At 39.8% G+C, this 529078-nt stretch overlaps 1 protein-coding gene and 2 pseudogenes across 1 annotated transcript; 1 reads left to right on the top strand and 2 right to left on the bottom strand.

Annotated features, from left to right (window-relative positions):
• Positions 1 to 50214: 50214 nt before the first annotated feature.
• On the bottom strand, positions 50215 to 277764 carry LOC148509561 (vomeronasal type-2 receptor 26-like). Its single transcript, XM_088442962.1, has 7 exons — positions 277543 to 277764; positions 276759 to 276862; positions 276385 to 276532; positions 275775 to 275854; positions 199030 to 199321; positions 77270 to 77393; positions 50215 to 51116 (listed from the first exon to the last, which is right to left on the bottom strand). Exons 1-7 carry the CDS (start codon positions 277762 to 277764, stop codon positions 50215 to 50217), a joined length of 1872 nt encoding a protein of 623 aa, XP_088299088.1.
• LOC148509560 (uncharacterized) lies at positions 277763 to 306519 on the top strand (annotated as a pseudogene).
• Positions 306520 to 306653: 134 nt separating this feature from the next.
• Positions 306654 to 514440, bottom strand: LOC148509559 (vomeronasal type-2 receptor 26-like; annotated as a pseudogene).
• Between the last annotated feature and the right edge of the window lie 14638 nt (positions 514441 to 529078).

The raw sequence follows: 529078 nt of genomic DNA, 5'->3' as shown, positions 1-529078 counted from the left end.
ATAATTTGGACTTTTTTTGTTCCTACAGTATTATTAACCTCAATAACGTTAATTTCCAGACAATTTTGACCACCTCACAGGTAACAATATTGTTTTCATCCAGCCCAAAAGTTGCACCACGCTAGCGGCAGCAGTGGACGGCACAAATACATGGCAGTTCAACGCCCAACATGGCACATAAGAAAACATATGTTTTCATTAATCAAGAGGCTTGAGGGAGATGGAGTGTTTATGTATTTAAATGAAGGGAAATTAAGTGTTGATTCTTAGTAAATTTAATGTCATTTTTTATTCCAATGCAAATTTATGAGGCAGGAGGGGAGAGCATGAGTGAACAATATGTCCTATGTTTTGCCCACAAAATCAAGTTGGTGGTTAAGAATATTTTTAAACTTAAAGAGGCATGCAGGAAATGCTGTATGTGGCCATAAATATTTTGGCATTCAGTAACCGCATGTCAAAATATTGCAGCAGCTGTGGCAGTTCATATTCCAACAAGGCACATCAAGAAACAAATGTTTTCATTATTCAAGAGGCCTGAGGGAGTTGAAATATGTATGTAGTTGAAGGCAGGGAAAGGAAGGGTTGATTAGTAGTAAATTTAATTTCATTTTTTGATTCCGAAGCAAATTTATAAGGGAGGAGGGGCAGCATTTACAAAAAATATTTTACTCATTCACATCAGTCCTTGCCCCAGTGAAACTTCTTGGTGGTTCCAAATTTTTTTAAAAGAAATAAAATAGCAAGCAGCAGATTGTGTCTGTGGCAGCACACAAAACAGAAGCTCTGAACAAGAAGGGGGCAGAGGGATTTTACCATCTGGTACTAAACATCTCTTATCATTGTGCTTCTGGGATTATGTATGGGAAGGCTGGCAGGGGAGGAGGGAGAAAATATCCAGATACCATCACAAAATAGCCTCTCCATTTGGTGTTTGAGTTGCCCAAGCATGGCTTTTATGACCAAGGAAAGCCAAGCCCACCAGGTTGGTATCTAAAATCAAGGTTGAAAAATGGCATTAGAGTATTTTGTGATAATTGTTGAAACAAATACAGTAAGAAACTAATTAAAAAAAGAAAGCATCAGAGCAGTGGCTCAAAAGCACTGAAGTTTAAAAAAATATAGGACGTTTATGAAACATCTGCCACACAGCAGTGGCAGACAGGATGACAGTTTAATAAATTATAAAATTAAAAATGTCAGGCAGCAATGCCCCAAACAGCACATAATGCAAAGAGAAGAGCTGCAAGATGGAATTGTCCTCGGGCCCTTCCACCCACCCTTATGTTGTATATAGTAAACAGTACATGCACAGTTTAACAAACCAATCACTTCATTGACAGGTACTGCCAATATTGACTAAAGTGATTGGTTTGTTTGGGCCCCCCACAAAACAAGCTATGAAAATGGGCAGCTGGCAATGATCTCTCCATGCACAAACTGGCTTTACAGAGGCAAGATGTTGTCACCATCCTCATCTGATTCCTCACACTCATCAGTGTGTACAACATCTTCACAAAATATTAATTAATTCAAATTTAGATTCTTGGCAGCCGCACTTGCTGGAGAAACTAAAGGAGGAGCCATCGCTTCATCACGTGTCACTTGAGCTGACAATTTCCTTACAAAAAGTTATTTTCATCTCTTCAAAACCTAGGATCAAGCATGGTCACCAAAATGTATTGATCCAATTGTAAGATCCTGACAACCTTTGGATCCTGACGAGGGGAATATAGGTCTTGATCTACAATTCTGACATGCTTAGAGGAATCGCTTTGTTTCAGCTATTCCTTCAGTTTCTGAAGCTGCTTTTCCAACAATCTAAATAGGGGATTTACCTGACTCAAGCTGGCAGTGTCTGAACTCACTTCACAGGTGACTACTTTGAAGGGCTTCAGCACTTTATGCAACATGGAAAGTATTTTCTACTGAGCTTGAGTAAGGTACATCCCCCCTCCTCTTTCTTTGTCATAGTTCATTGGCTGGCTTTTTGCTTTTCCTCCATCCGCTGAAGCATATAAAGGGTCGAGTTCCACCTTGTACCTGATGTCTTACTTAAGCTTGTGACACAACTAATTTAACATTTCTTTTAGGTGCTGAAATCTTCTACATGCACCTGCAGAATGGTGAAAATGTCGAGAAATTTTGCAGGCCACAGAGAGCATTTACTGCACAGCATTCTCATTTTTTGAAAAAAAATTGCACCACCAAGTTGATTGTGTGAACAAAACATGGGCTGTGTTGGAATTCAGCCTGCTGTAATGCTCTCACATTATTGGTGGCATTGTCAGAAATCACAAATCCTGAAGAGAGTCCAAGTGGGGTAAGCCATTTTTCAATGACTTCCCTGGGTTTTTCTAAGAGGTTATCATTGGAATGCCTCTTAGTGAAACTGGTGATGCAAAGAGTAGCCTGCCTTTGAATGAGCTGCTGTTTCTTAGATGTTGCTGCTGGTATTGGTGGCACTGAAGGCAATACACCCATCCTGTGACCAGTTATAGTCATATAATCTAGCAATTGTCCTGTTCCACTTGTCAACATATCTGTGGTTAAGTGGACAGTGGATACAACAGCATTTTTTAGGACACAAATTAAGTTCTTTTAAACAACCCTGTACAGGCTAGGAGTTGTTTTTCTAGTGAAGAGGAACCTAGATGGGACTTTATAGCTTGGACACAGGATCTCAATTAACTGTCTAAAACCCACTGTACTATTGGTGGATATCAGATGCACATCTAATACCAGCATAGATGTTATGGTGTCAGAGATACATTATGCAGCTGTGTGACGGCTGTCATCAATTGTTTTTTAGAACTACTACTAGTAGTCTTCATGGTTCCCTTCTGGGATGAAGATCTACTCCCAGCAGCAGGCATAGTGCTTAAGGATTTTTCTGAGGAATCCAGGATAGGGGAGGACTGAGATAGCCTCATCAAATTGGATGCAGGACTACTTCCAATCAAGATTGAGGATATTATTGATGAAGGTGTTGGTAGTGAAGATGCCAAGTACTGGGATCTAGCAGAGAGAAGGAAGGTAGCGGATGCTGGACTGCTTGTTGTTACTTTTTTAGCCAGTTTCTGAATTTTGGGCACACTTTTTATGATTACGCTGTAGATGATGTAACAAGGAGGAGGTTCCTAGATGGTTAGTGTCCCTAACTCTACTTCATCTGTCATGAAAATGGGTACAGATGGCTTGACAATTGTTTTCCTGATTTGGGTAGAAATGATTCCACACATAAGAAGTGGATTTTTTTTGTTTCCTGCCCAGGCATGACAATGAGCTTTTCCGTATCATGGGCAACAACTGTTTCCATTGGGGTCTGATTTACACAAACAACATTCTCATAAAAAACATACTCATCATCAGAATTCTCATCATCAACATCCTTATTAGTGTGGGCTACACAAATATCCTCCTCATCTTGGTGCAGTTCCATAGAAGCATCCTCAATTTCTAAGTCAGCATGTTGACTTGTGCTGCTCATCCCGACATTTGCAGAGGATGCACAAGTTGTGGAAGGAAGCTCCTCTTCGATTACAGTTTTGGAAAGGTCAGGCTCACAAATGGCACACGCCGACACACTTAGAGTCTCTTCAGGGATTTGTGACATTTCTGGATGAACAGTTGGTTCCTGTGCCTTAATAATTAAATTTTTTTCAAATGTCTTCAGGGAGAAGGGTTTACATCATCACAAGAGGCAGAACCAGCATTCATAAATAAAGGCCAAGGCCTTAGCCTTTCCTTGCCACTTCATGTGGTGAAAGGCATATTGCCAATTTTATGTCTTTTGCATCTATATTTCTCTTTGATGTTTTTTCTTTACCAATATAAAAGATTGGTTCTTTGATTTTAGATGTCCAGTCTTGAGCCCTGTATGCCCTTGGGCATTGGCTTTAGTAGATGACGTAGATGGACTAGTATCGTCATGACTGGTGGCACTAGCAGCAGCTCCAGCCCTTGTATGTGGTTCCTGCTTTCCTCTCAACTTGTTGTTATCCATATCAACAAACACGAATGAAATGGGTTACACACATGTCAATTTGTACCAATTTTTAAATATTACACTATGGTATCAATTACCTACAGTGTCACAATATTTTTATGAATAAGAAAAGAAGAACACACTGGGCTGCCACTTACAGGGTCACAAGATGTTTTTAAGAATAAGAAAATAACACACTGTGCTGCCAATTACAGTGATGTCATTATGTTTTATGTATTACACATGTTATTTAGCACTTTGTTGTGGTCTTGTAGTTGGTGTGCAGACTAATCATTTATTTACGATTGAAGAAAGAAGTGAAAAGTTGAACATTACACTGCGCTACCACTTACAGTGTCACAAGATTTATTATGAATAAGAATAACACACTGCACTATGACTTTTAGTGTCACAATACTTGGATGATAAACTGCAGCCTGGCCGGCAGTGTCACTAACAATAACAGCGCAGCTAAGTTGCTAAAACACACACACGCAAAAAATAAAAATATATTTTTTTTTATCTTTTGAGGAATGATAATTTTATATGTCTTTTATATTTTTTACACTGGGGAAGAGCACCCCTGGATGAGGCAGCAGCCCCTTGATGAACAATTCAGCTCCCCTTTATGGACAACAAAGCACACTTATGGAGTGCGGATGGACCACATGCAGAGTCTCAAATTTGTGGATGATAAACTGCGGTCTGGCAGTGTCACTGAACAATATTAGTGTAACTAGTTATTAACTAGTAACTACCTAGCACACACACACACACAAATGAAAAAAATAAGATTATAATTTTAGCATTTATTTTTTGTACACTGGGGAAGAGCACTCCTGGATTGACAGAGCCCCCATAAATGACACAGCAGCTCATTATGTACTGCAGCGCTAGCCCTATGATGGACAGGACAAAACAGCAACACCTTTTTATGTACTACAGTCCCCCTTAATATACCGCAGCCCCTTTAGAGACAACAGAGCAGCTCCCCTTTATGTACTGTACCCCCCCTTTATGTACTGCATTCCCAGCCCGACAATACTGCACCCTTGAACAACAGCAGCACAGACCCCCAGCCCCATAATAGTGATGGCATTTCTTAGAAACTAGTAGTGGGGACTGAGCAGCGGTGCATAAAACCATCACTGAACTACAAGTCTCAGCACAGAAATAGGGATCTCTGGATCACAAACTGACAGTACATTTTATGCTGTACACATTTAGCAATGTTGGCACTGCTGTGTCACTGGGAGCTTGTACAACATGTCACTCTTTGGTACACAGCAGTAAGTGTGGATGCTGCGATCACATTACAAACTTGGTGTGCCCTGTAGGTCCCTTCCCCTAAAGCAAACAAGCATGGCTGTTGATTGATGGCCATGTGGCTTACATCAGTGGCTGATTAAATCAGAGTGGCTTCTGATTGATTGACAGCCCACCAAATGACACCTGGTCTAGGTCATTCACCATGGCAAAGATTTATGTTCTAAACACATACTGTACATCTTTACAGTGTTCAGGCTAATTGTTTTTTTTTTATTTTGTCAAGTCCCAGAACTCTACTGGACAAGGGAACCAAGCTATGCGAGGAGATAGATGAATATAGATTTTATTTTTGTTGGAAAACCATGAGAATTCTACTGGATAATGGGATCGATCACCTGGCAGAAGGTAAGTATGTGTGAGTATGTTTTTAATGTAATTAAACTTTAATTTCTACAGTGTGTGTACTGATTTTTTATAGTAGCATTATGGGTACTGGCCGCCTGCTGGCACTTATAGTTCCACAAGTGCCAAAGAGCAGGCACATGGGCACCTGTAGTCCCACTGTAAAAAACAATAGTTTACATAAATAAATCCCATTAATACCCCTGCACCCTTCAGCCTAAGCCTAGGGTACAGGGGTGGTGGGACCCCCTTTATTGAAGAGTACCCACCTTCCTTGAGATCCCAACTTGGGCTGACAAGCTTGGGGTGTTAATGCTTTGGCCGTGGTGACCTGGTGAAAGGTTCCCTTGGCTGTGGCAATACAACCCAGCTAGTTAGAGTCCAGTGCTGGTTTTAAAAATAGGGGGAACCCCATACCATTTCTCCCCCAGTTCTTTAAGAACCAGGACTGGCTCAGGAGCACGGGGCTTGTTATGCTTTGGGGGGACCCCTAGGTCTATTTTTTTGCAGCAATGTGGATACTGCTGTATATGAAATCATCACAAGTCTCAGTCCAGCTTGCTCTATAGTGTATTATATGGTGAATATATTGCAAGGGGACACATGCAGTACATAATATTAGAGGTTCATTTATATGCAGTGTACAAGTCTCCCAGGATAGTGGGGGTGGGGTTGGGAGGAAGACTGCCTTACAAGGATTGTAAATAAAGTGTCCTACATTTTAGTTTACAAAATGGGGTTTATTCATAGTGCAGAGAAAAGCCCTGTTTTGGATATATATATATATATATATATATATATATATATTTATATATATATTTATATATATATATATATATATATATATATTATATATATATAGTGAAAAAAATTGGGTGCACTCACCAGTCTTCTTAAATGACAATCTTTATTCAAAAATGGATAAAATACAGCAATTGCAGGATCAACATTTCGCTCCTATATTTGGACCTTTGTCAAGATACCAGAACAAGTGATACATATCCCCCTTATATACCCACCAAATCAATTAAGTGGCTTATGACCCCTCCCATGCAGCCTTAATGACCCACTCCAAGCAGCAGTGTATTATAACAACAAGATCATCTCATATAAAAAGATCAATCCACAAAGTGATCTGCAAATCAAATCTCATATACAAATATAAAACACATACCTGCTGACAAGACAGCGCCATGGCTATCTCACCATGAAGCACTGTGGGAGTCCCGATGGCCACTGCTCGCATGCGCTCCACTGTCTCACACTTCCTACAGTTGGAACTCATGCCCGCCAGCCACCTAGGAGACCAATATCACTTCCAGGCAGTCAGCGCTGACACGGGTAGGTTGCTAAGCAACCAGCACTCGAGAATATTAACTAGGCATTTGAGCCAAAGCAGCGCATACATGTGGTTAATCATAACAAAAGAAACAATCTCAATGAATAAGAAATGAAATAAAGGAGGGGGAAAGAGGAGGAAAAAAGGAGAAAACATATAATCACTCATAAATGCTGTTAATATAAAAGAACAATTTTTATCATATTTACATGACAAAATCTTGTTAATTACATATAAAATATAAACCACATCCATGACAAATGGTGCATATTTAATACCAAAATGTGTTCTAGGGCTAAAGGACTGTATAGTAATGCCAAATCGACCACATATTGAAAAACAAAAATGAAAAAAATAAATAAAAAAGGAAAAAATAATAATAAATGATTAGATATATGAAAAACGTATGTAGAAAAAAAAAATATATAGATCTGATGGTGCACCCCCAATGTATATTAATCTAGAAATATTCCTAACTGGATAGCTTCATTGAGGCCACGAGGGTAGGTAGTATCCAACTTGTGCATCCAAAATGCCTCCTTCCTCAATAACAACTTAGCACGGTCACCCCCTCTTCTCGGGATGGGCAACCAATCAATGATCATGCATTTTAGCGAGGAAAAAGCATGGTGGGTCTCATGAAAATGACGGGCAACCGTCTTATCTGACTGTCCAGTTGACAAAGCTGATCTAATTGAAGATCTGTGGTTCGCCATTCTATCACGGAATGGACGGATGGTCTTACCCACATAATAAAACGAGCAAGGGCATATCAAAATATAAATCTCATGGTCAGATGTGCATGTAACCCGATGTTGAATGGGGATCTTGCGTCCTGTATGGGGGTGGTGAAAGAACTGTACAGTCATCATGCTTCTGCATGTAGTGCAGTTCACACATTGATAACACCCGGTCTTAGATGAATTTAGCCATGTTGGAGCTTCCTGAGACCTGATCATATCTGGCCTCATGAGTATGTCCTTGAGGTTACGACCCCATTTAAAGCTCATCAGCGGTTTCCCAGGTAATCACCCCTTGAAAATAGGATCGCTCGAGACAACATGCCAGTTATTATGTATAGACTTGCAAATGAGTGGCCCTGCTGTATCAAAAGTTGTTGTTATGACAAAGGGATTCACTGTATCAGTTTACTGTCTCCTACAGTTTCCTTCATCAAAGATCTTCCTTGCCTTAGTCAGACATCTCTCAGTAATGTCACGATTGTATCCTCTAGACAAAAATCTTGCATCTCCCCAAGTTGGATTTCTGCTGTTATCGTATCAGAATTGTTACGAAGAACGCGTAAAAACTGGGACACAGGTAGATTACGTTTTAAAGAGTCAGGATGGTGGCTCGTATAGCCCAAAAAAGTATTTAGGTCGGTTGGCTTCGTATACAGTCTGTAACCATAGCCTGTATCAGTGGTGTATAAAGTCACATATAAAAAATGTATCTGTCTATAATCATAAGACATGGTTAACTTGATAGGATTATCAAGTTGATTTAAATATTCCAACATCTCATGCAGAGTCTCCTCAGAGCCACTACAAATGAGGAGAATATCATCTATGAATCTCCGATAGTAACCAATACTTCCTCCAAACAGCGGGGGGACACAATTTCTCTCAATCGTGTCTATGTAAAGATTGGCGTAAGCCGGCGCCATGTTACTACCCATTGCGGTTCCGGCCATCTGGAGGTAGTACTGGTCTCCAAATCTAAAATAATTGCAGGTAATTGTCAATTCAAGTAATTCCCTCAGGAATTCTATGGGTGGTGGTCCCACATGTGATTCCAGTAGAGCTCTCCTCACCACCACCATACTTCCTTCGTGTGGAATCACCGTGTACAGAGATGACACGTCTAAAGTTACCAAAATGCCATTGTCAATTACAGATAAAGATCTAATCTTCTCTAATAAATCATTTATATCCTTAAGATAATTTCCAATTTTGACCACACAACCTTGTAAGTAATGATCCAAATATTGGGCCACAGGGGCAAACAAGGAGTTTCGGGCAGAGATTATAGGTCGCCCCGGTGGTCTATCAAGGGTCTTGTGTATTTTTCGCAATAAATACAGTATGGGACATAAGGGGAACTGTGTTTTCATAAACCCATGGATGTCCTGACTAATCCAATGGTTTTTCAAAGCTCCATCTAGAATGTTATCTAGCTTATTTTTAAATCCTTGAACAGGATCTCCATTCAGTGGCCGATAGGGTTGTACATCTGAAAGTTGTCTTTTAGCTTCTATTATATAATCGGTGGTATCCATCACGACCACCGCTCCCCCTTTGTCAGCTGACCTAATGGTGATTGTATCATTGATTCTTAAATCACGTACTGCTCGTCTTTATAACGGTGATAGATTATGCCTCACCCTTTGTTGCAATTTTAGAGAATCATGTAGATCTTGATCTACTAATCGACTAACGTGTGTTAACACTAGAATTTAGTGATGGCGGATCAAATTAACTCCTCTTTTTGAATTTTACAAGGTTCAAATCACACTCGTCAACTTCATTTCTGAATTTTTCTTTTAACCTGAGTTTACGACTTAATTTATAATCATCTATGGACCATCTAAATTCATCATAGTTAGTAGTAGGTATAAAAGAGAGCCCCTTCAATAAAACACACATTTCTGTATCACTCAATTTATAGGTAGGTAAATTGATTACCGATTCCTCTGTGATTTTACTGTTTTTTTACTCTTGAATTTGGCCCACCTTGGGTGGGGCCTTCTGCGTTTAAAGGAGTATCAACCTGGGAATGAGTGTATATGTGGTAATGGAGGTTTAGTATTTAATTGTGTATCTGCCGAATCCCTGTCAGAGGATGTATAACTATCAAGTTGAGACTGTGTGTTCCTATACCTGGTATTTTTAAACCTATATGTCAGATTATCACTACCTGTGAGCCAGCGATACACACGGTGTTCCTGATAGTCACGGTTCACCTTTTCAAGCTTAGCTCTCTTGAATGTTATTAAATCTTCTGATAATGATCAACCTTTGTCTTGAGTTTATCTAACCACTGTTCCATGGTATCGGATTGTAAACAAACAATTGCTTTATATATATTATTAAAATGATTAATAAAAAATACAGTTTGTGGTTTTATTAAATAACACCTGCAGCATTTAGTTGTACTTTCTTTATGGACTTTATTGGATTGGTTTGGGCTTGTTTTACACTCATCGGTTGCTTGTTTTTCATTTCAGAGTTGGCAGCAATGGTCCAAATATGCTTCTGCTCTTTACTTCTTTGCTTCTTTAGACAATGAAACTACACAGCTCAGATGAAACTGCTTAAATCCACTTTCATCCAATTTGATACACAAAGTGAGTGGCAGGTAGTCAGCATTTGGAGGAGGTAACGGGGTGGTTTGGCAAATGCTTCCATGTCTAATATCTAAACATCCGCAATGTACTGTAAGTAATAAACTACTGTATAATGTAATAGTAAGTAATGCTGTACTGTACTTTACCTTGAGTATGGCCTTGTGGCCCTTGGTGGTGGTGGTGGTGTTGGCGGCTGAGCAGAATTAACTCTGTTTAAATATAAATAATAAATAGTCAGATTTCAATATTTTTGCATATTTATGCCCACAAGGATGATGTGGTAATCAGGAAAAAGCATAGGATATATGAGCATATTATCGAGAATGCACACATACTGTTTGATATTGGGAGACCTAGGTCGAGATGTATTATTGTGGCATGCATGTTATTGTATGTATTATCATCTCATCTGCTGGAGTGAGGGAGTGAAAACTCCCCCCTTTGGCAATCCCTGGCTGAGTACACAGAACATCAGCCTAGTGCTGATGGGCTGTATCTCACCTCCTGACTGGCATACTGGCAATGCGCAGGATCTCACAAGCATCGCAAAACCTTGTGGGCAGCCCACAGGCTGGCAGCTGCCTCAGCAGGGACAGTGCTGTCAAGGTGAGGACTGGAGTAATATGAGAATGGTCTTTGGAGTACAGGGGGGGAGAGAGACATTCTTAAAAGAAGGAGAAGTATAGTAGTAAAATACAATGTACTATACTGTACACTACTTAGCACAGGAGGGCTTTTGGACTCAGCTGCCCCATCCTCTGCCTCCATGTCCACTTCCCCCTCATGGTGGTGATGGGGTTCTGGGCCTGTTACATAAGACAATTATAATTTTGTCTATATATTGTAACATGTACATATATATAGTAAATAATTTAAGAAAGTACTATTATTATTATTACACTTTATTTACAGTAAAAGGCACCACAAGTTTACAGTACATTACAGCATACATGCCTACTTTCCTGGGAGTTGCGGGAGGCTCCTGATTTTTTGGGTAACCCCCTGCAACTCCAAAAGAGTAGACATATCTCCTGCATCCTGCCCACTTCCTAGTGAAGTGGGCAGGATGGGGGAGATTTTAGGACAAATTTGCGGGTCCGTGTGCAGGGGGTGGAGCTAAACATCATGAATCATATCATTTAGCCCCGCCCCCTTCTCGCGGACCCACTTTCCAGCAAAGGGGGTGGGCCTAATGACAGCTGATGTCTGGCCCCACCTTACCGAAACTGAGATGACCGGGGTGCTCCCAGAAAAGAAGTAAGAAAAGTCGGTAAGCACAATTTACAATTAGTACCATAATTCTCGGGACACAATACTGCTGTGAAGCAAAGTATTGTACAGTAAGCTAGGAAGTAATCAGAGAAATGTGGATCTGACTCCAATAGTGATGGCATAAAAATCAGAAGTAGAGAGACGAATGGCCATGAGTGAGGGGAATTGTGAGCTACTGTAAATGACCACTGATTAGATGAAGGCTGTCAATAAAATGCTAGATAAGTGGGCTGTAAGAACAGGAGGGAGGAGGACACTGCTCTTGGAATTACAATCTAGGGAAGATGGCAGACAGAGAGATGTCCTGATGGCAGGAAGTAAGTTAGATAGAGATGGCTAAGGTACAGTAGCAGGAAGGGGTGATCAACTTGGTGTCAAGGTCACAGTATGTGGTGGAAGGGTACGCTTTGATGCACCAGGGGGTTTCACTGCATGTTTTAGGAGAAACAAAGTGCCAGTCATTGGCCAACTGGAGAGGATGGGAGGCAGTATGTTAGGAGATGAAGTTGGAGATGTAAGGAGCAGTGTAGTCTTTGGAGTACAAAAGATACAGTATAGGAGGAAGAGAGACATTCTTATAAGAAAGAAAAGTATAGTATAGTAGTAAAACACAATGTACTATACTGTACAATACTTGCTTGGCTGGGAAGGGCTGTCAGGCTCAGCTTTCCCATCCTCTGCCTTGGCCTCTTGGCGGTGGTGTGGTTCTGGGCCTGTATAAACAAAAAAAATAATTGATCATGTATGTATATAAATAAACCCTGACTGTACTATTATTGTTATTATTATATTTATTATTATTATTATTATTATTATTATTATTATTATTATTATTATACTTTATTTACAGTATAAGGCACCACAAATGTACATTACAGTATCCAAAACATAAAAGGAGCACAATTAACTAAGCTCCGGAAAGTGATAAATTACCAGCCACTTAGCTTCAAGCTGTCATGTTATAGGCTGTGTTTGAAAAATGACAATTATGAGCTAACTGGTAGGTTATTGCTCTCCAATGTATCACTTTCCAGAGCTTATTACATCTGCCCCTTAGTACCATAAGGGCCTGATTCAGCACAGATCACTGATGCCATTGCAGATGTAATCGCGCTTGCAGGTCTGCTGTGAAATTCTGCAAATGACTGAGATCGCACTAGCACCTCAACACAATATAAAGACGCCCACTTCCCCTGTCTCACATCCATAATACCTTGCAAGTCTGTAAAAACATCATTACCAATGAGTTACATCAGAGCCTCACACACAGATAAGGCAGATCAGACCTCTCTCAGAAATTGTAAAACTTCCTGTACACAGCTAAAGCTCGGCTGTGTATGCCATCCCAGTGGCTGAATTCTGCACCCTCCTGTAACAGCATCTAAACACATTGGCACACCTGCATTTCCCTGACCAGGCCCCTATCACATGCTGCTATGGGTCTGCGGAGTCGCTGCAATCGCATTTCCGATCACAGTGAAGTCTTTGCGCACACAAACTGCTATACATACACATGCACAGATCCCAACAATCGGCCGGCTGCAAACGCTTTTGCACTTGCAATCCAGGCTAAAGCAGACCCACAATACAGCTGGGAAGTAAGGAAGTAATCAGAGAAGAGTGGACCTGACTCCAGTAGTGATGGCACAAGAAGCAGAAGTGGAGGAAAGAGGCACAGTAGAAAACTGGCAGTATTACTTGGCTTGGGACGGTTGTCGGGCCCTGTAGACATCTGGTGGATGCGCCGTTGATGTACAACTGTTAAATAAAATACTATACTATAATGTAATTTTGCCTTTTAAAAAAAAAAGTATTGGAAACAAATACATTGGCACAAATAGAAAATAAAATCTTAATTTGCAGTACAGTACACGTAAAAAATCCAAATCATTGTCCCAGCTTGTAAACACAACTAACTGTACTGTACAGGCTTCTGCCTTCTGCTGTCTCTTATGGTGCTGACGTGCTGTAAAAAAAACATGCAATGTATACTAATGGGCTAAAAAACAATTGGAATAAACCATTAATGTGCTACAAATTTTTATGCCATTACTAGTGTCCATCCATTATACACACTCAGTGCAGGGCAGGGGTACAACACAGACCCAGCACATTGAGAGGAAATAGAAAAATACATTCATTGGTTCTGTGCCCTTGATGGCAGTGAAACAATGGTTCCGACAGCTGCAGCTATCAATATTAACAACTGCAACTGTCTATGCCCTATCACCACAGAACTGTCCCTGCTGCTGCCGGCTGGACGCGGGATCTTGCAATTCTTTCAACATCCCGCACATGCTCAGTGGAGCCGGCCGGGAGGTGAGACACGGTACATCAGCACTAGGCTATGTTCTCAGGCAGGGATCCATCGGTAGTGTTACCTGCCTCACCTCAGTAAGCAGGAAGAGTATAGCTTCCTCTCTGTTACATACTGTAGTAGTGCCTTTTATACACATTGTCACATACTAGTGACGATGGGTGAAATTACCATACAATACGTGCAAGGTTTGCAGCTGCTAAGGGGCCCAGTGCTTAGAGGGGGGGGGTGCATTATACAAGTCAAAGTAACATGTGATATACTGTACTTGGTATACATTTTAGTGTAATAGCAGCATGCAGGGTGCATGACACAGGATATTAACTCATAGGAGCATACACATGAGCAGGCCATGTTTTATCAGTCTGTGTGTGTATGAATTTCAGTGTGTTAATGCTGCAATTTGTACTGATTAGTGACATGTTGTACAAGCTCCTGGTGGCATTGCAGTGCCGACATTGCTGCATGTGGGTGGCATAAAACGAACAGTCAGTTTGTAATGCAGAGACTCCTCTTTCTGGGCTGAGCCTTGTAGTTCAGTGATGGGTTTATGCACCGCTACTCAGACCCCACTACTAGTTTCTAAGACATGCCATCACCAGGGCTGCCAACAGAAAATGTGGGGCCCGGGACTGCCTATTTTGTCAGTACCAGGGCCCCCCCCCACCTTATCAATAAAAATAAAACAAAAAATTGTCAAATGTTTTGGGAAAAAATTATTAAGCTTTTTCTGCACTTCACTCCCCCCGGCCCTGTTTATTAAATCCAATATGTGCCATGATCTGCCTCGCTCATTCCCCACTTCCCCCACTCCCCCATTTATTAAATCCAGTCTCCCCGTTTGTTAAATCCAGCCTGTGCCCTGCCCAGCTCTTTTTTCCAAACCACTCTCCCCCCCGTCCTGTTTATTATTATAAAATCCATCTGCCATCTCCCCGCTGTGCACTTACCTTATTTCCTTTAAGAAGGCTCCGAGTTCCCTGCTCCGGCTCCGGCTTCTTCTCTGCTTCCTCCCTGGCAGAGATGCTGCTCCTCTTGATCCGCGCAGCTTCTCCGACCTCTCCCTCCAGTAGTGCGTGACGTCACGCGTGCCATGGCTAAAAAAATTTATTAAACATACAGTAGCAGGGCAGGGGCCAGCAAGTGTCCTTTGGGTGGAGCGTGCGGAGCAACTCGAGGGGGTCCGGGCTGCCTCCTTCTCCTCTATTTACTTAAGGGTACCGGGACCAAGTCGGCAGCGGCGGGTGGTAGCTAGCAGTGACTGGTGGCAGGCAGTAGCTGCGGCCGGGCCCCCCCTCCGTTCAGCCAGGGTCCGGGCCCAGGACTCCAGTCCCGGCAGACCCCCCCTGATGGCGGCCCTGGCCATCACTATGTCAGCACCAGACACCACTTTCTGCAGTGACACATTAAAGGCACTAACTGCTGTGTACCAATTAGCAATATGTTGTATAAGCTCCTAGTGGTACTGCAGTGCCGACATTGACACAAGTGTGTGGCATATAACGCACAGTCAGTTTGTAATCTAGAGATACCTCTTTCTGGGCTGATACTTATAGTTCAGTGATGGTTTTATGCTGTGCCCTTCAAACCCAATTGTTCATTTCTAAGGCATGTTATCACTGTGAGTCCATGTCCATAAATGCAGAAATACCAATTAGTGCATCTTTAAATGCACCATCAAAACTTGCACTAGTTTATCTGTCCGAGTGTGGCCTCCTATGTAAGGGGTTGAGCATCTGTGCAAGCAGCCATGTTTACCAACACACCCATGACACTATCCTAAGATGAACCTTCTTCATGCATGTGCTGAGCCATCTCTCTTTCTCCACCCAGTAATGCCCACTACATTATATATTCACTTAAGACTGTGCATATCCTGTTCACCTCAATTGTAGCTCCGACTCAGGGCCATATTCAATTAGTTTCACACCCGCAATACTTTTTGCCTGCCGGAGTTTTCGCCTACATTGCGTATTCTAGCCTCAGAAACTTATCGCAAGCGTACCTGCAATTAACAACATTCAATTCCAAAAGAATCGAAAAACCAACCAGGCAAATGCAAACCAGGTGAAAAGTGCTGACAGAATTGTGGAAATCAGCCTGACCCCCCCTAAAAGATGCACTAACATTGGGGATCAATGTACTGTACCTGCTCCAAAATAGCCCTAATAAAGATATTTGGGGTACTTAAGGTATGTCAATTTATTCTAATTAGCGTATTTGCACAAGTGGTGAAGAATAGCATTAAGCTGTTTTTTTTTTAAATAATTAGTCCTGTCAAATTTGGGCTACTTAAAAATGGGTGCAAGCATGTTTTAAAGTCCCTAATGTATAAAAAAACATAAATGCACCTGCAGCAAGCACCTGCAATAAAAAAAAAACACCTCACCCATACTTGCAGACCCCCCAAAAGTCTATTTTTGCTAGTTTTTAAGTTTGAACCCCCACTTTGCATTTTTTTGCCCCAATTTTCAAAGTGCTTTTTTGGGGTGTTCCTCTCTCTTTTTTAGGAGTTTTTTGATGCAGTTATACTTTGGGGGGTTGTTCCAAGGGTGCTGAGTGGTTTCACCATCTTTGCATCCAAAAATAGCAATCTTGCGCTTTTTTCTCTACCTATTCAGAGAAGAATCTTTTTCACCTATAACCGGTCCCATAGAGAGCCCTGACGGGCCCTGGTACAGTGGGGGGTATGCCCTAATCACGGGAGGCATGGCCACACCCCCTGGAGAAAAAAAAAACACTTTTGCAGCTCCGGGGAGGGGGCGCTGTAAGCCCTTCAGCCCGGCGCAAAGCCAGGGGGGGGCGCAATTAGTGTGATCGCTCCCCCCCACAGGCAAATGCGACTGCAGTGGCTACTGCTCCGCAGCCACGAGCAGACTCCCACTGCAGCTCAGCATACGCTGTGTGCTGGGCTGCTGTGTGAGAGAGAAGGGAGGTGGGCACGGTGCCAGACCCGGGCACATGCCGGGCCCCTCAGGAAGCCCGGCCACGGGTAAACAGTACCTGCTCCCCCCCTCTCGGCACCCCTGCCTATAACATTGCATTGCATTTTTTGCGTATGCGAAAAGTGTGTGCAATTGAATATGGAGATAAGTTTCCGCCTGGATGAAAAGTCACAATTGCCGAAATTTTTTCGGGGATTCTGACTCTTTGTGGCTAATTGAATATGGGCCTCAGTGTTTCTGCTATTTGGGTGCATGCACAATGTGACATAGATGCAAATGCAGAAGAAAAACATTATTTGCCCCTTGTCTGCTGCACCTTACAGGTTATGTAAATGCTGTTGTTCATAATGGGAAGGTTGATGACAGTATACAGTAAGTGAGGGAAGGAAGATCACATGAGGATAGAGGGCCCTGCACATGAAAGCTTACAATCTAAAGGGGAGAGGGAGACAGGCAGGGTTGACACACAGGGGGAAAGACAGTGAGCAAGTAGAAAGGAGAAGTGGGTTAGGATGAGAGCTGGAAAGCTTGGATACAAATTATGTCTTAAGAGCCTGTTTATAAATTTGAAGTGGTCGGGATTCTGATAGGGAGAGGGAGAGAGAACTAGTGGTAAGGAGCAGCTTGGGCAACATCTTATAGGCAGGAGAAGGAGAGAGAACTAGTGGTAAGGAGCAGCTCAGGCAACATCCTATAGGCAGGAGAGGGAGAGAGAACTAGTGGTAAGGAGCAGCTTGGGCAACATCCTATAGGCAGCAGAGGAACAAGTGGTGAAGAGCAGCTCGGGCAACATCTTATAGGCAGGAGAGGGAGAGTAACTAGTGGTAAGGAGCAGCTCAGGCAACATCCTATAGGCAGGAGAGGGAGAGGGAACTAGTGGTGAGGAGCAGCTCGGGCAACATCTTATAGGCAGGAGAGGGAGAGAGAACTAGTGGTAAGGAGCAGCTCGGGCAACATCCTATAGGCAGGAGAGGGAGAAATAACTAGTGGTGAGGAGCAGCTCCGGCAACATCTTATAGGCAGGAGAGGGAGAGAGAACTAGTGGTAAGGAGCAGCTCGGGCAACATCTTATAGGCAGGAGAGGGAGAGAGAACTAGTGGTGAGGAGCAGCTCGGGCAACATCCTATAGGCAGGAGAGGGAGAGAGAACTAGTGGTGAGGAGCAGCTCGGGCAAAATCTTATAGGCAGGAGAGGGAGAGAGAACTAGTGGTGAGGAGCAGCTCGGGCAACATCCTATAGGCAGGAGAGGGAGAGAGAACTAGTGGTGAGGAGCAGCTTGGGCAACATCTTTTAGGCATGAGAGAGAGAGAGAGAACTACTGGTAATGAGAAGCTCGGGGAACATCTTATAGGCAGGAGAGGGAGAGAGAACTAGTGGTGAGGAGCAGCTCCGGCAAAATCTTATAGGCAGGAGAGGGAGAGAGAACTAGTGATGAGGAGCAGCTCGGGGAACATCTTATAGGCAGGAGAGGGAGAGAGAACTAGTGGTAAGGAGCAGCTCGGGCAACATCTTATAGGCAGGAGAGGGAGAGAGAACTAGTGGTAAGGAGCAGCTCGGGCAACATCTTATAGGCAGGAGAGGGAGAGAGAACTAGTGGTAAGGAGCAGCCCGGGCAACATCTTATAGGCAGGAGAGGGAGAGAGAACTAGTGGTATGGAGCAGCTCAGGCAACATCTTATAGTCAGGAGAGGGAAGAAATAATCAGTCTGGCAGAGAAGCTGCATTGATTTGTGGAGTGAAGTGGGTGGGGGAGTGTGAAGGGAAATGTGGAAAATTAGGAGAAATTGTCTAATCAGCCTATGATCTAATTATTTGTTATTAATGTAAATTCATAAATTATGTTGTTTTTAGAAGCCTGAATAATATAAAACATTTTCTTGGGTTATAACAATTAATAGCAATAAATGAATAATTCTTATCAATACTATTAAATTAGCAAATTGGCTCTTAAAAGTCATTTAATTCACTTGCAGTGATTTTGAAATTTCCTCTGTATATCTAAAAAGTCAATGTGTCTTATTTAAATACAATAAATCCGAACAACCCAAACTCAGGAAGTTATTTACCACATGACAGCCCTGCAATGATGGGGGTAAGGTAATTTAATGTAAATAAAAAAATGGATTTTCTACTTTTTTGTTCTTAATGAAAGATAAAGTAAGTAACGAGGGAAAAGGGACAATGACTTTGTTGATGTTATGCACTATTTTCCTGCCTTCATTAAATGTAACATGTCATCACTAAAAACATAAGCACGTTTGTGTGATTAAATGTTTAAATATCTTACACTGAGCCTGTTCTCTCCTTCAGACACTGAACAATATTAATTTCCTACATTGTTTTTACAAAAGAAAAATTTAAACCACATAAGTTCTTACACTGTACATGAATTTGTAGTCCAAATAGCATTCTTATAGATTAATTGTGTTAGTCGAGAATGTACGGTGAATATTCCTCCTATAATTATATCTCCATCCTGAAAATATTTGTAATCAAACATATAATTCTTTATTTTAAGATGACAGCCAGGTGCTGAGGCCGGTGCTGCAGATTTGCAGGTGGGAACACACAGGACCAACAACCAGAATAGTCTGAGTAATGAAATAGATAGAAAGTAGCTGAGAGTCTGACTCATTGTACAGAATATGTCCTCTCCCTGCAGACTCCAGCAACTGGCAGCAGCATGGAATGTAATGATGGCTACAGCATTATAGTAAGATATGAGTCAGAGAGAGGCTTTTATACACTACATGTGGTCTATTCATGTACTTAGAACAATAAGAGTCATACTGACATGTAAAAATAAGCAGCAAAATAGAAATAACACACAGGAGTCATCTCTGTTATATCTGTTATACTCAGGGGGATTTTAAGAGCAGTAGAGTCTGGCTTCATGCCATAATCTACTGCAAATGTGCAGGTCTTTGGGAAAATGGCATCTACGCCTTTTTTCCCGGGGACATCTTTTCTTAGCATGCTCAATTCACAGGAAAAATGGCCGCCACCATTTTACCACTGATTTTTGCTGGTCTGCATTGCCAGTCTGGTGTGCATGGCAGCACACCGAAATCAGCAGGAAGGTAAGTACAACTATGGGTGCAGGGTGTGCGGAGAGGGCCCCCCGAAACCATGTGCACTGCACATTTGCACCCATTATAAATATGCTCTTGGTTATACTAATTTATACACAAATACAATTATAATTATACCATTATTTATACAAAGTTTTATTTCATGGTCTAGTCACTTAGGGGTGGGAAATAAGCGCCCCCCCAGCTGTTGTAGAACTACGTATTCCAGCATGCCCTGCCACAGTTTTGCTATTTCACAATGCTAAGACTGTTGCAAGGAACGCTTATTGCCAACCCCTCTTACTTATTCTTTACATATTTTTATAAAACTTTCTGATAATTTTTAATACATAGCAATTTTGTGGACTAAATTTAGGTGTGCTGACCTGCACCCCCATATATCCTGTGATCATTGTACTGCACCCCCATATATCCCTTGATCATTGTACTGCACCCCCATATAGCCTGTGATCACTGTACTACACCCCCATATATCCTGTGATCACTGTGCTGCACCCCCATATATCCTGTGATCACTGTGCTGCACCCCCATATATCCTGTGATCACTGCACTGCACCCCCATATATCCTGTAGTCACTGTACTACACCCCCATATATCCTGTAATCACTGTACTACACCCCCATATATCCTGTGATCACTGTACTGCACCCCCTTATATCCTGTAGTCACTGTACTGCACCCCTATATATCCTGTGATCACTGTGCTGCACCCCCATATATCCTGTGATCACTGTGCTGCACCCCCATATATCCTGTGATCACTGTACTGCACCCCCATATAATCTGTGATCACTGTACTGCACCCCCATATATCCTGTGATCACTGTGCAGCACCCCCATATATCCTGTGATCAGTGTACTACACCCCCATATATCCTGTGACCATTATGCTGTACCCCCATATATCCTGTGATCAGTGTACTACACCCCCATATATCCTGTGATCACTGTACTACACCCACATATATCCTGTGATCACTGTACTACACCCCCATATATCCTGTGATCACTGTACTGCACCCCCATATATCCTGTGACCATTATGCTGTACCCCCATATATCCTGTGATCAGTGTACTACACCCCCATATATCCTGTGATCACTGTACTACACCCCCATATATCCTGTGATCACTGTACTACACCCCCATATATCCTGTAATCACTGTACTACACCCCCATATATCCTGTGGTCACTGTACTGCACCCCCATATATCCTGTAGTCACTGTACTGCACCCCTATATATCCTGTGATCACTGTGCTGCACCACCATTTCCTCTCATCATTGCTGTGCACCCTGGCACCATCTGGTCATCACTCTCCTTCACCTTTATATATTATGTGATTACTGCCCTGCATGTCCATGTCCTCTTTCAAAGCACGTCTTGCAATTTCAAATCAATTCATCATTGGTCTGTACCCTTCTGTCCTGTCTTCCTGTTCCTGCTCCCCTATATCCTGTTTTCTTTGCACTGCTTAATTCTTGCCATCACTGCCTTCCACACCTATATCCTACTGCATGTTTACTGCCTTTATTATGTCTAAGCTCAATATAATACAGACTAGCATTTCATGTGTACCATGGCTTCTGGTACTGTCTCACATTCTTTCATTCTGCTGGCTTCACATCAGTGAGGAGGATGGTGGCTTTAAGGCTTTGTCAGAAGGTTTTGTGCTGTTTATGTGATGTGTGGAAATCAAGTACTAGAATGTTGACTATGAGTGTTGGTGGAATACTGCACATTCTGCATGCTTTCTGAATAATTTTCTACTAATTCAACTTGGCCCTGGAATCCTTGATAATGCTACTTGGACTGAGAGAGAACTTATTTTTCCATTGATTTGTTGTCACTCCCCTAAACATCTTACCATCCTATAAAATAAATGGCTCTATTTAGGTTGTACAAAACCTGCAGCCTACCCACCACACAAGCAAAAAAGAGCATTACCACACTCTTACTCAAGGATATACAAAAAAGGGCTTGATGTGAGATGGTGCTGGATATACAGATCACACAAAACAATATATACAAAAATATGAAAACATATAATTAGTCCTTCATAATGTAGTCTGAAGGTGTAAGCCATGATGTGTGGAAACAACAGTGTAAGTTTCATGATGCAGGGTTCAAACCTTCCAGATATTCTTCATGGTGTATATGGAAACAAAACACATAATAAAAAGATGTTCTAGATAATTGTCAAAAAGATATATTCAATATCTCTAATTTTTCAGTTCTTGATGAAAATTATTTCAAAATTATAAGGGTGATGTACCCCAAATTACAACATAGCAAGTAGGTAACAATCACATGAAGGTATCTTTCTCTTTTATGATAGGTACAGATGGGCCCAGATAGTTTGTAGCTCATAGAGCGCCATTCTGGCCTCTGTGTCACACCATGGAACGTTACGTGATGGCTGTACTGTGGCATACCATGGTATTCTACAATGAAAGATATGCCACGGCATGTAATACACCGCTTAAACACTGGGTGGCGAGTGCTCCACTGATTAAATTTGTACTACTGAATACCATACTGTTAAATTGGATGGATATAGCTGACGAGCGGGCCAATCACATTCAAGCAGTGTATTTGCATATTGCATGTTCACACAACCAATCTTTTTAGTAACATCACATAAGCTCTTAGAACGGGATACAAATCAGTACACATACATAACTGTATAGTAGTGTAATTGCCATGTTCTTATGACAGTATAAGCGATACAGAGATGTACGCACAGCTTTCAATGAGACAAGATGAATTATTCTCTAAAGGTGGGGTACTGTGTTTATGTGTACTAATATAATATATTGAAATGAAGACAAATTTTATATTATTAAAAACAGCAGCAGGTGGGTGTAGTGCACACGGATGAGCCTGCTATTGACATTGTATACATTGCCTGCTGTAATTCGCAGACATCATGTCACATACATGACAGGTGCAGCTATTGATATGGCTGGTGCCTGTGGGCTAGAGGTTTGGGTGAGTGCTTTGCACAGTGCTTGTCCCAGGTTTCAAACCTGGTAAAGTATAATTTTTAATTTTTTTAATGTTCACTAAAGGATTAAAAATAAATCACTTGGTTGTGTGTGAGTTTGTTGAAAGATGCACTCCCAGTATTGCATAAAGAACAAGCAATTGAAGTTCAGTAATTTTATCCAAGCCTACTAAACTCAATACATTGTCCACAGCTTCCCACCACCTGGCATTTCAATGATACTTTATGCACTTTTATGCAGCGTGTGCTCCAGAAAGTGGTGTGTGGTGCTCCATACAGTTTGCTACATAGCGCCCTGCTACTGTAGTAGCACAATGCCGTGTCATATGGCATCTCATAGTACTGTGCATGAACAGTGGAACCAGTCAGGAGTGACACAGTGCATCAGCACTAGGCTGATGCACTGTGTGCTATACACAACAGGTGTGGCTTACAACACAGATGGCATGTGTGGACTAGAGGTTTGGGTGAGCATCTTGTAAGAGTATGCTTCCCAGATTTGAAACAGGGTAAGGGACATTTTTTTTTAAATCTTCACTACAGGACTTGGTGGTATGTTAGCTCTGTAATTTATACAGGTATCTGTGTTGACTAAAAAGACACACTCCCATCATTGCATAAAGACCGAGCAATTGAAGTTAAGTATTCTCATCAAAGTCTACTGAACTCATTACATTGTCCACAACTTCATACCACCTGGAATTTCTATGCTACTTTATGCCACCGTACTGCTGATGCACTATGTGCTCAAGAAAGTGGTGTGTGGTGCTCCATAAAGGATGACACATAGCACCCTGCTAGTCACACTATGCTGTGGTGTATGGAGTCTCATAGTACTGCGCATGCCCAGTGGCGCAGGTCGGGAGTGATAGTGCATTAGCACTAGTCTGATGAACTGTGTGCTGTACACAATAGGTGCAGCTTTAGAAATGGCTGGCATGTGTGGGCTAGAGGTTTGAGTGAGTGCATTGCAAGAGTGGGCATCCCAGGTTTGAAACCTAGTAAGGGACATTTTTTTTTAAATCTACACTTTAGGACTTGGTGTTGTGTTGTCACAAGCTGCTTCACTGTGAATGCAGGGTGAGCTGAATGCCAGGCAAGCGTTCACTGAACTCCTCCTACCTCTTGTCCATCGTCGCGGGATCAATCTGGATTGGCTATTTGGACTATTTCATGCTGGTGTGAAGGTTGCTCTGATGCCTTTGATAACATTTCATGTGTTTCTGGATTTGACATTGTCTCCTGTTATCCAGTTGAGTACCCAGCCCTCCTGTCAGCTTTAGTTACATGCCATTTGTGTCATCTAGCCGGCACAGTACATATATCCATGCTCTGCAGTTTGTACCATCCAGGGGCACAGACAGCACTCAGGACTTCATTCAGAGTCGGTCGTTGCGGCCGCACGGTCGCCTAGGAAAAGGGGCCAGATATGCAAATGATGCACACGCATGTTGCGTCCCTAAGGTCGGATCGTTAGCTGGCCGACCAAGGGGTGGATGCGGTCGGATCGCTAAAAATACGCCCACATCTCGTACGCATAACACGTCATCTCCGGCTATATAAGGATTAATCGCGAGCATCGTAAACCATCGGAACTGGTCGTAGAGCTTAAGGTTGACCATACCCTCCCTTAAGCTCTACGATCATGTCAGTGTAAAACCACCGCTGTCACGTGTGCCATGACACTACTTTGTTAATTATGCACTCCCTTAAAACGCCGTTCGCATAATTAGGCACGCCTGCGTTCGGATCTCCACACCCCCATTTTCAAGCACCTTCCCCTGTTACCACCCACAAATGCCGCAATCTGTCACTCAAACTACCGACCTGGCTGTGTTCAAGGAGAGATAAATTTCTGATCATAGCCGCTACTTTGCGCACGCGCATTGCGAACTGTACGCATGCGCAGTTTAGCGAACATCGGCTGTGTACGACCGTGCGGCCACTTCGACTGACTCTGAATGAGGTCCTCAGTGTCCACAGTGCACAGTCCAGCATCCAGTGGCTTGTGTCTGCCTGGCGGCACAGGCCAACATCAAGTGTACCAACGCTTGTGTCAACTTGGCGGCACAGGCCACAATACAGCGTTTAGTGTATGCAATCCAGTGTACCACCGCTTGTGTCAACCTGGTGGCACAGGCCACAATCCAGGGTCCTAAGTATGCAATCCAGCGTACCACCGCATCTGTCAACTCGGTGTCACAGGTCGCAAACCAGTTTCCTATGTACACAATCCATTGTACCACCACCTGTGTCAACCCAGTGGCACAGTCCTCTCACCTGACCACTGATGCCAAGGCTGCTACATGGCCCAAAGACCACATCTTGCTCTATGGCCCACAGGCCACAGATTTCCAAGGTGTACTAGCCCTCAAGGCTACTGCATGGCCCAAACCCACATCTTATTCTATGGCCCACTGGCCACAGCTTGTCAAGGTGTACCAGCCCTCAAGGCTTTTACATGGCCCAAATGCCGCTTCTTGTTCTACAGACCATGTTCCACAGCTTGCCAAGATTTACCAGCCCACAAGGCTGCTGCATGGCCCAAAGGCCACATCTTCTCTCACTGCACTTGGGCCCCAACTAGTGTAAGACTTACTAGCCCCCAAGGCTGTTGCATAGCCCAAAGGCTACATCCACTTCTTTAGCCCTCAGGCCAAAACTAGTCAAAGTCTACCTGCCCTCAAGGCTGCTCCACAGCCACAGCTATCCTAGCATACCAGCCCCCAAGGTTGTTGCAGGCCTAATCTATCTCAGATAATACTGCAGTTCCTAACATTATCACAGGCCAAAAATGTTTTTGGGAGAACTTTGTGTTACATAGAAGTATTGGGTGAGTGCATTGCAGGAACATTCCCTCTGAGTGTAGGAGGCTCGAGTGGCTCCTGCCCGTCCAAATGTAATCAAGCCTAAATTGAATATGCTGAATAGTTTTCAGGGAACTGCAAGGACTAATTAGACTTTAAAGAGAGCTGTAAACTCTATTTTAAGCTCAGATCCATATCCACGGGTTCTGAAATCCAACAAGTCGGGACTGTACTTTCCCTCTTGCAGGGAGACCCCCAAACTTGGGCCTTCAGCCTTCCCTCCACCTCAACTGCACTACAGACTTTGGACTCCTTTCTCACAGCCCTGAGATTGCTCTATGACACAGATTCTCAAACTCTGTATTCAGGACCCCACACAGTGCATGTTTCCAGATCTCCTCACATAATCACAAGTGAAATAATTAGCTCTCTCTATAGATCTTTGCAATGTGTCAGTGAGTAATGATTACACCTGTGCACCTGCTGGGTGACCTGCAAAATGTGAAATGTGTGGGGTCCTGAGGACCGAGTTTGACTACCACTGCACTATGATGATCCTGACAAATCAGTCATGGCTGAAGCTAGCCTCTGGTCTTTAAAACAGGAGAACAGGGAGGCTGAGGATTACTGTACGGAGTTCCGTAACTAGGCCATCGACTCTCGGTGGAATGATTCAGCTTCCGGAGTCAGTTCCGATGGAGTCTTTTGGATCAGATAAAGGACATCTTGGTCCAACATCCTTCTGCAGAAACCCTGGATGATCTGATGAGTCTAGCCATCCACATCGACAGGCGTCTACGGGAACACAGGGTGGAAAAGAATCTGCCATCTCTAGCTCCCCGATCTCCTCTTTGGATGTCTCCAGCTGAATAGGAAGAGCCAATCCAATTGGAGGCTTTCCATCTTCCTGCAGAGGAGAAGTGGAGGAGACACACACTAGTCCTTTGCTTGTACTGTGGAGGTAAAGGACATATGGCTCAACTTTGTCACACTAAGTCAGGAAAAGGCATGGTCTAGATGGTAGTGGAGAGTTGCATCTAGGCCTTGTATCCATCTCACCAGAAAATTCAGTCCTTTTCCCCACAGTACTCAAGTCGCCATATGCTCAATTTTCTGTTTCTGCCTTTGTTGATAGTGGAGCTGCAGATAACTTCATGGACTTGGCATTCTTTGAAACACTGGTACTCACTTCTGAACTATTATGTAGTCTAGTCACAGTCATCAGTCTGGATGGTAGAAATCTTTCCAAGGTCCTGATTGCTTTCTGGACTGCTCCGTTACAATTGGCCATTGACAAACTGCATCTGGAAGAGTTATCATTTCTCCTTCTTAAATGTCCGCTGGCTCCCATAGTATTGGGATTACCTTGGCTAAAGAAGCATAACCCGGTGATCCAGTGGCAAACTGGTGAAATACTGCAGTGGGGATCTTCTTGTTTTGACTACTGTCTTTCTCATCCTGTTCATCTAGCTGCGGCCATTCAATCAGTCTCTGCCAATCCCTACTTCCTATCATGAGCTTCCTGAAGTATTTTCTAAGAAGAAGGCTGATGTTCTACCACCTCATTGGTCCTTCAATTGTGCCATCAATCTTTTACCTGGTGCCAGGCTTTCCAAAGGCAGATTATACATCTTGTCTGTCCCTGAAAATAAAGCTATGCAGGAGTATATCCAGGAGGACCTGGAAAAGAGATTTATTCAGCCATCCAAGTCCCCAGTAGGAGCATGTTTCTTTTTCATTCAGAAAAAATATGGATCACTCCAACCTTGCATTGATTTTAGAGGCTTGAACAAGATCATAGTAAAAAATGTGTATCCCCTGCCGCTCATCTCAGTCCTCTTCAAACAACTGCAAGAAGCTTCTATTTTTTTTCAAAGATTGATCTGCCTGGAGCATATAATGTTATCCACATCCGGGAAGGAGATGAGTGGAAGACGGCATTCAATACCCACTTGGGGCATTTCGAATACCATGTCATACCGTTTGATCTCACCAACAACCCAGCCATCTTCCAGCATGTAAGACTGGTGTTGCAGAGACTTCTTGACAACAATTTATATGCCAAGTTGGAGAAATGTGAATTCGTGGTGGAAGAGGTCTCCTTCTTAGGTTACATCATCTCCTCTCATGGGTTCTCCATGGATCCTAATAAGGTGAAGGCTATCCTGGATTGGGAGCAACCCACATCGCTGAAGGCCATTCAGCATTTCTTTGGGTTTGCAAATTATTACCACAGGTTTATAAAATCATTCTCCTCAATCATTTCACCATCGTAGAGTTGACAAAGAAGGGGGCTGATGTAGCTAATTGGTCCTCCAGCGCCAGTCATGCTTTCAACTCTCTCAATACAGCTTTTTTGTCTGCTTCTATACTTCGACATTGTGGTTGAAGTGGATGCTTCCGAGATCAGAGATGAAGCCATATTTTCCCAAATCAATATGGAAGATGAAAGCTACACCCATGTGCCTTCTTCTCTTGGAAATTTGATGCGGCTAAGAGAAACTATGATGTGGGCAACCAGGAGCTTCTTGCATTAAGTGGGCATTTGAAGACTGGAGACATTGATTAGAGGGGGCTAACAATGTCATCTCTGTTCTGACTGTCCATTTAAATCTGGCCTATATTGAAACTGCCAAGAGACTGAATGCTAGACAAGCACGACTGTTCTTCACCCACTTCAATTTTATCATCTCCTTTCGACCAGGTTCCAAGAACGTGAATGCAGATGCCCTTTCTTGAAGTTTTCCCATCCCTCATTGTCCTAGTATTAAAGAAGAAACCATCATTCTGGCTTCCCAGATTCATCTAGCCTTGACTAGAACCTTGTATTCCCTTAGGTAATGCCAGTCTGAAGCTCCTCCTGAAATGCCTCCAGGATTGATGTTTGTCCTTGAGAAAACTTGTAAGGCTGTCCTAAACAACTTTCACTTGTCCAAAACAGCTGGTCATCCATGCATCGCTAGGACTCTTGAATTGTTTTCTCATTCAGTTTGGTGGCAGTCCATGTCTCGTGATGTTTGTGAGTTTGTGGCAGCTTGTGATGTCTGTTCCAGAAACAAGACTCTCTGGACTATACCTTCTGGCCTGTTGTGTCTACTGCCTACTTCTTCTAATCATTGGACCCATATTGCTATGGATTTCGTAGTTGATCTTCCATCTTCTTCCTGCTGTTTGATCATCTGGACCATTGTGGATCAATTCTCTAAGATGGCTCATTGTGCCCCCCTCATCAAATTGCCTTCAGCCAAAGAGTTGGCAGTACTCTTTATTCAAAATGTTTTTAGACTGCATAGATATTGTCTCTGATCGAGAGACTCAATTTTTTGCCCACTTTTGGAGGTGTTTTTGTGCAGACCTGGGTATCAATGTCAGCCTGTCATTGTGTTACCATCCATAGTCCAATGGACAAACGGAGCAGGCAAATCAGTCTCTGGAGCAGTACCTCCACTGTTTTATCTCTAAGGTGTAAATTTACTAAGATGGGAGTTCTATTAAGAAGAGATGTTGTCCATAGCAACCAATCAGATTTTGCTTCTCATTTATCTAGCACCCTCCAGAAGATGATACCTGGAATCTGATATATATATATATAGAGAGAGAGAGAGAGAGAGAGAGAGAGAGAGATAGAGAGAGAGAGAAAGATTGGATATGTGTCAAAGACTAAATGAATACATATGCTTAGTAAAACTAAATAAGCCTCCTTTTCAATTGATAGAGAGAAAAACATTCTCACTAAAGCAGATTTATATATACCATTTATTAGTACCGGCACAGTATTTCTTGTTATAATTGTTTCTAGAGGTATTGTGCTAACTAGACCACACTTACTTGCAGCAGGTATTAATTAAAAGAGTACATACTAAAAGTGTATTTTATTATTAGTTGTTAGTGATCACTAGCACCAGGAACTGTAGTTTTATACTACAATTGAATCTCAGTTGAACCCCTTAATGCTTGGGACGCCAGAATAGAGGAGCCTTGAATGATTGGCCTGGCGCTTATTCATATATTTGCAAATGTATGTAACTAATACCTCTGAATCGCTATTATCATGTAGGATTTATGTTTGTTTTTGCTGCAGTGTGCTGGGGGGCAAATCTCTTTTTTTTCTGTCTTCAGTGTAAACCCCGCCCTTTACAAGTACCTGTGTTATGCAATTAAGCTGATCTGAACAACTACCATTTATTTTTTGCAAGTTTGGAGAGGCATGAAGGCAGTCAGCATTAGGAGGATGTGCTGATGCTTATAGAGCCATGTGGAGGTTTTTGGGGTACCTCCAAGGTAAGTTAGCTCTCAGCTTTTATATGTACTGTTATCATGCAGTACATCAATTGTAATTATATGACCCAGAGTGGGTGCTACCATTATGTAGCAATAATTATTTTGGGGTTCTGACTGGACCTTTCTCATGGCATCACCACTTAATTCACATAGAATAACTTTATCACTTCTCTATTTGTTTGTATATTATTTCTGTCATTTTAATTCTTTCTCATTTCATTAACCCTTATTGATTTATACTTACACATCTTTTCTTTATACTTCACTATCACCTTTTTCCCTTTTTCGTGTGATGCCCTGGGGATGGCCCTTGGTTGGAAATTTTTTGGGGTGCCTTGCTTCTTGGACGTGAACTCCTTAATGCTAGGGACGCCATGACGATTGGCCTGGCGCTTATTCATATATTTGCAAATGTATGTAACTAATACCTCTGAATCGCTATTATCATGTAGGATTTAAGTATTGTTTTTGCTGCAGTGTGCTGGGGGGCAAATCTCTTTTTTTTCTGCAAAAAGACACACTCCCAGCATTGCATACAGACCGAGCAATTGAAGTTTAGCATTCTTATCAAAGCCTACTAAACTCAATATATTATCATTAATTTCCCAAAACCTGACATTCCTATGCTATTTTATGCCACCCAGCAACTTTCTATGCTACACTGCGATGCATTAGACATTGTATTATACAGATTACAGAGTCGTCTCTCTGTGTATATGGCCACCCAAGTTCCTTCACCACCTCCCCCCATCATGATGCATTATTTTCAACCTCACTGAGCTAATTGTATTGCTCACCATCATCCCCCACAATCATATGCTTCTATTCAATGTCACTGCATGCTGAGCCTGATATTGACATTGTACACATTGTCTGCTATAAATCGTAAATGTCATTCACATACATGACAGGTGTGGCTCTCGATATAGCTGGTGTGTGTGGGCTAGAGGTTTGGGTGAATGCTTTGCAGAGTGGGCTTCCTAGGTTCGAGACCTGGAAAGAGATTTTTTTTTACAGTTAAAAATATTGTCTTGCTCTGGAAATACAGGTCCCAGCCAGCTTCCCCCACATGCTGGTATTTGGAAAACCACAAGTACCAGCATGCAGGGCTTTACGAGCCCTGTAGTTCCACAGCAAAAGGAATTTAAAAATAAACACAAGACACACACACCATAGAAATTTAAAGTTTATTAAAACATACATGCACATATGGAAAGTGTATGAAGTATCCTGACGCCGGCAGCCAGAAAGGAAAAGGTAAGTACCCTATCTCTACCCCTCTCCCCCCAGCCATCCCTTAGTGTTGCCTAACCATAACATCCCCCTCTATTGTCTAACCCTAACCTCTCCCCAGAGATGCCTAAACCTACTGTAATTTACACAGCAGATTACTGATGCCATAACAGCTATGCTGGTATTAGATATGCATCCAGTATCCACCACTACTGCAGTGAGTTTTCAACAGTTAATTAAGGTCTTGTGTCCTCGCTACCAGATCCCTTCTAGATTCCACTTTGCTAGGACAGCAATTCCAAGTCTGTACAAGGACATTAAAAAAAAACTCAGAAATGCTGTGTTACCCACTGTCCACTTGAACACTGATATGTGGACAAGTGGGGCAGGGAAAACTAAGGATTACATGACTGTGACTGTGACAGCCCACTGGGTAGGTGTATTGCCTACAACAGCAACAGCAGCAGCAACATCTACCAAAAGACAGCTGATACAGAGGCAGGCTAGTCTTTGTATAACTGGTTTCACTAACAGGCATACCGCTGAGAACCGCTTAGAAAAACTCAGGGAAATCATTGCTAAATGGCTTACCATACTTGGACTCTCCACGGGATTTGTGATTTCGGACTGTTATAACATAATTAGACTTTAGTACAATCCTTCCTATACCTTCTAAACCTTTATACGCTCCTGTCTATACCTTCTAAGTCCTGCCTATACCTTCTAAAATTGACGCTATTTGCGTACGCAGTCATACAGTAAAAAGCCTTCAGACCTTGAAATGTGTTTCCAACGCACAAAGGATATTATTCAACATAAAAACAGTAGGTTACACACTGTGATCTAAATACAATTTAGCACAAAGAAATTATACAGACACAAGGTACAGTTATACAACCGCACGTGCACTGGAACCAGTTACCGGCATCAACAAGAGACCTCCGTCTACAGCATCAGCAAGAAGACTCCAGATTGGAGTCTGTACGCACATTTATACCCTTACAGGGATAAGCAACATAATAGGCAAGTTTGGTATGATTCCATTGTTTCTCCATCACGGTGCTTCTGTTACAGGACATTTAACAGGTTGATTCAAATAGACACAGGTCAGCCTCCGACAGCCTATTGTCTCCTTTTTCCCGCCGCATGCAAATCTAAGCTGTTAACATTACAAAGTACATTTTATTGCTTTAAATCTCTGCAGTCCATAAGTTGAGAATGCATGTTGCGATCTTCTCACCGATGACACCAGAAAGCTGTTGAGACAGAGTAGATCAGTACGCTACCAAACATGGTTGGCTTATCATGTACTAAACCTTAGATATCAAATAATCTTTATTTCACAGCATTAGTAATAACTGAATAAACCTTTAATATTACACTTCGAAGCTATGGGACCTTTTATGTGGGTGTGCAGTGTGTAAGTATGAGGGGTTTGGGAAAAGACGCTAGTTAGATTTATATAGTGAGGACTTTTAACTTGGGGCAGATGTGTACGCATGCAGCTAATAAACAGCGTTCGCATGCAGGATATTATCCATTTGCTAATGTGCAGATTTAATGTGCATATGGGATATTTTGAGATATGCGTTCGCATGATGCTAATAATAGCATCGCCATATGTACTTAAGTGTGAGTTTCTCTAAAATGGCGCTGGATGGCCATTTGCAAAATGGCGTCGTGCAGTTACTTATTTTTAAGATGGAGTCTGGTTGCCATTCTCAAGATGGCGTCGCTCCAAGCTAATTTTACACTGATTCTGTCTCAGCCACTAAACCAGCTTCGACAGGACAATGCCACCAATATTGTTAGAGCATTACATGTGGGCAAATTCCTACATGTCCCATGTTTTGCTCACACAATTAATTTGGTGGTGCAATGTTTTTTAAAAAGTGACGGTCATGCAGGAGATGCTCTCGGTGGCCTGCAAAATATCAACATTTTAGACATTCAGCAACCACTTGTCGAAGATTGCATGACCCTGCTGGTACTGTTAAATATGCCCTTCCATCAGCTGAAGCAAGAGGTAGTAACTCGGTGGAATTCTACCTTCTATTTGCTGCAGCAGATGGTGGAACAGGAAAATGCCATCCAGGCCTATACAACGGACTATGACATAGGCCGTGGAGGGGAATGCACCTTTATCAAGCGCAGTAGAGAATAATTTCCTTGTTGTGCAACGGTCTCAAACCCTTTGAACTTGTCACACATGAAGTTAGTTCAGGCACTGCCAGCTTGAGTCAGGTCATTCCCCTCATCACACTTTTGCAAAAACAGCTGGAGAAACTGAAGGAGGAGCTGAAACGGAGTGATTGTGAAAAGTATGTTGGACTGGTGGATCAAGCCCTTGATTCACTTCACCAGGATCAAAGAGTCATCAATCTATTGAAATCTTTTCCAAAAGACCAAAATCTAAAACTATGCAAAGAGCTGTTGGTCAAAAAATTGTCAGCTGCAGCCGCATGTGAAACACCATCATCACCTCCTTCAGTTTCAACAGCTGCCAGGAAAAAACTAAATTTTCCATATAGTATGCCTGCTGGTCATGCAGATCGTTCACCAAAAAATTACATCTGGTCAGGCCTGAGAGAACTGCCTACTAGTGACATGTCTTCTACCGTGACTATGTGTGATATGGTTTCCTTTTACAGAATGGTGGAGGACTATTTCAAAGATAACATCCTAATAGACATGTCAGACAGTCCCTTTCAGTACTGGCAGGAAAAAGAGGCAATTTGGAGTCCCATACACAAACTGGCTTTGCATTACTTAAGTTGCCCACCCTCCAGTGTGTACTCCGAAATATTTTTCAGTGCAGCTGGCAACCTTGTCAGTGATCTGTGTAGGAGGTTACTTCCTCAAAATGTGGAAAAGATGAAGTTCATTAAAATTAATTACAAATTCCACGAGGAAGACCTATACCAACAATTACATAAAAAAATTACAGAGGTGCCTATGGTGGATTCCAGCGGGGATTACTTAATATTGTGTGATGGAGAGAATGTACTCACTGATGGGATGACAAGGATGAGGACAATTTGTTATGTAAAGCCAGTTTCTGTATTAGATCATTTTAATTTCCAAGACCAATGCACATTGGCAACTTGTTTTATGGGGGTCCAAACAAACCAATCATTTCAGCCACAATTGGCAGTCCTTGTCGCTGAAATGATTGGTTTGTTAAACAGTCCTGTTTTGTATACAACATAAGGGTGGGTGGGAGGGCCCAAGGACTATTCCATCTTGCACCTTTTTCCTTTCCATTATGTGCTGGTTGGGGCATTGCTGCCTGACATTTTAAATTAATGTTATGGTTGGTTTAGGAACCAATTATTTATTTTTAAATTAAATTTATTATCAATTTTACAGCCCGTGGCTGCACCCAATTGTTTTTTAATTAATTTATGATCAATTTTACACCTGGCTGTCACTGTCATTGGCGTAGCTGCGCAGAGGTGCTGTGCTCCTGTCTGTTGAGTGGCTGCTGCCTAAAATAATAAATACATTTTTTTTGTGTGCTTGTCAGCCACACCTGTCATCGGCATAGCTGCACAGGGGTGCTCTGCTGCTGTCTGTCAAGGGGCTGCCTGAATATTGCAATGAAAACTTTTTTTTTAAGTTATTGGGTTAAAGTTTTTTTTTTAATCTTAAACATAGCAGAAATGTTATCCTAAAAGCTTATAAAGTTATATGCTCTAAATACTAAAGCCTATATTTGTAAAAAATTAAAGCCTTATTCTGCCAAAAGAGTGACTGACACCACGGCTAAACATAAGAGTCACCTTCTGGATGTGAATGGTCACATTTGCATGGGGAAAACCCAACCCTCAGATGAGATGGATCTTAGCCAGTGGACAACATTGAAATCACCATTAAAAAGTCACAAAGGAAGACTACAGTGTGGAGAATCTTTCTTCACAGTCAGAAGAGGCATCAGAGAACATGAAAAAAGATGCTCTAGGTTCTGAACTTCAAGGTATTTCTCTATCATGTTCTGCAGTGTGGAAAGGTTTCATTCACATGTTTTCTATAAAGCAGTTCAAAGTTACAGCCTTCAAAGTGTCTGGCTATAACACCCACCTTTGCCAGGAATTACCAAAGATTATTACAAGCAAAGGATTCATCTGTCTGGGAATTCATGGATCATATTTGGTCTGAATGCACTAAGACATCCAGTGATTCTGTCACTGTATTCTGTAGCCAACTTTATTTCTACCTAAATTGCAAAGTAAATACGGAACATTAAGCACAGACAACATGGAGGCCTTTGTTATTCCGCTGCCTGCATGCCAACCAATACCTCCCAGACTACACCCACTGGGGAACCAAGTCTTGATAATGACCATCCCCATCAGTTGCTAGGCCTTCTTCTTCCAAACCATCCATCCTGGACTTCCTGTCCAAAAAGGGTAAGCGTGGTAAAGAAAGAGGATCTAGATGTCCCCAATGACATTTTTTTAGTTCTATCATAAATAATGTGGAGAGATAAGAGCTTCAGATGTTGGAACAAAGCATCCCACCTATTTGGCTTCCCTCCAGAGAACAGAGCTCTGTTCCTTAGGAAGTGTATATGCCTGAGCTGATAGGTAGGTAGTCTCTGTCTGTTGGTAAACACCCTTCAGGAGATGGCAACCCAAAATAACAACAACTATAATAAATAAATGTGTCCACTGATGATTACCAGTCTGATCCCTTAACAGCAGCATACCCCATATGGCCAAATCATAACATGACACCCAGTTTGCAGCCTCCTCTTCCTTATGACACTAATCCAGTCGCCATGGTTGATCAATCAGCCATGTGTGGTCCACCCAATTTTTGGCCTTCTACATTCTATTCTATGTTTCTAACATTCACATATCTAAGAGAAGTGGACAGTGGGAACAATGGTAATTTGAAGGCCACTAATTACCTCTGGTTTTTTTATGTCATGTTATACACGTGGCAAAAACATCTATGACTGGGTTGTAAAAACCGATATTGGTAGCGGTAGAAATAAAAATGAGAGTGAACATTTTTTAAGGCAAAAAAATTGTTGTTACAAATGCCTTAATTGTTTAACTTGTAGGTGTTTGTTAACAGGTGACTCCATTGTGAATCCACACAGTGGTAAACATTATTCTATAAGGTACAGATTGAGCTGTACCACAAAATATGTGGTGTACCTTATTACCTGTCCCTGCGGCATAGGTTATGTGGGGAAAACAGATAGGACCTTGAGGGACCATATGGCGTTGCACCGCTCTGCTATACAGGCGGCCATTAGCTCGGGGTCTAGTGTCAACCTGTGGCCAGACACTTTTTACAGGCTGGCCACAACATATCTACTCTCCGCTACATTTTAATAGATCATGTTCTGCCCTTACGTAGAGCTTTTACAGTGTGAGTCACACTGGATATTTCATCTTGGTACCTTACATCCTCGGGGCTTAAATGACAACTTGGGCTTGCATTGCTTTTTATAATTTTATCAAGCTATTTTTTGCGATGTTATGACCATTCTGTCATTGAATAGACCCTAAATTAGTAGCTGCTGACACTCAGTATTTGTTATACAGCTATCAATAATTTGTGGCTCACACATGGCAAATAGCCTTACATGATAAGTTAATAAGTTATTTAGTTATGTTTTTGCCTAAGTAATCATTATGGTTTATCCTGGTGTGTTTGCCCGATAATGTACTGCCTCTGCTTTATTAACATATCCGAATGTAGCTATATGTAAAAAATTCATTCACAAAAAATGTTTTCACTTAAGTATGTAATTTATATGATGCTATTGAGCCTCTATGTAATATTGGCCGAGTTTGTTTCTCTGCCTTTATTTTCATGTGATTATTGTCTGCCAATTGTATCAGTGATATTGTACCATGTGTGGTATGTTCATTGCCTTCTACATGCTGTTTTTTTCACATTGTTTATTTTGGTAACTGTGGCAACGGGTCGCGCGGGTGACGTCATTGGTGGGCGCCGCCATGACGGACCCAGAAGCCGCAGCTGTGCACGCGGGAGTGGTTAAGGTAAAAGTAAGTGTCTTTTGTTTGTTCTTTATTATCCTGATGATGATGTATTAACATCGAAACGTTGATTTGCATATGCCTGCTGTCTTAGTCGTTTTTTGAAAGAGAGTGCCGCCGGTCCGTATATATATGGGTCTGGCTTACCATATTCTTCATGATAAGTGGTCTGTTCCATTGTGTGCTGGGATGGATCAGGTGATGTGTGTATTTCAACAATAAGAACATTAGCGCAAAGAATGTACCCATCTAATCAAAGGAGTTGAATGGATTTTGATGCTGTATTCCACCAAGCACGTTGCTATGTGAGGTAAATATGTTTGTGTGTATTATTAGAAGATGTGGAGGAGTGCCAGCATAGGAGAATACAGGGTTCTACCATTAGATCGAGACAATAGACAACCTTGTATATGACTTATTTTCTATCTGGTGGATCTGCCTAAATATTGGCTGTCATAGTCTCTAAAGAGAAATAGTCTATAAAGTTACTGAGTAGACTGCTAGATTAGCTACTGTGTGGAGAGACACCTCACGGTTGACTCCATGTTTAAATACTATAACTATGAGTGTCTAATTAAGAGTGAATGTTTAGAAATAAATAAGGACCATATAATAAGGTCATTAGAATAGAGGTTTAAGGAGTTTTACGCCATCATGACTCAGTGACAATTAGTCTATATAACAATAACTAATCCTCCTCCATGTCTGTTATATTTCCCTTTCTATGAGTACAATTATAATGAGATATGTACAGTATTAATTATACCCGAACAATAGGAATAGGGAAATATTAGTGTATTTCAATGTCTGCCTGATACTGTCATTATATGAGAACTGTGTGATCACACACTAAGGAACTGATATCAATATTCCACCCTAGGAGTACTATAATGATACTGTGTAAGCGGTAATTTGATACAATGTCAACTGAAGTCACCAATGTGAGCAAATGAAGCAGTAAGGATATAGGTCCTCATTCAGACCCGGTCACAAGCGCTGAGCGCTCGAGAGAAACTCTCTCGCTCCGGAGCTCACTACAAAAGGGCCAACTGCGATGTTGATCGACAGCTCAGCCCGTTTTGTAGGCGGGGGGGTGGTTTCTCAAACGGAGGCATTCTTTAAGGAACACTTTTTGGGGGATGGCCGCACTGACATCAGCAGTGATGTCAGAGGGGAGCTTCCTGCTCGATCAGAGCAGGAAGCTCCCTGGGGCTTGCAGCTGCCAAGTCCCAACATTAGAGTCTCAACGCAAGCCCCGATGGTCGCGATGGTCTTGACCATCGCAACCATCAACCTGGTCGGTCGCTAAAGCTGTGGGTGGTAACCCACAGCTTAGCTAGTGACCAGGAGGCCGCACTTAAAAATAGAATCGGCCGCCCTCATTCAGAACAAGCGCTCGCTACTTGCGAGCGCCTCTGAATGAGGGCCCTAATCTGTAACCAGGAGTGATTAATAAGTGCTCAAGGCACTGTGTGATATATACAGTATGAGAGGACAGGACTATTCCCGCTGGTTAATTAGTCAACATTACATTAGACCGCGGTATTTATATGGGTACACAATCCTGTATGTGGATACTCCTTGTGTGTTCATGAGAATTTATTTGTGCATAAAAACAGTGTAATAAAATTGTGAGAGTAAAGAGAGCATTATTAACTGACTAGGGACAAGAGGTATAATATAACAGACACTTTGGTAAATACACATTTTATTCAAATAATACCATAAAATGTAACCAAGAGATTGGATAATTATCTACTTGAGAGTTATGTGTGTGTAATATAGAGATTTTTATAATCACTTGCACATGTTATTTAAATTTATTGTTTTCTGGATATTTTGTTGCTATAATTTTAGAGGCTTTAATAAAAGTTATATATTATCTAGTGATGGGACACTGTTATGATAATAACACAAACCAATCTGTGAGTGCCCCATTATAGGAATACTTTGTGCTTATGCTCTTTTTGTTGTGATTGTTATTTATTCCTGGGTGCAACTCCTGTTATTAATTATATATAATGATTGTTTAGTATTGAAGTGGGAAGGATAAATTAAGAAGAACGGTCTGTGTGGATATAATCTTTTGCCTGTAAGGATGTGTGTATTTATCCTTCCTATGTAGAGGTTTACATAGGCATCCATTTTCTATGTGGGAGTAGAAATAAACTTTACAGTCAGTACAAATTACGTGGTCCATGTGGATAGGCCAACAGTAGAAAGTCCTCTCTGGTGCACTCTTTGTGTATTATTAATGTATGAAAACGGAACTTTTAATAATTTACATATATAAAATATATGTGGTACACCAATGTACAGTAAGCAAACAACTCCAATAATTTGAAGGGGTGTAGTTCCCAAATGTATAAAGGATAAAGCTCTATTGAAGCTGTATTCATATGAAGTGTATTCGTTAATGGTGACAAATAGGGTTATTCTCTCCTTGCATAGTTAGATTCCCTTTGCACTTACAATCATGTGGAACAAACTCTTTTAAGTAAATTAACCCATAATTGGTAAAAAAAACAAAAGTTGTGTACATCCATGTTCCCATTGAGCTAAAAAATGAAATGATAGAATAACAAATAGACAACACCATATAAATTATTATAAATGATTATGAATAACACAGAAAATACAAGTAATTGAGGCCTACAGATGTGTCCTTCTACATCTTTGCTCAAAGCGCGTTATTCTGGCCTCCCTGACGTGGCATGTCAGTACGCGTTATGGCATATACTGCACGTTATGTCATGGCATGGGGTAATGTATGCTGAAAAATAACACATGCCAGCCATGCAGTACACAAAATAACTGCTGTGTAGCGATTACTCCACAGATGAAAGCTACAGTACTGAATCAGGGACGAGCCCCTGGGTCCAGGATGGCCCTGCACCACACACCCTGGTATTGCTTATCTCTCAGGAGTACCACATTGGTGCAGGGGAATGGTGCTGTAAAAATGACTGGAGAATGGCCACCACGGCCATTTTCCTGTTGTTTGCGCATACACAATACAGGGAAAAATGCCCACCACGGCCATTTTCCCAGTGACCTGCGCATACTCTATAGGCTCTGGGTGCACTCTAGTGCCCAGAGTCTTTTAACTTTGGCTCTGGCCGCACACAGCTCAGTGTGCTGCCGGCCGCCAGACAGAGAGGAGGGAGCCCCTGTCGGAGGCTGCACACAGGCCCCCTCCTCTCTAGAAACGCCCCTGTACTGAATACAATACTATAGCAGTGCACAGTAATCTATGAGAGGCTGGCCAATCATGTTAAGGCAGTGTAAACAGTCACTTGTGCTTGAAATGATCACTTTGTGTCAAGACTACAGTAAACCACTATAGACATTATATTGTATTTACTACATGGTGTAAAGATGCCTGGTCATAAAGACAGAGCATTTCAGCTTCAATACTTTTAAAGTACTATAAATCCTTTTAAAGACTATGAACCGATATTAACATTGTACACATTCCCTGGTGTAAAGGCGCACTCGTTACATCAAATACACAACAGGTGCGGGTCTTGATATGGCTGGCATGTGTGGTGGAGTGGCTTACAAGGTCGGCCTGCCGGGTTTGAGACCCCCAAAGGAGCAATGGCATTTTTCTTTATAAATCTTCACTACAGGATTGAAAAAAATCACTTGGTGTGTGAGTTCTGTCATTTATAAAAATACATTCAGGTATATACCTGTGTTGGCCAGAAGACACACACCCAGCATTACATACAAAGATTGAACAATTGTTCAATTTTTGTAAGAAACTCTACTGAACTCAATACATTGCTCTCAACTTGACACCACCTGGCATTTCCGCTATACAGTAGATATTGTATTGTACACATTACAGGGCTGTACGTATGAAGCTCGGGAAGTTTTTCATAAAGAGAGATCATGTCAGATTCAAAAGTTTTAAAAAACAGTATCTACACTGCAATCTTCCCTTCCTCTCTGTGTTTGGCCACCTGTCCCTTTACCACCTCCCCCCACCATCAATCATTACTATTCAACACCACTGAACTCATTGTATCGCTCACCACCTCCCCCCACCATCACTTATTACTAATCAACCCCACTGAGCTCATTGTATCGCTCACCACCACCCCCCACCATCACTCATTACAATTCAATCCCACTGAGCTCATCATATCGCTCACCATAACTCATTACTATTCAACCCCACTGAGCTCATCATATTGCTCACCACCTCCCCCACCATCACTCATTACTATTCAACCCCACTGAGCTCATCATATCGCTCACCACCACCCCCCACCATCACTCATTACTATTCAACCCCACTGAGCTCATCATATCGCTCACCACCACCCCCCCACCATAACTCATTACTATTCAACCCCACTGAGCTCATCATATCGCTCACCACCTCCCCCCACCATCACTTATCACTATTCAACCCCACTGAGCTCATCATATCGCTCACCACCTCCCCCCACCATCACTCATTACTATTCAACCCCACTGAGCTCATCATATCGCTCACCACCACCCCCCCACCATCACTCATTACTATTCAACCCTACAGAGCTCATCATATCGCTCACCACCAAATACATGACAGGTGCAGGTCTTGTTTACGGCTGGTGTGTGGGGCTGAGTGGTTTAGGTTAGCGCCTTGCAGAGTGGGAGACCCAGGTTCGAGACTTGGAAGGAGACAGTGGCATTTTGTTCATAAATATTTTCTTTCTTTCTTTCTTTCTTTCTTTCTTTCTTTTCTTCACTACAGGATTAAAAATAAATCACTTGGTGTGTGAGTTCTTTCATTTATAAAGATACTTACAGGAATGTATCTGTGTTGGCCAGAAGACACACACCCAGAATTACATACAAAGACAGAGCAATTGTTCAGTATTCTTAAGAAACTCTACTGAACTCAAAACATTGCTCTCAATTTCTCACCACCTGGCATTTCTCCTATACAGTAAACATTGTACTGTGCACATTACAGGGCCATACGTAGAATGCTTGGGAAGTTTTTCATAAAGAGAGATCATGTCAGGTTTTGAACACCTGGTGTGAAGACGCTGTTAAACTGTCAGCTCCACAGAGGTGTCCTGATGTTGGTGACATCCTGACTATGTCTCATGTGTTCCTTTAGTATCAACAGGATGAGGAGATACAGTAAGGTTGAGCTCCTCCTTCTGGTGAGGCATAGAGACAGGCCTCTCACCAATAATGATGAGAAGTGGAGGGACTATGCTATGGCCCACTGTGACATTCTCATACATTTGGGTAGGGAGGCCCTGCTGCTTGTGTTATGCAGCTTATGTTTATAAACCATGTCCTTGTCCTTCAATGCTGTGTATTACTATTAACTCTTTTTCTTGTGTGCTTTTTTATGTACTGTGTAAGGTGCTGGGGAACCTTTGTGGTGCCATATAAATAAAGTACAATAATAATAATAATAATAATAATAATAATAATAATAATAATAATAATAATAATAATAATAATAATAATAAGGTCCTTACAAAGAAGGATGAGTGTCCTTATGAGAAGAGGTCAGGAGAGGCTGCAGAAGTGCTGGGCCAAGCTGTGAAGAGGTACAGTACAGTATTGTACATTATACTACTGTTTAATTATATACAGTATTCATGTACTGTATTTGTATTTGAGTTGTACTGTATTTTCCATGTGTGGTGATATCACATGCAATCAAGTCAGGGCAGGGTCACATATGATAGCAGCTTCCCCATTGTTGCATGTGATGCAACTTAATCAAAAGATCCTGCTTTGTATAATAGTATACTAATACTGTATATTGGTCAATTACTGTTGTTTATGTGTATTTTAAATATTTTTTGTTGGTTTACTGTGAGGTTACAGTAGTCTCTTTATTATTATTTTTTATTATCCTGTTGGAGGCAAAAAAAAATTGTATGGGCTGATTCACTTTCTTTTTTACCTGACAGTGTTACTTTTTCATGGGGAGGACTATTGTATGGCGTTTTATTTACATACTGTACAGTATAAACTATGTACTGTGCTGTAGCAGAAACACTACTTAACTGCTCTGTGGTTATTACACATATTAATTAAGGATATACAGTACTGTGCAATACAATAGTTTAATTAGTTTTTACAGAACATAGTTAGCACTGGCAGATAAGGCACTTGCTGCACCCTTCTCGGGAGGATCTGCAGGAAGACCTCAGCGGCAGTTACTGTACTTAGAGAACATTGTTTTTTGTGACTGTACTTCTCTTCATTTTGTACTGAAAAGTGAAGTACGTCTCTCCTATCCACCATCTAATGGCATACTTACTGTACAGTCTGATCTGTAATACGACAATTGGGGGTTAAGGTGAGGGGGGCTTTGTTTATTTTATTTTCCCTGGTGGTGGAAATGTGCTGCTCCTGATTGGCTGCTGTTCTGCAAACTGTGATTGGCTCACGACCGGCTCCATAGTTAAAATGCCGCAATGCAGATGCTCTTTTTCTCCGCCTGCCGCCCAGTGCGCTACTCGCCACTGCCACCTGGTTCCTTTCTCAGGTACTTCTGTTGACCCTGTCTTCTGCCCCCACTAGAGTCAAGATAGCATTCGCTGCACTGCCCCCAGTCCAGCCAGCCTGATCTCCCCCCCAGTTTAGCCAGCCATGCTGCCTTCCCTGCCCCTACTCAAGTCCAGCCAGCTTTCCATAAGCCATCTCCATCCCAGCTATCCTTCCTTCCCTGACCATCCCCCAGTGCAGCCAGCCTTCCTTCCCTGCCCACCCCCCCACCAGTGCAGCCAGCTTTCCTTCCCCACCCACCCTCCCCCAGTGCAGACAGAATTCCTTCCCTGCCCTCCCCCCAGTCTAGCAAGCCATCCTTCCCTGCCTACCCCACCAGTTCATCCAGCCTTCACTGCACTCCCTCCTCCTTCTAGTCCAGCCAGCCTGTCTTCCCTGTCCTAGTCTAGCCGGTCTTCCCTGTGGCACCCCTATGTCTAGCCAGCCTGCCTGCCTTCTCTGCCCTGCCTCTCCCCTAGTCCAGCCGGCCTTCCCTGCCTCCAACTGGTGGGGTTTCCCTAATTTTTATATGAATCTTTGGTGTGACTATGAGAGTGACCATATATAATTTATTACTGTCTAACATGTTCAACATTTCATCCTCCCTCATTTCCTGATTCTAATGTCTCATATAGAGTCTCATCTGTCACATTTTCATGTTTTCTATAAGTCGATATTCACAACTTGTGGTTCCTGCTCTATTTGCCTGTAAACCCCTAAGTCTCTTAAAACATTGTACACAAATTGGGCAACACTTTAACCCTATGAATATTTTGCCTAAAATAAGTATGCCAAACATTTCTGTAATTCTTCAACCTTATTCAAATGTCCAATAATTTCTGACTTATTGTCTATATATGTAAAACATTCTTGACCTACTACAACACATGTACCACCTAAAGATGCCAACAATTGGTCCAGTACCATTATATTCTATATTATTCAATCAAATTAGATGCAGATTAGATCTTATCCTGATGCAAAACAGGATGAATCCAGAGCCAATGAATTATATGAATACACAAGTTAGGCAATAAAGCACATATGTAATGAGCTACATTGATCTGTCCTTCTCTTTGTTTATACACGAAGTGAATGAGCAGATTCACATTAATTAACTTGATGTAAACATTAGACAACAAAAAACACAATCCTATTGGGAAACACAATGTACTGTAGATGTTTCATAGTGATAACTGATCCTGTAATATGCAAAGCAACAATAAACATAAAGTAGTTTGATAATAGAAGCTTGATGCCTTCTCTCCTGTTCTGTGATCTGTAGGTGGACAACAGATAGTAAGATTGTTTTTATTAGATCTTTATTAATCCATGATATCCTATATACTCCTTTTATAGTACTACATACTTTTTTTTACATGTCTCTATTAGAAAAGCTTTATTTGGAAACTCATTGAGAATGTCTTCTGGAAATGCTCAGTCATAGTGCTGGCCTCAGCCTGATTGAGATGCTATAACATGACCTGAAGCCGTTCACATCAGACATCCCAAGAATATTGCTCAGCTGAATTGTAAGGAGGAAAGGTGCAAAATTCCTACTGACCAGTGTGCAAGATTAATTCACAGCCATACAGGCTTGCCTACCCTCCCGATTTGGCCGGGAGCCTCCCTATTATCAGGTGCCGCTCCTGGCCCCCCGGGAAGGCAGGCAAGGCTCCCACAAGCTGCCATCCCTCCCTTATCCCCCGCAGTTGCTAGCAAAACTCCCGCAGCGGGGAGGCCCGGTGACACGATTCGCACTGAATAGCGTCATCATGGCCCCACCGCCCGCTTTACAATGCCGTTTACTCCGGCATTGTGAAGAGGGGGCCGAGCCGCGATGACGCGATCTCGCGGCCACGCCCCCGACCCACACTGGTCATGCCCCCACAACTGCATTAGCTTGCGGCCACGCCCCCCGCTATAAGCTGACATTCAGCCCCCTCCCGGAAGGAGGGAGCTGAATGTCGGCAAGTATGCAGCCATAGGGAACATTGGGTGAGATAATTGCTGCCAAATGAGGGGCTACCAGTTATTAAATTCAAGGGGTCACATACTTTAATTTGACCTCCCTGCACTGTAAATGATTACATGGTGCAAACAAAAAAAACCATCACATTATACTATATAATTGTTTGCCTGCTATTAGTTGAGACAGAAGTGTCTGTATATTCTTGTGGCCTATATAACAATCACATCACAGAACTTGTGGGAGGGCAGGCCTGCCAAGAGCCGTGGCGGGCCCCGGTAATCGGGGGGCGTGGCATAATCGCAGGAGGCGTGGCCACGCCCCCTTGCCCGAAAAAAAAAAAAAAGATTTGCAGCGCTGCTTCATGGCGCTGCATGCTGGGGAGAGGGGGCCCTCTGAGCCTCCTCAGCCTGGCGCAAAGCCAGGGGGGGCGCGATCAGTGTGATCGCTCCCCTGCCCAGGCATAGGAGACTGCTGCGGCTGCTGCTCAGCAGCCACGAGCAGTCTCCAACTGTGAGGGGGAGGGGAGTGGCGCCGGACCCGGGCCCCCACCGGGCCCCTCAGGAAGCCCGGGTAATCTGTACCCGCTCCCCCCCTCTCAGCGCCCCTGCAGGAGGGGCTGCATTATTCAGAACAAAGTGGCCCAGAGATAATCTTCAGGTCCTATATGTTATGTGGCGCATCCTATCGCCATGGTGACCCTGAGCTAATGCCATGGGCTACGCCTTTTATATCATGAAGTGTATGCAGCTGATCATGTGACACAGGGGAGTGAGACAAGGGAGTCAGTCAGGTCCATTTATAACCTGGTCTCACTAAAGGTGCCTACAGTCAGTACAATATTTGAAATGATTTAGCATTTTTCACCCTATTGGAATGACAAATCGTTTAAAATCTGCTGTGTGTAGGCATGATGAGTGATTTAATGAAAGACAAATGATTTGTTGTCACTTTTCCTGGACCTGCATTGTGAGGATGTTTGCTGCCAAATGACTTCAGTTGTTAACAACCCATCTATATAGTCGGATCCTTTGTACAATCGTTCCATGTGTATGCACAATATCATTTGTCCGGGAGTTCAAGGGAAATCATTAATGAGATCGTATCCTTGCCTATATTCTTCCATGTGTAGGAGGGCCTTTACTCCTCTGTGCTGCTGACCTTCCTTGTCATGTGACTGTAGCTCCTGTACTTGTAGCCTGCCTTAGTACTTTGTTTGCTGTAAGGATTAAATTGTCTTTAGTTATCCACAGACCTCTGCATTTTTTACAGGATTTCCTTGTCTACTACCACACATCTCTGCTAGTGACATACCACATCTTCAGTCACAGACTTCTGCATGTTCACCAGATTCCTTGTCTACTACCACACATCATGGCAAGGGAAACAGTTTGCCTCCTTTTCAATTACAAAGATCTGCATGTTAACTGGATTCCCTTGTCTGTGTCCACTCACCTCTACAAATGTAATAGATTGCCTCATCTCCCTGCCACTAACTTCTGCTGATTGATTGAACCTGTTATAACATTGCTAAACTTATTACTGCACTGAAAACTGGTGAGATAATGTTTATATACATTCATTGTATACTGGTTGTGTTCTGTCTAAATAATAAAATTAGAACTGTTTCTAATAGGACTGAAGTTCTGCTACTGTATGTCACCCATTATGGATGCACATATTTATGCAAGTACTCCACACATCAATACTTATCCTTGAGCAAGATATCTTACAGTGTACATCAACTCTATATTTCATATATACATTTTTACTTTTATATTTAATTGTAATATTTATATTGTCATTGTTTTTTCCCTTATAGGTTAAGATAGATGTAAATAGACCATGGAAATGTTAATTTTCACTGAGTTTATTGTACAGGAGACAAACAATTTGATCAACAAAGTGATATTAGTTTTAATTGCAGTTAATATGATGAAACCATATATACATTATTTAGTGTTATGAGGATACACATTTATTTCAATGAGGTTTTTTATAAGAATATGAAGATAGAGTTAATGTTCCACAGTTTTGTCTGTATTTATTTATTACAAGTTATTTATATAGTGCACACATATTCCGCAGCGCTTTACAGATAATTTTTGCCCAATCACATAAGCCCCTGCCCTAGTGGAGCTTACATCTATGTTCCTTACCACATGTACACTCATATACACACTAGGGTAAAAAAAATTTGTTGGAGCCAATTTTCCTACCTGCATATTTTTGGACTTTGGGAGAAAACCGAAGTAACCAGGGAAAACCCACGCAATCACCTGAAGAATATACAAACTCCACACAGTTAGGGCCATGGTGTGAATCTAACCCAAGACCTCAGTGCTGTGAGCCAGTAATGCTAACCATTACACTATCCATGCTGCTCTGTATTCAGTTTGTAATTCAAAAAATTAGCCATACAAATTAATTTTGTGGGATAAATTGGGCACCATGTCTGAAGACACCTATCATATCCGAGTATGCTCAAATGTCAATAGTTTAAAAGTACAATTATAAAGGTGGAAATTAGAGGTGTTAGTATGCAACTTTGCCGAGTACTATTAGATATGGAGAACATGGAGGGTAGGGCCATTCAATATGACTGTCATTGATGAATTGTGACAAAATGCAGTTACCTATTCTATCTAAACATTTCCTATAAAATGCCATAATATAAGGTTTGAATCATTATTGATAATGACATTTGATTGAGCACTGAGAGATCACTTTAGCAGGGCAGACCCGGGGTTCAGTGTGAATAGGGCTTTATTTAGATTTAGTTTCAACAACAAACACAAAATGCTTATACAGGTTGAGTCTCCAATATCCAAAATGCTTGGGACCAGGGGTATTTTGGATAATGGAATAGTCCGTATGTTGGAATATTTGCATATCATAATGAAATATCTTGGGAATGGGACCCAAATATACACACAGAATGCATTAATGTGTTATATACACCTTATACACACAGCATTCAGGTAATTTTATACAATATTTTCAATAATTTTGGGGCTCAAACAAAGTTTGTGTACATACATAAAATTCAGTTATATTTCATATACACCCTATACACACAGCCTGTAGGTAATTTTATACAATATTTGTAATAATTTCTGCCTTAGACAAAGTTTGTGTACATTGAACCATCAAAAATTAAAGGTTTCATTATCTCAGTCAAGCCAAAAAAATTCCATATTTCGGAATACTTGGATATGGGAGACTCAACCTGTATAATAAAAAAAACCTCCAACACTGAATTTACTCAATTAATTTATAATTTGAAGTAATTTAATTGAAATAACATTCAATATACACTATCAACATTGCATTTCTCCAAATTAAAATGAGTACAAAATATATAATCCACTAAAAAAAATAATCACATTACTAAGTATATATCAGTGCTCACATTAACATTATCATTTTTCGTGAACAGTTATATTTATTTAATTTGGCCAATGCTGTAAGGACAATGGAACATAAAATGTCCATAATTGTGAACAGGTCATACAACAAGTTTCTTCATTTAGTCCAAATTAATTCCTTTTAAATTGGTGTTTATAGATCCATTTGGTTAACTGACTCATTAATAAATTATTCACCTTGAATATTACCATGAATCAATTCAATAATTTCAAAGTGCAGTCAATTAAAATTCCACTGTGTTTAAAGCCAAACTTAAATTTTCTATAAAGAAGGGGAAGGTGGTGGGGGCTATAATTATTTAACATGTTAGATCTATTACTACAAATAATTAAGCAAGTCTAGGAAATGTTGTGATGTGTCCTAATTTGCAGGTATGACCATGTTTGTTAATAGTACAGTGTTAGTACATTATAATGTTTCATTGTTGAATTATTTACATTTCCGTCTTTGCCATAAAAAATTTTATATCTGTAATGTAGTATAAAATATGTAATATTACTGTCCTTTTTGTGATAGTTTCCAATAATTCTGGGAAATTGAGCTGTTTTGCCAGTGCAGTTTAAATTACATTGTGATAATTCAATATATCTCTGGTTCAGTCATAACTGTTTATTTTGTGTGTAATATATCCTACATCCTACTCAAAGAAGCTATTGAATGAACTCTAATGAATATTATCTATTATAACTCCTAACTAAAATAAATTACATCATAGATCACTGTCAAATTTTATATCTGAGGATTAGGTTCTTTGAGCCCAAAGAAAATTCCAGCAGAAAAACTCCTACTCAATGCTGCAGGACACATGATTTCATTTACAAATAATTTAAAACCTAATTTTATTTTATTAACATGAAGATAGAAACATTATGTAAGGATATATTTTATTTTATACTGTATATTTCAAGACATTTTTAATTTTCTTCACAAGACTATATAATAGTAGTTGATTAATTTAAACTAAAAAACATTGTTTACATTTATGAAAAACTTTTCACTAATAATTGTCTTTTACTGTTCATTTCAGGTATGATTAGAATATTGTAGCATTTAGGAAAAAATATACAGCTCAATATTCCAATACCTGAAGCCAATATAGCAAAAATCTCTACAGTGACCATGTGTTTCCCCTTACTGCTCAGATAGGCTGGGATAGCACAGACCCAAACACTGCAGAACATCAGCATGCTGAATGTGATATATTTGGCTTCATTAAAGATGTCAGGTAATGTCCTTACCATGAATGCTAGACCAAAGCTCAAAGCTGCCAGGAACCCCATGTAACCCAATATGAAATAAAATGCAAGGATAGAACCCTCATTGCATTGAATTATTATAATCCCAGGAAATGTATTCTTGTCATACTCTTGAAAGGGAGGAGAAATTGATAACCAAATAGCACTGGTGAGAACTTGAACAGATGAGCAGATCAACACTACAGAATATGGCAATTTAACACCCAGCCATTTTCTCCAGTAGCTTCCAGGTTTAGTGGCTTTGAAAGCAATGCAAACCATGATAGTCTTGGCGAGGATAGAAGACACAGCCACGGTGAATAGTATTCCAAAGGAGGTTTGACGTATCATGCAGGTGATGTCCACAGGACGACCGATGAACAGAAATACACAGAGGTGGCTCAGATTGAGGGAGATGAGAAGAATGAAACTAAGGTTTCTATTATTGGCTTTTACTATGGGAGTGTCCCGGAATGAAACAAACAGTCCAATTATAAAGAGAGTTAAGAGAAAAAATAGGACAGATATTGAAGAAAAAACTGTAGCTATTGGGTCCTTCTTGTATGCTAGAAATTCTAATATCCTTGGAATACACTTATCTTTGTACTCATTAGGCCAATCATCTTCAGGGCATTTCTGACAATTTTCTCGCTGACTAAAAATTTAATTGAGAAAATATTTGTTATAATAATATATACAGTATTACCACATTGTCCAATCTATCGCTATAGTTATGTCAATAAGCAGTCTCGAGATAGATTTGACTTTGTATCAACAAATTTCTGATTGTACTAAAATGATTAGCATAATTTTTTAAGTAAAACTTCTTAAAACTTGGAATACTTATTTGCCATAATTAATAGGATCTTACAGCTGAAAGCTTCAGCTTTAAAAAAAATATGTAAATGGTTAAAGTAATTGTGACCAATGTCATAGAAACTTTGGTTGGACAATAAAAAAAAAAGATCATATATGCCTAACTAGCCTGGCTTTCTGTGTGCTTGGTTTTTGATAATTAAACAGTCAAAATGATGCACTTTTATTATATTAGATCAGGGGTCAGTTTGCTCCACTGTTTATCTACTATATTCTTCTAATAAAGAACAAGTTCCAATTCAGATACTGGTCCCTAACTGTGACACACACAATATGTCCAAAACAGATTGTCACACATACCTCTTACAAAGGAAATGACAGAGACTTAAACATGATTTTATTACTGATGTTTCTCTATTCTATTTTGTATACACCGAAGATATGTATTAACCTCCCAAATTTTGATTCACAGCAATTAAATACATTTTGACTCTTAATACTCACATGTTTCCATGTATTACCATGAAATAAGATATTTCCAGGCAGAAAGCATGCCCATATCAGACTGCTTAGTAAAATATATATTAAAAAAAAAAACATTTTTCCTGGTACAACAACCTACATGCTGGAAGTGTACAAAAAGTTATGAAAATAAATTTTGTATTTGCAGATTTATGTTACAGATGTGTTCTTATTCTGTCCTCACGATATGCTTCCCTTTGGTCTATATAATTAGACAGACAGCATAAGACCCTCCTACTATTCAATAATTCAGTCTGGATTTGAAGATCTGAAGAATTGTTTTTATTGTAGTAATAGGAGGAAATAATGAATGGTAAAACTGAAATTAAAACTGTAGTTAAAAACATACATAAGTACAGTGGAAAAATTTGCTAACTATATAACACATGACCATAACATGATAGTGAGCTGACAGCAGATCTTACCTTCAATCTGTGCAGGGGAGAGGAATTAATGTACCTGTTTGCAGTAGATCATTTGAAAAACTAAGATGAAAGCCTACACTATCTTCTACCCAGGGTGTACTCATGCCAAGTAGCCCCTCTCGATGTGTTAGGCCCCATGTGACTCAACACAAAGAAGCAACAAAATGCTAGTGTACTGTTATGAGCTGCCACAATGGCTCATCTCATTACCAGGTCCTGTCCATTACCAGGTGGCTGGGAAGCTGCATCACACAGGCTGTACAGGCTGATGGTCCCAACTTTCTATAAGCAATGGGGACTCAGAAGGATGCAGGGAATCTTGGTCCCCACTGTTACCTAGCAGCAGTGATACTGTATGAGACATGCAGCTGATTAGCTGCATTCAGTTTTTCATTAGGCTGGCTCTCATTGGTCCCTCTCTCTGTTAAAAGGCAGCCAGCCATGCACCTCTTTTTCAGTTAGCGCTTCTTGCTAGAGCTACCTTGCTTGCCCTGGTGTCTATTCAGTGTTATTGAATTCCTCTGTCACTATGTACTTAGATGGCATGACCTATGGTCTCATTCTTCCTGCAAATATCTATTGCTAAGTAGCACTATACTCACCTTTGGAAATATGATATTGTTGTTTGCTATCACCTGTTTTAGTCTATAGTTATTTAGTTCCTGCTGTGACTATTTATGGATTATTTTGAACCATTCAGTCCTTTGGTAATGCAAGTGGTTTTCTACTGTTCCAGCCTCTATTATTATGTGATCTCCTCTCATTTTCTATAAACCTCTACTACTCTGAGTTTAAGACCTAGCGGCATCTTAGTACCCATGAGAGTATTTTTCTCTAAGTAAATAAAGGCAGTTGTTATAAGACCTTAGCACATTGTTCTATTGGTCTTGTGCAAAATAGGTAGGTCTTTAATAACATGTACACGCATCAATGAGGTATGTGACATTTGAACATCTGTGTGCATCTGCACAATGCAGTAACGAGTGAGTTTCTGGAAAGTGTGCCCAATATTTTAATGAAGCAATAATTAAACCGTCATATCAGTCTGGTTTGGCCTTAATAAAATGCTTGCCCATTTAAAATATGGGCCAGACTCATTGGGATCTCACCAATGCCTGCAATTTTCAGGCTAGTACATTTACCATTGAATACATGTATAAGTCTTCCAATACCAGCAGTTTCAACTTTTAATCACTCCATGTTTTGTTTCATCTGTGATTTTGAACATTTGTAAAATTAAGTCCTGTGCAATTAAAGTAACAGCCTTGTATCTCTAGTACACTGTGAGCAGCTTTTCACTTAATCTGTGATGTGACTAAGATGCAAAATTTTAAGGAAAATACAGTATGCTATTTCTTGCAGAACATCTCAGTCTTGCCTGGGGCATCTCACACCGTATGATGTATGCCCAGTAAGTGAGGATACATCAATATAGAATCTTAATACTACTGACATCGATTATGTCCTATAACATATAATGGTGCACACAATAAAATAAATTAGAGATGTGTGTGCTTGGATTGCTGAAATCTTAAAACTCATGAATTTGGGGTTCCAAGTGGGTCCAAGACCAGGCTCGGTTCTTACTGCTAAGTTTAGATCTCAAAACAAGGTAAAACTTAATGTTCCTGGAAATGTCAGATTTCACATGTTTTGGATTGTATATAAGAAGTCCTCCCTCTTGATCAGGCACAATTTCACACAGTAGATTGTAGAGAGAGGGTGTGGACTTTAGGTGCTCATTGAAAAATACCATTAGGATGCTATAGTGGGTAGGAAGGGTGACTTTAGGAATCTTTCTATGTGTGTTTGTCAGATATGGTAGCTACACTTTGCAATCCAGTGGTCTCTGAACAGGCTACTGTATGATGATGTGAATAAGCTCTTGTGTATAATTGTTTGTTAAAAAGTGTACTTGCCCTTTTATTTTCAGTATCGTACTTTTTGCCATGTCAGTTTACATCTATCTACTTTGAAACACTGTCCTTTATCTCAGCTCTCTTGCATAGCCTCACATCCTCTATCTGCTTACATTCTGCATTAATTTTCATATTCTGCACACATCTGAACCCCACTTTTAATCCTCCCTATAACAATCTTGTTAATCTGCATACATATTGATACACTGTTTTTTGATACATCACTGTTTTTTTTTTCACTTGCATTCCTACAAATCTCTTGCACTCATACCTCATTTACATTTCCAAATTTCATTCCTCTTGTTTACCTATAAACACCATGACAAGGTTTTCGTCAACTCCCTCCTTCACTCAGTCTCTACCTAATCCTCTATTCTGCCCCCTGCTTCCACCTTTATCCTTTCCTCCTTATCTCTTCCACCTCCTCCTTCCCTTCTCCCCCCTCCTCTGTCTGCTTACTCTTCACTCCTCTCCCTTTACTCCACTTTCTTCCTGTTCTACCCCCCCTCTGTCCTACTACCCTACCACCAAACCCTCCTCCTACACTCCTCTCCCTGTCACTTCACCCCACTGCCATCCACATCTCTCTCCCTACCCACCTCCTACATATTCCCTTTCTAGCTCAGGTGCCTGCACCATCACTAAACTCGCTTCATATCGGTCCTCCAAATTAAGCTTACCTCCACGTTACAGCAACCCGGATAATCTTATTCACATCTCCCCCACAAATGCTTTCTCTCTATCCTGTGCCCTCTGGAATGCCAGGTCAATCTGTTATAAACTGGTCCCCACCTATGACCTTTTTATCTCCAACTCTCTGAATCTCCTAGCCATCACTGAAACTTGTATCTCACCCTCTGACACCACCTCTCCTGCTGCTCTATCCTCTGGGGGCCTCGCCTTCTCCCACACCCCCCGGCCTGGGGGTCGCCATGGTGGTGGTGTTGGGATCCTTCTAGCCACCAGTTACTCCTACCAGCTAATACCCTCTGAACCATCCCTTACATTCCCCACATTTGAGGTTCATGCTATACGCCTCTTCCAACCAGTAAACCTCAGAGTAGCTGTCATTTACCATCCCCCTGGCTCTCCCTCCAAATTCCTTGACAACTTCGCTTCCTGGCTCCCTCACTTTCTCTCCTCAGACCTTCCCTCCATTATCCTAGGTGACTTTAATATTCCTATTGGCATTCCCACAGAATCCTCTGCAGCTAAACTCCTTACCCTCACCTCTTCATTTGGTCTCGCCCAATGGACCTCCTCACCCTCCCATTTGAGTGGGCACTCACTTGACCTGGTCTTTACGCACCGTTGTGATATTTCTGATTACTCCAATTGCCCATTCCCCCTCTCTGACCATCACCTTCTCTCTTTTAACCTATCCCTCTCTCCTTCCCCTCCTCTAACTCCTAAAGCTACAATTACTAAGCGTAATATTGAGGCTATTGACACTGTTGCCTTTTCCTCCCTGCTGGACTCTCTTCTCTCCCCTATCATTTCTTTCTCCTGTCCAGAAAAAGCTACTTCCCTGTACAATTCCTCCCTTACTTCTGCTCTTGATTCTGTTGCTCCAGCAATAACCACTCACCCTCGCAGATCCACACCACAACCCTGGCATTCCAAATGCACCAGATACCTACAAAAGTGTTCAAGAATTGCAGAGCGTCAGTGGAGAAAGTCATGCTCTAAGGCTGACTTCCTCCATTTCAAATTTATTCTCTCTTCCTACAGTGCTGCCTTGTCTCTCTCCAAACAAACATATTTCAAGAACCTCATCTCCTCCCAGTCCTCAAACCGCCGGCGTCTCTTTGCCACTTTCAACTCCCTACTCTGCCCTTCCCCTCCTTGCCTTCCCTCCTCGCTCTCTGCCCTCGACTTTGCCACCTACTTTACATCTAAAATTGACTCCATACGTGAGGACATCATATCCCATCTGACCCTCAGCACTCCTCCCCCTCCATGCCCTTACCACCCCTCCCCTACTGTCTCACCAACTATGACATCCTTCTCCCCTGTTTCTGGAGAGGAAGTCATGGCCCTCATCCGGTCCTCCCCCCCTTCCACCTCCACTCTTGACCCTATCCCTTCCCGTCTCCTCTCCCACCTGTCTCCTTCTGCCTGTTCCCATCTGGCTCACCTCCTTAATCTCTCCCTATCATCTGGCACTGTCCCTTCTGCATTCAAACATGCTCTTGTCTCCCCCATTCTTAAAAAACCTACCCTTGATCCTAACATATTTTCCAACCACCGACCCATCTCTCTTCTCCCTTTTGCTTCCAAACTCCTTGAGCATATTGTCTACAACCCCCTTACCACCTTTCTTTCTTCCCACTCCCTCCATGACTCATTTCAATCTGGCTTCCGATCTCTCCACTCCACTGAAACTGCCCTCACGAAAGTCAGCAACGACCTCCTTGCTGCCAAATCCATGGGCCACTACTCTCTGCTCATTCTCCTTGACCTCTCTGCTGCATTTGACACTGTAGACCACCCTCTCCTCCTGCAAATCCTTTACTCTCTCGGTCTTCATGACACTGCCCTCTCCTGGCTTTCCTCCTACCTCTCTGATCGTTCCTTCACTGTGTCCTCTCATGACTCCTCTTCCCCTCCACTTCCACTAAAGGTAGGAGTTCCCCAAGGTTCTGTTCTTGGACCTCTCCTTTTCTCCCTATATACATCCTCTTTGGGTGAACTCATTAACTCCTTTGACCTCCAATATCATCTCTATGCAGATGATACTCAAATTTACCTTTCCACCCCTGAGCTCACCCCGGAGCTCCTTAACCGTATCTCCAACTGTCTCTCTGCTGTCTCTTTGTGGATGTCCCAGCGCTTTCTTAAACTTAACATGTGTAAGACTGAGCTGATCATCTTCCCACCCTCTTCCACTACATCACTTTCCACAATTTCATTATCTATTGATGGCACAACTATCTCCTCTAGCCCCAAAGTGCGCTGTCTTGGAGTTATCCTAGACTCCTCCCTCTCGTTTAAACCGCACATTCAGCACCTCTCGCAGTCCTGCCGTTTTCACCTAAAAAATATCTCCAGGATAAGACCCTTCCTCACCCAGGATGCCACTAAAACCCTCATCCACTCACTGGTCATATCCAGATTGGACTACTGTAACCTTCTCCTAGCTGGCCTCCCAGTCTCTCACCTCTCTCCACTACAATCAGTTCTTAATGCTGCTGCTCGGCTCATCTTCCTCTCCAGACGTTCTACATCTGCTTCCCCTCTCCTCCAAGCCCTACACTGGCTCCCCTTCCCCTTCAGATGCCAATTCAAAGTTCTTACATTCGCCTACAAAGCCCTCACCAAATCCTCTCCTGCATACATTTCTGACCTTCTCTCCCTTCACACTCCCGCCCGCCCACTTCGCTCAACTAATGCATGCCGCCTCTCTTGCCAACTGATTACTTCCTCCCACTCCCGCATCCGAGATTTTGCCCGTGCTGCTCCCTACCTTTGGAATGCTCTCCCTCTCCACATCAGACTCTCCACCTCTCTACAAATCTTCAAACGGGCTCTCAAGACCCACTACTTCATCAAGGCCTTCCAGCACTCATCCTAACCCACCTCATGCTCTTTCCTTCCCATCTTCCCCTTCTGTGTCACGCCTGTCTGTCTGCCCCTCCCCTTAGAATGTAAGCTCTCACGAGCAGGGACCTCTTCCTTCATGTGCTTCTCTTTACATTTTCTTCTACTCTCTACTCCCCATTAGGGCACCTAACACGGGACCGCCAATTCCCGGCAGCTTATTGTGAGTGCTTTAATCACTATTTCAGCAATGTATATAAGTTGTGTCCTTGTCCTGTACTGTAATGTACTGTATGTTTCTTGTTTCTTGTTCACCCATTAGTTGTATGTACTATGTAAGGCGCTGCGGAACACTTGTGGCGCCATATAAATAAAGGATAATAATAATAATAATAAATAACAAGTAAATATATCTAGTCTCTAACTAAATTGAAGTACATTATATATTGTCACTGTATAAGGGCAAAGACTGTGATTTGAAGATTTTCCAAAAAAATACTGTGTTGTCTTTGTATACCCCAAACAAGAAAAAAAAATTGTCTGAAAAAAAAACTCCCTGCAGTCTTTTTCTAATTCAATTTAAATTTGTTTTTAGGAAGTGTTTTTGAGGTGCAACATATATTGTTCTTACTGTGTGTGGTGGTATCCTCGTATCTTTACTCCAAAATAATTATTGCAAAAAAGTGATTTTCTTATCCTGGTGTGCAAAAAAAAATTGAAAGTGTTTTATAAACAAATTTAAAAATGTGTGTAGTGTCTTTAAGATGCAGCATACTTTACTGTACTTAGTGAGTGTTGTCATCAGCTGCACGCCAAAAATCCTAAGTGGAAAAAAATTATATTTTATGAGCACCGCACTGAAACTTATTATGTTCCATCACCACACTGCAAATTATTATGTTCCTTTATTATGTGGCCATATATTGGGCAATTATATGCCCCAGATTATTATTTTTAAGGATGAGTTTGTAGCACGGTGCTCCCTGGGTGGTATGGCTGGACTGCATTGGTGTGGCACACTAGAACACTCCATTTAGCACTTTCTTAACACTTATTTTTCTACTAATACTACTTTTTTGGCATTTTAATTACACCCTTCACCTGTGTGTCACCCTTTAAAACATAGCTTTTGAATTATTAATATTATTATTCACACTTACTAACACCTTAGTCTTTCACTGGTGTGCTGCCCTGGCGTGGCTCACCTTTGCTGGCTTTTTGGGGTTCTGCACCCCAGACTTTAACTTAGATGTAGGATCCTCCATTAATCAGAGAAGCCATGATGTGGCCTGGAGGCTTAGCCATATTTTTGCATATGTATTCAACTGATATCTCTGAATTATCTACCACCATGTAGTTTTTCACATCTTATTGCTGATATCATTCAGTATGCTGGGGGATACCCTTTGCTGTTTCTTCTATAAACTAACCCCTCCCTTTCATGCACCTACGTGTTACTAAAGTGATTCAGCAGCTACCAATATACATTGCAGCTCTATCTTAGATTCCAAAGAAGAAGAATCCTATAGTGCTATGGCTGCTGCTGCTTCTGGGAGTGAAATTTTATCACTGTGAAACAAGCTTTTTGAAGAGAAACCAAGTATGGTAGCTACCATTTTGTTGTACAGTGGTCACGGTAGCCATGGCAGCTACTTCAACATTAGACCTGTATCCAATATCCACCATCAATGCATCTACTTCAAGTAGTTGATGTCATGTATACTGGCTACCAAGCTTCATCTCCATTACATTTTACCAGAACAACAATTCCTCACCTGTACAGGGATGTTAAAAATATTCTTGGCCGAAGAAATGGCACTGTACCGACCTTTCCACTTAACTACAGTTATGTGGACAAGCAGTACTGGTCAACCTAAAGATTACATGACTGTGACAGCCCACTGGGTTGGTGTATCACTTTTTAGAAGCAGCAGTATCTAACACAATGCCAGCTCATTCATAGATAGACTATCAGGTATACTTTTATAAATCTATTAGAAAAACTCAGGGATTTGATAGCAGATTTGGTTGCCAGGTTTAGTAATTTCCAATAATACAAGTAATATAGTTGGGGCATTACAACTGGATATTTTGAATATGTGCCATTTTCTGCACACACAATAAACTTGGCAGTTCAGAATTTTTTAAAAACTGACAGGTGCATGCTGGTCATGCTGACTGTAGCCTGAAAAATTTCTGGTCATTTTTGGCATTCAGTGACCACATTTAAAAGATTGCCACCAGTTGAAAAAAGAGGTAGTGACTAGTTGGAATTTTATATGCTCCAGTGACTGGAGGAACAGCAATAAGCCATTCAAGCATACATAACAAACCATAAAATGAGGAGAGGAAAAACATTTACCTTAGTCCATTAAATTGAAGAATACTCTCCATTTTATGCAAACTATTGAAACCAAGTGAAATTGTCACCATTTAAGTCAGTTCAGACACTCTCAGCCTGAGTCAGGTCATTCTCATAATTAAACTTCTGAAAAAGCAGCTAAATCATCTTGAAGGAGAAGAGAAAAAAAATAATTTTGGACTTTTTTGGTGTGACCAGACCAAAATGTTTGTAACATTGTGCAATTGGATTAGCACTTTTTGGCAACCATGCTTGATCTTAGATTCTAGTCATACTGTATGTAATCTATTTCTTTCCAACTGACATGGATCTTAAGATATGCATAGAACTCCTGGTGAGAAAGTTGTCAGCTCAAGTGGCACATGCCATGATGATGTCTCCTGCTTCAGTTTCTCCTGCAAATGCTGCTGCCAAAAAAAACTGACTTTGTCCAAGAGATCCACTGGTAATGAAGATAAAATATCTCAGAGCACCAGAGTGAAACATTGTGAAATATGGTTAGGTTTAAAATAATTGCTCAGAAATATTGACACCTCTACCATGACTCAATCAGTATACAGTAACCATCAAAAGAATGGTGGAGGATTATTTTAATGAAAATGTTCAAATTACAAATCACACAGTCCCTTTGAATACTGGGAGGAATAAAAGGTAATTTGGAGCCCCCTGTACAAACTAGTTTTGGTTTACTACATATAAAGAGTAGTTTATTCAATTCATATAAGCAACAGGGTATAAGCAACCAAGTGATAGGTGCCCTTGTGGGGAGTAAGGAATACATAAGTAAGGAGATGCACATAAGGGAAGAGTGTCCTGCTCATGAGAGCTAACATTCTAAAAGGGAATGGCAGAAAAATAGGTGTGACAGAGGAGAGAGGTCAGAGGAGGGAGAATGGTAGATCTGAGTTTCATTAGCATAGAGATGATATTGTAAGTCAAAATAGCTGATGAGTATAGGACATTTAGAGGGGGAACAGGGGATGTCCAAGAACAGAACCTTGGGAAACACCTACTTTTATTGCACATGGGGGGATGAGGAGTCATGAGAGGAGACAGAAGAAAGAACAGTCAGAGACCAATGATAGTTATTACTGTTATTAATGAATTCTACTCCTGACTTCCACGAAATATTTCACCTCCATTTGCCTGTGCTGACCTTTGGCTTCTGATCTACTCCAAGCTTAAAGAAAACTTTCTATAGGTTAATATATTTTAATAAACTTCCATCCTATCTGCCACTGCAGTGCCACTATTTTTAATAGATGTGCTACATTATTTTAAACTGCCAGTTATTTGAGCCACTGCTCTGTTGCTTACTTTAGACAGTGAGCTCAATGCAGCCTTTGGACAATATTGGTGAAAACAGTATTGTGAGCTGAGAGGTGGTTAAAATTAACTGTATAGAAATGTTATTCATGTTAATAATACTGTTGTAACAAATATAATTCCAAATGTCATGATTGTAGCTGTTTTGATCAATTTTAAAGAAATCTAAAAACAAAACTAAAACATAACAAAGACTTAAAATGAAAATCAAAACACGGTGGTCTGTGAACATCTCTAACATAAAATAGCATGGGAACACTGGCAAGAATCAGTGATTTCATATTTTTTTTAGATACCATACAATCAGATAGTGTGAATTGAGTGTCATTCATTGGTCTGTTATAATTATGCAGTCACATATAAGTTGTGGCATAAACATAAGCATGAAGTTCTTAAGAGAGTGGTAACACTATGTTGATAACACTTTTTGTGTGTTAAGTGGGGAAACAACTACTACTTAATAGATAATTTATCAGCTTTGTTCTGCTGTACTTTTTGCTTTTTTGTCTAATATTTTTAGTCTAATACTTCCAACAGCTATGAATTTCTGTGAGAGCTGTGGCTGGTTTGAATTATCCCTGTAAATTGTTACATTCATTTACTGATGATAATAGAAAGCCTAGAGCTTGTACTTTATAACATTCTACAGTATCTGAAAAAAAGCTGCATCTGTAGAAGGCACTCCATTTCCTGTTATAGTAATATAATAAATACTTGAATTAGGCCTATTATAATAATAACAATAAATTTCCAAGAAATATACCAGTCATAAGATTAAAAAAATAGAAGTGTAAATTGAAAAGGAAATTAAATTGAATGTAGAACAGTTAAGAGATTTACCATAATTATATATTAAGGTCTATAGATTGACTAATCCATTTTCTTGATCTGTGCTGTTAGGTTTCTTCCCTAGGATCAACCATTACTCACCCCAGCGCTGGCTTCCCCTAATCCCTAGAGCAGTCATAAGTCAGGTGTGGCAGCGAGTAACACACTGAGGATTATACCTAGGGACCACGTAGAAATCCATGAGCTGCTCCATGTCTAGGTTGCTGCGGTTGCCATCATGGATGCAGCCATGACAGTCTTCACCCCTTGATTACCATTTACCCAAATTTACTATGGTGGTTGTCAGCTGACGCTGTCCACCAATGGTCTGCTAATTCAGGGTATATAACTAGGCTCTGGACAGCAGGATGTTGCCTGTACAACGTTGTTACTTTTAGTGTTTGCTTGCCATCACTTTGTGCCAGATTCCCTTGCTGTTTTCTCTCTCGTCATCTCCCGTCACTCTCCAGTTCCAGCGATGCATCTGAATCACCTTACCCGCATACTCTGTACATCCTCTGAGTACAAACCACAGTGTCACTCTCCAGTGCCAGTGGTGCATCTGAAAACCTTGCCCGCATACTCAGTACATACTAGCAAGTGCTAGTACACTCCCCTGGGCCTCATTGGTGTTATTTCCTTCCATTTCCCACCTATATCAGATACCTGACCAAAGGGCTATGACTTGCTTGCTGGATGCAGCTTAAACCCATATCCCACTTGGACTGGTCACTGGTGAACACCTCCCAGCAGGTTAGATTCTGCACCTTTGGTCAGGTCTCGCAAACATCCGATATCTGTGGATGAGGAGGAATTACATCCTGGCCCCTTGCCTCTGATTCCTCCCACAAACTGGGACCTCAGCTTTTTCTTTCTGCAGCAGGAGATCCTCCTGAGACAGGCATGGCATGTGCATTGTTTATTGTTAGTGCACATGTAGTATACAGTATATATATATATATATATATATATATATATATATATATAGTTCCAAGATTCAGCACTCACATCAATACATTTATCACATCAATGGGGTGCACATCAGCTATGAGTCCAGAGGTTCCCCAGCATGCATATGAATTGAAGAGATGGCACCCACCAGTAATTGCAGCTTAATTTAAATAGGCTCACATATAAAGCGATGTTTCTGTCCCCAAATGGACCTTTCTCAAGCAGTCCAGCCATATAGTCAAAGAAATAATAGGTACAGGCCCCAAGTATAGAAAACACACTTACCACTTACCTGAAACCTGCTGGTCTCTTAAATGCTGTCCTCGTGGCTGGAGCGCATATCCCAGAAGTGACATCACTTCCTCTACAGCGATAGCACTTCATCTAAAGGGGGAATAGGTACAGTATAGCACAGTCAGCGGAAGTGTATTACCGCTGACACAAGCAATCCACAACTCCTCCTAACTACTGGCAAACAGGGCAAAATGCCCATACCAGTGCCCGTCTATGTACTCATAATGACATAATACAATAAATATACCAACAATCAATAAAGGGCCTATCAAAAATGAATAAGGGTATAAAGACACAATCATGTAATCCCCTTAGCTATAAAGTTTAAAGAGGACCAGCAATATAAGTAACCAGCAGATCTCGCAATCCATACAATACAAATATTGTTAACACCTAGACATTTACCATCACACAACAAGTGAAATTTTTCTTTAAGAATATACATATTATGCAACTATTATATAAAAAACAATGTATCCAATGTGACGGACACAATACAAAATAAAGGAAAGAGAATTAATCCCATATACAATAATATAAACATAAAAAAGTAGAAAACTCACTTAAGATATTGTTAAAAAATAACACATATGGAGACAAAATCCTCCTAAGTATATATCAGTGGAGCACTGTAATAAAGGTATCTAGACCCAAAGTCAAAAACTGAGAAGCAATATAAGCCACAAATCCTCTATTTAGTGTGGCAAAAAGACACATAGTGCGTTATGTTCATTCAGTCCTCTAGGTGAGATGATATCCAGTCTGAATATCCATTGGGCTTCCAATTTGTGTAACATTGCTTCACGGTCAACACCTCTTGTCTGGGGTGGGACCCAGTCGATCAATCTGCACCTTAATGATGACAATTGATGGCCATTATGTTGCCAATGTCTGGCTACTGGTTTATCCGAACTCCCAGTATTGATGGCTGCATGTATCGAGCTTCTGTGGTTTGCCATGCGCTCTCTAAAATTTTGAGTCGTAAGGCCCACAGAGGCTAATACAAATGTACACGTAATCAAGTATATCACATGATCCCATGTACAATAAAGATTGAAATTAATTTTTTATCGCTTTCCCACTATGGGCATGAGGAAATGTTGGACCATCCAACATAGAGCGACATGTCACACAGCTTGGGCATTTAAAACACCCCCTCTTTGTAGATTTGGGTCATGTATCACTTGGTTCCCTGCATGGTTGGCATAAGGGATGCATTAGAAAATGTCTTAAATTGGGACTATGCCTATAGGCCATAATAGGGGGCTGCTGCATATCTCTTTTCAAACTTGGGTCCATTGCCAATATCGGCCAGTGTCGTCTAAAAGTTTTATTTATTATTTTGGCTTTATTATCATATCGGCTTGAAAGAATCATCCTCTTGGAGCTAATCTCCTCAACTACTGGTGATGTTGTGATCAATTTTATTCTTGCCTTTTTCAAACATCTTTCAATGGTAGTTTGTGAATACCCACATTCAGCAAATCATGCCTTCATATCTAGGATCTGCCTCTCTGCTATCTCCTCTTCAAAATTTAACCGCAAAACTCACAAGAACTGAGAAATTGGCAAGCTCTCTTTAAGTTTGGAGAATGCTGGCTAGTTGCATATAGCAACATATTGTGGTCTGTTTCCTTCCTAAACAGGGTTGTGTATAATCTCTGGCCCCTTTTGTAGACTGTTACATCCGAAAAATCAATAGAGTCTTTATTTATCTTAGCAGTACATTTCACTGGGCATGGCAGGACATTAAGGGCCTCCACCATCTCCCAGAACCTCTCCTCTGTATCATTCCACACTACAAAAATGTAATCAATGAAACGGTTATATTGCATAATCATGGAACCAAATTTGGGCAAAATATTGGTTAATTCATATTTGTGCATATTTAAATTAGCGTAGGCTGGCGCTAAATTACTACCCATTGTGTTCTCTGAGCTTTGTTTATAGTACTTGCCACCATAATGAAAAGGGTTTTCAACTCGCACCACTTCCAATAATTCAAGCAAAAACTCAATAGGTGGTCTAGTGTGACCGGCCATAAGTAAAGCTTCCCGTACTGCAACCATACCTTCATCATGTGATATGATGGTGTACATGGAGTTAACATCTAAGGTGGCCAACAAAGTCCCATCACCAACAGAATCAATCATTTTAATTTTATAAAAAACGTAACCCGTGTCCCTCAGCTTGTTTGGACTTTGATGTACTAATGGTTGTAATAAGCTATCGATGAATTGGGCCAAGAATATTGGGTACACCGGTGGATCTTTTAGGGTCTTTTGGACTTCAGGGAGAGCATACAATATGGGGCATCTTGGGTGATCTAGCATCATAAAGTTGCTTACTGTATCCTCAAGCCAAACACATTGCACTGCTCTATGTACAATTAAATCAACATTTTTTTATCGTATACATTGGATTACCAATACAAGGAGTGTAAATATTAGTGTCAGCCAATTGTTGCTGAATCTTATTGTCATAATTCAACCAATTAATTACCACCACCGCACCCCCTTTATCCGTGGGGCAGATCACCAGGTTGCGATTATTCACCAATATTTAAAAAGCTGACCTTTGATCCTTACTTAAATTATGATATGTAATCTGTTTATCACTTTTCATGATTTCATCCTCCGTAATCCTCAAAAAGGTCTTAATACTTACATTAGAAGATTGGGGATCAAAGTTCCCAGGATTTTTAAAGGATAATTTCTTAGTAATCTCACTTGATTCAGATTCAGAGAAATATTCCCTCAGGCGGAGCTTCCTACCAATACTAAAATGGTCCACCTGAAATTCAAATGGATCATGTCACAGAGTTGGGACGAAGCTCAGGCCCAGGGATAAAAGTGAGATCTCAGCAGATGATAAATTGTGATCGGATACATTAAAAATAAGGTTCATACATGCTTTCTGCGACCTCTCATCCTTGTGACCACAGCTCTGCAGGTGCGGTCTGCGCCTTTTGGGGTAGTGGTCCCTCCTTCTACCTCTATTCTGTGGCCTAAAAAACCATTAGGGGGTAGGCAATCTGAGTGATCAGTATCAGAGGCAGTGGCAGAAGAAGTGATATCAACAGTTTACAATGTGCCCGTGCGTCTCGTTATCTGCGCTCTGGGGAGAATCAGTATGAAATACCACCAGCCCTGTGGCTGACAGTTCGAATCCCGGCAGCGGCAGGTGACAGAAGCAGAGTTCCCAGCAGCGGAAGCCTGAGGTAATATCTATTAACCTAACCCCCTAACCCTAACCCTCCATAGGGGTGCCTAAACCTAACCTCCCCCCAAGTGCCTAACCCTAACCCCCCTTCCCTGCTGCCTAACCCTAAGTCCCCCAGGGGGGAGCCTAACCCTAAGTCCCCTCTGGGGGTGCCTAACCCTAAGCCTCCCTCCCCCTAGCCTAACCCTAACCCTCCCAGGGGTTGCCTAGCCCTAAGTCCCCCCCTGGTGCCCTAAACCTAACCCTCCGCCCCACGGCTGTCCGCTGGTGGCGACCGGCATCCCTTTGATCGGGATGCCAGGCGCCGGTCTCCCGGCGTCGGCTAAATGACAGGCATCTAGATAATGATACCGATAATTTATCCATCGCTGGGATAAAGCAATCAGAAAGCCGGCTGTCAGAATTAAGACAGTTGGTTTCCCGATTGCATCCCCTTCTTGTGGCTGACATTACCCGTTAACCATCTATATACCTGATGATTCTTATAGTCATTATTAACTGTATTTAAGTTTTTTTCTTTTAAAGGAAATCAAGTCACACTTATATGTATCAATTTGAGTTTGTAATTTAGTACTCCAATTTTCTGTTTTATCACCATATAAGCATTGCAGAGTATTGGTATCAAACTGGGCGATATTCACCTTCACCTGGGCCAATTCTGTGCCCACTTCTTCGATCACCAATAGTATTAGATCCAATGCACATTTGTTAAGGACCCCGCACCATTTTACACAGAGTTTAGGATTATCCCAGCCAATTGTTGGATTATTATTGACCCTAAACCCATGAAAAATTTTCTTGGATCTGCATTACTCCAACAAAAATTGGCCATGCAAGGTCAAATCAATTTCCCATCTCCTCAGATGTAATAATTTATAATAAAGATCACTTGTTTTTTCAGCTGGCAGACTACTAAATTCATTCCTATCAAACAAAACTTTTTCTGCATCCTCATCTGTCAATGAGTATAAACAATACTCTGCCTCAGATAATAAGCCCTCATCAAGGGCAATAGCTTTGTCCTGAGACATTAGAATTGAGATTTAAATGTAATGATAATACACAATAACATAGAGATGGTGTAAAAAGCCAGTATAGGGTAAAGATAATCACATATATACAATAAACACACAGTTATCCCTATAGAGTGTATGATACAGGGTTAGAGGGTTCAATCAAATTGCAGTACTCCACTGAAAAAAATTTGTGTAATAGTAGTAAATTATCCTTTCAGAAAAAAGTATTGTAAGGAAAAATAAGTGGATCCAATATCCATAGAAGACACTGTATTAGTTTTAAATGTATTAATCCGGCTTGGGTGCTAGAAAAGATTGCACTCAGGCATCAATAATATAGTTACAAGATTCAGCACTCACATCAATACATTTGTCACATCAATGGGGTGCACATCAGCTTTGTGTCCAGAGTACAAAGGTTCAACAGCATGCATAGGAATTGAAGAGATGGCACTCACCAGTAATTGCAGCTTAATTTTAATATTCAAAATAGGCTCATGTATAAAGCGACGTTTCAGTCCCCAAATGGACCTTTCTCAAGCAGTCCAGCCTCATAGTCAAATAAATAATAGGTACAGGCCCCAAGAATAGAAAACACACTTACCTGAAACCTGCCGGTCTCTTAAATGGTGTCCTCATGGCACAGGTGCCGCTAGCCGCACAGCGTGTGCTCCAGCGGTGGATCACATATCCTGGAAGTGACATCACTTCCTCTCCAGCGATAGAACTTCAACAATGAATAAGGGTATTTTTCACATGTTGTGTGATGGTAAATGTCTAGGTGTTAACAATATTTGTATTGTATGGATCGCGAGACCTGCTGGTTACTTATATTGTTGGTCCTCTTTAAACTTTATAGCTATGGGGATTACATGATTATGTCTTTATACCCGTATTCATTTTTGATATGCCCTTTATTGATTGTTGGTTTACTTATTGTATTATCTCATTATGAGTACATAGACGGGCCCTGGTATGGGCGTTTTGCCCTGTTTACCAGTAGTTAGGTGGAGTTGTGGATTGCTTGTGTCAGCGGTAATACACTTCCAATGACAGCACTATACTGTACCCATTCCCCCTTTAGATGAAGTGCTATCACTGGAGAGGAAGTGATGTCACTTCCGGGATATGCACTACACTGCTGGAGTGCAAGCTGTGCAGCTAGCAGCACCTGTGCCATGAGGACAGTGGCGGTGGGGGCCTCAGTGGTTGCAACGGCGGGCGGCAGGTCATGGTTGTTGGTGGGGGATGTGGGTGTCCTCGGGGGCGTGGGTGTTGACGATGGAGGGTCCGGTGGCAGCAGAGGGTCAAGCGGAGGTGAAGGGTCCAGCAGCAGCAGAGGGTACAGCAGCGGTGAGAGAGCGTTGGCAGAGGGCTTGGACCCAAGAGGATTCAGACTCCACTAGCTATTATGCCAAATACGGCAGCTAGCCAGTCACCGCTCATGGTGGCCATCTTTGAATTTTACTCAGCATAATGGTTGGTGGGGACAAGATCTTCTCAGATCCAGGCCCGCCGCCAAAACCTGAACAGGCGCCGGTCCAACAGCTGCCACTGACAATGACATTGTGAGCCATGATTGGCTCGCTGTGGCCATATTTGATTTTCAAAGATGGCCACCACAAGCCAATAATGACTCATGATGTCATTGGAGGTGGCGGCACTTGCAGAGGACCATAGAAGCCCTGGGGAGGTGGCAGCCACCCCCCAGGTGAAGATGCCAGAAGCTCTGTTTGGTGGGTGCCCACCAGGTGAAGATGCTGAAGCCCTGGCGGTTTGGCGCCCACCAGGCAAAGACTCCGAAGCCCTGGTGGGTTGGCGCCTTCCGGGTGAAGACACTGGAAGTCCTAGTGGGTGGTGGCCATGCAAAAGAGCTGACACAGGCTGCTGCCCACTAGGTGAAGAGGTGGAAGCCCTGGCAGGTTGGTGCCCTAAGCGAAAACACCGAAGCCCTGGCAGGTTGGCGCCCGCCGGGTGAAGACACCATAAGTCCTAGTGGGCGGTGGCCGTGCAAAATAGCTGACACAGGCTGCCACCCACTAGGTGAAGAGGCCGAAGCCCTGTTGGGTTGGTGCCCACCAGGTGAAGAAGCCAAAGCCCTGGCGGGTTGCCACCCACCGGGCAAAGACACCGGAATTCCTAGTGGGTGGTGGCCATGCAAAAGAGCTAACACAGGCTGCCGCCCACTAGTTGAAAAGGACGAAGCCCTGGTGGGCTGGTGCCCACCAGGCAAAGACTCTGAAGCCCTGGTGGGTTGGTGCCTGCCGGGCGAAGACACTGAAAGTCCTAGTGGGTGGCGGCCATGCAAAAGAGCTGACACAGGCAGCCGCCCACTAGGTGAAGTGGTGGAAGCCCTGGCAGATAGATGCCTGCCAGGCAAAAAAGCCAAAGCCCTGGCGGGTTGCTGCCCTCCAGGCAAAGACACTGGAAATCCTAGTGGGCGGCGGCCATGCTAAAGAGCTGACACAGGCTGTCGGCCACTAGGTGAAGATGTGGAAGCCCTCGCGGGTTGGTGCCCGGCAGGTGAAGATGCCGAAGCCAGACAGTGTATTAAGGGCCTGCTGGCACCTATAGTACCCCTGCAAAATAAATATTAAAATAAAACAAACAAACACCGTTTTTAAAAGTATTTTATTATGCTGCAACTTCACCTGGAGGGCGATGGCCTTTGAGCTCTTTTACATGGCCGTCACCCATCCAGGACTTCTATGGCATCTTCACCTGGAGCGCCGTGGCCGGTAAGCTCTTTTGCGTGGCTGCCACTCAACCAAGGCTTCCTGTCATCTTCATTCTTCAGCTGGTCTCTCCAGCTCCCCGGCTGGTGACTGAATGGATGGGGCTCATACTGCTGGCTGTATTTAAGCCAGCCAAGGGAGTGGGCGATGAAGTCATGAGCCAAAATTGGCTCGTGGCAGCCTTCTTTGAATTTTACACTCTGCACCTCCCAAACCCATATATCCCAACTTTTAATGATGTTGAGGAGGTACAGGTCGCGCGCCTGAAAAGTGGGTGTGGCTTGCTGTAAAAGGGGCAGATCCTTGTGGCTTCCCCCATTTTCATTACTTTGGGGGCGTGCACAGCACTCTCCAAGATGCTGGCCAGCCACCAGCCTCTCCCTACACAAGAGAATAGATGCGCATGGCATGTTCTCCTCCTGCACACCCGCTGCTCTGCCATGCAGAGCAGCGGTTTGTTCTCCCCTCAACTTCCCCCCGACCGCGGGACACTGTGGCATGCAGACAGGACAGTCCCAGAAAATCAAGACTGTCCCACTGGAAGTGGGACAGTTGGAAGGTATGCAAACCAACCTCCTGTGTGCGGTCCCCTCTTCCACCCTCTGTCCCCCACTGATGCTCCCTTTGCACTGCACCACTGCCAATGCTCTGCACCACTGCTGCTGCCGCTACCCCACATGCCTACAGCCGTCTCACACTCTGCACTTCCCAAACCAACCTCCTGTGTGCTGTCCCCTCTGCCTCCTGCGTTAGTGTACCATTTTGTTGCCCTTCTCCTCTGCATGTAGCTCGGTTTGCTCATCCAAACCCTGATAGTTAAAATTTTTAAAAAAGCTATGAAATTCCATAGACAAAAAATCTTATGGTTTCATATGTCCCAATAAGCTGCTTAGACATGATCTGAAAATTCACAAAACCTATTGATTTTCTGCCACTCAAACTCCAAAATGCAATGAAATTACGATCATTAAGGCTGATGCCTTAATGGACGTGTTCCTTGCGCAATACAGATATGGTATGCCATCACACCCTGTGGTTAATGGCAGATTCAGCACTCTAACAGAATGAGATTGCTGTCACTCACAAAATGGTGGAGCTGCTAATTCACAGAATTGTGTGCTCATTGGAATACACACATGAAGTCTATGCAACTGAGGTCAAAGCAGAGAATAGAGCAGTATAGATGGGATAAAAGTGGTGTGGATTGGGGGGAGGAGACACAGCAGCGTGGATAGGTGAGACACAAAGGTAGTGGAGAGAAGGTTAAGCAGTACAGAGGGGGGTTGCCAAAGTAATGCAGAAGGGTGGAAAACAGTGGTGCGGATGGGGATGAAACATAGTGGCAAGGTTTGTGGGGACATCGACGTGGATGGCAGTAAGTGTCATGTACATGGGAAGACAGGCAAAGACAGATTGGTGCGGATAAGGGAATACAGACTAGCACAAATAGGAGAATACACAACAGTAGGGATTGGGGAAGACAGAGTAGTGCAGGTTGGGGGAGGAGACAGAGTTGCACAGTTGGGGGGGACAGAGTGGTGCAGATGGAGGAAAAAAGAGTGCCATAGAGGAAAGGAAGACAGTGGCATGGCTTAGGGAAAGGCAGTGGTGCAGAAGGAGACAGAGTGGCACGGGTGCAAGGTGGTGCTTTTGGAGAAAGACAGATTGGTACGGATGAGAGAACACAGACTACCACAGTTCGGAGATCACACAGCAGTAAGGATTGGGGAAGACAGATTGGTGTGGATGGGGAGGAAGACAGAGTGGTGCGGGTGCTTAGGGTAGACAGAGTTGCACAGTTGAGGAACCATAGTAGTGCAGATTGAGGAAGAAAGAGTGGCACAGATAAGAGAAAGAGAGCAGCGTGGCTGTGGAGAAGGCACTGATGCAGGGTGGTCTGGCTGGTGAAAAACATTGGTGCGGATGAGGGAACACATACTATCACAGTTGGGAGACCACACAGCAGTAGGGATTGGGGAATTTATAGCAGCATGGAGGCATATAGGGGAAGATAGTGTACATGCATAGACAGAGTATGATATTTTTAAAAATAAGGGACCTGAAGGTGTATTCTAAATAAGATAAATGTATGCAGTGAGAAGGATGTTGGAAGCCAGTGAGATTGTTTTGGTGATCAAATGGGAAGATTGATGCTCGCAAGTGGGTCGATGGTACCCAAATGCGCACAGAGGGAGCTCCATCGTGCACATGCGCGAGACCCGGTGAGCAATGAGGAAGCCGTTGCTCAGGGTCTCGTACCAAAGGGGGCATGCTGTCGATGGTGAGTGACAGCATGCCCCCTTTGGTGGGTGTGCCGGGGGTGTGGATGCCAGATGGAGGCGTTCCCATGGAATGCCTACCGTCTGGGCCCCACCCCACTGACATCACTAGTGATGTCAGTGGGAGTGATATTGGCTCTGATAGAGCCAAAATCTCTCCAGGGCTTGTGGTCATAGAGACCCTACCACAGGGTCTCGTCTTGACCATCACGACCACCATCATGGATGCTCACAAAAGCTGTGTGTGGTAACCCACAGCTATGCGAGCGTCCAAGAGGCCGCTCCAAGAATAGGTAGGAGGGCCCTGATTCAGAGCGAGCACTCTGGTCAGAGCGTCCGGCTCTGAATCTGGCCCAGATTGTGATGTGGGAGCCACACAACTGCTCAGACCTCAGTTGGATAGACTGCTTGTGTGTATTCCAATGAGCACACAATTCTGTGAATAAGCAGCTCCACCATTTTGTGAGTGACAGCAATCTAATTCTGTGAGAGTACTGAATCTGCTATTAACCACAGGGTGTGATGGCATACCATATCTGTATTGCGCAAGGAACACGTCCATTAAGGCATCAGCCTTAATGATCGCAATTTCATTGCTTTTTGGAGTTTGAGTAGCAGAAAATCAATAGGTTTTGTGAATTTCAGATCATGTCTAAGCAGCCTTAATGGGACAAATGAAACCATAAGATTTTTTGTCTATGGAATTTCATAGCTTTTTAAAAATTTCTTAACTATCAGGGTTTGGATGAGCAAACCGGGCTACATGCAGGGGAGAAGGGCAACAAAATAGTACTCTAACACAGGTGGAAGAGGGGACAGCACACAGGAGGTTGGTTTGGGAGGTGCAGAGTGTGAGACGGCTGTAGGCGTGTGGGGTAGCGGCAGGTCTTGTGAATTTTCAGATCATGTCTAAGCAGCCTTAATGGAACATATGAAACCGTAAGGTTTTTTGTCTATGGAATATATATATATATATATATATATATATATTTATATATATATATACATATACACAGACACACACACACAGATACTCAAACAATATTTAAATCAATGTTTTTGGAGTGAGGTGACAACTCTCTTATTGCATTTTGTATGACTTTGTCTTACATATGTAACTTTTGTGTGCTTGTTTGTAAATTGTACTGTAGATTATCATGAACTACCAACTCTGCTGCTATCTGGAAGTGTTGTATGATTGTCAGGGATATATCACATGGAAATTCCACAAGTAGATATATATTTATTTATGTGATCATTTGGTTTTCAAAGTTGTTGTTTATCTCCCATGACCTGATTAGAGACAAGGTGGCAGTCAGATATATGTTAGAGCTGCTTATATCAGCCATTATGATTAGCTCTGTAAATGTTTAAGCCTACTAACTCTTCTTCCTTACATATCAGTTATCATATAACATGTAAATTCCTTGAAGATCTGTGAAATGTCCCAGCTCCTAATACTCGTTAAAAGATCCCTCCATTGGGTCAGAATAATGAATATGGTAATATCATTACCTGTAAAGTTGTCTCCTACTTTATTTGGTAAGAAAGAGATGCTGTATTATTTAAACCCAACACTGACTGATGTCTACGTGTAGAGAAATAATATTTTCAAAATATTAGTCAAGAATGGTCTCTGAAACCTAATTTGCATTTACACTGAGCACCAGAAAAATTGGAAATTTGGCAGCCAACTGTAGGGATCAATTGGTACGACAAATGTACAGAAGTGTTACATTTTTGGAAGTAAATCTGAAATTGGGAATTGCTCTGGTGTTCTTTCAGCTCCCTTCAATTGTGGTTATAAAAGTTAATTTTTCCTTTCATTTTATAACAAATGATGTGCCTAAAACTGTTTAATGTTACTTATAATTTTATAATATTAAACTTCATTTACACAACTTGGTCTCTGTAATTTTTATTAGATTCATTTGTCTGTGAATTATGAATGAATCAAGGCTACATATCTGTACTACCAGATCTTTTTTGGATAACTATAACTGGGATCAACTTACTAAAAGGTCTCATTGTAGTTGTGTATAGAGAACTAAGGGCCTGATTCAGAGCAGCTCGTTTAGTCCGAGCGATGTTCACACATCTGCGCATGTGTATGGGTTGTAATTCACATGCTCCAACCAGTCAGTGCGGTTGGATATCGTGTGCTCACAAAGTAGCGAATGCCTGCTAATTTGAGTGACAGGATGAGGTGCTTGTGGGTGGTAACAGGGGAAGGTGCTTGAAAACGGGGAGTGGAGTTCCGAAAGCAGGCGTGCCAAACGGTCAAAAAGGGCGTTTTAATGGTGTGCATAATTAACAAAGCACCGTCATTAACCACGTCACTTGGTTGTCTTTTAGCCTGAACTGCTCGCATGATTGCGGTAGTAAAATGCTACCACAAGCACTGCGAGCAGTTCATACGCCTTTCGATGTACTAGATTAATCTAATAAATAGCGGAGATGACGTATTATGCGAGCGGCCAAGGGGCGTCTTTACAAAATAGCAAGCGCATGTTTCGTTCGCTCGTTCAGACATAGAGGCGTCAACAGACCGCAAAGAGCGAGCGATCAATTTAAATAGCCAGCCCCTTTTTCTGAACGAGCATCCGCAAATAGCGTCCGGCTCTGAATCAGGCCCTGAATGTTTCCATTGTTTAGAGGGAGCCACACCTGAAAAAACCTCAGTGGTGGCCGAACTTGAGAATAATTAGTACATGTGAGATACTCTTGATTGTATTCATTTTTAGTCACACCAGTTTTTTTTTTAAGTAACCCTGCTTCAATCTCAGTTCACGCATACTAAAGTAAGTGCTGATCATGGCAAACAGGCCTGTAAAAACCCTGTCTAGGTCAGTTATTTTTAGTAGACATTGTCTAATTATGGGTGGTGTGACCATGCCTCCTCGCTGGAGTAGGTGTCTTGTGAGCCCTTAGTCAGGGACATATTCAGAGTTTTAGTCTCCATTGACCAACTGCAGCCCAGCACACAGGCCCTGATTCAGAGACGGATGCTCTGAAAGAGCGCTCACTCTGAATCTGGGCATTTTTTTTTTGTGCGGCCTCCTGGCCGCTCGCATAGCTGTGGGTGACCACCCACAGCTATAGCGAGCGGCCAGGATGATGGTCGCAATGGTCAAGACCATCACTACCATCGGGCTTGCGACTAGACCCTTGTGGTAGGGTCTCGTGGCCGCAAGCCCCAGAGAGCTTCTGGCTCTAATAGAGCTGGAAGCTCTCCCACTGACATCACTGGTGATGTCAGTGGGGCCGCCCACAAATGGTAGGCATTTGCTTGGGAACGCCTCCATTTGTGAAGCCACCCCCCAGCCATGCCTCCCAAACGGGGTGAGCTGTCAATTACCATCGACAGCTCACCCCCTTTGGTGCGAGACCTGGAGCAACAGAGCGCCAGTTGATAGCCAGGTCTCACGCATGCGCACAATGGAGCCGGCTCCGTTTTGCACATGCCCAGTGGGCAAACATCAACCCAGTTGCGAGCGCTCAGCGCTTGCGACCACTCAGCGCTTGCGACCAGGTCTGAATCAGGCTCACAGTGTGCTGGGCTTGGGAAAGGATCTGCTGACAGATAAGAGGGAGGAGGAAGCAACAGCAGACTAAGGGCTTGATTCAGAGCCTGATGCTCTGACAAAGAGCTCGCTCTGACTCAAGGCCAGGCATTATTTTTTTTCAGAACGGCCTCCTGGCCGCTCGCATAGCTGTGGGTAACCACCTGCAGCTATAGCGAGCAGCCAAGATGATGGTCGCGATGGTCAAGTCCATCACTACCATCGGGCTTGCGATGGGACCCTTGTGGTAGGGTCTCATGGCCGCAAGCCCCAGAGAGCTTTCGGCTCTAACTTGTGATGTCAGTGGGGTCGGCCCCAGACAGTAGGCAATCCCATGGGAATGCCTTCGTCTGGGCAGCCACGCCTCCGGCCTGCCCACCAAAGGGGGCATGCTGTCACTCAACATCGACAACACGCCCCCTTTGGTATGAGACCCGGTGCAACGAGGTGCCCATAGCTATCCGGATCTTGCACATGCGCACGATGGAGCCGGCTCCGTCGTGCGCATGCGCACTGGCCCACCATCGACCCAGTTGCGAGTGCACCGTGCTTGCGACCGGGTCAGAATCTGGCCCTAAGACCCCTCCAACAAGTCTGGGCTTGAATAATAAGTAAATGCTTCACCCCGATCTCGGTGCTTCTGATGGCAAGTTTTTAACAGAAGTGAGAGATTAGATTCTCTGCATCAGGCCAAAAATGTTTTTGGCACAGGCAACAGCTAAATTGTCTATCATAGTAATGAATCCATGTAGCAGATCTTATTGCCATGTTTACATATGGCAATAGATGATTAAGGGCAATTTTAATCATTAACTATAACGGTAGGCCAAACAATTCTTCCAAAGGAAACCATTCATTCTAAGCAAATGTAGATTTTTTGCCAAATTTGAAGGCTACACAATTACAAACTACCAGATAAGTCAAATATATCATCTCTACTTTCCTCCACAGGATGAACACATAACTGCAGGAAGGTACATTTATCAAATATAATATGATTACCAGACATATTGGATATCTCTCCCTCTGAGCATGGGATACAGTAATAGCAGCAGGTGGGATAACCAATCATCTTTGCCCGTCTGGTTCCTGGAAGACAGACTTCAGAACAAAAACCTTGTGGAACCTGGTAAATAAAATGATTATTAATAGGGCACTATAAAATTGTTCTGGAAGGAAAGTGCTGATTTCATTTGTAATATTAACCATGTGGACATCTTCAGGGAATTTACTGATCTTAACTAATACATTGATTTGGAAATGATAAAGTCTTCTTATTGCAGTGACAAATACAAGGTGTCATCTCTGTAATGACTGATAAAAGTTCAGGACAAATCAGCTGTGTCAGTGAGGGTGGTGTATATAGAAGGTGACAGATATTGAAGAAAAACATTAAGATTATATGTGTAAAGAATATATCTGTTGGCGTTATACATTGAGTACTAAAGTATAATTAGCTTTTTGATGTACAGATACTATGGATGGTGATAAACCCTATGGCTACACTGGACTGCATCACATGTACTGAATTCCGAGGCTCACTGGGACCTGTGACATTACAGTATATAGACAATATTGCAAATGAAAACACAAACACCATTGTACAACAGCTTCTTTCCATTATTTCCCCAATTTACTGTACTTTTAACCACTTAACTGGCTAATAATTAAAAAAAAAATGTTCAGAAATAAATAGAAATTGTGATTGAATTAGACCAAGAACATAAATTTATAACTAACTGAACATAATTTTATTATAAAAAATATATTTAACACATAACATACTGAATTTTAAAACATCGCCAAAATGAAAAATCAGATCGTTGATGATTGGAACTTCACACCATTGTGCAATTCCCTGGTGGCTGCTCTTCTCTGCGGCCACCAGGAGGGAGGGACCTGACATGCTGCACAGTCAGTGATCGACTGCACAGCAGACACTGGGGAAGAGTGCAAGGGTGCTAAAGGGCCTGAATTACAAACCATGGGAAGACCAGAACCATGACTTGCATCTTTCCAGATCTTCTTAGGAGATCAGAACTGCGACTCTGATCTATCCGGATACATGACATTTGTGTGGATTCAGATTTCTGGAGAACCGAACCGCACTTCAACCAATTGAATTATTAGTCTACCACTTTAATGCATATTAATATTGAACCATATAAATAATGTTGATTCTTGCAATTATTGATGAGATGCTTAATACAAAGACAATGCAGAGGACAGAGACCCAGAGTTTCTAGGTAGAAATTCCACTAGCTGAGGTAGACATGTATTGACCTATAAAAATTGTATAGAATGCATTGATTTCAATGCAATCCTATATTTTAATAATTAAAATAAAATTATTTCATTTCATCAAGTCTGGATTACAAGATATTATGCTGAAATACACCTTTTATTTGAAAATCACCTTAATACTTCCTTTTCAAAACACTAACACAAGGTATATGTACAGTACATACTTTCACCCCACTGATAACTTCTGATGAATTGCAACTGTATATCTTTAATTAGGAAATCTGAAAAAAATTTCTAAGCTGGTTTAGTTCAATATCATTACAGTCTTGGTATAGTTGCGACATTGGAGGTGCACTTTACAGTTTATTTTGTTTAGTTAAGCCTGGGCTTGGGTTACTATCCAAATTTGAAAATGTGCCATAGATTTCAAATGAAGTATAATTTCTAGTTGTATGCTTTTACAGATTCTGGGTATGTAGTAAACTAAATAGAATATAGTTCTATAGATATTTATCTTGCATCATCAGTCAGCTTGGCCGATAAATAAATCACACTTCAAATGAGTTTAGTGCAGTAGCTTGCTTGTATACTCATATCTCAGGTACAGTAAAGTAACACATCGAAATAGCAATGATTATTTTTTTTTTGCGAGGCAGACCCCTCCCTTCATGACTGCTGCTCACTTTACAAATGTGGACTAAGGAAGATCTCTTCTAAGATATTCTGAGTACACTTTTTGTTATAGAGGTTAGGGACTCAGCTACAGTACATGAGACATTTGCAGATAAGCTTACCCGCTGTAGTTATATTGTGCACAACATCTCCTATTATAGTATGTTTATAATGACACATATTTATGTTTTCTTTATCGCAGGGCACCAGACATTATTTTGTGTTCACCTTAATTTATTAACTCAACTTTCTAAATATTACAAGACATTTTTAAATCCATTTCCTTAGACAATTTTCATATTTTAGAGACAGTAATATAAAGATGAGTTAACTCCCAAAATAATTTTTCAGAATCTAATCAGCATATTGAAGCAAAGTTTGAGGTGAATTTATCGTAAAACAACAAATGTAATACTCATGTTTATGGGTTTCTGTAATCATGCACAATTAAGATGATAAAGTAAGAAATTATCACACCTGTTTATGCAGATGAAAATTTTAAAAACATGACCTGTTGGTACTTAAGGACTGGAGTTGAAAACACTGTTCTGTGTCACATCCCAATCTACACTAAAATGTGGTTTGTGCACATTATACATGGCAGAGTTGAGTTGTACTGGGATATATCTGTTTACACATTCAGACACCCCTGCACCAATTGGGTCAAAACCAATATGAGGTAGTCTAGTTGGATCCTGGCCCGTTTTTAGGGAGGTTAGGGTCCAGTTAGACCTCACATTGGTGTACACTGGGCTGAATTTTGACCCAGGGAGCCTGTTCTGAGCCTTCCACTTGATGGACTTGGACAAAATCTTCACATAGTGGTAACATTGGATCCCACAAGACATATTAGGAAGTTGAGATCCCAGTTGAACCTCCTGTTGGTGTACAATGGGCAGAACTTTGACCCGTGGAGTATATTCTGGACTGTCAACCGGGATGGATTTCGATGAAAACTTTAGAGGGGTGGCAAATAGTCTGGGATGCCTAACGGAGTGTTTGTGGTCCAAGTCAGACCTCACAGTGGAGTGCATCGGGCAGAACTTTGACCCAGGGAGCCTTTGCTGGACCTTCCACTGGATGGATTTAGATGACATCACATAATAAAACTTAATAACTTGAACATTTAAATCCGGGCAACAACAGGTACTTAATTTAGTAATAATATATTTCATACTTTGTACTTGTGATAATACCTTTACAGTTATTATATAGTACAGGTTGAGTTTCCCATATCCAAATATTCCGAAATACGGAATATTCCGAATTACGGAATAATTTTGGCATGACTGAAATAATAAAACCTTTGATTTTTGATGGTTCAATGTACACAAACTTTGTCTAAGGCACAAATTATTAAAAATATGGTATAAAATTACCTTCAGGCTGTGTGTATAGGGTGTAAATGAAACATAAATTTATTTCATGTATGTACACAAACTTTGGTTGAGCCACAAAATTATTTAAAATATTGTATAAAATGAGCTGCAGGCTATGTGTATAAGGTGCATATAACACATATATGCATTTTGTGTGTATATTGGGGTCCCATTCCCAAGATATTTCATTATGATATGCAATTATTCCAAAATACGGAATATTCCGTTATCCAAAATACCCCTGGTCCCAAGCATTTTGGATATGGGAGACTCAACCTGTATATAGAAATTATTGAACTATAATGCTTACTGGCAATTTGAACACCCATCCACTGCATTTATCAATGTCATTTGAAAAAAAAAATAGTCTGATAAAGAGTTTAATAAGAAAAATAATATAGACAAATATTATATAAGCATGAAGTTGTTAAATACTGTTTTGTCAAATTATATATAATCATTTTAAAAGTTTAATAGTGTTCTCTGCGTGCTGGTATATTAAGGCATGTTGGGTGTTTATTTGTTGTAGGGATGTTATGATGAGGCTTGTGCTAGTTGCAGTCTGAATTTGGCTTGAGGCTAAACACGTTGTTCTGGATCATGTCCAAGCTGAAGATCCTCAATTACTTGAAACTGTTCTGCTGTAATTTAAAATAAACATAGGGTGAGATTGCTATTTGTAACATTAAGGGGCCGATGTTTCACTCTGTATTTTACATAAAATTAGTAAAAAAAATGCATTTTCTGCATAATTTTGTGTATTGTAGTTATGTACTAAAAGCACAATGCAGGATAATTCCCACAAAAACTCTCATAATTGCTAAATAGTGCAGCAGATCACAAGCATCATTTATATCAATGGCGACTACGGTCAGACCCCTATGTACTAAACTTCAAAAAAAACAAAGTTTATCGGAAATTAGCCCCAGTAGTTTACACATATTCAGTTGGTGTAAACTACTATAAACAAATGGAGGTTCCAGGGGCATGAGAGAGATCTTTTGATCTCTCTCATCGCAGCCCCCGGCCAGCTCTGAAAGCTGACACTGTGCTCATGTGCACTGCCAAGTTTCCCTGGAGAAATCTTTCACCTCTGTGAAAGGCTTCTACAACTTGCCGTGTATATAACCCACAAGGACAGCACAATCGCTGTCTGTGCAAGTTTCCCCTTTGTACATTGCCAGGATATTTTCATGGAAAATAAAAATATCACTTTGCGATATGGACAGATAATAATAGAGGCTGGTCAGAGATTTTAAATTCATTTTAAACCTGTAATATTTAATCAAGATGTTACCATTTAAAAAAAAATAATTCATACCAACTGATGTTGATGTTCTCTGTGGTTCATCTGCCACATCCATGTTCTCCTCACTCTCTGTAACTAGAATATATGGATAGAAGTAGGGGCTGATTCCAGATGCTGCCAGACCGCTTTTTGTAGGACCTGCTTTTCTGTCCTCTGTAATTTAAAAAAAAAAGTTAAAATACATTTTTTTTAAATTTTTCTGCACATCCTGTATATTGCACCTACAGTATACTGCCACATGACTATCTAAACTTATAGACTGGCCATTTGCAAGAGTGTCGGTCACTAGATTCACTGATCAAGCTGCAATGCAAGAAGATTAAAAATGATGACCAAAGCACACTGTCACACAATAAAAGTTAGATTATTATGGATCATTTGCATGTTAAAAAAGCTTTTAACACATCGAAGTTTCCATAATTTCAACAAAATAAGAATACACATATTTAATTAGAAAATAATTCATACCCAGCTGTTCCTGAGTTTCAGGCAGCCCAAAGCGCAAATATTCCATCCTGCTTGGTCTGGATTTCTTCATAAATGCTATTCCTTCATCTCCTCCCCTTGACTGTGGATCCAGACTCATGCTGTCTGTTTTTCAAAATGTTTAAAATACAAATGAATATCTTGAGAACACTAAAAAAATTGACAGTTTAATACTCATTTTGGGGGGAATTACCTTCGCATCCAAGAAAAGTTTAGTCCGTGGGACTAGATGACACAAGCAGGGGCCATTCTGAAATCTCTGGTGACGTGCTGACCTCCTGCTCCCATTACTGCCCAAAAGACTCCTTACACTGGACAGTTTGTTGGACCTGGGCCATCCTGTCCTCCCTTCTTCTTTGGTTCTCCTCCTCAGTCCTTGGCCTTCTTATTGCAGATTAATCTGCAATATGGGCAGCATAGACGGTGTAATGGTTAGCATTACTGCCTCACAGCACTGAGGTCATGGGTTCAATTCCCACCATGGCCCTACCTGTTCAGAGTTTTTATATTCTCCCTGTGCTTGCGTGGGTTTCCTTTTGGTACTCTGGTTTCCTCCCACACTCCAAAAATATACTGATAGATTAATTGGCTCCCAACACAAATTAACCCTAGTGTGTATGTGTGTGTATGTGATAGGGAATATAGAGTGTAAGCTCCACTGGGGCAGGGACTGATGTGAATGGCCAAATATTCTCTGTAAAGCACTGCAGAATATGTTTGCGCTATATAAATAACTGGTATTAATAATAATAATAATAATAATAATAATAATAATAATAATCTTTGAAAGAAAAAAAAATATTTTAAATTACAATAAAACTATAAAGGATTTTTGGGAGGTCATTAACTAACTGTTGCAAAAATAACAAAAATTTGAATGTGCAAAATTTCATCACACTCCAGGAATGACATAAATTTACAGTGTCACTGTACACCAAACATTTCTCCAATCTACATATCATTAAGGTTCAACTTTTAGGAAATCTAATTCAATTTGGGTAACAAAGATGTTGCAAACATTTATAGCTCTGGTGACTGGTGACTATCATTCCTTCATTCTGAGTCCTTTGTGGTATAACCATCTCATGTGGTCTTTCTTAGGGTCTTGCCTGTTCTCCAGTTGTGCGTTGGGTGGAAGTTGTTGGTCTTCTTGCAGTTGCAGGTCTTGGCTGATCCTCTATTAAATGTATTTAACATTTATCAGTAAACTTTCAAAGTTTGAAAATATCTTTGAATAAAAAAAAATACCTCTCAGATGATAGATTGATGTATTGTGGCTGTCCAATGTCCCTTGGACGCCTGCGACCACAAGGGGATTCATATGATCACACATCTTCTCCAACATTTGAGGCAACAAACATCCAGTTCTGGGCCTTGTCCGGTGCTTCGCTCGTGTTGATGGTGCTAGGTCATCTTCTTCTTGGTACATCTTCGGCAGTTGTTGTACCTCTTCTTGCAAATGATAACTTCTCTTTGCCTCCCAGAGCTTGCTTTAACCTATGATGCAGTCTCCTTCCATAAGGCTCTCTTCTCCTTCTCTGAGGTATTCTGTGCACGGTGGCCAAATATCTTCTCGTGATATCGGTCCAACCCATAGATTTGTACACAATTTTAGGAGTCTTTGAATTTTGTTGAACAGGTCCCCTTCTTCTCTCCTGGTGTTCCATATGTTGATTCTTGATCTTTAGATGATCGTTCATCCTCTGTCCTGGTCTAAAATTACAGACAAAAAAGAAACATTTTATTAACATGAACTAGCACATAATCTTGTGTGTTTATAAACTATCTGGTTGTATAACTTGCATGAGTATTAGTTTGCCAGGTGAGATCAAAGTGGTTTTGTTGTAATGGCTGAGTAGCAGTGTGTGTACTTGTGTAAGTGTGAAAGTATATTAGAGTTGATTAACTTAGGTTGTAGAAGTGCCTGGGTGAGTGTGAGTGTAATTGTTAGAGTGAATGTAGGTATTCATGTACTAATTTAGTGTGTGGGCAGGCCTGGGTGAGTGGGAGTGTTATTGTGAGAATATTAAAGTGAAATGTTGCTATGTTTAAAGTGTGGTGGTGACATGTTATGTGTGGTTGGGTGAGTAGGAGTCTAATTGAGAGCATAATGAGTGTGGTGGTGAGTTGTTTAGTGTGCCTTGGTGAGTGTGAGTGTAAGTGGGAGCATAGCAAGTGATGTTTGACTATATTTAGAGTGTAGCAGTGACAAGTTATGTGTCCCTGAGTGAGTGTGAGTGCTACTGTTAGCATATTAAGTGAAGTAAGGCTAGGTTTAAACTTTCAAGTGTCACATACTAATGTGTGTGTGTCTGGGTGAGTGCAAAGTGGGTTGTCAGAGTTGATGAAGGATAGTGTCAGTGTTATGTGTGTGTAAAAGAAATGGGTCCAGAGATATTCCTTTAAAGGCTGTCTCCTCTTCTCCCAGAAGCTATCTTCTCTATCCTGGCTGCAGTGAAGCTGCTCTCTATTTGCTGTTCTTGCATTCACCAAAGGTGTCCTTGCCAACAGCAAAATAGACAAATTGATCTGTGTGTGGCACTGACTCTCTCTGCACACTGCAGGCAGATCAAAATTGTGGCTGGCTAAAGCCCAAACAGACCTTAAATAGTACAGAGAAAAAAGCACCAAAATTGCATCCCCTCTGAAGTTTCCATCCACCCTAGGTTGCATAATTGGCTACTTTACACTATCAGGGCCATAAGGTTGGTGTTTAATTGGATTGCATGAAAATATTGAAAACAAAAGTACTGGAAACCTCACAATGCCGATGAAAACAGGATTTTGTGCATCAAAGCGCTAATATCATGGCTGATTGAATCTACACCATAATGTCACCAATAAATAGGGAAATAAGTTTAGGGTATTGGACACAATGTATCAGGACCTATTTTATTCTGAGAAGTCCTTCTAATCTTCAAGGAACAATTGGAATGTATAAGTAGGCTATTTATAAAAGAGACAGGGTCTAATTGTGTGGTCACAGCTCTGAGAGAAATCAAGGTAACCAGTGTATCTCTACAATACAGAACCTTCAGTCACAAAGCATTGACCACACATGATTTAAAACAACCTTTAGTAAATATATCCCCAAATCTCATTGACCTTTCAAATAAAAATTAAAAATGTACAGATTAACTGCAGCCAATTATTTTCTGGGGCACAGTGATAAAATTATGAAACAGTCTCTCCATTAAATTGATTCTCAAAGTCATTCATCAATGAGTTTTATCACTCACAATGAATGATAAAACTCGCTACATATATGGTAAATGGTGCTGAAGCCATTCAGCTACCAACTGTAATTTTTCAAATAGATGACAGTTGGGAGCTGATTGGCTGGAGCACCATTTATCATATGCAGCAAGTTTTATCACTCATTGTGCATCATAAACTCATTGATGAATGAGGCCCATGTCTGAATGATGTCACCAAGTCTCTGCTGACTGGCTGACCAGGTAATCATATCTGGGACCATCTCAGAACTGAACACATCACTTTGAACTCAAATCCAAATAATTGTACATACAGTAACTTTCCCAGAGTAATAATACCACATAGATTTATTCAAGCACAAATTAAATATATATACATATATCTCAATAAAAAATCACATAGATAACAACAATAATCTCATGAGATAATATGCATTCAATTGCATGGAAGCATATAATATAAAAAGCTTAGGACATGGTTTTTATGACCAGTAATTAAGCTCTCTAAAAGTCTCATATCACATAAGGTCTTTGTAATGAAGAGCAAGTCTGCAATATAATTTGTTAATGTGTCAGGTTTAAAACAAGTAGCACAATGTTGCTTTTCATCAAGTAATCTGGCAGCCCGGTCAGTTAGTATACAGGTAAATAGTCTGTATAATACTGCTGTCCCAGTATAGATATAATTTCTACCACCACGTAGATCACTTTTAAACATTAAGTTACCTCTGTCTCTATAAATCTAGTCAGTTGCATATATCCTTGTTTGTATGATCTGTTAGTACCAGCGTGGCAGTGCTGAAAGAGACGGTGCTGGTTATTTTGCTCCTGTATGGAGCAGTGGCTAAAGATACTGCCGAGGCTGATGTGGATGAATGGCTGCTGCCACAAGCCATTAGTACTGCCGGGTAGAGGAGCGTGATCTCTCTGAGTGGGAGACAAAAGGTAACCGGATCCAGGGTAATAGGTAACAGATAATAGGTAACCTATTACCAAATTAGCATATTATTATACATGCCAAGTATTAACCCTAATTGTTTAATGGTCTGAGAAAATGACTAATATAATTTGAAGAGTATAGAAACATTATTATTTTACATGAAATAAAATTATATGTGGTGTGAATGATTATATTACAATTGTTATAACTTTGAATATCATGTTAATAATAGAGTATGCTATACATATTCTCTGTTCTCTCTTCTTTCTCCTTTTAGATGAGATATGGCAAAGTTTGTTATTTGTTTATTATATTACTATTGTAGCAGAAAAGTTCATTTCACAGCAGCATGGGGATAATGGCGCATGATATTGGGTTTGGTAAAATCATGTAATTTTCCCTTGTAAATTTGTATGTAGCATCATTTGTGTGTAGAAAGATGACAAGCCTTTTGAAGTTGAGCAAGAGAGGTTACAGGAAGGTCTGTCTTCCTGGGTCAACCATAAACCTGTTGCAATGTATAGGGCATTATGAAATATGTCCATGGAAATTATATGACAGTCCCTTGATAAACTGGTCATTAAGATCCCTGTGTCCTTTTTGGTGACAGAAATCAAAAGATAGTTGTTTAAACAGAAATACACTGGTCTCAACAGGTGTGAATTTCGGCACCTTCCCAAACTTAACAGAGGGCTGAATGTATAATTAAGAACCCCTGCTCATGTGGCCAGGAAACCCCTGAAGTTTCTATCAGCTGGACAATCCACTCTGAGCTGAAAAGGGTTAAAATCACCCCACAGAGGGGAGTGAGGGGGTGCCTGGAAAATGTCAATAAAAGTGTGACTCAACCCTGGCCCTGTGTTCATCTGCATGAGGATATCGAAGGATACAGATGATCCAGAGTTTGTCATTGGAAAGATCCTCATCCCAGAACCATTCAATCCAACTGAGTGGTTTGTGTCCCCCCAATTTGTTATTTTATATTATTTCCTGGATATTGTAAGTAACTGTGTGATTCCTTTCAACAGTATTATATTATTTGTAACTTTTTGTAAATTAGCTTTGAAGATATTCTTGAAATATATATATATATATATATATATATATATTCTACAGAAACATTGTTTGTTTATTGCTGGATGTTGCAATTGTCTTTATCATCCTTTTTACTATGCCATACTGTTCTATTGTCATTGTTATTTTATCTGTTTTCCAATTTATTTTATTTATTTATTCATTTACTTTGCAATTGTGGGTAAAATGTTTCTTACTTGATATATGAATTTTCTACAGAATAAAGAAACAATTTTTTATATATTTTATAATTATTGCTTGAGCCATGACTGATTTTTTCATATGAGATGATTCTGCTATTTCACACTAGGAGCACAATTAGCACAGTCTGAGTATTCATTTAGTATTGTTTGTTTATGGGTATTCACAAATCCCAATTTTATAGACTTGCTGCTGTATACTAATTAGCTGAAGCTAATTGCACATTCTATTTCAATACATGGTAAATTAGCACCATGATCATTATTTAATCTGTTGTGAAAACTAAAACTTGCAATATCCTCAAAGCTATCTTTCTCTAGACACAGCAGAAAAACCACTCCAGATGAACAATCTTTCACCCTACAAGGTATATTTGGGAAGCAGCCCACTGTCATTCCAAGCCCACAAAAGATGTTAAAACTGTCAAAAGAATAGACTTTTCAATAGTATTTTAAAATGTGGACTAAGATGAATGAACAACAAAATAAGTTCAAACTAATACAGCCTGATATGTCAATTAAGAAATGTCATTATATTGAGCTAAAAGACAATGTTATGGTAAGACATTTCTTAAATTCTAGTTGTTTGATAGCTCAATGAGAAAGACCATACCAAGAGTTGGAATATCACAACTATATCATTGAATGTTATAGAAAGGGTCACATAGATACATGCTACCATTGTAAAACCTGCCAGCCTGGCCAAAGACATAATTAGGAGGGGTGTGGTATGCTAGGTCAACATTCATATTGTCATCATGAGAATGTCAGCATGATCAAATATCAACATCATGTGGACACTTCTGAAATGTCGAAATTATAGAATTTTGACAAACCATCCCTAGAGGTCTAGCAGTGTCCTACCTAGTCCCATCAGCAGTGGCTTATTAATTAGCAATTTCTGGTTCTCAGTGGCCAAGTGAGGAGACATTTGATGAGCAGTGTTCCAATGAGGATTCTCCCCATATCCCTTACTCTAATCCCTAACACTAATCCTCCCCTAGTGCCTAATTATAATCTACCTCCCATGTAGCCTAACCCTAACCTCTTCCTAGTGCCTACCCCTAACCCTCCTGTCCCACAACCAAACCATAATGTTGTCATTCTGAAAATATCTGGATTTCATATGTCGACATGTTATTATTTGGAGGATGTTGAGATGTTGTCTTTCAACATTTCAACAATGTCATCATCATAACTGTCGACACTGTGATGATGAGATTATTGTAAACATTGTTAATGTTAACCTTATGACTTCATCCCATCAGGAGAGGTAAAAGACATTGGGGTAGATGTTATAAGCTCTAAAAAGTGATAAATTGTAGAGTGATAAACCACCAGCCGCATAGCTCACAACTGTCATGTTACCGGCTGTGTTTGAAAAATGACAGTTGGGAGCTAATTGGATGGTGGTTTATCACTCTCCAGTTTATCTCTTTTCAGAGCTTAGTGCATCTGGCCCATTGACTTTGATATTTAACTTTTGTTCAGTCTCAAGAGGAAGAAAAACTGTTCCAATGAAACGATGACTTGGTATGAAAAGAAGAGGAGAAAAGACTTGAAGTTGTAAAGGAAATAAACAAAAGAAGAAGACCATAGCCCTTAGACAGCTAGTGATATTGATTACCATCTTTGGCACAATAGGGTTAATCTCTACCTGGAGCCAAGTAACTTACAGTATATTTTTGGACTGTAAAAGGAAACCTGGGGAAACCTACACAAGCATGCACACAGTTGAGGCTGTGGTGGGAATCAAACCCAAGACCTCAGTGCTGTGAGGCACTGATGATAATCACTATACCAACCATGCAGCTCATTAAATGTTGTACTAATAAATTAATCCAAAAACCTTGGGGTAGATTTACTAAAGATTCTAAATATGAAAATGTGTGGTTTTGCCCATAGCAACCAATCAGATGATTTCTCTAATTTTCTAGGATGCAATAGAGAAATGATAACTAGATTCTGATTGGTTGATATGGCCAACACCTCCATTTTTCATTGTTAGAAGCTGTAGTAAATCTCCTCCTTGAGTCTGTTGGTGAGAGCCCTTGAGGGGCTGTCAGAAGGTAGAGGGACGTTAGCCTTCAAAGTGTGTTATTTAATTGATAATCACTAAATAATATTCAGAAAGCATAACAATAGAAAAATGTGAAAAAAATACCATTATTACTTTAAATATCTCAGCATGTTACACAAATATCAGCTAAAAGTTAGATGGTATTAGGAGGTTTGTGTATTCTCATGATGAAAACAAATCATAGTTCAGACCCTACTGGAGACCACTGCAGCACATACTCAGGCTTATCCTTCTATGTCTATTTATATTAAGCCATATTAAATATGAGAATATGGATATTGCTTCACATACAGTATATTTAGCTCAGAGGGCTCTTTATCAACCAATGGGGCAAAGAATTAGGCTGGGTGATATAAGTTAACAATAACAGCAGAGAACAATGAATATTTTGATTTTCACTCAACTTCAGCAGGTTAATATAAAATCCACATAGAGGCCACTAGAACTGTCACACGCATTTGTATACCAGTCACAATTTAAACATAAACCTATTTCTTCTGCAAAATCCCCAACATTAAAAAATTACCTCTCACCCTGGGCTAGTAATGCAAAATCAGTGAGAAATCAAGTGTAATTTCTCCAGTTGTCCAAAAACCAGCACCTGGCTGAAGCATTCGGGGAGGAAGGGAGGAGTAATGCTATAGCAGTGAGACACAGACCATATGGCCAACCAGTCATAACATTTACTAGCCCCAAATTGGTCAATCTACAGTAGGGCTGGAATTTCTCAGAAAGTTGGAAAATTCTTACCTTACTCTTACTCGCACCCATGGGCAGTATGTGCAGGGTCAATGGTTACTAAATAGTTAAATAATATTGTTCTTTACAGGTGGCCTACAAGTCCCAGCAAGCCTGCTCCAACATAATGGTACTTGTTAAAACAACAAATGCTAGCATGCCTGGACATTAAGGGCCTACTGTCACTTGTAGTCCACCTGTAAAGAAAATATTTTAAAAAGACAAGATACACCAATTTGGGTATCCCTTTACTAAATCACCCCCACACATCCTTCTTTACCACTTAAGCAATCTCAAAATGCAGGGATTATATCCTCTTGGTTCCAAATAGCATCCCAACACTTGGGCTGTGTTGTCAAGTGTTTTATTCAATAAAATACAGAACGAAAACATTAGGTGTGTGTCCTGTTTTCTTTCATATTTATTTTAGAGGTGGACTCCAGATTCCACAGACCTTTAATGTCAGGGCATGCTGACACTTGTCATTCCACAAATGCCATCTTTAAAAGCAGACTTGCTGGGACTTGTAGGCCACCTGCAAATAAATATATTACGTAACTATTCATTAACCATTACCTCTGCTCCCACCACCTAGGGATGGTTGTACATCAGGAAGGGGGACCCATTTTTGGGTGGGGGGTCCTGACTTTCTGAGGAAATCCAGCCTGTCACTGACCAGTTTAGGGCTGTTTAAAGTTATGAGAGGGGGATTTCATTCTTTGCATCTCCCTGCTATAGCATTTTCCATAAGGTTGGTTCAGTCCGGTGCTGGTTATTGGAAAATAGGGTGAACCACACACTGTTTTTTACACATATTTTCCACAGACAGAACAGGCTGGGGGGTCTTGGATGGTTATGGATTTGAGGGCTCTTAGTTGCTGGTCTTTAGCAGTGGCTGTGTTGTTTCTTTTTGACTGTCACCATTTTGACTGTTTCTACATTTTAGTTTTCAACCTTTTCATTTGTCTACATTTTGACTGTCATCATTTATTTAAAGTCAGCATTTTGACTGTATCTACATTTTGACTGTTGACCTTGTGTCCATGTTGACCTTTTGGCTGTCAACATTTTTAATATGTTGACATTTTCACTAGAGATAAGCGGGTCCAGTTCTCTGAAAACCGGACCCACCCAAATCTCCAGATCCGAGGATAGAACTGAGTCTGGCTTGGGTTTTTCTGACTGATTTGGATCTAAAAATGAGGCAAAACGTCATCCTCCCACTGTCAGATTCTCGTAGGTTTTGGATTATATAAAGGTGCGCACAGTCGGTGCCATTTTCACTTTGGCTGTAGAGAGAGAAGCTAGCAGACATAGTCAGTCACTCAGTATGTGTGTCCAGTTGGGATCTTGGCCTGAAAGCTTCTGCTGTGTTATCCATAAAGGGGCTTAGACTGCAGTATATAAAGGGGGGCTTCCTTCATTGGTTGCTGCAGCTGTTGTGTCACTTGTCCTGTCAATTAACTGTGGCTGCTGCTGTGTTTTTATCCTGTCCATCAGGCTAGGGCTGCAGTCCATAAAGGGGTGCTGTGTTGTCCAAGGGGGGGTGCTCTGTCAATTATTGGTGCTCTTCCTCAGTTTAAAAATAAAATAAAAGTGCGGTGCGTTAGCAATTTAGCTGCACTTTTATTGTACGGTGATAATGCCGCAGTTTATCATCCATGTATTTGTGACTCTGCAGGCGGTCTGTCTGCACTCAACAGGGGAGCTTTGTTGTCGATCAAAATGGGGTGCTGTCTGTGATTTTCATCAAGGGGCTGCTGCCTCATTCAGGGGTGCTCTTCCCCAGTGTGAAAAAAATAAAAGTGAAGTGAAATAAATTATATCAATATCAATCCACTTAAGCAACCTAGCTGTGCTATTATTGTTTGGTGACACTGCAGGCCAGACTGCAGTTTATCATCCACTTATTGTGACACTATAAGTCATAGTGCAATGTATTATTCTTATTCACAAATAACTAATCTTGTGACACTGTAATTGATAGCGCAGTATTATTCTTTTCTTATTCAGAAAAAATCTTGTGACACTGTAAGTGGAACCGCAGTGTAATATTCAACTTGCATAAAATTAGTTTGTGATCCTGTAAGTAGAAACTTCACAATTTTACAATTTAATAACAAAATGTAAGCAATAAAAAATGAAACTTTTCACTTCTTTCCTCAATTATGAATAAATAATTAGTCTACACATTGACTACAAAACCAAGACAAAGTGCTAACTAACGTGCATAATATATTAAACATAATGACATCACAAACACCTGAGCTGAGGCTCACATAAACATATTTTCAAAAGTTGAAATTAGAGGATATGGTTTAAAAAATGGAATAAAGCAGCTAAAACTACATTATCTGATATAGTGTCCCTACTTCCTAGCCTTGGCCCCTCTATCTGAATTTTAGTGATTCAGAACCATATTCCAAAATGCAGCTGCTCCTCCTATAGCCCAGGTCAGAAGATGTGTAGGGGGTGTGGTGATATGGACTAAAATGGAGCTCACATCCACTAAAGTGGAAAATGAATCCCCAAACTAACAGGGAGCACAGTTATAATTTATACACAACACAGGATGGGATGATGATATAGGCTTGGGTGCTACTCTAATCTGGGGTGATGGTATAGGCTGGGGTAATGATATAAACTGGGGTTGTATCCTGGAGTGATGCCTGGGCATAAGACCAGAAACGCCACATCTTGGGTGTGGAATAATTTTAACCCAATCCAAACAACAATTGTGAAGGCATCTATACCATTTGTAAAGCCAAAATTAGTATAGATAGGGACCTTAACCATGTAGGAACCACCACCCTGTTACATTATCTGCAGCAAATTCATCAAAAATGTTTTTGCAAAATTCGGATACTTTGGCTAAAAAAGTAACAACAAGCAGTCCAGCATCAGCTAGCTCCCTTCTCTCTGCTAGATCCAAGCACCTGCCATCTTCATCAGCAACACATTCATCAACAATATCCTCAATAATGAAGCAATTGGTTTTTTTGTGCCTCCACAAAACAAGCTTAAAGTGGTCAGCTAACATTCCTGGTAATGATCTCTATGTGCACAAACTGGCTTTACAGAGGAAATAAGTTGTTGCCATCAAGATCATCCAATTCCTCACCCTTATCAGTGTATACATCATCTTCACACAATATTAAATTGTCCTCACTTGTATCCATCTTTTAGGTGTCTCTGTAATTTTTGGACATAATTGGCAGTAAAGGTATTTCTCATATAATTTGTAGTTCATTTTGATGGACATCATCTTTCCCACATTTTGGGGAAGTAACCTCATAGGCCGATCACTGACAATGTTCCATGCTTTGCTGAAAACTCTTTCTGAATAGGCTGCTCAAGTAAAGCAAATCCAGTTTGTGAAAGGGCCTCCACATTAATTTTTTTCTTGCCAGTAGTCAAACGGGTTGTCTGTCATGCTATTTGGATGCTATCCTTAACATTTTTTAAATAGTCCTCAACCATTCTTTAAATGGTGACCATATCAGATGGAGTCATGGTAGAGGTATCATTAATTGTAGGCATTTCTTTTAGACCCAACCATATGTCAAAACTTGGTTGTGTTGACCCATCTGCATCACCAGTAGGTGATTTGGTAAAGTTTTTAGTTTTTTTATTGGCAGTTGTCCTTGCTGAAGAAACTGAAGGAGAAGTTATAACTGCATCATGTGCCACTTGAGCAGACAATTTGATTACCAATAGCTCTTTGCATCTCTTCAGATCTGTGTCCATTGGGAAGAAAGACACATTGTATTCATCCCTTCTGGGATAAAAATTAACTACCAGCAGCTGCAGCAGACAGCACTCAAGGATTCTCAAGAAAGACACAACATAAGACTTAAACCTTAAATCTTAAATCTTGCATTTGCTCTTTTTGGCTTGTCCATATATCTGTGGTGGACAGTAGGTACAATGGCATTTTGGAGGCCACTAATTTAGTTTTTTTAATGTCACTGTATAGGTTGGGAAATGCTTTTCTACTGAAGTGGAATATTTGCAAAGGATTATTTAACAGCCAACTGTTTTGGAAAGCACTACTATTATTCTTCATGGTCCCCTTCTGGGATAAAAAAACAATCCAAGCAGCAGCAGGCATACCTCTCAAAGATTCTAGAGAAGGATGCAAAGTAAGACTTACAGTAAATCTTAAATATTGCATTTGCTCTGTTCAGCTTATCTGTGTTTAAGTGGACAGTGGGTACAACAGAATTTTGGAGGCCATTAATTAAGTTTTTTTTAATGTCCCTATATAGGTTTAGAAATCCTTTTCTAGTGAAGTGGAATCCTTGCAAAGGTTTGTTTAACAGTTAATAGTTTTTAAAGCACTACTAGAAGTCTTCCTGCTCCCTTTCTTTGATGAAAATCCACTCCCAGCAGCAGCTGGCATAGAGCTAAAGGATTCTTTAGGGGCAGGGGCTGATGTGAGTGAGTAAAATATTTTATGTAAATGCCTCCCCTCCTCCCTCATAAATTTGCTTCAGAATAAAAATGAAAATAAATTTACTACCAATCAACCCTTGGAAATTGGAATGCAAAACCACGCTGGTACATATAAAAATATATAATCAATTTATTCTAATTAGCAATGGAATATATAAACAATAAAATATGACAATGACAAGTAACAGAATATTAGTCTATGATAATGACACAATAAGGCAATATAATAAATGAAAATAAATACAAATACATAACTGATATGCACAGATAATTAATATATTAAATTAGATAACATAGCTAAACTGTATGTTCTTAATAAATATGAGAAGATGCTATATCCCAAATTCAGGTAGGATAGTATTGTTCTTGAAGAAATAAAGTGCAATTTTCTTTAGATATGTCAATAATACCTATACAGCAAGAAACATTGTGTCCACCACCTGCTAGAAAAATTGGATAAATCTGTTTTGTTATCTGGAACAGCGGGCAGCAGGGAAAGTATATTATTCTGCATAAACACACTACTGATAGAAGATAGGGCATTGTGATATCCCACCGGGCTCTATGGATCACTTAGCTGTATTACCTCACTCAGTGGAGTACTCAATGTGGCTGTATGAGCTGACAATCTGCCTGATGAAAACGTGGCAATGTGACTTCCCGCCAGGCTCCAAGGATAGCTTGTTTGGCTGGGATAGCTATCTATGTGAGATAATCAGTACAATTAATACAGATTGCCAGAGTGTATTGCGGCTAAATGGCTCCCTGCCAGGCTACACGAGTGGGTGATAAATATCATGTGTCCTGTATTTCTCAAATGGTGATGGGGGTGTTCTTACTAAAGTATGTATGGCAGCATGGCCACGGATTTTAAAGATTCCTCACACTAGAGAATTGACGTCTTGTTCCTGGACACAATAGAACAATGTAGCAGTGGAAATGTAGCTTTAGGACATTTGCAATCTCCAAGCATTGGGCAGCATAGTGTGACCTAGGGGTGCTGTGAGGGATTTGTGAATTTTGGGTAAATAATAAACAATTTATGTAATGGGATAATGTGTGAATACAAAATTAAATTACTCCCGAGTTATTACTCCCTCTGCTGAGGCTTACTCAATAAACTCATGCAGCTCCAATTTAAATTTCATAGTTGGATCTCAAGGTAATATCTCATAGAAACGTACAGTCAGGAAGCTGTGTATTTTACTCCCTCATGTATTCTAATATGTCCAAGATGACTGCTCCACCATCCTTATCTGCAGGCTTGATGACAATGGAGTCGTCATCCTGGAGTGACCACAAGGCACTTTTCTCCACAAAAATGAGATTTCTCATTCCCAAATCTTGATGGGGCTTTTTGTTACAAAGTGTTTGAAATTATTTCAAAGTTTTATTATAGTATATTTGGATCATAGGAATTTTCTGATTCAATGGGAAAAACTGTGATTTCTTTTTAATTAGTTTCATAGTAGGATTCAACATTTGGTATGATTATTAATGTTAAATATGTCTAACCCTCCTGAAGATGAGGATCCCCATTTTCCTCTTACAATGCCTCTAACATGGAAAGACACTCCATGTCATCTATATCTAGTGCAATGAAACTATTAGGATCCCCATTTTCCTCTTTCAGTGCTTCTAACATGGAAATATGCTACATGTCATCTATATCTAGTGCAATGAAACTATTAGGATCACTATTTATTGACTAGTTTTTGGAACAAAAATACCTCTGTCTAAATAGAGAGCATACATATCTGTTAAACTCAGCATTGTTGGATTGGATTGGAACTGGGGGCAATATTTATACCTTTCGACAATAGAGCGTTTTCTGACTGGTTAAGTTTCTTCTACATAGATTGAATATACCTTTCTGATTTAATGGTACCTTGGTCTTCACACTTCTTGTTCTTCCCATTCCTCTCTTTACCCTGTGTCTTTTAGTCTTTTCAGTATTAGATTTTTTAAGGGGTTGTATTGATTGCTGTGGATAGGTATTTTCCACTCCACACCTCTCCCATTTCCCGTTTAGATGTACTTTTGTGTAGACCATCCTTTCGATACTTTGGTTCCTCTATTTGAGTAATTGGGGATCTAAAATTAATTCCTTGTTTTCCTTTTTTTCTATCACTAGTACTGTATCTCTCTATTTGTCTTCACCTCTATCTCTCATAAAAACCCTTTTCTTTTGGATGGAAATATTTCTTCTATAAAAAATTAATGTTTCCTAGTTTTACCTGATCTCTCATATCTATATAATTTGTTTTTTTTTTCAATTATAGTAAATCATGTTCATATGTCTGATTTTGTATATCCAACTCCATCAGGTCTCTTGAATAATAAAAACATTTGTTTCCTGATGTTCTATGTTGGAAGTTGAACTGCCCTGTGTTTGAATCGCCCTCTGCTGCCGCTTAGCTTAGTCAGCCATCTAGCTTGGTGCAAATATTGGGACTAAATGAGAAGAAAACAATTTTTTAAGCTGTAAGGTGATTCAATTTCAAAATGTGTGGGTTCGGTTTTACGCAGAATTACTCGGATTTACTCGGATATATTCGGATAAAAAAACTGCATTTTATTGGCAAACGGCTATCACATGTTTTAGATAGCCAATAAAATAAATCCCAACTAAATCGAACTTGTGATAATTAGTGGAAACAAGTGGAAATTAATGTTATTGAGGTTAATAATTTTGTAGTAATAATAAAAAAAATTATGTGATTTTAGCAGATTTATAAATTTTTGTAAAAAAAGAACAGATCCAAAACCAAATCCAAACAAACAAGGGGTGGTAATGGCAAAACCAAATCCAGATCCAAAACACAAGGAGATACAGATCCAAAACAAAAATACGGGGTTGACACACATCTCTAATTTTTGGAAATCTGTGTTAAGTGCACCCTCATGCCTTACCATAGGCATTAATTATCTCTGGGCTTTTAATCCAGGAGTTTAAAGTCTGCTATAATTCCTGCAGATAATTGACTTCCCCCTTTGACTCCTTGGATCTTCTTTCAATCTCAGTATGTGTTTATGTACATTGCTTCACATTTGCATCTTGCAATTGCTTTCAAGTGTGCATGCAATGTTTTCAGATATTCAAACAAGGCCTAAGCAGTTGGACTAAATCAGGCACATCATATAAAATGTTTACATGAAGTTAAATTTATACAGTGCCTCCAGAGATGATGTATGACTCCTGGGTGTGGTTTAGCACTTGAAAGAAAGCTATTAAACATAGAAGGCAATTACAAAAAGTTTTTCCTTGAAAAAACTGCAGCAGGAGAAATGTGTGTTGGTGTATTTTCTAGTACTGCTTGCTATACTGGCTCAAAGTCAGATGATGGGATGAGATCAATATTACAATTAATATCTATTGATGCTATCGTCCTTTGATAGCATGTGACTGGCATGCTACTGTGTGCCAGTGCAAATTTAACACACACATATGCAGATGCACATATGCAAATGCACACATGTATACACATACATACATGCACATATAAAATGGTTTCCACACATTATAGATAATATAACCAGAGTTATTAAAGGTATTGTTAATTATTAACTATGATGTAAGATGTATGTAAAAGAGATCTAAGGTTCAGAATATAATGGACATGTCATGTTTAGTATCATACTAAATTCCTCTTTATTTGCAGACATCCCTTTCTATCAGCAAAGAAGTCGCATCATGCATCCACTAGTTATGGATGATAGGGAGTTATTAAGTAGAATGCTATTTCTTGTATGCAGTGTTGTAGCCAGTTTTAACCAGTTCTTCGGTGGGAAGATACACAATGTGACCATTGGAAGACTGATACATACCCCTGATGACACTGTATGAACTGACCAAAGACCTGTATCGTACCAGATTGACCAGAAGCAAGAGCCAATGAAAATCTATCAACTTGTCTTTTTTGTTATCACTGTAACCTGTACCATATATAGGCTTGTGTCCTGGCTGCAGTATACAGACATCTTCTTGCAACCTCAAACTTCAGGACTGAATGATTGTATACTGGGACCAGTGTTCTAGCGTATGTATCAGCTGTACATATTGTATGATACTTGCTTTTTTCTATAATTGTTAAACTTAAACCACGTTACTTTTTTACATAAAATAACTTTTTGTGCTTTGGAACCACATGATTAGACTGGAAAGCAATCTTTTTTCATAATCGACTAAACGGCATTCATAGATGGGGGTTCATGACTGATATCACGCTACTGTAGATTATGCAAAGTGTTCGGATTTGGGTTCCTCAACACATGGTGGACGCGTCACTATACGGGTAAGAATGCAATGTGTTTAAAGCCTGTTTAATCATTCTGTGTTGTGAAACTGAATATCCATTTTTTGTGTGATTTAAGGAGCGCTGATTAGGACCTAGGGACAAAGAGAGAAAGGTCAGTTTCTTTTATTGTCATTTTGCGCTTTCAGGTGTGATTTGCACATTTTCATATGCATGTTCCCTGTATTGCTGCCACATGTTTAAACAATCGTTTTGATAGATAGTCTTGTTGTATTTATAGCGTTATCACTTGTTAAGATCTCTGAATAGTTATTGTCACTTGGGAAAGCAATTTTTCTTTGAAGAAAACAAAGGTGTATATGAATGTGAACATGTGCTTGTGAAATGATACAGGGAAACTCAGTAGGTGTCTGATGAAGCATACTGCTACTGGGCCAGCATACATAGCAGGTATATTGTGGTTTTGAAAAACTGGGAGGAGTTTTTCATCCAACCCCCAATAGTAATCACAAAGTTCATTAATCAGTTAGTTTCTCTGGGCAATGCGATCAGACTGCATGATTGTGTCAACCTTGATTGTGACTTGGGGTGTCATGGGAGGAAATCGCTGGCAATGTTAAGTGTTAATGGAATACATAATTTTTACCAGGCAGACACGGTACTCAAAGTAGGAAGCTAGTGGATGAAACTTGTGAATTCGTCCAGAAGGCAGAATAATTGCATAGGCGCTATTCTGCTCCTCATTGCATATGCTGGCAATAATGCTTAGCGGTCAATTGTGCACAATGGTAGGAAGTGAGTGGATGCAGCTTGTGAATTCATCCACCGTCGAAGTCTCTAGTGAAAAGTTAAGCGTTGGCCCAGATGGGTGCTAAAAAAATGGTACAGATGATCAATGATGTGCTGCTTAAGGAAGGGCCAACTGGTTCGGCAAGAAATATAATGTTTGTGAAGTATGGTGCGTACGCTACAGTGTACTGCAACATATGGGTCAAGATGACCAAAGTATTTATGAAACCATTTCCCAAGGTTGGCAGTTTCGATTTGGAGTTATTAAGCAATGTTAGAGATAACATATGTTTAGTCAAATCATTGAAGAAAAGGATAAAATACAATAACTGTTTAAAGCTGTGGCAGCACGAGGGGAACACGTGGCAAAGTAGCATACTTAGGCCGCTAAGTAGCATGCCGCAAAGTAGCGTGCTCATGTTGCAAAGTAGCACGCCGCAAAGTAGCACTCTGCAAGGTAGCACACCACAAAGTAGAGTACCCACGCCACAAGGTAGCATTACCATGCATAAAGAAGAGTGCTCATGCACACCTCCGCCACCCTATGCGGTCACAGGTGAAAGTACAGCCGATACCTAAAACAAAAAACAGTAACAAGTAAATTAAATCATGTATTAAGTCACCTTAAGGAAAATGTTGTTGTAGAAGATGATGAACCCATTGTTACAGATGTGTCCACATACACCTTTCCTAAAATCGAGCCATGCCTTTGAATCTGTGTATTATCCACACCTTATGAGTTTTCTTAAAATTTTCTACTTTAATCTGATACTTTACAAGAATACTTTTGCAGGAAAAAAAATTTGGGATCTATCTAATTGCTACTCATCGTATTGTATCTTAGCCGTGACAGAAAAAAAGGAAAGGTGTATGAGGACACATCTGTATTTCAGCCATTGTCCAAGCTGTTCATATGTTCCACAGAGACAAGTAAAGGGAGCGACCAAACCAGCAGGGGTAGCAGCTGAAATTGGTGTGAGTAGTGGAGAACGTAGGAGAAAAGGGAACATCCCTGGTACCGAAACAATAAGTCCCGAAATTAATCCTGAACATAGTGATGTGGTAGGTATATATCCCATCTGTAAAATAGCAGTTCCCAATGGGAAACCAGACAAAGATGGTATAGTTCCCATAAGGAATGTAGCAATGCATTGTCCATGGACAAGAGCAGAATTGCATTCATTATGTCAGATTTCCCAGATCCTAGGAAAGAGTTGGTCAAATGTCAGAAATTCATTAAAATTTTAGGTAATGCTCATGAGCCAACTAATAAAGATTTGCGAGTGGTGTTAAGGGCCTGTCTTCCTTCCAATACTGATGTACAAATGTTTGTTGCAGATTGTATATTGGAAGAGGATGGATCGTTAATGGATGAGGATAATCAGGTAAATATAAAGTGAATAATAACACATCTGGCCATATATTTTCCAATGGTAGTGAACTGGAGTAAAATCGTTACCAACAAACAAAAAGATAGTGAACCTGCAGCAGAGTATTTTGCCAGAGTAATGCTAACAATAACCTAGTACAAAGGGATACCAGACATAAAGGATGATGTACACCACAGGGAAGTAGCTGTTATGGTACTAATGGATGGTCTTAAAGATAACCTAAAGACCAGGGTACAAACCTGTCTACCTAAATGGAGAGGAATAACTGTAGATGCACTTAGGGAATCTGCTATAGAACATGATAAGAATATGGCCCTCATTCAGAGGCGGTTGCAAGAAGTGATTGCTCTCTCACTCGGACAGCACCCACAGCTCCAGCGACTGACCAGGGTGATGGTCGCAATGGTCAAGACCATTGCGACCATTGGGGGCTTGCGACAAGACCCTAAGGTTGGGTCTCGGGAATAGCAAGCCCCTGATCGAGCAGGAAGCTCCACACTGACATCACTGCTGATGTCATTGCAGCGACCCACAAAATGGCAGGCATTCCATCAGGAATGCCTCTAATTGTGTAGCCACCCCCCCAACTCGCCTACAAAATGGTGCAAGCTGTCAATCAACATCGACAGCAGACCCTTTTGTAGTAAGCTCTGGAGCGAGAGACTTTCTCTCTAGCTCTGGGGCTTGCACATGCACAGTGCAGCCACTGCACGTGCGCAGTGCCTTAACATCAACCTGGTTGCGAGCGCTCAGCACTTGTGACCGGGTCTGAATGAGACCCAATATCTAGGAAGAAAGAGGCACAGAGTGAGAAGTTAATGACAGTGAGCATTCAGGCTCTAGAGGGATTACCTACACAGTCACAAACTTACCACACATACCAACAATGAAGTTATACAGTAAGGTGTTTTAATTGCAACAAAGAGGGACACATAAGAGGGACACATAAGAGGGACACTTTAAGGAGGAAAACGGGGCCACCTAAGAAGGGAACACATAGATACACACAGAGAGGGCACTCACAAGATTCAGGAAATTTCCAACAGTTACCCGCTCACATAGTGACAGCAAACACTGCTGGAGAGTGATAGTCAGTGCTAGGGGTCAGGTCATACCTGTAGTCTAGAACCAGTCAGGTTAACTGAGTATACTAGGGAAGAACCTACAATGACAGTTGATATATCCAGTATTAAACACATTTTTCTTGTAGATAAAGGGGTGACCAGATCCATAATAAATTATCTGTTTAATGTACAGGTTACCAACAAGACCGTATCAGCTATGGGAGTAACAGGGAGAGTGCTGTATTACCCTTTAACCAAATCTGCAGAGATGACTATCGGGCCGATGCACACCAAGCATTCCTTTCTCCTGGCAGTGGCAGCTCCTACTAACCTGCTGGGAAGGGATTTGCTGTGTAAAATGGAATGTGTCATACACTGTACCACTGATGGTATATTACTAGATATACCAGATATGGTTGCACATGAGGTACAGGATATATTGGACACACCACAAAGGTTAATGCTGCACTCTGCTGTTCTAGAATAAAGAAAATCTCAGGTAAAAGAGATGTTATTGCAAATACCGGGTTCCCTCTGGACCAAAGATGGAAAAGACACTGGATTGATGGCAAACATAGCTCCTGCAATGGTTAACTTGAAGAGTGGTAGACAGGCTAAAAAATTCCCTCAGTATCCATTAAAGCAGGAATTGAAGTTAGGGGTGTATACCATAATTGAGAGGTTATAGCAACAAGGGATTTTAATTTGTACAGTAAGTTCAGCCAATAGTCCAAGTCTTCCAGTAAAGAAGAGTGGTGGGAGGGGCTATAGATTAGTAGAGGACCTTAGAGGAATTCACAAATTAGTTGTAAACCAATTCCCCACAGTGCCCAATCCAGCTGTCATCCTCATGCAGATTCAACCATCTGCTACTCATTTCAGATTCATTCATTTATGCTCTGCTTTCTTCTCTGTCCCTATTCACCCTGACTGTCAATATCTATTTGCATTCTCCTACAGAGCGGTACAATACAAATGTACACGATTGCCGCAGGGCTTCATAGATAGCCCCAGTATTTAGACCCAGGCCTTACATGACTGTTTGCAATCTTTTTAACCAAGCAATGGATCTGTCCTAATTCAATATGTAGACCATTTGTTGTTGTGCTTTGATTCATTTATGTCATGTTTAAATGATACTAAATTGTTGTTGCTTCATCTTTCACAAACAGGGCAAAAGGTTGCAAAGGAAAAATTACAACCATGCCAGACTAAGGTCAAATACTTGGGACACTGTCTAATCCAGGACCTAAGACACTTGACAACAGACAGAATTCAGGCCATACAGTCCATGACACTGTCACAAAACCAGCAGCAGATCCATACCTTCTTGGAGATGTGTGGATATTGCAGGATGTGTATCCCAGGTTTTTCTCTTTTGGCATTACCATTGCAGGACTTAGTTTCATCCTCAAAACCTCAAAACCCGACTGTTTCACACACACTGGGGAAATAGAGACAACAGCGCTTGCCTTGGGAATACCTGATTATGAAAAACCTTTTGAATTATATTGTAGAGAAACGTATGTCTGCACAGCAGGTGTCCTTACACAGAAACATGGTGATGCTAGCAGACCTGTAGCATACTACAGTGCACAATTGGACACTGTGGAAAGATCACTCCCAACGTGTTTAAGAAGTGCAGCTGCAACTGCTCTTCTGGCAAAGAAGAGCGAGGACGTAGTATTAGGGCATGATGCAACTGTCTATATACAAAATGCAGCTTTTTGTTAAATTCAGCCCAAACCAGACGTGTCTCTTCAACAAGGTTCACAAAATGGGAACTAGCTCTGATCGCACCTGCAAACATTACCATTAAACGGTGCAATACATTAAACCCAGCAACATACTTACCATATGTGCCTCAAGATGCAGAAAGGGTGGAAGTAGGTGAGTTTCTGGTTGAAGGTGTGTTTTGAAGGTATGCTGATAAACATGATTGTATGGAATATTTGAACCAGACCTTTACTGCAAGACCAGACATACATGACACACCATAAGAAAATGTAGATTTGACATTTTACATGGATGGGAGTTGTCATAGACAGACAGACACAGAAGAACTATGCACTAGCTATGCTGTTGTAGATGATGAGGATATTATAGAAGCTCATTCAGCCCAAGTGGCTGAACTAGTGGCATTAAGGAAAGCATGTGAGTTGGTAGAAGGTAAATAAGTTAATATATACACTGACTCTAGGTATGTCTTCAGGGTAGTACATGATTTTGGGGCTCTTTGGCATCTTAATAACTTTATGACAGCAGCAGGCCCACCAGTAGCACATTCACAACACATAAAATGATTTCTGACAGCAATTCAGTTACCAAAGGCAGTAGCCGTCATCAAATGCAAAGCCCACGCATGCAAAGAAGACCTGGTGTCAATAGGCAATAACAGAGCAGATGAAGCAGCCAAATGGGCAGCAGGGTTGTTATGTGTATATATACCAACTAACAAAGTGATGGTCTTCCAGACAAGAGACACTCATAAATTAATTGAAATGCAAGATTTGTGTTCCCGACAGGAAAATGTGGTCTGGAGATCAAAGGGATGAGGTCAGGAATCCTCTGGACTCTGGAGAGATGGACAAGGTAGGCCTGTGGCTCCAAGGGCATACTACCCAAACCAGGCTAAGGCAGCACATGTCTGACTCACCTAGGTAAAGAAGGTATGTGCAAGTTGGTGAGAGCATATTGGTGTGCACCAGGTTTTTCCTCTCAAGCTGGAAAAATTTCATTTTTCTCAGTCTCAGTGGGAGATTCCCCTGTAGAGAGTCCCGGGTTGTGGAAGGAAACGTAGGCATGGGGCCTGTATATAAAAGACTTCCACATCCAGATGTTGACGAGACCAGTGCAAAGGTGCAGAGTCTAAACAGCCAGGAGATGTTCACCAGTGACCCCCTACCAATTGGGATATTGGTTTTGCTGCATCCTGCTGGCAGGTCACGGTCCTTTGCACTGTTGTCTGACTCCATGGGAAATAGAGTCAAATATACAATGGCCTTGGAGAATGCACTTCTAAATAGAAGTGTCAGCCAAGAGGGAGAGGAGGACCCTTTGAGGCCAATTGCTGGAGACAGATCCAAATAGCAATCCGGAGAGTTCTTGGATGCTCCCTTGCATTGAGGAGGTGAAAACCTTGCACACAGGTAAGATGTTCCATACACTGCTGAAGAGAGGGAGTAAGTAAATTGCACACAGGCTAGATAACAATCACACTGCTTCGGTGAGAGATGGCAATCATCTGGCATACAGGTAAGATGGTCAGTACACTGTTGCACAGAGAGCTGGTAACTTGCACACAGGCTATTTAACAAATTCACATCTGCGGGGAGAGATGGTAATCATCCAGCACACAGATAAGGTGGTCAGTACACTGCTGCAAAGGATGTCAACAATAATCCACAAAAGACACAGGAGAACCTGGAAAGATGTAGCAGCAAAGAAGCACTCGTAGTGACAACATTGCACAGGCAACTTCCTGTGATCCAGAGTCTGGCTTTATCTCCTGCAGTAGCCGATCATTGGTGTACAGCATCACCTGACCAGCAGCAGCTACCATTGTGTATGGAGTCGTCAGGTGATGCAGACTGTTATAGCCGCATCCATGCTGGTAACCGCAAAAACCAGGCATGGAGCAAACTAAGGCAGTTCACATTGCACTAAGCAGAATACTCAGGGCATTACTCTCTGCCACACCTGACATCTGACCACATGGAAGATCAGGGGAATCCGGTGCACAGGTGAGAAATGGCCGATCCTAGGCCGCAACCTGACAGTACGCCCCCTTTTTTCAGGGCAGACTATGGAAGCCCACAAGGCTTCTTAGGAAACTTCTTATGGAAGGCTCATACCAGATAAGGAACATATACGTCAGTTGCTTTAATCCAAGCTTGCTCTTTAGGTCCATACCCTCTCCAGTCAATGAGGTACTGAATATTATTGCTCCGATGCCGAGAATCCAGGATCCTTTCCACCTTGAACTCAACTCCCCGATGAGATTGAACCAGAGGAGTTTTAGGGGGAGACTGCTGGAACTGGTTAAGTACCAAAGGGTGTAACAAGGATACGTGAAAGTTATTGGAAATCCTGAGTTGAGGAGGAAGTTCTAGCTTGTAAGCCACAGGGTTGATTACCTTAAGGATGCGATAAGGTCCAAGGAAACGGGGACCCAACTTCATACTTGGAACTCTTCAGTGTATATTTTTTGAGGAAATCCATACCCTGCCCCCCACTTTCAAAAGGGGAACAGCTAGACGTTTCCTATCGGCAAACTTCTTATTATTCCGAGAGGTTTGTTTTAAGCAACAATGGACCTCTTTCCACTGTTCTGAAAATGACTTAATTCATTAACAGCTAGAACCTCAATAATTGGAAGGTCTGGGAAGCCCGGCACTTGAGGGTGCTTGCTATATACTGTGAAGAATGGTGTAGAGTTTGAAGAGGAGTGATACTGAAAGTTATGAGCAAACTCTGCCCAGGGCAAGAGGTCAACCCAATCATCCTGGGAGGAACTCACAAAGAGGCTGATAAAAGTTTCCAGTTCTTGATTTACGATCTCCATCTGGCCGTTAGTCTGCGGATGGTAGGCTGAAGAAAATTTTTGTTTGATCCCACAGGAAGTACAAAGGGCTCTCCAGAATCTGGCTATTAACTGTACTCCATAATCGGACACTATCTCCTTCGGTAACCCATGGAGTCTAAAGATCTATTGGATAAAGACCTTCGCTAGTTGTGGAGCTGAAGGAAGTCCTGTCAGCAGAATAAAATGGGCCATCTTCGAGAAACGATCAACCATAACCCAAATCTTGTTACAACCTTTAGATGATGGCAGCTCAGAAATAAAATCCATGGAAATGTGAGTCCAAGGAACATCTGGCACAGGTAATGGACGAAGAGGGCCAATGATTTTCCTAAGACTAGATTTATGTTGCGCACACTTAGCACATGCCATGACAAAGTTGACGACATCCTCATGCGTAGAAGGCCACCATAGGAATGTTGTAAAAACTTATATGTCTTGTGAATGCCAGCAAGTGCAGCAAAGAGGGAAGCATGAGCCCAAGTCATTAATTTCTTCCTTAAAAGAGGATCCATAATAATTTTCCCTGGTGGGGAAGTCAATAGTTGAGTGGGGGCCAAGACCAGAGGATTTAACACCGTTTGAACTTGTGGCAGATCTTCTTCAAAAGGAGCTAAAAAGGACCGGGACAGAGCATCAGCCTTTTTGTTTAGGTCAAAAATGCAACTTGAAATTAAGCATGCGAAAAAGAGAGAGCAGCGTGCCTGTCTGGCATTCAAGCGATGTGCTGTCTGCAGGTAGAGTAAATTTTTAAGATCCGTAAAGATGATAAATGGGAATTTTGCACCCTCCAATAGATGTCTCCATTCCTCTAGAGCCAAACACATGGCTAGTAATTCTCAGTTTCCAATAGTGTAATTTTTCTCAGCCAGAGAGAATTTCCTAGAAAAGTATCCACAAAGATGGGACTTCCCATCATCCCCCAACTGAGAGAGGTACCGCTTCCACTCCCACCGAAGATGCATCTACCTCCAGAGTAAAAGTTTCCCTAGATGAGGTTGATGGAGGAACATTACAAAATGCAGACTTTAATCTTTCAAAGGCTGCAATGGCTGTGGGTGACCAATGTGACGGATTGGAACCCTTCTTCGTGAGAGCTGAAATGGGAGCTACAACAGAGGAGAAATTCAGAATGAACCTTCTGTAATAGTTTGTAAACCCTAAGACACATTGTGTGGCCTTTAAAGTAGTTGGTAGGTGCCAACCTCGAATTGCTTCCAATTAATCTGGGTCCATTTTCACAGAGTTGCCTGAAATGATATGTCCAAGGAATGGTACCGATGCCTGCTCAAAGAGGCATTTAGAAAGCTTCCCATAAAGGCAATTTTCTTGAAGACGAGTCAAAACTTCCTTGACATGACGTCGATGAGACTGCAGGTTCTCGGAAAATATTAGTATATCATCGAGATATACTACCACGAATTTGTAGAGCACATCCTTGAAAATGTCATTGATATATCCTTGGAAAACTGCAGTAGCTTTACATAGTCTGAATGGCATTACGAGATACTCAAAATGTCCATCACCTGTATTAAACACGGTTTTCCATTTGTCACCAGATTTGTACGCTCCACATAGGTCTAGTTGGGAAAAGACACAGGCTCCATGTACCCTGTAAAAATGTTCAGAAATAAAGGGTAACGGGTACCGGTTCTTCACCGTGATTGCATTGAGGCCCCTATAGTCAATGCAAGGCTGAAGCCCCCCGTCTTTTTTCATCACAAAAAAGAACCCCACCCTAGCAGGTGAAGAGGAAGGTCTAATGAACCCCTTTGACATGTTCTCTTTGATATATTCGGTCATGGCAGTAGACTCAGGCCCAGACAGTGGAAAAACTCAACCCCTGGGAGGCATCTTCCCCGGTAGTAAATCAATATCGCAATCCCATGGGCGATGGGGAGGTAACTTGTCTGCTGATTGTTCGTCTAAGACATCCGCAAACTCGTGATAGACTACTGGTAGGCGGAATTCCAAAGGTTGTTTAGAACATTGAGATGCAAGAGAAGGCGGAGTATGTATTGAAAGGGTATGTACCGGTATCACATGGGTGAGACATTGATGGCTACATTTTGGCCCCCAAGCCAGTCCTTGCATTGTGGACAAATCCAGAGTGGGATTGTGCTTCCTGAGCCAGGGTAAGCCTAAGGCCATTTCATAGGAACTTCTGGAGAGGACGAAAAACTCCAATGTTTCTTTATGTAGGCAGCCCACTTGCAGCAATACAGCATGGGTAGAGGAGGAAACTGGGTTACCAAAGATTATGCTGCCGTCTACTCCCAAGAGATCACATTTGGATGCGAGGGGTGTTATTGGAATTCCTAAGGATACCGCCAAGGCTTTGGAAATGAAATTTCCTGCTTCTCTGGAATCCACCAGGGCTTTTAGGTCTTTAGTCTTCTCTTTATTGGAAAGTGTAATGGGCAAAAAACTGTCTAAAGTATGGGTTGGTTCAATCAAAACCCCTAACTGGATGCACCCAGAACCAGTTCGGGTCTTGCATTTCCCATAAGGAGAGGACAGATCTTCAGGATATGGTCCGAAGCAGCGCAGTACAAGCAAAGCTTTTTCTGAAATCGTCTAATCCACTCTGCTGCAGAGAGACGTGACCGATTGACCTGCTTAGGCTCTTCGCTACTGGTCCCAGGAGAAGGGGTAGAGTACAATGTTTGAGATGGAGAACTTTGGGCACGGTCACACATGCCTTTGCTAGTGGTACGCTCCCAGTGACATAGATCAATTTTGATACAGAGAGATATTAATTCCGTGAAGGAAGCCGGTAGATCACGGGAGGCAAGTTTGTCTTTCATCCTTTCAGAAAGGCCATGGAGATCCTTTTAAAAGAGGTAATGAGCGAGTCATAATTGGAAACAATAGGGTTGGCCAATTCCCAGAGAGGGGATACCCAGTCCAAGGCTGTCCCTGACAGCAATGAAATGGTATAGGCTACCTTAGTCCTAGGAGGAAAAATTTGTGGCAAGCATTCAAAGTGTATTTCACACTGACTGATGAACCCTCAACACCATTGAGGGTTTCCATCAAAGCGTTCTGGTGTGGCTGTAGGGTTATTTGGAGTAACCACCGCTGAAGAAGGAAAAAAGGTTGCAAGGGATGCCTGAATACTCATCAGCTACCCCGAGAGCTCTTGCAGGTACCAGCCTACTTGGTGGTGGGCTGCCTCCTGATTGTCCATGAGAGTGGTGAAGTCCTGCAGTGCACCCGCCACCTGAGACCCAGCTGCTTCCATTGGGCCTGTGCAAACTGTCACTGTCTCGGTGGGAGATTCCCCTGTAGAGGGGGTGAAAGCGGGAGTCCCGGGTTGTGGAAGGAAATGTAGGCATGGGGCCTGTATATAAGACTTCCTCATCAACGGGTGTCAGACTTTGACGAGACCAGTGCAAAGGTGCGGAGTCTAACCAGCCGGGAAGTGTTCACCAGTGACCCCTACCAATCGGGATATGGGTTTTGCTGCACCCAGCTGGCAGGTCGCGGTCCTTTGCACTGTTGTCTGACTCCAAGGGAAATAGAGTCGAATATACAATGGCCCTGGAGAACACACTTCTAAATAGAAGTGTCAGCCAAGAGGGAGAGGGTGACTCTTAGAGGCCAATTGCTGGAGACAGAACCAAATAGCAATCCGGAGTGTTCTTGGATGCTCCCTTGCATTGAGGAGGTGAAAACCTTGCACACAGGTAAGATGTCCCATACACTGCTGCAGAGAGGGAGTAAGTAAATTGCACACAGGCTAGATAACAATCGCGTTGCTGTGGGGAGAGATGGTAATCGTCCGGCACACAGTAAAATGGTCAGTACACTGTTGCACAGGGAGGTGGTAACTTGCACACAGGATAGATAACACTTGCACTGCTGCAGGGAGAGATGGTAATCTTCTGGCACACAGGTAAGATGGTCACTACACTGTTGCAAAGGATGTCAGCAATAATCTACAAAAGACACAGGAGAACCTGGAAAGAGGTAGCAGCAAAGAAGCACTCGTAGCAACAATGTTGCACAGGCAACATCCTGTGATCCGAAGTCTGGCTTTATCCCCAGCAGTAGCAGATCATTGGTGTACAGTGTCACCTGACCAGCAGCAGCTACCATTGTGTATGGAGTCATCAGGTGATGCAGACTGTTATAGCCGCATCCATACTGGCAACCGCAAAAACCCGGCATGGAGCAAACTTAGGCAGTTCACATGGCTCTAAGCAGAATACTCAGCGCGTTACTCTCCGCCGCACCTGATGTCTGACCACATGGAAGATCAGGGGAATCCGGTGCAGAGGTGAGCAATGGCCAATCCTAGGCCGCAACCTGACAATGTCAAAGAAAAAAAGATTTAAAGAAAGGAATACAATTAATGGACATCATACTAGGGAGACTGAAAATGAGGAACCTATTATTTGTGAAAATTTAACAGAGAAAGACTCAAGGAAGATTTATAAATTGAGTAAATATACAGTATATTAAAAAAGGAAGAACAAGATGTTCTAGAAAAAGGCCTTAAATTTGCCACCTCAAATAAGATGGATAAGTTTGAAGTTTGAAGTGGACCTCCAGAAATTTGTGAGGAAGTTGTGCTTAAAAAAATTATTTAAAGAGAATGAGAACGATAGTACTAATATCCCCACGGGAGCAATCAACATCTACAAAAAAAAAAAAGCTTTTTTTCCAAAGCATAAGAAAGGATGTTGTATCAAGCATTCAAACGTTATGTCAAGGAAGACCGGGAGACAATAGATCTTAAAGTACACAGAAATAACTAAAGGTGCATACACACGTAATGATTTTTTGAACGATTTAAGTATAACAACATCATTATTGTTAAATCGTTGAAAAAATGGCTCATTTTCTGAGTTATAACGATGAACGATTATCGTTCATGCGCGTTCAAGTTTGTAGGTTATAGTTCATTCTGATTGACAAACTGAATGATTTTCATTAAGGGATGCAATATTTGTTATTCATTGTTCAAAAAAATCGTTCAAAAAAATAATTCATTACACTTCAAAAATCATTCACTTTTCAAGGGAAAATCTGACGGAAAATCTGACAGATAATTGCAGGTTACTAAATTGTTATGTGTACCTTTAACCACCATACAAAGGAAAGCCATTAAATCATTGAAAAACAATACCCAGATAGTGATAAAGCTAGCTGATAAGGGCGAGGGGGGGGGGGAGACATCCTTGATCGGGATGACTACCATAGGGAAATAATGAACCAATTAAACAATAAAAATACTTATAAAAAACTAAAAGGGGACCCATACATTAGTATCCAAAAATTTTTTTTTTTTTAACTTTTATACCTCTAACTCTGCTACTTTGTTAGAAACAGAAGGATATATTAGGACAGTGGACCCCTCTATCCCTGTTATATACACACTGCCCAAAATCCATAAATTTTGGATAATCCTCCTGGGCGCCCTATAGTGGCAAGTGTGAACTGCATCACTTCAAACCTTTCCAGTTTTATAGATCATCTTATTCAACCTTTGGTTTGTAAAACCAAGTCATATATTAAGGATACCATAACAGTTATCAAGAAAATTAAAGAGCTTAGTTGGCATCCCAGTTTCACCTTAGGGACTGCGGACGTCAAGTCATTGTACAGCATTATCCAACAATCCCAAGGCCTTGCAGCTTTGGAAAGTCACATCATTAGGGAAGGGGTTATTGAGCATTTAAATAATTTTATTTTGGAAGGTACCGCGCTAATCCTGAATAATAATTTCTATTGGTATAATAAAGAGTGTTACCTCCCGATAGCTGGATCGGCGATGGACACTAGGCAGGCACCAAGTTATGCTAACTTGTTTATGGTGCACTGGAAGGATGAGAGGGTGTGGTCTCAACACAAGGGGAGTGCCAGCTTACTGCTATTGATCAGATCTATAGATGACGTGCTTTTTATATGGAATGGTGGTGATGAAAGCCTCAAAGATTTCTGCACGTATCTTAATCAAAATGATCATCATATTGAATTGACCTTCCATAAAAGTAAAGTGGAAGTCAATTTTTTAGATCTTACCATCTATCCCAATGAAACTACATTATCAAAAAGATAAAAAGATAGATCAAAAGAGTAACCACCACATAAACTGGATAAGAAGTATTCCTAAAAGCCAGTTTCTATGCCTTAGGAGAAATTGCAGCACTTTAGAGACATATGATGAACAAGCCAACCTGATGGAACATCAATTTAAAAAAAAGGTACAATAAGATCAATGTGAGAGAGGTGAAAGGAAAAACGAGAGATATACCGAGACACACATTATTAGAAGACAGGAAAGTCTCCAATGATGAGAATACTGAAAATATGGGGGTCAGTTTTATCACCAAATATACCTCACAACACAGACATTTGGAGTATATAATTAAAAAGCATTAAAAAATTTTGGAGAGAGATCCTGTACTTAAAGAATTAATTAATTACCCAAGATTCATATATAGAAAGGCAGATAATATAAAAAATATGTTGGTAACTTGTGCCCTGCCGGTAGAGAAGATGAGAACTAGGATAACATCTAAAGGTTTTTCTAGGTTTGGTTTTTGTTTTATGTGTAAAAACTGTCATACATCACAAAAAATACAGAATATATGTCAAATAACACTAAGAAAATGTATCCCATTCGGGATTTTATCACTTGTGGTAACAAAATTGTTGTCTATCTATTAGAGTGTGAGTGTGGAGAACAGTATATTGGCAGGACCAGCAGGACACTAAAGAATGGCTGTCTGAATATGTCCATAACATAAAAAAAGATAACATCTCCATAGTGTTTCATTACATTTTAAGAACAAACATAACTGTGATATTAAACATCTGAGGAGTTTTTATGACATTAAAATTAGTAAACACAATTGGCGCATCAAAAATAAGGAGTCACAGTAAGCTAGGACCATTTACAAATTACAAACCCTGACCCCAAGGGGATTAAATATGTATTTTGAAACTAAATGTTTTTTATGAATGTTTTAACCATGTGAAGTCCCTAATTTCTCCATTTACTAATATATTTATATTTTTTCTCTCCCTCTCCTTTTCTGCCTCCTGGTTTTATATGACGTACTCCAAGCATTTTATTTATAAAGATTTTATGAGATTATATATATTTTTTATAGAGAGTTTCAACATTGCATTTTATTTATATATTTTTATTCTTTTGTATTCACTCTTATGGATGTTATATTATTTATTCTCATGTATTGTTATGGCAGGATTGTTGCCTATTTTATAGTTACATTATGTAACATATTTTAATATATCTGATTTGTATCCTGTAGGAGCAGTTCCCATGTTACTTTGAAGTCTCCATATGTTTTTTATACATGCTCATTAGTCTTCTGAATGGTCAGCAATGAACATGTGACCAGAGGAAGCCTGACATATAAGTTCACCTCTGCAGAGATGATGACACTTCCTGACAAAGAGGGGTGGACCCTCAAAACGCGATGAAGCTGTCAGTGTGATCACCTTTTAAACCTACACCTTGGACTTATGCACACAGTGGCATGATCAGTGTCTGAGCGAGACTCACCCCCACTCCCGATGACTGCAGACTAGGGAACGACTGGGACTTGTGCATCCTGTGTTGGAGATTTTCTGTTTTATACATTGCCTATTAAAATAAGTTCTTTTTTTCCTCTCTGCTTGGGATAAGATTTGTCTTGTTCATCATGGCGAGAAATCCTTCATTGATAGATAATGTTATGTGAATGCGGGAGAGATCATATATGTAAGTTATATCTCTATACTTACCATCCACAAGTTATCATCCTCTTTCTGCTAGAAAAGATACCTAGATGAACACATGGGAAAGAACTACCACGCAAGCTTGTTTGTTCCTATGTCTGAGCAGAAAGTTTAAGAAGATCCCACCCTGCATTGTTTTGTGTGAGGAAACAACAGGGCTTAACCCCTTCAGCGCTGGTCTGCTTAAGCTGTGGTCATTTGGGTGTGTCCACTGTTGTGTGAACTAGCTGCTTGTGTGTGGAGCGCAGGTGTTCCATTTATCTTTTAGCATATATTTTGATTCTGTAGTAGTTATACAAGACCTTTACCTTTCCATGTTTCCATTCAATTATCCATGGAAAAATAAGTAGCTGCTGATCTTCTGGAAGGTTTGGATCAAGCCTGCCGACAGCCATCCGATATTGAACTCTTTCATGGCCTATTTGTTTCAATTTCCAATTATCAATGTCCAGAACCTCAGGATATTCTCCTTTTTCATCAAAAAATATTGTTTCATTATATGGACCTGTGTAATTCATTTTATTTACAAAGTGTCTCAGCTTAAAAGAAAAAACACAGACAATGTTATTAGTGAGGATATACAAAGATAGGAATTATGCAACTGATTCAGCAGCGGATGTAAATGCAATTGCAACTGCAATATCCTATGGATCGCAGTTGCTAACATTATGCTAATGCCTGCCAAAGCACAGCCGATATAAAGACGCCCACTGCTGCCTTCTCGTACGAAGTCACTTACCTGCATATATATCAGTAATATTGATGCACATCCATCAGCTGTCTTGTCCTTGTGGAAGGTCTGACTAGCCGCAGACTTAGCAGCTCTCATGCTGGGTATGCCATCGCAGTGGATCATTTACACACGCACATGAAATGGCAATCAAATGGCCAGACACACCTGTGTTTGTAGAACCACCCCCCGTCACCACCCCCAAATGCAGACAGCCTGTCACTTACTTTGCGATGGACTCCTCTGTGCATCTGTAATCTCAATGTGATCACTGCAGGTGCACAATGTGGCTTATATGCATGTGTGTTGGCAAACAATCGCTCACCCATAATCGCCACTGCATGTACTGCTGGATCAGGCCATATGTTCTAAAAAGTAAGACCTTTATATAATTGCTCTAATCTGCAATACAACATAAATTGTTATGCTTAAAACACACCTGGAATTATAGTAATACAGCACTAATACCACCACAGCCTTATTTATATCCAGGGAACCATATAGGGTAAGAAGCGTGGTTCTCTTTGGTTTGTTTAATGTTCTTTCATGGGTCATTATAATATAGATGGATGTTGCACAATTTTTGAATTGATTAATTTTGGCTCTAATAGATGAAAGCTCATTGGCTGACTCCTCAAATCAGAATCAGAGTCAGAATTATCTTTATTGCCAAGTATAATTACACATACAAGGAAACTGACTTGGTAAAGTTGGTGCATAAACCAGACCTAAACAAAAAGTTTTAAAAAACAACAATTACAATAAATATACATTTAATAATAACACTTGTATAGCAAGTGTGAAAATGCAGTAGAGGGTTTAATCCAATAGTCAGCAAGAGGCAGGGGACTTGTTGATGAGTCTAACTGCCATGGGGAAGAAACTGTTCATGTGGCATGAGGATTTGATCATGATAGACCAAAACCTTTTTCTAGAGGGCAATCTCTGGATAGATGGTGACTGGGGTGGGAATGCTTGGCGATGATCTACCCTGCCCTCTTAATGATACTGGAGTGGTATAGTCCCAGCAGTAATGTCAGGTCACAGCCGTGAATCTTCTCGGTTGACCGTATGAAGTGCTGCAATATGCCTTTGTCCTTGGCAGTGAAGACAGTGAAACAGAGGGTGTTCAATGAGCTGATGGTGGACTTAATGATGGATGTGTTGAACTAGACCATCATTTTCTGCAGCAGTTTGAATTGCTTCAGCTGCCTCACAAAGAACATCCTCTGATGGGCCTTCTTGATGATGGAAGTGATGTTCATCTCCCATCTGAGATCCTTGGAGAGTATAGTCCACAGGAATCTGAATGACTACACAGAGTTAACTGGGAAGCTACACATGATTCATGGCAGTTGGCACTGGGATCCTCTTCCTAAAATCTACTACCACCCCACAGTTTTATGAGCATTCAACTCCAGGTGGTTCTAGCTGCGCCAAGAAGCCAAGTAGTCAACTTCCAATGTCCTTATATCATTAGCAATGACATTAAATCATATGAGCACTTGTTGGGAACGGCTACCCATCCACAGCAAACTATGGCATTATATTGGCCAATAGTAGGCATGTTCCTCACCCTGATTCACCTCTTCTGAAATGCTGACACAGTACCATGTAAGAGGTAATCAACGTTTTGTTTCTTATATTTAATCAAAAGACTGAAGAGTTCATCTGGCGCAGCTGAACCTGTTGTATCATCTAGCCTTTCTTTGAAAAGAAAGCCTCTGGTTCACTCTCAGAAAAGCCCAACACTTCTCCTAGAAGGAGTGTAATTCTTTCATAATCAGCTGGTTCCTCAGTAGCTGCAGATGCTTGTACCAGGATATGAAGGATACAAAACAATAGGAATGCACAGTCAATGCTTGCAGAATGGCGTTTAAATGCCGTCAACAATATTGAGTGTCAAAAGCAAATGTTGAAGTTCTGCAAAAGGTGGTATAATACAATAAGTATGTACATTCTTTTGTTATAATCCACAATGACACATATGATTCCAAAGACACACAGCAGCACTGGCTAAATAAACCATGATTATCAAACAGCCTGATTCAGACCCGTATGCTAGCAAGTGATCGCTCAGACCTAGCAATGTTTTGCAATGTGCGCATGTGTATGCATCACAGTGCACATGCGCAAACTAGATCAGGAAGCAAAAACTCGCCCAGCATAGACAGCCCAGCTGAATGAGTGACAGAAGAGGCCATTTGTGGGTGGTAACAGGGGCAGGCAAATGGAAACGGGGGAGTGGAGGTGCAAACGCAGGTGTGCCTGAGCATCTCAACACTGTTTCAGAGGCATGCATAATTAACAGGCGTCATAGGACATGTCACCTGGTTCATTTATACACTGAAGTGCTCGCAGTGCTTGTGGTAGGGTATAGTCAACCGCAAATGCTGCATTCGCTTCCGATGGTACCCGATATACAGATGGTTGCATACACTTCCTGGAGATGACATGTGCTAGTGGGCATCTTAAGACAGGCTGGTGGACATCTGCATACACAGGATGATCGCACACCAAGACATAGCGGGCGTGCTAATGCCTTACTGTGCGATCGCCTGCCTTGATGTCATTTAGATGAATTTGCATACCCTGGTAGCGAGCGTATGAATCTAGTGAATGGATCTGAATCAGGACCACAGATCGAACAGTTGGTCTACAGGAAACCTCCTGTCTTTATTGATCTGTGCTTTAGTCTGCAGAGCGCCATCCTGCTACCCCTCATGCTTGTTTTTGTGATAGGCATCGCAGCCATTACATTTAACTAGCTGAGTGCGGCCACCCTGCATATATATATATATATATATGTATTTTAACACGACCAGATTAGGGGTCCCTCTCCTGGGGGTAGATGGACTCCCTCTTCACACACTCAGCGGCCAGAAAAATAGTACACCGGTCTGAGGTCTTGTACTAGCTGGTCAGTAGCAGTCTTTATTTGTGCAATGTTAAAAGAAAAACAAAACATAAAAATAAATGCTAGCCCATCTCGGCGCTAACTAGAAAAGAGGTTCCCTCTCTAAAGAAATAGTGGGGCCTACTGCCTCCACCATCAACACAAGCGTATGCACAAGACTTACAGATAGTTTTCACCAAGTGTATCTGAGCCAGCCAGTCTGCTTACTCTCCCAGGTATGAGACACTAGCTTACAATCACACACAGCCTATAACTGCCAGTTCCAGGTGCAGACCCTCATGAGCCTGATAACAGGCCAAAAAGGCCGAAACCTGGAGTGGCCTGTGGATGGAGCCCTCTCTCTCCTCACATCCACACCCCCAAGACCCAAACCGGCTTTTCAAAAAGCCAACACTCAGATCTGCTTCACTGCAGACTTTTCTTCTTGGGTTTTTAGAACACATTAAGCCCCCAAGTAATGAATGCTCGACAACACTTCTGCATTGGCCAGCTCACTTCCTGGCCTATGTTCTACTGAAAACTTAAAGGTTTGTAGCACCAAAATCCATTTTGTTATTCTTGCATTACTGTCCTTGTTTTCTGACATCCATTTCAGGGGAGCATGGTCAGTAATCAGTTTGAACTTTCTTCCTACCAATTAGTATCTGAGAGTTTCTAATGCCATTTTTATGGCCCAAACTTCCTTCTCCACTGTGGCATAGTTTCTCTCATATATATTCAACTTCCTGCTTAGGTAAAAAATAGGGTGTTCCTCACCCTCTTTGCTTTGGGACAGGACCACTCCGATGCCTACACCAGATACATCGGTTTGTACCACAAACTCTTTGTCAAAATCAGGGGTCACCAGAACAGGTAAGGTACATAAGGCTATTTTTACTTCTTGGAAAGCTTTATCCACTTCAGGACCCCATTCCAACATGATTTTTGTTTGCCCTTGGTAAGGTCAGTAAGTGGGACCGCAATGGTGGCAAAACTGGGTATGAACCTCCTATAGTATCCATTGATCCCTAAGAAGGTTCTCACCTACTTCTTATTGAGGGGTCGTGGCCAGTTCTTTCTTGCCTCAATCTTATTGACCTGTGGTTTTAACAAACCTCTGCCAGTGGTGTATCCCAGATATTTTACTTCCTCCTTCCCGAGACAACACTTTATTGGGTTGGCTGTCAAACCTGTCTTAAATATGGAGTCTAACACTGCTTGTACTCTGGGTAAGTGAGACCGCCAATCAGGACTATGAATGACCACATAATCCAGATAAGCAGCAGCATACTGTCTATGGGGCCTTAGAATCCTAGCCATCATTCTTTGAAATGTAGCAGGTGCCCCATGTAGCCCAAAGGGCAACATCTTGTAATGAAACAACCCTTCTGGTGCAGAAAAAGCTGTTTTTTCTTTGGCGTTTTTGGTTAATGGCACTGACTGTGGTTTTTGCCTTGCAGGTCAGAAAACAGTACCCTATTTCTGATCAAAGATTCCTTGACCTAATGCTTTTGACTGGCGGACAGAGTTTTTGCCACAGTCACTTCGGGTACCATGTGACCTGGGTTTACTAGAGGGGCTTGGATGGCTGATAGTGCTGCTCTATCATTCCAGGGTTTTATCAGGTTCACATGATATATCTGTTCTGGTTTTCTTTTCCCCGGCTGGTAAACTTTATAGTTGACCTGTCCCACTTTTTCTAAGATCTCAAAGGGCCCTTGCCACTTAGCTAACAGTTTACTTTCTACAGTGGGAACAACACCACCACTCTGTCCCCAGGAGCAAAGTTTCTTAACCGTGCATTGCTTTTATATACCCTCTGCTGTGCTAGTTGGCCTGTTCCAAGTGCTCCTTAACTATTGGCACTACAGCCGCAATTCTCTCTTGCATCTGGGAAACATGTTCAATCACTGTTTTATAAGGACTGGACTGCCCTTCCCACATCTCCTTGGCAACATCTAGTAACCCTCTTGGATGTCTCCCATATAACAAGTCGAAAGGTGAAAACCCGGTGGAGGATTGGGGAACCTCTCTAATGGCCAACACCAGATAAGGCAACAAATAATCCCAATCTTTACCATCTTTGTTGACTACTTTCCTTAACATATGTTTTAAGGTCTTGTTAAACCTCTCGACCAAACCATCAGTTTGGGGGTGATAAACTGAGGTCCTTAACTGGTTAATCTTAAACAGGCAGCTCAACTCCTTCATAACTTTTGACATGAATTGGGTACTCTGGTTAGTAAGTTTCTCCTTAGGTATTCTCAACCTGCTAAAAACATGGACCAGCTCTCTAGCAATGGACTTGTTTGATTTATTGCATAGTGGTATCGCTTCCAGATATCTGGTAGCGTAGTCCAGAATTACCAGAATATATTCATGTCCCCGGGCAGACTTCAACAAGGGTCCCACCAAGTCCATAGCTATTCTTTCAAATGATACCTCTATAATTGGTAGTGGGACTAGAGGACTTCTGAAATGTGGTCTGGGAGCATGATACTGGCATTCAGGGCAGGAGGCGCAAAAGTCAGATACGTCTTTATGGACACATGGCCAAAAAAACCACTGCACGATTTGCTCAGTTGTTTTCTCTACCCCTAGGTAGCCTGCCATTATATGACCATGGGCCAGATCTAACACCGTTCTCCTGTAAGCTTTGGGGACTATTATCACCTCCCCTTTCTTAGTCATCTGATACAACAGATTCTGACATATTACCATGTGAGGATATGTCAAGGGACTATCGGGATCTATGGGTTTACTATTGACCACCTTGACATTCTCCCTGGCTTTCACCAGAGTAGGTTTATTTAGCTGCTCTATGGCAAAGACCTCTCTTCTGACCTCTAAATCAGGCAGATGATTAATGGGCTCTACAACACTTGGCGAGCCACCATCACACTCCGCATTCTCTAGTTCACCAATCATGCTAGAAAATGGGAACATCTCTGATTCTGCCACTACATCAGTCACCCTTTCAGACGAGGCAGGGTGATTTACCACTGTGCAAAACCAGCTTTCCCACAACTTCCAGAAGTGTGCAAAGTCTCTTCCCAATATCACATCATACATTAAGCCTGGTACCAAACCCACAGAGACTACTGCGGAACTACATGGCATCTTGATGTTCACTTCGGCAGTAATATAATACCGAGTATCCCCATGTATGCATGTCACACCAATAGTTTTTCCCTTATGCTTCAAAGGGTTCACCAGCTCAGTTCTCAAAAGTATAACCAGGCTACCAGAGTCTAACAGAGCCTCAACTTGGTTGCCTTCCACAGTGAGTTTACACAGGTGTTAATCTGTCTCAGCCTGCCAGTCAGCAGTACAGGCTGGCTGTGCAAAGAAAGACCCCCTGTGGTTGCCAGAAGCAGTATCACATTGCATGGGCTCAGAGGTAGTGAACAATTAGCTGCTATATGGCCGAAGCCACCACATCGGAAACATTGAGTCACATTAATGTCTAGTCTTTTGTGGGTAGGAACCTTCCTGGACTGGCAGGCCTGTCTTCAGGTTCCCCACCCTCAGTGTTTGGCACATTCCACTACCCAGCAACCTTCTCCCCAGGAACAGTCTTACCATTGTTGATGGGAGTTCACCGGTGTGCCATTGGGGCTCGGTGGGGCAGACTCATCAGCTCCTCAGCCGCCACCAGTTCACCTAACTGGTCTGTGGATGTAGGGTCGGCATGGCACACCCACTTGCGCAAGGATGCAGGTAGGGATTGCAGATACCGGTCCATCATAACTCATTCGACAATTTGTGGTCCTGTCAGCATCTCATGCTGTAGCCACTTGGTGGATAGATGGATGAGGTCATGCATCTGTGAGCATGGAGGTGTGTCCATTTGGAACTCCCAGCAGTGGACTCATTGGGCAAAAACAAAGGTGGTGACTCCCAAGTGAGTTAGGATCTACCATTTTAATTTCACATAGTCCTTAGCATCGGCCAGGCAAAAATCGTAATAGGCCTTTTGTGGCTCCCCAGACAGGAAAGGTGCCACCAGACTTGCCTATTGCTCCTTGGGCCAACTCTCCCTTTTGGCTATTCTCTCAAATGCGGTGAGATATGCCTCCACATCATCGCCCAAAGTCATCTTTTGTAGGAAGTGACTGGCTTGTATGAAGTGAGTGGTGGTGGGAGGATCAGTATTAGCATCTCCAGGCTGGATGACCAGGTGCTGTACCACCTCCTTAATAGCCTGGTGGTTTCCTCAAGGGTGACATGTTGCAGCCTCTGGGCTGCCTCCAAGGCCATCAGTTGTACATTGGTAGCTTCCTGCTGAACTTTTTTAGTCTCCTGCTGAGCTGCCGTAGCCTGAATCAGGACTTTTACAATGTCCTCTATCTTACCTCCAGGTGCTGGTTGGAAGGTGAACCTTGCCTCTCTGAGCATTGGCTGATGCCACCTTCATGGATTCAATAATCACATGTCTGCCCCTTTAAATTTTAAAGGAAAACATTTCCTTGCTGCACTTTTCAGTGTGTGCTTGCCTGCATTCTCCACCAATTGTAACACAACCGAATTAGGGGTCCCTCTCCTTGGGTAAATGGACTCTCTCTTCACACACACAGCAGCCGGAAAAATATTACACCAGTCTGGGGTATTATACTAGCTGGTCGGTACCAGTCTTTATTTGTGCAACGTAAAAGGAAAAACAAAACAAAAATAAACGCTAGCCCATCTGGGCGCTAACTAGACAAGAGGTTCCCTCTCAAAAGAAATAGTGGGGCCTACTGCTTCCACCATCAACACAAGCATATGCACAAGACTTACAGGCAGTTTTCACCAAGTGTCTCTGAGCCAGCCAGTCTGTTAGCTCTCCCAGGTATGAAACACCCAGCTGCGTTGGGCCCAGGTGACAGGGGGCATGGCCTAATCATGGGAAGTGTGGCCATGCCCCCTTAAAAAAAATACGCTGTGCTGCTGCGTGCTGGGGAGAGGGGCACTGTATGCCACCCAGCCCGGCACACAGCCAATAGGGGGTGCGATCAGTGTGATCACTCCCCAGATAGGCATAGGAGAGGAGACTGATCTGGCTGCTGCTTTAGCAACCACGAGCAGTCTCCCAATGCAGCCCAGCATGTGCTGGGCTGCTCTAACATAAGAGGCCGGGGGAGCGGTGCTGGGCCCTGGACTCTGGACCCTGCCGGGCCCCTCCAGCAAGCCCAGGCCCAGGTAATTAGTACCCGCTCCTCCCATCTTGGCACTCCTGCACCTAGTGCCTAAGCCAAACCTCTCCCTCCCTGCATCCTAAACCTCAATTCCTCCCCATTGCCTCACCCTAACCCTCCACCCTAAGCCTAACCTCCCCCTAACAACCCTATACTTACCTTCAGGATGCTGGTGCCGGGATCCCAACCTGTCAGGATTTTGGCTCTGGTATTTAGACCATCGGCATCCCACACACCGGGATGCCAACTACATCTCATATATATATATATATATATATATATATCTATATATATATATACTTTGTACTTTATATGTAGGATTCCCAATCTGCCCACAATCAATACAAAAGCTAACATCTGGCCTCGGTGTCCTATGTCAGAAGGTACATGCACAAATCCAATGGAGGAGACAGGCACAATAAATGATGCAAAAAGAAGTGTATTATAACATCAATGTCTCAGGGCATCAGCCCCTTCATCAGGACACACTTGAAACACATACAACAAAGAATTAACACTTACACACATTAAATACCTGAAGAGCACAAATCCGCAGCCAGCCCCATTGAGCTGTGAACGCTGATCCATGAGATGCGCATTTCCAGGTCCCATCTGCATGAGTTATCTAGCAACCACAGAAAGCTTGCAGTCCAACAGCAAAAGTGCTCCAGCGTCCAACTACAGAGGTAGCTGGTTGGCAGGGTAGCCAGAAAACATGCACCGGCAAACAGCCTTTTCAGCTGTATGAAACAGACCGCTTAGAGAGTCATGGTTCTGGGTTCCACCTGCATATGTCTCTCATGGACTGAGTCAACAGCATTATAACATTTTGGCTTGTATCAGGATATCAGTATCAGGCCCGCCAACAAAGGTGGAGCAACAGTTTTCCAAGATATCCAGAACTATCGTTTGGAAATTGAGAGGCAATTAGCAGATATCATTGTGTATAAAGCACTGCGGGTGGACCCTACCAGGCAACATCAAACTGAATTGACCATTATTCTTGATTAAGCATTGGAAGAGAAGTAAATATCACCTCAATTAGCCTCTAGGCTCTTTAGTGAATACCCCAAGATACCTGTGATATACACCCTGCCGAAATTATAGAAGGATAACGTTAAACCACCTGGGATACGAATCATCTCTGCCTGTGAATCACTGTAACAGCCTTTTGCTCAATTCCTTGACTTTTTACTACAACTGTTATTATAACTACAATCAGACACTACTAGTTTCCTCAAATTTTTGATGGATCTAAATGTAGTACCTGCTGGGACACTGCTGTGTTGCCTTGACGTTTGCAGCCTTTACACCTCAATTCCCCACTCAGGAGGCTTCGCGACAATGAGGTAATTTTTGATAAAACATCTGGATCTTTATATTTTTGACCTTGAACTATTTATGTCTCTTATTGAACTCACTCTGTCTAGAAACTATTTTTTGTATGATGGACGCTACTTCCTCCAGCTTCGCAGCTGTCAGGACTGTGACTATTTCATTACGTAAAGATAAACTACATTTGCCAAAGTTCCATTGTGGTCATTGGAGGAGCTACCCTGGTTGCTGGCGTTCTCCACATACAGGGGACAGAGAGTTAAAATGATCATCTGTCTCAAAGGTGTTGTCAGGTTGTGGGTTTTCTGATTGCTTATTATTTCAAATCTGATTTCATTTTGGTCACATGTTCTGAACTTCCTATGGATCACAGATCCCTGCTGTGCCTGTGGTTTGCTGTGGACTTAGCTTTATCTCTGCCCGTGTTCCGGTTAAACTTCTGATACTGGTTACCAGCCGCACTACAGAGCTCAGCATTGCCATTGCCTAAGTATTGTTATTCTGCTCCATTGCTGTGGTTCCATCCCCTGCTGGATTATTTACTCTGCCTGTTGTCTTCAACTTCCATGGCCATTGAACTCACCTTTACTACAGTTGTCAACGGCACCATTACAGTTATCGTTGCCGGACCCTTAGTGCATCGTGGGGCTCAACCCTGCTCCGGATCCCAGTCATGCCGCAGGGCTCAACCCTGCACTGGACCCTCACTACATCGCAGGGCTCAACCCCACTCTGGATCCCCATCATGCTGCAGGGCTCAACCCTGCTCCGGACCTTCACCGCATCACAGGGCTCAACCCTGCTCCAGATCTTCACTGCAGTGCAGGGTTCAACCCTGTGATGGATCTTCACTGCATCACAGGGCTCAACCCTGCTCTGACTTTTAGTACATCACAGGGCTCAACACTGTTACGGATCTTCACTACATTGCAGGGTTCAACCCTGTTCCAGATTTTCATCACGCTACAGGACTCAACCCTAGTAAGGTCCATTATACCATCCTGAGGTCTTAGCCTCATATTGGACTTGGAGTTCCCTATCACATTTGTATCAGAGACTTTATTTACATATAGGTGTTTACTCCTATATTGATTACTGCCTATCTGAACTTCTGAGTTATTGAGACTTTATGTGAAATGTTGCTATAATACCCCATGTTACTAAGATTTCATGAAAAGGTAATTCCTAAAACCACCTCAGTTTATAACGCCCAGTAGGCCTGACTCCTTCCAGGAGTTTCAAGTGTCGGCAGCCGTGACAGTTTGCACAGACCTAAAAATGAATCCGGATCTGGAACAGGCTACTGGGGTACAGGTGCTTCAGGGTTTGACCGCCCATCTGGAAGTACAGGAAAATACTCAAGTTCAAGTTTTGCAATGTCTACAGGATCTTTCCACATGTCTTGATAAACTTAAGATTCCTTTTGTAAGTACATCAGGGGTTTCTGCTTCTCATCTATTTTTACCGACTCCTACCTCTTATGATGGTAATCCAAAAACATGTAGAGGATTTCTCAACCAATGTGAGATTCATTTTGAATTATTACCCCAAAGTTTTACCACCTCTCGTGTTAAAGTGGCTTATATTATGTCATTTTTGTCTGGTGCTGCTCTCGAGTGGGCCTCTCCTTTATGGGAGAGAAATTATGCTTTAATGTCTAATTACCAAGATTTTGTTTCTACTTTTAAAAGGATATTTGATGAACCTGGAAGATCAGTGGCCGTGTCTGTGGACATTTTACGAGTAAAACAGGGTACAGCTCCAGTTGGTCAGTATGTGGTTCATTTTCAAACTATAACGGCAGAACTTAAGTGGAACAATGAGGCATTAAGAGCAGCATATTGGAATGGTCTCTCTGAGAGATGTAAAGATGAGTTGGTGACTTGGGATCTTCCTGAGAATTTGGATGACTTAATTTCATTGACTATTAAAATTGATTTGCGTATGCGAGAATGAGGGGTTCATCGGAGTTGCATTGAGTGTTCTAAAAGTTCTCTTCCCCAGTCTCGCTCCTTTCATGGTACTTCTGTTGAGCCTATGCAATTTAATAAAGCTGTTGTCTGATGTGGAGAAGCAACGTAGGAGGTGTTTTAATTTGTGCTTGTATTGTGCATCCTCAGAACATTTTTTTGGCTAAATGTCCAATAAGGCCGGGAAACAGTCATCCCTAGTTGATGGAGGGGAAGTCAAACTAGGGGTACTTTCAAAAGTTTCCCCAAAAAGGATTGTTTAATCTCTGTGGGTATTCCTGATTTTGGGTCTCTGTGTCAAGTGTTTTCTGCATTGCTAGATTCTGGAGCAGCAGGCAACTTTATTTTGCTGTCATTGGTTCAAAAATTGCAATTTCCAGTTGTCAAATTAACCCGTTCTATTTCCCTTTCTGCAGTAAATGGGACTAGAATTTCTGGTGGATATGTTACGCATCAAAGTCTATGAAGTTGAGGGTAGGAGCTTTGCATGAATAAAGTTTAGAGTTTTTGTTATTACCTATTTCTATGTATGATATAGTTCTTGGTTTACCATGGTTAACTCTTCATAACCCTCATATTGATTGGACTTGTTCTCAAATTCTTTCTTGGAGTCCTAAATGCAAATTAAATAGTTTGATTTATGTGGTACAAAGATGTTTCACCTTCTCTCCACAGCCTTATCATGAATTTGCTGATGTCTTTTCTGAGCAGGCGGCAGACAATCTTCCACCGCATTGTCCTTGGGATTGTCCTATTGAACTTATTCCTGGTAAAATGCCACCCAAAGGTCGTGTATACCCACTCTCTGTTCCTGAGACTCAAGCCATGTTGGAATATGTGCAAGATAATCTATGAAAGGGGTTCATCAGACCTTCTTCACCTCCCGCTGGAGCGGGCTTCTTTTTTGTAAAGAAAAAAGATGGTGGTCTACATCCATGTATCGACTTTAGAGGTCTAAATGAGATCACAGTAAAAAAAAAATACCGTTTTCCTCTCATTACAGAACTGTTTGACAGAGTTAAGGGGTCTCGACTGTTTACTAAACTTGATCTAAAGGTAGCTTACAACTTGATCAGAGTTAAAGAAGGATATGAGTGGAAAACTGCGTTTAACACACGAGATGGCCATTATGAGAACCTTGTCATGCCTTTTGGTTTATGTAATGCTCCTGCGGTGTTCCAGGAGTTTGTGAATGAAATTTTCCAAGATATACTTTATCAGTTTGTTATTGTTTATCTTGATGATATTTTGATTTTTCCAAGAATCTTTCTGATCATCGTACTCATGTCAAAGAGCTATTAAGTCACCTTCGAGCTAATAAGCTTTATGGTAAGATCTCCAAGTTCGTTTTTGAAGTTCTGATTATACCCTTTTTGGGGTATGTTATCTCTGGTTCCGAACTTCAGATGGACCCCGAGTAGTTGAAGGCTATTCAAGATTGGGTTTTGTCCACTTCATTATGGTCTATTCAGAGATTTTTAGGCTTTGCCAATTATTACATAAAGTTTATCAAAGCATTTTCAACGATTGTGGCTCCAATCACTGCTAAGACATAAAAAGGGGCTAATCCCAAAGTGTGGTCCCCAGAGGCATTGGATGCCTTTCAGACTCTCAAAGATGCATTTTCCTTGGCCCCCATGCTAGTTCAACCTGATGTTGAGAAGCCATTTATGCTAGAAGTGGATACCTCCACTTATGGAGTTGGGGCTATTTTGTCTCAAGTGGCTGCAGATGGGAGAACAGTATCTTGTAGATTAATTCATGAAAGTTTTCCTGTGCTGAGAGTAATTACTCCATTGGGGACCAATAATTGTTAGTTATTAAGTTAGCATTGGAGAAATTGAGATATTTATTAGAAGGCGCAAAGTATCCCGTTACTATTTTTACAGATCATAAGAATTTGTTGTATTTGAAAACTGCCCATTGTTTGAACCCATGACAGGCTTGTTGGGCACTCTTCTTTTCTCGTTTTGATTTTGTCCTCAGGTATCGTCCAGGTTCACTGAATAAAAAGGCGGATGCACTTTCTCACTTGATGTTGGAAGAGAAAGAACAAAATGAGGAATAAAGGTACCGTATAATAAACCCTCTGGCCTATTCTTCAACCTCCATCTCTCCAGATCCTCCTCATGGGAAGATATTTGTGGCACCGGAGTTATGAGGTAAACTTCTTACTTGGGCTCATAATTCTCATTTCTCTGGACATCCAGGGGTTCATAAAATGTACTAATTTTTGCAACAGTCTTATTGGTGGTCTTCCATGAAAAAAGATGTCCAAGAGATTATACGTTCTTGTTCTAAGTGTGTACAACATGAATCCTCCCGGCAGTCTCCTGTAGGTCCTCTCCATCCACTACCCATTCCTACCCAACCATGGACCCATCTTTCCATGGATTTTATCACAGATCTTCCTGAGTCTAGGGGGTGTATGGTTATTTGGGTAGTGGAGGATTGTTTTACCAAGATGGCCCATTTTTGTCATTTGTCTCAAATTCCATCAGCCACCAAATTAGCACAAATATTCATTAAAGAGAAATTCCATCTTCATGGACTTCATTCTGAGATAGTGTCTGATCAAGGTGTCCAGTTTGGTGCTCGTTTTTGAAGGGCCTACGTTCATCATTGCAAATTAAATTACAGTTTTCTTCTGCATATCATCCTCAGTCAATTGGACAAAATGAAAGAGTGAACCAGGAGTTGGAGACCATCTTGAGAATGTATATTAACTCTTCTCAAGATGATTGGATGGATTTTTTGCCTTGGGCTGAGTTTGCCCATAACTTTCATTATTCATCTGCTACAGGTGTAAGTCCTTTTTTTGCCAACTCTGGTCGGCATCCCCGAGTTTCTGAGCTTCAATCAATTCCTACAGTGGATGTTCAAGCAGCTAAAGCTACTCTCCAACATTTTTCTGGAATTTGGAGGCAGGTACATAAGTGTCTTAGGAAAGCCTCTCATAATTATAAAATTTTTGCTGACATAAACCATTCAGCTGTTCCTAAATATTCTGTTAGGGATTGTGTCTGGTTGTCTACTAGAAATCTTCGACTTAAAGTACCTGTGGTGTTTATCTCAAGAATAATCACCTGGAATGATGTCATGTAAATGTATATATATATATATATATATATATATATATATTAATGTGTGTTTCAACATGGTTTCTAGGCAGTGTCCTGTATTTGACCTGTATTCCTACAAGGCTTGGAGGAGATTTGTCTTCCTGGAACCAGGCATCTAGATAACCATCTCTTACCTCTACAGGCCATAAATTTTGGGGAGGGATACATCCTTAATGCAGATGGTCAGACCTGGTCAAGCCAGGTCATGGGATATAAAACCCTTTAGGAGGGAGATGACAGGAATGTAGGGTATGTTACCTGCTTATTAGTTTCAAAAAGACCCCTCCACACTGTTTCAAGACCCCCTACTTCCTATAGACAATATGGAAGGGTGTGGTCGATTTCTTAATGCCCAGTGTACAGCAATGAAAGAGTGAAAACCCCAAGGGTGGGGGCTAATGCAGCTGTGAGGGTAAAGCTATGCATATCCCTCAGTTATAAGTGTTCTTGTGCCCAAGGAGAGTCTGAGATGACTGGCCAGAATCCAATGCTCCTGTGTCTCCTTCACGACTGAGTCTAGATATAAAGACTCTGGGTTTTTTTTCATTTGAATTCCTTTTATTTTCTGAAACTTATTTGTGATATTTGTATTGTCCATATTTGTACTACCTTTTTCTGTAATCAATAACCTTGAAAATATTTTTCGGATTAAACATTCTTAATCCAGTGTATTCTCTGTGTTCTTGTCGAATTCACGAGCCTGAGAGGTCAAAGCTGCATACCTATATGTAAATGAGTGTGCATATTGAGATTTAAGGGGAGAACCTAACAACTCCCATTAACTTCGTTGATGGTGGCAGTACCGTGTTAGACTAACCGCATGTGCTAAGGTAACCATAAGTCACTGTTGGTGATTCTCAGATTGAGGTTTCTGGAGAATCTGCTGGCTGGTCATGACAGTACCTACTATGAAGTTTGCTCCCCAGTATATTTGGCCTTTTCGTATTGTAAAAATTATCAACCCAGTGGCATGTAAGTGAAAATTACCTCCAGCCATGCCTGTACCTAACTCCTTTCATGTCTTCTTGCTTAGACCATTGATTCTTAAATGATTTCACGACAGCTTGCCTGAAGTACCTCCCATAACAACTTCTCGAGGTGTGGAGATTGAGATCGATAAGATTCTGGATTCACGTAAGCATCAAAATCAATTGCAATATCTCATAGACTGGAAAGGTTATGGGCTGGAGAAAAGATCTTGGATTAAAGACTCTGATGTCCATGCTCTTAAGTTGATACGTAATTCCCTTTAAAACCTTGTGGGTGTTCGGAGACCACCCAAAAAGGGGGGGGGGGTTCTGTCAGGACCGTGACTATTTCGGTACATAAAGATAAACTACATTTGCCAAAGTTCCATTGTGGTCGTTAGAGGAGCTATCCTGGTTGCTGGCATTCTCCACATACAGGGTATAGAGAGTTAAAATAATCATCTGTTTCAAAGGTGTTGTCAGGTTGTGGGTTTTCTGATTGCTTATTATTTCAAATCTGATTCCATGTGGGTCACATGCTCTGAATTTCCTATTGATCAAAGACTTCTAGTATAAAGCCTGTTACTAACTGTGTCTCAGTGTCTGTGCAACGTTACTTTCAGGTCTTGCTTGGACTCCTACCAGATCCCTGCTGTGCCTGTGGTTTGCTGTGGTCTTAGTTTTATCTCTGCCCATGTTCCGGTTAAACTTCTTATACTGGTTACCAGCCGCACTACAGAGCTCAGCATTGCCATTGCCTAAGTACTGTTATTCTGCTCCATTGCTGTGGTTGCATCGCCTGCTTGATTATTTACTCAACCTGTTGTTTTCTACTTCCATGGACATTGAACTCATCTTTACTACAGTTGTCAAGTACACCATTACAGTTATCGTCGCCGGACCCTTAGTGCATCATGGGGCTCAACCCCGCTTCGGATCCTCATCATGCTGCAGGGCTCAACCCTGCTCTGGACCTTCACCACATTGCCGGGCTCAACCCTGCTCCGGATCTTCACTACATCACAGGGCTCAACCCTGCTCTGAATCTTCACTGCATTGCAGGGTTCAACCCTGCTCCGGATCTTCACTACATCACAGGGCTCAACCCTGCTCTGAATCTTCACTGCATTGCAGGGCTCATCCCTGTCACGGATCTTCACTGCAACACAGGGCTCAACCCTGCTCCAACTTTTAGTACATCACAGGACTCAACCCTATTCTGGATTTTCACCACGTCTCAGGGCTCAACCCTGTTCCGGATCTTCACTACATTGCAGGCATGGCTTAACCCTGTTCCGGATTTTCATCACGCTACAGGGCTCAACCCTAGTAAGGTCCATTATATCATCCTGAGGTCTTTGCCTCATATTGGACTCAGGGTTCCCTACCACAATTGTATCAGAGACTTTATTTACATATAGAGGTTTACTCCTATATTGATTACTGCCTATCTGAACTTCTGTGTTGTTGAGACTCTATGTGAAACATTGCTATAATATTCTGCCTGTGAATAAATTCCATTCACTTTTATTCCATGTAACTGAGATTTCAAGAAAAGGTCATTCCTAAAACCACCTAAGTTTATAGTGCCCAGTAGGCCTGACTCCTTCCAGGAGTCTCAAGTGTCGGCAGCGATGACAGCGGCTGGACTAAGGGGTCACCATCATTTATGAATATTTACATGTTCGAGAATGACTATATGATGTTGTAGAGTCAACCAGACGTCAAACAATACATCCACGCCTATACCAGATATATAGACAATGTGTTTCTATTGTAGACTGGTGGTTTTGAATGTTTTGAGTTATTAATTACAGAGATCAATGATTTTGACTCAACAATTAAGTTCACGCATTATTGTAGTACTGAATCCATATCTGTTTTGGATGTACAGATTAATGTGGTTGATGGTGTTATTATGACAGATGTGTACTGTAAAGATGTGGATAGGAATACTTTTCTGATGCATAATAGTCATCACCCACCAGCCCGCAAGAAGGGCTTACCACTCTCCCAAATTATGAGGGTAGCTCATATTATGAGTGACAGTGAAAAGGTCTCTGCCCGTCTAGATGAGCTAATTCAGAAATTTTTAGAGGTTATGAACTTCATAGTTTACTTGAACAAAAAAGAAAAGTGTTATCAATGTCTAGGTCCCAACTACTACAATCTAAAGTTAAGGATCAAGATAAGGTTATTCCTTGTTCCAGAAATTTTACAGGTGCTAGCCTCTTTACTATACATGCGTCTAAAGCATCGTGGCCTACTGTAAAATCTGACCAAGGTCTTCCAGTCCTTAAAGACATGAGACCTGTGGCGGCAAGGTGTTTTAAAAAAACAATACATACAGTATGTGGAGCCACCATGGTGCTATAGCTGTCACAACTGCACCACCTGTCGTTATCTGGTAACATCAAAGTTCTTTAAACATTCTCATATAAGAGAAGTTACTCTATCCATCATGTATTGACTATTACCTCTGCCTTTGTGGTGTATATTGTCTGGTGCCCGTGTGGTCTGCATTATGTGGGTCAGATAACACAAAAGTTTTGTGAGAGGATGGCATTGCACAGGTCAACAATTCACTTGGCTATTACAGGTAGAGATATTGATCAGCCAGTGGCTAAACATTTTAAGACCTATTGATATCCCCTTTCATCACTTAAATATATGATCATTGACCATATCGCTGCCTCCCCGAGAGGGGGTAATCATGCTAAAGCTCTTCTTTTACTTGAAGTATGGTGGATTTTTAGGTTAGACTGTGTTTCTCCTAAAGTTTGAACGAGAAAATAACTTTAATATTTCCTTCTTTTCAGCTACTAGATTTTTTGGTTATGTGACCATTATAATCTATTTATGTGCACTGTATCTGTTATCATTGGGATCTTGTATATATATATCTATTTTTATTTGTTATATTCATTATTGTATGTATTAGTATGTTGATATCTTTATGATTTCTAATGCCAGTGCAAGATTTCCGGCTACCCTGCCAGCCAGCTGCCTCTATAGTTGGACGCAGGAGCAGTTTTGCTGTTGGACCGCCACCTTTCTGTCATTGCTAGGTAATGCATGCAGGCAGCACCTGGAAGTGCGCGTCTCGTGGATCAGGGTTGCACACGGCTGGACGGTACTGGCTGCGGGTTTGTGCTCTTCGGGTATCTAATGTGTGTAAGTGTTCATTCTTTGTTGTATGTGTTTCAAGTGTGTACTGATGAAGAAGATTTTTGCATTATTTATCGTGCCTCCGAGTGCCTGTCTTCTCCATTGGATTTGTATAATATATATATATGTATATATATATATATATATAAAATGTATCCATAGCCCTAATTTTTTCCTTATCTATGACATCCTTGCGTGGTTACCTCCTCCTTCTTGTAAAAAACAATAAAGAGACAATGGGCCCCTTTCAGAGGTGGAGACATTGCCGATGTTTGCAGATCTGAGCAATTGAGTCGTGATGGAATTAGGATGGTCGTTGCTGTGAGAACAATGACACAGACTGATCATGAGCAGTACCAGGGAGGTGGCAATTCAAACACAGACATGGTACAAAAATGTTGTCTAAGCCTACAACTGCATCTCTATATGCAGTCAAAATTGCTCGAGTATTTTAGTCCCGTAGGATGTTTGGAGTGACTACAGGGGTGCTCAGATGTTTGATGGTATGACCAATGTTGACCCCATGCCCAGTTTGCTCTTTTGCACCCTCATACCCAGCTTTCTCTTCTGCATACCCCATGGTGCTGTTATCACTCCTCTGCAGCCCCCATGGCCGGTTGTTACTCTTCTGCAAACACCAGGTCCTGTTTTCCCTTCTGCAACCTCCATGGCCTATTATCACTCTTCTAAAACCCCCATGGGCTTTTCTTGCTCTTCTTTAACCCCCATTTCCAGTTCACCCTTTGGCAAACCCCTTATATTATTGTCACCCTTCTGTACCTCTACCTACTGTCATCACTCTTCTGCATCCCCAATATCCTGTTGTCACTCTTCTGCAACCTCTCATGTCTGGTCATCACTCTTCTGCACCTCCCCATTAATAGGTCACCTTTCTCCAACTCCCTAGCCCAATTTGATCTTCTGCACTCCCCATGCCCAGTTCACTCAACTGCACCTCCTAAGCAAGTTCCCTCTTCTACAAACCCATGGCCTGTTGTCAATCTTTTGCAACCCCCATGGATAGTTGTGACAATTCTGCAACCCACACGACCTGTTTTCACTCTGCTGCACCCCTCAGATCATCTTCTCACTCTCCTGCTCCCCCCAGATCCTCTTATCACTCTTCTGCACCCCCCACTTCAAGGTTGCATTTTTGCAAATACCATGACCAGTTTGCTCTTACACATTCCCCATTGTCAAGTTTGCTGTTCTGCACCCTGCATGATCATGATCACCAAAAAATGCCCATTTCACTCTTCTGCCATTCCCATGTCCTGTTATCACTCTTCTAAAACCCCCATGGACTGTTGTCACTCTTCTGCAACACCCATGGCCTATCACCACTCTACTGGAACCACATTGATCTGTCATCACTCTTCTACACCCCTCATGTCCTGTTGTTGCTTTTCTGCAACCCTCATGTCCTGTCATTATTGTGCTGCACACTCCATGTACTGTCATCATAAATACTGTATGATCTCCCATGTCTTGCTATCACTGTCCTGCATCCCCAAACTTTGTTATCACTGTCCTACATCCCTATACTCTGCTATTACTGTCCTGCATTCCTATATACTATTTTCACTGTCCTGCACCTCCATATCCTGTTGTTGATGATCTGCACCTCCATATCCTACTATTGATGATCTGCACCCCCATATCCTGTTATTGATGACCTGCACCCCCATATTGTGTTATTGATGACCTTCACCTCCATATCCTGTTATTGATGACCTGCACCTCCAAATCCTGTTATTGATGATCTGCACCCCCATATTGTGTTATTGATGACCTGCACCTCCATATCCTGTTATTGATGACCTGCACCCCCATATCCTGTTATTGATGATCTGCACCCCCATATCCTGTTATTGATGATCTGCACCCCCATATCCTGCTATTGATGACCTGCACCCCCATATCCTGTTATGGATGATCTGCACCTCCATATCCTACGATTGATGATCTGCACCCCATATCCTGTTATTGATGACCTGCACCCCCATATTGTGTTATTGATGACCTGCACCTCCATATCCTGTTATTGATGACCTGCACCTCCATATCCTGTTATTGATGACCTGCACCCCCATATTGTGTTATTGATGACCTGTACCTCCATATCCTGTTATTGATGACCTGCACCTACATATCCTGTTATTGATGACCTGCACCCACATATCCTGTTATTGATGACCTGCACCCCCATATCCTATTATTGATCACCTGCACCCCTATATCCTGTTATCACTTTCCTGCAGCCCTTATATCACAATATTACTGAAGTGATCTCTCATATACTATCCACTGCCTTACATCCTGTTTTGATATTACCCCCAAATCCAGTCTTCACTGCCTAGTACCCCATAGCATTAAATAATTGCTGATGGACTGAAGGTGGGGTGTGAGGAAAATGCTGATTTGATGGTCACAATACCCAACTGTTAATGGTGATATCACTAATGTCTACCTCTCATAAGTGGCAGGAAATGTCGATGTAGCTCATCTGTAAATGGAAGGAGTTCTCCAAGTTTGGGTCAGTACCCAAGTGGACAAGAACTTTAAGTCAGTTACCATGGAGCTTATGTTCATAGTCAGGTGCTATGGAGTAAATGTGAGGTGGTACAGTTGAAGGAATTTGGAAAATGGTACTATTATTACAGTGAGCACATCAGGGGCATACCTATAATGGGTGCAGGGTGTGTGGTGCACATGTGTCCTGGGTCCAAGGGGGTCCACACTGCACACCCTGCACCCATTGATGCAAATCTTACTTCTCCAGAGTCCCACATCGTTAGTAGCAGCATTGTGCAAATAAATGGCAAAATGGTGCTGTGGCCATTTTACCGGTGTTTAGCACATGATCAATAGGGAAATTGCTGGGAAATTGGTTGCTGCGCCATTTCCCTGGTGACCAGTACATGTGCAGTAGGCTTTGGCATAGCACTAGAGTCTATTCTAGCTCCCAGAATCTAATGCGCTCAGGGCCTGATTCAGTCCCGGACACTAAGCTGCGCTCGCTTGCATTGAGCGATTTTTTGCAAACTGTGCATGTGTATAATGCGCAATGTGCATGTGCGAACCGCATAGTCGGGCCGCTATTTTGAGTGATAGAATGTGCCATTTGTGGGTGGTAACAGGGGAAGGTGCTTGTGAATGGGGTTGTGGATGTGCGAACACAGGCGTGCCTGACCGTCAGAATGGCATTTAGTGGGTGTGCATAATTAGCAAAGTAGCGTCAGAGAGGATTGTATTTTAGCCTGAACTGCTCACAATGTTGTAGTGGGAAAAGGCTACCACAAGCACTGTGAGCAGCTTCGATGGCTCTCAATGTTCCCGATTAATCCTGCAACTGCAGGAGATGACGTGTTTTGTGTGTGGCAAATGGGCGTCTTTATGCAGGTACGAGCGCATAGTGCTGCTGCTCACTAATACTTAGTGGGCGGCTTTCAATGACACATTGCGAGCACATGATTTAAATATCCGGCCACTTTTAGCCAGCGAGCGGCCGCAAATAGCGACCAGGTCTGAATCAGGCTCTTAGTGCAATGCCAGCTGCTGGGTAGAGAGGAGGGCCCAGATGGAGGATGCACACAAGCCCCCTCCTCTCTTAATACTCCCCTGGAACACATGTAATAGTGATAATATTTATGGAGCTAGTCAGCAATTCATTGTAGAAAAAACACAATAGAAGGACACAGCTATTATAGCTCTCTACGTTCTAGTAATTCATTCATATAACTTTCCCAGAAGCTGATCTAGGTGATGCCGGGTGTTATAAAATATTTTTTCAATAATTTTTACTTGTTCAAGCAGGGAGCAGAGTAATTGCTGCCAATCATCTCCAGCACCAGGCCATGTCCTGTTTTTGTGAGTAGAGGTCAGCACAAGATCTCATATTCATTGCAAACAGTCCTAACTCTATATCTATTACAGGCCTGCATGCAGCCATATTCTGAATATGAATGGGCTGCAACTGAAAGGCTAATGCAGATATATGGTTACCTTGATGCATCCACATAACCCCACTATTCCTATCTGTGAGAGCAGTTGCCATGATTATTAGATTTCTGAAATCCAAATACACCCGAATATAAAGGTTCCGAGAAGAACTGGGTCAATGTTTGGATTCACTTTTTTGACCCGGTTACCACAGTTTCCTGGTTCAGATCTGTTGCTGGTTCGGAACACGGATTTAAAAACCAAAAACGTTTTTTGAGTTCAGATATTTTAGCTGTTTTTATTGATTTTTATTAAATTAAAAAAAATATTTATATGAATAAAAAAAAAAATGCAGATGAATCCAGATCCAAAACTGAACCCAAAACACAGGGGTCCATGCACATCTCTAATCATAATCATTGGCACTTACACCTATTCCATTCTAGATATATAACTCAAATTGATGTCCCCTTGGCATACACACAAAAGAAATTCTCCTCTATGCGTACACCCAGTTCCTGCCTAGTAGCCGCCCAGAAACACCAATTTCACATACTGAGAGACACACGATAATCCCCAGAAGATACCAAAGACCATACTTACTAGCAGTTGGGAGATGATGGGGACTAGACCAGATGTTTTGCATAATTAAGCCCCACCCCCTCACAGGTTCTAATAGAATCATGTCATTAAGCTCCACCCCCTAACCATGGATTGCTGTTCCCCGAGAAAATTCTTCACATCCTACTCACTTTACTTTGAAGGTGGCAAGATGTGGGAGAAGTGTCTACACTTCCAGGGGTACAGGGGTTACCATAAAAATCGTAAGCCTCCCATAGATCTTGGAAGAGTAGGCATGTATGCCAAATATGGGAATGGTCACTATGGCACATGCACAGATTAGTTTCCTAACACTCACTGGGGGCAGCAGCACTTGGGCCCATCTGTGACTCAGGATCAGGTCCAGAGCCCCATTATAGTTCTGAGTAATGCCAGATAGGAGGGGAAACACATATTATTGTGCATTTTCAAAGTTAGAGTTTGCTGCTTAAATCTACAGTAAATCATAGTGTAAATATAAACATACCTATTAAATGTGCGCAGCACAGTGTACAAAATCAGACAGTACTTTCCCAAGCAAAGAATAAAACATCATATCCACCCAGGGTGTAGAGAGGCTGGCTGGGCTCAGGTGAAGTAAGTGTGGTATAATCACAGGAGGCAAGGACACGCCCCTTTAGGTTTAATTATTTTTTTTTGCAGAGGTTCTGTGCACTGGGGTGGGGGGCGCTGTGCACTGGGGTGGGGGGTGCTGTGCACTGAGGTGGGGGGCACTGTGCACTGGGATGGGGGGCGCTGTGCACTGGGGTGGGGGGTGCTGTGCACTGGGATGGGGGGCGCTGTGCACTGGGGTGGGGGGTGCTGTGAGCTCCAGAGCACAGCATAAAGTGAAAAAGTGTTATTGTTCCCCACCACAGGCATAGATGACTGCTGCGGGTGCTGCATAGCAGCAAAAGAAGTTCCCACTGCAGCCCAGCACACAGCAGTGTGTGCTGTGCTGATATGATTAAGGAAGGAGGAGGGGGGGAGCCAGGCCCCCTGGGCCCTTCCAGCAGCCCAGGCCCAGGTAATAAGTTCCTGCACCCCCCATCTTGGTGCCGTTGTATCCAACCCATTATTGCAGCATGTTTTCAGCAATTTCTAATTTGGACCCAATTTCATGAATTTGCTACTAATAGTAAATGAGGCTCTTTGAGAAGAGAGAGCAACACAGTCTCATAGGATTGTCTAACACCGCACCTCTCCTCTCTGACAGGTTACACTGCACCTATCCTCTCTGACAGCTTATACTGCACCTCTCCTCTCTGACAGGTTACACTGCACCTCTCCTCTCTGACAGGTTATACTGCACCTCTCCTCTCTGACAGGTTATACTGCACCTCTCCACTATGTCAGGTTATACTGTAACCTCTCCACTCTGACAGGTTACACTGCACCTCTCCACTCTGACAGGTTATACTGCACCTCTCCTCTCTGACAGGTTATACTGCACCTCTCCTCTCTGACAGGTTACACTGCACCTCTCCTCTCTGATGGGTTACACTGCACCTCTCCTCTCTGACAGGTCACACTGCACCTCTCCTCTCTGACAGGTTATACTGGACCTCTCCTCTCTGACAGGTTACACTGCACCTCTCCTCTCTGACGGGTTACACTGCACCTCTCCTCTCTGACAGGTTATACTGAACTTCTCCTCTCTGAAATGTTACACTGCACCTCTCCTCTCTGACAGCTTATACTGCACCTCTCCTTTCTGACAGGTTACACTGCACCTCTCCTCTCTGACAGGTTACACTGCACCTCTCCTCTCTGACGGGTTATACTGAACTTCTCCTCTCTGACATGTTACACTGCACCTCTCCTCTCTGACAGCTTATACTGCACCTCTCCTTTCTGACAGGTTACACTGCACCTCTCCTCTCTGACAGGTTACACTGCACCTCTCCTCTCTGACAGGTTATACTGCACCTCTCCTCTCTGACAGGTTACACTGCACCTCTCCTCTCTGACGGGTTACACTGCACCTCTCCTCTCTGACAGGTTACACTGCACCTCTCCTCTCTGACAGGTTATACTGAACTTCTCCTCTCTGACATGTTACACTGCACCTCTCCTCTCTGACAGCTTATACTGCACCTCTCCTTTCTGACAGGTTACACTGCACCTCTCCTCTCTGACAGGTTATACTGAACTTCTCCTCTCTGACATGTTACACTGCACCTCTCCTCTCTGACAGCTTATACTGCACCTCTCCTCTCTGACAGGTTATACTGCACCTCTCCTCTCTGACAGGTTATACTGCACCTCTCCTCTAAGACGGGTTACACTGCACCTCTCCTCTCTGACAGGTTACACTGCACCTCTCCTCTCTGACAGGTTATACTGAACTTCTCCTCTCTGACATGTTACACTGCACCTCTCCTCTCTGACAGCGTACACTGCACCTCTCCTCTCTGACAGGTTACACAGCACCTTTCCTTTCTGACAGGTTACTCTGCATCTCTTCTCTCTGACTGGCTACACTGCACCTCTCCTCTCTGACAGGTTACATTGCACCTCTCCTCTCTGACAGGTAACACTGCACCTCTCCTCTCTGACAGGTTATACTGCACCTCTCCTTTCTGACAGGTTACACTACACCTCTCCTCTCTGACAGGTTACACCGCACCTCTGCTATCTGACATTTTATACTGCACCTTTCCTCTCTGACAGGTTATACTGCTCTTATCTTCTTTGACAGGTTACACTGCACCTCTCCTCTCTGAACGGTTACACTGCACCTCTCCACTCTGACAGGTTAAACTGCACCTCTCCTCTTTGACAGGTTACAATGCACCTATCCTCTCAGACAGGTTATACTGCACCTCTCCTCTCTGACCGGTTACACTGCACCTCTCCTCTCTGACAGGTTATACTGCACCTTACCTCTCTGACAGGTTATACTGCACCTTACCTCTCTGACAGGTTATACTTAATCTCTTCTCTCTGACAGGTTACACTGCACCTATCCTCTCTGACCGGTTACACTGCACCTCTCCTCTCTGATAGGTTACACTGCACCTCTCCTCTATGACAGGCTATACTGCATCTCTTCTCCCTGACTGGCTACACAGCTTCTCTACTCTTTGACAGGTTACACTGCACCTCTCCTCTCTAACAGGTTATACAGCACCTCTCCTCTCTGTCTGGTTACACTGCACCTCTCCTCTCTAACAGGTTATACTGCACCTCTCCTTTCTTACAGGTTATACTGCACCTCTCCTCTCTGAGAGTTTACACTGCACCTCTCCTCTGTGACAGGTTACACTGCAGCTCTCCTCTCTGATGGGTTACACTGCACCTCTACTCTCTGACAGGTTATAATGAACTTCTCCTCTCTGACATGTTACACTGCACCTCTCCTCTCTGACAGGTTACACTGCACCTCTCCTCTCTGACAGGTTATACTGCACCTCTCCTTTCTGACAGGTTACACGACACCTCTCCTCTCTGACAGGTTACACCGCACCTCTGCTATTTGACAAGTTATACTGCACCTTTCCTCTCTGACAGGTTATACTGCACCTCTCCTCTCTGACAGGTTATACTGCTCTTATCTTCTTTGACAGGTTACACTGCACCTCTCCTCTCTGACCGGTTACACTGCACCTCTCCACTCTGACAGGTTAAACTGCACCTCTCCTCTTTGACAGGTTACACTGCACCTCTCCTCTCTAACAGGTTATACTGCACCTCTCCTCTCTGTCTGGTTACACTGCACCTCTCCTCTCTGACAGGTTATACTGCACCTCTCCTTTCTGACAGGTTACACTGCACCTCTCCTCTCTGACAGGTTACACTGCACCTCTACTCTCTGACGGGTTACACTGCACCTCTCCTCTCTGACGGGTTACACTGCACCTCTCCTCTCTGACAGGTTATACTGAACTTCTCCTCTCTGACATGTTACACTGCAACTCTCCTCTCTGACAGCTTATACTGCACCTCTCCTTTCTGACAGGTTACACTGCACCTCTCCTCTCTGACAGGTTATACTGCACCTCTCCTCTCTGACAGGTTATACTGCACCTCTCCTCTCTGACGGGTTACACTGCACCTCTTCTCTCTGACAGGTTACACTGCACCTCTCCTCTCTGACAGGTTATACTGAACTTCTCCTCTCTGACATGTTACACTGCACCTCTCCTCTCTGACAGGATACACTGCACCTCTCCTCTCTGACAGGTTACACAGCACCTTTCCTCTCTGACAGGTAACACTGCACCTCTGCTCTCTGACAGGTTATACTGAACCTCTCCTCTCTGACATGTTACACTGCACCTCTCCTCTCTGACAGGTTACACTGCACCTCTCCTCTCTGACAGGTTATACTGCACCTCTCCTTTCCGACAGGTTAAACTGCAACTCTACTCACTGCCGAGTTACACCATACCTCTCCTCTCTGAAACGTTAAACTGCACCTCTGCTCTCTGACAGGTTACACTGCACCTCTCCTCTCTGACAGATTTTACTGAACCTCTCCTCTCTGTCTGGTTATACAGCACCTCTTCTCTCTGACAGGTTACACTGCACGCCTCCTCTCTGACAGGTTACACTGCACCACTCCTCTCTGACAGTTTATACTGCACCTCTCCTCTCTTACAGGTAACACTGCAGCTCTCCTCTCTGACTGGTTACACTGCACCTCTCCTCTCTGACAGGTTATACTGCACATCTCCTCTCTGACAGCTTACACTGCACCTCTTCTCTCTGACAGGCTACACAGCACCTCTTCTCTATGACAGGTTATACTTCACCTCTCCTCTCTGAAAGGTTAAACTGCACCTCTTCTCTCTGACAGGTTACTCTGCACCTCTTCTCGCTGACAGGTTGCACTGCACCTCTCTTCTCTGACAGGTTACACTGCACCTCTCCTCTCTGACAATTTATACTGCACCTGTACTCTATAACAGATTATACTGCACCTCTCCTCTCTGACAGGTTACACTGAACCTCTGCTCTCTGACAGGTTACACTGCACTTCTCCTCTCTGACAGGTTATACTGCACCTCTCCTCTCAGACAGATTACACTGCACCTCTCCTCTCTGACAGGTTGCACTGAACCTCTACTCTCTGACAGGTTACACTGCACTTCTCCTCTCTGACAGGTTATACTGCACCTCTCCTCTCTGACAGATTATACTGCACCTCTCCTCTCTGACAGGTTACACTGCACCTCTACTCTCTGACAGGTTACACTGCACCTCTACTCTCTGACAGGTTATACTGCACCTCTCTGCTCTGACAGTTTATACTGCACCTCTCCTCTCTGACAGGTTATTCTGCACCTCTCCGCTCTGACAGGTTACACTGCACCTCTCCTCTCTGACAGATTTTACTGAACCTCTCCTCTCTGTCTGGTTATACAGCACCTCTTCTCTCTGACAGGTTACACTGCACCTCTCCTCTCTGACAGGTTACACTGCACCTCTCCTCTCTAACATGTTACACTGCACCACTCCTCTCTGACAGTTTATACTGCACCTCTCCTCTCGGACAGGTTATACTGCACCTCTGCTCTCTTACAGGTTTCACTGCACGTCTCCTCTCTAACATGTTACACTGCACCTCTCCTCTCTGAGAGTTTGTACTGCATCTCTTCTTTCTGACAGGGTAAACTGATCCTTTCCTCTCTGACCGGTTACACTGTACATCTCCTCTCTGACAGGATATACTGCACCTCTGCTCTCTAACATGTTTCACTGAACCTCTGCTCTCTTACAGGTTTCACTGCACCTGTCTCTCTGACAGGTTTCAATGCATCTCTCCTCTCTGACTGGTTACACTTCACCTCTCCTCTCTGACAGGTTACACCGAACCTCTGCTCTCTGACATGTTATACTGCACCTCTCCTATCTGACAGTTTTTACTGCACCTCTACTCTCTGACAGGTTACACTGCACCTCTACTCTCTGACAGGTTATACTACACCTCTGCTCTATGACAGGTTACACTGCACCTCTCCTCTCTGACAGATTTTACTGAACCTCTCCTCTCTGTCAGGTTATACAGCACCTCTTCTCTCTGACAGGTTACTCTGCACCTCTTCTCTCTGACAGGTTGCACTGCACCTCTCCTCTCTGACAGGTTACACTGCACCTCTTCTCTCTGACAGGTTACACTGCACCTCTTCTCTCTGACATGTTACACTGCACCTCTCCTCTCTGACAGTTTATACTGCATCTCTTCTTTCTGACAGGGTACACTGATCCTTTCCTCTCTGACCGGTTATACTGCACCTCTCCTCTCTGACTGGTTACACTACACCTCTCCTCTCTGATAGGGTACACCGAACGTCTGCTCTCTGACATGTTACACTACACCTCTCCTCTCTGACAGGTTACACTGCACCTCTCTTCTCTGACAAGTTTTACTTCACCTTTCCTCTTTGACAGGATATACTGCACCTCTCCTCTCTGACAGGATACACTGCACCTCTCCTCTATGACAGGATATACTGCACCTCTCCTCTCTGACAGGTTATACTGCACCTTTCCTGACTGACATGTTATACTGCACCTCTCCTCTTTGACAGGATACACTGCACCTCTCCTCTCTGACAGGTTACACTATATTACATTTTTACAGAAACATTTCTAAAAATAATTACAAATATAAAACTTTATAAAGTAAAACCACCCAGTCCAGCATAAAAACTTCCTGCACTTCTGCTTTCATGGACACATTTTTCTATCCAACTGTAATTTTACCATCACTTTATTCTAAACATTAGAATTTAATAAAGAAAAATAATGTTCTATTCTGAACTTGTCACTATCTCTAGTTATGCAAATTTTAAGATGATCTGTGTCAATATTAATAGGTAATTGGCCGCTGGAAATATGGATAATTGCGAAAAGCTCAGTTAAACTGATGTTAAAATCAGATAGAAAAATGACATAATTAGTTACTAATAACATTGTATAACACTTTGCTAATTAGAATACTTCTCTATTTAATGACATCACATTTTTCATTCGACAGCATAGATTAGAGCAGAGATAAATAATTATAACAATGCTTTCATTATCAGAAATAATAAAAAAGCCTCAGATTGTAAGTGATTTACTGCTCTGTAATATATGACAAATAGATAAAAGTCTACATAGGAATTGTCAGCATTTTATAACTGTTCTGATTGGTTTCCATTTGTTACAGTAAATTAATTCCATGAGAACTGCAGTAATATAACATTTATTCCATATAACTTCCACTCACCTTGTGCTTATATTCAAATGTTTTTGTATCATGGTTTCCTAAATACATATTTAAAGCTACATTCACATCATGTAAAGCTTGCGCCATGCTGAGGACAGCGATATACACTTTGTAGGTGGCCGGATCTCCAGTAAAATTATAAAGGTCTCTAAACCTCTCCGTCCCAGTGCAGTTCTCAAATATTGTGTTAGCAAAGTCTGAAAACAGATCATTCTTATATGTATTTACTGACAAGCACAGAAAGTACTGGATCCAGATATCTTCCAGTATTGGGTCATTTGGATGACTGGATGGATGTAAAGTGTATAGACGTTCCTGTAATGCAGGGATATAACATGGCGGAGGGGAAAACACCAAACTGTTCTCAAATGCTTCTTGTGTTTCCATAACCATAAGTTCTATTGCAGATGACCACGATGCTGGGAGGATAAGGGTCTTGTCAATGAGAATATATGTTACACTTTTCAAAAACAAAGCAGACATTTCATTATATGTTCCACAAATAACAATAATCTCAGTAGATGAGCTTTCTAACTCCAGAAGAATGTCAGGTATATATTCAGCTAGTAAAACTTTAATTGTGAATTCAATACAAATTCCATACTTGTATAATTGCTCGATCAGATATTGTTGCTCCCGTTCTTCAGTATCATCATCTGATGTGATAATTCCGACCCAGTTCCACCCAAAGCTGCTCAATAACTTTGCAATGGCCACAAGTTGTGTCTGGTAGTTTTGAGCTGTGCGGAAGAAGTTTGGATACAGAATCCGGTCACTGAGCAGCGGCTCCCTCGCTCCATAGCTGATCTGCAAATGTTAATAGTGTCAGTTTCCAAAAGTAACAGTTACTAAATTCCTTTCATGGATAAGCAGACGGCAAAAATAATGGTATATAAAGTACATAAATGTTTGTTTAACACAGGGGTGGGGAAGATTTTTTCTGCTGAGGGACATTTTGATATATATAACATTATTTTTGGGCCAGCTGCAGGCCACACCCCCTCCCTGTGACATCACACTGGGCGGAGCCACAATCGCTGGTGATTACAGCAATGCCCGGAGCATCCTGAGGATGCTCTGGGGAGCTGTAAGGGCAGTGGTCTGACCATCTGAAGAGTCCTAAGGATGCTCCAGGCAGCACTGCTGCATAGATTCTGGCAGATGTGACCAGCAGAAAAAAGCTCAGAGGGCCAAACCAAATGATTTTGTGGGTCGCCCTGAGGTTCCCCATCTCTGGTTTAACAATATGAAAGTAGCAACAACAATAACAAAGACTTAATAATGTGAAATTAGTTATCACACTATGGCCCATATTCCATTAGATGCAGAAAGCCGTAATCAGCTAAAAAGTTTTGCATATTGCCGCTTTTCGTCTGTTCAGAACTTATCTCCAAATTAAATTCCATGTGGATTTTTCCCTAAGCGGAAAATCAATGCAATGTAATATGCAAAAAAGTACCTCCAATGAATGGCAGGTGAAAAGAATTGCAAAATCTTTATTTTGGGGTGTAAATATGGGGAAATGACTCAGAACCCTTGGGACAGCCCCCAAAGGACAAATCTGCAAAAAAAAAGGTAAAAACAAATTCCTAATAACACCCAAATGAAGTACTTTCATTTTTGGGGAGAAAAAGTAAAAAGTGGGCGGACAAGCATAAAAACTAGCGAAGTAGACTTCTTGGGGGTCTGCAAGGATGGGGCAGGTGTTTTTGGGATTGCAGGTGCATGCCGCAGGTGGGTTTTTCACATTTTTTAAAAGTTGACTTTAGAGACATAAATATATTCTAGCACCCTTTATCAAGTAACTCAAATTTGACTGGACTCTTTATTTTGACCAAAAAATACTGCTTTATGGAACTCTTCACCACTTTTACAAAGACGTTATTAGCAAGCAATTTACACAATTTAAGTACCCTAAATAGTTTTATTAGGGCTATTAGTACACATCTATATTGATTCCCTATGTTAGTGCATAATATTCTGGGGTACAGACTGAATTCCCCAATTCTTTCAGTACTTTCTACTTGTTCCACATTTGCCGCTTTCTGTCTGCCTTGGAAGTGAATAGGGTGATAAGCGGGGACACGCATGGAATGAATTTGCCTCTGAAACAGGCTAAGGAGGCGGAAAGTTGGACAGGCAAAACTTTTTCCGACTTTTCGTCTCTAATTGAATCCGGTATGTTACAGTTTACAGGTCATTGATGATCATATCATTACATTTGATATAGTTATTAATTAGACAGTCAGGAAAATATCATAAGAATGAAATTAGACAGAAAATATTTATTTTAGGTCAATTAAATTTTCTGATGAAAGCTACACAGTAATGAAACGCATCAAGCAGACATTTCCGCTTATGGTACATGCTGGTAATGTGACATCATATATATCACCCATAATATTCTTATCCACGGGGATTAAATATTTTCTATCTGCTTTATGAACTTCTTATTCATAGACAATAAATCCATCCAGGGACTGTAATGTTATTATTGAATTTTGGAGATCTGGAAATTCCGCTACAACTAATCTGCTTATTAGACAAGTCTTCACCTGTAAATGAGCTTTTCCATTATAGGGGGTTAGACAGATGTACTGTAGCTTTACATTAATAATCACGGTGTCGCTATTTAATTACATTGCTCTGTTCATGTGTTGTCATTTTATATAATGTTACTTTAACATATTGTGATTGGAGTGAAGATAGAATTATTATGTGCATGTCTCACAGACCTTTCTTTCCCCTTCCATCCACTGACCTCTGGGTGTCAAAATATATTGGACAAGATATGTAATGAGACCTAGATAAATATTAGTCTGGGCAGTTACAGTAGGTTTCCCTATAGCACAATTTATTATTTATAGTATAGTATATAGTCAGCATTATGGAACAAAATAGGCACAATATATGATATTGCATGTTTGCTGTAAGCATTCTTGTTTGGTACCTGGTTTTTACTTGTTTGGAGATGGGCTGGAAGTAGTAGGATTGATGATATATAGATGTGATGCTGGGTATACATTGGATTATAAATTGGATGATTTCATGACTTTAAATGAATTAGAATGATAATTTATCCACATCATCTAATGAGTACGCACTACTGCGTTCTCCCATACGTCGTTCATCAAATCTTCTGATCTGCTGTAACATGACTGGTAGATCACAAGTTATCTTTAGCTATTTTGTTAAAGTCAGGTAGTGTGTACACCCAACCAGATGACCAGATGATGTTTGAAGGTTATATAGTTAACGATGAATTGAGCAAATGATGCAAGAAATATTGTTCAGTCATTTGAAGGATTGAGCAGTGTGTACACATTATGTCACTTGTTCTGGGGATGTAGGGAAATTGGGATGATCATTTCATCATCTGCACTTCGTCTAATGTGCACCTACCCTTAGTCACCTTAACTTTGTGGGTTTTACCTAGATTGAGATATGAAGTAAGTATATAAACTTCTAGACAAAAGACAACTATAAAATATGGGTTTCAGCAGAAGCCCCCTCCCAGATGTGGACAATGGACACTAAAAATGGACGACATTTATAAGAGCTAAAACACTGAGCTGAGTACATCACTTGTTATTTATTGCATATTGTTTTATTATAGCTTTTCTATACTCAATAAATTATATTTTCATATTTTTACATACACTATATGGACAAAGTATTTGGCCACACCTGTTAATTATTGAATTAAGGTGTTTCAATCAGACCCGTTGCCATATATCTATAAAATCAAGCACCTAGCAATGCAGTCTCCATTTGTAAAAATTTGTTGATACAAAATAGGTTGATTTGAAGGGCTCAGTGACTTTATGTGTGTTACTGTGACAGGAAGCATGGTACTGTGATAGGAAGAGTGGTACTGTGATAGAAAGCATGGTACTGTGATAGGAAGCCTGGTACTGTACTGTGATATGAAGCCTGGCACTGTGACAGGAAGCATGGTACTGTGACAGGAAGCATGGTACTGTGATAGGAAGCATGGTACTGTGATAGGAAGTGTTGTACTGTGACAGGAAGTGTGGTACTGTGATAGGAAGCATGGTACTGTGACAGGAAGCATGGTAATGTGATAGGAAGCATGGTACTGTGATAGGAAGCATGGTACTGTGATAGGAAATGTGGGACTGTGATAGGAAGCCTGGTACTGTGACAGAAAGCATGGTACTGTGATAGGAAGTGTGGTACTGTGACAGGAAGCATGGTACTGTGATAGGAAGTGTGGTACTGTGACAGGAAGTGTGGTACTGTGATAGGAAGCATGGTACTGTGACAGGAAGCATGGTAATGTGATAGGAAGCATGGTACTGTGATAGGAAGCATGGTACTGTGATAGGAAATGTGGTACTATGATAGTAAACATGGTAATGTGATAGGAAGCTTGGTACTGTGATAGAAAGCATGGTACTGTGACAGGAAGCATGGTACTGTAATAGGAAGCATGCTACTGTGATAGGAAGCCTGGTACTGTCACAGGAAGTGTGGTACTGTGATAGAAAATGTGGTACTGTGCTAGGAAACATGGTAATGTGATTGGAAGTGTGGTACTGTGACAGGAAGCATGGTACTGTGACAGGAAGCATGGTACTATTATAGGAAACATGGTACTGTGACAGGAAGCCTGGAACTGTGACAGGAAGTGTGGTACTGTGATAGGAAATGTGGTACTGTGATAGGAAACATGGTACTGTGATAGGAAGCATGGTACTGTGACAGGAAGCGTGGCACTGTGATAGGAAACATGGTAATGTGATAGGAAGCATGCTACTGTGACAGGAAGCATGGTACTGTGATAAGAAGTTTGGTACTGTGATAGAAAGCATGGTACTGTGACAGGAAGAACGGTATTGTGACAGGAAGCATGGTACTGTGACAGGAAGAACGGTATTGTGACAGGAAGCATGGTACTGTGACAGGAAGCATGGCACTGTGATAGGAAGCATGGTACTGTGACAGGAAGCATCGTACTGTGATAGGAAACATGGTAATGTGATAGGAAGCGTGGTACTGTGATAGGAAACATGGTACTGTGATAGGAAGTGTGGTACTATGACAGGAAGCATGGTACTGTGATAGGAAGTTTGGTACTGTGATAGAAAGCATGGTACTGTGACAGGAAGCATGGTACTGTGATAGGAAGCATGCTACTGTGATAGGAAGCCTGGTACTGTGACAGGAAGTGTGGTACTGTGATAGAAAATGTTTTACTGTGATAGGAAACATGGTAATGTGATAAGAAGCGTGGTACTGTGACAGGAAGCATGGTACTGTGACAGGAAGCATGGTACTGTGATAGGAAGCCTGGTACTGTGAAAGGAAGCATGGTACTGTGACAGGAAGCTTGGTACTGTGACAGGAAGTGTGGTACTGTGATAGGAAATGTGGTACTGTGATAGGAAATATGGTACTGTGATAGGAAGCATGGTACTGTGATAGGAAGCATGGTACTGTGATAGGAAGCATGGTACTGTGACAGGGAGTATGGTACTGTGATAGAAAACATGGTAATGTGATAGGAAGCATGGTTCTGTGACATGAAGCATGGTACTGTGATAGGAAGCATAGTACTGTAACAGGAAGCATGGTACTGTGACAGGAAGCGTGGTACTTGTATAGGAAGCTTGGTACTGTGATAGGAAGCGTGGTACTGTGACAGGAAGCATGGTACTGTGATGGGAAGTGTGGTACTGTGACAGGAAGCGTGGTACTGTGACAGGAAGCGTGGTTCTGTGATAGGAAGCGTGGTACTGTGACAGGAAGCGTGGTACTGTGACAGGAAGCGTGGTACTGTGACAGGAAGTGTGGTACTGTGATAGGAAGCATGGTACTGTGACAGGAAGCGTGGTACTGTGACAGGAAGCGTGGTACTGTGACAGGACGCGTGGTACTTTGACAGGAAGCGTGGTACTGTGATAGGAAGTGTTGTACTGTGATAGGAAGCATGGTACTGTATTAGGATGCATGGTACTGTGAAAGGAAGCATGCTACTGTGATAGGAAGTGTGGTACTGTGACAGGAAGCATGGTACTGTGATATTAAGCATGGTACTGTGACAGGAAGCGTGGTAGAGTGTGTTATTTATTGCATATTGTTTTATTATAGCTTTTCTATACTCAATAAATTATATTTTCATATTTTTACATACACTATATGGACAAAGTATTTGGCCACACCTGTTAATTATTGAATTAAGGTGTTTCAATCAGACCCGTTGCCATATATCTATAAAATCAAGCACCTAGCAATGCAGTCTCCATTTGTAAAAATTTGTTGATACAAAATAGGTTGATTTGAAGGGCTCAGTGACTTTATGTGTGGTACTGTGACAGGAAGCATGGTACTGTGATAGGAAGAGTGGTACTGTGATAGAAAGCATGGTACTGTGATAGGAAGCCTGGTACTGTACTGTGATATGAAGCCTGGCACTGTGACAGGAAGCATGGTACTGTGACAGGAAGCATGGTACTGTGATAGGAAGCATGGTACTGTGATAGGAAGTGTTGTACTGTGATAGGAAGTGTGGTACTGTGATAGGAAGTGTGGTACTGTGATAGGAAGTGTGGTATTGTGATAGAAAGCATGGTACTGTGACAGGAAGTGTGGGACTGTGATAGGAAGCCTGGTACTGTGACAGAAAGCATGGTACTGTGATAGGAAGTGTGGTACTGTGACAGGAAGCATGGTACTGTGATAGGAAGTGTGGTACTGTGACTGGAAGTGTGGTACTGTGATAGGAAGCATGGTACTGTGACAGGAAGCATGGTAATGTGATAGGAAGCATGGTACTGTGATAGGAAGCATGGTACTGTGATAGGAAATGTGGTACTATGATAGTAAACATGGTAATGTGATAGGAAGCTTGGTACTGTGATAGAAAGCATGGTACTGTGACAGGAAGCATGGTACTGTAATAGGAAGTATGCTACTGTGATAGGAAGCCTGGTACTGTCACAGGAAGTGTGGTACTGTGATAGAAAATGTGGTACTGTGCTAGGAAACATGGTAATGTGATTGGAAGTGTGGTACTGTGACAGGAAGCATGGTACTGTGACAGGAAGCATGGTACTATTATAGGAAACATGGTACTGTGACAGGAAGCCTGGTACTGTGACAGGAAGTGTGGTACTGTGATAGGAAATGTGGTACTGTGATAGGAAACATGGTACTGTGATAGGAAGCATGGTACTGTGACAGGAAGCGTGGCACTGTGATAGGAAACATGGTAATGTGATAGGAAGCATGCTACTGTGACAGGAAGCATGGTACTGTGATAAGAAGTTTGGTACTGTGATAGAAAGCATGGTACTGTGACAGGAAGAACGGTATTGTGACAGGAAGCATGGTACTGTGACAGGAAGAACGGTATTGTGACAGGAAGCATGGTACTGTGACAGGAAGCATGGCACTGTGATAGGAAGCATGGTACTGTGACAGGAAGCGTCGTACTGTGATAGGAAACATGGTAATGTGATAGGAAGCATGGTACTGTGATAGGAAACATGGTACTGTGATAGGAAGTGTGGTACTATGACAGGAAGCATGGTACTGTGATAGGAAGTTTGGTACTGTGATAGAAAGCATGGTACTGTGACAGGAAGCATGGTACTGTGATAGGAAGCATGCTACTGTGATAGGAAGCCTGGTACTGTGACAAGATGTGTGGTACTGTGATAGAAAATGTTTTACTGTGATAGGAAACATGGTAATGTGATAAGAAGTGTGGTACTGTGACAGGAAGCATGGTACTGTGACAGGAAGCATGGTACTGTGATAGGAAGCCGGGTACTGTGAAAGGAAGCATGGTACTGTGACAGGAAGCTTGGTACTGTGACAGGAAGTGTGGTACTGTGATAGGAAATGTGGTACTGTGATAGGAAATATGGTACTGTGATAGGAAGCATGGTACTGTGATAGGAAGCATGGTACTGTGATAGGAAGCATGGTACTGTGACAGGGAGTATGGTACTGTGATAGAAAACATGGTAATGTGATAGGAAGCATGGTTCTGTGACATGAAGCATGGTACTGTGATAGGAAGCATAGTACTGTAACAGGAAGCATGGTACTGTGACAGGAAGCGTGGTACTTGTATAGGAAGCTTGGTACTGTGATAGGAAGCGTGGTACTGTGACAGGAAGCATGGTACTGTGATGGGAAGTGTGGTACTGTGACAGGAAGCGTGGTACTGTGACAGGAAGCGTGGTTCTGTGATAGGAAGCATGGTACTGTGACAGGAAGCGTGGTACTGTGACAGGAAGCGTGGTACTGTGACAGGAAGTGTGGTACTGTGATAGGAATTATGGTACTGTGACAGGAAGCGTGGTACTGTGACAGGAAGCGTGGTACTGTGACAGGACGCGTGGTACTTTGACAGGAAGCGTGGTACTGTGATAGGAAGTGTTGTACTGTGATAGGAAGCATGGTACTGTATTAGGATGCATGGTACTGTGAAAGGAAGCATGCTACTGTGATAGGAAGTGTGGTACTGTGACAGGAAGCATGGTACTGTGATATTAAACATGGTACTGTGACAGGAAGCGTGGTAGAGTGTGTTAGGTTCTGATTTTGTTGTGGACCCAGGGTGGTAATAGGAGCAGACACTGAAGCTGTTTTAAAAGTAAACATAGAGTTTTTATGAGTGGCTTAACATACATGAATGTGGCAAAACAGAAAGTCTGGGTTTAGCACTAAAGTGCACTTGGGGAACTGTAGTGATGCAATGGGAAAAAGTCCAGGCAGTGACAACAGAAGGCAGTCCAGTATTCCAGGTTTTGTGAGGCTGAAATGAATTGCGTGCTGAATTGAATTGCAGGCTGAAGTGAAATATCCAGAGGAAATGTAAGTGGAGGCAGGGTGCAAGTTAACAGCTGACATAGGTACTCAGGCAAGGTAGAGGCAATAGTTGGAGGAAGTGGGAGAAGGCAGTGGAAGACCAGCAGGGTAAGGAGCAGGTTAGGTGAAGCAGGCTAAGGCAGAGATCCAACAGGCAGGCGGACAAGCTCAGGAACTCTCTCTCAGCTTGCGCGGAGAAACACTTTGCACTTGCAATGAAAGGAAGCTCTGCACTCTCTTAAATACCCAGTGCCGCACAGTGACTGGCTAGAGAGAGCATGTGACACACCAGGATAGGGCAACTAGGTCACATGTCTGGAGGCAAGATGGTGGCGCCCATGCCAGAACGGAACAGAAGCGTCATCAGGCCTAACCAGACCAGAGAGACAGTATACCCGCACAGGACTATGCACAGCCAATGCACCCTGCCAGACACCAGCACCACCACCAGACACCCCTCACCATAGCATCCTCACAGGTATTACCTGTCCTCCCCTATGCCGGGAAACCCTGGTCATGACACAGTGATAGGAAGCCTGGTACTGTCACAGGAAGCATGGTACATTGATAGGAAGTGTGGTACTGTGATAGAAAACATGGTACTGTGATAGGAAGTGTGGTACTGTGATAGGAAGCATGGTACTATGATAGGAAGCATGGTACTGTGATGGGAAGCGAGGTACTGTGTTTGGAAGCATGGTACTGTGATAGGAAGTGTGGTACTGTGATAGGAAGTGTGGTACTGTGATAGGAAGCATGGTACTGTGATAGGAAGCATGGTACTGTGATAGGAAGCATGGTACTATGATAGGAAGCATGGTACTATGATAGGATGCGTGGTACTGTGATAGGAAGCGTGGTACTGTGATAGGAAGTGTGGTACTGTGACAGGAAGCGTGGTACTGTGATAGGAAGCATGGTACTGTGATAGGAAGCATGGTACTGTGATTGGAAGCATCGTACTGTGATAGGAAGAATTGTACTGTGATAGGAAGTGTGGTGCTGTGACAGGAAGCCACCTTTGAAATAAAATGGTTCATAAAATTTCATATCCTTGCTGGATATTCCACGGTCAGATGTAAGTGATATAATTAGAACTTGGAAGCATTTAGGAATAACAGCAACTCAGCCTCAAAGCAGAAAACCACATAAAATAGCAGAGCAGGGTCAACGACTGCTAATGCGGATGGTGTGTAAAAGTTAACAACACTCTACTGTTTCCATAGCTGTAGAGTTCCAAACTTCCACTGGCATTAATGTAAGCACAAAAACTGTGTGGTCAGAGCTTAAGTGAATGGGTTTCCATGGCCAAGCAGCTGCATGCAAGCCTCCTTTCACCAAGTTCAATGGCAAGCATCAGATGGAGTGGTGTAAAGCACACCAACACAGGTCTGTGGATCAGTGGAAATGTGTTCTGTGGAGTGATGAATCATGCTTCTTTGTTTAGCAGTCAGATGGGTGAGTCTGGTTTTGGTGGATGTTACCTGCCTGACTGCATTGTGCCAACTGTGAAGTTTGGTGAAGGAAGTATAATGGTATGGGGCTGTTCTGGTTTGAGCTAGGCCCCTTATCTCCAGTGAAGAGCAATCTTAATGCTTCAGCATACCAAGACATTTTTTTAAAAATGCTGTGCTTCGAACTTTGTGGCAACAGTTTGGGGAAGGCCCTTTTATATTCCAGCATGACTGTGCCCCAGTGCACAAAGCAAGGACTATAAAGACATGGAGCCTGATTCAGAGGCACTCACTATTTGCGAGTGCTCGCTCTGCATCAGGGCAGAATTCTTTTAAAAAAAATCTGCCTCCAGGCCACTTGCATAGCTGTGGGTGACCACCCACAGCTTTTGCGAGCAGCCTGCTGATGGTCTAGATTTTGTTAGGTTCTCATCTACTGCAAGCCCGAGTGGACTTCCTGCTCTAGTAGAGCAGGAAGTCCACTACTGACATCACTTGTCAGGAATGCCTCTGTTTTTCCAGCCACCCCCGTACCCGCCTACAAAATGGGCGAGCAGTCGATCAACATTGACAGCCGCAATGTTTTGAAGCGAGCCCCGGAGCGAGTGAAGTTCTCACTCCCTCTGGGGCTCGCGCTTGAGTAATGGCCAACCATCGATCCGCTTGCGACCGCTATGCGTTTGTGAGCGGGTCTGAATCAGGCCCATGGTTTGATGAGTACTCTGTTGAAGAATTTGACTGGTCCCCATAGAGCCTTGACCTCATCCCCATTGTGCACCTTTGGGATAAACTGGAACAGAGATTGTGAGCCAGGACTTCTCATCCAACCTCAGTGTCTGGCATCATAAATAGTCCTCAAAATGAATGGGCAGAAATTCCTACAGAAACCCTTCAAAATCTTGAGGAAAGCCTTCCAAGAAAAGTGGAAGCTGTTTTAGCTGCAAAAGGGGACCAACTCCATATTAAAGTGTATGTATTTGAATACAATGTCGTTACTGTCCCTGTTGGTGTAATGGTCAGGCATCTGAATTGTTGGTTATCATGTATTGATGTGGTAATAGAAAATATTTTTGTGGCCGAATTTACCAAAATAATGTCACCAGGGCATCTGAGTGATGCTCCCCCTCTTGACAACACTGCCTTGTAGTGACAAGTGAAGTCTTACTTCTTGCCAGTAAAGTTACTGTAGTTGTCAAAGAGTGTATGTTATAGCTGATTTATCAGTTTCCTACTGGTGCACTGGACGGGAAACCAGGATTTGGAAATTCCTGAGAAAGCAAAATTCCAAAATAAAGTTAGTTATGATTTAAAAAACATTTAAAAGTAAAAAAAGTAACTCTTGATGAGAGCTAGCAATAGCCAGTGATTACCTTCACCATGTGGGGGCTTTGAAAAATAGAAATAAGCCCTAATGTATTTAAAAGCATCACATTCTTACAGAATTTATGATTTTTTACCATTGATACACAGACCCCAAATCATTAACACTATTTGCTTGCAGTACTAATGCTGTTAATGGATGGGACCTTTTTTCTAAATTCTTGATTTTAAGATTCACATAATATGTTAATATACTGGATTTTGAAGAAATGGAGTTACAATTTTCAAATACATAATGGCGGCAGCCATTTTCCCAGTGATCTGAGCATGAGCAGAAAAGATGTCCCCGGGAATGTAGGCATGGTTACCATTTTCCTGGAGACCCGCACATGCATAGTAGACACTGTGCACTGATAGAGAGGAGGGGGCCCAAACGGATACTGCACACAGGCCCCATCCTCTCTTAAAACGCCCCTGGTGTTATCTTTTTAAATATTTACTAACATTTATTTACAGAGAACATACATATTCTACAGCACTTCACAGATAATGTTTGACCATTTATATCAGTTCCTGCCTTAGTGGAGCTTACACTGTATATTCCTGTATAAATGTACAGACACACTAGGGATAATTTTTTGTCTTGAGCCAATTAGCCTACTAAAAACTTTTTGGATTGTGTATGGAAACCAGAATAAACCCACACAAACAAAGAGACTATGGGCATTGGCCCTCATTCAGAGCCGCACGTTAACAACAGTACGCTCGTTGCGTTCCGATGTTGACTAACCGCGCATGCGTCGGGGTTACACCGCGCATGCGCGTACGGCAAATTGCGAGCTTTTTTTCTCTCGTTCCTAAAATAGCGTACAGGAAGTGACATGTCAAATGTGATTGACAGAACAGGGCGTTTTTGGGTGTTGACGGGGGTGGAGATGACAAAACGCAGGCGTGGCGAAGCGTTTTTGGGGCGTACATACATTAGCAGATGCGAACGTCAAATGTGTTCGGACCGTCTCATACGTCACTGAAACATCCGCTTTCCCTTCAAAATGCTCGCACAGCTTAGGGTCAGGATTACTCGACCACATTGGCGATGGCCTTCTCCTCCGTCCCGGGACTCCACGATGGTGCTGCGATTAATCGTGGCTGGTCAGTAAAGTAATTAGTGTTGGATTGAAATCCGGCTTGGTATGTGTTTGGAAAGCAGTTTATTGGGATAGCACAAAAGCGTACGCAGGTGGAAATCAGAGCTGCTAATGTCATGATTACATAATCAATTAGCATACATTTTTGGGTTTTTTTTTTGGCTACAATTTGGTGGTTATGGCCTATTGTAAAAATAATGTCATCATCTTTTAATTAGCTCCCCTTTTTTTTGGTTTACTGTGGAATTTGCATCGCTATGTGTTTTTTTAAACGTTCCTTAAAGAGGCCTTTTTTTTAACATAAGAGGGTCAGTTTTTGCGTTTAAGGCCAGGATTAAATGTAACCCATTTGTACAATAATGTCACAATACAATGTCTGTTTTTTTTGTAAAATTTATTGTTTACACACAAACAAATTGGCATAATATTGTATTGCCTTTTTTTGTGGCCAAGATATTTGATCTAAAAAATAAAAAAACATAACTACTAACATAATCGTAAATACAAAATTTAAAAACATTTCACAAGAAAGGAGAGGGAAGTTTTGACCAGAAAGGAATATGAGCCAAGCACAGAAGGAAAGTGGGAAAAGTCGCCATTGCTGTCACCGTTTTCTCGCCCGTTTGGATGGGTGAGGGTGGGCGCCAGACCGGGTCCGGGATGCCATCGGGCTGGCCTGTCCAGAGGCAGATGTTGTGGCCTCTGGACTAGGCACAGGGCTAGGCACATTTGGAGGATTGCCTGATGTTGTGCCAGAGGTGGAGGATCTGGATGTTCCGGCAGGAAGGGAGGTCGGCTCCACCATGTGCTGGCGAACGAGCTGCTCCAGGGCATCGGCGATGCGGATGTTGGCCCTGGTATTTTCCGCCAGGGCCTGAGCAATGGTCACGTTGGCCGCAGCATTTTGCTCCAGGGCCTCAGCCACCCGTATCAGACTGGCGTCCATCCTCTGCAGAATCTCCGTATGGCAATCCTGATTTAAAATTGAGTTCTGTGAGGAGGCCCACTGCCTGCGAGGGGGCACGCCCTGGACTGGCTTCTGCAGGGTCCTCAGCCGGATGTACTGGTTCCTCCTCTGCAGAGTCAGCAGAAATTCTGCGGCCAAGGCTCCCCTCTGGAGCAGACTCATCCGCCTCTGTCTCTGTTAGGAAATTGGAGAAAAGACTCACATTAGAATCTACATATTGGCACAATAGCATTTCTGAGATGGTGACATCACAAGACTTACCTTGGCCAACATGAGGAGCCGCAAAGTCTGGCATGTCCGTATCCATGTTGGACACGCCAAACACCTCCACAGCCTGCACACACCCCTGTGCCATCTCTTCTAAGTCTGTCAACTCCAATGACACAGGGGTGGGACCCCCACCTGTCCCCCTTGCATGCCTAGCCCTGTCGGCAAGTTTTTGCTTTAGACGATATTTGAAGTCTGCCCATCTGTGGAATGAATTTGGAACCATTATCCTTTTTTTAACAATGGGGTTTGTTTATAGGATGGGAAAGTGTTTACTTACCGCCGTTTGACATCCCGGGCTAGACGGACATAATCACCCACCCTATTGACAGCAACGGCGACCTCCTCCCACATTCTCCACTTCTGGCTTTGGCTCATATTCCTGGCTGCCTGGGGCAGGATGTCAACGCACTTCTGGATCAAAACCTCCATCTCCTTGCTTGTGAAATGTGGCTGCCTTTTTTTTTTTGCAGCTTTGGCGGGTTGACTGGGGCCAGCAGTCTCTTCCATGTCATCCTCCTCACCTATTTGGGTAAATATGCAGATTTAGCCACTTCACAACTTGCACAATATTATGTTTTAAAATACTCATTGACACAAAATGCATGAAGGCCTTACCGCCGCAATTTTGACCATTGTTTCCCTGGTTTGAAGCCATGTCTCTGCTTCCAGCATGAAATCATCCAGAAATTCTATGTGATTTCGTGACGTATTTATACATGCGTCGTTAGATTGCGGCCGCATCATTGATTGTGCGTCCCTATGATTCATCCTTAATTTGTGCGGGAAAATAAACACTATTTATGGCTTGGTGTGTGTGGATTCGAGGTGGGGTTGTTGGAGTGTTGTCGGTGAAGTGGTTTGGATTTGGTTGGTTGGTTGCGTTTGGAGGATTTTGGAGAGTTGTTTTTTTGTTTGTTTTTGCTACATTTTTTTGGTTTTTCCGTTCGCATTTTTTTCATTTTTTCTACATCCTTTCCTGATTTGGTAAGTTTTGTGCATTCAAATTTGTGGCCAATTGTTGTATTCTTCTGTTTTGTGGTTAGTTAATTTGTTTAACACTCATTTCATATTTTTTTTGGTTTTCGGACCCAAAGAAGTTTTTTGAGGACATCTTATATATTCGAGTTGGGTAAGTCCATTTTTTGTCTTGCATTTGCGAATGAATTACCGCATTTTGGACTGTTGGTGTAGTGACTTGCATTTGCGAATAATTTACCGCATTTTGGACTGTTGGTGTAGTGACTTGCATTTGCGAATAATTTACCGCATTTTGGACTGTTGGTGTAGTGACTTGCATTTGCGAATAATTTACCGCATTTTGGACTGTTGGTGTAGTGACTTGCATTTGCGAATAATTTACCGCATTTTGGACTGTTGGTGTAGTGACTTGCATTTGCGAATAATTTACCGCATTTTGGACGGCTTATTCATCATATAATCCAGTTTTGCTTTTCCCTTTTCCATTTTTTGGGTCCATTTGAACCCTATTTGACGTACGGTGTGCAATGTAGTTTTCAGCGATGGCCAAATGTGTTTTTCCGTTATTTTCTGTGTTGGCTTGCAACAATTTTTTACCTAAAAAAAAACCCTTTAAATTTTTGACGTCTCATTGTTGCCTTTTTTACAGTTTATACATATCATGACAATACCCCGGCATGTAAGCAGCTATGGATGGTATCAGAAAGCTAAGTTTTTTTTTCTTACTTTTGGGGTGGGTCAAAAGCCTTACATTGTAAACTTTGAATTTCAGATAGATCTGGGGCGAATTGTTCTGGCCCTGCTCCCGGAAGACGACCAACCTCAAACTCGTCCCAGGCGTAGGCATCGTAGGCATGCAAGGCCCCAGATATTTCGAACACGTGTCACCCTTTTTGGAATGCCCGATGATGAGGTTTTAAGACGCTACCGTCTACCTCCCAAAATCATCATAGACACTCTCTCATTAATAGAAAGTGATCTTGAGCGGCAAATTGACAGTCCAACAGCAATACCACCACTGACGCAATTTATGGCGGTGTTACATTTCTGTGCCTCAGGATCGTTTCAAACAACGGTCGGAATAGTGGCAGGCATCTCCCAATCCTCCTTTTCCCGGATCCTGAGGGCAGTGATGGAGGCACTTTTCAAGCACCTCCATCATTTTATTCAAATGCCTTTGGATATGGGTGCCCTTAGTGTGGCCAAGGCCAATTTTTACCAAATAGCTGGCTTCCCACACATCATAGGGGTTGTGGATGGTACTCACATACCACTTCAGCCTCCAGCACGGCTGGAGGCCATATTTAGAAACAGGAAACACTATCACTCCCTGAATGTAATGGTGGTATGTGATGCCTCCCTCCAGATCCTGTCCCTGAATGCTAAATTACCCGGAAGTGCTCATGACTCCTTCGTCATCCGGCAATCAGGGATATGGCAGAAATTAACCAACCTACAAGCTGGTGATGCGTGGCTTCTGGGTAAGTGGAGACCTTTAGTACATAACAATGTTAAGCTTGATACACAGTGTTCCTGATGTGGTCTATTTTTGTTCACAGGAGACAGTGGATACCCTTGCATGTCCTGGCTGCTCACTCCTTATTTGGCTCCCACACCAGGGCCACAAAGTGCGTATAATTCCGCACTTACAGCCACCAGGCAAGTGGTGGAGCGCTGTATCGGCCTTTTAAAAGGCCGATTCAGATGCCTCCACCGCTCTGGTGGTGAGCTCATGTATGTGCCGGATATGGTGTCTAAAATTGTGGTCCTGTGTGGGATATTTCACAACATTGCCATAAGGAGTGGTGTCCCAATGCAGCCAGAGGATGCCTTACCTGAGGATGGCCCCCCCGAGGTTGGTCGAAGGTCAGTATGTGGGGGGGCCATACGCGATGATGTGGTGGCCAGATTTTTTAGGTAAGTTTGTTCAAAACTCCAGTGTTTATACCTAATGTGTTTTTTTTTTTGGGCAAACATCTAATTTATTTTTATTTTTCTCACCATCTTCTGTTTGTTCACATAATCTTTGGCACTCCAACGCTCACTACTTCCTGCTACCCTTACCAAACCTGGATCTGGTCCTTTTGGGCATATATTCTGGAACCCATATCGCAACGCCATGTTTGTGGAATCATGTTGGCATGGTCCTTCGTCAACCAGTTCTTGATTTTGTGTTTTTATTTATTTTTTTCTTGGTATGTGTTGTATTTGAATTTATCACTGTGTATTTTTTTTGGGAGTGACCACTTTGTTTTCTCTGTTATGTGGTGAATAAATGTTTGAAGAGTGAAATGGTCTTCCTTTTTTGGGACGTTAACAGCAAGTGTAACCAGGTTAACACAAGTTACATTTGACTAAGGGGTAAACCAGTACTGACGCCAGATGAGCAAAACTGAAATATGTTTTCAGCTTTCCAATCCACACCAAAAGGAAGCCTGGCCCAACCTTGGGATTTGTAAGATTGGCCTAAGCAGCTTGCGCACCAAGTAGGAACCTGGAAAATGTAGAAATCTGAAATTGACACTACACCCAAAAAGGGAAATTACATTGTTACTGTTATGTGTTTCTGGTGTCTGTTTGACATACAAAGACAAAACACAATCTAACTTTTACAAAAGGGAAATCCTTGCAGGAACTTATGTCAGGCTAAACTATCTTGGTTTTGGTTTTTAAAAATGATCCACAACGTATATTTGTCTTTAAAATTTTATTGGGAAAATACAACAAAAAAAAAAAATCTAATGCCGAAGGAGGCCAGACAGTCGGTCGAGGGCCACCAGAAGGCCGATTACATGGTGGCGCATCTGCCCCACAACATCCGCCACCTCTTGCCGACGCCTCTGTTCCTCTGTGGGTGAGAAAAGTGTGTGGGTTAATACAACAATAGGGACTCCACAGAAAAACATTAATTAAAAAACAAATCACTCCTAAACCCAAAAACATAAATAAAAAGTGTGGGCTGGCAAAAATACAAGGCCTAGGTACAAATTCCCACAGGTACGATATGTGTATGCTTAAATCACCAGGAAGAGGTAAAGGCAAACCTTCACAATCAACAAAAGTCAAGCCACAAAAACACGAAGAAAGGCACGACACATGATTACATACAAACAGTTTGTGCTTTAAAAAAAAATAATAAAAAACATACCGGGAAAAAAATCGGGAGCTCCGGCAAAACCTCCATGATCCTCCTCGGAGGATCCGTCATTCCCCAAAGAATGGGGCGGAGTTATGCTGGACTCCGGGGAGGGGGTAATTGGAAGAGGGGTGGGTGGAGGAGAGGGGGAAGTGGGACGGAGGGGAAGGAGTCCCGACATTTCCGGGAGAGGGTCTGGGAAGGATGGGGAGGAGTGGGGAATAGGGGAAAGATTTGGGGTGGAGTGTTGGCTGGGGGTTGGGGAGAGTGGGCGGGAACGCCGACGTTGACGGCGGAGTCTTGGCTGTCCCCCTAAAATATGTCAAATAAATTGCGTTTAGTTTATGGACAAATCCGGCCAAACAAACAAAAAAAAAAAAAAAAAAATAGCAGTAGAATTAAAAATTCATAAAAAGAGGGAAAACATGCAGACGCAGATATGAGTACAAATAATAAATAGAACAGACAGGAAAACATGCAGACGCAGATATGAGTACAAATAATAAATAGAACAGACAGGAAAACATGCAGACGCAGATATGAGTACAAATAATAAATAGAACAAACATGAAAACATGCACACGCAGTTTGCCCCACAAACACAAACATTAAAACCACAATACATAACACTTACTTGCCAGGATCTGCATGCGAAAGCATGCCAGCAAGCGGGGCGTTCGCCGTTGCAGGTCGGACCACCTGCGCTCCAGCTGCCCGATGTTGCGGCGTGATCCAAAGGACCGCAGGCGGGACCGTACCTCCGCATACGCGGAGCGCTTCTGCCGGTTGGTCATGGGTTCTGGCTGGCTGGTGATCCGGCGATCCATGACCTCCGTAAGCACCAGCAGCTCACGCCTGGTGAATGCGGAGGCTCTCATGATGGCAATGGTGTTTTTCTTAAAAATCATTTTTGATAAAGTGTGTAAAAATTTTCTGATTGGCTAATGTATTTTGGAAATTAACAGGAGCAATTTTATTGGTTAGTGTATGAGTCATGTGTTCGACAGGGCCAGAAATCTCTGGAGAGTTAGGATAGGCTTGATGCAGTGACATGCGTAAGCAAATTTAAATAAAGAAATGAACCCAGGGAAATATGCGGGGATACACAGCAATAGTACAATTGTTTAATTGTGGTTCACATGTTTTTTAAACAATACAAGCGAATGTTTCATCCGTACGTATTCTGCGGGTAAACACAAACACAGACAAGAGTAAAGTTTCTTTCATTGTGTTGAAAAAAAACAAACAATTAAGCTAATTGATACATTGATTGGCATGATACGATTGATGGAGGTAGGCAGAATAAAGGAGCAGGTAATCGACATCTGACAAGGCCACTTCCTGTTTATACTTGTGCGTGCGTTCCTTTCAAGCCATTTCGGGGATGTACGCTCGCTATTTCGTACGCTCGTTAGTTAGAGGAGGGGTCGTCACAGTTTTGGGAGGAATTTTAGATGCGAACGAAAATACGAGCGAGCCATTGAATTTAAATATTTTTGTACGTACGCCTAACGTACGTGCGCCCGCTTGCGAGTGGGTCTGAATGAGGGCCATTATTCAGATTGGGTTGCAAGTCTACAGACGCATGCTCCCGGCCACTGTGAAAATATGCAAATGAATGAGATTGCAGCACTACACCAGACGCCCACCACTGTATAAAGCCGCCCACTTCCCATTACTTACATCTGCAAAACCTTTGCAAGTCTGCAAAAAGATCAAAAACATCTAATAACATCGGACCCATATGCACAGTTGTGGTTGAACTGACCTCACTCATGAACTGCTAAATGTCCTGTCGGTATCTGGAGCTCAGGCTGCATATGTCATCGTGGGGGCTTAATTATGCACACCCCTGTAATAGCATGCAAACAAACAGGCACGTCTGCGTTTCACCAACCACCCCTCCTCTCCACCTCCAAATGGCACTTCCTGTCAATCATTTGTCGACATGTCTGCATATCCGCTGCATTCACATACCCAATCGCAATGGCTGGTTCGCACAAATGCAATGTAATGCAAATGCATGCGCAGACTGTAAGCATCGACCGAATGTGTGCATCCGCAGTCTTGCGATCCAAGCTCAATGAGGCTCTATATACAATCTCCACACAGTTAGGAATTTAGTAGGAATTGAATCCAAGACCTCAGCTCTGTGAGGCAGCAATAATAACCATTACACTTTGCTGGAGTAAATATCATCTTGCACATACTGTATGTTCATTTGACAAAATTATCATTATGAAATAAGAAAATCTATATTCTTGTCAGTTTGGGAGTAATATGAGATATCTTCACACTTGCCTGAGTGGACTGAGGACTGGAGGCTGCAAGTGCTGAGGCAGGTGGTGAGGACACTGGTACCTCAGGCTCCCAAGGTACAGATCTGGTGATAAGACTTGTGTCCACAGGAACCATCCAACCTTCTAGAGCAGGGATGGAGAACCTCAGGCCCGAGGGCTGTATAAGGCCCCCAGAATCATTTGGTGTGGCCCTCAGAGCTTTTTTCTGCTAGCCTCATCTGGCTAGATGGGTTCCTAGAATGGCACCGCGCAGCCAGAATCTATACAGCAGTGCACCTGGAGCATCCTTAGGATGCTTCAGATGGTCACACTGCTGCCCTTACAGCTCCTGAGAGCATCCTTAGGATGCTCCGGGTATTGCTGTAATCACCGGTGATTGTGGCCCCACCCCTGTGTGGCATCACATGGAGGAGGTGTGGCCTGCAATAGGCCCGCATATAATATTATATATATCAAAATGGCCTTTGGAAGAAAAAAGTTTCCCCACCCCTGCTCTAGAGAGTGGATTTAAAGTCTCCCATGGGCTCTATTACGTTTTCTATGTTGTTGCTGACATTTATCTACTGAACACATAATCATGTGCTGTCTCTGACCAACTCCACAAGTGATACTATTGGTGACTGTGTCAGAGTAGCCAACGGGTAGGAATTTGTTGTGTGGCCAATCATCCTTCTGCTGCTCAGTCTCTAGTGATGAAGTCATCATGCTGGTCTTCCATGATGGTGCTTCATTCACATCTGAGAGGAAACAACATCTCTCCAAATAATTATTTATTATTTTGTACATATAAGTAAAGATTTATGTAACCCACCTTTGCTTTCATTTTATTAAATAAATAAAATGAATATGTGCCATAAGTGATGAGCACACCAGGTAGGAACATAGAGCCTGATTAATCACGGATCGCAACTGCAACAGCGTTTGCAGATCAGCCGATGGTGCATATTGTGCATGCATATCATTTGCAGTGGGCATGCATGAGTTAGTATTGTGATCACCGACGCAGATACAAAGCCATCACAGGTGGGGGGATGGGATGAAAGCATTTGGGGGTTTTGACAGGGGCGTGGTTGTAAAAACTTATGTGTGCCTGTTGTTTTGAATGCTGTTGCATGGGCGTGCATAAATTAGCCACTGCAATGGCATATATAGCTTGTGTACTCACTGTGTGCGATGAGCTTCACAATATCTGAATAAGGTCAGACCTGTTGCAATTGTGTGTGAGGGGTCAAAGTTACTCTATGTATTATGGATGTGAGATAGCGGTAGTGGGCATCTCTATGCTGGCTCTGGGAAGGCTTTGCGATTGCATTCATTAGAATATTTTCACAGCAGACCTGCGTGCCTAATCACAGCCATGATTGCAATAGCAATCCGTAATGAATCAGACCCATAGTGCAAAGGTTCGGGTCTGGTTCATCTTGTTGGGGTAGTCCATCAGTGCTACTGTATCATGTTCTTCAATCTTTTTGTGAGAAATAACAAAATACAAAATTTCACGTAAGTAGTCTCTTATTATCTCCTGTCATTATGTGTAGTCAACTAAGGAGGTTGGTACCAGTTATCACTGAGTAGTCTCTTCCAATACAGTATGGTTATAGTTTATTTAGAGCCTGTTTAGTCATCAGGCATTGCATATCAGTGAGAGCATACTGTGTGTCATCTCCAGGGGCGGATTGGGTTGGAAAACCTGCCCGGGAATTTTTTGGAATCAGTCCTAAAAGGACAGGCTCAGTTGAGAGGACGGGGTATGGTGAGGGGACAGGGCACTCCCTCATTATAGTACCTGATTCTAAATTGGATGCAGTCACGGCTACTACTAACCCCTTGCATAATGCAAAGCGGTAAATAGAGCGAAACACCAATACAGATACAGTCAAGAGTGCCGAACCATTTTTAGGTTTAGGGGGAGGGTTAGGGGCTAGGCACTAGGGGGAGGTTTAGGGTCTAGGCACTAGGGGGAGGGTAAGGGGCTAGGCACTAGGGGGAGGGTTAGGGGCAAGGCACTAGGGGGAGGGTTAGGGGCTAGGCACTAGGGGGAGGGTTAGGGGCTTGGCACCAGGGGGAGGGTTAGGGTTAGGTACTGAGGGAAAAGGGTTAGGTTTAGGGCACAGAGAGGTGGAGGTTAGCTTTAGGAACCAGTCGGGATTTTGACTGCCAGGATCCGAGTGGTGGCATTCCATATATATACAAGTAAACAAAAATGTGTATATATATATATATATATAGCAAGTGGATGAGTGGCACTCTAAACATAGTAATGTCCCCATAGTAATGCCCCTGTAGTAGTCCCCATATGGAAATGACCCTATAGTAATGACCCTGCAGCACCCATATGGTAATACCCCATTAGTAATGCCCTTGTAATGCCCATATGGTAATACCCTATTAATAATGCCCCTATAGTGCCCTTATAGTAATGCCCCCTGGAGTGCCCTTATTGTAATGCCCCCTGTAGTGCCCTTATAGTGATGCCCCCTGGAGTGCTCATATAGTAATTCCCATTGGAGTGCCCTTATAGTAATTCCCCCTGTAGTCCCCTTATAGTAATGCCCCCTGGAGTGCCCTTATAGTAATGCCCCCTGGTGTGTTCTTATAGTAATTCCCTCTGTAGTCCCCTTATGGTAATGCCCCCATGAGTACCCTTATAGTAATGCCCCCTGGAGTGCCCTTATATTAATGCCCCTGGAGTGTCCTTATATTAATTCCCACTGTAGTCCCCCTATAGTAATGCCCCCTGGAGTGCCCTTATAGCCGCTGACACACACACACAAAAAAAAAACTTACCTTAAACCCACTCCTGCATCCTCCGCCCTCGGGTCCACCAGGCTTCTCCTCGGAACCATGGGAGAGACGGTCATGACGTCTCTCCCATAGTGCCTGTGGGGAGAGCCTGAAGCTGGAGTTCAGAGGAGAACTCCAGCCTCCAGCTACCGCACAGTCTGCATCGTGTACTGAGCTCAGCAGTCTGTGTTTAGCCTGTGCTGTGATCAGACATGGAGCCTGTGTAATGCGCTCTCCGCGCATTACACAGGCTCCGAACACAGCACAGGCTAAACTCAGACTGCTCAGCTCAGTGCATGATGAGGACTGTCTGTGCTAGGGGGGCCAATCCACCACTGCCCCCGGCGGCCATTTTACTTTAGATACAGCAAGCAGCCTGTAACGCTACATGATTGGAGCTGAGCCCCGTTCATGGCAGCCAGGCTTCCGGGGTGAGGGAGGTGCGGCCGCCAGCCCCTAAAGGCAGCTAAGGGCCCGGCCCAGCAGGAGCCAGCCCGGCTTCCCGGCGGCCCAATCTGCCCCTGGTCATCTCACTATTCAGCTGTTTTTGGGATAAGTATGTCACTGATGCTCCTGTCTTTGTTTTATACTTAGTACAACAAATCTTCTAAGATGTAGATAATAGACCAGGAGATCTATCTTAATCCCGATGCTGGAATATGGATTGACACCAGACCAATTGAGGTAAGTCTGGGTGTCTTTGCACTTAGCTGCAGGGGGGGTAGGTTGAGGGACTCCCGGGGGGACTTAGGGTTAGGGACCCCTGTGGAGTATTAGGGTTAGGCTAGGGGGAGGGGGGGTTAGGGTTAAGTGTTACTGGGGGGGTTAGGGTTAGGCACCCCCCAGGAGGGTAAGACTTAATGTGTGGTAAGGGTGGGTTAAGGTTAGGCACCCCCCTGGGAAGGTTAGGTTTAGGGTGTAGAATAGGGGGGTTAGGGTTAGGCACAAGGGGGAGGTTAGGGTTAAGCACTAGGGGGATGTTTGTGTTAGGGGGGGAGAGTGGAAGGGATAGGGTACTTACCTGCCCTGTCGGATATTCTCCCTTCAGGCAGCCGATGCCGCTATTCATCCACCGGGACTTCATACCTAATCCATACTTCCATTGTACTCCCAATTTCAATACATATGTGTCAATTTGGAGAAAAATATTTTCGTGGAAAGTGGAGTAAACAAGACCAGAGCTAATGCATCCTTTAGATGAGTGAACGTATTTTTTGCACATATTAGATGTTTGAAATGTTTTTGGAATTTAAATAATTGAGAGGTTTTGTACTAGTACTGTATTGGTGAATTAATTTCCTATATTATCCAATACTGCCTAGTAAGATTTACATTTTTCTTTAGTTGAAGGGTCAAGACCAAATGTCATCCAGTGTATCAACTACAGCATTTCCACAATATCCATCTGACAGTTGTTTGGATTAATGGCCACATACAAGCACTCATCTCAGAACCATGTGTTAGGTAGTCGAACATGAAATTACTAAAAATTGTGGTGTCAACAATTTAAGCCTAAGCAACAGCCTGACATATTTTTAAAACATGGTCTAGTGTCCATTGGAATGTGGCCAGGCTTTTTATCTTGTGTTAAAATGGAATTACTGTAAACTGATAAAGATAGACTAATTCCCGGGTACTTTGGTCAAGGGGATCTGGAAATGACCCTTAAATCCAGGATGAACATGCACTGTGTCCTCAATAATTGAAAATCTGGGGCAGTTTTAGTATTGGTTACAACAGTTATCAGTATGTAATCAACACATACAGTACAGTAACTGTAGTCTGGTTCTTTTTGGGAATAATACAGCACTGACAACCCAGGGACTCCTAGAGGTTACAAACATTCCCTACTCTGGCATATCCCTGACTTCTTTCTTTTTTGATCTTGACCCCCATAAGGAAATCCTATTGTCAAATTGGCTCCTATGTTGACATAAAGGAAACAAAAAATAAGTTTCTCATGGGTGGGCTAATGAAGAGATCTTGTATGTCCAAGGGTCTTCCTAAATGCTTTGTCTTTTGATAAAATCTGTCTTAATCTGCACCTCACTCGTAATAATTTATTTTACTTTGCCAATTATTCTTACAGGGAGTCATTCCCATCATCTACTAAATATGTTATAGCCCTGTTTTTGTATTCCTTCACTGGTTGAACATGGGTTTGCATTAAGTTCAATAATCTTCAGAGCGATTCTCTCTTCTTTACACAAAGGGGAACGTCAGGTATGTGAGATTTCATTTTCAAGTTTTCTGTAACTATTGGAAGTGTAATTTTCCCATCACACATAACCCTACATGAAGGGGAGAAGCATAAAAGAAATTAGCAGATGCTGCTGTGACTTTTCCCAGTTATCACTTTCCATATGACTTTATTTATGATATGTGCCTCTAAACTGTTAGCATAAATTGCTAGTTGTATCTGATAGAGTGTAGTGATAATGGGTGGTGAAAATATAGCTAGTGTGTTGAATGTGGACAAAATATATGGGCCCTGATTCAGACCCACTCGCAGCCGCTGGCCACTCGCTGGGTCTGTGGGCATGTTTTGTTTTTTGTTTTTTTCTCCAGGCCACATCCATATAATGTAGCTTCTGTAGGAACTATATGGTGTCTAAAAATGCTTTTTCCACAGCAGCATAGGATTTTTAACTGGGTGGAATCTTTCTGCTCAATTATCAACCTAATATTTCTGGCTGAGGATGGAACCTTAGACATATGCACTGGCATCCATCTGCACCACAAAGTGATGATTAAAAACTGGTTCCTGCATGGGAGTTGTAGTCAGAGCAGCTTTGAGACCTTGTTAGGGATGCTGGAAAAGAGGAGCCTTGATGCTGGCCTGGCACTTTATCATATATGGGTGATGGGTTTCTAACTGTCAGGATGTTGCTGTCGGTATTCTGACCAGCGGCATCCAGACATCCAGGATTTCATACCCAACCCCATTTTATATGCTGGAAGATAGAAAACAGTTATCCAAACTCATAATCCTCAATGCCTTACCCTGCTCTGCACTTGTTGAATTTTCTAGGGGGTGGTCACTCTGCTCTTCCATAGGCAGGCTAAGAAATGGTTAGACCCAGGTATCCCAGTAATAATATACTTTCAACATGTTCATGTGGAAACCCTTTCAGTTTTCTGTTACTGTACCGTACAGACGTGTCCACATACACCTTTCTGAAATTTGTGCCATGGCTCTCAATTTGGCATGACATCAATTATCATATGTTGTTGTGCTATGCTGTCTGCAGTGCAGCAAAGGTGCAATTCATACTTTCAACACTGGGTGGCCACAGTATTATGTAATGTCGCACTTACTAGTGTCCCACCTATGTAGCAAAGATACAGTAGTGGTATCTTTTGGATGTTAATAGAGGGCAAACGAGGAGTGTTAAGGAGTGTTTATGTTAAGGTGCAATATGTATTTGTGGATGAATCATTGTACTAGCCACCGAATACTGTACTAGTACCAAAAATACTGTCACTAGGAAACTGTCATCAGTTCCTGAAAAGACGGATTCTGTACTTACCATCCATCAGTATTGTGGCGTTGTGTCAAGTCACTGCACAGCATACTTGGCAGTTACGGTTTGAATCCCAGTGTAAAAATTTTTTTTTCTCCAAAAATAAATTTATATAATTCAGTAATATAATAATATCAATAATAACAATAAAACTTTTTAGAATAATATCATATTTCAGTTAGAGGGTGTGAACACCATGTACATTATTTGAGGATCTGAGTCAGTGAGGATGGCATGTGTGTGTAGTGATTTCATAGTGTAGAAATTTCCCCTTTGAAAATATGGCTCCATATTTCATATACTGAGCCATAAAATCCCATTTTAGATAAAAATAGAATATAATTATTTTTTGAATATGGCTCCATATTTCATATACAGTACTGTTCTATATATACATTATAAATCAAAAACTGGCCATCGGTAATTTACAGTATGTTCATGTCCTTTTTCAGATTAACCCATTGCTTGTCTCAACACAGAGGAGGGAGGAGGAATTCATTTGTAAAGGCTGCACATTTTCCACAGACAACAAATCAAGTTTCATTTTCCCTCCTCCTGTGTTTTGTTACTACTCATTAATGTTGCCCTCTGTGTATTGAGAAACTTTAGTACTTTCGGTCGCTATCTTCCTCCCAAAACTGTACTCATCTTCCATGGTTATATTGCACATTCATTAACCGGTAATGTAGCTGGAAGCACAATGTTTTGTTTTCCACTTTGTATTATTAGAGTATATTAGAGATATGCGTCGACACTCATGTTTTGGTTTTGGATCTGGATCTCCCCTGGTTTTGGATCTGAATCTGGTTTTTTAATGTAAACAAAAGCAAAGATTATAAGTCTAGTGTGTTATAGTGTGTTATTATGATGATGTTAGAATGTAGAAGGCCAAAAAATGGGTGGACCACACATGGCTGATTGATCAACCATGGCGACTGGATTAGCGTCATAAGGAAGAGGAGGCTGCAAGCTTAGTGTTATGTTATGAGTTGGCCATATGTGGTATGTTGCTGTTAAAGGATCAGGCAGGTTATCAGTGGACACATTATTGATTTATAGTAGTTGTTATTTTGGGTTGCCATATCCTGAAGGGTGTTTACCAACAGACAGAGACAACCTATCATCTCAAGCATAGACACTTCCTGAGTAACAGAGCTCTGCTCTCTGGAGGGAATCCAAATAGGTGGGAGCACCTGTTCCAACATCTGAAGCTTTACTCTCTCCACATCATCTAGATGAAAAAAAATGTAATTGGGGACATCTAGCTCCTCATTCTGTACCCTGCTCACACTTTTTGGACAGGAAGTCCAGGATGGATTGTTTGGAAGAAGAAGGTCTACCAATAGATGGGGATGGCCATTATCAAGACCTGATATCCCCAGAGGGTGTAGTCTGGGAGGCATTGGTTGGCATGCAGGCAGCAGAATAACAAAGGCCTCTATCTTGTCGGTGCTCACTATTCTGTATTTACAATTCAGGTAGTAATAAAGTTGGCTACAGAACACAGAATCACTGGCTGTCTTAGTGCATTCAGGCCAGATACGATACATGAATTCCCAGACAGATTCTGAATTGATGAATCCTTTGAATGCTTGTGATAATATTTGGTAATTCCTTGCAAAGGTGGGTATTATAGCCAGACACTTTGAAGACTGTAATTTTGAACTGCTTTATATAAAACAATTGTGACTGAAACCTTTCCACACTGCAGAACATGATGGAGAAATCCCTTGAAGTTCAGCACCTAGAGCATCTTTTTTCATGTTCTCTGAGGCCTCTCCTGACTGTGAAGAAATATTCTCCACACTGTAGTCTTCCATTGTGACTTTTAATGGTGATTTCAATGTTATCCACTGGCTGAGATCCATCTCATCTGAGGGTTCAGTTGTCCCCATGCAAATGAGACAATTCACATCCAGAAGGTGACTCTTATATTTAGCCATGGTGTCAGTCTCTCTTTTGGCAGAATTTGCACAATCTTGGTCTTTGGAGGCACCATGATGAATCAGACAGATCCTTCAGGGTAAACATCTGATCTGGTGTTGTATATATTTCTATTAAACCTTTGTGTGTGAGTTTAGTCATCTGCTGCTTGTGGTGGAGCTCATTTTCTGCTTTCTAAATGATCTCCAGACACAATGTAAAACTTTAACCTTAAACTGAAATGTTGCATTTAATACTCTGTTCTGCTTGTTCACATATCTAAGTAATATGGTTAAGTGGACAGTGAGAACAACGGCAATTTGAAGGCCACTAACTTATTCTGTTTTTTTACTGTCCCTGTACAGGTTGGGACATGTCTTTACAGAACAGAAGGTTTGCAAAGGATTATTTAAGGCAATTGTTTATTTCTTTTTGGAAAGCATGCTTCCTGTTCCTGGTCCCCTTCTGGGATAAAAAAAAATCCACTCCCAGCAAGCAGGCATGGCACTCAAGAAAGATTTCCAAGAAAGACACAACGCAAGACTTAAACCTTAAATCTGAAATGTTGCAATTAATGCTCTGTTCCGTTTGTTCACATATCAGATATGGTTAAGTGGAGAGTGGGAACAATGGCAGTTTGAAGGCCACTAACTATCTCTGTTTTTTTAATGTCCCTGTTCAGGTTGGGAAATGTCTTTACAGAAGGTTTGCAAAGGATTATTAAAGTCAACTGTTTGTGGAAGCACTCTTCCTGGTCTCCTTCTGGGATGAAAATCCACTCCTAGCCACAGAAACAGGCCTCGAGAAAGACACAACATAAGTCCTTAAATCAGGGGTATCCAGCATTGATCCTCGAGAGCTCACATTTTCCAGATGACCTAGCTGGTGCACAGGTGTATTCATTACTCAGCACCACATTTGAAAAGATCCACAGGTGAAGCTAATTATTTATTACAGTATTGATTCTGTGAGGAGACCTGGAAAACATGCACTGTTGGTAGCTCTTGAGGACTGGGATTGGCTACCCCTGCCTTAAATCACTTGTCCACATATCTGTGCTGGTTAAGTGGCACTTTGAGGCCACTAACTAACTATGTTTTTTTATGTCCATGTACAGATTGGGAAATGCCTTTAGAAGGTTTGCAAAGGATTATTTAAGTCAGTTGTTTATTTGTTTTAGGAAAGCATGTGTGCATGTTAGCCACACCTGTCACTGTCATCAGCACACCTGTTATGACATCTTGCCTCTGTAGAGCCAGTTTGTGCAGGGACAGATTATTTGCCAGTTTTTTTTGTGGGTGCCCAAACGAAACAATCATTTCAGACACAATCATGTGGCAGACCCTGGTGCTGAAATGTTTGGTTTGTTAATGTGTGCATGTCCTGTTTATTCAACATAAGGGTAGGTGAGAGACAATTCCATCTTGCACCTCATTTTTTCTTTGCAGTATGTACTCTTTGGGGCCTAGTTTTTCAAACTGCCATCCTGTCTGCCACTGCAGTGTCACTCCTAGATGGGCCATGTGTTTGTGCCGCCCACTTGTGTTGCTTAGCATAGTCATCCAGCTACCTCGGTGCAACCTTTTGCTTAAAAACAATATTGTGAGGTGTGAGGTGTTCAATCTGTTGACTAAAATAAAAATCTGCATGACACCATTTTGCGAATGGCAACAAGATGCCATTTTGCTAATGGCCGCACAACGCCATTTTAGCGAGTCCAACAATATCAGTACATAAGGCGATGCTATTATTTAGCGTCATGCAATTCCCATGCAATAGAACAATGTTAAAAATCCTCATTATATAACTACATACATTTACTAAAACATATAATATGAACAGTCCTGCAAAACACGTACCACGGTGTACTCCACAAACACGTAGATGCACAACGCTAACTAGCTTCTTTTCTTAATATCCTTACACTTATACATTGCACACTTACATAGGAAGGTTACTTAGCATTAAGTTTAATATCCAAGGTTTTATTCATTATTAGTTATGTAATAAAGTGACTGTATTTAAGATCTCAGGTTTAGTACATGATAAGTAGACCGTGCTTGGTGCCATTCTGAACCACTGTTTATTTGCAGATTTCTGGTTCCATCGGTGAGGAAATCGCAACATGCATCTGCAAATTATGGATCATAGAGAGATAGGCATTGAAATGTTCTCTATAAATGTAATGTAATTAGCCAGTTTATGCTTGTTCTTCGGTGGGAAAATGGACACAAAGAAGCTGTTGGAGGCTGAACTATTACAATACAAACTAACCTATGAACTGCATCGTAACAGAAGTACCAGGAAGAAGAACCAAAGGGATTATGCCAACTTGATCTATTGTATTGCCTATCTCTGTAAGAGCACATAAGCAGGCTCTCTGAATCTGTTAGCTAGTTATCATTTTCTTGCTATTGACGGAGGCTTCACCTTTGATGCCAAAAATCTGGATTCAAAGCGCATGCATATGTATTCGACTGTACCTAGTGATTGTATAATTTGTTTGTGCTAATTGTATTTAGATCACAGCGTGTAATTATCTGCTTTTTGTTGAATAATATCTTTTTGTGCTTTGGAACCACAATCAAAGTCTTGAAAGCAATTATTTCTTGTGCAACTTGTAATGCTTAATAGCAACATTTAGGGTGTATAGAAAGGCAGGAATTCATAGTTGGGGGCTCGTAGAGTGAAATCACACTACCACCCACACGGTAACACATGGTTATCGATCTCTCAGCAAAGGGTGGAGGCGCCATACTCAGGAAAGAATGCATTGTGCCTTTGAATACCTGCTACCACTTTGTTGCTGAGAGACCGCTATCCATTATTGTGTGAGTTCAAGGAGCGCTGATTAGACTACAGGGACAAGGAAGGAAAATGTTTGTTTTCCTTCGTTGATAAAATTTCATGTTTATAGGGGAAGTCACACAATAGCGTATACATATTTACTGTATTGCTGCCACGTGTGTAAACAAAACCGTTGAGATTGCATTGTGATATTGATAGCGTGAAAGCATTGTTTTAAATATCTTAGTCGGTGCTGCCATATCTGGGAACATGTTTATTTTTCTGCATAAAAAATGGTGCGTAACAGTGAACACGTGTTGGTAGATGTAACATGTTCCCTAGCTAGGGGTATCATAGGACCCTTAGGGGCTAGGCACCTGGTGTCTGCCTAGTGGTTCGGTAGTAGATACCGGAGTCTATAAACACAGCAGGTGTAGTTGTTGTTGTTTGTGTTAGGTATTGGCTCTCAGTATGATCGCAGCATCCAGTGATCAGTTAGGGTTATTAGGCGTTGTGATTGAACCACGCGGTTGTGGCATATCGTGATTGTGAACTGAGTTGTGGTGGACAAAATCACTGAAAAGGGTAAGTGTTATTGGAATGCTTAAATTCTAGCAGTGGAAAATACTCAAAAAGGGCTTAGGTGTGTGGAAGCAACCTGGTTATTCATCCATAGGTGTGTGGGCGTGGCCTCTTAAATCATCCACAGGTAAGTGAAAGTAGCCTTGTCATTCTTTCACCGATTTAAATCTCTATTGAAAAGTTTACTGTTTTTTTTCTCCCCAAGATGGGAGTCAAACAAATGGTAGAGATGTTAGATAATGTGCTGCTCTTGGAAATGATGATTGGTTCGGCACGGCATATAATGCATACAAAGTACGTGTGCATATGCAACTATGTACTATGATGTATGGGTTAAGGAAGTGTTGGCTAACCATGACACTCCAGCTGTTATGGAACTACATAACCCAGCATGCACTGCTACAGTTTTGCTATTAGGGCATGCTAAAACTGTGGCAGGGCATGCTGGGATATATAGTTCCACAACAGCTGGAGTGTCAAGGTTAGCCAACACTGGGTTAAGATGACGAGAATGAGTGTAAAATTTTTTCCCAAGGTTGGCAGCTTTGATAAAGAGGTATTGAACAATGTCCAAGATAGCATCTGTATGGTGAAATCTCAAAAGAAAAGGATAAAGTATATAGATTATTTAAAATTGTGGCAGCACAAGGGGCATACGTGGTTTAGGGGTGTGCAAGCGACGCAAGCCAGCATCGCGCACATGATGCAGGGTAGTGCGCACACAGTGCTAAACAGCAATGCATGCGCATTGTGAAGTAGCACGCATGCACAGCAAGGTAGCATTGCAGAAGGTAATGTCAGTAATTCATGCTCACCACCATCGGCCTTTGCGGATGGTTGTGAATGTACAGTCAATGTAAAAAATCATAAAAATGTAACATGTAACCTGTACCCACTCTTGAGTAAAAATGGACAGGACACTGGATTGATAGCAAACATAGCTCCCATAATGGTAAATTTAAAAAGTGGTAGGCAAGCTCCAAAAATTCCCCAGTACCCATTAAAACAGGAGGTAGAGATAGGGATTTATCCCATAATTGAGCGCTTATTACAACAGGGAATTTTAGTCCGTACAGCGAGTGTAGCCAACAGTCCCATCTTTCCTGTGAAAAAGAGTGGTGTGAGGGGTTATAAGTTGGTACTTGACCTTAGAGGGGTTAATAAAGTAGTTGAAAGCCAATTCCCTGTAGTGCCGAATCCAGCTGTCATTCTCATGCAGATCCCACCAGATGTAACCCATTTTACTGTCATTGACCTCTATTCTTCTCTGTCCCTCTTCATCATGACTGTCAGTACCTATTTGCATTTACATAGAGGGGGGTATACATGGATATGATTGCCCCAGGACTTCTTAAACATCCCCAGGCCTTACACGATTGTTTACATCTTTTCAACCTGCCAATTGATCTGTTCTAATACATATGGACGATTTATTGTTGTGTTCTGATTCGTTTATGTCATGTCTAAATGATACTAAACTTTCATTGCTTCTTCTCTCACAAACAGGACACAAGGTTGCTAATGACAAACTACAGCCATGCCAGTCCAGGGTTAATTACTTGGGACATTGCCTAACCCAGGGGATATGACATCTGACCACTGACAGGATCCAGGCCATACTGACCACGACACTGCCACATAACCAACAGCAAATCTGTACCTTCTTGGGAATGTGTGGATACTGTAGAATGTGGATCCCAGGTTTTTCTATTTTGGCCTTGCCATTACAGGACTTAGGGGGTCATTCAGACCCACTCGTGAGTGGCAGTACGCTCGCAAGTGGGTCAATGTTCCCCACTGCGCAAGCTCACGACGGAGGGAGCTCCATCGTGCACATGCGTGAGACCCGGCGTGCTGTCGATGTTGATTGACAGCATGCCACCTTTGGTGGGCATGCCGGGGGCGTGCCTGCCAGACGGAGGTGTTCCCATGGGAACGCCTACCATCTGAAGCCGGCCCCACTGACATCACTAGTGATGTCAGTGGGAGTGATTTTGGCTCTGATAGAGCCAAAATCCCTCCTGGCCTTGCAGCTGGGAAACCCGACCACAGGGTTTCCCTTGCAAGTCCGATGGTCGCGATGGTCAAGACTGTTACGACCATCTTTTTGCACACTCGTATATGCTGTGGGTGGTGACCCACAGCTATACGAGTGTCCAGGAGGATGCTCCATTTTAATGGAGGAGGGCCCTGAATCAGAGCAAGCGCTCTGGTCAGAGCGTCCGGCTCTGAATCAGGGCCTTAGTCTCTTCCCAAAACCTGATCATGTCATACACAGAGAAGAAACAGAGGAGGCTTTCCATAACCTTAAGGATAGTCTGACAAGAGCACCTGCATAGGGAATAAATGATTATGAAAAACCTTTTGATTTATTCTGTATGGAATCTGGTTGTTGCACAGCAAGTGTCCTCACACAAAAACATGGTGATGCCAGTAGGCCTGTAGCATACTACAGTGCACAATTGGACACTGTGGAAAAATCACTCCCAATGTGTTAAAGAAGTGTAGAAGCAAATGCTCTATTGGTCAGTAAGAGTGAGGATGTAGTATTAGGCCATAATATGACTGTCTATACTCCCCATGCTGTATCTGCTTTGCTAAATTCTGCCCAAACCAGACATTTCTCCTCAGCTAGGTTCACAAAACGGAACAAGCCCTAATAGCACCTGCAAACATCACCATTAAGCGGTGCAGTATGTTAAACCCAGCAACATATTTACCATATGTGCCACAGGATGCACAAAGGGTGGAGAGAGGTGAGTCACTGGCAGAAGGTGAGTTCTGCAGGTGTATTGATGCACATGATTGTATGGAATATCTGAATTAAACCTTTTACTGCAAGACCTGAGATACTGGCTACACCTTTAGAAAATGTAGATGTGACATTTTACATGGATGGGAGTTGTCATAGACAGACTGACACTGAAGTTATGTACAGGTTATGATGTGGTAATGATGAAGACATCATAGAAGCCGAACCTCTTGGTCCACCTCACTCGGCCCAAGTGGCGGAGCTGGTAGCTCTAAGAAGAATGTGTGAATTAGCAGAAGGCAAATCTGCTAATATCTACACTGACTCTAGGTACGCCTTCGGGGTAGTACATGATTTTGATGCTCTGTGGCATCTGAGAAATTTTATGACAGCAGCAGACACACCAGTCACACATTCCAGACATATAAAATGACTACTGACAGCGATCCAATTGCCTAAGGCAGAGGATGTAATTAAGTGTAAAGGCCATACATGTGAGGATGATCCGGTGTCACTGTGCAATAACAGGGTAGATTGCCAAATGGGCAGCAGTTTTAAAAGTGAACATGCCAATTAACCAAATGATGTTTCAAATGATTGATATGCAGAAATTAATTGATATGCAAAATGTGGGTTCCATTCAGGAAAAGGCAGGCTGGAGGTCTAAGGGATGTGGGGAAGAGTCCTCTGGACTCTGGAGAAATGGACAAGGTAAGCCAGTGGCTCCCAATGCATTCTACCCAAGCTTGGATGAGGCAGCGCACGGTCTGACTCACTTGGAAAGCAAGGTATGTGCAAATTGCTGAGAGCATACTTGTGTGCAACGGGTTTTTCCTTCCCAAGCGGAAAAGAGAGCAATGTTGTGTTTTACCTGCTTGAGGAAAAACATTGGGAAAACAATCACTACCGAGCCATCCCACATTCCTCTGACCGATGGACATTTTCAGGTAATACAAATTGACTTCATCCAATTATCACCCTGCAGGAATCTCAAGTATGTATCAGTTTGTACAGATGTATTTTCTAACTGGGTAGAGGCATACCCAGCTGCCACTAATACTGCTGAGTTCACTGCTAAAAAGATTGTACAGGAGTTTGTATGCAGATACGGTATCCCTAGAAATATTGAAAGTGATAGGGGTACTAATTTCACAGGTGATGTCTTCCAGAACATGTGTAAGTTGATGGGTATTAATAGTAGACTTCACACCCCTTATCGACCGCAAGCCAGCGTCAAGGTGGAAAGGATAAACGGTACTATTAAAAATAAACTAAGTAAGATTATGGCACAAACTGGACTGGGGTAGCCAGAAGCATTACCACTTGTCCTGCACAGTATCAGGACAACTCCTAGACCCCCTCTCAATCTGTTCCCCTTTGAAATACTGTATGGTACACAACCCCATTTGATTATAAGTCCGCAGGAAGATTTGAAAAGTAACAACGAGGTTACTGTAAGGTATCTTATAACAATGAGTAAACAGTTAAAGCAGCAACAGCAGAAACTGAAATTGTTGTCACATGATATGCCTAAAACAAACTGTCATGATGTTGAACCTGGAGAATTTGTTATGATCAGAAATTTTTTGCATTCAGGTTGTTTGACAGATCGGTGGGAAGGTCCATATCAGGTGTTGCTGACAAGTACAACTTCCTTAAAAGTGGCAGAGAGAGATACATGGGTCCATTTCACTCACTGTAAGAAGGTCAACCATCGGTGGAGAGACAAGGCGGTTTCGAGGTAGATAACATAGACCTGTCAATTGCGAGCCTGTTCCAGGAGGGTTAAAGGTTACAGTGAGATATCTGAGCAAAAAAAAATTGTAGATCATTATTTTCAGCAATGGAGTGGTCTGCTGTGGTTGTCTTTGTGTTTTCTCCCAGAGTTCTCATTATCCTGGGTTCTTTCAAGATCTCTGGTTTCTGTGATGGAGGACAATAGACGGGGAGGGCAGCTGATGGTGATATCAATGGATTGGAATTGGGAGAAGGTGCAATACAGTCAAAAGGGTGGTACCTGACCAAACCCAGTACTGTAATTGTTAAGAGATCTGTTATTCTGGAAACTCAGAGACAGTGTTAAGGTCTATCATCTGAGGATTATTGTATGTGTGAGTTTTGTGGGTCCATATTCGATGAGAGATGCATCCAACGGTGCCAGCTTAAGTATAACAAGTATTGGGGTTGGTATCCTTTTGTTATGGGTTGGACGGTTAATCAGGTAAGAGAATATGAGATGCCGCCTGAGGGCAGTAGGAGCAGCCTTGAGGGCTGGTTGTGGCCTTTACAGTCGTGGCCAAGGGACTGGTGATTGAGAAGCAGCCTTGAGGGCTGGTTGTGGCCTTTATAGTCGTGGCCAAGGGACTGGTGATGTGCAGCTGCCTTGAGGGCTGGTTGTTGCCTTTATAGTCATGGCCAAGGGACTAGTGATGTGGAGCAGCCTTGAGGGCTGGTTGTGGCCTTTATAGTCGTGGCAAAGGGACTGGTGATGTGAAGCAGCCTTGAGGCTGTTGGAGCAGGCTTAGTGGCTGCTACCAGTGTCACCAGGATGACACTGGCGTCGGTGTGCTTAATAGTACACCTGGAAAGCAGAGCTGCTACCAGTGCCGCCGGGATGACGCTGGCAATGGTGAGCTTAATAGTGCACTTGGAATGCAGAACTGTTACCAGTGCCGCCGGGATGACACTGGCGATGGTGTGCTAGGTTGCGCACCTGGAATGCAGAGTTGCTACCAGCATCGCCGGGATGACACTAGCGACGGTGTGCTGGATTGTGCACCTGGAACGCAGAGTAGCTACCAGTGCCGCTGGGATGACACTGGCAACAGTGTGCTGGATTGCGCACCTGGAAGGCTAAACTGTGACTGGTGCTGCTGAGCTGAAACAATTCACCAGATGATGACAGTTGCTTCTGGGGTAGAAGCACTCCGTGCTGCCCAGATGGTACAAGCAGCATGTATGGACGAGATGCAGGTGGAGCCACCTGGATGGATAAAATGGCTCACATGAAACACAGAAAGACTGACACAGGTACTCGACTGACATGTAGGATACTGGAACAGGAAACACGAACAAACTTCTATCACCGGCATAGATTGCTGGGCTGGGTGGATTTTAACAGGCAAATCTGCTAATATCTACACTGACTCTAGGTACGCCTTCGGGGTAGTACATGATTTTGATGCTCTGTGGCATCTGAGAAATTTTATGACAGCAGCAGACACACCAGTCACACATTCCAGACATATAAAATGACTACTGACAGCGATCCAATTGCCTAAGGCAGAGGATGTAATTAAGTGTAAAGGCCATACATGTGAGGATGATCCGGTGTCACTGTGCAATAACAGGGTAGATTGCCAAATGGGCAGCAGTTTTAAAAGTGAACATGCCAATTAACCAAATGATGTTTCAAATGATTGATATGCAGAAATTAATTGATATGCAAAATGTGGGTTCCATTCAGGAAAAGGCAGGCTGGAGGTCTAAGGGATGTGGGGAAGAGTCCTCTGGACTCTGGAGAAATGGACAAGGTAAGCCAGTGGCTCCCAATGCATTCTACCCAAGCTTGGATGAGGCAGCGCACGGTCTGACTCACTTGGAAAGCAAGGTATGTGCAAATTGCTGAGAGCATACTTGTGTGCAACGGGTTTTTCCTTCCCAAGCGGAAAAGAGAGCAATGTTGTGTTTTACCTGCTTGAGGAAAAACATTGGGAAAACAATCACTACCGAGCCATCCCACATTCCTCTGACCGATGGACATTTTCAGGTAATACAAATTGACTTCATCCAATTATCACCCTGCAGGAATCTCAAGTATGTATCAGTTTGTACAGATGTATTTTCTAACTGGGTAGAGGCATACCCAGCTGCCACTAATACTGCTGAGTTCACTGCTAAAAAGATTGTACAGGAGTTTGTATGCAGATACGGTATCCCTAGAAATATTGAAAGTGATAGGGGTACTAATTTCACAGGTGATGTCTTCCAGAACATGTGTAAGTTGATGGGTATTAATAGTAGACTTCACACCCCTTATCGACCGCAAGCCAGCGTCAAGGTGGAAAGGATAAACGGTACTATTAAAAATAAACTAAGTAAGATTATGGCACAAACTGGACTGGGGTAGCCAGAAGCATTACCACTTGTCCTGCACAGTATCAGGACAACTCCTAGACCCCCTCTCAATCTGTTCCCCTTTGAAATACTGTATGGTACACAACCCCATTTGATTATAAGTCCGCAGGAAGATTTGAAAAGTAACAACGAGGTTACTGTAAGGTATCTTATAACAATGAGTAAACAGTTAAAGCAGCAACAGCAGAAACTGAAATTGTTGTCACATGATATGCCTAAAACAAACTGTCATGATGTTGAACCTGGAGAATTTGTTATGATCAGAAATTTTTTGCATTCAGGTTGTTTGACAGATCGGTGGGAAGGTCCATATCAGGTGTTGCTGACAAGTACAACTTCCTTAAAAGTGGCAGAGAGAGATACATGGGTCCATTTCACTCACTGTAAGAAGGTCAACCATCGGTGGAGAGACAAGGCGGTTTCGAGGTAGATAACATAGACCTGTCAATTGCGAGCCTGTTCCAGGAGGGTTAAAGGTTACAGTGAGATATCTGAGCAAAAAAAAATTGTAGATCATTATTTTCAGCAATGGAGTGGTCTGCTGTGGTTGTCTTTGTGTTTTCTCCCAGAGTTCTCATTATCCTGGGTTCTTTCAAGATCTCTGGTTTCTGTGATGGAGGACAATAGACGGGGAGGGCAGCTGATGGTGATATCAATGGATTGGAATTGGGAGAAGGTGCAATACAGTCAAAAGGGTGGTACCTGACCAAACCCAGTACTGTAATTGTTAAGAGATCTGTTATTCTGGAAACTCAGAGACAGTGTTAAGGTCTATCATCTGAGGATTATTGTATGTGTGAGTTTTGTGGGTCCATATTCGATGAGAGATGCATCCAACGGTGCCAGCTTAAGTATAACAAGTATTGGGGTTGGTATCCTTTTGTTATGGGTTGGACGGTTAATCAGGTAAGAGAATATGAGATGCCGCCTGAGGGCAGTAGGAGCAGCCTTGAGGGCTGGTTGTGGCCTTTACAGTCGTGGCCAAGGGACTGGTGATTGAGAAGCAGCCTTGAGGGCTGGTTGTGGCCTTTATAGTCGTGGCCAAGGGACTGGTGATGTGCAGCTGCCTTGAGGGCTGGTTGTTGCCTTTATAGTCATGGCCAAGGGACTAGTGATGTGGAGCAGCCTTGAGGGCTGGTTGTGGCCTTTATAGTCGTGGCAAAGGGACTGGTGATGTGAAGCAGCCTTGAGGCTGTTGGAGCAGGCTTAGTGGCTGCTACCAGTGTCACCAGGATGACACTGGCGTCGGTGTGCTTAATAGTACACCTGGAAAGCAGAGCTGCTACCAGTGCCGCCGGGATGACGCTGGCAATGGTGAGCTTAATAGTGCACTTGGAATGCAGAACTGTTACCAGTGCCGCCGGGATGACACTGGCGATGGTGTGCTAGGTTGCGCACCTGGAATGCAGAGTTGCTACCAGCATCGCCGGGATGACACTAGCGACGGTGTGCTGGATTGTGCACCTGGAACGCAGAGTAGCTACCAGTGCCGCTGGGATGACACTGGCAACAGTGTGCTGGATTGCGCACCTGGAAGGCTAAACTGTGACTGGTGCTGCTGAGCTGAAACAATTCACCAGATGATGACAGTTGCTTCTGGGGTAGAAGCACTCCGTGCTGCCCAGATGGTACAAGCAGCATGTATGGACGAGATGCAGGTGGAGCCACCTGGATGGATAAAATGGCTCACATGAAACACAGAAAGACTGACACAGGTACTCGACTGACATGTAGGATACTGGAACAGGAAACACGAACAAACTTCTATCACCGGCATAGATTGCTGGGCTGGGTGGATTTTAACAGAGACAGAATCCAATCCAAGCAACTTTCCCTTAATGACAGATTACTGTACACCTTGGCAGTCCAGAGAGGAGAATCAATTAGTGCACCTGACACTGCACAGGGGCAGTAATTAGTGCAGTGCCTCAGTAGTAACAAAGACCCTGATTCAGAGCCGGACGCTCTGACTAGAGTGCTCGCTCTGAATCAGGGCCCACCTCCATTAATATGGAGCGTCCTCCTGGACGCTCGTATAGCTGTGGGTCACCACCCACAGCATATACGAGCGTGCAGGATGATGGTCGCGATGGTCTTGACCATCGCGACCATCGAAACTGTGAGCAATAGCCTGCGGTTGAGTTTCTCAACCTCAAGGCCAGGACTGATTTTGACTCCATCAGAGCCAAAATCACTCCCACTGACATCACTAGTGATGTCAGTGGGGCCGGCTTCAGATGGTAGGTGTTCCCTTGGGAATGCCTCCGTCTGGCAGGCACGCCCCCGGCACGCCCACCAAAGGGAGAGTGCTGTCAGTCAACATCGACAGCACGCCCCCTTTGATGAGACACTCTGAGCGAAGGAAAGTCCTTCGCTCGGTGCGTCTCACGCATGCGCACGACGGAGCTCCCTCCATTGTGCACATGCGCAGTGCGGACTGTCGACCCACTTGCGAGCGGACAGCCGCTCGTGAGTGGGTTTGAATGAGGGCCAAAGGCTGGAAGTCCATGCAATAGGATCTACTAACTGCAGATCCTAACAGTACCCCCCTTGACGAGGGGTTATGGAACCCCTTGACCCAGGTTTGTCTGGAAAGTCAACAAAAAATGTCCTCCTCAGGATAGGAGCGTGCAAAGAGTCTTCCGGAAAGCAAGAGCGCTCCTCGGGACCATACCCCTTCCAGTGTACCAGAAATTGAAGACAGCCTCTGTAAATTCTCGAGTCCAAGATTTTTTCTACCACAAACTCTCGTTGTCCCTGAACAAGAACTGGTGGTGGTCTGATTGAGCGTCTGAGAGAGTATCTGGTGGAGAAGTACACTGGCTTGAGGAGAGAACAGTGGAAGGTACTATTGATCTTGAGAGACCGGGGTAGCTTAAAATGGAATGCCACAGGATTAATTTGTGCAATAATTCTGAAAGGCCCAATAAACTTGGGAACCAATTTTTGTGACCTTTTGGCACAGATTGATATTCCTGGTGGACAGCCAGACCAAATCCCCCACCTTCAGCTTGCAAGGCCTTCGATGTTTATCTGCCCAGACTTTGGAGCTACCAGCTGCCTGCCGAAGGGACTGATGCACTTTCTTCCAGACGGATCGAAATCTGGAAACAGATGAAGATGAAGGCCTTGAATTTGATGAAGACTCAAAAGAATTGCTTCTGGGATGAATTACAAAATTACAAAAGAACGGGGACACAGAAGATGTGGAATGGCAAGAATTGTTGTAGGCGAATTCCGCAAATGGCAAGAGGGACACCCAATTGTTCTGACATTTAGCAATAAAACACCGGAGATACTGCTCCAAAGACTGATTGGCCCGCTCTGTCTGCCCATTGGACTGTGGATGATATCCTGATGAGAGACTGACCTTGATACCCAGATCAGCGCAGAAGCACCTCCAGAACCTAGCAACAAACTGGGTACCACAGTCAAAAAAGATATCCAAAGGCAGTCCATGTGTTCTGAAGACATGTTGCACAAATAGACTTGACAATTCTTTGGCTGAGGGTAATTTGCCAAGAGGGACGAATTGCACCATTTTAGAAAATCTGTTGACAATAGTCCAGATAACTGTACAGTGAGTAGAAGATGGAAGATCCACCACAAAGTCAATCGCGATGTGTGTCCATGGTTTAAGGGGCATGTCCAATGGACACAACAGACCTGTAGGCACAGTACGGAGAGTCTTATTCCTGGCACAGACATCACAAACAGCCACAAACTCACGGATATCTCGAGACATGGACTGCCACCAAACAGAACGAGACATAAGATCTAGAGTCTTGGCAACACCTGGATGACCCCCAGCTTTGCACGAATGGAAATCCTTAAGGACTGCCTTGCGGGACCTTACAGGAATGAACATTAACCCTCTAGGCATTTCCAGAGGAGCTTCAGCCTGATGCTGTATCAGAGAGTCTGCCAAGGTCCTTGTTATGGCCAAATGGATCTGAGTAGAAGGGATGATGGTCTCCTCTTTATCTGAAGAACACAGGTCAGTGGGGAAGCTTTGGGACAGAGCATCCACCTTAACGTTCTTAGACCCAGGCCGAAAAAAGATGTTGAAATTAAACTGCATGAATAACAAGGCCCATCGTGCCTACCTGGCATTCAATCTCTTGGCAGACTCAATGTATACCAGAGTCACCAGTCTTCAAATGCCCACTTAATAGCCAAGAGCTCACGATTGCCAACGTCGTAATTTCTCTCAGCTGCTAGAAATTTCCTAGAGAAGAAGGCACAATGATGTTTTTTGTTGTCGCTCAGATCTGTCTGAGAAAGAACGGCCCCAACTCTGACTTCCGAGGCATATACCTCCACCACAAAAGGGAGGTCGGGATCAGGATGATGAAGGATGGGTGCACACACATAGGCTGACTTGAGTTGTTTGAAAGCCAATATGGCTTTGGGAGGCTAATTACAGACATCTGCCCCCTTCTTGGTAAGTTCCACAATTGGAGATACAATAGTCAAGAATGATTTGATGAAGTGGCGGTAATAATTTGAGAATCCTAGGAACCGCTGAATGGCCTTGAGAGATGCATTTTTGTTTCCAGTCTAAAATGCCTTCACCTTACTTGGGTCCATAGATAACCCTGATGAGGAAATAATATATCCCAAGGAGATCTATTCCAACTCAAATTCACACTTCTCCAATTTGACATAAAGACTATTCTCCAGGAGTCTTTGTAACACCTGCCTGACATGTTGTCAGTGTTTCTCCAGGGACTTAGAAAAAATGAGAATGTCATCTAAGTATACCACAGCGAAAACTCCCAGAAAATCTCTCAGGACCTCATTAATAAAATCTTGGAAGACAGCAGGGGCATTGGACAGACCGAATATCATCACCAAGTACTCGAAATGCCCTGAGTGGGTGTTGAAAGCTGTCTTCCACTCATCACCTTTGTGGATGTGAATGAGGTTGTAAGCTCCACGTAAATCAATTTTGAAGAAGATTGAGGCCCCCCGTAATTGATTGAAAAGGACTGAGATCAGAGGCAGAGGGTATGCATTCTTCATTGTTATTTTGTTCAGGCCATGAAAGTCAATGCAGGGCCGGAGGGATCCATCCTTCTTCTGAATGAAGAAGAACCCTGCACCCACTGGGGATTTAGATGGTCGAATGAACCCCCTTTCAAGAGCATCTTGAATGTACTCCTACATTGCCTTATCCTCAGGGATTGATAGTGCATACAGCCTACCCTTAGGAAGTCTGACATCCGGTAGCAGATTGATTGCACAGTCGAAGGGGCGATGAGGTGGCAAGATGTCTGCTTTTTTTTTTAGAAAAAACTTCCACGAGATCGCGGTATGGAGCAGGAATCTTAGGGGAGTCCATGGAGATGATACTGGCAAGATAAACCGGATGGGACAGGCAATGGACAAAACCCCACTGAAGAATCTCCCCCGTCTGCCACTCAATAACCGGGTTGTGCTTCTTCAGCCATGGTAAGCCTAACACAATGGGACCCATGAGACACTGGAGGAGAAGAAATTAAAGCTCTTTTTGATGCAAGGCACCTACTGTCAACTGAATAGGTGGCATCCAGGAAGTAACTGGGACTGATGACAGACTCTTCCCATCCAGACCAACGACAGCAACTGTATATAGAGTTTCGGGAAGTAGACCCAATTTCTCAAAAAATGACTGGTCTATAAAGTTTTCTGCAGCTCCACTGTCAATAAATGCAGAGACAGGAATCTGGCCGTGAGAGGTTTTTAGCAACGCAGGAAAAAGGACTGAATTTTTTGGAGAGATGGATGCAAGGCCCAGATGTATCTCTCCACAAACATCTAGACCTTGTCATTTCCTGACTTTACAGGACAGTGTTGGGCCAAATGTCCCTTGCCTCCACAATACATACACAGACCCAGCGAATGCCTTCTCTGTTTTTCTTCTGCTGGAAGACGGTAGGCTCCCTGTTGCATTGGCTCATCCTGTTCAGTGGCCGGAATCCAAAGAGAGGAATGAGGAGCTTGCACTCCCGGAGACAGCGGTCTATCCGGATAGACAAACTCATGAGGTCATCCAGGGTTTTTTTATTTGGGATGTTGTACAAGGACGTCCTTGATCTGGTCAGACAGCCCCCACCGAAACTGACTACACAGAGCAGAATCATTCCATCCAGAGTCCACGGCACACTTCCAGAACTCTGTACAGTAATCCTCTGCAGCCTGGCTTCCCTGTTTCAGAGAGTGGAGGCAGGCTTCTGCCATAGCTGTTTTGTAGGGATCGTCATAAAGTAGTCCCAAGGCAGCGAAGAAGGCATCCACTGTCTGGAATGCAGAAGAAGCAGGAGGTAGCCCAAATGTCCAGGTCTGTGGGTCCCCCTGCATAAGGCAAATAATAATCACGACTCGCTGGACTTTGGAACCGGAGGAGTGAGGCCTGAGTCTAAAATACAGCTTACAAGCATCCTTGAAATTGCAAAAGTCTTTACGGCTTCCAGAAAAACGATCAGTCAAGTGAAGTTTGGGTTCACCAACTGTGGCAAGAAGTGGAGCTGACCGTGACTCCTCAACTTTAAGGGAGAGTTCCTGGACTTCTTGGGTTAACACCTGAATCTGGGCGGCCAGGATTTGCACCGGATTATGACTGGGCTCCATGATTAATGTACTTTAGTGTGGCCGGTGATAATGTTATGTGTTGGACGGTTAATTAGGTAAGACAATATGAGATGCCACCTCTGGGCAGTAGGAGAAGCCTTGAGGGCTGATTGTGACCTTTATAGTTGTGGCCAAGGGACTGGTGATGTGAAGCAGCCTTGAGGGCTGGTTGTGGCCTTTATAGTCGTGGCCTAGGGACTGGTGATGTGGAGCAGCCTTGGGGCTGTTGGAGCAGGCTTAGTGGTTGCTACCAGTGTCGCCGGGATGACACTGGCAATGGTGTGCTTAATAGCGCACCTGGAACGCAGAGCTGCTACCAGTGCCTCCGGGATGACGCTGGCGATGGTGAGCTTAATAGCGCACCTGGAACGCAGAGCTGCTACCAGTGCCGCCGGGATGACGCTGGCGGTGGTGTGCTAGGTTGCGCACCTGGAATGCAGAGTTGCTACCAGCATCGCCAGGATGACACTGGCGATGGTGTGCTGGATTGCGCACCTGGAACGCAGAGCTGCTACCAGCACCGCTGGGATGACACTGGCGATGGTGTGCTAGGTTGTGCAACTGGAATGCAGAGTTGCTACCTGCATCGCCGGGATGACACTGGTGACGTTGTGTGCTGGATTGCGCACCTGGAAAACAGAGTAGCTACCAGTGCCGCCAGGATGACACTGCTGACGGTGTGCTGGATTGCGCACCTGGAAGGCTAAACTGTGACTGTTGCTGCTGAGCTGACACAATTCACCAGATGATGACAGATGCGTCTGGGGTAGGAAGCACTCCATGCTGCCCAGATGGTACAAGCAGCATGTTTGGACGAGATGCAGGTGGAGCCGCCTGGATGGAATAAACGGCTCACATGAAACACAGCAAGACTGACACAGGTACTCGACTGACATGCAGGATACTGGAACCAGAAGTACGAATTAACTTCTATCACCGGCATAGATTGCTGGGCTGGGTGGATTTTAACAGAGATAGAATCCAATCCAAGCAACTTTCCCTTAATGACAGATTACTGTACACCTTGGCAGTCCAGAGAGGAGAATCAATTAGTGCACCTGACACTGCACAGGGGCAGCAATTAGTGCAGTGCCTCAGTAGTAACAAAGGCTGGAAGTCCAAGCAATAGCATCTGCTAACTGCAGATCTTAACACCTTTAGAGGATTATCATACTATGGTGGGAAAAATTTTAAACCAGACTGACTGTTGGGTGTGTTCTCATGTACCTCAGGGACAGCATAATGTAGGGTTAGTGCTGTTCCCAATAAATGTCTCTGAGGTCTTAGAACTGCAAATAGGGGATGCACAGGATGGAAAATTTCTAAAGTCCAAACCACCTAATTTTAAACTCCACCAGTATCAAGTAGATGAATCACTTTTATGTTTGAACATCACCAACTTCAATAAACCAGGAAGTTGGGAGGTGATGGGGAATAACCAGACGATGACCTTCTCACTAAGAGCTGATAAAGAACCTATAAACCTTGAACTCCTTCGCACAATTAGACTAGGTGGAAGACACTTCCGGTATAAATATACACTAAATTCCACCAAAAAAATGGTTGGTAGGGTACCAGAAGGGTATTGTGCCAAGGTATTACAACCAGAAACTTATATGAGTCAAATGGGAGAACCTGAAATAGGATCACTTGCTAGGTAAATGTGTGTGATGATAATGATGTTTACTATTACTTATGTTCTCCCCGTTGATGTATATTTATATGTGGTAGAAAAGCGTATAAGTGGCTCTCTTCAATTTCTGAAGGTTTGTGTTACCTGGAAGAGTAGTTCCAGAGGTTATGACTCTTACACATCGTGAAATGCTTGGTATTCATAAAAACACACCATCACCATATCTTCACACACAGTATGAACATAGAGACAAAAAAAATATGATACCTGGTGATGTACATAAAGCCACACAATTGATTAGTGAAACAACTGGCTTTCAAGTTTTAGTCGCATTGGATCCCACCAGGATCGCTCGGGGTACACTAAATTTTAGATATATCCAAGATCTTGTTAAATTAATAGATTATATCATCGAGATGTATGATGACACATTTAGGTATACAGGTAGGGAGTTACAAGCTTATAAGAAAGAACTTGTGCAATATAGGCTAGTGATAAATTATTTAACAGCTATCACTGGAGGGTATTGTGTAACTTTGGCCACCCAATTTGGTGTAAAGTGTTGCACATATATTACAAATGATACTAGTGACCCCAAGGAGGTGTTAGACCAGAGGATGGACAAAGTTCTGCAGCTGAAATGGGAATTTCAGAAGAAAAATAATGCTTCAGTGGCTGAAGTAGAGGAGAAGGTAGAGGAATGGGTTTGTTGGTTGAACCCAGTGAAATGGGTCTCCGGCCTAGGAGAGTGGGTCCAGGAAATAGTTGCCAGCATAGGTAAACTCCTGATGCTCATATTGGTTGTCATCATAGTAATTGGTTTATCTGTCAAATGTGTTCCTACTGTGTTGAAATATGGAAAATGTAAAGATGAGGTAAATCAATGGAATGAAATTTTGATGGTGGTTAGTAGTAACAATATGAATACTGAGGTAAATGAAAGACTGCACTACAACCCTGAACTACGATGTACCATCAGATGATGTATAGATTTAGACATGCATGAAATGTGTTATTATTTTAAAACATCTTAAATAATGTAAGTCCGTATCCCCTTCAAGATTTCCTTTATAGGTTAAATGCATCCCCACATCTTTCCCATGATCTCCCAAGATCCGCTGTGTGCGTATAAGGGCAGTTTTATGTCCCTCCCAGGGAAACATTATTGGTGGCTTAAGAATCACCTTGTGCATCCCATAAAATAACATAAAAAATATGTCATAGTGTAAGCCTAAATTAATTTTAAAATCAGAGTGTGATAGCGTGTTGTTTGCTATCAAAGGGTGGACTGTTGAAGCATACAGAATCTGTTTAAATTAAAATCTGCATGATGCCATTTTGCGAATGGCAACAAGATACCATTTTGCAAATGGCCGCACAACATTTACTAAAACAGTCCTGCAAAACACGTACCACGGTGTACTCCACAAACATGTAGATGCACAATGCTAACTAGCATCTTTTCTTAATATCCTTACACTTACACATTGCACACTTACATAGGAAGGTTCCCTATCATTAAGGTTAATATCCAAGGTTTTATTCATTATTTATTATGTATTAAAGCGAATGTCTTTAAGATCTCAGGTTTAGTATATGATAAGCAGATTATGTTTGGTGCCATTCTGAACCACTGTTTATTTGCAGATTTCTGGTTCCATTGGTGAGGAAATCGCAACATGCGTCTGCAAATTATGGAACATAGAGAGATAGACATTGAAATGTTCTCTGTAAATGTAATGTAATTAGCCAGTTTAGACTTGTTCTTCATCGGGAAAATGGACACAAAGAATCTGTTGGAGGCTGAACTATTACAATACAAACTGACCTATGAACTGCATCGCAATAGAAGAACCAGGAAGAAGAACCAATGGGATTATGCCAACTTGATCTATTGCATTGCCTATCTCTGTAAGAGCACATAAGCAGGCTCTCTGAATCTGTTAGCTAATCATCATTTTCTTGCTATTGACAGAGGCTTCACCTTTGATGCCAGAAATCTGGATCCAGAGCGCATGCGTATGAATTCGACTGTACCTAGTGATTGAATAATTTGTTTGCGCTAAGTATATTTAGATCACAGCATGTAACTATATGTTTTTGTTAAATAATATATTTTTGTGCTTTGGAGCACAATCAAAGTCTGAAAAGCAATTATTTCTTGTGCGACTTAAAATGCTAAATAATGACATTTAGGGTGTATAGATAGGTAGGAAGGAATTCATAAATCAGAATAGACTGGAAATGAGTGGAAATGAATGTTATTGAGGTTAGTAATAGCGTAGGAACAAAAAAATACAAATTTTGTCATGTTAGATGTTTTTATGCTTTTTTTTAAAAAAAAACATATTCAAAACACAAAATTTAAAACCCAAAACACAGAAGGGTGGTTTGGGCAAAACCAATCCAGATCCAAAACACGAAGAAAGATCCAGATCCAAAACCAAAACACAAAACACGAAAAGTGGCTGGTGCACATGCCTAATATATTTGCATTTATTTTAATAGAAGTACCCACCAGTATAGGCTCATTGCTAGCTGTGCATTTTACACAAGCCAATTTCCCCTTATTCTGACCTAACTTAGTTACATTGCTTTTTATTTTGTTTGCTATTTAACTCAAAATCAGTTTATTAAATTGATTTGGATCCTTTCTTGTCATTTTACAATATATTTAGGGCATGATTCCGTAAGGAACACAGTTGCATGCAATTGGTGGATTGTTGCATTCTGCACATGTGTATGCATTGCAGTGTGCGTGCATGAACTAGCAATTGTGATCTGAACTGTGATTGCAGAGGCTATGCAGACCCAGAGCAGAGTGACTGACAGGAAGTGCTGTATGTTGGTGGTGATGGGGGGTTGGTCGGGCAAACACAGGCATTCTAGTGTATTTCAATGGCTTTGCATGGGCATGTATAAATTATCCACTGTGTGGCCATAAGCAGCCATAGCACTGATAGCGTACGTGGCTAGTAGCAATTTCTGAGTAAGGTCAGGGCTTGTGCAAGTGTGCATATGGGTCCAATGTTACTCGATGTAACTGATTGTTTTGCTGTGTTACCCCATATATGGACGTGAGTAAGCGGAAGTGGGCATCCTTATATCAGGCTGTGGAGCACATTCAGACCTGTTCGCTAGGGCACGATCACTCGCTCTGAGCGATTTTCACCCATCTGCGCATGCGTATAATTTGCAGTGCACGTGTGCAAGCCAGTCTTTATGATCTGATTTTGGTTGCTCGTATGCCACTATTTGGTTGCTACTTTGAGTGACAGATAGCGCCGTTTGTGGGTGGTAACAAGGGAAGTTGCTTGTGAACGGGGAAGTGAATGTGCAAACGCAGGCTGGTCTGCCCACCATAATGCCATTTAAAGGGCATGCATAATTTGCAAAGTAGCGTCATTGTACACGTCATCTGCATGTATTTCAACCCACACTGATCGCAGTGCTTGCGGCAGGCTAAGGCAACCCCAAGGGCTGTGAGCAGCTCCGATGGCTCTCGATGGTCCCTATTAATCCTTCATTTCCTGGAGATGACGTGTTGCGAGTGGGAAGGGGGTGTCTATAGACACTTGCGAGCGCACTTTTCTGTAGCTCGCTAAAACATAGTGGATGTCTTTGCGCGACGCAGTGCGAGCACTTCATTGAAATATCCAACCCCTTTTTGTCAGCAAGCGATCGCATCTTGCGTGTGGGTCTGAATGAGGTCCTATATACGCAATGTGAATGTAAACCTTTATATAGCAGCACTGATATTAGCAACTGCATTGTGTGCATATAAGCAGAATTGCGATTCGTAGTGAATCAGGCTCTTAGGACCTCATTCAGAGTCGGTCGTTGCGGCCGCACGTTCGTACACAGCTGATGTTCGCTAAACTGCGCATGCGGAAAGTTCGCAATGCGCGTGCACAAACTAGCTGTTACGATCAGGAATTTCTCTCTCCTTGAACACAGTCAGGTCATTAGTTTGAGTGACAGATTGAACCATTTGTGGGTGGTAACGGGAAGGTGCTTGAAAACGGGGGAGTGGAGATCCGAACGCAGGCGTGCCTAATTATGCGAACGGCATTTAATGGGAGTGCATAATTAACAAAGTAGTGTCATGGCACATGTGACAGGGGAGGTTTGTACACTGACTTGATCGTAGTGCTTAAGAGAGGGTATGGTCAACCTTAAGCTCTACGACCAGCTCCGATGGTTCCCGATGGTCGCGATTAATCCTTAAATCCCAGGAGATGACGTGTGTTATGAACGAGAAGGAGGCATGCTTTAGTCTTATGACCGCTTCTTACCCTCGGTCGTTCAGCAAACGATCTCATCTTTGGACCGCAACTTGTGATCGCTTCATTTGCATATCCAGCCCCTTTCCCCTACGACCATGCGGCCGCAACGACCGACTCTGAATGAGGTCCTTAGTGCCTTGGGAACTCATCTCAATTCTTATACTACTTACAGGTGTATTCTGCTTTTCATATTTCAGATTATTTATTAATAACTTAAAGGTGAGCACAATCTATATTTCCATTCCTTGCTCATCTGGGAGGTTGGTGACTTCTGTAACATACTGTATGTAGATACTTCCACAGGGAATATTAAGAGAGAAGGGGGACCAGATGGAAATGTTACATGGGCTCCCTCTTCTGTTAATATGCCCCTTCTCTATCCAGGATCACACGGAGTAGACTCTGGCACAGTGTCAACCTTTACTGTGTATTTGCTGGTCTCCGGGAAAATGGTGCAGTGAACATGTGATCTGATTACTAAACAAATGCAAATTGAAGGGCTTATAGGGGAATTCAATATGGAGCGAAAACTTTGTTTTTGCGTTAATATCGCACCTATGACGTCATTATCGCAGGTTTTAGTTTTACACCGTATTCAATTTCAAAGACTTTTTGCAGGTTCGAAAAGTCTTTGAAAAAAACGGGGATAACTATTCACCATTGAATAGATGTCGAAAAAAAGTGCAGAATTGGGGTTTAGGGGTGCAGGCTTAAAAAATAATAGCCTGCACCCCTGGGAATGTCATTTTAAAAATAACTGTGTAAAAAAAAGTTTTTTAAAAAAAATAGGGACACCCCAAAAAATTAATTTAAAAATTGGGGTGAAAAAAAAATTGGAAAAAATTGTTTAACATTAGGGAAATAGGTTCAGGGCTATTCTGCAAGTATGCGGCAGGTGTATTCTAGAATAGAATTATAGCGGCAGGTGCACAAATGCAGAATTTTTAAAAAATTACTTTAGGGACAGCAAAATATGCTAGTACCCATTTTCATGTACCCCAAATTTGATGGGACCACTTAAAAAAACGAAAAAAATAACCTAAGTGCTCTTCTGCATCACTTCTTCAATGTCAGGAAAAAAACACCTGCCGCAGCTATTTAAATCTAATACAGGGGTATCCATAGTGATCCCCCATATTTTTACAACTCTAGGGGGGTCCTACAATTTTTTCAAGGAAAATGTAGTTTTTTTACGCAAATCCCACTTTGCAGATTCCCGTTTTCGGAGGTTTTATATTGAATACGGGGATAAAGCGGGTACGCGCCCGATACTTTATCCCAGAAAAATCTCCAAAGTGGAGCGAAAAGTCCAGCACGGACTTTTCGCTCCCATATTGAATAAACCTGTATGAGTAGTTTTTCATGAAAACTGCTCCAAATGCCCTTTGTTTCATTTAAGTGCAGCTAAAATATTGTGAACTCAGTTTCACATTTTATTTTAGTAAAAAAAAAAATAATGACAGCCCTAGGTGTTAAAAGGTAATAATAACATATTTTGAGGGTTAAATAAATGTGTATCATCTATTACCTGTATGATACAGTATTAAATGTAGACAGCAATTTCAGTACCTGTGTGTATCCAAGAAAATTCAGTAATTGTGCCATAGGAAGTGTAGTGACAGAATGGAGATCTCCAATAAAACCGGCCACCTTACCATGCACCAAGCATGCATAATTCGGAGCTGTCAGCTTAGGCCCAGACAGTATCTGTAGAACATCCTTTATAACTTTCATTATATGTCCACAAGAATCATACGCGTGATATCCCAGAGTAACATTGGGTAGAATATCCGGGTTACTGTTAATGTCATCAATGGCCAATATAAAAGCTTGGAGCTGCTGATATTCTCTCAGTTGAACACTGTAAAAAAATAATCCATACTGATTATCATAATAAAGCAACTCATACTGTACATGTAATACAGTAATGCACAAACAATTCTAATACAGTATTACAGTATGCACTGTATAAATATAAAAACTGTAACTAAATAATATCTATAGAGGTGATTAGTTATAATGTCATCATTTCAGTTTTCTTTAAGAAAACTTGTGAATTAGAAAGAAAACAACACTTTATTTTCTGAATAATAATGTCCTGTACATTCATAGTTTTTTTTGGATTAAATAACCTATATAGAGCCTATGACCTTTAATCTCATATCTTTAAAAGTCCTCACAAATCCTAGGTGACTCTTTTTTACAATTTGCAATTTGCAGAGAAGAAACATGAGCGCACAATACAATGACATAGAAAGTGCAAATAGCGTGTTCCATACCACAAGTAAAGTGGAAAACTACATTACTTGTATAATTAAGAAAAATACAGACTCCTGTGGTCATGTATTAACATGCAATATCTAACAGTCTGAAAAAGACTCCGGATGTATTAACAAATCAAATTAATTGTGAAGCTCTATACTGTATAGCTGACAAATATGTACATTGAGGTCAGCATATATTGTCCCTTACAGACTTTTTCCAGGTGCCCATGGCTGACTGGACGCATTTATGAAACAATATAAAAACGGATATTTTAGGGAAGTTATCTTAGAAAATAAAACCCACCATCACTATACAGTTGAATACACATCAGTACATATTGCTGTACTGTATATCATTATAGTTCTGGGGAGAGAGATTGCCAGATGTGCCTAATATGTATTTAATATCTGGCACTCTATTCCCTCCCAATAACCTATATTATTGCCCCTTCAGTGTCTCTACTTATTAGTACATATGCTCCCATGTACTCTCTTTATTTGTTGGTCACTCATGGCAGCATTCTTGGCCCTCTGCTCTACCCCATTTGTTCATGCTGATCTCAAAAACCCCTACAGCTTCCACTACAGTCTCTGTGTGGCCAATGCTTAATTCTACCTGTCATCTCAAATGTATTTCCTTCTCTTTTATTCCGTATCTGCCAAATTATATAATATATAATGGTAATATATTTTGTATATCGGAAAATTTATTTATTTTTAGATTGTATATGGATATTTAATGTATTTTTTATATATACATCTGATGCTGATATTTTAATTAATTTATTTTCATTTTTATTTATTTTATATATTTGGTGGCTAGACTAGTCAATTCTTATTCACCAATTTACATAATATAAATAATTTAATATATCATATTTATGAAAATAACAAATAATAAATACATAAATAATTAACTATTTATCTTTCTATAAATATTAAGATTATAGATATCTACAAATGCTATGTTATGCATTCATTATAATTTATCCTCTCTTAATTGCATAATGTATATTTGATATTAAATCCTGACACTATTATGTCATATTTTTGCTAGGACATTAGACTATAGCTAAATTATTTTGACAAATTACTGTGTTTTTGTGTATAGTATGATGATTTCTTTAGATATAATTTGTTTAAATTGTTCTGCAATAGTGCTTATTGTGGCTATAGGTTAAATGAGACCACTCTCAGCTGAATATTAAGATGAGCCACTGAAGAGTTACACAGATTAATTAATTAATTAATTAATTAATTAAACAATCATTTCTGCTTTGGTGCTATTTAAGTTATTCAGCTGATGGATGTCAGCAATCCAGCTTGAAAAAGGCTATGGTCTGTAGCCAAAACATGTTGCTGGTCCCTCACACATTAACCGGTGATCCATCCTGGGCTCGGCACCCTACACTGAGTACCACCTGACTGGTTGACAGACCGGCGCTGCCTATTCTACCTCAGCCTAAAATCTAAAGTAACTCTGGATATGCAAGATGGCTGTGATCAGTGCTGACATACATGTTCACTATTTCCGGCTCCCTACATACTGTACCATATATGCTGCCTTCAGTGCTTTAAGATGGGGGCTGTGAGCTTCTCGCAGCAGACCATTACACCTATACCACTGTCATCGTTCTGAGACAAAAGCCGTGAGCATCTTTTGGAGATTGATTATACTGGAATCGCCCCTTCCTGCAGTGCCCCGATTAGCCTTAAGGTATAGCCTTGAATACAGGGTGACAGTGAGTATTCAATACCAATAATGTGCTATTGATATACACAGATATACGGAGTCTAATGCACAGCAGTTCATATATAAGGATACAGAATCTCACATAGACATAATAATTTCCTTTAAGTATATCATATGTTGGGTTATTTTTATTATCAATAACCAGAGGAGAACTGTTATATGTTTATTTTTCTGAAAGGATCTCTGGGGTAATTTTTTTGGTTACTAATGTGTATCAGCCATTTGGATACTTACTCATTCATTGGATATATCATTGGCTACATTAAGGCTGGATACTTTTTATGATTCTAATGACTTTCTATTTATTTTTTTTATTCTGTGTATTTTTTATGAGTCTGGTCAACTCTTGTATACGCTGATTGAACCTTTTATAAATTATAATCTTTATGCTAAATAGTACTTATTGTGTAATTGTTTATATTTATTTATTTAATTTAATGGGATTTGTATGCTGCTATATAGCCCTAATGAATAAATTACATCTATTTTGTTATGCCTCAATTTGATGTGTGCTTTCCTGGTGTCCCAGCTTAAATATTAAGGTGCAGTATTCTATTGTTCTAATTTACACAAATGCAAATAGCTCAAGACTGTGAGGCAATAGAGCCTAGGGACAAAAACATTGTTACACTGTCGTAAAATGTTGCAAACCAGAAATATTTTGGCTTAAAATAGGTAAATTTGAAATAAAAAAATGTATATATCTGAAACCTGAGATTTCTTTCCAACTGAGATAGTGAATCCTGAAAAGTCATAATTTTCACAAATAAAACGCTCTGTAAACCCCTTAATGTATTGTAATGCGAAGCAATGAATCGTAATACAATGTAGTGTGAAAATATAGATGGAGGAGGCTGTTATAATAAGAAACATAGGTTTACTAAAGAACTCAAAAATGTACATACAACCAAAAATAATTTCAAGTAACTACTATGAGAAGCTTGCATAAACAAAAAATAAAGACAAAACTGACATGAACACAAGGAATCATATATAATGATAATTACTGATGATTAGAGTCAATGTGCATCACAAAGTGATGGGAGCAGGCTCTCCACATCAAAAAAACAAGAAGTGAACGTCTAATGTCACTTTGGCAGCAGAGATAAATGGGTCAGCGGTCTATTTAAGCAAATAAATGGACAAGGTGAAATTTAGCAACTGATCAGGTTGCACTTTTGTAGGTAACCTCTTGTAACTGATGATTTGCTGGATGTTAAGTACATGCAAGTGTACTTGTAGACGAGCAGCTGTAATTATGATGGTATGTAGAAAGTATGATCCACAAAAACAGTGATGTGCTGCAGATGTTAATTGTTAAAGTTAGCGGCGTCCCGCTAATGGATGATAGATCGTGCCCGGGGTGTAGATCTTTCTGGGGTAGGAGTACGGGAGTGTGGAGGAAGCCAGACAGCAAGTCTCAGGGCTGTGCTGCCCATCTCCGAACTCTGCAGCGGCACTGGTTTAAATGCATGGATGCGCGCCGCCAGCAATGACGGGGTGGGCTGCGTGAGCCTGGGGAGGAGATCTAACAGCGGCGGCTCATTGGAGAACCAGGTGCCGTGACCCCCTACGGTGTGAGACTTGCCTCCTGGGGCTCAACAGGGATCCTGATCTACCCCTGCCGGCTTAGTTGATTGAAGTCCTCTGTTGCACTGGTGGATGGCTTCTGGGTCACGTGTGCATTTCTGGCTACTCGTGATGCCTCTGCTGAGGTTGTGAACTGGAGTCCTGGTGTGTCTCAAAGATGATTGCGCTTGATGTAACAGGTACTGCAACGCGTTTCAACCCTCTTAGGGTCATCTTCAAAGCAATGTGGCATGGGGATGGGTCTGTATCCTGGGGTTATAAATAGTCAAAAAAGTTCCACCTCTTTTTAATTGTTTTACTGCTTGATCAGTGTGGGTAATTGTCAATTGACAATGTCCATCAATTAAGTGGAAAGCATGTCAATCATTATTGAGCTGTATTTAACATGTATATTCACATACATAATGAGAAGCCAGTGATGTTATTATTACCAATTCAAGGTAGCATAACCATATTTGCTCGATTTAATTAATTGAATGGGAGGTTGTCAGTCATGATTAGGCTTATGCTAGTGTGCATCTGGCATGCATTTGACAAAAAAGCAGGCATATTGTTAATGCAAATTTAGTTTAAAAAATGGCATCATGTAGACGTATCAAGATTGTGATGTACTACTAAGGTATCCATATAGTGGATGAGCTCTGTATTAAGGGAATTAAATAGTAAATAGCTAGTAACTAAATAGCAGATCTAGACCTGATATATACTCAATGTGTTAATTTGTGGTTCTAACCATCACACACGATTGATCTTATCTCATTGTCTCTATTTAGCCCAATAGGGTGGAGAGTCCCCATAATAATCATAATCCGCAGTTCTTCTTTATTGATTTGTTTTATATAATCTCCACCTCTCCAGTTTGGTTTTACAAGTTTGAGGGTGGTGAAATCAAGGGCCGTGGGGTCTGAATTGTGATAGGTTTTGAAGTGTGTTGATATGGGGTGCTCCTCACACTGTTTTCTAATGTTTCGTATATGTTCATTTACCCTTAATTTAAATGGATGTATCGCTCTTCCTACGTACTGTTTTGGACAGGGGCACTGTAATAGATAAACCACACCTTTGCTACTGCATGTTAGGTTATCTTGTATCTTGAATATTGTTTTGTTGGCTGTGGACTGTATAGATTTAGTAGGAATAGTACTTCTTTTCTTCTTAATGTTACATGCCTGACAATTTCCACAGTAGAAAAAAAACCCATTTGTATTAACCTGGGTGTTGTGCTTCCAGATATTCGTAAGGGTGTTTCGTGTCAGGCTTGTTGGCAGAAAATGATTTCTAACCACTTTGGTTCTTAGGTCTGGAGCTTTTCGGAACACTATTCGGGGTTTCGGGGGTAAACATGTGCATAGAATCTCGTCTCCCAGGAGTAGTGGCCAGTGTTTGTTCACTATTTTCTTAATCTGATGTGCTTGACTGTTAAACTGTGTCACAAAGAAAATGTCTTTGTTAGTGTCTGTGTTACAAGTTTTGGTTTTGTACTTTAGTTATGGACTTCTACTTAGTGCTTACACTGTTTGAAATACTGATTGAACTTTGTTCATATTATACTTTTTCTCTAGCAATTGTGATTGAAGTATATCACCATGTGTTACATAGTCACTAAGTTTGGAACAGTTACGCCTTATTCTTTTGAATTCTTTTGTTAATAAAGCCAGATCAAGGGAGTTATGGAATACAGGCAAGGGCATTTTTAATCTAAGCACCCTTACACTGACGGAAGACCACATATCCATTCTAGACAAAGGTCTTAAATTTGCCCCCACTAAACACCCAGATAAGTTCAAAACCTACTTGGATATCCACAAATTTGCAAGAAAATTAACCCTTAAACGGTTCTTCCAGCAACAACCATTACCTCTGCACCATCCGAATCCAGACAGTTTCATACATACCGAACACAAGCCCCCATCAAAATTATACCCAGTACATGCAATGGGTAACCACATTTCGACATTCACCAATATGTTAGTGAAGGATTTAGGGAAATTAATTGATAACAAACTAAAACAGAGACACAACAATATAACTAAAGCAGAACAAGAAGCCCTAGAGGATCTCAAAACCAACACAAATATAGTCATAAAAACCAGAGAATAAGGGGGGGTATCATCATCTTAGATAAAAATAATTACATTAGAGAATCATAGAAAATATTAGATGATACCACTACATACCAGCTATTGACTAAGCACCCAACAAAAGATTACCAACATGAATTGTACAAATTACTCCAAGAAGGCCTAGAAAAAGGCATCCTCACCACCAAAGAACATGATTTCCCTTATAATATGCATCCAATTATCCCAGTTTTTTACCACCTCCCTAAAGTCCACAAAGACCCCAAAAACCCACCAGGTCGACCTATTGTATCAGGGATTAAATTCACTTACCTCAAATCTTTCACAATACTTGGATACCTTCTTGCAAACATATGTGAAACAACAAAGGTCCTATCTTCAAGATACCACCAGTATACTTAACAAATTGACAGAAATAGTTTGGGATCAGGACCTCTGGCTCGCCACTTGTGACGTTGCATCATTATACTCTGTGATTAAACATGAACAAGGCCTGATAAGTACCAAACACTATCTAGACCATGACCCCAAGATGACTACCAGACAATCAGACTTCATTCTCAAAAGTATCAGTTTAATTTTGTCACACAATTACTTATGGTTTGAAGATCAGTTCTACCTACAGACAACGGGTACAGCTATGGGGATGAGGTTTGCCCCTAGCTAAGCTAACCTATTCATGAGTTTTTGGGAGGACAACTACATCTGGTCCCAGCATGGCTTTGGTGCAAACCTCGTCCTTTGGGCCCAATACATTGACTATATCATCTTCATATGGAGAGGTGACGAAGAATCACTTAAAACCTTCATAACATACATTAATGATAATGAACATAATCTGTTATTCACAACAAATTATAACAAAATAAATGTAGAGTTTCTTGATCTCAGCATTTTTATTGAGAATAACCAGATCCAGACTAACACATTTAGAAAACAGGTAGCCATCAATAGTTTTATCCTAGCAACCTGCAGCCACCATCCCAGCTGGTTGGATGGGATACCCACCGGACAATTCAAAAGAATAAGGCGTAACTGTTCCAAACTTAGTGACTATGTAACACAGGGTGATATACTTCAATCACAATTGCTAGAGAAAAAGTTTAATATGAACAAAGTTTAATCAGCATTTCAAACAGTGAAAGCACTAAGTAGAAGTCCATAACTAAAGTACAAAAACAAAACTTGTAACACAGACACTAACAAAGACATTTTCTTTGTGACACAGTTTAACAATCAAGCACATCAGATTAAGAAAATAGTGAACAAACACTGGCCACTACTCCTGGTAGACGACATTCTATGCACATGTTTACCCCCGAAACCCCGAATAGTGTTCCGAAAAGCTCCAGACCTAAGAACCAAAGTGGTTAGAAATCATTTACCACCAACAAGCCTGACACAAAACACCCTTACGAATATCTGGAAGCACAACACCCAGGTTAATACAAATGGGGGTTTTTCTACTGTGGAAATTGTCAGGCATGTAACATTAAGAAGAAAAGAAGTACTATTCCTACTAAATCTATACAGTCCACAGCCAACAAAACAATATTCAAGATACAAGATAACCTAACATGCAGTAGCAAAGGTGTGGTTTATCTATTACAGTGCCCCTGTCCAAAACAGTACGTAGGAAGAACGATCCGTCCATTTAAATTAAGGGTAAATGAACATATACGAAACTTTAGAAAACAGTGTGAGGAGCAAATATGGTTATGCTACCTTGAATTGGTAATAATAACATCACTGGCTTCTCATTATGTATGCGAATATACGTGTTAAATAGAGCTCAATAATGATTGGCAAGCTTTCTACCTAATTGATGGACATTAATAATGATTGACACGCTTTCCACTTAATTGATGGATATTGTCAATTGACAATTACCCACACTGATCAAGCAGTAAAACATTTAAAAAGAGGTGGGACTTTTTTGATTATTTATAACCCCAGGATACAGACCCATCCCCATGCCACATTGCTTTGAAGAAGATCGTAAGAGGGTTGAAACGCATTGCAGTACCTGTTACATCAAGCGCAATCACCTTTGAGACACACCAGGACTCCAGTTCACACCCGCAGCAGAGGCATCACAATTAGCCAAATATGCACACGTGACCCAGAAGCCGTCCACCAGTGCAACAGAGGACTTCAATCAACTAAGCCGGCAGGGGTAGAGCAGGATCCCTGTTGAGCCCCATGAGGTAAGTCTTAAGTCTCACACTGGTGGGGGTCACAGCAACTGGTTCTCCATCGAGCCGCCGCTGTCAGATCTCCTCCCCAGGCTCACGCAGCCCACCCCATCATTGCTGGCGGCGCGTGTCTGTTCATTCGGACCTGTGCTGCCGCAGAGTTCTGAGACGGGCAGCACAGCCCTGAGACTTGCTGTCCGGCTTTCTCCACACTCCCGTACTCCTACCCCAGGAAGATCTACACCCCGGGCACGATCTATCATCCATCAGCGGGACACCGCTAACTTTAACAATTAACATCTGCAGCACATCACTGATTTTGTGGATCATACTTTCTACATACCATCATGTTTACAGCTGCTCGTCTACAAGTACACTTGCATGTACTTAACATCCAGCAAATCATCAGTTACAAGAGGTTACCTACAAAAGTGCAACCTGATCAGTTGCTAAATTTCACCTTGTCCATTTATTTGCTTAAATAGACCGCTGACCCATTTATCTCTGCTGCCAAAGTGACATTAGATGTTCACTTCTTGTTTTTTTGATGTGGAGAGCCTGCTCCCATCACTTTGTGATGCACATTGACTCTAATCATCAGTAATTATCATTATATATGATTCTTTGTGTTCATGTCAGTTTTGTCTGTATTTTTTGTTTATGCAAGCTTCTCATAGTAGGTACTTGAAATTATTTTTGGTTGTATGTACATTTTTGAGTTCTTTAGTAAACCTATGTTTCTTATTATAACAGCCTCCTCCATCTATATTTTCACACTACATTGTATTATGATTCATTGCTTCGCATTACAATACATTAAGGGGTTTACAGAGTGTATTTTTACCTTTTTACTTTGTTTCTATATAGGAAGTTAGATACTCCTTCCCAACAAACGCAGCTCAGCCGTACAATAGGCTACAGCTCAGTGCGCAATTGTTCTTTTACCTTCCCGCATCTGATCCAGTATCTATTTACTTATTGCAGCAAGAGCTATTAATAATTACTGTAGATGGGCCCCTTCAGGAACATAAAGCAACCAGTCTTTTCGCACAACTCAACAATGAAGATCAGCATATTAATAAAATAAATGATTTCTTCTCAACATTCATCAAATTAGAGAAAACAACAGCACAAGAAAATAAATTGTTGTGGGACATACAAACCCTTGAGTGGTACCAGAAAAACCTCCTGATACCCAAAGGTCTAACAATCAAGAAAACACCATCTAGCTACATTGAAAACACCAAATTCACAGACGCATGGAACACCATAACCAAAGAGTGCTCATTTAGATTAATGCAACTGCTCATTGTAACACACAAAGAATGTTTAACAAATCTCAATGAAGAGATAGAACAGCTCAATAAACTTCTAGCACCACATGAAAAAGACAAAGAATTTGATACATTACTGGAATTAACTTTAGACAAAATAAATAGAGGAGAAGACAAGATCATCTCAATAAAAAAGAAAAAAATTCTCAGGGACAAATACGGACCCCCAAAAAACTACCCAGATCTAGTACTACTTCACACAAACCTATTAAACGTACCCCTCACCATACAAACAAAAGGAAAATTAGGAACAACAAGTCCAAACCTGTGACACATGAAGCAACAGGTACTCCAATCTATAAGAGATTAAATCTAACATACCAGGAGTACCAAACACGTATTCATGCAAAGGAGAAATTACAAAAGAACGAACATATCAGTTCAATTAACGAATTATCCACAGTTTCATCAGTACCTGACATTAGTGCACTAAGTGAGGACTCTTTTTCACTTTATTACATAGAAGACAACACTAATCAACAACTAGCAAGACATTCATTGCAAAGAGGGTGGCTAGAGATAGCACCAGAACTCTTGAATTTAACTATACATGAGAATAGCAATTCTAACATACTGTCAGATATCCCTGACCCCAAAGACCAACAAGACATTGTCCCAAAAACACCTTTAAGAGGACAACCACACCAATCTTGTGCAGGTGGTATTTTAGGACAAACAGACCCACTGACCCACCCCCCATCCAAACAAATAAAAATAAAATTAGAAGAGGATGTAGGAGAGGAGAGGGTGTTAAAAAAGCCAGATTAAGGGAGTTAGGGAATACAGGCAAGGGCATTTTTAATCTAAGCAGCCTTACACTGACGGAAGACCACATATCCATTCTAGACAAAGATCTTAAATTTGCCCCCACTAAACACCCAGATAAGCTGAACACCTACTTGGATATCCACAAATTTGCAAGAAAATTAACCCTTAAATGGTTCTTCCAGCAACATCCATTATATCAGCACCATCTGAATTCAGACAGTTTCATACATACAGAACACAATCCCCCATCAAAACTCTACCCAGTACATGCAATGGGTAACCACATTTCCACATTCACCAATATGTTAGTGAAGGATTTAGGGAAATTAATTGATAACAAACCAAAACAGAGACACAACAATATAATTAAAGCAGAACAAGAAGCCCTAGAGTATCTCAAAACCAACACAAATATAGTCATAAAACCAGCAGATAAGGGGGGGTATCATCATCTTTGATAAAAATAATGACATTAGAGAATCACGGAAAATATTAGATGATACCACTACATACCAGCTATTGACTAAGGACCCAACAAAAGATTACCAACATGAATTGTACAAATTATCCAAGAAAGCCTAGAAAAAGGCATCCTCACCACAAAAGAGCATGATTTCCTATATAATATGCATCCCATTATCCCAGTTTTTTACCACCTCCCTAAAGTCCACAAAGACCCCAAAAACCCACCAGGTTGACCTATTGTATCAGTGATCAATTCACTTACCTCAAATCTTTCACAATACTTGGATACCTTCTTACAACCATATTTGAAACAACAAAGGTCCTATCTTCAAGATACCACCAGTACACTTAACAAGTTGACAGAAATAGTTTGGGATCAGGACCTCTGGCTCGCCACAAGTGATGTTACGTCATTATACTCTGTGATTAAACATGAACAAGGCCTGATAAGTACCAAACACTATCTAGACCATGACCCCAAGATGACTAACACACAATCAGACTTCATTCTCAAAAGTATCAGTTTAATTTTTGTCACACAATTACTTATGGTTTGAAGATCAGTTCTACCTACAGACCACAGGTACAGCTATGGGGACAAGGTTTGCCCCAAGCTAAGCTAACCTATTCATGAGTTTTTGGGAGGACAACTACATCTGGTCCCAGCATGGCTTTGGTGCAAACCTCATCCTCTGGACGCGATACATAGACTATATCATCTTCATATAGAGAGGTGACGAAGAATCACTTAAAACCTTCATAACATACATTAATGATAATGAACATAATCTGTTATTCACAACAAATTATAACAAAACAAATGTAGAGTTTCTTGATCTCAACATTTTAATTGAGAATAACCATATCCAGACTAACACATTTAGAAAACAGGTAGACGTCAATAGTTTTATCCTAGCAACAAGCAGCCACCATCCCAGCTGGTTGGATGGGATACCCACCGGACAATTCAAAAGAATAAGGCGTAACTGTTCCAAACTTAGTGACTTTGTAACACAGGGTGATATACTTCAATCACAATTGCTAGAGAAAAAGTATAATATGAACAAAGGGCCTGATTCAGAGCCAAACGCAATTAGTGCTCGCTCATTCAGAAAAAGGGGGTGGCTATTCAAATGAACTATTCGCTCTTTGCGGTCTGTTGCCGCCTCCATGTCTGAATGAGCAAACAAAACATGCGGACATTTATTTGAAAAATATGCCCCCTGGCCACTCGCATCATATGTTATGTCCGCTATTTATTAGATTAATCGAGTACATCGAACAGTGTATGAACTGCTCGCTATTCTTGTGGTTGGTTTTTCCTACCACTTTATTGCGAGCAGTTCTGACTATAAAACAACAAAGTGACGAGGTCAATGTTGCTGCTGTATTAATTATGCACACCCATAAAACGCCCGCTTTGACCTTTAAGCATGCCTGCGTTCTGATCTCCACTCCAAATTTTCAAGCACCTTCCCCTGTTACCACCCACATACACCTCATTCTGTAACTCAAAATAGCAGGCCTTCGCTATATAGCGAACAAACGATTTTCGGCCACACTGACTGGTTCACGCATGCATATTCAAAACCGTACGCATGCGCAGATGGCCGAAAATCGCTCGGAACGAGCGTACTACCACTTACGAGCAGCTCTGAATCAGGCCCAAAGTTCAATCAGCATTTCAAACAGTCAAAGCACTAAGTAGAAGTCCATTACTAAAGTACAAAACCAAATCTTGTAACACAGACACTAACAAAAACATTTTCTTTGTGACACAGTTTAACCATCAAGTACATCAGATTAAGAAAATAGTGAACAAACACTGGCCACTACTCCTGGGAGACGAGATTCTATGCACATGTTTACCCTCGAAACCCCGAATAGTGTTCCGAAAAGCTCCAGACCTAAGAACCAAAGTGGTTAGATATCATTTAAAGTGGTTAGATATCATTTACCTCCAACAAGCCTGACACAAAACACCCTTACGAATATCTGGAAGGACAACACCCAGGTTAATACAAATTGGGGTTTTATCTACTGTGGAAATTGTGAGGCATGTAACATTAAGAAGAAAAGAAGTACTATTCCTACTAAATCTATACAGTCCACAGCCAACAAAACAATATTCAAGATACAAGATAACCTAACATGCAGTAGCAAAGGTGTGGTTTATCTATTACAGTGCCCCTGTCCAAAACAGTATGTAGGAAGAACGATCCATCCATTTAAATTAAATGTAAATGAACATATACGAAACATTAGAAAACAGTGTGAGGAACACCCCATATCAACACACTTCAAAACCTATCACAATTCAGACTCCACGGCCCTTGATTTCACCGCCCTCAAACTTGTAAAAACAAACTGGAGAGGTTTAGATTATATAAAACAAATCAATAAAGAAGAACTGCAGATTATGATTATTATGGGGACTCTCCACCCTATGGGGCTAAATAGAGACAATGAGATAAGATCAATCGTGTGTGATGGTTAGAACCACAAATTAACACATTGAGTATATATCAGGTCTAGATCTGCTATTTAGTTGCTAGCTATTTGCTATTTAATTCCCTTAATACAGAGCTCATCCGCTATATGGATACCTTAGTAGTACATCACAATCTTGATACGTCTACATAATGCAACTTTTTAAACTAAATTTGCATTAACAATATGCCTGCTTTTTTGTCAAATGCATGCCAGATGCACACTAGCATAAGCCTAATCATGACTGACAACCTCCCATTCAATTAATTAAATAGAGCAAATATGGTTATGCTACCTTCAATTGGTAATAATAACATCACTGGCTTCTCATTATGTATGCAAATATACGTGTTAAATACAGCTCAATAATGATTGACAAGCTTTCTACCTAATTGATGGACAATAATAATGATTGACACGCTTTCCACTTAATTGATGGACATTGTCAATTGACAAAAACCCACACTGATCAAGCAGTAAAACAATTAAAAAGAGGTGGGACTTTTTTGACTATTTATAACCCCAGGATACAGACCCATTCCCATGCCACATTGCTTTGAAGAAGACGCTAAGAGGGTTGAAACGCGTTGCAGTACCTGTTACATCAAGCGCAATCATCTTTGAGACACACCAGGACTCCAGTTCACACCCTCAGCAGAGGCATCACGAGTAGCCAGAAACGCACACGTGACCCAGAAGCCGTCCACCAGTGCAACAGAGGACTTTATTCAACTAAGCCGGCAGGGGTAGAGTGGGATCCCGGTTGAGCCCCAGGAGGTAAGTCTCACACTGGAGGGGGTCACGGCACCAGGTTCTCCATCGAGCCGCCACTGTCAGATCTCCTCCCCAGGCTCACGCAGCCCACCCCGTCATTGCTGGCGGCGGGCGTCCATTCATTCGGACCAGTGCCGCCGCAGAGTTTGGAGATGGGCAGCACAGCCCTGAGACTTGCTGTCCTGCTTCCTCCACACTCCCGTACTCCTACCCCAGGAAGATCTACACCCCGGGCATGATCTATCATCCATTAGCGGGACGCTGCTAACTTTAACAATTAACATCTGCAGCACATCACGGTTTTTGTGGATCATACTTTCTACATACCATCATATTTACAGCTGCTCGTCTACAAGTACACTTGCATGTACTTAACATCCAGCAAATCATCAGTAATTATCATTATATATGATTCCTTGTGTTCATGTCAGTTTTGTTTATACAAGCTTTTCATAGTAGGTACTTGAAATTATTTTTGGTTGTATGTACATTTCTTTTTTGAGTTCTTTAGTAAACCTATGTTTCTTATTATAACAGCCTCCTCCATCTATATGTTCACACTACATTGTATTACAATTCATTGCTTCACATTACAATACATTAAGGGGTTTACAGAGCGTGTTTTTACCTTTTTACTTTGTATCTATATAGGAAGTTTGATACTACTTCCCAACAAACGCAGCTCCCCCGTACAATAGGCTACAGCTCAGTGCACAATTGTTCTTTTACTTTCCTAAAATATTAGCATACTGTATACATAAAAATCACTGTCTGCTATGGCTTAAACAGGTCTGCCATTTTTAAAAGGAAGAGAGTAAAAGAGAAATATATAGTATGTGGTTTTGAACTATTAGTATATAGGGGTGATAAGTAAGGGTGTGCACCGGCGACTTTTCGTGTTTTGTGTTTTGGTTTTGGATCTGGATCTTTCTTCGTGTTTTGGATCTGGATTGGTTTGGCCAAAAGCATTCTTCCATGTTTTGGGTTCTGGGTTTTGTGTTTTGGATCTATATTTTTTTTAAAAAAAGCAAAAAAACAGCTAAAATCACAGAATTTGTGTTTTTTTCTGCTCCTATGCTATTATTGTGGGTTTTTCTGCTCCTATGCAATTATTATGCTCAATAACCTTAATTTCCACTCATGTTCAGTCTATTCTGAACACCTCACACCTCACAATAGTGTTTTTATGTCCAAAAGGTTGCACCGAGGTAGCTGGATGACTATGCTAAGCGACACGAGAGGGCGGCACAAACACGTGACCCATCTAGGAGTGATACTGCAGTGGCAGACAAGATGGCAGTTTGAAAAACTAGGCCCCAAACAGTACATAATGCTAAGAAAAAAAAGAGGTGCAAGATGGAATTGTCCTTGGGCCCTCCCACCCACCCTTATGTTGTATAAACAGGACATGCACACTTTAACAAACCAATAATATCAGCGCCAGGGTCTTCCACACAACTGTGACTGAAATGATTGGTTCGTTTGGGCCCCCACAAAACAAGCTGGCAATTAATCTGTCCCTGCACAAACTGGCTCTACGGAGGCAAGATGTCATCCTCATCCTCCTCATCCACCGATTCCTCACCCTCTTCAGTGTTGTGTACATCCTCATCCTCACAGAGTATTAATTTGTCCCCGCTGGAATCCACCACCACAGGTCCCTCTGTACGTTCTGGAGACTGGTCTCCCTGGAAGAGTTGATAATTAATTTTTATGAACATCATCTTCTCCACATTTTGTGGAAGCAACCTCCTACGCCTTTCACTGACAAGGTTCCCGGCTGCACTAAACACTCTTTCGGAGTACACACTGGAGGGGGGGCAACTCAGGTAAAATAGAGCCAGTTTGTACAGGGGCCTCCAAATTGCCTCTTTTTCCTGCCAGTACAGATACAGACTGTCTGACATGCCTACTTGGATGCTGTCACCGATGTAATCCTCCACCATTCTGTCAATGGTGACAGTATCATATGCAGTGACAGTAGACATGTCAGAAATTGTAGCCAGGTCCTTCAATCCGGACCAGACGTCCAAACGTGGTCCTGCCTGCCCGGCATCACTGCTAGTGGGTTGCTTAGGATACCTAAGTTTTTTCCTGGAAGCCCCAGTTGCAGGAGAAAATGAAGAAGGAGCTGTTGACATGTCACATTCCACTCCAGCTGACAGTGTTTTCACCAGCAGGTCTTTGCACATCTGCAGGCTTGTGTCGGCATGAAAGAGAGACACCAAATAGGCTTTAAACCTAAGATCAAGCACAGTGGCCAAAATGTAGTGGTCTGATTTCAACAGATTGACCACCCTGGAATCCTGGGAAAGCGAATGAAGGGCTTCATCCACAAGTACCACATGCCGTGCAGAATCGCTCCATCTTACGACGCTCCGTCTTCATCCACAAGTCCCAAATGTCGAGGGGAATCACTCCGTCCTCCTTCACTTTCTCCAGCTGCTTCTGTAAAAGCCTGATGAGGGGAATGACCTGACTTCACGTGTGGCAAGTTCGAAGGGCTGGAGAACCTTGCACAACTTGGAAATCATTCTCCACTGTGCTTGACTCAGGTGCATACCCCCTCCTTTGCCTATGTCATAGGTGGATGTATAGGCTTGAATGGCCTTTTGCTGCTCCTCCGTCCTCTGAAGCATATAGAGGGTTGAGTTCTACCGCGTCACAACCTCTTGCTTCAGGTGAAGGCGGGGCAGGTTCAAGAGTGTTTGCTGGCGCTCCTGTCTTCGGCACGCAGTCGCTGAATGGCGAAAGTGGGCAGAAATTTTTCGGGCCACCCAAAGCATCTCCTGCATGCCCCTGTCGCTTTTCAGAAAATTCTGCACCACCAAGTTTATTGTGTGAGCAAAACACAGGACGTGCTGGAATTTGCCCTGTTGTAATGCCCACACAATATTGGTGGCGTTGTCAGATATCACAAATCCCCAGGAGAGTCTAAGTGGGGTAAGCCACTGGGCGATGATTTCCCTTAGTTTCTTTAAGAGGTTGTCGGTGGTGTGCCTTTTACTGAAACCGGTGATACACAGCGTAGCCTGCCTTGGAATGTGCTGGCATTTCTGAGATGCTGCTACTGGTGATGCTGCTGTTGTTGCTTCATAAGGTGATACATCTGCTCAGTGGGCTGTCAGTCATATAGTCATTAGTCTGCCCTGTTCCACTTGTCCACATGTCCGTGGTTAAGCGGACATTGGGTACAACCGCATTTTCAGGACACTGAGGACACTTTTCTGACGTTTCTGTACAGTTTCGGTATCGCCTGCCTAGTGAAGTGGAATCTAGAGATTTGGAACCGGGGACACACTACCTCCATCAATTGTCTAAATCCCACTGCACTAATGGCTGATACCGGATGCACATCTAACACAAACATAGCAGTCAAGGCCTCAGTTATACGTTTTGCTTCAGGATGACTGCTCTCCTACTTCATCCTCCTCGTTAAGGACTGTTGGAGGGTCAATTGTTTAGTATAAGTAGTGGTGTTCCTACTTCCTCTCTGGGATGATGAATGACTCCCTGCAGCAGCAACAGCAGCAGAGGCAGCAGTAGGCATTGCAATGCAGGATCCTCCGGAGGAATCCCGGATAGGAGAGTCAGTCATGCCAGTGACATGGCCTGCTGGACTACTTCCGATCCTGACTAAGGAGGAAATTGATGAGGAGGGAGTTGACGGTGTGGTTTGCAGGCGCTTGGATACAACAGGATGAAGGGATTTAGGTGTCCCTGGACTGCTTACAGTCTTAGCCAAAGTTTCTGAACTTGACAGTAACTTTTTATGAACGCGCTGCAGGTGCCGTATAAGGGAGTATGTTCCTAGGTGGTTAACATCCCTACCCCTACTTATTTCACCTTTACATATGGTACATATGGCAAGACAGTTGTTGTCCGGATTTGGATAGAAATATTGCCAGACCATAGAGGTGGAAGGTTTGGTCTTCTGCCAAGGCATGACCGTGATGGGCTTTTTCATCCCATGGACAACAAATGTTTCCCACGCAGCCTGCTTTAAGCAACCACATCACCATCAGAATCCTCCTCGCCAACTTCCTCCTCAGCGCCAGCTACACCAGTATCCTCCTCCTGTTGTACTTCAACAGTGACATCTTCAATTTGCATATCAGCAAGTGGACTGTGGGTGCTCCTTTCATCACTTGCAGGGGGCGTGCAAATGGTGGAAAGAGCCACCTCTTCCCGTCCAGTGCTGGGAAGGTCAGGCATCGCAACCACCACCACACTTGGACTCTCCTTGGGGATTTGTGATATCTTCTTAGAACGCACAGTTTTTCGCTGTGCTTTTGCCAGCTTAACTCATTTGATTTTTTTAGCGGGAGGAGGGCTTCCATCGTCATGTGAAGCTGAACAACTAGTCATGAACATAGGGAAAGACCTTAGCCGTTCCTTGCCACTCCGTGTCGTAAATGGTATATTGGCAAGTTTACATTTCTCTTCAGAGGTCATTTTCCTGAACTTTGTCATTTGGGATTGTATGTGCCCTCTACTATGACATTGGGCATCGGCCTTGGCAGACGACGTTGATGGCATGTTATCGTCTATGTCATAACTAGTGGCAGCAGCTTCAGAACTAGGAGGAAGTGGTTCTTGATCTTTCCCTATTTTATTTTTATCGGAGAAAGTTTGGTCCTCCATTTATGTTGTATTGATATATAAGTGCGGCTAAGGCGCACACAAACACAGAAAATATTTTTTTATTTTTGTTGGAGACTAGTGCACTTTGTGGTTACACCACACTTTAAGAAATGAGCCAGCCAGCTCTTTACATATGGGACACAGGCGCACGCTTGGTGCTGCTCCTTTGTTGATGCACGTGCAGCTACAGTGCACACAATTCACAAAGACAGAAAAAAAATTTTTTTTTTATTCTTTGTGGAGCGCACTTTGAGGGTTACACCACCCTTTAACAGACAGATGCACGCGTGGCACTGCTGCTTTGAGGATGCAAGTACAGTGCAGACAATTCACAAACACAGAATAAAATGTTTTTTTTTTGTTAGAGTGCACTTTGTGGGTTACACCACTCTTTAACAGACAGACGAACGCTTGGCGTTGCTGCTTTGAGGATGCACGTACAGTGCAGACAATTCACAAACACAGAAGAAAATGTTTTATTTTTATTGGAGTGCACTTTGGGGGTTACACCACCCTTTAACAGACAGACGCACACTTGGTGCTGCTGCTTTGAGGATGCAGGTACAGCTACAGCCCACACAATTCACAAAGACAGAAAAAAAAGGAGAACTTTTAATTTTTTGTGGAGTGCACTTTGAGGGTTACACCACCCTTTAATGGACAAGCCAGCCAGCCCTTTACTTATGGGACACAGGCGCACGCTTGGCGCTGCTCCTTTGTTGATGCACGTGCAGCCACAGTGCACACAATTCACAAACACAGAAAATATTTTTTTATTTGGTTTGGAGTAAACTTTGGGGGTTACAGCACCCTTTAATGGTCAAGCCAGTTGGCCCTTTACCTAATACACAGGTGCACGCTTGGCACTACTTTGTTGATGCACGTGCGGCTACTGCGCACACAATTCACAAACACAAAAAAATATTGTTTTTTATTTTTTTTGGAGTGCACTTTGGGGGTTACAGCACCCTTTAACGGACAAGCCAGCCAGCCCTTTACTTATGGGACACAGGCGCACACTTGGTGCTGCTCCTTTGTTGATGCACGTGCAGCCACAGTGCACACAAATCACAAACACAGAAAACATTTTTTTATTTGGTTTGGAGTGCACTTTGGGGGTTACAGCACCCTTTAATGGTCAAGCCAGCCTGCTCTTTACTTATGACACAGGCGCATGCTTGGCGCTACTTTGTTGATGCTCGTGCGGCTACTGCGCACACAATTCACAAACACTTGCACTTGGGGGGAGCACCCCTGATGGACAGAGCATCCCCTGGACAACACTACTGCACCCCTTTAGGACTGGGACACTGCACAGGACTTTGGAGTGGACACAGCCCTTATGGACAACAGCAGCACAGCACAACACAGCCAGCCCCTATGGACTTTGGAGGAATGGACACAGCCCCTATGGACAACATCAGCACAGCACAACACTACACTGCACTACACTACACTACACAGCCCAGCCAGCCCTAACTCCCACCCTCCCTCTTCACTGTCCACAGCCGAGTGAGAAAATGGTGCCGACGTGGGTACCTTATATAGAATCCAAAACCCGTGAGACCCGGAAGGCGGGTTGATGACGTTTTGCCTCGATTTCAGATCTGAGTCTGGTGGGAAACGTCGAGCCTGACTCGGATCGACCTCGGATCGGGGGGGCTCGGGGGGGTTCGGATTTCCGAAATCCAAACCCGCTCACCCCTAGTGATAAGATAACTAGAGATGTGCACCCTCCCATGTTTTAGTTTTGGATCAGGATTCATATATGTGTTTTGGTTTTGCAAACCACCCTCCCGTGTTTTGGTTTTGGATCAATATTAAAAAAAAACAGCTAAAATGTCATCATTTTGACCTATTAGCAAACAATCCAAAACCCAAGTTTGGTTTTTTAAATCTGAGTTCTGAACCATGGGAAAATCCATACCGGGACTCGGTTCGAGTCGGTACCCCAAAATTTGGTTGTTGTTGGTTCTTTGAGAACCGGTCCCTCACACCGCTAGAGAACCCTCCATTTTCTCATCATTTCACATCATTCTACCAGAAAGTTGTGGAATTTGCTGTGGCCTTTTATATCACTAAAGTACTTGCCATTGATGGGTCCTAATTCATACCTAACTTCTCTACAGTTAAGAGTCCTCATATATTTTTTTTAAGGGACATTATTGAGCGAGTGTGAAAACTTTAGGATCAGTGACCCAGATTTACCATATGTGTACAGAAGGAAATATTTAGGATTAAACTTTTCTTCCAAGGATCCCCACTGCAGTTGGCAATAACAAATCATTTTCAAACTAGAATCACACTTTTCAGTATATGAGGGATAATGTGCTTGTAAGAACCGAGGGTTAGGGTTAGATGGGGGGATGGTTACAATACTTACCCGGCCCTTCTTGGGATCCTGAGTATTGGAATACCACTGTCAGTTTATTGTCAGCAGAGATCCTGACTGCCCGGATTATATACCCATTACCTGTGCAGGTCACCATACTTTAATAGACACAACACTACACTTACACTCACTATGCAGATCACTGCACTGCAGGGTCATAACTAGGGTAATGCGACCTGTGCCATGGCCCGTTTTCAGGTGTGTTTATTATGTCCCTATTTGAAAAATAATGGGAAGCGCCAAAGCTCTTTATGGCACAGGGCACCAAAAAGTCTTGTTACAGCACTGGTGCAATGTAATACACAATATACACTATGCACACCTATACACTTTATTCTACACACTATACACCATGCACACCTATACACTATATTCTACACACTATACACCATGCACACCTATACACTTTATTCTACACACTATACAACATGCACACCTATACACTTTATTCTACACACTATACACCATGCACACCTATACACTTTATTCTACACACTATACACCCTGCAGATCTATACACATTATTCTACACACTATACACCCTGCAGATCTATACACATTATTATACACACTATACACCCTGCAGATCTATACACATTATTCTACACACTATACACCCTGCAGATCTATACACATTATTATACACACTATACACCCTGCAGATCTATACACATTATTCTACACACTATACACCCTGCACACCTATATACATTATTCTACACACTATACACCCTGCAGATCTAAACACATTATTCTACACACTATACACCCTGCAGATCGAAAAACATTATTCTACACACTATACACCCTGCAGATCTAAACACATTATTCTACACACTATACACCCTGCAGATCTATACACATTATTCTACACACTGTACACCCTGTAGATCTATACAAATTATTCTACACACTATACACCCTGCAGATCTATACACATTATTCTACACACTATACACCCTGCACACCTATACACATTATTCTACACACTATACACCCTGCAGATCTATACACATTATTCTACACACTATACACCATGCAGCTCTATACACATTATTCTACACTAGGGGTGTGCACCGGCCACTTTTCCTGTTTTGTGTTTTGGTTTTGGATCTGGATCTTTCTTCGTGTTTTGGATCTGGATTGGTTTTGCCAAAACCACCCTTCCGTGTTTTGGGTTCTGGGTTTTGTGTTTTGGATCTGTATTTTTTTGAAAAAAAGCATAAAAACAGCTAAAATCACAGAATTTGTAGGTTTTTCTGCTCCTATGCTATTATTAACCTCAATAACCTTAATTTCCACTCATTTCCAGTCTATTCTGAATACCTCACACCTCACTTTGTGTTTTTATGTCCAAAAGGTTGCACCGAGGTAGCTGGATGACTAAGCTAAGCGACACGAGTGGGCGGCACAAACACGTGACCCATCTAGGCGTGAAACTGCAGTGGCAGACAGGATGGCATTGAAAAACTAGGCCCCAAACTGTACATAATGCAAAGAAAAAAAAGAGGTGCAAGATGGAATTGTCCTTGGGCCCTCCCACCCACCCTTATGTTGTATAAACAGGACATGCACACTTTAACAAACCATTCATTTCAGCGCCAGGGTCTGCCACACAACTGTGGCTGAAATGATTGGTTCGTTTGGGCCCCCACAAAACAAGCTGGCAATTAATCTGTCCCTGCACAAACTGGCTCTACGGAGGCAAGATGTCATCCTCATCCTCCTCATCCACCGATTCCTCACCCTCTTCAGTGTGTACATCCTCATCCTCACAGAGTATTAATTCGTCCCTGCTGGAACCACAGGTCCCTCTGTACGTTCTGGAGGCTGGTCTCCCTGGAAGAGTTGATCATTCATTTTATGAACATCATCTTCTCCACATTTTGTGGAAGCAACCTCCTACACCTTTCGCTGACAAGGTTCCCGGCTGCACTAAACACTTTTTCGGAGTACACACTGGAGGGGGGGCAACTCAGGTAAAATAGAGCCAGTTTGTACAGGGACCTCCAAATTGCTTCTTTTTCCTGCCAGTACAGGTACGGACTGTCTGACATGCCTACTTGGATGCTGTCACCGATGTAATCCTTTAACAGACAGACGCACGCTTGTCGCTGCTGTTTTGAGGATTCAAGTGTGGCTACAGCCCACACAATTCACAAAGACAGAAAAAAAAAAAGAATATTTTTATTGTTTGTGGAGCACACTTTGAGGGATACACCACCCTTTAACAGACAGACGCACGCTTGTCGCTGCTGCTTTGAGGATGCAAGTGCGGCTACAGCCCACACAATTCACAAAGACAGAAAAAAAAAAAGAATATTTTTATTGTTTGTGGAGCACACTTTGAGGGATACACCACCCTTTAACAGACAGACGCACGCTTGTCGCTGCTGCTTTGAGGATGCAAGTGCGGCTACAGCCCACACAATTCACAAATACAGAAAAAAGAAGAAGAATATTTTTATTGTTTGTGTAGCACACTTTGAGGGTGTCACCACCCTTTAACAGACAGACGCACGCTTGTCGCTGCTGCTTTAAGGATGCAGGTGCGGCTACAGCCCACACAATTCACAAAGACAGAAAAAAGAAGAATATTTTTATTGTTTGTGCAGCACACTTTGAGGGTGTCACCACTCTTTAACAGACAGACGCACGCTTGTCGCTGCTGCTTTGAGGATGCAAGTGCGGCTACATCGCACACAAGTCACAAACACATTAAAAAAATAGTTTTTTATTTTTTGGAGCACTTTGAGAGTTACACCACCCTTTAACAGACAGACGCACGCTTGTCGCTGCTGCTTTAAGGATGCAGGTGCGGCTACAGCCCACACATTTCACAAAGACCAAAAAAAAAAGAACAATATTTTAATTGCTTGTGTAGAACACTTTGAGGGTGTCACCACCCTTTAACAGACAGACGCACGCTTGTCGCTGCTGCTTTAAGGATGCAGGTGCAGCTACAGCCCACACATTTCACAAAGACCGAAAAAAATAGAACAATATTTTAATTGTTTGTGTAGCACACTTTGAGGGTGTCACCACCCTTTAACAGACAGACGCACGCTTGTCGCTGCTGCTTTAAGGATGCAGGTGCGGCTACAGCCCACACAATTCACAAAGACAGAAAAAAGAAGAATATTTTTATTGTTTGTGTAGCACACTTTGAGGGTGTCACCACCCTTTAACAGACAGACGCACGCTTGTCGCTGCTGCTTTAAGGATGCAGGTGCGGCTACAGCCCACACAATTCACAAAGACAGAAAAAAGAAGAATATTTTTATTGTTTGTGTAGCACACTTTGAGGGTGTCACCACCCTTTAACAGACAGACGCACGCTTGTCGCTGCTGCTTTGAGGATGAAAGTGCGGCTACATCGCACACAAGTCACAAACACATTAAAAAAATAGTTTTTTATTTTTTGGAGCACTTTGAGAGTTACACCACCCTTTAACAGACAGATGCACGCTTGTCGCTGCTGCTTTAAGGATGCAGGTGCGGCTATAGCCCACACATTTCACAAAGACCAAAAAAAAAGAACAATATTTTAATTGTTTGTGTAGCACACTGTGAAGGTGTCACCACCCTTTAACAGACAGACGCACGCTTGTCGCTGCTGCTTTAAGGATGCAGGTGCGGCTACAGCCCACACAATTCACAAAGACAGAAAAAATAAGAAGAATATTTTTATTGTTTGTGTAGCACACTTTGAGGGTGTCACCACCCTTTAACAGACAGACGCACGCTTGTCGCTGCTGCTTTGAGGATGCAGGTGGAATCTAGACAGAATTTGGAACCGAGGACACACTACCTCCATCAATTGTCTAAATCCCACTGCACTAATGTCGGATACCGGATGCACGTCTAACACCAACATAGCAGTCAAGGCCTCAGTTATACGTTTTGCTTCAGGATGACTGCTGTCGTACTTCATCCTCATCACTAGGGACTGTTGGAGGGTCAATTGTTTAGTAAAATTAGTGATGTTCCTACTTCCTCTCTGGGATGATGAACAACTCCCAGCAGCAGCAACAGCACTAGGAGGAAGTGGTTCTTGATCTTTCCCTATTTTATTTTTATCGGAGAAAGTTTGGTCCTCCATTTATGTTATATTGATATATATACGTGCGGCTAAAGCGCACACAAACACAGAAAATATTTTTTTATTTTTGCTGGAGAGTAGTGCACTTTGTGGGTTACACCACCCTTTAAGAAATGAGCCAGCCGGCTCTTTACTTATGGGACACAGGCGCACGCTTGGCGCTGCTCCTTTGTTGATGCACGTGCAGCCACAGTGCACACAAGTCACAAACACAGAAAATATATATTTTTTTGGTTTGGAGTGTACTTTGGGGGTTACAGAACCCTTTAACGGTCAAGCCAGCCGGCCCTTTACTTATGACACAAGCGCACGCTTGGCACTACTTTGTTGATGCACGTGCGGCTACTGCGCACACAATTCACAAACACAGAAAATATTTTTTTTTTTGGTTTGGAATGGAGTGTACTTTGGGGATTACAGCACCCTTTAACGGTCAAGCCAGCCGGCCCTTTACTTATGACACAAGCGCACGCTTGGCACTACTTTGTTGATGCACGTGCGGCTACTGCGCACACAATTCACAAACACAGAAAATAATTTTTTTTTTGGTTTGGACTGGACTGTACTTTCGGGGGTTACAGCACCCTTTAATGGTCAAGCCAGCCGGCCCTTTACTTATGACACAGGCGCACACTTGGCACTACTTTGTTGATGCACGTGCGGCTACTGCGCACACAATTCACAAACACAGAAAATAATTTTTTTTTTGGTTTGGACTGGAGTGTACTTTGTGAGTTACAGCACCCTTTAACGGTCAAGCCAGCCGGCCCTTTACTTATGACACAGGCGCACGCTTGGCACTACTTTGTTGATGCACATGCGGCTACTGCGCACACAATTCACAAACACAGAAAATAATTTTTTTTTTGTTTGGACTGGAGTGTACTTTCGGGGGTTACAGCACCCTTAACGGTCAAGCCAGCCGGCCCTTTACTTATGACACAGGCGCACGCTTGGCACTCCTTTGTTGATGCACGTGCGGCTACTGCGCACACAATTCACAAACACAGAAAATAATTTTTTTTTTGGTTTGGACTGGAGTGTACTTTCGGGGGTTACAGCACCCTTAACGGTCAAGCCAGCCGGCCCTTTACTTATGACACAGGCGCACGCTTGGCACTACTTTGTTGATGCGCACGTAATTCACAAACACAGAAAATATATTATTTTTTTAGCACTTGGGGGGAGCACCCCTGATGGACAGAGCACCCCCTGGACAACACTACAGCACCCTTTTAGGACTGGGACACTGCACAGGACTTTGGAGTGGACACAGCCCCTATGGAGAACTGACTGCACAACACAGTCCAGCCAGCCCCTATGGACTTTGAAGTAGTGGACACAGCCCCTATTAACAACAGCAGCACAGCACAACACAGCCAGCCCCTATGGACTTTGAAGTAGTGGACAACAGCAGCACTACACTACACTACACTACACAGCCCTAACTCCCACCCTCCCTCTTCACTGTCCACAGCCGAGTGAGAAAATGGCGCCGACGCGGGTACCTTATATAGGATCCAAAACCCGCGAGACTCGGAAGGCGGGATGATGACGTTTTGCCTCGATTTCAGATCCGAGTCAGGCGGGAAAAGTCGAGCCTGATTCGGATCGGACTCGGATCGGGGGGGCTCGGGGGGGTTCGAATTTCAGAAATCCGAACCCGCTCACCCCTATTCTACACACTATACACCCTGCAGATCTATACACATTATTCTACACACTATATACCCATCAGATCTATAAACAGTATTCTACACACTATACACCCTGCAGATCTATACACAGTATTCTACACACTATACACCCTGCAGCTATATACACATTATTCTACACACTATACACCCTGCAGATCTATACACATTATTCTACACACTATACACCCTGCAGATATATACACATTATTCTACACACTATACACCCTGCAGATCTATATACATTATTCTACATACTATGCACCCTGCAGATCTATACACTTTATACTACACACTATACACCCTGCAGATCTATACACATTATTCTACACACTATACACCCTGCAGATCTATACACATTATTCTACACACTATACACCCTGCAGATCTATACACATTATTCTACACACTATACACCCTGCAGATCTATACACATTATTCTACACACTATACACCCTGCAGATATATACACTTTATTCTACACACTATACACCCTGCAGATCTATACACATTATTCTACACACTATACACCCTGCAGATCTATACACATTATTCTACACACTATACACCCTGCAGATATATACACATTATTCTACACACTATATACCCTGCAGATCTATACACATTATTCTGCACACTATACACCCTGCAGCTCTATACACATTATTCTACACACTATACACCCTGCAGCTCTATACACATTATTCTACACACTATACACCCTGCAGATCTAAACACAGTATTCTACACACTATACACCCTGCAGATCTATACACATTATTCTACACACTATACACCCTGCAGATCTATACATATTATTCTACACACTATACACCCTGCAGCTCTATACACATTATTCTACACACTATACACCCTGCAGATCTATACACAGTATTCTACACACTATACACCCTGCTGATCTATACACATTATTCTACACACTATACTCCCTGCTGATCTATACACATTATTCTACACACTATACACCCTGCAGCTATATACACATTATTCTACACACTATACACCCTGCAGATCTATACTCATTACTCTACACGCTATACACCCTGCAGATCTATACACTTATTCTACACACTATACACCCTGCAGATATATACACATTATTCTACACACTATACACCCTGCAGATCTATATACATTATTCTACACACTATACACCCTGCAGATCTATACACATTATTCTACACACTATACACCCTGCAGATATATACACATTATTCTACACACTATACACCCTGCAGATCTATACTCATTACTCTACACGCTATACACCCTGCAGATCTATACACTTATTCTACACACTATACACCCTGCAGATATATACACATTATTCTACACACTATACACCCTGCAGATCTATACACATTATTCTACACACTATGCACCCTGCAGATCTATACAAATTATTCTACACACTATACACCCTGCAGATCTATACACATTATTCTACACACTATACACCCTGCAGATCTATACACGTTATTCTACACACTATACACCCGGCAGATCTATACACATTATTCTACACACTATACACCCTGCAGATCTAAACACATTATTCTACACACTATACACCCGGCAGATCTATACACATTATTCTACACACTATACACCCTGCAGATCTATACACATTATTCTACACACTATACACCCTGCAGATCTATACACATTATTCTACACACTATACACCCTGCAGATCTATACACGTTATTCTACACACTATACACCCTGCAGCTCTATACACATTATTCTACACACTATACACCCTGCAGATATATACACATTATTCTACACACTATACACCCTGCAGCTCTATACACATTATTCTACACACTATACACCCTGCAGATCTATATACATTATTCTACACACTATACACCCTGCAGATCTATACACAATATTCTACACACTATACACCCTGCAGATCTATACAAATTATTCTACACACTTTACACCCTGCAGATCTATACACATTATTCAACACACTATACACCCTGCAGATCTATACACATTATTCTACACACTATACACCCTGCAGATCTATACACATTATTCTACACACTATACACCCTGCTGATCTATACACATTATTCTACACACTATACACCCTGCAGATCTATACACATTATTCTACACACTATACACCCTGCAGATATATACACATTATTCTACACACTATATACCCTGCAGATCTATACACATTATTCTACACACTATACACCCTGCAGATCTATACACATTATTCTACACACTATACACCCTGCAGATCTAAACACATTATTCTACACACTATACACCCTGCAGATCTATACACATTATTCTACACACTATACACCCTGCAGATCTACACACATTATTCTACACACTATACACCCTGCAGATCTATACACATTATTCTACACACTATACACCCTGCTGATCTATACACATTATTCTACACACTATACACCCTGCAGATCTATACACATTATTCTACACACTATACTCCCTGCAGCTCTATACACATTATTCTACACACTATACACCCTGCAGATCTATACACATTATTCTACACACTATACACCCTGCAGATCTATACAAATTATTCTACACACTTTACACCCTGCAGATCTATACACATTATTCAACACACTATACACCCTGCAGATCTAGACACATTATTCTACACACTATACACCCTGCAGATCTATACACATTATTCTACACACTATACACCCTGCTGATCTATACACATTATTCTACACACTATACACCCTGCAGATCTATACACATTATTCTACACACTATACACCCTGCAGATCTATACACATTATTCTACACACTATACACCCTGCAGATCTAAACACATTATTCTACACACTATACACCCTGCAGCTCTATACACATTATTATACACACTATACACCCTGCAGATATATACACATTATTCTACACACTATACACCCTGCTGCTCTATACACATTATTCTACACACTATACACCCTGCAGCTCTATACACATTATTCTACACACTATACACCCTGCAGATCTATACACATTATTCTACACACTATACACCCTGCAGATCTATACACATTATTCTACACACTATACTCCCTGCAGATCTATACAATTTATTCTACACATTATACACCATGCACACCTACACACACTATACACCGTGCACACCTACACACACTATACACCATGCACACCTACACACACTATACACCGTGCACACCTACACACACTATACACCAAGCACACCTACACATACTATACACCAAGCACAACTACACACACTATACAACATGCACACCTACACACACTATACACCCTGCACACCTACACACACTATACACCATGCACACCTATATACTGTACACTATACTACACATTATACACCTTGCACACTTATACACACTATACTACACACTATACACCATGCACATCTGTACACACTATACCACACATTATACACCACGCAGACCTATATACACTCTACCATACACTATATACCATGTAGACACACTGAACTACACACTATACACCATGCACACCTACACACTATACACCATGCATACCTACACACACTATACACCTACGCACACTTTTGTGAGGACATGAGATGTGTGTTACAAATGTACTGGCAGCATCTCAGTCCTTGCAGAGATCAATTTACTTTTTAGTCCTTTTGTGTTCAACTTCCCGTCTCCTAGTGTATGTGTGATCATTCTCAGGACACACATTTTCATTAGCATGTATAATATGTACTGTAATAATAAGTAATTGTAATATTTAATACTGGATAAGCCTTGATGTTAGCCTGGTCCATATGTCTGTGTTAGAGCAAGGTGACACCTCCCAAAACAAAAGACCCTCTAAGTTAATTCCCACCTCCCCAGGGGACGCTCAGGATTTACTCCTCCTTCCATTTGCCTGTTTTGTGTCTCATGTGAATCTTGTAGCCCGAACGGAACCATCCCAGCAGGTGTTCGTCAGGGAAGTAATATCAGGAGGAGGTAGGAGAAAGTGACAGCATAAGGGACACGCACCAATCAGCAAACGGTGCAACCCCCCCTGGGTGGTCACAATATCGTGGGAAATTGGAAGATTTTAAAACATGTCACCGAAGGCAACTCCAGATGTTAGTCGCTGACTTTGGCTAAGAGGCCTCGCTCTGCTAAGGTGCTAGTTGAACGCATCACCAGTTCTCTGTGGATTTATACTTTGGAAATTCTGCAAGGACCTATACGCTATTCATTGCTGTGTGTTCTGTGATTAGCTTCTACTGTATGGGGTCCTGGAATCAATTGTTTCGACCCAGGGACTATCACTGCTGTGTGATCTCTGATAGTTTCTATGTGGGGTCCGGGAAGCGATTGAGTGGACATACGCTATTCACTGCTGTGTGATCAGTGATAGTTTCTACTGTGGGGACTGAGGGTCTCTAGCTATTTTGTGGAATTGTTCTGGGACATTATACTCTATTGGGACTGCCTCTGCCTGGACTGCTACCTGTTTATTGCCCGTTCACTGGATTTACTGCTTGTCCTGACATATTATCTATTTCTGTGTGCTGTGGAAAAATAAACCATCACGTTGGTTTCATCTGCTCGGTGTCTGGGTGATTGAGAGAACCCAGTATCCTCACAACTATACACCAAGCACACCTACACACACTATTCACCATGCACACCTATGTACACTATACTACACATTATACACCATGCACAATTATACACACTATACTACACACTATACACCATGCACACCTATACACACTATACTAAACATTATACACCATGCACACCTATACACAGTATACTATACACCATGCATAACTATACACACTATACTACACATTACACACCTTTCAGACCTATACACACTATACACCATGCAGACCTATACACACTATACACCTTGCAGACATATACACTCTATATAACACACTGTCAGGGGCTGAATGGCGATAGACCTCACAGGGAGTTTTCTCCGTGGGCCGGACAGTTTTGGGGCAACTGAAAACAATTTATTTTTCTAATATTTTATTTTATTTAAATGTTTTACCCAACCTACCCAATAAATGTCAGCTCTGGCATATTAATGGCTGAAGCTGACATGATTTGTTCATGGTGGCTGACCCCTCCACAGGGACCAGCTGCCTATGGCTGTGTTTTGCAGATCAGTCCACCCCTTCCTGATCCACTACTCACCCCCCCTTGATTACCTGGCATCAGGTTCTGGAAAGTAGGATATGAGGTGAGCAGCACAGACAGCATCTCAAAGCTGGGGTCACTCACATATACTGACTGCCTGTTGTCTATTCTGTGGATGCTGGGATTGGTGGCTGCTGCCTCTTCTGGTTGCTGTGGCAGAGGTCACCCATCACTTCCTTCCCTCTTCCTGAAGTCTGCCTCTTTCATCACCAGGCATGAGTTATCCAGCAGTGGACACCAAGCATAATTCCGGTGTGTGCATACACCTGGGGGGCTGCTGTCTGGGGCACTGCTGGGAGTTTACCCACCTGGTTGTCTGTGGGGGCTGCAGCATCTTTCAATACATTGTATTACAGGTCCCTGGAAGTACACCAGGGTATATAACCAGGCATACTGGTAGTATAGGAGGGTATAGGCTGGCGGTTTATGTGTTCCTCTCACCTGGCCAAACTTTGAGGCTCTGGAGCTGGGTGCCATCTACTCCTGGTAATCCAACTCCAGTAGTGTCTGAAAACATGTGAACAAGTTGTCACTCTTGTTGTTAGTGTAGCTGGGGCCAGCCCCATGGGTAGTCACTGCTGAAGGTATACCTACACTGGGCCCAACACAATGGACTAACTGCTAAGAGGGTTATACACTGCAGTTAGCACTCTGGGCACTCACTGCTAAGGGGACACCAATACTGGTGGCAGCCTTAAGCACTTACTGCTGAAGGGGTAACTACACTAAGGTTATGCCCCTGTACACTCACTGCTAATGGCATCAGCCATAGCTTCTCCAGTTTTTCCTAGTGTACTGTTTTGTGTTTTTATTTTGTATTTGCTGTGAATAATATTTTTACGTTGCCCAGTGGTGTAACTTCCCTGTGTGCAGCCATTCAAATAGGTTACATAACACAGTCTGCACTTACTGTATGCTCTGCAAATGTCTCTGTCCCCCAGCTGAAATTCCAAAACTCTTCCTGCCCCCTTTGAAGAATAAGCAGCCTTGCTTCTCCTAACCATGGCTGACAGGCAGGGCTGCATTAAGGGCTACATGGGCCTGGGGCTGTAAATGTACAGTGGCTTACATTGAGAAGGGGAGAATCTGTGACCAGTGCTGTGGGTGTGATCAGTGCTGTGTGGGTGTGACCAGTGCGGTGGGTGTGATCAGTGCTGTGTGGGTGTGGCCATTTCCTACACTCTCAGCCCCACTGTCTCCTTAAATACATAAAAGAGAAAATTGCAGAATTTTGTGAAAAAATTAGAAATACCATTTTGTTAGTTAATATTTATGGCTGACAATTTGATGCAGCTGATCACCATCATGCTGCTATGATGACAGGCCAATTTTTATGTGGAGGCCTTAGCTCCATAAGCTCCATTGTTAATCTGGCCCTGCTCACAGAGAGGAAAGCCCTGTTTATTTGGTTACCAATAAGCTTGAGGATTCCTCTCTAGAGAGTAACAGAGTGGGTCTCAGCCAACAAGACCTCCCCTCCTCAACATTTAATTGACTCCACCTCTCTCATAAATCTGGTGAGGGGAATATTACATAATTGCACAAACACACAGTGAACATATGAAGATCCCTTTATCAAAGTAACAGAAACACAAATTATTTAGATTGCCAGTAATCAAAATACAAAAGTCATTAAACCAACTCAGGGATACTTCATTTGACATTCTCATACTCTAGTCTGCAGAATACTAACTTTAACTTGTGGCAGGTTATGAGAAAACATACCTCTATATAATAAATAAATAAACCAAAATACTAGCTAATTTTATGAAACTATAGGAAACAATTACTTAAAATAAGGATGTAGACTAGAATAACTATGCACATCTAAACAGCATTTTGGATTGGTCGTAGGCTTCACTGGTAGATGTAGTAAAAAAATGTTTTCCAGCATGCAACAGTAATTGGGCAACAAGGGTCACTCAAGTATGGTGATCTCCCATGCTGGTCTCCACATAGTCTGATGGACAAGGGCTATGGCCAGAGAGCTGTTTCATGAGTTTGTCATCCAGAAGTGATCAAGCTACATTTCTGGGGTGCTATGTGCATTATGATGTACTGTATGGCATCACCTTGATGCTCAATGTACTGTATGACATTCAATGAAGTGCTGTCTGTACATTGTAGCAGTCACTGGGATGCTGTATGGTGATGATGGGATATAGCCATTGCTGTTTGTGCTGTATTGTCACTAGGATGCTCAATAAGTAGCTGATTTGAAGTTATCATTGTGTATGTTTCAACACAGTGTTTTCTCTATTGTACTATTTCTATACCCTCCCAGTGGTTCCCATACCAGCCTTATAATTCTCTCATTAGTTGTCAAATACCGTATGGTAAGACAACTAACAGCAGAATTTGGGGTTGATGATGACAACCACTGCTTGACTTTTGTTTCATGGGATCAGTTAGCACTAGCAGATCTCTCACCCCCTCTCCTCTGCAGCTTGTATGAGACTGAGCAGCAGAGCCTATGTGTAACTGGTTATCCCACTTATCTATATATTTCTCTAAATCCTAATTCTCATCGATTACCTTTACCTTTGTGAGGACTTTAGAATATCAATGATATGTATACCCAATATATAATCATCCTTTTTTAAGGTCATCTTATACTGTATTCACCGTGATTAAGGTACTTGTACCAGCATCCTTTCTTTACATTCCCAGTGGTTTTTCATACCAACCTATTGATTTTCTCATTAGTTGTCTGATGCATTTTAGCAAGACAACCGATAGTAGAAGTTAGGGTTGATGGTGTTGACCACTGTTGACTGCTACTTGCAGGGGTTACAGCACTAGCAGATCTCTCATTCCCTCACCTCCACTCCTGTGTGTGATAGGGAGCAGCAGAGCCTAGCTGCAGTATCTTACATCCCCTTACTCCTGTGTGTGATAGGGAGCAGCGGAGCCTAGCTGCAGTATCTTACATCCCATTACTCCTCTCTTCATTACTCACTGTCTTAACCTTATTTTGCTGGGTATTGATACTCTAGGTTGTCACTCCAAGTATCTATTGAATATACTCAGCAACATTCTGACCTGGTGTTATGATTATCATACATGTTTAATGTTGTATTTATTGTTATATTTTCATATCTCACCTTTCCCTCTTCTCGGTAATCACTACTGAGATAACGATCTGTGTAAATTTATTTTGATCTTTTTGTCTTGCAAAAATGAATAAAGGTTATATTGTAAGATATTTTGATTGACATTTAGCTATGAGAGTGCATCCTATAGAGTCTTTGGGTTGAAGTTCTCACATAACTGATATACCCTCCCCTTTTTTGTCTACTTGCATTTACTCTGAGTAGCACCACCACCAGCCTCAGTGGTATTTCATTACCACACAATACAGTTTAGGTGGATATAGCTTATTATATATACTCATATACATTCCAACAAATATATGTGTCAAATCCCTATTCTCACAGAACTGATATACCCTCCCCTTTTTTGTCTGTTCAGCTGTGTTGTCCAGGGGGTGCTCTGTACATAAGGGGTGATCTTCACCCACCCACAGTGTGAAAAAAAGAATTGTGTGCGTGTTAGCCACACCTGTCATCAATGTATATGTGCAGGGGTGCTGAGCTGCTTTGCTATCTGATCAAGCGGCTGCTGCTGCTGCTGCCTCTCTCAGGGATGCTCTTCACCCCCAGTGTGAAAAAACATTTCTTTGCATGTTAGCCACACTTGTCAGCAACATAGGTGTGCAGGGGTGCTGTGCTGCTGTCTATCAAGGGGCTACTGCCTCTTTCAGGTGTGCTATTCACCTCCAGTGTTAAAAACCACAAAAAAAATCATTTTTTTCTGTGCGTGTTAGCCACACTTGTCAGCAACTTAGGTGCTCAGGGGTGAAGCTGTCTGCAAAGGGGCTGCTGCCTATTTTATGGGTACTTTCACCGCCAGTGTTAACAAAAAAAATATATGCACTTATCAGCAATGTTGGTGCACAGGGGTTCTGTGCTGCTGTCTGTCAAGGGGATGCTGCCTCTTTCAGAGGTGCTCTTCACCCCCAGTGTTAAAAAAACAAAATCATTTTTTTCTGTGTGCGTGTTAGCCTGCCACACACTAAAAAATTGTGTGTGCACCACCAGTGTGAAAAAAAAACAATTTTTTTGTGTGTTTGTTAGCCTGTGTCAAAGTCAAATAATTGGATATGATCGCTTGCAATTATTATCTGATGACCTAGTTGTCTATAGTCTGATGGTGAGTAAATTTAAAGCTACTCTGCGTCGGCGCAATCCAATGCGCACAAATGAGAATCCACCACACACATACACTGATGCACATAACGCACACACATATACATATACGCATAGACATAGAAGCTCATATGTGTATACACGTACGTACACATAGATGCTCATATGTGTATACACATACATAAATATGCACATTTGCTTTTTCAATGCACAGATGCACATATGCAAATACATATGTATAAAATGGTTCCCACACACTATAGTTAATAACCAGTGTTATTTAAGGTATTATTAACTAATAAATATGATGTAATATGTACTTCAATGATATCTAAGGTTTAGAATATAGTGGACATGTCATGGTTGGTATCATACCAAATCCCTGTTTATTTGCAGACATTCTTTTCTATCGGCACAGAAATCGCATCATGCATCCGCTAGTTATGGATGATAGGGGGTTATTGCACAGATTGTTGTCACTTGTATGCAGTGTTTTAGATAGTTTTAATCAGCTCTTTGGCAGGAAAGATACACAGTGGGACTGTTGGGAGACTGAGCCATACCCCTGATGACACCGTATGAACTGACCAATGACCAGATTGACCAGAAGCAATAACCAATGAGAACCTGTCAATTTGTTCCTTTGTTAACTCTGAAACTTGTAAGGTATATAGGCTGTGTCCCAATCTCAGTGTACACACATCTCTTCTATGCGACCGCAGGCTTCTGGATTGATGACTGTATACTAGGACCAATGCGCATGCGTTTGTATTGGCTTGTACTTATTTTATTGCTTTTACTCTAATTGTTAAATCTTTCACTGTGTTACTTTTTCTTTACATAAATAACTTTTTGTGCTTTGTAACCCCACGATTGCACAGGAAAGCAATTCTTTCTTAAGCAACTTGCAGCGCTAAATAGTGACTAGTGACTATTAGGAATCAATACCTGCCACACCACAAGTGTTAAAATAAGAAATAAAAATTATGTGCCTATTAGCTCCACACACACAACCAGTGTGAAAATAAAAACATTTTTTCTGTGCACGTTAGCCACACTTGTCAGCAATATAGGTGTGCAGGGCAGCTGTGCTGCCTGTGTCATTTATCAAGAGGCTGCTGCCTCATTTGGGTGCTCTCCCTCTCATGTGCCCCCCAAAAAGTTATTCAATCTGTTTTTTGTGTGTGTGTGTGTGTGTGTGTGTGCGCATTAGCCATGGCATCACAAAATGCCTCTGCTAAGATTTGCATAAGCATTTTCAAAGGTGAAATTAGAGGATATGGTTTAAAACATTAAATAAAGCAGCTAAAACTGCGTTCTCTGATTACAGTGTCTGACTCACAGTCCCTATCCATGGCCCCTCTACCTGAATTTCAGCGAGGAAGAGGAGCAACTCCATGCAACCATATTCCAGAGTGCAGCTGCTCCTCCTGTAGCCCAGGTCAGAAGATGTGTAGGGGGTGTGGATGATGATGATGACTAAAATGGAACTCACATGCACTAAAGTGGACAATGAATCCCCAATATAACAGGGAGCGCAGCTGTAATTTATACAAGTCACAGGATGGGATGACTGTATAGGTTTAAGTGATGGTATAATCTGGGGTGTATACATCATCCTCTTCACACAATATTAGTTTATCCCCACTGGAATCCACCATTATAGGGGCCTCTGTAATTTTTGCATGTAATTGATGGTAAAGGTCTCTCTCATAGAATATGTAGTTTATTTTGATGGGCATCATCTTTTCCACATTTTGGGAAAGTAGTCTCAGGCCGATCACTGACAAGCTTCCCAGCTGTGGTTAAACAATTTGAGTACACACTGGAAGGTGGGCAGTAAAGCAAAGGCAGTTTTGTGTAAAGGCCTCCAAATTGCCTCTTTTTCCTGTCAGTTATTTATATCTCTTCAGATATTTGTCCATTGGAAATAAAAAACAATGTCCTCATCCCTTCTGGGATGAAAATCCAGTCATAGCAGCAGGCATGGAGTTTAAGACACAATGTATATCTTTAACCTTAAATCTTAAATATTGCATTTGCTACTCTGTTTTGCTTGTCCACAATATCTGCTCTGGTTAAGTGGACAGTGGGTACATTGGCAGTTGAACTGAAGGCCACTAACTAACTTTGTTTTTTTAATGTCCCTATAAAGGTTGGAAAATGCTTTTTTATAAGGTTTGCAAATAATTATTTAACAACTAATTGTTTTTGGAAAGCACTCTCTTCCTGGTCCCCTTCTGGGATTAAAATTCACTCCTATCTACAGATGCAGGTGCAGGATTCTCAAGAATGACACAATGTAATGCCTTAAATCAGGGTTAGCCAACCTCCGTCCTTGAGAACTACTAATAATTCACATTTCCCAGACCACCTAGCAGGTGCACAGGTGTAGTCATTACTCAGCACCATATTTGTAAAGATCCAAATATGGAGTTAATTATTTATTACAGTTGTGATTCTGTGAGGAGACCTGGAAAACATGCACTGTTGGTAGCTCCAGAGGACCAGGGTTAGCTATTCCTGCCTTAAATCATAGATCTTACACTTGTCCACATATCTAGACTGGTTAAGTGGCACTTTGAGGCCACTAACTAACTATGTATTTTTTATGTCCCTGTATAGGTTGGGAAATGTTCAATGTGGAAGCTCTGCAAAGGATTTTTTTACAGTCAATTGTTTTAGAAAGCAGTCTTTCTGATTATTTTCTATGGGCAAGTAACATCACTTCTAAACTGCAATTCTAAAAACTCACTTTAGTAAATAAAATGTTGCTGATTTGCAGAAATATCGCTGGTACACACTGGCCGATGGGCACACAATATATTGGCTGATCAATTGATCACCAAATATATTGGCCAGTTTGTACCCAGCATTACAGTAGTTTAGACCATCTGAAGTTGGTGTAAAATACTGGGGCTAAACTCTGAAAAGTTTCACTTTTCGGAATCTACTACATATGGGACAGATCGTATTCCCCATTGACAATATTTGGAACTGCGATCTGCAGCACTAATTAGCACTTTGCCGGAAATATCTATGAAACATCCTGCATTGTGCTATTAGTACATAGCAACACTACATAAAATTATGCAGATACAGCTGTCTCTGCATAAGTTTATGTAAAAACAGCTTGATACATAGGCTCATTATTCTTCCTACTTCACCTGTGCACATCCACTACCCGACTATGGAAATACAGTACAATTACGTCTTTGTAATCGTACAGTTGCCCCTGTAGTGCCTACACTGAACGATATGTCATTCAGTGTAGGCACCCTCTCATCCCGGAACATGGCCAATCTGTCATTATCGGCAGATTGACCGGTATGTTCAGGTGATGATTGATGTCGGAAACGACTAGCGGGAGCGTGCATCACTAGTCGTTTCCGACATTATAGTGCACTATATGTGCATGATTAATGAGCGATTGAACGATTACGATGTTGTAATTGTCTTAAGTCTCTCAGCTTCCTCTTGCCGGGGCTAACTGGCGCAGGTTTCTTCATCTGAGCACCATGTCCAACGGCTCCTCTTCATATTAGTATGCACAAAGTAGTGGCATAAGTTCATACCAGGTGCTTGGAGGCCCTCTACCAACAACCCGCACAGAAGACAAAGGGATATTAATCCCACCACCAACATCCCAACCTCAGCAGCACCCAGAGAAAAAATGCAACTCTTACACCCTAACCTCAACAGCAGCCATAGTTACTCTCACCTCAATCTAAGCGGCACCCAGTGTTACACTCAATTCCCAAACAACAACCCAGCAGCACCCAGAGACACACACCACCTGCTTAACACTCCAAATTCAGCAGGACCTAGAGACACCATTACAAGTCCCAACCCTATGACCAAAACCAGCTGCACCCAGAGACACACTTATGCCATCTACTAACACCCCTACAGCACCCAGTTTCCCTCCCCAACTTGACCAACACCCCAATGCCAGCAGCAGATACACTGGCCCCCCACTTACCAACACCCCAGCATCAGTTACACACTCCCCCCTCTTACCAACACCCCAGCATCAGTTACACACTCCCCCCTCTTACCACCACCCCAGCATCAGTTACACACTCCCCCCCTTCCCAACACACCAGCATTAGTTACACACTCCCCCCACTTACCAACACCACAGCATCAGTTACACACTCCCCCCACTTACCACCACCCCAGCATCAGTTACACACTCCCCCACTTTCCAACACCCCAGCACCAGTTACACAATCCCCCCCACTTACCAACACCCCAGCATCAGTTACAACTCCCCCATCTTACCAACACCCCAGCATCAGTTACACACTCCCCCCCACTTACCACCACCCCAGCATCAGTTACTCACTCCCCCCTCTATCCAACACCCCAGCATCAGTTACACACTCCCCCCCTCACCAACAACCCAGCATCAGTTACACACTCCCCCCTCTTACCACCACCCCAGCATCAGTTACACACTCCCCCACTTACCACCATCCTAGCAACAGTCACACACTCCCCCCTCTTACCAACACCCCAGCATCAGTTACACACTCCCCCCACTTACTAACACCCAAGCATCAGTTACACACTCCCCCCTCTTACCACCACCCCAGCATCAGTTACACACTCCCCACCACTTACCAACACCCCAGCATCAGTTACACGCTCCCCCACTTACCACCATCCCAGCATCAGTTACACACTCCCCCTCCCCTACACACCAGCATCAGTAACACACCCCCACTTACCAACACCCCAGCATCAGTTACACACTCCCCCACACTTACCACCACCCCAGCATCAGTTACACACTCCCCCACACTTACCACCACCCCAGCATCAGTTACACACTTCCCCCACTTACCAACACCCCAGCATCAGTTACACACTACCCCACACTTACCAACACCCCAACATCAGTTACACACTCCCCCCCTCTTACCAACATCCCAGCATCAGTTACACACTCCCTCCCTTACCAACACCCCAGCACCGGTTACACACACTCCCTCACCAACACCCCAGCACCATTTACACACACCCCCTCACCAACACCCCAGCACCAGTTACACACACCCCCTCACCAACACCACAGCACCAGTTACACACTCCCCCTCCCCAACACCACAGCACCAGTTACACACTCTCCACTCCCCAACATCAGTTACACACTTCCCCCCTTACCAACACCCCAGCACCAGTTACACATCCCCCTCACCAACACCCCATCACCAGTTACACTCTCCCCCCTCTTACCACCACACCAGCACCAGTTACACACACCCCCTCACCAACACTACAGCACCAGTTACACACTCCCCCTCCCAAACACCACAGCACCAGTTACACACTCCCCACTCCCCAACATCAGTTACACACTCCCCCCCTCACCAACAACCCAGCACCAGTTACACACACCCCCTCACCAACACCACAGCACCAGTTACACACACCCCTTCACCAACACACCAGCACCTGTTACACACACCCCCTCACCAACACCACAGCACCAGTTACACACACCCCCTCACCAACACCACAGCACCAGTTACACACACCACCCTCCCCAACACCACAGCACCAGTTACACACTCTCCCCCTTACCAACACCACAGCACCAGTTACACACTCTCCCCCTTTCCAACACCACAGCACCAGTTACACACACACCCCACCCCAACACCACAGCACCAGTTACACACACACCCCTCCCCAACACCACAGCACCAGCTACACACACACCCCTCCGCAACACCACAACACCAGTTACACACACACCCCTCCCCAACACCACAGCACCAGTTACACACACACCCCTCCCCAACACCACAGCACCAGTTACACACACAGCCCTCCCCAACACCACAGCACCAGTTACACACACACCCCTCCCCAACACCACAGCACCAGTTACACACACAACCCTCCCCAACACTACAGCACCAGTTACACCATCCCCCCTCAACAACACCACAGCACCAGTTACACCATCGCCCCTCACCAACACCCCAGCACCTGTTACACACACACCCTCACCAACATCCCAGCACCAGTTACACACACCCCCTCACCAACACCCCAGCACCAGTTACACACACCCCCTCACCAACACCACAGCACCAGTTACACACTCCCCCTCCCCAACACCACAGCACCAGTTACACACTCTCCACTCCCCAACATCAGTTACACACTTCCCCCCTTACCAACACCCCAGCACCAGTTACACATCCCCCTCACCAACACCCCATCTCCAGTTACACTCTCCCCCCTCTTACCACCACACCAGCACCAGTTACACACACCCCATCACCAACACAACAGCACCAGTTACACACTCCCCCTCCCAAACACCACAGCACCAGTTACACACTCCCCACTCCCCAACATCAGTTACACACTCCCCCCCTCACCAACAACCCAGCACCAGTTACACACACCCCCTCACCAACACCACAGCACCAGTTACACACACCCCTTCACCAACACACCAGCACCTGTTACACACACCCCCTCACCAACACCACAGCACCAGTTACACACACCCCCTCACCAACACCACAGCACCAGTTACACACACCTCCCTCCCCAACACCACAGCACCAGTTACACACTCTCCCCCTTACCAACACCACAGCACCAGTTACACACACCTCCCTCCCCAACACCACAGCACCAGTTACACACTCTCCCCCTTTCCAACACCACAGCACCAGTTACACACACACACCCCTCCCCAACACCACAGCACCAGTTACACACACACCCCTCCCCAACACCACAGCACCAGTTACACACACACCCCTCCCCAACACCACAGCACCAGTTACACACACACCCCTCCCCAACACCACAGCACCAGTTACACACACACCCCTCCCCAACACCACAGCACCAGTTACACACACAGCCCTCCCCAACACCACAGCACCAGTTACACACACACCCCTCCCCAATACCACAGCACCAGTTACACACACAACCCTCCCCAACACCACAGCACCAGTTACACACACACCCCTCCCCAACACCACAGCACCAGTTACACACACACCCCTCCCCAACACCACAGCACCAGTTACACACACACCCCTCCCCAACACCACAGCACCAGTTACACACACAGCCCTCCCCAACACCACAGCACCAGTTACACACACACCCCTCCCCAATACCACAGCACCAGTTACACACACAACCCTCCCCATCACCACAGCACCAGTTACATCATCCCCCCTCAACAACACCACAGCGCCAGTTACACCATCGCCCCTCAACAACACCCCAGCACCAGTTACACCATACATGCCGACATTCAGTTCCCTCCTTCCGGGAGGGAGCTGAATGTCTGTGCACAGCGGGGGGCGTGGCCGGGCAATGATACCGTTTTTGGGGCGGAGCCACATGATCGTGTCATTGTGGCTCCGCCCCCTCTTCCCAATGCCAGAAAATATTGGCATTGTACAGCAGGGGGCAGAGTTACGATGACGCAATTCAGCGTGAATCACATCATCGGGTCCCCCTCTGCGGGGGTTTCTTGTAGTAGTTGTGGGGGGTCAGGCGGCTGCCGGGAGGCTTGCTGTCTTTCCAGGGGTTCGGGAGCGGCACCCGATATTCGGGAGGCTCCTGACCAAATCGGGTGGGTAGGCAAGCCTGATTTACACACTCCCCCCTCCCCTCTTACTAACACCAGCAGCATTTACAAACATACCCCCTTAGCAACACTATTTAAAAACAAAACAAAAAAAAACTTCCTTACCTGATGCCTGTGACTGCTGGTCTTCCAGTCCAAAGTAAACTCATCACAATAAGCAGCCATGCCCGGGAAGCTCTCAGCAGAGCTGATGGAGACAGAGCTTCTCAGGCTCAGCCTCCGAGCATGCTGCTGCTGCTGCTACTGCTACTGTATATCCAGCTGCCTGTAGTAGAACTGAGCACTGAGTTCAAACGTCCAGGAGGGAAGGCGGAGCTGCGGGCGTTTCTCTCCTTTCCAGTCATCCCCCTCAGTGATGAAGTTACAGCCACTTATGCCGGCCCATTGTGTTTACTGTATGCAGTACGGCTGCAGTCTGCTGGCGGCCCCCCAGAGTTTAAATAGTGCTGGCCCGGGGAGCAGATGGCACCCTGCCCCCCGGCCCAGTCCGCCCCCGCCTACTACAAGTGATGTAAGTTGGAGTGCTATTGGCTCTGATAGAGCCGAAAGCACTCCAGGGATAGCTGCAATGAGACCCTACCACAAGGGTCTCATCGCAAGCACGATGGTCACAATGGTCTTGACCATCGCGACCATCTTTTTGGCCGTTCGCTATAGCTGTGGGTGGTCACCCACAGCTATGCGAGCAGCCAAGAGGAAGCTCAAAAATTGGGAAGGACGGCCCTGATTAAGAGCGAGCGCTGTCAGAGCTTCCGGCTCTGAATCAGGGCCACTGTACACCAAGCACACCTACACACACTCAACATCATACAGACCAACACACATTACACACCATATAGATCTACACACATTATACAAAATACAGACCTACACAAACTGTACACCATGCACACCTACACACACTCAACATCATACAGACCTACACACATTACACACCATATAGATCTACACACATTATACAAAATACAGACCTACACAAACTGTACACCATGCACACCTATACACACTCAACATCATACAGACCTACACACATTACACACCATATAGATCTACACACATTATACAAAATACAGACCTACACAAACTGTACACCATGCACACCTATACACACTATACACCATACAGACCTATACACACTATACATCATACACACCTATACACACTATACACCATACAGACCTATACACACTATACACCATACAGACCTATACACATTATACAAAATACAGACCTACATAAACTGTACACCATGCACACCTATACACACTATACACCATACAGACCTATACACACTATTTTGCACACTATACAAAATGTAATCCTATACACAATATACTACACACTATTCAAAAAGCAGACATATACACACCATACTACACACTATACACCATGCAGAACTATACACACAATATTACACATTATACACAATGCACACCTATACACACTATACACCAGGCAGACCTGTACACACTATACTACACACTATACACCATGCACACCTATACACACTATACACCATGCACACCTATACACACTATACACCATGCACACCTATACACACTATATTGCACACTATGCAAAATGTAATCTGATACACGCTATACTACACACTATACACCAAGCAAACATATACACACCATACTAAAAACTATCCACCATGCAGAACTATACACACTATACTACACATTATACACCATGTACAGCTATACACACTAAATTACACACTATACAAAATGTAATCCTATACACAATATACTACACACTATACACCATGCACACCTATACACACGCTATACTACAGACTATACATCATGCAGACCTACACACACTATACAACATGCAGACCTATACACACTATATTACACACTATAAACAATGTAATCTTATACACAATCTACTACACACTATACACCATGCACACCTGTACACACTATACTACACATTATACATCATTCACACCTATACACACTATACACCATGCAGTCCTACACAAACTATACACCATGCAGACCTATACACACTATATTACACACTATACACAATGTAATCCTATACACAATATACTACACACTATATACCATGCACACCTATACACACAAAACTACACACTATACTTCATGCACACCTATATACAGTATACACCATGCAGGCCTATAAACACTATACTACACACTATACAAAATGTAATCCTATACCCAATATACTACACACTATACACTATGCAGACCTTTACACACTATACATCATGCCCACAAATGCACACTATACTACACACTAAACACCATGCACTCCTATACACACTATTCACCATGCAGACCTATACACAATATACTGCACACTATACACCATGCACACCTATACACACTATACACCATGCAGACCTATACACAATATACTACACACTATATACAATGGAGACCTATACACACTATACTACACACTATACACCATGCACACCTATACTACCTATACTACACACTATACACCATGCATACCTATACACACTATACACCATGCATACCTATACACACTATACTACACACTATACACAATGCAGAACTATACACACTATACTACACGCTATACACCATGCAGACCTATACACTCTAAACTACACACTATGCACCATGCAGACCTATACACACTATACTACACACTATATACCATGGAGACCTATACACACTATACTACACACTATACACCATGCATACCTATACACACTATACTACACACTATATACCATGGAGACCTATACACACTATACTACACACTATATACCATGCAGACCTATACACACTATACTACACACTATATACCATGCATACCTATACACACTATTCTACATACTGTACAGCATGTAGACCTATACACACTATAATACACACTATACAACACAGTATACACCATGATTGTTTTATAAAAACAACTACTGCAACCAGATACAGTAGATAATATTAATTAAGGTGGTGGACCTTGACCTACTTTTTTTTACACACTACTGTGAATAACTGATTGTAATGGTTGGCCCTAGAGTCATAACTAGACTTTTTGGTGCCCTGTGCCAGAGAGAGCATTGGCGCCCCCCTCATTTTTCAAAGGGACATAATGCACCTAAAAAAGGGGAATGGCCTCATGGGGAAGGGCTAGGGAAGAGATAGAGGAGGCCAGGAGATGCTGGGGATGAAATAAGCGGAAGCTACAAGCAAGAATACAAATAAAAATAAATTTGACAGGCCCAAACAGCGCCCCCTGCCCTGTGGTGCCCTGTGTGATGGCACCGGCAGCACTACCCTAGCTATGACCCTGGTGGGCCCCAGTGTGCACTAATAAAGGGTTAATGTTGCAGTGTGATCAGTGACAAAAAATCACCAATTGTGCACCAACTGTTAATGGAACTTAATGCTGCAGTGCTCAATTAATTTATTTACATATACTAGCACCAGTGTGAGACTGACAAGTATTAGTGCACTAGACTAAGTAATTTTATATTATTATATGTTCATGCACTAGAATAATAAAATATATGTTTTGCTATCTGCCTACAGTACATCAAAAACTAGCTCTGACAGTATTACACTAAGGCATATTTATTAACATTCATTTTTACTAAAATAATGAGAAACTGAAAAACCCTTTTCATATTATTTTAGTATCACATAAATTTATTAAAAGGCAATTGGAGAAGTTTTGTGAATATTACTCCAATCACTTCAGTTTACATATTTCTAGTAAGCAGATCGCATTTCCCATGCTTGTAATGGGAAATGTGCTCTGCCAAGATTTACTAACTATATATTTTGTGACAAAATATCGGAGGAATCTCTGTGATAATAACGCCACCTGGAGATGGCATTATTGGGGATTTTGCCTGTTTCCCCAAATCCTGCACTGCTCTGACAGACATAGCTGAGCCGGGAGCCAGCCCCTGTGATCAGCTTTGTGGTCTCAATAGACCACAAGCTGATTTCTGTAAAAAAAAAAATAGAAAAAAAAACACTGCATCCGGTACTCCATAAATTCCTCTGGGGCTCCGGTCAGCTGGTCTCTGGGCTCCTCCTCTGTGACCCTGGTTAGATGCTGCATAGAGCAGATGACCGAGGTCATAGTGCAGGGGCCGGTATGCCAGCTGACCGGAGCCCCAGAGAGAGGACCTCACCAGATCACTGATCACTGAAGTATAAGCTGAGCAGGGGGGGCGCATGCGCAGTCACATTCTCCCTGTATTTTTCCCGAAAAGTGTGAGAACTGTGAGGACAAGATTTGCAGGGGAAGATCTCTATCACACGCTCTGTCCCTGCATTCAGGTTTTACTACATACAGGTGATATTTCCTATATTTGCAATGTGCATTTAGTCAAAAATATCACACTTAAACATTTTAAATGCGGACTGTATTAAAATGGGGCCTAAGCAGTGGCGTTCCTCCCGCGGTGTCACCCTGTGCGGGGAGGGACGTTGTGAGCATGCAAAAGTCGACCATGCCCCTTGTGACACCACTGAGCCTAAGAGACACGTGGGACTCCTCACTCCTCCTACCATCACCTCTGGCGGTCATGTGTGAAATGGCGTCCGAATCACCGTAGGAGGGACGCAAATCAGATACAGAATATGTGAGATACAACACACAGCAGATAACATTTTGCCTTATTTTGGAATCTGAAACTGACGGGGAGATCTGAGTCCTGGGTTGGATTCACTTGGATCGAGCAAGTTTGGGTGGATTCATTCATCATGGCAACAGTAACATATATGCCACAAACAGAAATATTTAGGCAAAAATAAAGTAATAATAATAATAATAATAATAATAATAATAATAATAATAGTAATAATAATAATTATTATTATTATTATTATTATTATTATTATTATTATGTTAAAAATGATAAATGTCAGCAGCTAGGTAAGAACATTATACTGTAACTTATAATCACTAATACCCCTTTTACACCTAAATTCCAGGTCTGACCCGGAGTTGGAACAGGGATCCAATCCGGCTCAGACTCTAAATGTAGCCAGCTCCGACCCAGGATATTCCGGAGTCAGCGCCGTTCACACTGGAGTCGGGTCTGCATAGACCCGGCTATTCCGGAGTTGAAGTGGACACTTGGAGATGACATCATATCCAAGTGCCACTGGAGCTGGACCAAACGGCCGGTATGCGGCACACTCCAGGTCATCGTGACCCAGAGTGCACCATTCACACTGCAGGGTTTCACGGGTTACTCCCATGTTAACCCCTGCAAGTAACCTGGGTTGGATTACCGGGTCACTCGACCTGGTGAGCCAACCCTCTCCCCTTTTACACCAAGGAGCTGCCCGGGTTAACCCTGCAATAACCCAGGTTTTAGCTCCGGTGTTTAAGGGGTATCAGATAGTTGTGTAACACATGCAATTTCTGCAATAAGTGGGGAAAGTAAATCAATATATCTAATGTACTTTCTGCATTATTTTTAATAAGCCAAGTAAAGGATTAGAGGAGAAATATAATATTACTATTATATACTGTCCCCCTGCTTACACAGAATATAACAGGATATCACCCATAATAAGCGTGTGAGGTTACATGGTTCCGTTCCCTGCACTTATACTTCTCTGTCCTAATAACACTGTACAATACTCATTTCCTGGGTTTGGTACATAAGGTAGACATTCCCTATGACCACAGTGAGTATGTAGACATGACAATGCCTTGTCCAGGATCCTGACATGGGTATAATGCTACTTTGTCATTTGTTACCATGCAGGAGTTATAATAACTTGCCGGATAGCCACATGTTTAAAGCTATAACACCAACATGGCTAAAATGCTGTAAGTAGTGTTACACCCATTTCGGGATCCTGGCAGTGTCATATATACATACTATCTGTGGGCATATAGTGAGTGTAATTCTCCCACTTCCTAACTAAACAATTTGTAAAAGTTAAATTGCATAAACATTTCTTACACTTCACACATCTTATCAGGGAATATCTCTTCATAGGGTGATGATATTATCCAAGAATGTACGGTGAATATTCCTCCTATAATTATATCTCCATTCTTGGAATATTTATATTCAAACACATAATCCTTCATAGTAAGATGACAGCCAGGTGCTGAGGCCGGTGCTGCAGATTTGCAGGTGGGAACACACAGGAGCAACAACCAGAATAGTCTGAGTAATGAAATAGATAGAAAGTAGCTGAATGTCTGACATATTGCAGAGATTGTGTCCTCTCCCTGCAGACTCTGCACTGACAGCAGCATAGAGCGTAATCATGTAACCAGCGTTCTAGTACCAGATGAGACTGGGAGAGGTTTTTATATGTTATGTAGTTTATTAATGGACTTAAAAAAAAGTAATAGTTATATTTACATATAAAAACAAAGCGCAAAATAGGATAACACCCAGCGACATGTCACAATTATATCTGGCATAATATTGTCCAACTTACAAATATTAATATAATTGTACCATTACCATTCTGTATCTAATATCTTAGAGTTCTACAGTATGTATATTCTTAAATCTAAATTTGCAGACTATTAACCACTTACTGACTTGGGGCCTGATTCAGACCCACTCGCAAGCGGCTGTCCGCTCGCAAGTGGGTCGATGTTGTGCACGGCTCGTTGTGTCTGATCAAAGGGGGCGTGCTGTCGATGTTGATTGACAGCACGCCCCCTTTGGTGGGAGTGCCGGGGGCGTGCCTCCCTGACGGGGGCGTTCCCAAGGGAACGCCTACCGTCAGAAGCCGGCCCACTGACATCACTAGTGATGTCAGTGGGAGTGATTTTGGCTCTGATAGAGCCAAAATCACTCCGGCCCTTGCGGTTGAAAACCTCAACCGCAGGCTCTGGCTTGCAGTGTCGATGGTCGCGATGGTCAAGACCAATCGCGGCCATCAAACTGCACGCTCATATAGGCTGTGGGTGGTGACCCACAGCTATACGAGCGTCCAGGAGGATGCTCCATAATTATGTAGGGTGGCCCTCATTCAGAGTGTGCGCTCTGCTCAGAGCGTACGGCTCTGAATGAGGGCCTTGGTCGCATACCAGGCAGGGCCTTCCCTGACATAGTTACTATCAGGATTTGGTCTGGGATTGGTGATTCCTCACCATGTTGCCGGCTTCCCCTGATCAGCCATGTGGTCAGATGCCAGGTACAGGGTAGGTAACATGCTGAATATTCTCCCCAGGGTCCCCTTTTGACTTCCATGTAATTCTCCATATCAGAGTTCCCGCAACTGCAGTCATGGGCACAGCCATGTTTTCTTCTAGCCTGACCAGAGCCTCCACCAATGGTGGCCTTGCTTTCTCTCAGTTGACTCTCTCCTCCAATGACCAGCTAGCTTAGGGTATAAAGCAGGACTCTGGGAAACAGGAAGTTGCCTGAACAACTTATCTCCTCCAGTAGCTGCTAGCACCGGATCACTCTTCCAGGCTCCATGCAGTTGTTTCTTCTGTGCACTTTCACCAGTCTCTGTTGTATACCTCCAGTGTGCTCATCGGTCACTACTGATATTTTCCAGTGACATTCAACATTTGTCACTACCGATATTCTCCAGTGCATTTAAAATCAGTCACTAGCAATATTCTCCAGTGATATTCAACATCAGACACTACCGATATTCTCCAGTAATATTCAACAACAGTCTCACCCAATATTCCCCAGTGATATTAACATTGGTCTCTACCAATAATCTCTAGTGATACTCTTCAGCGGATCTAACCAATATTCTCCAGTGACACTCTTACATCTGATCAGGGGGCCGGGACCTGCTCATTTGGTGCTGCAAAGACCATATCCCACTTGGATGGGTCACTGGTGAGGACCACCAGTGCATTAGACCCTGCACCCTGGGTCAGGTGTTACAAACACCAGGAATTAACCAATGAGGAAGTCATATATCCTCCCCCCTTGTTTGCTGATGTCTACTCAAATAGTTACCTCAGCTTCCAGTTCTCTGACTGAAGTTCTCAAGGGCCAAGTCGTGACAGTTTGTTCAGGCCTAATGGATGCAGAGGGTCCCCAGGGTACTGGGTCAAAGCAGAATCTTGCCTCTTGTATGGTGAATCAAGAAGCAGCTCAGCAACTGGTGCACATTATCTCCAGGAACTTCTACTCAGCTACTTACAGTACAAAATACCCTAACTTCTGTGGTTGAAGCTCTGTCAGCAGTCTTATGTGTGATTCCTCTACCTGTGAGGTCTCCTCCAAAGTCTCGTCTTGATGGGAACCCAAATCTCATGGTTTCATTAACCAGAGTGAGCTTCATTTTGAATGCCTGCCTCAGAATTTCCCTTCAAAGAGATCAAAAGTAGCCTATGTTATTTCATTACTCTCCGGATCTGCTCTGGAATTGGTCTCTCCTTTGTGGGAATGCGCAGACACATTGGTCTCTAATTATGTAGATATTATTGAGTCTTTTAAGAGGATCTTTGATTGAACTGGCAGGCCTACTTCTGCCTCTTCTGATAGTCTAAGAATTTGCCAGGGCTCATGCACTGTGGGTCAGTAAATGGTCCAGTTTCAAACCATTGCATCCGAGCTGGAATGGAATGCATTTTGACATGGTTTGTCTGAAATATTTAAGATAAGTTGACTTCAGAAAATCTCCCTGATTCACTCTCAAAATGAATTTCTCTTTGCATTAAGATATATCTTTGTCATAGGGAAAGACAGTCATGTAAGTGGCGAGAGGATTGTAGTAAGAGTTGACCTTTTTCTACCAATATGAATTATTCTTCTTCACCCAAGGATGAATCTATGCAGATGAACCGATCTCATTTGACACCAGCAGAATAGACTCACCACATCTGTGATAAGCTTTGTATTTTCTGTGCCACACCGAAACACTCCATTGGCTCCTGTTCACAGCTCTTGGGAAAAAAGAAGCCCTGACCAATTCTAGAAGTATCCAGTTGGGGGTTCTATCTAACTCCTCCAGTCTATCTGATTGTTTGTTGCCCATCATGATTTGTGCTGGGTCCCACACCAAGAGAATTAATGCATTATTTGACTCTGGAGCAGTGGCAACTTTATCTCAGAGACTTTGGTGCATGAACTTAAGATTCCCATTAAACCACTTTCTCAGACTTTGGCCCTCTCTGCCAAAGATGGCAGTACTATCCTGGGAGGTACCAGTTTGTCAACTTTGCTACTGGCCTCACTCAGCATAGGCGCTCTGCATCAGGAAGAGATCAAACTTCTAGTGCTACCTAAATGTACTCATGTTCTAGTATTAGGACTACCCTGGCTTCAGGCACATAGTCCTACTATTGACTGGTCTACCATGCATATACTAGCATGTGGACCCAACTGCCACCAGAAATGTCTTCCTCATATAGTTCCTTTGAGGACTTATCAAGTGACTTCTGACTCTTCCAGTACAACACTGTTAAAGATTCTAAACAAGGTCTTCAAGTGAACTAGCCTTACCAAGAGTTTTGAGATGTTTTTTGTGAATAAGTCGCTGGTAAATTATCTCCTCCCCACCCATGGCATTGTACAATCGATTTAGTGCCAGGGAAGGTTCCACCTCATTGCCAGATTTACCTTCTCTCATTCCCTGAAAATGGGGCCATGTCCAACTATATCAGAGAAAACTTAGCCAAAGGTTATATTCAGCCATCTACGTCTCCTGCTGGAGCAGGTTTTTTTCTTTGCTGAAAAAAAGGATGGAGGCCTTAGACCTTGGATCGACTACAGTGGATTAAATGAGATCACTGTAAAATATAGGTATTCTCTTCCTCTCATTTCAGAGCTCTCCGATAAGGTATGTGGTGCCATCATCTTTACCAAACTAGATCTTCGAGGGGTCTACAACCTGATTTGAATAAAGGAAGGTGACAAATGGAAGACTGCGTTCAAAACTTGCGACTACCACTATGAGTATTTTATAGCATGTTGCATATCAACCTATGTTGCAAGTAGCAAACGGGGTGCACCCCGAGCTCTGTTGATATGCTTTATTGTTGTTCCCCCCTAAAAAAATGGATCCAAATGCAGAGCACTAGATGTGACTTTATATTTGGTACTTACCTACCATGAGTTATCCATAGAAGATTCTGGAGCACTCTTCAAATCTAGTGCTCTGCATTTGGATCCATTTTTTTAGGGGGAAACAACAATAAAGCATATCAACAGAGCTCGGGTGCACCCCATTTTCTACTTGCAACACAGATTGACATGCAACATGCTATTTTTTCCCTGACACTGAATATTGCTCTGGACTTCCTCATTTAGAGATATCGATTCAGTCCATTTGCACCTATGTGTTTATCTCTATCACGGCCATAGATCTATAGAATTAGGTCTGTCTATTGTCCCTCATTGTTCTATACCCATTATATATACTGGTCAATTTGCAGTTCTATCCAAGTCCTTTTAGAATTTTTCTATCTGTGTCAGCATATCAGAGGGTTTCCTGTGTAAAACCATGCACTAACTGTATTTATATTGGATTATGCATATATGTACTTGTTACACGTCACATATTTAGGACTTATAATTGAGTACAAGTGAACCAACTTCTATTATTATATGCAATACATTTTATTTTTATTTATCTGTTCTGTATTTCATTGGTTTGGGCTAGATGATTGGCACTATTATTTTATACTGACTCTTCCTAGGTTTATGGGTGCCATTGGACCCCTAGATAGCAGCCTGACACCTTCAGCTGTAAAATTGGAGGGTGCCCAACTATTTTAATACTGTGTATATGTGTGTTTGGCAGACACTAGCTAGCAACTGCAGTCCAGTGCAAACTTCAAAGAGGCTACAGTCAGTGTGTTTGTTTGTTTATTTGTTTCTTAAGGTCCCTATTCATAGAACAATATAGGTAACTGTACAATCTCATTAACGATGTCCCTTGCACTTCTAAACACCCCCGGACAAACAATATTGTGCATACACACGGAATTATTGTACAAACAATCAAATGCTATAGATGGGCCATTAATGACTGCAAATCGTTAACAATATATAGGAAACAAACAACCTCTTGATGCAGGTCCAGGAAAAGTGACGACAAATCATTCATTGTTTATAAAATAATTTAACAATTAATAACAATATGTGTCAAATCATGAAAGACAGGTCGTGATCTTTCTACATGTTGATGAGATCACAGACCATTACCAACGACCAGCAGGAATACGCATCAGCATTGTTATCGTGCATGTAGCCACCCAGCTACCAGCGTCTACCCATGGCTATCCAGCCACTCCACGTAGCCACCCAGCTACCAGCGTCTACCCACGGCTATCCAGCCGCTCCACGTAGCCACCCAGCTACCAGCGTCTACCCATGGCTATCCAGCCACTCCACGTAGCCACCCAGCTACCAGCGTCTACCCACGGCTATCCAGCCACTCCACATAGCCACCCAGCTACCAGAGTCTACCCACGGCTATCCAGCTGCTCCACATAGCTACCCAGCTACCAGTGTCTACCCACGACTATCCAGCCGCTCCATGTAGCTACCCAGCTACCAGCATCTACCCATGGCTTCCCAAGCCACAACAAGTAGCTTCCACGCTACCATCCGTCTGCAAGCCCATCTACTAGTAACTCGACCAGCTCAGTCAGCCTTCCAGCTGGTCCCAGTCCGGTTCCTCCAAGTCCACTCACCTCACGGCTCATTAGCTGCACAAAGTAACTTCCGTGCTACCATCCATTTGCAAGCTCATCTACTGGTACCCCGACCAGCTCAGTCAGCCTACCTGCCGGTCACTCCAAATTCCTTCTGGTCTCACTCCAACGTTTCAAGTTTCCAGTTCCAGTCACTCATCAACAAAGGCAGTTCTCACTGCTACCCACTTCTTATATTAAAAGAGCTATTCATATTATCCTTGGTTCCAGTCCAGCCAGCCTCCAGTGATTCCAGTTCATCACCTGAGCCAGGTAACTCACTAGCACCAACTGTGACAGAGAAGCTGAAAGAGGAAATTAAACTTATATAATCTACTAAGTATGTTGTTCTTTAAGATCAAATTTTGTTTTTGTATCTTGCAGTTGGATCAGAACATTTTGACAAACATTCTAATTTTCAGTCCTTTATAATGCCTTTTTATCCCACTGACACAGATCTTAAGAGCTTATTTCAAGGAAATTGTCAGCTCAAGTGGAACATGACATTCCCTTCTTCAGTTTCTACTGCAAATGCTGCTGCAAGGAAAAAACTGAACTTTTCCAAGACATGGTAATGATGATGATTCAACTCAGTTCACCAGAGACAAACACTATGATATCTGGTAAGGCTTAAAAGAGTTGCACACATATATTGAAACATCTTCTATTGTGACTCAATATGGTATAGCAAGTATTAATAGAATTGTGGAGGAATACTTTAAGTATAATGTACGAATTAGCATCTCACATGGTCCATTTGAATACTGGTATTAACATAGGCAATTTAGAGCTAACTGTGGTGTACTTAAGCTGCCCACCAGTGTGTACATGAAAACAGTGTTTAGCACAGCCGGGAACAACCAAACCACCAAAATGTTTATTTTATGGAAGCTAACACAAACCAAGCATTTTAGCCACAAAAGTGGAAGTCTCTTTCACTTTAGTGCTTGGTTTGTTAAAATGTGCATGTTCTTTTTAAAATGCAACATAATGATTGGTGGGAGGGCACAAGCAAAATTCCATTGTGCACCAGTTTACATTCTGTGCAAATCAAAATTATATTAATTATTATAAAACCAAATTATTACCACAGACAAGACAATGTTACAAGTCTCCACACAATTATCACCATTATAGTCTTAGTTCTTTAATTAATTATCAAAATTATATTAAATTAATACAATGCAAAATTCTGACCACATTAAGACAAGGTTACAAGTCTACACATTATTATAAACACTATGATCCTATAATGTATTAGTTATAAATTTCTGCTAGGCCGTTACTCTTGCTTAACTTGCCTGCATTAGTCTGAGGCCTGTATTTTGCTGTTTCAAGACATTTGTTATTAACTTTTTAAATATCAATTTTTTTTTATACTTTGTAAATTCTACTTACATTTGTATTTTTGTTTTTTGAAAGTTTTTTACCTTGTTTCCAATTAACTTTTTATTTAATCAATGCTTTACCTTCTACTAAATATTCTGTACTCCACCTCCAATCACTTGTATTGGTTTAAGGTCTGTGTTCTGCTTGATGGAGAAGTGTATTGCTAATATATAATATTTTATATTTGGATTTTACTTTTTGGCTATTAGTTCTTGTTTAATTCAAATATTGTTATATAGTTTACCGCCATCCTATCTGCCACTGCTGTGCAACTGTGTCATAGATGTGCTCTATTTTTTAAAAATTTCCATGTTTCTATCGCAGTTCTGTTGCTTAACTTATGCAGCCAACTTGCTGCTGCCTTTAGCCAATATTAACAATATCGTAAGCTGATCAAAATTGAATGAAAATGACAGGAAATTTAAGTTAATACTGAAGGAACAAATCAGGTCCAAATAATTTTTGCTGTTAAATCAATTTTTAAAGAAATCCAAAACTAAAACAATTGAGGATGGTTTTGTCAAAACAAGTAAATAATCCATATGACAAAATACAAAAACCACCATTGTGAATTTAATAATCTATAAATACCTCTTTCACTTATGTTCCTGTGGGACATGAGACATCATTGGTCAGTACGAATGTGTCCACATACATCTAGCCTCCTTGCGCATTAAACTGCCCTTCTAGTTGTGCCATGCCATGGTGTGACTTAGTAACACCAAGCATCTTTTCATGCAACTTTTTCCCTTAAAATGCATTTTATTCACAAATTGATGCAAATAGGATGCACAAGCAGCTTATGCTGATTACAATCATATGTGGCCTTGCCTATATTCTGTGTGTTACTGTGGCTGTATCTGCTTTCTAAATGCTACGGTACAGTGTCACAGCCACTGACACTGTAACATAGCACTGCAGTGCCACTGTCTTTCATAGATTTGCTACTGTATATTTTTTTAAACTGACATTTGTTTGTGCCACTGCTCTGTTGTGTACTTTAGCCAGTCAGCTCACTGCAGCCTTTGGCCAATATTGGTGAAAACAATATTGTGAGCTGTGAGGTGGTCATAATTAAGTGGAAATGATTAGAAATTAATGTTATTGTAGTTAATAATATGACAGGAACAAATACAGGCACTAATGACATGACTTTAGCTGTTTTAACATTTTTTTAAAAAAATCCAGATGCAAAATCAATACACTTGAGGGTGGTTTTGTAAAAACCAGAGCACGATGATGATTTAGAACCAAACCAAAACACGGGTGTCTGTGATCATCTCTAGTTCTGAGTCATAAGTAATGCCAATGCAACTCTGCATGCCAGCTGCAAGTGGAATGCAAATGAATTGGAAACAAATGCTAATGTATCTATGCCTGTTATAATGTTTAGCTATTGGTCTACATGTCCATAACACACCCATGAGACAGCTCCTTGGCAGTTGTTCTCATCACTGCCAACCAATTACTACTCTGAATCACCCCTTTAGCAGTCATAGAGAAATGGTTAAAATGTGTCCTGCTCTTAATCATACATAGGTTGGCTACGACACATATGCAGCACACAACGCTTGGTCAGTATGAAAAAAGGTCACTAGGGGGAGCTCCTGCGCACCAGTCTTACTATTTGTGTGAAGATACTGACCATCTGAAATTTGCCTGGAATTGAACTACTCTAAATAGGACTTAGTGATGGATCATGATCATCAACCTTCACCATTTAGAGCCTTAGCTACAATAGAATAATACAAATAAAAATATTTATTTAGCACTTTTATCCCAATGGGACTCAAAGTGATTTACATTTGCCTTTAAAAACACAAAATACAAAATAAGCTTAACAGAAAAGAGAACTAAGTATTTAGGTTGTATTTCTTTAGGAACTAAAGAGACATTACTACATGAGTACACAGGTAAGTCTTAAGTCTGTTTTTGAAGGATTCCAGAGAGGAAGTCTCGCAAACTGTTCCAGGAAGCATGTTTCATAGAGTGGCAGCAACAATGCTAAAACCAACCACAAAAAGAATGAAGGGAGATTCTAGGTACTGCTAATATTCCTTCATCTACAGATCATAGTAAGTGAGTGGGGCAGTAAGGGAGATTCTAGGTACAGCTAATATTCCTTCATCTACAGATCATAGTAAGTGAGTGGGGCAGTAAGGGAGATTCTAGGTACTGCTAATAGTCCTTCATCTACAGATCATAGTAAGTGAGTGGGACAGTAAGGGAGATTCTAGGTACTGCTAATAATCCTTCATCTACAGATCATAGTAAATGAGTGGGACAGTAATGGAGATTCTAGGTACTGCTAATAGTCCTTCATCTACAGATCATAGTAAGTGAGTGGGGACAGTAAGGGTCCCTGTTAATAGTCCTTCATCTACAGATCATAGTAAATTAGTGGGACAGTAAGGGGGATTCTAGGTACTGCTAATAGTCCATCATCTACAGATCATAGTATGTGAGTGGTACATTAAGGGGAATTCTAGGTACTGCTAATAGTCCTTCATCTACAGATCATAGTAAGTGAATGGGACAGTAAGGGGGATTCTAGGTACTTCTAATAGTCCTTCATCTACAGATCATAGTAAGTGAGTGGGGCAGTAAGGTAGATTCTAGGTACTGCTAATAGTCCTTCATCTACAGATCATAGTAAGTGAGTGGGGCAGTAAGGTAGATTCTAGGTACTGCTAATAGTCCTTCATCTATAGATCATAGTAAGTGAGTGGGGCAGTAAGGTAGATTCTAGGTACTGCTAATAGTCCTTCATCTACAGATCATAGTAAGTGAGTGGGACAGAAAGGGGGATTCTAGGTACTGCTAATAGTCCTTAATCTACAGATCATAGTAAGTGAGTGGTGCAGTAAGGGAGATTCTAGGTACTGCTACTAGTCCTTCATCTACATGTCATAGTAAGTGAGTGGGGCAGTAAGGGAGAGTCTAGGTACTGCTAATATTCCATCATCTACAGATCATAGTACGTGAGTGGGGCAGTAAGGGGGATTCTAGGTACTGCTATTAGTCCTTCATCTACAGATCATAGTAAGTGAGTGGGGCAGTAAGGGAGATTCTAGGTACTGCTAATAGTCCTTCATCTACAGATCATAGTAAGTGAGTGGGACAGTAAGGGGGATTCTAATTACTGCTAATAGTCCTTCATCTACAGATCATAGTAAGTGAGTGGGGCAGTAAGGGAGATTCTAGGTACTGCTACTAGTCCTTCATCTACAGATCATAGTAAGTGAGTGGGACAGTAAGGGGGATTCTAGGTACTGCTAATATTCCTTCATCTACAGATCATAGTAAGTGAGTGGGGCAGTAAGGGGGATTCTAGGTACTGCTAATAGTCCTTCATCTACAGATCATAGTAAGTGAGTGGGGCAGTAAGGAATCAGAAGCTGTGTCAGATATCTATGACTGTGGTTATATAGAGCTTTGAAAGTCAGTTAACTAATCTTGAAATTCATTTTCGATCTTAGAGGAAGCCAGTGAAGGATGTAGAAGGTATTTAGTATCAGCTACAAGCAGTGCAATTCTTAGCTGGGAAATCCAGGTAGAGGACATTGCAGTACTCTAAGCATGATGTTACAAATGCATGTACAGATGAGTCCTTATACACTATTGCCATCTTGCCAAACAGCCCTTCTTACCAGGTACATTGTGACTCGTCTTGCACCAAACATCTATTTTGTAGAAAAATGTGTTGCATGACATATTGAGGCTATAAGTATGAGGACATATTTGTATTACTTTGGGACAGGGGTGGGCAATAAGCATCCCTCAAAATGTTGTTGAACTTCACATCCCAGCAAAACTGTGTCAGAGCATGCTGGGATGTGTAGTCCCACAATAGATGGAGGGGCTCATTGCCCACCCCTACTTTAGACAGATGTTCCAAGGGAATTAAGTGCTTGATTCTGGCTATGTTCCTCAAATGAATGAAGGAGGATTTGATTGTGCCTGATACCTGGTGTTTAAGTATCAAGCCAATAAACAGGACAACACCAAGATTCTGCATATATTCTGTGTTTTGTAATTCTAGACCCAGTTGGTTGCCTAGGTTGCAGTTTTGTCTTTTGATAGTAATAATATACAGCATAAATAGCTCAATAAAATGGAAATAGTATTGAATAATCCAATCTCATGGAGGAATATTGAAACAGAAAGTGAATAACACAGAATATACTGTACACAAATATTTAGTATAAAAAATAATTACCATATAAAAATGCAAAATATTAAATAATCCTGGAAAATACACAGTATTTGGGGCAATGGCATGCTACACCCAAAAAGGGAAAATAATGTTTCATACTAAGCCACATAGTACTGAACTAATACATCACTGGGTTAAACTATTATAATTTACAAATTTGATTCTTTGTGAATAATAGTGCCCAAGTGTCAAATAAACATGTTTTAGGATCTCCAACAAATGAGTAATTCTTAAATGAATGGTGATTAACATACTATATAGTAAGCAATGTAAATTTAATATATATATATATATATATATATATATATATATATAGTCTCCCTAATCCTAAATGTATATGACATAATATAGTATTTAAGAATGCTATAATTCACTAATATATAAGTATAAATGTATGCTCTTTGATGGAGACATGGTGAACTTTTAGTTATTGTACATACATAGCCACAGCTTTTTCCAGTATCAGTGAGAAGATATGACTCTGGAGCCACTGGGCCATGTTAGCAGATGTGGTGCAGCAGCACTCTGGTGACTATAAATAACCCAAAGGGCAGAGGGAGGACTTTGTCCTGTAGAAAACTTATTTTAAAGTAACAGTTAAAGGTTTGGAGACTCAATAAGGATCTGGTGGCATGGTAAAGAAAGTTGTAGAGGTTAGGTGCAACATGAGAGCAATCATGGAGCTTTTAGCTAGACCAGGTTATCACAGAACACAAGGGAAATAAGTCATGTGCAGATTGGAGTGTAGAACAGATGTAGATACTGGTAAACTGACAGCTAGACATAGCACTGCTGTTCATGTATCAGTCTCCCTCATATCCTCACTCCCAACTAGGGCATCTATCATTTGGTTACTTATACCCTTATGCTTATATCAGTGTTATGATCGCTAATGCAGCAATGTATATAAACTTTGTACTTGTCCTGCATTGTATTGTACTGTACTGTAAGTCACTGATTTCTTGTTCACTTATTTATCTAATTTCTAATGCACTGTGGAACACTTGTGGCCCCATATAAATAAAGGATAATAATAATAATAATAATAATAATAATAATAATAATAATAATAATAATAATAATAATAATAATAATAATATTCTATCAATGAAAAAAACACCACTACTATACTATAGATCCACTCATTCGTGGACATGTATTTATTTTAGCAGACTCTGCTCCAGTCTGCCTGTTAGGAAAATATTTTCCTTTAAACTTACACTACATTATTTATTGTTACCCAGAATGAGACTTTCTAGATTTTCCTCTGATGCATGCTGAACAAACACAAATCATACTTGATAACCTGCATTTTTCTAACCACTTGTTTTTCACAAGGTCTTCAAAAATTTCCCCCGAAGTGCAGACTATGATGTCTCAGATACCAGAACATCAGTGGCCCATGGATTCTCAGGAGGTGGGGCTATGAAAAATGTAAATCAGTCTGTTTCACTCTAAAACCTGGTTGTGAGCCTCCCAGGTTGCCACAGTATTGTACCCAGTCTTTCAGAGATTGTTGCAACATATGCCCCTAAGTACATATACTGTACTTAGGGGCATATTCAATTGGGCGCTAGGTTTAGCATAGAAAAAACCTTGCGCATCTTGCGCCCAATTTTGGATTACAGTGGGTATGCACGCTCCCGTTACATGCGGTATCCAATTTTAAAAAAGAATTGACAGGGTTTTCAGAACTGAAAACCCTGCACCATGTAAAAAAAGAAATAAAAATTCTGCACATACCTGCCCGGGGGGTCTCCAGTAGTCCCCGTGGCTCCTGGTAAGCTCCCCTCCATCTTCTCACTGAAAAGGGGCTACTGGGAGTCCCGTTGCTGCTGTAAGGCACCATGTTCTGGTGGGAGGGGCAAGGGCTGCTGAGATATGTAGTTCTCCCAGCGCTCATTGGGGGTACACATAAACCAGGGGTCACACACACACTCATACATACTCACACACTCATACATACTCACACACTATACATACTCACTGCTGCTGTGGGATTCCGGGTCCTGACACTGGATGCAGAAGACAGCACTTTGGAAGGTGAGTATTACTGACTAATTAAGCAAATTGGAAACTTCCAATTGCTTAATTAGTCATAAGGAGGGGTGATGCTGGGGTGCCAGAGCAAGTCCTGCTGATTTTACCCAAAATTAATGATTTTAGAAAAAAAATCACACTTGATCTGGAAGCTCCCGGCCTGCAAAAAAAGTACTTAATTGAATAGCAAAAATCCTGCACCTGCAGGAAAAACCTCGCAGTTGCAAAATTTTTGCTTTTCTCACCCCCAATTGAATATGTCCCTTAGTACACACAGTCCTTGTAATATCCTAATACTCCCAATACCCAAGGCCACCAGTAAGGTATTTAGGGCGGTATTCAAATAGTTTCACACCCGCGATACCTTTTTGCATGGTGAGGTTTTCGCCTTCATTGCTGGTTTTGTATGCGGAAAAGTATCATGTGCGCTCCTGCTATTCCCCGTATTCAATTAGGAAGGACGCGAAAACGGCACCAGGCGAAACTGAAACAGGCAAAAAGCGTTGTCAAAGTGGTGCCAATTAGCGCTTTAACACAAGTGGTGAAGAATAGCATTAAACATGTTTTGTTTTCAGAAAATAACTACTCCCAGCAAATTTGGGGTACAGGAAAATGGGTGTTAGCATATTTGAAAGTTGCTAAAGTGAAGTTTTAAAACATGTAAAAAATCCACCTGCCAGAAACACCAGCAAACAATAAAACACCTGCCCAATACTTGGGGACCCCGAGAAGTCTATTTTGCTAGTTTTTTAGTTTGTCCCCCAACTTTGAACTTTTTTGCCCACAAAATGAAAGTATTTTTTTGGGGTGTTCTAAAGTCTTTTTTAACATTTTTATGACACAGTTTCTTTGAGGGACTGTCCCAAGGGTGCAGGGTGGTTTCCCAGAGTTTGCACCCTAAAACCCAAATTCTGTACTTTTTTCTGCCTGCTATCCTTAGGTGAAATTTTTCCACTGATTACATTGTATTGACTTTTCGTGTAAACGAAAAAGTCTTTGGAATTAAATACGGGGATAAGTTTTCACCTGGCGAAATGACATCATCCATGATACTTTTCCGCGGATTCGTACTTTTCGCCTCTAATTGAATACGACCCTTATGCTAGGTTAGGAGTTAGGAGCGTTAAACAAAGTACTGGAATCACAGTTTCTCATTCTACCTATCCCAGTAACCATACTTATGCAAATAAAAAGCCTTGCAACACATTTCACTGTGATTAATCTATGCTCAACATTCTTTTCTATACCCTAACATCCAGATAATCAGTCCATCTTTGCCATCACATACAGAGGAGTACAATACACATGTACTAGAATAACCCAATGCTTCATATATTCTCCTATTGTCTCCTACCAAGCCCTACATGACTGTCTAGAAAGTTATATACCTCCTTGTTACTCAGGAGCGCAGTCAGTCCCACTCGCTAAGATACATACTCTCGCTGCTGCCGATGGTATGCATTGTACGCATCGCACATCGCATTGCGAGTGCACATACCATAGCGAAAGTTCACAATGCATTTGCTCATTGTGCATAGACAGCCCAGCAGAGTGAGTGACAGAGAAGCTGTTTGTAGGTGGTAACAGGGGCTGGCCATTAAAAAACGGGGGCGTGGAGGTGCAAATGCAGGCGTGCCTGAGCATCTCAATGGCGTTTTAGTGGTGTGCATCATTATAACACAGCATCACAGTACACGTCACCTGGCTGGTTTATATACTGCAGTGCTTGGAGTGCTTGTGGCAGTGTCTGGTCAAACTCAAGCACTGCGATCGCATCTGATGTACCGATGGTTGCATACACTTCCTGGACATGACGTGCACAAGTGGGCATCTTAAGACAGGCTGGTGGGTGTCTGCATACACTATGTGTTTGCTCTATAAGAAATATTGGGCGTGCTAATACATTGCTGTGTGGTAGCACTGCCTATGCAATTTGCATACACATCGTGTGAGCAATCGCATCTATCGAGTGGCTCTGAATCAGGCCCCCAGTTCTTATTCAGCAGGGAGATTACTTGCTCCTTTGCTCAACTTCTCTTGAAAACTCACTTACTGACACTCTGCAATTAGTGTAGTATCTGAAAAACAGGACACAACGTTTCCAAAGATAAAATAAAACTCTGCCAGACCAAAGTTACATACGTGGGTCATTGACTTATACAAGGCCACAGACATGTAACAGATAAAAGAATACAGTTGATCCTCAAACACGATTACCACAAAACCAGAAACAAGTTAGTTCCTTTATAGGACTCTGTGGATACTGTAGACGATGGGTTCCAGGGTTCTCGGCATTATATTTTACATAATTTCATATTACATATGCTGTATGGTTTATAATGAATACAGTTCATGAAATTCAATATGGCCTTTGCACAGCCAATTTTGCTTTATACACATTTAAATGGAGAAATTAAATGAGATGTATTTAAGGCCGCTCCCTTTGGAAGTAGTTTATCTGAAAGTGTGTACAAGTACTTGTCCATTTATATATAATTGTGTGCTAGAGAAATTTAGTGACCAAATATAGTGATCGTCTCATAAAGGAATCTTTTTCTATTTAACTGCCAAGCACAGGAAGAGACCATAAGAGCAAACTTTGTCTATCTGATGAAGTCAGTGAGTGTACAGGGGGTGTATTACCTGAAGACTGTAATAAGGTATAAAGCCTTGGTAATTAAATCAATCATGTTTACTGCTGCATTAACCCTGTGGGATATGTGCTCCCAGATAAGGGCTAGATCTATTTATTTAATTAATTAATAAAATGACAAATTCTTAAGTATACTGGATTGGAATCTATTACTTTATGCAACAATGCAGGTAAAAGGTATGATTAAACAACACTTACCATGACAAGGCTGAACCATACTTGCCGACATTCAGCTCCCTCCTTCCGGGAGGGAGCTGAACGTCTGCACACAGCCTGGGGCATGGCTGGGTAATGATGTGGTTTTGGGGGTGGAGCCGGGCCAAAGCCACACGGTTGCATCAACGTGGCTCAGCCCCTAATTCACAATGCCGAAAATATTGGCATTGTGAAGCAAGAGGAGGAGCCATGATGATGCGATTCAGCGCAAATCGCTTCATCGGGCCCCCCGCTGCAGGGGTTTCTTGTAGTAGTTGGGGGGCAGACAGCAGCTGGGAGGCTTGCCTGCCTTTCTGGGGGGTCAGAAGTGGCACCCGATATTCGGGAGGCTCCTGACCAAATCGGGAGGGTAGGTAAGCCTGGGCTGAACATACTGATGAAACAGAGGATGCATTTTATGCACTTAAAACAGCGCTCACACAAGCACCAGCCCTAATTATTCCAGACTATACTAAATCATTCTCTCTATTCTGTAACAAAACACATTCTACTGCAATGGGAGATCTAACACAGATTGATGGCGCACATCACACACCAATAGGCTACTGCAGTTATGTATTAGCCACTGTAGCCACCGCATTAGCAACATGTCTTAGAGTTGTTGCAGCAGCAGCTGCCATTGTGGAAAAGGTACAAAACACAGAACTGTTCTAACTCACTTTCCCTACAGCTACCACATGAAGTTTCTATATTGCTGAATTCAGCATAGACCACACATGTGAATTAGCTTTTCCCCCAAATCTAACCTTTGTCATACTTTTACAGAAAATACCTTTGTAGTGATAAGACTACCTAATATTATATGTATCTGCATTGTCATACATTGCATTTTGAAAGCAGTAAAATCTAATAATTACTGCAATGTTATAACAATATCCATTCTAACAAGTAATCATCTCACGCCAGCCTAAAGCAATTCAGGTGAGCACTACCCTAATATGAGATACAATATTTATCACTAACAGAACACAAACACACGCTAATTATATTAACAGGAGACAACATGGAGACACAGCTGGTTCAATAGTTTAATCATTTTTTTACTCACAATTTCGTCATCTTTAGCACGTTACTCATATTATGCTTTTAAATATTTTGCTGCATAATTTGATAAACTACTAATTGTAAATAAGCCAATAAAGGTTATATTTTATTTTATTTTTAGTGTGCACCAAATGCCGACTTCTTCCCTCTTTTTCCAAAATTGTACTACATTTGGTCTGTGGTAGCGCGCCCCATGCAATAATAGGTTTATATAGCAATACAACTTTGTTATTAGGGGATTACATTATTGAGTTATCTAAATGAAAATATTATTTTCCAGTGCAATGTATTATTTACTCTCTTCTTTGTACATGATTTACAATGTAAGAAGGCTGCCAATCCCAGGCACAATTCACCTTCAGAAACAGTAACAGATGCAGATCCTGAGGAGGACTTAAACCTTTGTATTCACCTACTGTATATTTATATGCCCAATGGAGAAGAGAGAAAAGAGACAGATATGGGCAGAGGGCCTCATTCATTATGGCTCACACTGCAACAGCGTATGCAGCAGGGCGATTGTTACATACTGCGCATGCATATGCATCGCAGTGCACGTGCGCAATGGCTACACTGCGATCATACTGCTATCACGCAGAGCACGGTAAGCCATCGCAGAGTGAGTGACAGGTAGTCAGAATTGGGGGGTGGTGACGGGGGTGGTCGGTGAAATGTAGGAGTGCCATTCCGTTTGAACGCCATTACATGGGCGTGTATAATTTAGCCACTGTGATTGCATACGCAGCTTGTGTGCGCACTGTGTAAGACAAGGTTAGCACTTCCTGAGTAAGGTCAGACCTGCTGTAATTGTGCATGAGGGGCCGATGGTACTCAATGTTATCGATGTGTACGCAGGACTGCAAGGTATTAAGGATGTGAGATAGTGGTAGTGGGAGGCAGTGGGTTTCTCTATGCTGGCAGTGTGATGACATTGCAGTAGGACTCTTTAGAATATTTTTGCAGCAGACCTGCATGCAATTATGGAGCTGCAATAGCAAAACCAATCCTTGCTGATTCAGGCCCCGAGTCTGATACCTTTTGGCCATTGTGTGCAGCTGTGGGTATGTCGGCATGTCGGCTTTACTTGTTTTAACTATTTTTATTCTAAAAAAAAGATTGGAGGAGAGTGACATGATAAATCGAGAAAAAGGTTAAAAAAATGAAGGAATTCCCCTAATTACATCTCCGCCTTACCCATAACTATGACAAAAACAACAGGAGTAATCAAAGAAACAAAATGGATAGAAATAGGACTCGTAAAAGACACAGATTCATTCCTCAACAGCAAAAAAGAATGAATTAAAATAAAAACATATCAGGACCCTATTGATAAGAAATTAGTACATACTTTGGAAAGGACTGTGGGCCTGATTCAGTCCCGATCGCAAGCGCAGAGCGCTAGCAACCCGGTCGATGGTGGCCCAGAGCACATGCGCACGACAGAGCCGGCTCCATCATGTGCATGCGCAAGACCGTTTCTCTGGGTCTCGCACCAAAGGGGGAGTGCTGTCGATGTTGAGTGACAGCATGCCCCCTTTGGTAGGCGGGCCGGGGGGGAGTGTTCCCATGAGAATGCCTACCATTTGGGGGTGGCCCCACTGACATCACAAGTGATGTCAGTGGGGGAGCTTTCGGCTCTGTTTGAGCAGAAAGCTCTCTAGGGATTGCGGCCACGAGACCCTACCACAAGGGTCTAGTCGCAAGCCCGATGGTAGCGATGGTCTTGACCATCATGACCATCATCCTGGCTGCTCGCATTAGCTGTGAGTGGCAACACACAGCAATGCAAGCGGCCGGGAGGCTGCTCCATAAAAAAAAAAAAAGACGCCCTGATTCAGAGCGAGCGCTCTGTCAGAGTGTCCGGCTCTGAATCAGGGCCTGAGTACATACTAGGATTAGATAGGATAAAACCAGTACATACAAAACTAGGACAATGTGTAAGGATAAAATTATGGGAATATAATACAGGATATCTCATAGTTTGGAAGAGAATGACCACAAAGCTACAGACTACCACACATGTTACAATGAAGCAAACAGACAGATGTGGGGTAATCCCTAGTCCTGATAGAAATTCAGATTGAATAAACTGACATAGAATTTATGAGTTAATATTGAGAATCTATTACCAAGGGCTTAAAGATATAGAATATATTCAATAGCAGCTAAAAGGGTTAGAAAAATTCTAACAGAGAGAAGGACAAATTGGAAATCCACACAGATTGGGAGGAATAAAAGATCAGAATTACAGAAAGAAGTATCAGTACAAAGAAATGAAGAAATACTATATGTGAGCCCATGGAAATGTAGACAGAATAAAATAGCACTTAATGCAGAAGAAGGAACCAAGAATGGAGGTAATTTCTCTATTGTAGCATATGAAAGAATAACACAGCAAATAAGTGACTAAATATATGAGCGAATAAGGTAGAGATGGGAATATGTTATTCTGTATTATCGGATATGTCCAGATCTCAAATAGGTAGATTGTAATAGCACAACAAAGGCAATGAGGGGACAAGAGGACGAATAAAGCTAAATCACAGATCCCATTACTAAAGGAAGAAGATAGAAACATGGTGACAGGTTATGGTGAATAGTAAGAAACAAAATAAAATTAGAAAAGAAAGATGTGAGTGTCTACCCCAATTGCTAAATATATGTACAGATACAATGAACCAGACCCAGAAAAAACATGTAAAGAATGGTGCAGAGATCCTCTAACTAACCGTATTTCTTTGGATACAAAGCAACATTCAGTAGTAAAAGGTCTTAATGTCACTAACTGTTGGGTTTGTACCTCGGTTGCTCATAGAATGGATAGTCTTGGGTGGCTGCCAATACCATTGCATTCTAATATGACTGAGTTAAACAAATAATGTGGTAACTGTACAATTCCTACTTTTAAATTTACCAACCAAGCACCCTAGAGCTAAATACAGTGAGTATTACCTTGGAAGCGAGATATTGTGTTTCAATAAAACTGTGGACCTGTAAGATGATGTTGTAGTGTCCACCAATAAATGTATAGAAAACGTTACCCAACATAGGGAGAGTGGACCCCCATTTTTCTTTAGGGTGTAGACATACTCTTCATAGTTTCTTCCAGAAGGTAAATACAACAGATTTACTGTAAATCTCCAAATGAGCCTTAACTTTATATGTTTCTGTGATGATAAAACTAAGCAGGTAAAACCAGTGTGCTCCTTCCATGAAGTAAGGAAAACAATCAAGTGTACTGGGGAGCAATGTAATATCCTCCTACTAGGAAAAAATGAGGCACTATGGAAAATTCCATTTACCTTACCTGATGGAAATATTACATATGTGTTAGAAAGGCATATAAATGGTTACCTGCGATTTCAGAAAGAAAATGATTTTTAGGAATACTTGTACCAGATGCAACTATATTATTAACCCATGATGACTGGTGTCAGGATTCCGGTACTGGTATTGTGACCACTGGAATCCCAACTGCCAGGATTCTGACTACACACATCCATGACTAATAGCACCTTCATCCCCTGTAGATATATGTGTGATACATAATTGAACACTTACATAAACAGTTAAATATCACATAAAACTTTAAAATGATTCTCCTATAAATAAAGTGGATCTCCTACAAGTAATGAGTATCAATAAGGCATATCTAACAAAGTAGTGAGAACAAGTCCAAGTTCCAAGCTTCCACCACCACTGTTTCCATGCATGAGTTGGCAATCCACACATATAGTTCAGGCCTAACAGCCCAAATAGGGAAAGCAATAGCCGTACAACATGTTTACTCCTCTTTGTCAAGTGCAGGCCTTTTGCTGAGCTCTTCCTCCTCTTTATAATAATATTGTAACACATGGTATAGAAATGATGACTCAAGACAGACAGGCACTCAGTAAAGCAGTGTCTTTAATAGCTGCAGACACTGCACATTAGCAGGCATAGGCTTAGGAATGGACACACAAGCATATTACACAAGTAAACAAACAAAAGTAAATGTCCCATCACTTCCAGTGCTTAGAGGTCCATTTTCTCTAATGGCCTGCAGTCACAATCTGCCATGCTCTTCCAACATAGTCATTCCTTGGCACTATAGAACTTTAACCTACTAAACTGGATGCTTGCCGGCATCAGTGCCTAGAGCTGTGGGTGTTTTAAAGTGTACGTTTATAAAACCATTTTTACAGTACTTATCAATCACTACATTTATAAATATTAAATTCAATCATGGCCTAAAAACTAGTGTAGTTGGTCCAATAGAATTTGAAGACACATAGCCAGTCCACAATCAAAGACAACTTCCTGCCTATGGCCCAAGATACCTAAAACAAAAGGTTTGAAACACACCTTTCATAATCATACCCATCAGTTGAATCTCACACACATAGAGTTCATAAACTCTCTCATAGGACAAAGTGCATGAATTAGCCCACAGGAATACACTCTTTCTGCTACATCCAGACCAGCATCATGGAGCTCAACATTCCTGGGGTATCTTAATGGCTAAGTATTGCATAGTTTAAAGGTTTTGAAATTTGGCTTACAAGTACTTAGATAATGTAAATCTGGTATATTAGATATTGTAGTTCTGTGGTGGTTTGAGCGACATGGGCAGAATCATCTGTTCACAAACCATAAAGTTGTGATGCTTTGGTTTGTGTAATTATGTGTTAGTTTATATGTGTCATTATGTAGTGATTTGTGTTAGCATGCAGTACGTGCTGTAATAGTTCTGTGATATGACCTAGGCCAGTTTTTCTAAAACTCGGTCCTCAGGACCCCACGCAGTTCACATTTTGTAGGTAGAATGGGCACAGGTGTCGTCATTACTCATGGACACATTTTAAAAGATCCGCAGTGGGGCTAATTATTTCACTTCTGTGAGGAGACCTGGAAAACATGCACTGTTGGGGGTCCTGATGTGGAGAACCTGTGATCTAGGCCATGTCATATGTTGTTTAGTGTGGCAATTAGGTGGCATGCTGTTTGGTAGATACTGATTGTATTTCTGGTTAGCTTTAAAGATAGTAGTGTTTGTGTGCTGTGGGCAGTATACAGAAAGGTGATACATAGTGGAGCCTTTGTCTATTATGGATGACTCTATTGCACTATGCCCCCATTGAACCATGGGCTGAACAATGGTACAGCCTGAGATGTATACTGTAGGGTTGTGAATATTGGCTGTATTCTGATATGATTAAGTGGTTTGTGTTGGATATATTAAGATGGGATAGTTATATGGTGAAATCAGCTTATATGTATTATGCAAAGGTAAGTTTGTATAGTATCATAGTTATGATCATTGGCTGATATCAGTGTTGTAGGCAGGCATTACAGAGATTGTTGGATCATGGGAGTTTAGCTTTGGACCATGAGGCTTGGAAACAAAGAAACATGTGGCATCCCTTCCCCCACACCCCAACCCCCCCCCACTAATGCTATATCTCTTTCTCTTTATTTCTATTTAACTCTCCACATATTACATTGTATTTGACTAATACTGTTTTATGATATACTGTACTGTATGTCCACTTTATGAGCATCAATTATTTATGTAAATACACTTTTACATTAGTACATCTGGTGTGCAAATCTTATTGAAATTAAATTATCCTGATGATTTAAAGGTATATTAAAATTTATTAAGGCTTCTCTGTAGGATTCCCTTATAGGGAGTTGATTCCACAGGAATGTGAGCAATTAAGGTGAGAGACAACCCTTCTCACCACAATATATATTCCCATCATGGTAGCATTAATACAGGGAATGGATACAGTTTCTGCTGTCCACCCTGCATGTCACAGAATGGAAACAACATCATTTGTTACAAATTGCATTAATCTTAAAACATGGTAGCCATTAAACAAATCAAAAACATTGCCATAGCCTTACACCCTTGCCAATTAGTCCAACAATAAACAGAACTATATTCCACCAGCGATTTCCTACAATTCCCAATGCTTCGGCAGACTTCAATCATCCAATATGGTGGTGTTTTCCATCATGCACTCCACTTACATTTATTGATGCAGGAACATGGCTATGCATTCCATGATGCACTACAACTATAGGAAACATTGTGGGAACATAGACTCATGAGATGGAATTTCCATGCAAACATATTTTTCTCTTATTGTATGGGTTAGAACATCACTGAGTGTTTATCTTATATAAAGATAGTATTCATTGTTTATTCTGCAGATTCATATTCCAGTAAATTTTTTTAAAAGTTCATTTATAATCACCGGGTTTATTGATCAGCTGCAGAGATGTTCTCTTTTAGAGAAAATCTAAATGAAATACATAAAAATATATTTTCTTTAAAGAAGATTATCAATGTCAGTGATAAGGATCTTTCCTAAATCTTGAGAAAATTAGAGAATAATTGCATTTGGTGGGAAGTTATTACATCTGAGCAAAATCAAGCTGACCAATTGGTTCTAAAAGGATTATCAATAAATAAAACTCCATCTATCACCAATGCAAGAGGAAGTTTTAAAATGAGTGAGAACTCATATTGAAAAAGGTGCTCATTCGCTCATACTTATTTAATAATTAAGGAAATGAGATTTAAATAGAAACATTTAGATGAGGATATTAATTCCTCATGTTTTTTGGTGGAATTATTCACAGGTTTAGAAGACTTTAAAGAAAAGGAGACTGATATTTTAAAAACAATGGAAAAGATATTAGGGAACTACAATTAAGGGAAAAAAAGATGTAAGATAGAGATAGGGAAGAAATAAGCAACTCTATGAACCATGAAAAAGCACCCATCACTTTTAATAGATTAGAGAAAACATTTGTGGGAAAACTAAACAGTACACAAATCTTATGGAAAAAGAATCCAAAGAGAAATAGTAGGTTTAGAAAGAGATTAAGAAGAAAAAAAGGACTCTGAGAATGGAATTCTATTGTTTACAGCCCTGTCCATGCCCAACGGAGCTATTTAAATGTTGCTCTTGTCAGGCACAATCAGCTGCTGATGCACCATTTCAGCTCGCACCTTCAGGGGGGTTGCGAGCTGAATGGGCAAAAAGTGACCCATTTGGGTGCAAAAATGACAATTTTTGTGATTGAACCCAGCACTTTGGTCAGGGGTAGCAGCTTTACATGGCTAAACTGGACCTCTATGGGCTTGATTAGTGTGATAAGCAGCATCAATTGAATAGCCCCCTGCAATCTCCTGTCACTTTAGATGGGAGATTGTGGGCACTAAAACATTTGAATACCACCCGGATTCCCAATAACCAGACACACAATGGTTTTTTAAGTCTAAGGGAAAGAAATATGTACAAAGAAAGAAACATGATCTATATCCAAAAAAAGATCTTAATTTAGTAATGTGTATGGATAATAGAAGGACTTTACTGCACATCCAATACCAAATTAGATAATGGATTTCAATAACAAGCCCAGTCCATCACTATCTTCTTTTTTACAATGGCAAACCATGGACCTCAAGGAGGGAATATGAGTTAAACCTAGAATAATTAAAAATAACTCAAGTGGAAAAAGAGGAGGGAAACAATACAAACACTAAAAAAATCCATAATTTACATTATAAATTAAATAAGTTGATTGAATAAAAGGAAAGGTGTTCTATTTAAGTACTCAGGTATTGACAAAGGCCAAAATGAGTGTCCTTGAAAATATGAAGCTACAAAAGAATTAAATTCTTTAGAACTATTTGTAGATCTACAAACATTTATAAGAAAGTTGACTGTTAAAAACTTTTTACTGTTCTAAATAAATGAAAGCAAGGGTCTAATAGCTATAACCAAGTCACCTTAAAGGGAGCTTTATTGATAGCTTTAATACAGTGGTTTCACAAGCCATAGATTAAATGAACACTTTTAAATACAAAAATGGGGAAAGAATTGACATCCCTTAATTTTAAAAAAGATAATGGCATTATTATTAAGCTGGCAGATTAGCGGGATCAAAAATAGTTACATAAAAAATAGAAGAACAGTTAAATGACTTCATGACTTTCATTAAAAATAAAATTAGGATTTCACCCTACTACCAAAATTACAAAAAAATGTACAGATTTAACTACAGATGCCATAAATAAAGGTGCAATAACAAAAGAGGAGGTGGACTTTATAAATATAAAAAAAACAGTCCTTATCATATATATCCTTCTAAAAAATCACAAAAACCCATCAAGCCAGCAGGCCACCTAATAATCTGTGGGAAAAACAGTATATAGTCAAACCTCTCTGCTGTAATTTACTTTTATCTACGGCCATTGGTAATAACAAATATATCATGTGAAATATACAGGTCATATTTTAAAAGAGGTGGAAAAAAATCAAATGAAAATATGAACATATTTTGGTTAGTTCTGATGTGAGTAGACTATAAACCATATTAGAATGGGTAACAGAAAGGAGGCATGTTCTAATATTTTAGACATGAGTGGTCATGCCAGCAGCACACAGGGAAATCCTCTACTTTCCTTGGTGCAGGTTAGAGTGCTGCCAGAACCTTGGAAACCATGCAGGTGTAGGTGATGTGTGGCTATATGGGATAGACTGTACTTGCTCATATAAAGTATATTGCTATGTCAGCTAGTACTAGCAGTAAGATATTCAGCTCAGTGATAACAAATGTTGCTGCACCTATCTACAGTATCACCACTAGCCGTGCAGATGAGCTGGCATTTGGCTTAACAACACCATAGCTGCCCATTTTTAGCTTGTTTTGTGGGGGCCAAAAGAAATCAATCACTTCAGCCACAAAAGTGTCAGTCTCTGTTGCTGAAGTGATTGGTTAGGAAAAACTGTGCATGTCCTTTTTAATATACAACATAATGGTGATTGGGAGGGCCCAAATACAATTCCATCTTGCACCACTTTTCATTATGGGCTTTGCCGAGATTGTGTGTGTTTAAAAGGCAGTGTACTGTATATTACTGTACTTTACTGGGGCATTTGTGTTCTTTTGCGTCTTGTGATGCCATCCATCACCAGCTTCTCATTCAGGCATATATGCCCCATTTCCTGTAGCCTCTCAGCAGATAAGATAAATACTTTTATTGTTGTTGTAAGAACAATGAAATAACAAAGAAACGGGTAAACCACATACACGTCACAGCATGGAACAAATCACATTATTTAAAATCTCCATTCGTATTTATTCTAGCAATAATAGATTTGACACACCGTAAGTGCCTTTTTGATGGTAGAAGGGAAAACATGCTATGCTCCAGATGCTGGTAATCCTTTATGATGCTATATCTCTTACGTAAAGTGTTTTTACTATGAATTTCCTCAATAGAGGGCAACTCACAACCAATAATACTTTCAGCCATAATAATGACTTGCTCTTATAACATACACTATTCTTAGGTACTATTCCTATACCATACCAGAATACAATAGGTTAGCACACTCGATAATGCAGCGGTAAAAATTCATCAAATTCTCCTAGATTTCCACAAAAAATATAGACATTGTTGTGCCTTCTTTAATATAGCCACAACATTAGAATGCCAGGATAAATCATCAGAGATAATAATACCCAATAATTGAAATGCCTTTACCCTCTCCACCTCCAAGTTGTCGATAGAAAGTGGCAATAGCATAGACATATTCGTCCTCCTAAAATCAATAATTATTTATTTAGTTTTTGCAAATTTAAAACCAAACAATTTTCCTTACTCAAATTAATCAAATGCTTCCGATTACCACAATATGCCTGCTCATCCCTATCAGAGGTGAGACCCTCTATTGTGGTATTATCCACAAATTTCACAATAGAATTCGATTCAAACAAAGGAATGCAGTCATAAGTGAAAAGGGAAAATAAAAGTGGACTTTAAATACAAGGCAATTTAACAACAGTAAAGTAATTCTCCCTGTCATAATGGGCATAAAAATTGAAAACAAATGTAAGTAAAAGAAAATGGTGCAGCAAGCAGACCTCTGGCAATCCACAACAAAAGAGACCTATCCCACTAAGTCTGTTGGAAATTTGAATAGCAATATGGTAGGAGTGAATAAAGGGCACTGTCTGTGTGACCAGGGAAAATGTTAAAGGAAAAAAAATTGCTCAACTCTACAACAAAGTTAACATCTACATATCCAGTAGAAGGAAATGTAGTTTTATAATCAGATAAACTATGAATTACCTTCCACATGTTCCTAGAGTCCAGGTCATTATCAAATTTAGACTTAATTTTTGCTGAATACTCCATTATTGCCTTCAAAATACCTTTTTTGGGGTTAGATCTAGATTCTTTATATGAAACAGGATCCCTAGCTTTAAAAGCCTGATTTCTAGCATACAGAACAACAGGGAACATACCTCGCCATTCATCAATGGCTTTTCATTACAGAACTGCTTATTACACTGCATAACAGTCACATATATGCTTCATAACAGTTACATTACCAATACACCAGTGAATATATGACAAGACCAGATAATCAACATTAACATCAATACTCCACAGATTACAAAATAAACAGTCCCCAGTCAATAGTCTCAAAGCAGCTCTGTAACCTGGGCATATAATCCCTAGGAAACACACAAACAGTTTTAATCTCCGCTTTCAACTGTCTAACAAGAGGAATATACAATGCAATTAAATCAAAAGGATAAATGATCTGAAAAACCAACATGGGGACACGTAATAACTTGTAAGCATTTTTAATACTACTGTAACCCTGATCTAAAATATTGTCACCCGAAGTGGCTGAAAACACATTCTGATAAAATTTTGGTAAGACAGATTTTAAATTAACTTTCTTAAAATCCCCAGCAACAAGAAGAGTTAATTTTGGTAGTCCATTTGCCTTTTTGAAATAGCATTATATAGGATCTCCAAAGCAACCTTAGAGTCAGCATGAGATGGAATATAAACCGCAGTCACAATTATGGCAGAAAACTTCTAAGGCAGATAGAATGGCCTACACTTCATTGTTAAAAATTCCAACTCATGAGAGCAGTAACTTTCAAGGATGACAGCATCAGTGAACCAGTTATTGTTAATATACATGCCCAGTCCTCCACATTTGGTATTCCTGGCCTATCTAGCTAGATGACCTATCTGATCTAAACAATATTCTTTTATGGAGCAGAACAGCAGAATCCAGACAACGTGAATTAAGCCAAGTCTCAGTAAAGATATGCATAGAGCATGAACTCATATTATGACTGCAAGAGATTCTTAACAGCAGATAATCTACCTTGTTTCCTAGGGAGCAAACATTAGCCAAGAAGATACTAGGCAAGGAGGGGCTGTAGTTGCAATTTTTCAACCTTTCCAGGACACCAGCCCTCTTACCCCGCTTCTGCTTCTCTCCCAGTGTGGGCATCTGTTTTCAGCTTCACCTTGCTGCACCAGCATGGAATTCTCCCTGCTATCTTTCCTGGCAAGCTGAGCCTTTCCTTTGCCCTGGGGCCAACCTCTCCATCCATCCTGTTGGTGCTCAGACCAGCCTAGGCTCCCACTTATGACGTCACTGGCCACAACCTCCAGTCGCTCTCCTGGGAAGCCAGTCCACATGGCCCTGCCTAATATCACTCCACCAACACTGCCAGCTGCCTCCCTTGAAATAAGTAGCTCCTGCCAGTTATACCTTAGAGGACCAACCACATCAGCCACCAACAAAGCTGTGGCAAGTAGGGTAAGTGACAACACCTTGGCCCACGTATGGGGGCCCGGAGCTGCTGTAAATAAGCACACTGCCATTAAAGAGATGCAGACAAGTATCAGCAAATCATTTAATATAATTAATTTTTCAATTTGACTAGGCCTTAATTCCTGAAAATTCAATTGACTTATATTTTGGATGCTTGTTTTTTAACAAGCTTTCCTCTTCTCTTATTTTTCTTTTTTTATGAGTAAATGATCAAATAATAATTTGTGGAGTTTGTATATTCTCCCTGCACATGCGTGGGTTTCCTATAGGTACTCTGTTTTCCTCCCAACTTTTAAAAATATAATGGTAGGTTAATAATTGGCTCCCAAAAAAACCCAGAGTGTATGTGCGTTTGCATGTGATAGGAAACATAGATTGTTGTTCCTTCTTTTCCCTGCCTTCCACTACATACATACAACACCTTACTAGGGCCTCTAATCTAGTTATTGATTAATGAAAATATATTAGGTTTCCAATATGGGGTCATATAGTTTATTAAACTGCCATCCTGTCTCCCACTGCAGTGCAACTCTGTTTCCTAGATGTACCATGTTTTAAGTTTAACTGCCATGTGTTTGTGCCACAGACTGCTGTCACTTAGCTTAATCAGCCAGTTAGCGCAGTGCAACCTTTTTGGCCTAAACTAGGTGAAAATAATATTGTGAGCTGTGAGGTGTTCAAAATTGACTGTAAATGACTGGAAATTAATAGTATTGAGCTTAGTGAGAACAAAAATTGGCTCAAATTATGTGATTTTAGCTATTTTTATAAATTTTTGAAAAAATACTGATCCAAAAACCAAAACCAAAACACATGAGGTCAGTTTTGGCAAAATCAAAACAGCAACAAATTAGAACCGAAACCAAAACTCTACTTGATATAGAACACCAGGTAAATGATGCATTATGGCACTGTAAGTGATGTACAGATAATGTTTGTCATCAGCTGAAATACATGTTATTGCTCATGCCTATCTAGATGCACTTCCAATAATATATAGTAAATTATCTGCACACCATTAGGAAGCCATTAAACATGCTTTATTTAAAATCAAACAATGTGCAATTTATTGTGCCCAATTATTGTTAATGAGTGTTAGTTGTTTCTTTTTTGGTCAGTCATAAACTCAACTTTTAATTTCCTGATATCACCCAAGGCTCCATACATGTTGGCAATTAATGCCTCTTCTGATGCTTGTGGTGACTGTGGTATCTGTGGAGGTGATTGGGGCTCAAGCATTGTTTAACCTACAGGAGTTTCTTCTGGAAGCACTGTTTAGGATGACATGCTCCTGGACCTCTTCTTCATTCTAAGTTGTGCAGATGACTGATACTGACCTATGTGGGTATCATTTTGTCCTATTACCAATGTTTCAAACACCAAACACAAAAATAACTATATATTCCTGGAAAATTAAAAATGACAAACAATCCTGTATAAATACCAGAACAGCATGAATACATTATTAAATACACAGAATGACCAATTACATTTAACAGGCCAGAGTAAGAAATCAACATTTTCCTTATCGCAGCCCCACAGAGTATTGTACACAAACATATCCTTAATCAGTATTGGTTGGGCACAAGATGATAGATATACTGTAGATTTATACACAGCAGATGAAAGTTTAGCACCAGGATATAACAGAAGTAAAAATATTTAAGTTTATTATGTTATGTTTTCACAAGCTGATGCGTTATTCTTTTATAGTTAGTGTCAGCGTTAGGGCATTATGTTAGTTCTAGACAAGTTTGTAATATTTTTACATTTTTTATTTTAGGCAAACTCAATGGCTTCTTCCCCATAATCATCCTGCATTTGTTCCCTTCTGGATGGCACCTGACAACTATCGGATGAACCTAGGTTACAGTGAACAGAAATGTGGACTTTATGTATGAAACATCTTTACATTCCAAAAGTTTTGAAAAAGTATGGACTAACTTGTATTACAGAATCCAGTAGTAAACAGGAAAACTCAGAGCATTTACTTTGATTTGTGATGCGATATTATACAGTTTAGGATAATGTTTTACTCTTAATGATGCAATTTAAGATTATTTCCTTATAAAGTTTGATTTAACCCCTTTGTTGTGGAGGCGGAGTGGGGCTCAGAAAATAAGGGTCTGCCGCTGGTGGCCCGGATACAGAGCAGCAGCGGCACCTACCAGAGCCCCGGCTGCAGGGACCGGCTGCCCATCACTGCTGGCCACAGTGATCAGGTCACAGCAACAGCTGTGGCTACTTGAGCCAAAGGTTGCTGCTTCAATGGCAGTGCACCGGGAGGGGGTTGCCAACGGTGCCCGATCACTGTGGCCAGCAGTGATTGGGAAATGCTGGAGAGGCAGCCATGCTTACAGAGGGATCAGAAGGTCCCTTTGATGTGGGCAGCTGCAGGAAGATTAGCTTCCCACAGCCGCCTAGTGGGCATTTCTGACTGGTTGTATCAGATACGACCATGTCAGGGAAAGCCCAGCCCGGTGCGGTCGTATCTGATATGACCATGCCAGGCAAGTGGTTAAAGGGGAAGGTGTGGCAGAAAAAGTGGAATTTGCATCCACATGGACATAACTGCACATGTCAGCATATACATGTAACTTTCCCTTGTTAATGTATATGTAATGTTATTTGTGTGTAGAAGATGACAAGTCTTTGAAGAAGAACAGCAAAGGTTGAAAGAGTGGTTATAGAAAATTCTGTCTTACTGCCCAACCATAAATAGACATCTGACCAGGCTCTTACTAAACAAATTCATTAAGAACTCATTTGGAATCAGAAATTAAATACATCGCAGTGCTTGTAAGAGAGCCAGTCACTGTGATTGGGAATTGTGCACTCATATTACACAGACTGAGTGATACTTTGAGTGACAGATAGTGCCGTTTGTGGGTGGTGACAGGAGAAGGTCCTGGAAAACGGGGGAGTGGATGTGCGAATGCAGGCATGTCTGAGCATCAAAACGGCATCCTTTGTGCAAGCATAATTAGCATGGAAGTGTCATTGTACATGTCACCTGGTTGTTTTTCAACCTGCAGTGATCGCAGTGCTTGCGGCAGGGTAGGGTCCACCTCAAGGGCTGCGAGCAGCTACGATGTTACTGATTAATCATACAATTCCTAAAGATGATGTGTACTAAGAAAAAAAGTGGGCATCACTACACCAGTGTGCGATCACTCTGCCGTCGCTCTCTAAGACATAGAGGGTGTCCTTAAGCCTGGCCGTGCATTCATGGAATTTGCTACCAAGCTCCTGATGGCTGCTTTGTGTCCAGGTCTGAATCACCCCCTCTGTGTGCTGTTTAGAAAAACAGAACAAAGAGTGGTTATTTATACCAACAGACACTCAGTCTGCAGTGGTGTGTATTCCCCCACTTGATCAGTGTGTGTGTTTATTGACATAAGTCTGTGATCCCAAAACCTCTCAACTTCTAAAAGAACTGAATGGATAATTAAAAGAACCCCTGCTCACTTGACCGAGAAACCCTATAGCTCCAGCCAGCTTAACAATACTCTCTGTGCTGACAAGGGTTAAAAACACCCATGGGAGGGGGGTGAGGGGAGTTGCCTGGAGAAGCAGGCATAAAAATGTGACACACTGGTAGTTCAGAGTTCATTCTGAGTGAGGCTATCGAAAGGTACACATGATCTGGAAATTATCCATTGGGACAGCCTCATCCCAAAACCATTCAGACCAAAGGAGTGGTTTGTTTTGCTAATTTGTTCTTTTATTTTATTTCTGGAAATTTTAAGGAATGGTGTGATTCCTTTTTAAACATTAATATCCCTGTAACATTTTGTAACTAAGCTTTGAATATATTCTTTAATGAAAACATTAATTCTAGTTCTGGACCTGTGTTTTTATGACCCAAGGCCTCCTATGGCTCATGTTACCTATTTTTCTAAGTATTGATAATTGTGTGTGCAAGTGGGAGCATTAGATCACCTTATGCTTTAGCATTACAGTTTTTTTCTGCTGGTGGCAGTCACCCAGCTTATTTAACCACACGTGCTTAGGTAACCTGTAAAAGTCACGTGCGGTGATTCTCAGATTGACGTGTCTGGAGGGTAATTTCCACTGGACCATGACATCATCTATTGCAAATTATGTGGCCAACTAGTAGCTATTGTCTGGTGATCACCTGTGACCAACAGACAATAATAAACTGTGCTAAAGAAAATAGATATTTTCAGTATATCACTATTTAAGTTACACTCTAGGCTGCAGGCCTTTGGCTGCTGGTGCATAATATATATATATTCTGTAAGTGTATAATTTTAAAAGTGCACTTTACATTTCTTACCAAAATCAGCATTATACTGGCATTGTTGGATGATGTCTTTAGCTGATATTGACTGTGAATTGTCACCTTTTTTCTTCTTTCTTCAGGTAAATTAAAATGCATCATTGCAGCATAATATCTCACTCTGATCAGCATTATACCAGCTTTAAACTAAAGTTAAACAGAAGGAGAACACTCTAACTTTAGATATATAACAACATAACAGTAATTCTTTCAATTTAACTGGGTACAGCGTTGGGCTGTAGTAGCAAATATTTGTACCCAGTTAAATTGAAAGAATTACTGTTATGTTGTTATATATCTCAATGTTGTAAATGTATAAGCCGCTACTAACCTCCCACATCAAGGGGGTCTGATCGCGGCACTAACGCTGCACGCGGTGACTGCCAGTGTCTGAGGCAGAGATGAGCCGGGAATTACAGTGGCTTTAGTTAAATGTGGCCACAGAGTGCTGCATGCTATGATCACTAGCACCTAAACAAATAATGACTGACATTAGCAGTGGTGGATAACGGACTGCAGCAATTGTCTAAAACTTGCTATAGCATGTACTAGCCGGTATCATTAGCAGTTTTAGCAGACAAACAGTAGTACAGACAGGAGGGCAGATGTCAAGACATAGACTATTCATTAGCTCATGATGGACATGTGAATCAATGATTATTCCAGGAATTTAGGGATATTCTATGATTTCATTTTGTGTTCATCTGTATCTCCTATATCCTAATTTGATTAATGGCAACTTAATGGTACAGAAAACAGGTAGTCCTAATATTCCTGGTTAAAGACTAGCTCTGTGCGGAGTAGTCTTTTCATGATTATTATCAACCATTGATAGATACTATATCTGTTTTACTGGTATTAGATACATTATTGTCACAATAACGTTGCCTACTGCTGTAGTTGTAACAATATACAAACAGCTACAATATTCACATACAGTTTTCTAATACATTGATGGGATACTAGAATACTAAAGCCCTTATTTTAATATTTTCTCACTTTAATATCATTTTAATTTGCTGAATTAATATTATTTGTGTGTTTATATTTATAACCAATAAAAGTTATGTTTTAAATATTATATATAGTGAAACATTATTGCATTCCGGTATATGGACTACTTTCCCTTTGTATTGTATATTAGAATCCTCTGCCTACAAACTCCTTACCCTCACATCTTAATTTGGTCTCTCCCAATGGACCTCCTCACCCTCTCATGTGAGTGGGCATTCACTTGACCTGGTCTTCACTCACTGATGTGATATTTCTGATTACTCCAATTCCTTATTCCCTGTCTCTGATGATCATCTTCTCTCTTTTATCCTAACCCTCTCTCCTTCTTCTCCCCTACCTCATAAGGCCACCATCTATAAGTGTAACATTAAGGCTATTGACACAGTTTATTTTTCTTCCCTGCTTGACTCACTTCTCTCCCCTATCCTCTCTCTCTCCTCTCTCTGAACAAGCTGCTTCTATAAACAATGACTCCCTTACTTCTGCTCTGAACTCTAATGTTCCAGCAATAACTACTCACCCTCACGGATCTACAACTCAACCCACATTCACCAGATATCTACAAAAGTGTTCACGAACTGCTGAGCAACAGTGGCAGATTTTCACCATTTAAAATGCTCTCATCCTACAGTGCTGCCCTTTCCCTTTCTAAATAGACATATTTCAAGAACCTAGTCTTCAAATATCTTCAAGCATCTCTTCACCACCTTCAACTCCCTCCTCTGTCCACCCCCTCCTTGCCTCCCCTCCTTGCTCTCTGCCCTTGACTTTGCTACCTACTTTACATCTAAAATGTATTCCACACATCAGGACATCATATCGAACCAGTCGCCCAGCTGTCCACCTCCTTCTTTTTCCTAGATCACCCCTCCCCATTTATTTTAATGACTCTGACATCCTCCTCCCCTGTATCTGGAGAGGAAGTCATGTCCCTCATCCAGTCCTCCCCCCACTTTCCACCTCCACCTTTGACCCTATGTCTTCATGTCTCCTCCACTACCTTTCTCCTTCTGCCTGCTCCTATTTTGCCCACTTCTTTTTTCTCTTACTTTCATCAGGCACTGTCCCTTCTGCCCTCAAACATGCCCTTATTTCCCCCATTCTAAAAAACCTTACCTTGATCATAACTAATGTCCCATCTCCCTCCTCATGTTTGCCTCCCAGCTCCTTGAGAGTGTTGTTTACAACCACCTTACCACCTTTCTTTCCTCTCACTCCCTCTTTGACCCTTTTAAATCTGGCTTCCATTCTCTCCATTCCACTGAAAGTTCCCTCACAAAAGTCAGCAATGACCTCCTTTCTGCTAAATATAAGGGTCACTACTCTCTTCTCATTCTCCTTGACCTCTCTTCTGATTTAAATACTGTGGACCACCCTCTCCTGCTACAAATCCTTCACTCTATTGGTCTACATGACACTGCCCTCTCCTTGCCAATCTTTGACAAATCTCTCTTGCCAATCCTTGCCAACCTCTCTGACCAATCTTTCTCTTCTACCCCTCTTCTCTTCTACTCCTATTCCACTCCATAGCCTCTTACAGTAGATGTTCCCCAAGGTTCTATTCTTGGACCCCTCCTATTCTTACTCTATATGCTTACTAGGTGAAATCATCAGCTCTTTTGACCTCCATTATCATCTCTATGCTGATGATCCTCAGATCTATGTTTCCTTCTCAGACCACTCCCCCTGTCTCCTCACTCATATATCCAACAATATCTCTTCTATCTCTTCCTGGATGTCCAGCATTTAAATAAACTTAATATCTCTAAGACTGAGCTGATCATTTTCCCACCTTCCAGCATAATTGCACTTCCCACTATTTCATTATCAGTTGATGGCACAACTATATCATCTAGCCACAAAGTGCATAGTCTTGGAGATATAATGAACTCCTCCCTCTCCTTCAAACCACATATCCAGAATCTCTTGCAGTCTTGTCGTTTCCATCTTAAAAATATTTCCGAGATTAGACTCTTTCTCATCCAGGATGCCATTAAAACCCTCATACACTCATTGGTCATCTCCAGATTGGACTACTGTAATATCCTCCTATCTGGCTTCCTCAACTCCCTTCTTTTTCCCATCCAGTCTGTCCTAAATGCTGCTGCTGGGTTCATTTTCCTCTCCAAAAGCTCTGCATCTGCCTTCTCCCTCCTGCAAGACCTCCACTGTCTTCCCTTCCCTTTCAAAACCCAATTCAATGTTCTCACACTGACTTAAATCTGTCACCCATTCCTCTCCAATTTATATCTCTGACCTCATCTCCCTTCACTCTCCTGTCTATCCTCTTTGTTAAACAAATGCATGCTGCCTCTTATGCCAATTGATTACTTCCTCCCACTCCTGCCTCAAAAATTTTGCCCGTACTGATCTCCACCTTTGGAACTCTTTCCCTCTTTTCATAAGGCTCTCCACCTCTCTACAATCCTTCAAATGGTCTCTCAAGACCCTCTACTTCATCAAAGCCTTCCAGCTCTCATCTTAATGGCTGCTACATGCTCATTCCTACCTGTGTACCCCATCTTTGTCACACCTATTCATCTGCTCCTCCCCTTTAGAATGTAAGCTCTTATGAGCAGGGCCTTTTACTTCTTGTGCTTCTCTTTACTTTACCTTTATTTACTTCTTACTCCACACTTGTGCACCTAACAGTTGGTTGCTTTTGCTCTCTTGCTTATCTGGTTGTTATGGTCACTAATATAGCAATGTATTTAATCCTTGTTCTTATCCTGTATTGTATTGTACTGTAAGTCACTGGTCAACCTTTGTGCTTTGTAAGGTGCTGTGGAACACGTGTGGCACTATATAAAAAGAAATGCCAATAATAATATATATGTAGGCGGGCACTACATTCCTTATCACACTCATAATTAAACCTTTAAATATGGTATTACTCACATATTAAAGAGAGGTGTACTATTTTTCTCAGTATGTGGTCCCTTAGCAGCTATTCTCTTGTGATCACCAGTGAATTTATCTCCCAGTGCATTGTGTGCCCCATCTCCTTCATACTGGCCCACTCACATATGTGAACACCATGTCTTGAAAGAGGAGAGTCTCTTATTTCAAATGTTCTGCCCTTTTAGTAGATATTTTCTTGTGACCACCAAACATTAACTAAAACAATACACACAAAACAATTCCACAGATGTGGGGAATTTAAAATCCATATCTCCCCCATCTTGTGTCAAATTGAATTGGTCCCTCATTTAATGCAATAGATTGTCTACTTTATAACATATTAGGCCTTGTTGGGATACTATATTCTCCTTACACACAGTAAACATTTAATTCGAGGTTGCAAAAATAAAAAATAGAGCAGATTTTTTAAATCAAAACCTACACATAAAATCATGTTTACCATTATTTTGGATAGGTGAATAATTGCTGTTTATAATACAAAATAAAATCACTTTTGCTTTTGGTTCACAGTCTTGAAATTTCAATAAAAAAACAATGTTTGATCAGTTTGGCTAAAGTTTTTTGAACGCATTTTGATAAGTAAAAAGATTAATGGTATTTTCTGAAATTATAAAGTATTTTGAAAAATACAATGCATACCTTGTGTGGATATAGCATAAAAAAATATTTATATTGATGTTTTAATGCGAGGAGTGCAAATGTGATAAAAATACCACAAAAAATATTACAATGGTGAGAAAATCATTAGCAACAAAGGGGTTAATTTTTCTGTAGATTGATGCAATTTAAGTTTATTTCTTTAGGCAGAAAATTACAATTTCAACTCATTTTTGTGCAGAATGATGTCATTTAAGATCTTTTTTTATGCAGAATAATGTAATTTCAGTTCATTTTGCAGGCAGAATTATGCAACTTGGGTTATTTTCTTTAGTCAGAATGATGTAATTTCAGTTTATCTCTATATGCAGCATAATGTTTTTATGAGCAGAATTACACAATTTAAGTTACCTTCTTTAGCCAGAATGATGCAATTTAAACAATTTTTTATGTGCAGAATTATGCAATTTAAGGGCTTCATTCAGAGCCGCTCGTAAGCGGCCGCTCGTTCATTCCGAGCGAAGTTCGCACATCTGCGCATGCGTACGGATTGTAATACGCATGCGCGAACCAGTCAGTGTGGCCAAAAATCGTGTGCTCGCTAAATAGCGAATGCCTTCTAATTTAAGTGACAATGGGAGGCGTATGTGGGTGGTAACAGGGGAAGGTGCTTGAAAATGGAGAGTGGAGATCAGAACGCAGGCGTGCCTAAAGGTCAAAATGGGCGTTTTATGGGTGTGCATAATTAATACAGCAGCGTCATCGACCACGTCACTTGGTTATTTTATAGTCAGAACCGCTCGCATGATTGCGGTAGGAAAAACCAACCACAAGAATAGCGAGCAGTTCAGACGCCGATCAATGTACTCGATTAATCTAATAAATAGCGGACATGACGTATGATGCGACCGGCCAGGGGGCGTTTTTATCAAATTTATGACCGCATGTTTTGTTCGCTCGATCAGACATAGAGGCGTCAACAGACCGCAAAGAGCGAACGGTTAATTTGAATAGCCAGCCCCTTTTTCTGAACGAGCGAGCGCAAATAGCGTCTGGCTCTGAATCAGACCCTAAGTTCCTTTCTTTAGGCAGAATTATGCAAGCTAACCTAATTTCTATTTGCAGATTGATGCATTTTAAGTTATTTTATTTAGGCAGAATGATGAAATTTCACTTCATTTCTATGTGCAGAATTATGCAATTGAAGATAATTTTTATGTGTAGAATGATGCTATTTAAGATCATTTCTATTTGCAGAATGATGTAATTGAAGATAATTTTTACGTGCAGAATGATGCTATTTAAGATCATTTCTATTTGCAGAATGATGCAATTTGATTTTCTGCACTTGCCTTAGGAAGAATTATGTAATCTCAGTTCATTTTATGTACAGTAGGATGCAATTTATGTTTATTTCTTTATATAGAATTCTGTCATTTAAGTTCTGTTCTTTAAGAAGAAAGATGCAATTTAATTTATTTCCTTTAGGCAGAATGACACAATTTAAGATCATTTGTATCTGCAGAATGACGCAATTTAAGATAATTTCTATTGGCAGAATAATGCAATTTTATTTATTTTCTTTAGGCAGAATGGTGCAATTTCAGTTTTATTTTTGGTACTTGTGTACTTTACGTACTCCTTGCAGAGAGAACCCAACTGTCCTACACTCATTAATATCAATTATGGTAATGTCTAAATCCTCTTCATGGAGATGACCCTAATGTCATCAGCCAGTGTCCAGCATCATTCCCTACCATCCAAGTGGGCATAGAGGGGGAACATAAACCCAAAGCATGGCAAGCGCAGCAAGCCACTGAACCCGAAGCATGGCGAGCTCAGTGAGCCAGTGAGGGGACAACTTTCTTCTTTAGGTGGGGACAACTTTCGGTACTTGTGTACGTAAAGTACACAAGTACCATTTAAAACATTCATTGGGTTCTCTCTGCAATGAGCCGGTAAAGTACACAAATACCCATTTCCTAATGTAGACTAATGCAATTTAAGTTCCTTTCTTTAAGCAGAATAATGCAATTTCAGTTAATTGTTATGTGTAGAATGATGCAACTTAAGTTTATTTATTTATGCAGAGAGATGCCATGTAAGTGATTTTCTTTAGGCAGAATGATGCAATTTAATTTCATTTTGATTTGCAGAATGATCCACTTTAAGTTCCTTTGTTTATGTAGAATGATGCAACTTAAATGTAATTCTGCTGAAAGATTCAATTAATTTACTTTCTTTGGGCATAATTATACAATTTCAGCTAATTTATATGTGCAAAATATTGCAATGTTTTCTTTAGGCAAAAACTGTAAAAAAGTAAGAGAGCACTGGCACAAAATTATAATTAAAAAGAATTATTAATATCTATATTTTGGTCATTGTTGTTTCTTTAGCACAAATATATGATAATATTCTTAAACCACATATCAATATCACAATCAAGAATTATACATCCACATTAGACTCTATTATAAATATAAGAAACATTAGAAATCGCTAAGTTGTAAAACACAAAATAGTAAAGCACTTTAATTAAATTGAGACTCTGTTTCACAGTATTTTGGGCTCTATTTACTACAATCCGCATATTGAATGCGGATTGTAGTGTGATATTACCGAGTGAATTCGCATTGCGAATTCAGGCAATATCACAGGGATTTACTATAAATCCCTTGCAGGGACAGAGCTTGCGATAAAGCTCTGTCCGTGCGGATCCCATCCGCACTCTAGTCGCGGTATTTTCAGAAAAAATACCGCGACTAAGAGCCCGCGCATGCGCCGACCGACCACCGCTACTACCCCCACCACCAACGCTAAGCCCCGTCCCCCGGCGCTAAGCCCTGCCCCCCGCGATTGCGGACCCCCGCGACCCCCCCCTCCCCCCCCCGCGACCCCCCCTCCCTTCATTACACTTACCTGCATCCTCCTGGCCTCCGGTGGTCTTCTCTGTGCTTCCCGATCAGGTGATCTCCCATACTGCACTGGGGCCCGATCACCTGATGACCGGGCCCCAGTGCACTGTGGGAGACCAGCTGACCAGAGAGGAGCCATCACCGGAGGCCCGATCACCGGTCCCTGGATTCAGGTAAGTGAAAAAAAAAATGTTTAATTTTTTTTTTCTTTTTTTTACAGCAATCAGCTTGCGGTCTCTTTAGACCACATAGCTGATTACTGGTACTGGCTCCCGCCTCTGCTCTCCCCGTTTGAGCAGAGTTGGAGCCCGGTAACCGGGGGAGACCCTGGATAATGCCACCTCCAGGTGGCGTTATTATCACAGGGCTTCCCCCGGTATTTTTTTACAATTTATTTTTAATAAATTGCACACAGATCACATTTCCCATTACAATTATGGGAAATGCGATCTGCTTTACTAAAAATAAGTGATACTGGGGGTTGGAGTAGAATTTTACTAATTCTACTCCAATTGCCCTGTAATAACTACAGGTGAAACTAAAATAATGTGAAAAGGGTGTGAAAACACCCTTTTTCACTTTATTTTAGTAAAAATAATGTTAATAAATAGAGCCCTTTGTCACATTTATTTTGCTGGTAACAATTTGGGAAAAGACAGATATTAAGTGTCAATTTATCTAGACACTCCAAGGTTTTTTCTTGCTGTGTTTAAAACAGCAAAACTTTCCACAGTATAAAATGGTTTCTCTGAACTTCTTTTTAATGGTTCCTTCAGGAAAATATATTTTTGTAAAACAATTATGTTCTTGACATTCAATTGTTCACATTTAGATAAATGCATACATATTTAATAAAAAATTCATGGCCATGAACAAATATGTAAAAAAAAAGTATTACCACATCCTCATGATCTAGCAGGGTTTATTGGTTATGCTGTTTTCCAGCTGTTTCTTCCTTTATGGATTTATCCACCGCTATATGTCTTGAAACTACTGCTGTGTCAATAATCAGCAACCGGAACGTCAGACGGTATGGAAGTTCTGAAAAGCGGGGAAGTACCAATATATATCCCTGTTTTGTATATGGGGAATAAGCTTGGTACGCTGATGGTAAGTATGTGTCTCCTTCTCCCTGTTGTCAGCTCCACAGTGCTAAGCGACCGGCAGCTGACTACTGTGTGAACAGCCAAATGTGGAGCATGGGGGGAGTATTGGAAACAGCGTGACAGTCTGTTCTCACCTCCTTCTCCCTGCCATTGGCTCCGTGGCACTCTCTATAAGCATCTGGCTCCCGTCTGCACAACCAAGGCTGGAGCACGGGGGGAGAGCAGGAGATCAGCGTATCCCTCAATTGCAACCTACTTCTCTTTGCCGTCAGCTCCTCAGTGCTCTTTAATCAGCAGCTGTTTAAAGAAACCTGATGCCAAAATGCAGGAGCTAAAGAGTGAATTCTTGGAGGATGTGATAGGAGCAAGCAGGTCTCAAAATTTGTAATAAATTGTAGTATAAAACGCGTTTCTCCGCCTTCATGAGATGTCAGCGGCTTCCTCAGTCAGCATAATCTCTATGTTACCTCAGCAGCCTTTTTATTTGTGCCTGGGTCATCAGCACATCTGTAGATAATCTGACAACCAGGTTTCTTTTTCTGATTGATAATGTGGGTTTTAACCCTTAATTATATGATGTCTTTCAAAAAAGTTGTTATTTCTAAGACTCAAAGGTTTATAGACATTAAAAATATTTCTTAGATATTCAGGAGAGATTATACAATAATTATAAACTATAGCTAGTATAGACAGAGAGATATTTACATATACATATAGAATTATACATGCAGACAGCTGTATAAAACAACTCTAAACTGATATATATCATCTGGACATACATCACTGCATAACTATGCAACTACACACACATGCCATCCTCACTGACTCAGATCCCCTCATAGTGTACATGGTGTTCACAGCTTCTAGATGATATATGATTTTATTCTAAAAAGTTTTATTGTTACTACAATAATGTTATTGATGTTATTATATTATTGAATTATATACATTTATTTTAGGAGCAAAAAAAAATATTATACACTGAGAATCAAATCCAAACTATAATGCCTGTTTGCTGTGAAATGCTGTAACATTACCACTACACCACAATAGTCACAGGTGGGAACCTTTAGTCTTTTAGCTCTTACATACAGATGCAGGGCATTTTGTAAGCCTGTCTGTCACTACAATGGGAGGCAGCTTACTGTACAGGATCTTCCTCTCCAGCTTTCTACTTATGCAGCCGCAGTATACTTTTCTAAAAATGTCACCTGCTGTCTGAAAAGTGGTACTGCACTATATTTCAGCCTCCTTACACATGTCCCGACATGTATATCTTGGCAGGGCTGTTTATCTGATGCCATGAATGGCAGGCCATGGCTCAATTTTCACAAAGGTGTATGTGGACACATCTGTATATAAGCTGTGTCCCGATCCCAGTGTTGAGACATCTTCTTCCAACCACAGACTTCTGGATTGATGACTGTATACTGGGACGAGTGTGCATGTGTTTGTATTGGCTTGTACTATTTTTAATTGCTTTTTACTCTAATTGTTAAATCTTTCATCATGTTACTTTTTCTTTACATAAAGAACTTTTTATGCTTTGGAACCACACGATTGGACTGGAAATCAATTCTTTCTTAAGTGACTTGCAGCACTAAATAGCTACTAGCGACTATTGGGAATCAATAGTTTGGGCTCATGCTTGAAGTCATGCTCCCGGAAATTACTGAAAGCGACCGAATTTCGGTTACTCAACAAAAGGTGGACGCGTGTCACATACGGGTAAGAACGCAATGTGTTTAAAACCTGTTTTGTACTCTGTGTTGTGAAACCAAATATCCATTTTTGGGTGGTCTAAGGAGCGCTGAATAGAATCCAGGGACAACAGAGAAAAGTCAGTTTCTTTTATTGTCACTTTTGCACTGCAATATGCGATTTGCAATTAGCATATGCGTCTTCCCTGTATTACTGCCACATGTTTAAACAATCGTTTTGATAGATAGACTTGTATCACTTGTTAAAACCTCTGAATAGGTATTGCCACGAGGGGAAGCATTTTTCTGCTCATAAAACAAAGGTATATGAATGTGAATGTATGCTTGTGATGTGATAAGAATAAGGAAAATCAGGAAAAGTTTTTTTTTGCACTGTTGGAATGAGACAGGAGAGATAGGGTAGGTGTCTGATGAGGCACAATGACTACCGAGTAGGTATACATAGCAGGTATACTGGCAGCAAGAACAGGGATTTCTGGGCCTGATTCAGAGTCAGATGCTCTGAACGAGCACCCGCTCTGAATCAGGGCGTGTTTTTTTAATAGCGAGTCTCATCTGCCGCAAGCCCTGGAGTGATTTTGGCTCTATCAGAGCCAAAATCTCTCCCACTGACATCACTAGTGATGTCAGTGGGGCCGGAGCTAGACGGTAGGTGTTCCCATGGGAACGCCTCCATCTGGGCAGCCATGCCCCCGGCACGCCCACCAAAGGGGGCGTGCTGTCACTCACCATCAACAGCATGCCCCCTTTGGTGCAAGACCCATAACGACAGCTACCCCGTCGTTATTCGGGTCTCATTCATGCGCACGACAGAGGCGCCTCCATCGTGTGCATGTGCATTTGGGGAACATCGACCCGCTTGTGAGCGTACAGAGCTCGTAAGCGGGTCTGAATGAGACCCTCTGTCTTTGGCAAAAACCAAAGGGGATTTTGGCAGACACACCCAATAGTAATCGCAAAGCTTATTGATAGTTAGTATCCATAGGCAATGCAATTCGATTGCACGGTTGTGTACACACCTCATGGTGCATACAAAAACTATGGTTTGTGACTTGGTGTTGTGTGGGAGTGCATGGTAGTCAAAGCTGAAAGACAAAGCTTGTGATTTTGTCCAAAGGGTTGAGAGACAAAGCTTGTGAATTTGTCTGGAAGGCAGAATAATTGCATAGGCTATCCTCATTGTGTAAAACTGGCAAAACAAGCATAGCAGTCAGTTGTGCACAGTGGGAGGAAGTGAGTGGACGCAGCTTGTGAATTCGTCCATGGGCGCTAAGCAGTCACTAGGGATGGTCGAGGAGATGCTGCTTATGGAAGGGTCAGCCGGTTCGGCAAGGTATATAATGAATGTGAAGTATGGCGCATATGTTACAACGTACTGCGACATATGGGTCAAGATGACCAAAGAATGTATGAAACCCTTTCACAAGCTTGGGAGTTTTAATTCAGAGGTATTAAATAAATGTTAGAGATAACATATGTTTAGTCAAATCTTTGAAGAAAAGAGAAAAGTATAATGATTGTTTAAAGTTGTGGCAGGAAGAGGGGAAAACGTGGCAAGGTGGTGTATGCACGATGCAAAGCAGCATACTCACACCACTAGGCAGCTTGCGCAATCCACAAAGTAGCATGTTCACGCTGCAAGGTAGCATCACAGCGCATAAAGAAGATAGTGCATGCGCACCACCGCCGCCTTATGCGGCCACAGGTGGTAGTACAGCCGATATCAAAATTAAAAAAAATCATAATAAGTAACCTATACCCTGTTTTAAGTCAACCTTAAGGAAAATTATATTGTAGAAGATGATGAACCCACTGTAATTACAGCCATTTCCCAAGCTGTTAATTTGCTAGATGTTCCACAGAGACAAGGAAAGGGAGCGATCCAAGCAGCTGGGGCAGCAGCTGAAATTGGAGAGACTAGTGGAGAGAGTAATAGGAGAGGGAACATCCCTGGACCGAAACAGTAAGTCCAGAACTTAATCTTGAACATTGTGATGTGGTAGGTATACATCCTGTCCGTACAATTGCAGTTCCCAATGGGAAACCAGACGAAGAAGGTATAGTTCCTATTAGAAATGTAGCAATGCATTGTCCATGGACAAGAGCAGAATTAAATTCAATTATGTCAGACTTCCTGGATCTTAGGAAAGTTAGCCAAATACTAGAAATGTGTTAAAGATTTATGTAATGCCCATGAGCCAACTAATAAAGATTGGCGAGTGGAGTTAAGGGCCTGTCTTCCTTCCAATACCGATGTGCAAAAGTTTATTAAGGATTGTGTATTGGAGGAGGATGACCAGGAAAATATAAAGCAAATAATCACAAAGTTGGCTATATTTTTTCTAGTGGTAGTGAACTGGAGTAAAATTTTCACTATTAAACAATAGTATAGTAAATCTGCAGCAGATTATTTTGCCAGAGCACTGCTAGCAATAACCCAGTACACAGGGATAGCAGATATACAGGAAGATGTACACCAAGGGGAGATAGCTGTTACGGTACAAATGGATGGTCTCAAAAATTATCTAAAGAACAAGGTGCAAACCTCTCTGCCTAACTGGAGAAGAATTACTGTAACTGCACTTAGAGAATCTGCCATAGAATATGACAAGAACATTTCCAGGAAGAGAGAGGCACAAATCAACAGGTTAATGGCAGTGAGCATTCAGGCTCTAGAGGTAGAATATACACAGCCACCAACTCACAATACACACAAACCATGAAGGTGTTCTAATTGTAACAAAGAGGGACACATAAGAAAGGGTTGCATATTGAGAAATCGGGGGCCATCTAAGAAGGGAAAACATAGATACACCCAGAATGGGCACTCAAGAGATTCAGGCAATTCCCAATACTTCCCCACTCACATATTGGGCACAATTCTATTCAATGTGATGTGAATAGCGCTGGGAGTGAGCTCCCTGTGCTATTCAATACACCGCACTGCCAAGTCCGACTAAGGATTTCTTCTCGCGTCCCTCCAGGGATGCGAGCAGAAATCCAACAAAAGTCCCGGCGCAAGGCTGTTTTATGCCCTTCGTGCCGGGAAAACAGCCACGTGCCAGGAAGTTAGGTTGGGAATGCCCGTTATTGCACCTAAACACACTGTTTAAGGCACGAGAATGAGCCTTCCCTGACCTAACATCGCGATGAATTGAATAGCTCCGGGAGCTATCTCCCGGCACTATTCACATCACACTCAATTGAATCGTGCCCAATGACAGCAAACGCTCTGCTGGAAAGTGACAGTCAGTGCTAGGGTCAGGTCATACCTGTCGTCTACAGCCAGTCAGGTTAACTAAGAATACTACTCATATCACTGCCATTAACATGTACTGCTTTCTTCTCTGTTCCTCTTCACCCTGAATGTCAATATCTATTTGCATTCTCCTACAGAGGGGTACAATTGACATGGACATGATTGCATCAGGGTTTCATAGATAGCACCAGTATTTTCTCTGGTCTTACACGACTGATTCATTTACATCATGTTTAAATGATACTAAACTATTGCTTCTTTATCTCTCACAAACAGGGCACAAGGTTACAAAGGACAAATTACAGCCATGTCAGAATAAGGTTAAATACTTGGGACACTATCTAACCCAGGGGCTAAGACACTTGACAATAGACAGAATTCAGGCCATACAGACCATGACATTGCCACAAAACCAGCAGAAAATCCGTACCTTCTTGGGCATGTGTAGATACTGCAGAATGTGGATCCCATGTTTTTCTATTTTTGGCATTACCATTGCAGGAATTAGTTTCATCCTCAAAACCCGACCATGTCACACACACTGAAGAAACAGAGCAGGCCTTCCTAAACCTTAAGGATAGTCTGACAAGAGCACCTGTCTTGGGAATACCAGATTATGAAAAACCCTTTGAGTTATATTGTACGGAACATGATGGCTGTGCAGTATGTGTCCTCACACAGAAACATGATGCTTGTAGACCTGTAGCATACTACAGTGCACAATTGGACACTGTGGCAAGATTACTCCCAATGTGTTTAAAAAGTGTAGCTGCAACTGCTCTTCTGGTAAATAAGAGCGAGGATGTAGTATTAGGGCATGAAACAATTGTCTGTACTCCACAAGCAGTATCTGCTTTGTTAAATTCTGCCCAAACCAGACATGTCTCTTCAGCAAGGTTCATGAAATGGGAACTAGCTCTGATGGCACCAGCAAATATTACCACTAAATGGTGCAATACGTTAAATCCAGCAACTTACTTACCATATGTGCCTCGAGATGCACAAAGGATGGTGGAAGAAGAGTCTCTGGTTGAAGGTGAGTTTTGCAGGTATACTGACACACATGATTGTACTGTATGGAATACTTGAATCAGACCTTTACTGCAAGTCCAGACATACATGACACACCATTAAAAGATGTAATTTTACATGGATGGGAGTTGTCATAGGCAGACAGATTCAGGAGTATTATACACAGGTTATGCTGTTGTAATTGATGAAGATGTTGTAGAAGCTGAACCACTTTGTCCACCTCACTCAGCTCATGTGGCTAAACTGATGGCATTAAGGAGAGCGTGTGAGCTGGCAGAAGGTAAAACAGCTAATATCTACACTGACTCTAGGTACACCATCGGGGTAGTACATGATTTTGGGGCTCTTTGGCATCTTAGGAACTTTATGACAGCAGCAGGCATACCAGTCGCACACTCACTTCACATAAAAGGACTTCTGACAGCAATCCAGCTACAAAAGGCAGTAGCTGTCATCAAATGCAAAGCCCACACATGCGAAGAAGACCTGGTGTCAATGGGCAATAACAGAGCAGATGAAGCTGCCAAATGGGCAGCAGGGTTATACATAAACATAACAACTAACAAAGTGATGGTCTTCCAGACAATAGACACACAGAAATTTATTGAAATGCAAAATTTGTGTTCCCTACAGGAAAAGGCAGTCTGGAGATCGAAGGGATGTTTTCGGAAGTCCTCTGGACTCTGGAGAGATGGACAAGGTAAGCCGGTGGCTCCCAAGGCATTCTACCCAAGCCTGGATGAGGCAGCACATGATCTGACTCACCTGGGAAAAGAAGGTATGTGCAAGTTGGTCAGAGGATATTGGTGTACACCAGGATTTTTGTCTCAAGCTGGAAAGAGAGCAATGTCCTGTCTAACATATTTGAGGAAAAATGTCGGCAAGACAATACCCACTGAGCCATCCCATATACCTCTGACAGATGGTCCTTTTCAGGTAATACAAATTGATTTCATCCAAATACCACCTTGCAGGAATCTCAAGTATGTATTAGTTTGTACTGATCTATTTTCTAATTGGGTAGAGGCAAATCCATCTGCCACTAATACTGCTGTTTTACTGCTATGAAGATTGTTCAGGAATTTATATGCAGATACGGTATCCCTAGAATCATAGAAAGTGATAGGGGTACTCATTTCACTTTTAATGTTTTCCAGAACATGTGTAAGCTTATGGGTATCAATACTAATCTTCATACTGCCTATCGACCACAAGCCAGTGCCAAGGTGGAGAGGGTAAACGGTACTATTAAGAACAAACTGAGTAAGATCATGTCTGAAACTGGATTAGGATGGCCAAAAGCCTCTATAGCATCAGAACGACTCCTAGATCTCCTCTTAATCTGTCCCCCTTTGAGATACTGTTTGGAAGGCAACCTCATTTGATTATAAGTCTAAGTCCACAGGATGATTTGAAGAGTAATAATGAGGTTACTGTGAAATATCTTATAAAAATGAGTAGGCAGCTGAAACAGCAGCAACAGAAATTGAAAATGTTGTCACCTGTTATGCCAGAAACAAACTGTCATGATGTTTAACCTGGAGAATATGTTATGATTCAAAATTTCTTACGCTCAGGTTGTTTGACAGACCAATGGAAAGGTCCATATCAGGTTTTGATGACAAGTACAACATCTTTGAAAGTAGCAGAAAGAGATACCTGGGTTCATTAACTCAATGCAGAAAGGTCAACCACATGAAGGAGGTAAAAGGCAAAATTGAGACAGACAAAGTGGACCTGTCAAATGCAAGCTTGTTATGGGAGAACTAAAGATTGCAGTGGAAACACCTGAGAAAGAGACGCGTGTAGATTACTATTCCAGCAATGGAGTGGCAATATGTTTTTGTGTCTTTATTTTGTTCCAGGGTTCTTCTCATCCTTATTTTTTTCAGGATTTCCTATTTCAGTGATGGAGGACAGATGATGGAGATGGAGGGCGATAGTGATGTCGATAGAGTGGAGTTGGAGGATAGAGCGATAAAACAATCAGGGCAACCTATGGTCAAACTCAGTTTAGGAATTGTTAAGAGATCTGTTAGCCATGTAACTTGGAGACAGTGTGAGGGGTTATTATCTGAGGAATATTGTATTTGTGAGTACTGTCAATCCCTCGTTGATGAGAAATGCATCCAATGATGCCAGTCCAAGAGTAATCTGTATATGGGCAGGCATCCTTTAGAGGATTACCATTCCTTAGAGGGTAAGGTCTTAAACCAGACTGAATGTTGGGTGTGTACTCACGTACATCAGGGACACCATAATATAGGATAAGTACCATTCCCTTTAAATTTCTCTGAGGTCCTTGAATTACAGGGAGGGTGGTTCATAGATGAGAAGTATAACATAACCAGGTCCCCTAGTTTAAAGCTGTGCCAATACTCCATAGATAGGTCTTTGCTGTATCTGAACATTTCATAAATAGAAAGACTGGAGAATTGGGAAGCAGACTTATTGGATCAGACAATGGCTCACCACACCAGTATTGACAAACCCCAGAAGCGAGGACATAGGAACAAACTGAAAGTGGTATCTATTGGAAAAGTTTCTATGGGGTATTGTCAAAATGTTATTCAGGCTGAAATGTGCCTTGAGCAGATGAGGACAACAGGCATAGGTAGTTTTGTTAAAACTTTATGTGATATTGTGCAGGATCATAATATACCTTATGTCCTCCCAGATAATATATATTATATGTGTGGAAGAAGAGCTTATTCTTGGTTATCTCCGAGTTCCAAGGGTTTATGTTTTATAGGTAAATTGGTCCCAGAGGTTATGACCCTTGCACATGATGAAATGATTGGTATCCATAAAACCGCACCACTTCCATACATACACACACATTATGAACATCGTGACAAAAGAAATATGATACCTGGTGAAGAACATATAGCCGCACAGTTGATTAGTTAAACAATTGGCTTCCATATTTTGGTAGCATTAGATCCCACCAGGATCACTCGGGGAACTTTAAATTTTAGATACATCTAAGACCTGGCTAAATTAATAGACAACATCACCAAGATGTATGATGACACTGTCAGGTATACTGGTAAGGAGCTACAGGTTTATAAAAATGAATTGGTACAACATAGGCTAGTGGTAAACTACTTAACATCTATTACTGTTCGATATTGTGTGACTTTGGCCACCCACTTTGGTGTGAAGTGTTTCACATACATCACCAATAATACTAGTGACCCCAAAGAAGTAATAGACTGGTAAATGGATGAAGTCCTATAACTGAAGTGGGAGTTTTGGAAAGACCATAATACTTCCTTGTATTATACTGAGGTAAAGGTAGATAAATGGTTCTCATGGTTAAACCATGTCAAATGGTTCACCAGTCTGGGAGTGTGGGTACAGGAGATGGTTGCTAGTATAGGTACACTCCTTATTCTTATACTTGTTGTCATTTTAGTATTTGGTTTGTGTCAGATGTGTTCATACTGTGGCAAAGGGTGGAAAATGTACCACCAAGGTAAACCATTAAAATTAAATCATGATGATGGTGAGTGGTGGTGGTATAGGTACTAAGGTTGATAAAGAACTGCATTACAATCCTGAAATTGAATGTACCATCAGATAATGAAATGTGAATAGGCTTGGTCATATTTTATAAAATGTATTGTAAATGTTCCATTAAAACATCATAGATAATGTAGTCTCAATTCCCCCCCAAACATCCTTTATAGGTTCGAAGAGGTCCCACATCCTACCAATGGTCCCCTATAGATCCACAGATGGCATACAAGGGTTGTTTTACCATTTCCTGAAATGCATTATTAACCGTTCAATGACCAGGTTGTGTCTTACCATTTAGAACATTGAATACTCATTTATTATGCATGACTAAAAAGGTTGAATAAAATGTGATAGTTTTTTGTTTGCTATCAAAGGGTGGACTGTCAAAGTCAAATAATTGAATATGATCACTTGCAATTATTATCTGATGATCTAATCATCTATGGTCTGATGATGTGTTACCATGACACTACTTTGCGTCAGTACAATCCAATGCGAACAAATGCGATTCCAAAACACACATATACTGACGCAACTACCGCACACACATATATGTATATACATACACATAGACGTTCGTATGTGTATTCATATACGTACACATAGATGCTCATATGCGTATTCACATACAGACATATGCACATTTGATATTTCAATACACAGACACACACATGCGAACGCATACATATAAAATGGTTCCCACACATTATAGTTAATAACCAGAGTTATTAAAGGTTTTGTTTGTTACTAATTATGATGTAATATGTACTTAAACTAGATCTAAGGTTTAGAATACAGTGGACATGTCATGTTTGGTATCATACTAAATCTCTGTTTATTTGCAGACATCCGTATCTATTGGCAAATAAGTCGCATCATGCATCTGCTAGTTATGGATGATAGGGAGTTATTGCTTAGAATGTTATTACTTATATGCAGTATTGTAGCTAGTTTTAACCAGTTGTTTGGGGGGGAAGCTACACAAAGAGACCATTGGAGGACTGAGCCATGCCCCTGATGAACCGACCAATGACCAGATTATCCAAAAGCAAGAACCAATGGAACCTGTCAACTAGTCCCTTTGCTAATTCTGAAATCAGTAAGGGGATATAAAATGTGTCCTAATCCCAGTGTTGAGACATCTTCTTGTGACCGCAGACTTTTGGATTGATGACTGTATACTGGGACCAGTGCATATGCGTATGTATTGGCTTCTACTATTTTTAATTGCTTTTTACTCTAATTGTTAAATATTTCATCGTGTTACTTTTTCTTTACATAAATAACTTTTTGTGCTTTGGAACCAAACAAGTGGACTGGAAAGTAATTATTTGTTAAGTGACTTGCAGCGCTAAATAGCGACTAGCGACTATTTGGAATTAATACTACCAATTCCAAACCTGTAAAGGGACGGTAAAAAAAAAGTGGACTCTAAAATGCCATTGTACCCACTGTCTACTTAACCACAGGTATGTGGACATGTGGTATTGAGCAAACGCAAGATTACATGATTGTAACAGCCCACTGGGTAGGTATGTTGCCTTCAGCTGCACCAACAGCAGCAGCATCTAAGAAACAGCTGTTCATTCAGAGACAGGCTACTCTGTGTATTACAAGTTTCACTAAGAAGCATACCATTGACAACCTTTGAGAAAAACTCAGGGAAGCCATTGCAAAATGTCTTACCCTGCTTGGACTCTTCTCAGGATTTGTGATTTCTGACAATGCCACAAATATTATGAGAGCATTACAGCTGGGTGAATTCTAACACATCCCGTGTTTTGCTCACATAAATAAATTTTGTGGTGCACATTTTGTTTTAAATGACAAGGACACGCAGGAAATGCTCTCCTAGGCCATTCAGTGGGAGCATGTGGAAGATTGCAGCACCTGCAGGAAATGTTGAATTTGCCCTGCCTTCAGCTGAAGCAAGAGGTAGTTACAAGATGGAACTCCACATTTTATATGCTTAATGGATGGAGGAACAGCAAAAATCCATCCAAAGCTACACAAATTACTATGACATATGAAGAGAAAGGGGAATATACCTTTCTCAAGCTCAGTGGAAAATACGTTATGTGTTGTGCAAAGTGCTGAAACCCTTTGAAGTAGTCACCAGTGAAATGAGTTCAGACACTGCCAGCTTGAGTCAGGTAGTTTCCCTAATTAGACTAAGCAAAAAAGCAGCTTAAGAAACTGAAAGAGGAACTGAAATCAAGCGATTCCACTAAGTATGTTAGACTTTGAGATTAAGTCCTTTATTAGCTTCAACAGGATCCAATAATTGTCAGGATCTTACAATTGAAACAATACATTTTGACAACCATGCTAAAATCTATGTTTAAGTCATATGTTGTGTCTTACTTCCCAAATGACAAAGACCTAAAGAGATGCAAATAGCTGTTGGTAAGAAAATTGTCAGCTCAATTGGCTCATGATGCAATGATGGCTTCTCCTTCAGTTTTTCCTGCAAATGCATCTGCCGAGAAAAAACAAAATTTTCCCAAAAGGTGATGCAGATGAGTCAACACAACCAAGTTTTAACATCTGCTCAGGTCTAAAAGAATTGCCTACAATTAATGAGACCTCTACCATGACTCAATCTGATATAGTCACCATACAAATAATGGTTGAGGAATATTTAAAACAAATGAAATTATAGCATCCAAATAGGCATGTCAGAAAGTCTGTTTCACTTCTTGCAGAAAACAAGGCAATTTGGAGGCCTTTTTTTACAAAGTGCAATTGCTTTACTTGAGCTGCCCACCCTCCAGTGTGTACTTAGAAAGAAACAGACAGATCACAGGTGAAAAACTCCAATTTGCTGATTATATATAAATATATTATGCAATAAAATTTGCAATCAATAGAGGGTTTTAGCATAATCATGGCCAAGGTTTTGGGTTGACCCACCATATCCAGTTAACCTCTGTAGGGTAGGTCCCTAACATACTAGGGTTCAAATCCAGAGCACAGGACACACCTAAATCGGCACAGCCGAGCCACCCCAGGGCATCGCAATAATGAGAAAAGTGAAATGTGAAGTAAGAAAGATAAGAGCAGCTATAGCTGCATAGAAAGGTGAAAATACAAATATAATACAAACAAACAGTAAAGTGTTAAAATTGTTCAAAAAAGACAGAAGTAAGAAAGATAAGAGCAACTATGGCTGCATAGAAAGGTGAAAATACAAATATAATAAAAACAAACAGTAAAGTGTTAAAATTGTGCAAAAAAGAAAGAATGTCTTATAATGCGATGCCATGAGGCGGACCAACCAAAGCAATCCAGGGGACCCACGCCCCAAAAATCAACTCAAAGTTGCACTACAGTATATAACTTGTAGGACTTATCTAAAATTGTGCCTATTACTAGTGTGCATATACAAACCAGACTACATGCTTTTAAAACAATAAGGTAGGGGTGCTAATCCAGGCTGAAGGCGTTTCCTTTCCTTCAGGTGTGCAATAAAGCACATTAAATGGAGTGTATAGGAAAGATTCCTGGACTGCGCACCCTGAATATATATAATGGAAGGTGCTACCTGCTGAGACTTATTGCAGGCACAGAAATAGACAGACCATAGGTGCACAATTCCAAATTACTGATTATATATAAATACGTTATGCAATAAAATTTTGCAATCAATAGAGGTTTTTAGCATAATTATGGCACACCTTTATTGCACACCTGAAGGAACGGAGATGCCTTCAGCCTGGACTAGCACCCCTCCCTTAGTGGTTAAAAAGCATGGAGTCTGGTTTGTATATGCACACTAGTAATAGGCACAATTTTAGATAAGCCCTACAAGTTATATACTGTAGTGCAACTTTGGGTTAATTTTTGGGGCGTGGGTCCCCTGGATTGCTTTAATTGGTCTGCTTCATGGCATCGCATTATAACACATTCTTTTTTTTTTGCACAATTTTAACACTTTACTGTTTGTTTGTATTATATTTGTATTTTCACCTTTCTATGCAGCCATTGCCGCTCTTATCTTTCTTACTTCACATTTAACTTTTCTCATTATAGCGATGTCATGGGGTTGTCTGGCTGCACTGATTTAGGGGTGTCCTGCGCTCTGGATTTGAACCCTAGTATGTTAGGACCTACCCTACAGAGGTTACCTGGATATGGTGGGCAGGCCCATAACCTTCTCCATGATTATTCTAAAAACCTCTATTGATTGCAAAATGTTATTGCATAATGTATTTATATATAATCAGTAATTTGGAGTTTTGCACCTGTGATCTGTCTGTTTCTGTGCCTGCAACATGTTTCTCCACCAGTTTATGATATCAGTGGCTTCCTCAGATTATCCATAATCTGAGGTAGCTGGTGATATCATAAACAGGTGGAGAAACGCGTTATCAATCCCCACTATCTACTGGAGACTGCACAATCGGATGACCAAACAGATGACCAAAAACCCAGAAGAAAAGTATATACTATCTTTTCCAAATTCTCTCCAGACTGGCTTTGTGTTCTGGTATAAACAAAACAGCAGCAGGAAGTGCAAATGATTGACTAAACTCTCTGGGAATTGAGGTGGTGTTCCTATATATACATCACTAGGAACCTGCCAGAAGATAAATGGTATCTGCATTATGAAGTGCAGTATTTTAAATGATAAATACATAAATCAATAACTGGATAAAATGATTTTATGAGCTTATGGTTACAAAGTGACTATTTTTACTATAAGAAAGACCTTTTTTATTTTTCTTCTTTTTGCAACAAATTATAAGCATGCTAACTTTTAAGCCATCATAATAAGCGGTTAAAAAAATGATCATGTAGTTTTGTGAACAAAAGTAGTTATAAAAAGCTTGAATTGTTTGCACTAGAATATTAAGTATTGAATAAGTTATTGATATACATTTCTTTACATTGGAAGTGTTGTGTTAAAAATCAGGTTTATTTTGTGGATTTACAAATGTATCATTACTCTTATATGTGAAATGTGTGTTATTTTACTTTTATTTATTTTAATAAATTGTATATTTTATTCCTACTAGTTAAATAGCAGCGTCTCTTCTTTGTCAAAGTTTTTTTTCTAATTGTACTTTTTAAAGGGAGCAATAGCCTTTAGAAGGCTGCAGTTTCACTAGTAATTATTGTCCCCAGATAGACTAGTGCCCTAATAATTTTTCACTGTCTTGTTTATGGACAACACAGCAGCACCCCTTTATGTACTGCAGCCCCAGCCTGTTTATGGACAACACAGCAGCACCCCTTTATGTACTGCAGCTCCAGCCTGTTTATGGACAACACATCAGCACCCCTTTATGTACTGCAGCCCCAGCCTGTTTATGGACAACACAGCAGCACCCCTTTATGTACTGGAGCCTCTGCCCCTTGATGGTACTGCATCCCAAGCCCTTGATGGACAGGACAACACAGCAGAACTCCTTTATGTACTGCAACCACTCCCTTATTTAAACTAGCCCCAGCCCTTTTATGGACAACACAGCAGCAGCCCTTTATGCACTGTAGCCCCATCCCCTTCATTGACAGGACAACAGTGACACAGCAGCACCCCTTTGTGTACTGCAGCCCCTCTTTATGTACTGCAGCCCCAGCCCAACAAAACTGCATCCTTGAACAACAGAGAGAGAAATAGAGAACACATGTACAGACAGAGCAGCACAGAGAATGTCTGTTCTGTACACTTTGCACAGCCGGATTGAAAATGGCACCAACAGGGACCTTTATAGAATCCTAAACCCGTGAGAATCTGACAGCAGGATGATGATGTTATGCCTCATTTTGGAATCTGAGTTAGGATAGGAAAACCTGAGCTGGACTCTGATCCTGGCCCAGATTGGAAAGTTTGGGTAGGTCTTGTTCTAGGTGAACCAGACCCGCTCATCTCTAAATGTAATATACTGTATAAAATTTAATAAAATATAACATATGTACAGTAATTGTATTGTCCTTTTATGAAACATTTCAATGTATCTGCGGATTGGAGCTATTTTACCAATGTAGTTTTGTGATAATTAAATTAATATCATGTTGTGTCATCACAGTTTATTTCTTGTGTAAAAAATTTTACATCTTACTCAAACAAACATTATAATAAACTTATCTAAATCTTCTATATTCTATCTGGTATTCAAAAATATTTGTTTCATAGATCTCTGTCAATTTTTATTTTTGAAGATCAGGTACTCTGAGCCCACAGAAAATTCCTATTCAATGTTGCAGCTACAAATAATTTAATTTACCTAATTTTATTTCAATAACATGGATATAGAAAAGCTGTATAAATATATTTTTCACTTTATACTGTAAATTGCCAGCAGTTTTCAATTTTAACAAAGCTATAAAAGTGGAACATTTAAAAATGATTAAGTTTATGAAGAACTTTTCACTAACAAGTGTCTTTTACTGTTCAGTTCAGGTCTTATTAGAATATTGTAGCATTTTGGAAAAAATATACAGCTCAGTATTCCAATACCTGAAGCCAATATAGCAAAAATCTCCACAGTGACCATGTGTTTACCCTTACTGCTCAGATAGGCAGGTATGGCACAGACCCAAACACTAAAGAACACCAGCATTCTGAAGGTGATGTATTTGGCTTCATTAAAGATGTCAGGTAATTTCCTCATCATGAATGCTAGACCAAAACTCAGAGTTGCCAGAAACCCCATGTAACCCAGCATAAATAAAAGGCAAAGACAGAACCCTCATTACATTGAACTATGATAATCCAAGGATTTGTTTTCCTGTCATACTCTTGAAAGGGAGGATAAACTGACAACCAAAAAGCACTGGTGAGAGCTTGAACAGATGAGCAGATCAACACAACATAATTCACCAATTTAACACCGAGCCATTTTTTCCAGGAGCTTCCAGGTCTGGTGGCTTTGAAAGCAATGCAAACCATGATAGTCTTGGCCAGGATAGAAGACATGGACACAGTGAATAGTATTCCAAAGGATATTTGTCGTAGCATGCAGGTGATGTCCACAGGATGACCGATGAACAGAAACACACAGAGTTGGCTGAGTTTGAGGGAGATTAGAAGAATGAAGCTCAGGTTTCTATTATTGGCTTTTACTATGGGAGTGTCCAAAAATGAAACAAATATTCCAATTATAAAGATGGATAAGATAAAAAATAGGACAGATATTGAAGAAAAAACTATAGCTATCATGTCTGACTTGTATGAAAGAAATTCTAGTATCCTTGGAATACACAAATCTTTATCCTCATTAGGCCATTCATCTTCAGGACATTGTTGGCAGTTTTCACTGTCTAAAAAAGGAATAGGGAAGTAAATGTTATGATAAAATATAATATTAGCACATTGGCCAATATATATCTCTTGCTTAGTAATGTCATTGAGAAATCTTGAGAAAATGTTCACTTTGTATCAACAGATTTCTGATTGCCCTAAAATTATTTGCAAATGTTCTGTGTTAAGTAAGACTTTTAAAAACTTGGAAAACTTATTTCCATTAAATCATAAGATCATATAGTTGGAAGTTCCAGCTTTAAGATAATATTTCAAAGGCTTCAGAATTTACATATAGACAGTAATAAAATAACCTATAGGCCCATCTAGTCTGCCTTTCTGTGTGCTTACTTTTTGCTAATTGTAACAGCCCAAATTATGCACTTGTATTATATTATATGAAGGGTCAGTTTGCTGCACAGTTTATCTGCCATAGTCTTCTAATAAAGAACAAATTCCAATCCAGAAACTGGTCCCTAACTGTGACATACACAATTTGTGAGATGCAGATTGTCACACACACACTACTCTTACAAAGCATATGACAGAGACCAGGATACAAAGGTTTCATCATTATTATCCACTGAAACAGGATTGTATTGCTGCTGTGTCACTATTCTATTTTGTAATTTGTATAGAACAAAGAAATGTATACACCTCCCAAATTTTGTTTCACTGCAATTGAAATAACTTTAAAGTTATATTTTTTCTATTTTTTCCTAAGATATAAGTGATTTACAGACAGACAACATACCGATTTGAGAATGTGCAGTAGAGTATTAAAAACTATTTCTAGTAAAAGAAACTACACGCCGTAAGTGGAAAAAGTTATGAAAAGCAATTTTATATTATTTATAAAGGTGATGAATAAGTTGGAAATGTCACCTATAATCAGTGCCGTGATTGTGATGTAAGTGGATATACACTCAACTATGCCAAAGTTGGTATCGGATTGGCCTTTTACCAGGTCAAATTCCACGAGGGGGTTTTGAACAGAACTGTTTTTGTGTGTCCTTTTTAAGGACATAAAAACCCTCTGGGATTGAGGTCATCCATGGCTCTGAAGTTTGGATCACTAAAAGTTTTGCTCCTCTGGCAGCAATGGCCAAAGCTAATAAAGAAGCTAACTTCCATGAAAGGCAAAACATTTCAGCCAAGGAAGTGGTAGTAGCTAAAAAGTTTAGTAAGGGTTAAAGTCCCACCTGGAATAGTAGCATGGACATGATGGCCTGGTAAGGAAAATGCCCTTGAGCAACTTAAGGTATAGCTTATTGTCTGTAAGGCCAGGAATTAAAAGCACCAGGGCCAAGCAATATGAGCATATTGTGGTGGAGACTAGGGCTGTTTTGAACTTAGTGGTCAGAAAATCTATTGCTGAGTTGAGTTCAGAATAGGAAGCATTTATCAAAGCCAAGGCAGAGGCTGAGAGATTGGAAATGGCTAGCAGCCATTTAATGTTGCTATCCACATGCACTGTGTCGCTTTCAGTAGATCTACAGTCCCCTGGAAGCTGTCCCTGTACAGTCCAATTTGGGTCACTTCTGGAGTTGGGTGATTAAGGAGAACCATATTATTTAGAGCCAGACAGGGTAAACCAGAATGAGGTGAGACACTCTGTCCACTCTCACCTTTTGAAATATCTTCAGTTTCATGGCAAGAGAGAGAAAAGCATATGGGAGAGTGAGATTGGACCATGGAAAGGAAATGGCACCCATGTGTAGGTCTCCAAGGGTCTAGATTTTGCGCACAAAGGCTGGGACTTGTGCATTGGATGGAGATACAAAGAGGTCCACATCCGGTTGACCAAAGGTCTTTACTATGGGAAGGAAGGTTTCTGGCCAGAGACTGACGTGATCCAATGTGAGGCACTTTCTGGCCAGGGAACTGGCCAGGTTGTTTATGGTCCCCTGGGATATATAAGGCAGAGAGAAGTATGGATCCATGCACCGCCCAGTTCCAGATGTCTACTGCCTCTTGACAGAGAGTGTGGGGTCATGTGCCTCCCATTCTGTTGAGGTAAGAGACTACAGTCCTGTTGTCCAGACAGAGCTAAACCGAGGAGATATATGAGAGGAGTGTGGTAGAAACCTGAATCCAGCGCTGTCATTTTCCCTCAAACTGTAGATAAATCTCTTAGGGAAAGCTGGTGGTGAGGACTTGGGTTACAAAGTCTTGAATGTCTCTCAATTTTTCTGAGGGAATTGAGATTGAGAAAGAAGAGGACTCTATGATAAATCCATAGTCAAAACTGATTTGTCTAGGTTCGCAGTGAAACCTAAATTCTGAAGGAGAGACAAAATGATGCCTATGTGAGAGAGAAGGTCTTTTTTGTCTGGTTGGATAACCAAGAGATCATCCAAGTAGAAGACAAAGTGGAATCCATTCTGATAGAGATGTGTCATAACAGCCTTCATGAGGCAGGTGAATGTGTATGGGGCGTTGGACAGTCCAAGCACTATCTATGTCCATGAATAGAAGCAGGGTTGGACTGGCCCACAGGGATACAGGGGAAATCCCTGGTAGGCCCCGCTGCCTGATGGCCCCACCACTTGCTTTAATGGCTTGTTTCAGACTGTGCACTTCAATTATACATTGTTACTCTATTAGAGGGTCAGTTACATGGTCTCTAATGTCTGTGCAAGACTTTGTGTGGGCTGGCCTCATCCACTGTGGTAACTCACCACACCCCAAAGCATGGGCCCCTACCACTGCATTCCCCTGGTGGGCCCTTTATGCTCCAGTCCAACACTGGATAGAAGGCTTCATTCCAGAGGAACCTTATGAGTCTCCTGTGGTTCGGGTGAACTTGGATTCTATGAAAGGCCACTTTGAGATCTATTTTGATACAAAAATCATTCCTGACAAGCAGGAAAGGCATGTCTGCTTGGCCCTAAATATGGAAGGAGTGAGGCTTTATGTACTGGTTCAGGGATTTGACATTTAAAATGGGCCTTTAGAAACCATCTTGTTTCTTCTTCCTTTTGAAGATGCCCACTAGCTCGATTTGCCTTGGTGTAAAGCTAGGGATAAGAACCCAGTTAGCAGAGGACAGGCATTCATTGTGCAGACGAATACCTGGTGTGGAAATACAATAAAAGGAGAGACAAACCCTTTTCTATGATCTTTAGCAACCACCAGTCTGTGATAATCTGCTTCCAGACATCTATTGGTTGAGAAAGACAGCTAGAAGTGGTTGTACAGAAGTGACTGACTGTATCCTCTGTCATTCCTTGAGGAGTTGGAGTTGCCAGACACTGTGCTTCTGGCCACTCATGTGTGAAAGAAACCTCCTGTAGGTGCTCTGGGGGGCACTTTGCTGATCTCGAGTCGAACTGCTGGCTCTGACAGAACAACCCTCCTAATGAAAGGGCTGTTTTAGAGGCTAAGGGTGCCACAGATCTGCAAAGGAATTACAAGCTCTAAAGAGTCTGTCAGGTTGGCAACATCCACAGGCCAAGGAGCTAGATTGGTCATACCCATACTAGCTAACCAGTGTGTTCTGTGTGTATTGGAAATGAAGTCAAAAGTTTGGCTAATCTTTAATGTAACCCTGCTAATAGCCTTAAAGAGGGCCATTTTGGATGCTACCAGGGAGTTTAGAGAGCCACTAGAGACTTTTTCTTTCTCCGTATTGTCTAAGACAAATAAAAGTGGCCCAACAGCATCTGAGACTTTAAAATTGTATCTTTCTCAGCAACTTATCTATTGTGTCACTCTGGGCTTTATCCCTGACTAGTGATGCAAGAGACGGATCAATCTCCGGAGTGAACAGGGCAGTAATGTCTGGAATACCAGTATGATTATGGAGAACCATCTCATCCTCCTTAATGAGGGCAGTTCTAAAGGCTAATTGAGCAAACTGATATACCTCGGAGCATTTGCTGAGAGCCCAATGGGACATATATAATTTAGAAGGTGGAATTTTACCTTTTAAGGCTACTTTGGACATCTGCAGGTAACTGTGTTCACATCTGCTAGAGGACGCACTGGTTCTCATGACATCCTCCAACTCCCAGTCAATGGAGGGGTAACTGATATCTTTGTATGAATGAGCAGGGGACAATGAACAGTGCTTACTAGCAACCTTATGAGAGTGCTGTTGCTCATAATACCTGTCAGAAGCAGGGAAGGTGTGCCAGCCATGGGCAGAAGAATGTGGTCTGCTCTAGACATTAGAGGTATTCTAATTATGGGCAATACCTGGGAAAGAGATGTTTTTTCCTGAACAGGCAACTCTTGAAGAAACACCACTTATGTGCTTCTTTTTAGAAGTGACTTTTCTCACCACTCTATAATAAAATGGGGGAGGGGAAAGAGACTCCACAACCCGACTGACTCCTTCCTCTTCAGAGTTACCCCACTGTCCTCTGACCTGAATTGTTAAATAACTTCCTTCTTTTATACAGTATTTCCTCTTCAGAAGAGGATTCTGCTGCATGAAAGGGATGTTTCATGCTTTTGCTGTTGGATGGAGACAACACCAAAGTATCTGTGGCAGACACAGACACTGTGTCCTCCATCTGCCATGCTGAGGAAAAATCTGAGTCAGGAGGTGGAGCCTAGTGCCTGTGTACCCTACACGTGCTCATGTGACTAGTGTGTGCTCGACTTGCCTAGGTAGTGCGTGTGACATGCATGTGATGCACGCATGTGTCACGTTGATGTGTATGCACGTCGCACAGTACAAATACTGCCATCTCCCCTGGCCTGTGTGCAAAGTTAAGTGAAAGTTTATTTCACTTTACCTTTTCAGCATAGCTGGTAGGCTTGCACCTATCCCACCAGCTGCTGCTAGTTGGCAAGCCTCTCGATGGACAAAATGTTTTGTCTGCAATGCATTGATTATTATTCAATATATGGTGATATTTAACTATTATATGCTCTAAAGAATATTGAATTTACTAAAAACTTTAGGGTGCCTAATAATGCACTACTGTGTATGCAGCAAAATACAGTATGTAAATGTTGCATATGCTGAGGAATGTACTGAGATGCCCACCTGCAGCTTTGCAAATCCAAGCATCTGCGTTCACACATGCAGCATCAGTGTTAGATCCTTCAATAATTGGACTTCTATGCAGCCTTATTGTCGTGCAGAATGGCTGCAGGTACTGAGACACTGAAGCCACATTTACTGCACATTAGAGGCTGTGACACAACCAGAAAACAGATGTAACGTGCCTTGATTTTGTTGCCAACAAGTTCAATTACAACCTGCAAACACTGTCTGATTGTGAGTTAATAGTTGCTGGAAGTGACTATGGTAATGTAACATGAGGCATACTCAGTGTGACTCAGGTGCATGCACAGATTGTTTTTATGCAAATATTGTGCTTGGTACAAAGTAATTGGTATTAAGATGTGGATAAAGGACCTGATTCAGACCCATTCGCTAAGACGCGATCGCTCGCTGCCTGGCGATTGTTGCACAGTGCGCATGCATATAAGTCGCAGTGCACATGCGTAAGCCAGTCATTGCGATGGTGAATTGTGTGCTCATAGCACAAAGCCAGAGCGCTACTTTGAGTGACAGATATTGCCGTTTGTGGGTGGTAACAGGGGAAGGTGCTTGTAAATGGGGGAGTGGTGTTGCGAATGTAGGCGTGTCAGGCCAACAAAATGCCATTTAAAGGGCAAGCATAATTAGCAAAGTGGCATCATGGTACACATCACCTGTATGTATTTCAGCCAGCACTGATCGCAGAGCTTGCATCAGGCTAGGGCTACCTCAAGGGCTGCGAGCAGCTCTGATGGCTCTCGATTAAACCAACAATTCCTGCAGATGACATGTGTTGCGAGGGGAAAGGGGGCGTATTTATACACTAGCGAGTGCTCGCAAAGACATAGAGGGCCTCCTTACGCCATGCAGTGTGAGCATGGAATTTGAATATCCGGCCCCTTTTTGCCAGCGAGCGGCCGCATCTTGCGAGCAGGTTTGCATGATCTCCAAAGTGTAAGGGTGCCTGGTGCAGGACACTCGTATTAGACCTGTATTGTTGCTTTTTCCTCAATTTTGTGTCTTACTTCACATATAGTGATCTAGTGTTACAGGATTAGCATTTTTGTGTGTTTAAGCAGCAAAGTTCATGGTGCTCTAAATGGGTCTATTTGGGGCAGTTTGAGGATAGTTGTATGAGTACATATCTTTATACTGGCAAAACATCAATTATATTCAGCTTGACACTAACAGGCACTGAGTTACAGGTTTCTCTTGCTGTATAATTCTCATGGAAATATCATATCACATGGGAACTCTACAAGTAATTATGCTTATTCATGTGATCACTTGGTTTTCAAAGTTGTCATTGACCTGTCTAGAATCTAAGGGGTGGAATATGCAGCCAGATTTATGCTAGAGCTGCTTAGATCAGGAAGAAATAGCGGCTTATGATTAGGGGCGCAATTCTTAAGCATATTAATTATTTTTACAATATGTTTCAAATGTTCCTTAGTCAAGAAAGTTTTCTGAAAAGAGTTGTGAAACCTAATTTGCATTTACACTGAGCACCAGAGAATGGGCCTTTTTTACTGTAAAAAAGAGTAAAATTTTTTGGAACCCAATCTGACATCTGACTCTCCCCTCAAACAATTATGAAAAAAGTGAGATACATTATTTCTGTTAATTTATCTTTTTTGTTTTCTAATACATGCTCATGTGCCTGAGACTATCTCTGTATGTCATTTTTATGAATATTTTTTATTTATATTTTAAGCATTGTATTTTCCCATATTAAGCTGCATGTTTATCGCCTGGTCTTTGAACCTTACATATGATTCATTTGTCTATGAATTCAGCTAACCAGCTATGGTGCTATCTATAGTACCGGTTATTATTTGGGTTATTATAAATGGGACTGACTTAAGGTCTATTTACAGTTTTGTAGGGAGAACTGGAGGTCAGTCAGTTGTGAAAAAACAGTGGTGGCAGAACTTGAGATTTAATAGTTAAGCTGAATACACACGTATTGATTTGTTAAATGAACAATTTTAGAAAATGATTTTCGTTAATTTTTTCAAGGGAAAAATGAACGAAAATCATTTACTAAAATCGTTCATTTACCAAATGTAATGAACGATTTTTACAAACTACAAACAAAGTTAGATACTTAAGAGTGAGGGGGAACATCCAGCGCATATAACACCTACGTTTAATTTATTAAAATGATCATAAATGGTTAAACTCCCACAGTATATGGGCTAATGTAGGAAAACTGATATGTCAATATACAGATGTTCAATCACTTGAAATTGCAATGTGATAGATAGATTAATTAATTAAGTGATGAGTTTAAATAGAACACAATATAAATAAAACACTGAGAGGGGATATTCCTATAAAAATATATGTTTATTGATAGGTACAATATACCATACTATGTGTCTGTATTATTAAAAGAAATACCGGTATACAATACAAATTAACAAACAATAGGACAAACAAACAATACATATAAACTACTAAACATGTATAGTTCTGTAAAGTCGATTCTCCCTGCAAACCGCACGAGCAGATACGCGCTCATTGCGGCACATCGAGGAAGTCTGCCGGCAGACACATCGACCCCACGGGACCTATAAGGACTCGATCCGGTGGAAGATTACACCCACACACATTCGGATTGCAGAAGGAAGACTAAGGTAATCATCCACCTATTAAGGTGTCCAAGACTTTTTTTCCTTCTTGCATCTGATGCATGCCAGGTTTATTCCTGCTACTCGGAACTTACTATTCCCTCTGGAACAATATAATACTGCATTTTGCCCAGTTTTCCCTAAACCCATTACCAGTGCAGAGTAAGTAAAACGCTAATAGCGTATTACTCTGCCGGGGATACGCACCAACTATACATGTTTAGTAAATTAGTAAATTAAACGTAGGTGTTATATGCGCTGGATGTTCCCCCTCACTCTTATGTACCATCCCTATTCTAATGAGGATATTTAGTGCCCTCATACACACCCAGCTGCAATAACCCCTATCTGAATACCATAGATTAGCGCATCCCTTCCCCCCACGTCTATCAAAGTTAGATACTTACCTACAAAGTTAGATACTTACCTACAGGTTCCCCTCAAGGATGTTTCCTTTCGCCTCTGCTCTTTTCATTATACACAACTGATTGCACCTCTGGTGAGCCGTCTGTGAAGTTATTGAAATTTGCAGATGATACTACCATCATAGGTCTTATTAGAGAGGGTGATGAGTCTGCTTACAGGGGAGTGGTGGAGCGGTTGGCTATTTGGTGTGGGGAGAATAATCTGGAGCTAAATCCACAGAAAACGGTGGAAATGATAGTGGATTTTAGGAAGCGGACGGCTGCGATGTCTCCTGTCATTATTAGCGATACAGTGGTGTCTGTGGTGGAGTCCTTTAGGTTATAGGGGTCAGTGATCTCACGGGATCTAAAGTGGGGAACAAATGTTGATTCCATTGTAAAGAATGCTCAGAAAAGGTTGTTCTTTCTGCGCCAGCTCAGGAAGTTCAATCTGCCACGTGAATTGTTAGATCTTTTTTACTCAACTGTAATTAAGTCTGTTCTTTGTACTTCAATTATTGTTTGGTATAGTTCCATTACGGAACATGAGAAGTTCAGACTGCAGAGAGTGGTTAGGGTGGTGGAAAGGATCATTGGTGTTAATCTTCCCCCTCTTCAAGATCTATATGTAGCCAGGATTAGGAGGCAAGCTGGGAACATTGTGGCAGATGATGCACATCCAGGTTGCCACCTGTTTCAAATGTTGCCCTGGGGTAGGCGGTATAGGTCACAATGAGTAAGAACCTCTAGACACCTGCATAGCTTTTTTCCGCAGGCTATTATGGTGTTAAATAATTGAGGGTGTGGGTGGGCTGTGGGTGTGGCATGATTGTTTGTCTTTTGTTGTTGTGAACTCAAGGGGATGTGTTAACCCGATCTCAATTCCTTGTATATTTATGTATTTATGTATGTATACAAATAAAGCTGTCTTGATTAATGAAAATCGTTCAGTTTGACAGTCAGAATGGACGATGAATGATGAACTACAAACTACAAAGATGAACGTGCATGAACGATTATCGTTCATCGTTGTACATCTAAAACTGAACGATTTTTTTAACGATAATGATTAAATTATAGTTAAATCGTTGAAAAAAATTGTTGTGTGTGTACGCACCTTCAGGATGTGATTCTGAGTCTCACACATGCGCAACAGTCTAAGAAATATATAAAAAATGTATTGGACAATCCTGGGCCAGGACTGGCAGGTGACAAAGAGGTGGCTAATGTATATGCCATATTTAGATGGTCCCAGAGCCATAACTAGACTTTTGGTGCCCTTTGCCACAGAGAGCATTGTTGCCTTCCCCCCAATTTTTAAATAGGGACATAAGATAGTGCACCTGAAAAAGTGCCATGGTCCAATGGGGAAGTGCCAGGGAAGAGATGGGGGAGGCCAGGAGATGCTGGGGTTAAAAGAATAGGAAGCAACAAGTAAGAATTCCAATAAAAAGTAAATTGACAGGGCCAAACAGCACCCCCTGCCCTGCGGTGCCCTGTGCCTAGTTACGGCCCTGGATGGTCTGTCTTGTGGGCATGTTATGGGAGTGTCGTGGTCGCATTGGGGAAGTGATTGTTATCTCAGATGCATAATCATTCATAATGGAGGCCATAGTCTAATCATCCATTAGACTAGGGCCTCCAGTTTGAATGATTATGCATCAGCACCTAGTATGGGGGGTCTCAGACCTTGCACATACAGATGTCCAGCTGTACACCAGGGAAGATTTGTAGCAGTATTTCCATAAAATGAAATACCAGCAAAATAACTGCACTCAGATGCTGCAGCGTCGGACTCAGAATTAGGGCAAAATTTACTAAGTGGCAGGTTCTAAACTCGGCAGTTTGATGGTGGGTTCTAATCCATGGGGGTTTGGTGGTGGTTTGCCGGCCGTTTCTAAATGACAGCCCTATTCTATTCTAAAATTTGCTTTGACCGCAGTTTTGCAGTGGTTTTGGCCTTAGTAAATCTGCATTTAGCAAAACCGCAGCCAAACTGCCACCAAACCACCGGGGTTTAGAACCCACCACTTAGTAAATTTTGCCATTAGGCTGTAGGTGTGTGAGAGATTGGGGAGAGTGATCATTATTACACAGAACAGGGGGTTGTTGGTCCTATTTATTAACACTGTCTCACACCCACATCACACAGGCTCAGACCAGTACTGATATAAACAGTTATTCTCAGCAGTTAGAGGTCGGTAACTCTTAGAACTGGGTCTGTGACTCTGCATCAGGCCACAAATGTTCATGGCACTGGCAACAATTCTGTCTATTATACTTTATCACAGCAATGTATCCATGTAACAGATCTTATTGTCCTGATTACAAATGGTGACAAATTATTAAGGACATTTATAGATATTAACTATAATCATGTGCCAATCACTTCTTCCCAAATAATTCTTTCATTCTAAGCCAATGTTTCACTTTTGCTAAATTTGAAGGTTACACAATTATAAACCACCAAATCAATCCATTATATAATCTCTCCTTCCCTCCGCACAGAGCACACAGAGCTGCGGGAAGGTAAAATGATGAAATATAAGAGATTACCAGACACATTGGATATCTCTCCCTCTGAGCATTGGATACAGTCATAGCAGCAGGTGTGAGATCCTTTCCTCAGTGCCCGTCTGGTCCCCGCAAGACAGACAGCAGAACACAAACCTTGCGGAACCTAGGAAATAAAATTATTAAAACTATTTCCAAAATAAGTGCTGATTTCATTTGTATATTTATCATGGGGACATTGTTATCTTCTGGGTATTGTCTGATCACAACTAATTCATTGTTTTGGAAATCATAATATCTTCATATTGCAGCAACAAGCACAATGTATCTTCTCCATAATGACAGATAAACATTCAGGGCAATCAGCTGGGTAAGTGAGGGTGATGTTATAGAGCAGGTGACAGATAATAGAAGAAAAACATTTTGATTATCTGTGTAGAGAATATACCTGGTGGAGAGTGACTGTGGCATTATACATGGAACACTATAGTATAATTAGCTCTAGATTGTGTAAAACCCTATGGCTGTACTGGGCTATATTACAGAACTTCTGCACAAGTGCAAACATTCTATAGAGTCTGGGGATCGCTGGGACCTGTTACGTTATACAGACAATATTGCAAAACACAAACACCATTGAAATAGCTATTTCTTTTAAATGACAACTACCCCCATTTGTTGTACTAGTAATTTCAAAATGTGTTAGATCTTGATAAATCTGCTGATTGGTTAGTTGTGGCCTCACATGGAGTCTTCAGGTGACGTCATTGTACAGCTTTTTGTCAATGAAACCCCATGTGGTGATAAATCACACCGGCTTTCTCTCACACATTTTTTATTAATTATTTTTATTTGCACAGTAAGAGTCAGTACTGATGATCACCTAGAAGTGACACAATGGCTGTAAGGTGCATCTATGGATGCATCCACCTCTAAGTGATTCACAATTAAATGAACAAAGCTTTGTTGCTGCTAATCTGAGTGTTGTGAATGCAGCAATGTGTATAAACCATGTCCTTGTCCAGCATTGTATTGTAGTGTAAGTCACTCTTTTCTTGTTTTGCTCATTTGTAAGATGCTGCAGAAACATTGTGGTGCCATAAAAATAAATAATAATAATAATAATAATAATAATAATAATAATAATAATAATAATAGTAATAATAATAATAATAATAATAATAATAATAATAATAATAATAATAATAGTAGTACTGGGGTGCACATTCCTCCCTTACCCCACTCTGCCTTAAGGTGAGGCAACATTCCTCTTACAGAGCTATAGTGCTGTATACAGAAGCATTTTTGATGCACATACACAGTACAAGAAACTTATATTTGAAGGAAAAAATAGTCTTTTGTCTAAATCTAAATTAACCTATTTGCATCTGAGAAAGACTCTGAAAAATGTGCTTTAAACATATGGTAGAGGGAATATCTAAAAAATTTAAAAAAGAGGCATTTACCCTGGGCTAACAAGGACAGGAAACTCAGTATACAGCATTTTAAGCTCTACTATATTTAATTATCAAGGGACCATTATATAGCATATAGCATTATATCAGCATTTTTAATACATACATTTGCAACACAAAAATGATGATTATTACTAGGGGTGTGCACCGGCCACTTTTCGTGTTTTGTGTTTTGGTTTTGGATCTGGATCTTTCTTCGTGTTTTGGATCTGGATTGGTTTTGCCAAAACCACCCTTCCATGTTTTGGGTTCTGGGTTTTGTGTTTTGGATCTGTATTTTTTTGAAAAAAAGCATAAAAACAGCTAAAATCACAGAATTTGTAGGTTTTTCTGCTCCTATGCTATTAATAACCTCAATAACCTTAATTTCCACTCATTTCCAGTCTATTCTGAATACCTCACACCTCACAATAGTGTTTTTATGTCCAAAAGGTTGCACCGAGGTAGCTGGATGACTATGCTAAGCGACACGAGTGGGCGGCACAAACACGTGACCCATCTAGGCGTGAAACTGCAGTGGCAGACAGGATGGCATTGAAAAACTAGGCCCCAAACTGTACATAATGCAAAGAAAAAAAAGAGGTGCAAGATGGAATTGTCCTTGGGCCCTCCCACCCACCCTTATGTTGTATAAACAGGACATGCACACTTTAACAAACCAATCATTTCAGCGCCAGTGTCTGCCACACAACTGTGGCTGAAATGATTGGTTCGTTTGGGCCCCCACAAAACAAGCTGGCAATTAATGTGTCCCTGCACAAACTGGCTCTACGGAGGCAAGATGTCATCCTCATCCTCCTCATCCACCGATTCCTCACCCTCTTCAGTGTGTACATCCTCATCCTCACAGAGTATTAATTCGTCCCTGCTGGAACCACAGGTCCCTCTGTACGTTCTGGAGGCTGGTCTCCCTGGAAGAGTTGATAATTCATTTTATGAACATCATCTTCTCCACATTTTGTGGAAGCAACCTCATACGCCTTTCGCTGACATGGTTCCCGGCTGCACTAAACACTCTTTCGGAGTACACACTGGAGGGGGGGCAACTCAGGTAAAATAGAGCCAGTTTGTACAGGGACCTCCAAATTGCTTCTTTTTCCTGCCAGTACAGGTACGGACTGTCTGACATGCCTACTTGGATGCTGTCACCGATGTAATCCTTTAACAGACAGACGCACGCTTGTCGCTGCTGCTCTGAGGATTCAAGTGCGGCTACAGCCCACACAATTCACAAAGACAGAAAAAAAAAAAGAATATTTTTATTGTTTGTGGAGCACACTTTGAGGGTTACACCACCCTTTAACAGACAGACGCACGCTTGTTGCTGCTGCTTTGAGGATGCAAGTGCGGCTACAGCCCACACAATTCACAAAGACAGAAAAAAGAAGAAGAATATTTTTATTGTTTGTGTAGCACACTTTGAGGGTGTCACCACCCTTTAACAGACAGACGCACGCTTGTCGCTGCTGCTTTAAGGATGCAGGTGCGGCTACAGCCCACACATTTCACAAAGACCGAAAAAAAAAGAACAATATTTTAATTGTTTGTGTAGCACACTTTGAGGGTGTCACCACCCTTTAACAGACAGACGCACGCTTGTCGCTGCTGCTTTAAGGATGCAGGTGCGGCTACAGCCCACACATTTCACAAAGACTGAAAAAAAAAGAACAATATTTTAATTGTTTGTGTAGCACACTTTGAGGGTGTCACCACCCTTTAACAGACAGACGTACGCTTGTCGCTGCTGCTTTAAGGATGCAGGTGCGGCTACAGCCCACACAATTCACAAAGACAGAAAAAAGAAGAAGAATATTTTTATTGTTTGTGTAGCACACTTTGAGGGTGTCACCACCCTTTAACAGACAGACGCACGCTTGTCGCTGCTGCTTTGAGGATGCAGGTGGAATCTAGACGGGATTTGGATCCGAGGACACACTACCTCCATCAATTGTCTAAATCCCACTGCACTAATGTCGGATACCGGACGCACGTCTAACACCAACATAGCAGTCAAGGCCTCAGTTATACGTTTTGCTTCAGGATGACTGCTGTCGTACTTCATCCTCATCGCTAGGGACTGTTGGAGGGTCAATTGTTTAGTAAAAGTAGTGATGTTCCTACTTCCTCTCTGGGATGATGAACAACTCCCAGCAGCAGCAACAGCACTAGGAGGAAGTGGTTCTTGATCTTTCTCTATTTTATTTTTATCGGAGAAAGTTTGGTCCTCCATTTATGTTATATTGATATATATATACGTGCGGCTAAAGCGCACACAAACACAGAAATATTTTTTTATTTTTGCTGGAGAGTAGTGCACTTTGTGGGTTACACCACCCTTTAAGAAATGAGCCAGCCGGCTCTTTACTTATGGGACACAGGCGCACGCTTGGCGCTGCTCCTTTGTTGATGCACGTGCAGCCACAGTGCACACAAGTCACAAACACAGAAAATATATTTTATTTTGGTTTTGAGTGTACTTTGGGGGTTACAGAACCCTTTAACGGTCAAGCCAGCTGGCCCTTTACTTATGACACAGGCGCACGCTTGGCACTACTTTGTTGATGCACGTGCGGCTACTGCGCACACAATTCACAAACACAGAAAATCATTTTTTTTTTGGTTTGGACTGGAGTGTACTTTCGGGGGTTACAGCACCCTTTAACGGTCTAGCCAGCCGGCCCTTTACTTATGACACAGGCGCACGCTTGGCACTACTTTGTTGATGCACGTGCGGCTACTGCGTACACAATTCACAAACACAGAAAATAATTTTTTTTTTGGTTTGGACGGGAGTGTACTTTGGGGGTTACAGCACCCTTTAGCGGTCAAGCCAGCCGGCCCTTTACTTATGACACAGGCGCACGCTTGGCACTACTTTGTTGATGCACATGCGGCTACTGCGCACACAATTCACAAACACAGAAAATAATTTTTTTTGGGGGTTTGGACTGGACTGTACTTTCGGGGGTTACAGCACCCTTTAACGGTCAAGCCAGCCGGCCCTTTACTTATGACACAGGCGCACACTTGGCACTACTTTGTTTATGCACGTGCGGCTACTGCGCACACAATTCACAAACACAGAAAATATTTTTTTTTTGGTTTGGACTGGAGTGTACTTTGGGGGTTACAGCACCCTTTAGCGGTCAAGCCAGCCGGCCCTTTACTTATGACACAGGCGCACGCTTGGCACTACTTTGTTGATGCACATGCGGCTACTGCGCACACAATTCACAAACACAGAAAATAATTTTTTTTTTGGGTTTGGACTGGACTGTACTTTGGGGGTTACAGCACCCTTTAACGGACAAGCCAGCCGGCCCTTTACTTATGACACAGGCGCACGCTTGGCACTACTTTGTTGATGCACATGCGGCTACTGCGCACACAATTCACAAACACAGAAAATATTTTTTTTTTTGGTTTGGACTGGAGTGTACTTTCGGGGGTTACAGCACCCTTAACGGTCAAGCCAGCCGGCCCTTTACTTATGACACAGGCGCACGCTTGGCACTACTTTGTTGATGCACGTGCGGCTACTGCGCACACAATTCACAAACACAGAAAATATTTTTTTTTTTGGTTTGGACTGGACTGTACTTTGGGGGTTACAGCACCCTTTAACGGACAAGCCAGCCGGCCCTTTACTTATGACACAGGCGCACGCTTGGCACTACTTTGTTGATGCACATGCGGCTACTGCGCACACAATTCACAAACACAGAAAATATTTTTTTTTTTGGTTTGGACTGGAGTGTACTTTGGGGGTTACAGCACCCTTTAACGGTCAAGCCAGCCGGCCCTTTACTTATGACACAGGCGCACGCTTGGCACTACTTTGTTGGTGCACGTGCGGCTACTGCGCACACAATTCACAAACACAGAAAATATTTTTTTTTTTTGTTTGGACTGGAGTGTACTTTGGGGGTTACAGCACCCTTTAACGGTCAAGCCAGCCGGCCCTTTACTTATGACACAGGCGCACGCTTGGCACTACTTTGTTGATGCACATGCGGCTACTGCGCACACAATTCACAAACACAGAAAATATTTTTTTTTTTGGTTTGGACTGGACTGTACTTTGGGGGTTACAGCACCCTTTAACGGTCAAGCCAGCCGGCCCTTTACTTATGACACAGGCGCACGCTTGGCACTACTTTGTTGATGCACGTGCGGCTACTGCGCACACAATTCACAAACACAGAAAATATATATTTTTTGGGTTTGGACTGGAGTGTACTTTCGGGGGTTACAGCACCCTTAACGGTCAAGCCAGCCGGCCCTTTACTTATGACACAGGCACACGCTTGGCACTACTTTGTTGATGCACGTGCGGCTACTGCGCACACAATTCACAAACACAGAAAATATATTATTTTTTTAGCACTTGGGGGGAGCACCCCTGATGGACAGAGCACCCCCTGGACAACACTACAGCACCCCTTTAGGACTGGGACACTGCACAGGACTTTGCAGTGGACACAGCCCCTATGGAGAACTGACTGCACAACACAGTCCAGCCAGCCCCTATGGACTTTGAAGTAGTGGACACAGCCCCTATTAACAACAGCAGCACAGCACAACACAGCCAGCCCCTATGGACTTTGAAGTAGTGGACAACAGCAGCACTACACTACACTACACTACACAGCCCTAACTCCCACCCTCCCTCTTCACTGTCCACAGCCGAGTGAGAAAATGGCGCCAACGCGGGTACCTTATATAGGATCCAAAACCCGCGAGACTCGGAAGGCGGGATGATGACGTTTTGCCTCGATTTCAGATCCGAGTCAGGCGGGAAAAGTCGAGCCTGATTCGGATCGGACTCTGATCGGGGGGGCTCGGGGGTGTTCGGATTTCAGAAATCCGAACCCGCTCACCCCTAATTATTACACTCATTTATTATTCTGCTCATGTCAGGAGATGGATGAGCCCATCCTGGCACAGATAGTGTAAAGCTCTCACAATGCTGCCTGGTTCGTGTCCTTTTCCACATTGTAATGGGAGTTTAGAGAATGGTTGCTGAAAGCCATATTGTGCGTTGTGATTTTATAAATGTAGAAGGCGATAGATGATGGTTAAACATTGCATAAGGTGTTCTTGACAAAAATAACCTAAGGACAGGACAAAGTTCTCTGTGGCCAGACATTACTAATCCTGAGTCAACATATTCTAACCTTCCATTAATCTAAGCATACACCAAAAACATACTCATGTCTTTGACAAGTCCAACTTTCATAGCTGAGGCAACAGTGCCCCCTACTGTCTATTCTTTCTTTTACTTTGTATGTATATTTCCAAATATGGAAAAGAAAAAAGGGAAATAATCTGTTTATGGCACACTATAATTTTAAATAGAACTTTTATTATATCCTATCTAAAATTAGTTCAACTTAAAATAGTGACATATATGTGACAAAAATTAAATAAATAAAAAAGGTGCAAATATGTGTGAAATTGTGTATTAAATACACTGTGTGCCTATATTTGGTGTTCTTATTCCAGATACAGACCTATGTTCCTCACTTTAATTTGTGTAAGTCAAGGTGTTTGTCAACCTTAAAATATGTGTGGGTTGATGATAATCGTATTCTCTATACACACTTGTATCCAAAAATTAGATGCAAGAGTATAATTTAGCACATGGTATTTTGTAATAGTTGTAACTATCCCTGTTCTCTATGTGCAAACAGCATACTAATTATACATGAGGTTTTAACCTCTTTTCTGCCGAGATACATCCCCGTATATCATACATAGGAGTGCAGATGTGTTCTCAATAATATATAACTGGTCACTAAGATTTTTTATAAACCATTACTTATGTTAACTGGACTGTTTCCTCTTAATCTCCCACTGTGAGCTGCCAGGTACTTCTGACTTTGTCTTTATATTATACTGACATTCGCATGGCTTATCTCCTTCAGTTTCAGATACTACAGCATGTCTGACATAGGATATAAATCCCAAATCCAGGAGATAAGGACTTATCTTCCCTTATTTACAAAATGACCTATTATGTCAGATCTGCTGTGTATTTGCTGAGATTGCCCAGAGCCGCACCTTGTCCCATACAAGTTATCAGCAGCTAGTGTAGTGTCTTAGTTAGATATACACCAGCATGCTGTTATACCTCATCCATTTACAATATTCATATTCCAGTTATCAGCAGCTAGTGTAGTGGCTTAGTCAGATATATACCAGCATGCTGTTATACCTCATCCATTTACAATATTCATATTCCAATTATCAGCAGCTAGTATAGTGGCTTAGTTATATATACACCAGCATGCTGTTATACCTCATCCATTTACAATATTCATATTCCAGTTTTCAGCAGCTAGTGTAGTGGCTTAGTCAGATATACACCAGCATGCTGTTATACCTCATCCATTTACAATATTCATATTCCAGTTATCAGCAGCTAGTGTAGAGGCTTAGTTAGATATACACCAGCATGCTGTTATACCTCATCCATTTACAATATTCATATTCCAGTTATCAGCAGCTAGTGTAGTGGCTTAGGTAGATATACACCAGCATGCTGTTATACCTCATCCATTTACAATATTCATATTCCAATTATCAGCAGCTAGTATAGTGGCTTAGTTATATATACACCAGCATGCTGTTATACCTCATCCATTTACAATATTCATATTCCAGTTTTCAGCAGCTAGTGTAGTGGCTTAGTCAGATATACACCAGCATGCTGTTATACCTCATCCATTTACAATATTCATATTCCAGTTATCAGCAGCTAGTGTAGAGGCTTAGTTAGATATACACCAGCATGCTGTTATACCTCATCCATTTACAATATTCATATTCCAGTTATCAGCAGCTAGTGTAGTGGCTTAGGTAGATATACACCAGCATGCTGTTATACCTCATCCATTTACAATATTCATATTCCAGTTATCAGCAGCTAGTGTAGAGGCTTAGTTAGATATACACCATCATGCTGTTATACCTCATCCATTTACAATATTCATATTCCAGTTTTCAGCAGCTAGTGTAGTGGCTTAGTTAGATATACACCAGCATGCTGTTATACCTCATCCATTTACAATATTCATATTCCAGTTATCAGCAGCTAGTATAGTGGCTTAGTCAGATATACACCAGCATGCTGTTATACCTCATCCATTTACAATATTCATATTCCAGTTTTCAGCAGCTAGTGTAGTGGCTTAGTTAGATATACACCAGCATGCTGTTATACCTCATCCATTTACAATATTCATATTCCAGTTACAAGCAGCTAGTGTAGTGGCTTAGTTATATATACACCAGCATGCTGTTATACCTCATCCATTTACAATATTCATATTCCAGTTATCAGCAGCTAGTGTAGTGGCTTAGTTAGATATACACCAGCATGCTGTTATACCTCATCCATTTACAATATTCATATTCCAGTTATCAGCAGCTAGTGTAGTGGCTTAGTTAGATATACACCAGCATGCTATTATACCTCATCCATTTACAATATTCATATTCCAGTTATCAGTAGCTAGTGTAGAGGCTTAGTCAGATATACACCAGCATGCTGTTATACCTCAACCATTTACAATATTCATATTCCAGTTATCAGTAGCTAGTGTAGTGGCTTAGTTATATATACACCAGCATGCTGTTATACCTCATCCATTTACAATATTCATGTTCCAGTTACCAGCAGCTAGTGTAGTGGCTTAGTTAGATATACACCAGCATGCTGTTATACCTCAACCATTTACAATATTCATATTCCAGTTATCAGCAGCTAGTATAGTGGCTTAGTTATATATACACCAGCATGCTGTTATACCTCATCCATTTACAATATTCATATTCAAATTATCAGCAGCTAGTATAGTGGCTTAGTTATATATACACCAGCTTGCTGTTATACCTCATCCATTTACAATATTCATATTCCAGTTACCAGTAGCTAGTGTAGTGGCTTAGTTATATATACACCAGCATGCTGTTATACCTCATCCATTTACAATATTCATATTCCAGTTATCAGCAGCTAGTGTAGTGGCTTAGTTAGATATACACCAGCATGCTGTTATACCTCATCCATTTACAATATTCATATTCCAGTTATCAGCAGCTAGTGTAGTGGCTTAGTTAGATATACACCAGCATGCTGTTATACCTCATCCATTTACAATATTCATATTCCAGTTTTCAGCAGCTAGTGTAGTGGCTTAGTTAGATATACACCAGCATGCTGTTATACCTCATCCATATACAATATTCATATTCCAGTTATCAGCAGCTAGTGTAGTGGCTTAGTCAGATATACACCAGCATGCTGTTATACCTCATCCATATACAATATTCATATTCCAGTTATCAGCAGCTAGTGTAGTGGCTTAGTCAGATATATACCAGCATGCTGTTATACCTCATCCATTTACAATATTCATATTCCAATTATCAGCAGCTAGTATAGTGGCTTAGTTATATATACACCAGCATGCTGTTATACCTCATCCATTTACAATATTCATATTCCAGTTTTCAGCAGCTAGTGTAGAGGCTTAGTTATATATACACCAGCATGCTGTTATACCTCATCCATTTACAATATTCATATTCCAGTTATCAGCAGCTAGTGTAGAGGCTTAGTTATATATACACCAGCATGCTGTTATACCTCATCCATTTACAATATTCATATTCCAGTTTTCAGCAGCTAGTGTAGTGGCTTAGTTAGATATACACCAGCATGCTGTTATACCTCATCCATTTACAATATTCATATTCCAGTTTTCAGCAGCTAGTGTAGTGGCTTAGTCAGATATATACCAGCATGCTGTTATACCTCATCCATATACAATATTCATATTCCAGTTATCAGCAGCTAGTGTAGTGGCTTAGTCAGATATACTCCAGCATGCTGTTATACCTCATCCATATACAATATTCATATTCCAATTATCAGCAGCTAGTATAGTGGCTTAGTTATATATACACCAGCATGCTGTTATACCTCATCCATTTACAATATTCATATTCCAGTTTTCAGCAGCTAGTGTAGTGGCTTAGTTAGATATACACCAGCATGCTGTTATACCTCATCCATTTACAATATTCATATTCCAGTTATCAGCAGCTAGTGTAGAGGCTTAGTTAGATATACACCAGCATGCTGTTATACCTCATCCATTTACAATATTCATATTCCAGTTTTCAGCAGCTAGTGTAGTGGCTTAGTTAGATATACACCAGCATGCTGTTATACCTCATCCATTTACAGTATTCATATTCCAGTTATCAGCAGCTAGTGTAGTGGCTTAGTTATATATACACCAGCATGCTGTTATACCTCATCCATTTACAATATTCATATTCCAGTTACAAGCAGCTAGTGTAGTGGCTTAGTTATATATACACCAGCATGCTGTTATACCTCATCCATTTACAATATTCATATTCCAGTTATCAGCAGCTAGTGTAGTGGCTTAGGTAGATATACACCAGCATGCTGTTATACCTCATCCATTTACAATATTCATATTCCAGTTATCAGCAGCTAGTGTAGTGGCTTAGTTAGATATACACCAGCATGCTATTATACCTCATCCATTTACAATATTCATATTCCAGTTATCAGCAGCTAGTGTAGAGGCATAGTCAGATATACACCAGCATGCTGTTATACCTCATCCATTTACAATATTCATATTCCAGTTACCAGCAGCTAGTGTAGAGGCTTAGTCAGATATACACCAGCATGCTGTTATACCTCATCCATTTACAATATTCATATTCCAATTATCAGCAGCTAGTATAGTGGCTTAGTTATATATACACCAGCATGCTGTTATACCTCATCCATTTACAATATTCATATTCCAATTATCAGCAGCTAGTATAGTGGCTTAGTTATATATACACCACCATGCTGTTATACCTCATCCATTTACAATATTCATGTTCCAGTTATCAGCAGCTAGTGTAGTGGCTTAGTTATATATACACCACCATGCTGTTATACCTCATCCATTTACAATATTCATGTTCCAATTACCAGCAGCTAGTGTAGTGGCTTAGTTAGATATACACCAGCATGCTGTTATACCTTAACCATTTACAATATTCATATTCCAGTTATCAGCAGCTAGTATAGTGGCTTAGTTATATATACACCAGCATGCTGTTATACCTCATCCATTTACAATATTCATATTCCAGTTATCAGCAGCTAGTGTAGTGGCTTAGTTATATATACACCAGCATGCTGTTATACCTCATCCATTTACAATATTCATATTCCAGTTTTCAGCAGCTAGTGTAGTGGCTTAGTTATATATACACCAGCTTGCTGTTATACCTCATCCATTTACAATATTCATATTCCAGTTACCAGTAGCTAGTGTAGTGGCTTAGTTATATATACACCAGCATGCTGTTATACCTCATCCATTTACAATATTCATATTCCAGTCTTCAGCAGCTAGTGTAGTGGCTTAGTTAGATATACACCAGCATGCTGTTATACCTCATCCATTTACAATATTCATATTCCAGTTATCAGCAGCTAGTGTAGAGGCTTAGTTAGATATACACCAGCATGCTGTTATACCTCATCCATTTATAATATTCATATTCCAGTTTTCAGCAGCTAGTGTAGTGGCTTAGTCAGATATATACCAGCATGCTGTTATACCTCATCCATATACAATATTCATATTCCAGTTATCAGCAGCTAGTGTAGTGGCTTAGTCAGATATACACCAGCATGCTGTTATACCTCATCCATATACAATATTCATATTCCAATTATCAGCAGCTAGTATAGTGGCTTAGTTAGATATACACCAGCATGCTGTTATACCTCATCCATTTACAATATTCATATTCCAGTTATCAGCAGCTAGTGTAGAGGCTTAGTTAGATATACACCAGCATGCTGTTATACCTCATCCATTTACAATATTCATATTCCAGTTTTCAGCAGCTAGTGTAGTGGCTTAGTTAGATATACACCAGCATGCTGTTATACCTCATCCATTTACAGTATTCATATTCCAGTTATCAGCAGCTAGTGTAGTGGCTTAGTTATATATACACCAGCATGCTGTTATACCTCATCCATTTACAATATTCATATTCCAGTTATCAGCAGCTAGTGTAGTGGCTTAGGTAGATATACACCAGCATGCTGTTATACCTCATCCATTTACAATATTCATATTCCAGTTATCAGCAGCTAGTGTAGAGGCTTAGTCAGATATACACCAGCATGCTGTTATACCTCATCCATTTACAATATTCATATTCCAATTATCAGCAGCTAGTATAGTGGCTTAGTTATATATACACCAGCATGCTGTTATACCTCATCCATTTACAATATTCATATTCCAATTATCAGCAGCTAGTATAGTGGCTTAGTTATATATACACCACCATGCTGTTATACCTCATCCATTTACAATATTCATGTTCCAGTTATCAGCAGCTAGTGTAGTGGCTTAGTTATATATACACCACCATGCTGTTATACCTCATCCATTTACAATATTCATGTTCCAGTTACCAGCAGCTAGTGTAGTGGCTTAGTTAGATATACACCAGCATGCTGTTATACCTCAACCATTTACAATATTCATATTCCAGTTATCAGCAGCTAGTATAGTGGCTTAGTTATATATACACCAGCATGCTGTTATACCTCAACCATTTACAATATTCATATTCCAGTTATCAGTAGCTAGTGTAGTGGCTTAGTCAGATATACACCAGCATGCTGTTATACCTCATCCATTTACAATATTCATATTCAAATTATCAGCAGCTAGTATAGTGGCTTAGTTATATATACACCAGCTTGCTGTTATACCTCATCCATTTACAATATTCATATTCCAGTTACCAGTAGCTAGTGTAGTGGCTTAGTTATATATACACCAGCATGCTGTTATACCTCATCCATTTACAATATTCATATTCCAGTTTTCAGCAGCTAGTGTAGTGGCTTAGTTAGATATACACCAGCATGCTGTTATACCTCATCCATTTACAATATTCATATTCCAGTTATCAGCAGCTAGTGTAGAGGCTTAGTTAGATATACACCAGCATGCTGTTATACCTCATCCATTTACAATATTCATATTCCAGTTATCAGCAGCTAGTGTAGTGGCTTAGTTATATATACACCAGCATCCTGTTATACCTCATCCATTTACAATATTTATATTCCAGTTACAAGCAGCTAGTGTAGTGGCTTAGTTATATATACACCAGCATGCTGTTATACCTCATCCATATACAATATTCATATTCCAGTTATCAGCAGCTAGTGTAGTGGCTTAGTCAGATATACACCAGCATGCTGTTATACCTCATCCATATACAATATTCATATTCCAGTTATCAGCAGCTAGTGTAGTGGCTTAGTCAGATATATACCAGCATGCTGTTATACCTCATCCATTTACAATATTCATATTCCAATTATCAGCAGCTAGTATAGTGGCTTAGTTATATATACACCAGCATGCTGTTATACCTCATCCATTTACAATATTCATATTCCAGTTTTCAGCAGCTAGTGTAGTGGCTTAGTTAGATATACACCAGCATGCTATTATACCTCATCCATTTACAATATTCATATTCCAGTTATCAGCAGCTAGTGTAGAGGCATAGTCAGATATACACCAGCATGCTGTTATACCTCATCCATTTACAATATTCATATTCCAGTTACCAGCAGCTAGTGTAGAGGCTTAGTCAGATATACACCAGCATGCTGTTATACCTCATCCATTTACAATATTCATATTCCAATTATCAGCAGCTAGTATAGTGGCTTAGTTATATATACACCACCATGCTGTTATACCTCATCCATTTACAATATTCATGTTCCAGTTATCAGCAGCTAGTGTAGTGGCTTAGTTATATATACACCACCATGCTGTTATACCTCATCCATTTACAATATTCATGTTCCAGTTACCAGCAGCTAGTGTAGTGGCTTAGTTAGATATACACCAGCATGCTGTTATACCTCAACCATTTACAATATTCATATTCCAGTTATCAGCAGCTAGTATAGTGGCTTAGTTATATATACACCAGCATGCTGTTATACCTCATCCATTTACAATATTCATATTCCAGTTATCAGCAGCTAGTGTAGTGGCTTAGTTATATATACACCAGCATGCTGTTATACCTCATCCATTTACAATATTCATATTCCAGTTATCAGCAGCTAGTGTAGAGGCATAGTCAGATATACACCAGCATGCTGTTATACCTCATCCATTTACAATATTCATATTCCAGTTACCAGCAGCTAGTGTAGAGGCTTAGTCAGATATACACCAGCATGCTGTTATACCTCATCCATTTACAATATTCATATTCCAATTATCAGCAGCTAGTATAGTGGCTTAGTTATATATACACCACCATGCTGTTATACCTCATCCATTTACAATATTCATGTTCCAGTTATCAGCAGCTAGTGTAGTGGCTTAGTTATATATACACCACCATGCTGTTATACCTCATCCATTTACAATATTCATGTTCCAGTTACCAGCAGCTAGTGTAGTGGCTTAGTTAGATATACACCAGCATGCTGTTATACCTCAACCATTTACAATATTCATATTCCAGTTATCAGCAGCTAGTATAGTGGCTTAGTTATATATACACCAGCATGCTGTTATACCTCATCCATTTACAATATTCATATTCCAGTTATCAGCAGCTAGTGTAGTGGCTTAGTTATATATACACCAGCATGCTGTTATACCTCATCCATTTACAATATTCATATTCCAGTTTTCAGCAGCTAGTGTAGTGGCTTAGTTATATATACACCAGCTTGCTGTTATACCTCATCCATTTACAATATTCATATTCCAGTTACCAGTAGCTAGTGTAGTGGCTTAGTTATATATACACCAGCATGCTGTTATACCTCATCCATTTACAATATTCATATTCCAGTTTTCAGCAGCTAGTGTAGTGGCTTAGTTAGATATACACCAGCATGCTGTTATACCTCATCCATTTACAATATTCATATTCCAGTTATCAGCAGCTAGTGTAGAGGCTTAGTTAGATATACACCAGCATGCTGTTATACCTCATCCATTTACAATATTCATATTCCAGTTTTCAGCAGCTAGTGTAGTGGCTTAGTCAGATATATACCAGCATGCTGTTATACCTCATCCATATACAATATTCATATTCCAGTTATCAGCAGCTAGTGTAGTGGCTTAGTCAGATATACACCAGCATGCTGTTATACCTCATCCATATACAATATTCATATTCCAATTATCAGCAGCTAGTATAGTGGCTTAGTTATATATACACCAGCATGCTGTTATACCTCATCCATTTACAATATTCATATTCCAGTTTTCAGCAGCTAGTGTAGTGGCTTAGTTAGATATACACCAGCATGCTGTTATACCTCATCCATTTACAATATTCATATTCCAGTTTTCAGCAGCTAGTGTAGTGGCTTAGTTAGATATACACAAGCATGCTGGTATACCTCATCCATTTACAGTATTCATATTCCAGTTATCAGCAGCTAGTGTAGTGGCTTAGTTATATATACACCAGCATGCTGTTATACCTCATCCATTTACAATATTCATATTCCAGTTATCAGCAGCTAGTGTAGTGGCTTAGGTAGATATACACCAGCATGCTGTTATACCTCATCCATTTACAATATTCATATTCCAGTTATCAGCAGCTAGTGTAGTGGCTTAGTTAGATATACACCAGCATGCTATTATACCTCATCCATTTACAATATTCATATTCCAGTTATCAGCAGCTAGTGTAGAGGCATAGTCAGATATACACCAGCATGCTGTTATACCTCATCCATTTACAATATTCATATTCCAGTTACCAGCAGCTAGTGTAGAGGCTTAGTCAGATATACACCAGCATGCTGTTATACCTCATCCATTTACAATATTCATATTCCAATTATCAGCAGCTAGTATAGTGGCTTAGTTATATATACACCAGCATGCTGTTATACCTCATCCATTTACAATATTCATATTCCAATTATCAGCAGCTAGTATAGTGGCTTAGTTATATATACACCACCATGCTGTTATACCTCATCCATTTACAATATTCATGTTCCAGTTATCAGCAGCTAGTGTAGTGGCTTAGTTATATATACACCACCATGCTGTTATACCTCATCCATTTACAATATTCATGTTCCAGTTACCAGCAGCTAGTGTAGTGGCTTAGTTAGATATACACCAGCATGCTGTTATACCTCAACCATTTACAATATTCATATTCCAGTTATCAGCAGCTAGTATAGTGGCTTAGTTATATATACACAAGCATGCTGTTATACCTCAACCATTTACAATATTCATATTCCAGTTATCAGTAGCTAGTGTAGTGGCTTAGTCAGATATACACCAGCATGCTGTTATACCTCATCCATTTACAATATTCATATTCAAATTATCAGCAGCTAGTATAGTGGCTTAGTTATATATACACCAGCTTGCTGTTATACCTCATCCATTTACAATATTCATATTCCAGTTACCAGTAGCTAGTGTAGTGGCTTAGTTATATATACACCAGCATGCTGTTATACCTCATCCATTTACAATATTCATATTCCAGTTTTCAGCAGCTAGTGTAGTGGCTTAGTTAGATATACACCAGCATGCTGTTATACCTCATCCATTTACAATATTCATATTCCAGTTATCAGCAGCTAGTGTAGAGGCTTAGTTAGATATACACCAGCATGCTGTTATACCTCATCCATTTACAATATTCATATTCCAGTTTTCAGCAGCTAGTGTAGTGGCTTAGTTAGATATACACCAGCATGCTGTTATACCTCATCCATTTACAGTATTCATTTTCCAGTTATCAGCAGCTAGTGTAGTGGCTTAGTTATATATACACCAGCATGCTGTTATACCTCATCCATTTACAATATTCATATTCCAGTTACAAGCAGCTAGTGTAGTGGCTTAGTTATATATACACCAGCATGCTGTTATACCTCATCCATTTACAATATTCATATTCCAGTTATCAGCAGCTAGTGTAGTGGCTTAGGTAGATATACACCAGCATGCTGTTATACCTCATCCATTTACAATATTCATATTCCAGTTATCAGCAGCTAGTGTAGTGGCTTAGTTAGATATACACCAGCATGCTATTATACCTCATCCATTTACAATATTCATATTCCAGTTATCAGCAGCTAGTGTGGAGGCATAGTCAGATATACACCAGCATGCTGTTATACCTCATCCATTTACAATATTCATATTCCAGTTACCAGCAGCTAGTGTAGAGGCTTAGTCAGATATACACCAGCATGCTGTTATACCTCATCCATTTACAATATTCATATTCCAATTATCAGCAGCTAGTATAGTGGCTTAGTTATATATACACCAGCATGCTGTTATACCTCATCCATTTACAATATTCATGTTCCAGTTATCAGCAGCTAGTGTAGTGGCTTAGTTATATATACACCACCATGCTGTTATACCTCATCCATTTACAATATTCATGTTCCAGTTACCAGCAGCTAGTGTAGTGGCTTAGTTAGATATACACCAGCATGCTGTTATAACTCATCCATTTACAATATTCATATTCCAGTTATCAGCAGCTAGTATAGTGGCTTAGTTATATATACACCAGCATGCTGTTATACCTCATCCATTTACAATATTCATATTCAAATTATCAGCAGCTAGTATAGTGGCTTAGTTATATATACACCAGCTTGCTGTTATACCTCATCCATTTACAATATTCATATTCCAGTTACCAGTAGCTAGTGTAGTGGCTTAGTTAGATATACACCAGCATGCTGTTATACCTCATCCATATACAATATTCATATTCCAGTTATCAGCAGCTAGTGTAGTGGCTTAGTCAGATATACACCAGCATGCTGTTATACCTCATCCATATACAATATTCATATTCCAGTTATCAGCAGCTAGTATAGTGGCTTAGTTATATATACACCAGCATGCTGTTATACCTCATCCATTTACAGTATTCATATTCCAGTTATCAGTAGCTAGTGTAGTGGTTTAGTTATATATACACCAGCATCCTGTTATACCTCATCCATTTACAATATTCATATTCCAGTTTTCAGCAGCTAGTGTAGTGGCTTAGTTAGATATACACCAGCATGCTGTTATACCTCATCCATATACAATATTCATATTCCAGTTATCAGCAGCTAGTGTAGTGGCTTAGTCAGATATACACCAGCATGCTGTTATACCTCATCCATATACAATATTCATATTCCAGTTATCAGCAGCTAGTGTAGTGGCTTAGTCAGATATATACCAGCATGCTGTTATACCTCATCCATTTACAATATTCATATTCCAATTATCAGCAGCTAGTAGAGTGGCTTAGTTATATATACACCAGCATGTTGTTATACCTCATCCATTTACAATATTCATATTCCAGTTTTCAGCAGCTAGTGTAGTGGCTTAGTTAGATATACACCAGCATGCTGTTATACCTCATCCATTTACAATATTCATATTCCAGTTATCAGCAGCTAGTGTAGAGGCTTAGTTAGATATACACCAGCATGCTGTTATACCTCATCCATTTACAATATTCATATTCCAGTTTTCAGCAGCTATTGTAGTGGCTTAGTTAGATATACACCAGAATGCTGTTATACCTCATCCATTTACAATATTCATATTCCAGTTATCAGCAGCTAGTGTAGTGGCTTAGTTAGATATACACCAGCATGCTGTTATACCTCATCCATTTACAATATTCATATTCCAGTTACAAGCAGCTAGTGTAGTGGCTTAGTTATATATACACCAGCATGCTGTTATACCTCATCCATTTACAATATTCATATTCCAGTTATCAGCAGCTAGTGTAGTGGCTTAGGTAGATATACACCAGCATGCTGTTATACCTCATCCATTTACAATATTCATATTCCAGTTATCAGCAGCTAGTGTAGTGGCTTAGTTAGATATACACAAGCATGCTATTATACCTCATCCATTTACAATATTCATATTCCAGTTATCAGCAGCTAGTGTAGAGGCATAGTCAGATATACACCAGCATGCTGTTATACCTCATCCATTTACAATATTCATATTCCAGTTACCAGCAGCTAGTGTAGAGGCTTAGTCAGATATACACCAGCATGCTGTTATACCTCATCCATTTACAATATTCATATTCCAATTATCAGCAGCTAGTATAGTGGCTTAGTTATATATACACCAGCATGCTGTTATACCTCATCCATTTACAATATTCATATTCCAATTATCAGCAGCTAGTATAGTGGCTTAGTTATATATACACCACCATGCTGTTATACCTCATCCATTTACAATATTCATGTTCCAGTTATCAGCAGCTAGTGTAGTGGCTTAGTTATATATACACCACCATGCTGTTATACCTCATCCATTTACAATATTCATGTTCCAGTTACCAGCAGCTAGTGTAGTGGCTTAGTTAGATATACACCAGCATGCTGTTATACCTCAACCATTTACAGTATTCATATTCCAGTTATCAGCAGCTAGTACAGTGGCTTAGTTATATATACACCAGCATGCTGTTATACCTCATCCATTTACAATATTCATATTCAAATTATCAGCAGCTAGTATAGTGGCTTAGTTATATATACACCAGCTTGCTGTTATACCTCATCCATTTACAATATTCATATTCCAGTTACCAGTAGCTAGTGTAGTGGCTTAGTTATATATACACCAGCATGCTGTTATACCTCATCCATTTACAATATTCATATTCCAGTTATCAGCAGCTAGTGTAGTGGCTTAGTTAGATATACACCAGCATGCTGTTATACCTCATCCATTTACAATATTCATATTCCAGTTATCAGCAGCTAGTGTAGTGGCTTAGTTATATATACACCAGCATGCTGTTATACCTCATCCATTTACAATATTCATTTTCCAGTTATCAGCAGCTAGTGTAGTGGCTTAGTCAGATATACACCAGCATGCTGTTATACCTCATCCTTTTACAATATTCATATTCCAGTTATCAGCAGCTAGTGTGGTGGCTTAGTTAGATATACACCAGCATGCTGTTATACCTCATCCATTTACAATATTCATATTCCAGTTATCAGCAGCTAGTGTAGTGGCTTAGTTATATATACACCAGCATGCTGTTATACCTCATCGATTTACAATATTCATTTTCCAGTTATCAGCAGCTAGTGTAGTGGCTTAGTCAGATATACACCAGCATGCTGTTACACCTCATCCATTTACAATATTCATATTCCAGTTATCAGCAGCTAGTGTAGTGGCTTAGTTATATATACACCAGCATGCTGTTATACCTCATTCATTTACAATATTCATATTCCAGTTATCATCAGCTAGTGTAGTGGCTTAGGTAGATATACACCAGCATGCTGTTATACCTCATCCATTTACAGTATTCATATTCCAGTTATCAGCAGCTAGAGTAGTGGCTTAGTTAGATATACACCAGCATGCTGTTATACCTCATCCATTTACAATATTCATATTCCAGTTATCAGCAGCTAGTGTAGTGGCTTAGTCAGATATACACCAGCATGCTGTTATACCTCATCCATTTACAAAATTCATATTCCAGTTTTCAGCAGCTAGTGTAGTGGCTTAGTTAGATATACACCAGCATGCTGTTATACCTCATCCATATACAATATTCATATTCCAGTTATCAGCAGCTAGTGTAGTGGCTTAGTCAGATATACACCAGCATGCTGTTATACCTCATCCATATACAATATTCATATTCCAGTTATCAGCAGCTAGTGTAGTGGCTTAGTCAGATATATACCAGCATGCTGTTATACCTCATCCATTTACAATAATCATATTCCAATTATCAGCAGCTAGTATAGTGGCTTAGTTATATATACACGAGCATGCTGTTATACCTCATCCATTTACAATATTCATATTCCAGTTTTCAGCAGCTAGTGTAGTGGCTTAGTTAGATATACACCAGCATGCTGTTATACCTCATCCATTTACAATATTCATATTCCAGTTATCAGCAGCTAGTGTAGAGGCTTAGTTAGATATACACCAGCATGCTGTTATACCTCATCCATTTACAATATTCATATTCCAGTTTTCAGCAGCTAGTGTAGTGGCTTAGTTATATATACACCAGCATGCTGTTATACCTCATCCATTTACAGTATTCATATTCCAGTTATCAGCAGCTAGTGTAGTGGCTTAGTTATATATACACCAGCATGCTGTTATACCTCATCCATTTACAATATTCATATTCCAGTTACAAGCAGCTAGTGTAGTGGCTTAGTTATATATACACCAGCATGCTGTTATACCTCATCCATTTACAATATTCATATTCCAGTTATCAGCAGCTAGTGTAGTGGCTTAGGTAGATATACACCAGCATGCTGTTATACCTCATCCATTTACAATATTCATATTCCAGTTATCAGCAGCTAGTGTAGTGGCTTAGTTAGATATACACCAGCATGCTATTATACCTCATCCATTTACAATATTCATATTCCAGTTATCAGCAGCTAGTGTAGAGGCATAGTCAGATATACACCAGCATGCTGTTATACCTCATCCATTTACAATATTCATATTCCAGTTACCAGCAGCTAGTGTAGAGGCTTAGTCAGATATACACCAGCATGCTGTTATACCTCATCCATTTACAATATTCATATTCCAATTATCAGCAGCTAGTATAGTGGCTTAGTTATATATACACCAGCATGCTGTTATACCTCATCCATTTACAATATTCATATTCCAATTATCAGCAGCTAGTATAGTGGCTTAGTTATATATACACCACCATGCTGTTATACCTCATCCATTTACAATATTCATGTTCCAGTTATCAGCAGCTAGTGTAGTGGCTTAGTTATATATACACCACCATGCTGTTATACCTCATCCATTTACAATATTCATGTTCCAGTTACCAGCAGCTAGTGTAGTGGCTTAGTTAGATATACACCAGCATGCTGTTATACCTCAACCATTTACAATATTCATATTCCAGTTATCAGCAGCTAGTATAGTGGCTTAGTTATATATACACCAGCATGCTGTTATACCTCATCCATTTACAATATTCATATTCAAATTATCAGCAGCTAGTATAGTGGCTTAGTTATATATACACCAGCTTGCTATTATACCTCATCCATTTACAATATTCATATTCCAGTTACCAGTAGCTAGTGTAGTGGCTTAGTTATATATACACCAGCATGCTGTTATACCTCATCCATTTACAATATTCATATTCCAGTTTTCAGCAGCTAGTGTAGTGGCTTAGTTAGATATACACCAGCATGCTGTTATACCTCATCCATATACAATATTCATATTCCAGTTATCAGCAGCTAGTGTAGTGGCTTAGTCAGATATACACCAGCATGCTGTTATACCTCATCCATATACAATATTCATATTCCAGTTATCAGCAGCTAGTGTAGTGGCTTAGTCAGATATATACCAGCATGCTGTTATACCTCATCCATTTACAATATTCATATTCCAATTATCAGCAGCTAGTATAGTGGCTTAGTTATATATACACCAGCATGCTGTTATACCTCATCCATTTACAATATTCATATTCCAGTTTTCAGCAGCTAGTGTAGTGGCTTAGTTAGATATACACCAGCATGCTGTTATACCTCATCCATTTACAATATTCATATTCCAGTTTTCAGCAGCTAGTGTAGTGGCTTAGTTAGATATACACCAGCATGCTGTTATACCTCATCCATTTACAATATTCATATTCCAGTTATCAGCAGCTAGTGTAGTGGCTTAGTTAGATATACACCAGCATGCTGTTATACCTCATCCATTTACAATATTCATATTCCAGTTATCAGCAGCTAGTGTAGTGGCTTAGGTAGATATACACCAGCATGCTGTTATACCTCATCCATTTACAATATTCATATTCCAGTTATCAGCAGCTAGTGTAGTGGCTTAGTTAGATATACACAAGCATGCTATTATACCTCATCCATTTACAATATTCATATTCCAGTTATCAGCAGCTAGTGTAGAGGCATAGTCAGATATACACCAGCATGCTGTTATACCTCATCCATTTACAATATTCATATTCCAGTTACCAGCAGCTAGTGTAGAGGCTTAGTCAGATATACACCAGCATGCTGTTATACCTCATCCATTTACAATATTCATATTCCAATTATCATCAGCTAGTATAGTGGCTTAGTTATATATACACCAGCATGCTGTTATACCTCATCCATTTACAATATTCATATTCCAATTATCAGCAGCTAGTATAGTGGCTTAGTTATATATACACCACCATGCTGTTATACCTCATCCATTTACAATATTCATGTTCCAGTTATCAGCAGCTAGTGTAGTGGCTTAGTTATATATACACCACCATGCTGTTATACCTCATCCATTTACAATATTCATGTTCCAGTTACCAGCAGCTAGTGTAGTGGCTTAGTTAGATATACACCAGCATGCTGTTATACCTCAACCATTTACAATATTCATATTCCAGTTATCAGCAGCTAGTATAGTGGCTTAGTTATATATACACCAGCATGCTGTTATACCTCATCCATTTACAATATTCATATTCAAATTATCAGCAGCTAGTATAGTGGCTTAGTTATATATACACCAGCTTGCTGTTATACCTCATCCATTTACAATATTCATATTCCAGTTACCAGTAGCTAGTGTAGTGGCTTAGTTATATATACACCAGCATGCTGTTATACCTCATCCATTTACAATATTCATATTCCAGTTATCAGCAGCTAGTGTAGTGGCTTAGTTAGATATACACCAGCATGCTGTTATACCTCATCCATTTACAATATTCATATTCCAGTTATCAGTAGCTAGTGTAGTGGCTTAGTTATATATACACCAGCATGCTGTTATACCTCATCCATTTACAATATTCATTTTCCAGTTATCAGCAGCTAGTATAGTGGCTTAGTCAGATATACACCAGCATGCTGTTATACCTCATCCTTTTACAATATTCATATTCCAGTTATCAGCAGCTACTGTGGTGGCTTAGTTAGATATACACCAGCATGCTGTTATACCTCATCCATTTACAATATTCATATTCCAGTTATCAGCAGCTAGTGTAGTGGCTTAGTTATATATACACCAGCATGCTGTTATACCTCATCCATTTACAATATTCATTTTCCAGTTATCAGCAGCTAGTGTAGTGGCTTAGTCAGATATACACCAGCATGCTGTTATACCTCATCCATTTACAATATTCATATTCCAGTTATCAGCAGCTAGTGTAGTGGCTTAGTTATATATACACCAGCATGCTGTTATACCTCATTCATTTACAATATTCATATTCCAGTTATCAGCAGCTAGTGTAGTGGCTTAAGTAGATATACACCAGCATGCTGTTATACCTCATCCATTTACAGTATTCATATTCCAGTTATCAGCAGCTAGAGTAGTGGCTTAGTTAGATATACACCAGCATGCTGTTATACCTCATCCATTTACAATATTCATATTCCAGTTATCAGCAGCTAGTGTAGTGGCTTAGTTAGATATACACCAGCATGCTGTTATACCTCAACCATTTACAATATTCATATTCCAGTTATCAGCAGCAAGTGTGGTGGCTTAGATAGATATACACCAGCATGCTGTTATACCTCATCCATTTACAATATTCATATTCCAGTTATCAGTAGCTAGTGTGGTGGCTTAGTTATATATACACCAGCATGCTGTTATACCTCATCCATTTACAATATTCATATTCCAGTTATCAGCAGCTAGTGTAGTGGCTTAGTTATATATACACAAGCATGCTATTATAACTCAACCATTTACAATATTCATATTCCAGTTATCAGCAGCTAGTATAGTGGCTTAGTTATATATACACCAGCATGCTGTTATACCTCATCCATTTACAATATTCATACTCCAGTTACCAGTAGCTAGTGTAGTGGCTTAGTTAGATATACACCAGCATGCTGTTATACCTCATCCATTTACAATATTCATATTCCAGTTATCAGCAGCTAGTGTAGTGGCTTAGTTAGATATACACCAGCATGCTGTTATACCTCATCCATTTACAATATTCATATTCCAGTTATCAGCAGCTAGTGTAGTGGCTTAGTTAGATATACACCAGCATGCTGTTATACCTCATCCATTTACAATATTCATATTAAAGTTATCAGCAGCTAGTGTAGTGGCTTAGTTAGATATACACCAGCATGCTGTTATACCTCATCCATTTACAATATTCATATTCCAGTTATCAGCAGCTAGTGTAGTGGCTTAGTCAGATATACACCAGCATGCTGTTATACCTCATCCATTTACAGTATGCATATTCCAGTTATCAGCAGCTAGTATAGTGGCTTAGTTAGATATACACCAGCATGCTGTTATACCTCATCCATTTACAATATTCATATTCCAGTTATCAGCAGCTAGTGTAGTGGCTTAGTCAGATATACACCAGCATGCTGTTATACCTCATCCATTTACAATATTCATATTCCAGTTATCAGCAGCTAGTGTAGTGGCTTAGTCAGATATACACCAGCATGCTGTTATACCTCATCCATTTACAATATTCATATTCCAGTTATCAGCAGCTAGTGTAGTGGCTTAGTTAGATATACACCAGCATGCTGTTATACCTCATCGATTTACAATATTCATATTCCAGTTATCAGCAGCTAGTGTGGTGGCTTAGTTAGATATACACCAGCATGCTGTTATACCTCATCCATTTGCAATATTCATATTCCAGTTATCAGTAGCTAGTTTGGTGGCTTAGTTATATATACACCAGCATGCTGTTATACCTCATCCATTTACAATATTCATATTCCAGTTATCAGTAGCTAGTGTAGTGGCTTAGTCAGATATACACCAGCATGCTGTTATACCTCATCGTTTTACAATATTCATATTAAAGTTATCAGCAGCTAGTGTAGTGGCTTAGTTATATATACACCAGCATGCTGTTATACCTCATCAATTTACAATATTCATATTCCAGTTATCAGCAGCTAGTGTAGTGGCTTAGTTATATATACACCAGCATGCTGTTATACCTCATCCATTTACAATATTCATATTCCAGTTATCAGCAGCTAGAGTAGTGGCTTAGTTAGATATACACCAGCATGCTGTTATACCTCATCCATTTACAATATTCTTATTCCAGTTATCAGCAGCTAGTGTAGTGGCTTAGTTAGATATACACCAGCATGCTGTTATACCTCATCAATTTACAATATTCATATTAAAGTTATCAGCAGCTAGTGTAGTGGCTTAGTTAGATATACACCAGCATGCTGTTATACCTCATCCATTTACAATATTCATATTCCAGTTATCAGCAGCTAGTGTAGTGGCTTAGTTAGATATACACCAGCATGCTGTTATACCTCATCCATTTACTATATTCATATTCCAGTTATCAGCAGCTAGTGTAGTGGCTTAGTTAGATATACAACAGCATGCTGTTATACCTCATCCATTTACAATATTCATATTCCAGTTATCAGCAGCTAGTGTAGTGGCTTAGTCAGATATACACCAGCATGCTGTTATACCTCATCCATTTACAATATTCATATTCCAGTTATCAGCAGCTAGTGTAGTGTCTTAGTTAGATATACACCAGCATGCTGTTATACCTCATCCATTTACAATATTCATATTCAAGTTATCAGCAGCTAGTGTAGTGGCTTAGGTAGATATACACCAGCATGCTGTTATACCTCATCCATTTACAGTATTCATATTCCAGTTATCAGCAGCTAGTGTAGTGGCTTAGTTAGATATACACCAGCATGCTGTTATACCTCATCCATTTACAATATTCATATTCCAGTTATCAGTAGCTAGTGTGGTGGCTTAGTTATATATACACCAGCATGCTGTTATACCTCATCCATTTACAATATTCATATTCCAGTTATCAGTAGCTAGTGTAGTGGCTTAGTCAGATATACACCAGCATGCTGTTATACCTCATCCTTTTACAATATTCATATTAAAGTTATCAGCAGCTAGTGTAGTGGCTTAGTTATATATACACCAGCATGCTGTTATACCTCATCCATTTACAACATACATATTCCAGTTATCAGTAGCTAGTGTAGTGGCTTAGTTAGATATACACCAGCATGCTGTTATACCTCATCCTTTTACAATATTCATATTAAAGTTATCAGCAGCTACTGTAGTGGCTTAGTTATATATACACCAGCATGCTGTTATACCTCATCCATTTACAATATTCATATTCCAGTTATCAGCAGCTAGTGTAGTGGCTTAGTTATATATACACCAGCATGCTGTTATACCTCATCCATTTACAATATTCATATTCCAGTTATCAGCAGCTAGTGTAGTGGCTTAGTTATATATACACCAGCATGCTGTTATACCTCAACCATTTACAATATTCATATTCCAGTTATCAGCAGCTAGTATAGTGGCTTAGTTATATATACACCAGCATGCTGTTATACCTCATCCATTTACAATATTCATATTCCAGTTACAAGCAGCTAGTGTAGTGGCTTAGTTATATATACACCAGCATGCTGTTATACCTCATCCATTTACAATATTCATATTCCAGTTATCAGCAGCTAGTGTAGTGGCTTAGTTATATATACACCAGCATGCTGTTATACCTCATCCATTTACAATATTCATATTCCAGTTATCAGCAGCTAGTGTAGTGGCTTAGTTATATATACACCAGCATGCTGTTATACCTCAACCATTTACAATATTCATATTCCAGTTATCAGCAGCTAGTGTAGTGGCTTAGTTATATATACACCAGCATGCTGTTATACCTCATCCATTTACAATATTCATATTCCAGTTATCAGCAGCTAGTGTAGTGGCTTAGGTAGATATACACCAGCATGCTGTTATACCTCATCCATTTACAATATTCATATTCCAGTTATCAGCAGCTAGTGTAGTGGCTTAGTCAGATATATACCAGCATGCTGTTATACCTCATCCATTTACAATATTCATATTCCAATTATCAGCAGCTAGTGTAGAGGCTTAGTTAGATATACTCCAGCATGCTGTTATACCTCATCCATTTACAATATTCATATTCCAGTTTTCAGCAGCTAGTGTAGTGGCTTAGTTATATATACACCAGCATGCTGTTATACCTCATCCATTTACAGTATTCATATTCCAGTTATCAGCAGCTAGTGTAGTGGCTTAGTTATATATACACCAGCATGCTGTTATACCTCATCCATTTACAATATTCATATTCCAGTTACAAGCAGCTAGTGTAGTGGTTTAGTTATATATACACCAGCATGCTGTTATACCTCATCCATTTACAATATTCATATTCCAGTTATCAGCAGCTAGTGTAGTGGCTTAGGTAGATATACACCAGCATGCTGTTATACCTCATCCATTTACAATATTCATATTCCAGTTATCAGCAGCTAGTGTAGTGGCTTAGTTAGATATACACCAGCATGCTATTATACCTCATCCATTTACAATATTCATATTCCAGTTATCAGCAGCTAGTGTAGAGGCATAGTCAGATATACACCAGCATGCTGTTATACCTCATCCATTTACAATATTCATATTCCAGTTACCAGCAGCTAGTGTAGAGGCTTAGTCAGATATACACCAGCATGCTGTTATACCTCATCCATTTACAATATTCATATTCCAATTATCAGCAGCTAGTATAGTGGCTTAGTTATATATACACCAGCATGCTGTTATACCTCATCCATTTACAATATTCATATTCCAATTATCAGCAGCTAGTATAGTGGCTTGGTTATATATACACCACCATGCTGTTATACCTCATCCATTTACAATATTCATGTTCCAGTTACCAGCAGCTAGTGTAGTGGCTTAGTTAGATATACACCAGCATGCTGTTATACCTCAACCATTTACAATATTCATATTCCAGTTATCAGCAGCTAGTATAGTGGCTTAGTTATATATACACCAGCATGCTGTTATACCTCATCCATTTACAATATTCATATTCCAATTATCAGCAGCTAGTATAGTGGCTTAGTTATATATACACCAGCATGCTGTTATACCTCATCCATTTACAATATTCATATTCCAGTTTTCAGCAGCTAGTGTAGTGGCTTAGTTAGATATACACCAGCATGCTGTTATACCTCATCCATTTACAATATTCATATTCCAGTTATCAGCAGCTAGTGTAGAGGCTTAGTTATATATACACCAGCATGCTGTTATACCTCATCCATTTACAATATTCATATTCCAGTTATCAGCAGCTAGTGTAGTGGCTTAGATAGATATACACCAGCATGCTGTTATACCTCATCCATTTACAATATTCATATTCCAGTTTTCAGCAGCTAGTGTAGTGGCTTAGTTAGATATACACCAGCATGCTGTTATACCTCATCCATTTACAATATTCATATTCCAGTTATCAGCAGCTAGTGTAGTGGCTTAGTTAGATATACACCAGCATGCTGTTATACCTCATCCATTTACAATATTCATATTCCAGTTACAAGCAGCTAGTGTAGTGGCTTAGTTATTTATACACCAGCATGCTGTTATACCTCATCCATTTACAATATTCATATTCCAGTTATCAGCAGCTAGTGTAGTGGCTTAGGTAGATATACACCAGCATGCTGTTATACCTCATCCATTTACAATATTCATATTCCAGTTATCAGCAGCTAGTGTAGTGGCTTAGTTAGATATACACAAGCATGCTATTATACCTCATCCATTTACAATATTCATATTCCAGTTATCAGCAGCTAGTGTAGAGGCATAGTCAGATATACACCAGCATGCTGTTATACCTCATCCATTTACAATATTCATATTCCAGTTACCAGCAGCTAGTGTAGAGGCTTAGTCAGATATACACCAGCATGCTGTTATACCTCATCCATTTACAATATTCATATTCCAATTATCATCAGCTAGTATACTGGCTTAGTTATATATACACCAGCATGCTGTTATACCTCATCCATTTACAATATTCATATTCCAATTATCAGCAGCTAGTATAGTGGCTTAGTTATATATACACCACCATGCTGTTATACCTCATCCATTTACAATATTCATGTTCCAGTTATCAGCAGCTAGTATAGTGGCTTAGTTATATATACACCAGCATGCTGTTATACCTCATCCATTTACAATATTCATATTCCAATTATCAGCAGCTAGTATAGTGGCTTAGTTATATATACACCACCATGCTGTTATACCTCATCCATTTACAATATTCATGTTCCAGTTACCAGCAGCTAGTGTAGTGGCTTAGTTAGATATACACCAGCATGCTGTTATACCTCAACCATTTACAATATTCATATTCCAGTTATCAGCAGCTAGTATAGTGGCTTAGTTATATATACACCAGCATGCTGTTATACCTCATCCATTTACAATATTCATATTCAAATTATCAGCAGCTAATATAGTGGCTCAGTTATATATACACCAGCTTGCTGTTATACCTCATCCATTTACAATATTCATATTCCAGTTACCAGTAGCTAGTGTAGTGGCTTAGTTAGATATACACCAGCATGCTGTTATACCTCATCCATATACAATATTCATATTCCAGTTATCAGCAGCTAGTGTAGTGGCTTAGTCAGATATACACCAGCATGCTGTTATACCTCATCCATATACAATATTCATATTCCAGTTATCAGCAGCTAGTGTAGTGGCTTAGTCAGATATATACCAGCATGCTGTTATACCTCATCCATTTACAATATTCATATTCCAATTATCAGCAGCTAGTATAGTGGCTTAGTTATATATACACCAGCATGCTGTTATACCTCATCCATTTACAATATTCATATTCCAGTTTTCAGCAGCTATTGTAGTGGCTTAGTTAGATATACACCAGCATGCTGTTATACCTCATCCATTTACAATATTCATATTCCAGTTATCAGCAGCTAGTGTAGAGGCTTAGTTAGATATACACCAGCATGCTGTTATACCTCATCCATTTACAATATTCATATTCCAGTTATCAGCAGCTAGTGTAGTGGCTTAGTTAGATATACACCAGCATGCTGTTATACCTCATCCATTTACAATATTCATATTCCAGTTTTCAGCAGCTAGTGTAGTGGCTTAGTTAGATATACACCAGCATGCTGTTATACCTCATCCATTTACAATATTCATATTCCAGTTATCAGCAGCTAGTGTAGTGGCTTATTTAGATATACACCAGCATGCTGTTATACCTCATCCATTTACAATATTCATATTCCAGTTACAAGCAGCTAGTGTAGTGGCTTAGGTAGATATACACCAGCATGCTGTTATACCTCATCCATTTACAATATTCATATTCCAGTTATCAGCAGCTAGTGTAGTGGCTTAGTTAGATATACACAAGCATGCTATTATACCTCATCCAATTACAATATTCATATTCCAGTTATCAGCAGCTAGTGTAGAGGCATAGTCAGATATACACCAGCATGCTGTTATACCTCATCCATTTACAATATTCATATTCCAATTATCATCAGCTAGTATAGTGGCTTAGTTATATATACACCAGCATGCTGTTATACCTCATCCATTTACAATATTCATATTCCAATTATCAGCAGCTAGTATAGTGGCTTAGTTATATATACACCACCATGCTGTTATACCTCATCCATTTACAATATTCATGTTCCAGTTATCAGCAGCTAGTGTAGTGGCTTAGTTATATATACACCACCATGCTGTTATACCTCATCCATTTACAATATTCATGTTCCAGTTACCAGCAGCTAGTGTAGTGGCTTAGTTAGATATACACCAGCATGCTGTTATACCTCAACCATTTACAATATTCATATTCCAGTTATCAGCAGCTAGTATAGTGGCTTAGTTATATATACACCAGCATGCTGTTATACCTCATCCATTTACAATATTCATATTCAAATTATCAGCAGCTAGTATAGTGGCTTAGTTATATATACACCAGCTTGCTGTTATACCTCATCCATTTACAATATTCATATTCCAGTTACCAGTAGCTAGTGTAGTGGCTTAGTTATATATACACCAGCATGCTGTTATACCTCATCCATTTACAATATTCATATTCCAGTTATCAGCAGCTAGTGTAGTGGCTTAGTTAGATATACACCAGCATGCTGTTATACCTCATCCATTTACAATATTCATATTCCAGTTATCAGCAGCTAGTGTAGTGGCTTAGTTATATATACACCAGCATGCTGTTATACCTCATCCATTTACAATATTCATTTTCCAGTTATCAGCAGCTAGTATAGTGGCTTAGTCAGATATACACCAGCATGCTGTTATACCTCATCCTTTTACAATATTCATATTCCAGTTATCAGCAGCTAGTGTGGTGGCTTAGTTAGATATACACCAGCATGCTGTTATACCTCATTCATTTACAATATTCATATTCCAGTTATCAGCAGCTAGTGTAGTGGCTTAGGTAGATATACACCAGCATGCTGTTATACCTCATCCATTTACAGTATTCATATTCCAGTTATCAGCAGCTAGAGTAGTGGCTTAGTTAGATATACACCAGCATGCTGTTATACCTCATCCATTTACAATATTCATATTCCAGTTATCAGCAGCTAGTGTAGTGGCTTAGTTAGATATACACCAGCATGCTGTTATACCTCAACCATTTACAATATTCATATTCCAGTTATCAGCAGCAAGTGTGGTGGCTTAGATAGATATACACCAGCATGCTGTTATACCTCATCCATTTACAATATTCATATTCCAGTTATCAGTAGCTAGTGTGGTGGCTTAGTTATATATACACCAGCATGCTGTTATACCTCATCCATTTACAATATTCATATTCCAGTTATCAGCAGCTAGTGTAGTGGCTTAGTTATATATACACCAGCATGCTATTATAACTCATCCATTTACAATATTCATATTCCAGTTACCAGCAGCTAGTGTAGAGGCTTAGTCAGATATACACCAGCATGCTGTTATACCTCATCCATTTACAATATTCATATTCCAATTATCAGCAGCTAGTATAGTGGCTTAGTTATATATACACCAGCATGCTGTTATACCTCATCCATTTACAATATTCATATTCCAATTATCAGCAGCTAGTATAGTGGCTTAGTTATATATACACCACCATGCTGTTATACCTCATCCAATTACAATATTCATGTTCCAGTTACCAGCAGCTAGTGTAGTGGCTTAGTTAGATATACACCAGCATGCTGTTATACCTCAACCATTTACAATATTCATATTCCAGTTATCAGCAGCTAGTATAGTGGCTTAGTTATATATACACCAGCATGCTGTTATACCTCATCCATTTACAATATTCATATTCCAATTATCAGCAGCTAGTATAGTGGCTTAGTTATATATACACCAGCATGCTGTTATACCTCATCCATTTACAATATTCATATTCCAGTTTTCAGCAGCTAGTGTAGTGGCTTAGTTAGATATACACCAGCATGCTGTTATACCTCATCCATTTACAATATTCATATTCCAGTTATCAGCAGCTAGTGTAGAGGCTTAGTTAGATATACACCAGCATACTGTTATACCTCATCCATTTACAATATTCATATTCCAGTTATCAGCAGCTAGTGTAGTGGCTTAGTTAGATATACACCAGCATGCTGTTATACCTCATCCATTTACAATATTCATATTCCAGTTTTCAGCAGCTAGTGTAGTGGCTTAGTTAGATATACACCAGCATGCTGTTATACCTCATCCATTTACAATATTCATATTCCAGTTATCAGCAGCTAGTGTAGTGGCTTAGTTAGATATACACCAGCATGCTGTTATACCTCATCCATTTACAATATTCATATTCCAGTTACAAGCAGCTAGTGTAGTGGCTTAGTTATTTATACACCAGCATGCTGTTATACCTCATCCATTTACAATATTCATATTCCAGTTATCAGCAGCTAGTGTAGTGGCTTAGGTAGATATACACCAGCATGCTGTTATACCTCATCCATTTACAATATTCATATTCCAGTTATCAGCAGCTAGTGTAGTGGCTTAGTTAGATATACACAAGCATGCTATTATACCTCATCCATTTACAATATTCATATTCCAGTTATCAGCAGCTAGTGTAGAGGCATAGTCAGATATACACTAGCATGCTGTTATACCTCATCCATTTACAATATTCATATTCCAGTTACCAGCAGCTAGTGTAGAGGCTTAGTCAGATATACACCAGCATGCTGTTATACCTCATCCATTTACAATATTCATATTCCAATTATCATCAGCTAGTATAGTGGCTTAGTTATATATACACCAGCATGCTGTTATACCTCATCCATTTACAATATTCATATTCCAATTATCAGCAGCTAGTATAGTGGCTTAGTTATATATACACCACCATGCTGTTATACCTCATCCATTTACAATATTCATGTTCCAGTTATCAGCAGCTAGTATAGTGGCTTAGTTATATATACACCAGCATGCTGTTATACCTCATCCATTTACAATATTCATATTCCAATTATCAGCAGCTAGTATAGTGGCTTAGTTATATATACACCACCATGCTGTTATACCTCATCCATTTACAATATTCATGTTCCAGTTACCAGCAGCTAGTGTAGTGGCTTAGTTAGATATACACCAGCATGCTGTTATACCTCAACCATTTACAATATTCATATTCCAGTTATCAGCAGCTAGTATAGTGGCTTAGTTATATATACACCAGCTTGCTGTTATACCTCATCCATTTACAATATTCATATTCCAGTTACCAGTAGCTAGTGTAGTGGCTTAGTTAGATATACACCAGCATGCTGTTATACCTCATCCATTTACAATATTCATATTCAAATTATCAGCAGCTAGTATAGTGGCTTAGTTATATATACACCAGCTTGCTGTTATACCTCATCCATATACAATATTCATATTCCAGTTATCAGCAGCTAGTGTAGTGGCTTAGTCAGATATACACCAGCATGCTGTTATACCTCATCCATATACAATATTCATATTCCAGTTATCAGCAGCTAGTGTAGTGGCTTAGTCAGATATATACCAGCATGCTGTTATACCTCATCCATTTACAATATTCATATTCCAATTATCAGCAGCTAGTATAGTGGCTTAGTTATATATACACCAGCATGCTGTTATACCTCATCCATTTACAATATTCATATTCCAGTTTTCAGCAGCTAGTGTAGTGGCTTAGTTAGATATACACCAGCATGCTGTTATACCTCATCCATTTACAATATTCATATTCCAGTTATCAGCAGCTAGTGTAGAGGCTTAGTTAGATATACACCAGCATGCTGTTATGCCTCATCCATTTACAATATTCATATTCCAGTTATCAGCAGCTAGTGTAGTGGCTTAGTTAGATATACACCAGCATGCTGTTATACCTCATCCATTTACAATATTCATATTCCAGTTTTCAGCAGCTAGTGTAGTGGCTTAGTTAGATATACACCAGCATGCTGTTATACCTCATCCATTTACAATATTCATATTCCAGTTACAAGCAGCTAGTGTAGTGGCTTAGTTATTTATACACCAGCATGCTGTTATACCTCATCCATTTACAATATTCATATTCCAGTTATCAGCAGCTAGTGTAGTGGCTTAGGTAGATATACACCAGCATGCTGTTATACCTCATCCATTTACAATATTCATATTCCAGTTATCAGCAGCTAGTGTAGTGGCTTAGTTAGATATACACAAGCATGCTATTATACCTCATCCATTTACAATATTCATATTCCAGTTATCAGCAGCTAGTGTAGAGGCATAGTCAGATATACACCAGCATGCTGTTATACCTCATCCATTTACAATATTCATATTTCAATTATCATCAGCTAGTATAGTGGCTTAGTTATATATACACCAGCATGCTGTTATACCTCATCCATTTACAATATTCATATTCCAATTATCAGCAGCTAGTATAGTGGCTTAGTTATATATACACCACCATGCTGTTATACCTCATCCATTTACAATATTCATGTTCCAGTTATCAGCAGCTAGTGTAGTGGCTTAGTTATATATACACCACCATGCTGTTATACCTCATCCATTTACAATATTCATGTTCCAGTTACCAGCAGCTAGTGTAGTGGCTTAGTTAGATATACACCAGCATGCTGTTATACCTCAACCATTTACAATATTCATATTCCAGTTATCAGCAGCTAGTATAGTGGCTTAGTTATATATACACCAGCATGCTGTTGTACCTCATCCATTTACAATATTCATATTCAAATTATCAGCAGCTAGTATAGTGGCTTAGTTATATATACACCAGCTTGCTGTTATACCTCATCCATTTACAATATTCATATTCCAGTTACCAGTAGCTAGTGTAGTGGCTTAGTTATATATACACCAGCATGCTGTTATACCTCATCCATTTACAATATTCATATTCCAGTTATCAGCAGCTAGTGTAGTGGCTTAGTTAGATATACACCAGCATGCTGTTATACCTCATCCATTTACAATATTCATATTCCAGTTATCAGCAGCTAGTGTAGTGGCTTAGTTATATATACACCAGCATGCTGTTATACCTCATCCATTTACAATATTCATTTTCCAGTTATCAGCAGCTAGTATAGTGGCTTAGTCAGATATACACCAGCATGCTGTTATACCTCATCCTTTTACAATATTCATATTCCAGTTATCAGCAGCTAGTGTGGTGGCTTAGTTAGATATACACCAGCATGCTGTTATACCTCATTCATTTACAATATTCATATTCCAGTTATCAGCAGCTAGTGTAGTGGCTTACGTAGATATACACCAGCATGCTGTTATACCTCATCCATTTACAGTATTCATATTCCAGTTATCAGCAGCTAGAGTAGTGGCTTAGTTAGATATACACCAGCATGCTGTTATACCTCATCCATTTACAATATTCATATTCCAGTTATCAGCAGCTAGTGTAGTGGCTTAGTTAGATATACAACAGCATGCTGTTATACCTCAACCATTTACAATATTCATATTCCAGTTATCAGCAGCAAGTGTGGTGGCTTAGATAGATATACACCAGCATGCTGTTATACCTCATCCATTTACAATATTCATATTCCAGTTATCAGTAGCTAGTGTGGTGGCTTAGTTATATATACACCAGCATGCTGTTATACCTCATCCATTTACAATATTCATATTCCAGTTATCAGCAGCTAGTGTAGTGGCTTAGTTATATATACACCAGCATGCTATTATAACTCAACCATTTACAATATTCATATTCCAGTTATCAGCAGCTAGTATAGTGGCTTAGTTATATATACACCAGCATGCTGTTATACCTCATCCATTTACAATATTCATATTCCAGTTACCAGTAGCTAGTGTAGTGGCTTAGTTAGATATACACCAGCATGCTGTTATACCTCATCCATTTACAATATTCATATTCCAGTTATCAGCAGCTAGTGTAGTGGCTTAGTTAGATATACACCAGCATGCTGTTATACCTCATCCATTTACAATATTCATATTCCAGTTATCAGCAGCTAGTGTAGTGGCTTAGTTAGATATACACCAGCATGCTGTTATACCTCATCAATTTACAATATTCATATTAAAGTTATCAGCAGCTAGTGTAGTGGCTTAGTTAGATATACACCAGCATGCTGTTATACCTCATCCATTTACAATATTCATATTCCAGTTATCAGCAGCTAGTGTAGTGGCTTAGTCAGATATACACTAGCATGCTGTTATACCTCATCCATTTACAGTATTCATATTCCAGTTATCAGCAGCTAGTATAGTGGCTTAGTTAGATATACACCAGCATGCTGTTATACCTCATCCATTTACAATATTCATATTCCAGTTATCAGCAGCTAGTGTAGTGGCTTAGTCAGATATACACCAGCATGCTGTTATACCTCATCCATTTACAATATTCATATTCCAGTTATCAGCAGCTAGTGTAGTGGCTTAGTTAGATATACACCAGCATGCTGTTATACCTCATCGATTTACAATATTCATATTCCAGTTATCAGCAGCTAGTGTGGTGGCTTAGTTAGATATACACCAGCATGCTGTTATACCTCATCCATTTGCAATATTCATATTCCAGTTATCAGTAGCTAGTTTGGTGGCTTAGTTATATATACACCAGCATGCTGTTATACCTCATCCATTTACAATATTCATATTCCAGTTATCAGTAGCTAGTGTAGTGGCTTAGTCAGATATACACCAGCATGCTGTTATACCTCATCGTTTTACAATATTCATATTAAAGTTATCAGCAGCTAGTGTAGTGGCTTAGTTATATATACACCAGCATGCTGTTATACCTCATCAATTTACAATATTCATATTCCAGTTATCAGCAGCTAGTGTAGTGGCTTAGTTATATATATACCAGCATGCTGTTATACCTCATCCATTTACAATATTCATATTCCAGTTATCAGCAGCTAGAGTAGTGGCTTAGTTAGATATACACCAGCATGCTGTTATACCTCATCCATTTACAATATTCTTATTCCAGTTATCAGCAGCTAGTGTAGTGGCTTAGTTAGATATACACCAGCATGCTGTTATACCTCATCAATTTACAATATTCATATTAAAGTTATCAGCAGCTAGTGTAGTGGCTTAGTTAGATATACACCAGCATGCTGTTATACCTCATCCATTTACAATATTCATATTCCAGTTATCAGCAGCTAGTGTAGTGGCTTAGTCAGATATACACCAGCATGCTGTTATACCTCATCCATTTACTATATTCATATTCCAGTTATCAGCAGCTAGTGTAGTGGCTTAGTCAGATATACACCAGCATGCTGTTATACCTCATCCATTTACTATATTCATATTCCAGTTATCAGCAGCTAGTGTAGTGGCTTAGTCAGATATACACCAGCATGCTGTTATACCTCATCCATTTACAATATTCATATTCAAGTTATCAGTAGCTAGTGTAGTGGCTTAGTTAGATATACACCAGCATGCTGTTATACCTCATCCATTTACAATATTCATATTCCAGTTATCAGTAGCTAGTGTGGTGGCTTAGTTATATATACACCAGCATGCTGTTATACCTCATCCATTTACAATATTCATATTCCAGTTATCAGTAGCTAGTGTAGTGGCTTAGTCAGATATACACCAGCATGCTGTTATACCTCATCCTTTTACAATATTCATATTAAAGTTATCAGCAGCTAGTGTAGTGGCTTAGTTATATATACACCAGCATGCTGTTATACCTCATCCATTTACAACATACATATTCCAGTTATCAGTAGCTAGTGTAGTGGCTTAGTTAGATATACACCAGCATGCTGTTATACCTCATCCTTTTACAATATTCATATTAAAGTTATCAGCAGCTACTGTAGTGGCTTAGTTATATATACACCAGCATGCTGTTATACCTCATCCATTTACAATATTCATATTCCAGTTATCAGCAGCTAGTGTAGTGGCTTAGTTATATATACACCAGCATGCTGTTATACCTCATCCATTTACAATATTCATATTCCAGTTATCAGCAGCTAGTGTAGTGGCTTAGTTATATATACACCAGCATGCTGTTATACCTCAACCATTTACAATATTCATATTCCAGTTATCAGCAGCTAGTATAGTGGCTTAGTTATATATACACCAGCATGCTGTTATACCTCATCCATTTACAATATTCATATTCAAATTATCAGCAGCTAGTATAGTGGCTTAGTTATATATACACCAGCATGCTGTTATACCTCATCCATTTACAATATTCATATTCAAATTATCAGCAGCTAGTGTAGTGGCTTAGTTAGATATACACCAGCATTCTGTTATACCTCATCCATTTACAATATTCATATTCCAGTTACCAGCAGCTAGTGTAGTGGCTTAGTTAGATATACACCAGCATGCTGTTATACCTCATCCATTTACAATATTCATATTCCACTTATCAGCAGCTAGTGTAGTGGCTTAGTTAGATATACACCAGCATGCTGTTATACCTCATACATTTACAATATTCATATTCCAGTTATCAGCAGCTAGTGTAGTGGCTTAGTCAGATATACACCAGCATGCTGTTATACCTCATCCATTTACAATATTCATATTCCAGTTATCAGCAGCTAGTGTAGTGGCTTAGGTAGATATACACCAGCATGCTGTTATACCTCATCCATTTACAGTATTCATATTCCAGTTATCAGCAGCTAGTGTAGTGGCTTAGTCAGATATACACCAGCATGCTGTTATACCTCATCCATTTACAATGTTCATATTCCAGTTATCAGCAGCTAGTGTAGTGGCTTAGGTAGATATACACCAGCATGCTGTTATACCTCATCCATTTACAGTATTCATATTCCAGTTGTCAGCAGCTAGTGTAGTGGCTTAGTTATATATACACCAGCATGCTGTTATACCTCATTCATTTACAATATTCATATTCCAGTTATCAGCAGCTAGTGTAGTGGCTTAGGTAGATATACACCAGCATGCTGTTATACCTCATCCATTTACAGTATTCATATTTCAGTTATCAGCAGCTAGAGTAGTGGCTTAGTTAGATATACACCAGCATGCTGTTATACCTCATCCATTTACAATATTCATATTCCAGTTATCAGCAGCTAGTGTAGTGGCTTATTTAGATATACACCAGCATGCTGTTATACCTCATCCATTTACAATATTCATATTCCAGTTATCAGCAGCTAGTGTGGTGGCTTAGATAGATATACACCAGCATGCTGTTATACCTCATCCATTTGCAATATTCATATTCCAGTTATCAGTAGCTAGTGTGGTGGCTAAGTTAGATATACACCAGCATGCTGTTATACCTCATCCATTTACAATATTCATATTCCAGTTATCAGCAGCTAGTGTAGTGGCTTAGTTAGATATACACCAGCATGCTGTTATACCTCATCCATTTACAATATTCATAATCCAGTTATCAGCAGCTAGTGTAGTGGCTTAGTTAGATATACACCAGCATGCTGTTATACCTCATCCATTTACAATATTCATATTCCAGTTATCAGTAGCTAGTGTGGTGGCTTAGTTATATATACACCAGCATGCTGTTATACCTCATCCATTTACAATATTCATATTCCAGTTATCAGTAGCTAGTGTAGTGGCTTAGTCAGATATACACCAGCATGCTGTTATACCTCATCCTTTTACAATATTCTTATTAAAGTTATCAGCAGCTAGTGTAGTGGCTTAGTTATATATACACCAGCATGCTGTTATACCTCATCCATTTACAACATACATATTCCAGTTATCAGTAGCTAGTGTAGTGGCTTAGTTATATATACACCAGCATGCTGTTATACCTCATCCTTTTACAATATTCTTATTAAAGTTATCAGCAGTTAGTGTAGTGGCTTAGTTATATATACACCAGCATGCTGTTATACCTCATCCATTTACAACATACATATTCCAGTTATCAGTAGCTAGTGTAGTGGCTTAGTCAGATATACACCAGCTTGTTGTTATACTTCATCCTTTTACAATATTCATATTAAAGTTATCAGCAGCTAGTGTAGTGGCTTAGTTATATATACACCAGCATGCTGTTATACCTCATCCATTTACAATATTCATATTCCAGTTATCAGCAGCAAGTGTAGTGGCTTAGTTATATATACACCAGCATGCTGTTATACCTCATCCATTTACAATATTCATATTCCAGTTATCAGCAGCTAGTGTAGTGGCTTAATTATATATACACCAGCATGCTGTTATACCTCAACCATTTACAATATTCATATTCCAGTTATCAGCAGCTAGAATAGTGTCTTAGTTAGATATACACCAGCATGCTGTTATACCTCATCCATTTACAATATTCATATTCAAATTATCAGCAGCTAGTATAGTGGCTTAGTTATATATACACCAGCATGCTGTTATACCTCATCCATTTACAATATTCATATTCCAGTTACCAGTAGCTAGTGTAGTGGCTTAGTTAGATATACACCAGCATGCTGTTATACCTCATCCATTTACAACATACATATTCCAGTTATCAGTAGCTAGTGTAGTGGCTTAGTCAGATATACACCAGCATGCTGTTATACCTCATCCATTTACAATATTCATATTCCAGTTACCAGTAGCTAGTGTAGTGGCTTAGTTAGATATACACCAGCATGCTGTTATACCTCATCCATTTACAATATTCATATTCCAGTTATCAGCAGCTAGTGTAGTGGCTTAGGTAGATATACACCAGCATGCTGTTATACCTCATCCATTTACAGTATTCATATTCCAGTTATCAGCAGCTAGTGTAGTGGCTTAGTCAGATATACACCAGCATGCTGTTATACCTCATCCATTTACAGTATTCATATTCCAGTTATCAGCAGCTAGTGTAGTGGCTTAGGTAGATATACACCAGCATGCTGTTATACCTCATCCATTTACAGTATTCATATTCCAGTTATCAGCAGCTAGTGTAGTGGCTTAGTTAGATATACACCAGCATGCTGATATACCTCATCCATTTACAATATTCATATTCCAGTTATCAGCAGCTAGTGTAGTGGCTTAGTTAGATATACACCAGCATGCTGTTATACCTCATCCATTTACAATATTCATATTCCAGTTATCAGCAGCTAGTGTGGTGGCTTAGATAGATATACACCAGCATGCTGTTATACCTCATCCATTTGCAATATTCATATTCCAGTTATCAGTAGCTAGTGTGGTGGCTTAGTTAGATATACACCAGCATGCTGTTATACCTCATCCATTTACAATATTCATATTCCAGTTATCAGCAGCTAGTGTAGTGGCTTAGTTAGATATACACCAGCATGCTGTTATACCTCATCCATTTACAATATTCATAACCCAGTTATCAGCAGCTAGTGTAGTGGCTTAGTTAGATATACACCAGCATGCTGTTATACCTCATCCATTTACAATATTCATATTCCAGTTATCAGTAGCTAGTGTGGTGGCTTAGTTATATATACACCAGCATGCTGTTATACCTCATCCATTTACAATATTCATATTCCAGTTATCAGTAGCTAGTGTAGTGGCTTAGTCAGATATACACCAGCATGCTGTTATACCTCATCCTTTTACAATATTCTTATTAAAGTTATCAGCAGCTAGTGTAGTGGCTTAGTTATATATACACCAGCATGCTGTTATACCTCATCCATTTACAACATACATATTCCAGTTATCAGTAGCTAGTGTAGTGGCTTAGTCAGATATACACCAGCATGCTGTTATACCTCATCCATTTACAATATTCATATTCCAGTTATCAGCAGCTAGTGTAGTGGCTTAGTTATATATACACCAGCATGCTGTTATACCTCATCCATTTACAACATACATATTCCAGTTATCAGTAGCTAGTGTAGTGGCTTAGTCAGATATACACCAGCATGCTGTTATACCTCATCCTTTTACAATATTCATATTAAAGTTATCAGCAGCTACTGTAGTGGCTTAGTTATATATACACCAGCATGCTGTTATACCTCATCCATTTACAATATTCATATTCCAGTTATCAGCAGCTAGTGTAGTGGCTTAGTTATATATACACCAGCATGCTGTTATACCTCATCCATTTACAATATTCATATTCCAGTTATCAGCAGCTAGTGTAGTGGCTTAGTTATATATACACCAGCATGCTGTTATACCTCAACCATTTACAATATTCATATTCCAGTTATCAGCAGCTAGTATAGTGGCTTAGTTATATATACACCAGCATGCTGTTATACCTCATCCATTTACAATATTCATATTCAAATTATCAGCAGCTAGTATAGTGGCTTAGTTATATATACACCAGCATGCTGTTATACCTCATCCATTTACAATATTCATATTCAAATTATCAGCAGCTAGTGTAGTGGCTTAGTTAGATATACACCAGCATTCTGTTATACCTCATCCATTTACAATATTCATATTCCAGTTACCAGCAGCTAGTGTAGTGGCTTAGTTAGATATACACCAGCATGCTGTTATACCTCATCCATTTACAATATTCATATTCCACTTATCAGCAGCTAGTGTAGTGGCTTAGTTAGATATACACCAGCATGCTGTTATACCTCATACATTTACAATATTCATATTCCAGTTATCAGCAGCTAGTGTAGTGGCTTAGTCAGATATACACCAGCATGCTGTTATACCTCATCCATTTACAATATTCATATTCCAGTTATCAGCAGCTAGTGTAGTGGCTTAGGTAGATATACACCAGCATGCTGTTATACCTCATCCATTTACAGTATTCATATTCCAGTTATCAGCAGCTAGTGTAGTGGCTTAGTCAGATATACACCAGCATGCTGTTATACCTCATCCATTTACAATGTTCATATTCCAGTTATCAGCAGCTAGTGTAGTGGCTTAGGTAGATATACACCAGCATGCTGTTATACCTCATCCATTTACAGTATTCATATTCCAGTTGTCAGCAGCTAGTGTAGTGGCTTAGTTATATATACACCAGCATGCTGTTATACCTCATTCATTTACAATATTCATATTCCAGTTATCAGCAGCTAGTGTAGTGGCTTAGGTAGATATACACCAGCATGCTGTTATACCTCATCCATTTACAGTATTCATATTTCAGTTATCAGCAGCTAGAGTAGTGGCTTAGTTAGATATACACCAGCATGCTGTTATACCTCATCCATTTACAATATTCATATTCCAGTTATCAGCAGCTAGTGTAGTGGCTTATTTAGATATACACCAGCATGCTGTTATACCTCATCCATTTACAATATTCATATTCCAGTTATCAGCAGCTAGTGTGGTGGCTTAGATAGATATACACCAGCATGCTGTTATACCTCATCCATTTGCAATATTCATATTCCAGTTATCAGTAGCTAGTGTGGTGGCTAAGTTAGATATACACCAGCATGCTGTTATACCTCATCCATTTACAATATTCATATTCCAGTTATCAGCAGCTAGTGTAGTGGCTTAGTTAGATATACACCAGCATGCTGTTATACCTCATCCATTTACAATATTCATAATCCAGTTATCAGCAGCTAGTGTAGTGGCTTAGTTAGATATACACCAGCATGCTGTTATACCTCATCCATTTACAATATTCATATTCCAGTTATCAGTAGCTAGTGTGGTGGCTTAGTTATATATACACCAGCATGCTGTTATACCTCATCCATTTACAATATTCATATTCCAGTTATCAGTAGCTAGTGTAGTGGCTTAGTCAGATATACACCAGCATGCTGTTATACCTCATCCTTTTACAATATTCTTATTAAAGTTATCAGCAGCTAGTGTAGTGGCTTAGTTATATATACACCAGCATGCTGTTATACCTCATCCATTTACAACATACATATTCCAGTTATCAGTAGCTAGTGTAGTGGCTTAGTTATATATACACCAGCATGCTGTTATACCTCATCCTTTTACAATATTCTTATTAAAGTTATCAGCAGTTAGTGTAGTGGCTTAGTTATATATACACCAGCATGCTGTTATACCTCATCCATTTACAACATACATATTCCAGTTATCAGTAGCTAGTGTAGTGGCTTAGTCAGATATACACCAGCTTGTTGTTATACTTCATCCTTTTACAATATTCATATTAAAGTTATCAGCAGCTAGTGTAGTGGCTTAGTTATATATACACCAGCATGCTGTTATACCTCATCCATTTACAATATTCATATTCCAGTTATCAGCAGCAAGTGTAGTGGCTTAGTTATATATACACCAGCATGCTGTTATACCTCATCCATTTACAATATTCATATTCCAGTTATCAGCAGCTAGTGTAGTGGCTTAATTATATATACACCAGCATGCTGTTATACCTCAACCATTTACAATATTCATATTCCAGTTATCAGCAGCTAGAATAGTGTCTTAGTTAGATATACACCAGCATGCTGTTATACCTCATCCATTTACAATATTCATATTCAAATTATCAGCAGCTAGTATAGTGGCTTAGTTATATATACACCAGCATGCTGTTATACCTCATCCATTTACAATATTCATATTCCAGTTACCAGTAGCTAGTGTAGTGGCTTAGTTAGATATACACCAGCATGCTGTTATACCTCATCCATTTACAACATACATATTCCAGTTATCAGTAGCTAGTGTAGTGGCTTAGTCAGATATACACCAGCATGCTGTTATACCTCATCCATTTACAATATTCATATTCCAGTTACCAGTAGCTAGTGTAGTGGCTTAGTTAGATATACACCAGCATGCTGTTATACCTCATCCATTTACAATATTCATATTCCAGTTATCAGCAGCTAGTGTAGTGGCTTAGGTAGATATACACCAGCATGCTGTTATACCTCATCCATTTACAGTATTCATATTCCAGTTATCAGCAGCTAGTGTAGTGGCTTAGTCAGATATACACCAGCATGCTGTTATACCTCATCCATTTACAGTATTCATATTCCAGTTATCAGCAGCTAGTGTAGTGGCTTAGGTAGATATACACCAGCATGCTGTTATACCTCATCCATTTACAGTATTCATATTCCAGTTATCAGCAGCTAGTGTAGTGGCTTAGTTAGATATACACCAGCATGCTGATATACCTCATCCATTTACAATATTCATATTCCAGTTATCAGCAGCTAGTGTAGTGGCTTAGTTAGATATACACCAGCATGCTGTTATACCTCATCCATTTACAATATTCATATTCCAGTTATCAGCAGCTAGTGTGGTGGCTTAGATAGATATACACCAGCATGCTGTTATACCTCATCCATTTGCAATATTCATATTCCAGTTATCAGTAGCTAGTGTGGTGGCTTAGTTAGATATACACCACCATGCTGTTATACCTCATCCATTTACAATATTCATATTCCAGTTATCAGCAGCTAGTGTAGTGGCTTAGTTAGATATACACCAGCATGCTGTTATACCTCATCCATTTACAATATTCATAACCCAGTTATCAGCAGCTAGTGTAGTGGCTTAGTTAGATATACACCAGCATGCTGTTATACCTCATCCATTTACAATATTCATATTCCAGTTATCAGTAGCTAGTGTGGTGGCTTAGTTATATATACACCAGCATGCTGTTATACCTCATCCATTTACAATATTCATATTCCAGTTATCAGTAGCTAGTGTAGTGGCTTAGTCAGATATACACCAGCATGCTGTTATACCTCATCCTTTTACAATATTCTTATTAAAGTTATCAGCAGCTAGTGTAGTGGCTTAGTTATATATACACCAGCATGCTGTTATACCTCATCCATTTACAACATACATATTCCAGTTATCAGTAGCTAGTGTAGTGGCTTAGTCAGATATACACCAGCATGCTGTTATACCTCATCCATTTACAATATTCATATTCCAGTTATCAGCAGCTAGTGTAGTGGCTTAGTTATATATACACCAGCATGCTGTTATACCTCATCCATTTACAACATACATATTCCAGTTATCAGTAGCTAGTGTAGTGGCTTAGTCAGATATACACCAGCATGTTGTTATACCTCATCCTTTTACAATATTCATATTAAAGTTATCAGCAGCTAGTGTAGTGGCTTAGTTATATATACACCAGCATGCTGTTATACCTCATCCATTTACAATATTCATATTCCAGTTATCAGCAGCTAGTGTAGTGGCTTAGTTATATATACACCAGCATGCTGTTATACCTCATCCATTTACAATATTCATATTCCAGTTATCAGCAGCTAGTGTAGTGGCTTAATTATATATACACCAGCATGCTGTTATACCTCAACCATTTACAATATTCATATTCCAGTTATCAGCAGCAAGAATAGTGTCTTAGTTAGATATACACCAGCATGCTGTTATACCTCATCCATTTACAATATTCATATTCAAATTATCAGCAGCTAGTATAGTGGCTTAGTTATATATACACCAGCATGCTGTTATACCTCATCCATTTACAATATTCATATTCCAGTTACCAGTAGCTAGTGTAGTGGCTTAGATAGATATACACCAGCATGCTATTATACCTCATCCATTTACAACATACATATTCCAGTTATCAGTAGCTAGTGTAGTGGCTTAGTCAGATATACACCAGCATGCTGTTATACCTCATCCATTTACAATATTCATATTCCAGTTACCAGTAGCTAGTGTAGTGGCTTAGTTAGATATACACCAGCATGCTGTTATACCTCATCCATTTACAATATTCATATTCCAGTTACCAGTAGCTAGTGAAGTGGCTTAGTTAGATATACACCAGCATGCTGTTATACCTCATCCATTTACAACATACACATTCCAGTTATCAGTAGCTAGTGTAGTGGCTTAGTTAGATATACACCAGCATGCTGTTATACCTCATCCATTTACAATATTCATAATCCAGTTATCAGCAGCTAGTGTAGTGGCTTAGTTAGATATACACCAGCATGCTGTTATACCTCATCCATTTACAATATTCATATTCCAGTTATCAGTAGCTAGTGTGGTGGCTTAGTTATATATACACCAGCATGCTGTTATACCTCATTCATTTACAATATTCATATTCCAGTTATCAGCAGCTAGTGTAGTGGCTTAGGTAGATATACACCAGCATGCTGTTATACCTCATCCATTTACAGTATTCATATTCCAGTTATCAGCAGCTACTGTAGTGGCTTAGTTAGATATACACCAGCATGCTGTTATACCTCATCCATTTACAATATTCATATTCCAGTTATCAGCCGCTAGTGTAGTGGCATAGTTAGATATACACCAGCATGCTGTTATACCTCATCCATTTACAATATTCATATTCCAGTTATCAGCAGCTAGTGTGGTGGCTTAGATAGATATACACCAGCATGCTGTTATACCTCATCCATTTGCAATATTCATATTCCAGTTATCAGCAGCTAGTGTAGTGGCTTAGTTAGATATACACCAGCATGCTGTTATACCTCATCCATTTACAATATTCATAATCCAGTTATCAGCAGCTAGTGTAGTGGCTTAGTTAGATATACACCAGCATGCTGTTATACCTCATCCATTTACAATATTCATATTCCAGTTATCAGTAGCTAGTGTGGTGGCTTAGTTATATATACACCAGCATGCTGTTATACCTCATCCATTTACAATATTCATATTCCAGTTATCAGTAGCTAGTGTAGTGGCTTAGTCAGATATACACCAGCATGCTGTTATACCTCATCCTTTTACAATATTCTTATTAAAGTTATCAGCAGCTAGTGTAGTGGCTTAGTTATATATACACCAGCATGCTGTTATACCTCATCCATTTACAACATACATATTCCAGTTATCAGTAGCTAGTGTAGTGGCTTAGTTATATATACACCAGCATGCTGTTATACCTCATCCTTTTACAATATTCTTATTAAAGTTATCAGCAGTTAGTGTAGTGGCTTAGTCAGATATACACCAGCATGCTGTTATACCTCATCCATTTACAATATTCATATTCCAGTTATCAGCAGCTAGTGTAGTGGCTTAGTTATATATACACCAGCATGCTGTTATACCTCATCCATTTACAACATACATATTCCAGTTATCAGTAGCTAGTGTAGTGGCTTAGTCAGATATACACCAGCATGTTGTTATACCTCATCCTTTTACAATATTCATATTAAAGTTATCAGCAGCTAGTGTAGTGGCTTAGTTATATATACACCAGCATGCTGTTATACCTCATCCATTTACAATATTCATATTCCAGTTATCAGCAGCAAGTGTAGTGGCTTAGTTATATATACACCAGCATGCTGTTATACCTCATCCATTTACAATATTCATATTCCAGTTATCAGCAGCTAGTGTAGTGGCTTAATTATATATACACCAGCATGCTGTTATACCTCAACCATTTACAATATTCATATTCCAGTTATCAGCAGCTAGAATAGTGGCTTAGTTAGATATACACCAGCATGCTGTTATACCTCATCCATTTACAATATTCATATTCAAATTATCAGCAGCTAGTATAGTGGCTTAGTTATATATACACCAGCATGCTGTTATACCTCATCCATTTACAATATTCATATTCCAGTTACCAGTAGCTAGTGTAGTGGCTTAGTTAGATATACACCAGCATGCTGTTATACCTCATCCATTTACAACATACATATTCCAGTTATCAGTAGCTAGTGTAGTGGCTTAGTCAGATTTACACCAGCATGCTGTTATACCTCATCAATTTACAATATTCATATTCCAGTTATCAGTAGCTAGTGTAGTGGCTTAGTTAGATATACACCAGCATGCTGTTATACCTCATCCATTTACAATATTCATATTCCAGTTATCAGCAGCTAGTGTAGTGGCTTAGGTAGATATACACCAGCATGCTGTTATACCTCATCCATTTACAGTATTCATATTCCAGTTATCAGCAGCTAGTGTAGTGGCTTAGTCAGATATACACCAGCATGCTGTTATACCTCATCCATTTACAGTATTCATATTCCAGTTATCAGCAGCTAGTGTAGTGGCTTAGGTAGATATACACCAGCATGCTGTTATACCTCATCCATTTACAGTATTCATATTCCAGTTATCAGCAGCTAGTGTAGTGGCTTAGTTAGATATACACCAGCATGCTGATATACCTCATCCATTTACAATATTCATATTCCAGTTATCAGCAGCTAGTGTAGAGGCTTAGTTAGATATACACCAGCATGCTGTTATACCTCATCCATTTACAATATTCATATTCCAGTTATCAGTAGCTAGTGTGGTGGCTTAGTTATATATACACCAGCATGCTGTTATACCTCATCCATTTACAATATTCATATTCCAGTTATCAGTAGCTAGTGTAGTGGCTTAGTCAGATATACACCAGCATGCTGTTATACCTCATCCTTTTACAATATTCTTATTAAAGTTATCAGCAGCTAGTGTAGTGGCTTAGTTATATATACACCAGCATGCTGTTATACCTCATCCATTTACAACATACATATTCCAGTTATCAGTAGCTAGTGTAGTGGCTTAGTTATATATACACCAGCATGCTGTTATACCTCATCCTTTTACAATATTCTTATTAAAGTTATCAGCAGTTAGTGTAGTGGCTTAGTTATATATACACCAGCATGCTGTTATACCTCATCCATTTACAACATACATATTCCAGTTATCAGTAGCTAGTGTAGTGGCTTAGTCAGATATACACCAGCTTGTTGTTATACTTCATCCTTTTACAATATTCATATTAAAGTTATCAGCAGCTAGTGTAGTGGCTTAGTTATATATACACCAGCATGCTGTTATACCTCATCCATTTACAATATTCATATTCCAGTTATCAGCAGCAAGTGTAGTGGCTTAGTTATATATACACCAGCATGCTGTTATACCTCATCCATTTACAATATTCATATTCCAGTTATCAGCAGCTAGTGTAGTGGCTTAATTATATATACACCAGCATGCTGTTATACCTCAACCATTTACAATATTCATATTCCAGTTATCAGCAGCTAGAATAGTGTCTTAGTTAGATATACACCAGCATGCTGTTATACCTCATCCATTTACAATATTCATATTCAAATTATCAGCAGCTAGTATAGTGGCTTAGTTATATATACACCAGCATGCTGTTATACCTCATCCATTTACAATATTCATATTCCAGTTACCAGTAGCTAGTGTAGTGGCTTAGTTAGATATACACCAGCATGCTGTTATACCTCATCCATTTACAACATACATATTCCAGTTATCAGTAGCTAGTGTAGTGGCTTAGTCAGATATACACCAGCATGCTGTTATACCTCATCCATTTACAATATTCATATTCCAGTTACCAGTAGCTAGTGTAGTGGCTTAGTTAGATATACACCAGCATGCTGTTATACCTCATCCATTTACAATATTCATATTCCAGTTATCAGCAGCTAGTGTAGTGGCTTAGGTAGATATACACCAGCATGCTGTTATACCTCATCCATTTACAGTATTCATATTCCAGTTATCAGCAGCTAGTGTAGTGGCTTAGTCAGATATACACCAGCATGCTGTTATACCTCATCCATTTACAGTATTCATATTCCAGTTATCAGCAGCTAGTGTAGTGGCTTAGGTAGATATACACCAGCATGCTGTTATACCTCATCCATTTACAGTATTCATATTCCAGTTATCAGCAGCTAGTGTAGTGGCTTAGTTAGATATACACCAGCATGCTGATATACCTCATCCATTTACAATATTCATATTCCAGTTATCAGCAGCTAGTGTAGTGGCTTAGTTAGATATACACCAGCATGCTGTTATACCTCATCCATTTACAATATTCATATTCCAGTTATCAGCAGCTAGTGTGGTGGCTTAGATAGATATACACCAGCATGCTGTTATACCTCATCCATTTGCAATATTCATATTCCAGTTATCAGTAGCTAGTGTGGTGGCTTAGTTAGATATACACCAGCATGCTGTTATACCTCATCCATTTACAATATTCATATTCCAGTTATCAGCAGCTAGTGTAGTGGCTTAGTTAGATATACACCAGCATGCTGTTATACCTCATCCATTTACAATATTCATAACCCAGTTATCAGCAGCTAGTGTAGTGGCTTAGTTAGATATACACCAGCATGCTGTTATACCTCATCCATTTACAATATTCATATTCCAGTTATCAGTAGCTAGTGTGGTGGCTTAGTTATATATACACCAGCATGCTGTTATACCTCATCCATTTACAATATTCATATTCCAGTTATCAGTAGCTAGTGTAGTGGCTTAGTCAGATATACACCAGCATGCTGTTATACCTCATCCTTTTACAATATTCTTATTAAAGTTATCAGCAGCTAGTGTAGTGGCTTAGTTATATATACACCAGCATGCTGTTATACCTCATCCATTTACAACATACATATTCCAGTTATCAGTAGCTAGTGTAGTGGCTTAGTCAGATATACACCAGCATGCTGTTATACCTCATCCATTTACAATATTCATATTCCAGTTATCAGCAGCTAGTGTAGTGGCTTAGTTATATATACACCAGCATGCTGTTATACCTCATCCATTTACAACATACATATTCCAGTTATCAGTAGCTAGTGTAGTGGCTTAGTCAGATATACACCAGCATGTTGTTATACCTCATCCTTTTACAATATTCATATTAAAGTTATCAGCAGCTAGTGTAGTGGCTTAGTTATATATACACCAGCATGCTGTTATACCTCATCCATTTACAATATTCATATTCCAGTTATCAGCAGCTAGTGTAGTGGCTTAGTTATATATACACCAGCATGCTGTTATACCTCATCCATTTACAATATTCATATTCCAGTTATCAGCAGCTAGTGTAGTGGCTTAATTATATATACACCAGCATGCTGTTATACCTCAACCATTTACAATATTCATATTCCAGTTATCAGCAGCAAGAATAGTGTCTTAGTTAGATATACACCAGCATGCTGTTATACCTCATCCATTTACAATATTCATATTCAAATTATCAGCAGCTAGTATAGTGGCTTAGTTATATATACACCAGCATGCTGTTATACCTCATCCATTTACAATATTCATATTCCAGTTACCAGTAGCTAGTGTAGTGGCTTAGATAGATATACACCAGCATGCTATTATACCTCATCCATTTACAACATACATATTCCAGTTATCAGTAGCTAGTGTAGTGGCTTAGTCAGATATACACCAGCATGCTGTTATACCTCATCCATTTACAATATTCATATTCCAGTTACCAGTAGCTAGTGTAGTGGCTTAGTTAGATATACACCAGCATGCTGTTATACCTCATCCATTTACAATATTCATATTCCAGTTACCAGTAGCTAGTGTAGTGGCTTAGTTAGATATACACCAGCATGCTGTTATACCTCATCCATTTACAACATACACATTCCAGTTATCAGTAGCTAGTGTAGTGGCTTAGTTAGATATACACCAGCATGCTGTTATACCTCATCCATTTACAATATTCATAATCCAGTTATCAGCAGCTAGTGTAGTGGCTTAGTTAGATATACACCAGCATGCTGTTATACCTCATCCATTTACAATATTCATATTCCAGTTATCAGTAACTAGTGTGGTGGCTTAGTTATATATACACCAGCATGCTGTTATACCTCATTCATTTACAATATTCATATTCCAGTTATCAGCAGCTAGTGTAGTGGCTTAGGTAGATATACACCAGCATGCTGTTATACCTCATCCATTTACAGTATTCATATTCCAGTTATCAGCAGCTACTGTAGTGGCTTAGTTAGATATACACCAGCATGCTGTTATACCTCATCCATTTACAATATTCATATTCCAGTTATCAGCCGCTAGTGTAGTGGCATAGTTAGATATACACCAGCATGCTGTTATACCTCATCCATTTACAATATTCATATTCCAGTTATCAGCAGCTAGTGTGGTGGCTTAGATAGATATACACCAGCATGCTGTTATACCTCATCCATTTGCAATATTCATATTCCAGTTATCAGCAGCTAGTGTAGTGGCTTAGTTAGATATACACCAGCATGCTGTTATACCTCATCCATTTACAATATTCATAATCCAGTTATCAGCAGCTAGTGTAGTGGCTTAGTTAGATATACACCAGCATGCTGTTATACCTCATCCATTTACAATATTCATATTCCAGTTATCAGTAGCTAGTGTGGTGGCTTAGTTATATATACACCAGCATGCTGTTATACCTCATCCATTTACAATATTCATATTCCAGTTATCAGTAGCTAGTGTAGTGGCTTAGTCAGATATACACCAGCATGCTGTTATACCTCATCCTTTTACAATATTCTTATTAAAGTTATCAGCAGCTAGTGTAGTGGCTTAGTTATATATACACCAGCATGCTGTTATACCTCATCCATTTACAACATACATATTCCAGTTATCAGTAGCTAGTGTAGTGGCTTAGTTATATATACACCAGCATGCTGTTATACCTCATCCTTTTACAATATTCTTATTAAAGTTATCAGCAGTTAGTGTAGTGGCTTAGTCAGATATACACCAGCATGCTGTTATACCTCATCCATTTACAATATTCATATTCCAGTTATCAGCAGCTAGTGTAGTGGCTTAGTTATATATACACCAGCATGCTGTTATACCTCATCCATTTACAACATACATATTCCAGTTATCAGTAGCTAGTGTAGTGGCTTAGTCAGATATACACCAGCATGTTGTTATACCTCATCCTTTTACAATATTCATATTAAAGTTATCAGCAGCTAGTGTAGTGGCTTAGTTATATATACACCAGCATGCTGTTATACCTCATCCATTTACAATATTCATATTCCAGTTATCAGCAGCAAGTGTAGTGGCTTAGTTATATATACACCAGCATGCTGTTATACCTCATCCATTTACAATATTCATATTCCAGTTATCAGCAGCTAGTGTAGTGGCTTAATTATATATACACCAGCATGCTGTTATACCTCAACCATTTACAATATTCATATTCCAGTTATCAGTAGCTAGAATAGTGGCTTAGTTAGATATACACCAGCATGCTGTTATACCTCATCCATTTACAATATTCATATTCAAATTATCAGCAGCTAGTATAGTGGCTTAGTTATATATACACCAGCATGCTGTTATACCTCATCCATTTACAATATTCATATTCCAGTTACCAGTAGCTAGTGTAGTGGCTTAGTTAGATATACACCAGCATGCTGTTATACCTCATCCATTTACAACATACATATTCCAGTTATCAGTAGCTAGTGTAGTGGCTTAGTCAGATTTACACCAGCATGCTGTTATACCTCATCAATTTACAATATTCATATTCCAGTTATCAGTAGCTAGTGTAGTGGCTTAGTTAGATATACACCAGCATGCTGTTATACCTCATCCATTTACAATATTCATATTCCAGTTATCAGCAGCTAGTGTAGTGGCTTAGGTAGATATACACCAGCATGCTGTTATACCTCATCCATTTACAGTATTCATATTCCAGTTATCAGCAGCTAGTGTAGTGGCTTAGTCAGATATACACCAGCATGCTGTTATACCTCATCCATTTACAGTATTCATATTCCAGTTATCAGCAGCTAGTGTAGTGGCTTAGGTAGATATACACCAGCATGCTGTTATACCTCATCCATTTACAGTATTCATATTCCAGTTATCAGCAGCTAGTGTAGTGGCTTAGTTAGATATACACCAGCATGCTGATATACCTCATCCATTTACAATATTCATATTCCAGTTATCAGCAGCTAGTGTAGTGGCTTAGTTAGATATACACCAGCATGCTGTTATACCTCATCCATTTACAATATTCATATTCCAGTTATCAGCAGCTAGTGTGGTGGCTTAGATAGATATACACCAGCATGCTGTTCTACCTCATCCATTTGCAATATTCATATTCCATTTATCAGTAGCTAGTGTGGTGGCTTAGTTAGATATACACCAGCATGCTGTTATACCTCATCCATTTACAATATTCATATTCCAGTTATCAGCAGCTAGTGTAGTGGCTTAGTTAGATATACACCAGCATGCTGTTATACCTCATCCATTTACAATATTCATAACCCAGTTATCAGCAGCTAGTGTAGTGGCTTAGTTAGATATACACCAGCATGCTGTTATACCTCATCCATTTACAATATTCATATTCCAGTTATCAGTAGCTAGTGTGGTGGCTTAGTTATATATACACCAGCATGCTGTTATACCTCATCCATTTACAATATTCATATTCCAGTTATCAGTAGCTAGTGTAGTGGCTTAGTCAGATATACACCAGCATGCTGTTATACCTCATCCTTTTACAATATTCTTATTAAAGTTATCAGCAGCTAGTGTAGTGGCTTAGTTATATATACACCAGCATGCTGTTATACCTCATCCATTTACAACATACATATTCCAGTTATCAGTAGCTAGTGTAGTGGCTTAGTCAGATATACACCAGCATGCTGTTATACCTCATCCATTTACAATATTCATATTCCAGTTATCAGCAGCTAGTGTAGTGGCTTAGTTATATATACACCAGCATGCTGTTATACCTCATCCATTTACAATATTCATATTCCAGTTATCAGCAGCTAGTGTAGTGGCTTAGTTATATATACACCAGCATGCTGTTATACCTCATCCATTTACAACATACATATTCCAGTTATCAGTAGCTAGTGTAGTGGCTTAGTCAGATATACACCAGCATGTTGTTATACCTCATCCTTTTACAATATTCATATTAAAGTTATCAGCAGCTAGTGTAGTGGCTTAGTTATATATACACCAGCATGCTGTTATACCTCATCCATTTACAATATTCATATTCCAGTTATCAGCAGCTAGTGTAGTGGCTTAGTTATATATACACCAGCATGCTGTTATACCTCATCCATTTACAATATTCATATTCCAGTTATCAGCAGCTAGTGTAGTGGCTTAATTATATATACACCAGCATGCTGTTATACCTCAACCATTTACAATATTCATATTCCAGTTATCAGCAGCAAGAATAGTGTCTTAGTTAGATATACACCAGCATGCTGTTATACCTCATCCATTTACAATATTCATATTCAAATTATCAGCAGCTATTATAGTGGCTTAGTTATATATACACCAGCATGCTGTTATACCTCATCCATTTACAATATTCATATTCCAGTTACCAGTAGCTAGTGTAGTGGCTTAGTTAGATATACACCAGCATGCTGTTATACCTCATCCATTTACAACATACATATTCCAGTTATCAGTAGCTAGTGTAGTGGCTTAGTCAGATATACACCAGCATGCTGTTATACCTCATCCATTTACAATATTCATATTTCAGTTACCAGTAGCTAGTGTAGTGGCTTAGTTAGATATACACCAGCATGCTGTTATACCTCATCCATTTACAACATACACATTCCAGTTATCAGTAGCTAGTGTAGTGGCTTAGTTAGATATACACTAGCATGCTGTTATACCTCATCCATTTACAATATTCATATTTCAGTTACCAGTAGCTAGTGTAGTGGCTTAGTTAGATATACACCAGCATGCTGTTCTACCTCATCCATTTGCAATATTCATATTCCAGTTATCAGTAGCTAGTGTGGTGGCTTAGTTAGATATACACCAGCATGCTGTTATACCTCATCCATTTACAATATTCATATTCCAGTTATCAGCAGCTAGTGTAGTGGCTTAGTTAGATATACACCAGCATGCTGTTATACCTCATCCATTTACAATATTCATAACCCAGTTATCAGCAGCTAGTGTAGTGGCTTAGTTAGATATACACCAGCATGCTGTTATACCTCATCCATTTACAATATTCATATTCCAGTTATCAGTAGCTAGAGTGGTGGCTTAGTTATATATACACCAGCATGCTGTTATACCTCATCCATTTACAATATTCATATTCCAGTTATCAGTAGCTAGTGTAGTGGCTTAGTCAGATATACACCAGCATGCTGTTATACCTCATCCTTTTACAATATTCTTATTAAAGTTATCAGCCGCTAGTGTAGTGGCTTAGTTATATATACACCAGCATGCTGTTATACCTCATCCATTTACAATATTCATATTCCAGTTATCAGCAGCTAGTGTAGTGGCTTAGTTATATATACACCAGCATGCTGTTATACCTCATCCATTTACAATATTCATATTCCAGTTATCAGCAGCTAGTGTAGTGGCTTAATTATATATACACCAGCATGCTGTTATACCTCAACCATTTACAATATTCATATTCCAGTTATCAGCAGCAAGAATAGTGTCTTAGTTAGATATACACCAGCATGCTGTTATACCTCATCCATTTACAATATTCATATTCAAATTATCAGCAGCTATTATAGTGGCTTAGTTATATATACACCAGCATGCTGTTATACCTCATCCATTTACAATATTCATATTCCAGTTACCAGTAGCTAGTGTAGTGGCTTAGTTAGATATACACCAGCATGCTGTTATACCTCATCCATTTACAACATACATATTCCAGTTATCAGTAGCTAGTGTAGTGGCTTAGTCAGATATACACCAGCATGCTGTTATACCTCATCCATTTACAATATTCATATTTCAGTTACCAGTAGCTAGTGTAGTGGCTTAGTTAGATATACACCAGCATGCTGTTATACCTCATCCATTTACAACATACACATTCCAGTTATCAGTAGCTAGTGTAGTGGCTTAGTTAGATATACACTAGCATGCTGTTATACCTCATCCATTTACAATATTCATATTTCAGTTACCAGTAGCTAGTGTAGTGGCTTAGTTAGATATACACCAGCATGCTGTTCTACCTCATCCATTTGCAATATTCATATTCCAGTTATCAGTAGCTAGTGTGGTGGCTTAGTTAGATATACACCAGCATGCTGTTATACCTCATCCATTTACAATATTCATATTCCAGTTATCAGCAGCTAGTGTAGTGGCTTAGTTAGATATACACCAGCATGCTGTTATACCTCATCCATTTACAACATACATATTCCAGTTATCAGTAGCTAGTGTAGTGGCTTAGTCAGATATACACCAGCATGCTGTTATACCTCATCCATTTACAATATTCATATTTCAGTTACCAGTAGCTAGTGTAGTGGCTTAGTTAGATATACACCAGCATGCTGTTATACCTCATCCATTTACAACATACACATTCCAGTTATCAGTAGCTAGTGTAGTGGCTTAGTTAGATATACACTAGCATGCTGTTATACCTCATCCATTTACAATATTCATATTTCAGTTACCAGTAGCTAGTGTAGTGGCTTAGTTAGATATACACCAGCATGCTGTTCTACCTCATCCATTTGCAATATTCATATTCCAGTTATCAGTAGCTAGTGTGGTGGCTTAGTTAGATATACACCAGCATGCTGTTATACCTCATCCATTTACAATATTCATATTCCAGTTATCAGCAGCTAGTGTAGTGGCTTAGTTAGATATACACCAGCATGCTGTTATACCTCATCCATTTACAATATTCATAACCCAGTTATCAGCAGCTAGTGTAGTGGCTTAGTTAGATATACACCAGCATGCTGTTATACCTCATCCATTTACAATATTCATATTCCAGTTATCAGTAGCTAGAGTGGTGGCTTAGTTATATATACACCAGCATGCTGTTATACCTCATCCATTTACAATATTCATATTCCAGTTATCAGTAGCTAGTGTAGTGGCTTAGTCAGATATACACCAGCATGCTGTTATACCTCATCCTTTTACAATATTCTTATTAAAGTTATCAGCAGCTAGTGTAGTGGCTTAGTTATATATACACCAGCATGCTGTTATACCTCATCCATTTACAACATACATATTCCAGTTATCAGTAGCTAGTGTAGTGGCTTAGTCAGATATACACCAGCATGCTGTTATACCTCATCCATTTACAATATTCATATTCCAGTTATCAGCAGCTAGTGTAGTGGCTTAGTTATATATACACCAGCATGCTGTTATATCTCATCCATTTACAATATACATATTCCAGTTATCAGTAGCTAGTGTAGTGGCTTAGTCAGATATACACCAGCATGTTGTTATACCTCATCCTTTTACAATATTCATATTAAAGTTATCAGCAGATAGTGTAGTGGCTTAGTTATATATACACCAGCATGCTGTTATACCTCATCCATTTACAATATTCATATTCCAGTTATCAGCAGCTAGTGTAGTGGCTTAGTTATATATACACCAGCATGCTGTTATACCTCATCCATTTACAATATTCATATTCCAGTTATCAGCAGCTAGTGTAGTGGCTTAATTATATATACACCAGCATGCTGTTATACCTCAACCATTTACAATATTCATATTCCAGTTATCAGCAGCAAGAATAGTGTCTTAGTTAGATATACACCAGCATGCTGTTATACCTCATCCATTTACAATATTCATATTCAAATTATCAGCAGCTAGTATAGTGGCTTAGTTATATATACACCAGCATGCTGTTATACCTCATCCATTTACAATATTCATATTCCAGTTACCAGTAGCTAGTGTAGTGGCTTAGTTAGATATACACCAGCATGCTGTTATACCTCATCCATTTACAACATACATATTCCAGTTATCAGTAGCAAGTGTAGTGGCTTAGTCAGATATACACCAGCATGCTGTTATACCTCATCCATTTACAATATTCATATTCCAGTTACCAGTAGCTAGTGTAGTGGCTTAGTTAGATATACACCAGCATGCTGTTATACCTCATCCATTTACAATATTCATATTCCAGTTACCAGTAGCTAGTGTAGTGGCTTAGTTAGATATACACCAGCATGCTGTTATACCTCATCCATTTACAACATACACATTCCAGTTATCAGTAGCTAGTGTAGTGGCTTAGTTAGATATACACCAGCATGCTGTTATACCTCATCCATTTACAATATTCATAATCCAGTTATCAGCAGCTAGTGTAGTGGCTTAGTTAGATATACACCAGCATGCTGTTATACCTCATCCATTTACAATATTCATATTCCAGTTATCAGTAGCTAGTGTGGTGGCTTAGTTATATATACACCAGCATGCTGTTATACCTCATCCATTTACAATATTCATATTCCAGTTATCAGTAGCTAGTGTAGTGGCTTAGTCAGATATACACCAGCATGCTGTTATACCTCATCCTTTTACAATATTCTTATTAAAGTTATCAGCAGCTAGTGTAGTGGCTTAGTTATATATACACCAGCATGCTGTTATACCTCATCCATTTACAACATACATATTCCAGATATCAGTAGCTAGTGTAGTGGCTTAGTCAGATATACACCAGCATGCTGTTATACCTCATCCATTTACAATATTCATATTCCAGTTATCAGCAGCTAGTGTAGTGGCTTAGTTATATATACACCAGCATGCTGTTATACCTCATCCATTTACAACATACATATTCCAGTTTTCAGTAGCTAGTGTAGTGGCTTAGTCAGATATACACCAGCATGTTGTTATACCTCATCCTTTTACAATATTCATATTAAAGTTATCAGCAGCTAGTGTAGTGGCTTAGTTATATATACACCAGCATGCTGTTATACCTCATACATTTACAATATTCATATTCCAGTTATCAGCAGCTAGTGTAGTGGCTTAGTTATATATACACCAGCATGCTGTTATACCTCATCCATTTACAATATTCATATTCCAGTTATCAGTAGCTAGTGTAGTGGCTTAGTTATATATACACCAGCATGCTGTTATACCTCATCCATTTACAACATACATATTCCAGTTTTCAGTAGCTAGTGTAGTGGCTTAGTCAGATATACACCAGCACGTTGTTATACCTCATCCTTTTACAATATTCATATTAAAGTTATCAGCAGCTAGTGTAGTGGCTTAGTTATATATACACCAGCATGCTGTTATACCTCATCCATTTACAATATTCATATTCCAGTTATCAGCAGCTAGTGTAGTGGCTTAGTTATATATACACCAGCATGCTGTTATACCTCAACCATTTACAATATTCATATTCCAGTTATCAGCAGCTAGAATAGTGGCTTAGTTATATATACACCAGCATGCTGTTATACCTCAACCATTTACAATATTCATATTCCAGTTATCAGCAGCTAGTGTAGTGGCTTAGTTAGATATACACCAGCATGCTGTTATACCTCATCCATTTACAATATTATTATTCAAATTATCAGCAGCTAGTATAGTGGCTTAGGTAGATATACACCAGCATGCTGTTATACCTCATCCATTTACAATATTCATATTCCAGTTACCAGTAGCTAGTGTAGTGGCTTAGATAGATATACACCAGCATGCTATTATACCTCATCCATTTACAACATACATATTCCAGTTATCAGTAGCTAGTGTAGTGGCTTAGTCAGATATACACCATCATGCTGTTATACCTCATCCATTTACAATATTCATATTCCAGTTACCAGTAGCTAGTGTAGTGGCTTAGTTAGATATACACCAGCATGCTGTTATACCTCATCCATTTACAATATTCATATTCCAGTTACCAGTAGCTAGTGTAGTGGCTTAGTTAGATATACACCAGCATGCTGTTATACCTCATCCATTTACAACATACACATTCCAGTTATCAGTAGCTAGTGTAGTGGCTTAGTTAGATATACACCAGCATGCTGTTATACCTCATCCATTTACAATATTCATAATCCAGTTATCAGCAGCTAGTGTAGTGGCTTAGTTAGATATACACCAGCATGCTGTTATACCTCATCCATTTACAATATTCATATTCCAGTTATCAGTAGCTAGTGTGGTGGCTTAGTTATATATACACCAGCATGCTGTTATACCTCATTCATTTACAATATTCATATTCCAGTTATCAGCAGCTAGTGTAGTGGCTTAGGTAGATATACACCAGCATGCTGTTATACCTCATCCATTTCCAGTATTCATATTCCAGTTATCAGCAGCTACTGTAGTGGCTTAGTTAGATATACACCAGCATGCTGTTATACCTCATCCATTTACAATATTCATATTCCAGTTATCAGCCGCTAGTGTAGTGGCTTAGTTAGATATACACCAGCATGCTGTTATACCTCATCCATTTACAATATTCATATTCCAGTTATCAGTAGCTAGAGTGGTGGCTTAGTTATATATACACCAGCATGCTGTTATACCTCATCCATTTACAATATTCATATTCCAGTTATCAGTAGCTAGTGTAGTGGCTTAGTCAGATATACACCAGCATGCTGTTATACCTCATCCTTTTACAATATTCTTATTAAAGTTATCAGCAGCTAGTGTAGTGGCTTAGTTATATATACACCAGCATGCTGTTATACCTCATCCATTTACAACATACATATTCCAGTTATCAGTAGCTAGTGTAGTGGCTTAGTCAGATATACACCAGCATGCTGTTATACCTCATCCATTTACAATATTCATATTCCAGTTATCAGCAGCTAGTGTAGTGGCTTAGTTATATATACACCAGCATGCTGTTATATCTCATCCATTTACAACATACATATTCCAGTTATCAGTAGCTAGTGTAGTGGCTTAGTCAGATATACACCAGCATGTTGTTATACCTCATCCTTTTACAATATTCATATTAAAGTTATCAGCAGATAGTGTAGTGGCTTAGTTATATATACACCAGCATGCTGTTATACCTCATCCATTTACAATATTCATATTCCAGTTATCAGCAGCTAGTGTAGTGGCTTAGTTATATATACACCAGCATGCTGTTATACCTCATCCATTTACAATATTCATATTCCAGTTATCAGCAGCTAGTGTAGTGGCTTAATTATATATACACCAGCATGCTGTTATACCTCAACCATTTACAATATTCATATTCCAGTTATCAGCAGCAAGAATAGTGTCTTAGTTAGATATACACCAGCATGCTGTTATACCTCATCCATTTACAATATTCATATTCAAATTATCAGCAGCTAGTATAGTGGCTTAGTTATATATACACCAGCATGCTGTTATACCTCATCCATTTACAATATTCATATTCCAGTTACCAGTAGCTAGTGTAGTGGCTTAGTTAGATATACACCAGCATGCTGTTATACCTCATCCATTTACAACATACATATTCCAGTTATCAGTAGCAAGTGTAGTGGCTTAGTCAGATATACACCAGCATGCTGTTATACCTCATCCATTTACAATATTCATATTCCAGTTACCAGTAGCTAGTGTAGTGGCTTAGTTAGATATACACCAGCATGCTGTTATACCTCATCCATTTACAATATTCATATTCCAGTTACCAGTAGCTAGTGTAGTGGCTTAGTTAGATATACACCAGCATGCTGTTATACCTCATCCATTTACAACATACACATTCCAGTTATCAGTAGCTAGTGTAGTGGCTTAGTTAGATATACACCAGCATGCTGTTATACCTCATCCATTTACAATATTCATAATCCAGTTATCAGCAGCTAGTGTAGTGGCTTAGTTAGATATACACCAGCATGCTGTTATACCTCATCCATTTACAATATTCATATTCCAGTTATCAGTAGCTAGTGTGGTGGCTTAGTTATATATACACCAGCATGCTGTTATACCTCATCCATTTACAATATTCATATTCCAGTTATCAGTAGCTAGTGTAGTGGCTTAGTCAGATATACACCAGCATGCTGTTATACCTCATCCTTTTACAATATTCTTATTGAAGTTATCAGCAGCTAGTGTAGTGGCTTAGTTATATATACACCAGCATGCTGTTATACCTCATCCATTTACAACATACATATTCCAGATATCAGTAGCTAGTGTAGTGGCTTAGTCAGATATACACCAGCATGCTGTTATACCTCATCCATTTACAATATTCATATTCCAGTTATCAGCAGCTAGTGTAGTGGCTTAGTTATATATACACCAGCATGCTGTTATACCTCATCCATTTACAACATACATATTCCAGTTTTCAGTAGCTAGTGTAGTGGCTTAGTCAGATATACACCAGCATGTTGTTATACCTCATCCTTTTACAATATTCATATTAAAGTTATCAGCAGCTAGTGTAGTGGCTTAGTTATATATACACCAGCATGCTGTTATACCTCATCCATTTACAATATTCATATTCCAGTTATCAGCAGCTAGTGTAGTGGCTTAGTTATATATACACCAGCATGCTGTTATACCTCATCCATTTACAATATTCATATTCCAGTTATCAGTAGCTAGTGTAGTGGCTTAGTTATATATACACCAGCATGCTGTTATACCTCATCCATTTACAACATACATATTCCAGTTTTCAGTAGCTAGTGTAGTGGCTTAGTCAGATATACACCAGCACGTTGTTATACCTCATCCTTTTACAATATTCATATTAAAGTTATCAGCAGCTAGTGTAGTGGCTTAGTTATATATACACCAGCATGCTGTTATACCTCATCCATTTACAATATTCATATTCCAGTTATCAGCAGCTAGTGTAGTGGCTTAGTTATATATACACCAGCATGCTGTTATACCTCAACCATTTACAATATTCATATTCCAGTTATCAGCAGCTAGAATAGTGGCTTAGTTATATATACACCAGCATGCTGTTATACCTCAACCATTTACAATATTCATATTCCAGTTATCAGCAGCTAGTGTAGTGGCTTAGTTAGATATACACCAGCATGCTGTTATACCTCATCCATTTACAATATTATTATTCAAATTATCAGCAGCTAGTATAGTGGCTTAGGTAGATATACACCAGCATGCTGTTATACCTCATCCATTTACAATATTCATATTCCAGTTACCAGTAGCTAGTGTAGTGGCTTAGATAGATATACACCAGCATGCTATTATACCTCATCCATTTACAACATACATATTCCAGTTATCAGTAGCTAGTGTAGTGGCTTAGTCAGATATACACCAGCATGCTGTTATACCTCATCCATTTACAATATTCATATTCCAGTTACCAGTAGCTAGTGTAGTGGCTTAGTTAGATATACACCAGCATGCTGTTATACCTCATCCATTTACAATATTCATATTCCAGTTACCAGTAGCTAGTGTAGTGGCTTAGTTAGATATACACCAGCATGCTGTTATACCTCATCCATTTACAACATACACATTCCAGTTATCAGTAGCTAGTGTAGTGGCTTAGTTAGATATACACCAGCATGCTGTTATACCTCATCCATTTACAATATTCATAATCCAGTTATCAGCAGCTAGTGTAGTGGCTTAGTTAGATATACACCAGCATGCTGTTATACCTCATCCATTTACAATATTCATATTCCAGTTATCAGTAGCTAGTGTGGTGGCTTAGTTATATATACACCAGCATGCTGTTATACCTCATTCATTTACAATATTCATATTCCAGTTATCAGCAGCTAGTGTAGTGGCTTAGGTAGATATACACCAGCATGCTGTTATACCTCATCCATTTACAGTATTCATATTCCAGTTATCAGCAGCTACTGTAGTGGCTTAGTTAGATATACACCAGCATGCTGTTATACCTCATCCATTTACAATATTCATATTCCAGTTATCAGCCGCTAGTGTAGTGGCTTAGTTAGATATACACCAGCATGCTGTTATACCTCATCCATTTACAATATTCATATTCCAGTTATCAGCAGCTAGTGTGGTGGCTTAGATAGATATACACCAGCATGCTGTTATACCTCATCCATTTGCAATATTCATATTCCAGTTATCAGCAGCTAGTGTAGTGGCTTAGTTAGATATACACCAGCATGCTGTTATACCTCATCCATTTACAATATTCATAATCCAGTTATCAGCAGCTAGTGTAGTGGCTTAGTTAGATATACACCAGCATGCTGTTATACCTCATCCATTTACAATATTCATATTCCAGTTATCAGTAGCTAGTGTGGTGGCTTAGTTATATATACACCAGCATGCTGTTATACCTCATCCATTTACAATATTCATATTCCAGTTATCAGTAGCTAGTGTAGTGGCTTAGTCAGATATACACCAGCATGCTGTTATACCTCATCCTTTTACAATATTCTTATTAAAGTTATCAGCAGCTAGTGTAGTGGCTTAGTTATATATACACCAGCATGCTGTTATACCTCATCCATTTACAACATACATATTCCAGTTATCAGTAGCTAGTGTAGTGGCTTAGTTATATATACACCAGCATGCTGTTATACCTCATCCTTTTACAATATTCTTATTAAAGTTATCAGCAGTTAGTGTAGTGGCTTAGTCAGATATACACCAGCATGCTGTTATACCTCATCCATTTACAATATTCATATTCCAGTTATCAGCAGCTAGTGTAGTGGCTTAGTTATATATACACCAGCATGCTGTTATACCTCATCCATTTACAACATACATATTCCAGTTATCAGTAGCTAGTGTAGTGGCTTAGTCAGATATACACCAGCATGTTGTTATACCTCATCCTTTTACAATATTCATATTAAAGTTATCAGCAGCTAGTGTAGTGGCTTAGTTATATATACACCAGCATGCTGTTATACCTCATCCATTTACAATATTCATATTCCAGTTATCAGCAGCAAGTGTAGTGGCTTAGTTATATATACACCAGCATGCTGTTATACCTCATCCATTTACAATATTCATATTCCAGTTATCAGCAGCTAGTGTAGTGGCTTAATTATATATACACCAGCATGCTGTTATACCTCAACCATTTACAATATTCATATTCCAGTTATCAGCAGCTAGAATAGTGGCTTAGTTAGATATACACCAGCATGCTGTTATACCTCATCCATTTACAATATTCATATTCAAATTATCAGCAGCTAGTATAGTGGCTTAGTTATATATACACCAGCATGCTGTTATACCTCATCCATTTACAATATTCATATTCCAGTTACCAGTAGCTAGTGTAGTGGCTTAGTTAGATATACACCAGCATGCTGTTATACCTCATCCATTTACAATATTAATATTCCAGTTATCAGTAGCTAGAGTGGTGGCTTAGTTATATATACACCAGCATGCTGTTATACCTCATCCATTTACAATATTCATATTCCAGTTATCAGTAGCTAGTGTAGTGGCTTAGTCAGATATACACCAGCATGCTGTTATACCTCATCCTTTTACAATATTCTTATTAAAGTTATCAGCAGCTAGTGTAGTGGCTTAGTTATATATACACCAGCATGCTGTTATACCTCATCCATTTACAACATACATATTCCAGTTATCAGTAGCTAGTGTAGTGGCTTAGTCAGATATACACCAGCATGCTGTTATACCTCATCCATTTACAATATTCATATTCCAGTTATCAGCAGCTAGTGTAGTGGCTTAGTTATATATACACCAGCATGCTGTTATATCTCATCCATTTACAACATACATATTCCAGTTATCAGTAGCTAGTGTAGTGGCTTAGTCAGATATACACCAGCATGTTGTTATACCTCATCCTTTTACAATATTCATATTAAAGTTATCAGCAGATAGTGTAGTGGCTTAGTTATATATACACCAGCATGCTGTTATACCTCATCCATTTACAATATTCATATTCCAGTTATCAGCAGCTAGTGTAGTGGCTTAGTTATATATACACCAGCATGCTGTTATACCTCATCCATTTACAATATTCATATTCCAGTTATCAGCAGCTAGTGTAGTGGCTTAATTATATATACACCAGCATGCTGTTATACCTCAACCATTTACAATATTCATATTCCAGTTATCAGCAGCAAGAATAGTGTCTTAGTTAGATATACACCAGCATGCTGTTATATCTCATCCATTTACAACATACATATTCCAGTTATCAGTAGCTAGTGTAGTGGCTTAGTCAGATATACACCAGCATGTTGTTATACCTCATCCTTTTACAATATTCATATTAAAGTTATCAGCAGATAGTGTAGTGGCTTAGTTATATATACACCAGCATGCTGTTATACCTCATCCATTTACAATATTCATATTCCAGTTATCAGCAGCTAGTGTAGTGGCTTAGTTATATATACACCAGCATGCTGTTATACCTCATCCATTTACAATATTCATATTCCAGTTATCAGCAGCTAGTGTAGTGGCTTAATTATATATACACCAGCATGCTGTTATACCTCAACCATTTACAATATTCATATTCCAGTTATCAGCAGCAAGAATAGTGTCTTAGTTAGATATACACCAGCATGCTGTTATACCTCATCCATTTACAATATTCATATTCAAATTATCAGCAGCTAGTATAGTGGCTTAGTTATATATACACCAGCATGCTGTTATACCTCATCCATTTACAATATTCATATTCCAGTTACCAGTAGCTAGTGTAGTGGCTTAGTTAGATATACACCAGCATGCTGTTATACCTCATCCATTTACAACATACATATTCCAGTTATCAGTAGCAAGTGTAGTGGCTTAGTCAGATATACACCAGCATGCTGTTATACCTCATCCATTTACAATATTCATATTCCAGTTACCAGTAGCTAGTGTAGTGGCTTAGTTAGATATACACCAGCATGCTGTTATACCTCATCCATTTACAATATTCATATTCCAGTTACCAGTAGCTAGTGTAGTGGCTTAGTTAGATATACACCAGCATGCTGTTATACCTCATCCATTTACAACATACACATTCCAGTTATCAGTAGCTAGTGTAGTGGCTTAGTTAGATATACACCAGCATGCTGTTATACCTCATCCATTTACAATATTCATAATCCAGTTATCAGCAGCTAGTGTAGTGGCTTAGTTAGATATACACCAGCATGCTGTTATACCTCATCCATTTACAATATTCATATTCCAGTTATCAGTAGCTAGTGTGGTGGCTTAGTTATATATACACCAGCATGCTGTTATACCTCATCCATTTACAATATTCATATTCCAGTTATCAGTAGCTAGTGTAGTGGCTTAGTCAGATATACACCAGCATGCTGTTATACCTCATCCTTTTACAATATTCTTATTAAAGTTATCAGCAGCTAGTGTAGTGGCTTAGTTATATATACACCAGCATGCTGTTATACCTCATCCATTTACAACATACATATTCCAGATATCAGTAGCTAGTGTAGTGGCTTAGTCAGATATACACCAGCATGCTGTTATACCTCATCCATTTACAATATTCATATTCCAGTTATCAGCAGCTAGTGTAGTGGCTTAGTTATATATACACCAGCATGCTGTTATACCTCATCCATTTACAACATACATATTCCAGTTTTCAGTAGCTAGTGTAGTGGCTTAGTCAGATATACACCAGCATGTTGTTATACCTCATCCTTTTACAATATTCATATTAAAGTTATCAGCAGCTAGTGTAGTGGCTTAGTTATATATACACCAGCATGCTGTTATACCTCATCCATTTACAATATTCATATTCCAGTTATCAGCAGCTAGTGTAGTGGCTTAGTTATATATACACCAGCATGCTGTTATACCTCATCCATTTACAATATTCATATTCCAGTTATCAGTAGCTAGTGTAGTGGCTTAGTTATATATACACCAGCATGCTGTTATACCTCATCCATTTACAACATACATATTCCAGTTTTCAGTAGCTAGTGTAGTGGCTTAGTCAGATATACACCAGCACGTTGTTATACCTCATCCTTTTACAATATTCATATTAAAGTTATCAGCAGCTAGTGTAGTGGCTTAGTTATATATACACCAGCATGCTGTTATACCTCATCCATTTACAATATTCATATTCCAGTTATCAGCAGCTAGTGTAGTGGCTTAGTTATATATACACCAGCATGCTGTTATACCTCAACCATTTACAATATTCATATTCCAGTTATCAGCAGCTAGAATAGTGGCTTAGTTATATATACACCAGCATGCTGTTATACCTCAACCATTTACAATATTCATATTCCAGTTATCAGCAGCTAGTGTAGTGGCTTAGTTAGATATACACCAGCATGCTGTTATACCTCATCCATTTACAATATTATTATTCAAATTATCAGCAGCTAGTATAGTGGCTTAGGTAGATATACACCAGCATGCTGTTATACCTCATCCATTTACAATATTCATATTCCAGTTACCAGTAGCTAGTGTAGTGGCTTAGATAGATATACACCAGCATGCTATTATACCTCATCCATTTACAACATACATATTCCAGTTATCAGTAGCTAGTGTAGTGGCTTAGTCAGATATACACCAGCATGCTGTTATACCTCATCCATTTACAATATTCATATTCCAGTTACCAGTAGCTAGTGTAGTGGCTTAGTTAGATATACACCAGCATGCTGTTATACCTCATCCATTTACAACATACACATTCCAGTTATCAGTAGCTAGTGTAGTGGCTTAGTTAGATATACACCAGCATGCTGTTATACCTCATCCATTTACAATATTCATAATCCAGTTATCAGCAGCTAGTGTAGTGGCTTAGTTAGATATACACCAGCATGCTGTTATACCTCATCCATTTACAATATTCATATTCCAGTTATCAGTAGCTAGTGTGGTGGCTTAGTTATATATACACCAGCATGCTGTTATACCTCATTCATTTACAATATTCATATTCCAGTTATCAGCAGCTAGTGTAGTGGCTTAGGTAGATATACACCAGCATGCTGTTATACCTCATCCATTTACAGTATTCATATTCCAGTTATCAGCAGCTACTGTAGTGGCTTAGTTAGATATACACCAGCATGCTGTTATACCTCATCCATTTACAATATTCATATTCCAGTTATCAGCCGCTAGTGTAGTGGCTTAGTTAGATATACACCAGCATGCTGTTATACCTCATCCATTTACAATATTCATATTCCAGTTATCAGCAGCTAGTGTGGTGGCTTAGATAGATATACACCAGCATGCTGTTATACCTCATCCATTTGCAATATTCATATTCCAGTTATCAGCAGCTAGTGTAGTGGCTTAGTTAGATATACACCAGCATGCTGTTATACCTCATCCATTTACAATATTCATAATCCAGTTATCAGCAGCTAGTGTAGTGGCTTAGTTAGATATACACCAGCATGCTGTTATACCTCATCCATTTACAATATTCATATTCCAGTTATCAGTAGCTAGTGTGGTGGCTTAGTTATATATACACCAGCATGCTGTTATACCTCATCCATTTACAATATTCATATTCCAGTTATCAGTAGCTAGTGTAGTGGCTTAGTCAGATATACACCAGCATGCTGTTATACCTCATCCTTTTACAATATTCTTATTAAAGTTATCAGCAGCTAGTGTAGTGGCTTAGTTATATATACACCAGCATGCTGTTATACCTCATCCATTTACAACATACATATTCCAGTTATCAGTAGCTAGTGTAGTGGCTTAGTTATATATACACCAGCATGCTGTTATACCTCATCCTTTTACAATATTCTTATTAAAGTTATCAGCAGTTAGTGTAGTGGCTTAGTCAGATATACACCAGCATGCTGTTATACCTCATCCATTTACAATATTCATATTCCAGTTATCAGCAGCTAGTGTAGTGGCTTAGTTATATATACACCAGCATGCTGTTATACCTCATCCATTTACAACATACATATTCCAGTTATCAGTAGCTAGTGTAGTGGCTTAGTCAGATATACACCAGCATGTTGTTATACCTCATCCTTTTACAATATTCATATTAAAGTTATCAGCAGCTAGTGTAGTGGCTTAGTTATATATACACCAGCATGCTGTTATACCTCATCCATTTACAATATTCATATTCCAGTTATCAGCAGCAAGTGTAGTGGCTTAGTTATATATACACCAGCATGCTGTTATACCTCATCCATTTACAATATTCATATTCCAGTTATCAGCAGCTAGTGTAGTGGCTTAATTATATATACACCAGCATGCTGTTATACCTCAACCATTTACAATATTCATATTCCAGTTATCAGCAGCTAGAATAGTGGCTTAGTTAGATATACACCAGCATGCTGTTATACCTCATCCATTTACAATATTCATATTCAAATTATCAGCAGCTAGTATAGTGGCTTAGTTATATATACACCAGCATGCTGTTATACCTCATCCATTTACAATATTCATATTCCAGTTACCAGTAGCTAGTGTAGTGGCTTAGTTAGATATACACCAGCATGCTGTTATACCTCATCCATTTACAATATTCATATTCCAGTTATCAGTAGCTAGAGTGGTGGCTTAGTTATATATACACCAGCATGCTGTTATACCTCATCCATTTACAATATTCATATTCCAGTTATCAGTAGCTAGTGTAGTGGCTTAGTCAGATATACACCAGCATGCTGTTATACCTCATCCTTTTACAATATTCTTATTAAAGTTATCAGCAGCTAGTGTAGTGGCTTAGTTATATATACACCAGCATGCTGTTATACCTCATCCATTTACAACATACATATTCCAGTTATCAGTAGCTAGTGTAGTGGCTTAGTCAGATATACACCAGCATGCTGTTATACCTCATCCATTTACAATATTCATATTCCAGTTATCAGCAGCTAGTGTAGTGGCTTAGTTATATATACACCAGCATGCTGTTATATCTCATCCATTTACAACATACATATTCCAGTTATCAGTAGCTAGTGTAGTGGCTTAGTCAGATATACACCAGCATGTTGTTATACCTCATCCTTTTACAATATTCATATTAAAGTTATCAGCAGATAGTGTAGTGGCTTAGTTATATATACACCAGCATGCTGTTATACCTCATCCATTTACAATATTCATATTCCAGTTATCAGCAGCTAGTGTAGTGGCTTAGTTATATATACACCAGCATGCTGTTATACCTCATCCATTTACAATATTCATATTCCAGTTATCAGCAGCTAGTGTAGTGGCTTAATTATATATACACCAGCATGCTGTTATACCTCAACCATTTACAATATTCATATTCCAGTTATCAGCAGCAAGAATAGTGTCTTAGTTAGATATACACCAGCATGCTGTTATATCTCATCCATTTACAACATACATATTCCAGTTATCAGTAGCTAGTGTAGTGGCTTAGTCAGATATACACCAGCATGTTGTTATACCTCATCCTTTTACAATATTCATATTAAAGTTATCAGCAGATAGTGTAGTGGCTTAGTTATATATACACCAGCATGCTGTTATACCTCATCCATTTACAATATTCATATTCCAGTTATCAGCAGCTAGTGTAGTGGCTTAGTTATATATACACCAGCATGCTGTTATACCTCATCCATTTACAATATTCATATTCCAGTTATCAGCAGCTAGTGTAGTGGCTTAATTATATATACACCAGCATGCTGTTATACCTCAACCATTTACAATATTCATATTCCAGTTATCAGCAGCAAGAATAGTGTCTTAGTTAGATATACACCAGCATGCTGTTATACCTCATCCATTTACAATATTCATATTCAAATTATCAGCAGCTAGTATAGTGGCTTAGTTATATATACACCAGCATGCTGTTATACCTCATCCATTTACAATATTCATATTCCAGTTACCAGTAGCTAGTGTAGTGGCTTAGTTAGATATACACCAGCATGCTGTTATACCTCATCCATTTACAACATACATATTCCAGTTATCAGTAGCAAGTGTAGTGGCTTAGTCAGATATACACCAGCATGCTGTTATACCTCATCCATTTACAATATTCATATTCCAGTTACCAGTAGCTAGTGTAGTGGCTTAGTTAGATATACACCAGCATGCTGTTATACCTCATCCATTTACAATATTCATATTCCAGTTACCAGTAGCTAGTGTAGTGGCTTAGTTAGATATACACCAGCATGCTGTTATACCTCATCCATTTACAACATACACATTCCAGTTATCAGTAGCTAGTGTAGTGGCTTAGTTAGATATACACCAGCATGCTGTTATACCTCATCCATTTACAATATTCATAATCCAGTTATCAGCAGCTAGTGTAGTGGCTTAGTTAGATATACACCAGCATGCTGTTATACCTCATCCATTTACAATATTCATATTCCAGTTATCAGTAGCTAGTGTGGTGGCTTAGTTATATATACACCAGCATGCTGTTATACCTCATCCATTTACAATATTCATATTCCAGTTATCAGTAGCTAGTGTAGTGGCTTAGTCAGATATACACCAGCATGCTGTTATACCTCATCCTTTTACAATATTCTTATTAAAGTTATCAGCAGCTAGTGTAGTGGCTTAGTTATATATACACCAGCATGCTGTTATACCTCATCCATTTACAACATACATATTCCAGATATCAGTAGCTAGTGTAGTGGCTTAGTCAGATATACACCAGCATGCTGTTATACCTCATCCATTTACAATATTCATATTCCAGTTATCAGCAGCTAGTGTAGTGGCTTAGTTATATATACACCAGCATGCTGTTATACCTCATCCATTTACAACATACATATTCCAGTTTTCAGTAGCTAGTGTAGTGGCTTAGTCAGATATACACCAGCATGTTGTTATACCTCATCCTTTTACAATATTCATATTAAAGTTATCAGCAGCTAGTGTAGTGGCTTAGTTATATATACACCAGCATGCTGTTATACCTCATCCATTTACAATATTCATATTCCAGTTATCAGCAGCTAGTGTAGTGGCTTAGTTATATATACACCAGCATGCTGTTATACCTCATCCATTTACAATATTCATATTCCAGTTATCAGTAGCTAGTGTAGTGGCTTAGTTATATATACACCAGCATGCTGTTATACCTCATCCATTTACAACATACATATTCCAGTTTTCAGTAGCTAGTGTAGTGGCTTAGTCAGATATACACCAGCACGTTGTTATACCTCATCCTTTTACAATATTCATATTAAAGTTATCAGCAGCTAGTGTAGTGGCTTAGTTATATATACACCAGCATGCTGTTATACCTCATCCATTTACAATATTCATATTCCAGTTATCAGCAGCTAGTGTAGTGGCTTAGTTATATATACACCAGCATGCTGTTATACCTCAACCATTTACAATATTCATATTCCAGTTATCAGCAGCTAGAATAGTGGCTTAGTTATATATACACCAGCATGCTGTTATACCTCAACCATTTACAATATTCATATTCCAGTTATCAGCAGCTAGTGTAGTGGCTTAGTTAGATATACACCAGCATGCTGTTATACCTCATCCATTTACAATATTATTATTCAAATTATCAGCAGCTAGTATAGTGGCTTAGGTAGATATACACCAGCATGCTGTTATACCTCATCCATTTACAATATTCATATTCCAGTTACCAGTAGCTAGTGTAGTGGCTTAGATAGATATACACCAGCATGCTATTATACCTCATCCATTTACAACATACATATTCCAGTTATCAGTAGCTAGTGTAGTGGCTTAGTCAGATATACACCAGCATGCTGTTATACCTCATCCATTTACAATATTCATATTCCAGTTACCAGTAGCTAGTGTAGTGGCTTAGTTAGATATACACCAGCATGCTGTTATACCTCATCCATTTACAATATTCATATTCCAGTTACCAGTAGCTAGTGTAGTGGCTTAGTTAGATATACACCAGCATGCTGTTATACCTCATCCATTTACAACATACACATTCCAGTTATCAGTAGCTAGTGTAGTGGCTTAGTTAGATATACACCAGCATGCTGTTATACCTCATCCATTTACAATATTCATAATCCAGTTATCAGCAGCTAGTGTAGTGGCTTAGTTAGATATACACCAGCATGCTGTTATACCTCATCCATTTACAATATTCATATTCCAGTTATCAGTAGCTAGTGTGGTGGCTTAGTTATATATACACCAGCATGCTGTTATACCTCATTCATTTACAATATTCATATTCCAGTTATCAGCAGCTAGTGTAGTGGCTTAGGTAGATATACACCAGCATGCTGTTATACCTCATCCATTTACAGTATTCATATTCCAGTTATCAGCAGCTACTGTAGTGGCTTAGTTAGATATACACCAGCATGCTGTTATACCTCATCCATTTACAATATTCATATTCCAGTTATCAGCCGCTAGTGTAGTGGCTTAGTTAGATATACACCAGCATGCTGTTATACCTCATCCATTTACAATATTCATATTCCAGTTATCAGCAGCTAGTGTGGTGGCTTAGATAGATATACACCAGCATGCTGTTATACCTCATCCATTTGCAATATTCATATTCCAGTTATCAGCAGCTAGTGTAGTGGCTTAGTTAGATATACACCAGCATGCTGTTATACCTCATCCATTTACAATATTCATAATCCAGTTATCAGCAGCTAGTGTAGTGGCTTAGTTAGATATACACCAGCATGCTGTTATACCTCATCCATTTACAATATTCATATTCCAGTTATCAGTAGCTAGTGTGGTGGCTTAGTTATATATACACCAGCATGCTGTTATACCTCATCCATTTACAATATTCATATTCCAGTTATCAGTAGCTAGTGTAGTGGCTTAGTCAGATATACACCAGCATGCTGTTATACCTCATCCTTTTACAATATTCTTATTAAAGTTATCAGCAGCTAGTGTAGTGGCTTAGTTATATATACACCAGCATGCTGTTATACCTCATCCATTTACAACATACATATTCCAGTTATCAGTAGCTAGTGTAGTGGCTTAGTTATATATACACCAGCATGCTGTTATACCTCATCCTTTTACAATATTCTTATTAAAGTTATCAGCAGTTAGTGTAGTGGCTTAGTCAGATATACACCAGCATGCTGTTATACCTCATCCATTTACAATATTCATATTCCAGTTATCAGCAGCTAGTGTAGTGGCTTAGTTATATATACACCAGCATGCTGTTATACCTCATCCATTTACAACATACATATTCCAGTTATCAGTAGCTAGTGTAGTGGCTTAGTCAGATATACACCAGCATGTTGTTATACCTCATCCTTTTACAATATTCATATTAAAGTTATCAGCAGCTAGTGTAGTGGCTTAGTTATATATACACCAGCATGCTGTTATACCTCATCCATTTACAATATTCATATTCCAGTTATCAGCAGCAAGTGTAGTGGCTTAGTTATATATACACCAGCATGCTGTTATACCTCATCCATTTACAATATTCATATTCCAGTTATCAGCAGCTAGTGTAGTGGCTTAATTATATATACACCAGCATGCTGTTATACCTCAACCATTTACAATATTCATATTCCAGTTATCAGCAGCTAGAATAGTGGCTTAGTTAGATATACACCAGCATGCTGTTATACCTCATCCATTTACAATATTCATATTCAAATTATCAGCAGCTAGTATAGTGGCTTAGTTATATATACACCAGCATGCTGTTATACCTCATCCATTTACAATATTCATATTCCAGTTACCAGTAGCTAGTGTAGTGGCTTAGTTAGATATACACCAGCATGCTGTTATACCTCATCCATTTACAACATACATATTCCAGTTATCAGTAGCTAGTGTAGTGGCTTAGTCAGATATACACCAGCATGCTGTTATACCTCATCCATTTACAATATTCATATTCCAGTTACCAGTAGCTAGTGTAGTGGCTTAGTTAGATATACACCAGCATGCTGTTATACCTCATCCATTTACAATATTCATATTCCAGTTATCAGCAGCTAGTGTAGTGGCTTAGGTAGATATACACCAGCATGCTGTTATACCTCATCCATTTACAGTATTCATATTCCAGTTATCAGCAGCTAGTGTAGTGGCTTAGTCAGATATACACCAGCATGCTGTTATACCTCATCCATTTACAGTATTCATATTCCAGTTATCAGCAGCTAGTGTAGTGGCTTAGGTAGATATACACCAGCATGCTGTTATACCTCATCCATTTACAGTATTCATATTCCAGTTATCAGCAGCTAGTGTAGTGGCTTAGTTAGATATACACCAGCATGCTGATATACCTCATCCATTTACAATATTCATATTCCAGTTATCAGCAGCTAGTGTGGTGGCTTAGATAGATATACACCAGCATGCTGTTCTACCTCATCCATTTGCAATATTCATATTCCATTTATCAGTAGCTAGTGTGGTGGCTTAGTTAGATATACACCAGCATGCTGTTATACCTCATCCATTTACAATATTCATATTCCAGTTATCAGCAGCTAGTGTATTGGCTTAGTTAGATATACACCAGCATGCTGTTATACCTCATCCATTTACAATATTCATATTCCAGTTATCAGCAGCTAGTGTATTGGCTTAGGTAGATATACACCAGCATGCTGTTATACCTCATCCATTTACAGTATTCATATTCCAGTTATCAGCAGCTAGTGTAGTGGCTTAGGTAGATATACACCAGCATGCTGTTATACCTCATCCATTTACAGTATTCATATTCCAGTTATCAGCAGCTAGTGTAGTGGCTTAGTTAGATATACACCAGCATGCTGATATACCTCATCCATTTACAATATTCATATTCCAGTTATCAGCAGCTAGTGTGGTGGCTTAGATAGATATACACCAGCATGCTGTTCTACCTCATCCATTTGCAATATTCATATTCCAGTTATCAGCAGCTAGTGTGGTGGCTTAGATAGATATACACCAGCATGCTGTTCTACCTCATCCATTTGCAATATTCATATTCCATTTATCAGTAGCTAGTGTGGTGGCTTAGTTAGATATACACCAGCATGCTGTTATACCTCATCCATTTACAATATTCATATTCCAGTTATCAGCAGCTAGTGTATTGGCTTAGTTAGATATACACCAGCATGCTGTTATACCTCATCCATTTACAATATTCATAACCCAGTTATCAGCAGCTAGTGTAGTGGCTTAGTTAGATATACACCAGCATGCTGTTATACCTCATCCATTTACAATATTCATATTCCAGTTATCAGTAGCTAGTGTGGTGGCTTAGTTATATATACACCAGCATGCTGTTATACCTCATCCATTTACAATATTCATATTCCAGTTATCAGTAGCTAGTGTAGTGGCTTAGTCAGATATACACCAGCATGCTGTTATACCTCATCCTTTTACAATATTCATATTCCAGTTATCAGCAGCTAGTGTAGTGGCTTAGTTATATATACACCAGCATGCTGTTATACCTCATCCATTTACAATATTCATATTCCAGTTATCAGCAGCTAGTGTAGTGGCTTAGTTATATATACACCAGCATGCTGTTATACCTCATCCTTTTACAACATACATATTCCAGTTATCAGTAGCTAGTGTAGTGGCTTAGTCAGATATACACCAGCATGTTGTTATACCTCATCCTTTTACAATATTCATATTAAAGTTATCAGCAGCTAGTGTAGTGGCTTAGTTATATATACACCAGCATGCTGTTATACCTCATCCATTTACAATATTCATATTCCAGTTATCAGCAGCTAGTGTAGTGGCTTAGTTATATATACACCAGCATGCTGTTATACCTCATCCATTTACAATATTCATATTTCAGTTATCAGCAGCTAGTGTAGTGGCTTAATTATATATACACCAGCATGCTGTTATACCTCAACCATTTACAATATTCATATTCCAGTTATCAGCAGCAAGAATAGTGTCTTAGTTAGATATACACCAGCATGCTGTTATACCTCATCCATTTACAATATTCATATTCAAATTATCAGCAGCTAGTATAGTGGCTTAGTTATATATACACCAGCATGCTGTTATACCTCATCCATTTACAATATTCATATTCCAGTTACCAGTAGCTAGTGTAGTGGCTTAGTTAGATATACACCAGCATGCTGTTATACCTCATCCATTTACAACATACATATTCCAGTTATCAGTAGCTAGTGTAGTGGCTTAGTCAGATATACACCAGCATGCTGTTATACCTCATCCATTTACAATATTCATATTTCAGTTACCAGTAGCTAGTGTAGTGGCTTAGTTAGATATAGACCAGCATGCTGTTATACCTCATCCATTTACAATATTCATATTCCAGTTACCAGTAGCTAGTGTAGTGGCTTAGTTATATATACACCAGCATGCTGTTCTACCTCATCCATTTGCAATATTCATATTCCAGTTATCAGTAGCTAGTGTGGTGGCTTAGTTAGATATACACCAGCATGCTGTTATACCTCATCCATTTACAATATTCATATTCCAGTTATCAGCAGCTAGTGTAGTGGCTTAGTTAGATATACACCAGCATGCTGTTATACCTCATCCATTTACAATATTCATAACCCAGTTATCAGCAGCTAGTGTAGTGGCTTAGTTAGATATACACCAGCATGCTGTTATACCTCATCCATTTACAAAATTCATATTCCAGTTATCAGTAGCTAGTGTGGTGGCTTAGTTATATATACACCAGCATGCTGTTATACCTCATCCATTTACAATATTCATATTCCAGTTATCAGTAGCAAGTGTAGTGGCTTAGTCAGATATACACCAGCATGCTGTTATACCTCATCCTTTTACAATATTCTTATTAAAGTTATCAGCAGCTAGTGTAGTGGCTTAGTTATATATACACCAGCATGCTGTTATACCTCATCCATTTACAACATACATATTCCAGTTATCAGTAGCTAGTGTAGTGGCTTAGTCAGATATACACCAGCATGCTGTTATACCTCATCCATTTACAATATTCATATTCCAGTTATCAGCAGCTAGTGTAGTGGCTTAGTTATATATACACCAGCATGCTGTTATACCTCATCCATTTACAACATACATATTCCAGTTATCAGTAGCTAGTGTAGTGGCTTAGTCAGATATACACCAGCATGTTGTTATACCTCATCCTTTTACAATATTCATATTAAAGTTATCAGCAGCTAGTGTAGTGGCTTAGTTATATATACACCAGCATGCTGTTATACCTCATCCATTTACAATATTCATATTCCAGTTATCAGCAGCTAGTGTAGTGGCTTAGTTATATATACACCAGCATGCTGTTATACCTCATCCATTTACAATATTCATATTCCAGTTATCAGCAGCTAGTGTAGTGGCTTAATTATATATACACCAGCATGCTGTTATACCTCAACCATTTACAATATTCATATTCCAGTTATCAGCAGCAAGAATAGTGTCTTAGTTAGATATACACCAGCATGCTGTTATACCTCATCCATTTACAATATTCATATTCAAATTATCAGCAGCTAGTATAGTGGCTTAGTTATATATACACCAGCATGCTGTTATACCTCATCCATTTACAACATACATATTCCAGTTATCAGTAGCAAGTGTAGTGGCTTAGTCAGATATACACCAGCATGCTGTTATACCTCATCCATTTACAATATTCATATTCCAGTTACCAGTAGCTAGTGTAGTGGCTTAGTTAGATATACACCAGCATGCTGTTATACCTCATCCATTTACAATATTCATATTCCAGTTACCAGTAGCTAGTGTAGTGGCTTAGTTAGATATACACCAGCATGCTGTTATACCTCATCCATTTACAACATACACATTCCAGTTATCAGTAGCTAGTGTAGTGGCTTAGTTAGATATACACCAGCATGCTGTTATACCTCATCCATTTACAATATTCATAATCCAGTTATCAGCAGCTAGTGTAGTGGCTTAGTTAGATATACACCAGCATGCTGTTATACCTCATCCATTTACAATATTCATATTCCAGTTATCAGTAGCTAGTGTGGTGGCTTAGTTATATATACACCAGCATGCTGTTATACCTCATCCATTTACAATATTCATATTCCAGTTATCAGTAGCTAGTGTAGTGGCTTAGTCAGATATACACCAGCATGCTGTTATACCTCATCCTTTTACAATATTCTTATTAAAGTTATCAGCAGCTAGTGTAGTGGCTTAGTTATATATACACCAGCATGCTGTTATACCTCATCCATTTACAACATACATATTCCAGATATCAGTAGCTAGTGTAGTGGCTTAGTCAGATATACAGCAGCATGCTGTTATACCTCATCCATTTACAATATTCATATTCCAGTTATCAGCAGCTAGTGTAGTGGCTTAGTTATATATACACCAGCATGCTGTTATACCTCATCCATTTACAACATACATATTCCAGTTTTCAGTAGCTAGTGTAGTGGCTTAGTCAGATATACACCAGCATGTTGTTATACCTCATCCTTTTACAATATTCATATTAAAGTTATCAGCAGCTAGTGTAGTGGCTTAGTTATATATACACCAGCATGCTGTTATACCTCATCCATTTACAATATTCATATTCCAGTTATCAGCAGCTAGTGTAGTGGCTTAGTTATATATACACCAGCATGCTGTTATACCTCATCCATTTACAATATTCATATTCCAGTTATCAGTAGCTAGTGTAGTGGCTTAGTTATATATACACCAGCATGCTGTTATACCTCATCCATTTACAACATACATATTCCAGTTTTCAGTAGCTAGTGTAGTGGCTTAGTCAGATATACACCAGCATGTTGTTATACCTCATCCTTTTACAATATTCATATTAAAGTTATCAGCAGCTAGTGTAGTGGCTTAGTTATATATACACCAGCATGCTGTTATACCTCATCCATTTACAATATTCATATTCCAGTTATCAGCAGCTAGTGTAGTGGCTTAGTTATATATACACCAGCATCCTGTTATACCTCAACCATTTACAATATTCATATTCCAGTTATCAGCAGCTAGAATAGTGGCTTAGTTATATATACACCAGCATGCTGTTATACCTCAACCATTTACAATATTCATATTCCAGTTATCAGCAGCTAGTGTAGTGGCTTAGTTAGATATACACCAGCATGCTGTTATACCTCATCCATTTACAATATTATTATTCAAATTATCAGCAGCTAGTATAGTGGCTTAGTTATATATACACCAGCATGCTGTTATACCTCATCCATTTACAATATTCATATTCCAGTTACCAGTAGCTAGTGTAGTGGCTTAGTTATATATACACCAGCATGCTGTTATACCTCAACCATTTACAATATTCATATTCCAGTTATCAGCAGCTAGTGTGGTGGCTTAGTTATATATACACCAGCATGCTGTTATACCTCATCCATTTACAATATTCATATTCCAGTTATCAGTAGCTAGTGTGGTGGCTTAGTTATATATACACCAGCATGCTGTTATACCTCATCCATTTACAATATTCATGTTCCAGTTATTAGCAGCTAGTGTAGTGGCTTAGTTATATATACACCAGCATGCTGTTATACCTCAACCATTTACAATATTCATATTCCAGTTATCATCAGCTAGTATAGTGGCTTAGTTATATATACACCAGCATGCTGTTATACCTCATCCATTTACAATATTCATATTCCAGTTACCAGTAGCTAGTGTGGTGGCTTAGTTAGATATACACCAGCATGCTGTTATACCTCATCCATTTACAATATTCATATTCCAGTTACCAGTAGCTAGTGTAGTGGCTTAGTTAGATATACACCAGCATGCTGTTATACCTCATCCATTTACAACATACACATTCCAGTTATCAGTAGCTAGTGTAGTGGCTTAGATAGATATACACTAGCATGCTGTTATACCTCATCCATTTACAATATTCATATTCCAGTTACCAGTAGCTAGTGTAGTGGCTTAGTTAGATATACACCAGCATGCTGTTCTACCTCATCCATTTGCAATATTCATATTCCAGTTATCAGTAGCTAGTGTGGTGGCTTAGTTAGATATACACCAGCATGCTGTTATACCTCATCCATTTACAATATTCATATTCCAGTTATCAGCAGCTAGTGTAGTGGCTTAGTTAGATATACACCAGCATGCTGTTATACCTCATCCATTTACAATATTCATAACCCAGTTATCAGCAGCTAGTGTAGTGGCTTAGTTAGATATACACCAGCATGCTGTTATACCTCATCCATTTACAATATTCATATTCCAGTTATCAGTAGCTAGTGTGGTGGCTTAGTTATATATACACCAGCATGCTGTTATACCTCTTCCATTTACATTATTCATATTCCAGTTATCAGTAGCTAGTGTAGTGGCTTAGTCAGATATACACCAGCATGCTGTTATACCTCATCCTTTTACAATATTCTTATTAAAGTTATCAGCAGCTAGTGTAGTGGCTTAGTTATATATACACCAGCATGCTGTTATACCTCATCCATTTACAACATACATATTCCAGTTATCAGTAGCTAGTGTAGTGGCTTAGTCAGATATACACCAGCATGCTGTTATACCTCATCCATTTACAATATTCATATTCCAGTTATCAGCAGCTAGTGTAGTGGCTTAGTTATATATACACCAGCATGCTGTTATACCTCATCCATTTACAACATACATATTCCAGTTATCAGTAGCTAGTGTAGTGGCTTAGTCAGATATACACCAGCATGTTGTTATACCTCATCCTTTTACAATATTCATATTAAAGTTATCAGCAGCTAGTGTAGTGGCTTAGTTATATATACACCAGCATGCTGTTATACCTCATCCATTTACAATATTCATATTCCAGTTATCAGCAGCTAGTGTAGTGGCTTAGTTATATATACACCAGCATGCTGTTATACCTCATCCATTTACAATATTCATATTCCAGTTATCAGCAGCTAGTGTAGTGGCTTAATTATATATACACCAGCATGCTGTTATACCTCAACCATTTACAATATTCATATTCCAGTTATCAGCAGCAAGAATAGTGTCTTAGTTAGATATACACCAGCATGCTGTTATACCTCATCCATTTACAATATTCATATTCAAATTATCAGCAGCTAGTATAGTGGCTTAGTTATATATACACCAGCATGCTGTTATACCTCATCCATTTACAATATTCATATTCCAGTTACCAGTAGCTAGTGTAGTGGCTTAGTTAGATATACACCAGCATGCTGTTATACCTCATCCATTTACAACATACATATTCCAGTTATCAGTAGCAAGTGTAGTGGCTTAGTCAGATATACACCAGCATGCTGTTATACCTCATCCATTTACAATATTCATATTCCAGTTACCAGTAGCTAGTGTAGTGGCTTAGTTAGATATACACCAGCATGCTGTTATACCTCATCCATTTACAATATTCATATTCCAGTTACCAGTAGCTAGTGTAGTGGCTTAGTTAGATATACACCAGCATGCTGTTATACCTCATCCATTTACAACATACACATTCCAGTTATCAGTAGCTAGTGTAGTGGCTTAGTTAGATATACACCAGCATGCTGTTATACCTCATCCATTTACAATATTCATAATCCAGTTATCAGCAGCTAGTGTAGTGGCTTAGTTAGATATACACCAGCATGCTGTTATACCTCATCCATTTACAATATTCATATTCCAGTTATCAGTAGCTAGTGTGGTGGCTTAGTTATATATACACCAGCATGCTGTTATACCTCATCCATTTACAATATTCATATTCCAGTTATCAGTAGCTAGTGTAGTGGCTTAATCAGATATACACCAGCATGCTGTTATACCTCATCCTTTTACAATATTCTTATTAAAGTTATCAGCAGCTAGTGTAGTGGCTTAGTTATATATACACCAGCATGCTGTTATACCTCATCCATTTACAACATACATATTCCAGATATCAGTAGCTAGTGTAGTGGCTTAGTCAGATATACAGCAGCATGCTGTTATACCTCATCCATTTACAATATTCATATTCCAGTTATCAGCAGCTAGTGTAGTGGCTTAGTTATATATACACCAGCATGCTGTTATACCTCATCCATTTACAACATACATATTCCAGTTTTCAGTAGCTAGTGTAGTGGCTTAGTCAGATATACACCAGCATGTTGTTATACCTCATCCTTTTACAATATTCATATTAAAGTTATCAGCAGCTAGTGTAGTGGCTTAGTTATATATACACCAGCATGCTGTTATACCTCATCCATTTACAATATTCATATTCCAGTTATCAGCAGCTAGTGTAGTGGCTTAGTTATATATACACCAGCATGCTGTTATACCTCATCCATTTACAATATTCATATTCCAGTTATCAGTAGCTAGTGTAGTGGCTTAGTTATATATACACCAGCATGCTGTTATACCTCATCCATTTACAACATACATATTCCAGTTTTCAGTAGCTAGTGTAGTGGCTTAGTCAGATATACACCAGCATGTTGTTATACCTCATCCTTTTACAATATTCATATTAAAGTTATCAGCAGCTAGTGTAGTGGCTTAGTTATATATACACCAGCATGCTGTTATACCTCATCCATTTACAATATTCATATTCCAGTTATCAGCAGCTAGTGTAGTGGCTTAGTTATATATACACCAGCATGCTGTTATACCTCAACCATTTACAATATTCATATTCCAGTTATCAGCAGCTAGAATAGTGGCTTAGTTATATATACACCAGCATGCTGTTATACCTCAACCATTTACAATATTCATATTCCAGTTATCAGCAGCTAGTGTAGTGGCTTAGTTAGATATACACCAGCATGCTGTTATACCTCATCCATTTACAATATTATTATTCAAATTATCAGCAGCTAGTATAGTGGCTTAGTTATATATACACCAGCATGCTGTTATACCTCATCCATTTACAATATTCATATTCCAGTTACCAGTAGCTAGTGTAGTGGCTTAGTTATATATACACCAGCATGCTGTTATACCTCAACCATTTACAATATTCATATTCCAGTTATCAGCAGCTAGTGTGGTGGCTTAGTTATATATACACCAGCATGCTGTTATACCTCATCCATTTACAATATTCATATTCCAGTTATCAGCAGCTAGTGTAGTGGCTTAGTTAGATATACACCAGCATGCTGTTATACCTCATCCATTTACAATATTCATAACCCAGTTATCAGCAGCTAGTGTAGTGGCTTAGTTAGATATACACCAGCATGCTGTTATACCTCATCCATTTACAATATTCATATTCCAGTTATCAGTAGCTAGTGTGGTGGCTTAGTTATATATACACCAGCATGCTGTTATACCTCATCCATTTACAATATTCATATTCCAGTTATCAGTAGCTAGTGTAGTGGCTTAGTCAGATATACACCAGCATGCTGTTATACCTCATCCTTTTACAATATTCTTATTAAAGTTATCAGCAGCTAGTGTAGTGGCTTAGTTATATATACACCAGCATGCTGTTATACCTCATCCATTTACAACATACATATTCCAGTTATCAGTAGCTAGTGTAGTGGCTTAGTCAGATATACACCAGCATTTTGTTATACCTCATCCATTTACAATATTCATATTCCAGTTATCAGCAGCTAGTGTAGTGGCTTAGTTATATATACACCAGCATGCTGTTATACCTCATCCATTTACAATATTCATATTCCAGTTATCAGTAGCTAGTGTAGTGGCTTAGTCAGATATACACCAGCATGTTGTTATACCTCATCCTTTTACAATATTCATATTAAAGTTATCAGCAGCTAGTGTAGTGGCTTAGTTATATATACACCAGCATGCTGTTATACCTCATCCATTTACAATATTCATATTCCAGTTATCAGCAGCTAGTGTAGTGGCTTAGTTATATATACACCAGCATGCTGTTATACCTCATCCATTTACAATATTCATATTCCAGTTATCAGCAGCTAGTGTAGTGGCTTAATTATATATACACCAGCATGCTGTTATACCTCAACCATTTACAATATTCATATTCCAGTTATCAGCAGCAAGAATAGTGTCTTAGTTAGATATACACCAGCATGCTGTTATACCTCATCCATTTACAATATTCATATTCAAATTATCAGCAGCTAGTATAGTGGCTTAGTTATATATACACCAGCATGCTGTTATACCTCATCCATTTACAATATTCATATTCCAGTTACCAGTAGCTAGTGTAGTGGCTTAGTTAGATATACACCAGCATGCTGTTATACCTCATCCATTTACAACATACATATTCCAGTTATCAGTAGCAAGTGTAGTGGCTTAGTCAGATATACACCAGCATGCTGTTATACCTCATCCATTTACAATATTCATATTCCAGTTACCAGTAGCTAGTGTAGTGGCTTAGTTAGATATACACCAGCATGCTGTTATACCTCATCCATTTACAATATTCATATTCCAGTTACCAGTAGCTAGTGTAGTGGCTTAGTTAGATATACACCAGCATGCTGTTATACCTCATCCATTTACAACATACACATTCCAGTTATCAGTAGCTAGTGTAGTGGCTTAGTTAGATATACACCAGCATGCTGTTATACCTCATCCATTTACAATATTCATAATCCAGTTATCAGCAGCTAGTGTAGTGGCTTAGTTAGATATACACCAGCATGCTGTTATACCTCATCCATTTACAATATTCATATTCCAGTTATCAGTAGCTAGTGTGGTGGCTTAGTTATATATACACCAGCATGCTGTTATACCTCATCCATTTACAATATTCATATTCCAGTTATCAGTAGCTAGTGTAGTGGCTTAATCAGATATACACCAGCATGCTGTTATACCTCATCCTTTTACAATATTCTTATTAAAGTTATCAGCAGCTAGTGTAGTGGCTTAGTTATATATACACCAGCATGCTGTTATACCTCATCCATTTACAACATACATATTCCAGATATCAGTAGCTAGTGTAGTGGCTTAGTCAGATATACAGCAGCATGCTGTTATACCTCATCCATTTACAATATTCATATTCCAGTTATCAGCAGCTAGTGTAGTGGCTTAGTTATATATACACCAGCATGCTGTTATACCTCATCCATTTACAACATACATATTCCAGTTTTCAGTAGCTAGTGTAGTGGCTTAGTCAGATATACACCAGCATGTTGTTATACCTCATCCTTTTACAATATTCATATTAAAGTTTTCAGCAGCTAGTGTAGTGGCTTAGTTATATATACACCAGCATGCTGTTATACCTAATCCATTTACAATATTCATATTCCAGTTATCAGCAGCTAGTGTATTGGCTTAGTTATATATACACCAGCATGCTGTTATACCTCATCCATTTACAATATTCATATTCCAGTTATCAGTAGCTAGTGTAGTGGCTTAGTTATATATACACCAGCATGCTGTTATACCTCATCCATTTACAACATACATATTCCAGTTTTCAGTAGCTAGTGTAGTGGCTTAGTCAGATATACACCAGCATGTTGTTATACCTCATCCTTTTACAATATTCATATTAAAGTTATCAGCAGCTAGTGTAGTGGCTTAGTTATATATACACCAGCATGCTGTTATACCTCATCCATTTACAATATTCATATTCCAGTTATCAGCAGCTAGTGTAGTGGCTTAGTTATATATACACCAGCATGCTGTTATACCTCAACCATTTACAATATTCATATTCCAGTTATCAGCAGCTAGAATAGTGGCTTAGTTATATATACACCAGCATGCTGTTATACCTCAACCATTTACAATATTCATATTCCAGTTATCAGCAGCTAGTGTAGTGGCTTAGTTAGATATACACCAGCATGCTGTTATACCTCATCCATTTACAATATTATTATTCAAATTATCAGCAGCTAGTATAGTGGCTTAGTTATATATACACCAGCATGCTGTTATACCTCATCCATTTACAATATTCATATTCCAGTTACCAGTAGCTAGTGTAGTGGCTTAGTTATATATACACCAGCATGCTGTTATACCTCAACCATTTACAATATTCATATTCCAGTTATCAGCAGCTAGTGTGGTGGCTTAGTTATATATACACCAGCATGCTGTTATACCTCATCCATTTACAATATTCATATTCCAGTTATCAGTAGCTAGTGTGGTGGCTTAGTTATATATACACCAGCATGCTGTTATACCTCATCCATTTACAATATTCATGTTCCAGTTATTAGCAGCTAGTGTAGTGGCTTAGTTATATATACACCAGCATGCTGTTATACCTCAACCATTTACAATATTCATATTCCAGTTATCATCAGCTAGTATAGTGGCTTAGTTATATATACACCAGCATGCTGTTATACCTCATCCATTTACAATATTCATATTCCAGTTACCAGTAGCTAGTGTGGTGGCTTAGTTAGATATACACCAGCATGCTGTTATACCTCATCCTTTTACAATATTCATATTCCAGTTATCAGCAGCTAGTGTAGTGGCTTAGTTAGATATACACCAGCATGCTGTTATACCTCATCCATTTACAATATTCTTATTAAAGTTATCAGCAGCTAGTGTAGTGGCTTAGTTATATATACACCAGCATGCTGTTATACCTCATCCATTTACAACATACATATTCCAGTTATCAGTAGCTAGTGTAGTGGCTTAGTCAGATATACACCAGCATGCTGTTATACCTCATCCATTTACAATATTCATATTCCAGTTATCAGCAGCTAGTGTAGTGGCTTAGTTATATATACACCAGCATGCTGTTATACCTCATCCATTTACAATATTCATATTCCAGTTATCAGCAGCTAGTGTAGTGGCTTAATTATATATACACCAGCATGCTGTTATACCTCAACCATTTACAATATTCATATTCCAGTTATCAGCAGCAAGAATAGTGTCTTAGTTATATATACACCAGCATGCTGTTATACCTCATCCATTTACAATATTCATATTCCAGTTACCAGTAGCTAGTGTAGTGGCTTAGTTAGATATACACCAGCATGCTGTTATACCTCATCCATTTACAACATACATATTCCAGTTATCAGTAGCTAGTGTAGTGGCTTAGTCAGATATACACCAGCATGCTGTTATACCTCATCCATTTACAATATTCATATTCCAGTTACCAGTAGCTAGTGTGGTGGCTTAGTTAGATATACACCAGCATGCTGTTATACCTCATCCATTTACAACATACACATTCCAGTTATCAGTAGCTAGTGTAGTGGCTTAGTTAGATATACACCAGCATGCTGTTATACCTCATCCATTTACAATATTCATAATCCAGTTATCAGCAGCTAGTGTAGTGGCTTAGTTAGATATACACCAGCATGCTGTTATACCTCATCCATTTACAATATTCATATTCCAGTTATCAGTAGCTAGTGTGGTGGCTTAGTTATATATACACCAGCATGCTGTTATACCTCATCCATTTACAATATTCATATTCCAGTTATCAGTAGCTAGTGTAGTGGCTTAGTCAGATATACACCAGCATGCTGTTATACCTCATCCTTTTACAATATTCTTATTAAAGTTATCAGCAGCTAGTGTAGTGGCTTAGTTATATATACACCAGCATGCTGTTATACCTCATCCATTTACAACATACATATTCCAGATATCAGTAGCTAGTGTAGTGGCTTAGTCAGATATACAGCAGCATGCTGTTATACCTCATCCATTTACAATATTCATATTCCAGTTATCAGCAGCTAGTGTAGTGGCTTAGTTATATATACACCAGCATGCTGTTATACCTCATCCATTTACAACATACATATTCCAGTTTTCAGTAGCTAGTGTAGTGGCTTAGTCAGATATACACCAGCATGTTGTTATACCTCATCCTTTTACAATATTCATATTAAAGTTTTCAGCAGCTAGTGTAGTGGCTTAGTTATATATACACCAGCATGCTGTTATACCTAATCCATTTACAATATTCATATTCCAGTTATCAGCAGCTAGTGTATTGGCTTAGTTATATATACACCAGCATGCTGTTATACCTCATCCATTTACAATATTCATATTCCAGTTATCAGTAGCTAGTGTAGTGGCTTAGTTATATATACACCAGCATGCTGTTATACCTCATCCATTTACAACATACATATTCCAGTTTTCAGTAGCTAGTGTAGTGGCTTAGTCAGATATACACCAGCATGTTGTTATACCTCATCCTTTTACAATATTCATATTAAAGTTATCAGCAGCTAGTGTAGTGGCTTAGTTATATATACACCAGCATGCTGTTATACCTCATCCATTTACAATATTCATATTCCAGTTATCAGCAGCTAGTGTAGTGGCTTAGTTATATATACACCAGCATGCTGTTATACCTCAACCATTTACAATATTCATATTCCAGTTATCAGCAGCTAGAATAGTGGCTTAGTTATATATACACCAGCATGCTGTTATACCTCAACCATTTACAATATTCATATTCCAGTTATCAGCAGCTAGTGTAGTGGCTTAGTTAGATATACACCAGCATGCTGTTATACCTCATCCATTTACAATATTATTATTCAAATTATCAGCAGCTAGTATAGTGGCTTAGTTATATATACACCAGCATGCTGTTATACCTCATCCATTTACAATATTCATATTCCAGTTACCAGTAGCTAGTGTAGTGGCTTAGTTATATATACACCAGCATGCTGTTATACCTCAACCATTTACAATATTCATATTCCAGTTATCAGCAGCTAGTGTGGTGGCTTAGTTATATATACACCAGCATGCTGTTATACCTCATCCATTTACAATATTCATATTCCAGTTATCAGTAGCTAGTGTGGTGGCTTAGTTATATATACACCAGCATGCTGTTATACCTCATCCATTTACAATATTCATGTTCCAGTTATTAGCAGCTAGTGTAGTGGCTTAGTTATATATACACCAGCATGCTGTTATACCTCAACCATTTACAATATTCATATTCCAGTTATCATCAGCTAGTATAGTGGCTTAGTTATATATACACCAGCATGCTGTTATACCTCATCCATTTACAATATTCATATTCCAGTTACCAGTAGCTAGTGTGGTGGCTTAGTTAGATATACACCAGCATGCTGTTATACCTCATCCTTTTACAATATTCATATTCCAGTTATCAGCAGCTAGTGTAGTGGCTTAGTTAGATATACACCAGCATGCTGTTATACCTCATCCATTTACAATATTCTTATTAAAGTTATCAGCAGCTAGTGTAGTGGCTTAGTTATATATACACCAGCATGCTGTTATACCTCATCCATTTACAACATACATATTCCAGTTATCAGTAGCTAGTGTAGTGGCTTAGTCAGATATACACCAGCATGCTGTTATACCTCATCCATTTACAATATTCATATTCCAGTTATCAGCAGCTAGTGTAGTGGCTTAGTTATATATACACCAGCATGCTGTTATACCTCATCCATTTACAATATTCATATTCCAGTTATCAGCAGCTAGTGTAGTGGCTTAATTATATATACACCAGCATGCTGTTATACCTCAACCATTTACAATATTCATATTCCAGTTATCAGCAGCAAGAATAGTGTCTTAGTTAGATATACACCAGCATGCTGTTATACCTCATCCATTTACAATATTCATATTCCAGTTACCAGTAGCTAGTGTAGTGGCTTAGTTAGATATACACCAGCATGCTGTTATACCTCATCCATTTACAACATACATATTCCAGTTATCAGTAGCTAGTGTAGTGGCTTAGTCAGATATACACCAGCATGCTGTTATACCTCATCCATTTACAATATTCATATTCCAGTTACCAGTAGCTAGTGTGGTGGCTTAGTTAGATATACACCAGCATGCTGTTATACCTCATCCATTTACAACATACACATTCCAGTTATCAGTAGCTAGTGTAGTGGCTTAGTTAGATATACACCAGCATGCTGTTATACCTCATCCATTTACAATATTCATAATCCAGTTATCAGCAGCTAGTGTAGTGGCTTAGTTAGATATACACCAGCATGCTGTTATACCTCATCCATTTACAATATTCATATTCCAGTTATCAGTAGCTAGTGTGGTGGCTTAGTTATATATACACCAGCATGCTGTTATACCTCATCCATTTACAATATTCATATTCCAGTTATCAGTAGCTAGTGTAGTGGCTTAGTCAGATATACACCAGCATGCTGTTATACCTCATCCTTTTACAATATTCTTATTAAAGTTATCAGCAGCTAGTGTAGTGGCTTAGTTATATATACACCAGCATGCTGTTATACCTCATCCATTTACAACATACATATTCCAGTTATCAGTAGCTAGTGTAGTGGCTTAGTCAGATATACACCAGCATGCTGTTATACCTCATCCATTTACAATATTCATATTCCAGTTATCAGCAGCTAGTGTAGTGGCTTAGTTATATATACACCAGCATGCTGTTATACCTCATCCATTTACAACATACATATTCCAGTTTTCAGTAGCTAGTGTAGTGGCTTAGTCAGATATACACCAGCATGTTGTTATACCTCATCCTTTTACAATATTCATATTAAAGTTATCAGCAGCTAGTGTAGTGGCTTAGTTATATATACACCAGCATGCTGTTATACCTCATCCATTTACAATATTCATATTCCAGTTATCAGCAGCTAGTGTAGTGGCTTAGTTATATATACACCAGCATGCTGTTATACCTCAACCATTTACAATATTCATATTCCAGTTATCAGCAGCTAGAATAGTGGCTTAGTTATATATACACCAGCATGCTGTTATACCTCAACCATTTACAATATTCATATTCCAGTTATCAGCAGCTAGTGTAGTGGCTTAGTTAGATATACACCAGCATGCTGTTATACCTCATCCATTTACAATATTATTATTCAAATTATCAGCAGCTAGTATAGTGGCTTAGTTATATATACACCAGCATGCTGTTATACCTCATCCATTTACAATATTCATATTCCAGTTACCAGTAGCTAGTGTAGTGGCTTAGTTAGATATACACCAGCATGCTGTTATACCTCATCCATTTACAATATTCATATTAAAGTTATCAGCATCTAGTGTAGTGGCTTAGTTATATATACACCAGCATGCTGTTATACCTCAACCATTTACAATATTCATATTCCAGTTATCAGCAGCTAGTGTGGTGGCTTAGTTATATATACACCAGCATGCTGTTATACCTCATCCATTTACAATATTCATATTCCAGTTATCAGTAGCTAGTGTGGTGGCTTAGTTATATATACACCAGCATGCTGTTATACCTCATCCATTTACAATATTCATGTTCCAGTTATTAGCAGCTAGTGTAGTGGCTTAGTTATATATACACCAGCATGCTGTTATACCTCAACCATTTACAATATTCATATTCCAGTTATCATCAGCTAGTATAGTGGCTTAGTTATATATACACCAGCATGCTGTTATACCTCATCCATTTACAATATTCATATTCCAGTTACCAGTAGCTAGTGTGGTGGCTTAGTTAGATATACACCAGGATGCTGTTATACCTCATCCATTTACAATATTCATATTCCAGTTATCAGCAGCTAGTGTAGTGGCTTAGTTAGATATACACCAGCATGCTGTTATACCTCATCCATTTACAATATTCATATTCCAGTTATCAGCAGCTAGTGTAGTGGCTTAGTTAGATATACACCAGCATGCTGTTATACCTCATCAATTTACAATATTCATATTAAAGTTATCAGCAGCTAGTGTAGTGGCTTAGTTAGATAAACACCAGCATGCTGTTATACCTCATCCATTTACAATATTCATATTCCAGTTATCAGCAGCTAGTGTAGTGGCTTAGTCAGATATACACCAGCATGCTGTTATACCTCATCCATTTATAGTATTCATATTCCAGTTATCAGCAGCTAGTGTAGTGGCTTAGTTATATATACACCAGCATGCTGTTATACCTCATCCATTTACAATATTCATATTCCAGTTATCAGCAGCTAGTGTAGTGGCTTAGTCAGATATACACCAGCATGCTGTTATACCTCATCCATTTACAATATTCATATTCCTGTTATCAGCAGCTAGTGTAGTGGCTTAGTTAGATATACACCAGCATGCTGTTATACCTCATCCATTTACAATATTCATATTCCAGTTATCAGCAGCTAGTGTGGTGGCTTAGTTAGATATACACCAGCATGCTGTTATACCTCATCCATTTGCAATATTCATATTCCAGTTATCAGTAGCTAGTTTGGTGGCTTAGTTATATATACACCAGCATGCTGTTATACCTCATCCATTTACAATATTCATATTCCAGTTATCAGTAGCTAGTGTAGTGGCTTAGTCAGATATACACCAGCATGCTGTTATACCTCATCGTTTTACAATATTCATATTAAAGTTATCAGCAGCTAGTGTAGTGGCTTAGTTATATATACACCAGCATGCTGTTATACCTCATCAATTTACAATATTCATATTCCAGTTATCAGCAGCTAGTGTAGTGGCTTAGTTATATATACACCAGCATGCTGTTATACCTCATCCATTTACAATATTCATATTCCAGTTATCAGCAGCTAGTGTAGTGGCTTAGTTAGATATACACCAGCATGCTGTTATACCTCATCCATTTACAATATTCTTATTCCAGTTATCAGCAGCTAGTGTAGTGGCTTAGTTAGATATACACCAGCATGCTGTTATACCTCATCAATTTACAATATTCATATTAAAGTTATCAGCAGCTAGTGTAGTGGCTTAGTTAGATATACACCAGCATGCTGTTATACCTCATCCATTTACAATATTCATATTCCAGTTATCAGCAGCTAGTGTAGTGGCTTAGTCAGATATACACCAGCATGCTGTTATACCTCATCCATTTACTATATTCATATTCCAGTTATCAGCAGCTAGTGTAATGGCTTAGTTAGATATACACCAGCATGCTGTTATACCTCATCCATTTACAATATTCATATTCCAGTTATCAGCAGCTAGTGTAGTGTCTTAGTTAGATATACACCAGCATGCTGATACAGCTCATCCATTTACAATATTCATATTCCAGTTATCAGCAGCTAGTGTAGTGGCTTAGTCAGATATACACCAGCATGCTGTTATACCTCATCCATTTACAGTATTCATATTCCAGTTATCAGCAGCTAGTGTAGTGGCTTAGTTAGATATACACCAGCATGCTGTTATACCTCATCCATTTACAATATTCATATTCCAGTTATCAGTAGCTAGTGTGGTGGCTTAGTTATATATACACCAGCATGCTGTTATACCTCATCCATTTACAATATTCATATTCCAGTTATCAGTAGCTAGTGTAGTGGCTTAGTTAGATATACACCAGCATGCTGTTATACCTCTTCCTTTTACAATATTCATATTAAAGTTATCAGCAGCTAGTGTAGTGGCTTAGTTATATAAACACCAGCATGCTGTTATACCTCATCCATTTACAATATTCATATTCCAGTTATCAGCAGCTAGTGTAGTGGCTTAGTTATATATACACCAGCATGCTGTTATACCTCATCCATTTACAATATTCATATTCCAGTTATCAGTAGCTAGTGTGGTGGCTTAGTTATATATACACCAGCATGCTGTTATACCTCATCCATTTACAATATTCATGTTCCAGTTATTAGCAGCTAGTGTAGTGGCTTAGTTATATATACACCAGCATGCTGTTATACCTCAACCATTTACAATATTCATATTCCAGTTATCATCAGCTAGTATAGTGGCTTAGTTATATATACACCAGCATGCTGTTATACCTCATCCATTTACAATATTCATATTCCAGTTACCAGTAGCTAGTGTGGTGGCTTAGTTAGATATACACCAGGATGCTGTTATACCTCATCCATTTACAATATTCATATTCCAGTTATCAGCAGCTAGTGTAGTGGCTTAGTTAGATATACACCAGCATGCTGTTATACCTCATCCATTTACAATATTCATATTCCAGTTATCAGCAGCTAGTGTAGTGGCTTAGTTAGATATACACCAGCATGCTGTTATACCTCATCAATTTACAATATTCATATTAAAGTTATCAGCAGCTAGTGTAGTGGCTTAGTTAGATAAACACCAGCATGCTGTTATACCTCATCCATTTACAATATTCATATTCCAGTTATCAGCAGCTAGTGTAGTGGCTTAGTCAGATATACACCAGCATGCTGTTATACCTCATCCATTTATAGTATTCATATTCCAGTTATCAACAGCTAGTGTAGTGGCTTAGTTATATATACACCAGCATGCTGTTATACCTCATCCATTTACAATATTCATATTCCAGTTATCAGCAGCTAGTGTAGTGGCTTAGTCAGATATACACCAGCATGCTGTTATACCTCATCCATTTACAATATTCATATTCCTGTTATCAGCAGCTAGTGTAGTGGCTTAGTTAGATATACACCAGCATGCTGTTATACCTCATCCATTTACAATATTCATATTCCAGTTATCAGCAGCTAGTGTGGTGGCTTAGTTAGATATACACCAGCATGCTGTTATACCTCATCCATTTGCAATATTCATATTCCAGTTATCAGTAGCTAGTTTGGTGGCTTAGTTATATATACACCAGCATGCTGTTATACCTCATCCATTTACAATATTCATATTCCAGTTATCAGTAGCTAGTGTAGTGGCTTAGTCAGATATACACCAGCATGCTGTTATACCTCATCATTTTACAATATTCATATTAAAGTTATCAGCAGCTAGTGTAGTGGCTTAGTTATATATACACCAGCATGCTGTTATACCTCATCAATTTACAATATTCATATTCCAGTTATCAGCAGCTAGTGTAGTGGCTTAGTTATATATACACCAGCATGCTGTTATACCTCATCCATTTACAATATTCATATTCCAGTTATCAGCAGCTAGTGTAGTGGCTTAGTTAGATATACACCAGCATGCTGTTATACCTCATCCATTTACAATATTCTTATTCCAGTTATCAGCAGCTAGTGTAGTGGCTTAGTTAGATATACACCAGCATGCTGTTATACCTCATCAATTTACAATATTCATATTAAAGTTATCAGCAGCTAGTGTAGTGGCTTAGTTAGATATACACCAGCATGCTGTTATACCTCATCCATTTACAATATTCATATTCCAGTTATCAGCAGCTAGTGTAGTGGCTTAGTCAGATATACACCAGCATGCTGTTATACCTCATCCATTTACTATATTCATATTCCAGTTATCAGCAGCTAGTGTAGTGGCTTAGTTAGATATACACCAGCATGCTGTTATACCTCATCCATTTACAATATTCATATTCCAGTTATCAGCAGCTAGTGTAGTGTCTTAGTTAGATATACACCAGCATGCTGATACAGCTCATCCATTTACAATATTCATATTCCAGTTATCAGCAGCTAGTGTAGTGGCTTAGTCAGATATACACCAGCATGCTGTTATACCTCATCCATTTACAATATTCATATTCAAGTTATCAGCAGCTAGTGTAGTGGCTTAGGTAGATATACACCAGCATGCTGTTATACCTCATCCATTTACAGTATTCATATTCCAGTTATCAGCAGCTAGTGTAGTGGCTTAGTTAGATATACACCAGCATGCTGTTATACCTCATCCATTTACAATATTCATATTCCAGTTATCAGTAGCTAGTGTGGTGGCTTAGTTATATATACACCAGCATGCTGTTATACCTCATCCATTTACAATATTCATATTCCAGTTATCAGTAGCTAGTGTAGTGGCTTAGTTAGATATACACCAGCATGCTGTTATACCTCTTCCTTTTACAATATTCATATTAAAGTTATCAGCAGCTAGTGTAGTGGCTTAGTTATATATACACCAGCATGCTGTTATACCTCATCCATTTACAATATTCATATTCCAGTTATCAGCAGCTAGTGTAGTGGCTTAGTTATATATACACCAGCATGCTGTTATACCTCATCCATTTACAACATACATATTAAAGTTATCAGCAGCTAGTGTAGTGGCTTAGTTAGATATACACCAGCATGCTGTTATACCTCATCCTTTTACAATATTCATATTAAAGTTATCAGCAGCTAGTGTAGTGACTTAGTTATATATACACCAGCATGCTGTTATCCTCATCCATTTACAATATTCATATTCCAGTTACCAGTAGCTAGTGTAGTGGCTTAGTTATATATACACCAGCATGCTGTTATACCTCAACCATTTACAATATTCATATTCCAGTTATCAGCAGCTGGTGTGGTGGCTTAGTTATATATACACCAGCATGCTGTTATACCTCATCCATTTACAATATTCATATTCCAGTTATCAGTAGCTAGTGTGGTGGCTTAGTTATATATACACCAGCATGCTGTTATACCTCATCCATTTACAATATTCATGTTCCAGTTATTAGCAGCTAGTGTAGTGGCTTAGTTATATATACACCAGCATGCTGTTATACCTCAACCATTTACAATATTCATATTCCAGTTATCATCAGCTAGTATAGTGGCTTAGTTATATATACACCAGCATGCTGTTATACCTCATCCATTTACAATATTCATATTCCAGTTACCAGTAGCTAGTGTGGTGGCTTAGTTAGATATATACCAGCATGCTGTTATACCTCATCCTTTTACAATATTCATATTCCAGTTATCAGCAGCTAGTGTAGTGGCTTAGTTAGATATACACCAGCATGCTGTTATACCTCATCCATTTACAATATTCTTATTAAAGTTATCAGCAGCTAGTGTAGTGGCTTAGTTATATATACACCAGCATGCTGTTATACCTCATCCATTTACAACATACATATTCCAGTTATCAGTAGCTAGTGTAGTGGCTTAGTCAGATATACACCAGCATGCTGTTATACCTCATCCATTTACAATATTCATATTCCAGTTATCAGCAGCTAGTGTAGTGGCTTAGTTATATATACACCAGCATGCTGTTATACCTCATCCATTTACAATATTCATATTCCAGTTATCAGCAGCTAGTGTAGTGGCTTAATTATATATACACCAGCATGCTGTTATACCTCAACCATTTACAATATTCATATTCCAGTTATCAGCAGCAAGAATAGTGTCTTAGTTAGATATACACCAGCATGCTGTTATACCTCATCCATTTACAATATTCATATTCCAGTTACCAGTAGCTAGTGTAGTGGCTTAGTTAGATATACACCAGCATGCTGTTATACCTCATCCATTTACAACATACATATTCCAGTTATCAGTAGCTAGTGTAGTGGCTTAGTCAGATATACACCAGCATGCTGTTATACCTCATCCATTTACAATATTCATATTCCAGTTACCAGTAGCTAGTGTAGTGGCTTAGTTAGATATACACCAGCATGCTGTTATACCTCATCCATTTACAACATACACATTCCAGTTATCAGTAGCTAGTGTAGTGGCTTAGTTAGATATACACCAGCATGCTGTTATACCTCATCCATTTACAATATTCATATTCCAGTTATCAGTAGCTAGTGTGGTGGCTTAGTTATATATACACCAGCATACTGTTATACCTCATCCATTTACAATATTCATATTCCAGTTATCAGTAGCTAGTGTAGTGGCTTAGTCAGATATACACCAGCATGCTGTTATACCTCATCCTTTTACAATATTCTTATTAAAGTTATCAGCAGCTAGTGTAGTGGCTTAGTTATATATACACCAGCATGCTGTTATACCTCATCCATTTACAACATACATATTCCAGTTATCAGTAGCTAGTGTAGTGGCTTAGTCAGATATACACCAGCATGCTGTTATACCTCATCCATTTACAATATTCATATTCCAGTTATCAGCAGCTAGTGTAGTGGCTTAGTTATATATACACCAGCATGCTGTTATACCTCATCCATTTACAACATACATATTCCAGTTTTCAGTAGCTAGTGTAGTGGCTTAGTCAGATATACACCAGCATGTTGTTATACCTCATCCTTTTACAATATTCATATTAAAGTTATCAGCAGCTAGTGTAGTGGCTTAGTTATATATACACCAGCATGCTGTTATACCTCATCCATTTACAATATTCATATTCCAGTTATCAGCAGCTAGTGTAGTGGCTTAGTTATATATACACCAGCATGCTGTTATACCTCAACGATTTACAATATTCATATTCCAGTTATCAGCAGCTAGAATAGTGGCTTAGTTATATATACACCAGCATGCTGTTATACCTCAACCATTTACAATATTCATATTCCAGTTATCAGCAGCTAGTGTAGTGGCTTAGTTAGATATACACCAGCATGCTGTTATACCTCATCCATTTACAATATTATTATTCAAATTATCAGCAGCTAGTATAGTGGCTTAGTTATATATACACCAGCATGCTGTTATACCTCATCCATTTACAATATTCATATTCCAGTTACCAGTAGCTAGTGTAGTGGCTTAGTTAGATATACACCAGCATGCTGTTATACCTCATCCATTTATAGTATTCATATTCCAGTTATCAGCAGCTAGTGTAGTGGCTTAGTTATATATACACCAGCATGCTGTTATACCTCATCCATTTACAATATTCATATTCCAGTTATCAGCAGCTAGTGTAGTGGCTTAGTCAGATATACACCAGCATGCTGTTATACCTCATCCATTTACAATATTCATATTCCTGTTATCAGCAGCTAGTGTAGTGGCTTAGTTAGATATACACCAGCATGCTGTTATACCTCATCCATTTACAATATTCATATTCCAGTTATCAGCAGCTAGTGTGGTGGCTTAGTTAAATATACACCAGCATGCTGTTATACCTCATCCATTTACAATATTCATGTTCCAGTTATTAGCAGCTAGTGTAGTGGCTTAGTTATATATACACCAGCATGCTGTTATACCTCAACCAATTACAATATTCATATTCCAGTTATCATCAGCTAGTATAGTGGCTTAGTTATATATACACCAGCATGCTGTTATACCTCATCCATTTACAATATTCATATTCCAGTTACCAGTAGCTAGTGTGGTGGATTAGTTAGATATACACCAGGATGCTGTTATACCTCATCCATTTACAATATTCATATTCCAGTTATCAGCAGCTAGTGTAGTGGCTTAGTTAGATATACACCAGCATGCTGTTATACCTCATCCATTTACAATATTCATATTCCAGTTATCAGCAGCTAGTGTAGTGGCTTAGTTAGATATACACCAGCATGCTGTTATACCTCATCAATTTACAATATTCATATTAAAGTTATCAGCAGCTAGTGTAGTGGCTTAGTTAGATAAACACCAGCATGCTGTTATACCTCATCCATTTACAATATTCATATTCCAGTTATCAGCAGCTAGTGTAGTGGCTTAGTCAGATATACACCAGCATGCTGTTATACCTCATCCATTTATAGTATTCATATTCCAGTTATCAGCAGCTAGTGTAGTGGCTTAGTTATATATACACCAGCATGCTGTTATACCTCATCCATTTACAATATTCATATTCCAGTTATCAGCAGCTAGTGTAGTGGCTTAGTCAGATATACACCAGCATGCTGTTATACCTCATCCATTTACAATATTCATATTCCTGTTATCAGCAGCTAGTGTAGTGGCTTAGTTAGATATACACCAGCATGCTGTTATACCTCATCCATTTACAATATTCATATTCCAGTTATCAGCAGCTAGTGTGGTGGCTTAGTTAGATATACACCAGCATGCTGTTATACCTCATCCATTTGCAATATTCATATTCCAGTTATCAGTAGCTAGTTTGGTGGCTTAGTTATATATACACCAGCATGCTGTTATACCTCATCCATTTACAATATTCATATTCCAGTTATCAGTAGCTAGTGTAGTGGCTTAGTCAGATATACACCAGCATGCTGTTATACCTCATCGTTTTACAATATTCATATTAAAGTTATCAGCAGCTAGTGTAGTGGCTTAGTTATATATACACCAGCATGCTGTTATACCTCATCAATTTACAATATTCATATTCCAGTTATCAGCAGCTAGTGTAGTGGCTTAGTTATATATACACCAGCATGCTGTTATACCTCATCCATTTACAATATTCATATTCCAGTTATCAGCAGCTAGTGTAGTGGCTTAGTTAGATATACACCAGCATGCTGTTATACCTCATCCATTTACAATATTCTTATTCCAGTTATCAGCAGCTAGTGTAGTGGCTTAGTTAGATATACACCAGCATGCTGTTATACCTCATCAATTTACAATATTCATATTAAAGTTATCAGCAGCTAGTGTAGTGGCTTAGTTAGATATACACCAGCATGCTGTTATACCTCATCCATTTACAATATTCATATTCCAGTTATCAGCAGCTAGTGTAGTGGCTTAGTCAGATATACACCAGCATGCTGTTATACCTCATCCATTTACTATATTCATATTCCAGTTATCAGCAGCTAGTGTAGTGGCTTAGTTAGATATACACCAGCATGCTGTTATACCTCATCCATTTACAATATTCATATTCCAGTTATCAGCAGCTAGTGTAGTGTCTTAGTTAGATATACACCAGCATGCTGATACAGCTCATCCATTTACAATATTCATATTCCAGTTATCAGCAGCTAGTGTAGTGGCTTAGTCAGATATACACCAGCATGCTGTTATACCTCATCCATTTACAATATTCATATTCAAGTTATCAGCAGCTAGTGTAGTGGCTTAGGTAGATATACACCAGCATGCTGTTATACCTCATCCATTTACAGTATTCATATTCCAGTTATCAGCAGCTAGTGTAGTGGCTTAGTTAGATATACACCAGCATGCTGTTATACCTCATCCATTTACAATATTCATATTCCAGTTATCAGTAGCTAGTGTGGTGGCTTAGTTATATATACACCAGCATGCTGTTATACCTCATCCATTTACAATATTCATATTCCAGTTATCAGTAGCTAGTGTAGTGGCTTAGTTAGATATACACCAGCATGCTGTTATACCTCTTCCTTTTACAATATTCATATTAAAGTTATCAGCAGCTAGTGTAGTGGCTTAGTTATATATACACCAGCATGCTGTTATACCTCATCCATTTACAATATTCATATTCCAGTTATCAGCAGCTAGTGTAGTGGCTTAGTTATATATACACCAGCATGCTGTTATACCTCATCCATTTACAACATACATATTAAAGTTATCAGCAGCTAGTGTAGTGGCTTAGTTAGATATACACCAGCATGCTGTTATACCTCATCCTTTTACAATATTCATATTAAAGTTATCAGCAGCTAGTGTAGTGACTTAGTTATATATACACCAGCATGCTGTTATCCTCATCCATTTACAATATTCATATTCCAGTTACCAGTAGCTAGTGTAGTGGCTTAGTTATATATACACCAGCATGCTGTTATACCTCAACCATTTACAATATTCATATTCCAGTTATCAGCAGCTGGTGTGGTGGCTTAGTTATATATACACCAGCATGCTGTTATACCTCATCCATTTACAATATTCATATTCCAGTTATCAGTAGCTAGTGTGGTGGCTTAGTTATATATACACCAGCATGCTGTTATACCTCATCCATTTACAATATTCATGTTCCAGTTATTAGCAGCTAGTGTAGTGGCTTAGTTATATATACACCAGCATGCTGTTATACCTCAACCATTTACAATATTCATATTCCAGTTATCATCAGCTAGTATAGTGGCTTAGTTATATATACACCAGCATGCTGTTATACCTCATCCATTTACAATATTCATATTCCAGTTACCAGTAGCTAGTGTGGTGGCTTAGTTAGATATACACCAGCATGCTGTTATACCTCATCCTTTTACAATATTCATATTCCAGTTATCAGCAGCTAGTGTAGTGGCTTAGTTAGATATACACCAGCATGCTGTTATACCTCATCCATTTACAATATTCTTATTAAAGTTATCAGCAGCTAGTGTAGTGGCTTAGTTATATATACACCAGCATGCTGTTATACCTCATCCATTTACAACATACATATTCCAGTTATCAGTAGCTAGTGTAGTGGCTTAGTCAGATATACACCAGCATGCTGTTATACCTCATCCATTTACAATATTCATATTCCAGTTATCAGCAGCTAGTGTAGTGGCTTAGTTATATATACACCAGCATGCTGTTATACCTCATCCATTTACAATATTCATATTCCAGTTATCAGCAGCTAGTGTAGTGGCTTAATTATATATACACCAGCATGCTGTTATACCTCAACCATTTACAATATTCATATTCCAGTTATCAGCAGCAAGAATAGTGTCTTAGTTAGATATACACCAGCATGCTGTTATACCTCATCCATTTACAATATTCATATTCCAGTTACCAGTAGCTAGTGTAGTGGCTTAGTTAGATATACACCAGCATGCTGTTATACCTCATCCATTTACAACATACATATTCCAGTTATCAGTAGCTAGTGTAGTGGCTTAGTCAGATATACACCAGCATGCTGTTATACCTCATCCATTTACAATATTCATAATCCAGTTATCAGCAGCTAGTGTAGTGGCTTAGTTAGATATACACCAGCATGCTGTTATACCTCATCCATTTACAATATTCATATTCCAGTTATCAGTAGCTAGTGTGGTGGCTTAGTTATATATACACCAGCATGCTGTTATACCTCATCCATTTACAATATTCATATTCCAGTTATCAGTAGCTAGTGTAGTGGCTTAGTCAGATATACACCAGCATGCTGTTATACCTCATCCTTTTACAATATTCTTATTAAAGTTATCAGCAGCTAGTGTAGTGGCTTAGTTATATATACACCAGCATGCTGTTATACCTCATCCATTTATAACATACATATTCCAGTTATCAGTAGCTAGTGTAGTGGCTTAGTCAGATATACACCAGCATGCTGTTATACCTCATCCATTTACAATATTCATATTCCAGTTATCAGCAGCTAGTGTAGTGGCTTAGTTATATATACACCAGCATGCTGTTATACCTCATCCATTTACAACATACATATTCCAGTTTTCAGTAGCTAGTGTAGTGGCTTAGTCAGATATACACCAGCATGTTGTTATACCTCATCCTTTTACAATATTCATATTAAAGTTATCAGCAGCTAGTGTAGTGGCTTAGTTATATATACACCAGCATGCTGTTATACCTCATCCATTTACAATATTCATATTCCAGTTATCAGCAGCTAGTGTAGTGGCTTAGTTATATATACACCAGCATGCTGTTATACCTCAACCATTTACAATATTCATATTCCAGTTATCAGCAGCTAGAATAGTGGCTTAGTTATATATACACCAGCATGCTGTTATACCTCAACCATTTACAATATTCATATTCCAGTTATCAGCAGCTAGTGTAGTGGCTTAGTTAGATATACACCAGCATGCTGTTATACCTCATCCATTTACAATATTATTATTCAAATTATCAGCAGCTAGTATAGTGGCTTAGTTATATATACACCAGCATGCTGTTATACCTCATCCATTTACAATATTCATATTCCAGTTACCAGTAGCTAGTGTAGTGGCTTAGTTAGATATACACCAGCATGCTGTTATACCTCATCCATTTACAATATTCATATTAAAGTTATCAGCATCTAGTGTAGTGGCTTAGTTATATATACACCAGCATGCTGTTATACCTCAACCATTTACAATATTCATGTTCCAGTTATCAGCAGCTAGTGTAGTGGCTTAGTCAGATATACACCAGCATGCTGTTATACCTCATCCATTTATAGTATTCATATTCCAGTTATCAGCAGCTAGTGTAGTGGCTTAGTTATATATACACCAGCATGCTGTTATACCTCATCCATTTACAATATTCATATTCCAGTTATCAGCAGCTAGTGTAGTGGCTTAGTCAGATATACACCAGCATGCTGTTATACCTCATCCATTTACAATATTCATATTCCTGTTATCAGCAGCTAGTGTAGTGGCTTAGTTAGATATACACCAGCATGCTGTTATACCTCATCCATTTACAATATTCATATTCCAGTTATCAGCAGCTAGTGTGGTGGCTTAGTTAGATATACACCAGCATGCTGTTATACCTCATCCATTTGCAATATTCATATTCCAGTTATCAGTAGCTAGTTTGGTGGCTTAGTTATATATACACCAGCATGCTGTTATACCTCATCCATTTACAATATTCATATTCCAGTTATCAGTAGCTAGTGTAGTGGCTTAGTCAGATATACACCAGCATGCTGTTATACCTCATCGTTTTACAATATTCATATTAAAGTTATCAGCAGCTAGTGTAGTGGCTTAGTTATATATACACCAGCATGCTGTTATACCTCATCAATTTACAATATTCATATTCCAGTTATCAGCAGCTAGTGTAGTGGCTTAGTTATATATACACCAGCATGCTGTTATACCTCATCCATTTACAATATTCATATTCCAGTTATCAGCAGCTAGTGTAGTGGCTTAGTTAGATATACACCAGCATGCTGTTATACCTCATCCATTTACAATATTCTTATTCCAGTTATCAGCAGCTAGTGTAGTGGCTTAGTTAGATATACACCAGCATGCTGTTATACCTCATCAATTTACAATATTCATATTAAAGTTATCAGCAGCTAGTGTAGTGGCTTAGTTAGATATACACCAGCATGCTGTTATACCTCATCCATTTACAATATTCATATTCCAGTTATCAGCAGCTAGTGTAGTGGCTTAGTCAGATATACACCAGCATGCTGTTATACCTCATCCATTTACTATATTCATATTCCAGTTATCAGCAGCTAGTGTAGTGGCTTAGTTAGATATACACCAGCATGCTGTTATACCTCATCCATTTACAATATTCATATTCCAGTTATCAGCAGCTAGTGTAGTGTCTTAGTTAGATATACACCAGCATGCTGATACAGCTCATCCATTTACAATATTCATATTCCAGTTATCAGCAGCTAGTGTAGTGGCTTAGTCAGATATACACCAGCATGCTGTTATACCTCATCCATTTACAATATTCATATTCAAGTTATCAGCAGCTAGTGTAGTGGCTTAGGTAGATATACACCAGCATGCTGTTATACCTCTTCCTTTTACAATATTCATATTAAAGTTATCAGCAGCTAGTGTAGTGGCTTAGTTATATATACACCAGCATGCTGTTATACCTCATCCATTTACAATATTTATTTTCCAGTTATCAGCAGCTAGTGTAGTGGCTTAGTTATATATACACCAGCATGCTGTTATACCTCATCCATTTACAACATACATATTAAAGTTATCAGCAGCTAGTGTAGTGGCTTAGTTAGATATACACCAGCATGCTGTTATACCTCATCCTTTTACAATATTCATATTAAAGTTATCAGCAGCTAGTGTAGTGACTTAGTTATATATACACCAGCATGCTGTTATCCTCATCCATTTACAATATTCATATTCCAGTTATCAGCAGCTAGTGTAGTGGCTTAGTTATATATACACCAGCATGCTGTTATACCTCAACCATTTACAATATTCATATTCCAGTTATCAGCTGCTAGTATAGTGGCTTAGTTATATATACACCAGCATGCTGTTATACCTCATCCATTTACAATATTCATATTCAAATTATCAGCAGCTAGTATAGTGGCTTAGTTATATATACACCAGCATGCTGTTATACCTCATCCATTTACAATATTCATATTCAAATTATCAGCAGCTAGTGTAGTGGCTTAGATAGATATACACCAGCATTCTGTTATACCTCATCCATTTACAATATTCATATTCCAGTTACCAGTAGCTAGTGTAGTGGCTTAGTTAGATATACACCAGCATGCTGTTATACCTCATCCATTTACAATATTCATATTAAAGTTATCAGCACCTAGTGTAGTGGCTTAGATTGATATACACCAGCATGCTGTTATACCTCATCCATTTACAATATTCATATTCCACTTATCAGCAGCTAGTGTAGTGGCTTAGTTAGATATGCACCAGCATGCTGTTATACCTCATCCATTTACAATATTCATATTCCAGTTATCAGCAGCTAGTGTAGTGGCTTAGTCAGATATACACCAGCATGCTGTTATACCTCATCCATTTACAATATTCATATTCCAGTTATCAGCAGCTAGTGTAGTGGCTTAGGTAGATATACACCAGCATGCTGTTATACCTCATCCATTTACAGTATTCATATTCCAGTTATCAGCAGCTAGTGTAGTGGCTTAGTCAGATATACACCAGCATGCTGTTATACCTCATCCATTTACAATATTCATATTCCAGTTATCAGCAGCTAGTGTAGTGGCTTAGGTAGATATACACCAGCATGCTGTTATACCTCATCCATTTACAGTATTCATATTCCAGTTATCAGCAGCTAGTGTAGTGGCTTAGTTAGATATACACCAGCATGCTGTTATACCTCATCCATTTACAATATTCATATTCCAGTTATCAGCAGCTAGTGTAGTGGCTTAGTTAGATATACACCAGCATGCTGTTATACCTCATCCATTTACAATATTCATATTCCAGTTATCAGCAGCTAGTGTGGTGGCTTAGATAGATATACACCAGCATGCTGTTATACCTCATCCATTTGCAATATTCATATTCCAGTTATCAGTAGCTAGTGTGGTGGCTTAGTTAGATATACACCAGCATGCTGTTATACCTCATCCATTTACAATATTCATATTCCAGTTATCAGCAGCTAGTGTAGTGGCTTAGTTAGATATACACCAGCATGCTGTTATACCTCATCCATTTACAATATTCATAATCCAGTTATCAGCAGCTAGTGTAGTGGCTTAGTTAGATATACACCAGCATGCTGTTATACCTCATCCATTTATAATATTCATATTCCAGTTATCAGTAGCTAGTGTGGTGGCTTAGTTATATATACACCAGCATGCTGTTATACCTCATCCATTTACAATATTCATATTCCAGTTATCAGTAGCTAGTGTAGTGGCTTAGTTAGATATACACCAGCATGCTGTTATACCTCATCCTTTTACAATATTCTTATTAAAGTTATCAGCAGCTATTGTAGTGGCTTAGTTATATATACACCAGCATGCTGTTATACCTCATCCATTTACAACATACATATTCCAGTTATCAGTAGCTAGTGTAGTGGCTTAGTCAGATATACACCAGCATGCTGTTATACCTCATCCATTTACAATATTCATATTCCAGTTATCAGCAGCTAGTGTAGTGGCTTAGTTAGATATACACCAGCATGCTGTTATACCTCATCCATTTACAACATACATATTCCAGTTATCAGTAGCTAGTGTAGTGGCTTAGTCAGATATACACCAGCATGTTGTTATACCTCATCCTTTTACAATATTCATATTAAAGTTATCAGCAGCTAGTGTAGTGGCTTAGTTATATATACACCAGCATGCTGTTATACCTCATCCATTTACAATATTCATATTCCAGTTATCAGCAGCTAGTGTAGTGGCTTAGTTATATATACACCAGCATGCTGTTATACCTCATCCATTTACAATATTCATATTCCAGTTTTCAGCAGCTAGTGTAGTGGATTAATTATATATACACCAGCATGCTGTTATACCTCAACCATTTACAATATTCATATTCCAGTTATCAGCAGCTAGAATAGTGGCTTAGTTAGATATACACCAGCATGCTGTTATACCTCATCCATTTACAATATTCATATTCAAATTATCAGCAGCTAGTATAGTGGCTTAGTTATATATACACCAGCATGCTGTTATACCTCATCCATTTACAATATTCATATTCCAGTTACCAGTAGCTAGTGTAGTGGCTTAGTTAGATATACACCAGCATGCTGTTATACCTCATCCATTTACAACATACATATTCCAGTTATCAGTAGCTAGTGTAGTGGCTTAGTCAGATATACACCAGCATGCTGTTATACCTCATCCATTTACAATATTCATATTCCAGTTACCAGTAGCTAGTGTAGTGGCTTAGTTAAATATACACCAGCATGCTGTTATACCTCATCCATTTACAATATTCATATTCCAGTTACCAGTAGCTAGTGTAGTGGCTTAGTTAGATATACACCAGCATGCTGTTATACCTCATCCATTTACAACATACACATTCCAGTTATCAGTAGCTAGTGTAGTGGCTTAGTTAGATATACACCAGCATGCTGTTATACCTCATCCATTTACAATATTCATAATCCAGTTATCAGCAGCTAGTGTAGTGGCTTAGTTAGATATACACCAGCATGCTGTTATACCTCATCCATTTACAATATTCATATTCCAGTTATCAGTAGCTAGTGTGGTGGCTTAGTTATATATACACCAGCATGCTGTTATACCTCATCCAATTACAATATTCATATTCCAGTTATCAGTAGCTAGTGTAGTGGCTTAGTCATATATACACCAGCATGCTGTTATACCTCATCCTTTTACAATATTCTTATTAAAGTTATCAGCAGCTAGAGTAGTGGCTTAGTTATATATACACCAGCATGCTGTTATACCTCATCCATTTACAACATACATATTCCAGTTATCAGTAGCTAGTGTAGTGGCTTAGTCAGATATACACCAGCATGCTGTTATACCTCATCCATTTACAATATTCATATTCCAGTTATCAGCAGCTAGTGTAGTGGCTTAGTTATATATACACCAGCATGCTGTTATACCTCATCCATTTACAACATACATATTCCAGTTTTCAGTAGCTAGTGTAGTGGCTTAGTCAGATATACACCAGCATGTTGATATACCTCATCCTTTTACAATATTCATATTAAAGTTATCAGCAGCTAGTGTAGTGGCTTAGTTATATATACACCAGCATGCTGTTATACCTCATCCATTTACAATATTCATATTCCAGTTATCAGCAGCTAGTGTAATGGCTTAGTTATATATACACCAGCATGCTATTATACCTCAACCATTTACAATATTCATATTCCAGTTATCAGCAGCTAGTGTAGTGGCTTAGTTATATATACACCAGCATGCTGTTATACCTCAACCATTTACAATATTCATATTCCAGTTATCAGCAGCTAGAATAGTGGCTTAGTTATATATACACCAGCATGCTGTTATACCTCAACCATTTACAATATTCATATTCCAGTTATCAGCAGCTAGTGTAGTGGCTTAGTCAGATATACACCAGCATGCTGTTATACCTCATCCATTTACAATATTCATATTCCAGTTACCAGTAGCTAGTGTAGTGGCTTAGTTAAATATACACCAGCATGCTGTTATACCTCATCCATTTACAATATTCATATTCCAGTTACCAGTAGCTAGTGTAGTGGCTTAGTTAGATATACACCAGCATGCTGTTATACCTCATCCATTTACAACATACACATTCCAGTTATCAGTAGCTAGTGTAGTGGCTTAGTTAGATATACACCAGCATGCTGTTATACCTCATCCATTTACAATATTCATAATCCAGTTATCAGCAGCTAGTGTAGTGGCTTAGTTAGATATACACCAGCATGCTGTTATACCTCATCCATTTACAATATTCATATTCCAGTTATCAGTAGCTAGTGTGGTGGCTTAGTTATATATACACCAGCATGCTGTTATACCTCATCCAATTACAATATTCATATTCCAGTTATCAGTAGCTAGTGTAGTGGCTTAGTCATATATACACCAGCATGCTGTTATACCTCATCCTTTTACAATATTCTTATTAAAGTTATCAGCAGCTAGAGTAGTGGCTTAGTTATATATACACCAGCATGCTGTTATACCTCATCCATTTACAACATACATATTCCAGTTATCAGTAGCTAGTGTAGTGGCTTAGTCAGATATACACCAGCATGCTGTTATACCTCATCCATTTACAATATTCATATTCCAGTTATCAGCAGCTAGTGTAGTGGCTTAGTTATATATACACCAGCATGCTGTTATACCTCATCCATTTACAACATACATATTCCAGTTTTCAGTAGCTAGTGTAGTGGCTTAGTCAGATATACACCAGCATGTTGATATACCTCATCCTTTTACAATATTCATATTAAAGTTATCAGCAGCTAGTGTAGTGGCTTAGTTATATATACACCAGCATGCTGTTATACCTCATCCATTTACAATATTCATATTCCAGTTATCAGCAGCTAGTGTAATGGCTTAGTTATATATACCCCAGCATGCTATTATACCTCAACCATTTACAATATTCATATTCCAGTTATCAGCAGCTAGTGTAGTGGCTTAGTTATATATACACCAGCATGCTGTTATACCTCAACCATTTACAATATTCATATTCCAGTTATCAGCAGCTAGAATAGTGGCTTAGTTATATATACACCAGCATGCTGTTATACCTCAACCATTTACAATATTCATATTCCAGTTATCAGCAGCTAGTGTAGTGGCTTAGTTAGATATACACCAGCATGCTGTTATACCTCATCCATTTACAATATTCATATTCAAATTATCAGCAGCTAGTATAGTGGCTTAGTTATATATACACCAGCATGCTGTTATACCTCATCCATTTACAATATTCATATTCCAGTTACCAGTAGCTAGTGTAGTGGCTTAGTTAGTTATACTCCAGCATGCTGTTATACCTCATCCATTTACAATATTCATATTAAAGTTATCAACAGCTAGTGTAGTGGCTTAATTAGATATACACCAGCATGCTGTTATACCTCATCCATTTACAATATTCATATTCCAGTTATCAGCAGCTAGTGTAGTGGCTTAGTCAGATATACACCAGCATGCTGTTATACCTCATCCATTTACAATATTCATATTCCAGTTATCAGCAGCTAGTGTAGTGGCTTAGTTATATATACACCAGCATGCTGTTATACCTCATCCATTTACAATATTCATATTCCAGTTATCAGCAGCTAGTGTAGTGGCTTAGGTAGATATACACCAGCATGCTGTTATACCTCATCCATTTACAGTATTCATATTCCAGTTATCAGCAGCTAGTGTAGTGGCTTAGTTATATATACAGCAGCATGCTGTTATACCTCATCCATTTACAATATTCATATTCCAGTTATCAGCAGCTAGTGTAGTGGCTTAGGTAGATATACACCAGCATGCTGTTATACCTCATCCATTTACAGTATTCATATTCCAGTTATCAGCAGCTAGTGTAGTGGCTTAGTTAGATATACACCAGCATGCTGTTATACCTCATCCATTTACAATATTCATATTCCAGTTATCAGCAGCTAGTGTAGAGGCTTAGTTAGAAATACACCAGCATGCTGTTATACCTCATCCATTTACAATATTCATATTCCAGTTATCAGCAGCTAGTGTAGTGGCTTAGTTAGATATACACCAGCATGCTGTTATACCTCATCCATTTACAATATTCATATTCCAGTTATCAGTAGCTAGTGTGGTGGCTTAGTTATATATACACCAGCATGCTGTTATACCTCATCCATTTACAATATTCATATTCCAGTTATCAGTAGCTAGTGTAGTGGCTTAGTCAGATATACACCAGCATGCTGTTATACCTCATCCATTTACAATATTCATATTAAAGTTATCAGCAGCTAGTGTAGTGGCTTAGTTATATATACACCAGCATGCTGTTATACCTCATCCATTTACAATATTCATATTCCAGTTATCAGTAGCTAGTGTAGTGGCTTAGTCAGATATACACTAGCATGCTGTTATACCTCATCCTTTTACAATATTCATATTAAAGTTATCAGCAGCTAGTGTAGTGGCTTAGTTATATATACACCAGCATGCTGTTATACCTCATCCATTTACAATATTCATATTCCAGTTATCAGCAGCTAGTGTAGTGGCATAGTTAGATATACACCAGCATGCTGTTATACCTCATCAATTTACAATATTCATATTAAAGTTATCAGCAGCTAGTGTAGTGGCTTAGTTATATATACACCAGCATGCTGTTATACCTCATCCATTTACAATATTCATATTCCAGTTATCATCAGCTAGTGTAGTGGCTTAGTTAGATATACACCAGCATGCTGTTATACCTCATCCATTTACAATATTCATATTCCAGTTATCAGCAGCTAGTGTAGTGGCTTAGTTAGATATACACCAGCATGTTATTATACCTCATCCATTTACAATATTCATATTCCAGTTATCAGCAGCTAGTGTAGTGGCTTAGTCAGATATACACCAGCATGCTGTTATACCTCATCCATTTACAATATTCATATTCCAGTTATCAGCAGCTAGTGTAGTGGCTTAGGTAGATATACACCAGCATGCTGTTATACCTCATCCATTTACAGTATTCATATTCCAGTTATCAGCAGCTAGTGTAGTGGCTTAGGTAGATATACACCAGCATGCTGTTATACCTCATCCATTTACAATATTCATATTCCAGTTATCAGCAGCTAGTGTAGTGGCTTAGGTAGATATACACCAGCATGCTGTTATACCTCATCCATTTACAGTATTCATATTCCAGATATCAGCAGCTAGTGTAGTGGCTTAGTTAGATATACACCAGCATGCTGTTATACCTCATCCATTTACAATATTCATATTCCAGTTATCAGCAGCTAGTGTAGTTGCTTAGTTAGATATACACCAGCATGCTGTTATACCTCATCCATTTACAATATTCATATTCCAGTTATCAGTAGCTAGTGTGGTGGCTTAGTTATATATACACCAGCATGCTGTTATACCTCATCCATTTACAATATTCATATTCCAGTTATCAGTAGCTAGTGTAGTGGCTTAGTCAGATATACACCAGCATGCTGTTATACCTCATCCTTTTACAATATTCATATTAAAGTTATCAGCAGCTAGTATAGTGGCTTAGTTATATATACACCATCATGCTGTTATACCTCATCCATTTACAATATTCATATTCCAGTTATCAGCAGCTAGTATAGTGGCTTAGTTATATATACACCAGCATGCTGTTATACCTCATCCATTTACAGTATTCATATTCCAGTTATCAGCAGCTAGTGTAGTGGCTTAGTTATATATACACCAGCATGCTGTTATACCTCATCCATTTACAATATTCATATTCCAGTTATCAGCAGCTAGTGTAGTGGCTTAGTTAGATATACACCAGCATGCTGTTATACCTCATCCATTTACAATATTCATATCCCAGTTATCAGCAGCTAGTGTAGTGGCTTAGTTAGATATACACCAGCATGCTGTTATACCTCATCCATTTACAATATTCATATTCCAGTTATCAGCAGCTAGTATAGTGGCTTAGTTATATATACACCATCATGCTGTTATACCTCATCCATTTACAGTATTCATATTCCAGTTATCAGTAGCTAGTGTGGTGGCTTAGTTATATATACACCAGCATGCTGTTATACCTCATCCATTTACAATATTCATATTCCAGTTATCAGTAGCTAGTGTGGTGGCTTAGTTATATATACACCAGCATGCTGTTATACCTCATCCATTTACAATATTCATATTCCAGTTATCAGTAGCTAGTGTGGTGGCTTAGTTATATATACACCAGCATGCTGTTATACCTCATCCATTTACAATATTCATATTCCAGTTATCAGCAGCTAGTGTAGTGGCTTAGTTAGATATACACCAGCATGCTGTTATACCTCATCCATTTACAATATTCATATTCCAGTTATCAGCAGCTAGTGTAGTGGCTTAGGTAGATATACACCAGCATGCTGTTATACCTCATCCATTTACAATATTCATATTCCAGTTATCAGCAGCTAGTATAGTGGCTTATTTATATATACACCAGCATGCTGTTATACCTCATCCATTTACAGTATTCATATTCCAGTTATCAGCAGCTAGTGTAGTGGCTTAGTCAGATATACACCAGCATGCTGTTATACCTCATCCATTTACAATATTCATATTCCAGTTATCAGCAGCTAGTGTAGTGGCTTAGTTAGATATACACCAGCATCCTGTTATACCTCATCCATTTACAATATTCATATTCCAGTTATCAGCAGCTAGTGTAGTGGCTTAGTTAGATATACACCAGCATGCTGTTATACCTCATCCATTTACAATATTCATATCCCAGTTATCAGCAGCTAGTGAAGTGGCTTAGTTAGATATACACCAGCATGCTGTTATACCTCATCCATTTACAATATTCATATTCCAGTTATCAGCAGCTAGTATAGTGGCTTAGTTATATATACACCATCATGCTGTTATACCTCATCCATTTACAATATTCATATTCCAGTTATCAGTAGCTAGTGTGGTGGCTTAGTTAGATAAACACCAGCATGCTGTTATACCTCATCCATTTACAATATTCATATTCCAGTTATCAGTAGCTAGTGTGGTGGCTTAGTTATATATACACCAGCATGCTGTTATACCTCATCCATTTACAATATTCATATTCCAGTTATCAGTAGCTAGTGTAGTGGCTTAGTTATATACACCAGCATGCTGTTATACCTCATCCATTTACAATATTCATATTCCAGTTATCAGTAGCTAGTGTAGTGGCTTAGTCAGATATACACCAGCATGCTGTTATACCTCATCCTTTTACAATATTCATATTAAAGTTATCAGCAGCTAGTGTAGTGGTTTAGTTATATATACACCAGCATGCTGTTAACCTCATCCATTTACAATATTCATATTCCAGTTATCAGCAGCTAGTGTAGTGGCATAGTTAGATATACACCAGCATGCTGTTATACCTCATCAATTTACAATATTCATATTAAAGTTATCAGCAGCTAGTGTAGTGGCTTAGTTATATATACACCAGCATGCTGTTATACCTCATCCATTTACAATATTCATATTCCAGTTATCAGCAGCTAGTGTAGTGGCTTAGTTAGATATACACCAGCATGCTATTATACCTCATCCATTTACAATATTCATATTCCAGTTATCAGCAGCTAGTGTAGTGGCTTAGTCAGATATACACCAGCATGCTGTTATACCTCATCCATTTACAATAATCATATTCCAGTTATCAGCAGCTAGTGTTGTGGCTTAGGTAGATATACACCAGCATGCTGTTATACCTCATCCATTTACAGTATTCATATTCCAGTTATCAGCAGCTAGTGTAGTGGTTTAGGTAGATATACACCAGCATGCTGTTATACCTCATCCATTTACAATATTCATATTCCAGTTATCAGCAGCTAGTGTAGTGGCTTAGGTAGATATACACCAGCATGTTGTTATACCTCATCCATTTACAGTATTCATATTCCAGATATCAGCAGCTAGTGTAGTGGCTTAGTTAGATATACACCAGCATGCTGTTATACCTCATCCATTTACAATATTCATATTCCAGTTATCAGTAGCTAGTGTGGTGGCTTAGTTATATATACACCAGCATGCTGTTATACCTCATCCATTTACAATATTCATATTCCAGTTATCAGTAGCTAGTGTAGTGGCTTAGTCAGATATACACCAGCATGCTGTTATACCTCATCCTTTTACAATATTCATATTAAAGTTATCAGCAGCTAGTATAGTGGCTTAGTTATATATACACCATCATGCTGTTATACCTCATCCATTTACAATATTCATATTCCAGTTATCAGCAGCTAGTATAGTGGCTTAGTTATATATACACCAGCATGCTGTTATACCTCATCCATTTACAGTATTCATATTCCAGTTATCAGCAGCTAGTGTAGTGGCTTAGTCAGATATACACCAGCATGCTGTTATACCTCATCCATTTACAATATTCATATTCCAGTTATCAGCAGCTAGTGTAGTGGCTTAGGTAGATATACACCAGCATGCTGTTATACCTCATCCATTTACAGTATTCATATTCCAGTTATCAGCAGCTAGTGTAGTGGCTTAGTTAGATATACACCAGCATGCTGTTATACCTCATCCATTTACAATATTCATATTCCAGTTATCAGCAGCTAGTGTAGTGGCTTAGTTAGATATACACCAGCATGCTGTTATACCTCATCCATTTACAATATTCATATTCCAGTTATCAGCAGCTAGTGTGGTGGCTTAGATAGATATACACCAGCATGCTGTTATACCTCATCCATTTGCAATATTCATATTCCAGTTATCAGTAGCTAGTGTGGTGGCTTAGTTAGATATACACCAGCATGCTGTTATACCTCATCCATTTACAATATTCATATTCCAGTTATCAGCAGCTAGTGTAGTGGCTTAGTTAGATATACACCAGCATGCTGTTATACCTCATCCATTTACAATATTCATAATCCAGTTATCAGCAGCTAGTGTAGTGGCTTAGTTAGATATACACCAGCATGCTGTTATACCTCATCCATTTATAATATTCATATTCCAGTTATCAGTAGCTAGTGTGGTGGCTTAGTTATATATACACCAGCATGCTGTTATACCTCATCCATTTACAATATTCATATTCCAGTTATCAGTAGCTAGTGTAGTGGCTTAGTTAGATATACACCAGCATGCTGTTATACCTCATCCTTTTACAATATTCTTATTAAAGTTATCAGCAGCTATTGTAGTGGCTTAGTTATATATACACCAGCATGCTGTTATACCTCATCCATTTACAACATACATATTCCAGTTATCAGTAGCTAGTGTAGTGGCTTAGTCAGATATACACCAGCATGCTGTTATACCTCATCCATTTACAATATTCATATTCCAGTTATCAGCAGCTAGTGTAGTGGCTTAGTTAGATATACACCAGCATGCTGTTATACCTCATCCATTTACAACATACATATTCCAGTTATCAGTAGCTAGTGTAGTGGCTTAGTCAGATATACACCAGCATGTTGTTATACCTCATCCTTTTACAATATTCATATTAAAGTTATCAGCAGCTAGTGTAGTGGCTTAGTTATATATACACCAGCATGCTGTTATACCTCATCCATTTACAATATTCATATTCCAGTTATCAGCAGCTAGTGTAGTGGCTTAGTTATATATACACCAGCATGCTGTTATACCTCATCCATTTACAATATTCATATTCCAGTTTTCAGCAGCTAGTGTAGTGGATTAATTATATATACACCAGCATGCTGTTATACCTCAACCATTTACAATATTCATATTCCAGTTATCAGCAGCTAGAATAGTGGCTTAGTTAGATATACACCAGCATGCTGTTATACCTCATCCATTTACAATATTCATATTCAAATTATCAGCAGCTAGTATAGTGGCTTAGTTATATATACACCAGCATGCTGTTATACCTCATCCATTTACAATATTCATATTCCAGTTACCAGTAGCTAGTGTAGTGGCTTAGTTAGATATACACCAGCATGCTGTTATACCTCATCCATTTACAACATACATATTCCAGTTATCAGTAGCTAGTGTAGTGGCTTAGTCAGATATACACCAGCATGCTGTTATACCTCATCCATTTACAATATTCATATTCCAGTTACCAGTAGCTAGTGTAGTGGCTTAGTTAAATATACACCAGCATGCTGTTATACCTCATCCATTTACAATATTCATATTCCAGTTACCAGTAGCTAGTGTAGTGGCTTAGTTAGATATACACCAGCATGCTGTTATACCTCATCCATTTACAACATACACATTCCAGTTATCAGTAGCTAGTGTAGTGGCTTAGTTAGATATACACCAGCATGCTGTTATACCTCATCCATTTACAATATTCATAATCCAGTTATCAGCAGCTAGTGTAGTGGCTTAGTTAGATATACACCAGCATGCTGTTATACCTCATCCATTTACAATATTCATATTCCAGTTATCAGTAGCTAGTGTGGTGGCTTAGTTATATATACACCAGCATGCTGTTATACCTCATCCAATTACAATATTCATATTCCAGTTATCAGTAGCTAGTGTAGTGGCTTAGTCATATATACACCAGCATGCTGTTATACCTCATCCTTTTACAATATTCTTATTAAAGTTATCAGCAGCTAGAGTAGTGGCTTAGTTATATATACACCAGCATGCTGTTATACCTCATCCATTTACAACATACATATTCCAGTTATCAGTAGCTAGTGTAGTGGCTTAGTCAGATATACACCAGCATGCTGTTATACCTCATCCATTTACAATATTCATATTCCAGTTATCAGCAGCTAGTGTAGTGGCTTAGTTATATATACACCAGCATGCTGTTATACCTCATCCATTTACAACATACATATTCCAGTTTTCAGTAGCTAGTGTAGTGGCTTAGTCAGATATACACCAGCATGTTGATATACCTCATCCTTTTACAATATTCATATTAAAGTTATCAGCAGCTAGTGTAGTGGCTTAGTTATATATACACCAGCATGCTGTTATACCTCATCCATTTACAATATTCATATTCCAGTTATCAGCAGCTAGTGTAATGGCTTAGTTATATATACACCAGCATGCTATTATACCTCAACCATTTACAATATTCATATTCCAGTTATCAGCAGCTAGTGTAGTGGCTTAGTTATATATACACCAGCATGCTGTTATACCTCAACCATTTACAATATTCATATTCCAGTTATCAGCAGCTAGAATAGTGGCTTAGTTATATATACACCAGCATGCTGTTATACCTCAACCATTTACAATATTCATATTCCAGTTATCAGCAGCTAGTGTAGTGGCTTAGTTAGATATACACCAGCATGCTGTTATACCTCATCCATTTACAATATTCATATTCAAATTATCAGCAGCTAGTATAGTGGCTTAGTTATATATACACCAGCATGCTGTTATACCTCATCCATTTACAATATTCATATTCCAGTTACCAGTAGCTAGTGTAGTGGCTTAGTTAGTTATACTCCAGCATGCTGTTATACCTCATCCATTTACAATATTCATATTAAAGTTATCAACAGCTAGTGTAGTGGCTTAATTAGATATACACCAGCATGCTGTTATACCTCATCCATTTACAATATTCATATTCCAGTTATCAGCAGCTAGTGTAGTGGCTTAGTCAGATATACACCAGCATGCTGTTATACCTCATCCATTTACAATATTCATATTCCAGTTATCAGCAGCTAGTGTAGTGGCTTAGTTATATATACACCAGCATGCTGTTATACCTCATCCATTTACAATATTCATATTCCAGTTATCAGCAGCTAGTGTAGTGGCTTAGGTAGATATACACCAGCATGCTGTTATACCTCATCCATTTACAGTATTCATATTCCAGTTATCAGCAGCTAGTGTAGTGGCTTAGTTATATATACAGCAGCATGCTGTTATACCTCATCCATTTACAATATTCATATTCCAGTTATCAGCAGCTAGTGTAGTGGCTTAGGTAGATATACACCAGCATGCTGTTATACCTCATCCATTTACAGTATTCATATTCCAGTTATCAGCAGCTAGTGTAGTGGCTTAGTTAGATATACACCAGCATGCTGTTATACCTCATCCATTTACAATATTCATATTCCAGTTATCAGCAGCTAGTGTAGAGGCTTAGTTAGAAATACACCAGCATGCTGTTATACCTCATCCATTTACAATATTCATATTCCAGTTATCAGCAGCTAGTGTAGTGGCTTAGTTAGATATACACCAGCATGCTGTTATACCTCATCCATTTACAATATTCATATTCCAGTTATCAGTAGCTAGTGTGGTGGCTTAGTTATATATACACCAGCATGCTGTTATACCTCATCCATTTACAATATTCATATTCCAGTTATCAGTAGCTAGTGTAGTGGCTTAGTCAGATATACACCAGCATGCTGTTATACCTCATCCATTTACAATATTCATATTAAAGTTATCAGCAGCTAGTGTAGTGGCTTAGTTATATATACACCAGCATGCTGTTATACCTCATCCATTTACAATATTCATATTCCAGTTATCAGTAGCTAGTGTAGTGGCTTAGTCAGATATACACTAGCATGCTGTTATACCTCATCCTTTTACAATATTCATATTAAAGTTATCAGCAGCTAGTGTAGTGGCTTAGTTATATATACACCAGCATGCTGTTATACCTCATCCATTTACAATATTCATATTCCAGTTATCAGCAGCTAGTGTAGTGGCATAGTTAGATATACACCAGCATGCTGTTATACCTCATCAATTTACAATATTCATATTAAAGTTATCAGCAGCTAGTGTAGTGGCTTAGTTATATATACACCAGCATGCTGTTATACCTCATCCATTTACAATATTCATATTCCAGTTATCATCAGCTAGTGTAGTGGCTTAGTTAGATATACACCAGCATGCTGTTATACCTCATCCATTTACAATATTCATATTCCAGTTATCAGCAGCTAGTGTAGTGGCTTAGTTAGATATACACCAGCATGTTATTATACCTCATCCATTTACAATATTCATATTCCAGTTATCAGCAGCTAGTGTAGTGGCTTAGTCAGATATACACCAGCATGCTGTTATACCTCATCCATTTACAATATTCATATTCCAGTTATCAGCAGCTAGTGTAGTGGCTTAGGTAGATATACACCAGCATGCTGTTATACCTCATCCATTTACAGTATTCATATTCCAGTTATCAGCAGCTAGTGTAGTGGCTTAGGTAGATATACACCAGCATGCTGTTATACCTCATCCATTTACAATATTCATATTCCAGTTATCAGCAGCTAGTGTAGTGGCTTAGGTAGATATACACCAGCATGCTGTTATACCTCATCCATTTACAGTATTCATATTCCAGATATCAGCAGCTAGTGTAGTGGCTTAGTTAGATATACACCAGCATGCTGTTATACCTCATCCATTTACAATATTCATATTCCAGTTATCAGCAGCTAGTGTAGTTGCTTAGTTAGATATACACCAGCATGCTGTTATACCTCATCCATTTACAATATTCATATTCCAGTTATCAGTAGCTAGTGTGGTGGCTTAGTTATATATACACCAGCATGCTGTTATACCTCATCCATTTACAATATTCATATTCCAGTTATCAGTAGCTAGTGTAGTGGCTTAGTCAGATATACACCAGCATGCTGTTATACCTCATCCTTTTACAATATTCATATTAAAGTTATCAGCAGCTAGTATAGTGGCTTAGTTATATATACACCATCATGCTGTTATACCTCATCCATTTACAATATTCATATTCCAGTTATCAGCAGCTAGTATAGTGGCTTAGTTATATATACACCAGCATGCTGTTATACCTCATCCATTTACAGTATTCATATTCCAGTTATCAGCAGCTAGTGTAGTGGCTTAGTTATATATACACCAGCATGCTGTTATACCTCATCCATTTACAATATTCATATTCCAGTTATCAGCAGCTAGTGTAGTGGCTTAGTTAGATATACACCAGCATGCTGTTATACCTCATCCATTTACAATATTCATATCCCAGTTATCAGCAGCTAGTGTAGTGGCTTAGTTAGATATACACCAGCATGCTGTTATACCTCATCCATTTACAATATTCATATTCCAGTTATCAGCAGCTAGTATAGTGGCTTAGTTATATATACACCATCATGCTGTTATACCTCATCCATTTACAGTATTCATATTCCAGTTATCAGTAGCTAGTGTGGTGGCTTAGTTATATATACACCAGCATGCTGTTATACCTCATCCATTTACAATATTCATATTCCAGTTATCAGTAGCTAGTGTGGTGGCTTAGTTATATATACACCAGCATGCTGTTATACCTCATCCATTTACAATATTCATATTCCAGTTATCAGTAGCTAGTGTGGTGGCTTAGTTATATATACACCAGCATGCTGTTATACCTCATCCATTTACAATATTCATATTCCAGTTATCAGCAGCTAGTGTAGTGGCTTAGTTAGATATACACCAGCATGCTGTTATACCTCATCCATTTACAATATTCATATTCCAGTTATCAGCAGCTAGTGTAGTGGCTTAGGTAGATATACACCAGCATGCTGTTATACCTCATCCATTTACAATATTCATATTCCAGTTATCAGCAGCTAGTATAGTGGCTTATTTATATATACACCAGCATGCTGTTATACCTCATCCATTTACAGTATTCATATTCCAGTTATCAGCAGCTAGTGTAGTGGCTTAGTCAGATATACACCAGCATGCTGTTATACCTCATCCATTTACAATATTCATATTCCAGTTATCAGCAGCTAGTGTAGTGGCTTAGTTAGATATACACCAGCATCCTGTTATACCTCATCCATTTACAATATTCATATTCCAGTTATCAGCAGCTAGTGTAGTGGCTTAGTTAGATATACACCAGCATGCTGTTATACCTCATCCATTTACAATATTCATATCCCAGTTATCAGCAGCTAGTGAAGTGGCTTAGTTAGATATACACCAGCATGCTGTTATACCTCATCCATTTACAATATTCATATTCCAGTTATCAGCAGCTAGTATAGTGGCTTAGTTATATATACACCATCATGCTGTTATACCTCATCCATTTACAATATTCATATTCCAGTTATCAGTAGCTAGTGTGGTGGCTTAGTTAGATAAACACCAGCATGCTGTTATACCTCATCCATTTACAATATTCATATTCCAGTTATCAGTAGCTAGTGTGGTGGCTTAGTTATATATACACCAGCATGCTGTTATACCTCATCCATTTACAATATTCATATTCCAGTTATCAGTAGCTAGTGTAGTGGCTTAGTTATATACACCAGCATGCTGTTATACCTCATCCATTTACAATATTCATATTCCAGTTATCAGTAGCTAGTGTAGTGGCTTAGTCAGATATACACCAGCATGCTGTTATACCTCATCCTTTTACAATATTCATATTAAAGTTATCAGCAGCTAGTGTAGTGGTTTAGTTATATATACACCAGCATGCTGTTAACCTCATCCATTTACAATATTCATATTCCAGTTATCAGCAGCTAGTGTAGTGGCATAGTTAGATATACACCAGCATGCTGTTATACCTCATCAATTTACAATATTCATATTAAAGTTATCAGCAGCTAGTGTAGTGGCTTAGTTATATATACACCAGCATGCTGTTATACCTCATCCATTTACAATATTCATATTCCAGTTATCAGCAGCTAGTGTAGTGGCTTAGTTAGATATACACCAGCATGCTATTATACCTCATCCATTTACAATATTCATATTCCAGTTATCAGCAGCTAGTGTAGTGGCTTAGTCAGATATACACCAGCATGCTGTTATACCTCATCCATTTACAATAATCATATTCCAGTTATCAGCAGCTAGTGTTGTGGCTTAGGTAGATATACACCAGCATGCTGTTATACCTCATCCATTTACAGTATTCATATTCCAGTTATCAGCAGCTAGTGTAGTGGTTTAGGTAGATATACACCGGCATGCTGTTATACCTCATCCATTTACAATATTCATATTCCAGTTATCAGCAGCTAGTGTAGTGGCTTAGGTAGATATACACCAGCATGTTGTTATACCTCATCCATTTACAGTATTCATATTCCAGATATCAGCAGCTAGTGTAGTGGCTTAGTTAGATATACACCAGCATGCTGTTATACCTCATCCATTTACAATATTCATATTCCAGTTATCAGTAGCTAGTGTGGTGGCTTAGTTATATATACACCAGCATGCTGTTATACCTCATCCATTTACAATATTCATATTCCAGTTATCAGTAGCTAGTGTAGTGGCTTAGTCAGATATACACCAGCATGCTGTTATACCTCATCCTTTTACAATATTCATATTAAAGTTATCAGCAGCTAGTATAGTGGCTTAGTTATATATACACCATCATGCTGTTATACCTCATCCATTTACAATATTCATATTCCAGTTATCAGCAGCTAGTATAGTGGCTTAGTTATATATACACCAGCATGCTGTTATACCTCATCCATTTACAGTATTCATATTCCAGTTATCAGCAGCTAGTGTAGTGGCTTAGTCAGATATACACCAGCATGCTGTTATACCTCATCCATTTACAATATTCATATTCCAGTTATCAGCAGCTAGTGTAGTGGCTTAGTTAGATATACACCAGCATGCTGTTATACCTCATCCATTTACAATATTCATATTCCAGTTATCAGCAGCTAGTGTAGTGGCTTAGTTAGATATACACCAGCATGCTGTTATACCTCATCCATTTACAATATTCATATCCCAGTTATCAGCAGCTAGTGTAGTGGCTTAGTTAGATATACACCAGCATGCTGTTATACCTCATCCATTTACAATATTCATATTCCAGTTATCAGCAGCTAGTATAGTGGCTTAGTTATATATACACCATCATGCTGTTATACCTCATCCATTTACATTATTCATATTCCAGTTATCAGTAGCTAGTGTGGTGGCTTAGTTATATATACACCAGCATGCTGTAATACCTCATCCATTTATAATATTCATATTCCAGTTATCAGTAGCTAGTGTGGTGGCTTAGTTATATATACACCAGCATGCTGTTATACCTCATCCATTTACAATATTCATATTCCAGTTATCAGCAGCTAGTGTAGTGGCTTAGTCAGATATACACCAGCATGCTGTTATACCTCATCCTTTTACAATATTCATATTAAAGTTATCAGCAGCTAGTGTAGTGGCTTAGTTATATATACACCAGCATGCTGTTATACCTCATCCATTTACAATATTCATATTCCAGTTATCAGCAGCTAGTGTAGTGGCATAGTTAGATATACACCAGCATGCTGTTATACCTCATCAATTTACAATATTCATATTAAAGTTATCAGCAGCTAGTGTAGTGGCTTAGTTATATATACACCAGCATGCTGTTATACCTCATCCATTTACAATATTCATATTCCAGTTATCATCAGCTAGTGTAGTGGCTTAGTTAGATATACACCAGCATGCTGTTATACCTCATCCATTTACAATATTCATATTCCAGTTATCAGCAGCTAGTGTAGTGGCTTAGTTAGATATACACCAGCATGCTATTATACCTCATCCATTTACAATATTCATATTCCAGTTATCAGCAGCTAGTGTAGTGGCTTAGTCAGATATACACCAGCATGCTGTTATACCTCATCCATTTACAATATTCATATTCCAGTTATCAGCAGCTAGTGTATTGGCTTAGGTAGATATACACCAGCATGCTGTTATACCTCATCCATTTACAATATTCATATTCCAGTTATCAGCAGCTAGTGTAGTGGCTTAGGTAGATATACACCAGCATGCTGTTATACCTCATCCATTTACAGTATTCATATTCCAGATATCAGCAGCTAGTGTAGTGGCTTAGTTAGATATACACCAGCATGCTGTTATACCTCATCCATTTACAATATTCATATTCCAGTTATCAGCAGCTAGTGTAGTTGCTTAGTTAGATATACACCAGCATGCTGTTATACCTCATCCATTTACAATATTCATATTCCAGTTATCAGTAGCTAGTGTGGTGGCTTAGTTATATATACACCAGCATGCTGTTATACCTCATCCATTTACAATATTCATATTCCAGTTATCAGTAGCTAGTGTAGTGGCTTAGTCAGATATACACCAGCATGCTGTTATACCTCATCCTTTTACAATATTCATATTAAAGTTATCAGCAGCTAGTATAGTGGCTTAGTTATATATACACCATCATGCTGTTATACCTCATCCATTTACAATATTCATATTCCAGTTATCAGCAGCTAGTATAGTGGCTTAGTTATATATACACCAGCATGCTGTTATACCTCATCCATTTACAGTATTCATATTCCAGTTATCAGCAGCTAGTGTAGTGGCTTAGTCAGATATACACCAGCATGCTGTTATACCTCATCCATTTACAATATTCATATTCCAGTTATCAGCAGCTAGTGTAGTGGCTTAGTTAGATATACACCAGCATGCTGTTATACCTCATCCATTTACAATATTCATATTCCAGTTATCAGCAGCTAGTGTAGTGGCATAGTTAGATATACACCAGCATGCTGTTATACCTCATCAATTTACAATATTCATATTAAAGTTATCAGCAGCTAGTGTAGTGGCTTAGATATATATACACCAGCATGCTGTTATACCTCATCCATTTACAATATTCATATTCCAGTTATCATCAGCTAGTGTAGTGGCTTAGTTAGATATACACCAGCATGCTGTTATACCTCATCCATTTACAATATTCATATTCCAGTTATCAGCAGCTAGTGTAGTGGCTTAGTTAGATATACACCAGCATGCTGTTATACCTCATCCATTTACAATATTCTTATTCCAGTTATCAGCAGCTAGTGTAGTGGCTTAGGTAGATATACACCAGCATGCTGTTATACCTCATCCATTTACAATATTCATATTCCAGTTATCAGCAGCTAGCGTAGTGGCTTAGGTAGATATACACCAGCATGCTGTTATACCTCATCCATTTACAGTATTCATATTCCAGATATCAGCAGCTAGTGTAGTGGCTTAGTTAGATATACACCAGCATGCTGTTATACCTCATCCATTTACAATATTCATATTCCAGTTATCAGCAGCTAGTGTAGTTGCTTAGTTAGATATACACCAGCATGCTGTTATACCTCATCCATTTACAATATTCATATTCCAGTTATCAGTAGCTAGTGTGGTGGCTTAGTTATATATACACCAGCATGCTGTTATACCTCATCCATTTACAATATTCATATTCCAGTTATCAGTAGCTAGTGTAGTGGCTTAGTCAGATATACACCAGCATGCTGTTATACCTCATCCATTTACAATATTCATATTCCAGTTATCAGCAGCTAGTGTAGTGGCTTAGTTAGATATACACCATCATGCTGTTATACCTCATCCATTTACAATATTCATATTCCAGTTATCAGCAGCTAGTATAGTGGCTTAGTTATATATACACCAGCATGCTGTTATACCTCATCCATTTACAATATTCATATTCCAGTTATCAGCAGCTAGTATAGTGGCTTAGTTATATATACACCATCATGCTGTTATACCTCATCCATTTACAATATTCATATTCCAGTTATCAGCAGCTAGTGTGGTGGCTTAGTTAGATATACACCAGCATGCTGTTATACCTCATCCATTTACAATATTCATATTCCAGTTATCAGTAGCTAGTGTGGTGGCTTAGTTATATATACACCAGCATGCTGTTATACCTCATCCATTTACAATATTCATATTCCAGTTATCAGCAGCTAGTGTAGTGGCTTAGTTAGATATACACCAGCATGCTGTTATACCTCATCCATTTACAATATTCATATTCCAGTTATCAGCAGCTAGTGTAGTGGCTTAGTTAGATATACACCAGCATGCTGTTATACCTCATCCATTTACAATATTCATTTTCCAGTTATCAGCAGCTAGTATAGTGGCTTAGTTATATATACACCATCATGCTGTTATACCTCATCCATTTACAATATTCATATTCCAGTTATCAGCAGCTAGTGTGGTGGCTTAGTTAGATATACACCAGCATGCTGTTATACCTCATCCATTTACAATATTCATATTCCAGTTATCAGTAGCTAGTGTGGTGGCTTAGTTAGATATACACCAGCATGCTGTTATACCTCATCCATTTACAATATTCATATTCCAGTTATCAGCAGCTAGTGTAGTGGCTTAGTTAGATATACACCAGCATGCTGTTATACCTCATCCATTTACAATATTCATATTCCAGTTATCAGCAGCTAGTGTAGTGGCTTAGTTATATATACACCAGCATGCTGTTATACCTCATCCATGTACAATATTCATATTCCAGTTATCAGCAGCTAGTGTAGTGGCTTAGTTAGATATACACCAGCATGCTGTTATATCTCATCCTTTTACAATATTCATATTAAAGTTATCAGTAGCTAGTGTAGTGGCATAGTTAGATATACACCAGCATGCTGTTATACCTCATCAATTTACAATATTCATATTAAAGTTATCAGCAGCTAGTGTAGTGGCTTAGTTATATATACACCAGCATGCTGTTATACCTCATCCATTTACAATATTCATATTCCAATTATCATCAGCTAGTGTAGTGGCTTAGTTAGATATACACCAGCATGCTGTTATACCTCATCCATTTACAATATTCATATTCCAGTTATCAGCAGCTAGTGTAGTGGCTTAGTTAGATATACACCAGCATGCTATTATACCTCATCCATTTACAATATTCATATTCCAGTTATCAGCAGCTAGTGTAGTGGCTTAGTCAGATATACACCAGCATGCTGTTATACCTCATCCATTTACAATATTCATATTCCAGTTATCAGCAGCTAGTGTAGTGGCTTAGGTAGATATACACCAGCATGCTGTTATACCTCATCCATTTACAGTATTCATATTCCAGTTATCAGCAGCTAGTGTATTGGCTTAGGTAGATATACACCAGCATGCTGTTATACCTCATCCATTTACAATATTCATATTCCAGTTATCAGCAGCTAGTGTAGTGGCTTAGGTAGATATACACCAGCATGCTGTTATACCTCATCCATTTACAGTATTCATATTCCAGATATCAGCAGCTAGTGTAGTGGCTTAGTTAGATATACACCAGCATGCTGTTATACCTCATCCATTTACAATATTCATATCCCAGTTATCAGCAGCTAGTGTAGTTGCTTAGTTAGATATACACCAGCATGCTGTTATACCTCATCCATTTACAATATTCATATTCCAGTTATCAGTAGCTAGTGTGGTGGCTTAGTTATATATACACCAGCATGCTGTTATACCTCATCCATTTACAATATTCATTTTCCAGTTATCAGTAGCTAGTGTAGTGGCTTAGTCAGATATACACCAGCATGCTGTTATACCTCATCCTTTTACAATATTCATATTAAAGTTATCAGCAGCTAGTATAGTGGCTTAGTTATATATACACCATCATGCTGTTATACCTCATCCATTTACAATATTCATATTCCAGTTATCAGCAGCTAGTATAGTGGCTTAGTTATATATACACCAGCATGCTGTTATACCTCATCCATTTACAGTATTCATATTCCAGTTATCAGCAGCTAGTGTAGTGGCTTAGTCAGATATACACCAGCATGCTGTTATACCTCATCCATTTACAATATTCATATTCCAGTTATCAGCAGCTAGTGTAGTGGCTTAGTTAGATATACACCAGCATGCTGTTATACCTCATCCATTTACAATATTCATATTCCAGTTATCAGCAGCTAGTGTAGTGGCATAGTTAGATATACACCAGCATGCTGTTATACCTCATCAATTTACAATATTCATATTAAAGTTATCAGCAGCTAGTGTAGTGGCTTAGATATATATACACCAGCATGCTGTTATACCTCATCCATTTACAATATTCATATTCCAGTTATCATCAGCTAGTGTAGTGGCTTAGTTAGATATACACCAGCATGCTGTTATACCTCATCCATTTACAATATTCATATTCCAGTTATCAGCAGCTAGTGTAGTGGCTTAGTTAGATATACACCAGCATGCTGTTATACCTCATCCATTTACAATATTCTTATTCCAGTTATCAGCAGCTAGTGTAGTTGCTTAGTTAGATATACACCAGCATGCTGTTATACCTCATCCATTTACAATATTCATATTCCAGTTATCAGTAGCTAGTGTGGTGGCTTAGTTATATATACACCAGCATGCTGTTATACCTCATCCATTTACAATATTCATATTCCAGTTATCAGTAGCTAGTGTAGTGGCTTAGTCAGATATACACCAGCATGCTGTTATACCTCATCCTTTTACAATATTCATATTAAAGTTATCAGCAGCTAGTATAGTGGCTTAGTTATATATACACCATCATGCTGTTATACCTCATCCATTTACAATATTCATATTCCAGTTATCAGCAGCTAGTATAGTGGCTTAGTTATATATACACCAGCATGCTGTTATACCTCATCCATTTACAGTATTCATATTCCAGTTATCAGCAGCTAGTGTAGAGGCTTAGTCAGATATACACCAGCATGCTGTTATACCTCATCCATTTACAATATTCATATTCCAGTTATCAGCAGCTAGTGTAGTGGCTTAGTTAGATATACACCAGCATGCTGTTATACCTCATCCATTTACAATATTCATATTCCAGTTATCAGCAGCTAGTGTAGTGGCTTAGTTAGATATACACCAGCATGCTGTTATACCTCATCCATTTACAATATTCATATTCCAGTTATCAGCAGCTAGTGTAGTGGCTTAGTTAGATATACACCAGCATGCTGTTATACCTCATCCATTTACAATATTCATATTCCAGTTATCAGCAGCTAGTATAGTGGCTTAGTTATATATACACCATCATGCTGTTATACCTCATCCATTTTACATTATTCATATTCCAGTTATCAGTAGCTAGTGTAGTGGCATAGGTAGATATACACCAGCATGCTGTTATACCTCATCCATTTACAATATTCATATTCCAGTTATCAGCAGCTAGTATAGTGGCTTATTTATATATACACCAGCATGCTGTTATACCTCATCCATTTACAGTATTCATATTCCAGTTATCAGCAGCTAGTGTAGTTGCTTAGTTAGATATACACCAGCATGCTGTTATACCTCATCCATTTACAATATTCATATTCCAGTTATCAGTAGCTAGTGTGGTGGCTTAGTTATATATACACCAGCATGCTGTTATACCTCATCCATTTACAATATTCATATTCCAGTTATCAGTAGCTAGTGTAGTGGCTTAGTCAGATATACACCAGCATGCTGTTATACCTCATCCTTTTACAATATTCATATTAAAGTTATCAGCAGCTAGTATAGTGGCTTAGTTATATATACACCATCATGCTGTTGTACCTCATCCATTTACAATATTCATATTCCAGTTATCAGCAGCTAGTATAGTGGCTTAGTTATATATACACCAGCATGCTGTTATACCTCATCCATTTACAGTATTCATATTCCAGTTATCAGCAGCTAGTGTAGTGGCTTAGTCAGATATACACCAGCATGCTGTTATACCTCATCCATTTACAATATTCATATTCCAGTTATCAGCAGCTAGTGTAGTGGCTTAGTTAGATATACACCAGCATGCTGTTATACCTCATCCATTTACAATATTCATATTCCAGTTATCAGCAGCTAGTGTAGTGGCTTAGTTAGATATACACCAGCATGCTGTTATACCTCATCCATTTACAATATTCATATCCCAGTTATCAGCAGCTAGTGTAGTGGCTTAGTTAGATATACACCAGCATGCTGTTATACCTCATCCATTTACAATATTCATATTCCAGTTATCAGCAGCTAGTATAGTGGCTTAGTTATATATACACCATCAAGCTGTTATACCTCATCCATTTACATTATTCATATTCCAGTTATCAGTAGCTAGTGTGGTGGCTTAGTTATATATACACCAGCATGCTGTTATACCTCATCCATTTACAATATTCATATTCCAGTTATCAGCAGCTAGTGTAGTGGCTTAGTTAGATATACACCAGCATGCTGTTATACCTCATCCATTTACAATATTCATATTCCAGTTATCAGCAGCTAGTGTAGTGGCTTAGTTAGATATACACCAGCATGCTGTTATACCTCATCCATTTACAATATTCATATTCCAGTTATCAGCAGCTAGTATAGTGGCTTAGTTATATATACACCATCATGCTGTTATACCTCATCCATTTTACATTATTCATATTCCAGTTATCAGTAGCTAGTGTAGTGGCATAGGTAGATATACACCAGCATGCTGTTATACCTCATCCATTTACAATATTCATATTCCAGTTATCAGCAGCTAGTATAGTGGCTTATTTATATATACACCAGCATGCTGTTATACCTCATCCATTTACAGTATTCATATTCCAGTTATCAGCAGCTAGTGTAGTTGCTTAGTTAGATATACACCAGCATGCTGTTATACCTCATCCATTTACAATATTCATATTCCAGTTATCAGTAGCTAGTGTGGTGGCTTAGTTATATATACACCAGCATGCTGTTATACCTCATCCATTTACAATATTCATATTCCAGTTATCAGTAGCTAGTGTAGTGGCTTAGTCAGATATACACCAGCATGCTGTTATACCTCATCCTTTTACAATATTCATATTAAAGTTATCAGCAGCTAGTATAGTGGCTTAGTTATATATACACCATCATGCTGTTGTACCTCATCCATTTACAATATTCATATTCCAGTTATCAGCAGCTAGTATAGTGGCTTAGTTATATATACACCAGCATGCTGTTATACCTCATCCATTTACAGTATTCATATTCCAGTTATCAGCAGCTAGTGTAGTGGCTTAGTCAGATATACACCAGCATGCTGTTATACCTCATCCATTTACAATATTCATATTCCAGTTATCAGCAGCTAGTGTAGTGGCTTAGTTAGATATACACCAGCATGCTGTTATACCTCATCCATTTACAATATTCATATTCCAGTTATCAGCAGCTAGTGTAGTGGCTTAGTTAGATATACACCAGCATGCTGTTATACCTCATCCATTTACAATATTCATATCCCAGTTATCAGCAGCTAGTGTAGTGGCTTAGTTAGATATACACCAGCATGCTGTTATACCTCATCCATTTACAATATTCATATTCCAGTTATCAGCAGCTAGTATAGTGGCTTAGTTATATATACACCATCATGCTGTTATACCTCATCCATTTACATTATTCATATTCCAGTTATCAGTAGCTAGTGTGGTGGCTTAGTTATATATACACCAGCATGCTGTTATACCTCATCCATTTACAATATTCATATTCCAGTTATCAGCAGCTAGTGTAGTGGCTTAGTTAGATATACACCAGCATGCTGTTATACCTCATCCATTTACAATATTCATATTCCAGTTATCAGCAGCTAGTGTAGTGGCTTAGTTAGATATACACCAGCATGCTGTTATACCTCATCCATTTACAATATTCATATCCCAGTTATCAGCAGCTAGTGTAGTGGCTTAGTTAGATATACACCAGCATGCTGTTATACCTCATCCATTTACAATATTCATATTCCAGTTATCAGCAGCTAGTATAGTGGCTTAGTTATATATACACCATCATGCTGTTATACCTCATCCATTTACATTATTCATATTCCAGTTATCAGTAGCTAGTGTAGTGGCATAGGTAGATATACACCAGCATGCTGTTATACCTCATCCATTTACAATATTCATATTCCAGTTATCAGCAGCTAGTATAGTGGCTTATTTATATATACACCAGCATGCTGTTATACCTCATACATTTACAGTATTCATATTCCAGTTATCAGCAGCTAGTGTAGTGGCTTAGTCAGATATACACCAGCATGCTGTTATACCTCATCCATTTACAATATTCATATTCCAGTTATCAGCAGCTAGTGTAGTGGCTTAGTTAGATGTACACCAGCATGCTGTTATACCTCATCCATTTACAATATTCATATTCCAGTTATCAGCAGCTAGTATAGTGGCTTAGTTATATATACACCATCATGCTGTTATACCTCATCCATTTACAATATTCATATTCCAGTTATCAGTAGCTAGTGTGGTGGCTTAGTTAGATATACACCAGCATGCTGTTATACCTCATCCATTTACAATATTCATATTCCAGTTATCAGTAGCTAGTGTGGTGGCTTAGTTATATATACACCAGCATGCTGTTATACCTCATCCATTTACAATATTCATATTCCAGTTATCAGTAGCTAGTGTAGTGGCTTAGTTATATACACCAGCATGCTGTTATACCTCATCCATTTACAATATTCATATTCCAGTTATCAGTAGCTAGTGTAGTGGCTTAGTCAGATATACACCAGCATGCTGTTATACCTCATCCTTTTACAATATTCAAATTAAAGTTATCAGCAGCTAGTGTAGTGGCTTAGTTATATATACACCAGCATGCTGTTATACCTCATCCATTTACAATATTCATATTCCAGTTATCAGCAGCTAGTGTAGTGGCATAGTTAGATATACACCAGGATGCTGTTATACCTCATCAATTTACAATATTCATATTAAAGTTATCAGCAGCTAGTGTAGTGGCTTAGTTATATATACACCAGCATGCTGTTATACCTCATCCATTTACAATATTCATATTCCAGTTATCATCAGCTAGTGTAGTGGCTTAGTTAGATATACACCAGCATGCTGTTATACCTCATCCATTTACAATATTCATATTCCAGTTATCAGCAGCTAGTGTAGTGGCTTAGTTAGATATACACCAGCATGCTATTATACCTCATCCATTTACAATATTCATATTCCAGTTATCAGCAGCTAGTGTAGTGGCTTAGTCAGATATACACCAGCATGCTGTTATACCTCATCCATTTACAATATTCATATTCCAGTTATCAGCAGCTAGTGTAGTGGCTTAGGTAGATATACACCAGCATGCTGTTATACCTCATCCATTTACAGTATTCATATTCCAGTTATCAGCAGCTAGTGTAGTGGTTTAGGTAGATATACACCAGCATGCTGTTATACCTCATCCATTTACAATATTCATATTCCAGTTATCAACAGCTAGTGTAGTGGCTTAGGTAGATATACACCAGCATGTTGTTATACCTCATCCATTTACAGTATTCATATTCCAGATATCAGCAGCTAGTGTAGTGGCTTAGTTAGATATACACCAGCATGCTGTTATACCTCATCCATTTACAATATTCATATTCCAGTTATCAGCAGCTAGTGGAGTGGCTTAGTTAGATATACACCAGCATGCTGTTATACCTCATCCATTTACAATATTCATATTCCAGTTATCAGTAGCTAGTGTGGTGGCTTAGTTATATATACACCAGCATGCTGTTATACCTCATCCATTTACAATATTCATATTCCAGTTATCAGTAGCTAGTGTAGTGGCTTAGTCAGATATACACCAGCATGCTGTTATACCTCATCCTTTTACAATATTCATATTAAAGTTATCAGCAGCTAGTATAGTGGCTTAGTTATATATACACCAGCATGCTGTTATACCTCATCCATTTACAATATTCATATTCCAGTTATCAGTAGCTAGTGTAGTGGCTTTGTCAGATATACACCAGCATGCTGTTATACCTCATCCATTTACAATATTCATATTCCAGTTATCAGTAGCTAGTGTAGTGGCTTAGTCAGATATACACCAGCATGCTGTTATACCTCATCCTTTTACAATATTCATATTCCAGTTATCAGCAGCTAGTATAGTGGCTTATTTATATATACACCAGCATGCTGTTATACCTCATACATTTACAGTATTCATATTCCAGTTATCAGCAGCTAGTGTAGTGGCTTAGTCAGATATACACCAGCATGCTGTTATACCTCATCCATTTACAATATTCATATTCCAGTTATCAGCAGCTAGTGTAGTGGCTTAGTTAGATGTACACCAGCATGCTGTTATACCTCATCCATTTACAATATTCATATTCCAGTTATCAGCAGCTAGTGTAGTGGCTTAGTTAGATATACACCAGCATGCTGTTATACCTCATCCATTTACAATATTCATATCCCAGTTATCAGCAGCTAGTGTAGTGGCTTAGTTAGATATACACCAGCATGCTGTTATACCTCATCCATTTACAATATTCATATTCCAGTTATCAGCAGCTAGTATAGTGGCTTAGTTATATATACACCATCATGCTGTTATACCTCATCCATTTACAATATTCATATTCCAGTTATCAGTAGCTAGTGTGGTGGCTTAGTTAGATATACACCAGCATGCTGTTATACCTCATCCATTTACAATATTCATATTCCAGTTATCAGTAGCTAGTGTGGTGGCTTAGTTATATATACACCAGCATGCTGTTATACCTCATCCATTTACAATATTCATATTCCAGTTATCAGTAGCTAGTGTAGTGGCTTAGTTATATACACCAGCATGCTGTTATACCTCATCCATTTACAATATTCATATTCCAGTTATCAGTAGCTAGTGTAGTGGCTTAGTCAGATATACACCAGCATGCTGTTATACCTCATCCTTTTACAATATTCATATTAAAGTTATCAGCAGCTAGTGTAGTGGCTTAGTTATATATACACCAGCATGCTGTTATACCTCATCCATTTACAATATTCATATTCCAGTTATCAGCAGCTAGTGTAGTGGCATAGTTAGATATACACCAGGATGCTGTTATACCTCATCAATTTACAATATTCATATTAAAGTTATCAGCAACTAGTGTAGTGGCTTAGTTATATATACACCAGCATGCTGTTATACCTCATCCATTTACAATATTCATATTCCAGTTATCATCAGCTAGTGTAGTGGCTTAGTTAGATATACACCAGCATGCTGTTATACCTCATCCATTTACAATATTCATATTCCAGTTATCAGCAGCTAGTGTAGTGGCTTAGTTAGATATACACCAGCATGCTATTATACCTCATCCATTTACAATATTCATATTCCAGTTATCAGCAGCTAGTGTAGTGGCTTAGTCAGATATACACCAGCATGCTGTTATACCTCATCCATTTACAATATTCATATTCCAGTTATCAGCAGCTAGTGTAGTGGCTTAGGTAGATATACACCAGCATGCTGTTATACCTCATCCATTTACAGTATTCATATTCCAGTTATCAGCAGCTAGTGTAGTGGTTTAGGTAGATATACACCAGCATGCTGTTATACCTCATCCATTTACAATATTCATATTCCAGTTATCAACAGCTAGTGTAGTGGCTTAGGTAGATATACACCAGCATGTTGTTATACCTCATCCATTTACAGTATTCATATTCCAGATATCAGCAGCTAGTGTAGTGGCTTAGTTAGATATACACCAGCATGCTGTTATACCTCATCCATTTACAATATTCATATTCCAGTTATCAGCAGCTAGTGTAGTGGCTTAGTTAGATATACACCAGCATGCTGTTATACCTCATCCATTTACAATATTCATATTCCAGTTATCAGTAGCTAGTGTGGTGGCTTAGTTATATATACACCAGCATGCTGTTATACCTCATCCATTTACAATATTCATATTCCAGTTATCAGTAGCTAGTGTAGTGGCTTAGTCAGATATACACCAGCATGCTGTTATACCTCATCCTTTTACAATATTCATATTAAAGTTATCAGCAGCTAGTATAGTGGCTTAGTTATATATACACCATCATGCTGTTATACCTCATCCATTTACAGTTTTCATATTCCAGTTATCAGCAGCTAGTGTAGTGGCTTAGTCAGATATACACCAGCATGCTGTTATACCTCATCCATTTACAATATTCATATTCCAGTTATCAGCAGCTAGTGTAGTGGCTTAGTTAGATATACACCAGCATGCTGTTATACCTCATCCATTTACAATATTCATATTCCAGTTATCAGCAGCTAGTGTAGTGGCTTAGTTAGATATACACCAGCATGCTGTTATACCTCATCCATTTACAATATTCACATCCCAGTTATCAGCAGCTAGTGTAGTGGCTTAGTTAGATATACACCAGCATGCTGTTATACCTCATCCATTTACAATATTCATATTCCAGTTATCAGCAGCTAGTATAGTGGCTTAGTTATATATACACCATCATGCTGTTATACCTCATCCATTTATATTATTCATATTCCAGTTATCAGTAGCTAGTGTGGTGGCTTAGTTATATATACACCAGCATGCTGTAATACCTCATCCATTTATAATATTCATATTCCAGTTATCAGTAGCTAGTGTGGTGGCTTAGTTATATATACACCAGCATGCTGTTATACCTCATCCATTTACAATATTCATATTCCAGTTATCAGTAGCTAGTGTGGTGGCTTAGTTATATATACACCAGCATGCTGTTATACCTCATCCATTTACAATATTCATATTCCAGTTATCAGCAGCTAGTGTAGTGGCTTAGTTAGATATACACCAGCATGCTGTTATACCTCATCCATTTACAATATTCATATTCCAGTTATCAGCAGCTAGTGTAGTGGCTTAGTTAGATATACACCAGCATGCTGTTATACCTCATCCATTTACAATATTCATATTCCAGTTAACAGCAGCTAGTGTAGTGGCTTAGTTAGATATACACCAGCATGCTGTTATACCTCATCCATTTACAATATTCATATTCCAGTTATCAGTAGCTAGTGTGGTGGCTTAGTTATATATACACCAGCATGCTGTTATACCTCATCCATTTACAATATTCATATTCCAGTTATCAGTAGCTAGTGTAGTGGCTTAGTCAGATATACACCAGCATGCTGTTATACCTCATCCTTTTACAATATTCATATTAAAGTTATCAGCAGCTAGTATAGTGGCTTAGTTATATATACACCAGCATGCTGTTATACCTCATCCATTTACAATATTCATATTCCAGTTATCAGTAGCTAGTGTAGTGGCTTTGTCAGATATACACCAGCATGCTGTTATACCTCATACATTTACAATATTCATATTCCAGTTATCAGCAGCTAGTATAGTGGCTTAGTTAGATATACACCAGCATGCTGTTATACCTCATCCATTTACAATATTCATATTCCAGTTATCAGTAGCTAGTGTGGTGGCTTAGTTATATATACACCAGCATGCTGTTATACATCATCCATTTACAATATTCATATTCCAGTTATCAGTAGCTAGTGTAGTGGCTTAGTCAGATATACACCAGCATGCTGTTATACCTCATCCTTTTACAATATTCATATTAAAGTTATCAGCAGCTAGTGTAGTGGCTTAGTTAGATATACACCAGCATGCTGTTATACCTCATCCATTTACAATATTCATATTCCAGTTATCAGCAGCTAGTGTAGTGGCTTAGTTAGATATACACCAGCATGCTGTTATACCTCATCCATTTACAATATTCATATCCCAGTTATCAGCAGCTAGTGTAGTGGCTTAGTTAGATATACACCAGCATGCTGTTATACCTCATCCATTTACAATATTCATATTCCAGTTATCAGCAGCTAGTATAGTGGCTTAGTTAGATATACACCAGCATGCTGTTATACCTCATCCATTTACAATATTCATATTCCAGTTATCAGCAGCTAGTATAGTGGCTTAGTTATATATACACCATCATGCTGTTATACCTCATCCATTTACATTATTCATATTCCAGTTATCAGTAGCTAGTGTGGTGGCTTAGTTATATATACACCAGCATGCTGTAATACCTCATCCATTTATAATATTCATATTCCAGTTATCAGTAGCTAGTGTGGTGGCTTAGTTATATATACACCAGCATGCTGTTATACCTCATCCATTTACAATATTCATATTCCAGTTATCAGTAGCTAGTGTGGTGGCTTAGTTATATATACACCAGCATGCTGTTATACCTCATCCATTTACAATATTCATATTCCAGTTATCAGCAGCTAGTGTAGTGGCTTAGTTAGATATACACCAGCATGCTGTTATACCTCATCCATTTACAATATTCATATTCCAGTTATCAGCAGCTAGTGTAGTGGCTTAGTTAGATATACACCAGCATGCTGTTATACCTCATCCATTTACAATATTCATATTCCAGTTAACAGCAGCTAGTGTAGTGGCTTAGTTAGATATACACCAGCATGCTGTTATACCTCATCCATTTACAATATTCATATTCCAGTTATCAGTAGCTAGTGTGGTGGCTTAGTTATATATACACCAGCATGCTGTTATACCTCATCCATTTACAATATTCATATTCCAGTTATCAGTAGCTAGTGTAGTGGCTTAGTCAGATATACACCAGCATGCTGTTATACCTCATCCTTTTACAATATTCATATTAAAGTTATCAGCAGCTAGTATAGTGGCTTAGTTATATATACACCAGCATGCTGTTATACCTCATCCATTTACAATATTCATATTCCAGTTATCAGTAGCTAGTGTAGTGGCTTTGTCAGATATACACCAGCATGCTGTTATACCTCATCCATTTACAATATTCATATTCCAGTTATCAGTAGCTAGTGTAGTGGCTTAGTCAGATATACACCAGCATGCTGTTATACCTCATCCTTTTACAATATTCATATTAAAGTTATCAGCAGCTAGTGTAGTGGCTTAGTTAGATATACACCAGCATGCTGTTATACCTCATCCATTTACAATATTCATATTCCAGTTATCAGCAGCTAGTGTAGTGGCTTAGTTAGATATACACCAGCATGCTGTTATACCTCATCCATTTACAATATTCATATCCCAGTTATCAGCAGCTAGTGTAGTGGCTTAGTTAGATATACACCAGCATGCTGTTATACCTCATCCATTTACAATATTCATATTCCAGTTATCAGCAGCTAGTATAGTGGCTTAGTTAGATATACACCAGCATGCTGTTATACCTCATCCATTTACAATATTCATATTCCAGTTATCAGCAGCTAGTATAGTGGCTTAGTTATATATACACCATCATGCTGTTATACCTCATCCATTTACATTATTCATATTCCAGTTATCAGTAGCTAGTGTGGTGGCTTAGTTATATATACACCAGCATGCTGTAATACCTCATCCATTTATAATATTCATATTCCAGTTATCAGTAGCTAGTGTGGTGGCTTAGTTATATATACACCAGCATGCTGTTATACCTCATCCATTTACAATATTCATATTCCAGTTATCAGTAGCTAGTGTGGTGGCTTAGTTATATATACACCAGCATGCTGTTATACCTCATCCATTTACAATATTCATATTCCAGTTATCAGTAGCTAGTGTAGTGGCTTAGTTAGATATACACCAGCATGCTGTTATACCTCATCCATTTACAATATTCATATTCCAGTTATCAGCAGCTAGTGTAGTGGCTTAGTTAGATATACACCAGCATGCTGTTATACCTCATCCATTTACAATATTCATATTCCAGTTAACAGCAGCTAGTGTAGTGGCTTAGTTAGATATACACCAGCATGCTGTTATACCTCATCCATTTACAATATTCATATTCCAGTTATCAGTAGCTAGTGTGGTGGCTTAGTTATATATACACCAGCATGCTGTTATACCTCATCCATTTACAATATTCATATTCCAGTTATCAGTAGCTAGTGTAGTGGCTTAGTCAGATATACACCAGCATGCTGTTATACCTCATCCTTTTACAATATTCATATTAAAGTTATCAGCAGCTAGTATAGTGGCTTAGTTATATATACACCAGCATGCTGTTATACCTCATCCATTTACAATATTCATATTCCAGTTATCAGTAGCTAGTGTAGTGGCTTTGTCAGATATACACCAGCATGCTGTTATACCTCATCCATTTACAATATTCATATTCCAGTTATCAGCAGCTAGTATAGTGGCTTAGTTAGATATACACCAGCATGCTGTTATACCTCATCCATTTACAATATTCATATTCCAGTTATCAGCAGCTAGTATAGTGGCTTAGTTAGATATACACCAGCATGCTGTTATACCTCATCCATTTACAATATTCATATTCCAGTTATCAGTAGCTAGTGTGGTGGCTTAGTTATATATACACCAGCATGCTGTTATACATCATCCATTTACAATATTCATATTCCAGTTATCAGTAGCTAGTGTAGTGGCTTAGTCAGATATACACCAGCATGCTGTTATACCTCATCCTTTTACAATATTCATATTAAAGTTATCAGCAGCTAGTGTAGTGGCTTAGTTAGATATACACCAGCATGCTGTTATACCTCATCCATTTACAATATTCATATTCCAGTTATCAGCAGCTAGTGTAGTGGCTTAGTTAGATATACACCAGCATGCTGTTATACCTCATCCATTTACAATATTCATATCCCAGTTATCAGCAGCTAGTGTAGTGGCTTAGTTAGATATACACCAGCATGCTGTTATACCTCATCCATTTACAATATTCATATTCCAGTTATCAGCAGCTAGTATAGTGGCTTAGTTATATATACACCATCATGCTGTTATACCTCATCCATTTACATTATTCATATTCCAGTTATCAGTAGCTAGTTTGGTGGCTTAGTTATATATACACCAGCATGCTGTAATACCTCATCCATTTATAATATTCATATTCCAGTTATCAGTAGCTAGTGTGGTGGCTTAGTTATATATACACCAGCATGCTGTTATACCTCATCCATTTACAATATTCATATTCCAGTTATCAGTAGCTAGTGTGGTGGCTTAGTTATATATACACCAGCATGCTGTTATACCTCATCCATTTACAATATTCATATTCCAGTTATCAGCAGCTAGTGTAGTGGCTTAGTTAGATATACACCAGCATGCTGTTATACCTCATCCATTTACAATATTCATATTCCAGTTATCAGCAGCTAGTGTAGTGGCTTAGTTAGATATACACCAGCATGCTGTTATACCTCATCCATTTACAATATTCATATTCCAGTTAACAGCAGCTAGTGTAGTGGCTTAGTTAGATATACACCAGCATGCTGTTATACCTCATCCATTTACAATATTCATATTCCAGTTATCAGTAGCTAGTGTGGTGGCTTAGTTATATATACACCAGCATGCTGTTATACCTCATCCATTTAAAATATTCATATTCCAGTTATCAGTAGCTAGTGTAGTGGCTTAGTCAGATATACACCAGCATGCTGTTATACCTCATCCTTTTACAATATTCATATTAAAGTTATCAGCAGCTAGTATAGTGGCTTAGTTATATATACACCAGCATGCTGTTATACCTCATCCATTTACAATATTCATATTCCAGTTATCAGTAGCTAGTGTAGTGGCTTTGTCAGATATACACCAGCATGCTGTTATACCTCATCCATTTACAATATTCATATTCCAGTTATCAGCAGCTAGTATAGTGGCTTAGTTAGATATACACCAGCATGCTGTTATACCTCATCCATTTACAATATTCATATTCCAGTTATCAGCAGCTAGTATAGTGGCTTAGTTAGATATACACCAGCATGCTGTTATACCTCATCCATTTACAATATTCATATTCCAGTTATCAGTAGCTAGTGTGGTGGCTTAGTTATATATACACCAGCATGCTGTTATACATCATCCATTTACAATATTCATATTCCAGTTATCAGTAGCTAGTGTAGTGGCTTAGTCAGATATACACCAGCATGCTGTTATACCTCATCCTTTTACAAAATTCATATTAAAGTTATCAGCAGCTAGTGTAGTGGCTTAGTTAGATATACACCAGCATGCTGTTATACCTCATCCATTTACAATATTCATATTCCAGTTATCAGCAGCTAGTGTAGTGGCTTAGTAAGATATACACCAGCATGCTGTTATACCTCATCCATTTACAATATTCATATCCCAGTTAATCAGCAGCTAGTGTAGTGGCTTAGTTAGATATACACCAGCATGCTGTTATACCTCATCCATTTACAATATTCATATTCCAGTTATCAGCAGCTAGTATAGTGGCTTAGTTATATATACACCATCATGCTGTTATACCTCATCCATTTACATTATTCATATTCCAGTTATCAGTAGCTAGTGTGGTGGCTTAGTTATATATACACCAGCATGCTGTTATACCTCATCCATTTACAATATTCATATTCCAGTTATCAGCAGCTAGTGTAGTGGCTTAGTTAGATATACACCAGCAAGCTGTTATACCTCATCCATTTACAATATTCATATTCCAGTTATCAGCAGCTAGTGTAGTGGCTTAGTTAGATATACACCAGCATGCTGTTATACCTCATCCATTTACAATATTCATATTCCAGTTATCAGCAGCTAGTATAGTGGCTTAGTTATATATACACCATCATGCTGTTATACCTCATCCATTTTACATTATTCATATTCCAGTTATCAGTAGCTAGTGTAGTGGCATAGGTAGATATACACCAGCATGCTGTTATACCTCATCCATTTACAATATTCATATTCCAGTTATCAGCAGCTAGTATAGTGGCTTATTTATATATACACCAGCATGCTGTTATACCTCATCCATTTACAGTATTCATATTCCAGTTATCAGCAGCTAGTGTAGTTGCTTAGTTAGATATACACCAGCATGCTGTTATACCTCATCCATTTACAATATTCATATTCCAGTTATCAGTAGCTAGTGTGGTGGCTTAGTTATATATACACCAGCATGCTGTTATACCTCATCCATTTACAATATTCATATTCCAGTTATCAGTAGCTAGTGTAGTGGCTTAGTCAGATATACACCAGCATGCTGTTATACCTCATCCTTTTACAATATTCATATTAAAGTTATCAGCAGCTAGTATAGTGGCTTAGTTATATATACACCATCATGCTGTTGTACCTCATCCATTTACAATATTCATATTCCAGTTATCAGCACCTAGTATAGTGGCTTAGTTATATATACACCAGCATGCTGTTATACCTCATCCATTTACAGTATTCCTATTCCAGTTATCAGCAGCTAGTGTAGTGGCTTAGTCAGATATACACCAGCATGCTGTTATACCTCATCCATTTACAATATTTATATTCCAGTTATCAGCAGCTAGTGTAGTGGCTTAGTTAGATATACACCAGCATGCTGTTATACCTCATCCATTTACAATATTCATATCCCAGTTATCAGCAGCTAGTGTAGTGGCTTAGTTAGATATACACCAGCATGCTGTTATACCTCATCCATTTACAATATTCATATTCCAGTTATCAGCAGCTAGTATAGTGGCTTAGTTATATATACACCATCATGCTGTTATACCTCATCCATTTACATTATTCATATTCCAGTTATCAGTAGCTAGTGTGGTGGCTTAGTTATATATACACCAGCATGCTGTTATACCTCATCCATTTACAATATTCATATTCCAGTTATCAGCAGCTAGTGTAGTGGCTTAGTTAGATATACACCAGCATGCTGTTATACCTCATCCATTTACAATATTCATATTCCAGTTATCAGCAGCTAGTGTAGTGGCTTAGTTAGATATACACCAGCATGCTGTTATACCTCATCCATTTACAATATTCATATCCCAGTTATCAGCAGCTAGTGTAGTGGCTTAGTTAGATATACACCAGCATGCTGTTATACCTCATCCATTTACAATATTCATATTCCAGTTATCAGCAGCTAGTATAGTGGCTTAGTTATATATACACCATCATGCTGTTATACCTCATCCATTTACATTATTCATATTCCAGTTATCAGTAGCTAGTGTAGTGGCATAGGTAGATATACACCAGCATGCTGTTATACCTCATCCATTTACAATATTCATATTCCAGTTATCAGCAGCTAGTATAGTGGCTTATTTATATATACACCAGCATGCTGTTATACCTCATACATTTACAGTATTCATATTCCAGTTATCAGCAGCTAGTGTAGTGGCTTAGTCAGATATACACCAGCATGCTGTTATACCTCATCCATTTACAATATTCATATTCCAGTTATCAGCAGCTAGTGTAGTGGCTTAGTTAGATGTACACCAGCATGCTGTTATACCTCATCCATTTACAATATTCATATTCCAGTTATCAGCAGCTAGTGTAGTGGCTTAGTTAGATATACACCAGCATGCTGTTATACCTCATCCATTTACAATATTCATATCCCAGTTATCAGCAGCTAGTGTAGTGGCTTAGTTAGATATACACCAGCATGCTGTTATACCTCATCCATTTACAATATTCATATTCCAGTTATCAGCAGCTAGTATAGTGGCTTAGTTATATATACACCATCATGCTGTTATACCTCATCCATTTACAATATTCATATTCCAGTTATCAGTAGCTAGTGTGGTGGCTTAGTTAGATATACACCAGCATGCTGTTATACCTCATCCATTTACAATATTCATATTCCAGTTATCAGTAGCTAGTGTGGTGGCTTAGTTATATATACACCAGCATGCTGTTATACCTCATCCATTTACAATATTCATATTCCAGTTATCAGTAGCTAGTGTAGTGGCTTAGTTATATACACCAGCATGCTGTTATACCTCATCCATTTACAATATTCATATTCCAGTTATCAGTAGCTAGTGTAGTGGCTTAGTCAGATATACACCAGCATGCTGTTATACCTCATCCTTTTACAATATTCATATTAAAGTTATCAGCAGCTAGTGTAGTGGCTTAGTTATATATACACCAGCATGCTGTTATACCTCATCCATTTACAATATTCATATTCCAGTTATCAGCAGCTAGTGTAGTGGCATAGTTAGATATACACCAGCATGCTGTTATACCTCATCAATTTACAATATTCATATTAAAGTTATCAGCAGCTAGTGTAGTGGCTTAGTTATATATACACCAGCATGCTGTTATACCTCATCCATTTACAATATTCATATTCCAGTTATCATCAGCTAGTGTAGTGGCTTAGTTAGATATACACCAGCATGCTGTTATACCTCATCCATTTACAATATTCATATTCCAGTTATCAGCAGCTAGTGTAGTGGCTTAGTTAGATATACACCAGCATGCTATTATACCTCATCCATTTACAATATTCATATTCCAGTTATCAGCAGCTAGTGTAGTGGCTTAGTCAGATATACACCAGCATGCTGTTATACCTCATCCATTTACAATATTCATATTCCAGTTATCAGCAGCTAGTGTAGTGGCTTAGGTAGATATACACCAGCATGTTGTTATACCTCATCCATTTACAGTATTCATATTCCAGATATCAGCAGCTAGTGTAGTGGCTTAGTTAGATATACACCAGCATGCTGTTATACCTCATCCATTTACAATATTCATATTCCAGTTATCAGCAGCTAGTGTAGTTGCTTAGTTAGATATACACCAGCATGCTGTTATACCTCATCCATTTACAATATTCATATTCCAGTTATCAGTAGCTAGTGTGGTGGCTTAGTTATATATACACCAGCATGCTGTTATACCTCATCCATTTACAATATTCATATTCCAGTTATCAGTAGCTAGTGTAGTGGCTTAGTCAGATATACACCAGCATGCTGTTATACCTCATCCTTTTACAATATTCATATTAAAGTTATCAGTAGCTAGTATAGTGGCTTAGTTATATATACACCATCATGCTATTATACCTCATCCATTTACAGTATTCATATTCCAGTTATCAGCAGCTAGTGTGGTGGCTTAGTTAGATATACACCAGCATGCTGTTATACCTCATCCATTTACAATATTCATATTCCAGTTATCAGCAGCTAGTGTAGTGGCTTAGTTAGATATACACCAGCATGCTGTTATACCTCATCCATTTACAATATTCATATCCCAGTTATCAGCAGCTAGTGTAGTGGCTTAGTTAGATATACACCAGCATCCTGTTATACCTCATCCATTTACAATATTCATATTCCAGTTATCAGCAGCTAGTATAGTGGCTTAGTTATATATACACCATCATGCTGTTATACCTCATCCATTTATATTATTCATATTCCAGTTATCAGTAGCTAGTGTGGTGGCTTAGTTATATATACACCAGCATGCTGTAATACCTCATCCATTTATAATATTCATATTCCAGTTATCAGTAGCTAGTGTGGTGGCTTAGTTATATATACACCAGCATGCTGTTATACCTCATCCATTTACAATATTCATATTCCAGTTATCAGCAGCTAGTGTAGTGGCTTAGTTAGATATACACCAGCATGCTGTTATACCTCATCCATTTACAATATTCATATTCCAGTTATCAGCAGCTAGTGTAGTGGCTTAGTTAGATATACACCAGCATGCTGTTATACCTCATCCATTTACAATATTCATATTCCAGTTAACAGCAGCTAGTGTAGTGGCTTAGTTAGATATACACCAGCATGCTGTTATACCTCATCCATTTACAATATTCATATTCCAGTTATCAGTAGCTAGTGTGGTGGCTTAGTTATATATACACCAGCATGCTGTTATACCTCATCCATTTACAATATTCATATTCCAGTTATCAGTAGCTAGTGTAGTGGCTTAGTCAGATATACACCAGCATGCTGTTATACCTCATCCTTTTACAATATTCATATTAAAGTTATCAGCAGCTAGTATAGTGGCTTAGTTATATATACACCAGCATGCTGTTATACCTCATCCATTTACAATATTCATATTCCAGTTATCAGTAGCTAGTGTAGTGGCTTTGTCAGATATACACCAGCATGCTGTTATACCTCATCCATTTACAATATTCATATTCCAGTTATCAGCAGCTAGTATAGTGGCTTAGTTAGATATACACCAGCATGCTGTTATACCTCATCCATTTACAATATTCATATTCCAGTTATCAGTAGCTAGTGTGGTGGCTTAGTTATATATACACCAGCATGCTGTTATACATCATCCATTTACAATATTCATATTCCAGTTATCAGTAGCTAGTGTAGTGGCTTAGTCAGATATACACCAGCATGCTGTTATACCTCATCCTTTTACAATATTCATATTAAAGTTATCAGCAGCTAGTATAGTGGCTTAGTTATATATACACCATCATGCTGTTATACCTCATCCATTTACAATATTCATATTCCAGTTATCAGCAGCTAGTATAGTGGCTTAGTTATATATACACCAGCATGCTGTTATACCTCATCCATTTACAGTATTCATATTCCAGTTATCAGCAGCTAGTGTAGTGGCTTAGTCAGATATACACCAGCATGCTGTTATACCTCATCCATTTACAATATTCATATTCCAGTTATCAGCAGCTAGTGTAGTGGCTTAGTTAGATATACACCAGCATGCTGTTATACCTCATCCATTTACAATATTCATATTCCAGTTATCAGCAGCTAGTGTAGTGGCTTAGTTAGATATACACCAGCATGCTGTTATACCTCATCCATTTACAATATTCATATCCCAGTTATCAGCAGCTAGTGTAGTGGCTTAGTTAGATATACACCAGTATACTGTTATACCTCATCCATTTACAATATTCATATTCCAGTTATCAGCAGCTAGTATAGTGGCTTAGTTATATATACACCATCATGCTGTTATACCTCATCCATTTACATTATTCATATTCCAGTTATCAGTAGCTAGTGTGGTGGCTTAATTTATATATACACCAGCATGCTGTTATACCTCATCCATTTACAATATTCATATTCCAGTTATCAGTAGCTAGTGTGGTGGCTTAGTTATATATACACCAGCATGCTGTTATACCTCATCCATTTACAATATTCATATTCCAGTTATCAGTAGCTAGTGTGGTGGCTTAGTTATATATACACCAGCATGCTGTTATACCTCATCCATTTACAATATTCATATTCCAGTTATCAGCAGCTAGTGTAGTGGCTTAGTTAGATATACACCAGCATGCTGTTATACCTCATCCATTTACAATATTCATATTCCAGTTATCAGCAGCTAGTGTAGTGGCTTAGGTAGATATACACCAGCATGCTGTTATACCTCATCCATTTACAATATTCATATTCCAGTTATCAGCAGCTAGTATAGTGGCTTATTTATATATACACCAGCATGCTGTTATACCTCATCCATTTACAGTATTCATATTCCAGTTATCAGCAGCTAGTGTAGTGGCTTAGTCAGATATACACCAGCATGCTGTTATACCTCATCCATTTACAATATTCATATTCCAGTTATCAGCAGCTAGTGTAGTGGCTTAGTTAGATATACACCAGCATGCTTTTATACCTCATCCATTTACAATATTCATATTCCAGTTATCAGCAGCTAGTGTAGTGGCTTAGTTAGATATACACCAGCATGCTGTTATACCTCATCCATTTACAATATTCATATCCCAGTTATCAGCAGCTAGTGTAGTGGCTTAGGTTAGATATACACCAGCATGCTGTTATACCTCACCAATTAACAATATTCATATTCCAGTTATCAGCAGCTAGTATAGTGGCTTAGTTATATATACACCATCATGCTGTTATACCTCATCCATTTACAATATTCATATTCCAGTTATCAGTAGCTAGTGTGGTGGCTTAGTTAGATATACACCAGCATGCTGTTATACCTCATCCATTTACAATATTCATATTCCAGTTATCAGTAGCTAGTGTGGTGGCTTAGTTATATATACACCAGCATGCTGTTATACCTCATCCATTTACAATATTCATATTCCAGTTATCAGTAGCTAGTGTAGTGGCTTAGTTATATACACCAGCATGCTGTTATACCTCATCCATTTACAATATTCATATTCCAGTTATCAGTAGCTAGTGTAGTGGCTTAGTCAGATATACACCAGCATGCTGTTATACCTCATCCTTTTACATTATTCATATTAAAGTTATCAGCAGCTAGTGTAGTGGCTTAGTTATATATACACCAGCATGCTGTTATACCTCATCCATTTACAATATTCATATTCCAGTTATCAGCAGCTAGTGTAGTGGCATAGTTAGATATACACCAGCTTGCTGTTATACCTCATCAATTTACAATATTCATATTAAAGTTATCAGCAGCTAGTGTAGTGGCTTAGTTATATATACACCAGCATGCTGTTATACCTCATCCATTTACAATATTCATATTCCAGTTATCATCAGCTAGTGTAGTGGCTTAGTTAGATATACACAAGCATGCTGTTATACCTCATCCATTTACAATATTCATATTCCAGTTATCAGCAGCTAGTGTAGTGGCTTAGTTAGATATACACCAGCATGCAATTATACCTCATCCATTTACAATATTCATATTCCAGTTATCAGCAGCTAGTGTAGTGGCTTAGTCAGATATACACCAGCATGCTGTTATACCTCATCCATTTACAATATTCATATTCCAGTTATCAGCAGCTAGTGTAGTGGCTTAGGTAGATATACACCAGCATGCTGTTATACCTCATCCATTTACAGTATTCATATTCCAGTTATCAGCAGCTAGTGTAGTGGTTTAGGTAGATATACACCAGCATGCTGTTATACCTCATCCATTTACAATATTCATATTCCAGTTATCAGCAGCTAGTGTAGTGGCTTAGGTAGATATACACCAGCATGTTGTTATACCTCATCCATTTACAGTATTCATATTCCAGATATCAGCAGCTAGTGTAGTGGCTTAGTTAGATATACACCAGCATGCTGTTATACCTCATCCATTTACAATATTCATATTCCAGTTATCAGCAGCTAGTATAGTGGCTTAGTTATATATACACCATCATGCTGTTATACCTCATCCATTTACAATATTCATATTCCAGTTATCAGTAGCTAGTGTAGTGGCTTAGTTATATACACCAGCATGCTGTTATACCTCATCCATTTACAATATTCATATTCCAGTTATCAGTAGCTAGTGTAGTGGCTTAGTCAGATATACACCAGCATGCTGTTATACCTCATCCTTTTACAATATTCATATTAAAGTTATCAGCAGCTAGTGTAGTGGCTTAGTTATATATACACCAGCATGCTGTTATACCTCATCCATTTACAATATTCATATTCCAGTTATCAGCAGCTAGTGTAGTGGCATAGTTAGATATACACCAGCATGCTGTTATACCTCATCAATTTACAATATTCATATTCCAGTTATCAGCAGCTAGTGTAGTGGCTTAGTTATATATACACCAGCATGCTGTTATACCTCATCCATTTACAATATTTATATTCCAGTTATCAGCAGCTAGTGTAGTGGCTTAGTTAGATATACACCAGCATGCTGTTATACCTCATCCATTTACAATATTCATATCCCAGTTATCAGCAGCTAGTGTAGTGGCTTAGTTAGATATACACCAGCATGCTGTTATACCTCATCCATTTACAATATTCATATTCCAGTTATCAGCAGCTAGTATAGTGGCTTAGTTATATATACACCATCATGCTGTTATACCTCATCCATTTACATTATTCATATTCCAGTTATCAGTAGCTAGTGTGGTGGCTTAGTTATATATACACCAGCATGCTGTTATACCTCATCCATTTACAATATTCATATTCCAGTTATCAGCAGCTAGTGTAGTGGCTTAGTTAGATATACACCAGCATGCTGTTATACCTCATCCATTTACAATATTCATATTCCAGTTATCAGCAGCTAGTGTAGTGGCTTAGTTAGATATACACCAGCATGCTGTTATACCTCATCCATTTACAATATTCATATCCCAGTTATCAGCAGCTAGTGTAGTGGCTTAGTTAGATATACACCAGCATGCTGTTATACCTCATCCATTTACAATATTCATATTCCAGTTATCAGCAGCTAGTATAGTGGCTTAGTTATATATACACCATCATGCTGTTATACCTCATCCATTTACATTATTCATATTCCAGTTATCAGTAGCTAGTGTAGTGGCATAGGTAGATATACACCAGCATGCTGTTATACCTCATCCATTTACAATATTCATATTCCAGTTATCAGCAGCTAGTATAGTGGCTTATTTATATATACACCAGCATGCTGTTATACCTCATACATTTACAGTATTCATATTCCAGTTATCAGCAGCTAGTGTAGTGGCTTAGTCAGATATACACCAGCATGCTGTTATACCTCATCCATTTACAATATTCATATTCCAGTTATCAGCAGCTAGTGTAGTGGCTTAGTTAGATGTACACCAGCATGCTGTTATACCTCATCCATTTACAATATTCATATTCCAGTTATCAGCAGCTAGTGTAGTGGCTTAGTTAGATATACACCAGCATGCTGTTATACCTCATCCATTTACAATATTCATATCCCAGTTATCAGCAGCTAGTGTAGTGGCTTAGTTAGATATACACCAGCATGCTGTTATACCTCATCCATTTACAATATTCATATTCCAGTTATCAGCAGCTAGTATAGTGGCTTAGTTATATATACACCATCATGCTGTTATACCTCATCCATTTACAATATTCATATTCCAGTTATCAGTAGCTAGTGTGGTGGCTTAGTTAGATATACACCAGCATGCTGTTATACCTCATCCATTTACAATATTCATATTCCAGTTATCAGTAGCTAGTGTGGTGGCTTAGTTATATATACACCAGCATGCTGTTATACCTCATCCATTTACAATATTCATATTCCAGTTATCAGTAGCTAGTGTAGTGGCTTAGTTATATACACCAGCATGCTGTTATACCTCATCCATTTACAATATTCATATTCCAGTTATCAGTAGCTAGTGTAGTGGCTTAGTCAGATATACACCAGCATGCTGTTATACCTCATCCTTTTACAATATTCATATTAAAGTTATCAGCAGCTAGTGTAGTGGCTTAGTTATATATACACCAGCATGCTGTTATACCTCATCCATTTACAATATTCATATTCCAGTTATCAGCAGCTAGTGTAGTGGCATAGGTAGATATACACCAGCATGCTGTTATACCTCATCAATTTACAATATTCATATTAAAGTTATCAGCAGCTAGTGTAGTGGCTTAGTTATATATACACCAGCATGCTGTTATACCTCATCCATTTACAATATTCATATTCCAGTTATCATCAGCTAGTGTAGTGGCTTAGTTAGATATACACCAGCATGCTGTTATACCTCATCCATTTACAATATTCATATTCCAGTTATCAGCAGCTAGTGTAGTGGCTTAGTTAGATATACACCAGCATGCTATTATACCTCATCCATTTACAATATTCATATTCCAGTTATCAGCAGCTAGTGTAGTGGCTTAGTCAGATATACACCAGCATGCTGTTATACCTCATCCATTTACAATATTCATATTCCAGTTATCAGCAGCTAGTGTAGTGGCTTAGTTAGATATACACCAGCATGCTGTTATACCTCATCCATTTACAATATTCATATTCCAGTTATCAGCAGCTAGTGTAGTGGCTTAGTTAGATATACACCAGCATGCTGTTATACCTCATCCATTTACAATATTCATATCCCAGTTATCAGCAGCTAGTGTAGTGGCTTAGTTAGATATACACCAGTATACTGTTATACCTCATCCATTTACAATATTCATATTCCAGTTATCAGCAGCTAGTATAGTGGCTTAGTTATATATACACCATCATGCTGTTATACCTCATCCATTTACATTATTCATATTCCAGTTATCAGTAGCTAGTGTGGTGGCTTAATTTATATATACACCAGCATGCTGTTATACCTCATCCATTTACAATATTCATATTCCAGTTATCAGTAGCTAGTGTGGTGGCTTAGTTATATATACACCAGCATGCTGTTATACCTCATCCATTTACAATATTCATATTCCAGTTATCAGTAGCTAGTGTGGTGGCTTAGTTATATATACACCAGCATGCTGTTATACCTCATCCATTTACAATATTCATATTCCAGTTATCAGCAGCTAGTGTAGTGGCTTAGTTAGATATACACCAGCATGCTGTTATACCTCATCCATTTACAATATTCATATTCCAGTTATCAGCAGCTAGTGTAGTGGCTTAGGTAGATATACACCAGCATGCTGTTATACCTCATCCATTTACAATATTCATATTCCAGTTATCAGCAGCTAGTATAGTGGCTTATTTATATATACACCAGCATGCTGTTATACCTCATCCATTTACAGTATTCATATTCCAGTTATCAGCAGCTAGTGTAGTGGCTTAGTCAGATATACACCAGCATGCTGTTATACCTCATCCATTTACAATATTCATATTCCAGTTATCAGCAGCTAGTGTAGTGGCTTAGTTAGATATACACCAGCATGCTTTTATACCTCATCCATTTACAATATTCATATTCCAGTTATCAGCAGCTAGTGTAGTGGCTTAGTTAGATATACACCAGCATGCTGTTATACCTCATCCATTTACAATATTCATATCCCAGTTATCAGCAGCTAGTGTAGTGGCTTAGGTTAGATATACACCAGCATGCTGTTATACCTCACCAATTAACAATATTCATATTCCAGTTATCAGCAGCTAGTATAGTGGCTTAGTTATATATACACCATCATGCTGTTATACCTCATCCATTTACAATATTCATATTCCAGTTATCAGTAGCTAGTGTGGTGGCTTAGTTAGATATACACCAGCATGCTGTTATACCTCATCCATTTACAATATTCATATTCCAGTTATCAGTAGCTAGTGTGGTGGCTTAGTTATATATACACCAGCATGCTGTTATACCTCATCCATTTACAATATTCATATTCCAGTTATCAGTAGCTAGTGTAGTGGCTTAGTTATATACACCAGCATGCTGTTATACCTCATCCATTTACAATATTCATATTCCAGTTATCAGTAGCTAGTGTAGTGGCTTAGTCAGATATACACCAGCATGCTGTTATACCTCATCCTTTTACATTATTCATATTAAAGTTATCAGCAGCTAGTGTAGTGGCTTAGTTATATATACACCAGCATGCTGTTATACCTCATCCATTTACAATATTCATATTCCAGTTATCAGCAGCTAGTGTAGTGGCATAGTTAGATATACACCAGCTTGCTGTTATACCTCATCAATTTACAATATTCATATTAAAGTTATCAGCAGCTAGTGTAGTGGCTTAGTTATATATACACCAGCATGCTGTTATACCTCATCCATTTACAATATTCATATTCCAGTTATCATCAGCTAGTGTAGTGGCTTAGTTAGATATACACAAGCATGCTGTTATACCTCATCCATTTACAATATTCATATTCCAGTTATCAGCAGCTAGTGTAGTGGCTTAGTTAGATATACACCAGCATGCAATTATACCTCATCCATTTACAATATTCATATTCCAGTTATCAGCAGCTAGTGTAGTGGCTTAGTCAGATATACACCAGCATGCTGTTATACCTCATCCATTTACAATATTCATATTCCAGTTATCAGCAGCTAGTGTAGTGGCTTAGGTAGATATACACCAGCATGCTGTTATACCTCATCCATTTACAGTATTCATATTCCAGTTATCAGCAGCTAGTGTAGTGGTTTAGGTAGATATACACCAGCATGCTGTTATACCTCATCCATTTACAATATTCATATTCCAGTTATCAGCAGCTAGTGTAGTGGCTTAGGTAGATATACACCAGCATGTTGTTATACCTCATCCATTTACAGTATTCATATTCCAGATATCAGCAGCTAGTGTAGTGGCTTAGTTAGATATACACCAGCATGCTGTTATACCTCATCCATTTACAATATTCATATTCCAGTTATCAGCAGCTAGTATAGTGGCTTAGTTATATATACACCATCATGCTGTTATACCTCATCCATTTACAATATTCATATTCCAGTTATCAGTAGCTAGTGTAGTGGCTTAGTTATATACACCAGCATGCTGTTATACCTCATCCATTTACAATATTCATATTCCAGTTATCAGTAGCTAGTGTAGTGGCTTAGTCAGATATACACCAGCATGCTGTTATACCTCATCCTTTTACAATATTCATATTAAAGTTATCAGCAGCTAGTGTAGTGGCTTAGTTATATATACACCAGCATGCTGTTATACCTCATCCATTTACAATATTCATATTCCAGTTATCAGCAGCTAGTGTAGTGGCATAGTTAGATATACACCAGCATGCTGTTATACCTCATCAATTTACAATATTCATATTCCAGTTATCAGCAGCTAGTGTAGTGGCTTAGTTATATATACACCAGCATGCTGTTATACCTCATCCATTTACAATATTTATATTCCAGTTATCAGCAGCTAGTGTAGTGGCTTAGTTAGATATACACCAGCATGCTGTTATACCTCATCCATTTACAATATTCATATCCCAGTTATCAGCAGCTAGTGTAGTGGCTTAGTTAGATATACACCAGCATGCTGTTATACCTCATCCATTTACAATATTCATATTCCAGTTATCAGCAGCTAGTATAGTGGCTTAGTTATATATACACCATCATGCTGTTATACCTCATCCATTTACATTATTCATATTCCAGTTATCAGTAGCTAGTGTGGTGGCTTAGTTATATATACACCAGCATGCTGTTATACCTCATCCATTTACAATATTCATATTCCAGTTATCAGCAGCTAGTGTAGTGGCTTAGTTAGATATACACCAGCATGCTGTTATACCTCATCCATTTACAATATTCATATTCCAGTTATCAGCAGCTAGTGTAGTGGCTTAGTTAGATATACACCAGCATGCTGTTATACCTCATCCATTTACAATATTCATATCCCAGTTATCAGCAGCTAGTGTAGTGGCTTAGTTAGATATACACCAGCATGCTGTTATACCTCATCCATTTACAATATTCATATTCCAGTTATCAGCAGCTAGTATAGTGGCTTAGTTATATATACACCATCATGCTGTTATACCTCATCCATTTACATTATTCATATTCCAGTTATCAGTAGCTAGTGTAGTGGCATAGGTAGATATACACCAGCATGCTGTTATACCTCATCCATTTACAATATTCATATTCCAGTTATCAGCAGCTAGTATAGTGGCTTATTTATATATACACCAGCATGCTGTTATACCTCATACATTTACAGTATTCATATTCCAGTTATCAGCAGCTAGTGTAGTGGCTTAGTCAGATATACACCAGCATGCTGTTATACCTCATCCATTTACAATATTCATATTCCAGTTATCAGCAGCTAGTGTAGTGGCTTAGTTAGATGTACACCAGCATGCTGTTATACCTCATCCATTTACAATATTCATATTCCAGTTATCAGCAGCTAGTGTAGTGGCTTAGTTAGATATACACCAGCATGCTGTTATACCTCATCCATTTACAATATTCATATCCCAGTTATCAGCAGCTAGTGTAGTGGCTTAGTTAGATATACACCAGCATGCTGTTATACCTCATCCATTTACAATATTCATATTCCAGTTATCAGCAGCTAGTATAGTGGCTTAGTTATATATACACCATCATGCTGTTATACCTCATCCATTTACAATATTCATATTCCAGTTATCAGTAGCTAGTGTGGTGGCTTAGTTAGATATACACCAGCATGCTGTTATACCTCATCCATTTACAATATTCATATTCCAGTTATCAGTAGCTAGTGTGGTGGCTTAGTTATATATACACCAGCATGCTGTTATACCTCATCCATTTACAATATTCATATTCCAGTTATCAGTAGCTAGTGTAGTGGCTTAGTTATATACACCAGCATGCTGTTATACCTCATCCATTTACAATATTCATATTCCAGTTATCAGTAGCTAGTGTAGTGGCTTAGTCAGATATACACCAGCATGCTGTTATACCTCATCCTTTTACAATATTCATATTAAAGTTATCAGCAGCTAGTGTAGTGGCTTAGTTATATATACACCAGCATGCTGTTATACCTCATCCATTTACAATATTCATATTCCAGTTATCAGCAGCTAGTGTAGTGGCATAGTTAGATATACACCAGCATGCTGTTATACCTCATCAATTTACAATATTCATATTAAAGTTATCAGCAGCTAGTGTAGTGGCTTAGTTATATATACACCAGCATGCTGTTATACCTCATCCATTTACAATATTCATATTCCAGTTATCATCAGCTAGTGTAGTGGCTTAGTTAGATATACACCAGCATGCTGTTATACCTCATCCATTTACAATATTCATATTCCAGTTATCAGCAGCTAGTGTAGTGGCTTAGTTAGATATACACCAGCATGCTATTATACCTCATCCATTTACAATATTCATATTCCAGTTATCAGCAGCTAGTGTAGTGGCTTAGTCAGATATACACCAGCATGCTGTTATACCTCATCCATTTACAATATTCATATTCCAGTTATCAGCAGCTAGTGTAGTGGCTTAGGTAGATATACACCAGCATGTTGTTATACCTCATCCATTTACAGTATTCATATTCCAGATATCAGCAGCTAGTGTAGTGGCTTAGTTAGATATACACCAGCATGCTGTTATACCTCATCCATTTACAATATTCATATTCCAGTAATCAGCAGCTAGTGTAGTTGCTTAGTTAGATATACACCAGCATGCTGTTATACCTCATCCATTTACAATATTCATATTCCAGTTATCAGTAGCTAGTGTGGTGGCTTAGTTATATATACACCAGCATGCTGTTATACCTCATCCATTTACAATATTCATATTCCAGTTATCAGTAGCTAGTGTAGTGGCTTAGTCAGATATACACCAGCATGCTGTTATACCTCATCCTTTTACAATATTCATATTAAAGTTATCAGTAGCTAGTATAGTGGCTTAGTTATATATACACCATCATGCTATTATACCTCATCCATTTACAGTATTCATATTCCAGTTATCAGCAGCTAGTGTGGTGGCTTAGTTAGATATACACCAGCATGCTGTTATACCTCATCCATTTACAATATTCATATTCCAGTTATCAGCAGCTAGTGTAGTGGCTTAGTTAGATATACACCAGCATGCTGTTATACCTCATCCATTTACAATATTCATATCCCAGTTATCAGCAGCTAGTGTAGTGGCTTAGTTAGATATACACCAGCATCCTGTTATACCTCATCCATTTACAATATTCATATTCCAGTTATCAGCAGCTAGTATAGTGGCTTAGTTATATATACACCATCATGCTGTTATACCTCATCCATTTATATTATTCATATTCCAGTTATCAGTAGCTAGTGTGGTGGCTTAGTTATATATACACCAGCATGCTGTAATACCTCATCCATTTATAATATTCATATTCCAGTTATCAGTAGCTAGTGTGGTGGCTTAGTTATATATACACCAGCATGCTGTTATACCTCATCCATTTACAATATTCATATTCCAGTTATCAGTAGCTAGTGTGGTGGCTTAGTTATATATACACCAGCATGCTGTTATACCTCATCCATTTACAATATTCATATTCCAGTTATCAGCAGCTAGTGTAGTGGCTTAGTTAGATATACACCAGCATGCTGTTATACCTCATCCATTTACAATATTCATATTCCAGTTATCAGCAGCTAGTGTAGTGGCTTAGTTAGATATACACCAGCATGCTGTTATACCTCATCCATTTACAATATTCATATTCCAGTTAACAGCAGCTAGTGTAGTGGCTTAGTTAGATATACACCAGCATGCTGTTATACCTCATCCATTTACAATATTCATATTCCAGTTATCAGTAGCTAGTGTGGTGGCTTAGTTATATATACACCAGCATGCTGTTATACCTCATCCATTTACAATATTCATATTCCAGTTATCAGTAGCTAGTGTAGTGGCTTAGTCAGATATACACCAGCATGCTGTTATACCTCATCCTTTTACAATATTCATATTAAAGTTATCAGCAGCTAGTATAGTGGCTTAGTTATATATACACCAGCATGCTGTTATACCTCATCCATTTACAATATTCATATTCCAGTTATCAGTAGCTAGTGTAGTGGCTTTGTCAGATATACACCAGCATGCTGTTATACCTCATCCATTTACAATATTCATATTCCAGTTATCAGCAGCTAGTATAGTGGCTTAGTTAGATATACACCAGCATGCTGTTATACCTCATCCATTTACAATATTCATATTCCAGTTATCAGTAGCTAGTGTGGTGGCTTAGTTATATATACACCAGCATGCTGTTATACATCATCCATTTACAATATTCATATTCCAGTTATCAGTAGCTAGTGTAGTGGCTTAGTCAGATATACACCAGCATGCTGTTATACCTCATCCTTTTACAATATTCATATTAAAGTTATCAGCAGCTAGTATAGTGGCTTAGTTATATATACACCATCATGCTGTTATACCTCATCCATTTACAATATTCATATTCCAGTTATCAGCAGCTAGTATAGTGGCTTAGTTATATATACACCAGCATGCTGTTATACCTCATCCATTTACAGTATTCATATTCCAGTTATCAGCAGCTAGTGTAGTGGCTTAGTCAGATATACACCAGCATGCTGTTATACCTCATCCATTTACAATATTCATATTCCAGTTATCAGCAGCTAGTGTAGTGGCTTAGTTAGATATACACCAGCATGCTGTTATACCTCATCCATTTACAATATTCATATTCCAGTTATCAGCAGCTAGTGTAGTGGCTTAGTTAGATATACACCAGCATGCTGTTATACCTCATCCATTTACAATATTCATATCCCAGTTATCAGCAGCTAGTGTAGTGGCTTAGTTAGATATACACCAGTATACTGTTATACCTCATCCATTTACAATATTCATATTCCAGTTATCAGCAGCTAGTATAGTGGCTTAGTTATATATACACCATCATGCTGTTATACCTCATCCATTTACATTATTCATATTCCAGTTATCAGTAGCTAGTGTGGTGGCTTAATTTATATATACACCAGCATGCTGTTATACCTCATCCATTTACAATATTCATATTCCAGTTATCAGTAGCTAGTGTGGTGGCTTAGTTATATATACACCAGCATGCTGTTATACCTCATCCATTTACAATATTCATATTCCAGTTATCAGTAGCTAGTGTGGTGGCTTAGTTATATATACACCAGCATGCTGTTATACCTCATCCATTTACAATATTCATATTCCAGTTATCAGCAGCTAGTGTAGTGGCTTAGTTAGATATACACCAGCATGCTGTTATACCTCATCCATTTACAATATTCATATTCCAGTTATCAGCAGCTAGTGTAGTGGCTTAGGTAGATATACACCAGCATGCTGTTATACCTCATCCATTTACAATATTCATATTCCAGTTATCAGCAGCTAGTATAGTGGCTTATTTATATATACACCAGCATGCTGTTATACCTCATCCATTTACAGTATTCATATTCCAGTTATCAGCAGCTAGTGTAGTGGCTTAGTCAGATATACACCAGCATGCTGTTATACCTCATCCATTTACAATATTCATATTCCAGTTATCAGCAGCTAGTGTAGTGGCTTAGTTAGATATACACCAGCATGCTTTTATACCTCATCCATTTACAATATTCATATTCCAGTTATCAGCAGCTAGTGTAGTGGCTTAGTTAGATATACACCAGCATGCTGTTATACCTCATCCATTTACAATATTCATATCCCAGTTATCAGCAGCTAGTGTAGTGGCTTAGGTTAGATATACACCAGCATGCTGTTATACCTCACCAATTAACAATATTCATATTCCAGTTATCAGCAGCTAGTATAGTGGCTTAGTTATATATACACCATCATGCTGTTATACCTCATCCATTTACAATATTCATATTCCAGTTATCAGTAGCTAGTGTGGTGGCTTAGTTAGATATACACCAGCATGCTGTTATACCTCATCCATTTACAATATTCATATTCCAGTTATCAGTAGCTAGTGTGGTGGCTTAGTTATATATACACCAGCATGCTGTTATACCTCATCCATTTACAATATTCATATTCCAGTTATCAGTAGCTAGTGTAGTGGCTTAGTTATATACACCAGCATGCTGTTATACCTCATCCATTTACAATATTCATATTCCAGTTATCAGTAGCTAGTGTAGTGGCTTAGTCAGATATACACCAGCATGCTGTTATACCTCATCCTTTTACAATATTCATATTAAAGTTATCAGCAGCTAGTGTAGTGGCTTAGTTATATATACACCAGCATGCTGTTATACCTCATCCATTTACAATATTCATATTCCAGTTATCAGCAGCTAGTGTAGTGGCATAGTTAGATATACACCAGCTTGCTGTTATACCTCATCAATTTACAATATTCATATTAAAGTTATCAGCAGCTAGTGTAGTGGCTTAGTTATATATACACCAGCATGCTGTTATACCTCATCCATTTACAATATTCATATTCCAGTTATCATCAGCTAGTGTAGTGGCTTAGTTAGATATACACAAGCATGCTGTTATACCTCATCCATTTACAATATTCATATTCCAGTTATCAGCAGCTAGTGTAGTGGCTTAGTTAGATATACACCAGCATGCAATTATACCTCATCCATTTACAATATTCATATTCCAGTTATCAGCAGCTAGTGTAGTGGCTTAGTCAGATATACACCAGCATGCTGTTATACCTCATCCATTTACAATATTCATATTCCAGTTATCAGCAGCTAGTGTAGTGGCTTAGGTAGATATACACCAGCATGCTGTTATACCTCATCCATTTACAGTATTCATATTCCAGTTATCAGCAGCTAGTGTAGTGGTTTAGGTAGATATACACCAGCATGCTGTTATACCTCATCCATTTACAATATTCATATTCCAGTTATCAGCAGCTAGTGTAGTGGCTTAGGTAGATATACACCAGCATGTTGTTATACCTCATCCATTTACAGTATTCATATTCCAGATATCAGCAGCTAGTGTAGTGGCTTAGTTAGATATACACCAGCATGCTGTTATACCTCATCCATTTACAATATTCATATTCCAGTTATCAGCAGCTAGTGTAGTGGCTTAGTTAGATATACAACAGCATGCTGTTATACCTCATCCATTTACAATATTCATATCCCAGTTATCAGCAGCTAGTGTAGTGGCTTAGTTAGATATACACCAGCATGCTGTTATACCTCATCCATTTACAATATTCATATTCCAGTTATCAGCAGCTAGTATAGTGGCTTAGTTATATATACACCATCATGCTGTTATACCTCATCCATTTACAATATTCATATTCCAGTTATCAGTAGCTAGTGTAGTGGCTTAGTTATATACACCAGCATGCTGTTATACCTCATCCATTTACAATATTCATATTCCAGTTATCAGTAGCTAGTGTAGTGGCTTAGTCAGATATACACCAGCATGCTGTTATACCTCATCCTTTTACAATATTCATATTAAAGTTATCAGCAGCTAGTGTAGTGGCTTAGTTATATATACACCAGCATGCTGTTATACCTCATCCATTTACAATATTCATATTCCAGTTATCAGCAGCTAGTGTAGTGGCATAGTTAGATATACACCAGCATGCTGTTATACCTCATCAATTTACAATATTCATATTCCAGTTATCAGCAGCTAGTGTAGTGGCTTAGTTATATATACACCAGCATGCTGTTATACCTCATCCATTTACAATATTCATATTCCAGTTATCATCAGCTAGTGTAGTGGCTTAGTTAGATATACACCAGCATGCTGTTATACCTCATCCATTTACAATATTCATATTCCAGTTATCAGCAGCTAGTGTAGTGGCTTAGTTAGATATACACCAGCATGCAATTATACCTCATCCATTTACAATATTCATATTCCAGTTATCAGCAGCTAGTGTAGTGGCTTAGTCAGATATACACCAGCATGCTGTTATACCTCATCCATTTACAATATTCATATTCCAGTTATCAGCAGCTAGTGTAGTGGCTTAGGTAGATATACACCAGCATGCTGTTATACCTCATCCATTTACAGTATTCATATTCCAGTTATCAGCAGCTAGTGTAGTGGTTTAGGTAGATATACACCAGCATGCTGTTATACCTCATCCATTTACAATATTCATATTCCAGTTATCAGCAGCTAGTGTAGTGGCTTAGGTAGATATACACCAGCATGTTGTTATACCTCATCCATTTACAGTATTCATATTCCAGATATCAGCAGCTAGTGTAGTGGCTTAGTTAGATATACACCAGCATGCTGTTATACCTCATCCATTTACAATATTCATATTCCAGTTATCAGCAGCTAGTGTAGTGGCTTAGTTAGATATACACCAGCATGCTGTTATACCTCATCCATTTACAATATTCATATTCCAGTTATCAGTAGCTAGTGTGGTGGCTTAGTTATATATACACCAGCATGCTGTTATACCTCATCCATTTACAATATTCATATTCCAGTTATCAGTAGCTAGTGTAGTGGCTTAGTCAGATATACACCAGCATGCTGTTATACCTCATCCTTTTACAATATTCATATTAAAGTTATCAGCAGCTAGTATAGTGGCTTAGTTATATATACACCATCATGCTGTTATACCTCATCCATTTACAATATTCATATTCCAGTTATCAGCAGCTAGTATAGTGGCTTAGTTATATATACACCAGCATGCTGTTATACCTCATCCATTTACAGTATTCATATTCCAGTTGTCAGCAGCTAGTGTAGTGGCTTAGTCAGATATACACCAGCATGCTGTTATACCTCATCCATTTACAATATTCATATTCCAGTTATCAGCAGCTAGTGTAGTGGCTTAGTTAGATATACACCAGCATGCTGTTATACCTCATCCATTTACAATATTCATATCCCAGTTATCAGCAGCTAGTGTAGTGGCTTAGTTAGATATACACCAGCATGCTGTTATACCTCATCCATTTACAATATTCATATTCCAGTTATCAGCAGCTAGTATAGTGGCTTAGTTATATATACACCATCATGCTGTTATACCTCATCCATTTACAATATTCATATTCCAGTTATCAGTAGCTAGTGTGGTGGCTTAGTTAGATATACACCAGCATGCTGTTATACCTCATCCATTTACAATATTCATATTCCAGTTATCAGTAGCTAGTGTGGTGGCTTAGTTATATATACACCAGCATGCTGTTATACCTCATCCATTTACAATATTCATATTCCAGTTATCAGTAGCTAGTGTAGTGGCTTAGTTATATACACCAGCATGCTGTTATACCTCATCCATTTACAATATTCATATTCCAGTTATCAGTAGCTAGTGTAGTGGCTTAGTCAGATATACACCAGCATGCTGTTATACCTCATCCTTTTACAATATTCATATTAAAGTTATCAGCAGCTAGTGTAGTGGCTTAGTTATATATACACCAGCATGCTGTTATACCTCATCCATTTACAATATTCATATTCCAGTTATCAGCAGCTAGTGTAGTGGCATAGTTAGATATACACCAGCATGCTGTTATACCTCATCAATTTACAATATTCATATTCCAGTTATCAGCAGCTAGTGTAGTGGCTTAGTTATATATACACCAGCATGCTGTTATACCTCATCCATTTACAATATTCATATTCCAGTTATCATCAGCTAGTGTAGTGGCTTAGTTAGATATACACCAGCATGCTGTTATACCTCATCCATTTACAATATTCATATTCCAGTTATCAGCAGCTAGTGTAGTGGCTTAGTTAGATATACACCAGCATGCAATTATACCTCATCCATTTACAATATTCATATTCCAGTTATCAGCAGCTAGTGTAGTGGCTTAGTCAGATATACACCAGCATGCTGTTATACCTCATCCATTTACAATATTCATATTCCAGTTATCAGCAGCTAGTGTAGTGGCTTAGGTAGATATACACCAGCATGCTGTTATACCTCATCCATTTACAGTATTCATATTCCAGTTATCAGCAGCTAGTGTAGTGGTTTAGGTAGATATACACCAGCATGCTGTTATACCTCATCCATTTACAATATTCATATTCCAGTTATCAGCAGCTAGTGTAGTGGCTTAGGTAGATATACACCAGCATGTTGTTATACCTCATCCATTTACAGTATTCATATTCCAGATATCAGCAGCTAGTGTAGTGGCTTAGTTAGATATACACCAGCATGCTGTTATACCTCATCCATTTACAATATTCATATTCCAGTTATCAGCAGCTAGTGTAGTGGCTTAGTTAGATATACACCAGCATGCTGTTATACCTCATCCATTTACAATATTCATATTCCAGTTATCAGTAGCTAGTGTGGTGGCTTAGTTATATATACACCAGCATGCTGTTATACCTCATCCATTTACAATATTCATATTCCAGTTATCAGTAGCTAGTGTAGTGGCTTAGTCAGATATACACCAGCATGCTGTTATACCTCATCCTTTTACAATATTCATATTAAAGTTATCAGCAGCTAGTATAGTGGCTTAGTTATATATACACCATCATGCTGTTATACCTCATCCATTTACAATATTCATATTCCAGTTATCAGCAGCTAGTATAGTGGCTTAGTTATATATACACCAGCATGCTGTTATACCTCATCCATTTACAGTATTCATATTCCAGTTATCAGCAGCTAGTGTAGTGGCTTAGTCAGATATACACCAGCATGCTGTTATACCTCATCCATTTACAATATTCATATTCCAGTTATCAGCAGCTAGTGTAGTGGCTTAGTTAGATATACACCAGCATGCTGTTATACCTCATCCATTTACAATATTCATATTCCAGTTATCAGCAGCTAGTGTAGTGGCTTAGTTAGATATACACCAGCATGCTGTTATACCTCATCCATTTACAATATTCATATCCCAGTTATCAGCAGCTAGTGTAGTGGCTTAGTTAGATATACACCAGCATGCTGTTATACCTCATCCATATACAATATTCATATTCCAGTTATCAGCAGCTAGTGTGGTGGCTTAGTTATATATACACCAGCATGCTGTAATACCTCATCCATTTATAATATTCATATTCCAGTTATCAGTAGCTAGTGTGGTGGCTTAGTTAGATATACACCAGCATGCTGTTATACCTCATCCATTTACAATATTCATATTCCAGTTATCAGTAGCTAGTGTGGTGGCTTAGTTAGATATACACCAGCATGCTGTTATACCTCATCCATTTACAATATTCATATTCCAGTTATCAGCAGCTAGTGTAGTGGCTTAGTTAGATATACACCAGCATGCTGTTATACCTCATCCATTTACAATATTCATATTCCAGTTATCAGCAGCTAGTGTAGTGGCTTAGTTAGATATACACCATCATGCTGTTATACCTCATCCTTTTACAATATTCATATTAAAGTTATCAGCAGCTAGTATAGTGGCTTAGTTATATATACACCATCATGCTGTTATACCTCATCCATTTACAATATTCATATTCCAGTTATCAGCAGCTAGTATAGTGGCTTAGTTATATATACACCAGCATGCTGTTATACCTCATCCATTTACAGTATTCATATTCCAGTTATCAGCAGCTAGTGTAGTGGCTTAGTCAGATATACACCAGCATGCTGTTATACCTCATCCATTTACAATATTCATATTCCAGTTATCAGCAGCTAGTGTAGTGGCTTAGTTAGATATACACCAGCATGCTGTTATACCTCATCCATTTACAATATTCATATTCCAGTTATCAGCAGCTAGTGTAGTGGCTTAGTTAGATATACACCAGCATGCTGTTATACCTCATCCATTTACAATATTCATATCCCAGTTATCAGCAGCTAGTGTAGTGGCTTAGTTAGATATACACCAGCATGCTGTTATACCTCATCCATATACAATATTCATATTCCAGTTATCAGCAGCTAGTGTGGTGGCTTAGTTATATATACACCAGCATGCTGTAATACCTCATCCATTTATAATATTCATATTCCAGTTATCAGTAGCTAGTGTGGTGGCTTAGTTATATATACACCAGCATGCTGTTATACCTCATCCATTTACAATATTCATATTCCAGTTATCAGTAGCTAGTGTGGTGGCTTAGTTAGATATACACCAGCATGCTGTTATACCTCATCCATTTACAATATTCATATTCCAGTTATCAGCAGCTAGTGTAGTGGCTTAGTTAGATATACACCAGCATGCTGTTATACCTCATCCATTTACAATATTCATATTCCAGTTATCAGCAGCTAGTGTAGTGGCTTAGTTAGATATACACCAGCATGCTGTTATACCTCATCCATTTACAATATTCATATTCCAGTTATCAGCAGCTAGTGTAGTGGCTTAGTTAGATATACACCAGCATGCTGTTATACCTCATCCATTTACAATATTCATATTCCAGTTATCAGCAGCTAGTGTAGTGGCTTAGGTAGATATACACCAGCATGCTGTTATACCTCATCCATTTACACTATTCATATTCCAGTTATCAGCAGCTAGTATAGTGGCTTATTTATATATACACCAGCATGCTGTTATACCTCATCCATTTACAGTATTCATATTCCAGTTATCAGCAGCTAGTGTAGTGGCTTAGTCAGATATACACCAGCATGCTGTTATACCTCATCCATTTACAATATTCATATTCCAGTTATCAGCAGCTAGTGTAGTGGCTTAGTTAGATATACACCAGCATGCTGTTATACCTCATCCATTTACAATATTCATATTCCAGTTATCAGCAGCTAGTGTAGTGGCTTAGTTAGATATACACCAGCATGCTGTTATACCTCATCCATTTACAATATTCATATCCCAGTTATCAGCAGCTAGTGTAGTGGCTTAGTTAGATATACACCAGCATGCTGTTATACCTCATCCATTTACAATATTCATATTCCAGTTATCAGCAGCTAGTATAGTGGCTTAGTTATATATACACCATCATGCTGTTATACCTCATCCATTTACAATATTCATATTCCAGTTATCAGTAGCTAGTGTGGTGGCTTAGTTAGATATACACCAGCATGCTGTTATACCTCATCCATTTACAATATTCATATTCCAGTTATCAGTAGCTAGTGTGGTGGCTTAGTTATATATACACCAGCATGCTGTTATACCTCATCCATTTACAATATTCATATTCCAGTTATCAGTAGCTAGTGTAGTGGCTTAGTTATATACACCAGCATGCTGTTATACCTCATCCATTTACAATATTCATATTCCAGTTATCAGTAGCTAGTGTAGTGGCTTAGTCAGATATACACCAGCATGCTGTTATACCTCATCCTTTTACAATATTCATATTAAAGTTATCAGCAGCTAGTGTAGTGGCTTAGTTATATATACACCAGCATGCTGTTATACCTCATCCATTTACAATATTCATATTCCAGTTATCAGCAGCTAGTGTAGTGGCTTAGTTAGATATACACCAGCATGCAATTATACCTCATCCATTTACAATATTCATATTCCAGTTATCAGCAGCTAGTGTAGTGGCTTAGTCAGATATACACCAGCATGCTGTTATACCTCATCCATTTACAATATTCATATTCCAGTTATCAGCAGCTAGTGTAGTGGCTTAGGTAGATATACACCAGCATGCTGTTATACCTCATCCATTTACAGTATTCATATTCCAGTTATCAGCAGCTAGTGTAGTAGTTTAGGTAGATATACACCAGCATGCTGTTATACCTCATCCATTTACAATATTCATATTCCAGTTATCAGCAGCTAGTGTAGTGGCTTAGGTAGATATACACCAGCATGTTGTTATACCTCATCCATTTACAGTATTCATATTCCAGATATCAGCAGCTAGTGTAGTGGCTTAGTTAGATATACACCAGCATGCTGTTATACCTCATCCATTTACAATATTCATATTCCAGTTATCAGCAGCTAGTGTAGTGGCTTAGTTAGATATACACCAGCATGCTGTTATACCTCATCCATTTACAATATTCATATTCCAGTTATCAGTAGCTAGTGTGGTGGCTTAGTTATATATACACCAGCATGCTGTTATACCTCATCCATTTACAATATTCATATTCCAGTTATCAGTAGCTAGTGTAGTGGCTTAGTCAGATATACACCAGCATGCTGTTATACCTCATCCTTTTACAATATTCATATTAAAGTTATCAGCAGCTAGTATAGTGGCTTAGTTATATATACACCATCATGCTGTTATACCTCATCCATTTACAATATTCATATTCCAGTTATCAGCAGCTAGTATAGTGGCTTAGTTATATATACACCAGCATGCTGTTATACCTCATCCATTTACAGTATTCATATTCCAGTTATCAGCAGCTAGTGTAGTGGCTTAGTCAGATATACACCAGCATGCTGTTATACCTCATCCATTTACAATATTCATATTCCAGTTATCAGCAGCTAGTGTAGTGGCTTAGTTAGATATACACCAGCATGCTGTTATACCTCATCCATTTACAATATTCATATTCCAGTTATCAGCAGCTAGTGTAGTGGCTTAGTTAGATATACACAGCATGCTGTTATACCTCATCCATTTACAATATTCATATCCCAGTTATCAGCAGCTAGTGTAGTGGCTTAGTTAGATATACACCAGCATGCTGTTATACCTCATCCTTTTACATTATTCATATTCCAGTTATCAGTAGCTAGTGTGGTGGCTTAGTTATATATACACTAGCATGCTGTAATACCTCATCCATTTATAATATTCATATTCCAGTTATCAGTAGCTAGTGTGGTGGCTTAGTTATATATACACCAGCATGCTGTTATACCTCATCCATTTACAATATTCATATTCCAGTTATCAGTAGCTAGTGTGGTGGCTTAGTTATATATACACCAGCATGCTGTTATACCTCATCCATTTACAATATTCATATTCCAGTTATCAGCAGCTAGTGTAGTGGCTTAGTTAGATATACACCAGCATGCTGTTATACCTCATCCATTTACAATATTCATATTCCAGTTATCAGCAGCTAGTGTAGTGGCTTAGTTAGATATACACCAGCATGCTGTTATACCTCATCCATTTACAATATTCATATTCCAGTTATCAGCAGCTAGTGTAGTGGCTTAGTTAGATATACACCAGCATGCTGTTATACCTCATCCATTTACAATATTCATATTCCAGTTATCAGCAGCTAGTATAGTGGCTTAGTTATATATACACCATCATGCTGTTATACCTCATCCATTTACAATATTCATATTCCAGTTATCAGCAGCTAGTGTGGTGGCTTAGTTAGATATACACCAGCATGCTGTTATACCTCATCCATTTACAATATTCATATTCCAGTTATCAGTAGCTAGTGTGGTGGCTTAGTTAGATATACACCAGCATGCTGTTATACCTCATCCATTTACAATATTCATATTCCAGTTATCAGCAGCTAGTGTAGTGGCTTAGTTAGATATACACCAGCATGCTGTTATACCTCATCCATTTACAATATTCATATTCCAGTTATCAGCAGCTAGTGTAGTGGCTTAGTTATATATACACCAGCATGCTGTTATACCTCATCCATGTACAATATTCATATTCCAGTTATCAGCAGCTAGTGTAGTGGCTTAGTTAGATATACACCAGCATGCTGTTATACCTCATCCATTTACAATATTCATATTCCAGTTATCAGCAGCTAGTGTAGTGGCTTAGTTAGATATACACCAGCATGCTGTTATACCTCAACCATTTACAATATTCATATTCCAGTTATCAGCAGCTAGTATAGTGGCTTAGTTATATATACACCATCATGCTGTTATACCTCATCCATTTACAATATTCATATTCCAGTTATCAGCAGCTAGTGTGGTGGCTTAGGTAGATATACACCAGCATGCTGTTATACCTCATCCATTTACAATATTCATATTCCAGTTATCAGCAGCTAGTATAGTGGCTTAGTTATATATACACCAGCATGCTGTTATACCTCATCCATTTACAATATTCATATTCCAGTTATCAGTAGCTAGTGTGGTGGCTTAGTTAGATATACACCAGCATGCTGTTATACCTCATCCATTTATAATATTCATATTCCTGTTATCAGCAGCTAGTGTAGTGGCTTAGTTATATATACACCACCATGCTGTTATACCTCATCCATTTACAATATTCATATTCCAGTTATCAGCAGCTAGTGTAGTGGCTTAGTTATATATACACCAGCATGCTGTTATACCTCATCCATGTACAATATTCATATTCCAGTTATCAGCAGCTAGTGTAGTGGCTTAGTTATATATACACCACCATGCTGTTATACCTCATCCATTTACAATATTCATATTCCAGTTATCAGTAGCTAGTGTAGTGGCTTAGTCAGATATACACCAGCATGCTGTTATACCTCATCCTTTTACAATATTCATATTAAAGTTATCAGCAGCTAGTATAGTGGCTTAGTTATATATACACCAGCATGCTGTTATACCTCATCCATTTACAATATTCATATTCCAGTTATCAGTAGCTAGTGTAGTGGCTTAGTCAGATATACACCAGCATGCTGTTATACCTCATCCATTTACAATATTCATATTCCAGTTATCAGCAGCTAGTGTAGTGGCTTAGTTAGATATACACCAGCATGCTGTTATACCTCATCCTTTTACAATATTCATATTAAAGTTATCAGCAGCTAGTATAGTGGCTTAGTTATATATACACCAGCATGCTGTTATACCTCATCCATTTACAGTATTCATATTCCAGTTATCAGCAGCTAGTGTAGTGGCTTAGTTAGATATACACCAGCATGCTGTTATACCTCATCCATTTACAATATTCATATTCCAGTTATCAGCAGCTAGTGTAGTGGCTTAGTTAGATATACACCAGCATGCTGTTATACCTCATCCATTTACAATATTCATATTCCAGTTATCAGCAGCTAGTGTAGTGGCTTAGTTAGATATACACCAGCATGCTGTTATACCTCATCCATTTACAATATTCATATTCCAGTTATCAGCAGCTAGTGTAGTGGCTTAGTTAGATATACACCAGCATGCTGTTATACCTCATCCATTTACAATATTCATATTCCAGTTATCAGCAGCTAGTGTAGTGGCTTAGGTAGATATACACCAGCATGCTGTTATACCTCATCCATTTACACTATTCATATTCCAGTTATCAGCAGCTAGTATAGTGGCTTATTTATATATACACCAGCATGCTGTTATACCTCATCCATTTACAGTATTCATATTCCAGTTATCAGCAGCTAGTGTAGTGGCTTAGTCAGATATACACCAGCATGCTGTTATACCTCATCCATTTACAATATTCATATTCCAGTTATCAGCAGCTAGTGTAGTGGCTTAGTTAGATATACACCAGCATGCTGTTATACCTCATCCATTTACAATATTCATATTCCAGTTATCAGCAGCTAGTGTAGTGGCTTAGTTAGATATACACCAGCATGCTGTTATACCTCATCCATTTACAATATTCATATCCCAGTTATCAGCAGCTAGTGTAGTGGCTTAGTTAGATATACACCAGCATGCTGTTATACCTCATCCATTTACAATATTCATATTCCAGTTATCAGCAGCTAGTATAGTGGCTTAGTTATATATACACCATCATGCTGTTATACCTCATCCATTTACAATATTCATATTCCAGTTATCAGTAGCTAGTGTGGTGGCTTAGTTAGATATACACCAGCATGCTGTTATACCTCATCCATTTACAATATTCATATTCCAGTTATCAGTAGCTAGTGTGGTGGCTTAGTTATATATACACCAGCATGCTGTTATACCTCATCCATTTACAATATTCATATTCCAGTTATCAGTAGCTAGTGTAGTGGCTTAGTTATATACACCAGCATGCTGTTATACCTCATCCATTTACAATATTCATATTCCAGTTATCAGTAGCTAGTGTAGTGGCTTAGTCAGATATACACCAGCATGCTGTTATACCTCATCCTTTTACAATATTCATATTAAAGTTATCAGCAGCTAGTGTAGTGGCTTAGTTATATATACACCAGCATGCTGTTATACCTCATCCATTTACAATATTCATATTCCAGTTATCAGCAGCTAGTGTAGTGGCTTAGTTAGATATACACCAGCATGCAATTATACCTCATCCATTTACAATATTCATATTCCAGTTATCAGCAGCTAGTGTAGTGGCTTAGTCAGATATACACCAGCATGCTGTTATACCTCATCCATTTACAATATTCATATTCCAGTTATCAGCAGCTAGTGTAGTGGCTTAGGTAGATATACACCAGCATGCTGTTATACCTCATCCATTTACAGTATTCATATTCCAGTTATCAGCAGCTAGTGTAGTAGTTTAGGTAGATATACACCAGCATGCTGTTATACCTCATCCATTTACAATATTCATATTCCAGTTATCAGCAGCTAGTGTAGTGGCTTAGGTAGATATACACCAGCATGTTGTTATACCTCATCCATTTACAGTATTCATATTCCAGATATCAGCAGCTAGTGTAGTGGCTTAGTTAGATATACACCAGCATGCTGTTATACCTCATCCATTTACAATATTCATATTCCAGTTATCAGCAGCTAGTGTAGTGGCTTAGTTAGATATACACCAGCATGCTGTTATACCTCATCCATTTACAATATTCATATTCCAGTTATCAGTAGCTAGTGTGGTGGCTTAGTTATATATACACCAGCATGCTGTTATACCTCATCCATTTACAATATTCATATTCCAGTTATCAGTAGCTAGTGTAGTGGCTTAGTCAGATATACACCAGCATGCTGTTATACCTCATCCTTTTACAATATTCATATTAAAGTTATCAGCAGCTAGTATAGTGGCTTAGTTATATATACACCATCATGCTGTTATACCTCATCCATTTACAATATTCATATTCCAGTTATCAGCAGCTAGTATAGTGGCTTAGTTATATATACACCAGCATGCTGTTATACCTCATCCATTTACAGTATTCATATTCCAGTTATCAGCAGCTAGTGTAGTGGCTTAGTCAGATATACACCAGCATGCTGTTATACCTCATCCATTTACAATATTCATATTCCAGTTATCAGCAGCTAGTGTAGTGGCTTAGTTAGATATACACCAGCATGCTGTTATACCTCATCCATTTACAATATTCATATCCCAGTTATCAGCAGCTAGTGTAGTGGCTTAGTTAGATATACACCAGCATGCTGTTATACCTCATCCTTTTACATTATTCATATTCCAGTTATCAGTAGCTAGTGTGGTGGCTTAGTTATATATACACTAGCATGCTGTATTACCTCATCCATTTATAATATTCATATTCCAGTTATCAGTAGCTAGTGTGGTGGCTTAGTTATATATACACCAGCATGCTGTTATACCTCATCCATTTACAATATTCATATTCCAGTTATCAGTAGCTAGTGTGGTGGCTTAGTTATATATACACCAGCATGCTGTTATACCTCATCCATTTACAATATTCATATTCCAGTTATCAGCAGCTAGTGTAGTGGCTTAGTTAGATATACACCAGCATGCTGTTATACCTCATCCATTTACAATATTCATATTCCAGTTATCAGCAGCTAGTGTAGTGGCTTAGTTAGATATACACCAGCATGCTGTTATACCTCATCCATTTACAATATTCATATTCCAGTTATCAGTAGCTAGTGTAGTGGCTTAGTCAGATATACACCAGCATGCTGTTATACCTCATCCATTTACAATATTCATATTCCAGTTATCAGCAGCTAGTATAGTGGCTTAGTTAGATATACACCAGCATGCTGTTATACCTCATCCATTTACAGTATTCATATTCCAGTTATCAGCAGCTAGTGTAGTGGCTTAGTCAGATATACACCAGCATGCTGTTATACCTCATCCATTTACAATATTCATATTCCAGTTATCAGCAGCTAGTGTAGTGGCTTAGTTAGATATACACCAGCATGCTGTTATACCTCATCCATTTACAATATTCATATTCCAGTTATCAGCAGCTAGTGTAGTGGCTTAGTTAGATATACACCAGCATGCTGTTATACCTCATCCATTTACAATATTCATATTCCAGTTATCAGCAGCTAGTGTAGTGGCTTAGTTAGATATACACCAGCATGCTGTTATACCTCATCCATTTACAATATTCATATTCCAGTTATCAGCAGCTAGTATAGTGGCTTAGTTATATATACACCATCATGCTGTTATACCTCATCCATTTACAATATTCATATTCCAGTTATCAGCAGCTAGTGTGGTGGCTTAGTTAGATATACACCAGCATGCTGTTATACCTCATCCATTTACAATATTCATATTCCAGTTATCAGTAGCTAGTGTGGTGGCTTAGTTAGATATACACCAGCATGCTGTTATACCTCATCCATTTACAATATTCATATTCCAGTTATCAGCAGCTAGTGTAGTGGCTTAGTTAGATATACACCAGCATGCTGTTATACCTCATCCATTTACAATATTCATATTCCAGTTATCAGCAGCTAGTGTAGTGGCTTAGTTATATATACACCAGCATGCTGTTATACCTCATCCATGTACAATATTCATATTCCAGTTATCAGCAGCTAGTGTAGTGGCTTAGTTAGATATACACCAGCATGCTGTTATACCTCATCCATTTACAATATTCATATTCCAGTTATCAGCAGCTAGTGTAGTGGCTTAGTTAGATATACACCAGCATGCTGTTATACCTCAACCATTTACAATATTCATATTCCAGTTATCAGCAGCTAGTATAGTGGCTTAGTTATATATACACAATCATGCTGTTATACCTCATCCATTTACAATATTCATATTCCAGTTATCAGCAGCTAGTGTGGTGGCTTAGGTAGATATACACCAGCATGCTGTTATACCTCATCCATTTACAATATTCATATTCCAGTTATCAGCAGCTAGTATAGTGGCTTAGTTATATATACACCAGCATGCTGTTATACCTCATCCATTTACAATATTCATATTCCAGTTATCAGTAGCTAGTGTGGTGGCTTAGTTAGATATACACCAGCATGCTGTTATACCTCATCCATTTACAATATTCATATTCCTGTTATCAGCAGCTAGTGTAGTGGCTTAGTTATATATACACCACCATGCTGTTATACCTCATCCATTTACAATATTCATATTCCAGTTATCAGCAGCTAGTGTAGTGGCTTAGTTATATATACACCAGCATGCTGTTATACCTCATCCATGTACAATATTCATATTCCAGTTATCAGCAGCTAGTGTAGTGGCTTAGTTATATATACACCACCATGCTGTTATACCTCATCCATTTACAATATTCATATTCCAGTTATCAGTAGCTAGTGTAGTGGCTTAGTCAGATATACACCAGCATGCTGTTATACCTCATCCTTTTACAATATTCATATTAAAGTTATCAGCAGCTAGTATAGTGGCTTAGTTATATATACACCAGCATGCTGTTATACCTCATCCATTTACAATATTCATATTCCAGTTATCAGTAGCTAGTGTAGTGGCTTAGTCAGATATACACCAGCATGCTGTTATACCTCATCCATTTACAATATTCATATTCCAGTTATCAGCAGCTAGTGTAGTGGCTTAGTTAGATATACACCAGCATGCTGTTATACCTCATCCTTTTACAATATTCATATTAAAGTTATCAGCAGCTAGTATAGTGGCTTAGTTATATATACACCAGCATGCTGTTATACCTCATCCATTTACAGTATTCATATTCCAGTTATCAGCAGCTAGTGTAGTGGCTTAGTTAGATATACACCAGCATGCTGTTATACCTCATCCATTTACAATATTCATATTCCAGTTATCAGCAGCTAGTGTAGTGGCTTAGTTAGATATACACCAGCATGCTGTTATACCTCATCCATTTACAATATTCATATTCCAGTTATCAGCAGCTAGTGTAGTGGCTTAGTTAGATATACACCAGCATGCTGTTATACCTCATCCATTTACAATATTCATATTCCAGTTATCAGCAGCTAGTATAGTGGCTTAGTTATATATACACCATCATGCTGTTATACCTCATCCATTTACAATATTCATATTCCAGTTATCAGCAGCTAGTGTAGTGGCTTAGTTATATATACACCAGCATGCTGTTATACCTCATCCATTTACAATATTCATATTCCAGTTATCAGTAGCTAGTGTGGTGGCTTAGTTAGATATACACCAGCATGCTGTTATACCTCATCCATTTACAATATTCATATTCCAGTTATCAGCAGCTAGTGTAGTGACTTAGTTATATATACACCAGCATGCTGTTATACCTCATCCATGTACAATATTCATATTCCAGTTATCAGCAGCTAGTGTAGTGGCTTAGTTAGATATACACCAGCATGCTGTTATACCTCATCCATTTACTATATTCATATTCCAGTTATCAGCAGCTAGTGTAGTGGCTTAGTTAGATATACACCAGCATGCTGTTATACCTCATCCATTTACAATATTCATATTCCAGTTATCAGCAGCTAGTGTAGTGGCTTAGTTAGATATACACCAGCATGCTGTTATACCTCATCCATTTACAATATTCATATTCCAGTTATCAGCAGCTAGTGTAGTGGCTTAGTTATATATACACCATCATGCTGTTATACCTCATCCATTTACAATATTCATATTCCAGTTATCAGCAGCTAGTGTGGTGGCTTAGTTAGATATACACCAGCATGCTGTTATACCTCATCCATTTACAGTATTCATATTCCAGTTATCAGCAGCTAGTGTAGTGGCTTAGTTAGATATACACCAGCATGCTGTTATACCTCATCCATTTACAATATTCATATTCCAGTTATCAGCAGCTAGTGTAGTGGCTTAGTTATATATACACCAGCATGCTGTTATACCTCATCCATGTACAATATTCATATTCCAGTTATCAGCAGCTAGTGTAGTGGCTTAGTTAGATATACACCAGCATGCTGTTATACCTCATCCATTTACTATATTCATATTCCAGTTATCAGCAGCTAGTGTAGTGGCTTAGTTAGATATACACCAGCATGCTGTTATACCTCATCCATTTACAATATTCATATTCCAGTTATCAGCAGCTAGTGTAGTGGCTTAGTTAGATATACACCAGCATGCTGTTATACCTCATCCATTTACAATATTCATATTCCAGTTATCAGCAGCTAGTGTAGTGGCTTAGTTATATATACACCATCATGCTGTTATACCTCATCCATTTACAATATTCATATTCCAGTTATCAGCAGCTAGTGTGGTGGCTTAGTTAGATATACACCAGCATGCTGTTATACCTCATCCATTTACAATATTCATATTCCTGTTATCAGCAGCTAGTGTAGTGGCTTAGTTATATATACACCAGCATGCTGTTATACCTCATCCATTTACAATATTCATATTCCAGTTATCAGCAGCTAGTGTAGTGGCTTAGTTATATATACACCAGCATGCTGTTATACCTCATCCATTTACAATATTCATATTCCAGTTATCAGCAGCTAGTATAGTGGCTTAGTTATATATACACCATCATGCTGTTATACCTCATCCATTTACAATATTCATATTCCAGTTATCAGTAGCTAGTGTGGTGGCTTAGTTAGATATACACCAGCATGCTGTTATACCTCATCCATTTACAATATTCATATTCCTGTTATCAGCAGCTAGTGTAGTGGCTTAGTTATATATACACCACCATGCTGTTATACCTCATCCATTTACAATATTCATATTCCAGTTATCAGCAGCTAGTGTAGTGGCTTAGTTATATATACACAGGCATGCTGTTATACCTCATCCATGTACAATATTCATATTCCAGTTATCAGCAGCTAGTGTAGTGGCTTAGTTATATATACACCACCATGCTGTTATACCTCATCCATTTACAATATTCATATTCCAGTTATCAGCAGCTAGTGTAGTGGCTTAGTTATATATACACCACCATGCTGTTATACCTCATCCATTTACAATATTCATATTCCAGTTATCAGTAGCTAGTGTAGTGGCTTAAAAAGCCAGAAACTGCATGCTATTTTATTCAAAAGCTATAATTAACACGCGTGCAGTGAGTATTTCTCGGCTTGGTCATATACAACCTAACACACTGCTGTATTACATCAGTAAATATATATATATATATATATATATATAAAGTGTCAAACAGCTCCATTACATGCACAGTGACATGCTGCTACAAAGTCATCTATTTATAGTGTTAGTATTACTGGGCATTGGCAGTTGATATAGCAGCTAAGAATACAGAAAGAGGCACATTCTATCCATGTACATGACTATAGTCAGCAGGCATGCGGTGAGTACTAGTCCGAATAATCACATATACGCTGACACGCTGACACGCTGCTATATAGTATTTGTAGTTAATTTACATGTTACTGAATACCAGCATCATATTTGATAACACATATTTTACATATATCAAAAAGACATTATTTTTTATATTGACCATAGGCACACAGCGTAACACCACCGCGAGGTTCGCTACTGCTTTAACAAGGCTAACCAGAACCAGAAAGCCGTACATCCTTTTAAAGGAAAATATACCAATTGTTTGTTAATACATCATCCGGAAATGTGTTAGTATCTTTGAGTACCGCATTATACTCATTAAATCTGCTCCTATTAACACCGTCCCACATTCTTTTATCTACAAATCCATGTCTCTATTTGCCAGAAATATAAATATATAAGGATATTACACAATTCATTTGGCAATATATAGAAACATATATATCGAAAAGAAAAAGGAAAGAAGAAAAAAAGAAAGAAGAAAGAGAGAGGATAATTATTGGACATATAGGCGGCATTAAACATCATTCATCCAGACCTCACAGCATAAGTATAAACTTAGTATATAAATAGGATTAGGGTAAATCCTATTTGTTCATATTCCTTATCAAGAATAAATATAATCTATAGTAAATATTCCATTCCATATAGGTATCAAAACCACTCATCTAGGTATATAATCTCCCTAAAATAAATCAACTCCAAATTGATGAAAAAATAGTTAAGTTAACATTAATCATGTCTATAATGGATATAAAATGTGAATATACAGCGTGATATTATTCATCAAATCCATCATATTTTTTTATATATACATTTATTTAAAGATACATATGTCCAATACACAAATACAGATATCAAAACATTATTAGTAAACTCATTACACCAAGAACATATAAACCCACACATTTTCAACAATAAAACAAAAGAAGTTAAACATAACACAAAAAGAAGGGGGGGAGGGACATAGGATGATAGACAGAGGAAAGGGAAAAGTCTCCAACCAAAGAATCATGGGTCAAACAAAAAAGGAACCCTGAGGCTTCGAGTGGCCTTGTGCCATTAGATTTTTAAATTGAGAGGACTCCTTAAATTCTAACAAATAAAACCAAGTGACCATAAATGTGGCAAGGCGGTTAGATACTGCAAATGAGATCTCTTTCATGGACATGTACATGTCTAATCTGAGGAACCAGTCCTTAATAGATGGAGGGAGTGGTGACCTCCATCTGACTGGAATAACCAGCTTAGCCGCATTATTCATATGTCTCAAAAGAGATTGTTTATAATTGGATATTGGCCAATTGGTTAGATTGACAATCCAGAACTCCGGACCCTCAGGCACCCCATCACCCACAATTTCTTTAGCCAGCTGGATAACTGTCTAGAAGGAATTGAGTGATGGACAGGACCACCAGATGTGTAGAGGGGAGCCCACACTTCCATCACATCTCCAGCAGTATTAGGAACCCCTGGAATCATTCTACCTAAGATACTGGGACACCTGTACCACCTTGTAATAACTTTATGTTGAGTCTCAAGGACAGACACGCTGAGAGATGATACATATAGATAGCGGAACACCATGGACCATTGTTTATCAGTGATCTGAATGTTCAATTCTGTATTCCATGCATCAGATAGTAAATACCCAAAACTTTGTAGAGACTAAATATGGAATGGTGTAAATGTGCTGTCTGTATACATAGTTCCTCAAAATAAATTAGATTAGTTTTTGTAACATAGGAGCCAAGTTGGAGGTAGGACCAATACTCTGAATGAGGAAGCCCCAGCTCATCTTGTAAAACAATACCAAACAAAATCCTGAATTACCTTCTGGTGATTACGAAAAAAGAATGTTGGATTGGATACAGGGATTGTCTGTAAGCAATTTGAAATCCTCTGTAGAACATTAATCTTTATAATGTTTACCCTCCCTAACCAGGAAAAATTTTTGGGTTGCCAAGTCCGAAGGTCCTTCTCAATATTACAAAGAATGGGGGGGAAATTAGACTGAAATAGATCTTTCACATCTCTTGTCAACTGTATTCCTAAATACTGGAAATGTGTTGTATGCCAGGTAAATGGGAAGGCCGACTGCAACCCTCGCACCATCGAGTCTGGGGAATTCAACTTGAGCACCACAGACTTAGAATAATTAATTTTAAAGTTCGATAAAGAACCAAACTTTTGAAACTCCAAATACAAATTGGGTAAGGACATCACTGGAATGGAATTGATTGCTAGTAAATCATCCACAAAAAGCATCAATTTGTGTTCTGTGGGCACAATGAAACCCCCAAATATCAGGATTGCATCATATAGCTCTCGCCAAGGCCTCAATACATAAAACAAAAATAATAGGGACAGTGGACAACACTGCCGAGTACCATTTAAAATCTGAATTGGTGAAGAGAATGTCCCAATAACTTTGACTCTAGCATAAGGGGTTTTGTACAATGCCAATATTCTCACCAGGCAAACCGGACCCTAACCCAAATGTCGAATCACACCAGCCATAAACTTCCAATCCACTCTATCAAAGGAATTTTTCAGCATCTGTCAATAGCAGATTTGTGGGTGTTCAAGAAATCATGGAACTATGAATGAAATCAATAATTTTTGTTGTGTTATCTAGCGCTTCCCATCCAGGAACAAACCCCACTTGGTCACCATGAATTAAAGTAGACAACCAGGGCTTGATGCGGTTAGTTTACACCTTAGCATACAATTTGAGATCTACATTAAGTTAAGAGATTGGCCAGTAGCTTGAGCACAGAGTTGGATCTTTGCTCACCTTGGGGAGTAGAGTGACATGAGCTTCTAACATTTGGGCTGAGACATTTTTCAAGTCATTAACTTCATTGAAAACCTGTAGCAAAAGAGGGGAAAGTTGGTTTTGGAATAATTTATAATAAGATATGGTGAACCTGTCAGGGCCTGACCTCTTTCCTATGGGGGTAGATTTAATTGCATTCTCCAATTCCAACAGTGAAATAGCTGTTCCAAAAGCTGTTGTGCCTCATCTGAGATGTGTGGATAGTTACCAAAAGAGAAATAATCTTCAATCTCTTTAAGGCGGGATTCTAGGTGTTCTGGTGACATGGAGGCAGAAAGGGTTTAAAGTTCAGAGTATGGGTGTGCACCGGCCACTTTTCGTGTTTTGTGTTTTTTGGTTTTGGATCTGAATCTTTCTTTGTGTTTTGAATCTGGATTGGTTTTGTCAAAACCACGCTTCCGTGTTTTGTGTTTTGTGTTTTGGATCTGTATTTTTTGGAAAAAAGCATTAAAACCACTAAAATCACACCATTTGTTTTTTTTTTGTATCTACACTATTAGTAACCTCAATAAAATTAATTTCCACTCATTTTCAGTCTATTCTGAACACCTCAAAACTCACAATAATGTTTTTAGGCCAAAAGGTTGCACAGTAGCTGGATGACTATTCTAAGCGACACAAGTGGGCAGTACAAACACATGGCACATCTAGGAGTGGCACTGCAGTGCAGACAGGATGGCAGTTTGTAAAACTAGGCCCCAAAGAGTACATACTTCAAAGAAAAAAAGAGGTGCAAAATGGAACTGTCCTTGGGCCCTCTTACCCACCCTTATGTTGTATAAACAGGACATGCACACTTTAACAAACCAATCATTTCAGCCCCAGGGACTGCCACATGACTGTGGCTGAAGTGATTGGTTTGTTTGGTCCCCCACAAAACAAGCTGGCAATTAATCTGTCCCTGCACAAACTGGCTCTACAGAGGCAAGATGTCATCCTCATCCTCCTCATCCACCGATTCTTCACCATCTTCAGTGTTGTGTACATCCTCATCCTCACAGAGTATTAATTTGTCCACGATGGAATCATCCAACACAGGTTCCTCTATACTTTCTGGAGGCTGGTCTTCCTGGATGAATTGATAATTCATTTTGCTGAACATTGGGCCTGATTCAGAGTTGGGAATAGAGAGAGATATTTCTCTCAACTGATCATCTTGGTGAAACCATGCTGCACTGCAGGTGGGGCAGATCTAAAATGTGCAGAGAGATTAAGATTTGGGAGGGACATCCCAATGTTAAACTGACATCTAAATTGTAGAGTAATAATAAAACTGTGCAACATGGTTTGTCCAGGTACACAGTTAAGTGCTATCTCTCTCTATTTCCAACTCTGAATCATTATCTTCTCCACTTTTGCTGACAAGGTTCCCAGCTGCACTAAAACTCTTTCGGAGTACACACTAGAGGGGGGAGGGAACTTAGGTAAAATAGAGCCAGTTTGTAAAGGGGCTTCCAAATTGCCTCTTTTTCCTGCCAGTACTGGTATGGACTGTCTGACATGCCTACTTGGATGCTGTCACCGATGTAATCCTCCACCATTCTTTCAATGGTGACAGTATCATATGCAGTGACAGTAGACATGACAGAAATTGTTGGCAGGTCCTTCAGTCTGGACAAGATGTTCAAACTTGGTCCTGCCTGCCCTGCATCACTGCCAGCAGGTTGATTACTATATCTAAGTTGTTTCCTGCCAGCCCCTGTTGTGGGAGAAAATGAAGAAGGAGCTGTTGGTGTGTCACATTCTGCTTCATCTGACAGTGTTTTCACCAGCATGTATTTGCAACTCTGCAGGCTTGTGTCCACCAGATAGAAAGTCACCATGTAGGCTTTAAACATAGGATCGAGCATGGTGGCCAAAATGTAGTGGGCTGATTTCAACAGATTGAGCAAAATTGAATCCTGGCAAAGCGAATGAAGGGCTTCATCCACAAATCCCATATACCAAGCGGAATTGCTCTGTCTTTGTTCCTCCTTCACTTTCTCCAGCTGCTTCTGCAAAAGCCTGATGAGGGGAATGACTTGACTCAAGCTGGCAGTGTCTGAACTGACTTCACATGTGGCAAGTTTGAAGGTCTGTAGAACCTTGCACAACATGAAAATCCATCTCCACTGCAATTGAATTAGGTGCATACCCCCACTTTTGCCTATGTCTCAGGTGGATCTATAGGCTCAAATGGCATTTTGCTGCTCCTCCACCCTCTGAAGCATATAGAAGGTTGAGTTCCACCTCATCACAACCTCTTGCTTCAGGTGATGGCAGGGCAGGTTCAAGAGTGTTTGCTGGTGCTCCAGTCTTTGGCACACAGTCACTGAATGGCAAAAGTGGCCAGAAATTTTTCAGGCCACCCTAAGCATCTCCTGCACGCCCCTGTCATTTTTAAAAAAATTCTGCACCACCAAATTTATTGTTTGAGCAAAACATGGGACGTACTGGAATTTTCCCAGATGTTATACCCACACAATATTGGTGGCATTGTCAGATATCACAAATCCCCAGGAGAGTCTATGTGGGGTAAGCTAAAGGGTGATGATTTCCCTCAGTTTCTCTCTCAGTTGTCGGTGATGTGCCTCATACTGAACCTGGTGATACACAGAGTAGCCTGTCTTGGAACGAGCTGGTGTTTCTGAAATGCTGCTTCTAGTGATGCTGCTGTTGTTGCTGCATAATGTAATATATCTACCCATTGGGCTGTTTCTGTCACTTAGTCCTTAGTCAGCCCTGTTCCACTTGTCTACATGTCCATGGTTAAGTGGACATTGGGTGCAGCCGCATTTTTTAGGACACCGAGAACATTTTTTCTGAAATCTCTGTACATTCTCCGTATTGCCTGCCTAGTGAAGAGGAATCTAGATGGGATTTGGTACCGGGGACACACTACCTTCATCAATTGTCTAAATCCCAATGCACTAATAGTGGATACTGGAAGCACATCTAACACCAACATAGCTGTCAAGGTCTCAGTTAACCACTTTGCAACAGGATGACTGCTGTCGTACTTCATCCTCCTTGCAAAGGACTATTGGAGGGTCATTTGCTTAGTAAAAGAAGTAGTGGTGTTCCAAATTCCTCTCTGGAATGAGAAATGACTCCCAGCAGCAACAGCAGCAGCAGCAGTAGGCATAGCAATGCAGGATACTCCAGAGAAATCATGGATAGGAGAGGAGTCAGTCATGCCAGTGACATGGCCTGCTGGACTACTTACGATCCTGACTAAGGAGGAAATTGATGGGGAGGGAGTTGATGGTGAGGTCTGCAGGCGCTTGGATGCAATAGTGCAAAGGGATTTAGGTGTCCCTGGACTGCTTATGGTCTTAGCCATAGTTTATTAACTTGACAGTAACTTTTTATGAACGTGCTGCAGGTGACATATAAGGGAGGATGTTCCTAGGAGGTTAACATCCCTACCCCTACTTATTCCACCTTTAGATAAGCTACATATGGCAAGAAAGTAGTTGCCCAAATTTGGACTGAAATATTTCCAGACCAAAGAGGTGGAATTATTGGTCTTCTGCCCAGGTATGACAATGATGGGCTTTTTCATCCCACAGACAACAACTGTCTCCCCTGGTGTCTGATTTAAACAAACCACATCACCATCAGAATCCTCCTTGTCAACTTCCTCCTTAGTGCCAGATAAACCAATATCATCATTCCGTTGTACTTCAAGAGTGACATAATCAAATTGAATATTAGAATGACAGTGACAGCAACAGCTACACCGATGACAGTGACAGGTGATTTTTTTCTGTGCAGCTATGCCAATGACATTGACAGAGACAGCTATGCCAATTGACAGAGACAGCTATGCCAGTGATTTTTTTCTGTGCAGCTATGCCAATGACATTGACAGAGACAGCTATGCCAGTGACAGCTACGCCGATGACAGTGACATGTATTTTTTTCTGTGCAGCTATGCCGATGACAGTGACAGCTATACCAATGACAGTGACAGCGAGAGGTACACTGATTACAAGGACAGTAACAGCTATGCTGATGACAGTAACAGTACCAGCTATGCCGATGACAGTGACAGCTACACTGATGACAGTGACAGCTATGCCGATGACAGTGACAGCTATGCAGATGACAATGACAGTGACAGCTACACTGATGACAGTGACAGCAACAGCTACACTGATGACAGTGACAGCTACACCAGTGACAGCTACACCGATGATAGTGAAAGGTGTGTTTTTTTTTCAATTTCAGGGCAGCAGCCCTTGACAGACAGCAGTACAGCACTGGACAATAGTAGCCAGCCAGCCCCTATGGTCAGCATCAGCAGCAACCAACACACAAATACAGCTCCCTCCCTGTGCACACTCCACAGCCAGAATGAAAAATGGCGTTAATCGCAAGACCTTTTATAGAATCCAAAACCCACGAGAATCCAACAGTGGGATGATGATGTTTTGCCTCGATTTCAGATCCGATTCAGGCAGCAAAACCCGAGCCTGACTTGGAACCAAGCTCAGAACATGTGGGGCTCGGGGGGGTTCAGATTTTGGAAATCCGAATCCACTCATCCCTAGTTCAGAGTAGTATTTCTGGAAGACTATGCAATCCACTCCATCAGAAAACTAAGAGCACCCTGGAATCTTTAATTTTAGAAATAAAGGTAAGAGCTCTCTGTTCCCATAAAGAATGAGTGAGAAGCAAGCTTGGTTTATTACCCCATTGAAAAAATTTATGGCGGCACTTCCTAAAAGCCAGCTTGGGTTTATTAGACAGCAGTTTGTTGAGAGCCACCTTGGCCTCAGCCAATGCGGGGCCCACTGTGGGATCCTGAGAATATTTATGGGATGTTTCTAAGTGGATTTTGAGCAAAAGAGTCCTCTCTTTGAGCCTCCTGTTTTTTTTTCTTTGCCAAAGAACCCAGCTGTATAAGCTTTCCCCGCACTACACACTTATGAACCTCCCATAGAGGACATTTATTAATATCTGGAGTGTTAATAAGGGTTATCTAGTCCTCAATTGTATTAGAGATGATAGTTTTATATTCTGGCATCTGGATTAAGTGCTCATTTAATTTCCAAGACCAGCACTGAGGCTGAGTCTCCGGAATTAAAATTTGAAGATACTTAGGAGCACGGTCCGACCAAGTAATTGAACCAATGGCCATTTTCTTAAGCAAATGAAGATGACTGTGGGACACAAAGAGATAATCCAACCGAGAATAAGTATTATGGGGGGTTAGAGAAAATGGTGTAATCTCTATCTTTAAGGTGTTGTAACCTCCAGAAATCTATCAGTTGATGATCATGGAATAGTCTCTGTACTCTCTGCAAGAGCTGGTGTGGGACAGACAAAACAGATTTAGAGGCATCTAATGTGGGATCAAATGTCCAGTTAAAATCTCCTCCCATAATAACAATGCTTTTTTGGATAGACTCAACCTGACATAAGACCTTGGCAAAAAAGGTGGGTTAGCTAGTATTAGGATCATATATATTAACAAAAGTGTATTGCTGGTGAAAGATTTTGCATACAACCACTAAAGACCCTCAAGAACAGAATGGGTAGCAACATCTGTAAGGGGAAGGCATTTTGACAACAGAATGGCAACCCCCTTAAATTTCCCTTCTGGATTGTCACTAGTAAAAACCCATGAATAGAAGTGATTTTTAAATAAAGGAGCATGGCCTTGGTTAAGGTGAGTCTCCTGTATAAACACTACATCAAGTTTTTCACTGCTAAACTCACAGAATTTAAAGGACTACTTCTCAGGGAGATTGAGCCTCTTGGCATTAATAGAGGAAATCTTTAGGTTACCCAAACTAGACATGTGAACAACTCAGAAGGAAAAGCTATAGCCCAAATTGCTAAACAAAAAACGTAAAAGAGAGACTTCATATACAGCTGGATGAAAAACAGTTATACAGATTCCATGGAAACCTATGATAAGGATGTAGCTGGGGAGGTAGGAAGACACATGAGGGGAGGAAACAATGGAACAACAAAAAAGAAAAACCACATGACAATTTAAAAAAACAAGAATAAATGTAAACATAAAAAACAATAACACTGGTACCCATGAGGAGACCAAGATGCCCATGCTCAGATTAGAGAGTGGTGAAAAAAGTGCACCAATAGGAGAAAAAGAGGAGGGAGGGGGACAGGTAGAACAAAGATCATTATAATTGGTATCATGTGAATTACAAAACAAAGTACAACACTGCACCCACAATGGAACTCATAACAGACTGCAAAAATACATTTAAGGACAGAAACATTAACACGAACAGCACGTATTGCTTACAGTAAACATAAACATTTCTAGAGCAGAAAGCTCCCAAACATATATAGAAAGAACAGCAGCAAACATAGAAAGCAGTTAAATGTCAGATGAGGTCAAGTAACTCAGTCAACATCACCACAGGATTTAGGCGGAGAACTTCTGTTCTTCCCACGGATTGTATGCCACTGGTCTTCCCTGAAGACACTCGGCAGCAGCGGTGGATCAAGGTGAGAAGACAAAGCACAGCAATCTGGGAGGTCCACACAAGGGATCTGAAGCCCATCATAGAAGGAGTGTAAGTCCTCATGGTCTTTAAGTGAGTGTGGAGCTCCATTGTGATGGACCAGGAGCCTCAATGGGAACCCCCAGCAGTATTTCAATTGGCGTTTTTTCAGATCCTCAATCAACGGGCTCAGTAATCTTTGCTGCTGCAGCATACTCCAAGAAAGATCTTGAAAAAATTGTATGGTGGTGTCATTAAAGTCAATGCCCTGTAAGAATCTAGATTTCTGGAAAATAAGACCTTTATCTGTATAAGAATGAAGCTGACAGATAATGTCCCGAGGCTTATCACATTGAATGTGTCTGTGCCTCAGAGCTCTATGAGCCCTGTAAAAATTATAGGGGTGTCAGGAGCCCACTCAAGGACTTAATTAAAAAGCTTGGTAAGTATTCCAAAAATGTCCTGGGTCTGCACATCCTCTTGTATCCCCCAGGACCTTAAATTATTGTGCCTGCCACGGTTGTCCAAACTGTCTAGCCTACTAAGCATCTGTCTTATCTCTAAGGCTTGTTGGGCTGTTATAGAGTGAAGGGAGTGATGATATTCCACCATCTTCTCCTCCCGTCCATCAATTTCCAAGAGGCAGTCTGCAATTTGAGCAAGGTCCGCCTGCAGGGCAGAAGCATCTTTTTTAAAGGCTTCATGGAGGTGTTGTTCAGAGGCTAAGAGACCTTGTTTAGTTGAGAGTCTACGCGTTGATGAATAGTAGCCAAATCACTTTTAGAGGCAGATGACATGGACTGTGGTGAGGACGCCATGGAGTACTCAGTGTTAGAAAGAAGCAAAGGATCCTGTTCAGGAGAAAGAAGGGCAGTTGAGCCTGAAGAAGAGAGGAAATGATCCAACCGGGGAATGAGCAACGGGCAAATCTTGGTGGAACCATAGGTTTTATGCCAAGTTGACATCTGGCCCTTCAACATTTGAATCAGACCAGCGCGGGATCAAAATAGTGGCTACAAAATATTGACAAGGTTCCCGGCTGCACAATGGAGGGGGGGCAACTTAGGTAAAACAGAGCCACTTTGTACAGGGGCCTCCAAATTGCCTCTTTTTCCTGCTAGTACAGGTACGGACTATCTGACATGCCGACATGGGTGCTGTCACTGATGTAGTCCTCCACCATTTTTTCAATGATGACAGTATCATATGCAGTGATAGTAGACAAGTCAGAAATTGTTGACATGTCTTTCAGTCCGGACCAGATGTCCAAACTTGGTCCTGCCTGAACTGAATCACCACCAGCAGGTTAGTTAGGATATCTAAGTTGTTTCCTGGCAGCCCCAGTTGCACGAGAAAATGAAGGAGGAGCTGTTGACGTGTCACATTCCGCTCCAGCTGACAGTGTTTTCACCAGCAGGTCTTTGCACTTCTGCAGGCTTGTGTCCGCCAGAAAGAGAGACACCACATAGGCTTTAAACGTAGGATCGAGCATGGTGGCCAAAATGTAGTGGTCTAATTTCAACAGATTGACCACTGTTGAATCCTGGCAAAGCAAATGAAGGGCTTCATCCACAAGTCCCACACACCAAACAGAATCGCTCAGTCTTAGCTCCTCCTCCTTCTCTTTCTCCAGCTGCTTCTGCAAAAGCCTGATGAGGGGAATGACCTGACTCAAGCTGGCAGTGTCTGAACTGACTTCACTTTTGGCAAGTTCGAAGGCCTGGAGAACCTTGCACAACATGGAAATCATTCTCCACTGTGCTTGAGTCAGGTCATTACTATGCCTTTGTCATAGGTTGAGGTATAGGCTTGAATGGCCTTTTGCTGCTCATCCATCCTCTGAAGCATATAGAGGGTTGATTTCCACCGCATTACAACCTCTTGCTTCAGGTGATGGAAGGGCAGGTTCAAGAGTGTTTGCTGGTGCTCCAGTCTTCGGTACAAGGCGAAACTAGGCAGAAATTTTATGGGGCACCCAAAGCATCTCCTGCAGGGACCTGTCATTTTTAAAAAAAATTCTGTACCACCAAATTTATTGTGTGAGCAAAACATGGGACATGCTGGAATTTTCCAAGATCTAATGCCCGCACAATATTGGTGCCATTGTCAGATATCACAAATTCCCAGGAGAGTCTAAGTGGGGTAAGCCATTGAGCAATGATTACCCTCAGTTTCTAAAAGAGGTTGTTTGTGGTGTGCCTCTTACTGAAGCCGGTGATACACTGCATAGCCTGCCTTAGATTGAGCTGCCATTTCTGAGATGCTGGTACAGGTGACACTGCTGTTGTTGCTGCATAAGGTGATACATCTACCCAGTGGGCTGTCACAGTTATATAGTCCTTATTCTGCCCTGTTCCTTTTGTCCACATGTCCATGGCTAAGTGGACATTGGGTACAACCACATTTTTTTCGACACTGAGGACACTTTTTCTGATGTATCTGTACATTCTCGGTATTGTCTGCCTAGTGAAGAGGAATCTAGACAGGATTTGGTACCAGGGACTCATTACCTCCATCAATTGTCTTAATCCCACTGCACAAATGGCGGTTACCGGATGCAGATCTATCACAAACATAGCTGTCAAGGCCTCAGTTATCCGCTTACAACAGGATGACTGCTGTCATACTTCATCCTCCTCACTAAGGACTGTTGGAGGGTCAGTTGCATAGTAAAATAAGTAGTGGTGTTTCAATTCCTCTGTGGTATGATGAATGACTCCCAGCAGCAACAGCAGAAGTGGCAGCAGTAGGTGAAGCAATGCAGGATCCTCCGGAGGAATCCCGGATAGGAGAGGAGTCAGTCATGCCAGTGACATGGCCTGCAGGACTACTTACAATCCTGACTGAGGAGGAAATTTTCAAGGAGGGAGTTGATGGTGTGGTTTGCAGGTGCTTGGATACAACAGAACAAAGGGATTTAGGTGGCTTATTGTCTTATCCACAGTTCTAAACTTGGCAGTTACTTTTTTTGAACGAGCTGCACTTGACGTATAAGGGAGGATGTCCCTAGGTGGTTAACGTCCTTACCCCTACTTATTACACCTTTAGATACGCAACATATGGCAAGACAGTTGTTGTCCGGATTTGGACAGAAATATATCCAGACCAAAGAGGTGAAATGTTTGATCCTCTGCCCTGGTATGACCGTGATGGGCTTTTTCATCCCACGGACAACAAATTTCACCCCTGGTGCATGATTTAAACAAACCACCTCACCATCAGAATTCTCTTTGTCAACTTCCTCCTAAGCGCCAGCTACACCAATATCCTCATCCTGTTGTACTTCAACAGTGACATCTTCAATTTGACAGCACCTGGACTGTGGGTGCTCCTTCCAGCACCTGCAGAGGGCATGCAAATGGTGGATTGAGCCATCTCTTCCCAGCTAAGTGTTATGAAGGTCAGGCATCGCAACTGCCGCCACACTTGGACTCTCCTTGGGTATTTGTGATATCTTATTAGAATTAGAACACACAGTTCTTTGCTATGCTTTTGCCAGATTAACTCATTTCATTTTCCTATCGGAAGGAGGAGGGCTTGCATTGTTATGTGAAGCTGAACCACTAGTCATGTACATAGGGAAGGACCTTAGCCGTTCCTTGCCACTCCGTGTCGTAAATGGCATATTGGCAAGTTTACGTTTCTCTTCAGCTGATTTAAATGTCTTTTTCAAGGTCATTTTCCTGAACTTTGCCATTTGGGATTGTATGTGCCCTCTACTATGACATTGGGCATCGGCCTTGACAGACAACGTTGATGGCATTTCATCGTCTATGTCATGACTAGTGGCAGCAGCTTCAGCACTAAGAGGAAGTGGTTCTTAATTTTTCCCTATTTTATCCTCTATTATTTTTATGGAGTGAATAACCCCTGTAAAAGTTATTTTTTTTCTGAAGGGCAGCATACCCCTGCACCACACAGGACAGCACCAGTACAAAATTTAAGAATGGCAGCAGCCTACACCACAACACACAGAACAGAACCTGTAAAAATATTTGTATTTTTGGGCAGCAGTCCCTTGATAGGAGAACAGCACCCTTGTGCACCAACCTTTACTGCCGATAACAGGTGTGGCTGGCTAATATGGCACACACACATAAAGTATATATATATATATATATATATAATTTTTTTTTTTTTCTTAACACTGGTGGTGGTAGGTGAAGAGAGCATCCCTGAAGGACGAGCACCCCCTGAACACAGCACTACAGCCAGCAAGCCAGCCCCTATGGACAGGACAACAGCCAGCCCCTATGGACAACAGTAGCCAGCCAGCCCCTATATGGACAACAGTAGCCAGCCAGCATCAGAAACAGCTCCCAGCTCCCTCCCTCTTCACAGTAGCCAGCCAGCAAGCCCAGTATTGTTATGTATATAACTATATAGGTAGCAGTGTACTACTAAGTTTATTATTTTTATTTATTATCAGAACAGTACAGTAGCCAACAGCTCCCAGCTCCCTTCCACTGCCAGCCCCTATGGACAGGATAACAGCCAGCCCCTATATGGACAACAGTAGCCAGCCAGCCCCTATGTATGGACAACAGTAGCCAACCAACCTCTTCACAGTATCCAGCCAGCCCTGTATGTAATGTATCACACTAGCCAACAGCTCAGAGCTCCCTCCCTCTGCATGCATGCTCCAAAGCCAGAATGAAAAATGGCGGCAATCGCGGAACCTTTTATTGAATCCAAAACCCGTGAGAGATGACGTTTTGCCTCGATTTCAGTTCTTAGCCAGGTGGGAAAACCCGAGCCTGACTCGGTTCCCAGTTCATATTGGGGAGACTCAGGGGGGGTTTGGATTTCAGAAATCCAAACTCGCTCATCACTAATAGAAACTCACTGGTTCTGTACAGGTGATAGAACATAGATCATATTGTTGGCTACTTTCACATCTTTTTAGGGAGCGCTCCATTTAGGTGCAAATTTTCTCTGTTCTTTATGGTAAAGCCATCATCGCATCAGCAGTTATAGTTGCCAAATACCCAGCAGGGTGGCAGAAAGTAAAGGCTGGGTGCGGGCAGTGAGTTGGAGACGGTGGTACTGTATCTGCTTTCTCTGGAGCATTCTGTAGCAGTCATACAAGACCTTTACCTTTCCATGTTTCCATGCGATTCTCCATGGTAAAATAAGCAGCTGTTGATCTTCTGGAACGTATGGATCAAACTTACCAACAGCCGTCCGATACATTGTATTTACGTCGCCTGTTTGTTTACTTTTCCAATTCTCAATGTACAGAAATTCCGGATATTCTCCTGTTTCATCATAAAATAATGTTTCATCATATGGACCCTTGTAGTTCATTTTACCTACAAAGTGTCTCAGCTTTTTTTTTTAAAACAACAGAAAATACAATTAGTAAATATATTTATAGATATGATCTAAATGTCAAAACCTTTATCTACATGCTCTAATCTGCAATACAGCGTAAATTGTTATATTATGTTTAAAACACATCTGGAATTATAATACTACAGCACTAATACCACCACAGTCATATTTATATGCTGGTCTTTCATAGGTCATTATAATATATATGTATTCTGCACAGCGATGGCCAGGAGACACCAACATCTTATCATACTATATTAAATTATTGAAGTGTTTGGTCACAATGAGAGTCACAGTTAGAGATAAAAGCTGATGTTGTAGAGAGTAAAATATACACTGAGTACAGATATTTTATATGAATTGATCCATACGTTTGGTGATTAAGTTTGTAGAATGTAAATGAGATTACTACAGGTGCAGTAGCTGTAGGGAGTGATAACCCTGGTGACCGGCCATTAATGACTCCAAATATATATCTCTATTTTTTATATTGGAGTATGACATAGACGTTTTAAATCTCACTTTAGTGTGTTAAACATTGTCCTGAATTCTGATTCACATATTTTGCTTGTCAGATATAGGGGCCACATTAAGAACATCACAACTGTCACTGACATGCTCAAGACACTCCCATAACATGCTATAACACGCCTATAACATGTCAATGAGACTTTTATTTGCTTTAAATTCAGGTCACCTCCCAGTCACCACCAGGAACATCTGTCACTTTTCTGTCCCATTTCTGGTAATGTTTGCCCCAATCACAACAGATTCTTTGTGCATACAATCTGTAACACAGGCCGTGTTGGAGTTTACCAGATTATTTGCGCAGTGGCAAATGACCTCTCAACTATGTGAAATTTAGCATTGTGTTCTAATTGCATGTAACTCTGACTCAGGTCCAGTCACACAAAGATCTGAATGAAGCTATATTGTGACTGTACACACATCCCGATGCCAGCACATCAAACCATTTCTTCTATATGTGACATTATCATTAGCACTTATACCTTCCCCATTTTAGGTACAAGCAATACAACTGAAATAGGCATCCCATTGGCATACAAACTACACAGAAAGTGGTGTACCTCTAAATACATGCCCACAGCAGACTCACAACACTTCCCCAATATAATTCTCCTATATGTGTACATCCAGTTATTGCCAAGTAGTCAACTAAAAATGAAACTCTATGTGTATACCCAGTTCATGACTAGTAATTACCAAGAAATTCTACTCTGTGTGTACACCCAGTTCCTGCCTAGTACCCACTGAAATGCTCCTCTATGTGTACACCACGTTCCTTCCTAGTAACTACCCAGCAATTCTCTTCTAGTAGCCACCCATAAATTCTTCTCTATGTGCACAACCAAATTCTGCCTAGTAGCCACTGATAAATTATCCTCTTTGTGTACACACAGTTCCTGCCTAGTAGCCATCCAGAAATTCTCCTCTATGTGTACACCCAGTTCCTGCCTAGTAACCACCCAGAAATTATTCTCTATGTGTATATCAAGTTCCTGCCTAGTAACCATCCAAAAATTATCTTCTATGTATACACCTATTTCCTGCCTAGTAGCCATCCAGATATTCTCCTCTATGTGTACACCCTGTTTATGCCTAACAGCCACCCAAAAATTATTCTCTATGTGTAAACCCAGTTCCTGCCTAGTAGCCATCCAGATATTCTCCTCTATGTGTACACCCTGTTTCTAACTAACAGCCACCAAGAAATTCTCCTCTATGTGCACACCCAGTTCCTGCCAAGTAGCCACCCAGAAATTATCCTCTATGTGTACACCCAGTTCTTGCCTAGAAGTCACCCAGATATTATTCCCTATGTGTACATCCAGTTCCTGCCTAGTAGCCACCCAGGAATCCTTCTCTATGTGTACACCCAATTTCTGTCTAGTAGACACTGAGAAATTATCCTCTATGTGTAGACCCAGTTCCTGCCTTGTAGCCATCCATAAGTTCTCCTCTATGTGTATACTCATTGGCCCCAGTCAGTTATCTTGCCCAATAATCATCCCAGGTTCTTGGTAACATTTTTAAAGACAAAATTCCCAGTCTATGTAGGAGTCACCCTTTAATTAAGGGGTTAATTTCCCAGCTTTAATACCCAGCTATCTCCTTTTAGTCACTACCCTTCCCTCTCTTAGACCCCATGAAATTGCTTGGGAACAAGAACTTGGACCTCCTCCACATGATAAGGCCTGAAATGACATGAGACTGGGCATAGCCTAAAGCACTATGTCCACTAAATTAAAAGACACTGCATACAAAATGTTTTATCATTGGTATTATACCCCTGAGAGACTACATAAAATGTTCCCATCTTCTTCACCTGATTTTTGGTGAGGTTGTGGCTGCATGAGTGCTGTTATCCATATTTGGTGGACCTGCACTATTATTGTTCCCTACTGGGATTTGGTTCATGGCCTCCTGAATTCCCTCCTGAAGGTTTAGATTTCAAAATATCCCTGGACATTTTTATTGTGCTACCCACCACCGGAGTTTGGAAAACTTTCTAAAAAATGGCTGCATACATCCTGGCAGTAACAAAATCCCTTATTGCTCTAAACTGGAAAAGGACTTAAATCACCACTTCTCTCTGTACTTAATAGTCAGATCTGGCATATTGTTGCCATTGAGGGAATAACTTTTAACCTCCATGACTAAGGGAATGATTGCACCCATGTTTGGGCTCCCTTGTTGATTGCAGAGCACCGTCCCGCTCACCTTTCCACTAATTTAATGCATGTACCCATGGGTGGCAACTGATGTCTTCCCCCCAACTCTTTTGTTTTACCTCCTTGGTTGCTATAATTTCTTATTTTTAGATGCTTATTGTGTATCAAACCTTATGATGATGTGCCATGTTCTCCCCCCTCCTTCCCCTCACTATACACCCTGTTTACCCATTTCCCTCTTATCAAGCACTTGATATTTTTTCTCTCTGTTTATTATGTTCTTAAAATTTGGTCTGTATTGGGATCTTGTTGCCCACTTTTTTTCTGTAATACTTTGTATTTTGGCTGACCATTTAAAATAAAGAATTATAGAAATGACATTTCTGAGCCAACATACATAGTACTGTTCACTAGGTACAGTACAGTACTTCACTAATGAAAGCAGAGTTGCAGTAAATTCCATTGAAATCTATGGGTGGAGCAATGTTTCGCCCTTCTACTTCAATGGTGCGGGTTACTCCCGGTCATTCCCATTGAAGTTTTTATATTATTAATTGTTTAGATGACTTTAACTCTTAAAAGAATGCACAGATTAAAATCGAATGTAAATCATCTTCAAATACACCCAAAACATCAAAAATCAACCAAAGTCAACCTTTTGTAAAATTACACCTAAAATTATATGGCCCATTGTAAACTCCATATTCAATTCCAAATACTTTTTGCGTACGTGGAAAGACAATGCAATGTAATAGGCAAAAAAGATTTGCCTCTGAACAGTAGGAGAAAAGCAGTGCTTTTTTATTTTGGGGTGCAAAGTTGGGAAATCCACTCAGAACCCTTGGGACAGTCCCCCAAAGGATAATTTCATAAAAAAATCCCTAAAAAAAGAGAAATCTGGTGGCAAAAAGTACAAAGTGGGGGTACAAACATAAAAACTAGCGAAATAGACTTTTTGGGGGTCTGCAAGTATGGGTGAGGTGTTCTTTTGATTGCAAACATTTACGGCCTATTGTCAACACAGACAACACCATCAAACTGTTAATTAATTCAAGGATCATGATTGGCTATAAACGTGGAAGAAATTTAAAGGACTAGCTTATCCACAATGACGTTAGTTGTGGGCCTTCAAACACTGATCATTTCTTGACCAAAGAACCTGGGTGCTACCGCTGTACGGGTTGTACCACCTGTGGATATTTGGAAATGGGTCCTGATGTTGTACATCCACACTCGGGAAAACGTATACCAATCAAACATGTCCTGTCTGGTACCACAAAATACATTATTTATATGATTCGGTGCCCCTGTGTTCTTGTCTACATAGGCAAAACCACCTGCACAGCCCGTATTCGGATGACCCAACACAGTACTGCAATAAGACAAGCATTGGAAGGAAAAGAGGTAGACCAACCTGTAGCACGCCACTTCAAGAACTTATGACCTTATTTATCCACCTTGGTCTATAAAGTCATTGACCACATCCCTCCCAACAAGAGAGGTGGGGATAGAGAGAAAAAACTTCTCCAACTGGAGACCTTTTGGATCCACAAAATGAACACTGTTTCCCCATTTGGACTCAATGAGCAATTATCTCTCTTGCTTTTACTAAAGTACGGGTTGTCTCTGGCTGGAGCAACAGCACCTTAATACCACTAACTGGGTATATTTTACCCCTCTCTTGTTCCATTGGACATTATCACCTTATGCCATGCATTGTGTTCTTGCCTTTGTTGTTTTTTTCTCTCTTGACATTGTTCCCTGATTATCCCTTTGTTATTCCATCCTTCTTTTCCCGTTCCTTGTGGATGTTTTTTGTCTCAATCAAGCCCAAGGGGCACTACCTATATTCTGGATTACATATGCCTAGATTACAGTCATTCTACACTGAATACACCTTATACTGTCCGATCTTTGAAGCTAAGCAGTATAGGCCAGGTTAGTACTTGGATGGGAGACCTCCTCTGAATACCTGGTACTGTAATATGGCAGCATCCATGGTTACTCGTTGAGCCAATACATTCACTTTCCCATTCCCATCTTTTCCCCCTTTTTTTCCTATGTCTGTCATTCTATCCATCTATGCATTGTTTGCTTGCCTATATATCCATTGATTTTGAGTCTTACTGATGACAGTTCCCAAGAGTTGTTACATTGTACATCTTGGCTGTTTTACAGAGATTCCTGACATCTCTCTTGCTGTTTGTTGTTTTCAGCATTTATATGCATATTTAATATTGACGTTTGTTTAAATATGAGTCAGTCAGCACACATATGTATGGCTGATAGCATGATTCTCTGTGCATTATTTACTATTTATCTGCCCATGGGTGCATCACATCCATGGGGCTACTTGCTTCCTATCCTGCTCTTTCACAGCAAATGTCTTATCATTTGGGCTCTTTTTTATTTTATTTCTGTATGCAGCACCTGCTGCATATTTGGGTTTGGTTCATGCACTTTTTTTGTTTATATATTCATCTTCCATTATTCACTGCTTGTTTTCATTATGTCCTGCCCATATGTATTGCCCATACCTCCGTGAATTTCATGGACTTACCTGCACTGTATTTTTAACTATGAGATCTTGTGTCCATTGTCTACACATTTTTACAGTATGTCATGTATTTCATTGAACATTGTTTCACATGTGTCACTCAAATTGCCGGTTTTCTCTGCCACACGCAACGGTCACACAGAGCCGGGTTGCCATGGTGATCCACAGTGGCACCCGAAGCTCGTGCGAGCCCCGTCATGACACGTGGTCTCAATTCGGAGCCAGGTTGCCTTGGCAACCAACATGCGGCACCTGGAGCTCTCAGTGGCCGCATCATCACAGATGCGCCATTCCTGCCTCTGTGATGTATGGACATTATGGGATGTCACTGGGTATTTAGGTATGTTGTGTATCTCCTCACTATTGTTCTTGATAAAAGTCACACCGACTGAACCGTTGAACGCTGATCCTTTGGAGTCGTGAGTCTCATTTATTTCAAGTCCTGTGAGTGCCTCTGTTTTTCTCTGTATATATATATATATATATATATATATATATAAGATATATATATATATATTTATATATATGTGTAATATATATATATATTAGGGATGTGCAGGCTCGGTTCTACTCGGTTCCGTTCGGTTCTTTTTACCGGATCTTATTGGGTTTCAGCTGTCACGAGTTTTGGATAGCCAATAAGATTCGGTAAAAAGAACCGAACGGAACCGAGTAGAACCGAGCCTGCACATCCCTAATATATATATATATATATATATATATATATATATATATATATATATCTATATATATATGTTATATATATATATATATATATATATATATACAGCAAATCCTGCACACTCAAACTTATTGAATGATTACGGGTGCTTAGTTATAAAAATTAATAGCATTACTATTGGGTCCCCACATGTTTAGGGCCTCCACACCCATCAGGGTTAAACTGGACCAGAGGAGACAGAACCAGTTCTGCCTCCTCCAGACACATAACCCCGGTGCTGCAGGGAGGCTCCATTTGCCAGGTGCCGGTGGGCGCCTGGCTTACTCCACGCACATGAGCTCCAGCTTCCAGCTCACAGTGCACCATGGGATAGATGTCATGACGTCTCTCCGATAGTGCAGGGGAGCAGCTGAGTGGATTGCAGCGGACTTGGGGCTTAGTTTAAGGTAAGTTTGAGCTTTATATATTTTTTTTAGTGCAAGCAGCTTACTGGGTGCATTACTCGGGGGAAGGGGTGCATTACTACTGGGACATTACTCATGGGGGAGGCATTACTACTGGGGGCATTACTGGGGGGGCATTATTACAGGGGGCATTACTAAGGGGAGCATACTACTGGGCATTAATCAGGGGGCATTACTATTGGGGGCTCTACTACAGAGGGTTCATTAGTATTGGGGCACTAATAGAGCGGAATTTCTACAGAGGGCTCTACTACAGGGGTCATGACTACTGGGGACATTATTATTGGGGGCACAACTACAGGGGTATTACTACTGGGGGAATGATACAGGGGGCATTACTACTAGGGCATTACTAATGGGCACACGCATGGGGCATTACTACTGGGGGGCATTACTATTTGGGGCACAACTACAGGAGTATTACTACTGGGGGCATTGATACAGAGGGCATTACTACAGGGGGCACTACTAATGGGAGTATTGCATAGGGGGTACTACTACTGGGTGCACTGCATATGGGGCACTACGACTGTGGGCACGGACACTACTGGGGGCTCTGCATAAGGTCCCCATTGCGCATTGTCACATTTAATAGGGGCCCCCACATTTTTGTTTCCCAGGGGCCCCCACAGACCTTAATCCGGCCCTGGTTATCATAAATCTGCAATTAATGCATCCAGAACAATGGAAAACACCATTCTTCAGTGTAAGCAACGAGTTTTGTTTTTTGATACCCACATCTGATCTTATCACTATATAATTAATGTTATTGCTACGTCTGAAACTAATTAGTGGTGGATCTTGACAGCTGATTCATAGGGCCGGGTCCATTTGCGCAATATGCCAGTGACGTAGAATTGCCTTTTTAACAATTTGTGAACAGAGTAAGTTGTATTAAAAAACAACCTCTCCAGTTTTGTATCTTTTGTTTAATTTTTGTTCAACAAAGTAAGTCTGTCTGTTTGTAAGCATTTTCTGTTACTCTTTTGATTTCACTGTGGTCATAGCCTCTCTCTATAATTTTTTTTCCCATTTGTTGTAGAGCATTAGGTAACTTGTTACTGTTAGAAGTTAAATGAGTTACGCACAGTAGTTGCGAATAGGGTAAACCCCTTTTTAGGGGCCAAGGGTGAAAACTTTCTGCCGCCAAGCAGTCTCACCCTGTGGACTGAATAAAGAACTTAATTTGAATTGTTTCTTATAAGTATATTTAACACATTATTGCAATGTTATTTTTTCCTTTTCTCTTTGTTTTAAATTTTTTTATATTTTTATGTGTTTTTGATCTTGTCTAATTTGCTGATATATATATATATATATATATGTGATATATAATATATTTATTTAATATATACACACAAATATACACATCTCTATGATACTATATATAAATATATATGGTATACAATCGGGAAGCCGGCTGCCTTAATGCCGGCAGCCGGCTTCCCTACTGTCATATCCCGGCGAGGGTGAAATTCCAGGCATCTAGATGTAGACACCTGACATTTCTTCAACACCGGGAGACCGGCGCCCGGCATCCCGATTGCAGAGATGCCAGGCGCCGCGACTGGACAGCTGCGGGGGGAGGATTAGGCATCCCCCCGGGAGGGTTAGGTTTAGGCTAGGGGGAGGAAGGGTTAGGCACCCCCAGGGGGGACTTAGGGTTAGGCACCCCCTGGGGGACTTAGGTTTAGGCTGCAGGGAAGGGGGGGTTAGGGTTAGGCACTTAGAGGGGGGATTAGGGTTAGGCACTTGGGGGGGAGGCTAGGGTTAGGCACCCCTAAGAAGGGTTAGGGGGTTAGGTTATGTTAGTCAGTACTTACCTATCAATGATCGGGATTTTCAGCGCTGTCAGGCTTCCACTGCCGGGAACTCTGCTTTGGTCAGCCAGGCGCATGCTGTATATGTATATATACAGTATATATATATATATATATATATATATATATATATTTGTGTGTGTGTATACATATATATATTTGTGTGTGTGTGTATATATCTTACATACCGTAGCTCACCATTATAAAATAAACTCCATTCTTCTATAGGACAGGTATGTGATGTACTCTTTAGATAGTTTGACCATAATTTGTGAACCCATTTATCTGACAATAATACTAAATTGTAATTTTACTGCTAAAAAAGAGAGTTATAATTATTTTTTTTTGTTATTGATTTATATATATATATATATATATATATAAATAGATTACACATAAAACTGATTATTAAACTGAATTAGTTTCTTCTAAATAGCTATAATTAACATAGCTTATTTCAACATCAGTGGTGGTGGAATACAATTAATGCCAGCAAAAGTGTCGAAAGAAACCACAATCATTTCTGTTTAAAAAAAACTATAAAATGATGAAACATAATGCTCTCATTGATTTCAATTACAACAAAATTAACGCTATAATAAAAAAACAAAAACTATCCTTTGAAGAACAAAAATAAAAAAAACATGCAAAAAATATTGAAACATTTCCTCAAATCTTATCTCTAGTGATAAATACTCGAAAACCATTTTCATCACTTTTGTTAACGTAAAAAACTGTTGATAAATATCCCCCATAGACACAACTTAAGTACCCCAAATAGCTTTTTTAGGGCTATGCAGGCATAACTAGATTGATCCCCAATGTTTGTGCATCTTTTTGGGGGTGTCAGGCTGATTTCCCCAATTCTGACAGCATTTTTCACCTATTTCACATTCGATGAGTCGGGTTTTCGCATCTTTTGGAAATTATTACAGTGAATAGCGGGGGCACATACAAAAAGTTTTTGTGCCCAAAACACCTGATGTCGGCGAAAAATAGGGCATGCAATACTATTCCGTGGGTGCGAAACTAATTGAATACCATCCTATATAGGAAATAAATCAACTTTTTCTGATTGGTTTCCATATCCTTGGGGTACAGTAAATTAATTCCATGAGAACTGCAATAATATAACATTTGTTCCACATAACTTGAATTCACTCACCTTGTGCTTATTTACAAATGTTTTATTATCATGG

Source organism: Taudactylus pleione, unplaced genomic scaffold (assembly GCF_031769625.1).
Source record: "Taudactylus pleione unplaced genomic scaffold, aTauple2 ptg000319l, whole genome shotgun sequence".
Classification (NCBI taxonomy): Eukaryota; Metazoa; Chordata; class Amphibia; order Anura; family Myobatrachidae; genus Taudactylus; species Taudactylus pleione.
The sequence above is the reverse complement of the archived record's forward strand: the minus strand, read 5'-3'. Positions and strand labels throughout refer to the sequence as shown.

Excerpts from the sequence above, each read along its gene's own strand:
- LOC148509561 (XM_088442962.1), bottom strand. The coding sequence starts at position 277,764 with ATGTGGACTGGCTTCCCAGGAGAGCGACTGGAGGTTGTGGCCAGTGAC. Across the intron at positions 199,322-275,774 it reads AAAGGCATTTCAATTATTGG|TGTTCAACTGAGAGAATATC; the intron begins GTATTATTATCT and ends ATTTTTTTACAG. Across the intron at positions 77,394-199,029 it reads ATTTTCTTGGATACACACAG|GTTCCACAAGGTTTTTGTTC; the intron begins GTACTGAAATTG and ends TTTATTTACCAG.